Source organism: Malaclemys terrapin, chromosome 6 (genome assembly GCF_027887155.1).
Source record: "Malaclemys terrapin pileata isolate rMalTer1 chromosome 6, rMalTer1.hap1, whole genome shotgun sequence".
NCBI classification, from domain to species: domain Eukaryota; kingdom Metazoa; phylum Chordata; order Testudines; family Emydidae; genus Malaclemys; species Malaclemys terrapin.
In genome coordinates, this window is record NC_071510.1 from 114,019,667 (window position 1) to 114,596,382 (window position 576,716).

Below are 576,716 nucleotides of genomic sequence, written 5' to 3' on the forward strand. Positions count from 1 at the left end.
GCGCTAATCCCCTCATTGGAGGTGGAGTAAAGAAACCAGTTTAAAGGGCCCTTTAAGTCGAAAGAAAGGGCTTCGTCGTGTGGACGTGTCCAGGCTTAATTTGATTTAACCCTGCTAAAGTCGACCTAAACTCGTAGTGTAGACCAGGCCTCAGTACTCTCAGAATGAACCATTTCCCCAAAAGGTGGGTGTCACCTAGTGCTGAGGTCAGGCTGCAGGGCTGGAAAATAGATATTTGGAAGGAGTGATCTAATCTGAGGCTACGTCCTCACTACGGGGGCGGGGGAGTGTCGATTTAAGATACGCAAATTCAGCTACACAAATAGCATAGCTGAATTCAACATATCCGAGCCGACTTACCCTGCTGTGAGGACAGCGGCAAATCGACCTCTGTGTCTCCCCCGTCGACGGCGCTTACTCCTACCTGAGCTGGTGGAGTACAAGCGTCGATTTGGGGATAGATTGTCACATCCCGACGAGGCGTGATAATTCGATCCCCGAGAGATCGATTTTTACCCGCCGATTCAGGTGGGTAGTGAAGACGTAGCCTCAGAGTCCTGGGTTGCAGAAGCAGGGCCAGGGACCAGGGCACAGAAGCTCAACATTCCTCAGATGTTATCTGCAGCTGAAATTGCTGGGTGTCATCTGCAATAATAAAGAAATTCAAGTTACAAAAATAAAGTCACCTAAAATATTTGAGACAATTGCTATTGTATCTCTTACCAAATGCTTTTGTTCAATCCACAGTGCTTTCCTCACTGATTTCAATACAAAGCAAGTGTCTTCTAGTTCTTACTTCTTTTACTCAATTTATTTAGCAGGAAAAATGACAAACTGCATTAATAAGTAATCTTTACCTTTTGGCTCATGATAAAGACTTTTTAAAAATAAATAAATACAAGTCTAGTTAATTGTCGGATTTTGAGAATAAGCTTATTAGATGAAAATTCTGATGACCTTAGCCAAAATAACTGGGCTCCTCAATCTCAGCACCTTCATAACCACTAGGTGGTCATCTGGGAGCATGTGTTTTTGTTTTTCACAACTGTAAGCTAAAGCAGAGCTCCAAATGCAAATTGTAGCACTCAGGAACTACATGTGAATTTGTGACAGCCCACGAAGGGCTTTGGCTCCAGAAAGTACTGAATGAACTGCAAGGAGTCATAAATATAGTATTTTCACCAGCAATGGATATAGCTTTGCTTCTGTAACCCTTCTGCCCATCTAAGTTGGCAGCAACAAGGGCCGGGTTCTGTATCTAGGGGTTCCGTTTCAATAACGCAATGCAAAACCGGCTCCAGCCCCCACCCAGTGACCTGGGACAATTACATAATTGTCCCTAGGTGCCTCTAAGAGGCAATACTTCCCCTCTCGCAAGCACAGAGTCTGAGTGTAGCAGAAAATGTTTAATAACATGAGGTAAATGACATCAGCATTAAACTGGAAAAACACCACAAACAGGATTCATAACACAAACCATGAGCAAAAAAACCCACCCCAGCAAATTGGGCTGTCCCCTTTCCCTTTGGTTCTTGAATCCAGCAACCCCAAAATCACCCAGAGTCCCCAAAGTCCAACATCCCCAAAGTCTCTTGGGTCCAGCAACCACCCAAAGTCCCAAAAGTCCAACAACCCCCAAAGTCTCTGTCCCTGGTCAGTGCAGCCCCAGAGTAAAAGGGGGCACGCAGGGTGTTAAGGGGCACCTTACATGATCTGAGGCCGGCTGTCTCTCCGTAGGGTTCTGCCGCAGCCTTCTCCACAAGCCAATCCACTTCCTGCCGTCCCACGAACCGCTCCGCTCTACAAGCTGCTCCGCTCCATGACCTGTGAGCCGCTCCAGCCGTCCCCGCAAACAGCTCCGCTTGCCGTTCCTTGGGCCGCTCCAACCGTCCCCGCAAGGCTCCGTGCTGCTCGCTGCTCCTCCAGTCGTCCCCACAAATTGCTCTGCCAGCTGTTAGCAATATAGCTTCAGGCTCCCCCACTAGTTAACACAGCACTTAATAACTTTAATTCTTTTGTGATTTCAGCTCTTAGTGATTTCAGCTCAGAGTAGGGGAGCCCCAGTGCTGGTGCACCATTGGCCCAAAGTGAATTCAGCTCAGCAGCCTGTAACTAGACTCCTAATGGAATCAAAATTAGCTCTGACATTCAACAGTGGAGAGAGGAGGTGGTGCAACTGGTGTTTCAAGCCCTCAGATGGGGCCCATACCATCAGGTACAACTTAGAGAATTTTTTCACTTCAAGGTCCTAGAAGCAAAGACAAGGTTTTCATCTCGAGGCCAAAAGACCAAAAACATCAAGACACTTGATCAAGGCCTTGGATAGACCAAGAGACTACCTACACTTGACCAGAGCTCAAAGAGCCGAGAAGCGGGTTTTGTAACCCATGCCTCTTGTCAAGCAAGTGCTACTTAGGTAATGGTGAAGGACTCACTCAGTCCTTCTGTCATACAACAGTTCCATTGGCCTTGATTCACAGAATCAGGGTAACAAAACTTTATTCTTCCTGCCCCAATAACAGAGAAACTGGGGATCCCACACCAGCCAAAGTAACCACTTTCAGTTGCTGTTGTTTCATGCCACGTGGGTGGGTGTGCCTATGCAAACAAGATCAGCCCCTGGAGTTCTTTTCCACACTCGCCATAACTCACCACCAGATGTCAGGGTAGAGCTCATCCTGACTCTGCTCACACGTCAATGATGTTCACGTTATGAAGCAGGTCAATTTCCAACAGGAGTAATTACATTCATTTTACCAAAAAAAAAAAAATCCCCTTGCAGTTTCTACGGGAGACATCATTATTACTATTCACTTAACTTCTGAAATATTGTACAAAAGAGAACTGCTGCTATGCTCCATCCCACCAGCTGATTTCAGTGGTTAATGGAATACCCTGAGCCTCTCGTCTTTTAAGCACTAACGTGTCAGATAAAGGTGTTCCCAGTTACTACGAAGAGGCCAGGTTGTCCCCATCTTGGGGGGCAAAACCCAAAACCAAACAGTACAGGAGGACAGCAAGTGCTGTGAGCTCCCACTTACAGAATTTCATCAATTGTCCAGTGGAAGAGGTGGAATTTGCCCTTATCTTCTATGGAACTGGCCACAAGTTGGCTCCATAAACTCACCTCTGTGTGGGCATCCTGTGTCTCCACACTGCCTCCACGCCGCAATGGCAGCATGGCTCCTGCAGAAGTGAGGGTTGTAGCTAGAGAACAGTGCTCTTGCAGTTGGCTAGGGAATCCTGAGGAAGGCTAACTACTGCAATGCAGACTATGGGAAGGGGGTGGGGATTCTGTGCTGTTGGCTTAGCATAGCAGGCAGCCAGAGCATTCTCCCACTGCTCTTTTGGGGAGAGCTGGCTAATTTTGTCTCCCAAAGTGGATTCTTCATAGAAAGTCGCACTGCATCCATGGGACCTCTGGATCTAAACTCAAAAGTCTTTCCTGCCTGGGCTAAAAGACTATTAACTAAAACTGCAGCCAGCTCTGTACCTCTGTACGTGGCCCAGAGAGACAGAAACTCCACACTGAGTTCATATGGGTTACAAAACCAGTCCATATGAAGTGCTTTCATCCCCTCCCCCCACCCTCCTGAACCTGTTGTGTGGGAGAGGCCACTAGATATCTCCAGTAAACCCATGAGCGATAGAGAAGTCTGTTACTCCTAGGAAAATGTGGGTCCCTGGCCCCAAAGAGACCCCTATGGGATAGGGTCGGAGGAGTGGAAAGATAGTATTTCTAGGGGTCTAAGCTGGGCTGAGAGTTTCTTGGAGGTTTGGATTTATGTACAACCTGAATCTCTAAGTGAATCTGAATTGGTGCCAGGCCAAACATTTGTAAACTACATTAACTGGAACCTTCAGAGTTCATCCTTCCCCAGTCCTGACTGAACCCATCTCTCAGGTGTGAGAAACCCTCACTCTTTCCTTGGCCTGTGAATGGTCTGGTTTCCTAAGGGCTAACACTCGGATTTTTAAAGATACTTGAACATTGCTGCACGCAGCATTGCAACACCTAACTGATTTAGGAGCCTAAATCTCATTTCCAAAAGGGATTTAGGCACTTAGGAGCCAAAATCCCATTTGAAAATTAGATCTAGGCACCTAAATCAGTTAGGCATTGCAACACTGAGCATAGCAATGCCTAAATACCTTTAAAAATCAGGGCCTAAATTTAGTCTTAGCTACACTACCTGAAAACTGATACCGAGGGAGGTTGGCCCTGGATGATTTGCAGAACTGGATATGGGCTTGTGAAAATCGAAATTTGTTAGTCCTCATGGACCTGAGGGAGCTGTCAAAAACGTTCAGCGTAATGATTTCTCTCTTGCCAGAGCAAGAGAGGGCACGGGAGACTAAAGCATTACTTGTTAAACACAGTTTTAAAAATACCACTTCTCTGCTTGCATGCCTCAAACTAAAGCAAAAAATAAATCACCACCTTAAACAACGTGGTACTCTGATGAAGAACATCTCCACTTGATACTGCAGGATCGGAGCATCTCACAGTATGTAACGTATTTACCTTCACAACACCCCGGTGAGGTAAGGAGACGGTATTTCCCCCATTATACAGAGAGGGGAACTGAAGCACAGTGACTAAGTGACTTGTCCAAGGTCACACAGGAAATTTGTGCTGGAGAAGGAACTTAACCCCAGGTCTCAAGTCTCTGGCCAACCCCCTAACCACTGGGCTATCTTCCTCTACTTTTAATATATAGTGTCTCTCTACCAAGACACAAATAATTGTTCATATTTCTTTGCACGCACAAAGAACTTTCCATCCCTAGATCTCAAAGCACTTTTTAAGGTAAGTATCATAGTCTCCATTTCACAGATGGGGTGACAGAGGTACGGAGATGTGAGTTAAGTGGCTTGTGTAAAGCCATCCAGCAAGGTCAGAATCAGCAATGGAATCCACCTCTGCAGACCAGTCATATGTCCTAACCACTGGGCGGGGCTGCCCCTTCAACAGTGAGACGTAGCTCCAGAAGGAAAAATAACAATGCATGAATCTTCACATGATGCCGGATGGTGTGAGCTCCCTTGCTGGAAATCAGTCTGTCACTGCTGCCAGTCTTGAAGACTTCATACCCAGGGAACAAGGCTCCCTGTTGTCGGCTGCCCAGTTGTTCAGACTTGAGGGACTTCTGAGGAAGAGGGCAGTAAGGGGAAGCGGTGATATTCTGTTTTCTTTTCTCTCTCTCTTATTACTGGGCTTCTAAATTGAGTTTTGGTTTGGAAGCAGTTTACTGGTTTGCTGACAACTTTGACCGGTTCTTTGTCAGTCTGGCATTTAAGCTGAGTTCTGGTCTGCTTTGTTTTTTAAATAACTTTATTTGATTAAGTAATGCCTTGCCAGGAACAGCTTTGCTGGCTTTTTGTCATTATACATACACAGCTTGATGGTTTTGCACTTGCTGAGCCTTTTTACCATCATTATTTAATTATAAATTTGTGGGTAAGATTCTGACCATTTTTCTCCCACTTGCCCACACACTGCCTTCCTCCTCCCTTTCTCAGGAAGGGTGGGGTGGAGAATGTCCCCTAAGAAATAAGAGCACATTTGGCAGCAACAGTGGCAATAATGATGTACGCTCTGGTGTACATAGACTCGGGCAGGATGTTTCCATCTCTGCCCCCAGCTAGATCTTCCCCTCCTGTCTTCTCCCCCATCCTCATTCATGCACTAATTCACCCACAGTGAATTCTGCCACCCCAAAATGTCCATGTCCCCTGAGCTTCCTTCCTCCCACCCAAACCCACTCCACCAGCCTCAGAACCATAGTCCTCCTTAGCTTAAACTCACCCCACTCAAGCTCAGGAACCCATGGACTATAAACCCCACTTTCTACTGCTCAGATCTCTGCCCTCTTCTGAAACTTCTCTCATTCTTACCTGACCCTCCCCACCTCCACCTCACCCCTTCTTCCCAAAGCCAGAAAATGCTTCCCCACAGCTGCATACCCACCTAAGACCCGAGCTCAGAAATTCCCTCCAGCACAGAACCCGCACAACAATCCCAGCAGAACCACACACTCTTCTCTCACATCCATTGTCCGGCTAGCTAGAGGCCTGGGGAAAGGCAGAAAAGAGAGATCCCATGGCTGCAAACAGCAGATACCCTGCCTCTGAGGACTAATATGAGCTCCAAAAGTTTTGCTGGATCTGGGCCTCATTTTACTCTCTTATCTTCAATGGACTTTGGGATCAGTCTTAGTTCACATCTGCAAATGACAACTGCTAACAAGTTCACATTTCCAAGCCACTAAGTCATAATGCAAGTGCACTTTCTTCTCACTGATAAAGGCTGCTAAATCTTTGGTGCTGCTATCTTTGCTTACAAAGCCATGACCTGCTAAAGTGTACAGTATTTAGACCTTGCAAGATGCACAATATGTTGCTTATTTTGGATAAGATACTGCACTGGAGAATCCACGACATCCCTAGTTATATTGTTAATCACCTGGGCTGTTAAAAATTGCATTTTTCTTCTGGAAGCTTCAGCTTCCAGCCATTGGGTACTATTATGCCTTTACTGCTAAATAAAAGAGCCCTCTATTATCAGAATTCTCTCCCCATGTTGGTACTTATAGAACATGCTCAAGTGAACTCTTAACCTTCTCTTGGATAAACTAAATAGACCAAGGTTCTTTAATTCTCACCGTAAGTCTGGTTTTTCAGACCTGAGCCTTGTATCTCTTTTCTGAATCCTTTCCAGTATATCAACTGATGGGAGACAGGCTTAACAGAAGTGAAACTAGCATCTTTTCATTGTCTAAGAAATTAAAAAATAAACTTACCTCATAAAAAGAGAAAAGTAAGTTTTCATTTCAGTTACCTATAGTCATCTGCTAAAGAAAGTTAAGGAATTTTTCTCCTTTTATATCTACTTCTTTTAACCTGACAGTATCCCCTACAGCAGAAAAAATAGACCACAAGAAAATAAATATTCACAATAAAGAAATAGGTCACGTATGGACAAATCCTTGCCACCACTTCTATGAGTTATTGGTATGAATTAGCAATATTCCAGGGCACTTTCCTGCCACACATAGCTGTTGTATTAGTTTGATCAAGTTTGTGCAAAACTTTGACCATGCAATGTGCATGTCATTGCCACGTATAGTTATTGAAAAGTGCCGCCCCAAGCACGTGCTTGGGACGCTGGTGCCTAGAGCCGGCCCTGGCTGCTAAGGATGGACATCAATGGAGATGGTGGGTTTTGTGATGTCAACATCTGTCCACTAGGAACTGGACTTAAATCAGATGCTCATTTCACACAAGGTGGCAATGACAGTTGACAACTTGTTATATGGGTTGGATTTGGGTAAAAATGTATCCCAGTGCAAGACCCCTGTCCCCCATCCAGTTGCTAATATTAACACAGAGGGTTCATGAATGCTTACAGGCTTTCTTCAAATTTCTATACATAGAGATACAGGAATCTAGCTGAGTGTTCAAGTATTCGAAATGGAACGGAAGGATATTTATACAAGAAAGGGTTATTTCGGTTGCTTTCTCATTCCGCTAGAAGCTGGTTTAATGTCCCAAAGGGATGGCTTCCTTTTACTGAACAAGTATCACAGCTGACTCTTTCCCTCGCAAGGCTTTTACAGAGCCTCCTAGTATTGGAATTTTTAAATGTCAACAGGCAAAAATCTTGAGCGTATGTAGAAAAACAATACACATGATAAAACAATGTTGGCATTTCGGAAAACATGTTTTCTTTGAAAGATTCCAGGTTCCATTGTACCCAAGCTGCGTGGCAGGTTTCTGCGAGTTGTTGCAATCTGAATTAAGAGCATGGAATCTAGGTCATTTCTGCTGTTACCAGCTTGTTAAGGAAATATGAGGAGAGAGAGAGAAATGCCCATAGAGTTTTATTTTCCAAATATTAGATACAATGTTTAGGCTTTTTAGAACTATATACATGGTGCTACCCATTCTATTTAAGATGCCCTGACAATTGCTGCATCACATGATTCCATCTTATACATTTCCATAAGGAAATAGACGCCTCTAAGTAAGTATATAGCTTCAATTGCTGTGTCCAGCTCTTCTCCTGTCATGAACTACGAGAGCCCAGCTCGAGTGGTTTACAGCTGGCAACTGCCACTGAGAATGTATTTAACCAAGCATTCACTCAAAAGGCATTTATTGTTAAAATACAGAACACACCATGATTCTGCCTTAGTGAGGTTGCTATTTCTACCCTTCCATGGGCAAAGCAGGTGTAAATGATGGAGGGTAGGTCTGCACATACGGCAGCATGTAGACTACAGACATTGCACGCCCAGCTAGCGTGGGTATGAAGAGTAGAGTAGATAGTGAGGCACTGCTAATTCCAGAACACTTGGGTATATACCCTACCTGGCTTTCTACATGCCCAAGCAGTGTCTCCTACATCTAGACAGCTATTTCTAGCCTTCTAGTGTCCTCATGCCTCCTCATTGCCAGAGTCTTTCCTTGCTGCATGTAACTACAAACCCGTGTGAACACAGCCCACCTTTCACCATAGTCTGTAGCTACACATATTCTACACATGCCACCACTGATGTGGTTGGTGTTGTACCGACTAGAAATATTCTGCAGTGTTGCACAGTATAAACCACGGACTGAGACTAGTGAAACAGTGCCATGGTTTTTACTGGTGCAGGGTGCGTGGTAGACAGACCTAAAGCTTATAAAATCTTTCAACGTGAGATTCTAGTTTGATCCCATTACAGACATGGGCTGAAGCCATGAAATTCAGATCCACACTTTCTCTCTCTACATGTGAGGGGATTCTCTGATACAAGTGAGTATTAATTTAGACCTATCTCCTTTCACTAAATCCCTCTGAATTGATCACATCTTTGAAATATCCAGAATCTAAACTCCTTTTAGATTCACATTCTGCGAAGACAATAAGTATGTACCTGATAATATGCTTGGGGGTGGGAAGGGGAGGGGAATCCAAGCCTAAAATTCCAGGGAGTGATGATAGTTTCCTTTACTTCAGGGCAGATGCAGATTTTAATCAATTAAATCAATGGCTAATGTTTGCTGGCTGTAAAAATGGTTAAAAGGTTGCTGGTGAGTGGCCATAAGATGGATGGCCAGTGGCACAGGACTTCAGAAAGGTCAAAGGTGACTATCACCTTGAAATCTAATCTACAGCTGGTTCGCTCTACATTGGACACTGGCTGTGGTCATAAAAGCAGCTTATGTCAACCTGATGGTATAACCTTAGGGAATCCTGATGAGCTCTTTCCTGCTAATGCAATGACTTTATAAATGGTCACATACACAGATTCATAATTATATTAGACTTACACATTCATTAAGCCTTTCCATGACTTGGGACTCTTCATAGCTAAGACACCAGAACATAATCAGAACCAGAGCAATGTATATTGTCTCTTGGGATTAGACTCCTTTTCTTTTCTGTTGATTGTCTTCCAGCTATCTTTCCTGTCCTACACTACCCACGTTGCTGACTCACAGCTGTCTTCCCAAGTTCCTGATCATCTCCTACCAGATCCAGTTTGTGGTAGCCCATTGTGCTCAATTCATGACCTTCTCCCTCAGAGCCATCAGTGTAAGGACTGGGCTGGTGCTTCTGTTTCAAAAATCCAGAGGTTTTGATCCAGGCTAGAGATGCTGGGTCCTCTCTGTCTACTCTTAATGTCATTGATAAAGTGGGAAGTCACACATTCTCCACCCCATTGCCTGAGAAGCAACTAAACAGGTCTCTCTCTTTCTTTCTCCATAAGTGACGCATGAGAGGAGGCCCAGGATACTAATACTCCTGGGTCTTTTGGCAGAGCAGAGAGAGCACTGGCCAGGTACAGCTAACAGGAGGCCTAGGAGTTCACTCTGCAGTTGTCCCCCAGGCAACTATGTACCTGAAGACTACAGGAAATATATTCTGAGGGTTTAGAACCACTGCTCAGCAAACACATGAGAACCCGGTTCTGCTGGGATTTGGTTTCAGCCCCAAAGTGTCCGGCACTCATATCTGAGAACCATGCACACTCCTGTCACAATACATCTTGTTCTCAGCTCTCCTCTTACATCTGTGACATTGTTTTCCAGAGCTTTCTACACCGTCCTTCCTCTTCCCACCCTGCCCCCTCATTCATTCTGCTCCCGACCCACCTTGATTCCTCCTTCTGCCCCAGCTTCTCTTCCCAAGCTGATTGCCAGGGAGATAGGTTTATGCAGCTCCTGCTACTAAATTAATCACCTACAGCCAAGTTGCATTGGGTTAATGTCTCCTTTAAGTCTGATATATTGGATCAGTATAAATGAGCCTGCACCTCTGTCCTTTCACCGCCTCCAAACATTACCTGTGCACACCTACTGCCTTGACCCCACCTCTGCTAAAATCCTCATCCATGCCGGCAACACATCCAACCTTTACTATTGCAGCTCACTCCTTCAAGGCTTCGCCAGCTCTTCAGATCTGCACATGCTGAATCAATGAAATCAGAGATGGCAAAGACATTCTAGCTCATTTGCTTTATCTCCTGTCCGTTGCAGCTCCTGATCTCACACTGCCCGAATCTAGTGTAACACAGAGACACACAGGAACAGATCTAACTTAACCACCCCTCTTTGACCTTAAACCAGTAGCAGATTGCACACAGCAGAGCTCTGCTTTGCCTCTCAGCATGGCCCCCTCTCCCACTATACCTGGAGTTGGGGGGAGCTAGTGCAGGTGACAGCCACGGCGCTTGTGTCAGTGGAGAGTTCCCTTGCACAGAGATTATTCTCTGCTGGCCAGGTCTGGCCAGTTTACCTCCACTTTGAATCACTAGAGAGATTCAGTGTGGCAGCCTGGAGAATCCGTCCCTTTATCTTTCTACAGTACCACTTCCTTATATGTACATAAGCATTTATTTACTGTTATGTTTCATTCTCTCTCTACAAGCATGGGGACGGGAGAGAGAGATTTCAGTAAACCATATGAGGTTCAGGTGACAAATGCACACTTCAGTAGTAAACCCTTTTCGCCCCTGACAGTAATAGGGAAAATGGGAGCTTCCTCTCCCCAGAATGGACTCTCGCTTGCATTATTCTACAGCCAATATTCTGAGAATCAGAAATCTTCACGCTGTCTGCAGTTGAAGTGGGCGAGTTCAGGCTTTCAACGTATTTGCAGGGTGAGCAAAACTAGTGTGAAGTAACAAGCCATAGTTTTTCCATAATTTACAGCCTTTGTTTCTTTTTAAAAATTGACTCCCTTTGGGATGAGTTTTTCCTTCCACTAAGCCTCCATTGACCTCAGAGGCTATTCAGACATAGCTGGGTGACGTACGTTATTATATATGTTTTCATTTCATTTTCTTTCACCCCTTTTTTTTATTATACCCTCTCTACATTTGCTTTTCATTTGGCTCACTCTCTGTTCCATGTTACATTAGTTTTCCACCAGCTGCTTCTCCCTCTCCCCTCTGCTCCTTTTTCACACACATTTCTCCTAAGCAAATTCACAACAGCAGCATTCAAAACTGAAATTCCTAACCCATTAGGTGCAAGTGAGTTCAAAATTAGCTTACACTAGTTAGGCCATGCCAAGTCTTGAAACCAGCCCACAGTCAGGCAACCTAGGAGAACGCAAACACCACAAGACACTTACATTGGGCAGAGACCGTTTTTTGGTTCTGTGTTTGTACAGCACCTAACACAATGGGGGTCCTGGTCTGTGACCGGGCTCATGGGTGCTCTGCACTACAAATAATGGTAATACACAACCACTGAGAACTAGCTCCCTTTTCATTCCATGTTGGTTAACGTCATCTTTGCATGAGGAACACAAGAAGTGTAAAATCTCAAAGCCAGTTTCTCTACAAAAGGTTATTCCTATTCTCAGTGTGTGAGACTCATTTGCCTCTAATAAACGTAGTTGCTCTGGGTGTGCGGTTTTCACTAATCATCTTATTTGCATTTTAATGACAATCACTGCCACATCAAGGAAATAAGTTACATCTCAGAGTTGCTAGGAAGCCGGGTGCTCCCATCCCACCCACTAAGAATATATATTTTACATCTAAAAACCATACTCCTAGCAGAAGCTGTTGTGATTTCTTTATCCAAATGATTGAAAATCCATATGAATGTTGTCCTGCAAGCGTACTTTGATAACCTTGTTATTGTGACCTCCTCAAAACAGCAAAGGCTCCTGAAGGCTCTTTCTCTGCTAAAATGATGCTGTAACAATTATGTAAATTGCTACAATGGGGATTTTAATCCCCTTTCTTGCTAAATTCCAGTTTTAGTGATGATACTCCACCTACCTTAATTCCCCCTTGTAGTTCCAGTTGAAAGAGGGTTTTTTCCCCTTTCAAACCAGTGCATAGTGGTGCTGCAAACTGTTAAGCAGCTGGTTCACCTCACAGCTCACTGCATATTTCAGTGGTGGGTAAATTCATTCCTGCAGCTTGTACCATTAAAAAATCAGCCTTCAAAGTGCTTAGAGATCCTTCTGGATGAAGGGGGTTATTAAAAATGTAGCATCATTATCATGATCACTTACCCTTCAAGTGAGGAAGATGGAAAGCAGCCTCTTCTAAGGCTATCCACATTGATAGATGACCTGCAGGGGGTAAGGTAGCCCACCCAACAATGAAGTTGTCCCCTCCTTCAAAGGTCACCTTAGTGACATGCATTCTCTTTCTTACCCTGTACAGCAGGATGTCTCAAGGTGACTCGAATTCAAGTCTAACTAGCAATGCTGATGTGTCAATGGGCTGACTAGTTAGATGTATTTATGAACTGAGATTACCATGAAATTGGACCTAATGGCTGACTATTAATTTCAATCCTCATTGGGATCATGTGGGTTGCCAGAGAACACTTTATCTTTTAATGAAAACTAAATGAAAAAAATATATCACTCATACTATTATCCAGGCTCAATATATCAATGGTGTCAACTCCTTTGCCTTCAGTGGAATGACACCAGAGCTGGATTTGGTCCTATATTTTTAAATGATTTTAAAAGTGCCACTATTAAATAGGAAATATAATATTTCAGTGCGCACAGGATAAGAGCAGTCCGGCAGAAGGAGAACTACAGTATGGTATCCTTTGATCCTTGTTAACCATCATATTAATATCAGGCATGAGTAGCACAAGTTGGACAAAATAAAAGTTATGTTTTTCTTTAGGGACCAGTATAAATTAAAAGTGACATTAATTTTATTGATTTGAGAGTCAGTGCTTTAGATCCATACCGTAGATATGGAGGGAAAGATTATCCAAGAGGTGATGTGGAGTCACAATAGGATGCACTCCTCAAGCCTGCTGAACAAGAATGAAGTGGGAGACTTGAGCCATTCTGTGTCCCTTGGAGGCTTTAATATCTGAATGATGCATTCAATGGTTCCATGTCTAGTTGGCAGCCCGTATCAAGCGGAGTGCCCCAAGGGTCAGTCCTAGGGCTGGTTTTGTTCAATATCTTCTGGAGGATGGCGTGGATTGCACCCTCAGCAAGTTTGCAGATGACACTAAACTGGAAGGAGTGGGAGATACACTGGAGGGTAGGGATAGGATACAGAGAGACCTAGACAAATTAGAGGATTGGGCCAAAAGAAATCTGATGAGGTTCAACAAGGACAAGTGCAGAGTCCTGCACTTAGGACGGAAGAATCCCACACACTGCTACAGACTAGGGACCGAGTGGCTAAGCAGCAGTTCTGCAGAAAAGGACCTAGGGGTTACAGTGGACAAGAAGCTGGATATGAGTCAACAGTGTGCCCTTGTTGCCAAGTATCAGGAGGTAGCCGTGTTAGTCTGTATCCACAAAAACAACAAGGAGTAAAGCGCTGTACACCAATATTCCACATGAGGATGGACTACAAGCTGTCAGGAACAGTATCCCTGATGAGGCCACAGCACACCTGGTGGCTGAGCTTTGTGACTTTGTCCTCATCCACAACCATTTCAGATTTGGGGACAATTTATACCTTCAAGCCAGTGGCACTGCTATGGGTACCCGCATGGCCCCACCGTATGCCAACATTTTTACGGCTGACTTAGAACAACGCTTCCTCAGCTCTTGTCCCCTAGCGCCCCTCCTCTATTTGCGCTACATTGATGACATCTTCATCATATGGACCCACGGAAAGGAGGCCCTTGAAGAATTCTGCCTGGATTTCAATAATTTCCACCCCACCATCATGCTCAGCCCGGATCAGTCCACACAAGAGATCCACTTCCTGGACACTACAGTGCAAGTAAGTGATGGTCACATAAACACCACCCTATACCGGAAACCTACTGACCGCTATACTTAACCTACATGCCTCCAGCTTCCATCCAGGACACATCACACGATCCATTGTCTACAGCCAAGCCTTAAGATACAACCGAATTTGCTCCAATCCCTCAGACAGAGACAAACACCTACAAGATCTTTATCAAGCATTCTTAAAACTACAATACCCACCTGGGGAAGTGAGGAAACAGACTGACAGAGCGAGATGGGTACCCAGAAATCACCTACTACAGGACAGGCCCAACAAGGAAAATAACAGAACATCACTGGCCATCACGTACAGCCCCCAGCTAAAACCTCTCCAGCGCATTATCAACGATCTACAACCTATCCTGGAAAATGATCCCTCACTCTCACAAACCTTGGGAGGCAGGCCAGTCCTCGCTTACAGACAAACCCACAACCTGAAGCAAATACTCACCAGCATCTACACACCACACCACAGAAACACCAACCCAGGAACCAATCCCTGTAGCGAACCTCGTTGCCTACTCTGTCCGCATTTCTACTCTAGCGACACCATCAGAGGACCCAACCACATCAGCCACACCATCAAGGGCTCATTCACCTGCACATCTGCTAATGTTATATATGCCATTATGTGCCAGCAGAGCCCCGCTGCCATGTACATTGGCCAAACCGGACAGTCCCTACGTAAAGGAATAAATGGACACAAATCGGACATCAGGAATGGTAACATACAAAAGCCAGTAGGTAAACACTTCAATCTCCCTGGACATTCTATAACAGATTTAAAAGTAACTATTCTTGAACAAAAAAACTTCAGAAACAGACTTCAAAGAGAAACTGCAGAACTAAAATTCATTTGCAAATTTAACACCATTAATTTGGGCTTGAATAGGGACTGGGAGTGGCTGGCTCATTATAAAAGCAGCTTTGCCTCTCCTGGAATTGACACTTCCTCATCTATTGTTGGGAGTTGACTACATCCACCCTGATTGAATTGGCCCTGTCAACACTGGTTCTCCACTTGTGAGGTAACTCCCTCCTCTTCATGTGTCATTATATAATGCCTGCATCTGTAATTGCATCTGAAGAAGTGAGGTTTTTTACCCATGAAAGCTTATGCCCAAATAAATCTGTTAGTCTTTAAGATGCCACTGGACTCCTTGTTGTTCTTGTTGCCAAGAAGGCTAATGGCTTTTTGGGCTGTATAAATAGGAGCATTGCCAGCAGATCGAAGGACGTGATCATTCCCTTCTATTCGGCATTGGTGAGGCCTCATCTGGAATACTGTGTCCAGTTTTGGGCCCCACACTACAAGAAGGATGTGGACAAATTGGAAAGAGTCCAGCAGAGGGCAACAAAAATGATTAGTGGGCTGGAGCCCATGACTTATGAGGAGAGGCTGAGGGAACTGGGCTTATTTAGTCTGCAGAAGAGAAGAATGAGGGGGGATTTGATAGCAGCTTTCAACTACCTGAAGGGGGGTTCCAAAGAGGATTGAGCTCGGCTGTTTTCAGTGGTGGCAGATGACAGAACAAGGAGCAATGGTTGCAAGTTCCAGTGGAGGAAGTCTAGGTTGGATATTAGGAAACACTATTTCACTAGGAAGGTGGTGAAACACTGGAATGGGTTACCTATCAAGGTGGTGAAATCTCCATCCTTAGAGGTTTTTAAGGCCTGGCTTGACAAAGCCCTGGATGGGATGATTTAGTTGGGGTTGGTCCTGCTTTGAGCAGGGGGTTGGACTAGTTGACCTCATGAGGTCTCTTACAACCCTAATTGTCTATGATTCTAAGAGAGAGACCAAAAGGAATGGTTTCTAATTTACCATGAAGGCCCCCTGGCAACAGAACCAATGAAGATCTGCTGTGCAAAGGGGCTGGGAGCCACAGATGTGTGAACCTTGGGTGGGAAGGCCCATCTGTGGAGGCTTCCTGTTTGGCAGCATGAAGGGATGCTTTTAGCTCTCAGAGGAGCAGAGGCCAAGTTGGAGGATCCACCGTCCTCAGGGCTCTTCTGCAAATGGTGTGAGGTAGGAAAATGGCAGCTACTCCAGCTATTAGGCTGTAGGAAAAAGCTTCTGCAGGGTCAGGATTCTGCCATCCCCCCTTCTCTGTGCGGAGACTGGTGTGCAAAACTGGGCAGCTGAATTTCTGCTTCTGGGCTAAGTGACACTTATGTGCCAGCCCTCTGTTCTGAGCTCTCTCTGGCCTTGACAAATGCACCCTTGCCCCGCTGATATCCATTTAGAATACTGCTGCTAAGATCATTTTCTTCATCCGTCTCTTTGGCCATGTCATTGCTCTCCTTTCATCCCTTCATTGGCTCCCCCTCTTCTTTTTCTTTTCAAGCATAAGCTACTTGTCTTCATTTTCAGCACCTACCTGCACTCCATCTAGCATCTCTCGCTCACTTATGAAAAGTTGACTCCTGCCTCCAATAGGCCCAGGATGTCAGCCTCCGTCACTTGTTATATGGCCAAATAAGCACCTTCATGCTTTCTCCCCTGCTGCCCTTCACACCTGGAAGAAGCTCCCTGTTATGGGATGTAAAGACCCCATGCTGGCCTGGCAACCAAAGAGTTAATGCAGAAACCACCAGCCTTACAACAGCTGGGAAAATAAAAACACTGAGAAGCTGAGAGGTGGGATGGCTGTCAGAGGAACAAGCAGGCTAGAGAAAGAAAGTCCTGCCAGCAAGCTGGCGAGGAGCCACCCAGAGACAATGCCCCAGAGAAGGGATGACCAGAACCACAGGCTGGAGAAGCCTACAAAACCAATTATCCCACTTTCATTAAACTCTCTGGTACTTAAGCCCTATATTTCTCTGAATGCTGTTTGCCTTCTCTGGACAATTTCTGTTTTGGGTGGGTTCTTCTTGAGATGGGGTGATCAAAACCAAATGCAGTATTTGAATTGAGGAAGTATCATTTTGTTAAGATACGGACCTAGACAGATTAAATACAGATCTAATTTAACACATCCACCTTGCATGTGAGTCCTGGAACAGTCCTGGCAAGCTGTGCACTGCAGTATGTTGGCTTTAACTGAGTCCCTTTACAAGGTGACAGTGACGTAGGTAGGATTGCTCTTGGTGACAGGGCAACTCTTCTGCGTTAGCTCAAGATCTCATGGCTACCCATGACGACAGGGAACCACGGCTTTCTGGATCCATTCATAGCTGGCCACACTCAAGGTCTTATGTTTGAACTGCGTCTAGAGGTCTGCAACGTTGTCATGGACCAACCACTGCTATCTTCATTTTGGTGTCAGGATGTAACCTTTCCTGCCAGGATCTGTTTTAATAATCTGTCCTTAGAAGCCGATATGCTTTAAAAGTGTCAAAAAATCTAGCACTAATCCAACTAATGGCATCTTTGAAGTCTTATGCCATTCAGGAGATGAAGAGAAGGCTCTTGCCTCCCCCAACCAGGATGGCTCTAGGCACCAGCAAACCAAGCACGTTTGTTTGTTGTTGTTTTTTGCTTCGGCAGTTGCGCTCTCGGAGGTGGTTTTTTTGTGTGTGTGTGGCTTGGGGCGGCAAAATACCTAGAGCCCCCAACAGTGTCCATAAAGCCCTGAATGGTGAAAATGTTGCAGGGGATGAATGGCCTGGTTAATTCTACTTGGCTTTCACTGTTTTGTTCTGTCATTGAATTTCTTTTATTATAAGGAATTTTCATGCTACTGATAAAATCACTCAGGTCTGGACTGAGCTATTTGCTTCTGTCAGAATGGCAGAGCAGTATCTAGATGGGACAAATGCCACTCCTCAAGACAAGCCACACCATAACCTCACTCACAATCAAAAAAGACTCTGCTCTCTAATTGTTGAGATGGTAGAATCTCACAGTTCTTCTAGGCTCTTCAGTGCTACTAGTCACTCAGCTAGCAAAAGCTACTCAAAATATCTTCCTACAGCTGGCCTCTTATTGATGCATACCTGGTTACAGTGATCAATTTTTTTTTTAAACTCCAGCCTTGTGTTTTGCAGTGTATTGCACTTGGAAATGATTGCCGCTGTCTCACTTCATTGTTCCTGCCTGTTAAACAATGAGGTTAATGTAAGCACCTCACGCTGGTGCTCTGGGTACTACATTAGCTCCCCCCAACTTCTAGATTAAATTCAAAATCTTTTGGTCTTGATTTTCAAGGCTCTGAATGGCTGGCCCCGGCTACCATGGGTGTGCCCCTCTGCTCACAATCAGGGATTACTGCAGCACAACTGTGGTCATAAACAACAACAGAACCTGTCAAACAACGAAAGTGAGACTCAGAAGAGCCAGGGACAGCTTTTCAGTGGCTGGCCTGTAGCTATGGAACTCCTGTCCACGAGAGGTTAGAATAACCATTAATCTTACAACCTACAGCTGTGGTTCTCGACCTTTCCAGACTACTGTACCCCTTGCAGGAGTCCAATTTGTCTTGTGTACCCCCAAGTTTCACCTCACTTAAAAACTACTTGCTTACAAAATCAGACGTAAAAATACAAAAGTGTCACAGCACACTATTACTGAAAAATTGCTGACTTTCTCATTTTACCATATAATTATAAAATAAATCAATTGGAATATAAATATTATACTTACATTTCAGTATACAGTATATAGAGCATACAAACAAGTCATTGTATGAAATTTTGGTTTGTACTGACTCCACTCGTGCTTTTTATGTAGCCTGTTGTAAAACTAGGCAAATATCTTGATGAATTAATGTGTTCCCTGGAAGACCTCTGTGTACCCCAGGGGTACCCGTACTCCTGGGTTGAGAACCACTGACCTACAGGATGAACCTATCTCTTTGCAATGCCTTTCCCACAGTACATCCACCTCACAATAGAGTAATGAGGTCAACAAATGATAGTGAGAAATGGGTTAGAGTTAGGGTTAGGAATTTACCTGCATAGCAAAGAGGAGAAAGAACCAAATCACTTGTGTTTAGGCTTTTCATAGACTTTATATAATTTTGTAAGATGCTTAAGATTTCACAGCATGAGTGCACGGACAAATAAGGTGTCTGTCTAAGGTATATGGGTCCAGTGCTTCTTTCACTTATCCCAACATAAATCAGGAATAACTTCACTGATGACAACAGAGCTAATACCAGTGTAAGACTGGTGGGAGAAAAATCAAAGCTTATTGGGTTTTTATTTTAAGGCGGACAATGTTCCTTTCATACCATTTTCCACTCTGCAAAATGAGTTCAAATTAAATTTTTTTGCAAATGTAACAAATATCTCCTCATAGATGCCTCTCAGCCTTCATTTAAAAAATAAAATCAACAAAAAAGCAATGTTGCTCCACAGGAAGGTTTCACCTTTTAATTTTTCATACAAGATAAATTTTTAATTTCCAGACATCTGAAATCAGAGGAATTTCCCCATGAGGCTTGCAGTTCAAAGAACACTCTTTGGGCGACTGTTGCCATAAAGTGTTAATTCCGTATACTGCAGACTCAAACGCTACAATACCTATTTTTACTGCTGCTTTTCTTCAGACAAATGTATTAGTGTTATTTTTTTAAGTCCTGGCTCTTTGCTAAAAGCTGGGCACTGCCAGAACAGCTTACTTGAATGCACAGGAAAATCCCCCTTGCAAGCAGTTGTTTTATATAGTTTGGTCTGCAGAGCACAGATTTCGCTGTGGCCCCATCAATTTTTCCTAATGCTGACCAATTTTGTCTTATTTTAGTTTATTAAAAATATTACATTTTGAAGTTGGGCAATATAGATAGGACAAGCTTGTGTACTCTTTGGAGCTACTTGCTAATATCAAAGAGTCTGGTGGCACCGAAGAAGTGAGGTTTTTACTCACGAAAGCTTATGCCCAAATAAATCTGTTAGTCTTTAAGGTGCCACCAGACTCCTTGTTGTTTTTGTAGATACAGACTAACACGGCTACCCCCTGATACTTGCTAATATCAGAAATTCAAAGATAGGAATGACCTGCATGGCTGAAAGATTTCATTTGCAAAGTAAGATCAACTTAAATTTTTTATATAGTTGATGTGCAGGCCCCAGCTGTGCCTGCTGTTCACATTGGCTGCTAACTGCTTTGCAACCTTTGAACTGAAACTGCTGAAATTAATTGCTATAACTTCGAAGGTACACTTTTGTTCTTGTTGTTGCTATATATTTCTGCCCACACTGTTCTCCTGCTCTGGGTGTATATATACACTCACTAAGCTCCAGTGTGCTGTTCTTATGTTCCAAAGGGAGCAGGCTGAAATGACAGTCATGTTTTCTATTCCAACGTAGGAAGGAAGAGGGAAGACGGCAGTGTCACAAAGTTGTATTGTTTGTGGTTTCCTAGGCAAGAGGGGCTTGATTTGAGTGGGTAGGAGGGTGGAGAAGATGGAGCGTGTGCACGACTCTTCATAAATTCTATCCTCTAAACAGGAAGGAAATATGTGCGATAGACTTTGATAATTGTAAGAATCCTAGATGCTCTTCAGGGAAACCAAGACCTTGTTCACAACTGAAAACGTTTGAAACCAGCCTTGCAGCATTGTGAGGAGTAACAGTTTTTTTATTTCTGGAAAGCACTTGATATCTAACCTGAGGTCACAAGTGAAATTAATTAGATGTTCACAAGCTCATCATCTATCAGATTGTGGTCTAAATCAGAGAATTGCCTCACACAGATACACTACAAGACATCAACAAGAAAACAATCTAAACTTGGAGGAGCCAGTGTAGCTACCAACCCAGCTATTTCTGGGACGGAAGGTCAAGTTGCCAGTAGGATTTGGGCTTATAGCAATGCTCTTGCTGCAATGCAGTACTTGGGGAATGCTATGCTGTCAAAGGTGCTGTCCATCAAATGATGTATTCAACTTGGGGCTCTTCTGTTGGTCTCCGTTGATAATTAAAACTCCTATAGCATTTACCACAGAGGACAGGGAATAACTTTGGTTCTTCTCCAATATTCCCCGTTAACAAAATAGGTTCTAAATGTGTGAGATATTGTTAAGCATATAAAGGTTCCTCCATTTACTTGCAGACATTAGCCTACTTGTAAAGGGTTTATTTTATTTTTATTAAAACAGGCACTATATAAGACCAAATCCTATACATTTCTAAAATGTTCTTTTTCAGGCTTTGGGTTTACCCTCTAAGCGTGCACTGCAGTTTTCTGTATTATCTGGTTAACATGCCTTGTAAAGTCATTTCGAAAGGCTTTAAAAGCCCTTTATTTCACACTTTTGTGAAGCATATACTATAACTATGGCAATATTTGCTTGACCGTTTTGATTGTGCCCTAATGGGTATATTCTTATCTTAAGGTTTTGGGAACTAAGCCACTATCCAAATGAGAACATAGCTCTTTAATGTTTTAACTAAAACAGAGCAAGCTGTGTTTAAATGCATCTGAGTCAGCTGCAAGGGATGTCCATTGTCTTCAAGAAATCTACACAATGTAAAACTGTAGCATCATGCTATTTGGCAAAATCTTTGATCAATACATTTGATGCAATTTAGCTTGTGCCAACCTCTGTAGTTTGCATTTTGAAACAGCCGTGTTTTCAAGAGTGATTGACAGACTTTGAAGAGGACATTTAACACCAATTATGAGGGAAATCCTGCCCCTACTGAAGTCAATGGGAGTTTTGTCACCGACAAACCTTCAATGGGCCAGGATTTTCACTGTATGGATTTATAAGATTTAGAAGCAAGAGTTCCATACACTACACTTGAAATGAGGCTCCTTTTAACTGCACAGGGATGCCACAGAAACACCAGCACAGTGGCATGCAAAAGTAGGCAAGACATGCCTTCCTTTCTGTTTGATGTAACTAAGTGCAACAAGCCTGAAAAGGTTAGTGTAATTTTTTATACAATTTTCTCCCTGTGAATCTCAAGTGGCCTCTCATCACAGGTCTCAGACTCCAAGGGGATGGACCATCTGTGATGCTGTTAGTATTATGTACCATTAGAACATAGCCATTAAGTAATTTGCACCAATTCACACTGAGTATCATGTGGGAGATAACGTGCTTATGTAATTAACAAAGCACAAATATACCATCCCTTATCTCAATCTCTCTCTCATTTGGCTTCCCCCCCCCAACATTCATTCATGCTCTTGTAGTCTGTATGCCACAGAAATCCTTCCCTTGATCCCCTCTGCCTTTTCAGCTGCCTCCGCCCTTTTACCTCCAAGATTCTAGAGTGTGCCCCTCATACCACTCCTTGAAGGTCCCTCCCTCACCCCCAAAACCTTCTAATCCAACTTCTGTCATTCAGTGTAGCTGCCCTCACTAACACTATTACTAGCCTTTTCCTGACCAACTTCAACCACTGCACCCTCCTCCATCTGTGCCTTCTGACAGTCATTCACTCCCTCACGAACTTGTTCTGCCCTTGGAAGTCATAACCCTGTTTCCTCCCCTCTATACCTTTGTTTCCTTTACTTGTTCACAAGCCAGTTCTTTCTATCCCCCTACCATAAAAATCCTTATCTATGGCTTGCCTCACTTCAACTTGCATTCAGATCACGGTACATCATGCATTCCCTCCTCTCTCCAGGCTGTACAAAACACTGCTGTGCTCTAGACAACATTTCATGACAGTACTATTAGGCTTTGTATTAAATGTCCCCATGCACAAATTTGATCATTTACATTATTCTGAACTGCAACTTTTTTCATGTAAAACTAGGCTTCATATGGGATCTCACCTCTGAGTTAAAGGTGTGGATTCATGTCCAATCTAGGACTTGGATTTATATTCCTAATGAGTACCAACACTGCAATACATGTATAAGCCTTTGGATCCTTCTATATTCTACCCTTTTCTGGTGGTTGTCCATGCTAAGGATTCTATAATACTTTACAAAGGTGTAGGGGAAATTCCATTCCATCTCTCAGTACCATTGATTATAAAGGTAAGAGCTATCGCTAAAGACAAAATGGTTCCTCCATTTGCCTAATTTGTCTCCGCACCACCAGCAAGTAATTAGTTGATTTGTAAAGTAGTTTTGGTGTAAAAAATGTACTACAGAAATTTTAACCATTCTATATGGTGCACACCATATATAAAACCAGATATTAAATTACCCAAGAAAGAAAAATATTACATTGCTGCATAAATGACAAATATTGATCATTTCGCATCAGTATGAAATCATGCCAAATCATAAATAATAAAAGTGCTTGAATATAGGTATATAGCAGGCAGTAAGCAGATTTACCACATAATTAAAGTGCTTAAGGCAAAATACAGACTTCTGGTATTTTCTAATTTCTAGTAAATCACAGTGAGCTGGTAAATTCTGAGATCACTTAATTTAAAAGTATATTTACAAGCTAAATCTAACTGTAGTCTTTATTCTGTAAAGTAAACAGCAAGGAAACAGTGTGCATCTAATTTTTGAAATTCTTCTGGCTTTTCTTTTTGACCTTTGGTATTTGTATGTATCGACGCTTTCTCTAAACCATTGTACAAAAACACCTTGAAGTGTCAAGCTTTAAAAATGAGTCTTCGTTTCTCTTTCTCCTGTGCAGCTTGGATTATCTTGGCCTTGTCAAAATACATTCTCTAGTTAGAGGTTGAAAATATTTCCCTCCTGGCTCCTAAGTATTGATTTTTCAACACTCAACTCTGTCTGTCAGCTGAAGAGGTGAAAGGTGAAAGTTCATCCAGCACTGCCTGGCTTTACCTTCCTATTAATGTCATGCCCTTTCCACATTTGATCAGTTTATGTGATCACCAACACAACTGTTATTGAGCATATTTTACCTATGAGAAAATATTTAAGTCATGAATGATTTTAAAACATACACACACCTTGAAAATTGAGGACTCAAATATGTTGCAACCAACTCCTTTTGTGTTTATCTATTTTTTTGAAGTCTTGTTATGTAAATGATTGACTCAATTCAAACTGTACTATCTTATCTGAACACTAAGAGAAAGATTACATTTACTGCTTATGCTGTAAACCTTTTTAAGCAATAATGATCAATTTTGTTATTCTTGCTCAAATGCAATCATGCTTTTTTACTAGGGGGGAGGGATGCAAATTCAAATCCAAACAAAGTATTACATTAAACAAATTTAATAATCTCAGCTCAGCTCCCAATGGACAGTAGTCCATGTCAGAAAATCTCGATACATAATTTGGTTCAATTACTCTCCCTCTTAAAAGAGATCTAGGACTGAAGTAACAAGAAGAGAGCATAGCTTTACACATATTACAGAGCGGGTTGTTGAGGTTCTGGAAGATCATCATTATCTTTAACTGGTTGACTCACACTGTTCTCATAAACAGAAGAGAGAATCGTTTTTCCTCAGCACTTTCCGACTTCTTTTTTTGTTAAGGAGGCCTTGAGTCTTTGAACATGAATCTTCATCCAACTTAGTGAAATGTAACCTTATTCAAATAAATGTAAGAATTTATTTCTGTGCATGATAAGAAAAATAAAAATGAATGTCAAGTAAGTCATGGAACTAAGGATGCATTTGTGTGTGATCACATCACAGTTAGGATGATAATATAGGAACAATATCCTTCAATACTATTCAGGTTTTATTTCACAAACATATGTACATAGCATTAGTACATACAGTAGCATTTAAGTGGAATCATCAAGAAATTTCTTGAGAGGCAAACATTTTCATCATTTACCGTACACAGTGACTTCAATCATTACAATATTTTCATACAGTTATCTCATCATGTCATCTTTAGCTTGTAAACCGCCAATAAAGCCACATATGTCTCCACATTTACAAGGACAAGTCCAAATACAGTACTAACAAATCAATAAAATACTAAAAGCTTACACTGGAATGACAACACAAATTTTACTGCAGTGCTGAGAAATCTAATCTGTGATGAAATTTGGGAGTAGGGTTGACAAAGTCACTGAAATGGAGATTTGTGTTTAACTAATGTGCAAATATTAGTTAAGCAGTTAGATAATCTATTTCCACCCACTAAGCATTACTGCATTTTCTAGCCAAGTAACACTAACTCCACATTAAATTGTAATCCTGACTGTTGCTCTAGATGTATTGTATAAAACATTTGCAGAAGTTGTCATAATCTTGTGAAAATTTTGCTAATTTAGCTTTTGCTACATTTAACTATTGTTCAGTACTGGAAGTAGATTGCCCCCTTTCTTTCACAATTTTTTGTAATCCATTAAATTTTTAGTTTAAAGCAAACTTTTTATTACACATGTAATTTTACTGCATACTAAAGAAAATCTTCTTTAGCATACCCATTGCTACTGTGTTTCCATTTAGCTTTTAAAAGTAAACATATATGTACTTGAAAAATATTATAACATAAGTAAATATGACTTTGGAATGCCTATGGAAGAATGAAAAAAATGTACTTTATAATTTGCCACATATGCCTATACTTAAATGTAGCACTATAGCATTTGATTCTACAGACAAATAGTGTATATGCTGTGTAATTCTTTGCTTCTTGTCATGGAGACCTACATATCTCTCTCTTTATAAATACAATGTACATGCATGTTGTATAAGTTTACTTTAAAGAAAAGCATCAAAAATTCTAGTACAGAATTTTACCACCACTATATACTTCAGCCTTGCCATACTTAGAAAGAATAAAATTTACAGCAATATGAGATAAACATTCCTAATGGTCTTAATTTCTTACTTTGTTCGTAAAAACTATAGTAAACAACAGATATGTTGATTCTGGACTGTAGATCCTACTTTCATGTATAGTGTACTATACAGACTGCCTCTAGAAAAAAATGCATTTGAAATTTAGAAGCCATTATTTTCTTTGTTCATTTATTCCCATTCTGTTGGATTTTCTGGCAAGTACCACCTTTAACTTTATATGTCATCATTTAATGTGAGCCTTCTCTCTTTTGTGATCTTTCCAGACAAAAATGGCAAAGAAAATAAAAGCTGTACAAACACTTATATCAATACATTTAAATAAAATAGTATTTTATGGATTTTTTTTTACTTTACGCATAAACCAGCATATTTTTCACATTATTACATATTTCACAAAATTAGATATGTAAGAAAGAAGGAAAATGTGAACAATTACAACATTACAGAAGAATTCTCTTACTGGGGAAAATGTTTAAATATATTGGATTCAAATAACAATGAACTCACCTTTTACTTATTTTCCATAATTTTTGAGTTGCTCAATATCAGCGATATCTGTGTTTTCATCAAGTGTATTTGCATTTTTACTCCTCAATCCTTCAATGAAGCCAAACTGTGAGTTTGTAACACTGCAATAATGTATACAGCAACAGGATGTGATGGCATAAATGCAGGATTCTCATTTCCCTGCAAGTTCCAGCACAAGTGGGAAAGAGAATGCTCTTTTTAAAATATAAATATCTGCAGTGGAAGCAAAGGGAATACAGAAAAAACACACCTTTGTGCATAAGTATTCTTTTTTTCAAGTTTCCTTTTCCCCTCTTTAAGAGATTCTTGGTATTTACATGTGGACTCCTCAATTCTTTCTTCCAGGTCACAAAAACAATGACCTAGTATGCCATAACTTCCAATTCAATCAAGAATTTAAACTTTATATGAGGAAATATGCTTCTTCAAAATGAGAACAAAGGCTACTCTTGTCCTGAAAACCTAATTCCTCATATACTTGCTCATGAATCCCATGCCAGTTATCCCCAAGAGGCTAACTGCTAAAGCCTATGACACCTCACCCAATGATCACCCCATAGTCACTAGAAGAAAGTACATGTAAACATGGAACCTTTTTGGTAAACAGTAAGATTCTTTAAGAACTTCAAAAGGAAAATAATATTTATAATTAGGACTGCTCTGCATTACTTCAATCTAAAATTGACTTGATTCAGCCCAACTTCAGAAAAGGCTGATCTAGTCAAGGAGTGCAACCTCAGTGTTATTGATTTTTTTCAGCTTCTGTTGCACCAAGCAACAAGAGCATTCCCAATAGCCATCTTCGTCCCTCCTATCAACGGCAAGGAAAAACTACATGATGATAGAATAACCACACTTGGTTGAGCTGGTGGGCATACCTCTGAATCAATAGCTGGCACAAGCAAGATTCAAATGCTCTAGGGAACCATGCAGAAATGTTGCAGTCTGGCTGGTCCCACTGGATGATTTATATAGGCACTGGTGTGGGTAATCCAGTGTTACAAAAGAACAGAGAAAGAGAGAATTATAGGGAATTTTACAACAAAAAATGTATTTCTAGCAATAGAGAGCCTGACTCTAGACCATAAATCGATGTTCTTTGCCATCATGCGCCATAAGAATAACATTGCGATTGGAAGTCCAGATCAGCCGTGCCAGTTTGAGTGCATTGTGTGAACCTGGTGAGGCAGGCTGGACAGGAGGCACCTGGTATGTTTTAATACAGCGGAGCTGAGGTGCAGAATTCAGCATTCCAATACTTCCCAAAAGAGAGGTGTTCATCTGCAGTAATAGAAAAAGAGAGAGTCAACACTGAAATAAAAGGGTTTCTTGTGAAGAATAATTTAATGTGAAACAAAGCCTTTTGGTATTTACAGAAAACTTTTAATAATACCTGCCAGTACCACCAACATGGCTGCCCTCTCTAACGACCTTCAATTAAAATTTTATTTAGTCCACCGAAAAACACTGTTTCTTAAACTAAAGAGATGCTGAGAATCTAAGCAGTATGTTTGCAAATGTTTAATTAACTCTATACACAACTCTGCAAAATGAAACTAGTGCTAAATTTAGTAGTACCTATTTTACTGCTTTCCTTTTTCCTACAGAACTGTAGACTTTACATTATCTTAAACGACACTTTTATAGCCATGGGGGGGGGGGGGGGGGGGGGGCGGCTGCCCCACTCCCTGAATTTGGGCTGCAGTAGGCCAGTGGGCCTCCACAGACAGGGAGTCAATCAGGGAAGGCCTTATAGGGAGTCAATCAGGGCCCAGATTGGAGGGAGCCAATCAGGCCAGGCTCAGCCCTATAAGAAGGCTGCTCAGGACAGAAGCAGGCAGTCTGTCCCAGGCCTTTGACAGGGGAAGGTCTGTCTCCAGGTTGGGAGACTAGCACCCGGGACAGCGCAGTGCTGGGCAGGCCCGGGGGAGCAGAGGGTAACTCCAGCCTGGAGTCTGTCAGGCTGCAGGCCCTGAAGGGAAGAGCCTAGCCAGTGCGAGGGGCCAAAGGGGAAGCGGCCCAGGGATGTGGACAGACGGAGGGAGAGAAGAGGGCAGGATGGCTGCCACTAGAGGGTTCCTGGGTTGGGCGGGCCTGGGTCCCCCCCTTTCCCCCTTGCCTTGCACCCGGCCGCCGGAGCAGCCATCTAGAGCTGCACCAAAGCTCTGCCAAGAAGGGAGTGACTTTGAGGGTGCAGCTGACCACATCAGCCAGGACGCAGAGAGGCAGCTGATTGATCCCCCCAGAAGGGGGTGAGGATGGACTAAGAGGCACTGCCGGAGGGCAGCGTCTGGAAGAGGACGCCGCGAGCTTGGGAGCAACGCGGGTCCAGACACGCCAATCAAGGGCGAGATGATGGACGGGACACCAGCAGGAGGTGGCGCTCCACTGGACAGAGCTAATTCCCGAGACAACCAGAAGGAGGCGCCAGGTGGTGAGTCCCAACCCCGTCACACCATATTTTAAAAAGTTCTCCTCCCTTTTTTACCTGCAAGACATGATGAAAATGTTTTTTTTTTTTTTTTAAATTGGACTAAATGGAGAAATAAAATACAGCCAAGTTTATGGTTTTTGTAAGTTACAATATTTTGCAAGGCATGGAAACTCAGCAAAGTTTAGAAACAGAATTAGTGGTAAAAAATTAATTCCAGTCTCACCATTTGCCTTTTTAAAATTTCCACTTTCCTTTAATTCTATCTACTTCAAATTAAATAGTGAGATCTGAACCAATATATTAGCTTAAACCTATAATGAAGTCTATCACTTAACATATTAAAAAGTATCATCTACAACTTCTTTATATTCATTTAACACAATATCATTTCAGAACTGCAATAAGTAATCAAAAATTACAACTGTTATATTTCTGCTGGAATATAGATTTAAACATGTTAAAAATCACAAAAATTAGAGATGGAAAAGACCTTTTGGATGCTGGAGTATATCTGCATGACAGAACAAGAGTGGTCCCAATGCCATAACAGAACTCATGGAGGACAGGTGAATTTCCAGAGGACTGGAGAAGGGCAAACATAATACACCTATCTTTAAAAAGGGGAACAAAGAGGGCCCAAGGAATTACAGACCAGTAACCTAACTTAGTTACTTGGAAAAATACTGGAACAATTTGTAAGCATCTATAGGATAATATGGTTATAGGAAATAGTCAACATGGATTTGTCAAGAACAAATCCTGCTGACCCAATCTAATTTTCTTCTTTGACAGTGTTACTGTCCAAGTGGATGGAGGGAAATAGTAGATGTGATATATTTTGACTTTCATAAGGCTTTTGACACAGTCCCACATGACATTCTCATAAGCAAACTAGGGAAGTGTGGTCTAGATGAAATTACTAATAAGGTGGGTGCACAGGTGGTTGAAAGACTGTACTCAAAGAGTAGTTATCAATGGTTTGCTGTCAAACAGGGAGAGCATATCTCTAATAGGGTCCCACAGGGGTCAGTCCTGGGTCCAGTACTAGTCAATATTTTCATTAATTACTTGGATAATGGAGTGGAAAATCACAGAATCATAGAATATCAGGGTTGGAAGGGACCTCAGGAGGTCATCTACTCCAACCCCCTGCTCAAAGCAGGACCAATCCCCAGACAGATTTTTGCCTCAAATCCCTAAATGGTCCCCTCAAGGATTGAACTCACAACCCTGGGTTTAGCAGACCAATGAGCTATCCCTCCCTCTCCATGTGCTTATACAATTTGTGGATGACCCCAAGCCGGGAGGGATCACAAGTACTTAGAGGCCAGGATTAGAATTAAAAACAACCTTGACAAATTAGAGAATGAGAGAGTTGTCTGAGAGTTGTCGGCTGTTCTCAGTGGTGGCAGATGACAGAACAAGGAGCAATGGTCTCAAGTTGCAGTGGGGGAGGTCCAGGTTGGATATCAGGAAAAACTATTTCACTAGGAGGGTGGTGAAACACTGGAATGCGTTACCTAGGGAGGTGGTGGAGTCTCCTTCCTTGGAGGTTTTTAAGGCCCGGCTTGACAAAGCCCTGGCTGGGATGATTTAGCTGGGAATTGGTCCTGCTTTGAGCAGGGGGTTGGACTAGATGACCTCTTGAGGTCCCTTCCAACTCTGATATTCTATGATTCTATGATTCTATGAAATCAACAACATGACATTCAGTAAAGATAAGTGCAAAGTACTTCACTTAGGAAGGAAAAATCAAATGCACAACTACAGAATGGGGACTAGCTGGCTAAGTGGTAGTACTACTGAAAAGGATCTGGGAATTATAGTGGATTACAATCTGAACATGAGTCAATAATGTGATGCAGTTGCAAAAAAGGCTATTATTATTCTGGGGTGTATTATCAGGAGTGTCATATGTAAGACATGGGATGTAACTATCCTGCTCTATTTGACACAGAGGCCTGGACTGGAGTACTGTGTCCAATTCTGGCATCACACTTTAGGAAAGAGATGAATAAATTGGAGGAGAGCAACAAAAATGAGAAAAGGTTTAGAAAACCTATATCTATATCTAAACCGGATTTCTATACAATAGGTAGATGATGGTCCAGCTCGATACCTAGGACTGGGCACATGAAACCTGGGCAAATCTTAGGACATTTAAGATGTGTTATTGCTGACACCATGTTCTGAATTCTGATCAGTACAAAATATAAGCCATTACTTTTTCTAGTCCTTCTCAGCAGCAGAATGGTGTCAGAGTGTAAATCATGGCATCTCTAGCAGGGAGCATGCAAGCACCACTGACATTTTCACAATTTAAATCATCTTGAGTAATAACCCTTTTAAGATGACTAATGTTACTGATTTTCCTGCATTAATAATAGTGCCGAATAGAACACAGAGGGGAAAAAAAATCACTAGTGCACGAGGTCACATTTTAAAACTAAATGCATAGGTACATTTAACTCTTTATGTAAAAGCCAGTTTAACATGGATAGATTTACACACAGTAAAATCTGGCAATTCACATTTTTAAACCTGTGCCTGAATATGAAGTGTTTTTTTTTAAGTGAGGTCCCTTTTCTATGATTCTATGTAAAAGATCAAAATCAATAAGCCTGATTGCTTTCCCAGGTAGTTAAACTAAGTATATGTACTGATGGTTGAACATTTTTACTGTTCTTATTCACTATTTCAGAAAGCACAATATATGATGGATAATAATTCAGTACATTTTATGGCATGTACCGTATTACTGAATGACATACAGAAAATTGTGGAAAATTAAAAAAAAATTAACTAACATCTGCAGGCATACTGGGTCCAGTCTTGGAGTCTTACTGCTGGCAAAACTCCCACTGTCTTCGATGGGTATTTTGCCTGCATGAACTGCAGGATCAAGCCCACTATTTTTCAGATAACTATTATTTAAGTTTACAATTTAAAAACTTTTACATCCTTTGGCCATTTGAGTTGGTTTTCCTATGTAAATGCATACGTTTTAAAACTTTTAATGACATGTAAGGTACAGATGATCGTTAATTTCTTAAAAATATGAATGGAAACTAAATGTAAAGCAATTAATACCTCAATACATTAATGCCAATGTCTTTTTCTTTTAGAATTACATATGAATTGATTGCACAAGAAAGCTAGGGACAGGTTATGCATAAATGAGGGTTGTGCTGTACACATTTCCCCATCCAGCTTTACCAACAAACCTTTACCCTGACTTGTTATTTCCTTCCTGTTGTCTCTTGGGTTCTGCCAATCATGCTAAACTGAGTGCTGATGTTTTGCTACGATCAAAGGGGAACTAAACTGCAACTACTAAAATCCTTTATACTGGTGACCTGAAATAGAATTTGAACTCTTAGCTCCAGAGAAAAAAGGGGATAGAGCAACCCAAATCTACCCCATCACCTAGCCCAACTGCAAAGTCTAAGGAAAAAAAGTCTCAAGATATAAAGCTCAACTTTGCATAGTGATCTGTTCATGTGCCCTTTTCAGGATAAAAAAAACATAAGAAAGAAAAAGATTGTTCAAACTATTAATTTAAACTCGAAAGGGTAGGGATGTGGTCATCCTGCTTTTTATAAAGTGCACAGCTCACTTTTGGCACTATATAATATAAATATATATTAACAATAATAAGAATTTTGATTAAAATACTGAGATCAAATTCTCAAGCCTTAGCATAAAAATTAATTTAAAGGAAATAAAAACTAACAAACACCCGAAACACCTGCTTAGAGGGCCTACTCACTAAGTGCAGGCTCTTATTTGGTCAACCATCAATATACCCTTACATCTACAAGACATCAATACACACTATAAAAGTATGGGTATTTTATTAAGAATATAGTATTAGTCCATAAAGTTCCAAACTTCCGAATGTTCTCGAGTTACCTAGAGGTTACACATTTTTTGTGTGCACATGAACAGCAAAAAACACAGTACAGTAACTCCTCGCTTAACGTTGTAGTTATGTTCCTGAAAAATGCTACTTTAAGTGAAACTATGTTAAATTAATCCAATTTCCCCATAAGAATTAATGTAAATAGGGGGGTTAAGTTCCAGGGAATTTTTTTTGCCAGACAAAAGAGTCTCTCTCTCTCTCTCTCTCTATATATATATATACATACACACACACACACACACACACACACATACATATACACAGTACAAGTTTTAAACAAACAATTTAATACTGTACACAGCAATGATGATTGTGAAGCTTGGTTGAGGTGGAGGAGTCAGAGGATGGGATATTTCCCAGGGAATGCCTTACTGCTAAATGATGAACTAGCACTCAGCTGAGCCCTCAAGGGTTAACACATTATTGTTAATGTAGCCTCATACTCTACAAGGCAGCACGAATGGAGGGAGGGGAGACAGCATGGCAGAGGGAGACAGAGACACACACCCTGTGTGAGAGAGACAGACGTGCATTGCTGACCGTACTTTAAGTACATTGCCTTTTTAAGTAGATCAGCAAGTTGAGACAGCAGCTGCTGCCAGCAAGCTCCCTCTGTCCTGAGCCCTGTTGTGTACCCTCCTCCCCCCCCGGCTCTGTGGCGATGGGGTAAAGGAGCGGGGGAGGGGAGGACACACTGCACGCAGCAGTGGGTGGAGGGAATTGCTAGCCTGCTGGGTGGCTGCCACACAGGGAACTTAGGGGAGCTGATAAGGGGGCTTTCGGTCCACTCTGGTTCCAAGCCCCCACCAGCTAGCTCCAACAGGCTGCTCTTCCTGCAAGCAGTGCACAAAGCAGGCAGCTGCCAAACAATGTTATAAGGGAACATTGCTCAACTTTAAAAGAGCATGATCTCTAATTGATCAGCAACCTAACAATGAAACAACGTTAATGGGGACAACTTTAAGTGAGGAGTTACTGTAATACTCACCTTACATTTAAAAATAGTACTACAAAGGTATATACTATTATTTATGTAGGAGAATTGGTAATCACAGACAACATCACAGATATAAAATGCAAACAGAGGAGGGTGGTCTAATGGATAGGGTGTTAGCTTCCTGGAACTCAAGGATCCAGGTTCAATTCAATGCCATGCCACAACCTTCCTATTTCCTTGGTAAAGTTGTGTGGTCTCTCTGTGCCTCAGTTCTCCATTTGTAAATGGGAATAATAGTACTTCCCTCTTTCACAGGTGTGTTGTGAGGCGATATATAGAGGGAAGTACTATTTTTTTATATATACATATATATATATATATATATATATAATATAAAATTGTGAGATGCTCAGATAATGGGTAATATATAGCACCTAAGATAGACAGAGGTCCATACTGCAAGAGGCTTATCTGTTAATACATATATTTTTATTCAACCTATATATTTATACAAGTTATAATCTATTTATACAGATAACATGAGTGGAGAAATTTGTCAAAATGTTACCCTAAGACACTAAGGAGCCGAAGTCTAATGTTTAAGTGATTTAGGCACTCAGGAGCCTAAATCCCATTGAATTTCAATGGTACATAAATTCCTAAGGGCCTATGTCACTTGAAAATTTTACCCTTTATCAGCATACTTGTGTGAGAGCATCACAGATAGCATGTGAAAAAGAACTAGTGGGGCATAAAATAAGGGGAAGCAAGAGAAAATCAGTGGGGAGATATAGCTCTGTATACAGATTGTCCAAAATGACAGCACTGATGTTGTGGTTTAAGCTTTAAGTTTTGGAATTTCCTGATTTTTGGAATGCTTGTTATTTCAGCTATGATACATTTTTTTTTCCTTTGTCAGAGGTTACATTAGTAGTGAATAACATTTTTAAAGAAGACCCAAAAAGTTGACTACAAATGCCAAAACTCAACCCCATTTACAATACTAGCATCGCATATATATCTTCACCTTTTGTGTCTATTCTTACCTGCCAAAAGGAGATGTGACTGTCTGTGTTGGAATAAGTGGCAAGGTACCGTCCATCAGGAGCAAAAGCCACAGCTGTTATTGGCCCTTTATGGCCATGGATAGTCTAACAAAGAGGAAAAAATGTAGTTTAGAAGATTAATTATTCAGAACCATTATGGTGCCACACAGACAAAAACTGAACACAAATCTAACTGTGTGTGTATCTATAGAAATGACTTATAAATATAGGTCATAATTGTCAGTTAAAACGAAGTATAGTGAAGAGATCATAGTTTGGCAAACTGAAAACCAAATATAATTTCATTATTTCATAAATGAGAGTGAACTTAGTGATAGGGTAAGGTAGCACTGGGAGGCAGGTGGCTTCTCTCTGTGTGTTCTCAGAACAGGTACAGCAGGAGCTGAAGCTTCCCCATGCTACTCCGCTGTACATCAGCCCTAAACTAGGTACAACAGTAATAAAGTCTCCATGCCATCTTTGCTTTCTCTGCTGAGACTGTTAACAATGATGCCAATTCTGGTGGTTTTGCATACACGTACGAGAACATTGTCCATTTTCAGGGATTCTGAAGAAATGTTCTGATAGAATAGTAGAAAAAGGTTCAGACTTGCCAAATTACGACCTTAACTAGAAGAAAAGGGAATTATTCTTCTCTTGGTTATTTGTACGAATAGTGCTAAACTCTTGGTTTAAAATGTCAGGCATGAGATTCAGAAGCTGACTGTTCAGAAACCTTTGGTGGAACAATTTCAAGCATTTACTTGCCAACCTTCATCTGCTGGGAAGGTGATTATATCTATACCGGTTATGTTTTGTGGTCAAAATGGAACCGGCAGTTAGGGAATGACATCCCATCTACAGCTTTATAGTCACATGATCAGTGATTCTTCCTTGTTACCCAGCTTCCAAATCTCATGCCTTATGTTTGAAACCTCGGAGAATTTTTCACCTATGTTTTGTATATCTTTGGAGACTGCTAAATTCCAATGAATCTGTAGATATTTTTGCATAGTTCCCCAACATTTTCTCCCCCCCTGCATAAATGTGCTATCAAGGATACAGCAGCCTCTTGTGGCAGCTAGTCCAGAGAAATAATGTGGATCCCCATAGTTATTCAGTGAAGATGTCTCCTGCCTATTGCCAGGGGTTCCAGTTGCTGTGTAATGTGAAATTAGGAACTAGATGATAGCAAATTAGGGACCACCATTTCCAGTATTACAATCACAGATTCCATCCTGCTTGATTATTGTATGCGGACATTAGGTTCAGGGCTGTGACCTTGGGAGAGTCCCATAGCATACTGAATACATTTCCTGTTGTCCTAACAATGATTATTTACAGGTTGACTGACATTTTGCCAGCTGGTATACACCTTCAAAGGCGGTGTGTGGGAGGGAAGTCTCTCTCATTGGGTTTCATTTCTGTTAGCCACAGAAAAAAGAACCACCATATGCAGTTTTCTCTCACTTGAAGAAATGGCAAATGGGACGGGACACTGGGGAGAGAAGAAGCAATCAAGAATTTTTCTCAAATAGGTGAGGGTTGTTAAAGGATTCTCATGTAATCCCAATAGGAGCCCCCCGCTTGTCTTTCATGATTAGAAGTTAACCTCTTTCTCTCTGATCCTTAATGCCAGGTACTCTTTAAAAACCAAACCAAATCATGCCTTTGACCATGACTGGTGCTTTTTTTTTTCTTCCTATCTTGGGGTGCTGAAGGTAGTTATCACTGCAATTCAAGGGACCACAACTTCAGGAGTGGAGAGGCCCATAGTAAGATGTTGGGAGGTTATTTGCATGAGATCTCTTGGTGCACAGTTTTTTTTTTTCTTTGACCTCTGTGTAGCAGAACTGACCTTTCCTCCACCTACTGCGAAGTCAGTATCCATGAATGGCTTTTGAAAATTTATATGGCTCAAAAAGCTTCATAGATAAGATAAGATAAAATAGGACTCTGTTTATCTACCATAATTAAACAAATGTAAATCAGAGGATGCAGAAGGAAAAACTTAATTTAAAATAAAATGAAATAATTAAATTACTGGACCAGATAGAGTCTTTGCACAATATTAACATGACACATTTTTACACTCGGTGTTTATCATCCCAGGGTAGCAGTAACTCAAGGAAAGAACATATGACATGATATATTTAAATTTGAAATGTCACCATAAAATTCATTATAACCATTACAATGACAGCAATCAATATTTTTGAAGCTTACAGACAGTAAGCACACTTCATTCTCCGTTATGTGAAACAAGAAAGGTGCTATTTGGAGGAACATGTGATAACATTACAATAACAAATGAGAAAAATGCTCAAGACTAAATTTTCAAACAAGCCCCAGAAACTACACGTGCAAAGTTTGACAGCATGCCACTTTGTACACAGAAAAACCTCCATTTGCACTCAAAATGGGTATTCCTGCTATTGCAATACACATTTTGCTTTGACACCTACATGCTTGCTTGAATACCCAAAAGGTGCAGGTACACTTTTAGAAATCACTCCTTCTCAGCAGGTCTCCTGACATCAGCAAATGAAAATGTATTTGCAGGTCACTTCAAAGGAAAATCTTCATCCTCACAAGTATACAAAATAGGTTGATTTCAGAGCCATCAAATCATAGAATCACAGAAATGTAGGGCTGGAAGGATCCTCAAGAGGTCATCTGATCCAACCTCCTATGCTGAGGCAGGACCTAGACCATTCTTGACAGGTGTTACAAATCATCCACATTCTCTACAGGCAAGTCTTGTCCCCTAACTACTTTCCCTCACAATGAGCCTTGATCCTCTGCAGGCGTGTGCTTTTAGTCAATGTTTCTGTTTTAAATATTTTGACAATTTCTTTTATTGTGCTAATAACCTCTCAGCCTATAAAACTGAATTAAATCATTTTATAAACAAATCTCTTGCCAACTTGCAGTTTTTAAATCCAATCAAAGCCATTTGTCAGGTATCTTAACAAAATATGGCTTTAATTGAATTGCTTTTTAAAGTAGAATACTTAGGTTAAAAAAATCAGTTTTAAATTGCATGTCTAAAATATTTACTTGGGAGTTTATTGTTAAGTGGGAGTAATAATTCTTTTATGGGCAAACTAACCTGTCAAACTAAGTTGTTTTTATTATGGAAATTCTTGCATGGCCTGAACTTCGTTCTACTTGACTACCTTACAATAACAGAATTTGATATTTTTAACATCTTTTATATCTTTAGTGAATTTAGTGCTCATACTGAAAAATCTACAAATAATGGAAAATGCATAATTAAGTCTTAAAATACATAGGATTTTATTTTAGAATTTCAAATTTCTAATATTTAAAAAGGTATTTAGGTTTAAAAAGTAAAAAGACTTATGACTGCCAAAAACCACAGTACACATCTCCCAGCCAAGCACATACTTGGCATGTTTTAGCGTCACTTGCCCTTCTGAAAATGGGAAAGCTCTTGGGATGCACAGGCTTGCAGCACTGTTCCTTTCCTACTGATCGACATAATCATTTATGTCCAAACTTGATTAAATTAGCAGCATGCAATTAAAATCTTTTGGACCACTGCCATAAAAAATGTTAATTAAAAGTTCAAACCTTTTGTAGCAGATGAAATGTAAAGGAATTATTTAAAAGACGTAATACTCAACCACTAGTGGCACGTAACATTTTCTCACATATACTTTGAACCAGCGGTTCTCAAACTTTAGCATCTGAAGGACCCCCATTTTGATTTAATTTTTTTGCGGACCCCCAAGCTCCCCTGTCAGCCCCAGGCGCCACCCCCACTCCACCCCTTCCCCCAATGTCCCACCCCTCCTCTCCACACCCCCTCCACTGAGCATGCCCCATCCCCGCTCCTCCCCCACCCTCCCAGTGCCTCCTGCACGCCAGGGAACAGCTCTTCAGCGGTATGCAGGAGGCACTGGGAGGGTAGGAGGGAGAGGGAGGGGTTGAGGGAGGGAAGGGGAGGAGTTGATGAGCAGGGCCGGCAGACCCCCTGGAGTGCCCTCGGGTCCACGGACCCCAGTTTGAGAAACATTGCTTTAAAACGATAACCTGTAAACGGCGCAGCAGTAGATATACAATTCACAAACTGTTGTAATGAAATATATTTCATGTAAACCCATACAACCAAAGATCTTTCCAAGGCCTAGTCTCGATTCCTAACTTGGGCAAAACTCCAATTGACTTCAACATTACAATCACATCCATCATCTTCTATCTAAAGCAAAAACCTATAGGCAATTTTTATGTGCATAAGACCCAGAGTCAGGAGCCTTGGATTCTACTCCTGTTCCTGCCACTGACTTGCTGTGTGACCTTTAGCAAATCACAACGCTCTGTACCTCAAATTCCCCATCTGTAAATTTGGGGTCATGATGCTTATTCATCTTCGTAAAGCACTTTGAAATCTATGTATAAGTATTATATTAAATTTCAAACCGTAGCAATATCTTTCACTTGAATTAAAAGCTAAATACTTTTTGTGTAGCTTTACTTGGGCCAAATTCACAGCTGGTGTATTACTTAATATTTACATGAAGGCAGTGTCTGGAGTTCTAAGCAGAACTGGGGCTCCTTTGTGCTCGATGTTTCACCCTACCTGAAGATCTCACAATCTGAGGAGGCAAGTGACATCAAAAATACTTGGCAAAGACAGATACAGTTTTTAAATATATCTATACACAACTGCAATTTTTTCTTGATAATTATGAATACTTAAATGGTTATTAATTGATTGATTTCTTATAGGCATCACTGCTAAATTATTCTTAAGGAGAGATCTATAGTATAGAATGATAGCATTATGGATCAGTTAGGGGAGGACATTCCACACTCAAGAACAGGATGGAAGAAGTCATGAAAATGTTTGCATGAGAAGCTGACAAAAGGTCAGACAAAACTGGCATTGTTGGTAGACTGTAGGAGATGAAACTGGCACAATAAGAGACAAGAGTAGTCAAATAAAGAGGGGCAGAACTGTGAAGGGTCTTGAAAGGTAGGACAAGAAGTTTGAACTTGGTTCAGTGAAACAAGGGCAGTCAGTGAGAGAAAAAGTTAATACAGTAGAACCTCAAAGATACAAACACACCAGCGTTATGGACTGACTGGTCAACTGGACACCATGTGAAACTGGAAGTAACCAATCAGGCAGCAGTGGAGACAAAAAAAAAAAAAAACCAAACACTGTCCTGTACTGTGCCTGTATTGCATCTTAAAGGCAGGCACATCTGGGCTGCCTGTCCCCAACCCATCCACATGGCACCCACTTACATCTAGGAGTGAAGATGCTGGGACTGCCAGCCCAGGGCAGCTGGCAAAGCAGGAGCAGCACTGGGGTCTGCGCTGCTTTCACCCCTGCCTCTCTCCCCCATCCCACTGTTTTCACCCACCTCCCCCGGCTGGGAGCGGGACAGGCTTGCAGTCTGATTCAGGGAAAGATGCTGCCTGCAAGGAAGCTGCTGGCACTGAGGAGGGAGCTGCTGGAATCTGGCTTGGAACTGGAGCCCAAACTGCACTTTGTTCACAGTTATGAACACCTCAGAGTTATGGACAACCTCCATTCCTGAGGTGTCTGTAACTCTGAGGTTCTACAGTATGATCAAAGCAACCTGTAAGGAAGATGATCATAGCAGTTGCTTTTGTATGGGGAGAATAAAGTGATGGTTCAGGGATCCTGGAGAAGAGGTTACAATACATAAGGTGAGAGATTCTGGATTAAAGTTTGCCCATCTAGACAAAAAAAGATATATTTTAGAAATATTACGGAAGTGGGAAGGTTTATATACAGCCTGAATATACAGGGCAAGAGAGGATGGTATTGATGATGGCTCCCAAGTTGCAGCCCCAAGAAATATCTTCAAGTTTGGATGCCTAAACTGTTGCAACCAAACCAATATTCAAAAGTGCTGTGCTGGAGTACCTACAGATCTTAATGACTTCAGTGGGAGCCGTAGATGATCAGCGCTTCTGAAAATCAGGCCACTAAAGGCCTGACGCTGCACCATGTAAGTAAATGGGAGATTACCACTGACATCAATAAACTCAGGCTCAAGCCATTAGGTGGTTAAAAACAGATTTATTTCCTGAGTTTAGGAAAACCTGTTTGAAAAATTTGGTATAAGTGCCTATACAACTTAATTTTGAAAATATCTTTTTGCTATTATTGTGCAATAAAAATACTAGAATTAGAAATGCACAACAGTTTAAACTATTTTCTGAAAAATATGCATAGTATAATTATTGTTTCTGCACTGAGTGCCTCTGTGCTGTATCAGGCTAAAACTTGGCATTAAATGGCAACATTATAACCTCCCTATTGAGAACTGAGTTTGTAACATTATAACTTGAATTACAATAGGAAGACGCACCCTATAATTGATGGCGGGGAAGTACAGTAGCTTACATGACGATAGAAAGTAAGATATACTGCACTTTACAAGAGGTCGAGTATTAAGAATCTATTGTAATATTTTCTTACTGTACATCATGTACAAGATATGTCGACTTAAGCAAACCCTTGTGCCTTTAATGTAATCACTATTGCTTAATGATAAGGAAAACTAAAAGGCCAATTAATTATGATTCAATATTTAGACCATCAAACTCTTTAGCACTTAACAAGCAATTAATATGTGTCAATGAAAAATGTTTTGGTAATACAAAGGTGAAAATCAATAGCACTAGCATACTTGTTGCACTCTTTACCACTGACAATTTATCCAGATAACTACAGTCCTTAAGGGAGCCACATCACTCTGATGTTTTAATTTATGTACTTCCCTAGCTGACGTTAATCCTTTAAAACACAGATTTACCTTTTCCATGGGTTATTCATTGTGCATTTGGCAATGCTCACCCTTTTATTTACTTGTCAGGTAAATAAGCATATCACAAAATCTATGCAGCTCAATGTTTGAACCAATGTTCTTGCTTTTTAGGCTTGGCTGGCTGGCCGACACAATTTTATTGCTGTGCTAAAGGCTACCTGGAAGGATGTGTGCCTCTGCTGCTTCCATAAGGAAGTGCATGATAAAATATTTGTTTAGTTTTTTACTTTTTGGATTACATCCAAAATGGGTAGGTTTTCTGCTTGGAATTAGTTACTGAATTTATGGAAAAATCTAATATATGTGCATATAACAGTGGCACTGGTTCAGGGATACGGTTTATTTTGAACAAGAAATATGGTGGGACAAAGTGCAGCTGTTTGTAGTATCCCTCTGCCCAACCAATTGATTTGTTTTTTTTCTAAATGGGGGATGCTCCTGGGAGACTATTTGACTTCTGCACCTGCCTGTGTTGCTGTACTGAAGCACATCATATATGGAAGCTATGAACAACCTATTTCAAGGTTTAATATATCGCAAACTCTACACTGAAGTAAATTGTTCTGTCAAAGGTAAATACCCGTGCTAAGTGTTGAATTCCACTGCAGCAATATTCTAAAGCATTTTATTTTAATCAGCAGTTGAAAAAAGTATTTTAAATACAGAACTGGATATTAATGTAACTACTGCATCACTGCAGAAACATACATTTATTACCACTACCACCAACATTATGGATATCTACTCCCAAAACTCTGTAGGTATATGAACAGAAAGGAAACGAAGATATTGCGTTATCAAAGAAAGCAACATTCCCAAATGTATCACACAGAAGTAGTATAATCCCAACACATACATAATAAAAGTCTAGAAACCTAGCCTTGAACTGTGCCACCTATGTGCTTTGACCAAATATTAAGCAGGAACAGATTAGACAGTCCCCTTTCCTCCGAGAACACACTGTCTACTGCTTGTAGCTTGGGAAGTTAGGCAGTTCCAGGTCTCCACTTCCGCCAAAGGAGATAACCAATCTATACCTGGATTGATTTGCTCTATTTGCACATTAAAAATTAGAAGCCTTTGAAGCTCTCTCATTAACAACCAGCCAGTGATGCTGATTTTGGGGGCAAATCCCCTTGAGTGGTCATGCTGATGTGCTCTGCAACAGCTGTTTTTCAATGGTACACTAAATAAAACACATTATGACAACAGTGCAGTCTAGGTCACAATGGCATGGCTCACTATACCAAAGTCCATGTCTGGAAGAGTGAGACACAATCTCTTGACATTTTGGTGATGATAAAGGACACCTGACCTCCATGAAAACCTCAGCTTGCATAAAAACTTGGTTCACTTTGCAGTAAAAAAATCCCCCCAAATCTAGAGCATACCTAATCAACACAGAAGGCTGCATCAAACAAGCAAGATCCTCTAGATCAGTGGTTATCAACCTTTGCTACATCATGACCCCATATTACAAAAGAAAAGTTTAGGGACTTTCCTCTCCCATCTAGCCATAAAGAAAGAAAGGGTGGTGGAAATCCACCTACACTTGTTTGTAAATCCCTCCGGAAGTCTTGCCATTCTGGTGCAGAGCCCATGCATGAGATACTTCCATACCAAATAATCTTATTTGACACTTCAACCAGCAGTCTCCATTATGTCCCAGCTGAATTTTAATGTGAATGTAAAGCACTGAGAACAGAAACCAAACCATAAAGAGCTTTGAAAGTCAAAACCAATCCTTGGAATTGCACTAAAAATGCATTGGAAAACCAGAGAACCTATGCTCTTTGTGTGAAGCACTGTTAAATAAGCAAACAGATGCATTTTGTACTAGCTGAAGTTTCTGAGTTATCATCAGGTGTAGCCTTATACAGACTGTATTGCAATTTGGAGGTGATGAAAGCATGGGCAATGATGGTGATGTCTGTATACAATAGGAAAGGTCACAACTTGTAGCCCCAATTGACAATGGAAACAAAAGTTTTGGCTAAAACTGCTATCTGGCCATTCTGAAACAATCCAGCAGCCAAGAAGATTCCTAGGTGACGAAAACAAAGATGTATAGGTAAGTGTCAACAGCATACTACAGTCTAAATAAATGATTTCAATATCCCCTCAGAAGCCTCACCCACACATTGCCATTTACATATATCATCAGAAGTGGATCAAATAATTCCCTTTAGTGTTAACTGGTGATATTTATTTGAATCAGTATGACAAACAGATCCCATAATTTAAGATTATTGTCAATGTCATTTAAACTGGTATGGTGTAAGAGAAAAGAAAGTCACCCAAGATACATTAGCTCCTATTCTAGATCACCATCTTGTAGTCCCCAACTAGAGTTGCTATGGCCAAGCAATAGTGCAAATTGCTAGGCCCAGTGAATATTTTTCTTCTCTCAGTGGATCATCTGTAGAAGCAGCACACATCTGTGTAATAGCACTCTTGTAGTGTTCTCTAGCATGCTGAACCTGTTTTATTACCCAACTCCTTGTATTTCTACAGATTTCTGCCAAATTTTCTATAATTTCAGAATACATAATTTAATTCACTGGTAACTTATACCCTTATATTTACTTATGACTTATGCCTACAATTGACTGGCATTTCTGGATCTACAAAACGTGGTTTAGGAAGTAATCGATACTCCATTACGGAATTGACCTTTGATTTCAAATAGCAGCTTGCTGTAGCTGTGTCTGATTAAGATTAGCCCATAGTCTAAAGATTCCTGTGATCCAGAAGATCTTTATAGATCACTAGTATAGTGTTACAGCACACCCCCACACTAAATTTGCACAGCTTTCTAAATGCAACAACACTACACTACTAAGTCGTGGTGGGTAGGATATAGTTATTGCCAACAAATATTTTTACATGTAAAATACTAAAAAAACAAACACAAACAAAAAACACAACCCCATAGGTATGGTGGATTTTGAGTAATGCAAAACTTAAGAATTCTGTGTTCCAGCTTCCACCAACCTACAGTAGCTCTGTTCATCTTTTTTTTTTTTTTCCATGCAACTGAAAAGCAATTTACAACTAAGGGCCCTATCTTCTGCTATATCTAGAGCCTTCAGCCCTGATTTACAAACTCACTCTTTGCCTTCAAATCCTTCCTCAACATTAATTTATTTTGGGTAGTATTCCAGGTGTCAGTCGCCATTGCCATTTCTGCACATAATCATGACTGTATTGTTAAAAAAAAAAAAAAAAAAACCCACAAGACAATGCAACAAAATAACTTGAATGTTCAATACATTAAGTCCCCATAGAAGAAACTTGAGAGGTTCTCTTTTTCTTTTGTACCACCTATAATTCTGTCACTTCACAATCATCCCCTAACCCTTGATCCCCATCTTCTCTGTACTGTATTTCCCAAAAAATGGATTTTTGGGTTTAGGTTTTTAAAATATCTAATCTGTAAAACACTCTCCATCCATGTGCCATTACAGTATATAAATAATAATAATAATAATAGTCTGATATAATTAAGTTTGATGCCTTTGTTTTAAGAAAGCTCACTTTCTACAGATATTCTGTTTCTCTCTTCTTTGCTTGGGTCTAGTAACTTCTGCCTTTCTGGTTCTCTCACTTGCCTTTCAAAACACACAGCAATGTCAAATTTTCTTACAGTGTGTTATGTGTTTAGATACACATTTTATAGTGTGAAACAATTGAAAGTGCATATTAAAATTACAGTTTTATGTGTAAAGACAGATGTTAAAACAATTTCTTCAATTTTTGTTGCCGCACCTAAAAACTATTTTTTTCTCAAAAATGTCTAAATGTGAATTTCAAAAATAATTCAAAATCCTTATTCAACAAACATTTACGTTCAGCTGTTTTAACATATTTTCACTAAAAAAAAGTCAATCTAAAGATGTTCTTAGTAATTAAACTGGTATGTTCATTCAAATAATGCTGGCACTTGCAATAAAAATTGAGTGCAAAGAAGAAAAAAGCATATTTGCCTTTTATTTTTTAATTCATTTTCTGCCTGTCCTTCAAATAGCTTTTCAATAATATGAAGATAAAGTCAAAGCACATGTACTAAAAATTTTAACTTAATAAAACATAACAACTTTTAATCTTCTGGTAATATAATTTTGTATCAACCATTCTGCATCAACAATTACTTAGTATTAAAATGCGAATTGTATGATTTGACAGCCAGCATTCAATGAGAGCACAAAGTGACCTTGAACAGCAGTGTATAAAAATACATTTATCACTGAAATGGCATGCTGGCTGTCAGTCAATATATGCCTCTCATTTGTTAGGAGGTTCTCCTGCTGTGATTCCCTCATTACAATTTGCTTTTACTTCCTGGGCAAATGACAACCAGAAAATGAGGCAGCTTCTATCTTGACCAAACTTAATCCAGAAAAAAATTGATGACAGCTGCAGCCAACCAAGTGTTACAGGGTGTTTTACAAAATGTTTCTAAATTGTACTGCTATATATCCTTAATGCTACAAACTATTAAATAGGATAGACAAGGAACTAGCCTCATTGTCTCTAAAACCATCACATTTTATTAAGTTATGCATGGTCATCTGCAAAAATCAATCCCGCTTATTTTTCAAACAAACCAGATGTTTACAAACATTTGATTTACATTCTGCTTTAAGAAACATACCGTTTTTTTTTCAGTTTAAGATACTTCAGACGACACCATCAAAATTCATATAGCAATTAACTTCCCCTATACATATAGAATGGTTATGCCCAGATGACAATATTAATCTTTTCATGCATGCAGTTAATAGTTTATCTAGATATTTTTAATACTGTACCCATCATATAATCTGAGCACTAGTATGTAATGGATTCTTGCTACTGAAGTTTAATCTTCCCACTGCAATTATTGTTTTAAAAGAATTCCAAACAGCTGATTGGTTAAATGTTTACGCTATAGTTTATATTTTAAATTATTTTCTTAAAGGTGCAGTATATGCCATACATATATGGTCCAGAAAAACAGAAGAAATAATAAAACATTTATATGATTAATTTAAAAAAATATATTCTTTTGTAATATGCAAAGTAAAATATAATGAACGTACATACATATTGTAATAAAGTAATAAAAGGGGTATAGTAAATATGCATATAAACAATGACAATTAATTCAGAAAATGCATAAAATCCACATCATAGGGCAAATTATAACTCTTGAATTTACATGTGCTAACTGCTATAACTCATTGTAAAGTGCTGGTTCTTGAACCACAAATCCCGTAAGATTGATGTTCAATAGGTGGGATGATGATTGGGTTGATATCCTAGCTCTAGAGAGCACTTTACACAAGGAAAAAACTTTGAACATTTTCCAAAAGCATAATGTGGAACAGAATCACCATTTATTAGAAAGACTTTATCTAACCAACTTTCAACATGCAAATCATATTCTTAATGGGAATAGCTGCATAAGTGCTAGAAATAAATAAAATTAGGAAGCGTTAAATAATATTAATTCACTCAAATAATGTCATACCAGATTCATTAAGAGATTACATTACAAAGGAGCATAGAAAACAAATAAAAGGCAACAGTATGCTATCAAACTAGAGTACTAACAGCTTTTTTGGAAATAGATCTAATTTGATTCTAATTTGAATGGCAATATACCTACCGTAGTTAATTAAATAATTTACAGGAAGTTTGGGAGTAAAAATTCTCCCAAACCTATTCTATTTCTCTTTGTTTAAAATAGCTTTGGTAAAGTTCAAGAAAGCAATGCACATTTTTTCCTGGGGAGGCTACTGAATTTTACTATCATTTTGGTACAAATTTGGGGTAGCACTGCATCAGCATTGTGGTGACATAGTATCACATTAGTGATTTCCTAATGTAAGAGGATAACCACTTTCAGTAAAACAAACAAACAAAAAGGTACATTTACCCTCATAGAATATACGTTTTGACAGTAACAGCACCATAAACAAACTCCTCCCCTCCAAAGGATAAAAAAATCAAACAAAAACAGGAAAACAAACTCATAACTCACTCATATTAAAAAGTTATAATCCTTTGATCTAATCTGATCGGAACAATGGATTGTAATTAAAAGATTCAATAAAATACTTAAAATAAAAAATGGAGAACATGGGAAGAAAACTTTTGTTATTAAACTGATTTCTGATGGAGACAACATGGAAGAATTATATAATTTATCTATGAACTCTGTACAAATTTTCCAGTTTTCAAGATATGAACTTTTTAAAATGAGCAGCAGTGATATAAAGAAACAGTTCTATGTTTCAGTAACATTATATGGCTTACGATGTCAAAAACAGACATCACAGAATTACTGTAGAATCTCCTTAATTGGGACACACTTGCGGAGAGTTTAGCATCCCACAGGAGCAGCTGTGCTGATTAAGAGAAAAAGCTATTACAAAATAAAGTCTGATTAGATTTAATATGAAAAATTACTGTACTAAAAACACCATGCTATAGTCTCATTGTGTATAAATACACACACTCTTATCCCTTTTTCCTCTTTTTAAAATAAAAATGATTTTAAAATAATTATAAAAATGTAAAAATTTCCTGCATTTCACCTGCCTTATTTCTTTTAATCTCTGGTTAGTCTCTGTAATCGAAGACTGGCGTTTATAATTTCATACCCATTTAACACAGGACTACTCACTGAGGTAAAACAAGAAGAATTTGGCCCTAAACATTAAAGAACACATAGCCCGTTGGCACGGCCCAAATGTTCTTAAAAAGCCAAATTTTTGCTAACGCTCTCCTATTTAAGCAGCAGTCATTGCAATGTGCAATCAATTCTGAGGGGTAAATCAGGTTCCCAATAAATGTTCCAATGAATTGACTATTTCTTTTAATCGAAGTGTATTTGCTTATGACACCATTTGGACTCAGGGAACAGTCTGATTGGCTAAAGTTTGTTCTTAAGATCCCACTGTGAGGTCAAGGTAACTAGTCACTTGAATGAGGCAGGCAGAAATTGACCCTAAGTATTATTTTATTGTTGTTGAAATGAAATCCTCCCCCCAACTTTAATCATAAAACCCTTTAAAGAAAAAATGTAGGGTACATAACTAAAATAGCATCATCTATATACTTTGAACACTGGAGGGTATTTAACCTTTGACTTCATGAACACCAGTGCACAGGGAACATGCACAAATCAACAGCTCACAGAAGTACAAGCTTTAAACAAAAGCTTTCACTAATGCACACGAAGTAGGAAAAAGCCATCAAATCACCCTTCCCTACCAGCGTATCGGGGTTTTAGGGCTCAATTATCCTCTCAGAGGCTTTTTGTGCCCTATGCATTCCACCCATGGCATTGGAAAAAACGTGCTATGTCACAGTTTGTGGAATTATGCGTTCTGATTCACACTTTGCTCCCTGCTCCCCCTCTAAGAACCTTTGGCTTGATTCCCGGGCTTTTACCAAGCTTGTACTTCAATTCTAATCCTTTACCATTCTTCTTTCCTTGACCATTCTCTTCCAAGAGCTTACAAAATTAGACATTGGGGGCTGAAACTTTCAAAGTCACTAGAGAGATTTGGAAGCCCATTTCCCATTAGCTTTAAGCAGCCTTGAAAATCTCAACCTAGGAGCTCAATCCTGCAAAGAGTAATTCACGCTTTTGTATACTCCCGCTTATAATCTCACTGGTGTTTTGTGTGGAAAATTGTAAACCAGGTTTTTAGACCTTTTTGCAGGTATTCGTGCTGATTTATAAATTCTAAGCTTTAAGTCCAACACAGACATGTGTGACTGAATGAAAACAGCAATAGTAGGGGACTATGTGTGGGAATAAGCATATGTAAATATCTAATTCTTTGCAGGATTCGGGCCTGGAATTGCTGCTAGAATGCTTGATTAGGAGCAATACCTGCAAAAATTCTCAGAAGCTGACAGGGTGTTCAGGATCTAATGGAAGAAGTGCTACCCAGAATCTAATGACCCCTACTGGGACAGTATGCCACCATGTTGTCGCAGGAGGTGGTATTAAATTGTAGCATTGGAATTGTAGCATACTTATAATGACGACCCCCCCCCCTTTTTTTAATCCCACTGTTCCTTTTCAGGTGACATATACCTTTATTTCTCTTTTGTCTGAGGTTTGTCTCCAGTATTTGTCACTACTGAACGATGGGAGCAAGAATAAATGAAGCAGGCAAGTGTATGCCCACTTGCTATAATGTAGTGCTTCTGTGGTTAAAGGGGTACGCATGTGAACATATTTACAGCAGTACAGTGCTCAGCCATGTTAGAAACATGAAATGTTCTACACAGATGTATCTAAAAAGGACAACTCCTTCTGGCAACTCTTTCCAAACCTTAAATATACTATTTAAATATGAAAGCAAATTGGATGCAGATTTTATTTTTGCATTTTTTAAAAGCATTTGATTGCTCCTACTTTTCAAAATCAATGAAAACTCTCTACCACTTTGATGTGACCACACATCACAACTGCAGCTTGTTTATAGAGAGAGATCCACTAACAGTGGTGTCATAAGGCGCACACACGTTCTTGAATTCATGGTCAATACCATACAATCTGTTCTTGCATTGCACAGTTCACGTACAGTAACATGTCCCAAGGCATTTTACAATCTATAAAAAATAACCCAAAATGCAAAACCTCAAACTAGATAAGCCCTGGGGGGGTGGGAAGTGTGTGTGTGGGAAAGGATTTTGAGACTAGCCTTAAAAATGCATCTAAGCATTCCGAAACCTATTCTCCCCTAGCAAAAACAGTACTAATTATTCATACAACTGTTGGGCAATACATAAGGAAATCTAATTAATAACGATTAATAATATTTGACACATTATATATATATATATATATATATATATATATATAGGGCTTTACATTTTCAGAGCAATCAATATTAACTGATCAATAATTATTCAATAGTTAAAAAAAAGTAGCAAGAAACAATAGGTAAACACCTTTTTCCGATTTTTAAGCCTTTTTCTTAAAAATGTTCTGGATACAGATTTTCTTTGCTCATTGTTAATTGCTATTTCAATTACCTTTGAATTGTACTTTGATATCCAGACTAAAAGGTTTAGTTTCATTGTAGCTTCTCTAAGTACTTCTATATCCTCTGCTGAAATGCCATTTTCTAACTTCTCACAGCAGTATGCTCAGTGAATCACAAACAGATGTCCCAATGCCACCTGGGGAATGCACCGGGGGAATTTTTCCTTTTCCATAGCAGTGGAAGCATACCAGTGTCATAAAAGGCTATACTTAATCAAGATTCTGGCCTGATGAGTACTTTCTAAGCTGTAAAACCTCATTAACAAGATATTCCAGAGGCAAGGAAATAACTATGCACATTACAGCAAGGAAAAATGGTCCTAGGGTAATGATTCTATTTAATACTGACCCTTGCCTCATGAGCCATCTAGTGTGGCTAGAATTGTGGAAGAAATTCTTTGTTTTGCAGAAAAGAAGCATCACTTCTTGGGGAAGGAGGAATTCACCTTAGGAAAAAAGGATTCTGGGTATCCAGAGCACCACACTGTCCTCGTGGAGGTTCTTGCGCAGATAAGGCTGCCAGCTCCATTTGCCTGCCAGATGTGGCAACTACTAAGAAACAAGCCTTACTGGATAAATAAAAAGCCGACACTGAAGTCAAAGGCTTGAAGGGATGGCTTGTCAAGGCCCTCAAAACTAGTGGAAGGTCCCATTTTGTAAGGAGTGGCCTGACCAATGGTCGGGCTAGTTGGATGGCTTGAAGGAATCTGGCTACACATATAATGTCTGTGGGGGAACCTGAGGATCCTGTGAATAGCATGCTACTAAGAGCCGACACCTGATGCACGATACTGGGCTGAAGGACTCTGACTGTGCCTTCTTGGAGAAAAAACGGAATAGCTGGAATTCTAGGATCTCTAGGATTTGCATTATGCTCTAGCCATCAGTTATAGAATCTGGAGCAGACAGAGGAGTATGCTTTTAGTGTCAATACCCTCCTAGATGAAAGCAAATGTCTTGAGTCTGGAGGACAGATCGATTCTAGCATTTCAGTCTCAATAGATAGGCTGTTAGTTGAAGCTGTTTTGTGCCTGGATGTAGAAGGGCACCTTGCAAGAGGATGTCTGATCTCTACGGAAGCTGGAGTGGGGGTTCTGGTTTCAGCACTATCAGGTCTGAGAATTAAGGTCTCTATGGCCAACGAAGCATTATAAGAATTACTGTCGCCTCATCTCTTCCATCCTTTCTTTTACTGGAGTTGAGATGAGATATGTATAAAGTAGGTCCTGAGGCCAAGTGTATGATAAGGCATCTGTCCCCAGGGCTCCGGAGTCTGACGTATTTCAGCCTTTTTGTAGTTGTAGGATACGCAAATGGGTCAACTGAAGGGAGCTCAAACATATGAACAATCGGATCAAAAACCTCTTGATTCAGGCACCACTCAGAGTTGTTGATCCTGCACCTGCTGAGCCAGTCTGGCTTGGTTCAGATCACCTTTGATGTGGATCACTCTGAAAGGAGGAACTGTTCTATGATCACCTCATTCTTTCCAGTACTTCAGGCTTCTTGTTCCCCCTGACTGTTTAAATAGATGACTGCTGTCATACTGTCTGACTGAACCAGGATGTGGTTCCCCATTATGGTGGGCTGGAACCTTTGCAGAGTTAACTTGACCGCTCTCAGTCCTAGGAGTTTTATGCTGTGAGCCTTTTCCTTCTGGCTCCAGAGAACGTAGGTGGTTTGGGTCTCCAGGTGAGCCTTCTCAGCCCTCCAGACTCAGGTTGGTTGTGAGGACTAAAAGATCTGGAAGGTGGGTGACTGGATGAAGAAGCTCATTATTGCCCTTACCCATTTTCTGTGGTCAGTGAAAACCATTCCTCTGCATTTTGGTGGGGCTGAGATCCCTCTAGATTTTCCCCCCTTGGACTTCGATTCCACTGTTTTCCCTTGGAGAATCTGTTGTCCCTTCATTGGTACTGTGACATTGTGCAGTCTATATGGTTTTATAAAAACTTGATAATAAGTCAATATAATGTAACTGAGATGGTTTTAGAGAAAATACGGTAATAAGTGAATGTAACGTAACTGGGATATGCTTCATGCAAAAGGTCTCTTGTAAGGTATCATTCCAAAGCTTATAATCTACTGAGTGTGATCATCTGATTTGTATAAATGTACCACTCTTGTATCTAAAACTAGAAATATAAAATGTAACTCTGAGGGCCTATTGTAATTGTGTAAAGTGTGGACCATTAATGATGGTTTGGAATCTTGATGACTCCCATTGTCTGCAGATGGCTGTATTTACCTGTGAGTCTTTCTGTATATGTGTGTGCTGGCAAGTGAGTAATGAAGTCTTGCAGTGACATGTGATCATGTCACCTCAACTGGAATCCATCTTTAACCTGGTGCTTTTCCAGTGAGGTGGGGGTGGAAACCCAGATAGACAAAGAGTTCCCGCCTTATGCAAAAGATATATAAAGGGGGGAAGAGAACAGAGAGAGAGAGAAGCCATCATGAAGAATCCCCTAGCTATCACCTGAGCTGCAACAAGAGCTGCACCAGGGGAAAGAATTGTGCCCAGGCCTGGAAGGTGTCCAGTCTGAGAAAAACTTACTGAAGCATCTCTGAGGGTGAGATTATCTGTATTCAGTTTGATTAGGCATAGATTTGTGCATTTTATTTTATTTTGCTTGTGACTTACTTTGTTCTGTCTGTTACTACTTTGAACCACTTAAATCCTACTGTCTGTATTTAATAAAATCGCTTTCTATTTAGTAATTCACTCAGAGTATGTATTAATACCTGGGGGAGCAAACAACTGTGCATATCTCTCTATCAGTGTTATAGAGGGCGAACAATTTGAGTTTGCCCTGCATAAACTTTATGCAGGGTAAAACGGATTTATCTGGGTTTAGACCCCATTGGGAGTTGGGCATCTGAGTGCTAAAGACAAGCACACTACTGCGAGTTGTTTTCAGGTAAACTTGCAGCTTTGGGACAAGTGATTCAGACCCTGGGTCTGTGTCTGGAGCCAGACGGGAGTGTCTGGCTCAGCAAGACAGGGTGCTGGAGTCCTGAGCTGGCAGGGAAAACAGGAGCGGGGTAGTCTTTGCACATCTGGTGGCAGCTCCCAAGGGGGTTTCTGTGATCCAACCCGTCACAGGTACCTCTGTGAGGACAAGTAGTAAAAGAAGCGTCTGTCTGAAAGCTGGTCTGTACTCTCTCCTGGGGACCCTTAATGGGGCAGGGAGAGACTGTTTGAATTTTGCTGCATTGTCAGCCACCATTTTCTCCGACTCTTCTCTAAAAAGGAGGGAGCCTGTAAACCTGGCCAAGTACATGTCCTGATTAGAGTGAGAGTCCATCTTCCAAGGATGGAGCCATGGATGGCACCTGGCAACTGAGCTGGAAGCCACAGGTTGGACTGAAAACATCATTGCATCTCCTTGAGATGTCAGCTACAAATGCTATTGCTAGGGAGACTTTCTTTAAAGATAGAACCAGAGTCAGGGTGATCTCAGTCCTTAAGGGCTCTGAGATCTTCCAGCTGACAGAGGGATACTCTTGCAAAGCAGGTAGCTGACAGGGATGCTCGGACGGTGCTAGAGGCTTCAAAGTCCTTTTTGAGAGTGGCCTTCATATTTCTATCTGTGGGGCTCTTAGGGTAGAATTCCTTCTCTGAGGAAATAACCATATCCCTGGTCAAGGGATGCTACAGTAACATCAACTTTCAGTAACTGAGCCCTTTGGTTCCTGAATATGATAGAGGCCACTCTTGTTAATATGCTTGCCCTTCTCAGGCTTGTTCCATTCATCCCTAATCACTTCCTCAAAGGAGAAGCGAAGGGGTATTGCAGCCTCAGGGGAGGATTTTGAGGAGAGAAATTTACTCTGAGGCTTACTCTCAGAAGCCTGCTCAGGTTGGATGAATTGTGGAAACAACGCTGTTGCACATAGCTTGAAATTTTCTCAAGGTGAAAAAAATCCAACCTTTGCTCCGTTTTTCCAGCATTCTGTTTGGATTCAGAGACAGACAGGTCACCCTCCTCAGTGGAGGAGGGGAAGGATGAAGAGGAGTGAGGACTCATGCATACCTCCTGGATTTTTTGGTGCTTTTTCCTTACCCTTTTTTGTTTTTTTTAAAAACCTTTTTTTGCATGCTTTGGAAACACAGAAGCTCTGTTGCAGCTTTGAGGAGGCCTTTCGCAGCTTGGTGCCCTCTCGAGAGATCTGTCTCACAATCCTCTCCACTGGGTTCCCCCCAGGAAGGAAGAACTCATTGTCAGAGCCCTCCTGGTGGGCTTGAGGGGAAGGGGAGCTGATTAGAAACCCTGCTTCTTTCCCCATTGTGCTCGGTACCCACCTTAAGATTTGTGGGGTGGGGTGGATTTGTGGTCCCATAAGCATCTTTGTTCTGCAGGGGTCCTCTGAGACTTAACACCTGAGTTGAGTGGTCAGGCTCTGCCTTACTTTTAGAGCCTCTCCTTGTTCTGCGCTAGGGTTACTGGTCCACTTTTCCCCTATTGGAGTCTTGGCTGCCTTGGTGGGAAGGGGACCCCATCTGTCTTGTCTGACTTGTAGCCCCAGTACCTAACCGAGTTAGTGTCAGAAGGCTGGGTGAAGGCTGGGCACAACTCACCACCTGTCAAACCTGGGAAGGCTGCCTCAAAACCAGAGCAAAGTAAGGGAGGGACCAACAGAAACCATTACTGTCTGCTGCCACAGAGGCAGAGAATCTGGCAGCAAGCGGGAGCAGAGGGGGTGTGGCCAGCACAGGCAAAGCCAAAATGCTGATCTGCCTCCATGAAGCTGCAGAGAAAAAAGAAATCAGGCCAGATGTCCAGCACTGTGGGAGATGCTTGGCTGCAGAAAAGCAAAGTAGTCACCCGAATTCATGACACCCTTTTTCCTAACAGAGACCAAAAACCTGCAAGCAAAAATGCATTCACAAAGGCCACATCTAAATTAGGGGAAAGGGTAACGTTTTAAAAAATGTATTAGTGACATGATTTTATCCAGGTCTTTGCACCTACAATAAATGGAGCAAGTCATGTTTAAATGTGCATTGGCTAGTGATAGTTAGCCCTTGAGGAGGGAAACCAAGTTAGACTATGATCAGCTAATGCTTTTTCAAACATGATTTGCCTTGTCTACACTAATTGCAAAGTCCTATTTAAAACTGAGTTTGTTAAAATGTGTTAACACATTTGAAACCATACTACTAGGACTGTCGATAAATTGCAGTTAACTCACGAGATTAACTCAAAAAATTAATCGTGATTAAAAAAATTAATTGCAATTAATCGCAGTTTTAAATCGCACTGTTAAACAATAGAATACCAACTGAAATTTATTACATTTTTGGATGCTTTTCTACATTTTCAAATATATTGATTTCACTTTAAACAAGTAGTTTAGTGCTTTCACTTTTTATTGTGAAAGTTCAACAAACAAATGCAGATTTTTTTTGTTACATAACTGCACTCAAAATCAAAACAATGCAAAACTTTAGAGCCTACAAGTCCACTCAGTTCTACTTCTTGTTTGTTTACATTTACAGGAGATAATGCTGCCCGCTTATTTCCAATGTCACCTGAAAGTGAGAACAGATGTTCGCATGGCACTTTTGTAGTCGGAATTGCAAGGTATTATGTGCCAGATATGCTAAACATTTGTATGCTTCTTCGTACTTCAGCCACCATGCTAAAGGACATGCTTCCATGCTGATGGCACTCGTTAATAAAATAGTGCGTTAACTAAATTTGTGACTGAGCTTGTTGGGGGAGAATTGTCTCCTGCTCTATTTTACCCACATTCTACCATATATTTCATGTTATAGCAGTCTTGGATGATGATCCAGCACATGCTGTTTGTTTTATGAACACTTTCACTGCAGATTTCACAAAACCCAAGAAGGTACCAATGAGATTTCCAAAGATAGCTACAGTACTCGACCCAAGGTTTAAGAATCTGAAGTACCTTCCAAAATCTGAGAGGGAGGAGATGGGGAGCATGCTTTCAGAAGTCTTAAAAGAGCAACACTCCAATGTGGAAACAACAGAACCCAACCTGCCCAAAAAGAAAATCAACCTTCTGCTGGTGGTATCTGACTCAGATGATGAAAATGAACATGTTTCGGTATGCACTGCTTTGGATTGTTATTGAGCAGAACCCATCAGCATGGACACATGTCTTCTGGAATGGTGGTTGAAGTATGAAAGGACATATGAATCTTCAGCGCATATGGCACGTAAATATCTTGCGATGCCGGCTACAACGGTGCCATGAGAATGCCTGTTCTTGCTGTCAGGTGAAATTGTAAACAAGAAGTGGGCAGCTTTATCTCCTGCAAATGTAAACAGACTTGTTTGAACAATTGGCTGAACAAGAAGTAGGACTGAGTGGACTTGTATGCTCTAAAGTTTTACATTGATTTATTTTTGAACACAGATTTTTTTTCACATAATCCTACGTTTGTAAGTTCAACTTTAATGATAAAGAGATTGCACTACAGTACTTGTACTAGGTGAATTGAAAAATATTATTTTTTCTATTTTTACAGTGCAAATATTTGTAATAAAAATAAATATAAAGTGAGCACCGTACACTTTGTATTGTGTGCTATAATTGAAATCAATATATTTGAAAATGTAGAAAACAGCCAAAATATTTAAATAAATAGTATCCTCTTATTGTTTTAACAGTGCAATTAATCATGATTAATTTTTTTAATTGCTTGACAGCCCTAAGTACTACCTATTTTTCTAGCTTGGATGTGGCTTGAGAAAGAAAATGGTTTAAGGATATATATGTATAGAACTGTAATTAAGTATGCTCAAACCAATATGGAAGACAGAGAGGCTAACACGTTGCAGGGTTGGGTGAATGATATCTGCCTGTTTCCTAGAGTAGTAAGTGTTGTGCACAGAAACATTAACACCAGTCAAGAGAGGTGACCAAACACATCGTCTCCTGGCTTCCGGCCAAGTGCTCCTTTCCCTAGGCCAAAGGGAAATCTGTTCCTTGCTTATTCTCTCATTTGTTCTTTCTCCCTAACATTTTCCCTGTTATGTAGGCAGGTGTGACAAAGCTGCCAAATATATGACTGTCACATCATATGCATGACACTTGGCAGGTCTGAATCATGTATGTGTATTTTGTTACTGTGGATGCACTTTTTGAATAGTCTGCAAAGTCCATGCATTCAAATTAACCTTTTGAAACTCCTCTCCTGCCCCTCTCCCCAAATAAACTTTTCCCAGAGAAAGAAACATATGAAACCACATACTGAAAACTTGTTCACTGTGATTTTGTCTTGCTTGCACAGAACCAGCCTAGTTAGTAAGATTAAGTTTATTTTGTATCCTGCACACTGTGGAAGATTGAGGGAAAAATGGGCAGTCAATGGTGACATCTTTTGTGGTAAGAAACAAGAACAGGTAAATAGGGAGGGGAAGGTTCTGAAAGGCTAAAAAAGCAAGGACAAGACTGAAGATGTGGTGGAAAAGAGGGATCAAGTGGAGGAATTCAAAAAGTAGGGTGACACAGGGAGGACAATAGCCAATGGAGACAATATTATAAATGGCATTTTAAATTGATGCCTCTCCCTGCCATTGCAATGTGGGTGTCAGGGAGGCCAGAGAGGAAGTGGTTGCAATATTCCAGAGCGAAAATGAGGAGGGCCTGGATGAGTTTTAGCTGTACACACAGACAGAAAAAGCCATATCCCAGAGATGTTATGGAGATAGACGCAGAAAGATTTGGATATGTCCTGGATGCGTGAGGCAAGAAAGAGGGAGGAGTCAGTGACATTTAGGTTGATGGCCTGGGTGACAGGAAGAAGACAGAGAAAGTGGGAAGTGAGGAGACTTTCAGAGAAGAGATTGGGAGTTCAGTTTTAGCCATGTTAAATTTAAATGGTTGATGAGAAATCCAGGTGATGTTAGAGAGATGCAGGATTGGTGGGAGGGAGACAGATCAGGGATAAAAAGGTAGATGTGAGAGTCATCAGCAAAAAGACGGCAAATGAAGTCATGTGAACAAATAAAATAATCTGAAGAAAGGATGCAGCTGGAGGAGTCAGCCAAGAATGGAGTCCTATGGGACCCGCACAGAAAGTTGGGAAAAGGAGCAAGAGGACTGCCAACTTTCTGAAAACCTTCTGTTTTGGAATAGGGCCACTCAGTGTACTAGGATCAAAGTTTACAAAATATAAAGGCTTTCATACTTTCCACTAAAAATACCCACAAAACCCACAGCGTTCCAAAAAAAGAGCATAAAGCCAAATAATTCAAAACTGTGAGGCTGGCAAATTAAAACCATACTGTAATATAATAAAATTAATAGGTTAACAATTAAAAAAAGTCCCATGCAGGCCCATGAAGAGCAGATTTATAAACATATCTCATTTTAAGCTTGTGAAAGCTTGCTGCTGGTCCAATCCTATTTTGAAAATAAAATATAATCAAAGTGCTATTTTAAGAGTAACAATTCTACAAACATATTCTCCACAAAAGCTTGCTTAAAAATATATTTGTATATTTTTAAAACTTTTTCTTTAGCTTCTTTGAAGTTAAACTTATAGAAAACTACAGCTCTTGTACACATAAGGGACTGACAAGAATTATCTGTCTGATCCCAGTTAAATCTGTATATAGTAATCTGTAGATTATGCTGGAAGCTATCTGATCTCTTTACTGGAAAATACCTTTCCTGAGAAACTGCTTCCTATAAACGCAGGATGAACAAGAAAAATGCCTCTCTCCCTCTCCCTCCAGATACCTTCTTTTGACAGCTCTAACAAAAGTGTTTTAGCAACACTTAAAGATGGGAGCATTTCAAAAAGAAAAAGCTGGAAAGACCTATCCTGGAAAAGAGCAGGTAAATTAGATGTGTTCCTACATGGTTTGTGGTGCAAATTCAGCTTTCTAATCAAACCTCACTACAAAATCTCTACACCCAGCTTTCTGACTCCCTTTTCTCCTGCTACTTCTATAGCCACTACATCTAACTCAATGCTACAAAAAAATTGTAAGGTGCCAGTGGTGCATGATGTGACCTCAGAGGCTGGTCAGCAAGTCTAATATTTTTCCAGGCAGCCTGACTCTTAGTATACTGAGTTTTACTGTTCCACAAATGAAAAATCTTTTAGCAAAATTGAATGTAGTGTTAATCTTCCCACCTAGACATCCAACAGTTAAAGCATACAAATTAAACTTGTGCCAGAGCGTGGATGAATGTATTTTCCTTTTTACAATTTTATTTTTTACTAACTTGGATTGTTTCAGAGTATTTCTAATCACTCAGTCAATTACTCTCAATAGCCATTCCTGCTCACTTCCCCCTTTTCCTCACAGAGAGATGTCACCACACCCTCACTGGCTGTGAAAGCAGAATATGCAGCCTCCTTTAAACAAAGCCACCAAAAACCAGCTGGTAAAAACATGCTTCTAGAAAGGTCCAGCACCAATCCATTAGAGAACCACCACTGCTGATCTCCATCTTCTGAAACAAGTGCTATAATATTGTGCCTGAAGACTAATCTTTTAAGCACTGTTTATGGTAGCACACTTCACTGCTGCAGTACCCCCAGCCAAGTAGGTATTAGTAAATCCATTAAAAAGAACAGGAGTACTTGTGGCACCTTAGAGACTAACAAATTTATTAGAGCATAAGCTTTCGTGGACTACAGCCCACGAAAGCTTATGCTCTAATAAATTTGTTAGTCTCTAAGGTGCCACAAGTACTCCTGTTCTTTTTGTGGATACAGACTAACACGGCTGCTACTCTGATACCAGTAAATCCATTGTTTTCCAAAAGGTATTTGGGGAGGGCTGAGAAAGTAGGGATGATTTGTTCTGCAATGTTTTGCTTGCTGACTTGTTTTACATGGCTGGGGTTTGCTGCTGATGGGCTACCCATGTCATACATTTAAATAAAAATGAGCAAACCTCCCTTAGTTATAGCATCAAAAATGTTTAGAAAGATTAGTTCAGGTGTAATGCTACTGCATCCTATGGGGAAAAAAGTGTCTGTGGGTGTGCTAGGTGGTGCAGAGCCTTGTTTCCCCACACAGCACACCCTAGCATCAGAGGAGCAATCTCACCTAGGAAAAGCTAAGGAACGGGACCCTGGAATGAAAATGCATAAGCTATTTTGTGGGGGACATGAAAAGAATAAAAAGTTGTGGGAGGAAGTGCCTATGTCCCCTTAACATGCATTTCCACCCCCCCTCTTCCCTTCAGTAACTACACTTATACCTAGTGTTTGAGTTGCCCCTTGAGGGCTTGGCCGCTGCTTATATGAGCTAAATTACAGACTCCAGGTGGTCTCAGTCTTCCATGCTTATTTGTATGGCTGGCAGTACATGCCAGAGGGGATACACACTGGCATACTGTAAAGTGAAAGTGTAATGCACCAAGAATTCTCCCACATCTACCCTGTGCTCAGACAATAGCATAATGGAATCCACTGCATGGCTTACAGCTTTCACTCCCTCCCCAGCATGTCTCATGGAGAAAAGGCAATGCTTTTGGCCTATACATTAAAGAGCTAGGTTCAATGATTAACTTTTATCTACAATGTGTGACTGTGTGTTTCTGCTAACAAGTTTTCCTGGCTCATCTGAACTTGTCATTATAACAGTGTCTGTAAACATATTGATAGCTACAGGTTGCAGTGTATTCATCTCTCTCTCTTTCTGTCTATAAAACATTGCATTTGTTAATAGTGATTTTTCACCCCATTTAGTGATCATACTTCATAGTTTAAAAAGCCATTCAATTTGAGCACGTTATTCATGCCAAATTTAATATCTTTTTATCCATTTTGATCTTATACAAGAATAATTTTTAAGAACTAAAGCTATTGTCTAGGCATTGAAATTAGCGCACACATTGCTCAATGAGTTCCTTGACCACTGAAGCACTGAGTTTATTTCTATAGTGAGCAAGAAAATTACTCAGACACACACTGAATTTATTACAGCATATTCTCAACACTATTTTTACTTTGAAATATGCAGAACCAAACTCAGACTTCTTATAGTCTCCTGTTTTTGTATGGCACAATAAGATTTTTATGTACGAAGACTCATCTGCAGAATCTTCTAATTCACAAGGAATGTGCACTGCAGCTATTCCCATAAAAACAGCCCACCCTACTCTCCTAGCTATACATCATTCACTAGGATGCTCTTCGCTACTGACACATGTCTGGTGAGGAACAACTGGTAGGTTAAAGAAGTGATTACAGAGGACTGATTGGCTTAACAGAGATAGGTAAGTATCAGAGGGGTAGCTGTGTTAGTCTGGATCTGTAAAAAGCAACATCTGTTAGTCTTAAAGGTGGCACAGGACTCTCTGTTGCTTTTTAGAGATAGATAAGAAACTAAGAATGAGCTGTTATTCAGTGAGATGAATTATTCGTTTCCATTATGAGCTCTTTTTAGATTTAGATACTATAGTTTTAAGGTAGCTTTACACAGACCATGTCTCATTTTGACTTCAATTTTAATAGACTAAACTGATTAATCAATATAAAGAGCTATTCTAAATAGAAAGGAAGAAAATTAAGCTGTTAGATTTAATCAGAGAAATATAACAACATTTTAGAATAAATATTTTTAATATTTAGGCCTAGTTATGCTCATATGAATATACAGTATTCAGTTCCTCCTATATCTCCCGCAATCTCCTCTTCATAGGACGTGAACAGCGTGTACATTACAAATCAAAGCCAGGTAATCTTTTAATAACCTGTCGCCAAACGGTTTAATTATATTCACACTTTGTGGCAAGAAACATTTTTGCCTTCAGTGTAAATGTAGTAATTCCCCAATTCAAACCAATTTTCAAGTCAAAGTTCCAGGGAGACTTAAAAACAGTATTTTATAATAGAAGCTTGTTGCAGTCTTAAATATTGAGAAATCTCCAAAATAATAGGCAGCAAATTTCAAGTGCTCAACAAGGGGACTCCTTTAAGAAACAGAAGCTGTTTTCAAGTATTTTAATCTATGATCCAAATTTTTGTCTTGGTTGCTTTTTATAGTTCCTGTTCTAAAAGTAACCTCCAAAGGTCTGTGAATTATTTCAAAATGAAAAAAAACCCTTCGTATTTTAAAAAAAAAGCCAAGATTGTGATATCGAATCAGTAAAAGGAAATGTAGAATTTTGCTGTGAAGTATTAAGTATCTTCAAATTTTCAGTAGTACAACAGGGCAATAGGGTTTACCAACATATGAAAGCAGCATAACAGAGCAATTCGTCCTCCAGGTGGATGAACAATGACAACCACTGCCTTTATGATTACTTTTGTGGCTATTTAATGATAATTATTTGGAATATTTCACCATTCCTCTGGGAAAAAATGTTATAAGAGCTATTTCCACTGAAGCCAATGGATGCCATATGTATGTAATCAATGGCAGAATATGCCCAAATTATTTTTTTGTGTCACAACCTTAGTAGGATTATAGTTTTTCCTTTAGTGATATAAAAAAATTACAATGAAGCAATACAGTAGTTGTGGCACAATGGAAGACTAGGAGACTTAAGAGGACACAGAGCCCTTCACTTGAGACCACTAGTCTGAATTTAGTCTAGGTTTGTCATGACCAAATACACTCCAGGGAATTACGCAAGGAAAAAATCAAAATGATGCAAAATTAAATACTTTTAAAAACAAATTTAATGAAATATAACACTATTTGAACCTTCTTTAGAAATATATACAGATATTTTTTATTTATATGAAGCAGACATAGCACATTTTATCACAGAATCTACTGTAGTGCTTTATCATTCCTTGAACAACAACAAAAAGTGACCCAGCAGGTGTGATTTTTAAAACTAAATAATGTTGTTACATAAGGACTTGTTAAACTGAGATTAGTTTTTATAATTTTCAGCAAAACCTCCCTTTTTTGAAGTAAATTTGATGCTCACATCTTTTCAAAGTCTGAGTGCAAAACAAAAAGCAATTAAATAAAAGAATGCTAAGAATGCTTTGAGTCCTTGCAGTATCTCAAGTACTGTGCAAAGTAAAAGAAATATTGTGCAGTTATATTGCATTCTTCTCATACTGCTTATCAAAATACTAGCACAGCAGGTAAATAAAATAAAATAAAAAATAAAGCATCAATAAGACTAAACCAATGGATATTTTGTTAACACAGAGTCTTTTTAAATTCCAAGACTGAAATAAAAAGGAACATGAGCTCTTTCAGTTGTCTTCTGAAACAGAGCGCCTCAGACCAGAGAGGACAAGATTATACAGCGAGTTGCTATGCTCAACATCAGTTGTGTTTGTTACAGCATTTAAGTATCTGAAAGCTAATATTTTCAAATTCGGAAGACGGTCAGCTGTTGATGACCAAAACATGGCGATGTCAATTTCCCCTGACCGCAGAGCTCTCTTGATCACGTCAGGTGTCATCTCCCCAGTACACAAAGCAAACTCCTCTGCTGAAATGTCACTGAAGCCAGGAATTGAAGCGTAATCCTCCTTGACATGAGACATTACAGGAACTCTTCTGTGGTTGAAAATCCTTATGCATTTCAGGAACTTAATTGTGGGCTGCCCACTCTCAATATCACTGATGTACTTCTTCAGCTTTTCAGCTGAATTGTCAACAGCCGAATGGAACAGGTGCTCCAACTTGCTACTTTGATCAGTTATTAACTTGTTGACATCTTCAGCACTGAGAAACCTTTGAGTGGTTTCCTCCGAAAAATGAGTATGTGTCTCAAGGAAAAACAGCAGTTCTTCCATTTTCTCAAAACCAAAGAGAATGCATGGTCTCTGGCTTTCAAATGTAGCCATTACGTCATTGATTGGCTTGCACATTTCATTGATAAAATGCAACTTGATCTTCACCATTAAACACTGGGTTTCATCTGATAGCACTTTTTCCAAGTTCCCACGACTGTGGTGCTGAGTTGTCTCTCTCACTCACAAATTTCTTCTTCAACAAAGCTGCAATAATATTGAAAGTGCTTTTCATGACACTGAATAGTAGCAAACCAGCTGTTCCACCTGCACCTGTAATTTTCACTCCATGCATGTGAAGAAGTGGGTTTTTTACCCATGAAAGCTTATGCCCAAATAAATCTGTTAGTCTTTAAGCTGCCACCAGACTCCTCATTGTTTTTCTGTTCCATCTAGTTGCTACTGGGTCGTGTGCCACTGTTGACTGGGAACTTTTTGCCTAAGGTAATTTAAGTATTTCATCTTCCTGCCCCTCTGCCATATAGAACATTTGTGAGAAAGCTTTTACCAGTTCATTGACATCCTTGAATGGCTTATGAAAACTTTCCCCCACCAGACTGATTATGTGAGCAAGGCATGTTACGTGGATGCCATTGAAAAAAGGCCCAGACAGTAGAGTTTTGTAAGCTTTTTTAACGTGTACAGCATTATCTGTGTCAAAGGCAACCACATTGTTGTAAGCAATTTCGTAACTTTGCACAGTCTGAATGACTGCTTGAGACATGGTGCTGTGATTTGTTTTCTGCATGAAGTGCATGTCAGCAAGATAGGAAGACACCTTCCCAGTACCACCTTTCACCAGTAGTGCGAGTAAAATGCGAAGTACATAGCAGCCCTCATTGTCAGTCATTTAATCTAATATAACTAACATGTAGTTATCCTTCACTTTGTCCTTAAGTTTATTTCTCTCAGTGTTGTAGACATCTATAAGATATGTATCTTGAAGCTGGTAACCTCCTGGAATTGCACCATCATTCTGGATTCGAGTGTTTAGAAACAGATGTACGAAAGAACGGTCCATTTTAGATAGCAGTATGTTTGCAGCGGCACAAGTTAAGACACAGTCGCAGACAACATCGAGGCACTCACATTGTGCTATTGTGCTTGTGTTGAAACATGCTGACAGTGTATGCTGCATTTTTTGTGATCCTACCTACAATTAAGCTTTTCTCTTTAAATACTTCTGTGATTTGGGGAGGTGGTTTGAAATTGTTGATTTCCTCTGATTGTCCAGAACAATATTGCAATTTTGCAAGAGTTTTCGGCCATCTTCAAATACCTGTCCAGGAAAATCTTTTACTCTCTTTTTCTGGTATATTTGCAACGTGCAACCTTTGTTGTGGCATTTTCTGGCAAAATTGATCAATGCTCCCTTGACCCTCAGTGTGATCTGACATTTTTTACAGTCTTTCTCAGTTAAGGGATATTGTGCAATATTATGGGACAATGCATGGTCATACATTTTATAACGTTGTAAAAGTACGCATAATTCCCTGGGGTATAACCAAATATCATTCCCCTAATTTCATATCCCATCATCTTTTCTAACCAAACTGAAAGTTCTGTCGACACTTTAATGGTGCTTAGAACTTCTGAACACCTCTCCCGGTGTTTATTATCATAGACCTCTTCATGGAGCTCCCACAGCTTCAATGTTTTTACATTTAATAAGTAAAACTTTTCCTACCCAACCTTGGCAATGCATGAATACTTATTGAGAAAGAATGTACAAAACAAAGCAGAAGTTTTGAGACCAAATTACTTTGAGATATTCTTTTGGAAAAACATTAGATTTCTCAAAAAACACCCATCCAATTCACTTTAAACTTTCCTTAACAAAAATTCTCTAAGAATGTTCAGGGCAAAGGGAGCTTATTCCAGAATACGATGTAAGTAGAAGGGAGAGAGAGAGAGGTCTGCAAAAAGGCCGAAGAGGCCTCCCACCCAGGCCTCCAGCCTTCTGTTGATTATGGATGAAACAATAAGAGACCAGGCAATTCTAACCATCTTGCTCAGCTCTTGTGATCAGTTACTCTTTAAAATCCAGTTCCTCAGCAGCTGCCCAAACAAACCAGGTACCCATTTAAGGAAAAGACAACAATTCAGTGGTTTGTGACACTGACTGCATTTGGTGATCTCAGAGTGGTTTCCAGGGACTAAATATTGGTATCATACTCAAACACTTTTCTCTTTGGCAGTTTAACCAGAGAACTCAGAGTCTGATATGGCAAACATGTGTTGAACCTATTGTATATATATATACACAGAATGCAAAACTGACAAAAGTAAGGTAATATAAAGTCAAACTAACACGAAGTCAAAGTCTGTAATTTACTTGAACAGAGAGGAAAAAAAGACCCTAAGCACATGACTGCCCTGCATCTTTAAGCGGGTGTGTGTGTGGTTGGCTAGCCAAATGAAGGGAACAATGCTTTATGGCTGGAGGGAGCAGGAGGAGAAGATGAAAACTGTTGTAAAAGGGGACAGCGTGGTCACTGACTCATCCCCTAGGAATGCAAGGTTTAAAAGGGGCTGCCTTGGGCTGAAGATTCCCTTTTACAGGGAGCAGTCTGAAGCAGGACCCACTCTCCCTCCCCTTTACGTGGTAAAGTACCAAGTTTGGTCAAGACCTGCTGTGGGCATTATGTTAGCTGCTCCTTTTTGTTAGGGGGGCTGGGAAGGAATTTTTCTCTTACCACCATATTGGCTTGGGTGCAGTGGGGATTTTTTCGCCTTCCCCACAGCGGGTTCAGGAAGGGCTTTGTTCATGCATGTCATGAAGGGCAGTAGGCCATATGTCGCAACTCATTATTTAAGTGTAGGGCGGATGTCCACTGCAGGTATTCCATAGGAAAGGTATATAGTGACCAGATAAATGGCTTGTAAAAGGACTTAAAAAGAGTTGTTCGTTAAAGGAATGAACAGGTGGCGGTTGGGGACTCCTATGATTGGTACGGCAGGGAGCCAACCTCCCATTCTTATAGCCCATCTTAACCCTCCTACGAGGGTAGTGGATAGTAAGGTCCCGGCAATGGATTTGCTGGAGGGACCTGGATGGAAAAAGAGAGGAAGCTGGTGGAAGCCCCCCGGCTATGGTAAGGTCCAGGCAATAAATTTGCTGGAGGGACCTGAAAGGAAAAAGAAGGGGAGCTGGTAAAAGCCCCATGGGTAATTATGGAATAAACACGGGGTTACCTGCACTGTACACTTTTATCGGATAGTCCCAGACATCTAATAATAAAGTTGTGGCCTGATTAAACCCATGTTAAATGTCTCCTGCCCTTCTTTCAGCATAGCCAGACAATGAGTCAGCATTAACTCTGAATTGGGTTATATCATAATCCCAACTCTGTACATGGTTCTGGGAGAATTCAGTTTCCTTTAAAAAAAAAATCATTCATATACTATTGTATATTATTTAACTGTATGGAACATCTCCAATTTCTGCATTCCAAGTTTTCAAAAAATGAATTCATTGAACAATAACTGGGTATGTTTTAGATCTGTCCCAGGCTATATAATAGATGTGTGTTTAAGGCACACACTAAATGCATTAGAAATACTTAAGAAAGAGCCTAATGAACAATAAATACATTAACCACTTATCAGGCTTTAAAATTTCAGTCCTTTGAACAGTGTTTATTTCAAATTCTGAAAGCAATAAAGATCACATATGTTGTGGGCTAATTGCTTGCAACTAAATTTATTGATAATTACAGAAAAATATCTCAGAAAAGATTTAGTTTTACACTTGCTTTGCAGAGAACTTAAGATCAAGTTGAAAACAAAGAGTTAGGAACAACATTGTTTCCAATATGAAAACTTTTTGGATTTTTTTTTTAAATAAAGTGTGCCTATAAAGGAAAGAAAAGCTACATTTTCTATTGCAGATTACCGCCTGAAGCAGTTGCTAACTTTAGTTTTCATTTTCATTGTGAATTTAAAATCCCCCCTTTGTTCAGTTGCATCCAACTCGCTAAAACAGACTACTTGTCATAAACTACTACATTTTTGCTCATTTATATCTTTCAATAACAAAACAAATTAAGAAATTAATACATAAATGTTCTCCTGAGCTGAAACTTTGCACAGAGTCTAGAGTATATCAAACTGTCATTTTATAAAATCAATGAAAAATGATATTTGGAATGGAAATTGCAATTCAACCACAACTACAGCAGCATGAAAACACTGCAATAATATCAATGAGCTGCAATGTGGTATGTTTATCATTAGATAATCACACCCCTAGAGGATTAGAGGCACTCAGCTGAACCTTGTGCCTCATAACACACTTGGGGTGTCATTATCTCATGATAACCCTACTCCCTGTCAAGTCTTATTGCTTAATTAGGGGGTTACAAAGGTGATAACAAGACTTAAAGAAATTGGATGAACAGCACATAAGATGAATGATACCTTAATCAACTTAAATCTAGCTGCTGAAAGACACACGGTCAACAAATGCATGTAATCAGTTACAGTGAGCATGCACTATATTTTAGAGGAATGGGGTAAAAGCTGAGAGAGAGAGCTGAGAAATCTAGACACATTTAATGTCTGACTTTCATTTGCCAGATTTCATAATATTTTATGATTGGTAAATCAAATGGGGCTTTTAGACTAAATCACAGCATATGTAAAATGTTAAACTGAAAGTCGATATGAAATTTAGCTTTGACCTTAAGATACCAGGCTCACAGGAGAATGAACCGTCATCATCCCAATACAGAATTTAAGTATATAGTATGCAAGTTATCTGATCAATAGCACCCAAGATTTTAACAAACTTCTCTTTGCCCTCAAAGGTAGCAACAGTGTGCTGCTTTATTTCATTTTCAATGATGGCTTAGAAATGGGAAAATGTTTTTAAAAAGAGCTCTTTAAAAATAAAGACTTCTAAGCTCTATAAAAGCTATCATGAAACGTTTGACTATAGTTCTTTTGTTCTGTTTTGTAAACAGCTACCATATTTGCAGATGGAACACAGTCACAGATCTGGTACACTCAGAACTGCTTTCCAATTCACTGTGAAACATCAATTATCTTTATCAAATAACAGTATCTCATCTCAGTCCATTATCAAGATGGAGTCTTATTTTAGCTGGACTGCAGCTCTATCTGTATATCAAGGCTGGCCGCAGTGGCAGAGAGTGAGTGAAAGGCTGTGAAATAATCAATAATAATCATCAAATTGTGGTCGACAGGTTGTGAGGATGGAAGTTTTTGATGAAACCTCAACCTTTTTTGTGCGGATGATAAGGCTTAACCTTTGCAATACCTGATAACTCAGTCAGAGGAAGCCCTGCATACACTTGAGGTTTCACAGTTCCAAGACAACAACAACAAAACCTACTGAAATACTCCGGTTTAAGTGGGATACCAATTTCATATAATCAAACACCATTTTTTTTTCACTGAACAACTGGGAGGACAAAGAACTGCACTGAACATATTTTACGGTATATTGTAAACATACTACTGTACTCCAAGAGTTCAAAGCCTCACATTGGTGAAGGCTACATCTACACTATCAACTAGGGGTGTGAGTCCCCTGCTCAGGTAAACATACTTGCGCTTGCACTAGCAGTGTAACTGGGATAGCACAGGTAGTGGCCGTGGAGGCACAGTTTGGCTGCACTGAGTATGTACACAGGCTTTCAGGCAAGTTTGTATTCAGCTAAGCTGTGTCTCTGCTGCCACTGGTTGTGCTACCATGGCTACGCTGCTATTTATATTCATGCTATCTCGATGAGAGCTAGCGCGCGAATGTGTACACAAACCAGGAAATCACACTCCTAGCACAGACCGCCTAAAGGTCAACTCAGAAGGGAAACTGCATGTATAACAATGAGCGGAACTTGGGAAATAATGCAAAACATTTTTAGTAAATATTACTTTAAATATTTAGATTAATTCATTTCAGCCATGTTTTTGCCACTTTTAAGTTTGCTTTCACTGGAAAAAGTGTTTGGGGAAAGTGACTATCAAAGTCACATGCACAAATACTAGCAAAATCTGAATTCTAAATTCTCACGTGCACTTATCTGATCTAGAAGTGCTTGTGTGCGCTCATGTAGTTAGGAAATGGAAACAAAACAGGTGATTTATCGGGGCAATCTCAACAAAGAGAACTCACGTTTTAAATATTTACAATCAATTCATTCAAAAAGACACGAGAAAAATAATTGCAACTTATGAGTGCATTCAAGGAAATTGTTAAAATAAAAAATTTGCTGTTGTGAGTTATTTGCTCAGACCATACAATCTGTTAATTGCTTTTATTAAGCATTTCCTACATAAATAAGCTAGAAAGCCATTGTAAATCATCACAAAATCCTAGAAGAGTTGTTAATAACTATCTTACTAAAATTAATGACAAACACTATTCAACTACTGTTTTCGTGAAATTTTATTAAGAACAAATTTAATCACAAAATTCCTAGAATTAAAAAATTGTGCTTATGAATTTAAGATCTTTCCTTGTTGACACATATATGACTAAAAACAAGCTTTTCAACGTTAATGTGAATAAGACAGTTGATCTTGCCCACCTGGATGTCTCACTCCTGCAGTATGCTGGGGCTAATTAAAAATGCCACCCTAACACCAGAGACTTCTGCCCCAGAAGGGTTCCCTCTGATTAAAGGAATCCTCTGGTGGCTTAGAGATATGGGGGTGGCCAAAATGTGGCTCATTAACTGTAAAAGAGCCACATGCAGCTCAAGTGTGGCTCCAAGAGCCCCCATGCCTCCCCATTCTCCATCTACCAGACTCGGGGAGCTCAGGGCTTCTGCCAGAGATGATTGGTGCCTTCTGAGACTGGAGGAGGGAGCAAAATGTAAAGGTTCCCCCCCCCAATTGCTTGAATCACACACTCCCTCTTTCCCTCAGTGGCCCCTCCTTTCAGCTCCCAGGCATTAGCTCCACATGGAGAGGCAACGGCAGACAGGTGGGAGCTGCAGGGAGGAGCTGCTGCTTTATCTTCTTGGGAAGAAGTAGCAGCAAAAGCAATGGTTCTCTCTGCAGCTCCCAGCTGTTTGCCACTGCCTCTACCCAAGGCACAGCCAGGGCCGGCTCCAGGTTTTCTGCCGCCCCAAGTGGCAAAGAAAAAAAAGGCTGCAGCAGCGTGATCGCACTGCTCCACTCTTGGGCGGCAATTCGGCGGCAGGTCCTTCGCTCCGAGAGGGACTGAGGGACCCGCCGCCGAATTGCCGCCGAAGACCCGGACGTGCTGCCCCTATGGCGGCCGGAGTGCCACCCCTTATTGGCCGCCCCAAGCACCTGTTTCTTTAGCTGGTGCCTGGAACAGGCCCTGGGCACAGCTCCAGCTTGTCGACTCCAGCAGCTGCCATGCAGGGAGGGGGACTGGCAGCACAATGTGACTGAGCGAGGCAGCAAACTCTGGCAAAAATCTGGGTGGCCCCAGACCCCACATTATCTCTGGCTTCTGCCCAGCAAGGAGGAGGGTCTTGGGGCTTCAGCCCTGCAGAGCAGGAGGTGCCTGATGGGGCTTCAGCCCCACAGGGCTCAGCTGAAGCCCCAAGCCCAGGCAAGCGCACCACAGCTCTTGAACTTCTGAAGATTGTTGTATGCACCTTGGAGGGTCTTTAAGTTTAGCCACCCCAAGCTATGAAAACAGCTCCTACACCACTACTTTCCAAATCTTCTGGCATTGGGCCATGGTCAGGACATCCCTATGCTGCTGGAATGACTCCTGGTAAACGGCACAGATTAAGTAAACCTTTAGGCTACCCTAATATATTCTGGGGGAACAATCACCCAAATTGCCCTAGCATCAGGGGAGTGTAAAGATGGCCTAAAGCCACCTTTGTTTCCTGTCCTCCCTTCAGCTGCGCCTAGCACTCTTTACCTGCAGCTCAGGATTGGGATCTTTGGCATGTTAGCAGATCTTACAGAATGCTCAGGATCTGGGCCACAGGGTGCGTGTGTATGTGCGTGTGCGCGCAGTTGTTTTCAATTTGCAAATCCTCAATCCTCTTCTCTAAAGTTCTGAATAATTTGGGCTCAGAATATGTAAACAGATTACTTGATAATCTGGAATTTAAAACTGTAATTAACTCCACTCTTTTGGCACAATGGAAGAGTTACTGCAAGGGTGAAGACTGTTTGTGAAGGAGACGGAACTTTTTCAGGGGCTGGCTCTGAACTGTTGAATGTACTCTAGAAATAAGAACAACCTCAAATGTCAACCCTTGCCACTCCAAATGCAAAAAGTCACAATTTTAAAAAATGCATAATGCTTCACAATGACAACAAAATCCAAGAATTTTAAAAGAGCTGGCCAGGGAGCTCTGTAAAATGTTAATGTGGATTTTTAATAAGTCTTGGAAAATTGGGGAAATTCAAGAGGCCTAGAACAAATCGGTGGTTGGGCCAGTATTTAAAAAGATAAACAGGGTCACCTGAATAATTCCAGGCTTGACATAAAGCTCAGGCAACATAATGGATCAGATGATACAGAACTTGATTAATAAAGAATTAATTAATGCCACTCAACAAGGGTATATGGAAAATAGATCTTGTCAAACAAATATGAATTCATTTTTTGATGCAATTACAAGTTTGGTTGATAAAAATAATAGCTGTGGTGTAATATAATTAGACTTCTGTTAAGCATTTGACTTGGTTCCACATGACATTTTGATTAAGAAACCAGAAAAATACAAAATTAACATGGCAGACATTAAAACGATTGAAAATCGGACAACTAATATATCTCAAGACAACTATAAACAGGGAATCATCGAGTGGATATGTTTCTAGTGGGATACTGTAGGGATTAGTGCTTGGCTCTATTCTAATATTTTTATCAAAGATCTAGAAGAAAATATAAAATCATTACTGATAAAGTTTGCAGACAACACAAAGATTGAGGAGTGGTAAACAATGAGAACTGGTCTAGAGCAATCTGGATTGTTCGATCAGCAGAATGCAAGCAAAAAATATGCGTTTTAATAGAGCCAAATGCAAGGTTATATATCTAGGAACAAAGAAGGTAGCCATACTTACTGGATGAAGCACTTTATCCTGGGAAATAGCGACTCTGGAAGAGACTTGGGGGGTCATGTTGAATAATCAGCGGAACATGAGCTCCCAGTGTGACGCTGTGGCTAAAAGGGCTACTGACATTTTTGGATGCATATACAGAGGAATATCAGGTGGGAGTAGAAATGTTTGTATTACCTCTGGATTTAGCAGTGACTGATACTAGACTACTATGTCCAATTCTGGTGTCCACACTTCAAGAAGGATGTTGATAAATTGGACAGGGTTCAGAGAAGTGTGTCGAGAATGGTAAAGGATTGGAAAACATGCTTTGCAGGGAAAGCCTCCAGGAGCTCAATGTGTTTAGTTTATCAAAGAGAAGGTTAAGGGATGATTTGATTACAGTCTGTAAGTACTTACATAAGCAACAGAAATTTGATTCTAGAAGATTCTTCAATCTAGCAGTCAAAGGTACAATAAAGTCCAATGGCTGGAAGTTGAAGCTAGACACATTCAGACTAGAAGTAAGACACATATTTTTAATTGTGAGGGTAATTAATCATTGGAACAATTTACTAAAGGTATTGGTGGATTCTCCATCACTGAACATTTTAAAATGAAGATTGGATGTTTTTCTAAAAGATATGTTTTAGTTCAACACAGCTATTTGACTTACACAGGAATTAATTCAAGGAAGTCTTACAGTCTGTGTTATGCTGGAGGTCAGACTAAATGCTCATAATAGTCCCATTGGCCTTCAAATCTATGAAAATAATCCATACACAATTTTCCCCTGTGGGAGAGGCACCATACGTAACCAATGCCAGTTAAATTACTTAATGCACCTCTGGATGGTGCACAGATCCCATGTTAACACACGGTGCAAGAGCACAAATAGAATAGAAAACCTAATCCTACAAGGTACTATGGTCCTTCCTGGGAACTAGTGCTCTGCACTTCACAGAAGCCTTGCTAATCACTTGGGGAGACTGGGCAGGCCCTTACGAACTAAAAGAGAAGTCCACCTTTTAAAATTTCCTAACGACTGTTTGAGCATAATATTTCTTTAAAACATTTTTTTTGTTATTTTTTTCTGACTCACACAAAATACTCTTTTTGTACCAAAGCAAAAATTAAGTCAAGACAATAGCAAAACTTGAATAAATCCAATCATTTTTCAAAATGTCTTTCAAAAAGGTACCTATTTTAATGAATATAGTACTATTAATTTATTCCAATTTAAACAGCACTAGGTTCAGAATGTGTAGCCTTAAACACTGAACAAATTCCAAACATAACAGAATTGACTACAGGTAAACAATAAATAATCCCTTTTATGGAAAAATATACTATTGTATTCTACAGAAATGGCCCAAAGTACAACTTATAATGGTGTTAATACACTCGTGGACTATTATAAATTACTACAAAATCAAGTTACAGAGAATGCATTGGTAATTTTTTTTTAAAAGCTGACAGCTAATTAAGTGAAAGGCAAAGTGTATGTATGAGATTTCTATCTATCCTAGTTATTTTAGTATCCATCACTCAAGTTCTACGATTTTGAAAATTGTCTCAGATTAACATCTTCACCAGGTCTCTTTATCTTTTACTCTTCTGAAGTGCCCTTCATTAGGGAAATGTTTCAAAAATAGTTCTGGTACAACCACATGTACAATTTCATTCTCATTTTCAAAAATACAGTGTAAGACTTGTAAGCCCCTTTTTCCTTTCAACAAAATAAAATTTTATAGTGTGGGGTTGAACCTTGGTATATAGGATCTGCTAAAACAGAGCACAAGACACAATCTTAAAATTGCTACAACATTTTACTCCACATACAATAAATGTTCTCCAGAAATGTAGCAGTTGTTCTAAGGCTAGATCAGTTGGCTTCCAGAGCTGAGTAGCAATAAGATAGTATGTTTTATTATGAGTGTCATGGAGACGGTGTGAAAAATCAAGAGCCACAGGCAGTAAGCGGCAGTGGGTCAATAATGTTCACAGAGACATTGTGTAGATAATCAACAACAAGGCCCTAGGTTCTCTATGCACTGCAAACAGCTGAAGGGCAAATCAATACAGCCATGGGAAGGACACTACCCTGTTCCACTTCCCACAATACACTATTACCACTGCAGGAAAGCATCCTAAAAAGGGAAATAATTCAACATTTATATGCAGCTAACATTAAGCAAAAGGACTGTAAAAATAATACTTAGTTAAAAAAAAGAATCTATACTTTTTGTCTAAAATATGCTTAAAAATCTATGTAGCTAAAGAGAAATACGATTAAACAGATCCTCTCTACACTAAATTATAAACAATGACTAGAAGAGAGAAAGTGATGTTTATTTGGAATACTTATGATGTAATACAACAGGGATGCTAACTGCTTTCTAAAAGCAATAAGTGTTTTATAGATAGACACTTGAAATGCATAACAGTTCTAAATTCTAGGTATATGGCTGAAATGCATCAGGTTTTATAAATTTAGGGTCTAACATTTAATATTTTAAATGTTATATTTATATATATATTAAATTATATAAACCCAAATGTTTTAAAAAGTAATGCACAGGAAATTTTTGTATTAAAATTAATACATTTATGTATGATACAAAATAACTAATTATTAGAAAGAAAAAGGATAATATTGTAATGCAGATTATTGGTCCTATAAGTCAATATTTTACAGATAGTTTTTATAAATGACACCTAGTTAAATGTGTGACACTAATATTGCAAAATTTTAAGTAAAAAACCCATCACAAATAAATGCTGATTTATTATTTCTTAAGGAAAAGGTGATTCTCCACATCCATCATTGTATTAATCATTAGATGTAATTTCTCTGCATACAACCATCTTTCTCAAAACCTGAATAAAAATATGCTGGAAGGAAAAATGAATACATACAAAATAATTGTTTCTGACTTCAAAGTTGAAGTGCCTCCCTGTTTCCTTCAACCAGACAATAAAATCCTGACCATTAATACCACCCTATTTCACAGAAATCTAATAACTGCATCTAGCAGAATATATACAATGGACAGCACCTTGTTCTGTTGCTGATCACGATTACCAACTATATTATGAAGTGTATGAAAAAATACCACACTCTTTTGTGCTAAATCTTATATGCAATTTAAGTAAATTAAAAAGAAACAATATACATATGTTACTACAAACAGGGCTTTAGAAGGGTGCTTGCTCTAGTATAACTGCATATGAAGGGATGACAGAATTTACAGTTTTATTTTAATTGACGATAAATATTTTAAAGTGCAGAGTAAAGTGCTACCATTTTCTTTATGCCTCATTCATTACCAACATCACAAAGATAAAAAAAGAAAATGCATGCAAAGATTTTTTATGAGGATTTCTAATATATTTCTCTCTTATAAAGATCCAGAATTCCTAAATCAATTCTGCTCTGACATACTGTATCCTAGCACGCTGCTGCTGAGAGAGAAAAAGAGGAACTGTAATAGCTAATGTTTCCACTCTAAGGTTCTTTTAATTAACTACAGGAAACCAACAGCAAATACACCAAATGAAACTTGTACTTGGAGCTCTGCTCCAACTTTGAACAGTAGTCTTTGGAACACAGCTTGTTAAAGCATCATTAAAGGCTTTTTTCCATGTTTGTAAATTATGCCGCTTAATAAAATCATCCAGATGGAATTACTCCCACTGCTAACATAGGAGGAGTGGACCTAATGTGAGTGGAATTCCCTGTGACAATCTGGAAAGGGAGGAGTGATCTCTGCAGCAGTATCCCCTCCAGCTCTCCTGGGACCCCATGGACACCACGGTGAGTCTTCCTCCACAGGACTTTAAGGGCAGGAATGGATGAATCAAGAGATCTGCATCTACAGTTAAACCATCAGGTATCTATGTGGAAATCTGGGAGTGAGAAGCAATATTAACTCATGCATGGTCCCCTCCACAGCCATTCCTGCACAAGACAATGATGGAATGGCTCCTTCAGTAGCCAGACTGTCAAGGCAACAGAAGTCAGTGAAAGAACCTCATGAAGGGGCATACACAAGATGTCTACTGTCTCAGCAGATCAAGGATTAACCTCTTCCACTGTTCCTGGGGGCCTAGAGAATCTTTCCTTTTATCCTCTCCACAGCTACCTTATCCCTCACTACAGAAGAAGTTGTGAGCCTCACAGAGTTTTCTGGCCTCTCTCTGCCAACTTCTCCACAGAAGAGAGTGGTCCTGGCTTAGTATTTGTAGATGTACATTAAATACCTATTATGCAAGCAGCTCCCAGCGACCATCACAGTTTAACTGAGCTTTGTTTTAGTCACTTGATCTCAAAAATGGTAATTTTCTCCCCAAAATATTCTTTGAGTTTGGACCTACAAGGTTTACCAAAGCCAGATTTAGATTTGTATCCAGTCAGAAAGGGAATTTATTCTGTGAAAAATATGGAAATCTGATGTAGAATAGACTGATGTTTGCAAAACCAGCAAAAATGTGAATTTTTCAATGGCTTCCTGGGTAATGAGAATATTTTTATATAACTGCAATAGGCATTCACAGCAAACAACTTCGGAAGTTTTATAGCATGTGCTATGATATGTAAATATTTATATTATGGACCTATTATTCACATTTGTATCTTATTCCTTTGGAACTGATATACTATACTGAATATTAACCAAAGTATGGACTTATACAAAGTTGACGAGATTTTCAAAGGCACAGATGGCAGTTAGATGCCTAACTACCACTGAGTTTCAATGGGAGTTGGGAGCCTTACTGCCAATTTGAGACTTCGAAAATCCACCCCAGTGCTGTTAGCTGAAATGTACTATGGTCTGCTGGAAAATGTAGCATATAATTGGATTAATCAACCACAGGAACTGTACTCCAAATGATATTGGTACAGAAACACATACGTGTATTTTAGTCAACACAAACATGGTCTGTTTATAAATATATTCTGAGCTGTAATAAAAAGGATGTTTTTCAAACAATTTTGAAATACACTACAATGTCTTCTTTGCTGTAGATGTGAATTCTGTTGGTCACATATATGCTAATCCAGACAGTCTGCTAATCCATCTCCCACCAACAGGAGGTTGAGATTCTCCATGGGAACCTTAAGAACAGGTGGAGCGGCATGTCATCTGTTTGTGTGTTTGCCTCAAGAACAGCAGCTAGCAAGCTACCTAACATGCTAACTTATTAAATAATGATTAGAAAAACATTGTTTGTTAAACTGAACAATCTAGATCTCTTTCTTGAAACTCAGAACTATTTATAGAAAGGGCCTGTATTAGCATATATATATCAAAATCAAATGAACTGACATTTACAGTAAGAACACAGACCAGTTAGTTTAACTTCTGTGCCAGGGAAGATAATGGAGCAAGTAATTAAGGAAATCATCTGCAAACACTTGGAAGGTGGTAAGGTGATAGGGAACAGCCAGCATGCATTTGTGAAGAACAAATCATGTCAAACCAATCTGATAGCTTTCTTTGATAGGATAACGAGCCTTGTGGATAAGGGTGAAGCTGTGGATGTGGTATACCTAGACTTTAGTAAGCATTTGATACAGTCTCGCATGATATTCTTATCGATAAACTAGGCAAATACAATTTAGATGGGGCTACTATAAGGTGGGTGCATAACTGGCTGGATAACCGTACTCAGAGAGTTGTTATTAATGGTTCCCAATCCTGCTGGAAAGGCATAACGAGTGGGGTACCGCAGGGGTCTGTTTTGGGACCGGCGCTGTTCAATATCTTCATCAACGACTTAGATATTGGCATAGAAAGTACGCTTATTAAGTTTGCGGATGATACCAAACTGGGAGGGATTGCAACTGCTTTGGAGGACAGGGTCATAATTCAAAATGATCTGGACAAATTGGAGAAATGGGCTGAGGTAAACAGGATGAAGTTTAACAAAGACAAATGCAAAGTGCTCCACTTAGGAAGGAAAAATCAGTTTCACACATACAGAATGGGAAGAGACTGTCTAGGAAGGAGTACGGCAGAAAGGGATCTAGGGGTTATAGTGCACCACAAGCTAAATATGAGTCAACAGTGTGATGCTGTTGCAAAAAAAGCAAACGTGATTCTGGGATGTATTAACAGGTGTGTTGTGAGCAAGACACGAGAATTCATTCTTCCGCTCTACTCTGCTCTGGTTAGGCCTCAGCTGGAGTATTGTGTCCAGTTCTGGGCACCGCATTTTAAAAAAGATGTGGAGAAATTGGAAAGGGTCCAGAGAAGAGCAACAAGAATGATTAAAGATCTTGAAAACATGACCTATGAAGGAAGGCTGAAAGAATTGGGTTTGTTTAGTTTGGAAAAGAGAAGACTGAGAGGGGACATGATAGCAGTTTTCAGGTATTTAAAAGGGTGTCATAAGGAGGAGGGAGAAAACTTGTTCACCTTAGCCTCTAAGGATAGAACCAGAAGCAATGGGTTTAAACTGCAGCAAGGGAGGTCTAGGTTGGACATTAGGAAAAAGTTCCTAACTGTCAGGGTGGTTAAACACTGGAATAAATTGCCTAGAGAGGTTGTGGAATCTCCATCTCTGGAGATATTTAAGAGTAGGTTAGATAAATGTCTATCGGGGATGGTCTAGACAGTATTTGGTCCTGCCATGCGGGCAGGGGACTGGACTCGATGACCTCTCGAGGTCCTTTCCAGTCCTAGAATCTATAAACATAGCTTCCTTTCTGTGCAGTTTCACATATGATAATCCAGGAAGCTCTATAACAATAACAACACTAACATTTTCAAACTGAGTGCATATAGTTATGTGGCCTAATTAACAGGTACTGAGCACCCAGAGCTCCTACTAAATTCAATGGGAAAACTATGTTACTTATTTAAATGTGTAGGCATGGATTGAAGTGCCAGATTTTGAGCACCCAAGAGTGAAAAACTGTCGTTTGTAACCAGATAGCCAAAGAGAGGTGTGAGTACTGCTAAAGTACTACTGCTAGCTCTAACTTCAGCTCTGTGTGAAACTTAACAAAAGAGAAGTTGGGCGAGGAAATATTTTTTATTGGACCAACTTCTGTTGGTGAGAGAGACAAGCTTTCAAGCCACACAGAGCTCTCTCTTACCAACAGAAGTTGTACTACATTTTATTGGACCCTCGCCCAACTTGTCTCTCTAATATCCTGGGACGGACATGGCTACAAATACATTGCATGCAAAAGAGAAGTGTCTTTTTAGAGCTATACATCTATTCTGCAATTTCACAAACACTGAAGTTCAGAAAGCGTACTGAACTTTCTACATATCTCATCAATACTGGCCTCTTGATGTTTTGTCAATGATATTGTAGCTGCTCTTTAATGGCCTGTTCTGAAGCCCACTGAAGTTGCCTTAGCTATTTACATGGACTTCTTTCTATATTTATATTACAAAAGCAGATACAAATATCTGATTATTCTGCCTTGGCTTCTATAGAACAAGATAGAGATGGATGAACTCCCAAATGCATAAATCAATAGCAAAATATCCATTGACTTCAGTGGGGCCAGGATTTCACCCAGTGTCTAAGTTGACAGAAAGGAAGTTGACAATAGCCTTGTCTATATAATAAAGGTTTTTTTTTTTGTATAATCTAGATGTGAATTTAAACTAATCTAGATATACTGGTAAAACCCACTCCCACCTTGACACTCTTAATCTGCTATAAAAGAGCGTCTTCTCAAATTAGTCTATATTGCTTGGGAAGGGGCTTAAGCTAAACTTAAAAAAGACAATTTAATATCAGAAAAAGAGTGTCCATATTGAAGGGAAGGGGTTATACTGGTACAACTATACTGGTGTAACTGGTAAAACTTTCCTCTATTGACAAAGCCTTATACTTTCAACAACATTGACACACATAGGAAGTGCAAATTCTCCCTTGCAGACTCTAGCTTTAGAGAAAATGTAGCTATGAAGGTTTTCACCTTTAAATGGTACATGGTTAATACATTTTTTTCAACACAATAACAGCTGGCCCTTGTCCAAACAATTTTAATACCAAATTTCCGATGACTGTTCATGGAATGAAATAAGCAGTGTCTGCATTAAGATCGAACGCTGCAAAGAATACTGGAAAAGCACCTGAAATGTTACTATCCACTTAAGTAGTCAGCTCTCAATGCAACTATTGAAGTAACCAGACAAGTTGCCTGGACCTAGAAGTACTTTTAAGCCTTCTGCTCTCAAAACTGTTTCTGAAGTTTTAAAACTTTTCCTTAAAAAACATTTTTTGGTCTGCTGGATTCTTGAAGCATCCTTCAAGTAAGTGTTCAAACACCTTATGTGTGTACTTTATAATTCCATAAAGAGACAGGCAGAAGAGCCCTTATAAATACCAGTGGGAGAACACTTTAACCTGTCTGGTTATTCAGTGACAGACCTGCGGGTGGCTATATTACAACAGAAAAACTTCAAAAACAGACTCCAAAGAGAGACTGCTGAGCTAGAATTGATATGCAAACTAGACACAATCAACTCCGGTTTGAATAAGGACTGGGAATGGCTGAGCCGTTACAAACATTGACTCTATCTCCCCTTGTAAGTACTCTCACACTTATTATCAAACTGTCTGTACTGGGCTAGCTTGATTATCACTTCAAAAGTTTTTTTTCTCTTAATTAATTGGCCTCTCAGAGTTGGTAAGACAACTCCCACCTGTTTATGCTCTCTGTATGTGTGTATATATATCTCCTCAATATATGTTCCATTCTATATGCATCCGAAGAAGTGGGCTGTAGTCCATGAAAGCTTAAGCTCTAATAAATTTGTTAGTCTCTAAAGGTGCCACAAGTACTCCTGTTCTTCTTTTTGTTAAATCTTTAAATTGGAATAATATAAGATTGTCATCAGACTGCTCCTTATTTTCATTACTGGGAAGACTATTCTGTTCATCCTCAAACTGTAAATCAGGCACCATTTTAATAACTATCTCAGGATCAAAATACCCTCACTAAAATATGTTAAATAGGCAAAATGAAAGAGGAAATTGGAGGGGACTGTTTTTTACTGTCTTTCTCAATATTTCCCATCCTTCCTGTCTGATGGTAGATATTTTCCTCTTTTAAAAAATGTTACAGGATTCAGTTGTAGAGTCAGTCAAAGCCTGTAAATATCTCCTCTGCTCTTCAGTAAGCTAACCTCTCTCCTGTGGCCCCACTTCTTTTCCCCTCTTCTTCCGCATCACAGAAGGTTCTTTCTAGCTGTAGTAAAATTATCTATATTAAGAAATGGAGGGGTTTGATTCCATGAATGTTGAGCACCTTCCCATAGGGGACATGGGGTGAGGAGCACCTCAAAGGATCAGATTCTGAACATGAAGCCTAAAGTCAACTGATGGCTTTTGTTTTCCCCCCTAATCATTTCTCATATTTGTGATGCAAATTTTTCTGACATTATGACATTTTTTTTTTAAATCAAAACTGCAAATGGTAATATTTAATTACTCTGGATGCCCTTTCCAGCCCACCAAAATTATCTGCCCCTTCACATGATTTATTTAGAGTCTGAAGGATAGTAAGGAAACAGGTTTCAGAGTAGCAGCCATGTTAGTCTGTATCCGCAAAAAGAACAGGAGTACTTGTGGCACCTTAGAGACTAACACATTTATTAGAGCATAAGCTTTCGTGGGCTACAGCCCACTTCATCGGATGCATAGAATGGAACATATAGTAAGGAGATATGTATATATATATATATATATATATATATATATATATATATATATATATATATATATATATATATATATATATACACACACAGAGAACATGAAAAGGTGGGAGTTGCCCAACCAACTCTAAGAAGCTAATTAATTAAGATGAACTGTTGTCAGCAGGAGAAAAAAAACTTTTGTAATGATAATCAAGATAGCCCATTTAAGACAGTTTGACAAGAAGCTGTGAGGATACCTAACATGGGGGAAATAGATTTAATGTGTGTAATGGCTCAGCCACTCCCAGTCTCTATTTAAGCCTAAATTGATAGTATCTAGTTTGCATATCAATTCAAGTTCAGCAGTTTCCCGTTGGAGTCTGTTTTTGAAGCTTTTCTGTTGCAAAATTGCCACCTTTAAATCTGTTACTGAGTGATGGTCTTAAATATTCTACTAAAATGTCCAATTAACTACAGTATTCTTCAAACCATTTATTGAAACAAATCGGGATTAGGTTCCAGTAATCTAATACAATTAAAATGTCAACTAAAAATAAAAACAGGGTGTTTATAGATAAATGACTTGCAAACATTAGCCAGAGACAATCTCTTTCAACATAGCCAATGTTTATTATATAGAATGCATTTTAAAAGAAGGGGGGGGGGAGGAGGGCAGTATATCAGCAAGATAAGATACTTTAGCATGTCTGCCAAACCAAGGGCAAACCAATCCAGGGGGAAGATTTTAACTGCAGATGCAACCACACACATACATGTATCTGCAAGCACTTAACTAGCCTGTCTATCAACACCTCTGATGCTTTTTAACTATTTTAGACCAGTAGATAATTTAAGACATTTTATGGCACATTTTGGAAATCCTATTGTGGGGACATACTTCCCAAAATTAGAGTTACTTCAGAAATAAAAATACCCATGTGTTTATCCAGGAGTCATTTTAGTAAATGAATACAAAGTTGAAAATTTAAGAATTCAAAGTGAATGTAATAGCTAAATTAAAGAATTGGGTACGTTGTCATTTTCCTTAAATGGGAATATACAGGCACAACAGAGCTATAGTGAAGTGGATGGTTAAATACTTAAAAATTAGCATAAAAAGTTTATGGACTAGCCCACAGACAAGAGAGACCCAGACTTGGAGGTTATTTGGGGTTTTTCACTCCCAGCTTCCAGTGAAACTAAGTACACAACAGAGATGTCACGACGAGTTTCTGAATGGACAGAAATGCTCAGTACAAAGCCATACTATGACCTTGATCGCTGAATGGTTGGAGTGGAAAGTGATGCAATGTTCATAACACGCTTGGCAAAGAGGGTCAAGAAAACATATTTTGAGAGAAAAGGAAGGAACTGACTGTGCCTTTGCAGTGAGAAGGTAGGCCGTAGCCAGGGTCTGAAAACTGCAGAATGGGATGGCTTCTTTAGGCAAGAAATAACATCATCCAGATCAAACAGCCTTCTATGGTTTGATACGTCAAGGCTCATGTGATAACAGGGTTGAAAATATGTAGTGATGGAACACAATCAATGATTAAAATCCAGGCTAGCCTTCCATAAAGGCCAGGAGATTTACATAATCAGAGCTAGTGATTTCTTTAGCTTTCAGGTGATATTACAAACAAATCACTTAAAAATGTCAACTGTCAGTCTGATCTGTATGTTACTAAAGCTTTGCAAGTCTTATGGAACTGATTCAATATTTAAGCCAAACAGGATATGTAAAGGAGCTGATGGCTGAGGGGATCAGAAATAGGAAATGGAGGCTTTCACCTCTAGGTTGTCAGCTGATAAAGTCTGTTGCCATCATATGGCTCTTTGTAAAAGAAATTTGGTGATCTCAGACTCAAACCAATTCCCAATGGACAGATGTTCACGTAATAAATACTACCACAAATGACAACCTTGCTAGTAATCTCAGCTGAGAAGTCAAGGATCAGATGCTGGGAATGGACACTGAACTATCCTCTTACTCCTAGAGGTAGTCCTTCCAGGTAAGAGGTGAGGAAGCATGAGGCAATGTACCATTGTCTTTGCTGTTTTCCTGTTCTATAAATAAACAGAGGATTTCAGACTCCACGACTGTCTATCTGGAAACTACACGCAGCATTATATTTATACACAAAACTAGAAAGAGCAAATAAAAACCACAAAACAAAAAGTAGTTAAAATTAGGGCTGGCAAATGATTAAAAAAATTAATCATAATTAATTGCGAGATTAAAAAAATCGTTGTGATTAATTGCAGTTTTAATTGCACTGTTAAACAATAACAGAATACCATTTTTGGTGTTTGGGAGGGAACTGTGTGTGTGTTGGGGGGGAAGTGCGAGTGTGTGTGTGCGTGTTGGGGGAGCGCTGTCTCTTTAAGCACTGCATTCAGGAGCCTGAATGCTTTTTCAGCCTGTTGGCAGCAGTCACTCCTGAGCCAGCAGTGGACAGGCTCCCCCTGTTCCCCAATCCCAGCTCAACAGCGACCGGGTACATGGGCGAGAGGAGGGGAAACACCTCGACATCAACCCCCCATGCCCGTTCTTCACAGCAGACAGGAGGCAGGCTCCCAGTCAGGAGCAGCTTGGCCAGGGGGTGGCTCCATAGGTAGGGGGGAAAGGAGGCGTGAGCAGCCGTGGAACAGGGCAGCGGGAGGAGGGGCACCCGTGCCCCAGAAACACGTAGCAGTGCCTCCCCTGAGCACGTCAGCCTGGTGTGTGATTAACGCTCGTTAAAAAAATAATGCGTTAATTTGTTTTGAGTTCATTGAGTGCATTAACTGTGATTGACAGCCTAATTATTATTTTTGATTACAAATATTTGCACTATAAAAAAGATTTTAAAAAAATCTACAAGTCGAAGCATATGAATGTTTAGCACATCTGGCACATAAATACTTTGCAACGCCGGCTACACCAGTGCCATGCAAATGCTGTTCTCGCTTTCAGGTGACATTGTAAATAAGAAGTGGGCAGCATTATCTCCTGTAAATGTAAACAAACTTGTTTGTCTGAGTGATTGGCTGAACAAGAAATAGGACTGAGTGGACTTGTAGGCGCTCAAGTTTTACATTGTTTTGTTTTTGAGAGCAGTTATGTAAAAAAACCTTCTACATTTGTAAGCTGTACTTTCATGATAAAGATTGCACCACAGTACTTGTATGAGGTGAATTGAAAAGTACTATTTCTTTTATCTTTTTTATAGTGAAAATATTTGTAATAAAAATAATAGCGTAAAGTGAGCACTGTTCACTGTGTATCCTATGTTGTAATTGAAATCAATATGTCTGAAAATGTAGAAAAGCATCCAAAAATATTTATAATAAATTTAAATTGATATTATATTGTTTAACAGTGGGATCAAAACTGCAATTAATCATGACAAATTTTTTTAATCTAGTTAACTTATTTGCGTTAAAACCACAATTAATTGACAGCCCTAGTTAAAATAATTAGTTTACATTTAATCTAACAGCTTTTGGAATTCTACCAGGGCTTTAACATATTACCAATAATAAGAGAGAATATGAACAATTCTATTTTATGAAAAAATTATCAACTACAAAATAATATTCAACTAAGTCCTAATCATTCCAATATAAAGACTGAAAAATTTACCCTGAAGCATAACCTGACTATGCAACCTATTGTTTTGGGTTGATATTATCATGCTCTTCTAACTACACATTTTGTTTAATACCAGAAAAGTTAATATAATTGAAATACAGATGTATTTTATAAAGGGGAACGGTAGAAAAAAATAACCAGTAAATTTTCTTTATACAGAAAATCAGACAAATATGAAATCAGAATTCAAATACAAGAGATTTATTTCAGAGGAGTTTGTCACAAGTAACACCTTATTTGGGGTTTCTGTTATTAACCCATCTATGGCAGCCATTTAGTCACAGTGAATGAAGACAGTAGGGCTCTATATACTTTGAGTCCTTCATTAAACTATTGATCCCCTTAGCATTCTCCATAATGTTCCAGCAGCTCAGCATGTCAACTGGCGCAGAGCTAGTCTCTCTTTCCTTTCAATAACTTCCACACACACTGTGGGGAGAAAGTCACAATGATTTATTTACCTGACATTTTCCAGTCCGGATGTCGTACAGGGCCACTGAACCATGGCGAGCTCCAACTGCTATTCTGTGACTCCGCTCATAATAGCTGACCATGTAGAACCTGCATTGAACATTATAACAAGGAACAAGTGAGATCTGACCTGCTTTCATGATGTGAAAGTTAACTGGTCATTAATATTAGTGCTTGAAGAGATTTTATTAAGCTATCTTTTGGTTACTAGTCTCCAACATACTTTCATTTAGCAAAAAAACCCCAACTGACTTTTAATAAAATAATGCAGCACTCTAGCTAGACATTTTATATCTCAGGACTTATGAGACTTGTTTATCAAGTTAGGTAACAGCATGCAAAGGCGTTATAAGATATTTTAATAAACATGAATTTTGTTATAATAAAATAACAAAGATGGACAACTCTTAGATACAGAATGGTTAAATAAGAACCTTTCTGCACTGAGCAGTACCCAAATATTTCTGCTTGGACATAAGAAAGGAAAGACAGGATGTAACAAGAGGGAAGGGGGGCGGGGGGCTGTTGCTGCCCATTAAATGAAACTGGGTGCAGCTCTCCTGTTTCAGTCCACATGTTCCAAGATGGGCCAATTAAGAGGCAGGGTAGCACCTAAGGGGCTCTAGGAGACCAGGTGAAATCCAGTGTGTCAGAGCAGACTGAGTGAGTCAGGAGATGCGAGTTGCCAAAGAGAGGTTCCTGGGAGAGGGTTGAAGGCAGATGTGCAGCAAGGGGTTTTCTTGCTGGTGTTTTCCTCTCCCCTGCCCCTGAGAGCTGGAGAGGGTTGATGGCAGGAAGAGCAGCAGAGGGAAATGCCTGCTGGCTCTAAGACAGAGAGCCAGAGCCCAGGGTCAGAGTGGTCTGAAGGAGGGGGGAGCAGCAGAGGGGTTTACTCACTGGTGTTTCTTTGCTGCAGAGCTGAGGCCTAAGAGAGGGTCCGAGTTGAGAGGCTGTGGGAGTTCCCGCTGGGAAGAGTGGGGTTGATCCCAGAAGGAAGGGCTAGAGTGGCTGTTCTGGTAGAGGGATGAAGGAGGATTTGCAACGAGTCTGGGTGTGGCAGAAGACATTGGAACCAAGAATGTGTTATGTAAATGGCCAAGAGGATGTGTGATTCTAAGGACTCCTTGCACTGGAGTAATATGAACTATGCTCTGGGACTTTTGCACTATGTTTGGTTAATAAGTTATATTGATTGACTTGAGAACATGCTTCCATAGAGTTTCTGGGAACTCAAAATGGAAACTGAGGCAAGGGATCACCAAGGGGTGCCTGTGAGGGCCACTCAGTTACACAGGATTATTAAAAAAGATAAGGAAAAAACCGCCAAACTAATGACAGTATCTTTACATAAGAAGCTATGAATCACAATAGGTATTAAGGGCAATAATATTCTTCCAGCTGAGGAAGAATTGAGAACTATGATGTATTTCTTAATGTCACATGATACTTTATGCAGTGCATGAGCACAGCATTACTTTAAAACACAAAGTCACTTTCAAAGTCCAGACAATTATTACACCTCTAACATGACACACAATGTCAATCTCCTTATTCCAAAGTCAAACCCTTTGGAACTTCAGAATACCTTTCTGATAAAACACAAATCAGACCTTAAAAAAGTAAAAGTGCCCATTATTATATTCTCGATAGTTACATCTCACTCTAGCAGGTTCTATGTGAGACTGCTAGAGTCATTCTGTAAAAATATGGTGCTGACCATATATATGGCTTAAAACACTACCACTAACAACATCTTACACTGATATATCACCTTTCTTCTTGAAGGACCTGGAGTGTTGCATCAACTATACAAATACAACAATCATGCACTCATTTCTATGATGCAAAATGGTAGTCTGGAAGAAATACAGCACATAACAGGCTGTAAAAAAGTGGATTGTTAGTTTTGATACAGTATAATGGGGTAAAGGGCTTGAAGGGAATGAAAAGTCTGGATTATACTTTTGGGTTTCTGTTTTGAAGGAATAAGTGCATAAATTTAGGGCCGGATTCACAAGATTGGCCCCAGCATCTGCTGCAACTCAGGAAAGAGAAGGTCACAATCTGGCCTTGTCTGCCTGTACCATCCACACAGTTGTCCATCCTCTTGTCGTCAGTCCAGAAAACCTCACATAAAGCCAGTATAAATGTAAAAGCATGCAGTTGCATATGTATTAACTAATTTACTTGACAAATAAAACATATCCTGGCACCCCAGATCCCTGTACTCCCAAATGCAAACCGCAAGGCTCCGACTGCCTACAGATACAGCCATCATCTAATTTCCCCAGAGACCCAGTGCCCCAAAAGCAAATGCCTTCACCAGGTCATTCCATGTGGCAGGAACTCTGACCCCCAGAGAAGGTTCTTCATACCTATTCTCACCAGTGGTATCATTGACATCTGCCAGAGCCCTCTCCTATTACCCACGTTGAAACTAATTTTGGGACAATAGTCTGAGGTCAATAACTTAGGGCCTCAGAATTTTATACTATCTTCCCACAACTTCTGCCCACCACTGCTCCTCCATCCATGTACTATTGCTATTAAAAGGACCTGCACAGTCAGGGACATAGGACATTAGAGCATAAAAAGCTGCTAAGACTGTTATCCCATACCTTAACTTATGTCCTGTTCTTTGTCAATACAGAACACTCCATCCCCAAGATCCATCAGAAGGTGGGTGGGAAGCTCTCTGACTGCTTGGCTGCACTGGGAAGTGGGAATGTTTCCAGCCTCAATACCAAGCCTCTTATTCCCCTTCCCTGGCACCAGCCTGATCAATCTCTCTGATTTCTGGGCTTTCAGATCCATCAGTTAAGGCCAGCACTGAAATTATTCTGTCTTATCACTCCTCATTAAGGGTAAAAAAAGGTGTTGGAAACACTGGCCCAGCCACGTGTAAAGACTGCACTCCAGGAGAGGGAAGAATGAGTATTTTGTGTGAGAACTGATAATGCTATGGGCAAACAGACACCCTCAAGGTCTAAAGAATATGAACTTGATATAAGGTATGTAAGGTTGAATGATATTCAGTGACTATGGCAGGGGACCACTTAACTAAATTCATACCCACATTTTACATCAGCCATGTCAAATTTTACTTGCCAGACTTAATAAAGTATTTGTCACAGGAATTTTGTAAGTGTTTCATACAATCAGTAAACTCAAGACTTGATATTTATTCTTGCAGAAAAATATGTACTAAAACCAACCAAACAAAAAAATGGTATCTGAACATTTATGGGGGGGGAAGGAAAAGATTTTAATACAAATTGCTTTATCCCTCATTAGTTCTGCTGCTCCACTGCCTGGGTACAATCCACATGTTGGAAGCAGATTTTTTTAAGAAATGAGAACATCACAAACTGCTGGACCAAAACAGACAGCATTCATTTCCTTACTGGATTTTAAGTGCCCATTTAGACAGACAGCTGAGTCAGCTTTTTTCTTGAAAACAAGAATCAGTCTGCATAAAAAAATGTTTTTGTTTTTTTTTTTAATACAAAAACTTCCTTGGAAAATAGATATTTTTGTTTTCACCTTTAAATAATAATACCCCCCTCCAATCAACTCTAGTCCGTTTGCATTCAGTTCTTGACTATTTTAGTCTTCTTTACTTTTCATTTGTTTTTTTCTACCATATTATCCTTCTCAATTTTTTTCTTAATAGTATCATGTTTTAATCTGTTGGCCGTAATATCTATTTAACATGCCTCCAACCCCTTTTAGAGAGTTTGCAAGTGATGAACATTTATTTCTGTAAAATTATATACACAGTTAAATATTTTTAATCCTATGACTCACACTTTCTAAGCTTCCAAACAGCAGAATTTAGCTAACAGATAATGATTTCAAAGCAGCCAATCTACATCTAAATTTAGATTCGACAGCAATTCCACTCCTGCAAATCCAGCTGATGTATCCATACACACACTTGGCAGCTTAGTGGAATCTATGCTCTTAGTACTGGGCTATTATTGTACATGAAAAAGCTGTGGTGGGCAAAAGGACAACTTCCATCTCAGCATCCACTTCATTTTATTACCTGAGGAGTTTTGGTCTAACTGAATAAATAATGCTGTTATAGTAGCAGTGGCAGACATGCCCCAAATTAGAGGTGGGGTTGCAGGTAGCAATCTGCACACACACTTCCCCGCCCCCCCTCCTCTCCAACTCTCTCTCTCTCTGTTTCAGAATGAAAAATTCAGATGTTAATGGGCAATGTGGTCCCTTTACTGTTCTCTGTTAGGCCCAACTTCTCTCCATCCAACCTACTTTTCAACTCCAATCCTTATCCATGCACAGTTCACCTACAACCTAATCCAGCATCTGACTCCATTTAATCCTGCCAACCCAAACTCTTCCCCTCCCAACTGAGAACAACCCTCAAACCACCTCAGCTCCCTCCAATCCAACCAGAGTATTGCCAAACTGAAGCATGCAAAAATCATGAGTCAAGGCCAAAACTCCGCCTCCCCAACCCATGAGATTGGCTTAAAAACCATGAGATTTTAAAAATAATAAAGCTGAGATTTTTTATTTGCCCTCTCGTTGTGGAGCCTCCACAACCACGAAGCTTAGAAGCTTGCTTTTAATTATTTTAAAAACAAAATCTTAGATTTTTACGTAAGTCAAGTAATTCCTGAAGCTGGGGTTTTATGAAAAATCACCAGATATCATGGGACTTGCTATAAAATCATGAGAGTTTGTGACACTGCAACCCCACCTGCCCCAAAACACCCCTTCGCACCCCTTCATTGTACCCTATCCTTCAGGCTAATCACCCTTCTTCTTTCTATCTACTTACTTTCTCCATGGCACGGAGCCCCTCTCTCACCAAACACTTCCAGGATCACAATACAGTCCAAACCACCCCTCAGATTTACAATCTGCCAGGGCTTAGAAAACATCCTCAGGCTCAGAACACTTCCTCCTCCTCCTAATCTAACACCCCATTTCCATGGAGTGGAAAAGAAGGAGCAGAAGTGGCAAAGGAACATGTGTAGAGTCTGCCTCTGTTGGCCTACTCCTGTAGAAGCTTGTATTCCCTGCTCTGTGCCACCTTCCTCTGCTGCCTGCAGTCTGTGTGCCATTGACACAGAATTCCACCCCTGGGAGCCAGGGGCTGCCACTAGAATTGGGGTTCAGCCCTACCAAGAGCGTGCCAGGGACAGCAGGTGGTACTGCACTACATCAGTCACATTACATAGCTGTAATGTTACTGGTGGAGTTTAGCCCGAATATGCCATAATGACCAGCAGCTCCATAGAATGGAAGAGTGTGGTGTATGTTTCTTGTAATGTGCAGTAGCTTTCACAATGTACTTGCCAGGGGCCATATTAAACCCTGGCATAAATAGGCTTCAGAGATACTGTACCCATTTACAACAGGACTGAATATGGCCTGTAGTTTTATAACAGTGGAATAAACATCATCTTTTCTCTAAACAATAAACATTTCCTGGCATGTGAAAAAATCCTAAATATTTTGCTTCCTTATTTCTCAGAAAATGTTTAATATATATGCACTTATGTGTCAGAGGTTTTCAACTGCTGTAAAAAGATGTTATGTACTAGTGTACATTACTGTAAACCACCATCCAATTACTGGTGTGGTCAGTATGTTATTTACTAAATATGTTGTGGCATCTAAACCAAATATTATAGTGAGTGCAGGCTGAATACACTGGTCTACAATTTTTGAGAAGTCGTCTGCTTCAGAGATAAAATGTGCTATTTATTATGTATTTTGATGTGCTGAATTCAAATATGACAATTAAAATAACTGATTGGCTACTGTTTCTAAGATATTTAAGTTTTTACATTTTATGTCTATGTATATTGTGTAGATAGTAGAGTTTTAATCATAAATTGTAAACCTAGGTCTTTTCATGTGTTTATGGTTGCTTTACATGATAATATTTCACCTGTCCTATTTATGTAACACTTTAAAAATCAGCAAAAGGGTTATATAAATAAAATGTATTATGAAACAAAAGGCAAAAAACTATTATGTACATAGTTTAGTCCTATTCAGTGTCTACTCGACGCTTCTTGGCTTGTCTCTTGTATTCATTAAATGGAGCATCTCTTGTCACTGTCCAGCAATAGTCTGCAAGCACTGATGGGCTCCATTTGCCCTGATAGCGTTTCTCCATTGTTGCAATGTCCTGGTGAAATCACTTGTCGTGCTCGTCGCTCACTGCTCCGCAGTTTGGTGGAAAAAAAATCTAGATGAGAGTGCAAAAAATGTATCTTTAGTGACATGTTGCAACCAAGGCTTTTGTATGCCTTGAGGAGGTTTTCCATCGACAACCTGTAGTTGTCTGCCTTGTTGTTTCTGAGAAAATTTATTGCCACTAACTGGAAGGCTTTCCATGCCATCCTTTCCTTGCCACGCAGTGCAAGGTCAAATGCATCATCTCGAAGAAGTTCATGAATCTAAGGACCAACAAAGACACTTTCCTTTATCTTAGCTTCACTTAACCTTGGGAATTTTCCACGAAAGTACTTGAAAGCTGCTTGTGTTTTGTCAATGGCCTTGACGAAGTTTTTCATCAGACCCAGCTTGATGTGTAAGGGTGGTAACAAAATCTTCCTTGATTCAACAAGTGGTGGATGCTGAACACTTTTCTTCCCAGGCTCCAATGACTGTCGGAGTGGCCAATCTTTCTTGATGTACTGGGAATCTCTTGCACGACTATCCCATTCGAAGAGAAAACAGCAGTACTTTGTGTATCCAGTCTGCAGACCAAGCAAGAGGAGAGCAACAACCTTCAAATCGCCACAAAGCTGCCACTGATGTTGGTCATAGTTTATGCACCTCAAAAGTTGTTTCATGTTGTCATAGGTTTCCTTCATATGGACTGCATGACCAACTGGAATTGATGGCAAAACATCGCCATTATGCAGTAAAACAGCTTTAAATCTCATCTTCGATGCATCAATGAACAGTCTCCACTCATCTGGATCGTGAACGATGTCGAGGGCTGCCATCACACCATTGATGTTGTTGCAGGCTACAAGATCACCTTCCATGAAGAAGAATGGGACAAGATCCTTTTGACGGTCACGGAACATGGAAACCCTAACATCACCTGGCAGGAGATTCCACTGCTGTAGTCTGGAGCCCAACAGCTCTGCCTTACTCTTGGGTAGTTCCAAATCCCTGACAAGGTCATTCAGTTCACCTTGTGTTATGAGGTGTGGTTCAGAGGAGGAGGATGGGAGAAAATGTGGGCCCTGTGACATTGATGGTTCAGGACCAGAAGTTTCATCCTCATCCTCTTCCTCTTCTGACTCAAGTGAGAATGATTCTGGTGCATCAGGAACCGGCAGTCCTTTTGCGTGGGGTACTGGGCATATAGCTGATGGAATGTTTGGATAATGCACAGTCCACTTTTTCTTCTTTGACACACGTTTCCCAACTGGAGGCACCATGCAGAAGTAACAATTGCTGGTATGATCTGTTGGCTCTCTCCAAATCATTGGCACTGCAAAAGGCATAGATTTCCTTTTCCTGTTCAACCACTGGCGAAGATTTGTTGCACAAGTGTTGGGGGGGGCCCACCTCTTGCCCCGATCTCCAATTTTGAGCCAAAATAAAGGTGATAGGCTTTCTTATCCATAGTGGTTATACTGCGCTTTTGTGATGCAAAAGTCACTTCACCACAAACATAGCAGAAGTTATCTGCACTGTTCACACAAGTACGAGGCATCTCTGCTCACTTTGGCTAAACAGAAATGTGTCCCTTTGTAAAATCAAACACTGACAAATAAGAGAGCACGACACTGTATGATTTCTAGAGCTTGATATAGGGCAATTTGTTCAGCAAAGTGATGTAAGCTTCGTTATGATTGCATCATCCATGACTTCTAGGAATAACATGATGCAATTCATATCATGTATGATGCAATACCAGCTTCAGATTGCATCATTCATTGTTTTGCCTAAAAAGCAAGTACTATCCAAACCCAATCATAGATTTATTCATAGATCCAGTCAAAGATGTATTTTAGTTATTTCTCATTTAAATTGAGATCCCTTCCCTTTATAACTCACTTATCCTCCACCATTCCCAAGTCAAGGGTCGTATATACTGACCCAATAGCATATCTTGAAAACTAGAGCCAATCAACAATTTTAAGCATCATTTTCATTCTCAGTGACCCAGAATTAGTAAAGTTTGACTACATTTATTTCAGAAGCATTTTGGCTGTAGAGCAGTGATATTGAAAATATGTGATAAATGTTATTAGATTGTAACAATTTAAACTAAGAATTAGGGCCCATTTTTTATCTTCGTGTATTTGTCATTACATTCCATATCTATCTATACCTCTGTGTACGTAATAACAGTAAAATATTGTATCTGACAATTGTTATTATTTATCATTTTTAATGTGGTAGTGCTCTAAGGTCCCCACTGGGATGAAGTAACCTATTGTCCTAGGTACTACACAGTCACACGGCAAACACAGTATCTCACTCTGAAAGCTAATTTAAGGCAAGGTGCAACAAGTGAGTTACAAATAAAAAAAACAAAAAATACCCCAGGAGAGAAGTGAGGAAGAAGTTAGCAGAGTAGAAAGGGATCTTGAGGAGCAATATGAAGGAGGGAAGAATTAACAATAACTCCTGTATAAATCTAATGTACCTATTCACTATGGAGGGAAGGGAGGTCTATCATAACCATCCATTGGGTTCTAAATTACTTTCCTATATACCAACGCCACTGAAGCATGATGTAAGAAATAGGTGTGGGTGTATGACAGTAACACCTCACCACATTCTTCAGAACACACAGAATAAGATATTGTCTGCATCTGATGGAGCTGAAGACACTATTTGGCTAATGCAACGCTTTTACTTTAAGATCTTTCTTTGGACTCAGCGGGTAACAAATAGTGCAAAATGTGGATGCTTAAATATTCATAAAAATATTAATTGTGTAGGTAATACATTTCCCTTCTATTATCATACATTCACTGGATATTTTGGAGACCTTAATTTAGAATTTTAATGTCTTGCAATTAGCCACAAAGGGCCTGGCTTTACTTCAGATATTCTTCAGTCATATTTTAAAAAGTTTTGTTCCTTCCCTTCTACAGAATTAGGCCTCCATTGAAATCCGATGACCAAGAACTAACATGGGTGATAGGTTTCAGAGTAGCAGCCGTGTTAGTCTGTATCCGCAAAAAGAAGAACAGGAGTACTTGTAGCACCTTAGAGACTAACAAATTTATTAGAGCATAAGCTTTTGTGGACTACAGCCCACTTCTTCGGATGCATATAGAATGGAACATATATTGAGGAGATATATATACACACATACAGAGAGCATAAACAGAAAACTTCAAAAACAGACTCCAACGAGAGACTGCTGAGCTAGAATTGATATGCAAACTAGACACAATCAACTCCGGTTTGAATAAGGACTGGGAATGGCTGAGCCATTACAAACATTGAATCTATCTCCCCTTGTAAGTATTCTCACACTTCTTATCAAACTGTCTGTACTGGGCTAGCTTGATTATCACTTCAAAAGTTTTTTTCTCTTAATTAATTGGCCTCTCAGAGTTGGTAAGACAACTCCCACCTGTTTATGCTCTCTGTATGTGTGTATATATATCTCCTCAATATATGTTCCATTCTATATGCATCCGAAGAAGTGGGCTGTAGTCCACGAAAGCTTATGCTCTAATAAATTTGTTAGTCTCTAAGGTGCTACAAGTACTCCTGTTCTTCTTTTAACATGGGTGACAGCACCTTTACCTACTGCGTTGTAATTCCTTGGCATTCTACAAGAAACTCAGAAACTATCTGTTTTTAAAATTTTATTTCAAGTCCTTGTTTTGTTTAGTCCTGGAAATAAAGTTCTAGCTCTAATACATTTGCTTCCTGTGAGATTCTTCCACTGTAAAAAGCAAAATACGGAACATTTATTGTTTCAAATTCAGACTAACTTCCTGTTTTCAAATACACAGCAACATTTGAACATCAGTTAATTTCATCCTAAGGTCTCGATTCATCAAGGTATCTAAACACATGCCCAGTCCCACTGACCTCAATAGGACTCTTCAGATGCATCAGGCTGCTCAATCAGGACTACATGATTCTTAGGAAATCTTCTCAGCCATACAAAACGTTTCTGACTTCAACTTTATCTTGAGCATTTTCAAAATTTCAGACATACTTTACTGTCAACCCACTGCACTTCTGTATTTTATTTTATTTGGACTTTTATGATTTCTGTCTGGCATTTTATTGAGCATTGGTAAAAATCAGTCTACATAAAACATGACAGAAGCAAGGGGAAAAATAGATATCAACCCGAATCAAATATTGTAAAATATGTTGTTTAAGGAGAGATTCATCTCATCACAGCCAGATTGGATGGATTCAGGATCACAGTCATTAATAAGAGGACTACTAAATCTGTATGCCACTAAGACAGAAGGAAAGTTAATAATCCGGTATTTGAACAAGCATACGAATTTTTAAAGCCATGGGTTTTACAAAACCACTCAAGCTAGGACTTTGCTTGGAAACAGCGAACAGAGATTGGTTGTTATAGCCACGATATGGTATTTAAAGACTACTATATGAGAAGGGAAAACCAAAAATGCCTAATAATATTGTTTTGTCTGCTGAAGTAACAGACTCACTCACAACAGGTGTGCACATTTAATACAGTATCGCAGGGAGATCATTAGGAGATTAAAAGAATTAGTAATAGGATTAAGCCAAAGTGCTACCACTTGGAATCTCTCCAGAGATTTAATGATTTGCTAAAATCATATGAAATTTTCCATTGGTCTGAAAGATGACTTCAGTAGAGTGCTGTATCATTTTTACAATAGCCATAACTATGTACAATAGGAGATATTGCTAGCAATTTAGCCAAATGTAAAGACAATGTGCCACTATAAAAATGCAAAAAGGATGGGGAGATTTCTTGCATTAATTCCCAGTTGTCCTTGCATTTACATTTCAAGCTAAAGTTTTTAAAGTATCTGAAGGAAGGAAGATTATCTTTATTCATGACATACCTGTCAAAGGTATAATAGTTCCTTTCTTGCAATTGTTGTTCTTTTTTATAATTGTGTAGGTATAATTATTACATTAAAATACAACCCCCTGACATATTAAATATTGTAATTTACATGGTTAATATGTTATAATATGAATATTTATAATAGCTTAAGAATATTATAAATACATATTATAAATCACATTTTATTATCTGTGAATATTAAACTTTAAGAACAAAAGGGGAGATTTTCAAACACACAAATGGCAGGCATTGATCTTCAATTGAATGTCAGTGGGAGTTAGAAGCCTACCTACACTTTGTGCCTTTCAGAACTCCCCAAATGCCAAGCCACCACCAATACGAACATGAACAGAAAAAGAAAACCACCATGTTCCTGACTAGCTAAAATAATATGATAGTTCTATAAAAACCAAAGGAACAGAAAAACAATCTCTGATGTCAGAAAAATATTAACACTCTCTCAGCAGTTTATACACAACAGACCACGAGACAGGTTTAAAACCAGCAACATGGTTCTACTGACATTTGAGAGTTTAATTTCAATTGAATCTTATACGCCTAGTGTGAGAGAGAGTCTTAAAAATATTTTTTTAAAACCAATCAGATGAGAACATTTGTGTTCCACTACTTGACACATGAATTAGCAACAAGAGAAGTGCAGGTCTGTCACATAGTAAGTATCCTCTGAAGTCAGTTTTTGTTCTGTGTTTCCAAATTCTGTTCTTTTTCCAAAGATGCCAGTGGGGGAGCAGTAAAACGTTTGCAAATGTATCAGAAAGCTATCAAGGAGCCTGACTGCATCTTTAGAGTTGTTAAAAACAACTGAGGAGAAGATGAAACTGGCATTTTGCAGCACAATTTACTGGCATCTGGGGGGAACTGGTCAGATGGGCAGACACAGCAGAGGACAGGCATTTGGGAGTCAGGTGATTAAAGTCTCCTTCTCCAGCAATAACACAATCATGAGGATGGTAGCAATTTGGCAGGTCAAAAGAGAGGTACAGATCCTGCTCACCTGGCAGAAGAGTGTAAAGTAGCTACATGGCAGGAAGAGATCCCTTCCACCCACTCATCTGTCCTCAAAGGTATGAAGAGTGAGTGGTAATTGCCACAAACTCAGGATTTATTAAACCCAGTTGTTTTTCAGTGACTGTTTCTTGTTATCTCAGTTATATTGCTTGTTCCAACTGGACAGCTGTATTATGCCCCAAGAGATTAGGATGGAAAGTCTTGAAAATGCATATTCTGTAGAACATTACTCTTCTCTATGCTCTCTTCAGCTTGGTCTACAGATACCATATGTATTTATAAAATTGATGCACTTCCATGTTGGGATCTTTGTAATTACACTTCATTTTCAGCTATTAGATTTATCAAAGCAGCTAGTTCTTACCAAGAAAAGAATGGACACTTGCTTTCAAAATCATGTACTTGGTGAGGATAGCTTTATAGTCCAACAGCACTCAAAGAGTAAGGCTCAAACATCCTCAGAAAGGAGGAGTACACCTGTGATATGGCCAAATTCTGTTACGAGAGTACACTTTGCTATGGACATCGCTATGCTGCTGAACATGGTTATATCACGAAAGGGAAGTAGGTAAGCATGTGTTTTGATGAGTGCTGGTTCCTCAATACCCTTGGAAGACTTATTCTGTCAGAGGTCAAAGACCTCAATTGTGACAGTACTGCCTGCAGTTTGGCCTCAGCATTCCTTCAGACTTTGACTAAATCTCCTCAGGATGGCCCAATATAGACCACTGTGTTATTTTGAAATAGTTGCAGCCTTAATTTTACACCAAAAATGGATCTCTCTCTTCCTGGTGTGCCAGAGGCAACATGCTTTATTTTTAATTGTATAAGCACCTATCAAGTTTGTGCAGAAACACTATTTATTTAAATTTTTCCTTTGTTTTTAAATGTGGGTATACAACTATCCACCAATACTTTGAGGAAAAAGTATTACAGATATTTTCCCCCTTCTGGAGAGGACAAATAGACATATTGATAAATCACCTCTTTTATGGAGTATTGTACAGTGTTAGACTGGAAAGGAAGCATGTAAAACTCTCCTTTGTCATGATGTCCACAAAAATCTTGACAACAGTTTGGCTGCTGGTGCTCTGAGACTACTGCCTATTATGCTGACCAATATTTCCTCACTGCTTCCTTGCACTCCCCTGTTGGTCTGTCTGTATCCATTTGTTGTCTCCTGTCTTACACTAGAACTGTTTTTGTGCTGTGTTTGTACAGTACCTAGCACAATGGGATCCTGTGTCTATGACCGGGTTCTTAAATGTTATGATAATACAAATAACAACAGATTAAACCACAGGACTTGGATTAAACCTCAGAAGATCGGTGTTCTATTCCCATCATTGCCAGAATTCCTTTCACAAATCACTTCATTTTGCCTCAGTTTACCCATGTGTACAATGAGGATAATAACTAATTAACTGAAGTATATTAAGCACTTTAAAATCCAGGGGTGCAAGATGCTGTAGAAGTACAGTTATTATTTCCAAACACAAGAAACGAACTGTGGTGGTTACAACTATAATGAAAGAAAAGAACCTGACCATTTTCTGTTGTTTATGACAGAGAAAATAATACAATATTGGAGTTGTAGGGCAAAGTTTTAAGAGATACTACCAACATAAAAATGAACAGTATTTTACCATGTGGACTTCTATACAGAAGCATTTCCAATAGTTGGCAAGAACTCTGCTATTTTCTGACCTACCTCCTCTTTTTCAGATGTAACAGGGATTAGAAAAACTGTACACGACAGTAGAACCTCAGAGTTACAAACACCTCGGGAATGGAAGTTGTTCGTAACTCTGAACGAAACATTATGGTTGTTCTTTCAAAAGCTTACAACTGAACATTGACTTAATATAGCTCTGAAACTTTACTAGGCAGTTTTTTAGCAGTTTACGTTTAACAAAGTATTGTACTGTATTTGCCTTTTTGGTCTCTGCTGCTGCCTGATTGTGTACTTCCAGTTTCAAATGATGTGTGCGGTTAACTGGTCAATTCATAACACTGGTATTCATAACTTCGAGGGTCTACTGTACTTAAAATACTCTGTAAATCTGAAGTTTTAAGGTGTAAACATTATGGCGATAAGTAAGCTATAGCAAGAGAATATATTCATCACAAATCATTTCCTTCAGTGCTTTTACCTGCAGATGGCTGGAAAGCATTCCTGAAGTCCCTTTTTTTTGACTAAGGATCCTTCAAGGCAGTACATGAGGATGTCCATAACCTTGGAAACAAAAGTTACAATTGTTTAACAATGTTTGATTTTATTGTTCATAACAAAATTTAAATTCTGAACAGTTATAGAGTTTTCTAGCTCTTGTGTTTAATTATATTTTTGGTACCTAAGTATAATGTGTTATCTGCATAAACAAATCTGACTGTATTGCAGCATATTGGAATTTGCAATGGCAATGGTACTGGGAATTGCTGCAAATACTCATTCACAGTAACAGTACACATTTTACAAAGCTACAGACTACAGGCAAGTGTCTGCTATTGAAGGCCTGAGAAGGAACACCACATTTTGTGCTAGTTATATTAAAAGAGAATGTGAACAGGAACACCAAAGTTAAGGAAATCACATGGTATGGTGGATTCTTTAACAATGTCCTTCAGCCTTAATGAATATGCATCTGAAAGACAAAACTTTCAACATCCCTCTTCAGTCCATTCAAAATGCTGCTGTTAAAACCACGTCCAAATTGCCAACAAATTCTTTTACTAGCTTGTCCTTACCAATTAAGTCCTACCCAATTCTCTGCTCTGGTCTCTTCAACCCTTGACATCTTCACTTTGCCCAAGCTACAGGATTAACTATTCCATTTTGTCCATCTCCATACATCCTTTTATGTAGCCCTCCTGTCAGAAACCCTTTCTGCAACCCAGTCTTCAATGCACCCACTTAACCCTTTTCAAGGGCCTCCTGAAAATACATTACTTCCCAGCCCAAGTCCTCCCCTTAAAAAAGAGTTTACCCAAAAACAGATAAAGGAAAAAATTAGAACAAGGTGTGCTAAACATCACTGCTCGCTGATCTTGCTTTTGTTGCGCCATACCCAGTCATTTGTATATCTGTTTTCTGCTCCTTTTTAAGCCCCTTGAGACAGGGACAGAGTCTTATGGCATCAGATGTGTTATTTTAAAAAATAAGTATGTTCCATGGTGTTGTAAAGGTAGATGGCACTTTACAATTGAGTTTATGTGCAATGTATTATTCATTGATTTATTAAAAACTATGATATACAGATATTACAGCATATTCTTACCTCTACAAGAAGATCCACAACGTCTGTGGGCATTTTATCTATTAGTATTTCGATTACTCTTAGGATCTCTCCTTTAGCCCGAGCAAGAGCTGTGGTGTGAATATTCTGTTGAGACTGAGTGTTTGCTGCCAGCGCAGTGTGTCTATGCACCTACAAAAAGAATAGGATTATATATTTCATTACTGTTGTCCACATATGTTTCAACTATACTTAGCATGAGCTTTCCATGTTTGTTTCTTAATACCAGATCAGGTTCCAACAGTCTCTAGCAGCGGTGAGAGGAGTCCAAGTGTTCATGTGGGCTACTGCAGTTCTACATTGTCACATCTCTTCTTCAATGTGTACATAAAGCTAATTAAGGAGGTTAAGTAAAGTAAAGAGGCTGGGCTGATGATTATTTCTGTTTGCTAATCACACCTAACTCTGTCTGCACCTCTGACTTGGCTGGCACAGTGGAATAATTAGCCCACTGTCTAAGATTGAGGCATGGATGAAGACTAAGGTACTGTCACTAGTCTGAGGGAAGACACCAGAGGAATTACAAATTAATTATGCAAAATTACATTGTTCCACATCATTCACTAGGAATGAAGACCTCTGATGACCAATCCAAAAATATAATTTGTGAAATAATATTCAGAAAAGAAACAGCTTTTGTTTGAGGTTTAAGGACAAATGTTCAACATTTGGACTAAAATATTACATTAAGAACATCTGTATTTTGCAGAACTCATTTGAACCATAGAATCATAGGACTGGAAGGGACCTCGAGAGGTCATCTACTTCAGTCCCCTGCACTCGTGGCAGGACTAAGTATTATCTAGACCATCCCTGACAGGTGTTTGTCTAACCTGCTCTTAAAAATCTCCAGTGATGGAGATTCCACAATATTTATTCCAATGTTTACCCACCCTGACAGTAGGAAACTTTTTGTCCTATCTTCAGGAGTTAAGAAAAACACATTTTCCCCCTGCTCCTTGTAATAATCTTTTACATACTTGAAAACTATTATGTCCCCTCTCACTCTTCTCTTTTCCAGACTAAACAAACCCAATTTTTTCAATCTTCCCTCATAGGTCATGTTTTCTAGACCTTTAATCATTTTTGTTGCTCTTCTCTGGACTCTCTCCAATTTGTCAACACCTTTCCTGAAATATGGTGCCAGGAACTGGACACAATATTCCAGTTGAGGCCTAATCAGAGCAGAGTAAAGCAGAAGAATTACTTCTCGTGTCTTGCTTATAACACTCCTGCTAATACATCCCAGAATGATGTTTGCTTTTTTTGCAACAGCATTACACTGTTGACTCAGATTTAGCTTGTGATCCACTATGACCCCAGATCCCTTTCCTCAGTACTCCTTCCTAGATAGGCATTTCCCATTTTGTATGTGTGCAACTGATTGTTCCTTCCTAAGTGGGGTACTTTGCATTTGTCCTTCTTGAATTTCATCCTATTTACTTCAGACCATTTCTCCAGCTCATTTTGAATTTTAATCCTAACCTCCAAAGCACTTGCAACCCCTCCCAGCTTGGTATTGTCTACAAACATTATAAGTGTACTCTCTATGCCATTATCTAAATTATTGATGAAGATACTGAACCGAATTGGACCCCAAACTGATCCCTATGGGACCCCACTTGCTATGCCCTTCCAGCTTGACCGTGGCTTTTGAATGTAGCCTTTGAATATGTTTTAATTATTATTCTGCATACACTCTTTAAAATGTTGGTCCACTTTCTTTACTGATCCTCACTTTCACAAAAAGGGAGGGTCAGGGTGAATAAATGGCCCATCTTGGACTTAATGATATATAATACCAAATATTATTTTGGACATTTAAGGGCCCTTCACGGTCTACCTCCTTGCCAGCCTTCTTTTGCCAACCCGATGTTTAGGTACACTCACACATAATCAGACCTGCAGAGGCTGCAGCTGCTTCTAAAATCAGATGCACTAAGGAGATGGGAGAATGACTGGGGTAGAAAGGGGATCCTAGCTTCTATGCTATGCCCAAAGAACCTAGGACTGGATTGGGGAGGACCCAGAAGAAACACCCATCACAAAGACGGGTGGGATGATGAAGGATTTTGCCCACTGCTCTATATGTGAATTGGAAGGTTATACACCCAGTACATCAGGACACAACAGATTAAGCCATTTTCAACTCATCAAGTGACCTGGTATAGCAGTTATCAAGATATTGCTGCATAATGTGTATGTTGCATACCACCAAATATTTAAAAATGATAACCCATTTGGTCTCCCCCAAAAAGCTAAATTGTGGGGCAGTGGTAAAGGAGATTTGACAATTTTTTATTTCTGTCTGCTAATACTGGAGCTGAAAAGCATTAATATAAAACCAACCAAAAAGTTTGTTGCACGCTGAGATCATTATTCTTTTGAAAGTGCAGTTCAGTGAACATTGAAGTTTTTCTCACCTCCTTGGCGATAGTTGTTATGAAGGCGGGTGGTCTGGCAGTGGCAATGAGTGAGAGAGCATGTCGTGCAGAGCGGGCGGAGTCAGCTGCTGGACTCAGAGGCAGCCCCATTGTGATGCTAAAGAGGGATCAGACAAAGGGGGGAAAAAAGAAAAGAGGCATTAGAAATATAGAGTGAAAAGATTAGACACAGCTTATAATGTCAGTTCAAGGTCAACGGGAGCACTCAAACAGTTAGAATATAATGGACTTCCAACAATGAGCAGTGATTAGGAGTCAGGGTGTTCTGGCATCAAATACAAAATCGAATAATTAACCATGAAGATTGAAAACAGTATGTGCATCTGTCCAAAGTGTTAAAAAGGCCTTGTTAACAAATTATCTAGCTGTAGTACTGAATACGTATCACAAAACCTGGGACAAGGCAAATAAAGAATGTCATACAAAGTATTTTTATATTTTATTGTTTAGCAAAAGTTTAGAAGCAGCTTGAAAATACAGCTTTTGTAGTATTACTATTCAATTCAGCTAAGCACTTTTAACTAGTTGGGAGGAGGGGAAGGAAGAGCTTCTAGAGGCACTGAAAATACTAAATTCATTCAATTTGGTTTCCTGTGTTGAATGAATCACTTTGTTTTAAAATACTGCAAGCGCTACTAAGGCAAAGCTAGACTCACCTATCAGCAACCCCTATTTATGAACATCACAGGCGTGGCAGAAGTTCAACACACTAAGGCAAGATTGCTTTTTCAGAGCATATGCAAATGAGCAGCACTGACTGGCTGGTGACTGATTTTTAGAACAACTTCTCCGCCTTAAAAATCTACATCTTAGCTGTTGTTCCTAATTTGCATTATATAGATATATGAATGCTAAGTGTTAATAAAACTATGATTTTTCATAAAGTAAGTGTCATTTAAGTGCACACTGAGAACAAGAGATGATTTTTGTTACATAAGAGGAGGTGAAATCTACAGCTTTCTCCTCTAGCAATGTGATTTCAGATGCGTTAGTACTTTAAGAGATGCACAGGAGATAAAAATATATTAATTGAAGTCTGTCCAGGACCAATTAAGTAATTTTATCAAGCTTCATCTGTAATTTAAATTATATACGATTTATTTTTAAATACTTAATGCCGAGGACACCCCCAATATGTTAAGTCATGGCTCATTAAAATATTTAATTAACTTATTATAAAGCAATACAAAATTATCACAGTGTCTCTTTGGAAATACAACCAGAGGCCTAAGCCTGCAGCCCGTACTCATGTGAGCAGTCACACTGCTTTCAATCAGAATGAGTAAGGGCTGCAATTGAGTTATGATTGCAATCATTTTACACAACTAATGTCATTATAACTGATTAACAAAAAAACTCCTTTCTAAATCCTTACCATAACACACTCGCATTTAAAGACTCTTGGTCGGATTGTAACTGTGCCAGAACTCCACTCAGTGCAGCTGATTGGTGAGGTGGTAAAGGTAGCTGTCATCTACCATGGAGCTTTTCTGATCTCTGGAGTTGCTGGGGGCCAGTTCAGCCTTTAGTGTAAGTTAGAGCGGCCTCAAGACAACTCTAAACTATATACAGCTGCAATTGTCCTCTGTGGAGCTGTTTCATAGCAGAGAATCTCTCAGTACAGTCACATCCCAGCCATGTCCCTTTCATCCCCTACATACTGCTGAAGTGGCACAAAGGTTATTAGCGGGCAGAATATGGCTCATTTTTGCTGTTCGCTCTGACTGCAAATGAGAGAATGCCGAAGATCATCCCAAACAATTCCATTAACTCTCACATCATTTCTATTTTATTCATGTCACATCTTACCAAAGGCACACATTTAGAAATGTTAAGAATTTTAAGACTTGTTTTTTTAAAAAACAGTAGCATATAACATGTTATATGTTTGTACATAACATGCAAAGCCTAGGTAGAGTCCAACTCCACAAGCCTCAAAATGATAGGAAAGAAGGCATCAATACTTTTGTTCAAGCTCCAAAAAATATGCAACTTAGTCTATCAACTTGTTTGGCTCCATCCCAATAATGTTTGAGTCATGATGTTAATGTCTGATATCTTCTGATATGCCAGGCTAAAAGAAGGAATGATTTCTAATTCTCCAAAGGGGTATTTATAGCACAGTTAAAAATGTTCCTGGACCAGATAACATGTTTCTCAATTCTGGTCTTTAAAGAAGTATAACTGGGAAGGGGGCTTGGAGCAAATGGACATTTTGAGAGACAGGGAGGGAAGGGATGAAGTATACCTCTCAACAGCCTAACAAGAGAATGTGTGAGCAAAAGGAGAAGAAAGGATACAAACAACGTGAAATATTATTTCCTCAATGAAGAGAAGATATCTCTTTTTGAGCTATGCTTAGGTCAAACATTTCCAATAAAAATAAGATTTAAAAAAAATCTATCCTGTTTAATTCTCTCCTCTGCTCATGTTTTATATGGAATATATGCTATGAACTGTGGTATAAAAGCAGCTGACATGAGTTTGGGATGGCCAATTATTTCTAAGTGACAAAGCCACAAATATATGTGAGTGCCATTTAAACCTTTATTCCACACCACTAAGTATATTCCCTAACTTAAGGAATATTTTAGTGGGTTTAAAAAAATTATTGGAACTATTTTTTCATCTGTAAAAGTAGGTGCTTTAGTTATTGAGCGTTCTCTCTCATGTTTTGTGTAAGAAGTGGGTGCCAAGATTGGCGTCAAAATTGTTTCATATTCTTAGTTATTTCCATTTTTTTATTTTTGAGAAAAAAAATGTGTGTTCAGTTGTACAAAGCTCCTCTTGAACTGCACTTAACAACTTTGATGATAACAATGAAGTTTTTTATTTTAGATTTTTGTGTATGGTAAATCTATGATATAACAGGATTGCACACTCTTGTAGCTTACATATGAAAAAGTATGCAAAGACCAGCCAAGCGTTGATTAAAGCTTTCTCTGACAAGTGAGCTATTTGAGTCACTGTCAAACTATGTAGCAGCAATACATGGATAAAGGATAAGCATTAGATTCAACAAAAATACATGAGATCTTGCTTATCATTTTTATTCACCTCATCTTCTCTTACTTCATCAATACACACAATAAAATAATGAATATAACAATTAATGTACTTCTCAGAATAGCACTATATAGATGTTCCTGTTACCTTTTATTTGTTATAGCTCTTTGAATAACATTAAAAATCATTTTGGCATTTTTGCAGACTACTGAGTGATGAAAACATATCAAAAACTAGATTAACAATCTAATTCTAATGTTGTTATCTAGTAACCCTGGTCTGGTGCCTATGTGTATTCATTGAAAACGTCAGAAGCATAGTTCAGCAAGGATTCACATGTTTCTGTCAGGAATATTTTTCCTCCCAGTGTTTGGTAAGGCATGCATTTTCCTGAAAAGCAACAGGTTTCTTGTTAATTCATTTACAACACTCAGCTGTGGTAGTATGTGGCCAGAGATTAACCCCCTCTTGCAGCTGGTCTGTATGTCTTCTTTCAGAGCTAAAGCTGTGCGTGATGGAACGGGCACATTGCACCAAGACCACAGACCAAAACAAAGGCAGATGCAAACCTAGCATTCACAAGACAGCACCAGGTCTCTTATATCCAGATATATTCTTTTATAGGGGAATTTCATTCTTTCCACATCCTTAAGATTAGTACAACATGTGTACTGTCCCAGCCAGATACAGATTCTGATCACACCTTAAACAGTCATTTGTGTAAACCATAGTGCAGACAAGCTATGGACTTTTACAAAACTGATACTGAACCATCCTACCACAACACATGCCTATCTATTGCCAGTGGCACTAAGGGATCTCAAACTACTCTATTTTTACCCCCCCCCCGCTCAGTAAATTTGATTCAGAGTACAAATATATTGTTTATATTATTTATTTAAATTTATACAATGCATAAAAAAAGCCACCTCTTCAGGGCTGCTGGCATGTGTGGCATATGTTAAAAATTCAGTCAAACTGGTACAAACAGGAATAAATCCAACAGCCTCCCCCAAACTTGGAAACATCCAGCCAAATAGAAAATACATATACATTAATATAGTGGGTCAAGATTTATTGCCTGGGTCCCACTGGCAGAAAGTCTGCCTGGAGTTGAGGTTTAGCTGCAGACTTTAGCTGCTAAGCCAGCGGTCAGATGATGGCTGACACAGCCCACAAGTGGGTGGGAAGCGCATCTCCCTCACAGCTTCCACTGACGGGACTTGTGGAGCTCTGGCTAAAGTTTAAAGCTGCTTTCCCATAAGGGAGGCTTCCCAACTTGTGGGAAACTGCCTCTACGGACACAGCTGGTGAATACGGTGGGAACTAATCAAACCCAAACTTGTACAAAAATTACACCGTACCCCAAAATAAACATAATAGCAGTATGTGTGGCTGAAGTTCAGATTGCTCACTGTGGGTACATTAGTGGGGAGGGGAGAGATTAGATTCCTTTGGCCTCATGTTCCCATCCAGGAGACCACTATAAATTTGCTGCAAGCTTTAGGGAATGTAAGGGACCAGCACTGTCACTGAAGAATGAGCAGGAGCAATACTTGTTTTTCCTGTTCATCCTGGGAATGCAGTCATGCAGAGTGACTGGATGCAAACATATAAATGCCTTTATATGGCACTTGCATTTTCCAGGGTCTTTACAGACATTACATGTTCTTCACACACTCCAGTAACCAAGGGACTTCATTATTATTCTTATTTTATAGATGGGGAAACAGAGGCAAGGTAGTTAAGTAATTCTGTCAAGGCCACAGAGGAAGCCTGTATCAAAGCTGTGTCAGAGTCCATGGGTTATAATGCTGCATTCAGATTATGCATCCCTCATACACAGATGCATACTAATAAAAATGCATATTTTCAAAAAATCAGACCAAGATTTATTTCAATAGGGATTTAGGACACAAACGCAAGCTCTTACCAAGCAACAGTCTGTTCCAGTACTGTATTTGTAGGTGCACACTTATCCTAGTCCGACCATCCTATTTTGGTGTGGAAGCAAAGGAGTCTAATGGTTAGATCACAGGCTCTGGAAGCAGAACTCATTTCTATGCACAGCTGTAGCATATGCTTACTGTGTGGCATTGAAAAAGGTCACTAACCTCAACTGTACCTCAATTTCTCTATCTGTAAAATGGGTATAATGGTATCAATGTTTGTAAAGAGCTTGGTGATTGTCAGATATAGAGAACTATACAAGTAGTATCCCATGTCTGCCTCCAGGACTAGTCACCACACAAAATATTCATATTCTCATGGTTGGATACATAAAACCATTTAGTCTTATCTTAAATAACTGATTATTGTGGCTAAATGTTACCAAACAGTAACTATTCCATCCCCTATATAAGACATCAATGTGCAAATGCTGTTCTTACCTGCCCAAATGCTCCAAATCCCCACCTAACAGTTAAAAAAGCACCATGCATTTCCCCCTACCAGAATGCCATACTGATTGCATAATCTTCCGAATAAGGATAAAGGTTCTTTTTCAGCTCCCTCCCCCAAAAAGGGGTCCATCTAATATTCTTTCAACTGATAAAACCCTCATATCTTCTCATTAAAGAAAAACATTTCCTTTCCCGTTTCTAGTAGAAATGTGGAATTTTTCTCTTAATCAAAATAGTATTATGTAATTAGAGAGATCTCAGATACAAATATTCAGTTTTTAAGTTAATAAATGTTGCTCTGCTGGCATTAGTTTTCTAGGAAGCATGTTTCTGAGAGACACTGCAAGAACACAAGTCCTTAGCTAGTGGCAATAATTAAGTAGCACTGCTGGGAGCATAATAAAGGCTCTGTTTATTCTCAGAATGGAGAGGGGTAACTAGTGGTGTTCCCCAAGGGTCAAACCTCGGACCGATCCTATTCAACTTATTCATAAATGATCTGGAGAAAGGGGTAAACAGTGACGTGGCAAAGTTTGCAGATGATACTAAACTGCTAAAGATAGTTAAGACCAAAGCAGACTGTGAAGAACTTCAAAAAGATCTCACAAAACTAAGTGATTGGGCAACAAAATGGCAAATGAAATTTAATGTGGATAAATGTAAAGTAATGCACATTGGAAAAAATAACCCCAACTATACATACAATATGATGGGGGCTAATTTAGCTACAACAAGTCAGGAAAAAGATCTTGGAGTCATCGTGGATAGTTCTCTGAAAATGTCCACGCAGTGTGCAGAGGCGGTCAAAAAAGCAAACAGGATGTTCGGAATCATTAAAAAGGGGATAGAGAATAAGACTGAGAATATATTATTGCCCTTATATAAATCGATGGTACGCCCTCATCTCGAATACTGAGTACAGATGTGGTCTCCTCATCTCAAAAAAGATATACTGGCACTAGAAAAGGGCAACTAAAATGATTAAGGGTTTGGAACGGGTCCCATATAAGGAGAGATTAAAGGGGCTAGGACTCTTCAGCTTGGAAAAGAGGAGACTAAGGGGGGATATGATAGAGGTATATAAAATCATGAGTGATGTGGAGAAAGTGGATAAGGAAAAGTTATTTACTTATTCCCATAATACAAGAACTAGGGGTCATCAAATGAAATTAATAGGCAGCAGGTTTAAAACAAATAAAAGGAAGTTCTTCACGCAGCGCACAGTCAACTTGTGGAACTCCTTACCTGAGGAGTTTGTGAAGGCTAGGACTATAACAGAGTTTAAAAGAGAACTGGATAAATTCATGGTGGTTAAGTCCATTAATGGCTATTAGCCCGGGCGGGTAAGGAATGGTGTCCCTAGCCTCTGTCTGCCAGAGGGTGGAGATGGATGGCAGGAGAGAGATTACTTGATCATTGCCTGTTAGGTTCACTCTCTCTGGGGCACCTGGCATTGGCCACTATCGGTAGACGGGATACTGGGCTAGATGGACCTTTGGTCTGACCCGGTACGGACTTTATGTTCTTATGTTCTCTGTTGGGTTACTGGACAACAATGGATCTTAATCTGTGGGTTGCAACCCTGAAGGTTGTTGCTGGCAGGTTGCTGTAGGGTTGTAAGGCTGGTCCTTTTTTCCTGCTGGTCAGATGCCATAGGTCAGAACTTTGACTTGTCTTAAGCATGAGCGAATGGAACGCTGATCATAGAAGTGTGCTGGTATCAACCAGGGAGACTTGCACTTGAGAGGAACTCAAGAATACAACACTCCCACTCCCAAGGGTGAGAAAGAACACTGAAGGGTTCCCTGCAGCTCCTGAGGAACCTGGGAAGGAGGGTAAAAAGGCTGTGTGTAAAGGAAGGTACCGTGATGGAGGATGGAGTTTTATCGGCTCAACAGACATTAGTAGCTAAGAGGCGGGCAACGAGAAAGAAGAGCCCTCACCTCGCAGGAGGGAGAAGAAAATCACCTACTCAGAGCTACCAGATAGGATTTTTAGGATGAGAAATCCTGGGGCAAGAGGTGGGGAGGAAGCATCTAAATTTTGGGTCCGAGGAGGAGAAGGCTTTTTTTAAAACTAAAAATAAAGATGCTTCCCCATGGGAATATGGAGCCTTCTTGAAAACACACAGATTTTACATGTGCATTTCCGCCATCTGAGACGATGAGATTTACATAAAAAAAAGTGAACAAGTATCCAGCCATTGGGAATTTTAATTTACTTTAATTCCCAGTTAACTTTTTGAAGCTTTGGGGAGCTCAGCTCTGCAAAAGAAAAAGAAGCAAAGAATGATCTGCTGTGTTATAATATGGATGTTCAGGACTACAGTGCACTTGAAGGGAACATGAAGAAGGACAGAATGAGAGGGAGAGAGAGACTTTAGGGTAACACAGAAGAGGCAGATGGGTTAGGGAAAAGGGAATTAGCAGAAGAGAACCATAACTCTCAATTTCTTGGCTTTTGTAAGGTGAAGTCAGATGCAAAGTTTGATTACTGCGTTTTTACATCAGCATGAATAGTTGGTTTGGCCGCTATCTAATGTTGTTAGTCCATCGCTGATGATGAAGATGATATTGTTGCAATTCTCATCGATGGCTATGCATACGACTCTAAATTCTGAACCCTGATGCGCAGAGTCAGCCGCACTGAGGGCATGGGAAGTTTGTATCTATGATGTTTGGTTATGCAGCTCTGGACTGCATCTCAGACTGGAGATGATTTCGTCGATCCCCCTCAAACCTGTCACATGCTCATCTTGTCAGAGACCCACCAGAGAGTCCTATTCTGAGCCATTTGCTCGAGTTCTTTGAAATTGATGCAAGCCTACAGAAGACTACTCTAGGCCCCTATACAATAGCCAGCTATCAAACTTCAACAGTGCAGTCGTTTATCATTATTATTTCTAAAGCAACCTAGTCAACTGCACAGGATTAAAAACATGAAATTTCAGTATAAAAACAGTGTTTATTTTGTTCCATATTTCTGTATAAAAAGAGTGACCAAGAGAGAAACCATCCCCCTAAACTCACGGATTCCATTCAGACAGTCAGTAACACAGAGGAACACCAAGCCATGTTCCCCTCCAACCCTTTATCAGCCATGAAACCATGACCAGGCTAGTAACCTTCTGCAAGAGAAATCACAAGGATGTGATTTTGCTCTGGATCTTTCCCTGTTCTAAGGATGAAGCATGTGGCTTCTTCCGTGTCCCTTTCCTCCTGTGGCCGTTAGGTCAGAGAGAGACTTTTCAGAGGATGAAATGCTGCTGTACAAAAGGGATTGAGGGAAAAGCCAACACCGAGCAATTTTCTGTGACTATGGTTTACACCGCCAGACTGACACCATGAAGCAAGAGAGTGGGAGGAAACCAGGGGACCTATATTTCTGCAACATTGTAAAGAAAAGTCTAATTTAATTTACTCTTTTTAAAAGCAGTCTCTTGCTTACATGAACAGGGCTGAATTGATGGCAAAATAAAGAGTCAGGAATGAACATTCCCACATGGCATAACAGCATGGACCTTGGGACTGTTTTGCCTTCCTGGGGGCTGTTGAGAACGCAGGTCAGCTGGGCATATCCCACTGCTCAACTGCCCATGAATGCAGAATTGCATGAGTACTGATAAAAACAAGGAGTCCGGTGACACCTTAAAGACTAACAGATTTATTTGGGCATAAGCTTTCGTGAGTTAAAAAAAAACCTCACTTCTGTTGCATCTGAAGAAGTGAGTTTTTTTATCCACGAAAGCTTATGCCCAACTAAATCTGTTAGTCTTTAAGATGCCACCGGACTCCTTGTTGTTTTTGTGGATACAGAATAACACGGCTACCCCCTGATACATGAGAACTGATGGAGCTCTGTACTTCCTATTTTATAATTCTATGTCTCTATCTTTAGTCTAAATTTCAGCTTAATGCGAATTTAAAGGTTTAAAAAACTAAGCTTATAATTGAAATGGTGACAGATCCCTTGCTACTTCCAGGTTTAAAAGGCATTTTTGTAGCCCAAATATATGGAAAGTCATCCAAGCATCTTTAGAAGCTTTCTCTATTCTCCAGCTCATGTTCTTCCTTTTTTTTTAATCCCCAACTATCAACTACAAAGGTTACATTCTAAAACTATTGCCCTATATTTGCAGACTATTCAAGCCCTTTAATTTATGCTGCATTTTCACCATAGAACAAAAAAATTCCTCTAATCATGCTCAACTAAAACTAAAAAGGGACTACTTAATTATTTGTACAGTTTATACATACAAACACTGAAAAGAATACAATTTGTTCTTAAATGTTGATAAAACATTGCAAAGTAATCCAAATCAAACTGCATTTTTTAATTCAAAGAAGAAAAATTATGGACAGCAACAATCCCTACAGTCCTCTATGCCTAGAAATCAAAGCCTAATTAATGCTAGAAAAATACTCTTAATCCTCATGAGTGAGCAGTTCCACTCAGCATGGCTAAAATAGTGTAATCTTTAGTGTGCGTATGTGTGTTGGGGGGAAGGGGCTGGACTAGAAGGGTGGAGGAGTTATCCAAAACTCTGCAGCACATCTCAGGTCAGAAATGTATTTTATTCAGCGCAACAAAGAAGATAAACACTGCATGTGTTTTTTTCTTTGTCAATAAATGTGAAGTGAATTTTTTTTAAAAGCACAAGCTTGACATAAAAGCTCCTTCAAAAAGTGTGCTTAACATCCCAGACAGAAGCAAGGCAGCTGTGCACTGTTATTGTGTACACGGTAAATCAGACACAAAAAGGGGCAGCTCAGCAGGGCACCAGGAGGGTAAGATGCATACTTAACCCCCTGTACACATTGTTGCGCCATTTCTTTCCATCTTAGTCCTTCTGAAGTCAGTACTGTACCTGTCATGGATGTAACAGGCCATTTTCAATCTAAATCTTGTTATGGATTAATAAGCAAACACTTTCTCGCTTATTATGCAATTTATCATGATGAAAATTGCATTGGGCTCCTCAAGGCTACATGCTGATACATTCATTTATTCTGCGCTCTGTGTATAGAGAGCCATACTAATCTTTATGACAGCTAAGGATGTAATAGCAAGACTAAAATTACTTTCTGAATAACTGTACTTGCTCAGTTTATATAAAGTCTACATTTCAATACAGTATACCTTACCTGAATATTTTTAAAACCAGACCAAAGGGCATAAAATGTTTTACATGTTATCTTCTAAAAATCAAACTAAGTTCAGACAACAATTATTCATCTTATTCACATATTTTTCCATGTTAAACGGTACAAACCCACTCATTCTTTAAATTTTGTTTGGCCGATGTCTAAAAATCTGCTATACAATAAGCTATCAATATTTATCTATAAGCAATGCAGAAAGAAGTTAATCGTCTGAAGACAGACACAGAATGATGATTAGATGCATTTATAGAAGCAAGGCAACCTGCAGAGTTCATTATTGTCCACGTTTTCTTAAATAGTTCACAATGATTATAAGCCACTGATACTGCAGCAATCTTGCAGAACTGCATGTGAAATATAAAATGTAACACAAGAATGAATTCAATTTTGATACTAAAGAACGTAGATTGTGAAAGTATACAGTGGTGGTTTAATATTCTAGGAATGTTATTTCTACTGGTTAAATAATCAATTATTTAACAAAAACAGATTAAGAGCACCTTTAAAATACCTAACTGAAATACTGTGCATTTTTTATTTTATAGGGTTTATATTATCATGGGTTTTTTTTAAATCTTTTTTCTCTTTTGGTAAACTAATAAGATATAGTGCACTATACAGCTAGATCAACAACTGTCAGTAAGATTTTTGAAAATAATGGACTTATTAGAACTAAATGTTAAATCAACTAATCATTTTAAAATATTGTGGTAGATTTGTTTATAATTTAAATTTTTTGTTAACACAGACGTGATCTGAAGATATATATACAGTATTTATGATGCTCAAAAATGTATAATCTCACAATATATATAAATACCAATTCATAAGTTAAACAGTATACTGCAATTTCAAGGCACTGTGCAGATGATGCATGCATTAAATCATTTATTAATGTTTTTTTTTCAGTACTCATCTCTCACATGCTTTAAAATATATCCAGAAACCTTCATGGTATCAGCAATATGATAGAAAAAAACAATTATTGAAGAGAAGGCATGCAGCTGTATGGATAGCAGAATGCCATGGATATCAGCAATAAGATGATAAAAAATACTAATTACTGAAGAGAAGACCTGCACTTGTATTTCTTATGAGCAACAGTATGGTAAGATTAATTCTTAAATTAGGATGGTAACACGATGCTAACTCATCTATGACATTTGTATTTTCAATTTCTGAATGTTCCTTTCAGTTTAAATCCTTAACTAGTCAAAGTGCAAAGTTCAAAATACTGTACATTCTTTTTGTAGTAGTGAATTTTTCTCCCAATTGTTAGTCTAGTTTACCATTTAGCACTTAAGGCTGAATATTAAAGCATTTGCAAGGATAAAGGCCTATATTTTTGTGTGAAATTGTTCCATTCAATATAAAATGGATATTAAAAAATACAAGTTAGTATTTACAACAACTGGTAACCTAAAAATTGATAATTCAAAGGTCCTAAGGACCAGATCCTCATTTGGTGCAAATCAGCAAAGCTCCATTGAAGTACATGGAGCTATGCCACTGTATGACAGCTGTAGATCTGGTCCACACACTTGACTGTAACATACCTTATAAGTAGAAATTTAAAATACTGAACAGTTGAAGTTTAAACTTTCAATACATTAAAAATATAAAATAAAGAAAAAATAATTTTAATGTTTTTATTCCAAGTGTTATAATTATATCTTAATTTTTGAGTCAATTATATTTAACTGTCATTTGCAGTTATATTTCTTTTAACATTGATTTTTTTTTGTATCAAATAAATACTGAAAACCTTAATTTGTAGTTGCAAAAGAACTACAATACAGACACTTCTGAAAATATTCTAGATACCATTTAGAGGATAAAATGAATATTTACATATTTTTCCCAGATTAGGAAGCTGATATTTTGTGTGTCACAGTTAGGGGTTTATTTATTTATTTCACAGGATTCATGTACCTATGAATGGAAACTAATCTTATTTCAATAGATACCTGACGTATAGCCACTAATATTATCCAGTATTATTAGTTATTTATTATTATTATTATTTTGTTTCTAGACGGGAAAGAGCACAGACAATATGAAATGTAACAATTTAGTTATATCTAATACACAAACAGACCACACTGGCTGCTTGTTGTATCAACCGTAATTTATTTCATTAATTATAAATATACAATAGAATTTCTCTTTTTCCATGTTTGTTTTGTATAACAGTTTGCATTATCTGATAAAACTTAACTAAATAAAGAAAAAATATAAGAGATACAGAAACATTTTATATAAAATCTATTCCGAAAGATATTTAGGATAAATCTCAGACAAAATAATTAATTTTACAACAACAAACACTAACAGTTAAAAAAAAAAAAAGGCCCATTTCTGCAAAACCCTGAATTGTGCAAGTAGTCACATTGATATCAGATTACTAGAAAGATAAAGATTATTCATATGAGAATTGATATTTGTGATAGAAAGGCCTCTGGATAATAAAATATTACTGAAATCATGCTTTAACGATAAATAATTGTGTGTGTGTGTGTGTGTGTACAGACCACATATATATACATACACACACACACACACACGCATATATATATGACACACACACACACACACACACACACAATTACAGAGAGAGGGATATTAAAAAAGGCACATCAAATTACAATAACCTAATTTCCCACCCCCCAAGCATAGCGGTCCAGATTCGGCCACCCTTATTTCACGAGTCATTTCATAGTTATATATTTTATCATAATAATTTCAAATAGGATGATTCAAAGAGTAAGAGACTACTCAGTGCACATAAAAATGGTAGAATCTGGCCTGTGATCATTGAAACAACCCTGCACAAACCACACATATTAAAAGAGAAACTGAGCAACTCAGAATCTCAAATGAAAGGATGTTGTATATGTACACTACAATGGTGTGTAGAGTAAGGGGGAGGAGAGGGCGGAGAGAGGAGACACATTATGTGTGAGCAGATGCCACAAGCTTTTTTTCCTATCATCTATCTAGGTTTATATACTGCACTCATCAACACGGAATCCAAGCATTTTGTCTAAGCCAGGGAATCCTGCAAATACAGATGACTGATCCTACTCATGTGAGTAATGTTACTTAAATGCATTGGCAGGATTGGATCCTATGTGTTAACCTGAAGTAGTCAGGAAGGAATTCCGATTCTAGTTAATCGCGGTTGCTTCAAGAGGACATAAGGCAAAAGATGGCACATCAAATCGACAAATTCTGTAGTATTTAAATCTCTACATGCTAATAGTAAGACCTGGAGATGCACTAACTGGATAACAAACAGGAGATGCAGGACACAGATAAATTCTATAAACTTCAGTTTAAGCTGTGAAATATTAGAATATATTTTACCATAATAGTATATTTATGTGTTTATGTCTATTTCAAGGAATTGAAATTGTAGTTGTACTGGAGAAGACATATGATTATATGAACCAGTATATGAACCCACCTGCCCATAAAATGATGCCATCAAACTCGTCTTCCTTGCCAGTCAATAAGACCAAGGCCCCACTCCCTCTCTGAATGCCTCTACCCTCTTCACTTCTCCCATTGCATCAAGATTTTTATCCTCGACTTCAAGGCCCTGAATATTTTTCCCCCTCCCCAATTTTTGCCCTTTTCTCTTTTCATAGCAATTTTGTCCCCTCTGCTCTGCCTATTACTCTAGCCTTGTTGTACATTATGCTCACTTCTCTCACAAACATCTCCATGATCTCCACTGTAGCATCTGTATATTTAGTCCATATTCCTGAGCTGACCCTCTCTTCCTTTAAATCCCTGTGGATGACCCACTTCTAATATGATTGCTAAAGAAGATTAGCTGGATGAAAGGCTATAGGGTAATTCGGGATAATCTTTGTATTTTTCATAACTCACACACACACACACACACACACACTCATTAAAACTTCATAGTATCAGGGTTTGAGCAATCACTAACTATCTTGTTTGTTGGTTGGTTGTAACTCTTTCCTCTACCCATTCTCACTGCTTTGTCTTTTCAGCATGCATTATTTTATCTTTTTTATAGCATCCAACACATTGTGAGTACTACTGCAAACAAATAAATAATAGCTCCATCTCAAAATTCCTTCCTTGATACAAACCTTCGATTTGCCTTCACCTTCCATAACTTTGTCTTTAACTTAGCTTCAGAATCTCTCACCTCCTCATGCATTCCCCACATTGCTACATTCATCTTATACCACTGTGACACAGAGGCCCCTTAGCAAACAATTCTTTGCAAACAACTCACTACATCAAATATATTGCTCAGAGCAGTGGTTCTCAAAGTAGGGCTGCCGCTTGTTCAGGAAAAGTCCCTGGTGGGCTGGGCCAGCTTGTTTACCTGCCGCGTCCACAGGTTCGGCCGATCGCGGCTCTCACTGGCCGTGGTTCGCCACTCCAGGCCAATAGGGGCTGTGGGAAGGGTGGCCAGCACGTCCCTCGGCCCGCGCCGCTTCTTGCAGCCCCTATTGGCCTGGAGCAGCGAACCATGGCCAGTGGGAGCCGCGATCGGCCAAACCTGTGGACGCAGCAGGTAAATAAACCGGCCTGGCCCACCAGGGGCTTTCCCTGAACAAGTGGCGGCCCTACTTTGAGAACCACTGGCTTAGAGTATTTGTCAATTAAGGTTAACATGTAAGGTCTCTATTGGAAGCTTGGCATGGCAGGTTGTGTGTATGGGTAATATTTAAGGAATAATGTAACTATGTTGACGTTTATGCTCATATGTTTTTTAAGTTAAAAGGAATCACCAGGGAGTGATATTACTCAGTGACTGCCTAGTCTTACAGGAGGGAGTAGCCACATGTACCTGGTTAGCTAGTGATGTAATGCAAGGTTCAACTGCCTATCATTGCCCCATCACAAAAGAGTCAATGGAAAACTATCAAAGACAACTGCAAATAATCGAAACCACCTGGAGGTAAAAAAGGAGCATTATAACAGACGGGGATCGCCCTGGATATGAATAAAGACAAAAGACTGTTTCAGTATAACCAGAGTGGGGAGAAGCTCTCTGGATCCATTCCCAAAGACATCTTATTGCGCAGAGGTGTTTTTCATGAATGATTAGATCTTGGTTCCCATGAAGCCAGCCAGCTCTGTAACAGACTGAACTTCGGGGGGAAAACCTACTTATAAGATAAGGTGGTCACATAATAAATTGTAGGCCCTCGTTCACATTTTATTATTTTATTTTGTATCGTAACTATTTGTTTCCATCACTCTCTCTTGCTTCTTGTGTAATCTCTATTCTTTCTTAAATAAACCTTCTTTTGTTTATATATATATATATATATATATTAATGGAGATATCCTACCTCCTAGAACTGGAAGGGACCTTGAAAGGTCATCGAGTCCAGCCCCCTGCCTTCACTAGCAGGACCAAGTACTGATTTTGCCACAGATCCCCAAGTGGCCCCCTCAAGGATTGAACTCACAACCCTGGGTTTATTAGGCCAATGCTCAAACCACTGAGCTATTCCTCCCATTACAGGTGCTGTGTATTATACAGGGGCGACAGTTTAAGGTAAAACTGTTAAGAGGACCTGGCATTTCTGTGAGTAACCAGTGTCTGTGGTTGGATATCACAGGGGAATCTTCAAGAGGACTCAGGGACTGAGGTGCATTTCTTGCTAACCTGCAAGGCAAACACAGGGCTGGCATAGTCTGGAGTAGAGTGGCTTGAGTGACTGAAAGGCTGGTGGTGTTAGGGAGCTAGCACCCAGTTACCACAAGCAAGACTCCCTCTCATTGGAGGCAGAGGGGTAAGGATGTGAGTTACAGTCCTTTGTACCCTGAGAACCATCACAACCACCTCCACCGACACCCTCATTCCTTCTTTCAACTATTTTTTATATGGCTTCCCTAAGCCCCAGTACTCTAGATCTAACACAATACTGCTGCCTGCATTCTCACACGTACAAACACACCCAATCGCATACCTCCATCCTCAAAGGGCTCAACTGGCTTATCATTCATTCAGGATTCAGTTCAAAATTGCCTCCTTGTTGATAAACACTCTCCCAGGGGTTGTTCTAGCTTACCACATAGACCTTGTCTCCTCATACTCTCTTCTACTAACCTTTCATTCATTTAGCATATGCACCCTGGAAGTAAATAGGCTGCATCTGTCTGGGCTGGTAGAAATATTGGGACTTCTGAGTAGAATCTGCTGCAGCAGAGTCTAAGCAATGACACGATCCTGCCCCTTATCCTTTGACTAGACAATGATAGGCAGTACTTTGGGTCATTTAAATGTAGTGGCAGCTGCCACAGATCCTGCCCAATGATTTTAGGCTCACCTTCCCCTATAATCTGCCCAGCCAAAACCTCCTCTCTGTAGGCTTCAAGCATGGATGAGGCAGAATAGCAGCTGGGATCTCAAATACAAAGGATTGGTCTGCTTCCCACACCATTCCCATGTCTTTCCTATGAGAGGTCCATCTCTTTGTCTTCTGGTCATAGTGGTCTTTTAGTTCTTCACTGGGGAACCTGTCATGACAATTGGGCCTATACATTTACTTGAACCATGAGCTCAACTGTAAAAAGTAGGTAAAAGTTCATAAGATGCTACAGTAACCTACAATAACAAACGTTGATGGGAAAAGGTACAAAAGGGATACAGAATAACTGAATTAGGCTAGACAAAAAAGCCAAGTTGATTCAAGGACTGCAATTGAAATTATGCTGGTTAAAAACCAGGTGGTGGGGGGCCAGAAGTTAATAAGCCAAAATTGGTATGTTGGCTATTAGTCCTAATTGGTGCACAAAATAAAGAGAGGATGGCTATTCCATCCACCATTCCATTTTTGGGTCCTTACAAGAAAGATTTTCTGGGAAAGTACAAAAGAACAACAACAACAACAACAACAACAAAAAGAACAGAATGAAAAGACAGATGGAGGCCACTATAACAAGCTTTACCATCATGGTTGTCACCCCCCCACTGTTTCCTGGGACCTCAAGCCTTCATCAGCCTGATCCTGAGAGGTGTCCTGACCAGAACAAACCAGAAATAGAGGGACCCAGATAAATTGCCATCACTATATCACTTCCATCTGAATCCCTATGAAATCTTAACAAACAAACAAAACTAAACTATCCGATATCAACATAATCACAAGATTTCAAGTTATGGAAACAAAATTTAATTACTTAATTTCACCATACATCACAGTACCTGCAATAAACAAACACCAGAGGATTAGAGAAGAATGGAGGAACCTGGCTCCATTTCATTGGTTTTGTGAGTTTCAAATAAAGTTACAGGATTGGATTGAATTAAAGTATTTTCAGAAGAAATTACTTATAATAAAGAAAAACTAATACAAGTTTTTAAAAGAAATTCTTGCAGTATTTTACAAACAAGTTTTGAAGACATATTTTGAGAAAGTTTTAAACCTGGGTTGTTGTGTAGATATAAATTTAGTGATTTTTTTTACAATGGGACATACATACATACCATACATTGTTATTTTTAAAAAATATTATTGTGATAATATTTATTTTGAATTTTACCTCAAATTGGTAATTTTACAAGAGAAATCTCTTTTTGATCCGATGGACTGCAAATATCAAATTAGAAAGTGGACTGTGTGCCACACAGACCAAAAGATGTATACTATAAGACAGTCTATAGTATAAATTTAGGTCAGTTTTACAAGCTGGTTTTTGATCCAGGAGACAGTTTGTGGTCTATTGAGTTCATGATTTCTTAGGGATGTTTAAATCCACAATTTACCAAGATGCTACCCATGCACACCAAGTTTAGTTGTGGAAAGTATAAAAATCTAGATGGTCACAGAAAATAATTGTGCCTACATGTAATAAGCAGTATTTCTAAACAAAATAAACCGTTTTTTCTAAAATGTATTTTCCAAAATACCCAAAAGGTATTAGCTCATAGTATAAATTTAATGCTGCACAACAAAAATATGTTTTTGAAAAAAGGAGCAAAAAAAAAAAAAAAGCTTTTGGAAAATACTAGCTTTTCAAGTACAAGAAAGTAAAAGGAGTTTAGAAGAATATCTGTTTTCCTAACAGATAATGTGTACCTGATTTTTTCCCCTCAAATTTGATGAGAATGTCTTATAGGTTAAAAACGTTGTACCCCAAAGCACATAATGAAAAATGTTTGCCAACTACAGACTTCAGGAAAGGGTTCATGCCCAAGATGGTAACAGACTACTAACTACAGGAAGTGTAAATAGTATCACTAAAGAGATCCTTCTAGTCTATGGGTGAGTCTAACACTGTAATTAGACACCCGTGGCTGGCCTGTGCCAGCTGAGTCCGGCTCAAGGGGCTCGAACTAAGGAGATGTTTAATTGTGGTGTAGCCTGCTGAGTTCTGGCTGCAGCCTGGGCAGGATCCTAGAGCCCAGGCTCCAGCCCAAGTGAGGAAGTCTACACAGCAGTTAAACAGCCCCGCAGCCTCATCCCCGTGAGCCCAAGTCAGCAGGTGTCTAATTGCAGTATAGACGTACCCTATGTGACTAAGTCTTTCCCCTTCTGAGGCTGTACCTACACTAGAGGCATGACAGCACCACAGCTATGGCACTGTAGCTCTCCTCCAATAAACCCATAGTATGTCCTTTTTCACATCCATGAGTGCTGTAACTTTGTCAATTTTAAGGCCTGAGATTACACTTCAGAGCCAGCAGAGACTACAAAAACAAGACAACTCTCGTATATCAGGTTTCAGAGTAGCAGCCGTGTTAGTCTGTATCCGCAAAAAGAACAGGAGTACTTGTGGCACCTTAGAGACTAATAAATTTGTTAGTCTCTAAGGTGCCACAAGTACTCCTGTTCTTTTCTCGTATATCGGTAATTTAAATTTTGGTGTTGTTGGTACAAATGCCAGATTTCAAATTACTCAGACACTAGGGGGCTTCTTCCCCCAGTTAAATACAATGGTCATATCTGTATTTTCATGTGTGTTAACTGGTGCAACAAAGCAGAACAGAACACACACACACACACACACACACACACACACACACACACACACAGACACCCCAATAATTATTGGATTAAATACATACTTTGAAAGTTGCTTCTCAGCATCAGCACAGAGCTCCAAAAGGCCCATTAATACAGCGGAGACATCCATGTAAGGCTCCCATACTGTAAAACCTCGCCCAATCAGATCAATGGCAGTTCTGCGGATGGTGCTGTGTGGAGGAAGTTTGGGGCTTGGTGGTTGCAGCAGAAGGAATGTCAAAGCTTTACCTACCATACAAAACAGGATAAAAACTAGTACAATAAAAAGAAAACTAGTGAATTGATTCTGCTTTGTTATTTGTAAAAGTTACCATGAATAAGAATACAGTATGGAAATCTACTCAGAATACAATACAACATTAGATTCATATGCTGTAAAAGCTTCCAGTGGGCAAGTCCCTACATCTGCACAGTGTCTCAGTGAAGTTAGTGAAAGAAGAGATGCATAGTGCTGCCTATATCAATTATATTAATTGACCATAACCTCTACGGTGCAGGGACCATTTTTCTGTTATGTGTTTGTACAGAGCCTAGCACAATCAGACCCTGACCATGATAGGTAGGTGTTACTGCAATAAAAATAATTATTACAAATACAAAATATTATATCAAATTGTTTGCAGGATCAGGGCCCTATTTAATATAGGATCTTTCCAGTAAATGGTATGTCAACCCTCTAGCGAATTAAATAGTGCAATCACAGAATTAAATAAGTAGCCGGTGAGAGAATGAGAGGAAAAAGTGTACCAAGGGAAAATATGCTCTAAAATGAGACAGAAGGATACAGGAAAGTTTTTCTAGTTAAAAGGAATGGCAGTGGGAAAGGCTTTTCCACCAACACTTGTGACACAAGCAGCCCAGACAAAATGCTTATCAAAAAGTCCTACAGAATTCAACAGAAAAAGTGATAACCCTTCGATAGGATTTTTGCCTGTAGAATTTAATAAAGAATTATGTGCCTAATATAATTTAGGATGGATAAACTATAGGAAGGCAATAATTCTCTATTAGAGTCTATACTAATATTTATAGACTATTGATTCCATCCATATTGTATTCTTTCGGTAGGACTATTCGTAGCAGCGCCAGCTGCCTCCCGCATTCCCCCTTGTGGCCTGGGGTCATGCTGCAGCACCCAGCCTCAGTTTCTCGTCTCTGATAACCAAATAACTTCATGCAAGCTCTCTTCTCTCAATAATACCTCTCCTCAGGGCTAGTTTTTTATTATAACCTAGTTAAAAATAGTGCATAACAAAGTCCAACCTAAAATCAGACTAAAACAGTGAGTTAATTTGCATTAATTTGATTTCATGCAAACCTGACAGCAAAACCACTGTAAGTTTCACCATGTTAAGGGAGTTAGTGTCTTTGCAGTTGCTTATTATCCTTCTTGAACTTGGGGAAATATGTACCTAGGTCAGAAACTGCAGCCATTTTATGGTAAGAAGTTGAACATCTACATACATTTATCTACAGATTTTATTTTCCAACTAGAAGTCTGCATGCTCTATAACTGCACTGAAACCAAATAAAATCATGTATTATGAGTATTTAGAGATAGGTGGCAAAAATATATTGTAAATAATTTTCAAATGTATAGCATGGACTGCATGCATATCCTGCTTTTAAATCTCATATAGTATAAGGATTTGGGTTTATGTAATGTAGAAGGCTAGCAGTAATGAGGTGACTCAGGTTGCTACATGTGAGATTGCATCCCATCTCACCAAAACCTACTATTCTTTCCCACTGATAGTCAGTAAGTTAAAGCATCACAACATCATGGCATTGTTGGCACAGTTTGATAAACTTATAGGGATAATCTAGTTATCAGTTAAATATATTTGTCTTTCTTTATACCTGAAATGTGCTGAACTGACCCTAAAATATCCAAATGACTTTTTAACAGAGACAGCACTAAGTTTATTGGGCTTAAAGAGTGACATGTTACAACATTTGTCCCAACAGTATTGTGGCTCAATTTAAAAAAAAAACAGATGTATAACTTAAAGCAAGCATATCAATACACCTCTACCCCGATAGAACGCTGTCCTTGGGAGCCAAAAAAATCTTACTGCGTTATAGGTGAAACCACATTATATCGAACTTGCTTTGATCTGCCAGAGTGCGCAGCCCCGCCCCCCCCCGAGCACTGCTTAACCACATTATATCCGAATTCATGTTATATCGGGCCGCGTTATATTGGGGTAGAGGTGTATATATTTTATCTCACCTACTGTTTAGTGAGAGCATGTGAGTATCTGCATGTAAACCCTCCCTCCCCCCATTCTTTTTAAGATGTTTGGATAAATTTAGTACTCATGAATGGTGCTGGAATAGTTCTCTGTCCACACAGCAAATACAGCATCACTGGAGGCAGCACAAGTTTTCCCACATCACCTTACTAATGTCCCTCAATCTTGTGCTGGGATAAAATGCTGTTCTATTTCTACTCATACTTGAAACTCTCTGCTGAGTCTACTAAAAAGGATGCCAACTGTGAATGTATTTTTGTGCTGTGGATATCTGTCCACTAAGAACTGGACTGAGACCAATACTGCATGTTAAAACGGACACTGAACAGCCATCAGATAGCAATGGCCTTAAGGTACCACAACCTGGAACAAATTTGAACCAATGTGACTAAAGGTTTTATATTCCATTAACAAAGCCATAATCCATAATCCATCCCATCTCTACCTCTTGATTGTTGAAATAGCATGAGTGGCAGTAATGACTTGTTTGTGTGAAGAATATACATATTCTGAACTAGATGATCCATTGATCTGAATCATCGGGCAATCGGGCTCATATTGCATCCTAAATATAAATTTTTCAGTGGAGAATACCTCACTGTTAATTTTCAAACCAAATAGTCCTGAAAATATGGATTTTACTGGGCCACAAGATCACCAATTAAAAATTCTATTTCTGTGTGACAAATTTATAACTACTGTTTTTTAAAAAGCCCTGAAAATTACTAGGACTAAAAGAGATTCCAGGGTATTTTTAAGAGGCTGGATTTCACAGCACTTTGTGCATAGTCATTTATTTCATTTTCCCGTGTAGTCAGTAAGCAAGGGAGAGATAACTGAAAAGCTCTTATAGACATTAGTAGGAAGGAGAAAAAGATTTATAAAAGCTGTAAATAATTTTTAAAAGCAAGACTTTTAATTAGACAATTAAAAAAATTAAAATTGACAGCATCTTTTTAAATGATCGCAACACTATGTACAACACATTATACTCTAGCCACGTAGATGATGTCGCTTTCAAGATTCCAGTGGAACACTTTTGCAGCCTAACCACAACCTACTGTAAGTCAAATTGTATATTGATTTTTGGTCAGAATTGTGGCTAGAGTCGGTAGAATTTTTTATGATTTTTTCAGACTTATTTTTACTGTTTTTCAACCAGTTGACAGAGGTGGCTGAAGTGTTTTTTGGGGAAAAAAGTGACCATTTTCTAACCAGCTTTAATTAGCTCTGTCTCATCAGGATATACATTCTATCCTTTACTTAAAAGATCCCTTATGACATCATCTGAAGAATCAGTAGAGGGAGGCTTTCAATCTAAGTGAACAGTGCTGTCTGGGGATATAACTTTACTGAATAATATTGCAAAAATGGAGTAGTTTCCTACGTGTAATGGTGTATTTCACCAGCATTTCCCTTAAACTTAATCCCATCATGACTATTACTCACAGGCAGCACTTGATTTACTTTGATTAAAAGCTGCTGCTGTCAGCTCCTCAGGTGATGTCAGAAAGCCGCTCTGGCCTTCTCTCCATACTGAGACTTCTATAGGCAGCTTCCTCACATGAAGCAAAAGGAGAAATGTGCAAGTGGGAAATTTCTTGACAGTCTGATAAACGGAGGCAGTGAGCTCAGGAAATGTGCTCACTTGTCTTAGACATGTCACAGCAGCGTGTTAGAAAGTGAAATGACAGAAAAGGAAGAATCAGCAATAGTCAAATGAAAATCCTTTGCCTGCACTGAGCTGCACAGATGGCGGCTGCTGCTATAAGGGAGTGATTTAGGAACCGTACACACAAGGAATAGCTCTACAGCAAAAGTAGATCTGGGCATCAGAGTAGCCTCTTTTCTCCCTTTCAGGAATGGACAGAAGCCCCATGAAAGCTTCTCATACTGAAGCTTCCTCAGTGCAATAAGCATGACAATAAACAACATGCTGAATAGCCCACAAAGGAAAATTACTTATGATCCATCCATAACATTCTTTTTCTGCACTTGCCATCTGGTAGTGCGTAACACTTACTTCCAACTGGTGCTAACTGCACCAGTACTACTGTACTAAATGAAAGCACCAAATAGAGACTGAGAAACCCTTGGATATATTGTGAATATTGGTTTATCTTAAAATATTACAAATATTTCACAAAACTGGAATGTCCTGAATACACATGAAGAAACAGCTACCAATTACCTACCAATGTCAGAGGCTGAACAGTAGACCGAGGAAAAGAAGGTCACATTAAAATAATGCTACATTAATTAATAGCTCAATTACAATGACAACCCTTTGAGATTACATATTATATGCACTTTAAAACAAAATGATTTTCTGATGATTTATGTTATTACAATGAATGCCAAATGAATTAATAATGTGTTACCAAGTGAATGAAGTCCTTCCCCCAGCCGTGCAGGTCACAGAGCACAGGTGGCATGGTGCCATATTGTATTCTTCTCTCTCTGCTTCAAGTGACTGACTTTAATAAAAAGGAATTCAAGTACAACAAAATATCTTAATTGTAAGGCAGGGAAAATAACTATTTGCAATGGCTGTCACTCAATGTTAATACAAATCTATACATGTAGTTTTAGGGGGGGGGGTTGTTTTGTTTTTAAATTTCTACCTTGTGTCACATTTTATTAAAGAGTGAAGAAGCAAAAAAAGTTACATTAAGGGCCAAATTCTGGCTGTCAAATGAACATGGGTGCCTGTCAGAAAAGCCTAAGGTAAAGGAAAACTGGGTAAAAGTTTTCCACCCCAATTCTGGGTCACCATAAAACCCACCAACACACCATTCGCAGGGTCGTAGCAGCTGTGCAGAAGGCATCTCAAGGGTAGGGCCTAGCTATTAGAAGGGGTCCTTTACCCATTTGAGTGCATCAGTCACTCGACTCAGCCATAGTAATTATGCTGGGGAGTTTGCCCAAAGGGTGTAAATACCCTGCAGGTTATGGAGTTCAACCATGCAAGACTCCAGTGTGCGATTGCACAGGGGAAATTTAGAGTGGAACAGGAGCAGGAAGGTGGAGAAGAAAGGGCAGAGGTCACTGCCCCTACAAAACATGGATGTTAGAGCTACTGGAGACACCATAGCCACAGGGATTTAGCAGCAAATGCAGAGGGTATGTCTACACTGCATTTAAACATCCACAGCTGGCCCGTGCCAGCTGACTCGGACTCATGGGTTTCAGGCTAAGGGCTGTTTAATTGCGGTGCTGTAGAAGTTCAGGTTCAGGCTGGAAACTGGGCTCTGGAACACTGCAACAGGGGAGGGTCCCAGAGCTCAGGCACCAGCCCAAGCCCAAATATCTACCTGTTAGCCCAAACCCTGCAAGCCCAAATCAGTGACTGGGGCCAGTCGCAAGTTTCTCTATCGCCTAGGAGGAGCATTCTTGGTCCCAAGATGCCCTTCAGTGCACAGCCCAAATGCAAGCTGTGCACTTAAAAAAGGTGTTGCCTGAAAGTTAGGAAGAAGAGACTTCGCTATAAAATTTCACAGCCCTCTCAGTAACTGAATATTTGATTATGGCACATAAATGAAAGACATTTTAAACTGAGAATCCACGTACAAAAAGAAAAAATTGTGCAGTTTTACTTAGCCCCACTTTTGTGAACCCATCCTACATTGATCTCTTCACTGGCAATCTCCTCACACATTTCCACACTTCATTTAGACCCCAATGTATTGCATTCATCTGATTTTGACTGTTGGCTATTTGGAGCACCAAGTACATTTAAGACACTTCAGATAACACAATAACTTCAGATTTTCTTTGAGATCTGCTGCATTGCAGTTAACAACTAAATGCAAGTACTAATAGTGACTGCCTGACTATAGAGTCTTTTGATCAAACCATCACCATCATCAGTTTCTACTCTAAAAAAAGAAGAACAGGAGTACTTGTGGCACCTTAGAGACTAACAAATTTATTAGAGCATAAGCTTTCGTGGACTACAGCCCACTTCTTCGGATGCATATAGAAGGGAACATATATTGAGGAGATATATATAACAGTTTCTACTCTGTTTAATGTAAAGTAACTATTTCACCTTTCTTTTCTGCCTTTTTAAAATGACAATAACTAGAAAAGAGAATGATCCAACCAAGAGCCCAGCATATTAAAAGCCAAGTCCAGATTCTGTATGCTCAATAATTATAATTATGAATTTTATTTTAAACAGTCTCTACTAAAATAAAAACAATTAACTAGTAACTGTTTATAAAATGTGAATGACAGCTAAAGAGTAAAATTCCTAGATAAATGTAATTTATCATTATTGCCGTGCAATTATACATTACCTCTTTTAATAACATTACTTTAGATAGTTATAGTGGTAGAGATAAAATATTGATTTTTATGGGTTTTTCTCTAGGCAGTTCTCAAAACTAGACTTCTCCAAGTTGCTTATTTTTATTTATTGAACAAACTGCTCACCATATTTAGCAGTTCAGAGCAGCTAACAACTGACATGCCTTCTTATGTTAATCTGTAAATATGCAATCAAAGAAGAGTAGTAACTGTTGCTTCCTGATACACACATTAAGCTATGAAGCGTGTGCTGTAGTTTACTTTAATTTTAATTCCTAAACATTGAGTGCCATACACAACAAACAGTAGCAGATTGATAAACACATGCTTCCTTTAGAAAAATACTCTAAATATTTCTCATCAACATTTATTTTGTTTAAATTGAGCTACAGAAAAAAAGATGAACTAAACAAAAGTCACTCTGCTGCCAGTTTCTCAGTCTGGACATCTTTGTTTAAGGTTTGACTTGGCTTAAATGAACGAATTAATATTGACAAAAACATCAACTAAGCTAATGAGTTGTTAGTTAAGGCAATAAACATGTCACATTAGAGTCAGCGCAGTAAAGAGGTAATTAGCCCTGGAAAAGCTCCGCTGATTGGATCTGTTGAGATCCTTTGCTCTTAACCTTTGAGTCCATTATCTAGTGCAGGACAAGTAGTGGCTATGCTAATGTGAATTCGCCAATACACATCAGCCTTGTTACAGTAGCCAAAGACTGCATTAGCAAGTCTGTGATGATGCTGGTGTCTTGCTATTTATAAGATGTCTATGAACAAATATGCTAACTCCAAAAATGATACAAACCTAGCTTTACGGACAAATGTGAAACATAAAAAGTATTAAAACATATTTAAATGTAATTCTAAGATGACCTGCTGGCATGGTAATATTATACAGATTGCAATAAGTTTTGGAGTTGACTAGAGTTTTTGCTCCACATTCTAGAAAAGATAATACACTTAACTGTAAATTGCTGTTGCAATGTATCATGCAATTTCCCCCTCTTTTGCTAGTAATTAGCACACTCTTTAAAAAAAAATGTCTTGGCAAGATGGGAAAAATAATGACCAACATGTCAGTGATTACAAAAAGTAATTAAGAAATAAACTTCATGAACAAAGCCTTCAGTAAAAATACTCAAGCTACTTTTATTGAACAATAGTATTTCAGGCAGTAATTTAGAATGTGATGTAGTAAATGACTCTCCTATATCATTTACATAAAAACGTGATTTTGAGACTGATATTTTATTTAAAAGCTGCAAATAAACGGTGATATAGAAACCAGAACATTAAGTGGGTATCAGCAATTTTGTGACTGGAAGTAGCTGACCATCCTTTTTATTTTAGAAGAAAGTTTTTCATTGATCATGTTTCTCCATCTTCAATTTGGATTTGCTCTCCCCTGCATGGAAATGTCTAGTGGGGTGGAGGGGAGACTGGGCGGGGGAGGGGAGGAGAGCAGAGCAGCAGGCAGGCAGACAGGATGGTTGAACTTAACATTTAAGAGTGTTTTAAAATACATAGGATAGATACAGTAAAGTTGTCAGCAAAAAGTTCCAGTCTTGATGGTTTTGTACCCTTTTTCAGATCTTGCACAATTATTTCTCTGCATGCACGCTGGGAAGTCACAGGGAGTGATGGGTAATGAAGGAAAAGAGAAGCTAAAAACCAGAAAGAAATCAGAACATTTGGCTCCAAGCCAAACAGAGAGGGACCATGAGTAAGTGAACAAATTTTAACAGTAAATCAAAACTTTAGCTTTTTAAAATTTAAGTTGAATTTGTGACTGGGCAACTGTAACTTGCATCACTAGAATATACACAAATATTTCCACGGTATTGTTAATAATACTTTGCACTTCAATAGTGCCTTTCATTTTTAGGACTTGTGTGTGCTTTACGAACAACTTTGGACGATAAGTATTATTATTTCCATGTTACAGATGGGGAAACAGGTTAAATGACATGCCCAACGTTATGCAGAAAATCAGTGGCAAAGACATGAAATAGAACACTGATCTTTGTTTCTTAAGGCGGGTCTAAACTAAAGCTGTAAATTGACCTAAGTTACGCTACTTCAGTTACGTAACTTAGGTAGACTTACAGTGGTGTCTACACTGTGTGGTGTCGAGGGGAGATGCTCTCCCGACGACTTACCTTCCGCCTTTTGGGGAGATGGAGTACAGACGTTGAGGGAGTACTGCCATCAACTTAGCTTGTCTTCACCAGACCACCTGCTAAATCAACATCACTGCATTGATCGCTGCAGGGCTGATTTAGCCAAGTATAGACAAGCTTTCAGTCTTGTGTTTTAGTCACTAGACCACACTCCCACTAAACAAATATACATATATATATTTTTAAAGGAGATATCCTATCTCCTAGAACTGGAAGGGACCTTGAAAGGTCATCAAGTCCAGCCCCCTGCCTTCACTAGCAGGACCAAATACTGATTTTGCCCAAGATCCTTAAGTGGCCCCCTCAAGGATTGAACTCACAACCCTGGATTTAGCAGGCCAATGCTCAAACCACGGAGCTATCCCTCCCCCCATCATGACATCAGCCATGCATGTTAACTTGTTTCATCTCTTTTTTCCAGTATTTATAGTGATGACTCCCCTCCCCTCCTCTCCCTATATTTTGTATAGCTTTCTGGGAGAATGATGAACAGCCATTAGAGCAAATCACTTAAATCTCCCTGGGGTGAAATTATGATGATGAGGGAATCAAATTCTTAGACAATCTTCTAACCCAAGAAGAAAAGGGGTGCAATGCCACCCTCTATATAATCTCAATGCAGAGAATTTCAGCTATGTGCATCAGTCTACTCATCTATTAAGTGGGTATAAGATGACTTTTCTCTCTCATGGGGAGGATTTGTTAGGCCTAAATTAATGGTTTGTCAAGTGCTCTGAGCTTCAAGATCCTCCAACGAAATAATTATACTAAGTATAATTGTTGTAACTGTTTACTGACGACTTATCTCTGTTTTTCCGGAACTTCCTTTGAGTCTAGTGGTAATTTCTTTCAGACATTAAAACTGATTTTCTGCAACTAAGTTTGTGATAACCTAGACTCTTCTCTTTTGACCTATGCCGATGTGTGTTACGCATCATTCTCATGAAAAGATGGGAAGGCAACAACTTTTCGGGACTCACAAATAGCAGTGACAAGATTTCAAAATTGTGTGTGTGTGAGATTTTCTTTTCTTTTTTACAAACATACTTGTACTTTACAATATGGGTAGTCAGCACGGCAAAAGCTGTCCATAGGTTTGTCTACATGAGCTAGCTCAAATCCAGCTGGTATGAGTAACAGCAGCAGAGAATACAGCACAGCGTTGGCCTCAGTGGGTGTAGTACAGGTCTGGCACAGACCGTGGGTATATACTTGGCTCACTAGCCCACGCTGTGCTATCTTCACTGCTACTGTTACCCACACTAGACAGTTTCAAGCTAGCTCAGGTAGACTAGCCCAGGCACAACTTTGGCTGTGCAGACATACCTTTAGAAGCCAGTGTGGCCGACATGTGTGTTCAACAAATTCCTGTGACCGACACAACAATTAAGGGTACTTTTTGTTCAGAACAAAATGCAGTCTGGAATTAAGATGGGAGTTGCTCCTACATAGGAACAGAAAAACAAAATATTTTAAAATGATCCACAATGCCTATACTCGAACTCCATGTCAAATGACAAAACCCATCACCAATGCTGGTCTGTATACACGTTGTATATTTTGGATGCTTTTATTAAATGCTGTGTCATTAACAGACTCTCACTTGGAAGATCCTCAGGTGGAAAAACAGATGAATAAATAACTTCAAAAAGCGTGAATTACTGTGCACTATTATCTGTATCAGCTGTGTTTATATGAGCATTGCACAGGCCAAGTGTGCAAAGAATTATACTGCATTCTCATATCTCTGCTTAATCATTTTGTGTCATGTTTCATTCATTATACAGTGATTCAAAATTAATTCCTCTTAATGTTGTAGATAAACTAAATTGGTCTCAGTCAGGGCCAGATCCGCACCTACCTGCCACACTGAGGTGTGGGGAACAATAGGACATTTACTGTACAGTAAATCAATAACTACTATCTAGCTCAGTCTGAGTAATTTCAAAAGGGACAGGAAGCAATTAGCAGTCTCGTGTCTCATTGGTCAGACCACAGTTGTAATATTTTTGACTCCTGCTCTTCTTTCACTTATGAATATATATATATATAGCCCTTTCTATCACAGATGGCACAGAAGGTTTAATGCATCTCTAGAAAACTATCTATATAAAACAATCTTTGCTTATTTTGTCATTATTACCTAATATTTTAAATGTAAATATAACCTAGAATTGAGAAAAAATGCTCATATCACAGAACTGAGAAAAATGTAGAACCTTATTTTCTTTGTGAAATTAATAACACAAAGCATATATATTTAAATTAAGTAAGTTAGTAGTTGTTGGTGTATCTAGTCTAGATGGATAAGAGTACAATTAAAAATTGTCCAAGTGTGTATTTTAAAGAAGGCTTTCACAATTCACTTTTTTTATTTCTGTGCAATTTTAAGGACTAAGGTTGTTCTTACAACTGTCAAAATCTTAATACTCTGATGGTTTTGGAGCAATGAAGATTAACTATTATGAAAAATATATTGATAGCATCCTATTAAACCTATTCTGCCTTCATATCCTATACAATAGGACTGGTTTCAGCTGGCTTTCCTGGGGTGCAAGTGAACACTGAATTTGCCTTACAGTTTATAGCAACCTCTCAAGAGCTTGAAAATTAAATGTTTCTTTATTAAATACTTTCCCCCTATGAGATATACAGTTTTTTATTGTAGGGCTGCTAGAAGTTGTAACTATTTGAACATGGAAAGCCCAAAATTTAATCTTTAGTTTACCTGTTGTCAAAATGCACATCTATGTTTTAAACATGCGTCTTAGCAGAACATATATATTTGAATATAAAGTGTGACAATCCATTTTGAAGAGTTAAGACAGAGAGAAATATTATTTGATCTCAGCAAAGTAAGAACTTCCCTCCTATTAATTGTTATATCAAACCCTGCAGGTTAAACAAAAGTGTCTCAGTGCAAAACAGCTAATCCTAGGGGTAACAAATTGACACTATTTTCTATGAAGTAATAAACTGATGTACTGCTTTGTAAATTAGATCCATGAATGGTGAGGGTCTATATGAATGACTCCACATATTATATTAAAATCAGCTAAGATGTTGTTTTAAAAAATCCACAGAGAGAAAGACAAAGAGAGAAAGAAGAAAAAATATTTAAAACAAACAGTTGGTTTGCCAGTCTTTTCTGTCTAACTCTAGCCTAGTTAAACTGACCTAACAATGCTATTTTTCTTCCTCTCAAAATCTGCAGTGGGTGAATCAAATGTGAAAGCAAGATCAATTCTATTCCAAGACAGTAAATGAGCTTTAGCTCAGACTTGTTTCAATTTATGGAGAGAACCCAAATATAGCAGCTTAAGTGCATTCTTACTCTGACTATGAAACTATATTATACTGCTATGGAAACAGTAAACAATCATTATTTTTTTCTCAAATTTGTTTATAATCTAGCAAGGAGAAGAAAAATCAATATGTCTGTTCTCAATTGTGCTTCAAATTTTACACTTTCATTTCCAATTGTTAAAATTAATTTTAGAACACTATTAAACTATGTCATTTATTTTAACTTTTAAAGTAGTAATTAAATGTCATTACTGTAAAACTTGATCGTTTTTGTAAGAATAAACATATATACAGTTTATTTTATGGAATCTGGCTGTTCTTTAGAAATATTTGATCAAGTTGCTTTAATGGGTCAATCTCACAAACCTTTTATATTACAAATGGTATCTGCTAATAAGGTTTTAAATCTCTTTGAACCAGAGTGAGAACCCCCTATTCATATTAGTGGGGGTTGCTCACATGAGTAGCCCCAGTAAAACTAATGAGAGTAACTAGTTTACAACTTGGAACTCTCTAAAGCGTGTGTATGTCTGACATTTAAAAGCAGCAATATTGAACAGGGAACTCTTAAGTTATTCTTGAACAATAGCAGTTGCTTTAGCTGCATAAAACCCAAGTAAGAAATGGTTACTTACTGTAACTGTGGTTTTTTGAGATGTGATGGAGAATTCCACTTAGATGTGAGCTGGAGAATTTTGCTTAGCAGCACTCATGCCTGGTGGCGATAGCCCCTCCCATGGCTATATAAGGCAGCACCGCCCCTCCCCCCCCAACTTCCTTTGCACCGAAGACTAGACTCAGATGCAGAGGGGATGGAGGGTGGGCTGTGGAATACATGTCTGCATCACAACTCGAAGAACCCCAGTTACAGTTAGTAACCATTTCTTCTTTGTTGAGTTGATCCAGCCGTGTATGTCATTTTGGTGACTCACAGGCAGTACCCCCTAGGAGGTGGGACTCAGACTACCTAAAGAAGGATTGCAGGATGGCCATAGCAAAGCCTGCATACACCCTGGAAGATGCGGTAATGGCATAATGGTTTGAAAATGTATGTATGGACACCATGTAGCAGTCCTGTAAATGTCCAATATCGAGACATCATTGAGGAATGGTACTGACATCGCTTGCATTCTCGTAGAATGCGCTCACATCTGCTGAGGAGGCATAGCTGAAGCTATTTCATATGCAGTCTCGATATAGGATGGTATCTATCTAGAGATAGTCTGTAAAGAGACCATTTGCCCCTTCATATAATCTGCATATGACACAAACAGGTGAGGCGAAGCACAGAATGGTTTAGTCTTGTCCAGATAGAAGACTAGACATCACCTGACATCTAACGCTGGTGATGCTGCTCCTCAGGAGATGAATGCAACTTCTAAAAGAGCACAGGTAAATATACCACCTGCTTCAAATGAAACTGAGAAACTAATTTAGACAAAATTTTGGGTGTCGTTGTAAAGTTACTTTGTCCTTACAGAATTGTGTATAAGGAGACTCTGCCATGAGCTTGCAACAAACCGACTTTCCTGGTGGATGTTATTGCTACCAGGAATGCAGTCTTCTGACATAAAATCAGAAAGGAACAAGATGTCAGGGGCTCAAATGGAGATCCCATTAAAACTGCTAGGACCGTGTTAAGGTCCTACAGTGGAACTAGCTCTTGGACCAGAGGATGGAGCATGGGCAGCAGGTATCATAGGCTGGGGGAGGCTGTGCCTCCCCAAACAGCCAGGCATGGCCACGTCCAAGCTCCGCCCCCAGACTCACCCTCCTGCTTCTGCTTGGGGAGGCTCCAGTCTACCTGTGGGATGGCCCCAGCTTGGTCCATGCCACTCGCCCTCCTGGTGCTGGGGAGGCCGGGGCCATACTACCCGCCCTCCTACTGCTCTGTGGCTGGGGGCGCTGTGGCCGTGCCGCCCGCTCTCCTGTCGCTCCAGGGTTGGGGAGGAGGAGAGGCGCGGAGGGCACTCTGGGGTTGGGGGCACTAGCCTGGGGTAGGGGCCACTGGCTGCAAGACGGGGGTCCTGGCTCCAGAAGGGGACACAGAAGGGGTGGGGGCTTCGGGTGGAAGGGGCAGGGCTAGGGGCTAGCCTCCCCCAGCCGGCAGTTCAAATGCTGCCTATGGGATGGAGACAAAGAAACCCTTTTAAGAATCTTGCTACTGTGGCCTTGGAGAAGACTGATTTTCCCTGAATAGGGGGATGAAACACCAGTATCGCCACCAGGTGTACTCTTCATGAGCTAAGTGCAACGAGTGAAGGTGCAGAAAGTACTCCAAGATGTCCTGAATAGATGTCAGCATTAACTGAATTCTGTGGGCCAACAACCACAGCGAAAACTGCTTCCATTTCACTGAATAGGTCATTCTGATAGAGAGCTTTCTAATTTGAGTGGGATCTGTTGAACAGCTGCCAAACGCTGCTCTTCCTTCTCATTCAACCACGAAGCAATCACCTGTGAGACGCATGGAGCTGAGCTTGGGATGTAAGATGCAACTGTGATTCTGTGTGAGTAGGTCAGGATGGAGATGAAGAGGTATGAAAGGCTCAGTTGAGAGCGAGTAGGTGTGAGAACCAGTATTGCCTTGGCCACACCAGGGCAATGAGAATGGGTTTGGCCCAATCTGCCTTCAAGTTTAAAGATGACCTGTGGGATGATCAGGATTGGGGGAAAAGTGCACAGGGGAGCCAATTGCCACCTGAGATGGAAAGCACAGGACAGATAGCCTGGACTGAAGCCCCCTCAAGAGCAGAACAGATGATATTTCTTGTCCTTCGTAGCAAACAGGTCTTATCAGAATGTCCCGAGCTGCGAAGAAGACCCCGAGGACACTCACTTTCAGAGACCACTTGTGACTCAAGGAACAATTCCTAATTAACCCCAGGCAAGTGGTCGGTTATTGGAGTGGTAGTCTCCTTGATGCAGAACTGCCACAACTTGATTGCCTTTTGGGAGAACATCCTGGAGTGTGTTTCCCCATTACCTGTTCACATAATACAGTGTGGTGGTATTGTTGGTAAGTATATGAACCACTGAGCCCTGGTATGATCCAGAAAAGCATGACATGCATTGTAGATGATCTGAAGCTCCAGTACATTCATATGGTGTGAGGACTCCTGCTCTGACCACAGACCTTGAATTTTCAACAACCCCAGATGTGCTGCCCAACCAATCAGGGAGGCATCGGTGACAACAGATCTGGCTAGTAAAGGCTGGATGAAGGGAATGCCCTCAAAAAAATTCTCCGGAAGCTTCCATCACTGCAAGGAGTCCAGGACCACTGGAAGGAGATGGACCAATCTGTTCAAAGAGTAAGAATTGGACAAATTGGACACAGTAAACTGTCCTGAACCATATTTATGGGGGCCAAAGACACAACCTTGCAAACTTGACCACTTCTGTGCAAGCAGACATGTGGTCCAAGAGCCTCAGGCACATCCCATCTGAGAGTGCAGACTGAGGGAAAGGCAGCAAATCCTCTGAAAACGGTCGGCAAAAACATTCTAGAATTTGTAGAGTCTATTATGGCCCCAATGATCTCGATTTTCTGAGTGGGAACGGAAGTTGACTTTCCGGTGTTTAGGATGAGACCCAGGCAGGTGAGAAAGCACAGTGTAGTGTCGATGTGGGAAAGGACTTTCTCTTTGGACCTGACTCTCAGTAGCCAGTTGTCAAGGCATGGGCAGATGTGGAATCTTTCTTCCTGAGGTGTGCCATCAACATGACAATGCATTTGGGAAAAACCTGAGGGGCAGAAGGGAAGCACCATATACTGAAAGTGACGCTTTGCTATGACGAATCGAAGGAATTTTCTGTGGCTTGGCAAAATCGCCACAAAGTGTCCTGAAAGTCCAGAGCAGGAAGCCAGTCATTCTGGGACAATGTGGGAAGGACAGTTGATAAGAGTGACCATTGGAATCTCATGTATCGGATATGTTTGTTGAGGCTGCGAAGGTCAAGTATGGGTCTTACCCCTCCGTTGGATATGGGTACCAGAATATATTGAGAATAGAAGCCCTGACCCTGGAGTTCTGGTGGAACCTCCTCCACCACTCCCAAAGCCAGTAGAGAGTGAACCTGCTCGAGGAGCAGTATCTCATGAGAGGGGTCCCTGAAGAGGGACAGGGTGGACAGGAGGGAGGGAAGGGATGGAAAGGAACTGGATGGAATAGCCTGATCTGACAGTACTTAGGACCCAGCTGTCAATGGCGATTGAGCCCTAAGCATTGTGAAAGCAAGCCAAGCTGTCCCCAATCCGAGGGGATGGGGAGAAGGGAGCAATGACTGGAACACTGCTCTGGACCAATGAGTCAAAATGGGCTCTTGAGGAGTGCCAGGGGAAGGTGTGTTGACTGGCCAAAACCGGACCTGAATGCCTTCTCTTCTGGGACCCATGTCCCTTTCTGGGGTAGTCCTACTGTTTCGGGGGAGGGAGAGGTTGCCCAATGTGTGCTGCAGATGATACTGCTGCTCATCGTAGTGGTACCTCCACACTGCCAGCATATATGCAGGGTTGCCCTAGAGTTCTTGGAGTACAGAGACTTGTCCATCTTGTCCAAGATATTGTTGGCCATTGAAGGACATATCCTCTATGGCCTGTTCCACATGGAGCGTCCCATGGATTTCATAGAGGCCACTGGTATGGATAGGGCACCAGTGGCCAGTACGTGTTGGGCCAGGAAGCCTCATCTTGACCATGAGACGAGCACCAATTCTGGTATCCCCCAGTGTGGGTCAGACAACGGAGAAGGAGAGGAGGAAGATCCCAACCTGGACATTGAGCAGTCCTGGGCTTCACGGGATAAAGGTGGAGCCAGCCCAGAGGGTGCGACTAACTAGTCTGACTTGGCCGATGCCCAGAATGATGATGGAACTGGTGCCAACAGTGGAAACAGTACCACTGGCACCGAGTACGCCTCCGTTGTTTCCAGTGCCAGAAGTAATGTCGTCCCCGAAGTTGGCAGCGGTACTAAGGTGACTGTCGGTGCTGAAGTGGAGGGCAGTGAGTGCCACCATAGTAACATCAGTGATGCCGACAGCAGGGGTGCCGAAGAAGTCCCTTGTGCCAAGCCCAGTACCAGCTCCACTCCAATTAACTGTGGAAGGGAAGCATTGGGGTACGGTGCTGACAGACTCTCAGGTTCAGTGGCCTGCTATCAGTGATGCAGCCCTGGCAAACTTCTGGACCAACGGTGGGGTTGGGACAGAAAAGCAGAGGAGGTCCATTGCTTTGTGATGCACCACCAGCATGGAAACAGCGGGTGCTGGCATCACCCTTTGCTCTTGACCAGACTCAATAGATGCTGCAAGACCAAATCAGGACTCAGCAGTATGTGTTCTCTGACTTCCCTGTGCAGTACTGGGGAGAAATTGATGGGACTTGCTCCATCCCGGATGCTGGCATTCACACTCTGCCAGCCCACATGCCTTCTGGAGGATGCAGATGAGTCCACACGTAACCTAGAGCAACCTTGATCAGTCTTATGCAACCTTTTCCTCAGCACACTTGACCAAGACCTCCATCTTTTCAGAGGCGCCAGTTCCAGACTGTAAAGTAGCAGCACTCTTGGAACCTGAGGGCAACCTCCGATCCAACACAGGCCTCAGTGCTGAAGCAGGCCTCATCTCTTGTTTGAGCAGGTGCTGTTCTATATGAAGATCCCTGAGTCTGTTTCGTGAATGATTTGCAAATTGAACACTGCTCCTTGACGAGGGCTTCTACTAAGCAAAGCAAGTACCGCATGTGGCGATCATTGTTGGGGATTGCCCTCCCCACATGACAGACAGTGTTTAAACCCTGGTGAGGGCATCACCAAGGAAATACTTGAACTAAAACAAATACTAAATCAAACACTGTAAGTACTAACTGACTATATACTACTAGAAAAAAATCACGAAGAAACAGAGTGGTTGTGAGGTTAGGAACCACACAGAACACCAACTCTATCCACCGACAGTAAGCAGGAAATGGGAGGAGGACATGGGGGTGGGCAGGGCAGCACTGCCTCAGACAGCCAGGGGAGGGGCTATGGGCATGAGACAGGAGCATCACCTCTCTATGGTTTCTGCTAGGCAAAATTCTCCAGTTCTGGCATGCTGGGTGTGCATCTACTCAAGAAAGAACATGGCATTATTGGGATTCAGTGGGGTGTATGTATACATACAAAAACATTTGGGCAGTGAAATTAAGCCCCAAACTAGGATTAGGGTGCAGCACTGTAGAACAGTTTCCCGCACTCATTGACTCTTGCTGCTACTCCACTTGAAGGGCTGAAGTGGATCCATGCCATTTAGACAATGTGTCACTGCCACCAGACCTTGTGATCCCTTTCCTGGCTCACTTCCCTCACAGCTGCCCTCCTGCACCAGCTTATTTTGCATGGCAATCTCATCACATGGAAGAAGGGCCCCCCCCATCTCAGGTCTCATAGCACAGCCCCAACACAGTACTTGAGTCATGCAGAAGGTGTCTGTTGGCCTTACACACTTGGGTGAAATATACTCCTAGGTTCCGATCTAGGAAAGAAGCCAATGGGAAGTTCATAGTACATAAAGTTAAACGTATGCCAGGAGACTGTGGGTTTAACAGAATTTTTACAGTACAAGATGATAGGAACGAATGATGTCTGTGTAGTTGCACTGTGGGTTTCATTAGTGGGCCACGTTCAAAGAGAGCATAATAAGGAGAATAGGGGACTAGAACTGGAACAACATATATAAAATTCAGTACTACATACACATATATAGTAACATAGAAATAGGCATTCTGGATCAGACTGATAGCTCATCTATTCCAGTATCTTCTCATTGACAGCAAACTGTACCAGATGCTTCAAAGGAAGCTGCAAGAATCTCTGCTGTAGGCAGTAGTGGGATAATCTGCTCCCAAGAAATGTGTTCTTCAAACCCTCAATATTTAGATGCTGTCTCATATCATGAAGAATGAAGGTTTCTCGCTCTTCAAAATTTTTTGTTTGGTATTTACTATTGGAACTCTTGATATTCTTGTTAATCCCGTTTGAATCCTGCCTTTCTCTTTGCCTGAAATGATATATTGCAGCAATGAGTTCCACAGGCTAATAAACTTCTGGGGCCACATGCTGAGTCTGGGGAAAAGGGCTGGTCAGGGGAATCCTGGCCCAACCCAGCTCTCTCTCCCCACGTCTGCTCCCAGGATTCCCAACGCAGTGTGCTTTTGCTCACTGATGGATTTTCAAGGCATGCTGCAAAGGATGGAGCTTATAAAAAAAAGGTCACAAAAATCTTTTATAATGGAAAATGTTAATCTAAATAGAGGGATCACTACTATCTCTCTTTCTAAAATACTATTAATTTTTTATATACTTTTATCATGCCTCCTCTTATTTGTCTCCTCTCTAAGAGGATCAGAATCTTTGAATCTCTTTTCATTTGAATGCTTTCTCTAATCGTTCTTATCGTTCAGCTCTCTCTGGACTAGAGTTCTGAATTCTCTCCAGTTCCTTTCTGAGATAGAGTGACGAGCACTGAACACATTCTTGGTAAAGGTATAACACTGATTTATATAAATGGCATTTTAATAGTTCCAGTATTTTCCTTCATTTCATTCTTTATGCAACCTAACATTATTTGATTTCTTTTTTTAAACTTTTGCTTCAGGTTAAGCAGCGGCCTTCATTAAAGAATTAAAATTCTTTAAAAACATTATTTTAAAAACACGCAAGCTATTGGTTGCCTAAATATGCATAACTAATTAGACGTACAAACCTATTCCTTAGACATACACACTGAGCAATATTAAAAAGAAATTTTTAGCCCCTAATTTCTGAATTTGTTATATGAATAGACATATGTAAATAATGTAAATAAAACCCCACATTACTTTTTGTTTGCTGGTCTTCTTAGTTTTATACAACATTCAAATATTATCTTTTTGTTGAAATGTGATTATAATCTGTAAATGCAAATCAGTACTGGAAAATCTTCTCTTGTTTTAAAAATGCATGTAAATTACCATTTTCCCCACAACTTCTTGTTCCTACACACATGGTCTGCCTTAATAACAATGGTGACAGTTGATTATGGCAGCAAAACTTACAGTTCATTTCATCAACTTCTCAACTGGTTAAAATTTCCATTGCATACAACTCAGTAATTAGATTCCAACAGAGAAGACCTTTCACTATGCTCATCAGAAAACATGCAATGAATCCAAGAAAATCCTGGATACCTAGATAACAATTTGTGCACAAGACACATCTATAGCAGTTATGACACATCGGTTGTAAAGTAAAACAAAAGTTATATAGCTTAACAAGCCTTGAAACACTGCTGTTTTTTTGTTGTACATACTAATGGTTAAAAAATTCATGAATTAATTCTTATATTATTTTGGGGCCAGGATTACCCTTCTCATATACGTATGTATAGTGCTAGCATAATGGTGTCTGATTATGGTCTCTAAGCACTACTGAAATACCCAAATAAATTTCATATTATTATTTGCGTAAGAAGAGGCAATAAGTAAAGAACTGTATGAACTACAGATATCGGTTTCTGAATCACCCAAACAAAATAAAGGGAAAAAATATATTATGAAATCTACTTTTAAATTTCAACTTCCAGAATATGAATCAGTTGACCATTCAATGAGAATTATATGTTTCTGTTGTTCCATAATGACGGTATTAAAAAAACCCAAGAAGATATCTTCAAGCATCTTGACTTCATAACTTTCATTTTCTAAAATAATAATAGATATCCAGCAGCATTCCAAAAAAGGTACATGTGTAAATAAAATAATTTTTTTAATTGGAAGAAAATCCAGATAATAAAACATATAAAACATGCGACTGTCTTACGGCATGAAACAAAACCACGTTTTTTTAAATATACAACTGGTTCCCTAGCATATGGGTTACCATGCCCCATGCCCAATATTGAGCAACTCTTAGGACTGGGCTATGGTAGTGGCACCCTAATACATTTTGTGTCTAAGAAACCCAAATATGTATCAATGGGCCCGCATGTAGGCCCAAGCAATGAAGATTGGGAGCCCTATACTAACATGCATTCAACAAAAAACCCCAACAACCCTGGTAGCTGCTACTTGCCAAAAGTTGCCTTTTCTCACTGACGTAGTCTTTTCACTGAATCATAGGTGCTTCCTGTATGATTATCTTTTTAATATATGGAAGTACATATCCTGAAGATTGAGTGTCCTGACCAGCCATGACAATTTAAACTAGGGATTATGTTTCCCAGAGAAGCAGTAAGGCTTTGAGACCAACTTTATACCTTCCATTTCCAGAAGACAATGGACCTCACCCCTTAGCTGCGTAACGAAGAATTCTGAAGAGAAATGGAAAGTGGAGTTCAGTCTTGGTATGACCTAAAATTGAAGGGCATATTATCCCCCTTTAATTAATACCTGGTACACTGCTTTACATGAAAATATCTAGACAATTGGGAAATTAAATTAAAATTATATCTAGGCATCAAGGTAAGCTGCAGTTTTGCTAGGCCAATGAACCCAAGATGGATAAAAACAAGACAATCTACATTTTATTTTTGATTAGAAATTTTCCTGATTGACAAGTTCAAGACCTGTGCTGAATCTGAAACCTCTTAAAGAAGAGTGTAAGGGATTGGCTTCTATGACACCAGAAAGAGGGGTTTTGTTTCCTTATACAAAAGACTGTCTCCCACATCAGTGACCCAATTGTTAATCTGATTGCAAAACACCACAATCATCAGTACAAGTGGATAGATACTTCTCTGACTATATCCAGAGAAGTATCAACAAAATCAGATGCATCGTTACACCATCTCCTCAAGGAATTGCAACCTCCTGACTTTTTCTGCTAGTCTCAAGAAACTCCAACTTCTTACCATCTGAGATAGGTTTCCATCTAATAGATATTTTATTCTAGAGAGAACAGCAATCTCATGCTGCCTGTGATCACGATTCCTTAAAATAAGGAACATACATAGTGTATCTTCCTTCTAAATGGGCCCTTTAAGAAGCTGCTGAGACCATCAAAGAACCTAAGGCCACTCTATGCTAGAAACTTTTCCTGGTATATTAATGTTGCTTGTTGTGATTTTTAAAATCATATTCTTATAACAGCAAAAGCATTCCCTTGCTGGTATAAGCTACATCTACACTAAGAGGGTTTAGCGATACAGGCAAACATTTTCAAGTTTAGACAAGGCTGAGTTAGGATGCTGACTGTGAAAAGGAGCCAGGCTTCCTGTTTCTCTGAATAATAAGAGGCTGGGTGGCAATAAGCCAAAACACCATAGACAGTGTTATTCAGAGGAAGGAGCCTGGCGTGGAAAACTAAACCCCCATGTTGGGCAGTCATGCTAGAAAATGATCCCCAGAGAGGTAACTGCTGGGATTCAGTCATTCCTTTCTGGGTCCGTAGTGAACCATGACTCTGATGGATCCAAAATGAAAGGCAATGCTGGGAAAAGCAGTGTCCCCAGAGACCCCTTGAATCTAAAACGAGTCAGACAGAGAACCTGCAGATGATTACCCCATTCATTATTTACTGTACACTATTCAAACCCTGCTCTGAAGACAGAATTACTAATTTCCTCATGAGCTCTTCTATGGTGCTCCTCACTATAATATTCAAGTGCTTCATAAACAATTTATTTTCACAACTCTGTAATATAAGGGGGTGGTATTATTCCCATTTTACAGATGAGGAACTGAAGCTTAAGTATCCACTAATTCTGGTTGCCTATTTCAGACACCTGGGGCATCAGTAATTAACATTATATTTTAGATACCACTTTACACATTACAAATACAGCTCCCTTTGGCTTAGGATGCAGCTGTGAGCGTCCAGCACTATATCAGATCCCAGGGTCTCAAGTCAGGCACCCAGAAAATGAGGAATACACAACTAGTGATCACCTGTGAAAAGTACGTAAGAACTCTGTGGCAGCGGCAGGAGTAGAATCCAGTGCTCCAGGACAACATTTGACTGCCTTAACCAGGAGACCACCCCTTCTCTTCCTGCAATACCCTGCATCATTCCTTATGCACCCTCCAACTTCTGCAGAAAATGAGGCAATGGTACATCTTGTGCACTGAATGAGGCAGAGGTCCTATGGAAAAAATAGTATGTGATCATGCAATTAAAAACTGTATTATAACATATGCACAAGGAAACTGAATTAAGGTTGCACAGGCAACCTTAAATTCTGACATTTGCTAGATTTCAAGTTCTTGAACCTTGCAACCTTAGTAATGTTCTTTTACCATTGTTTTTTTAAACCATGTAATTAGATATTAAACATATTCAATGGTTTTGAAAGCTAGTGTCAGTCCTTGCTCACATGCACAGGGTTATACGGATGGCCAGGTCCAGGTTTAAATCCCTATTCACCTTTACCTGGAACATCTTATAAGACTTACTTGGCTTTACATTAGTTTTGCCCTCTCCCTGACTGGCAAAACTTTCATCATGTGTTGTTTGCACATGAGTAGTCTGCACAAGACATAGCTACAGCAGCATAGTCATGTAGACGCCAAAAGGTATTTCATCTGAGATTTCATGTCATAAACGTGTGAGTCAGAGTCCATTGTAATAGGAGTATTTATGTCTTATCCGGTGTTTTATGAGAGAACCCAAGCTAGAGAGGTTTTGGAACCAGCAGGTAATTTTGACTTCCTGCATAGCGCTAGGCCTTACTGAGGATCATTGGCACAAAGAGACCCCACAATAGGTAAGCCTGACTGTCCACCATGTGGAAAAGATAGGCTGGGCCTGAAGTTTTTTGGGTTTAAATACAGTTGGGTCTGGGAAAGTTTACACTAAAGAACTGTGTCTTGAAATTTTATTATCCTCAAAAGTGAGGTGCCATTGGCAATATGAGGCTTTAGGGTTATTTATTTTATGAAGCTTACAGATAAGTAATAAACTTGACGTATCAATCTAAAATCACTTACTGAGTTGTTTCATATTCAGAATGCAATACTTTTAGTTCACTATTTTTAACAACTCACTACAATAATCGGATATAGAGGTTGCTAAAACGAGATCCCTGAGGGCTGAAAATATACATCACATATTTCTATTCCTCATATGTTTGGGGGAGAGGGTGGAATTTATTCTTAGATTTTACTGCTGACGTCACTAAGCAGGACACAAACTTAAATCAGGGTGGATATATGCTGTAAAGATTGACTGATTACTGCCATACAGATTGACTATTTTTTCTAAATATTATCTCTAAGGCTAAGATATAGATTTTTATAAAGGACCTTTGGGTTTTTTTCCTTCAGGGACAAAATTCTGCTTTGAGACACTTATCTAATCATAGCAGCTAGGATAAAAAAAAGAATGCTGCTGATCTACTGGTACGCTGAATTTCAGAGCAACCTGGAAATTAAAATCCACCGATCCAAAAGAACCAGTATAATAATAGCCAGGCAGAAAATCCAGGAGAGTCTGCAAAATTTTTTTCCATACCTGGTATCCAATAAGCCACTAAAACAAAGTGTAAATAATGGCACTATTAGCAATCTCTTAATTATGTCCAAAATCAACTTATTTGTGACAAATATGCCCAGGTTTTTTATTATGTTATTCAGCCAGTTTGCTAAATTTGCTCTGAAAGGCTGCTATTCAGGTGCTCAGCAACTGATTTATTGCCTTTGTAACTCGTGATCTTGAGCTGCCTCCTTTGTATTAATGGCTTTGGTGTAGTTCAAAATATTGGCTAGCAGATATCTTTATTTGTAATAGCTGTATACCGTTAGTGAGGACAGACATTCTTCTTAGAAAGATTATTTTTCTAGATATTAATTGTTTTTAGTGGTGATTAAAATACTGGCACTGCACAGCAGAGCTAATGAATCCAAAACACATTAGGAAAGGCTTCCGCTACCTGACAAATTTAGCAAATAGTCTTTCTTATGCTCACTATGGATCTCAAGTTTGGCCTGGTATTAGGCTACTTCATTTAAAAAAAAAAAAGAAAAAAGGATATACTCCATGCAAAAATGTATAATCGTATAGACCCCAATTCAACAAAGCATTTAAGTATGTGCAAGACATTTTAAATGCATGCCTATATACTTCAATGGGACTACTCAGATGTTTAAAGTTAAGTATGCGTGTAAGTGCTTTGCTGAATAGAAATGGGATCAAATTAAGCACACACTTAAATCCACTGCTTTATTTTATATATAAGCACATATACATATATTACCAATAATAATACCATCTCACAGAGATGATGTGAAAATAAATTCAAGAACATTTGTGAAGCATTCAGCTCCTCATTCTAGTGATGAGCACCATAAAAAAAAACCATGACAAAATGAATAATTCTGTATTCAGAGCAGGGTTTGAAGAGTGTGCAGTAAATAAGGCCTGGGGCTGAAAATGAGGAGAAAACTAAATACTGAACAGCTGGTTATTCAGTGAGTAGGGTCCACCCTGTGCACAGAGTAAGGCAGGAATCCCATGATCATGTAATTAAAGACTATTATAAAACATATTCATATTTCAAAATAGAGTCTAAGGCCAGAAGGGACCATTGTGATCATCTAGTCTGATCTCCTGTATAGTACAGTCCATAAAACACCCCCCAAATAATTCCTAGAGCAGATCTTTTAGGAAAAAACATCCAGTCTTGATATAAAAATTGTCAGTGATGGAGAATCCACCACGACCCTTGGTAAATTGTTCCAGTGGTTAATTACTCTCACCATTAAAAATTTATGCCTTATTTACTATCTGAATTTCTCTAGTTTCAACTTCCAACCATTGAATCGTGCTACAACTTTCTCTGTTAGACTGAAGAGCCCATTATTAAATATTTGTTCCCCATGTAGGTACCTATAGATTGTAATTAAGTCACTCCTTAAAACTTCCCTTTGTTAAGCTAAACAGATTGAGCTCCTTGAGTCCATCACTAGAAGGCAGGTTTTCTAATCCTTTAATCATTCTCATTGCTCTTCTCTGAACCCTCTCCAATTTATCACCATTGTCCATGAATTGTGGGCTCCAGAATGAGACACAGTATTCTTGCAGCAGTTGCACCAGTTCCAAATACAGAAGTAAAATAACATTTCTACTCCTACTCGAAATTCCCCTGTTTATGCATCCCACGATCGCATTAGCTCTTTTGGACACAGAATCACAGAGCAAGCTCATTTTCAGCTGATTATCCACTATGATCTCCACATCTTTTTCGGAATCACTGCTTCCCAAGATAAAAGTTCTCCATCCTGTAAGTATGGCCTACATTATTTGTTTACAGATGTACACTCTGACATTTAACTGTACTAAAACACATTGTTTCCTTGTTCCCAATTTACCAAACAATCTAGAGTGCTCTGAATCCGTGACCTGTCCTCTTCCTTATTTACCACTCCCCCAATCTTTCTGCCATCTGCAAATTTTAATTCTCTATCAATTGAATCCCGTATCAGCGACTCCATTGTCTTCCCTGGGCTCGATGTCAGGCTCACAGGCCTATATTACCCAGGTCATCCTGTTTACCCTTTCAAAAAGTTGACAGACTAGCTTTCTTCCAGTGTTCTCGAATGTCCCCAGTGCTCCAAGACTTATTGACCAGCAAGTTCCTTAGCCAGCTCTTTTAAAACTCTTGGATGCTAGTTATATGAACCTGCTGATTTAAAAATGTCTAACCTTAGTAGCTTCTGTTTAACATTCTGCAGTGATACTAGTACAATGGAAAGTGTATTGCCATATGATGAGACTGCATCATCTGTTTTTCCCAAAATACAGAATAGAAATATTTATTGAACACTTCTGCCTTTTCTTCATTATTATTGATAATTCTACCATTTGGATCTTGTAATGGACAAATACTATTAGGATTTTTTTTGTTCCTAATACATTAAAATAATCTCCTCCTTATATTCCTTAACTCTGCTGGCTATGGATTTCTCCTTGTGCCCTCGCCTTCCCTTATAAATGTTCTACTATTTCTAATTTCTGATTTATATTAATTACTATCAGCTTCTCCTTTCTTCCATTTGTTATAATTTTTTTTATTATTATTAACAACCTGCACAAGGGGGCCAAATTAAGGTTGTAGAGGCAACTTTAATTCTGCCACTTTGAGTGCTTGACTTTGCAACCTTAAAGTTCTTTTAATGTAGAGTGTGTGTATGTAATTTCCTAGGGTTTTAATAAAGTAAACTGAAAACAAAAAACAAACAAACAAAAAAACCCAACCAAATTCCATCATGTAGAATCGTACTGATGTCCATGTGGATCACCAGCAGTTGGACCCTTTAAATTCACAGGATAGACCTCTGCCATCTGAGTTAACACAGTAACTGACAGCAGTAGTAGGTTGCCATCCTTCACGTGCACAAGCCATTATGTTGGCATTAGTCCTTCATGTTGCCAGTGGATTTCAGAGATATTTTCAGACAGCAGAAAAATGACACTCAGGAATCTTGTGTTCCATTCCACCATCTGGAGAGGAGTGTGCGCTAGTGGCCACAGACTTTTCTGTCCCTGTTCCCCAAAAGCCCTATCCCTTCTGCCCACCTTGTACCTTCCAGTTTGTCCCTATGCCAGCACTCTCTCTTCCCCCACCCAAAGCTCCTCATCTAAGCTTCCGCCATACTACCCCTAGCTCCTCATCCCAGTCTCTTCACTAAACTAGAACCAGTTTCTCTCATGAGACTCAGTCCCAATCTCTTCCCTCCAAATTCCCCACATTGACTCTCAATTCACCCTGCTGTCCCACTCTCCCTTCCACCTCTTTTCCCCACCACTGAGTACCAGTCTTCCCTCCCAAGTCTTGTCCGTCAGGTGCCTTCTTCTTCCTCCTCCTCCACGTTGTCTGGGGTGCCAGCAGAGGGAGCACTGGCAGCACAGGAGAGAATCTTCCTTCTCTCAGTTCCTTTATCTGGTGCCACAGTGTCCTCCAGAAGTCAGGAAGAGCAACTGAAGGTACAGTCCTGTTTAGCCCCTGGAGCCTTGGACTGGAGCAAGTCCAGTGCAGATGGAATTTCTGGAGAATTTAGCTACCAAACTCTAACAAGTCTCTACTGAGCATGAGCAAACTATGATTATTTCAAAGGGACAGCAAAAGGTTCATCTCAGATATCCCTGTGAATATCAATTCCCTGCTCCAAAGCACGAGTGCTACAACTCTCAAGAAAACTATTGTAAGATTTTGGGTTTTGTTTTTTTAAACATGGACAAAACATGAGGGTCTTATAATGGAAAATGTTAGGTAATCTTAAGTACAGTTATCACTGCACTGAGCAGACTCCATCCAGACAACATTCCTATTCTCCAGTCAGACCATGCATGTGCCTGTCCCACAGATAGGCTGAGCATGTTCCCTCACACAGCTTCAGGTTTGAAAAGTTTCCCAGAAATCTGTCCTCCTAGCTGCTGTAGCACCAGGCACTGGGACTCAGAGCAGGGAGACCCTCTCTCCTGTGCTCTCAATGTCCCTACTGCTGGTGCCCAGGCAACTTGGAGGAGAAGCAAGTGGCCTTACTGGAATGCAGAGAGATGAGGTGAAGGTGTGGGAGGCAGAAGACAGGGACAGGATGGAGGGGACACATATAGAAGGGGTCAGGCTCAGAGAGGTGGGGTAAGGGTAGAAGTGTCTGTAATGACTAGAGCACACTTCTCTCCAAAACCTGGAATGCTGGATTCCCAGTCTTAATATTTTTTATTGTTAGCAAGTATCTGTGAAACCCACAACTAGCAAATGTGAAACTGGCAAAATGTGTGTCTTTGCAATCTTAATTTGGGCTCTGTGAAGATTTATATTATGACATAGTCTAATTATAAGGTCACATACTATCTTTTCCACAGGACGGGCAGCACATAGGAAAACAATTAGGGTTGTATAGTGTATGACGCTGTTGTCCGTAGGATCCTCCCACCTCATTTGTTGCAGTAGTTGAAGTGTGTGTTGTGAATGAGACAGGGGACTTTGGAAGAGGAAGAATGGCTTTATGGTTAAAGCTGTTGAATGCCATCCTGGAGAACTGGATTCTGTTCTTGCCTCTACCATAGAGTTTCCATGTGATGCTGGGCAAGTCACTTAAACCAAACTTTTCTCATGTCGCCACTTACCTCATAGCCCCAGCTGGACAGGTAAGTTCAGGTTCAAATTACATATACATTTAATGGTTTTGTGCATTGATGGGAGGGGGGAGATTTGGCAACAGCACGCATACCAACACACAGCAAGCCTTCAGTGTAGACATACCTTAAGTGGGTAATCCTCATTTTCAGTCCTACTTAACAGTTGGGGTCTGATTTGCAGAAGTGCTGCAAGTGAACTGTGCTTTGAAAGTATGAGGTGCTATATAATGCTAAATACTATTAAACATCAGGCCCTAAGTATCTCACACTGGGCACCCAAAAATTAGTGGATACTTTGTATCTTAATATCTCTGTGCCTCCCTTCCTCATCTGTAAAATGAGGATAATACCACCTGACCTGAGAGGATGTTATAAAGATCAATTCATTAATGTTGTGAAGCACTCAGATACTGTACTACTGTGGTATGCATCCAGGAGAAGATTCCTAGCAGGGTCAGAAGGGTGTGCAGTACATAAGATAAGGGGCCACATGCTGAATGATGAAAATAAAACAAAATATTACCTAACTACTCAGTTGCTGAGCACAATCTATACTGTGCATTGAATGAGGAAACAGTCCTGTGGAAACAATAGTACAGTATATACTCATTCATTAGCCCATTTGTTTATAAGCCGACCCCCCAAAATGGATAGGTAAAAATAGCAAAAACTGTATGACCCTTTCATAAGCCGACCCTATATTTCAGGGGTTGGAAAATGTTGGCTCCCGGCCCGCCAGGGTAAGCCGCTGGCAGGTCGGGACGTTTTGTTTACTTGGAGCGTCTGCAGGCATGGAGCCCCTCAGCTCCCTGTGGCCATGGTTTGCTGTTCCCAGCCAATGGGAACTGCGGGAAGTGGTGCCACTTCCCGCAGTTCCCATTGGCTGGGAATGGTGAACCGTGGCCACAAGGAGCTGAGGGGCTCCAGGCCTGCAGATGCTCCAGATAAACAAAATGACAATGTATTAGATCAGGGATCGGCAACCTTTGGCTTGCGGCCCACCAGGGTAAGCACCCTGGCAGGCCGGGCCAGTTTGTTTACCTGCCGCGTCCGGGCCAAGGGATGTGCTGGCTGCCGCTTCCCGCCACCCCCATTGGCCTGGAACAGCGAACCGCGGCCAGTGGGAGCTGTGATCGGCCGAACCTGCAGACGCGGCAGGTAAATAAACTGGCCCGGCCCGCTAGGGTGCTTACCCTCGTGGGCCGCGGGCCAAAGGTTGCCTATCCCTGTATTAGATATTCAATTCAATGATTCCATAGAGTTTAAAATCATCAAATTTTGATGTAGACCCGTTTATAAGCCGACTCCCGCTCTTTGATGAATCACTTTTTTACCAAAAATATTTGGCTTATGAACGAGTATATACGGTATATGATTTTGTAATTAAAGACTTTACCATTATGTAAATGCAGAAGGAAACCAAATTAAAGTTTCAGGGGTAACCTAATACTGGCCTTTCCTAAGGTTTGGAGTGTTTGACTTTGTATGCTTAACATTCTTTTAATGTGTTTTGTTTTTCTATTGCACACATACATCCTTCCGAAATTTTCACTTGCTTAGTTTCCTGGCCAGAAAACAGTCAGAGAGTCAGCTGCTGTTAGACTTTGAGAAGTGTAAAAAGGAAAATGGTAGCCCCAAGATGTTTATAGACTAGGACCCCCACTCAGGAGTACCTTAGAAGTGTTGGGGGCCAGCATAGAACAATAGTTGGAATGACTGTCAGGTTGTATAGTATAGCAAGGGAAACCCAAAGTTATCCTTTGAAAGATAGTAGGTAATCTGCAAAAACGAAACAAAAAAATCTCAAAAACTTCAAATATGTTGTCATTCATGACACTGACTGAGTTAAAGTGCAAAACACTTATCATTAATAACTATATTGCTAGCAGTGCTTTGAAAAATATACTACATTAACAATGGAGCAGAGTATTTTCATATTCAGGACAGAACAGTCATCCAGATTTATCAGCCCATTAACTTTATAAACATAGCATTAGCTGCAGTTTAGGTGTGATGTGGTGAATCTGTAATGAGAAATTCTTTGGGTGGCATTTTATAATTAAATATCTCATGAACCATTTGTAAGGTCAACACAGATTAATGTGAGATGTCAGGCAAGGTCACTGTGTGAATTTCTAAAGAATTCCATTCTCACAGACTGGAAATATCACAATTAATGGATATTTTCTAAAATACAGTATAGCATGATACATGCATTTTATATAAATTTAAAAGAACCTACAGTATTAAGTTAACAGGTTGCCAAAATAAATTAATTACTTTTAATGTGCTATTCTCAATTTAAGGGTGTGTGTGAGTGTGTGTGTGTGTGTGTGTGTGTGTGTGTGTGTGTGAAATATTGTATATTTTGGCTACATATTGTTTTTCTCATTCCTTTACCTTTGAAAAATTCACAATATATAACTTCTCTAGAAACACACCATGATATACAAAATATATAGATTAGCCAAGCTGTGATAGGGATGGCCTCTGCAGCCCCCCTTCTGGCCCTCTTTGGCACTATTCACCTGCCTCAGTTCCTGCTTCCCTCCCCCACTCATGGGGAAAATCTCCTAGGTAGTAATCTCTAGAGAGGGAGCACCTGCTTAGCGCTGGGAACAAACTTAGAAAACAGTCCCAAGTGCAATCCAAACAAAAGGGTCTTCCACCCCTCCTGGGCTCAGTTCTTTCCCGCTCTCCTACAGAGAGACAGCTTTTCCTCTCTGGGAGTCTTCATTCTTCCAGGACTAGTCACAGGAGCCAGCCTTGCTCCTGCGACCCTCCTCAATTATCTCCAGGTTATCTGTTTGGAAGTTACGCTTCTCCTGGGCCTGCCAAAGGAGCCAACTACCTTCTTGCAACACCCCCTCTACCAGTTAAGCTCTCACAGCCCTTTGTAGGCATCCCAGGACCGCTTCCAAGCGGAGTCTAATAATTAAACAGGGCCAACTTATCTCTCCAAACTGAGGTCCTGTGCAAAATCCAGCTCAACCAAACCCTAGGATCAAGGACCTACCATTTCATCTTCTCCTAAGCTTCCATTTTGCTGCTAATAAACCCTTGATATCAAAAGGATCAGAAGAGGTTGTGAACATAAACCAATACCAGCTGCCTAGAATGATGCCAAATACTACAACTCTTGCCAACTTCTGTGATGAATCATGTGGAGCACAGAGGACATGCCTAGAGAAACCTCAACGGCAATATTTTTGGCATCTTCTTCTGCTTCTCAAGGAAATGATCAAGAAAAGGAAGTCACAGGTCCTGAAATTGGAATTGATATTAAGCTATGATGGCATGAATTGTTTACACAGATTCCCAATGTACCCAAGATCACCTTTCTGACCTAGAACAAAGTCAGTCTTTCTAGCTTCTTTGTTGCACAGAGCAGAGAAACCAACCCTGGAGCCCTTAGATGTGTCACTGGCCATAAATACAACCACCAAAATTGGAGTTAAGTGTGAAGATATATTGAAAACTGTGTCAGAACAGGTACTAACAATCTGCCCTTTTAAAGGCAGCAAGAATAGCGGATGGCATCAGCCAAATACTTCATTGGTAAGTCATCTTCCCCTTCTCCTTTGTCTCCAATGTATCATTTAGATTATGAATCTTTTCTTATTGATAGTCTCCAAGAACTCTGTCATCCCAATTCCTGAAACTGCCTAAGTTCACCACAAGGGGAGATGTAGACATGATGTATCATCAGGAAAAGCAGTAGACTCTGTAGCTTAGAAAATCACCTGATGTCCTCTACCACTAGTGCCTTGGCCACAATCTGCCCACTCACACCAACCAAGAAGATCACCATGATTCACAGATGAAGCTTACAGGCAGAAAGGTAGAATCCCAAAGGAGCAAAACACATTTCAAATCCATTCACCAACATCAAACAATTCTTATAAGACCACACCAGTGCAGTAAATGAAGTAAAAGGAAATTTCTGCTCTTTTGCACTTAGGGCAGAAGAATCACATTTTGCATAGTGAACAGGTTAACGAACCCTGACTGAATAGTCCAACCACTGATTACTATGAAGAGTGCTCAGAGTACTTTGCTGATAGTTTTAAGGAGAGAAAATTCCATTTCTGACCAGGCCATCTTGTCAAACCTAACATCCCTGCCAGGGTTTGACTCTATCAAACAGGATGATGGTAAAGCAGCCCTGGAAAATATTAGAGCCATAACCTGTGAAATGGAGCCATGGTGCTCCTGGCTTGTGAAACCCAGCAAAGAACAATTATGCCTCCTGCTAATACTTAATGCCTTCTTCAGGAAAACTAGTATTACCAAATTGCTTGAAAAATAAAGTAGCACACACCCAGACCTCAAGAAGCCCTTTTCTGAATCTTTTCTAATTCCAATATATCTTTTTTGAGATGGACGACCACATCTGCACACAGTATTCAGGATGTGCGCATACCAGGGATGTATATAGATTTTTGACTGCTGCTGCACATTGAATGGATGTTTTCAGAGAACTATCCACAATGACTCCAAGATCTCTTTCTTGAGTGGTAACAGCTAATTTAGACCCTATCATTTTATATGTATAGTTAGGATTATGTTTTCCAATGTGCATTACTTTGCATTTATCAACATTGAATTTCATCTGCCATTTTGTTGCCCAGTTACCCAGTTTTGTGAGATCCTTTTGTAGCTCTTCACAGTCTGCTTGGGACTTAGCTGTCTTGAGTGGTTTTGTGTCATGTGCAAATTTTGCCACCTCACTGTTTACTCCTTTTTCTAGATCATTTGTGAATATGTTGAATTGAACGGGTCCCAGTACAGTGGGACACCGCTATTTACCTCTCTCCATTCTGAAAACTGACCATTTATTCCTACCCTTTGTTTCCTGTCTTTTAACCAGTTACTAATCCATGAAAGGACCTTCCCTCTTATCCCATGACAGCTTACTTTGCTTAAGAGCCTTTGGTGAGGGACCTTGTCAAAGGCTTTCTGAAAACTTAAGTACACTATATGCACTGGATCACCCTTGTCCACATGCTTGTTGACCTCCTCAAAGAATTCTAGTAAATTGTAAAGGGAAATCATGCCTCACCAAAAACCATGTTGACTCTTCCCCAGTAAATTACGTTCATCTATGTGTCTGACAATTTTGTTCTTTAATATACTTTCAACCACTTTGCCTGGTACTGAAGTTAGGTTTACTGGCCTGAAACTGCCAGGATCACCTCTGGAGCCCTTTTTAAAAATTGGCATCACATTAGCTATCCTCCAGTTATTTGGTACAGAAGCTGATTTAAATGATAGGTTAGAAACTACAGTCAGTAGTTCTGCAATTTCACATTTGAGTTCCTTCAGAACTCTTGGGTGAATACCATCTGGTCCTGGTGAATTATTACTGTTTATCAATTTGTTCCAAAACCTCCTCTAATGACAGCTCAAAATGGGACAGTTCCTCAGATTTGTCACTTAAAAAGAATGGCTCAGGTTTGGGATTCTCCCTCACATCCTCAGCTGTGAAGACTGATGCAAAAAATTCATTTAGTTTCTCCGCAATGGCCTTATCGTCTTTTAGTGTTCCTTTAGCATCTCGATCATCCAGTAGCACCACTGGTTGTTTAGCAGGCTTTCTGCTTCTGATGTACTTAAAAAAATTGCTATTACTTTTTCAGTCTTTGGCTAGCTCTTCTTCAAATTCTTTTTTGGTCTTCCTAATTATATTTTTACATTTCATTTGCCAGAGTTTATGCCCCTTTCTATTTTCCTCACTAATTTCCCCTTTTTAAAGAATGCCTTTTTGTCTCTCACTGCTTCTTTTACTTTGTTGTTTAGTCACAGTGGCACTTTTTTGGTTCTCTATGTTTTTTAATTTGGGGTATACATTTAATTTGAACCTCTATTATGGTGTCTTTAAAAAGTTTCCATGCCTCTTGCAAGGATTTCACTTTTGGCACTGTCCTTTTTAATTTCTGTTTAACTACTTTCCTCATTTTTTCACTTTCTGAAATTAAATGCTACAATGTTGGGTTGCTATGGTGTTTTCCCCACCACAGAGATGTTAAATTTAATTATATTATGGTCACTATTACCAAACAGTCCAACTATATTCACCACTTAGTACTACATCAAGAATTGCGTCCTCTTGTGGGTTCCATTTAGTGCGTCAAGAACTTTATTTCTGCAACCCAACACCACATACAAGAAAAAACAACCCAACTCAACGCACACAGCCAGCAAATCAGACTGAAAAATCAGCTGCAATAAGACAGATATCATGACCCTTAATATTGCCTGACCATCACCAATACGTTTATCACGTTCTCACCAATGTAGAAACATTCACATACTTGGGCAGCACCACCAGCCAGGATGGTGGAAGAAACCAGGATATCCAGAACAGAATCAATAAAGCCCAGAACACCTTCAGGAGCTTAAATACAGTCTGGAAATCATCAAAATACAACCCCAAAACCAAACTGAAGATTTAGAGTTGCGTACTTTCAACACTACTTTATAGCACAGAATGCTGGGGAACGAAAAAACATGATATGTCCAAACCGTCTTCATTTCATACAACCTGTCTCAGAAAAATCCTCCGTATCTTTTGGCCCAGAACAATATGAAACCAAGACCTATTCATACAGTGCAGCCAAGAAGATATGAGCCCCATTGTTACCGGGGGCATTGGAGATGGATTGAACATGTGCTTCAGATGGAAACTGATTCCATTACCAGAATAGCACTAAGATGGACACCAGAAGGCAAGTGAAAACGAGGCTGCCCGAAAACAACATGGTGAAAAGCAGTTGAAGCTGAGCTGAAAAACCACAGCTGAGGAACCACTGAAAGACTTGCCAAAAACAGACAGGAGTGAAGGAGCTTCGTTGTTGCCCTAAACACCAGAGATGTAATGGGTACTAACTAACTATACATTGCTGAGTGCATGTGTTCTCTCAACAGGCATTCCCCTTCCTTTTCAGGAGCCAAGTGGCTTTTCCTTGTGTACCTTTAACTTGTAGAGCACTTACAACAACAGGCTTTTGGATACTAAAATAAGATAATAATTTTCCTGGATCTTAGGAGAATTCACAGTACTCAACAAAGTGACTCATTTATACATCATCCTTGAAAACAACCTTGATGCAAAACTACCTACGCAGAAATTAGAAGTAAGTTTTAGAGGAGAAGAAAAAGCATTTTTTTTTTAAACAGAATTTCTCTGTTTAACCTCATGTATGCACCTGATCCTTTACCCTGTAAGGTAGAACAACTAGGAGGGTAAGAAATGAAGAGAAAACAGCATATCTTCAGACATGCTACAGTAGACAAAGCCTTGGTGACCTCTGCTCTTAAGTAGGCAGGACACTGCATTATGAACTGACTGGAGCTTGTCCAGGGTCAGCATTTTCATTTTTAGGTGCAAAGCATTGCAGAAGCACAGCCTGAAGGTCACAAATGCATGGATCATTGCAACGTGAATCCCACTGTGAGGACAATTTCCTAGATCGCTAAACACCAAAAAAAGCATTACTCACCACTGTAATTGTACCATACATCCAGAAGCAATGAAGAATCTAGCACGAGTTTGAGGCTGTGTGCCACTTTGATTGACTGTACTTTGACATCCTGAACCAATGGTAGGTTAGAGCACTGGCAAGCTCGGTATAATGTTTTCACCTTTCCCTACCATCACCACTTATCTCTCTCTTGGACTGCGTTTGAGTCAAAGCACTAGAATGCTTTTAATTCATTTGCTTATTTTTTCCAGGTATTGGGTCATCATCGTGTAGATGTTGCACTTGTGCAGTGAAGAGATATATTTTCATGCTCTATTAATTATAATTACTATAAATTATTCTTATTATCCACATGCTGGTGGTACCATGGTGCCTCATGATCTATATGAGTAGTCCAATGAAGATGTTGAAGAGGAGTGAGAATATTAAGCTGTTCTGGACTTCACATGATAAGGTTTCTGTCAGAGGTACCACAGCCCTCAAAACCTGTCCAAGATAAGTGAATGCACCCAATGTACATTTGCTCCTATTAGGCTCTCATGAGTGTTAGCATCAAATGATCATTCACTGGCACTGACTGCTGAAGACAGCAATATAAACATGGAAGCTTTCCTGTCCACAGTCAGGATAGGTCCATCAGCACCAGCAGGGCCATGTCCTGTTCTGAACCCAACTATGAAGGTTCAATATGCTGTAACAGCACAGATCTTATTGGACCTTAGAAGCCATCACATTTTCAGTAACCTTGTCAAACTCTTTGTTCTATCATATCAGAGACTTAAATTCTATTTCAGCTCTTCCAGATAGGATCCTGGGTGACTTAACTGATCCTCCTTCATAAAGTATCAGGGAAGGAAGTAAATTATACTTGCCAGCCCTTACTCAGAAAGAGTTGTGAAGTACTGAGAATTAAGGCCATTCAGTGGAAGCAATGGGACCAGAACTCATGGTCTCCTGGTTCCTAATCTAGTACTTTTCCCATTAGGCCACATAGGTATTTTTGAGAGGAAAGCAGAAGCAGAGGTATGCACACATGCACTCTTGGGTGCTTCTAAATCTACACTATCTAGATCGGTGGAATTTTCAAAAGCACGTTAGGCAACCAATTCCCATTACAAGTCCAACCTTGAAAGAATTCAATTGACTTTAATGGGAGAGGAACTTAACTCCCTCAGGTGCTTTTGAAAATCCCACCATCTATTCATAAACTTCATATATTGCTCAGCTACATATTTCAGAAACAATTTCCTGATAGTCAACATACTAATATGAAGCTAAGTGCTCAAAATTGGTTCCTTTTCCTTACACTATGAAAATGAGATTATTAGTGAACAAGGAGTATTGAAATAAAACCCACTGAATAGTTATGAGATGGTTAAAAGAGCAATGGAGGACACAACATAGAATACTTACAAGTATGTCTTGCCAAGGAATAGTTTGATCCACCACTAGTTAAACCAAATCCCTCAGGAATTTGACTGGAACTGCGTGGCCTCGTCAACAGTTTTGGAGGTTCAATTTCAGCTCCAAATTCTGCTCCAATCACTCCTAGCAAGACAATAGCAGTGGCTTGCTTCCGTCTCTCTTCATAAGATGTAGATATTTTTTTCATTTGTGGGAGACCAGACAGACAACCTGCAATGTAAAATAAAGGGCATTAGGATGACTGGTCAGCAATATTAGAAGTGGAAGGCCATCCCAATCAAATTTTACACATTTATGAGAATTTTTCATATTTATAACAAAACTACTTTTCAGCTACTTGAACATATACCACTGGGAAAATGTTATTGAGAGTTGTCAGAAAACATCAAATACATATCAAAGGTCAAATGGGAGGACAAAACTGGTCTCTTTTCAATCTCAAGGCACTTGTTTGCTATGCTTACTTCCCCCTACAGGAAAATGTGGAGCCAGACAATTTTTAGATGATTGGTCCTGGTTCCATTTTTTCTCTCAGAGTCCCCAGTCCAGGCTAAAAATTTAAGTACGACTTTCCCCTTCCTCAGTCTTCAGTACCACCTACAGAAAAAAGTAGCATGTTCTTATAGGAAAAGCTGTTTTAGTTTCATAGTTCCTCCAAATTTGTTAATTGAAAAAGAGTGAAAGACTTCTAGGATTCTGCAGTTATTAAATCAGTATTTTCTGGAAGGTGAATTGTGATCTTGATTCTTATTTACATCAGTATTAATCCTGATTTAAGACAAACAGGTTATCTTCACAGAAATAGTCTAGGAAATAGACTTTTTAAAATGCATATATTTTTCATATTATAAAAAGCTGCCTGTTATTTAAGTGACCATCCTTTTCTTTTTTGATGATTACTTTTAACCCACCGCACATGGCACTGTGCAAATAATTTTCGATCTCATGATGCTAATTACAGTATACTAACTAACGTGCTTGCTAAAACGAGGGGAAAAGTCTCATTGCAAAATTTCAAATATAGTTATTAATAATCCAATATATCACACACAACCTTTTTATTTCCCTCAAGTACTGCAGATTACCAAATTTGGTGATTTAGTGAGTACCCGCACAACCACAATTAACATCCTCCCAAAGATACTTCATCATAAAATGTACCTTCTTCAGATATTTTGACAACTATAGTTCAGATACACTTATAATAATAACTCATACTACACCACCAATTTCACTGGCATATATCTTGCAAAAGTAATGAAGTCTTAGCTCCCACAGCACTCTGCAATTAAATCTTTGTTGAGAAGTTGGAAGAGACCACCTGGTATACTGTGAGAAAATACTGGGTTTGAATAATGAAGTGTGAATTAGTGAGGGTCTACTATATGTCTAGCTTTTCTAGTGAATTTCATACTACTGTACTGATAGAAAAGTAAACATTACTTAAAAAATAAAACAAGTATAAGCATCCCTATTAGAATATAGTCCCAATTCAGGTGATGTTGTGGCCATGATGGTGATATGCCAACCAAAGGGGTGGGGTGGGGTGGGGTGGGTAAGAATCTAAAACCTTAACAATGCCATGGGGGAAAAAAAATCAATAGTCACTGCCTTCCCAGAAAGAAGGATGAAAATAGACTATAAACAAAGTGATACTTAAACATTTTAATTTTTTATAACTTATTTCACATACACATAATTAAGATATACAGCACACAAATGGTACCTGAGATTTCGATACATAAATATAGTATCCTTTTATGTGTTTTATATAGCATACTTGGAACATGAAGCAAACCATGCTCCCCTCCCCCAGCCCCAGCAAGAAGCATGCTCCATAACAATAGTTCAAAGGAAAGCTCTATTCTGCAGTTGCACTGATTGTTCTGTCAGCTGACCTCTGCAGAAGGGAATTGCTAACCGCTGCCGAGCTCCTTAGCTGACAAATGAATGATCGCAGCTCCATCTATTTTCACTATGGCCGCCTCTAGCCCAGGTGCTCAGACAGAGAGCCCGGTGTGACATCTTAGATCAAGATGAATTGGCACAAACTCCTGATCCAAGATTGTTTTATACCATTTAATTTAGTTTCTTCCCCTGCTTGGATGAGCACAGCTCTGGTTATGGATTTCTATTCTAATGTACTGAAGCAGGCACTGAAAGAAGCCAATGAAGCAGATGCTGGAGCAGGGGACTGCAGGGATACTGATCAATAGGCAAGGCATTGACCCCAGCCGCTCAGCCTCTGCAATGGCCACTGCTTAAAGAAAAGAAAAGAAAGAAAGAAAAAACACATGTGCTGCTTCCAGTAGGAAATTAAACAACAGAGGCACTTGGTGAATTCCTGCCCCCACCTTGTTGTTCTTCCTTCTGTTTGATTACAATAATATTGAATTAACCCTTTATTGTACCGTAAAGGGTGTATTTTAAAACAAGATCCTTAAAATCATAAGCCACGTCCAATAAATCTGTCAAATTTCACCCCTAAACTAACAAGTAACCCATTAACAGGTGCGTGTCCCATAATGCCAGAATTCTGAAGTTAAAGTTAAACTATCAATCGCCCTATTGCCAGATATTTTAATTATATTCTAAAAAGTAGGCTATTATGCATTTATCTCACAATTTACAGATGAAAATTCACTGTCTGACACTGCCACTCATGGTCTGTATATTAAGCATATAGGAGTTTAAATCTCAGCAATTCTTACAACTGTACTTCTCAAGAGTCTCTAGATTGTAAGAATCTGACTCTTTGTTAACAAAGCAGTAAATGCTGTGACCAAAACAGGGTGAAGGTAATGTAGTTCTGACAGTCTCATTAGCAACTCATTGTACCAACATAAATTGCTCCTTCTCTCTCATCATTGTATTTTTTTTCCCTCCTTCAAAGGGAAAAAAAAATCTGAGCGAGCACTTGTTTTTGCCCTTACTTTCTTTGAATTATTAGTAGGAACACACAATTAATTGTAATGATTGCCTACAAATAAACTGACAGCCAAATGGGAGATTTTAAAATGAAATGTCTATAAAAATAGTCCTTTCTACAGTTGCATTTGTCTCATGAAAATTTGGTATTTTCTCACAGCGACGTGCCTCCATTTAATCATGCTAAAGGGTGACACAGAGATCCATTTTCTTGACAGGACGGTTGATCACCCTATCACAGTAAGAAAATTAATAACCTCAAATAGCTCTACATGGAAAAAAGAAGCTACACCGGTGAAAGGAGAAAATGTTCTACATTTTAAACCATATAGATAACACACTTTCTGTATTACACACAAATAGAAGTGACAGATTTCTTCATTTGCTCAGATTTAGCAAAATGAACACATATATTAAAATATATTTCAAAGCATAAAATCTCTTTAATACTAAAACAAAGCCAGTAGTTAACCATTGTCTCTACAGATACCTTAATGAGTAAATATTTTTCTAAACTGTTTAAATAAAAATATGAGTAAAATATTTTAGAAGTTTAAACTGTTTAAAGGGCTGTGAGATATTGATTACTTCATTTAAAAAGCAGTCAGAGTGCAACCACGAGGTCAGGATAAATTTAACAGTTTGAAGCACTTTACTAAATAACTCTAAAGATCATGTTAATTGGCTTTGCAGAGTTCTAGGGTAAAATTAATTTTATCTTAGCTTACAATAAAAGGATTAAAAGACATATTAAGTTCTTCAGGTTTAACTGGAATAGGAATCAATTAATTTGAATTAAGGGTAAAGGCAGTTTTATGAGAGATGGACTACTACCAGATACTTTATATCTGCTATTAGGAACATATTGATGGTACTCTGTTATTGTATTAGGTATTAAAATCTCAGAGAAGTAGATGCTAGGACAATGTAAGGATAAACCATAAGAACATATGTTGCTAATGTAGTGGATTCTGATCACAGAGTGGATGCCTCTTTTGGTTTGAGTCCACCCAGGATGTTTTCCAGCTGTGCCCCCATCAAGTGCTACAAGTCTATACAAAGCTGTTATATAAAGTTACGGTGGACTATAAACTTGCATATTTTAGCCATTTATGTAGAATGCTACACATGTGAATGTAATCAATAAGATTTAATCATTATCCATAAACATCTATATCATAATATTCCTCAATGGAGAAAACTAACAAACATCAAGCTTTCAGCCTCTGCTTTCCGTGGCATACCTTGTCATTTTTGAGAGACATTTCAAGCGTGATTATGTATAATGCACATATACAATACTTTCTATCAAACAAAACAAGAAATAAACAGTTTTAACGAGTTTGGTCAACACAGCAAATTAATTAAACAAATGGGGCACTGTGTGGGTGCAGGGGGCCTGCCAGTGGAGAACCCATGATCAACGTTTAAATAGACAGGAAAGACAAAGGGTGGGAGAAAAGAACTATATTACTCATGCTTTGGCAGCACATACTAGAATTGGAATGATACAGAGAAGATTATAATGGTCCCTGCGCAACGATGACACGCAAATTCATTGCAGATGGAGATTTGAGGCACAGCATGATTAAGTGACTTGCCCAAGATCATAGTAGTAAGGGGAGAACCATGCCTAGAACCCAAATCTCAATCCAGCACCTTACCCAAAAAACAAACGCTACTTTCAATTCTTGTATCTATCTCAGCAACTTCTATAGCACCTACCATTAAACACTGAATGCGGTAATTTAGATTTGGAAAGCACTGCCCATAGAGAATGACTTTCAGTGAGAATATTCTCAGGGCACGTATGTTTCATTCAAGAGTATTTCACTCAAAACAAATAAAAATATCCTCCTTGTTTGCCATTATCATGTTCTCCCCATCTTTTACCCTCTTTTCTGTTAAGAAAAGCATATACAGCACAATGTGGCAAAAGCAGAGATTAATAGCAACAACCAATGACACATTTTGTGGATTTGAAATTTTGGAGACAGTTTTCAAAAGATAGGAAGTTTTATAAACCGAATATCTAATAACTACAATGAAGATATGGGATTTTTTACATTAATGTGAGATGAAAATAAATTCTATAATTGCAGTTTAACGTTCACAACAACTGGAAAATCTGAACATACAAAAAGGTTATTTTCAAGCCCCTACACAAAACATTTACACAAAAATTAAAGCTGGGTAATTTAAATAATTCTTCCTCAGACAAAGCAAAACAATTTTCTCACAACATATACATTAACCCAATACATTCGTAACAAGCTCTTAAAAGTGTAACTCACTGCAGATAACCTTTATTGTCCTATTTATATTGCAAATAAATTAAAGTTAACTGCATTTAAAAATTTAGCAAATCATATGCACACAACAAGCACTTTAAATTGATCAGAACATTTAACAGAAAGCCAAATGCCAACTTACAACTTTTCCCAGGTAGTTAGCTCCTAAGATAATACACAATCGAAGAAAATAATAATGTCTACAATATTTCAATGCTTCTCAAACCTTATGAAGAGTTGTTAATGTCTCAAATAAACCAGAACTGAAAAATAATAGTATAAAACAATACTCAGAATGGGAGGTAGCAGAATATTTGCCACAAGTGGGAAAAGAGACAATATAATTAATTTGATTTAGCCTCCAGAGAGTTATGGTTCCTTCTTTCATTGATGAAATGAATAAAGTAGCCCTTGCTACTATGTACAAATATTCGGAGGGCCTGAAAATTTAGCTATTCATTATGTTGGCAGTTTTCTTCCACTGACGTAACAGACAAAATTCCTCCACAAACCCACCCTGTGATATTTTGGAGTGTTGTTTATTTTTGAACTGGAGAATATTATAGATGTGTATCATGACCCCTGCTGGACTATAAATGTCCTGCCCACGTTTAGTAATTTTATATAATAAAGGTGAGCTGCCTTATTAAACAGATCAAGTTTTCTAATGCTGGGCCTGAATATCCTGTGCATTTCTTTTCTAAACGAATCATGTCCAGATTGCCTAAGTAGAAATCCAAACTAGCTCAAACTTTAAAAGAATCAATACCATCGTTGTCACAAGATTTTACATCATTCTCTCAATACTTACATAAGTCCTAAGTAATATGGGTCACTTACATATGGATGTCAGAATAAACACGTTGTCACATTTTCTTAGGTGTCACTTTCTCCTAAGAGTTGTTATAGATTCTACACCACCACTATCCTAATTATGGAGATAAACTTCTACTTTTTAAAGTCCTTTACATTTATATTACAATTGTCTATTGATCTTAGTTGTAGAACCTCAACCTACAACTATTTTACCTTGGGGTAATTATGTGGACTTCCATGGAGTTACTGATATTTACATCAGTGCAAGTGAGAGAAGAATGAGACCATTAGTGTATCCACAGAGATGTCCCCAGAACTGGTTTTCTATACAACTTATTATGATGATTACTTTTTTGATTTCTAATTTTGTTTTAAATTAGTTTGTAGCTTGATTGTCACCATAACCTTTAGAATGCAAACCAATACAGTGCTATCTTGAATCTAGAAGCCTGACAACAAACAACAAAAGAGGGAGGAACTTCTCAGTGACTGTTAACTCTGAAGCCCAACAATGTTAATATATACTAGCACTGTTAAACATTTAATGCCTACCTGTAGTAAACATACGTCTTATGTGGGTGCACCTATCTGTCATGTCCTGACAGCACATTCAAAAGCTTATGCTGCATGATAAAAGGTTAAAGGTTTAAATGGGTAAACTACTATTTTTTTCCTTGATCCTCAATGGAGAACTCTCCTCCTCTACTGCCAATCAATGGACTTCTTTATTCTTTCTTTCCCCAACATTAAGAGACTGGATTGGATTCTCACTAGAGAAAAATCAATGCCAGTCCTTGTAAAACTGGGGTAAATATGAGGTGCTCCCTCCTCAGAAACACCTTAATCTGATACTTTCATAGCCCCCCCCCCATTAGGCTGGCTTGGGGATCAAGCCTGTGAATTAAACATGGGTCTCATGCAGTAGTTTAATGCACTAACTACAAGGCTACCAGTCTGGCTATTAAACAGTCTTTTAATTATTCATATAATTGAGATAATAATTAAGGTCAGTAGGTAGTAAGAGAGAAAGAGTAGTTTACCATATAGTCATTTATAATGTGCTAGACTCCTGTGGCACACCTTCTAGAATTTTGTGCGTTTCATATAAAACTTGCCCAGCAGAAGTACAAGCACTTCAATTTAAAAATCTAATTAGTGTTTTTAATGATTCTCTTTGTTTTATATATAGATAGGGGCTACTAAAATATCACACACTGGGCCACGTGGAAATAAGAAAAAAAGCAAAATTTCAGGTTTTTAAAGAAAAATATCTTACTGCAGATTTTACCAAACTTTTCTGAAGTTGGTAAAGTGTACAATTTCTAGAAAGGAGATTTGCATATTTAGATAGCTTGAGAGCACTCAAAACACCATTTAAAAATTCAGTTTATGAAACATTAGTTATGAGATCAGGGCAGTGGCATATTTTTCCCCAAAAGGAAGAGTAATGGAGTGGCAATATTATAATATATTACAAATATACTATAATATTTTAAAAGTCAAGATTTTTTCTATTTAATTTTCATTTCAAATCATGTACAGTTATTTTATATTTAAACATTTAAAACGTACAGAAAATTGCAATATCTTTCTTTTGCAGGAAACATTCTATGGGTTAACAAGAATAACCATTTATATTAATAATACACAGAATATTTTTGTAACATTTACAACAGAATTTTTTTAAACAGCATGACTTGCCTTTTTGAGGTGCCCATGATTTGGACACCAGTTATATACTAACCACATAATGAAGCACCTCAAACATAGCACAGAATGTTAAAACCTCTTATGGTAAAACGAAATACTGACCAGAATACTAGAGTGTATTCTTTCTAAAAACAATCATGCAATCATTTACATCCACCAAGAAAGCCCCAGAAATGAGCTTAGTTTAAAGTTCTAATTTAAAGGGCTTTGTCTCTAACAGCACAGACATCCACGAATACAAAGTATGATCGGAAATCTTAGTATGGGATTAGAACCCATCTGTAAATCCTTATGATTCTAGTGAGTTCATTTCATCTTATTCATTACAGACTCCTTGACATAGGTGATTGCAAAATTCAATGTCTTTATTCATGAGTTAATATTGAAATATTCATGTTTACACCTGTTAGCAATTTCATAAGTCTGTAACCAAAACATTTAAGGGTAGCTAACAGCAACCATAAGGGTTAAGACACTGATTTTCTACAGCATAGCTGCTGCTATTCTAAGATGATAATGTGTTTAAATCCACACCAATGAAACCAATACAACAGTGTTTTATTCAAGGTGAGACCAAATAAACCTGTCTGAAGCTTTGAGAAATAGGCTTTGCAGTACACTTTGAGTCCTAAGTGCCTTTCAGTCCAGGGATCTGTCATTAAATAATCATTAGCCATCATTCATTCTTCCTAAAAAGCTTAACATCTAAACTTGTTCAGCATTCACTAAAGTGTTACTATAGACTACCAAGTACTCATTAGCACTTAGTGATGTTTATACCATTCTCTTTAACAACTTATGGCCTTGTTACAACATACCTTGGAATATCATGGTTTCACTGAATGCACAATATATTCATAGCTTCCAGGTATCCATGAAGATTAAATGATTTGTATATGGTCTTGTCAAAATAGAATACTATTTGTAATCTTATATTTACTCATATATTTACGGTTTACTGAAACTGTTTCATATCTTATTGCATATTGTCAGTGATTCTTAACATTTCCTAACCTCAGTTTGCCTCAATCTTCAGATTTAGACCAGTGACAGATGAGATTTTAATAACTGTACTAATCTATCCATGGATTTCTATTGAGATTCACTCTGTTGCCTGTTTTGTTACAGGTAACACGGACTTGGACTTTAATTGTTGAATTATAATGAGGATGCACTATACTAATCACAACAAACTAATTTCACCTTTAACTGCAAAATACTGAGGTTGTTACTGTCGGGCACTGGCTATCCCTAACAAGATACAGCAAACAAGGATCAAAAATTAAATATTTATTTAATTCAGAATAGCATGTTAAGTAGTAATGTTTCCTTTTTGGTATGTACAAATATACAGTTGATTGTTTTCTTTCCAGTTAAATTAACCCTTTCTTTGCTCACCAACAATTTATTTGGAAAGTATGTGTGTTGGAAATTCCCTATTCATTTTTAAAATCCAAGACCACAAATTAATTATTATGCCTTGCAATGTTTGTGTCTCTCTCATTGGTAAGTTTGACTAAGTGATCATTACATTAGTTTAATATAATTCTGTTAAAAGCCGTATAATGTCAGATTTATTTAATGAGTTGAGAATTAATTTTAAGTATGCCTGTGCATTGTATTTATTATGCTACCATTTGTTTATTTTACCAAACATTTATAAATTATAAAGATTCATAAATTATACAAATATTTACTGTGTGATGATCTTGTAATTTCAGTTACTAGATAAAATTGTGCATCTGTATGCAGCATTTAAAATTCCATAGATTTCTCAGTTTTGTGCTGTAATATATTAGAAATCTATAGCTTATTTCATCAATATCATCTGCATAAATGTACAAATAACATACATAAAATCTTAACCCTCATATAATTGCATAACCGTAAAAATAATATTAGAAATAGAATAATATACATAAAATATATGCCTCACAGAACTGGGATATTCTGAGTATGCGGTTCTACTGTAAATAAAAGGAAATTCTATTTTGTTTCTATTAAAGTGAAAAAGAAATCTGGCCTACTTTCCCAATGTAAACTGTAAAGAATCCATTTTGTCTAGGACAATTTTTCACTGGTCTACGCTCTGTGAGAAAAAGAATCATCTTCATCCATTTTATGCTCCTTGAAATTCAATAGAGTGAAATATTCAGTCATAAAAAGAATGCTACAGTACAGAATAACAGTCTAGTGAATAGCAATATACTATAGAAAATAAAAATATCTACCTAGATATATATAAATGAATTTTCTATAAGTTATAAGATTAACAAATAACAATAATTAAACAATATCTTGCGTCTTAGAGTATTAGTATATTTAAACATACATTAAACAACAAATGGCAGAGTTAAATATCTGAGTAACCAAACCTAGAATACCTTCTCTTGCTTTCTTTTTGAATTAGTAGATTAATAAAATTATATTCTTACAATGTGACAGTATTTAAACTGATATGAATATTGAAAAATGAATCATGAGGTATACTACATTGATACTAGAATTTCATAATATTTTTTTCTTGCCAATGCATCAGTTCTGGTTACATTAAAAACACAGCTAGAAATACCAATACCTACAACTTTAACAAGGAAACGAAATATTACAAAATAATAGTTAAAGGTCACTTGTCAGCAAGTTTTGTGTCTGAAAAGAGACTAGTTAGTTTGCATGTAGTTAATAGCTAGACAATAAAAAATAAAAATGTTTTCTCAAATGCTTTTAAAGATATGTTAGATTAATTGTTGTTAAAAATAATTTATAAAAACCAAAACCAAACCAAACCAAAAAAAAAAAAAAACAAACAAACTTCATCACCTGATCAATAAAAGCAATTCATTCTTGAATATCAAATCTCTCTGTACACAGGTAAAACATCCAAATGTAAAATTCAGATTTATAGTGGTTTTACTGAAACATGGATTACTACTTTCTTGAAAAGGAATGTAAGAGTAAAACTATTTTAAATTATAGTCATTTTGAAAATGAGTTGCAACCTATCCTGATTCTTTAAGAATAGATCAGGTTCTTACTAGAAATCAATGAGAAGGCAGGTAAAATTAGATAGCCATGATCTGCCAGGAAATCAATAAGAGATACAACAAAATCAGACTCTAAGTTCTATGTTTTTTAGAAACTAAAATTCATTTTTCCTGTAAGCAAAATTGTTAAAAGTTAACAGCAGAATGAATACTTTCAAATGTCATTATACAATTTTAGAGACAAGGTGGGTGTCTCTCTACTACCCTAGGACCAACACAGCTACAACAACACTGCAAAGATCATATAATTTTGACTCATCCAGCTTCATAAAAATGTTTTTTAAAATATTTTAATTTTTTTTTAAATCCCAGTTTTAATATGATTAAAATACATTTCTCCATGGCTTGTTTGACTATATTTCCATTAAGTAACTTAAAATGCTTAATTAAATCATTTTGACAGTGAAATGATCCAACCATTACTACACACAAATAATAGGATGTATTTATTTTTAGGGGGGGGGGGTGTCTCATCACAGTATCTGTAAATTAATTTTAAGAAAATTTTTACCTCTCCGCAAATGAAAACTTGAAAGGTAAAATTATAAAGTAAAAATTGGGTGCCAAAGTTGTGACATAAAAAGGGAAAGCTGAATACTACCACAGGGAAGCAAGGCAGAAATATATTTAGAATCATTTAACAGTATGGATTAGCAAATTAATAAAAGAAAGGGACATTCAGAGTTGTATATGTAGCTATAGTTCAACCCACCTAGTTTCTCAAAAGTAATAAACAGCAGTTATATTTAGTGATAGATTCTCAGCCTTTTCTTAAAGCTGATTCTATATTCCTTGAACACCAAAATTCCCAGTGATATCAGTGAGAGTAAACTGGGTATGTAACAAATAGAGGGAAGGGCCTGGAATTTATTTTCCGTGTGCAAACATGTAATGTAAATACACAAGCAAATTTTGTGGTCTATTATGCATACATATTTTTATTAATATAAAAATGTGACTATTACATGCGATTATACATTTCTGTATTATTTAACCTGTTATATTAAAGCATGGAATATTTTATGGGGAAATACTGACTGACTCAGAAAAAACAAAGAAGAGCTTTATATGTAAAGTTAAATATTATTGGCTAGTATGTCAGCACAAATATTTTAAGATTCACAAGTAGTAATAGGTACATTTTTAGCAATTTCTTGATTCTTTAACGCAATATTCTTTAGCATGCATGTATATTTTATTATGATTACAAAGCATTGAATCTCCAATTAGGTTTCACTTTCAAACAGTATAATCAATAGGATATGCTTTTCACTTTCTGGTTTACAGCTGTGTATTCGTATTTAATTATGAGAAATGAGTATATACATCCTTACTCAGAAAAATGCAGAAGAACGTATCATTTTAGACGTTACCAATACATTTATTTGTTTAGAAGTAAAAGCAAAAGAAAGCCATCAACAAGGAAAGCACAAATCAGCATCAAAATTATAACAGGCCCTACTGTATCGCAGAAGCTCAATACTAGACTGCAGCTGCTGGAGGAACTCCAGAGAGAGTTAACCTGATGTGATAAAAGGCTTGACAAAGCAATTCTGACTGTGCAGCAATGCTAAGTTGTGGGCTAATACGAGAACAGGGGGCCCAATCGGTGTCTTTCAACATGCGCAATTTACACATGGCTTTATCAATAGCCCTAGTGCTGAATACAGAACACACTCTATTTGGCTTTCAGTCAATTAAGCTTTAAGCTGTCAGCAAACAAGACTTTTAAGTTAATTTTGAATCACCGCGAATCAAGTTGAAGGTTGTGAAAGGGCGCGCTCACATGCCGGCATGAAAAAAGCAATTTAATTGCCTCTGAATAGCTATTATTATGCTGCAATTGACCTACTGAATCTTAGATGATCTATTTATTTATCAAAGTGCAACCAAAGACTAGTAAAAGAATTAAATTTATGAGCTAAGCTTTTAAAATTTTGCATAAGTAGGTAAAATTACACATTTCTGTGTACAATATAACAGATCAAAATATTAGATTATTTTATGTTCAACATGTTTTATTTAACTTACATTAAGTGACATTGCTTATTTAAAGAAAGAAAGTATTGTAAACTTAAACTACAGATATCTGAAATGTAGAAACAAATAATTTTCAATACAATTATTCCAATTACAGTTAATATCTTTTTCTCAACTTGAGTCAAATGGACTGTGTATAAGTAGGCGATTGCTTTAAATGACCATAACTTCAAAAATAGAATGTATTTAACTTTGTAGAATAAGAAAACAGCAAAAAGTACAACTATGAAAAATCTAAGATTAGACTTCTGAAGTTACAGCTATAAAGTTTGTGTCAGAACTTTATTTTTCTTGATGTCAAACAGAGTAAGAAGACTGATTAGTTTAAATGTATGTCATAGGAATCACCATTATGAATTTTTTTTGTAATTTTATAAGTTCTTTTCACTCTGTAATAGTAGCTTCTTGGGAGTTTGCTAGATTATAGACTTCATAAGGAAACAGATTTTTATTTCAAAGCACTTCAGAATGTGCAGAACTTTAAGCACTAAGGTACTCCCATAACTTCACTGGAGTAATCATATGCTTAAAGTTATGTATACAACTAAATGCTTTGCTGGATCAGGGCCTAAATTTTTCCTTTTGCATTATACATACATAATGCTCTATTATTTGACGGTTACATAAGTACTAGGCTATATAAGCAAACTTTTTTTTTTTTAAAAAATAGGAAGAAAAATCATTGAAGTATTTGGACTGGAAAATTCAAGCACAATTAAACTATTTTGCAAAGAGAAAAATGAACATTTTATCTGTAAACATCAGCTGGGTTTTTTAAAAGATGTAATGGGTACAACAGATTCTTCTATTGCAGGATGGTACAAGGAGTTGACTAGATACTATATTATTGGGAAGTTCAGTGTTGCATGAACACCTGCTATATTCTCACAGAGTCAGAATATATATGGGCTTTTGAGGTTGCTCATTTGGAGACTGGGCAGCAGAGAACCCCAAATAATGTCTCAAGACCTAAAACACTAATTTGAAATCTGAATTTAAACAAGCAGAGTTCCACAGCATATATCTTTGGCAAGGATTGAGGACTTAGATTGTAAACTCTGTGGGGCAAGGAATCAAATTCTATCTGTATTACACAGCATCATGCTATCTTTGTTGCTATATAAAATATTATTAATAACTAAAATCTGATTGCAGAATTTTTATAATTGGTGATAGGTGACCTAACAAGAACATGGCTTAACTCATTGTGGAATATGAAATTTACAGCATTGCAACGTGAAGGGAAAAAACCCTTACTTGTAAACTGTGTACCTCTGACCTGACATTCCCTGGAATACAAAATCCCAGAATGCTTTTAAATAAATAAATAAATAAATAAATGGTAGTCATTTTTCAGAGTAGAATCACACTTTAACAAATCGCATATTTCACTCAACAAAATGGTGTATCATATAACACGTTGGGCATCAGGTCCATGTAAATGATTTAATATGTGATAAAAAAATTGATGATCCAAAAGTTCTATTAGAACTTTTAGACGCACTCAGGACAAGAGGCATTTCCAAATGTAAATTTGTAGATTTTAAAGATTTACTGACAATGTTTGTCTCAGACACGTAGGCACTTTATGTAAGTTAATACCATTAAGATATTGGGTATTTTGCATAATGATGGGAAAACAGCTTCTCAAAGTCTGTGGCCTACCCTTACATTTACTTGTCCCAAGAGATTCTGCCCTAGTGCTCCAATTCTAGCCAGCACAGGTGATCTACGGTTGCCAGGTGTCCTATTTTCAACTGGAACACCCGGTTGAAAAGGGACCTTGGCGGCAGAAGTCTGGTCAGCAGCGCAGTGGGGCTAAGGCAAGGCTCCCTACCTGCGCGGCTCTTGGCAGCAGCGGCATGTCCCCCTCTGGCTCCTACATGTAGGGGCAGCTAAGGTGCTCTGTGCCCCAAGTGCCAGCTCCGCAGCTCCCATTGGCCAATGGGAGCTGCAGGGGCGGCTCTTGTGGACAAAGCAGCGCACACCGCGCAGAGCCACCTGACCACGCCGCCACATAGGACCCGGAGGGGGGACATGCCACTGTTTCCGGGAGCTGCCTGAGGTAAGCGTTGCCTGGAGCCTGCACCCCCCCCCTGCACCCTAAACCCCCTGCCTCAGCCCCAATCCCCCTCCTGCCCTCCAAACCCCTTGGTCCCAGCCCGGAGCACCCTTCTGCATCCCAAACTCCTCATCTCCAGCCCCACCCTAGAGTCCACTAAGCTGGAGCCCTCACCCCCCCACATGCCCCAACCTCCTGGCCCAGCCCTGATTCCCCTCCCACCCTCTGAACCCCTCAGTCCCAGTGCAGAGCAGCCTCCTGTACCCCAAACCTCTCATCCCCAGCCCCATCCCAGAGCCCACACCCCACCCATACCTCAACCCCGAGCCAGCCCGGTGAAAATGAGTGAGTGAGCAAGGGTGGGGAGAGCGAGCGACAGAGGGAAGGGGGATGGAGTGAGTGGGGGCGGGGCCTCAGAGGAGGGGCAGGGCAGGGGGCGAAGCAAGGGTGTTCGTTTTTGTGCAAGTATAAAGTTGGCAACCCTAAAATGATCAGACTGACTCAGATTTAACCTGTTTACACTTAGTGTGAAATTGCAGAAAATCCTGAATGATTAACCCACTCTTGTTGTGACCCAAAAATGTGAATTTCCATAGATGAAAAATCTGGCAGAAGATCACACCTGTTTCACTGCAACTCCTGCATATAACAATTCCACAGTTGCACTAGCAGGAATAGAAGCAAAATGGTTATGAGAATTATATAATCTGTATTTCAAATCAGTAATTTTCTTCACTTGTCATCTGTTTATACAGGCTCTGATCCAACCTCCACTGAAGTCAATATGAATCTTTCAACGGTCTTTAATGGGATTTGGTCCAGGTAGCTCATAGCTACAAAGAAGGCTGCTGTACATCAGAGAGTATCTTAATGACACATCTACTGCACATGTATCTAATTTTAACCTTGTGTTATAAGAACTGCCTCTGGAATTCTTCTGCACTTCACTGCCAATTTATGTAGTACATGTTAATAGATTCTACTGGGACTGCCACACAGAAAAGAAAAAGCAGATCTCCCATCGCCAAAGAGTGAAACTCTTATTTCATGCTGTGTTGTCTGAGTGCTATATTTCAGTGTTTGGGCACCACAGCTGTGAAATATGGCCTTTCTTTAAAATGTGAGAAAAAGCTCAGACAATTTGTACCATATTTTAACCAACAGTATTGCAATATGAAAATTAACTAACCTAATGTACTGTGATTAGAGGCATTATCACATCACAAACCCACCTTCCAACAGCGATTTGTTCATGATGATCTTGAAATCAAACCAAACTTTAAAAATGTCCTTTCCAAAACAAGAAAAATAATCTTGCCTTTCCTCACCTGCTAAAAAGTCAGAGCTTGTCTGATAGCTGCTTATTGACCTTGTTAAGTGAGGTGAATGTCCAATTCTAGTTCTTATGGACAGGATTTCCTATTACAAAAATCATCAATCACAGTTGGCCCTTGGCAGTCTCAGCAGAGAGGCTAGGGAGGCAGTGAGCATAGACACTTTACTAGCCTATCACCTCTTGAAGTGGGTCTCTCCATATCAGCCTAAAAACTATTTCAGGGCTTTGGGAGTAAAACTGTACTACTACTGTTGCCTGTGCAGTAAGTAATATGTGGGTAAACAAGCCTTCCGCTTTCAAGCACAAAATTCACTTTAAAAATAGTAACTCACTAAGAAGGGCACACACACATTTTGTTTAGAGTATTTGTTTAAAAAAACTCTGAAAAAGGTGTGATATTTTACAAATATATAGGGAAACCGATACGATACATATGATATATTTCTGCATTCTAATGGTATAGGAAACCTCTTATATGCTTTGATTTTGATATATCCTGCTGTGTGCATAACCTGAAATTTCACAACTATGCATTCTGTGTGTATGCCTATAAATTAAATAGGCATTAGAAAGATTAATCTAATTAGCTGACAAAGGCTTAATTGTGCAGGCCTCTAATATACAGTGAGGATTTGTCAGGTCACATTACCCTCCCTAAATCCACAACACCTATGAAAAGGGAGAAATAGTGGAGAACAGAATCTTTAAAAATTACCATTTTGGGAGATGGTCATTAAAAAACCCCTCTTTCCCCGCCCCCTCCCCTATTTTTGCTGCTCTGACATCCATTTCCATGGAAACAGCAACGTCCAGTAGAGGAGTTGGAACTTTTGCAGGTTCAGCTGTGGCTGCAAGTCTGAGGGATACACAATTCTCTTTACTTTTAAAAAGGCCTAATTGTAAAATTAAGAAATCAAAAAGACATTTTATGTTAGACATGAAAAGGCTGTAAAACTTCAACTCCTCTTGCCCTCGTCCAATTCCCCCTCATTTGCTTATAGTGTGCCTTGGATATTAGTTACCACCTGTTAACAGAAATTAACCACAATCACAACAACAACAACAACAACAAATGGCAGAGAGGAGAGAAGAGAAGTAGCTAAGCAAAAATTTTAAACTTAGTTTTGCTGTTAGCCCTGAATTCCATGGGGTTTACTGTAGTAAAGGAGGGGGATCTGACACTATTTAATCAATCATCATGGAGTTGAGATGCTACCATGATTATAAATGTGCTTATTTAAAAGTAGACAGACTAAGTTACACAATTTTGGGGAAAGAGAATTCCTCTCAACATTTATGAAAATTATGTAAATAGGTTAAAGATCTCACTGCACATTTTTAAAAGAAAGTCAGCTCCAGTACCTCTCCAAGTCTTCTCTGCACCCACAAAATGGATTTTAGAATTGATTAGGTCAGGACTGCCACTAAACCCATTATTATATTAAATGCTTATCTATTTAAAATACTATTTCCCTACACTGAAACAAAAAGGGATTTTCCCACCTAAAAAGAAGAAAATATAAATTCCACATTTAGAATAAGCAACATTTCTAAACTAAACAAAAAAGGCAGGGTTAATAGATGCTGTGTTTAGCATCTGATTTCTTAAAAGCTAGTTCAAAATATTTCTACTTCTGAGTACAAAATGCATAAGGTGTTTAAATCAGTATTAATTAAGGGAACCGCGGCCAATGGGAGCCACAGGGGTGATGCCTGCAGGCAGAGGCAGTGCGTAGAGCTGCCTGGCCATGCCTCCGCCTAACAGCTGAGTGAGGGGGATGTTGCCACTTCCAGGGAGCCCCCCAGGTAGTGCTGCTCAGAGCCCGCCCATGCCCCAACCTCCTGCCCCTCCCACTCCCAAACTCTGCTGCTGCTGGGGGTGGGAGGCATGGAGCCAGGTAGGGAGCCTGCCAGCCCTGCCAACTCTCCCGCCAGCACCAGCGGGTGTCTCAGGCCATGCACTGCTGGCCACCCCGCCCCCAAGCAGCCAGGCCGCCCTCCCCCAGCACCCGCGGGGCTCCCGGGCAACCCACTACCCAAGTTTTATTCACTGGTATTTTTAGTAAAAGTCATGGACAGGTCATGGGCAGTAAACAAAAATTCATGGCCCGTGACCTGTCCATGACTTTTACTAAAAATACCCATGACTAAAACATAGCCTTAATCATCACTATGTAAGCTTTAAAAAATTTTAAGTATTAAGAGAACAACTTTAGTGTCCTGAAAATCCTGTTCCCTAGGAACGACCTAGTAAGCCAATCCTAAAATCAGTAATTGCTGATTTTGCTCAAAAATGTGAGTTAAAAAATAAAAACTTTATTACTAAGATTAAAATAAATAAAACCTTTTGTTTTTCGCCCTCTATAACTCATAGCATTTTTTAAGATTTCACAACAGTTGCCGAAGCAGGAATCAATGAGAACAGGCAAACACATTTATTTAAAATGTGGCCAAAAGGCCAGAACTTTATTATATACAAATTTAACCCTACTGGCAACAGGGTCCTGATACTGGCTGAAAAAGGTGAGGAGGCAACAGCAGCCACTTAACTCACTTCACTGATACTGCCCTGTCACCATCTCCCTTCAATACACATACTGAGTGTCCTGTCTAATCAGGGATTAATACATTCCATCTAATAGCAAAGCCTAAATTAATCTACATTTCTGAACAACCAACTGCTCATGGAGAGTTTTAAACCTTTAAAACCTGCACCTGAGTTTCTAGCAACAGCACATATGCACCAGCAACAGCATAAATGGCAGTATAGAACACACTCAAGTGTGTCATGAAAACCTGCTCAGGTCAGTCTACTGCAGTGTATCATAACAGAGAATGAAAACAGCCCTGAAAGAGCTCCAGCTGTTGCAAAATGCATCAGCCTGCCCACCATGATGGGGTGATATGCCCACATGAGCACATCACCCCTGTCTTCTGGACACTACATTGGCTTTCCAATGAACACCAGATCAAATTCTAGGTTCAGATCCTGATTTTCAAGGCTTTTAACAGGCTGGGGACGAGGCTACCTCGGGGACTATTTCCCTCAGCAGCCATGACCTTCCATGGCAGATGCACTCCTCAGGAACAATGGATTTATCAACAACAATGATGAGACTTGCAAGAGGAGACAGCTTTTCCTGCAGCTGTCTCCCGGCTTTGAAACTCTCTGCCTTCTGGACAAAATATAAGAATCAGCTCTTCAAAGCTCTCTCACAATAGTAATGTCAAAAACAAGTATTTTTTAAAATTTCTATACAACCTTCCCTCTGCCATCTGATAGGAAAAAAGGAGACGAGTCCCAAAGTATCAACGCTAATTAAACTAAACTACAGTCAATCAAATATTAAGCTACTCTGGCATTATAGCGGTAAAAATAGATAGGCATGTTTTTGCATTAGTAAGGGCATTTAACCCTTGCCTCCTTACCAAATTCCAATCTACATAATTAAATTTTGCATATTTAAATTTTCAACATTGTTCAACTGAAACTATGTGCTACTCTATATAGTCTTAAATAGCTTCCTCACACTACTTCAATGAAGATAAATCTATATACACACACATATATATATTTAATTTGTTTTTAAAAAGGGTTACTGAAACTACCCAATATTTTAGTATGTGAAGTACTGAGCAACTCAATCTATTGTGCAAAACTTCATGTTGCAAAGCACCAAATCAGCTTTGAACTGAACCAACTCAGTTTAAGAGACAGCAGAAAGCAATGCTAATCGAATACCAAAAGCCTTACCTGGGCAAAATCCATTCAACCTACTAAACAATATTTTTTTTCTCTCTCAAATGGACCAGTAGCTGCACAAAATAGAGGCATGGTCTTTTAGAACCTTGTGATTAACCTGCCAGTGTCCTACATCAAAGATCACAACTATGGATGTTAGGAGGGAGTGGCCAAATCATGTTATAATCACAACTGCTGAGAAATACCGCACACAGACACAATTTTTGTATAAAATGAAGTATGCCAGCAGTGCAGGTATTTCACTGCAGATGACAATATAACCTCAATCCAACCTGAAGTTTTACCTAAACACTAACATAAAAACAGTTTGGGGGAATACAAATTAAACATTGTTTGCTTCTGACTGTGGGCCAAACAATTATTTTAAAAACTGTGTTGGAAAATCATTTTCCAGATCCAGTTTCCTAACATAGTTTTAGAAGAGTTTTGTCAAATGCACAATGACCAGGCAAACATGAGTACAAACCAATTTTTAACCACTGTTTATTTCTAAGGAGCAATAAAATTATGTGTCATAAACAAAGAATTTTTGTTGTGGTGGTGAAAGCCTTTGTCACCTCCTGTCTGGACTACCCCACTACAATATTGCGAGGTATGAATCCATCAACCCCTAGGAAATGCACTAGTATAGAATGCTACAGCACATCTCCTCAGCAACATGGGTTACTGTGATCACATCAAACCGGTCTTCTGCTCTTTACACCAGCTTCCCACAGAATATCAAGTCAAGTTCTCTACCCTTATCTTCGAAGTGCTCAATGGCCTGAGCCCGGCATGCCTAAACCAGGGGTAGACAACCTATGGCATGCGTGCCGAAGGCGGCACGCGAGCTGATTTTCAGTGGCATTCCCACTGCCTGGGTCCTGGCCACCGACCCGGGGGGCTCTGCATTTTAATTTAATTTTAAATGAAGCTTCTTAAACATTTTAAAACCCTTATTTACTTTACATACAACAATAGTTTAGTTATATATTGTAGACTTATAGAAAGAGACCTTCTAAAAATGTTAAAATGTATTACTAGCACGCGAAACCTTAAATTAGAATGACTAAATGAAGACTCGGTGCACCACTTCTGAAAGGTTGCTGACCCCTGGCCTAAACTAAGATCTAGAATGAAGACTGTGGATTGCAATTCTGCTCCACAAGGGTAAAGCTTATTTGTTAAAGAGAAAGAGAATTCTGAGAGACCAGACCAAGACTGTGGAATGAACTCCAAAAGGAACTAAAGAAACATCATAAACCTTAGCACCTTCCGCTCAGGTGCAAGGTGTGCTCCTTAGACCTTGCCTTTTCCAATACAAACAGACAGCGGCATGTACATTTACAAACAAAACCAAAACCTTACCAAAACTAAACTCTACATTGAACAGACTGTTCGTCCCCAGGCGAGAGGATGAGAGAACAAATTACGTGACAGACATTAGTCACATTGCTTAATTCACTGCAGGATGTTTCTCAAATACTACAGTAGTAAGGGTGGTATAAGAATATATAGAACAGAACACATCTTACTGAGAATCAATTTATCATTTTTAATCAAACATTTTCCTTTTCAATTTAAAGTCACTAACTCTACAGCTTATTTACAAGTATTAAACTGATTAAGACATACTAAATAATACTGTTTCACCGATGAAACCTCACTCAGTGATTGCTATTTTCAAACACAAGGGTGACTCTATGCTTGGTCCCAGTGTTCCTGATGATGTCTTAGCACTAGCAAATTTTGCACTCTACTTCTAGAATAGCAGAGGCAAATCCTAGGATATGTCATAAAAGATTTACTGATATAGCATTTTTGATAATACAAACTACATGTTTTATCCTTCTACCTGAGGTGATAAAGCATCTCTGGACAATCTGGTTTTTAAGTAACAATTTAATGTTTGCAGTATAGTTATAGCTATATTGGTACCAGGATATTAGAGAGACGAGGTGGATGAGGTACCACTTTACTACCTTTCCCAGACCTGAAAAAGAGCTCTGTATAGCTCAAAAGCTTGACTCTCTCACCAACAGAAGTTGGTCCAATAAAAGATATTACTTCATTCACCTTGTCTCTAAAAAATTAATGGCTGTTTACCAAGCCAAATTTTGTAATCCCAACTCCATTCTTTATGGGCCTGATCCAAAACCCACTGAAGTCAACAAGACTCTTTCCATGGGATTCAATAAGCACTGGATCAGACTAAGACAATGTAATTTACAGTGTTCCCCCAGTGCTTTTAGAAATGAACTATGAAGACAAAGGGAAAAAGTTTGTGTGCTCTTTACTGCTTCTTTATAATGAATATAGATGCCTCATAGTCAATTTCATGTAATTTAGATGCAATATTTAGGATATGTTAAACATCTAAACAAACAGTAATAGTTTCATGATTTTTTCTGTTAGCTCAAATAAAAGTCTGGGTAGATTTAAACATCTTCCTGAAGCATTTGCAACCCAAACATACAACACTGAACTGTTGAAAGAGAACCAGACAGTGAAATTACTAGAAACAAATTTGAAAATTAAGTCAGCTTTCATTTTCCTTCTGAAGCACAACCCAAAAAGAAAATTTAAACAGCATAAATGAAGAAAAATAAATTACTTCAATGCCAATGAGCTCCAGTGTTCTCAGTAACACAAACAGGGAAAGTTTGATTTTTAAAATACATGATTTTTTCACAGAAGGGTAACGATACTGATTCCTTTGTAAAGCACTTTGAGATCTACTCATGAAAAAGTGCTATATAGGAGCAAAGTAGCGGTATTTATTATTATTAACCTGACAATGTTCCTTTAAAAAGAAAAAATGTAAAAACCCCAAAGACTTCTATAGTTAACAGAGTTATTCTAAATATCAGTTTAGAAAGATAAATTAATCAAAAGAAAAACCTTTAACTGAATTAATGAAAGACACATTCTGAAAAATGTCTACCTGATGTCAATGAGGAAAGATGGGGAACCATCAGAAAACAATAAAGCCATAAATGCTTTTCTAAAGGAAAGAGGACAACCTTTTGCCAAGTTAATAAAATTATTCAGCGTAGCCATGGAACAAAGGAATATTGCACAAAGTTGAACAATGCACCTCTCACCAAAAAGACAAAGAATTAAAGACCAATCACCTTACTAATTCTAAAAGCTTTCCACAAACACCGACATTCTTGCAATAACCAGCAGAATAAGTAGTACTGACATATTACTTTAATACACACAAAAAAAAGGCTTTAAGTATGGTACTTGTCAGCTACACATTACACTGAGTGCCATCAAGAAAATATGGGCAAAAAAAATGTAAAACACATGCACAGATTTAGCATTTTTTAAAAAGTTAAATATGTATACATATTAAAGAAGAGGATCTAAACTATCAAAATTAAAGTAATTCAGATTTAATTTTGCATTCTTTCTTAGATACTGCATTGGAGTAATAATATGAGACTTTCAGTGTGTGTAATATTATTGAGGTATATAATAAAGTAGGGAGCAATAGTTTAAACTTTAATTTCCTTGCTTTTGTGCCTTTAGTCAGCGCCTTGAGATTAATATACACACTGTACAGAAGTTTGTGATTGATAAATTACATATTTACAACACCTTGCTAAAGTTGGATTATAATATTTTCTACACTCTCGAATCTAGAAAATACAATAATGCAACTTAAGGTAGATGTTTTAGTTGGATACCAAGATGGATTTTATCCTTGGCATGTGACAGCATGATTTACAGCTCTGGAGGGCTGATGTTGCTTCTGTTCTGCTCCAAATGTAAAAAAGGCCCAATATCTAATCTCCAATCTTGCAAACACTTAAAAGATATGTATCATTTTAGTTGTTTGAGTGAAGTTGTACACATGGCTCAAGGGTTTGCAGCACCAGTGCCAGGGGAACAAATTCTGCTCTCACTCAGGCAGCTGCTGAATACAGTAAGGTTGGTATATGCATGTCTGAGGGCATACCTCGTCTTTAGTTAATCTCTTTTCAGTTTTGTAGCTTACATGCTGAAGCACCGCAAGCACTGCTTTCCACTGATAATATAACAGACATTTTAGAATGCCTTTTTAAAGGCTGTAATCGTGATTGGTATGGCATATAAAAAGTACAGCACCAATTGCTAAATAGATCCTGTTTTGACATTTTAACAAAAATTTGCTAGCAATTCCAAACTGGCAAAAAAACAAACATTATTTTTCTATGCAGCCATTTTGAAATGTCAGCCATTGCTAATCAATATGAATATGTTATGACTAGACACAGTGGCTCACAAACTGGTCAGAGCGGCAATTTTACAATCCTCTAATCTGGTCACATTGCCAAGACTGCCAAAATGTTTCTTCATTAACCTAATTTATTACAATTGGGAATTTTAAAATCTTGGAATTCTTCCAAAGTGTTCTATACTGTATACTTTTGAAAAGAAATTTTGAAAAATTAACATTCTTATATTAGCACTTCAGAAATAAATATACGTAGCACCATTCCTGCACTGACATCTGTCATTCAAACAGATGTCGGCCTATAAACCTCAAAACTGTTAATGCAAGTTTATTGGGTGACATCTGTTTGAGTGACAGACACCCATATCTTTTCAGATATGTGCATTTATATATTGTTTAATTAAGCAGCTGACCCAAAGCATCTTTTTGGGACACTTTTCTTACAAAAAAAAAAAAAAATCCTAGACTTCTTATCCTTAATATATCATTGTTTTTTTCAAACTACTGCAAATTGTGAAATACTGGATTTTAGATCAAATGGATAATTAGACATTTTAGCAAAACATTTGTCAAAACACCTTTTAAACCCATGCTACTGCAAATGAAATCAACACGAGAAAAAAAACAAATGTTTAATTTCTAAATAATCTGAAATCTTAGTTATCATTCTATTCTTAATTGTAATACTTAAAAGATAAAAATGACATACAAGAAACAATATACATTTTCTTATTTAGCATCTGAAAGAGTTGAAATATGCTTCAGATGAGAAAACCTCGCTTATCTGGTGCTCTATACAATAGCCAGTGCAGGATATGGTGGATGGTTTTTCAAGGAGTGATTAAACACAAATTAAAAGCGTCTTTGATCTCTGTATGACAGGCTTGTGAGAGACCACATACCAAAATGTGTGTTGACAGCGTCTGTGGAAGGTTCTCAGGTTTGGTCTAACTTACTTAAATGAAACCCAGCAGGAACTTTGTCAAGAGCCTGACTCTTTTGGCACCCTTATTGTCCTGAACAGTGGGTCATTGGCTTGTTTGTTGGGGATGGCAGATGGTTTCATTTGTTGTGTACTTCCACTCATCACCAAATTTTAGGTAGTAGCCTGGTCAGTGATGGGAGAGAAGTAATGCGTGGTTGCACCTGTCGCTTTCACTTCAAAAAAAGTCCAGCTCCAATAGTAAAAGACAGTAGGGAAAAACGGTTAAGACTGGCTTGAGAAGCTCAATAAATCAAACAAGTAGGTGGCCTTAACACTATTTACAGCTTTTAATTATTAGTTCTTTCTGGTTCTTTTTAATGTTTTTCTTTTATGATAAGGTTCAAATACTTTGTCATACTTTAGGGAGAGATATTAAGTCATAAGAAACTAAATGTTAATTTTTAACAGTAGGTAGAGGCGAAGGGAAATTATACAATGAAATAAAGAAAATTGCTGAAAAAACATAATCAACCTGAATTGAATCTGAAATCTGATTTCTACCTCGTGAAAAGTGTTAATGCTCTATTGATAATATTTGAATAGATTCAGTGCCTGAAACCCTTAATCACGATTGCAACCCCATTGTGTAAGGCATGGTACTGAACATACAAGATACGGTCCCTACCCTTACACACTTACAAGCTAAGTAGCACTGAAGGTAATGCAGGTACACTACATTTTCCACTGTATCAAAAGAAAAAATATCTGCAATATGGACCAAGTGTGAGGTCTTTATTCATGCCACAGAATTCTTCTGAATAAAGACTAAGAATGCTTAGTAACTGAGTTAGGAGGTTAAGGATTTGCAGCATTTGGCATGTATTTATGACAGAAAAATCATTTACTGTACCCATACTCATACAAATGCATTAAATATTGAAGTAAAAGATGACAAGTTTTTTATTTAAACAGAATTTTAATTTTCAATACTTTAAAGATGTTATCAGACGATATTTTCTTGATATATTTATACATGTAAACATCATATACATATAAACGTCTATGTTTATACATGTATATATTATAGGGTTATATGTATATATGTTTATATTATATATTGTATATGCTGCTGTAATGAGCTGAGAGCTTGTTCACATCATAGCATCACAACTTCTGTGCAATTCGCAATCTATAATTAAAGATAATCACTTGGGCTAGACTCTACATTGGCTTGCGTGACTGCACAAGGAATATGCTTAGAGGGCCCCCTAAACCAGCTACCCAGATTGCAGGTAGTAGTATAGGGAAGGGAGTAGCCTCCATGGGGCTGCTATCTCCCACTCTAAAAGGGTGAGATGGGGATGGAAGTGGGCAGATTATTGGCTCTATCCTGCCACCCCCCATGCACTGGCTAGCACATTATGCCACCATAATGGAGGAAATACAAGACACCAACTGAAAACGTGGTAAAGGCTACTTTCTCTTGGAAGCAAGGGGGAACCAGATTGTTCACAGTCTGCCTTGTAGTCTGCTCCAAGGGCAGCACCTAACAAAGCACTGCCTCTTACTTGGGGTTCATAAACAAAGCAATGATTGAGACACTGAATTGCCAGTGTACTGTAAGTCAAAACTGAAACACACTGACAAAACTATGTGGGAGAAGTTACCCAGTACAATGCATTTATGCGTGGCTCTGGCATTAATTTTATGGGAACCAATTCACACATTGAATCATCACCCAATTAGTCTTCACATGTTCCCATGCCATATAAAATTAAACTAAAATGGTTACTAATCTTTTGTAATGGTTGTTCTTTGAGATGTGTTCCTTACGTCCATTCCATGTTAGGTATGTGCGTGGCGCATACACTGTTGCTGGAGATTTTTCCCACAGTGGTATCCGTCAGGCCGGCTCTAGCACTCTCTGGAGCCCCGTGCACATGCACTGGTATAAGAGGCGCCGCTGGCCCTGCACCCTCTCAGAATGGTGCCTGGGGAGCACTTCACACTGACACCAAAGTACTCGGGGCCGAATTGGAGCAGCTCGGCTCTGAGACTGATCTGAAGGCAGCTCCCATGAGGATAGCCTTCAGCATCAGGTCTCTGTTTTTTTTAGTGTAGGTTCTAAAGTCCCGACAGATCTTGCACTTGTCTCTCACATGAGTTTCCCCCTAAGCACTTTTGAGTAGTTGGAGTACGGGTCACTCACTGGCATAGATTTGCCACAGGAGGCACAAGGCTTGAAGCCCAGGGACTGGGGCATGCCTGGCCCCTGCGGCAAAGGAGTCCCTCGTTAATAGGAACTATCTATTTACACTTACTGTATACACCAACACTAATTACAAAAACTCTATATACACTAAACTAAGACAACCACGAACCTCTGGGAAGAAAGCCTTGCCGGAGCAAGAAGGGTCATTCCAACAACGGTGACGGGTGGTAAGAAGGAACTGAGAGGGTGCATGGCCAGTGGCACCCCTTCTACCTGTGCATAAGTGCGCAGCTCCAGAGGGCGCTAGAACCGGCCCGACAGATATCACCGAGGGAAAAATCTCTGGCAACGGTGCACATGGCACACATACACCAAACATGGAATGGACATGAGAAAGCACATAAAGAACTATATTATCCTCTGTACTGTGCCTACTTTTGAGTGCTGCCAGTAGAAATTTATCCTGGTGATTCAGTTCTTTAGCTTACCCAATTCCTCAAACCCGATTTCCAAGACTTCTAGTCTATCCCATCAAATGCCATTATTTCCAACATGAATCAATGTTATGGTCCTTTCAGCTCCTGACAAGAGGTTTCCAACTTGTCTTTTCATATCAGATACCGAACTACATGGACCAATGGTCTTATCCAGTATGCAATTCCTATGTTTCTGTCTCTAACCGTAGTTAGTACCAGCTACTTCAGAAGAAAGTTCAAGAAATCCTGCAGAAGGCAGTTATGGAATAACCTTCCTGCCAGGAAAGTTTCTTCCTAATGTGCATTAGAGTCTGGCTTATGCCCTGAAACATGAGGGTCTATATTGTTTCCAAAACTCTTGGTTGCTTTTACTAATCCTTACTTAGTATTGAATATTCTTATTGTCCATAGAAGCATTCAATCTATTTAAATCTTCCTACGTTGTTGGCCTCGGTGGTATTTTGTTGCAATTAGTTCCACAGATTAATTGCATTATGCAAAAAAGCATTTTCTTTAACAGTTTTGAATTTGCCACCTTTCAAATCCATTTAATGTCACCTGTACTTGTAATAAGAGATATGGTGAACAGAAATTCCTAATCTAACTTCTCTGTATCATTTATTATTTTGTAAACCTTTTCATGTCTCCTCTTATTCATCTCTTTCTAAAAGCAAACAATACAAGTCTTTTCAATCTCCCTTCCTATGGGAGTTTTCCCGTAATCTAGTCATTCTCATGGCCCATCTCTGAAAGCAACTTTATATTTGCTATATCATTTCTGAGATAGACAGACAAGTACTTTTTAGTACTAATACCAGGAATTTTATTAATTAGTTCTTTATCCACTACCTTATTAAGATATTCAAAGAATTCTGATATATCTGTGAAGCACAATTTTCCTTTGGAGAAACTATGTGGGTTAGATCTTATCTAATGATCAATAAGATGTTTTACAAATGTATTTTAAAAATTGTTTAAGCCAATTTACCAAGTATGGAAGCAAGCCTTACTGGTTTGTAATTCCCCAGATCTCCTTTATTAAAAAGATAGCACAAAATTTTCTACCCTCAAATCCCCTCGTATGGTAGCTGATTATACTGAATAATTACACAGGATTGATAGCAGTTCAGCCACATCATTTTTAAGTTACTCACAACAATGTGTACCACCACATGGTCCTAGTGACTTACTGAATTTAAACTTACCCTTTTGTTCCAATATCAACAATGTCACCTCATTCCAGGAGTACCTTGTCTTTATTGAAAAATAATAGAGATAAAACATTTAGCTTTTCTGAAACGCCTTTTTATCTTCCTTAATTGCTCCCTTTATCCCATGGTAGTCCAGCAAACACATCAATATTCTACAGGCTTCTTACTTCTGATGTATTTCAAAATTTCTTACCTGTTTTTACACGTCTGGATATTTGCTCTTCAGATTCTAAGGCCTGGTCCACACTAACGCCCCATTTCGAACTAAGGTACACAAATTCAGCTATGTTAATAACGTAGCTGAATTCGAAGTACCTTAATTCGAACTTACCGCGGGTCCAGACGTGGCAGGCAGGCTCCCCTGTCGATGCTGCGTACTCTTCTCGCCGAGCTGGAGTACCGGTGTCGACGGCGAGCACTTCCGGGATCGATTTATCGTGTCTAGACAAGACGCGATAAATCAATCCCAGAAGATCGATTGCTTACCACCAGACCCGGAGGTAAGTGTAGACCTACCCTAACTTACCCCTTCTAATTTCTTTTTACAAGTTGTCAGCTGTAGCTTATGCTTTTTTAATGGCTTTATTAAGATTGGGTTTCCATTCTCTGAAGGATATCTGTTTGACTCAAATAACCTCGTGAATCTTGCCATTTAGCCATACTGTTTTACTTCTTGTTTCCTGCACAATGTATTCCAGATATACATTCAGACCTTGAATATCTGGGTAAAGGCCAAATTTCTAGCTGGCCCCAAATCAGCCTCTAAAAATTGCACATAAAGCCTGCATTTAACAGGTAATTTGGTGCCAGATTCTTGATTTTTCAAGAACAAATGCCTGTTTGCAAAAAGACAACCTTAAATCCAGAACTGGCAAAAGCAGACATCTTTGAAGATGTAGCTTTAACCTGGCCCCTATGTCATTGGTGTTACTGCTCCATGCCCTACTGTTCCTTAACTGAATGAAAAGAGAATGGGAAGGTAGGAAGAGAGTTACACCTATAGATTAAAAAGGCAATAAACGAGGACACTTTTTTTTTTTAAAACCTCTTCCATAGAAGTTCCATTTCCAAATTTTGTGTTGTCTGGGTTCCTGTTTCCTCTTGCGGATAGAAATATTCACATTTTAAGATTCGCTACTGACCTCGGAGGGTGAAAAGCAATCTGGAAAAATTATTTTGAATGGTCTGAAATTATGTTTCTCTTTTTTTAAAAGAAAGAGACGCATTTTCATAATTGAAATTTAAGCCTGTTTAGTTTAAAGTAGCTGAAATGATACTTATGCAACTTTACTTGACAGTTTAAAATGTAAAATGTAACAATAGCTAATTTCTTAAACTATGTTTAAATTGGTCTAGATCACAAACTAAAATCAAAACTTAACGTCACAAAATGCAGTACACATGATTAAAGGGGTGGCAAGTGTTAATGGCCGAGTCTAATATTTCTTGAGTCACAGGTACTACCATCTACCAATAGAGCATCTCTCAACCTTTTCAGACTACTGTACTGCTTTCAGGAGTCTGATTTATCTTGTGTACCCCCAAGTTTCACCTCACAAAAACTATTTGTGGACAAAATCAGACATAAACATAGAAGTGTTTCACAGCACACTATTACTGAAAAATTACTTACTTTCCTCATTTTTACCATACATTTCAGTGTACAATATATAGAGCACTATAAACAAGTCATTGTCTGTATGAAAATTGTGTGTGTTCTGACTTGGCTAGTGCTTTTTATGTAGCCTGTTGTAAAACTAGGCAAATATCTAGATGAGCTGATGTACCCCCTGGAAGATCTCAGTGTACCCCCAGGAAGATCTCAGTGTACCTCTGATTGAGAACACACATCACAAGCAAAATGTTTTTGGTGGGTCTTAACATATTAATCTGCAGAATCAGTTAAACTACTGCTCAGTTTTGTAAAGTTGGAAGTGTGATCAAAAGAAACCTATAAATGGAACAAAGATGTTGGCGCAACTTGACAGACCTTTATGGATGCTAATTACATTCCTATAATGTGTCTGGCAGAGATAACAGGAGATCAGGGACCACAGTGATGGGCATAGTATGAGGACCTCAATGAGAGCAACTTCCCTCTGTGAACACAGAAACCCAAAGACACAATTCTATTCTAGACATGTTTTATTGCAATCTGAGAATCCAGAGTCTGAAGTAGTGGAAAGCTGCAATGCAAAAAATACTTAATTTATTAGAATATAGAACCTTAACAGACAAGAACCAACAACAGAGACGCAAAGCAGGCTAATGTTGTTTCAAATTGAAAGTGATAGCTTGCAATTCTAACAGTTTTCAATACACAACAAGGCTAGCACCTTCAGAAAAGTTGAAATCTCTCTCAAAAGCACATGTAAATGGGTTGACTAAAATTTCTAAATCAACCACAATTCTTAAATCTCAGTTCTGGTCCTCCTACTCCCCGCCACTAACACTGTTAACAAATAATGGCAAACAGAGATACAAGATGCAAATTATCTCAGATGAGATGTACAATAAACAGATCTTTCCTATAAAAGTATTCTAAAGCTATGTTGATTTTAAGCTTATTATAGGATGCAGTCCTGAAAATTTAGGCCAATATGAGATGTTGAGTTCTCAGCCCTTTCGAAAAGCAGATTAGTTGTTTATGTCTAAATATAATTTTGGAAAACTAAACTAGGCTCTGAAAGGTTTCTGAAAACCTTGGCCTCAAGCTTTTGTGTTCCCAGTTCTTTTGCTAGTGGACAATCTATTGTTTCTACAGCCTTTGCTGCTGATCTGACTGCACATCCTACAGAGATTATGAATAGGTTCTTCTGAAATTAAAATACTAACAGGTGAATGAAGAGGCTTTTTTCAACCTACATCTAGTACAGGGTTTTGTGTTTTGTGACATTACAAACATGTAGTACAATTGTTCCCAGTATCTACTTGTGCATCATCCCTTCTGTTAGCCAATACATATATGTTAGGTGTAATGCACACCACGTTATACTATCCAGCATGTGGCAGGTTAGGTTAATTGAATGTATTATGCTCTTCTCACAATGCTCTGTTCATTCATGTCAAGGTATACATGTAGGGCGCTATCGAATTCACAGCCATGAAAAATGTGTCATGGATCTTGAAATCTGGTCTTTTGTGTGTTTTTACCCTATGCTATACCGATTTCATGGGGGGGACCAGAGTTTCTCAAATTGGGGATCCTGACCCAAAAGAGAGTTGCGGGGGAAGAGGGGGTTCATAAGATTATTTTAGAGAGGATTGTGGTTTTGCCACCCTTACTTCTGCACTGCCTTTAGAGCTGGGCAGCTGGAGAGCAGTGTCTGTTGGCCGGGTGCCCAGCTCTGAAGGCAGCAATCTGGTAGCAATAGTGCAGAAGTAAGGGTGGCAATACCATACCATGCCACCCTTACTCCTGCACTGCTGCCCTTCTGAACTGGGCGGCTGGAGAGTGGCAGCAGTGCAGACGTAAGGGTGGCAATACCATACCATGACATTCTTATTTCTGTGCTGCTGCTGGTGGCGGCTCTGCCTTCAGAGCTGGGCTCCCAACGAGCAGCCGCCACTCTCCAGCTGCCCAGCTCTGAAGGTAGCGTCGCCGCCTGCAGCAGTGCAGAAGTAAGGATGGCATGGTATAGCATTGCCACTCTTACTTCTTCGCTGCTGCCTGCAGAGCAGGGCCTTCTGTCAGCAGCCATCACTCTCCAGCCGTCCAGCTCTGAAGGCAGCATCGCCACCTGCAGCAGCGCAGAAATAAGGTAGCAGTACCACAACCCCCGACTACAATAACCTTGTGACCCCCCTACACACAACTCCTTTATGGGTCAGGACCCTTAAAATTACAACACCTTGAAATTTCAGATTTAAATAGCTGAAATCATGAATTTACTATTTTTAAAATCCTATGACCATGAAATTGACCACAATGGGCCATGCATTTGGTAGGCCCCTGTATATAACCCACAATACCCTGAACAGCACAGCTTAGCACTTGGCATACGCAAATATGGAACTTGTCAGAATGAAGACACCTGAATGTTCTACTATGTTACAAGCTTGCAGGGTATCTTTATGTCCCTAGCACTTGGAATGTGGTATACAAAACAAGAGATAAGGAAAGATACAGAACAAGTTAAGGAAGTGGTATGAACTGGTGGATTGGATCTTAACTGACATATAGCTTGTCTATAACCTGACTATAAATATGGCTAATTTGAATGCATACTTCAGAGCTCACCATCTGTATAAGATGAACTGAATGTTGCAAGAAACAGTTTCCCAGAGGAAATGATATGTGTAGCTCCTTTTCATATTGTACTATGTTTTCTTTGGACGATAAATTGGCTAAGTTTGGTTATTTGGGCTCTTGAACATTTTTAATATCGAACCACATGTATAGTCAACATCAATTGGTTACACCTTTGGCAATACTGCCTTAATTTCTATTACTTCTCAATTTTCTTCTAAGGGCCTTTACTTCTCCCCTCCTCACCTTTAGATATCAGCTGCTGTTTCTCTTTACAACCTTATAAAAACAAAACAAAAAACCCTAAGAACAGTCAACTCTCTCTCCAAAAGCACTTAGCTATGGTGGTGGTTATTACTGAGTTGTTATAGAAAAAGCTAAATTAGGAGTACTAAAGAATTAGCTTTCTTTTATATTTATACATATATGTCTACACACACACACACACACACACAAGCATGCATGCATAGTATTTCAGAATACACATGTGTATTCTGAATGCTGGTGCATGTTGCGCAAGGCCTAAAGAAAGCCGCAGCTGGCCAACAGCCTATTTTTTAAAATCCCTTTTTCCCCCTTAACAGGGTGTGCACACTAAAAGCCATAATTCACAAGTGTGATGTAAAAACCTCTGAAATATGAGACATTGCTGTCATTACTCTTGTGAATTACACCTTTTTTTCATACAGGTTTGTGATCAATTATAAGGGCAATCCATGTAATATATAGAATATATATAATAGTATGCCACAGTATAATATAATTTATTTCCATCACTGAAGTAATATCACACAGCTCACCAGAGGCCAAATTTGAAAGTTCATTCTGAAGGTTATTCCTTCATGTAGGTCTATTTTATACCATTGCTCAATTTTCCCTTTTTACCAACTTCAGCTATTTGCTAAATAATGATACTTTATTTCCACATTGTTTCCGTTTAACTGAATTTCAGTAAGAAACTTGTTCAAAGATGAAAACTAAGCAATCAGGAGACTATGCCTCTGAGGCTTAACACTGAACATGATTCAAAAGCCAAATGTGGTTTGGAAAACAAATTCAGATCTGTATGTGAACTTTTAATCTAGCATATTCTGTGTTTATTTTTTTTTAAATGTTCTCTGGCTTTTGATATTAAGTTAGCATTATTTTTTTTCTGGTCTCTTTAGTAAAATCTTTATCCATCTGGTGCCATGTCAAGTATAAGAATTCAGAATCTGTAGACCTCATACATTTCTGTTTTTCCAACTGGTCACCTGTCGGGAGTTGGCTGGGTGCCCTGGGCCAGTAGTATTGCCTAATGGCGATACTCCAGAGCGTAATGCCTAGTTGTGAGGGTTCAAAGGGGCTGCTTCACTTAGCAACACTATCAGGGAAAGGGTCACCCAGTGGCAAGAGTGGGGAGGGTTGGGGACCCAGGACCACCCTACTCTACTGGGTTCTGACCCAGGGCCCTTCAAAACAAGGTACCCTGACACGGACACGTTCAAGTCCCAATACCCACAAGCACGTTCCCTGGGTTGCTTCCTACTCTTGTCCCAGTCACTTCGGTGATGTCTCCAGGGTTGGACGTAGGGTGTCTCTTGTGTCCTTTCCGTTTAGTCTCTAGCGGCTCCTCTGCTGGCTTTCCTAAGTCATCCCTCTTGGCTCCAGCGGTTGGCTGGCTTCCTGGGATGCTGCTAGGAGGCTCAATCCTGGCAGCTTGGAGTCCCAGCAGCTTCCTGGCAGGAGGCTGTCACACTCAACTGCTCTCCTCCTCAGTCAGCCCAGACTGAGCTGAGCTGCTCCCTTTTGAATGCTCCCTCCACCAGGAGCATGCTCAGCAGGGGTGAAGGGGCATGGCCTCTTGGGCCAAAAATGGTTCTTTAACCCCTATTTCGCCCATGGGGAGTTGGTATACCCCGTCACGTGCCCAGATAGATCATTAATGTGTCATATTGGGAAGAGAACTTGTTTACTTGGTACTACTCACTTGAGGATGAGCTTCCTTCACAAAACCACAAGTAGCGTTCAGCAATTGAAGTTTTCCCATTAATTGCCTCATTCCATTTCCATTTGGTAGAAACAGATGGAATGTATTTCCCACACATCATACGCCAAGGTCTTTTAAAACTCCACCACCCAAACACTAACCATATGGATACAGAAACATATTACAGGCAGAATAGGTTGCTATATTTAGGTGGCCTAACAATTTCCATTATACAGTATTATTGCAGCCTTTTCTTTGAGAAGGTCTCACATCTCCATTGTTTGAAGTAGGCTTTTGATATTCAGCAGGGGAAATACTTTCAGGCTACAGAAGTGCCTTTTTTTGTCCCAGGTAATTCCATTCAGCTTTGCTGAGGTATAAATTGGTAAAATTCACCATTTCCTTTCTCTTGTTTGCATTCCTCAGGAAATTTTGGGGAGCATGGCAATTAATAGACAGATATTCTAAGGGTGGGCTCATGCTGGCTGCCATCACAGCACCATGCTGTACTCACAATGTCTGGGAACTGCCAGAGCAGCAATAATGGGAGAGGTGTGAATGAAAGGAAAGGGAGCTGAGGACTCCCACTCCAGACCCAGCACAAAATCCCAATAGCCTATGACCCACTCTGGGGGAGCCACTCGAGGCAGGAACTGGGCCAATCCACCCCAGTTCTCCTGGACCCAGTGCCAGGAGAATATCTCCTGGACCCAGTGCCAGGCCTCAGCAGCCCAATTCCCCCAGGGCACATGGGGCTGGAGCTCCTTCAACTCCCAAAGAGTGGGGTGGGAAGGGGAGAGGGAGGTAGCCAGACTCTCCCTAAGCCTGGACCTAGCAGCCCACCCACACCTTTAGGGGTTTGGTAGGGGGCAAGGAAATCCACCTCCTGAATCCTATGGGGAGAAGATGAGAATAAAAAACGTGCTGGGCCAGGCAGAGCTGCTTCCCGGTCACTGGAACCATTGGTCCATCCTCTCTCTGGGATAGCAGCCTTGTCCTGCTATTGATTAACAGTCCTCAAATGCTAGTGGTCTGTGCTGCAATGATGAAGGGTCAGGCTTCAAAGTTGACCGATTATGAATTAAATACTAAAATTACATATTAAAAAGTTTTTTAAAGTTATTTTGCAAAGTCAAGCATGCAAAAATTAGAAAATTCCAGATTTATAATTGCTTGTGCACCTTAATTTTGCCCCTTGTGCAAATGCATTAGGATACATTCTTTAATTACATTATCTCATAATATTTTTTTACCACAAAATCCCGACCTAATTCAGTGCACAGGATGGATGTATAAGGATACAGAATTAATGCTGTGCAAGCAACTGTAAATCTGGAATCTCCTATTTTTGAGTGCTTGAATTTGCAAAACAATTTTGTAATGCAATTATGTACACAAGAACAGTAAGTTCCATTTATATACAACTGAGGATCATTTATAGATCAATAAGCAGACAAGACTGCTGTCCCAGGGCCAAACTATGTCCAGAGACTTAAACAGGAGCCACGTATTAAGAGCGTCTGTGGGCAGAATATGTCCCATAATGCAATACACAATGCTAGCTAACACAGTAAATCCAAAACTACTATCTCAGTCATTTGTAATTGTACAGTGAAAAATATTTCATTAATATTCACTCAGTATATAAAATCCTAATTTGTAGTGCCATTTCCTTCAATAAAGTCCACATACAAGTTTAACAGTTATTTTCTTTCACTCTATCTCATTAATTGCATACAGTACTATCATAATCAACTATTTATTATCATAATATTTTTAAACTAAACGTGAGAATACTGCAATGATAATCTGGGTCCAGAATCTCTAAAGCACATTAGTAGTCAGCTGCAGGACACATGTAAGATTAAATATTTATCTTTACATTTTACAGTTCTCATATTCACTCCTCTCTTTTTAAAATTTTGTTCTAACACACAGTTTGTAGCCAATTTTTTTTTTTAAATCAACAGTCTCATCCTCTAAAACACTCTCACCTTCTGCTGGGGTTTGGCTTAATACAGTATCACCAAAAGTTAACATTAACGGCTAGTCTACACTGGCAACGCTAAAGCGCTCTAACATGACTTGTGTAGTCACAGTAGAGCGCTGGGAGAGAGCTTTCCCAGTGCTCTAAAAAAACACCTCCACAAGAGGCATGGCGCACTGTTTACACTGGCGCTTTACAGGACTGAAACTTGCTGCGCTCGGGGGGGCGGGAGAGGGGTTCATGCCCCTGAGCGAGAAAGTTGCAGCGCTGTAAATTGCCAGTGTAGACAAGCCCTTAGCAAGAGTTATAGAAAGTAAATGTGTTATAACTGAATGATACTACATAACTTGTAGTCAATGCTCTTTTATTATTTTAAATGTAGTGACCATAGCACCTTCTGTCATGGTATGATGCCAACACCATCTCCCAATACTAGCTCCATTGTCCTACCTTTTGTCTAGGACTGAGAGCTATCAAGGAACAGAGAAATAATCACTTCTGTGAGTCCTCTCTCACCTCCAAAAGCAGTCTGGGCTTTTGGGAAAGGGAAACCCCCCTGCCTGCTCTAACATGTCTTCATCCCACTAACCCCGCCCCCCTCCCCCCCTTTTTTTCCCTATGACTGCAGAGGTGTTAATGGGCCACTCTACCTTGAATGGTCCCTTACAATATATGCTAACTACTTATTCTAAACAGTCTGTTCCATCTTGCATTTAGCTGTGATGCTTGGAGTACCTTTCCTAGAACTGAAGAAGAGCTCTGTGTGGTTTGAAAGCTTGTCTCTCTCACCAACAGAAGTTCGCCCAATAAAAGACAAAGATAAGGTGGGTGAAGTAATATAAGGCTGTAGCTGGGTGGTCACCCGCTTCGGCCTTAAAGGGCTTAAAACAGCCCAGGAGAGGGCTGGGAGCAAGCTGATTGGGGAAGCATGCTCAGCTGTGGCCACGCCCCAATCAGGGCTCAGCTGGCCCTTATAAGAGGGCAATGGGCCAGGAGCACAGTCAATCTCTCTCTGTCTCTAGAGGGAGAAGGGCCTGGCTGCTGGGAAGCTGAACAGAGTACCTGAGGGGAGCAGGGCTGGGGAATAGGGCAAGGAGCTGAGGAGCTCCAGCCCGGAAAAGCCCCAGGCTGTGGCCTTGTCAAAGGCCAGAAAGGTACTAGGGTGCAACCCAGGGTAGGCAGAGGCAGTCGGTCCAAACCCCCCTTGCCTGTGATGAGTGGCTTTAAACTGCAGTCTGCCCCAGTGAGCGGAGGCTAGATGGTGACTGGCAGTAGCCCGAGACTGAGGCGAGGTGGGGATAGTGGGTGAGGGTTCCTCTGGGTGGGGAAACCCAGAGAGTGGGTGTAATGCCAGGGGGTAGCGCCTGAGGACAAGGGGCACCAGGTCCGGGAGGGACACGGGGGGCCAGCGGCAAGGCAAGACACCGGCCTCCAGAGGGCGCTCTGGAGACTGGAAACATTAATTCCCTGGATGACCAGCAGGTGGTGCCGCAGGGGTGAGTCCTCGCACCGTTACAAAGGCCTTATATACACTAGTCAGCTTACAGCGGCACAGCTGTACCAATGCATCTATGCTGCTGTAAGATCACTCGTGAAGCTGTTCTATGCTGACGGGAGAGAGCTGGAACCCACACAGCCACAACTACACTGAATACATGAAAAGAAAGGCATCCTTTACTACCTGGCTCTTCCTCCTGATCCACATGGAAAACATGAATCTTCTCGAATGTAGGAGAACACCAACACCTGGCTCTCATCAACCACTAACAGGAAAAAAATCCACCACTAACAGAAGATGGTGCAATAAAAGTTATTACCTCCCCCACCTTGTCTCTCAGAATGTTTTGGCTATTTCCATAACTAAAAAATTCTAAGATGCCTCAACTGCTGCCATTTTACTACTACTTGTCTTCCCGGAAGGAAGCCTACTGAGATTGGGGCCAATACTGCGAGCCTTATCCACTTCAATATAGATACTTCTTTGAGCAAGGAACACTTACATGAGTAATGCCCGGTGTTACAAATCCATAATTGTTAATAAGCATTTGAGTGCATGGGAGAGACTAAAGGTTTTCACTATTTTACAGTATGTTCTACCATAAACCAGTAATTGTGTAGAAAATATTTTATTAATTTAGCATTGCTTTAATGCAAACACAGCATTAGAAAAATGTGTTGAAAACATAATAAAATTCACCTGCAAGCAACTCAAAGTCTCCAGCCTCTTTCATGCATTAAAATGTTAACCACTATTTCTCTTGTTGTCGGCTACGTCAGCACAAAGGGAAGATGGCAGATTCTGGTTTCTTTAATTTTTAATATTTATGGTTTTTTAAAAAGAATAAACTGCAATTTCCCTTTAATACTGTAAATATCTTTAATTATTTAATATCTCGTTTAGTTTTCCATCTTTGCAACTCCTTTTATGCAGCAATACAAGCTGTCACCCTCAACGGAAATGCTGATGAAAGGAAAAGCCTGTGGTTTCTGACAGCAGCAGCGAACTCTGACCTTCAAGGACCATAAAATAGCCAACTTGGGTCCATTTTACATGAATGAGTTGGGTGATATATGTGCCCTAGCTTAAGCTTACAGAGATAGAAGATATCCTATGAAAACCATAGAAATTATATAAAAAGCCTTCCAGGCTCAATAAAAAAAGTGAAGCTTCATAGTACATATGTTTCCCTTGATTTTGTCAAGGATGTTTACATGATAGTAGACAGAGAGATTTCTATGTGGGATTCAAACAATTTTTAAACGAACAGTTGCACATGAAAATGAACTGTGGGTACAGAGACAGAGCCACTGCAATCTGTAGGAGAACTGGTCATATATTCACAAAGGGGATTACAACAACTACTAATCCATCACAGGAAGCATAGGCATATTACCTATCATACAGGCCTCAAAGGAATAATAGGGGAAAACACACTCACCTGATAAAAGTACAGTAAAGGCTTTGTTATCCGGCATATTGGGGGAATGGGAAGGGGGCGGCAAGTGAAAAATGCCAGTTAACTAAGAGTTTGGGTGCGGGAGGAGGTGTGGGGTTGGGGTGCAGGAGGGGGTGCAAGGCATGGACTCTGGGAGGGAGTTTGGGTGCTGGAGGAGGCTCAGGGCATGGGGTTGGGGTGCGGAAGAGGTTTCTAGATCCAGGGGGTGCTTACCTTGCGCAGCTCCCCGCAAGCGGCGACCTGTCCTGGCTGCTTTTAGGCAGAGGCGTGGTGGGCGGCTCTGCGCACTGCCCCCGCCCTGAGCACTGGCTTTGCAGCTCCCATTGGCCAGGAACCGTGGTCAATAGGAGTTGTGTGGGCAGCGCCTGTGGACGGAGGCAGCGCACAGAGCTGCCTGCTGAGCCTCCGCCAAGGAGCAGCCAGGACAGGTCGCCGCTTGTGGAGAGCTGCGCGAGGTGAGCACCCCCTGGATCCAGCACCCTCAAACCTCTCCCACACCCAAACTCCCTTCCAGCGCCCACGATCTATACCGCCTCCCACACCCCAACCCCCAGCCCTACACCCCCTCCCACACTCCAAACCCTCATGTCCGTTCCTCCGCCTAGGAGCAGCAGGGACAAGTCACCGCTTCCTGGGAGCCACGTGGAGCCAGGTAGGGAGCCTGTCGGCCCCGCACCAACTGGACTATAAACCGGACTTTCTATGAAGATTAGAAAAGCCAGTATATAGAGCTTTCCAATTGGTACAGGGCTGGATAAAACAGCTTTTACTGTATTAATTATTCCTTCAACCCATCTTTTTTTCCTCTTTCCAAAAAAGAAAATCAACCCACAACATAACACACATACACAAAATAATTCTGAAGGCATTATTATGAGACACGGGTTGACGATCCTGCTTCATGAATTTCCCTTTGCACTCATTGGCATCACTTCTCCATCTTGCAGAAACTACTGCTAATTCACAATGAAATCCAAGGAGGTCTAATTTGCACACTGTGCCAACCTATGCAAGATGGCAACCTCAGAATGAAATGCACATCAGAACACACACAGCTAAACTGAGTGCTGTGGGGAAGGTTAGTTCAATAAGAATTAGAAATATTTGTTAAAGTCCTTCAGGTTGCTCTTGCAGTAGTCATCACCAGCCAATCCCAGAGGAGTTAATCCCTACCACAAAGTGCATAGGCAGGCATCCTTGCTTCTACGCAGCCTGACCTTTCCTGGCAAGTGTCAAAAATTTACCAGAATCTGAATGACTTTTCCATGTTCACCTCCCATGATACCACCTGAAGCCCTGACTCAGTTTCCTCAAAAGATAAGCTTACATTAGCTATCTTATTAAATGGATTCAAATTACTTATATTGCTGTAAATTCTAAATCTTTAGTTTTCTACTACTCTTTAAAATGAAAGAGGCTTCATGGCAATGGAAACAAATTTTTACTGTTTTGGTTCCAAATACCACTTTTGTTCAACTAAGTAAAATATTTGAAAATGAATATGGAAAAGAAGAAAAGAGAAGATCAAATTTAAAATCCCTGCACATCAGCCGGAATAGGTGACTTTTAAAATTTGTTTGTAGGCTGCTCAATTTATAAGCCCTTGTATATCAATATTTGAAGACAGGCTCTTTTCTATGGGTTAATATGGAGAAGAGAAACATTTACAAAATCCAGACTCCAAGTTACCTAGAAAAAATCTAAAAATGATTACAAATTCCCAGACAAAAATCTACAATTAAAGTTGAGAGTAAGTACCAGTAACAAGAGATAAAAAATGTTACATGGATGCTGCAATTATAACCAAACCAAACATTATAAAATCCAGTCAATTCAGAAGTAAGTTTGTTAAGATACCCAAACAACTTTCACTTTAACCATAAGTGATGTAATGGAATAACTATATTATGATGATTCAGGCATTTTAGTATTTGTGACCCCATATTAGTTTTTACAGGTTTTTTAAAGACATCACATTTTTTCTCCTTGTGGCATCTATAGGGCAGAGTTAAGGTTGTTCATGTGCTTTAACTATCCATGTCTTACCTTAAGAATCTAGCTCTTAATTTGCAATTGCTTATTTATTTTAAACATTGAGTTAGTGAGAACACCACTATGTGAAGCAGGAGCAAGAAGAGCTCAGTTTCCAAGTCCCAGTGTCTCTGGGTATGTCTATACGGCAATGTAAGCCCAGGGTTTGGATTCAGGCTCAAGCCTACCCTCTCCCTTTCCATCTATACACCTCCATAATATCATAATTATATATTTATATCTCAATATACATATAGGCCACAAATGCAGTACAATAAAGGATAGTGACATATGTTAAATGGCATGTTTGGCTACCTAACCTAAATTCTGCCAATTCAGGGCCTGACTCAGAGTCCAGTGAAATCAATGTAAAGATTCCTATTTCTTTAATAAGCTTTGGTTCGTGCTTCTAGTTATCATGTCTTGTAGTTATATCAACATTCCAAACGCCTGTTCTATTTTATGTATTTATTTGGGCAGACAAACATCCTTCAAGAGAAACAGACTCTTTTCTTCCTAAATTTGGAATCCCCTCCTCATCCGTAATTACACTGGTCTATTGTACAAGACAGGCAATATTCAGCTTTGGCCCAGTGACAAGCCTAAGGTCCTATAGTCAATTTTTTTTACAATACAAGATGTACAGAAATGTATAGTTACAGTAAAAGTGAGTCCCAGATTTCTAGAATTTTGGAAACAACAGACCTTTAAGACATACAGTTATGTGTTGAAATGGCATTTTATGTCTAACTGATTTTTTCCTTCTGAGGTCTGCCCAATTGGATTCATAGGAACTAAGCACAGGTGGAGGAATAACAAAAAAAAGTGTCCAGATAGAATGTTTTTAAACTCCATGAAAATAGGCCCTCTGTAAAAAGCAGCATGTACTGAATACATCATGAACATGTGGTGAACCTGCCCACCATTAATAAATAGTTTTTGGAACTAATGTTTAATATGGTTATCCCAAATTCATGCTAACAAATTTTTGTCAATGAAATGTTTGTTGTACACTCTTATTATACATACGTGAATTTAAAAGTAACAATATACTCTGCTGTGCTATCACTGATCACAGTCTGTAGTGTGCTGTGAAGAGCATCTTTTTTTCACCTAAAGGTTTTTTTCTTGTCTACACAAAATTTACCTGTAGAACTATGCTGGTCTAATTATAATGTTATAGCCATGCTGGTACAAGTCTCCACGTGGACGCTCTTATTCCAGAAATCAACAGCAGTGTAAGTTATACCAGAAAAAGACACTATTATTCTGGAATAAGAGTGTTTCCACACAGGGAGTTATACCAGCACAACTACAACAGTATAATTATGCTGTTACAATTCTGTTGGTAAATTGCACGCAAGCCCTTAGTATTTACTACAGGTACAATTCTCTCTCTTTTACTACTGTGTGTAAGTTTTGAGTTATTTTACCTTCATATTCTGGATGGTGAGATATTAGGAACTCTTAGGGGGTCTAATATGATCAATTCAATAGGGTAACTTAGGTTTTTGAGTGTCAGAGAACAAAGGTGCTTTTTGCGATACCTCATGCATATTGGTTCACTTAAACTAGTAAAGGTTTATTTTTATGTTGTATTTATTGCCACTACATTGCAGAAAGAAGATGACTGAGTTAAGTTTAATGCTGTATATCACTGCAGTGCACATCTGAGTTCAAATAAAAAGAGGGACAAATTCGTAGAGTAAACCCAAAATATTACTATAGCATTTGAATGTATTTAGTTTTCATGTACCATGTAATCAAGGAGATTGAGTAGGGTATCTTGAGGATACTGTTATTTTTATAAAGAATCTTAGGATAGTAAAAAATAAAAATATGCAGAGTTTATTAAACCATGAGAAGTAAATTAATACAGATCAGTGCAAACATGCAGAAAGGACTTTAAAAAAATTACAGAGATATTTGGATTAATAGACAGAGCATTTTAAGGCAGATTAATTTGCTATTCTAAGCCTCAAAGCAAGAGAGAAAACAAGAGGAAAATGAAATTCAAATAATTATCTACTAGATTGAAAGGCTGTAAACATGCTGACCATAAAGTGATTGGGAAGTTACTGCAGAAGAGTCCCTAAGGCCATCACACCAATGTGCAGCTGCAGCATGCTGGGTTGCACAGCTGAGGGAATACAGAAAAAACCAAGAGAGGTGGCATTTTGATATTACAGTTATCAGCATTGCAATAAAAATGGCACTTACCATATTTCACCTTGGTATAGTGACAGTATTGGTATTCTAAAAATAGCTTTACACTTTTCTAAAACTAACCAGAATTCATTCTTTGTAATACTTTGAGGTAGTCATAATATTATTAGTAGCAAACCTTGACTTGTAAATTATATCAGGATGCTAGGTTTACACACTGGGGGGAAAAGTTAAAGATCACATTTGCAAGTCTAGTTGCCTACAATTCCACTCCTAAAGCCATATTTAAGTAACTAATAAAAGCAGCCTCATTTTCAGAAGCACTGAGAACTCACAAATCCCACTCAAGTGAATGGGAGCTGTAGGTGCTCAGCACTTCTGAAAATTAGATCACTTATTTAAATGCCTAAATTTGGTTTCAGGTGCCTAACTATAGGCTCCTCAGTTAGATAATATTGGCCCAGTTAGGTACCTGCAATTCTTTACTAAAGATATAAGCTGTAATTGTCACATTCTTGGACTCATGCCACCAGCACATTACTCAGAGTTTTGTTTGCTGATAACCCTGGCTAAGAAAGGTGGTACTTTGTATTCCAACCTGAAAGGGAATAATCCCTAGTTCCTTTTTAACTACTGTTGCAGAGAAGCTCCCAATGACATGGCTATTCCATACTGCTGATGCAATTACCATTTTTTTTTAAATGACTCTCTCAGGACAGTTATTTCCTGTAAGATATGGAGTCAAAATTATGGTAATAGTGAAGGAAGGACCCAAAGGAGATACTATCTACTCTCTTGATTTAGGAAGTTTGTCAGTGGCCACTTGTTTGCAACTAAGGGTACGTCTACACTACGCACCAGATTGGCGGGTAGCGATCGATTTATCGGGGATCGATTTATCGCGTGTAGTGTCAATGTGATAAATCGATCCCCGATTGCTCTCCTGTCAACTGCTGAACTCCAGTTTGGTGAGAGGTGGAAGCAAAGTCGATGGGGGAGCTGCAGCCGTCGATCCCGCGCCGCGAGGACGGGAAGTAAGTAATTTTAATTCGATCTAAGATATGTCGACTTCAACTACGCTATTCTCGTAGCTGAAGTTGCATATCTTAGATTGATTCCCTCCCCTCTCCCCCCGCCCACCTCCCCCCCGGCATAGACCAGGCCTTAGAAGTAATGTTTGGACGCCCAGTTGCTTTTAACCAACATTATAGAAATATCCAGGATGGTTTCCCCCTCCCCATCTGAAAATAGCCAGGAGGATGTCACCTTTTCTTTCAGATGCAGCTACTGCAATCCATGCTTTTGTCACTTCAAAATCAGTCTAGTGCAGTGTGCTTGACATGGAGCTATACCATCTTAAATCCATTACAAAACCAAAGGTGGAGCAGAATGCAGCATCTTGCTTAGCAACTGGTGTATTCCATCGGAGCACACAATATCAGTGTTACATGCTCTATGTTGGCTGCCTATCATTTTCTAGGTGGAGTTTAAAGTGATTTTTTTTTAAGCATATAAAGCCCTAAATGACCTGGGACATAACTGTAAACTGAAGCCCATTCAGTATAGAAGAAAGGAATTGGCTGACAGGGTGTTTTCCAAATGGGTCCCTTGACGCTGGAACTTGCTCCCCTCCTTAGTCTGAAACAGACCAAATATATTGACTTTTAGAGCATACCAAAAAGATAATCTATTTACAAGGTTTTGGGAAAAGGTTGAAGACATGAGTTTGATGGGGTTTTGATAAGACTGGGTCTTTCTAGAAGCCATTAAAGACTGTATCTGTAGGGTCTGGCCAAACACACTGTCCTTTGAATTCAGACATATAATTTGCAGGCAGCTTTTCCAGTATGAAAGAGCCTTAAAGCCAGTTATGGCAACTTCCACAGCTATGGCAACTTCCACAACCTGCCCAGATAAATATTTGCATTCCTGAGATTTACAGTGGGCATGTGGAGATTGATACATATTTTTACTTACCATTACTCTCTTGAAACTACGACCAACTTTGGAAGAATTTGCTTATAATCCTTTCTTAAATTTAAGACAATGCCTTCTTCCTCAAATAGATTACTATTGCTGATTTTCTCCAGCTTCCCATACACGCTGAGTAAGTGGTGTGGCAGATTGAAATGGATCACAGTCGGAGCTAAAAAAGAACCCTTGTCCCAGGAACTGCCAACAAGCTAACTATACAAGCAACAGATGTAATCCATGTGTTAAGATGGGTGTAGTACATGGATTTAGGCATTGTATATCACAACAGGCTTTCACTCTAAGCAACAGCAGTTTACCACACTTTCAAGCCTAGTACAGACAAAGCCTAAGAGTTGATATATATGAAGGCAGTAAACTAGGTTAATTGAAAATCTGAGTTTTCTGACTATATTTCATTCATAGATTCATATTCACCCCCCTGATCCTCCCTTTTTGAATTTTCTTGGATCAGACAAAGACTGAAGGATGAAGGGGCAACAGGCCTTTTTAAATCTTGACAAGTTTTTTTTGTGTACATGACAGAGACAGACCATCCTGGAGATGAATGCCTAGCTGCGAGGATGTTGTCTCCAGGAGAGCTTCAGCTTACTTGATCCCAGGATGCTGTTCCAGGAAGAAGGGCTGCTAAGCAAAGGTGGGATCCACCCAGAGATGGGATCCACCTATTCACCTATTGGAGGAAGGGGGAAGAGCATATTTGGATACAGACTGGCTAACCTAGTGAGGAGGGCTTTAAACTAGGTTCGACAGGGGAAGGTGACAAAAGCCCACAGGCAAGTCAAAAACATGGGGATCTGGGAGAAGGGTCAGAATCTGGGGGGAGAATGGGCCATTATTGCAGGAATAAGGGAGAGACAAGAGAGAACATAGGGGAGGAAACAAATCAGTATCTTAGATGTCTGTATCCTAATGCAAGAAGTATGGGGAATAACCAGGAAGAACTTGAAATGCTTGTTGATAAATACAACTATGACATAGTTGGCATCACAAATATGCATAACTGGAATATTGGTATGAAAGGGTACAGCTTTCTCAGGAAAGACAGGCAAGGAAAAAAGGGAGGAGGTCTTGTCTTATATATTAAAAATGTATACACTTGAACTGAGGTTGAGATGGAAATAGGAGATAGACTTTTTGAAAGCCTCTTGGTAAGGAAAAAAGGGGTTAAAAAAAAAAAGGGGGGGTGATGATGTCTTGGTAGGGGTCTATTACAGACCATCTACCTAACCAGAAAGAAGATTTGGATGAGGCTTTTTTTAAATCACAAACAAAATCATCCAAAGCATAGCACTTGGTGGTGATGGGGGACTTCAACTACTCAGACATCTGTTGGGGAAAGAATACAGCAGAACACAAATTATCCAATAAGTTCTTGGAATGTATTGGAGACAATTTTTTATTTCAGAAGTTGGAGAAAGTTACTGGGGGAGTGGCTGTTCTAGATCTGATTTTTGACCAACGGGGAGGACCTGGTTGAGAATTTGAAAATGGAAGGCTGCTTAAGTGAAAGTGATCATGACATGGTAGAGTTCATGATTCTAAGGAATGGTAGAAGAGAACACATTACAATAAAGATAATGGATTTCAAGAAGGCAGAAGAGCAAACTAGCCCACTGCATAGGAAAAATAGTAGGTATGGCAAAAGACCACCCTGGCTTAACCAGGAGATTTTCAATTATCTGAATTTCAAAAGAGAGTCCTACAAAAAGTGGAAACTAGGTCAAATTACAAAGGATGAAGATAAACAAATAACATGAGGATGTAGGGAAAAAAATTAGAAAGGCCAAGGAACAAACCAAGATTAAACTAGCTAGAGACATAAAGGGTAACATGAAAATATTCTACAAATCTATTAGAAGCAAGAGGAAGACCAAGGACAGGGTAGGTCCATTACTCAATGAGGGGTAAAAAAAACAATAACAGAAAATAACTTTTTTGTTTCAGTTTTCACCGAGAAGGTTAGTAGCGATTGGATATCTAACATAGTAAATGCCAGTGAAAATGAGATGGGAAAGAACAAGTTAAAAATTACTTTGACAAGTTAGATGTCTTCAAGTCACCATGGCCTAGTGAAATATATCCTAGAATGCTCAAGGAGCTGACTGAGGAGATATCTGAGCCATTAGTGATTATCTTTGAAAAGTAATGGAAGCCAGGAGAGATTCCAGAGGATGGAAAAGGACAAATATAGTGTCCATCTATAAAAAGGCAAATAAGGATAAACCAGGGAATTACAGACCAGTCAGCTTAATAACTTCAGTACCTGGAAAGATAATGGAGCAAATAATTAAGCAATCACTTTGCAAACACCTAGAAGATAATAAAGTGATAAGTAACAGTCAGCTCAAGAACAAATCGTATCAAATCAACCTAACAGCTTTCTTTGACAGGGTAACAAGCCTTGTGGATGGGGGAAACTAGTAGATGTGGTATATCTTGACTTTAGTAAGGCTTTTGATACTATTTTGCATGACTGTCTCATAAACAAACCAGGGAAATACAACCAAGATGGAGCTACAATAAGGTGCGTGCATAACAGGTTGGAAAATCATTCCCAGAGAGTAATCATCAGTGGTTCACAGTCAAAGTTGGAAGCTCATATCGAGCGAAATCTCACAGGGATCGGTTCTGGGTGCGGTTCTGTTCAATATCTTCATCAATGATTTAGATGATGGCAGAGAGAGTCCACTCAAAGTTTGTGGATGATACCAAACTGGGAGGGGTTGCAAGTGTTTGGAGGATAGGATTAAAATTCAAAAAGAGCTGGATAAACTGGAGAAATGGTTTGAAGTAAACAGGATGAAATTCAATAAGAACAAAGGCAAAGCACTCCACTTAGGAAGGAACAATCAGTTGCACACATACCAAATGGAAAATGACCGCCTAGGAAGCAGTACTGCAGAAAGGGATTTGGGGGTCATAGTGGATCACAAGTTAAATATGAGTCAACAATGTAACACTGTTGCAAAAAAAGCAAACATCATTCTGGGATGTACTAGCAGGAGTGATGTAATAAAGACATGAGAAGTAATTCTTCCGCTCTGCTCTGAGCTGATTGGGCCTCAACTGGAGTATTGTGTCCAGTTCTGGGCACCACATTTCAGAAAAGATGTGGACAAATTGGAGAAAGTCCAGAGAAGTGCAACAATAATGATTAAAGGACTAGAAAGCATGACGAATGAGGGAAGATTGAAAAAATTGAGTGTGTTTAGTCTGGAGAAGAAGACTGAGAGGTGATATGATAACAGTTTTCAAGTATATAAAAGGTTGTTACAAGGAGGAGGGAGAAAAGTTGTTCTCCTTAACCTCTGAGGATAGGAGAAAAAGCAAGGGGCTTAAACTGCAGCAAGGGCAGTTTAGGCTGGACATTAGGAAAAACTGTCAGGGTGGTTAATCGCTAGAATAAACTGCCCAGGAGATTGTTGAATCTCCATCATTGGAGATTTTTAAGATCAGGTTAGACAAAAGTGTCTAACCTGGGGATTGGTCCTGCTTGGAGCAGGGGGTGGAACTAGATGACCTCCTGAGGTCCCTTCCAACCCTGATATTCTATGAAAAACCTGTCAGGGATGATCTAGATAATACTTAGTCTTGCCATGAGTGCAGGGGACTGGACTAGATGACCTCTCGAGGTCTCTTCCAGTCCTACTATTCTACGGTGGTATGTGGCCCCATCCAAGGGCTACCTGCGTTCAAGAATTTTAGGGTCTGTGAGGCACAATATGCAAACTCCAGTCACTGGAATCAGTGAAGGCAATGTCATCAGAGAGAACTTTATATCAAAAATAATACACCCAAGATAAAAAGGAATAATATTTAAACATTTTATAAATTCACGAGTGGAAAGTCTGATGAACATGTATATTTTATTAGTGAAAATAATATCTATACCACATAGAAGAGATAAGAATCACTGTCTGATCCACAAATTAGGTATTTTATAGTTCATGTAAAAAGTAGTGAATTTTTGCATTCTAGATTTAGTTTGCACTTTAATATGGTGCCAATTCCCATAATCTTTCAACCAGAAGGGACATATAAATGTTTTGTAAGTAGGGACCTCAGAAAGCAGTGATGTGCAAAAATCAATATTCAGTCTCAGACTAAGAGTCTTCCTTCAGTTACACTGCTATACACTGCATATGGTTATTTTCAATATTTAAATATACAGTAACCATTCAAAAATTGCTTCATTCATGTATTTATTATTTACCTTTCTAGGCGTCTTCTAGTAGCCTTGTACTTCAAAAATCCAGCAGGCAGTTTGCAGATGCAATAGAGATACTGATAAAAGCAGGACATTTTTGGAGGGTGGAGGTTAATTGTTTAAGGATGGGACAAATGGCTATAGTGAGCAATAATTTTAGGATTGCTTGTATATATTTGTCACACCTCTGTATTTACTGCTTGGAGCGAAAAGGGACAGAATATGAATAGCTTTAAAGCAGATTTCCAAATTAGATCTGTACTCATTGACAGGACTATAGCTCTTTGAAGAATGCTTTAAAACACTTTTATAATAGTTCAAAAGAGCTACTGTGAATCAGTTGAGTATATATAAGTAGTAAAATAGAGTTAATACAGCTGAAAAATCCACTGATTTACCTAGCCCTACTAAGCAGGAAACTTCTCTTGAAAAGTGGGAGGACCTAGTCCATCACATTTTCAGAATCTAAGCTTGAATTAAAAATATATGTATACATATTAGATAGATAGTGTGTGCATGTTTGTAGCTCTTTATTGATTGCAAAAAAAAAGAAACAACCCACTACATACGAACAGAATGTGAACGGATGCACTGCTATTTTACTGAGTCTGCAGACACACTGCTCCAGTGCATCTGATCATAATCATAGGTTTGTCAAGCTACAGCTACACAGCTGCTTGGGAAAGCTCTGAACATAAACAGAGGCAGACAGAGGAGTTATTCAGTGGGGAGGAGTGTCCCCTTTAATCCTCTTTGTGGTGTGCTCAAAGAATGCCTTCTCAGGTTTTAGGCCTTTAACAACACCTCTCTGTGAGCAAGGACCCACATATCCCTTCTCTCTCCAGACTAGATTTTAGTCTGCAGCTGCCTGCAGTTGAATTGTGATTATCTCAAGCAGGTCCGATTTACCTCCAGTCCCTGTGCTTTGCTTTCTCTCCAAGAGCTATTACCAGCAGTTACAAATGACCACATAGCTTTTCCAAAGCAGAGCACATTTAAGAACAAAAGCATACAGAGAAAACATATAAAAGAAGTTGCCCATATATGGCAACCCTGGCAGGTTCAAGCCCTTCCAACCCTTCCACAGGATTTGACCTCTCCTTAAACAAAAGGTCATGTCTATTTATTGAATCATCATGAAGGCCTCTCTGTCAGTTCAAACTCACCTTTTATTTCCCAAGTCCTTTCTTTGTCATTGAGTCTCTTGAAACCCAGTCTGAACTAGTATACCCAAACCACCCAGGTATTGTATTTCACTGGAGCTGTTTACAGCCCTAGGATCTGCATCAAATTGCCCCCCACTGTATCTAGTTCCTGGACGACCTGCAGTACCTGTCACAAGGAGAGACCAAAAACAGAGGCTGATGGAGGGATAGGGGAGCTAAGGACTTCCACTACCAATTACTCCCTGCTGCAGCGAAGAGACTAGATGAGGGGACACAATTGCGTAGACAGCCCTTCTTGTACCCGCCAAATGGCACTAGTATGTGTAGTAAGAAGAGGGCCTGAAACATAAGCCCATGTATCTGAGGCCTGGTATCAGGCCTGAGGTAAAATAGTCAAAACTTGGCTGACATACAGCAAAGTTAAGTTGTGAGCAAGAGGCAGGCCCTGCTCACAGAATCTGGCAAGAACAGGGTTGATATTGAAGAAACACACATTCCTAAGTAGTGCTAGGCATAAAAATATATATGCAAAAAAAACCACGTTCCAGAAAGGTGGTACCAGAACACCCTGATACCAAACACATTCCCCAAAGATAACAGGAACAGACTGACCCATCCTAAAGATAAGGTCAGGATGACAGCATAATGGATAGAGATGTTTTAATCAAACCAGCATGTACAAGGTAATGGGTGGCACCCAAATACGTCAGGAGTAATACAAAACTTCTTTGTATCGGTGTATAAAGAGGTATCTCAGAGGAAGTGTCTTTGGCTGGCCTAGGGTATAATGGAAAGTCCCACCAATAACTGAGCTAGTCCGTTGCAAGGGACACACATGAGTTAGTGTGCCTGTAACCATTGAGCCAGGACATTAGGACCATGCTTCGTTAACAACAAACCTGACCAAGTTCTTTCGCTACGAACTGAGTCTGTGGATTTATTGGGCTGTTCGATCGGAGCCTGCTGTATGGGCTATCTGGACAGAGTCATTACAGCACGCAGAAAGAACACACACTCAGCCAAACATCTCACGACAGTATACGAAGGAAGAACAGAGAGGGGTAGTGGGGGGGGAGGAGGGGAATTCCAGGCACCAAAGGGATCAAGACATTTAATATCTACTAAAGATGTAGGGTGGGATTCCATAAGGGTTGATGCCATTAGAGATTTAGAGTAGTCCCTCCACTATCTTTCACATCAGCCTCTGGCTAGTGGATGTAATCCGCTATTTATTGAGTGCTCAGCACATTTTTCAAGCCCAGAAAGATCTACCTATTTATGAAGTCTACCTTCTGTATATATTGATAGTAATTAAATTACATTAGAGAGCAGCAGGTGGCTCTAATTCTAAAAAGCATAAAGACTAATGAAGACACAGATCACAAGGACCCATGTTAATCATTTTCTGGTTGATGAAACATATGTATATCATAAAAAGAACAGGAGTACTTGTGGCACCTTAGAGACTAACAAATTTATTAGGTCCACGAAAGCTTATGCTATAATAAATTTGTTAGTCTCTAAGGTGCCACAAGTACTCCTGTTCTTTTTGCGGATACAGACTAACACGGCTGCTACTCTGAAACATGTATATCATAGAGGTTCTTAATTCTTATTGCAGTTTTACTTCTTGAGAATTTCTTTTCAAGACAATTTCCACTACAGTAAATTCTATGGATGTTTAAGACAGTTATCTTTACATTCCACATATCTCTATATTGCTTTCTTTGTAAGCAGCTGAATTTGTCAACAGATACTGATGTAGTATCATGTTGTCTGTTTTTGACAATGTCAGTGACATTTGATCCTTTACCCCTGTTATATGGTCATCTATGTCCTTGCTATATTGAACAAGTGGTGGATTAAAACCATTTATACAGACACTGCAGTACAGACCCTCAAAATTCAGCAGTAGCACTCCTTAAAAGTGTATATGTACATTTCTAAATGAAAAAGAGATCTAATTGATGTTAAAATTATTTTGTTTCTCTTTTAGCACTCAGGGAAAAATATACACTAACATTTTAAAAAGTGTTACATTAAATGGAAGAAACAGTGCATTATATTGACAATGTTCTGGTTAGAGGCAAATATATTTTGACAAATAGATATTTGATTTATAAACAAAGCTCTTGTCTCTTTCACAAAAAAACTAAAACTATTACAGCTGGTTATCTCATTTATCTGTACTAGTGTCTTCTCTTCAAGCTTTCTGACATTCTAGATAAACTCATTCTGTTTTGCATAATTAGGATATACGGTGTGGGGAAGGGGGAAGGGTTAAGTGATCAGGTTAATACATTTTTTTTCAAGTCCCCACATCTTGAAATCTACAATATATTTAGAATATAGGGTTTTCAAAGTCATCTGACTTCTATTCTGAATCCTGAAGTCTTGACCACTGAAGCCAGTGGTTTTTTTGCCCAAGTAGGAATTGTTATAAATTGCAAAATCATAATGCTTATGATTTGATCTAAAATGTATGTTCAATCCATGCAAAATTGAAACATTTTACTGGATAACTGCAATAGAGCAATCATTCCAGCCATGAAAGATAATGTACATAATACTACTGTTTTGAAAGAATATTACTTAAAAACATTTATGTTCAGTATATTTAAAAACAGATCCAATTTCCCTGAGGACTACTGTAAGTGATTTTTTTTAAATGCTTAACACACAGTCTAGTATATTAGTAAAAGTATTTTTTCTGAAATAGGCTTCAGCAATTTTTTTAAACTGCCTAAACTAGAATGTCCTAATCTCTAAAAGGATTGATGTGAAAGTGATCCTTTTAAAAAAATTAGATAAATGAAAGTGTTTGGTGAATGTCAAGTTGGACTGAAGAAATTCCTGTTGACTGACCACTGCATACTAGCATTACTTTGTGCAGCTGATCAATAGATATTAGCTTTAAAAAGACAGGCAGAAAAAGAAGCTGCATCATATTTTTAAGATGACAAGGTGAGATTTAAATTGTTTCATTCAAGGCTCAATTTTATTTTTTCTTACTCCCATTCCCCAGTTAGAACTATTCTTTTGGGGAAAAAAAATATATTCAAGTGATCATAAACTTAATTTACACAGCTTTTAGCTTTGTCTTTCTACCTTTGTAAGTCAATCACTTTCAATATGTAGATGAGAGATTTTTTTGGTCCCATTTTTTTAAACTATAAATTATAAAATTATGCCACAAGTATCCTAATTACCTAACACAAATCATAAAATTGTACCAGTAGTGAACTAACCAGGAACCCTTACTACTTTTGACCAAGGCCCATCATTGCAGACGGACTTCAATCATGTACTACGGTCTCCTGGCCTGAAAATGCTGAGCGTAACACAAAGCTAAAGCACGCTCACGTCTTAGAATTTCTCCGATGTGAGACAGTCTAATCTTCTGTCTCTTCCCTTTCCTCATAAACTTGCTTCCCTTTCCCTTCAAAACCTTTTATCAGCTGCAACATTCAATGCTCACAATAGTGCTATCTGACACTACAGTAACAGTTTCAGGGAAGGAAGAAGGGAAACTCTAGGGATAGGAGAGTCAAGGAGTAGGAAAACAGTAGATAGGCAAAGGGAATACTGATTGAAGAAAGAGGTCTTTATTTCCTTGTGAATCTACATTCTAGTACTCCTAACTTTCATTAATTTGTTTTCATTTTCATAATAGTAAACTTTCTATTAAATGTGGATTTAATTACATTTAGATATGCCTTAAGCATAACAGCATTTTTCATTGATGATTGGCTTTTATAAGAATAATTATACTGCTATTAAACAATGCTAGAAATACATTCTGCATATTACATATATTACATTTACAACTTATAATGCATACAAACTGGCAAAAATAATTATGCAGTAACGATTTCCTTTATAAAGGAAGAAAAAAATGAATAAGCATATTCCTTTTAGTTATTGTGAAAATCAGACAGATAATCAAGAAATCTACTAGCTACATTGCCCATAAAGCCCTATAGAACAAATGCTCCAACCATTCGATGCTCCCAAAATAAATGTACTCTTCTTGATACAGGTTTCTGTCAGCATGCCGATCAGATTTTTCATAATGTAATTTACATAGGCTTCTAGTCAATAGAAATAAATATAGTTTTCTTTTAAACCCTCACAAAATCCATACACAGCTCAATCAAGTCACACAAACTAAAGGTAACTTACACAATCTATAAACTGTGGTATCCTAGTTGCTTTGATGGTGTGTTAAGAAAATCTTTTAGCTATTTAAATTCTGAGGATATTGAATATTCTTCCTTCTTAATACACTGCACGTAAGGTGGCATGAAAGGAAAGATTCAATTCAAGAGAGCAATACTGTATATTTTGCTTATTTTTATGGCCAGTCATAATATATTTTGAACTAAATACACCAGAACTCTTTAGACTTCATCAACTTTGCCTACAATAAAATCTACCAGTGGTGACAAGTTATGATGGTACTGTATATCTTTAACATACTGTAGTTCAACCTGCTGTGCACGGATTTAAACAGTGCTTATTTGTTCAAAACCCTCAATATCATATATAAGTCAAATAGTGAAAGATCAACACGTCACAAAGACAATTCTTTAATTAACCATAATTGCTAAGAAATAAGCCATTTCATCTCACGGGCAGTAAGCTGAACATACCAGATCTTGCCAGATTTAAGACACTAGCTGAGAACATGTATAACGCAAAATAACTGAACAGGGTAAAATTTGCTCAGTAATAGGAATTTTCTAGCAAATATAATTACAGAAGACATGGCTATTTTGTTTCCGTCTGCAACTATTATAGTACTATTTCTCTGCTTGTGAATCATTAAAAATGATTTCAGTTCCTCAAAGGCTTCTGAAATAATTACTAGTTACTTTTCAACCCACACTTCTTCATATGGACCTGACTACATTGGAGAACTTCTCTCGTCAGAGAGCCTATTAACAAGAATAAATTCATTCTCTCAACATGTTTATATTCTAACATAATAGGAGATAAATGGGGACAAAACAGAAGATCCCATGTTAATTAACTATATGTTTGCTACATGTGGATCAACCCCACACAAAATGACAGTTTTACAGTTGTCTAGGGAGATCATTAGGGTCCCTTAGCTTCTTTTCCCAGTGGAAAGGTTTGAAATACTTTCAGTTGAAAGAGGTTGTTAGATGGAGATGGGAAGAACCAAGATACTGGATTATTACAACAACAGAGGCTGACTATGTCCACAAGTTGCAATTTTACAATCGGTGATTTCATATATTAATAATAGAGGGCATTTTTTTGCTTCATAATTTAGCAGTCAGATCAGAAATGGAGATTACTTACAGTAACTGGAGGTTCTTTGTGAAGTGTGATCTCTCTCTGTATGGCACGCGTGTAGGCATGCATGCCATTTGCCTGAGTCTGGAAATTTTTCAAACCAGTGTCCACTGACTCATATATGCGCAAAAGCTTCCCTCATGCTCCCGACTGAGGCTATAAGAGGGTCAACGCTTCTCCAGTTCCTTTTCTTACCACGATCCAACAGGATCTGAAGTGGAAGGGAAGGAGGGCGGGCAGTGGAATACAGATAGAGACCACACCTCCAGTTACAGTAAATAACCTTCATTTCTTCTTCAAGTGATGGTCCCTATGTGTATTGCACATGTGGGCGACTGGCAAGCAGTATTCAGACGGAAGGGAGGGTGTGAGGAAGATGGTAGCAGAAATGCTTGTAGTACTGCCATTCCTACAGCTACATTTGCAGTTTCAGCTTGAGTTAGACTGTAGTGTGTGGTGAATAGGTTGACGAAGCTCCAAGTTGTCGCTCTGCAAATCTCCTGTAATGGAACATCTGATAAGGATGCTGTGAAGGCCACCTGAGACCACATGGAGTGAGCTATAATACCCCAGGAGGAGGGTTCTGTTTGTTCTTTTGTAGCATTCTACGATGCATCCTGAAGCGCACTTGGAAATCCTCTGTGAGGATATGGGCTGTCCATACAATCTTTCTGCTATGACAACAAAGAGTCTCAAATTTTCTAATGGGTTTGGATCTTTGCAGGTAGAATGCCAGGGCATGCCTGACGATGAGAGTGAAGTCTCCTGTCTTTGGAAGAAGCATGGGGTTTCAGGAAAAATACAGGTAAGTGTAATGATGTAGAACTCAGAAAAAATCATGGGAAGGAATTTTGGAAGTAATCTTAGGGAGATCTTCTCTTTGTGAAATACTGTATGAGGAGGGTCTGCCATCATGGCTTCTTGCTTATTGACCCTTCTGGCCAAAGTGATGGCTGCTAAAAACACCACCTTCATGGGTCATGTTGCCACATTGTGATAGTGGGTCATGGCACATATTGTGATAGTTTCAAAGAGCAGACCTGTGAGTGTTTACAGAACAAGGTAAAAGTCCCATTGAGGTGTAGGTTTAATGATTGGTGGGAAGGTCCTGATCAAGCCCTTCATAAATCGTACAGTAGCCAGGTATGTAAAGACACAACATCCTTCAACCGGAGAGAGGAAGGCACTAATCCCTGCTAGGTGCCCCTATAGCGAACTAGGGGCCAGACCTGAACTATTTGAGGAAAGGAGATAGTCTAGGATAACTAGAATGCCCACAGTATCAAGTGAATATTGGTGGCGATGTGCCCAGGCCAAAAATTGATGCCATTTAGCCAAGTAGCGGGATCTAGTAGAATCTTTTTCACTTTGGTTAAGGATTTCCAGAACGGGGTGGAACATTAGCATTCTATTTCCGACGTCCATCCAAATACCAGGCTGTGAGGTGGGGTGAGCCTTGGTTGGGGTGCTTGATTTTTCCCCCATTCTGGATTAGGAGGTCCTAAAATAGGCAGATCCTGATAGATAGGTGTGTGGACATCTTTAGGAATTCTGTGAACCAGAACTGCCTGGACCAGTAGGGTGCTAAGAGGAGGATGGTGGCTATGTCGCCATGGAGCTTCTGTTCAATCTGTGGTAGTTGGGTCAAAAGGTATATCTGACATTATTTGTCCAGTACAGCAGGAAAGCATGACCGTGGGAACTGCAGCCCGTGGCTCTCCTGGAGTAATACATGGAAAGCTTTCTGTTCGTCTGAGGTGCAAAGAGGTCCCTTAGTGGAATATGTGCTAATATGTTGGTTAGAACTGTGTGATGGAGCTCCCATTTGTGGTCAGAAAAGCTTCTGCTTAACCTCTCTGATAGGAAGTTGTAAATACCCGGGAGGTATGCAGCTTGTATCGTAATGTGGTTTCTGATACATCACCTCCAAAGTCTAACTGTTTCCAGGTAGAGGGGATGAGATCTTTCTCCTCCATGTTTGTTTATATAGACCACTGTGGTGATATTGTCTGATGCTATTTTTACATGGAGTAAGCATATGAGGGAAAGGAAGGCCTTGCACGCAAGGTGGCCTGCTCTCACTTCCAGTAAGTTTATGTGTAGCCCGGCCTCTTTTAAAAATATAAGAACGGCCATACTGGGTCAGACCAAAGGTTCATCTAGCCCAGTATCCTGTCTTCCCACAGTGGCCAATGCCAGGTGCCCCAGAGGGAATTAACAGAACAGGTAATCATCAAGTGATCCATCCCCTGTGGCCCATTCACAGCTTCTGGCAAACAGAGACTAGGAATACCATCCCTGCCCATCCTGGCTAATAGCCATTGATGGACCTATCCTCCATGAACATATCTAGTTCTTTTTTGAACCCTGTTATAGTCTTGGCCTTCAAAACATCCTCTGGCAAGGAGTTCCATAGATTGACTGTACATTGTCTGAATGCACACAGGGTCCAGGTGCCCTGAGCATTGTGGTAGTCCAGGTGAACACCCCACCCTGTAAGGGAGGCATCAGTCAGGATGGTGGCCCTTGCTTGGTATGGGAGGGTTGAAGGGAGTTCCACCATGAATTTGTTTGGGTTAGACCACCAAGCAAGGGAGGTCATAACTCTGGTGGGAACTGTGACCTTGGAGTCAATGCGATCCCTATGTGGTTGGTAGGTCGAATGGAGCCAAGCTTGCAGGCACTGCAAGTGGAATCTAGTGAACGGCATCATGTAGGTGCATGCAGCCATGTAGTCTAACAGAGAAAGACACCAGCGCACCATAGTTTGGGGGTGATGCAAAAGATCAGGTTGCTAACGGTGTAAAACCTATCTATGGAAAGAAATGCTCTTGCAGAGACTGAGTACAGCCATGCTTCCATAAAAGTTATTGTCCTTGGGAGGTAACAAAATGTACTAACACCTAAAGTAGGAAGAAGGTGCTGAAGAGGTCCCATTGCTGACATGACCTCCTGATGAGATCAGCCCACTAGGAGCCAGTCATCCAGGTATGGAAATACTGTATAACCCTGGCATTGCATCTGGGCTGTTACCACAGTGAAAACTTTAGTGAATACCCTCGGGGCTGTAGCGAGCCCTCAGGTAAGGACATGAAACTGGTAGTGCTCTTGGCCAATGAAGCACAGAAACTTCCTGTGAGACGGGTCAACATCTATATGGACATATACATTCTTCCTGTCAAGAGCTGCAAACCACATTCCCTCCTGAAGGGAGGGGATTATAGATGCCAGTGCAATCATCCTGAATTTCAGCTTTCAAATAAAGGTGTTGAATTGCCGAAGGTCCAGGATGGGTCTCCACCCTCTGTCTTTTTTGGGGATTAGAAAATATGGAGCGTAGAACCCTGTGCCTTGATACTGAGGTGGGACACATTCTATTGTCCCCCAGCGTAAAAGGTATTCCGTTTCCTGTTGATCAACTGGTGAGATCCCTCCCCGAAGAGGGATCAGGAAGATGGTTTGTGAGGAGAGAAGAAAAGAAACTCTATGGAGTATCACTGATGGATAATCTGCAGGACCCAACTATCTGTGGTGATCTTGTTCCAGCTGTGGGTGAAGAAAGTAAGATGGCCTCCAAAGATGACAGGAGAAGAAGTAGGTGCCATTGAGGGTGGTATGCAGGTCTCGACCTGCATGTCAAAAATGACTGCTGGCCTGTGGTTGGGAGTAAGTGGAGGCTGTGGCAGTACAGGGAGCCATGAAACGGGACCCCTGAATTCTCTGTCATTTATGCAGAGGCTCAGGTGGACATATGGAGCATGCCACAGGGGTGGTCGTGGTCTAAAGGGCTGTCTCTAGTGTTGCCTCTGGGGGGACTGGAGTGTAAATCCCCAGGGATTTCAGAACGGATCTTGAGTCTTTTAGAGAGTGCAGGAATTCATCCATATTTTCATTAGAAGGTTGGATTCATTGAAGAAGAGGTCTTGGAGGTGTTTTGGATCTCTCTAGGAAAGCCTGATGACTACAGTCACGAGTCCCTTCATGTGATCAGTTCTGTGGCCAAACTTCTGGACACTATCTGCAGCACCTATTGCAGCCTGGAGAACCAACTGTGCCACTAACCTCATATTTTGCTAATAAAACTTAATAATTAGCTATACAAAATTGAAGACCAGCAGAAGAGAAGACCTTCCTATCCAAGAGATCCAGTCTCTTTGAGCCCTTATCTGTTGGGATGATTTCTGATAGTGCAACCAAGCTCTTTCCATAGCTGCCTGTATTGCCAACAAATTGGGGCAGGATGGGAAAAAAGTCACCTCCTTTGGTAGGAATAAAATAATATTGGGGGGGGGCCAGGTATACAGTCACAAGATATTGGTGTGTGCCAAACTGCTAAGGTCAGTACTAATATAGACATGTTAATTGGAAGGGCCACCCTGGTCGGTCCCTGTGGTTGCAAATTGTCCAAGAGATGGTGTTAAGGGTCCTGGACCTCTTCTAATGGGATCTGCAAATTGTTAAGAGATTCCTTACAACAGTTCCTGATATTGATGGTGGCCATCTGATGCAGGAGCGATGTCGTCATCTGGAAATTATGAAAAGGCACCCATCGGAACTGTTGGTACAAATGGAATTTGTTCCAGCTCTTCCTGCTTATACACGGATGGAATCATCTGACGAGAGGGGGAGGAGTGGTACAACTCCTGACAGGGGTTTGGGCACCTGCCACAGAGATCCCAAGGGCCCCAATATAGAGGGATCCATTAGTCGTGGTGGCCCCCAAGGGAAATCGGTACCAACTATCCCCGGGGGGGAGGGTCATATCTGGAGGGATGGTAAGCATAGCTTCTCAACCATCTTCCAGGACCAGAGAGGATTTCCTCCTACTGGGACTAAGTGGGAGGTGGGGGGAACAATACTATACAATAACTAATAAGCTAAGATATAAAACTATGTACAAACATCTTACTTTATACAGGTTATGCACAGAGTGAAGGAGGACATGATTCCAACTTAGGACATGCGGCAGTAAGAAGGAACTGGGGAGGCATCGACCAACACTCGGTTGGGAGTACGAGGGAAGCTACTGCATATGTGTGTGTCAATGGACACTGCTTTGAAGAATTTCCAAACTGGGGTGCATGGCATGTATGACTACTCATGTGGAATATACATAGGGACCATCACTCAAAGTTGAAGTTAACATTGTCAGGGCATAATCAACATGTACCCCATCCCTGGAAGCAAAGTATGCAAATTTTCAGCCTGTAATATTAAAGTTTGTCTTATGCAATGATCTTCCTCATGCAACACAAACATTTTCTTTTTAGCAATACTTGTAACCAAGTACTTTGTACTTCAGGATAATTGTTGCTTGACAGTAAATTTTATCCTAATTCATATTTTCAGATTCTATGTTAAATATAAAAGATCACTAGATCCAATTCACAAATATACAACATACTAAAAATACACATTCAAATTATACTTTCTTGGGAAAGGGTTCTTAAAGAGTTTTGCTCAAATTCATGTTCCCTCCAAGCAGACACTAGCCTAAAGGATTTAAAAGGAATGGGACAACAATAGGAATCTAGTAGTATTATTAAATATATTCATGCTCACCTGCTGTGATGTCATCATCAACAAGATCATGCTCTTCTTCCTGAACTTTGACTTCTGACCCTGATGAATCTGGACTTGCACTACCAGTTTGAATGGCTTCCGCTGTCACTCCAGCTGAAACAAATTCAGTCACATTAAAAAAATGACTATTTTGTTTTTAGTTGATCTTTTTTTGGAATTTATAATCACAAACAACCTTAATTTTCTCCCACTAGGAATTGCCAATGCTTTGAAATAATACCTTTATAACTCTTTCTGATCAGCACTAAGGAAAGTTTCTTTCCAATAAAATTTCAAATTTTCCTTCCTTTTATATTAGCATATAGAAGCAGGTTTAATATTGAGATTTGGAGGCAAAATATAGACACACCTTTAGCCTTCTTTAAAATATATTAATATCAGATTTTTTTTTCTAAGTGTGACAAAATGGTATATAATTTTCTATAAATATAAACATAGGAATGATTTCTCCTAAAAAGAAACATTAAAGGCATTTATATATTTCTTGTACATCTGATGCAATTCAACAATAAAAAGGATTGGACATTTACATGGATAATGAGAACATTGAGAATTACATCAGAAAGAATTTTTAAAAACTAGAGTTTGGAAGTTGTGTGGAATCTCATGCTTCAGAGCACGACAACTTCTGGCTAATATAGTTTCAAAGAAATAGCCCTTATGGGCAAATTATTCAGTAATTGCCCACGTGATGATTTTTTGGGGGCGGGATTTTTGGACTAGTATCTGAAGCCATTGTCAAAGGCAGGATACTGGACAGACAGATCACTGGTTTGGTTGGATACAGCAATTCCTAGGTCTCTGATGAAAAACAAAACATGACAGCCGCACTGTGGTATACTCTTGTGTAAAAAAACATTTTACACACACACCCACCCACCCACACATAAAAACAAAATTCTGTGTCAAAATATTAGTTCAGCTGTCATAATAATATGATCAGGAGCACCATGAAAAATTAATTTCTAAATCCAAAGTACAAGAAAAAGATTTCTCCATAAGTGGTTGTCCTTAAATTGAAGGAATGGAGTAATAAAAGAAGGTAATGAAAAGACAGAGGACGGAACACACAACCAAATCAGTAACAGTTACTAGTATCACTTCACTAAGCCTGCTAGTAGTGATCATGTTAAGACCACCTAAATTAATAGCTTTGGAACACAGTACATTATTAAAAAATAAAGTTTATAATTTTATCTTACCACTATCACAACTAATGTACACCACAGTTCATAACTTTAACTCTGCTCCTCTAGGGATGTGAGCATTTCAATGCTTCCTTTACCAGACTACCCATTCCAAACACATCAGACTATCTTTCAGCCTTCTCTCTGGCACACATCCTTCATCAGAATATCCCCTGTCCCCCAAAATGTTATTAGTTGTGCAGATTTAGTGCAATAGTTTGGTGTGTTGCGAGGGGTTAGTCTGGTAAGGAGGTGCTGGAAGGCTGGCATTACTAGCGGGACAAAATTAACGTAGTTTGTGATGTACAGTAATTGTGGAAGTGGTAAGGTGTATGAATGAGTGGAAGATTAGAAAGCATATAGGAAACTTGACTTTTCATTTCCTGTGAAGCAACCTTAACAATGCTGGTGAACTTCCATATTTTAGAAAAAGAGTTTAACAGTGGATGTCACATCCCCATGCAAATCTACACGATCCCGATTTCTCTCTTCACACCAATGATCCCCCCAGCCAAAAGATGGGATCCTTGGGCAGCCACAGAGGAATTCCCCGTGATGAACCATGGGGAGTTTGTCAGACAGAGGTGCTGGCTTTGTAATGGAACTGGGAGTGCTACTTTTTAAGGGCTCTCTGCCCACCAGATTGTCCCTATCCTTACACCTTTTAACAGCTAGGACAAGAAGGAAGGCTAGGACTAAAGAGAAGTGATAAGTGTATTGAGGGACATAGAAGCAGTATTGCCAGATACATGTATTCAAAAGTCAGGAATTGGTTCCCCCAAATCATGAAACGGGCTTAAATATAATGAGATTTTAGTGGGGAAAAATTCATCTGCCTGCTAATTTTTGAGCCATTAAGGGGAAACTGCCTACACCCAATTTGTGAGTTATCATTTGACATTCTAAATTCAACCATAAATGCAAAAATTTGAGCCTCTCCATTTGGCTGTTGGGAAATGACTCTACTTAACCCTATGGTGAGTGAGCTGCCATCCCTCTCACTCATCGCTATCCAGTGTCTTCCCAAATCTTCCCTGCTATCTCAGGCAGTCTTCCACTCCATTTGCATTCTCTCTTTCTTACTACCCATTTTGCAATATCTACTCAAGATCAATTTTGTGTAGATACATATTGTTTTAATGATGCACATCTACAACAAAAAACTAGAAAGTCTCACAGATTTCAGATAGAAACCCACTGCAAACACTTCCGGTTAATGATCTATTACACAAAGCTAAACAAAAACTACATAGAAAACTCAAAAGACATAATAAACTTTTTGTAGAATTTACAACAGAAAGATCAACATGTAGGAAACCACTTTCCCTCCCAGGAATGCATGCCCTAATTTCAGCCTCTTTGAGAAGGCAACCTTAACTATGGAGTCACAATCAAACCCTCCATAAAAGAGCACCACCCCACACCTATTAGGCTATATAAATAATCATAATAACCTATGCACTGAATAAACAAAAACATATATGAATACACATCTCTACTGAGTCAGAGAACACATTGGTCCTCTGCATAAAGGCAAGCAAATAAAACCATTCTGCAACAAGGAGCTTCATAAATTCCATCTTCTGCATGAAGCAATCTAGAATATGGTCCACTTATTCCTAAGCACTCTATGGAGAACCCACTTGCCTACATTAGGATGTCAGCAGGCACAGCAAACATGTTTGATGCATCCCCCAACATGACTCTTAAGACCCCAGGGCTAGGCAGTGTCTGCAATTCTTCCATGTCTTTTCCCATCCCAGGAAGAGGATAGATTTGAATGGTTGCTTAATCCTGAAAAATGCATTAGGAAGCGTCTTCGGAGATGGAAGCTCCTCCTCAAGTAAGGTACAGTCTCTGTGGGTGTATAACTGGATAAGTTATCAGAAGCTTATGGTATGGTGGCCCCAAAAGGTAACTTTTTATTGGATAGCACTCTTAGTGAATATTGGTTTGCATAAGCATTATGGCAACCATGAATCTGTCTGTCACCAAAAGGAGGGTGATGTTCCATTTGATATGTGCTACAATACCTAGGCTTAATAAGGATGAATAAAATGGACAACATTAAAAGAATGCCCAGGCATGTGTTGGTTTACATCAGATATACAAAAAAATATTTCTTCCGCTCAATGAAAATCCAGTAATCAGGAACATGTATTCCTGTACTCCAGTGCTTTCTAGATAATTGCTAAAAATAACACCTAAAAAGTATGTCTTATATATGTCAAAAACCTGAATGCATGTTCAAAATAAGCCAAATAAAATACTAAATCTAATGGAAAACTTATTTTACTATGAGTGATTTCGCCAATGTCTGATATCCAATAAGTGTATTAATCATAGTATTCAATATAGCTGTCTAACCTATTTATCATTCACTTAAATACATTAATATTGTGCAATGCAATATTATTTTACTTGTATTTTTCTGCTCTTATAACTGAAGTCTTCCAAAAGTAAAAGGATCAAGCACACGTATGTTAACGTACACCAAAGACCAATTAGTGAGCAACAGGTTGGGGTGCTTTTGAGATCACCAAGTGATGCCAGCTCATTCAATATCATCTGTCACTGTCTTCTACTACTTCTTCCTTGGCTTGTCTCACTTTCTCTTTCCTCCTTCAGATATCCAGTTCAACGCTTTCTTAGCATGTCTCCCATCTTCCATTCAGTGTACAGGTCCCAACCGTCTGAGCGTTCTTTCTTTGATATTTTCTAACATGTACTGCTCGATCAGGTCCATTACTCTCACACTCTTTTTGTTAGCCACTACCATCGGCCAACTCTCTGCTCTGTACAGTGGTGTGCTCTGTACAATCTGACCTTTCATTTGGTGTGGAGATCTCTAATTGATCAGATGTTGTTCATCCTTCCAAAAGTGGTGTTTGCTTTTCCTAATCTAGTATGAATATCTTTATCGCAATCTCCTTCAAATGTCATCACTCTTCCTAGACAACAGAACTGTTATATTTCTTTTCTGTCCACATATACCTTGGCATCAGTTTCCTACCTTCAAACATCTTTATTTTCTCTTCATTTACTTTCAATCTAATAAAAAGAACAGGAGTACTTGTGGCACCTTAGAGACTAACAAATTTATTAGAGCATAAACTTTTGTGGACTACAGCCCACTTCTTCGGATGCATATAGAGTGGGTGGGCTGTAGTCCACGAAAGCTTATGCTCTAATAAATTTGTTAGTCTCTAAGGTGCCACAAATACTCCTGTTCTTTTTGCGGATACAGACTAACACGGCTGCTACTCTGAAACCTTTCAATCTAATGTTTGCTGCTTCCTGTTCTACCTCTGATGAAAGGACAACCATTCTGTTTCACTATGTACTCAGTAAATCAATGGCGAGTCACTAGTTTCTGTTACCCATTTAAACCTGCATGCTGCCTTTTGTTGTTCATTTCATCACCCAGTCGACTGCTAATGCAAAGAGGATTGGTGATAACACATACCCTTGTCTAACTTGTCAAACCACTCACGCTGACCTGTATCTGATCTTGCTGCACATCTACTTCCATCATAATGAGAAGTTTATATGTTGATCAGTTTGTCTGGTATCCAGTAGCTCTTAACAATATTCCGCAGGGTCTCACTGTGGACACTACTAAACACTTTTAAAAAGTTGATAAGATGGGTTTTTGCCAAGCAGTAGCTTTTTTGATCATATATCAAAGACTGGATATCTGCTCATAATATCGTCTACCTGGATGAAACCCAGCCTGTTTTTTTCGTAATATTCGATACACTGTTTTTTTCATTCTATTCAGCATAACAGTAGCCAATACTTTGCCCAGGACTGATAGCAGTACTATACCTCTCCAGTTTATGTATTGAGTAAGATCACCATTTTTTGGCAATGCCACAATACCACCATTTTTCTTTCACCCATATTTTGTTAGAGTTTTGTTAGGAAGCAAAATTCTGATTGAAAGCTAACTTTAGTACCTTTGCTTGAATTCTGTCAACCCCAGGAACTTTGACAAGTGTTATTGGTCCTTTTATTTCTAACTTAGCACTGGCATTTTTCTAGAACCTGTGCATGATCTGGACAGTTTAATATAAAATGAAAATGTTCTTTCCATTATTTGACTTGTTCTTCCTGCATTTTCAACATCTATCCATGAAAATCCTTGATAGTCATCACCTGTGACAGTCTGGTTTTTCCCGAGAGGTCATGCACTATTGTATAGAGTTGCTTGATGTCTCCCCTCTGAGCTGCTTCGTAGGCCTCTTAGCCTTCTTCCGAAAAAAGGCATTTCTATCTTGCCTTCATCTCTTCTCTTTTTCTCTGTATCTTTCATCTCTGTCTAGGAGTTCTTCCTGTGTCTTGCACTGTTTCTTTTTTGCCTTCAGAGCTTTTCATTCATCAGTCATTGCTCATGTTCCAGATGTAATCCATGCATCTTTCTTCCGCCTTCTTTGGAAGTCTACTACTTCCTCTGCTGTCTCAACTACCATCTTCTACCAAAAAAAGAACAGGAGTACTTGTGGCACCTTAGAGACTAACCAATTTATTAGAGCATAAGCTTTCGTGGGCTATGCATCCAAAGAAGTGGGCAGTAGCCCACGAAAGCTTATGCTCTAATAAATTGGTTAGTCTCTAAGGTGCCACAAGTACTCCTGTTCTTTTTGCAGATACAGACTAACACGGCTGCTACTCTGAAACCTGTCATCTTCTACCAGTTTGACCATCTAACAGCCTAAACACTGGAAAGATTGCTACGGGCAATCTGGAATCGGAGCTGTTTTTCTTTGTCCTTTGCCCCTATTGCTATAACATTCTTTTAATCTGTCTTAGTGCTCTTTTTGAGTTTAAGTTGTAATGTGGCCACTAAAAGAATGATCTGAGCCAACATCTGCTCCTCTGCTCCTCTCCTCTGATACCCCTCAAAGACACACATCTCTTAGATATACACACATGCTCTGATTGAAAGTCACAGTGACTGGTGATCTCCATGTGAACTTGCGTCTCCTCTTGTGTTGGAAGAGATTGCCTCCTATTGCTTGGGTGTTTGTGCCACATAGATTCAAGAGCTGTTCACTATTATTAGTTTGGATATCTTCCACTGCTGTGTCCATGACTCCTTCCAAATCAGCACAATTGTTGCCGATTTTACACTGAAGTTGCCTGTCATCAGCATAATGTCATGGTTAAGCATGACATCCAATACCTGCTGCACCTGCTTGTAGGATGTACCCTTTTCACTGTCACCTGCAGAGTCTGTTGTTGCACATACCTGGATTATTGTACACTTGACTTGTCTTCTTTGCAGTCCAGACGTTGCTAGTCTGTCACTCACTGGTTCCCAAGCCAGCAGGGTCTTCACGGAGATGTCATTTAGCATCATTCCTCCTCCTCTTTCATACGTTCCTCTTTATAGCATCATCTTGCCACTTCCTGCCAATTTCATCTCACTGATGCCAAGTATGTTCAGACGGTATTTTTTCATTTCTCATGTAACCAGTGCCAGCTTTCCAGTACTGTACGAAGTACTTACATTAGCTTATGCTCTAATAAATTTGTTAGTCTCTAAGGTGCCACAAGTACTCCTGTTCTTTTTGCGGATACAGACTAACACGGCTGCTACTCTGAAACCTTACATTCTATGTGCCGCCTACTTGTTACAGATTTGATAGTCAGGATTCAATGTCTCGAGATCTCAGCTTTCTTTTTGCTTTCACGGAGATGTGTCATATTTGGATTTTGAGCTCCGTCTGCATTCTTATGGTTTGATTTAATGGAACTGTTTTTGTTGCAGGAAGGCTGCATCTCAGTGATTGCAAAACCAACTGCAGAACCCTCCTCTTTTATCTAAGCTTGGGAGTGAGCTGAATCAAAACTCCAATTGAAATCAATGCAAAAAGATGCATATAATCTGTTAGAAATATATTAATTTTAAATCACTGATCATTTGTTTTCTTTTGTAGGGATAGTATGGATTATCATTCATATTTAGGCAAATTAAATAAATTCATTTTTTAAAGTTTTATTTCTTCAATTTCATACAAATGCATCTGTCAAAATTTCTAATTAAAACACAATAGGGGCAATGAATTGATATATATAATTATCCAAATGAATTGGGTTTTGACAATGGGAGCATGAGAATGTCTGCAGTTTATTTTCAGACAGAGGGTTTAAATTTATTGGAAACAGATTTCTGCAGTGACTGACCAGCACTGCCCCACATTCCCTGCAATCCTTATGACAGACAGACTGCCTGCCTCACATTAATTCACTTCACACTATTTCTATCGATCCACAGCCAGTTCCCTAGTCTCTTTGCACACACTGCCTGTCTGACTGCCTACATCCACATCAGCACATACACACAAAGGCCACAGAAAGATAACCTTTTGCTTCCATTAAAGACACAGTCTCCATTTTTCTAGCTACAACAACATCAGAGATTTCAAATATACCAGCTTCTCTGTTGCCTAGTGAACAAATTTACTTGGATAGTATGCCCATTGTATAGTCCGGGAAATGATCATTTCAACATTTTAAGAAAAGTTATGTTGACCAAAGAGAAAATGGAAGCAATGGGACAGAAGGTATATATACAGCATGCAACTAGAGAATCCCTTAAAAAAGGAATTTAATTTGAAGAACCTATATCTTACTGAAGACTAAAGCCGACCTTCAACATATTTTTATCTTTAAACATAAATAAAGGAAAACAGCATTTTCTTTAAAAAAAATTATACTTGCTCACAAAGCCCCTATTTGGGCAGAATATATTATAGACATTGGTGAATGCAACACCTGAGGTGTAATTTTAAGAAGTGAACATAAGGAATAGAAAATGAACTTACTGAATGCTTTATAGCAGTAAAGCTCAAATATCTTCCCAACATGAAGAGCTCAAAATATATCAATGGTCAAAACCACCTCTAATACTTTTAATTCATGACTAGGGCTCTATCAAATTCATGGTCCATTTTGGTCAATTTCAAGGTCATAAGATTTTAAAAATCGTAAATTTCATGATTTCAGCTATTTAAATCTGAAATTTCATGGTGTTATTATTTTAGGGGTCCTGACCCAAAAAAAAAAAGAGTTAAGGGTGGGGGGGGGTCACAAGGTTATTATAGGGGAGGTTGCGGTACTGCTACCCTTACTTCTGCACTGCTGTAGGCAGCGGCGCTGCCTTCAGAGCTGTGCAGCTGGAGAGCAGCGGCTGCTGGCCAGAAGCCCGGCTCTGAAGGCAGAGCCGCCGCTGTCAGCAGTGCAGAAGTAAGGATGGCCTGGTATGGTATTGCCACACTTACTTCTGCACTGCTGCCTGCAGAGCTGGGCCCTCAGTCAGCAGCTGCCACACTCCGGCCACCCAGCTCTGAAGGCTGCAGCGCACAAGGAAGGGTGCCTTAATTCTGCACTGCTGCTGGCGGGGCGCTGCTTTCAGAGCTAGGCACCCAGCCAACAGCCATTGCTCTCTGGCCACCCAGCTCTGAAGGCAGGACAGAAGTAAGGGTGGCAATATTGTGACCCTCCCCCCCCTCAAAATAAGCTTGTGACCTCCCCCTTCTCCCCCCGCCTCCCCTTCGTAGCTCCCTTTGGGTCAGGACCCCAATTTGAGAAACACTGGTCTCCCTTGTGAAATCTGTATAGTATAGGGTAAAAGCACACAAAAGACCAGATTTCATTGGGGGACACCAGGTTTCACGGACTGTGACGCATTTTTCATGGCTGTGAATCTGATAGGGCCCTATGCATGACATACACTTTTATAAACATTCCTGTTTGATTTGCAGTCAACAAGCTGAACACACCAATTTTAGATCCAGAAGGCCAAAATAAAACAGGATTAATTGTACAATCTACAGTGTGTTGTGAAATTAAGGCTAATCCATCCTAACACCTGAATTCTAATACATTTACTGCAGGAGTAGCTGCCTAAGCAGCATGAGCAGGTACCAATCCACTGGTTGGGAGACGCAGGAGATAAAATGGGAGCCTCGGTGACCCCTTTCCCAGAAACCCTCCTCACTCTCACCCCACAAAACTGTGCAGAGAGATCCCCTACTTTGGGTGAATTAAGACCCATGGGCCATCCTTCCTTCTCCATCCAATTCAACAAAATGTTTCCTGGTTTATAGGATAAAAGATAATAAATCCAACTTCAATATTTGGAATTTATGTTTAAAATAAACAGCATATTTTTTTCAAAATAATTCAGTTCTACATGTAAGAAGCCAAGGAAGTTCAAGTTTATGCCACTTTTTTGGAATTTGTTGAATTCTACTCTTGCTAGTGACAAATACTCGTATTGCTATAAGACATGAATCTCTTTAAACTTCCATAAAGGCACAGGCTTCTTTATAATTCATCTCACCAGACTCCTTTGTCTGACAACAACAGATTATGGTAGCCACTTTACTAAACAAACTATTAATGATGATTACAGATAAGTATTTCAAAATATGTTTGCTATTTTTATACTTAATTCTACTGTCAAATTAAGATGCCCCTTGTAGGGAAAAAAATTCATTGTACACACACAGGGATAAATGGCCTGCCTGAAGATCTTACCACTTTAAAGGGCTTCTGAGTACATGTACACAACTTAAATTGCAATCTGTAGAGTGAGACTAATGAAGAGGAAATCCATTGCTCATTTTTAATACCACTAGTTTAATGCAAAGCAAACAGAAAATGGCCTCTAGTAATCCAGAGCTAGTTTCATAGATCACCAGTAACCAAAAAGAAATCATCTATATTTTAGAACAGGATATATTAAATTTAAATAATTTATTCCTCTGTAAAGTCCACAGTTTGAATGAGGAGGGAGATCATCTATTGCTTATTATGCAAAAGATGACCAACTACAACAAAAAGGTGGGAAGAAGAATATTTCCACAACTGCTTGTTAATTTTTAGTTAAAAAGCTAGTGTTCAAACATAGCTACTGCTGGAGAATGGGGGGGGGGAGAGAAGGGGGGAAATGGTTTCAGTAACCATCTATTTCAGACAAACAAAATAGGATCACTTTCAGTCATGTCAGAACTCTGGAAAGGAGTTATTATAAGCATTAAATTGCACTCATGCTGTAATAACACATTTGCAGCTTCTGAATTAGAGACCAAATTCTGAAGGTAAATAGAATCAGAGAATGACAGAGCAGAATCTGGAGACTCCCTGGAATCCTCTCAGGATATAGTCCCAGAAACCACAAATGCAAACTATCCAACAGCGGTGGGCCAGAAGGGAAAAAGTTTGGCCTAACAGCCCATCAGTAAGAGATAGAGAAGCCACAAGTCAAACTTGAGAGATTTCATGTTGTGGAAGTCTTAGAGGATGGCCGCACTGTATCATCCAAAATGAAGAGGCCCAAGGATGACTGATGGTAAAGAAATTTCCTTGTCTTGCACAAAGGACCACAGACCCATATATTAAAATATACCACGGCAGCTTAGTGACTGAATCGACAAACATTTCAAGTGCTTCTTGAATCACTATCAAAATGCATTTTATTTAAAACAATTTGGCTCATGTACGATAAAGTTTTCCTTCCAGTTTATTACCAAGAATATTTGCATGAAACAGGATCTTAGTCAAACCTCTCTCTGTAATATCACAGTTGGTTTCTTGAGAAATGAAAGAGGAAGATACAGTAAATATGATACACATTCATAATTGTTCCTAAATAAAATGAAAAATATTCCTATGGTCATCAACAATTCTTTAGAATGCCAGTGAAAAGAATTTCTAATAATGACAGTTTAAGGAAAAGTTTTGACCAAGGCCTTATTAGTATGTGTTCCATATTCTTACTCAAACTCACTATAACTAATAATGAAATTCCATAAATCAGTTATGCATTTTAACTGTCTGCAAGGATGCCTTTTTCCGTTCCACTTCCACAATGAATACTTATTCCACACACTGATTTATTGCTGTCAGGGTGGCCTTAGAACTGCACATTTTTACAGTTCTCATGTTAAGTAATCAGGCAACCAGTATGGGATGATATTATGTATATTTCTGGCTTTACTAATATAAGGTGGCACATGATCATCCACAAAAATAATGAACTAGTGTTGCGGAAAAATAGAAAACATTCTTTTCCAGCAAACCTTGAAACAATCCATACTTAGCAGAACCCTATGCCTCGCCTCAAGAATCGAGCAGGGGTTTATTAATTAATTAATTGTTTTCAAGATGAGAATAGTGGTGAAAACCATCTACTTTAAAAACATGATTAGCACCCTATTATGGTTTTGAAATTGTAGTGTGGACAGGTCTTGCACATTAATGCCTATAAGGTTTACAGTATTTGTCAGTACAAATCTACTACTCAGCTGCTTGGATTTAAACATATTCATCTCTTTCCTCTCAATTTAGCGGTTTGCTGGACAAATTTCTAACAAATTTCCTGTTGGACTCTTAGGTGCTTCTTCCTCACTGGTAATCCCAAAGTCCAAATAATTTAATTACAATTTATACCACACTAGAAACAGATAAAAGCTTCAGTTAATTACTTCCCACGTATGCTAATGATACCAGATGCTAACTATAACAGGGTTTATTAGTATATTTTACTGTGTGACAATCCCTTACCCAAAGAATTTATATTCACCAAAACGGATTGAAAAAAATAAAATAAAAATGGAGGTCAGGGTATAGCATAAATATATGTGATGGCTGTAGGTTGTTACAGTTGAACATGTACAAGCCACTAGTGGCATCACATAGATCTGCCACTTAGGAGTTATATTTCTAATCCATGAAAATTAAAGAGTTACATTAGCCAACATTTTGTATTCTCTTTATTTTAATTAACAGTATCTAAGTAAATGAAGTAATCGGCTATATATTTAACAATTTGGACCTTGTTTGTAATGCAGCTTTCTAAGTTACTTTCTTCTAACTTTCTACCACTAATCTCTGATTTAGTACTTCCCATACTTACTCTGGTACCTGACCATTCCAAAAACACTTAACAAACCTTAACTTAAATTAAAACATTACAGCAAACAAACAAAAAAAGAAAGCAAAACAGTTTTAAAGATCTGCTTTCTTTATAAAACAATGTTCCCCTGCACTACCTTTTGTCTGTCCAAGCCAGAAGACAGACAGGAGGTCATGGATATGGTTTAATGAGGCCACATCTTTATTCACTTATAATATCTGGAAGTACCTTGCAACAAATTGTAGAGTGCAAGGAGGAGGGGATCAGCTCCCAAACCCCTTATTTAGCTCCCTTTGAAGGAAAGGGATGCTTTCCTTCAAATCCTTTTCCAATCCATTTTCTGTGGTAACCATATCCACTTCATACCAAGTACCTGCACTGCACATCCTCCACAAGTTTTACATTATAAAGTCGCAATTTAATACACCTCTACCTCGATATAACGCTGTCCTTGAGAGCCAAAAAATCTTACCGCGTTATAGGTGAAACCACGTTATATGTGAAACCACGTTATATTGAACTTGCTTTGATCCACCGGAGTGCGCTTTGCCGCGTTATATCCGAATTTGTGTTATATCAGGTCATGTTATATCGAGGTAGCAGTGCATTTAATCCCCCTACTCTACCCTACCAGGTCCCAGACCAGCTTTCGGAAGGCAAAAAATACATACCTTGCTTCAGCCAATCTGACAGTGAGAGAAAAACTCATTCCCAGCTCTCTAAGGAAAAGGGGCAAATTATGGAACCTGGTCCTTTTGCCAAGTTTATGGATAGGTGGATGGACGCTGCCAGTCCAATCCTGGTAAAGAGGGCCTATTCATGGCTGCATGGGATATAAATACCAGCCCATGTCCCCTCCTCCCCCCCCCCCCACACACACACACTCCTCTGCTCAACAGAAAAGGCAATGCAGTGACCTTGTCCTGACCTGGCCCCAACTGCTTCCTCACTTTCCTGTCCATCCCTGTAAACTTTTCTGTACCTGATGTAAGGCAGCCTTTAAAGGGTCAATGCCCCTTTTCTTCCAGCTGGACAAACACCCACTCACATAAAGGTTACAGTGGACACATTCTTAACATTGTTCACTCCCACCCCATCATCTTCTTATAATTCACCAAATATTTACCTATTTAAGGCCCCAGTACAGTAAGATACTTAAGCACATGCTCAATTTTAACAACATACATATTTAAAGTACCTTCCTGAATCAAGGCCTAATGGGAGGCCCCAAACATGCAAGTAAACCCCTGCTTCAGAGCCCCACCGAACTAAAGTCTTTCCATATGGAGCAGATTGCAGGATCAAGGCATGCACTCTGGTTTTTAATACAGATTTACACACCAATGTTTGGAAGGGCCGGGGGTGGGGATTGAAGTTTTGACAGATTTCTATTTTGATGTGCAATGAAGCCAAGACCCTTTGCGGGGGGCGGGGTAGAAAGTTCTCCCAGAATCGCCAATAACCCAGTGGTTAAGGCTTTCACCAAGTATGTGGAAGAATCAGTTTCAAGTTGCTGGTCTGAATCAGCCAGAGCAAGGACTTCAAATTGGGTCTCCCAGGTTAGTTCCCTAACCATTGGGCTATTGGCTAGTCTGGGGTCAATCTTTCCTCCTCTCTTGTTTTGATCAGAAACTCATGGACTCAACAAACTTTCCCAACAAAAGTTTAGTAAAATATGTGTTTCTGCAAAAAGTTTCAGTTTTAACAAATCAGAATTTTCTGACAAAACGTTTAGTCAAATGATTTCCAACCAGCTCTAATTATCACTGCTTTTTCCTTTTCTCTGATCCATTTTTGCACTGCCCAATAGAGGGGACAGTTTTGCCTAAAGTAATGTTTCCTTTTGGCAATAGAACCTGCATCTTATTGAAAGTTTCGTGTTTAGGAAGTTCACAAATTTACATGGAAAACAGATTAATCTTATATCACTGCAAAGGTAACAGATGACAAGGTTTGGACATTTACCTCATGGTATTCTTAGAATAGTAAATTACAATGTCAAATCAATGTTGTTTTTCCTGAACTATATTCATGTAATTTCATATAAATATGCTAGGACAGCTACCTTCAATTACACCAATGAATCCCCATTGGCTTTAGAAAACCTACAACCCCTCTGTTAAAATGCTATTCACATTACAGATATAACTTGACTTCATTAAGGCTGCATGGATATAATTGAGGTCAGAGTTTGTCCCTCTGTATTGTATCAGTTTGTCTTTAAATTAAGTAGGTAAATTATGTGGTCTTCTGGGGGAGACAACACAGGCAGTTGCATAATCTTTAGTTTAACATACTTTCTTTTACTCTAAAAATGACAAACTGCTATTAAACTGCAGAAGAAATACACTTTCATACAGTAAAATCATTGCAATGCATCTATAGAAGCATGTTGTTATTCCAGTACATTACACGGATTAAATCTCACAATTCATTTTAAAGACTATTCATATCAAACAAGAGATTTAGAGGAAGGAAATGATGAATTAGCTTAGGAAGCACTGGTCACAACTTAGAGCAGGGCTTTTTAAAGTATTAACTTGTAAACAAACAAAAATAATGAAAAATAAGAAACAGTCTGACAGAGATCTAGAGAAATGCCATCTAAAATAAATGTTCAACGAGTAAAACATTTGGCAGATGAAAAATTGTAGAACAGGAAACAGACAGGCATACAGATAACATAACGGTGTTGTATATCCAGAACCAAAACCCTTAGCTGCCTGTCAAATTACTATAGTACATCCAGATACAAATTATTACATAGAAGGAAAAAAGAATCAAAAGGGCACTATTTTGTAATGCTGCTGTAGAGTGGTGTCAGTGAAAATATCAAGCAATACAAAGACAACAAATTTCAACCTATGTTGTCACAATAACTCTAGAATAGAAAAGAGAAAAAATAAAAAGGAAAATGGCAAAAGTGCTACTCAACATCTATTAAGATGTGGACCAGTTAACAGCAACAGAGGGTCCTGTGGCACCTTTGAGACTAACAGAAGTATTGGGAGCATAAGCTTTCATGGGTAAGAACCTCACTTCTTCAGATGTACCAGTTAACACTATTCCATGTTTGTAGATTATGTTTTATTAATAAAACTGTGGTCATATGCCTTAAATCTAGAGTCTCGTGTTATGTTTTTATTCTATGCTGTCTGGGGGGGCAGATGGGGATGTCAGCAATGACTGTTTTAAACATTATACAAGTACACTAGTTAGCTAAGGAAAACTGGGTGTTTTATTTGTCATATTTTATATATATCTTGTTTCAGCAATGTACAACTTTTCCAGCTAATGTTAAAGTTGAATGGGTTGGCATTTTACAGGCCATAAGGCACTAGATCCATCTAATTTTTTTTAGTTCAGTTTGGGTTCTTAAATTTATTAGACAAAATAAACTTTGTTTTCAAAATACTGTTTTACATTTGTATGCTTCTGGCTCTTACTGCAATGTACAGTAGCAACCAATTTTGCAAATGAACAGTGAAATGCAACTCTTTACCATACAATTATTAATTAAAATGCAAAAATTGAGTGTGAAATCCTACAGTCCTTAACCAGGCAAAATTCACATTGATCCCCATTGTTTGTATGTTAATATTCACTTTAAATGTGCTGAGAATACTACTGACATATCAGCAAATCACCCTAGCATTTAAATGAATTGTAAATATTGCTGTATTCATCTCTCTTTGAAATGCAGAGCTAATAATCTGTGAATGGTGGAGAAACAGGCCATTGCCTTATGTTAAATTGTATAGATAAATACCCAATGTTACCCTAATTACCTATTGTTCCCGAAGGGACTCCGACTTGTCAAAGGTGGCTTGTAATTGTATAAAAGATCCTTGGGTCCCAATCATTTTTTAACTCAGATCCGCTTAAGCTTCATCAGGGGAAGTTTGAGTTGCAAGATTGAGGTCTCAGTTGAGCTAGAAACACCCAGAATATGATATTGGACATTGGACTATAACCTAGGGACTAAATTCTAAAAGAGCTCTTTGCAACTACAAAGCTCACCATCTCTGTTATGTATCTGAACCTCAAGAATTGAACTCATGTCTGCATGTATATTGATCTTTTAACTATACTCCCTCTCTTTTGTTTTTTAATAAATGTTAGTTTAGTAAATAAGAATTGGCTCTAAGCATGTAAGATCTGGAATATTCATTAACCTGGGAGGTAATATGTCCAATCCTTTGGGATTGGTAGAACCTTTTCTTTTATATGATGAAATAAGATTTTCAGAAATCTTCATCATATTTGACTTGGGTACCTGGATGGAGGCCTGAGGCTAGGTTACTTTAAGGGACTGCGTTGTTGGCTTCTGGGCAACCAATAAGGAAATAAAAAAGCTGTTTTGTGCTGGCGTGGTAAATCTAAGTATTGAAATATCCACCAGCTTTGAATATTTTCTGTCCCATTCTTTGCAGTTCACCCTAGTTGAGTGACCTCAGCTGGCCCCCACTTGGATCCTTGTCATATATACCTAGTGAGATTTTCTATTACATATAATTTGACAGAAATGTAACATTTAAATCTGTTGTCTAGAAGTGAAATGGTAGGATCCACCCTCTCTAGCGAGGCTTCTCTTCCTGAGACCTCTACTGTTGAGGAGGATGTTCAGACCTTTCCCACCCTTCCCTGTTGTTTGAAGTTTCCTTGTAGAGGATAGGGCACTCTTCCTCACTCTCTAATGTTGTGTCATTTTTAGCTTGCTAGGGGCCTTGAAGAGCGGTTCTCAAGTTCCAACTCTCTGGAGTACTATCCAGTTCTGCAAGGCAGGCAGGGGACCAATGCAGAAGCTTTTTCCAGCAGTACTTGTGCCCAGAACATCCAGACACCCCATCAAGGAATACAGCAAGGTCTGGGAAGATCAGTAATCTTTAACCCACAACCAATATTTTTATTCAAGTCCCCCTGAATCACAGCCACAAAGGACATGCCTGGGTGACTACAGAAGATGACAGGAACTGTGATGTGCCAGACACTTAACACACCCCCTCCAACAGACCACAAAAGCCTTCAAATACACTCCTTTCTCTCCTTCCTGCCAATGCAGAATGACTCACTGAAATCTATTTATTATTTTACAAATGTGTCTCTTATTCCTAACTCTTTCATTCAGTCCTTATACATAGGTTTTCTCTGCCTCTAGACCCATTCCACTTCAAGTATATTTAATTTTTAGATGGAATGACCAGAACTGGATCCCGATGTTCAATGTGATCGTGTACTTATATAATGTTGTTATAATTTTTTTCAGTATTGCTAATAATCCCATTCTTCACTTGTCCTAACTTTTTTCCCTTTGGACCACTACTGCACATTAAGTAGACAACTTAGCTGAGCTGTCCACAATGAAGCTCAGGTCTTTTAAGTGGTTTCCGTTAATTTAGAATCCACTGAGGTGTAGGAGTAGTTCAAATCATTCCTTCCAACAAGCACTACCTTGCATTTCTCAACAATGAATTTCATCTGACCAATTACCTAGCATCTTTCAGTCCCTCTGAAGATCCTCAGTCTTCTGTATTCTAGATTAAACTAAAGAGTTGTGTCTCATTTGAAAAGCTCTTCCATGTCACTTGGATCATTAATAAATATATTAAACATCAGTTTTGTAGAGATCCTTGGGACAATTATTCCTACTTGTCATTTTTTGTCTCTTAACAGGTACCTAATCCATAACAGATCTTTAGCTCATTCCTATGACTTACAGTTTGCTTAACAGCCTCTTGCAAGAGGCTTTTGATATGAAAATAAATCATAGATCAGTGTTCCTTCATCCATTATTTTGTGGACAGGGTCAAAGAATTCTAGGAGTCTGGCATTGCATTATTTTCTTTTACAGAAGCCAGGCTGGTTTGGTCCTTCCATATCATGTTTAATTAGGTGTTTTATAAATGCATGGTAATTATAGTTTCAATCAATTTACTTGTTATTAAATGAGGCTACTGGTCTGCCATTCCCAAGATTACCCCAGTACCTTTAAAGACAGGAATATCATTTACCATACCTGCAGTCTGCTGGTATAATAACTGGTTTTAATTAAATTGCATATTAGTGGTAGCAGCTCAGACATTTCCTTCAGAACCCTTGTAGGAACACCAGCCAGCTGTGGTGACTAGTCTAGTTTGTTCCAACAACTTCTCTGTGACACTATAATTTCTGACTGTCTCATATTCTTATTACTGGAAAATAGTAGGTATCTCCCAAACATTTGCTCTAGTGAAGACTGAACCACAAATAATTTAGCTTACTTAGTGGCTTTACCCTCCTGAATTGCTCCTGTTACTCCTGATAGTCCAGGAGACATACTGATTCTCCCAGAGGCTTCCTGGTTATAAAGTCGTTATAGAATTTCATGTTATATGTTTTTCTGTCTTCGGCTATTTAATCTTCAGATTCCTTGTTAGGAACCAATCCTATAATGAGTTCTGTTTGCACAGAACCCTGAAGTCAATGGGGCTCTGTACAGGTAAAATGATTCTGCTCAAGCAGAGCTCATTGAAGCATCGGGTTCTGAGTCCTCTCAGTGTTAAGCACATGCGTTAGCAGACACAGTTTGTGTTCCTGTGACTTCAGATGTGATAGATTTCCTTTTTTATTTGATATATACCCATTTTGCTTGAATGTTTTCTTGTACCTTGCCATTTATCCATACTAATTATTTCATTACCTGTTTCCTATTAAGTTCAGGGGTACCTGCTATAACACATTTATAGTATTCTCAAGTAGTCACTTGATTGGGGTTAAGAATTTCAAGTTTCCTACATTTTCTACGTTTAAATAAATATTAGTTTTTACAGATACTCAGCAATCTCAGATTACTAAACTGGGCCATTAGCCAAAAAAAACCTTACAGTCTGCACATAGAAGCGCTGTGACATGTTGTTAGATATATTATGTATATTAGAACAAACAAAACAAATATATTTTTAAAAAGCTTCCTAGACAGTTTTTCCATTTCAGAGACATTTTCCCGTATTCATGTGCAGTGTTTTGTAAAGCACTTTATTTCCATTAGCATTAAAAAAAACTCAGGTCTTCAGCAAATCAGCAAGAGACTAATGGCACAAATCAATATCAGATTCTTCATAGCAACTAATATTAGGTCATTTATTATATACAGTGCTCGCTAGCACCACTACAGCTATAGGTCTATCAGTGATTACGTAATGAGCCTTTTTAGGGAGCCCCAACTTTACTGTGGCTTGACGCTTGACAGAGTTTCACAACATAGTGACTTTTTTCTGAACTTGATTTAATTTCAGCTGTTCCTAAGTTACAGGAGTACTTACAAAACTCTTTTTTGTTGTTGTTGTTTTTTGACTAAATGAAAATAATCATTTAATGGGTTTAAGTAGCTGGCCTTAATAGGAATTATACATATTTTTATTAGTGCTTCTGAGAGTACTGAAAGAAGAACACTCATCGCAAGTTTAAAAAACAACTATAGATCATATATGATCATTTCTTTTTAGAGTTATTAGCCACAACTTTTATCCAGTAGGACAGATCCCCTTGGTGAAGTAGTTGCCGTTTGCTCAGGCTCATTACTCTCACCACTACTCAGATGAATCTAAGCCATCACAGTCACTAATACAGCATGTGTGTCAGGTATTTCAGAAAATGTTGGATTTTCTATTTTAAAAGAGTGATGGAGGGATGGATTTTATACCACATACCTGCTGCAATCATTAGGCACACGTAGGAGAATTAAGGAAAGCATGAGAAGTCCCACTCTGAAATTCCTTGCTTTAATATATGGAGAGCACCACTTAGTTTTTACTTCTATGCATATACAAGGAAAGTGTATCTATGTTTACCTGAACATTTCCTTTCTTCAGGCAACAGGGACCACAGATCCATTCAAATGGATCTTCAGCCTGCTTGAAGCTTTGGGGCAAACTCAACCTGTTGGTCCCTGGCATTGTCCTGAAGTTCCCTCCAGCTAAGACAACTTCCACAACCAGGATAATTCAATTTCATTTTTCTAAATTACAGATTGGGTTAAATATATTTTGATGAAAAAGCAAAATTTCTCCTACTGCAGAGCATTGGAAATTCCCCATAATGAAAGTCAACTCAAATCTCTACAAGTCTGCTTCTCTCTCTACTTTGGATGAACCAGATCTGTGGATGTCATAACTCAAAAAAAAAAAAAAAAAATTCAGGTAAACACAGATTAAATTTTCCTATTCTTCATTGTGCTAAGTCCCCAGATCTATTCCAATATGATTTTCAAAGCAACATAAGAACATAATGTAAGACTGGCCATACTGGGTCAGACCAAAGGTCCATCCAGCCCAGTATCCTGTCTACTGACAGTAACCAATGCTAGGTGCTCCAAAGGCTAGGGACATCAACTTGCAAAAGAGGAGACTAAGGGGGGGATATGATAGAGGTATATAAAATCATGAGTGATGTGGAGAAAGTGAATAAGGAAAAGTGATTTACTTGTTCCCATAATATATGGTTTAGGGGCCACCAAATGAAATTAATGGGCAGCAGGTTTAAAACAAATGAAAGGAAGTTCTTCTTCACACAGATACTGAAACAAATTATTAAAAAATCAGTTTGGAAGCTTGTAGAGGACAATATAAAGCATGGCCAACATGGATCTGTCAAGAACAAATCATGCCAAACCAACCTCATTTCCTACTTTGACAGTGGATGGGGAGGAAGTACTAGACATACTATACCTTGATTTTAGTAGAGTTTTTGACAAAGTCCCACATGACATCCTCAGAAGCAAACTAAGGAAATGTGGGCTAGATTAAATTATTAAGATGGGTGCACAACTGATTGAAAGACAGTACTCAAAGAGTAGTTATTAATACTTGCTCCAGAAGATTTTGAAAATAATTACTAGTGGTTCCAAGATTGTTTCACCTAGTTCCTACATGTTTGTGGTATTTTTCGTATTCCTCCTTAGCAATTCATCCATGCTTCCACTTTTTGTAAGATTCCTTTTTGATTTTCAGGTCATTAAAGAGCTCCTGCATGGAGTCATATCTTTGAAAAAGTGCCACTCTCTTTAACTCCTTTTTCTCTTTGATTTTCTTCCCATGGGAGCTTACCTACCTGTTCTGAGTTTGTTAAAGACTGCTTTTCTTAAAGTTCACTGTCCTTATTCTGCTGGTCTCACTCCTTCCTTTCCTTAGGAATCATAAAATCTATCATTTCATAATCATTTCACTCAAGTTGCCTTCCACCTTCAAATTGTCAACCAATTCCTCAATGCTGGTCAGAATCTAATCTAAAATGGATGTCCACCGGGTTACTTCATTCATTATTTGAAACAAAAAAGTGTTCCCAAGTATATTCCAACAACTTATTGGCCATTTTGTGGATGTTGTGCTCTTTCTAACACCTATTCCTTGAATTGAATTGGGACCTGAATAAGCCCCCCTCCATTATCCTCCGTGAGCATCTGACTGAACGATGGCTCTCTGACTGGTTCACTAGCTCTTCAAAAATCATATTCTCTGTACTCAACAATTGTGGAAGCAGAGAATATACAAAAAGATCTTAAGCTCTGCTAATAGACAGGAGAAGTAAAGGATAAAAGCTATATAGGTCTCAAATTTTGGTTCATTGAAGCATGTCTGTGAATGAGATCCTCATTCCCATTTGGCTCCAATAAGAACTGGAGTTTTGATTCTTGTTCTTCTTTATGGCCATCTTTGAGATGAGACTTTGCACTTGATAGAATTAATCTTCCACCCAGGTCCATGGTTGACTTCCCTCTGTGTTTATCATGAATTCCAGATTGTCCAGAAACCATATCACTATTTGTCTCACTTGTGTCTCTGTAACAGAGCCTTGACCAGAAAAAAACTGTCTAGGAAGTGATAACTGTTTTACCTTCTTCCTTCAAGCCAATATGAATACCACCATGATTCTGGAAGAGACCCTGAAAGCATTAGTCTGATAAAAAGGAAATGATTGAAATTGGGGGGAAGAAAGCTGTCATCCATATGCAAACTTGAAGTATTGTTTGTGGATGTTAAAACAGGAATGTTTGAAGATAAGCCTCCTCCAATAACTTATTTAGATGCGTCAGATGGAGTCCTGCTCTGTTTGCTTCTGATTTTCTGAGGTTAGAAAAGCGGGCTGTATTGCTCCAATCTGAACCAGATGATGGATGGCTTCACTCATGTCCTCCTATTCCCATGGGTTACTTGAGATTGGAACTGGGACAAATCTGTTCCTGTGATTCTTGCACAGCTCCAGAGAGTATCCCCTTTGCACAACATACAGTGATCTCATTTTGACTAAAGCTATCAGTACCCACTGGCTCTCAAATTGAAACAGCCCAGCGCAAACTGGGGGTCTAACTCCCGATAGGATCATGCAGATAGCATGACAACAGCAGGAACGCAACTGAGGGAAACTACTGACATTGCCTCAGTACCCTACCTTTTACAAATTGGTATCTTCTGTTGTATTTCATGGATTGCTTCACCTTGCCATAGGAGCTATATTCCTTTCTATAGCACCTAGCAGGAATCCAGATTATAGATCGACTTTTCTGATTACTCTGAATTGCCTCAGCTTTCCATAAAATTTTCCACTGAACCACTATGAGAACTGGGCCCAAGTGTCTGATCTCAAGGACCAAAGCCCCATAATGCTGCATGGAACAGATTTGTATGCCACTATCATTTTCAGGGAGACGTCCTTAGGTTGTGAGATAGACTGTGAGATTTTTTTAGGTTGACAGGAACCTTATTTGCAATACTCTCCACCTATGTCTCCATTGTTTATGAAAACATGCAAAAGCACTTGAGGTGTTAGGTAATAAACTTTGTGAAGCCACCAAGGAGTGTTCATGCGCAAAGAAGAGTGCTGAGGTGATGCCTGCCCAGGCTTAGCTGCCTATGAAGGGTCTGTACAGTTCAGAGGTCACTGATTCAGGAACACAGAGGCCCTGACCACCAGTAGTGACACCAAACTGACTTTGGACTGGTGCACACTGAGGAACTTTTTGGCTTTATACAATGCAGGTCAGGGGGATAGAAAGAACTAAAAAGGAGAGCCAAGAGGCCACGTACACCTTGCTTGCTCTTCCATACCTAGGCTGCTGGCCCCCTTGTGATTCCGTGGCCAGCTGCTGGAGGGAGGATGAGGAGGGGAGGCATAACAGCCTGCAGCAGAAGCTCAGAAAAATACCCTAGACATAAGGCATGGTGACCAACAGCAGCAGCTAGTTATAACAGCCCAATACTTTCTCATTCTTTAGGTATGGCAGGAAATCCCCATCCTTCTATTATACCTTCCCAGAGACCATTAGGTAGAATATACTACACTCTGCCCATAGAGCCACCTGAGCTCCCCAATGACTCACTCAATAAGAAGGGTAAAGCAGGCAACACAGAATCTTCCTTTTGCTTCTGGCTTTCCCTGAATCCTGCAGGGACCCCTGCCACTGTAAATGCATGAGAAGGGGAAGTAAAGCTGAGCATTCAGTCTCCCCCAAAGGTAACACAGCCCTGGGACACTGCTGGGAATTAGAATGACATGTTATTGAGCCAAATTGTTAACCAGAAATGTGACAAAGATCGGAATTTGACTAAGAAAATCTCTGCAGAGGGAGGTCTGGCTGAGCCACCAGCCACTGGGGAGGCAGAAAAAACTGGAGGAATCGCCCTTTTGCCAGTGACTGACAGATCTAATTCTGCCCCCAAGACACAAGCAGGCTGAAGTACCCATTGTAAGTGACTTGTGGGCCCTAGCGCAAAGAAGAAATTAATACTCTCTCTCTCACACACACACACACACACACACAAAAATATCTTTCACTTTAATAAAGAATTATTGAAAAACTCTTTTCTAACATCTTAAAACTTGAAATGTTTACAGTATTAAAGAAGAACCAATCACAAAACCTCCCACCTACATTGTGCTAATATGAAATATTAAGTAGCAGCTTAAAATTGCTATGTACCAGATCCTGTCCTGAAACATGCAAATACTATACTGTATCAAAGAATAATTTGTATATGAGAAGGTAAAAGCAGCCCAAGTAGTGAATTGTGCAACTCTTCAAGGTCAAGGCATTCTCTGACACCTATAATTTTGATAGCGCCACATCTTCCAAGTCTTTTTTCAAGGTAACTGCAAATAGAGCATGGTTTGATCAAAAGTGGAAAGTGTTAGCCTATATTCCAATTATTCATAATTTGACTATCTCAGATGCTTAGACCAAGAATACATTTAAGTGTTTATGCATAATAATGTAATAATGTCTGCAAATAAGGTGTATTATAAGAAGTTATCAAGCTAAATGTTATTTTTACAAATCTTCCAGCTAACTCAGAGAAACAACTACAAAAATCCAGGATTCATGGACAAAACATGAATGTGGAAATGGGTTTTATCATTTCACAAAGTGATAGCATTTAGTTAACCAAAAGAGGATTTTTGAAAGAAAAAAAAAGTTTATTTCAGCTCACCTTACTTTCTCTGGCAACAATTACACCTGCTTATCTATAGATTCTCAAAAGAGTCGCATTTCATTTCAAGTTCCCTAAGCACATTTTACCAAGGGGTGGAGACTGACTGCACTGCACATTAAGTGGTGGGGCCGCTCTCTGGCTTGCTGGATGAAGGTGTGTACCTGTTTAAGGGGAAGACACAGGGTCAGTGCCTAATTTGTGCCAGGGCTTGCCAGGGCTGAGCCCCGGCACCTCTGGGCTTGCTGTGTCAGTTATGGAAGTAAAAAAATTGCTTGAGCCCCAGCACGTTTTTCATTACAAATTAAGTACTGTACAGAGTGATGTTGCAGCACCCACAGAGCAGGTTGTGGGGATGCTGACCCATCCTCCTCCCAGGTGATCAGAAGAGAGGGAAGGCTACATAAGTACATGCTGGGTAGAGGAGAAGCCCTCTTTTATCTGGACCAGGTAGAACAGCACCCACCTCCCACCCATGGAAATGGAGAAATATCAGGTTTGGTCAGGATCTGCTGTGGACACTGACCTAGTCACTCCTTTCTTGGGAGACCTAAGAGGAATTTTTCCCTTACTGCCAAATTGGCATAGGCAAAGTGGGTTTGGTGGGGGGTTTTTTGCCTTACCCACATTAGGTTCAGCCGGAGGGGGGGGGGGGGGCTTAGTTGGGGGAAAACATGGAATGGGAGTTAGGCTATGATGTCGCAACTCATGTTGACATGGGGCGCATGTCCACTGCAGTTACTCCATAGGGAAGGAATACAGTGATCAGATAAATTGATTGGTAAAGGATTTATAGGAGGTATTCGTTAAAGGAGCAGAAACTGGGGAAGCGGGGTTCCAGGGCTCCTATGACTAGCACAACAGGGAGCCAACCCCCCTCCCTCCCACACACACCTCTATAGCCCACCTTAACCCTCATTCGAGGGGGGAATGGCAAGATCCCAACAGCAGGAGGGATGGGCACCAGGATGAGGAAGGTGGAGGGCTGACAAAAGTCTCCCAGGATATACTAAAATAATCATGGAATTACCTGCACTGTATACTCCTATTTGCCAGGCACTCCCAGACAGTTAATGTTGAAGTTGTGGCCCAATTAAACCACATCCAGTGTCTCCTGTCCTCCTTCCAGCATAGCCAGACAAATTACAATTTAGTTTAAACTATACGAGTGAAATCCTGGCCCAAATCTCCCATTGGCTTCAGGGGAAAAGAGATTTGACCCTGTATCTGTTTCCTCCAGACAGCTTTCTAATGTCAAACACTTGTTCACTCAAGAGTCAATTATCCTTTTTAAATGTATATTGCTAGAATATATCACTATAGCAGCAGACTTGTGTTTATGTTTGTTACTTGTTGCAATTAAACATGAGCTTGTATACAAACTGCACAAGGAACATTTTGTATATATAGTTTCTATACTGTTAGTGTGAAGTAACATTCTTAGCAGGCAAAAGTCTTCTGGTAACATTTTATGCTCACCCAACTCTCCTGAATAAAACAAAACCAAGTACTGTATCTTGACCTGTCAGATTCCACACCCATGCATTTTAGCATAAATTTTCCTGTGCACAAGTGCATGCCTTTACTCTTAGTTATGCTCAGATTGACCAATTCCTCTCTCCTCTTGATGCTTTTGTCCTAAAATACATGTCAATGTTTACCATTTTAGCCATAATTTATCCCAGTCATATTTATTTTACTCTTTCCTCACAATGTAATTCTTCTAGACCCTTAATCATTGTATTTTTCCCTTTGAAATCCCTCCAGTCTGTCAACATTTTTCTGAAGGTAGTCCACAGGCCACTATTTTAAATTGCCACTTCTCCAGTGTCATTTAGAAGGAACACAAACTCACTAAGCAATAATGGGATGCCTCTGTTAATACAGCCCAAATTGCATTGTTGTCATTGTTTTATGATGTTGCAAAATTAAATCCAATTTGCTAGTCATTATCACTTTCAAGTTTTTTTTCAGTATTACTGTTTTCACAGTTGGTCCCATACCACCGATATCTGTATTTCAAATTATTTTCCCAGTTGTACTAGACTGTATTTTTCTCATGTTAGATTTTATTATTTCCTGCACATATTAGTAACTTTCTAGGTCCCTTTATGTGATTATTTTGTCGTGACTAATGTTCCAATTTAGTATCAAACTAATCTGCTGATTAAACAATAAGCATTATAAAGACTTTAAAAGATCAAATTCAAAATATCAGTGTAATTATATTTTCTTACTAAACACTTGAGAGAATATTTTTCTGTGAACAAATAAATCACTGGCTGCTACTAAGAAAATAGATCCTCACCTCCATAACCGGAACACAAAAGCAAACTAAAAAGACAGATTCTACAAGAACAAAGGGCTGTGCTTGCAACTGACATAGATATACATTATGCTGCACATTTCTCTATAATTTTTTCAGACATAAGGATTTAAATAATGAGCAGAATAGTATATTGCAAAGAACTGGAAAAAATCAAAATGACTATTGCCACTTGTTTTAACTAACATTTCGGGGGGTGGGAGGGGACAGTTGTTTTCAGGGCAAGAGTATCATAGTCCACTGGCTAGTGTGAATAGGAGTTTTATATATACATAATTTATTTTTGTATTGTGTGTGTGTGTGTATGTGTGTACATAGTTATATATATATATATAACTATGTACACACATACACACACACACACACACAATACAAAAATAAATTATGTATATGACCTTGTATCCTAGAAGGTCACTCAGTCACTCTAGAGAAAAGAAATTAGTAATCATCAGTAGTTGCTATAGCAGCCACTCCCTAGAACGAAGGCAACTACAGCTGTATTCTACAAACAGTGCAATTGACCTCATAAAAAGGTCAATCACAAAAATAAATCCAAATATACAGAATAGCATAATGTCTACAACTATGAATCAAGACTCTTCCACCCATATACAATATGCCATTGCTTAATATCTTATTCAATCCTTATTTTTGTGTTTCATTGTGTAATAATAAAAACATACGTGTCATAACTTTGGATAAAGGCCTTAGTTATCAAAAGTTTGGTGCTCTGAAATGTACAGAACTGTATGTAACATTTTAAAGCTGTGTGTTCCATGTAATTTAAGTTATATGTCCAATTTAGATTTACTAAGAATATTATATGTCTTCCAGAAATCAATTGGCATTTAACATAAAAATCTATCTTATTGAATAGTAATTAAATTTGTCCTTTGGACAAACACTGAAATGTTCATAAAAATGTACATTTTATTTTTTAAAGCAAATAAATTTTCAATTCTGAAACAAATACGTTAAATAATTCTCTATATGAGATAGAAGTGTTTGCATATTATTATGCAACTACTTATAATAGGTAAGAACAGGTTCGGTTTCTAGGTAAATCGTGGTGTATGACTTGAATAGATGATCTCATGAAGCACTACAAATTCCAAGAAAATAGATTCTAGGACGGTTGTACAGCCATCCCTTTACTATGCTGCATACATTAATAGGTAAGAAAATAACTATGTTTGAAGAAAAGAAATAACTTTATATAAGGTCTATTGCCAGCTATTTAACAGGGTCGGAGAGGAAAGGAAACGTGTATTGGCATATCTCACACACAGACACACACACACATATATATACTACTGTACTGTAATATATAATATAGTAAAGTATGTATAATATATATTACATCATATACATGTTTGCGAGTGTTAATTAATCATGAGAAAGACAAGACTTTTTTTTTCTCAATTTTAAATTCAGCTTAACCTTTGTTAGCCTATGAGTACAATGCCTCTGTCTTTTGCACCAATGCAATCTTCATTAGGGTCCATCATTCAGAAATCCAAAAGATAGACATACTAGTCAGGAAAAATATTTTGATGAGATTTTCTCAATATAGCTCCATCTCCAAATGCAAAACAAGATAACATAAGGACACTTAGCTATACACCTTAAGCCCTAGTTTTACCGAACAATTCACTTTAAAAGTATCACCATTGTACTGTATACTTTTCCAAATTTCAAAACTCTAAAGAAAGATAAAACTATATGGTCAACTATATGGTGAAACTGCAGAATAAAGTAGTTAAGAGGAAACAAAATAGTTATTAAAGGATTATTGCATATACAATTTTTCTCCCCCTTAAAAAAAAAAAGCACTCCAAGAAGGGAAAAAAGTTTCAAAATAATTAGGATGATTTCCAATACAAACAACATCAGGAACAGAATAGTATATTGGATGCAGGAAGGCTAGAGGAGGAGAAGAAATAGATGGCTCAAGGGAATTGGTAATAGGATATAGAGCCTTTCATCTTCAGTTCACAGGTTAAAATCCAGCCCAAGCTGGCAGTGACCAAAACTGGTTACTATACAGTGGCTGTTCAGTAACCAGTGTGAAATGAATTGGTGGTCAAAATCCAGTCTCAACCAGACAAATGTTCAGTATCATAAGCTGACAGACAGACTCAGCAGAGAGGTCAAAGTAAAAACCTTCACAGCCCCAGAAGCATTTCCTCTGGTCAGGTTTGAGACATAATGGCATGACAGCACAAGGGAGCACTGCTACTGCTGTACTAGTTTTATGGACAGAGGACCTGAGTTTCCAATGCATCAATCCCAGCACCGATTACTACTTTTTTAATTTTTTTGATGAGAGAGAGAACAGAAGAAAAAAAGTGAACATACCCTTTCTATACAGAGGAAGGAAGTGAAACAAAGATATCCTCCGGTATTAAAAACAAGTTAAAGAGAGTCTTAATATATGTTTAACACAAAAATTAAATGATCACTATTGTTTATGGTTTTTACTTAAATGATAAAAGCCAAGGAATAATTTCAAAAGGAAGGAAGGTAAACTACCAGCAGTGTAGTCCCTACCCCTACTTCCAATGTCTAGGCATTACTGTACATAATGTATGGTCACAGACTCAAATACTTGTGAACTGGCCAATTATTTGTTTGTGGTGTACATGGCAAACTGTAAAAATAGGCAAAGTTACTGTAGATTAATATTTAAATAAATATTTATATTATATTCAAATAGATCCTCTAGCTCCGAAAACAGGGCAAATGAGACATGTCATGAGTAGTTCCTTTAAGACACAGTGTTACTGCTTCCAAACAAGTAGCTAGACAGTGAAGTGATGGGTGGTCTTCAAGGCCTGATTCTGGCAAATGCTTAGGCATGTGCTTATCTTTAATATCATGAGTAGTCTCGTTTATTTCAATAGTTATTTTGATTTCAGTGGGATTACTCTCTGTAATTGTTAACCAGGTACAGAAGTGTTTGCAAGAATGGGGCCTAAATGATGAAGGCATGAATAAATGTACTAGATAGCTCATAAGGGTTAAGTAAGTTCATTATTTTAGTATAGCGTTATTGTACCTATTTAGAGAATTGTGTGTGTTTTTCACTATTTTATTACACTAGAAAAATATAAAAAAAATCCAGAAAATACTAGGACAGTACAGTTTTTATTAGTAGTATGTTCAAAAAAAGTTATCAAAAAAGTTTGGTCAGCAAAAACAGCACTTAAAATTTTAGATTAAAAAACCCTTTATAATTTCCAAAGAATTGCTGGAGGTTGGGTTTGTTTTTGTTTTTTAAGTAAAAAAGTAGGGCAAAATAATAAAAAATGTCTGTATTAATATAATCTTAAAATGTGATTTCATCAAATCTCAAAAGGTAAGCAAAGTCAGACAAGCCTTGTTGTTCTTGTCCCCTGCGAACAGGGGCTGCTAACAGGGAGTTTCGCAAGGGAGTTCTCCAGGTGAAGGAGGAGCAATACAGCAACCTTTTGGGGTAAGTGACTGTCTGTAGTGTGTTTGTTTGTGTTTGAGGGTTACTTGCTGTGTGCTGAGCTTGTGTTTGTCAGTCTGTTTGTTTGTTTTGGTTGTTTGAAGGACCGTGTGCTGTGGCTGGCAGTTGGAAGCTGTGAGCTTCAAAGGAAGGTTTGAAAGCTAGAAGCCTCTGGTAAGTGGCTGAGCCTTAATCAGTGGGCGGGGCATTCATACAGGCCAGGGCTTTATAAAACAGCGCACAAGCGACCAGGGGCTGCTAACAGGGAGTTTCGCAAGGGAGTTCTCCAGGTGAAGGAGGAGCAATACAGCAACCTTTTGGGTCTGTTTGTTTGTTTTGGTTGTTTGAAGGACCGTGTGCTGTGGCTGGCAGTTGGAAGCTGTGAGCTTCAAAGGAAGGTTTGAAAGCTAGAAGCCTCTGCTGACAGGGGGCTGCAGACGGGAGTTTGACAGAGGGAGGCTTACGATGGTTAGGAAGACCCGCAACACCTGTGCCAGCACTGCTACTGTCTCCTCCACCTGTGCCTGTAGCCAGACAGAGTGCCTAAGCATGGATGCCTCTACCCAGATCCTGGTGTGGTTTTGCTATGACTGTAACTTGCAATTTCCACTTACTGATATCCAGGCCGGGGGGACCATCCAATGTGAAAGGTGCCTGCTGGTGAAATCTCTCAGGCAGCAGGTGGGAGAGCTACAGGAGGAGGTGGCTAGGTTGAGGAGCATCCGTATCCACGAGCAATTCCTCGACAGTGTCCATGTGGAGACAGCTGAGGTAGCTGTCCCAGTACACAGGACTGCTGATACACCACTGGTGGAGGAGGAGATGGCTCAGGGTGGACGCTGGCAGCTGGTTACTTCTGGCAGCAGGCAGTGCTCCACCCTTGCTCCGAACCCTCCTGCCGTGGTTATAGGTAACCGTTATGCTCTTCTTGATACAGGAAAGAAGGAATCACTCCCTACAGTAAAGGAGGAGAAGCCTCGTACCCCTAAGGCTGGAGAGTCTGCTGCCACCACTGCGAATAGGAAACGTAGGGTAGTGGTGGTCGGAGACTCTCTGCTGAGGGGGACGGAGGCGCCCATCTGTCGCCCTGACATTTCATCTCGAGAGGTATGCTGCCTGCCGGGGGCCCGTATCCGAGACGTTATGGAGGCATTGTCGAGGATTATCCGGCCCTCTGACTACTACCCCATGCTACTCATCCATGTGGGCACAAATGATACTGCGCGGTGTGACACTGAGCGGATCAAGAGTGACTACAGGGCTCTGGGAGCACGGGTGAAGGAGTTTGGAGCACAGGTGGTATTCTCTTCAATTCTTCCTGTTAAAGGTAGGGGCCCGGGCAGAGACAGATGCATCATGGAGGTGAATGCCTGGCTGCGAAGATGGTGTCGCCAGGAGGGCTTTGGCTTCCTAGACCACGGGATGCTATTCGAGGAAGGACTGCTAGGCAGAGATGGCATTCACCTTTCGAGGAGAGGGAAGACCCTATTCGGACACAGACTGGCTAACCTAGTGAGGAGGGCTTTAAACTAGGTTCGACGGGGACAGGTGAGCAAAGCCCACAGGTAAGTGGGGAACATGGAGACCGGGGAGATGGGTCGGAAACAAGAGGGAGTGTGGGCTATATTGGCAGAGAGAAAGGAGAGTCAGGAAAAAACTGGGAGGAAAGATCAAACCAGTATCTTAGATGCCTATATACAAATGCGAGAAGTATGGGGAATAAGCAGGAAGAACTGGAAGTGCTAATAAATAAATACAACTATGACATTGTTGGCATCACTGAAACTTGGTGGGATAATACACATGATTGGAATGTTGGTGTGGATGGGTACAGCTTGCTCAGGAAGGATAGACAGGGGAAAAAGGGAGGAGGTGTTGCCTTATATATTAAAAATGTACACACTTGGACTGAGGTAGAGATGGACATAGGAGACGGAAGTGTTGAGAGTCTCTGGGTTAGGCTTAAAGGGGCAAAAAACAAGGGAGATGTCATGCTAGGCGTCTACTACAGGCCACCTAACCAGGTGGAAGAGGTGGATGAGGCTTTTTTCAAGCAACTAACAAAATCATCCAAAGCCCAAGATTTGGTGGTGATGGGGGACTTCAACTATCCGGATATATGTTGGGAAAATAACACAGCGGGGAACAGACTATCCAACAAATTCTTGGACTGCATTGGAGACAACTTTTTATTTCAGAAGGTTGAAAAAGCTACTAGGGGGGAAGCTGTTCTAGACTTGATTTTAACAAATAGGGAGGAACTCGTTGAGAATGTGAAAGTAGAAGGCAGCCTGGGTGAAAGTGATCATGAAATCATAGACTTTGCAATTCTAAGGAAGGGTAGAAGGGAGAACAGCAAAATAGAGACAATGGATTTCAGGAAGGCAGATTTTGGGAAGCTCAGAGAGCTGATAGGTAAGGTCCCATGGGAATCAAGACTGAGGGGAAAAACAACTGAGGAGAGTTGGCAGTTTTTCAAAGGGACACTATTAAGGGCCCAAAAGCAAGCTATTCCGCTGGTTAGGAAAGATAGAAAATGTGGCAAAAGACCACCTTGGCTTAACCACGAGATCTTGCACGATCTAAAAAATAAAAAGGAGTCATATAAAAAATGGAAACTAGGACAGATTACAAAGGATGAATATAGGCAAACAACACAGGAATGCAGGGGCAAGATTAGAAAGGCAAAGGCACAAAATGAGCTCAAACTAGCTACGGGAATAAAAGGAAACAAGAAGACTTTTTATCAATACATTAGAAGCAAGAGGAAGACCAAAGACAGGGTAGGCCCACTGCTTAGTGAAGAGGGAGAAACAGTAACAGGAAACTTGGAAATGGCAGAGATGCTTAATGACTTCTTTGTTTCGGTCTTCACCGAGAAGTCTGAAGGAATGCCTAACATAGTGAATGCTAATGGGAAGGGGGTAGGTTTAGCGGATAAAATAAAAAAAGAACAAGTTAAAAATCACTTAGAAAAGTTAGATGCCTGCAAGTCACCCGGGCCTGATGAAATGCATCCTAGAATACTCAAGGAGCTAATAGAGGAGGTATCTGAGCCTCTAGCTATTATCTTTGGAAAGTCATGGGAGACGGGAGAGATTCCAGAAGACTGGAAAAGGGCAAATATAGTGCCCATCTATAAAAAGGGAACTAAAAACAACCCAGGTAACTACAGACCAGTTAGTTTAACTTCTGTGCCAGGGAAGATAATGGAGCAAGTAATTAAGGAAATCATCTGCCAACACTTGGAAGGTGGTAAGGTGATAGGGAATAGCCAGCATGGATTTGTGAAGAACAAATCATGTCAAACCAATCTGATAGCTTTCTTTGATAGGATAACGAGCCTTGTGGATAAGGGTGAAGCGGTGGATGTGGTATACCTAGACTTTAGTAAGGCATTTGATACGGTCTCGCATGATATTCTTATCGATAAACTAGGCAAATACAAATTAGATGGGGCTACTATAAGGTGGGTGCATAACTGGCTGGATAATCGTACTCAGAGAGTTGTTATTAATGGTTCCCAATCCTGCTGGAAAGGCGTAACGAGTGGGGTACCGCAGGGGTCTGTTTTGGGACCGGCTCTGTTCAATATCTTCATCAACGACTTAGATATTGGCATAGAAAGTACGCTTATTAAGTTTGCGGATGATACCAAACTGGGAGGGATTGCAACTACTTTGGAGGACAGGGTCATAATTCAAAATGATCTGGACAAATTGGAGAAATGGTCTGAGTTAAACAGGATGAAGTTTAACAAAGACAAATGCAAAGTGCTCCACTTAGGAAGGAAAAATCAATTTCACACATACAGAATGGGAAAAGACTGTCTAGGAAGGAGTACGGCAGAAAGGGATCTAGGGGTTATAGTGGACCACAAGCTAAATATGAGTCAACAGTGTGATGCTGTTGCAAAAAAAGCAAACATGATTCTGGGATGCATTAACAGGTGTGTTGTGAGCAAGACACGAGAAGTCATTCTTCCGCTCTACTCTGCTCTGGTTAGGCCTCAGCTGGAGTATTGTGTCCAGTTCTGGGCGCCGCATTTTAAAAAAGATGTGGAGAAACTGGAAAGGGTCCAAAGAAGAGCAACAAGAATGATTAAAGGTCTTGAGAACATGACCTATGAAGGAAGGCTGAAAGAATTGGGTTTGTTTAGTTTGGAAAAGAGAAGACTGAGAGGGGACATGATAGCAGTTTTCAGGTATATAAAAGGGTGTCATAAGGAGGAGGGAGAGAACTTGTTCACCTTAGCCTCTAAGGATAGAACCAGAAACAATGGGTTTAAACTGCAGCAAGGGAGGTCTAGATTGGACATTAGGAAAAAGTTCCTAACTGTCAGGGTGGTTAAACACTGGAACAAATTGCCTAGGGAGGTTGTGGAATCTCCATCTCTGGAGATATTTAAGAGTAGGTTAGATAAATGTCTATTAGGGATGGTCTAGGCAGTATTTGGTCCTGCCATGCGGGCAGGGGACTGGACTCGATGACCTCTCGAGGTCCCTTCCAGTCCTAGAATCTATGAATCTATGAAAAGCCAATACTTGGGTGGGAGCCAACCACAGAACATAGAGGTGCTGCAGACGTAATTTTAGGCCTTGGCTTCACTTGGAGATTCACAGCGCTGCCGCGGCAGCGCTGTGAAGCGCGAGTGTAGTCTCACCGCCAGCGCTACGAGAGCTCTCTCGCAGCACTATAAGTACTCCACCTCTCCGAGGGGAGTAGCGTGCAGCGCTGCAGGCGCTGATTACACTGGCGCTTTACAGAGCTGCACTCGGGGGGAGGGGCATTTTCACACCCCTGAGTGCAGCAAGTTGCAGCGCTGTACAGCGCCAGTGTAGCCAAGGCCTTAGTGATTTAACTTTTTGTCAGTGTTTAAACAATTCTTTAACATGGTTTCAGGAAATAACAGAATGCTGGAGTATCCTAGACAAATTCCAAGTCAGGAAATTAAATATGGCCAACGTACATGTTTCCTGTAGTTTCTATTAGATTCTCCTTCATTTCTTGTTCTAATCTTTTGTGAAATATTGATACAGGAATTATAAATGGAAAAAACACCTCTTAGTTCATCTACTTCATCCCCAGGATTAGGGCAGACAAAATGTTGGTGCACACTGTTACTGTCCAGTTTAGCAGTGAATTAAATTATACCTGTGCAATAAACTATATACCCATAAATCCTATTTCAATAGGAAATTATTACTGTTTTTACAAAAATTGTAATTCCTTTTGAGTAGTTGACATCAACAAATTTATATTACATTTAATAAAATACTACAATGAAACAGCACTGAAGCTTAAGGGATTTCCCCTAAACTTACAATAAAATCAAATTTGAAGGCTCCATTGCCCACAATTACAAGTTGCTGTAGAAATATCATTGATGTGTTACAGAAATATTAAGTTAGGAATAGGTTGTAATAGCAAATATTGTAGCTAGGAAAATCCTGTTTTCATAAACATATATTTATTAATAATAGCTGATTGGACCAAAATCAAATCTAAGATGTATAAAGTCATTTTGCATCTAAAACAGAATATTTTTCAAAGTTTTCTATTAGGGATAAAGATGGCTATTCAATAGCTTGAATAAAATGGCCTCGTGGTCTCAGAACAGCTTCTAGTGAACAGATATTACAAATAAATATCGCTCTACTACTTTACTGGCAGTATCAATGGAGACAATCACAGAGATTAAACTACCTCTCTTACTCTTACTGATGATCTCCACATCTGAGGCACATTTGTAGGTAGAATGGAGAAGCTTGCTTTATCAAAATATGTATGGTATATATTCAGTGGATAAACACTTAATTCTCAGGACCACCAATGTAGCATCTTTCAACAGCATCAAAATTAGGTCCGACCCCGCAATCTGATCCAAGTGGGAGGACCCTTGTGTCAGGAAGTGCTCCATGTACTTCAGTAGGAATGTGTGTAGAAACAAGGGTATTAGTAGATCAGACTGCAGAATCTAGGCCTTAATAACAACTAGGTGTTTGGTTTTTTTAATAAATTGTTCCATGAAACTTGGTTTATTATATAAGGAAAGACAAAGTGCAACTCTTCAGTTATCAGCTAATGCTGTTATGCAGCATTAGTACGAGATGGAATATTTTCAAGATGCATTCCTCAACATATCTAAGAAAACTAAACTGGCAGAACTTCCTCCTCTCTACTAGATAACAGCATCTCTAAGGGTAACATTTTAAAAGCAACCAAGATATTTAATAACTCAAACCTCATTACCAGAGTATTTCAGGCACTTAGGAATCCAAGATCTGTTGACTTTTAGCAAGACTTGGGCTCCTAAGTGACTTTTGAAAAAGGTACTGAGGCTTCTAAAGTCATTTCTGTGCTTTTGAAAATATTATATAAATAGTTCTAGGTGAAGAGAGAGAGAGAGAGATTGTTAGGGAGGGAATATTTAAACACATAAATGGCACTTTATTATTTGAGTTGAAAATAAATCTATGAATACTCTTTTCAAGTAAATTGGAATATTAATTTATTGATGTCTTGTAACACTGCATGGCACTAAGTCTGAAGCTTAACATCTAGAAGTAGAAGGTTAACCATGGCTCCAGTCATTAGTTCAAAGATAGCATAAGAAGAGGAGCAAAAATAACTACATTTATTCAAGGCTACTGGACAGATTTATGGAAAAGCTGAATTTAAATACCAGGAAATTACAAAGCCTTCTGTTGTTCAGCTCACAAACACATATCCAATTACCATCAGAGAAATCTCTCCCATCCTTATAACTAAATTTTTCATATTTTTTTTTTAATTCAGCCCTACTCTGTTGAATTGCAGCAAGGTGATCTAGTTAACCATGTCCTTGGTAGCGCATGAACTGTCTGAACTTTACTCAGACGGGGGGAAAAATGAAGGATTAGTATTTGGTTTTCCTCCCAGTTTTACAACAATTAATTCACTTGGAAATTCCATGGGATAAATATTGAAATAATGTGTTTATAAATGGAACACTAGCCATTCTCCAAACGTGACTTAAAAGCAAAACTGGACCAGACCAACCTTGTATGGCTATTTCAGACACATACAGTACATGTCCATGAGCATTTAGGAGACAACAGCTCTAGTTTACTGTTTTTCAAAGAACATTTGACATTAAACTACTTGTAAATAAATACAGAGATAGGTTTTGGTCAAGAAATTTTAGTGCTGCTTTTGCTAAATACACTATTGCTTTTTTAAACAAGTGACCGTTAAAGTAGTTTGCTCCCTCTTTTTTTCCTCCTTCTTCTTCTTCATAGAGAAACACACACAAAATGTCACAGAATTTAACAGGACAATATTTATAGCACAAATCTGTGATTGTGAAGCTGATCATTCAGAAAGAGAAAAGTTTGATTACCCAGACAGCTAATGACCTAAATTCTGGGATTCCATGAAACAACAAATATTGCAAATAAAACAGCTTTCCTCTGGTTTGTACCAGTATTCATATTTGTTGTTTATACACTTTCCTTAATCATATATTTTAACCAAATTAGTTTCGGGATAAATGGAGAGTACTCACGTGATATAATACTGTCAATATATTGTGGTAAATATGGAGCCCAAGCATCAATTGTTTCTTTCCGCCCTGCCTGTTCAATTCTTCTCAATTCTGCTAACAGTAAGGCCTGGGCAGCTTCCCTTACCTACAGAGGGAACCAGAATGTCATACAAACTCAACTCTCAAATAAGATTTACAAATATTTTAAAAAAGTAACGGTAAAGTTGTCCAGCCATTACATTCTTACAATACAAACAACAGAGCTAAGCTAAAAAGATAAATTTACAAAACTCAGCACAGACATCACATACTTATGCCACCAAGTTACTGTTCAGTCCTTGCTTCCCTTAGCTGGGGCTGAGGTTGGGAAGGTCTGTGCAAGCCACATAGCTGCTTTAACTACACCTTGCCTTCCGGAGGAAGAAGTATTAAGCTCCACAGTAGCTACTTTTCCCTGCTAATGAAAAGATCAGCAATACAAGGAGGCCAAGTTAGGGAAGGGGGAACACAAGGGAGCTCACAACTAAGTCCTCAATTTACAGAGCATGATATTTAGCAACAGATCTAAGAAATTAGACCACCTTTTCTGTGAAAGACGTTAAAGGAAAACTAATTTGGGACTTTCTATAACTACTTAGAGAGAGAATTCTATAAAATTCTCTTCTATACTTTCACAAAATACTTTTCCAACTTCAACAACGTTTGAAAAAAAGTTAAAAAAAAATTATTTTTTTAAAAAGTCATTGTTTAAATATGCTTTTGCCCATTTAGTATATAATCTGGACAACTGAGCAATAGAAGTGGAGGAAATCCTTAGAAGATTTTCATGTTAAAGAAAAAAATACTATAAAACCAACAAATACAAAATAATATTTTAAATGTAATTGGCAAAATTTCCATTCACAGATTTCAAAGCATTTAATAAAAGTAAGCATCACCATATACATTTACATATGGGGTATCTGAGACACAGAAGTTAAGTGACTTGCCCAAGGTCAAAGAAGAAGTCACTGACAGAGCAGGGACTACACCCCTTACAGCTAATTCAAGTGTTCTAGCTACCAAACTTTGTGGCTGAGGAAAATTTCAGTTATCTTTAAAAGCGTTTGTGCTTTCTGGGAACATGAACATATTACATAATATCTAGTAATAGGACAACTACTCAGAAATATACAAATCTACTAGTGCTTTTATACAAAGTATACTTCAGGCAGATAACACAAAGCATACACCAATTAAACTAGAAGACTGCTGAAATTCTACAGCTCTGTTCTTCATTTCTTTCTTTTAAAGCTGCACAATTAACTCCCCCGCCGCCCCTTTCCTCCCTCCCCCCCCCACACACAGCAGCATAGGTGTGATGCTAAGGTCAGCTAGTCAGTTCTCAAATAGTAGGTGCCAACCCATTTTCTGACTATTGTAAATGCATTCCAAAAATTATAATAACTTAGCAGCCTCTTGATAGAAATTGAGTTGAAAACTTTGTCCTTAATGAGATTTTAAGCAGATTCCAGAAAATTCTAGATCTGAATGAATAAAACATAAATGTACTGTATATATTTGAAATATATATCAGAGGGGTAGCCGTGTTAGTCTGGATCTGTAAAAAGCAACAGAGAGTCCTGTGGCACCTTTAAAACTAACAGATGTATTGGAACATAAGCTTTCGTGGGTGAATACCCACTTCGTCAGACGCATGTAATGGAACATTTATGTTTCCTGTTCATCATTGTAGGTTACTCAACAATTAAGAAAAAATACAGATGTTAAAATGTCAAAGGAATGTTTATAAATTAACCAGAAAATTAAACATAATATGCATGAAACTGTAGTATGTTTCATTTTTGAAACATAAAAAGATAGGGTGCAGTGAATATGTCCTCCCTGAACCTAAATACTGTTTTTAGGTCTCTGGGACATAATGAAAAAAATTATCTCTACCAGTTACATTTCCATAACTAAATGAAAAAAATTAAATAAACATTAATAGTTTTTTTAGCTTTCACTGACTTCTTGATGCACTGAAGAGCACGTTCACTTAGAATCATAGAAGATTAGGATTGGAAAAGACTTCAGGAGGTCATCTAGTCTAACCCCCTGCTCAAAGCAGGACCAACCCCAACTAAATCATCCCAGCCAGGGCTTTGTCAAGCGGGCCTTAAAAAACCTCTAAGGATGGAGATTTCACAACCTCAATAGGTAACCCATTCCAATGGTTCTCCACCCTCCTAGTGAAAAAGTTTTTCCTAATATCCAAGACCTAGACCTCCCCCACTGCAACTTGAGACCATTACTCCTTGTTCTGTCATCTGCCACCACTGCGAACAACTGAGCTCCATCCTCTTTGGAACCCCCCTTCAGGTAGTTGAAGGCTGCTATCAAATCCCCCCTCACCCTTCTCTTCTGCAGAGTAAATAAGCCCAGTTTCCTCACCCTCTCCTCATAAATTATGTGCCCCAGCCCCCTAATCATTTTCGTTGCCCTCTGCTGGACTCTCTCCAATTTGTCCACATCCTTTCTGTAGTGGGGAGCCCAAAACTGGACACAATACTAAAGATGTGGCCTCACCAGTGCCGAATAGAGGGGAATGTGACGGTACCTCCCATAAGGCTTTATGGAAACATGCTTAGAATGTGTTTTATGCTACATATGCCATGTAACATATCTCTGTAAAGGTTATGATCTACTGAATGTATTAATCTTATTTGTATGCATGTATAATTTTTGTATTCAAAGTTATGAATGTTATGAAAGTTGGCTGTGTACTGGCTTAATTTCTAAATAACCTTAGTAGAGCATTTGGTCAGTTCCTGGAGAAAGGAATGTGGAAGTTAAGTACCTAATCGAGAAACACTTAAAGGACAATGGATCTTGGAATGCTCCAATCCACAAAAGACATCTGCTTTAGGACGTTCAAGATAGCATGTAAACAATGGATGCTACCTGTAAAAACTGAGTCATGCATGGACATATGACTTGCCCAGGTGACTCCAAAACTCCATCTTGGAGCTCGACTTTGCATAGGAGAGAGGAGGGGGTCTCCACCCACAAAAAGAAAGTACATTTAAGCCAGTGGGAGACCCCTCCATTTTGTGATCAGCTGACTAACGAGAAGAGCCATTATGAAGAATCCCCTAGCTACCACCTGAACTGGAACAAGAGCTGTACCAGGGGAAAGAATTGTGCCCAGGCCTGGAAGGTGTCCATTCTGAGGGAAAAAAAATTACTGAAACATCTCTGAGGGTGAGATTATCTGTATTCAGTTTGATTAGACATAGATTTGCGCATTTTATTTTATTTTGCTTGGTGACTTTGTTCTGTCTGTTACTACTTGGAACCACTTAAATCCTAGTTTCTGTATTTAATAAAATCACTTTTTACTTATTAATTGACCCAGAATATGTATTAATACTTGGGGGAGCAAACAGCTGTGCATATCTCTCTATCAGTGTTATAGAGGGCAAACAATTTATGAGTTTACCCTTTATAGGCTTTATACAGGGTAAAACAGATTTATTTGGGTTTATATCCCATTGGGAGTTGGGCATCTGAGTGTTAAAGACAGGAACACTTCTGTTAGCTGCTTTCAGGTAAATCTGCAGCTTTGGGGCAAGTAATTCAGACCCTGGGTCTGTGTTGGAGCAGACAGGCGTGTCTGGCTCAGCAAAACAGGGTGCTGGAGTCCTGAGCTGGCAGAGAAAGCAGGGGTAGAAGTAGTCTTGGCACATCAGGTGGCAGCTCCCAAGAGGGTTTCTGTGATCCAACCCATCACAGGAATAATCACTTCCCTCGATGTGCTGGCAATGCTCCTACTAATGCAGCCCAATATGCCATTAGCCTCCTTGGTAACAAGGGCACACTATTGTCTCATATCCAGCTTTTGGTCCACTGTAATCCCCAGGTCCTTTTCTGCAGAACTGACGTTTAGCCAGTCAGTCGGTCCCCAGCTTGTAGCCGTGCATGGGATTCTTCCGTCTTAAGTACAGGACTCTGCACTTGTCCTTGTTGAACCTCATTAGATATCTTTTGGCCCAATCCTCCAATTTATCTACGTCACTCTGGACCCTATCCCTCACCCCACCCAGCTTAGTGTCATCCGCAAACATGCTGAGGGTGCAAACCATTCCATCATCCATCATCATTAATGAAGACGGTGAACAAATTTGGCCCCAGAACAGACCCCTGGGGCATTCCGTTTGATACCGGCTACCAACTAGATATTGAACCGTTGATCACTACCCGTTGAGCCCAACAATCTAGCTGACTTTCTATCCAACTTATAGTCCATTCATCCAATCCATACTTTTTTAACTTGCTGGCAAAAATACTGTGGGAGACTGTATCAAAAGCTTTCTCCATATCCACAGAGCCAGTTATCTCATCGTTTTATTTCATTTTATTTTGCTTATTTTATTAAATAAAAGAGAAGGCCTATAAACTGCTTGGAATTCGGCTACTCCAAATTAATTTGTTAAAATGGTCTGTAGATTAGGGAAAGGGGGGTTTTCTACTGCCAACTAAAATTACTTACAGGTATTTTAGTGGAACAATGATGACATCCAGTGGTCAGTTACATAAACCACAGATTCATATTTCTCTTGATAAAGTTCTACAGTTCTAGCTCCCTATTTAAATCCAAAATTCTGGTTTAAAATACAGAGAGGCCATGTATCTGTTTAAACGATGACCTGCTATTTAAAAATATACTAACCATTATCCAATTTCGCAGCTTACAATTTTTTTTAGAACCTAAATTCTTTGTCATACGCAGAACCCTTTGTTTTGCAATTTGCAACTTAATATTACCTCCAAGCATCGATCCTGCCACCTGCGAGCTAGCATCTCAAGAAGAGGCGGTCTAAATTTCTCCAGTCCCAACAGGTCAGGGAGCATAACACAATGCATAGCAGCTAGTTGACTCCATCCTGTTAACATATGTTAAAAACAGGCATAAAAAACACATAGGCAATTTTAACAACAAAAGGTCAAAATAAATGCATTTTATTTAAATGTATTCAAAATATTTTTGGATTTACTCTGGCCACTGTTCTTGGGACATGCACTTTTTCCCTGAGGCTAAATTGCTTCTTAGGGAACAGTGTGGAAACTACTCTGGACGCAGACAGACCTCTCACTGACAAGATCAGTGTCTTAGTAAATAATATGCAATACTTTTTCCTGTAAGGCAGATATTTTTACATAAAGAACAATATTACTGTTGCCATGAAATAACAAATACACAGCTAAATCTCTATTCTAAGCTAAAGTCAGACAAGTTTGTCAATTGCAACAACTCACAAAATGTTATATAGTAGCAAGAAGTCACAAAAATCCAGGTTAAAAAAAAAAAAACAAATAGGACAAAACAAAACAAAAATTACACAGATGAGTTACTACTACAGATGTGAGGTATATTTAAACAGCAGTTAAAAGAATCTTTGCTGAGATCAAAAGAGGGCTGTGTGTCAGCTAAAAACATGGACATCTGTTTGTCGCTGTCATCTGAAGCAGAACAGAATTCTTTTCCCCTCTGTCATGGGAACCTAAGGTTTACCCCTACATAGAACTTGACCCAGAGCCCATGAAAATTAAATGGGCATCTTTCCACACTTTTCAGTGGACACTGGATCAAGCCTCCACAGCACATAAGAACTTCCAGTACCAACCACACAAATTGAATTGGCTCTCTAAGTCTCAGATCCTGCAAAGAACACTAACTGGTCAGTTCCCTACACGCGTGTAGAGCCCCACTGACTTAGACTGGGAGTCTACCTGCCTGTGTCTCAGTGCACTCTGAGAATTAGGGTGTCAGTCATAATCTACATTGTGATCTTGACACAACAAAGTATTTAAAAACATGCTTTGAGACTTAAGAAAGTGCTTAAATTCATTACTGAATCAGGGACTATATATAGAATAAATGCAAAAACAAACAAAAACAAAAAACAAAATCCATGAATTCATTCAACACTGAAGCTGAGATTTTAAAAAGCACCACCCTGAAATTCAAAGGAAGTGTAAGTCAGCTGGCTCGTATATACATTATAATTTGCATTACTTTAAATGGAGTTTAATGCTTTAATATTCAAGTGCAACATGTCCAGATTACAGTCATTAAGCATGTAAAGTGTCAGTAGTAATACTGCACATGTTGTTTTTGTACTTAATTTCATTTTTAGTTTTTTAAAATATTATTTTAAACAACAAATAGAAAAAGTGCTAGTTTAAAGGGACCTACCACCACGTGAAAATAGAACATACATACAATTTAATATTTGCATGAAATCTTGACCTGTTCATTTAAATCCTTATTTCAACATGTAACGTTTCAGACATATATTCATACCATAACACACTGAGGCATCACACCTTCTATGTTTTTTTAAAAAGCCAGTAAAAATAAGCATATCTAGCTTGTACAATATGGTATATTTTAGAATGTTTATAACTTATTCCATGTAAAATTTCTTGAATTGTAATCTTTATTACAGAAAAAGACCCTCTCTCTTAACTTACTCAGTGGGTACTAAAAGTCAGTGGGGCTTTCCAGGGGCTCAGGAGTCCACCATGAAAAGTGAATTTCTTGATCAGGGTCTTTATCTATGCCAAGTTGGATTTATTTATTTATTTTTAATTGTTTGTAAACTCTAAAAATTATTTGTGCATGGAAGGCATCTCAATATTTTCATTAACTATGGAAAGGTCTTTCCTTCATTCAAAGATACCACCAAAAAACGTACAAAAATAATTTCAAGCTTTCCCACAGAAAAATTAATTTCTGAACTAATAAAAAAAATCAAAAGAAATGTCATCTTTAAAAGGTAACTTTCTGATAGTTATTAGCACTTCAACACAGGAGTTCATTTTCATTATCTGAGTCAGATAACACCAGCAGAAGGTTGATTTTCTTTTTTGGTAGTTTGGGTTCTGTAGTTTCTGCATCTGAGTGTTGCTCTTTTAAGACTTCTGAAAGCCTGCTCCACACCTCATCCCTCTCAGATTTTGGCAGGCACTTCAGATTCTTAAACCTTGGGTTGAGTGTGTAGCTATCTCACATTGGTACCATCTTTGCGTTTGGTCAAATCTGTGGTGAAAGTGTTCTTAAAATGAACAACATGCTGGGTCATCATCTGAGACGGCTATAACATGAAATATATGGCAGAATGCAAGTAAAACATAACAGGAAACATACAATTCTCCCCCAAGGAGTTCAGTCACAAATTTAATTAACACTTTTTTTTTTTAAATGAGCATCATCAGCATGGAAGCATGTCCTCTGGAATACTGGCCGAAGCATGAAAGGGCATATGAATGTTTAGCATATCTGGCACGTAAATACCTTGCAACGCTGGCTACAAAAGTGCCATGCGAACGCCTGTTCTCACTTTCAGGTGACATTTTAAGTAAGAAAGAGGCAGCATTATCTCCCTTAAATGTAAACAAATTTGTTTGTCTTAGTGACTGGCTGAACAAGAAGTAGGACTGAGTGGATTTGTAGGCTCTAAAGTTTTACAGTGTTTTGTTTTTGAGTGAAGCTATGTAACAAAAAAATTCTACATTTGTAAGTTACACTTTCATGATAAAGAGTTTGCATTACAGTACTTGTATAAGGTGAATTGAAAAATACTATTTCTTTTGTTTATCACTTTACAGTGCAAATATTTGTAATAAAAAATAATAATATAAAATTAGCACTGTACACTTTGTATTCTGTGTTGTAATATAAATCAATATATTTGAAAATGTAGACAAAAACCCAAAAATATTTTATAAATTTCAATTGGTAATCTATTATTTAGCAGTGCGATTAATTTTTTTAATCGTGTGAGTTAACTGTGATTAATCGACAGCCCTAATTTGTTTATTTTAAGCATCCTTTTATTTTTTAAATTTTCACAGTTGTGCAAAAGTATGGATTTTAAGCATTTTTTCTTTCATTTTAAATTTTCACACTTGCGGGAACGTATTTGGGGAGGGGTCAGACAATAATTTTATGACCGTAGATGTTGAGATTCAAAAAAAGATAAAAAGTTTTATAATTGTTAAAACACACATTGTTAACATAATATGTCAAAATATACAAAGTAAATAGCCTTAAATCAAACTCAAGTTCTCAAACAGCATTTTCCTTACTTTGCCTATCTGTAAATTTTAATAATCACTGATGGAAAATTTTTCATCTTTTGTGAGTGTTCAGTGAAATCGATGTTTATCAACGTTTACTGATAAAAATCAAATCCTTGCAAGCCAAGATACAGGACAGAGAGAGGGGGCAGTTGGCATGGTGTTATCCTGTGAGGGCCCCTCAACTTTGGAACATGCTGCCCTTCCCAGTCCAACACAGTCCTAGTTTGTCAACCTCAAAGGCATATGTTTTTTCCCCTAACTGAGATACATTGAAATGATTCTGTTTTCTAAATAAGGGAGGTTTCAAATGGAAATAATGTCTATAAACAATTCTCATAGATTTAAAGTAAACATGATTTACACAAAATTCAGGTAATATGAATTAAAACTAATCCTTGTCAACATTTTTACCCAATATTAATGAACAAAGTTAGAGACAAGTTTCATTTTGCATCTCTCCCAAAACAAATGAATATGCAGATTAAAAAGTCATGTCATAACAATGATAATGACATTAATTGTAAGTAAATGACGAGTAGATAGAAAATGTGGAGAGAATACCTTCATTTACTAAGAAACAGCTACGTAAAGTAGGAGCAGGGTCAGAGCCAGAGCGATCAGCTTCAGTGCTAGAAGAAACAGCAGGAGCAACTTGCAGAGGAAAGAAGAAGAAATTAAAAAAAAAAAGAGAGAGAGAGAGAGAAAGAGAGGAAAATGAAGATAGACATTTCTGAAAAACTGATTAGTGTTACTGAAAAATGAAAAAAGAAAAACTGAGACAAACTGTGACTATATCAACTATAAAATAAAAATATTCTAGGTTTTACCAGAAGTGTAACATCAGTGACAGAAAGACATGCAGTTGCAGAAAATACAAAGATACTAACATAAACTTGCTTATTTGGAATAGACAAGACTCATTGTAAATTAAGGGATTTCAAATTTGCTTTAAAATATAGCATGAATTCACAATATTACACAGCACATCAACTAAATGCAGCTAAAACTCAAATCATATCTGTGAAATTAAAAAAAACCACCAAATATGACACTTTAAAATTATTCCCAAAACTAAGCGATTTGCTATTTCCTACTACTAGTTACAAAAACTAGAAATAGATACTCCTAAAACAAGGCATACCATCTAATCCATCGCTCTACCACTGAAGGAGTGCTTCCTACAATTCTAGTTTAGTCTAGTTTTAAATGTCTGAAACTATTTAAACCATTTTAAAATTACACTAAATAAAGCCCTATACAAATAAACTGTAGCAGAAAACCTACACGAACATATAAAGTGTGTACTATAATAAAGTAGAACTACACCTGTAGATAAGCAACTTTTAACGTAACATTGTACAAAACTGTAATTGCTAAATTAAAGTATTTCAGGCTTTGATATAGCCATTTTGTAAATTGCATAATCTCTTAGTGCAAAGGCAGTCCAAAACTAGTACTATTATAGTCCCACTAATGCTCCATGACTCAAATTATCATATGAAAAGACAGGCAAATCTTATGTCTCACACATTCTACAAGCAGAGGTCAATGTTAAGATTTAGAGGTCACTATTTGACACTTCCTTCCTATAGAGAAATTACCATATGTCATGCACAAGCATCTTCAAATTAATCCCTCTCCTTTATTCCATTGCAGAACAACAATAGGTTCAGGCTCCTGAACAGATTAACCATGGTCTTCTAAATGGTATGTTTGCTTTTCATGCAATGAACTTCTTTTGTCACTGTAAGGACATCTGCATCAAAACTACGTTTTTCCATAATTTCCATGCATCATGATGGCACGTGTAAAGTGAAAGGATGACTAGCATAAATTGCCAACCTTTTATTTTATCTAAAGAAAAATTAAATGTACTAGAAATGGTAAAACAATAAACCCTGAATTTGATTTATGAGAATAAAAAGTTTAGAGAGTTTTATAAAAAATAAACTGCCTGGTAATTTACTTGGGAAAGTATCTGTTCATTTTCTTAGGATAGCTCCCTCCAAATGTCACTATTTATATCAATCACTGTAACTGGAAGTTACAACAACTGGCTCAAATAGCCCAATGACATTGGACTCTAGTGTTCTCAGGACAGATACTGGTCAAAGTGATGGAGATCAAACATGCCACAATGTGCACTAATTTCACTTCTACTAATTGATCTTAAAAAAAAAAAAATAGCAAAAGAAATCAATGAGAAGACAAGATACTACAAATACCACATATAGGGATAAAGAGATAGGAAAATATTGACTTTAACCTACGAATACCACCTGGAACTGAAAGATACTAAATAGAAATGTGGAGAAAATCAGAATTCAGCTTCCCATAAACAAATATATAAATCTAATTTGGAGAAAATAGAGGTATAATAAGCATAAGTAAGTTTGTAACAAACACTACAAAATTTAAGTTGAAAATGACTATTTAAATAAGAGAACATGTCATGCTATACAGGGATTTGACACCAACGCATAATTTAATTTTGGTAGATTACATTCTAATATAATTCAGTTCCCAACTGATGTCTTTAAACATGTTATTTACCATCATAATTAGGACTGCCACTTGGATGAAAAATGACAGGTTTTTCATTCTGAAAAGGATAACACTCATACAAAATGTATGACTTCTTTACAATCTCTACTGAGCTCTCCCTAATTTTAAAAACTGTCTTTATTTAAGAAAAAAGGAAAGTAAATGGGTGAAAAGGGGAAGATGTCTTGATCCAATAACATTCAATGGGCAACTAGTCTGGATCTTTTGTTACCATAATTTTGCCATTAAGCTCCAGTTCTCCATCTCTTTCATCTCATCCCAACTTTGGCCCTGATCCTACAAACCCCTTTTTTTGAGTACATTTATGCATCCAAGCCCTGAAGCTAAACTGAGTTGAGCTCCTGTTATCTAATGAATGTACTGGCAAACATTAATGCTTAACAAAAGAATGAAGATTCACAAATGTTGCTGCCTAGCAAATTTCCTCTTCGAAGAAGAGCCCCTATCTTTTTGTGTCCAAGATGAGAATACCATCTTTTAGAGAAGAAATACAAATTATCCCTTGTGCCTAGTAGCTTTTCGAATGGTAAAGCAAATTCACAGCTTTTTTGATTGAGCTAGATTATAAATAAAGCAGCACAATGGCAAAAGAAATGGTTACTTACTGTAACTGTGGTTCTTCAAGATGTGATGCAGACGTGTATTGCACGTAGGTGTGTGTGCACCTCGTGCACCAGAGCTGGAGAATTTTGTCTAACAGCACCTGTAGAGGGGCAGTGCTCACGTCTCTTGCTCTTAACCCCTCCCCTGGCTATATGGGGTGCCACCCCACCCCGAATTTCTTTGCCCCCAAATTCCCAGAAACTAGACTCTGATGCAGAGGGGACGGATGGTGGATCATGGAATACATGTCTGCATCACATCTCGAAGAACTACAGTTACAGTCAGTAACAATTCATTCTTCTTCGAGTAGATGCAGCCATGTATTCCACTTGACTTACAAGCTGCCCACAGAAGGTGAGTCTAGGGGTCTATTTAAACAAGGCCTCCTTCCCAGTGTTTGCATCTGCTCTGGATGCTGTGGTAATGGCATAATGGTTTGTAAATGTATGTATCAACAACCATGTGGCAACCCTGCAAATGTCCAGTATCGAGACGTCACTTAAGAACACTACTGATGTAGCTTGTATCCTCACAGAATGAGCTTTCACCTGTTTCATATGCAGTCTTGATACAGGACGTTATCCACTTAGAGATCCTCTGTGAGGAAACTGCCTGTCACTTCAGAGGGTTTGTGTATGACACAAACAAACAAGGTGAAGCCCAAAAGGGTTTAGTCCTGTCAACATAAAAGGCCAGACATCGTCTGACATCCAAAGTGTGAAGATGCTGCTCCTCCAGAGACGAAAGGAGCATAGGAAAAAACACATGAAAATATACTCCTTGGTTTAAATGAATCTGAAAGAAAACTTAAGACACAAATTACAGCTGCATCATCACTTTCTTTTTGATGGCAGAGCCTCCTTACATGCAGTTCTCCAAAACTAGCAACACTCACACTCTCCTTGCAGATGTTATCACCACGAGGAATGCAGTTTTTTTGACATAAGAAAGGAAAGAGGCAGGATGCCAGAGGCCTGAACAGAAGTCTCACAGAGGCTGCTAAGAATGTGTTACGGTCCAACAAGGGAACCAGTTCCTGCACTGGCAGATGGAGGCACAGGGTTCCTTTTAAGAATCTCACCACTATGGCACTGGAAAACACCAATCTTCCAGAAATGGGTGGATGAAAGGCTGAGATTGCTGCTACATGCACCTTAAACAAGTGAAACTCAAGGCCTGGTGGCTGAACATGCAGCAAATACTCCAAGATGTTTTGGCATAGTAGCCAGCAATGGCTGAACTCCAAAGACCAGTGACCACATTGAAAATGCATCCACTTTACTGAATAGGCCATTCTGGTAAAGGGTTTTCTACTACTGAGTAGGACCTGTCGAACAGCCACTGAACACTGCTCTTCTTCCTCATTCATCCACGCAGCAGCCACCCCATGAGATACAGGGAGCTGAGCACGGGATGCAGAGTGCAACCATGATTCTGTATAAGCAGGTTGGGATGGAGAGGAAAGGATATGGGAGGCTGAATCAACAGTGCAAGAAGGTTGGAAAACCAGCACTGCCTCAGCCATGCCGGGGCAAGGAGGATGAGCTTTCAGCTGTAGTCCCTTGTGGCAAACAGATTGATCGCTGGATGCCCCATGCTGCAAAGATGACTCACAGAACACTGGGCTTCAGAGACCACTTGTGATTCAGGGAAAAATTCCTGGTGAGATGGTCCACAATATGATTCTGGACCCCTGGGCAAGTGATCAACTATCAGAGAGTTACTCTAATCAAAGCAGAATTGCCACAACCTGATCGCCTCTTGGCAGAGCATGCTGGAGTGTGCTCCTCTTTGCCTGTTACCGACAATACCACTGTGATGTATTGTGTGAAGTATGTGAACTTGATGTGGTCTAGGAAAGTGAGACAGGCATTGTTGATGGCCCAAAGCTCCAGGACATTGATATGCAGTGGAGCTTCCTACTCCGACCACAGGCCCTGAATCTTCAGGGACCCCAGATGCGCTCCCCAACCAATCACAGAGGTGTTGGCGAGAACAGTCCTCACTGGTAAGCACCGGATGAAGGGAATGCCTTGAGATACATTCCCTTGATCCTGGATTCCTTGCACTGGTGGACAATTCAATGAAGGGAGATACAGGCCTGAGCCACATGCGAAGAGGGCAAAGGTGCACCTTTGTGAATTGAATCTCCTGGGTGCCTGCAGACATAGGGCCTAAGAACCTCAGGCATATGTGAACCTTCATGGAAGGCTGAGAATGCAGATGGAGACAAAGGCAGCAAATTGTCCAGAAAAAGTTGGTTAGCAGAAACACTTTCAAACTCGTAGAGTCTATTAGGGCCCCAGTGAACTTGATTTTCTGAGTGGGAACCAAGATCGACTTTCTGGTGTTTAGGATAAGACCCAGATGGTTGAGTTAGCGAAGTGTATGTGTAAGTGAGAAAGGACTTCTTCCCTGGACTGTCCCTGAGAAACCAATCATCCAAATATGGGAAGATGTGGATTTCCTTTTTCCTGAGGTAAGCTATCACCGTGACCATACATTTGGTAAAAACCCAGGGGGCAGAAGACAGATCAAAGGGAAGGACTGTGTACTGAAAATGGCTGTGCACTATAACGAACTGGAGAAATGTCTTGGGGCTCAGAAGAATTGCCACGTGGAAATAAGCATCCTGTAGGTCCAGAGTAGCAAACCAGTCATTCTGAGTCAAAGCAGGGAGGGCAGCTGATTGAGTAACCATGTGGACCCTCAGGTATCTGTTATATTTATTGAGGTTGCGGAGGTCAAGCATAGGTCTTAACCCTCTCTTGGATTTGGAAATCAGGAAGTACCTGACACCAGTGTTCTGGAGGAACTTCCTCTATCACTCCCAAGACCAGCAAAGAGTTGAGCTGCTTGAGGAACAGTATCTTTTGAAAAGGGTTCCTGACAAGGGTCAGGGAAGGAGGGGGGAAGTTTGGTCATCTTTTGTATGAAGCAGACAGTTAAATGTCATGTGACCACACTATGTTAATATCAGCACTTCATTATACTGATTAAAAAAATACATGGATCTTAATACACATTTTCATATGGAATATCATAGTATTTTCTTTTTACAGCTAGAAACCAATACAATGTTATCATCACTACAGAGTAGCTAGACCATTTCAGTCTAGAGCTAAAATGTCATGTCAGTTATCTCACAGGCTTTAATTTTACCTTGTTTAATTTGCCCTTGAGCTGCATTACTGGAAGCTGGTGGGGGAGCCTTCATTTTAGACAAATCTGGGGTGCCTGGCCTAGGAGGTCTAAAAATAAAATGAGACAAAACATTCAAAGCTTATTCTCCAAAAGATATTTATTCTGATTTAAGGTGTCCCATTAAAAGAGTGTCCCATCAAAACACTTTAGTTGCTATTAAAATTAAGGCTTATTAGCAATTCACAGATAATTTCTCACCAACTATAACTGAAATATTATCAGTATAATGTATTTAGAATTTGATAAACTATTTAAAAGTTATTGAGAAAACAATACAAATATGTGAGCCTAATTCTCACTCTCTTACAACCATTTTATGTGCTGTAACACCAATTAAGTCACACTGGTTTAAAAAAACCCATAACATATAACATAATGGATACCCATATCATGTTCATCTAGTGTGGCTGTAATAGGTGTTCAATAGCACAAAGCTATAAAGAGTAACAATTAAATAAAACAAAAATATTGTTTTACAATAAAAAAATCAAAAGGCAAACAGGTTATTACAAGATAAATAAATACGCTGAATCCTTTTCATACCTGATTGGACCCTTCTTCATATGGTCTCCAATAAACGTTGCATTAGTCATACTCATCAAAGTATTCGCCAAAGAGATAATAGACAGGAGATGCTGAGTAGTGACTGCACGTGATACTCCATATGTCCCCCTTCCTAGTCCCTCTGTAATGGACATTTTCCTTCCTACTTCCACACTACCATATGATGGTTTGCGTAGGGACTGGTTATATCCTGGAAGCATCAGAGACATGTGGCCTCCTCTAGATAGCAGACCAAAGGACACAGAACAGTGTGGTTTAAGCATGCCAAGGCGATCAAGACAAACATCATCTAGATCTTCATTCAAACCCCAGGCATGAAGACAGGACATAAAAAGCTTTGCTGTGTCCATGGTTAGATTATACTCTAATAGGGTTAATGGTTTAGATTTGCTGGAGCGATATTCTGGGTCACTGTCTTCCCTTCTCTGTCTCATTGATTCTTCATCCTCATCTTCATCATCAAGAAGATGTTCTTTTATGTTCTCTTTGATCGTTTCCTTGACTTGCTGGAAGAGCACTGCTGCTCGTTTGCCAGCCAGAAAAGACCCCCCCTTATCAGAACTGCCAGATGCTTTCTGTAAATTCTCTGGGGAAATGAGTGCAGTATTAGGCCTAGAGGCTTCTTCAGTCAGTAGCTGAATAATCAGAGCTTCTACATCAAAGAAGAGCACATGTATATCTGGATCTGTTAGGTTAGTCTTTATGGCTTGAACCATCAGAGAATTGTGTGAATATTTAGGCAAATTCCCCTGCAATTAAAAAAGAAAAAAGAAAAAGTACGGATTAAAATGAAAATAATATCTTCACTTTATTAGTATTTTCAATCTTTCCACAAAGTTAGTTTATAAACATAAGCATCACAGGTAAGAAAAGTTTGAGAACTCATGAGATTTAAAATATGTAATGCAAGTGCCAATGGAAAACGTTATATGATTCCATTTAAGCCACCATACACAAGAGAGGAAACATAATAGCTTTGAAATATCATTGGGCGGGTTTTAGCTTAAATACATGCAAATTTTAGTTATATAACTTCATCAATGAAATACCAATCATTAGTTCACCAGTCACTTCTCATTGGTTCTTTAGATCATGAACCCTAAAAGATAACAGCTATTTTACAAATATAAAATAAACCCATGTATTCTGGTCTATTAAATTCAAACCAAACAAAAGAAAGAAAGAAAACCTTTGGTATTTCAGACACTAATAAAATTTAAAAAAACGAAGGGGATAATCTAGCCTATTATGCCAATGTACGTGATCAGAAGCTGAAACAAAGTAAAATAGATATTCCTTAAGTCTGCATTTTTCTCCACTGTTCCACCCCTCTCCCCCAAAAAACAAACACTACTGATAGAGAAAAGCCAGCAGGGGTGTAAAGAAGAAAGGAATAAACAACACCAACATTGATTTCTAAGTACTATTAGAATTCTATTTTCTCCCTGTAACCAAAGTAAACATTAATTCCTGAGGAAAACACATTTATATATTTATATAGCACTCGAATACCTGCTACATCAGAAATGTGATAGTTTCCTTTTAAAATGTCATATATACAAAGGGCAATTGCTAAGCTATTATTCTTGCTGCACAGTTTAAGCAATGGACGGCAATCTGTAAGGGTCTGAGGGGGAAAAAAAATAAAAGGATTGATATGTGATCAATGTATAGCATTTCCAAAAACCCAAAATGTAGAAAAACTATGGGTGGAGAGCAGTGACTAGTTGAGTAATCAAATTAGGTGGGTTTTTTTGGTACTTGATTGCGGTCAGCTACTGTTTCTTTTTCTTCTGAAAATTCAGTCGTTTGTTATAATTTACAGAATTGTAAGATTTGAGGGGACATGTACCTGTATCTTTGCCTTCATGTTTAAAGTAACTGTCCACTGGGAATACAATGGTTATTTTTCATCATTTAAAATTAAATACCATTAACTTGTACAAGGCTGAAAACAGATAATAAAGTTACCTTTAGCACTTTTCAGAGTAGCAGCCGTGTTAGTCTGTATCTGCAAAAAGAACAGGAGTACTTGTGGCACCTTAGAGACTAACAAATTTATTAAAGCATAAGCTTTTGTGGGCTACTGCGAAGTGGGCAGTAGCCCACGAAAGCTTATGCTCTAATAAATTAGTTAGTCTCTAAGGTGCCACAAGTACTCCTGTTCTTTTAGCACTTTTGATATCCATCAGATTGAATGGTTTGCTAGAGCACTGCTGCATTTGGTGAGAGCTGGACAAGCAGTGGGGTCAGATATTAGGAAAAAACTATTCACTAGGAGGGTGGTGAAGCACTGGAATCGGTTACCTAGGGAGGTGGTGGAATCTCCATCCTTTGAGGTTTTTAAGGCCCAGCTTGACAATGCCCTGCCTGGAATGATTTAGACTGTAACAGGGTTCAGAAAAGACCTAGATAAATTCATGGAGAATGGGTCCATCTATGACTATTAGCCAGAATGGGCAGTGATGGTGTCCCTAGCCTCTGTTTGCCAGAAGCTGGAAATGAGTGACAGCGGATGGATCACTTGATGGTTACCTGTTCTGCTCATTCCCTCTGAAGCACCTGGCATTGGCCACTGTTTGGGGACAGGATGCTAGGCTGGATGGACCTTTGCTTCTTATGTTGTCTTTTATCATTTTTCTGTGTTAGTTCATTGGAAAGCATAGTCATGGTCTGATTTCACCCACTGAAAAATAAATCCCACTGACCACACACCCCAAGTTGTAACGTACCACCCCACACTAGCACCCATATCATCAACAGTTACAAATCATGCTTGATAGGGATCCATCCTGAAAGAAATGCCCCTTCCCGCAACTTCACCAAGCTCATCATCAGAAGCAAGCTCCCCACAGACCAGGACACACCAACTTAAAGCAACACCAAACCCTGCCAGAACAGATGCAAAACATGCAGACATATCTTCACTACTATGAAGATAAATAACCCCCTCAACACACCTCTCAAGATGAATGGGTCCTACTTATCACAACATGTAGTGCACCTCATGCAGTGCATCAAATGCCCCAACAAGAACTATGTGGGTGAAACCTGACAATCACTGTGCTCTCCAATGAACTGACACAGAAAAATGATAAAGACAAAAACTGAGGAAGAGCGGTGTTGTTCAAAAACTTGTCTCTTTCACAAACAGCTGGTCCAATGAAAGATAGTACCCTCTACCTTGTCTCTCTCACATCCTGAGATCAACACGGCTACAGCACTGCAAACAATATTGAAATTGCCATACAGATCAGACTAACACTCCGTCTAGTCTAGTCTAGACTAGAATAACCTGCCCTTAGTGTAAGTTTCTTCCTAACCAGAGGTAGATAGTGACTGGCTTATACATTTAAGCTCTATACCTCTTCTAACACAAACTGTTGTTCTATTTAATATAATTTTGGATATGCAGAGGCTGGTATCACTGATGGAGGTGGGATTGACAATTTAGATATATATAAGATGCTATGATAAGCAAAAACAAAGGAAAGTCTTAAAAATGAACATTATCAGTTTGTATCTGATATAATAGAAATACGGGAGCCAGTGGAAAGATGTAAATAGCAAGGTGCTGCAATCAATAATAAAGACCCCTATTATTTTTCCCCCTCTGTTAACTAAATAGCCTTCTTTTTTCCCCACTACTCTTTCCAACTAGAAGTCTTTCAATGTTTCTATCATAAGTTCTTTTGAGGTGAAGTGATTAGAAGTGAATAAAGTACTCAAGGTGAAGGCTTAGTACCAACTTATATAATTATATTCTCAATATTATTTTCTATCCCATTCTTTATACATCCTAACATTTTGTTTGCTTTTTGACTGCCTCGGTGCACTGAGCAGATATCTTTCTTGTGCTGTCCCCAATGAAGGCTGCATCTTTCTTTGAGTACTTACAATCCATCGAGCTGCATGAGTGCTTTACTCCTCCAAGATGCAGTACCTAGAATTTTTCAACATTGAATTTCGGCTTCCATTGTGGTGACTATTTTTGCTATGTTTTTAGGTCCCCCTTGAGTCCCTCAAAGTCTTATCTAGACTAACCTAAATAATTAAATCTGCAAACTTTTGCAACTTAACTGTTCATTCCATCTCCAGACCCTTAACAAATTTGTTCAACCCTATAAGTCCTCGCAGGGATCCTAGATGCATACTGTTTAACCTTTGGCCAATTTGAAAACTGGCCATTTATTCCTATCCTTTCTCTCTGTCTCTTTGCTCGTTTCTTCTAATCCAAGATAGTACGTCCTTTTAACCCCATGGCTACTTCATTTCCTTTAACAGCTTCTTGTGCAGGACTTTGTCACACACTTGTTGAAAACTTAGGTAATTGACATCTACTCTTTTTCCTTGCATCACCATTTTGACATGATCAGGAAATTATAGTAAATTTGAAAGGCATAATTTTCATTAACAGAAGTAATGCTGGTTTGTCCCCCATTATCTCCTGCTCATCTAGTTGTTTTATAAAATACTCTAATTATTATTTCAACCATTCTAATAGATTAGTATCCTTATTTCAGTACCGAATTCCCAAGATCATTCTAGCACCTTTTTAAAAGAAAAGTACATGTGCTATTCCCCCATCCAATCGTATAGTAGATTATTTTAATGAGAGTGCATATTTATGTTAGAAGCTCAGGTCACTCCATGCTGGATATCCTTCAGAAGTCTTATATAAAGATTATGAACTCCTAGTTATTTGGTGCTGTTCATCTTATCAGTTTCTTTCAGAATTTCTTCTTTTGACATTTCTGTCTTTTGCAGTGCTTCATTTATTACCTGAATGGGGTCATTATCACTACAGCAGATGTTCAGGAGAAGACAGACCTTATCTTCCTCAACTGCTTCCTTTACACTCTGATAAGGCTTATTTGTTTTTGAGATCATCTATTTACTCCACAAAATTCCTCTTAACCTTTATAATTTCCAATTTATATTTTACCTGAAATACTTTATGTTCCCTTCTACTGGCTTCAGTTGGGAAGGATTCACACTTTTTGAAGGATACTAGCTTACTTCCTGAATTAACTCCTCTGTGTTATTTAGGACCAAGTCAAGAGTATCCTCTCCTCTTCTGTGCTCTAGAACTAATGCTAAGAAGCAATCATTTAATGGGTTGAGAAATTGCTTCTATAAACCTTGCTCAGCTGTGATATGTGGCTAGTTGGGGGTGGGGTCATCATTATTGCATCTGTATTTGATTTAGTTATATCTTTGATTTTCCTCCACAGTGCACTTTTAATGTATTTTCCTGATTCAAAGGCTGGTAGTACAATGCTACTAATATATTTTTATGATGATGATTTGGAATTGGTATGCATACAGATTGTGTTACATGGTCCTTTCCACTTGAAATCTAATGTGATAAAATTTCTACATACTCTTTCAGATACAGTGCTATTTCCCCACCACAACCTAATGTGCACTTCCAATACAGTTTATAATATACAACAAAGTGCCCTGGTTTGACATTCCCCGTGTTTCAGAAGTGTCTATTATAATCAGTCTCCATCCAGTCTTCTTTAGCTGGCATTCTAGCTCACCTATTGTTTTGCTTTTAAGCTTTTTGCAACAATATATAGAAATGTATAGCTTTTATTCTTGACCACATATTTTTATTTAACTCCTTTCCTTGAAGCCCTGTTATTTCTCTGGAACGTACTTGTGATAACAACCTGGACCTTCTTCATTTCGGTTTTAATTTCTGTTTGCTGAATATACAGTTTTGTATTAATGAAACCCCTAGCAAATGTCTTTGGGTATGTCTATATTAGAAAAATTACAGTGGCACCGCTGCAGTGACGATACTTACTATAGTAACAAAAGGAGTGCTTCTGTCACTGTAGGAAATCCACCTCTGAGAAGTGTTAGCAAGGTTGACAGAAAAATGTTTCTGTCTACCTCGTGGTGTCTACACCAGGGCCTAATTTGGCTTATTTACATTATACAAGGCATACATTTTTTCACAACCCTGAGCAATCTAGTTTACCTAACTCTGTAAAGTAGACCAGCCCTTAGGGCATATCTACACTACAAACTTCCGCCACCACAAGTTACATCAGCATAAAGCCGCCGCAGTATGCATGGCGCTTGTGTGCATGCATACTTGGCTCTCTGCATCCGCCCTGCAGTACTCACCAGGAGTGCTTGTTTCAATGCACAGTGCAGTACACCATGGGTAGGTATCCAGTGTGCAACTCGCCACTATCCAGCACACTGACTCATGGGAAGTTTTGGCAATGCATGGTGGGGAAGAAATGAGTCATGCAGGAGTGACGTGGACAGAAGGGTCAAGTTCACATCATGCAACTTTCTCGACCCCATAATGCCATCTCTGTACCATAATTTTTGTAAATCCCACGAACCCACAAGGAACTGGTCATGGTCCGCCAACTCTGACAGAACGATGGAGCCTGCACAGCTCTGCACTATTGTCACAAGCATTGCAAACACAGGATGCACAATCTTCTGGTATTTGCAGAGCCGCAAGAAGAGCCTTGGGGAACATGACAATTTCCTGGAGGTCAGATTACTGTGGGACGTAGCAAGACCCAATTAAAGATTGTTGCTGGCATTCACAGCGCTCCAAATGGTGGAACACCACTTTTGGGCCTGAGAACTGAGCACTGACTGGCGGGATCGCATCGCAATGCAGGCTTGTAATTATGAGCAGTGGCTGTAGAACTTTTGGATGCATAAGGCCATATTCCTGGATCGGTGTGCCAACCTTACCCCAGCCCTCAAGTGCAGGAACACCAGAATGAGAGCTGCACTGACAGTGGGGAAGGGAGTAGCAATCACACGGAGGAAAACTGCAATGGCAGAAATCATTTTGTAGTTGGAAAATCCACGGTGGGGGTTATTGTCACACAAATGGGCAGGGCCATTGGTCGTCTCCTCCTACACAGGACTGAGACTTTCAGCAAAGTGTAATGGATGACTTGCTGCAATGGGGTTCGCGAACTGTGGTGGAGCGATTAATAGCACGCATATCCCTATTTGGCACCAGACCACTTTGCCACAGAGTACATCAACAGATAGGGCTATTTTTCTATGGTTAGGGAAGCACAGGTGGATCACCAGGGACACTTAACCAACATCAGTGTTCGCTGGTCAGGGACAGTGCATGACTCTCGCATCTTTAAGAACACTGGACTGTTCAGAAAGCTACAAGCAGGGGCTTTCTTTCCCACCTGGCAGATGACTATTGGTGATATTGAAATGTCCATAGTGATCTTGGGGGGACCCAGCCTATGCCTTACTACCATGGTCATGACACCATACACTGGCCACCTTCACAGCACCAGGAGAGATTCAGCTACCGGCTCAGTAGGTGCAGCAAGACAATTGAGTATGCTTTTGGTATACTGAAGAGGCGCTGACATAGTTTACTCACAAGATTGGAGCTCAGTGAGAAAAATATGGTTTAGCTGCCTGCTGCATCTTGCAAATTTGTGAAGTAAAGGGGAAAAAGTATCCATTATGGTGGAAGGTAGAGCTGGTACTGCTGTCGGCTGCGTTTGAACAGCCAGATACAAGGGCTATCAGAATTGCTCAACGTGGAGCTATATGGTTCAGGGAGGCTTTGAAAGAGCTCCAACAGCGAGCCACAGTTAATGCACTGTGCTCACCCCGGTCCTGCAGCTTGGAACTGTTAGAAACTGTGTGGTGCTTGGTGCACATCTATGGCATGTAACAGACAATGCACCCTATTAACTTTGTGGCGCTTGCTGTACATTTATGATTATTACATTGTTTGTCAGGGATTCTATGAGCTCTGTCAAAGTTTACAGTCACAAGTAAGTGGGTGCTTTCAATGCCACCAGCCATTTTGCAAAATACGTTGCGACTTAATAAAGATGAATTATTTTCTGAACAATATAGTTTTACTATGTAATAAAACACTTCAAAAATTTCTGTGCAAGTTAAAAGCAAATACATTAAAACCTTAACAAATTTATGTGTAACCCTTTTGGGGTTTAGGGAGGGTGGCCCCTTTAAATCTTTGTCCTGAGTGGGAAGCGTGAAGGGAGGGAGAGCAACAGGGTATATGTCTGGAGCACCACATAGAAGAACTACAGCAAGCAGCTCCTCATATAGTGAAGCAGCCGAGAACCTGCCCAGAGTCTGGAGTGGCTGACCGGGAACACCCCAGGACAGGAGCAGCACTGTGCCAAGGAGGAATCACTTGAGAAGGACAAACTAGAGCTGCCCAGAACTGTATGAGGCAGTGAGTACTGAAGCTTGTGACCTTGCATTGGTAGGAAGAAGGGAAGCTGTAGCTAGCTAAGTGGGTTTGCAGAGAGTGCCAAAAGAGGCACAAGAAGGGTTTGTCGGAGAAAGTTTAGTAGTGCCAAAGACGACCAGGAACACCCAAGACTCACCACCAGACTGGAACTTTGCCCAGGACTCCTGAACTCTGAGTGCAAATGCATGGCTTGGTGTTTTCCCTTTCAGACAGTGATACCACTGGGCCTGTGTTGAATGTAACACTGTGTTACCGCTCCCTATGTCTTTCCCCTGTTGTTTTTCTCCATTCATCCCTCTGTGAATAAGTATTTCACTTTCCTAGATTCACTGTACTATTCCAGTGTGTGTGTGTGTTCACTCCGGGGGGGTTGTATCAGGTGCCCCTGGGGTGGAAGGGACTTTCCCTGCTGTGTTCCTACACATGCCTTTTCTTGGCTGGAGCTGCCTGCAGAGCAGACTCCATCTTGGCAAGGACGACGCTAAAATTACATATGGAACAGAGCTTAAAGGACAGGGAAGGAATATTCATGTCCATTTTAGCTACACATACATCAACCATGGCTTTAACAGGTCAGTGTATGTGAAGCTGTGTTTGTCCTTAATGTCCCTCGATGTGGAGTGACAGGGGCAGGAATGTGGGCCCTGATGCCACATGGAATGTTGAGGGAAGTATAGGGAATGTTGCCATTCTCCATGGACTGCAAAGGGAGGCAAGCCCAGGAGTGTTGAAACTTTAGGTCCAGAATTTTCTGCAGCATCAGCGTTTGCGGCCAGAGAAGCCCCATTATGTCCTGGTGCATCTTCCTCTCTGACTCCTTGGCCTTTCTCCTGTTCACTCTTTCCTTCGCCATACAGTTTGCAACATTCATGGATCCATGCCTTCTGTTCATGATCTGATGCAGCACTGGCTTGCAGGATCTCGCTGAACATGTCACCCCCTAGTCCTCTTCTTTTTCCTCCTTATCTGGCTCAAGCATTCCACTGGTATGAAGGGGGAACCCCTCAAGGCTACAATGGCAGCAGCTACAGATAACACACACACAGGTACCATTGTCAGTACAGTCACACGAGAAAGCAGAAGTTAAGATTCAGAATTCCCTTCCCTTGCTCACTTAGGGCTTGTCTATACTTACGCGCTGGTTCGGCGGCAGGCAATTGAACTTCTGGGTTCGATTTATAGCGTCTAATCTGGACGCGATAAATCGAACTCAGAAGTGCTCCCCGTCGACTCCGGTAATCCTGCTCGCCGCGAGGAGTACGCGGAGTCGACGGGGGAGCCTGCCTGCCGGGTGTGGACCGCGGTAAATTCGAACTAAGGTACGTCGACTTCAGCTACGTTATTCACGTAGCTGAAGTTGCGTACCTTAGTTCGATTTGGGGGTTTAGTGTAGACCAAGCCTTAAAGTTTTAAATAATACAGGCTTATTGACACTTCTGGTTCAGAGTGCCTGTGCATGGTGCCACTCACAGCACCAGGGAAATGAGGAGGGAATTGCTCAGTTGAGTATGAGTATTGGGCAATGACATTGAATACTTGCACCGTTTTCGTAGGCGGTGATGATTTTAGCTAATCTCACTCTGGACGGTAGCAAAGGCAGAGAGAGCACAGCTGCTCCTGGGGTTCCAAAGCCACCCCCAGCCAGCATACTGCTAACCCTGTTTAACCTGCTGAAGTTATCACCGACTGGCATAGGAAACTGTCCAACCGCAGAAGAAGAAATAAGGCTGCTAGAAATCTTTGGAAGAGGATTGCAGAATACGTCCGTGCACATTTAAAAGCAATCTCTCAGGAGGATTCACAGGACTTCTGTTTGTGTACAAACAAACTGCTCTGCATGTCCCTTATTTCTACAGGGGAACAAAAAGCAGATAACTCCCTCTCTCTCTTTGTTATACCAATACCTTTTCTAGTATGAGCAAATTGATGAAAAGTCAATAGCTGAGTCCTGCTAAATTGGAGACATCACTGTAATGAGAAACACTCTTACCCGAGGATCCTTCCCCTGTGTTGGGCTCACTCATGCTTGACTACCAGTATAGTCAGTACTGACTGGACTGTGGTAGAGTCTCAAACCCTCCCAGCTGCATGTCCCCCATCCTTCTCCTCTTCCTCCTCCACCTCATCATCACTGTTCATGTCAGGGTCCTGCGATTCTGGCTTCTCGGAGGTATCCACAGTGGTGTGCAGGGTAGTGGTGGGGTATCCACAAAGTATGGCATCCTGCTCTTTCTAAAAACGCCACATCTCCGGCTTGGTACCGGATCAACTGTTGGCCTCCCTGGCCTTCTGATATGCCTGCTGCAGTTTCTTTGCTTTCATGTGGCACTGCTACTAATCCCTGTCATACCCCTTCTCCTGCATCCTCTGTGCAATCTGCTTATAAATGTCCAATTTTCTATGGCTGGTCCATAGCTGTGCTTGCGCAACCTCTTCTCCCCACAGGCTCAAGAGATCCAGCATCTCCTGTCTACTCCAAGCCAGTGCACATCTGGAGTGCGTACCCAGCATGGTGAGCGGGGCAGTTGTGCACAACAATGGAGAGCTCCTAAGTGTGCTCACCAAACTGGACAATCAGGAAAAGGCATTTCAAAAAATTGCTGGGCTTTAAAAGGGAGCAGGTCGGGCCTTCTGGACTCCGTGACTCCTGGACAGTGGAGTGCACAATTGTGGTCAGTGTTAGGCATTGTGGGAGAGCTGCTTAAGGACTGCTAGGGTCAACACAGGTGTGTTGCAGTGTTCATTCATCCTGCATTGACCTCAATACATGGACCATGGCCTGCATACTGCAATGATGCCTGCTGAATTGGTGTTACTGCATCAGTGTATTGGGGAGCACCGAGACACATTCACAGCTAGGTCAATACAAGGCAGCTTACTTCAACCTAACTTTGAAGTGTAGACCACGCCTTGGTCTGACTCAAGTGTTCCTCTGTATCTGGTAGTTTTCCCTCACATCCCTTTCCCTACTTTAAATATTCCCCAAAAAAACCTTTTTGTGCCAGCAGTCTAAATAAGATGCTGCCTATCCCATTAGGATAGGCTATCCCTTCCTAACAAAGTTCCCCACCAATTCCTAATAAATGTCAACCACTCTTCTTTCCATTATGCAGCCATCCATGCATTGAGACACTGAAGTTCTCAATCTAGTTGTTCCTGTGCACCAGAAGCAATTCAGAAAAAGCCATTATGGAAGTTCTGGTCTTAAACTTTTCCCCAATCATCAAAATTAATCATTCAGGATCTCTCTCCTATCTCCTGATATCAGTACCTGTACAGTAGAACCTCAGAGTCCTTACAAACTGACCTCATTTTGAACTGGAATTATGCAATTAGGCAGCAGCAGAGACCAAAATAAAGGCAAATATAGTACAGTACTGTGTTAAATGTAAACTACTGAAAGAAATAAAGTTTAAACTAAGATTTGACAAGGTAAGGAAATTGTTTCTGTGCTTGTTTCATTTAAATTAAGATGGCTAAAGGCAGCATTTTTTCTTCTGCATAGTAAAGTTTCAAAGTTGTATTAAGTCAATGTCCTGTTGTAAACTTTTGAAAAAATAACCATAACATTTAGTTCAAAGATACAAACATTTCAGAGTTGCGAACAACCTCCATTCCCAAGGTGCCCATAACTCTGAGGTTCTACTTTATGTACCATTACTATGTCTTCCTTAGCCACTCATTAGAATGTTTTTATAAAAAGCCATGTAAGATCAACCCATTTCTCAACCAAGAGGCAAGTCTCAGTGCTATCACATGCTCATTTGTCAATATTTCTAAGGACTGAATCCCCTAACATGCTACCTGGTCGACAATTTAGTCTCCTGGAGAGAACTTCTCAATGCATTAGGCATGAATCAACCTCCGCTCCTTCTGCCAGAAGATGGGTCTCATCTGTCCCTCCACTCAACCTCAGTCTCCACTCATGATAGACTTCCTCACCTGGAGTACCATGACAGAGGTGTGTCTGCTCCAGCATCTCTGTAAATAACTATATGTGCTGTCTTCCTCTGCTCTTCCAGTTCATCAACTCTGACCTCAAGCTGCTGTTCTTGGACCTTGAGATGCATGAGCTGCTTGCATCAGGAACATACACATGCCACCTGGCTACAAGGTGAATAGTCACACATGTAAGTAATCTAACATTTGCTCTTACACAGAGTTTGGATTGCTTAAGAGGCCCATGGAAGTATTCATTTTTAACAGGTGTTTGTCAAGGGAGGGGGCCAGCTGAAAATACATTCCTAAGGACTGATTTTTAAATATGTGGAACCTACTTACAGCAAGTTATAGTGTGCATAGAGGCTCTCCACCAAATCAAAACTCAGAGCAACTGAGTTAATCTTCAATAGCATCTGTTGCTCTGCTAAATATTTTTTCCACTCCTCCTTTTTGTTCAGCATCCCAGTTTAAATCCTCATTTCTTTTGCCCCATAAAAATTAGACTTTCTTTCCAGCGGTCTCTTCACTTTGGACAGGAAGACAAATATAAACAAGAACCTGTTCTCCCACCCCCTTTTTTCCTGTTACATTTTAGTACATCACTCAACCATCAGCAGCAGCACTGACTGAACACCCAGATGGCCTAAGACAGTCGAAAAAAAAAAAAAAAAAAACCAATGAATAGCCAAGTTCTGTGTTACAGGATCAGAAAATCAAGAAGTTCCATTTATTTAATAAATTAGCCAGGAAAGACAGATCACAGGAAATGAGTGTGTGGAAGGAAATTACTCAATTTCTCAGTATCGATGAGAAAAAGCTGAGAGAAGAAGAAGCCATTTTTAAACATGTTATTTTTTTAAATGGTATAATAGAAGGGGGGGGAGATCTAATTTACAATGCATTAATTACTCTTATGCCTTATGTACTATAAAGTCTAATAATTTATCAGAATACAGTGTACAGAACTATATTTATTTATACAAGACATTTTGTTTATGGCTGGAGGGGGGACAATATAGTGAAATTTAGAGATAACATAAAAGAAATATTTTAGCTATTAAAATCTCTGCACATACATTGCTACCAATGCATCTCTTATATATGCTACCCTCTATGGTTGAAAGATAGATATGCAGTGATTAACAACATCTTAATTAGATTTGGAAAATTTGTTCATTAAAAATGGACTCATCTAGATAGAGAACAGTTTTGAAATCATACTTGTGCAGCTGTAATATTTAAGAGTCCAACCCTACAAGCACGCAAACAGACACATTTGAGTTCAATGGGAACAATCCCATACATAAACTTAAGCACATGGCTAGTATTTGTCAAATGAAACATGGTATGCTAAAGGATATACTGTATAAATATTAATGAAATGATTTTGAACATAGAATATGTAAAAAAAGAAAAAAACATAGCTCTAAAATGGGAATGGATCTCTGATGCCCCCTGCTGTCCTATTGTTGTCACTACTAAAACACTAGCAAGCATTAATATGAGAATCAAATCATTTCTGAGGATTCACTTCAAAACTTAAAGTAGGCTAATTTAATTACCTGATACTCCAATTTGACAGGTTACTGTTAGGTATGAGAATTTAATTATTATTAGTGCTCACATATGAGATATCAGAATTTACCCTCTGTTAAATTTTAATTTTCTTCATTATAGGCAATAACTTGAGCAGGTGACTTTCCCATCCATTCTATGACAAATTCATAAGCCCTTTGTAGGGGCAAAGCTTATCCCCTTCCTGTGTTTGACTCCAGTAACAAACAAATGCACATGAAACAAGTCCAGCCCAAGCCTTCTCTTCAGGCTTTACCCCTAAAGTTCCTCCTTGAGAGTTACTTAGCTACCCTCTAGAGTCCCTCTGCCTCAGACCCAAGATATCTTTGTCAGGGAGCCTAGTTTTGAAGTTTGCTTTCTCCCTTTTTATTCCATCCAGCTAGAGGGTTCTCTTCAGCCTGATATTGCTGGCAAGTATTGCAGGGTGGCCAGCTTCAGCCCAGCAAGAGGAGTTGTATGGGGTTTGTTTACCCCACTATAGATATGTAAAACTAATTATTCTTCCAAAATTTCAAATAATAAAAACCAAAATATAGTTGAAAAGGTTTAAATTTAAATAACAGGGGGGGAAGGGGAATCTAGCACAAAACAAGGTCAATGCTCACGACTAAATATGGGACATTTATCAAGAACACATGTAACCCTACTATTATCCTCACTACAGTTTAATAAAATTTATACAAACATTTGCTTGGGATATATGTTTTATTTTATTTGCTCTCAAATGCTAAAATGACTGCTTAAAACAGCCAATTTCAAAATATTAGCCTCTATAATATAATAATATATGGAGATATACCTATCTCATAGAACTGGAAGGGACCCCGAAAGGCATCGAGTCCAGCCCCCTGCCTTCACTAGCAGGACCAAGTACTGATTTTTGCCCCAGATCCCTAAGTGGCCCCCTCCAGGATTGAACTCACAAGCCTGGGTTTAGCAGGCCAATGCTCAACCCACTCTAAACAGATTTCTCTTGTTGATAATAGTATTAAAATCAAAATCAAAATCAGAATTCAAAAACATAGAAATGCTTCCAGCTTATGCAATAATTTTAACCTGAAACTTAAAGAGCAAAAACTGATCATCATATATTGACACTAAATTCCTTTGTTTTTTCCTTAAATGGTTAGGTTATTTGCCTATTTCTTTTTTGGGGGAGGGGGGGTTACAGTCTCCATAGACTAGACTAATGTATAAACTCATCCTGCAGCACTGATAATGTAACATCCGTACAATTTACTTAAACTTCACTCTAAAATCTAAATCTTCACTGAAAGCTCCAGTTAGCAGGGTTGTCATTCAAGCATTTATTTATTACTCACATTGATAAATAGCGCATTATTATACTATAGTTTACATAAACTATACATTTTATGTTTCTAAATGCATACACAAATGCATGCAATTGATCAACATGTGCCTTACTAATGGTTAATTAAATTATTTTAATGAGTAACTGTAAATAGTTTTATTTTATTTACTGAACATATGTAAACATAGAAAAAAAGTGTTAACATGTTTTAAATATTAACTCTGTCAGTTACTTGTATTTGTAGAAAAAGCAAATCCATTAAAGTGTTCTTGTGTTAGACTTCATTAAAATCTTTCTCCCTTATTAGTTTTAGCAATGAGATTATTCAGCTCCACATATATCCCCTCATTCTTCTTCTGTAAGCCTCATATGTATATTTTATTAACATTATTTCCTGGTTTCCCACAATGCACCATTATAAAATCAAACTTCAGCCACATCACAATGGAGGAATTTTTTAGGAAAGTCAATCTACTACAACTGACATGAAAAAATATGGATCAATGCTGCTTCTATGCTGCAACTTTAGCGGACGGACACACACACACACACACACGACTTCTTTATATTGGCTAAAGATCATACAGTAGGCCCTGACCCAGCTCAATTACCAATTATTGAAAGGGACACAGCTGATACAATATATTTGGATTTTAGTATTAATAATCTGGATTTTGTATTGTTTCACAAAATCTTATTATTTAAAAAAAATTCAAATCAACTTGGAAAAGAGCATGGTAAGCCATAAACAAATAGTGATAAATACCAATATCAAATTGGGGATCAATATCTAGAGGGATCAGTGTTGGCTTGGTATTATTAAGCATCTTTATTACCTATCCGGGACAGAAAGTAAACAGTATCTTCACTGAATACCTTTGTGCTTGCTAAGTCTAAAGAAAAAAGAATAAACATCATGGTGGGAATTGTGATGACTGAAAGATATTGAAAAGGATATTAAAACTTTTTAAAAACATTTAAAATTATTAAGAGACAAGAAAAGGAAATCCACTACCATTGTGCAAGCGGTCATGAAATGGGAATTTTCTGTAACATTTTTATGAATGATATGCATGGTAGCAACTTACTTGAGTGGGAGCAAAAAAGATGCTCTGATGAAAGAATGGTAGACATGAAGTGTTTATGTTATCATCTGGGATGGTATGACTGGTAAAGTTCTGGCTGAAACTGACTCATATCAATGGAGGATCCAGAAAGACAATGGGAACACTGAACAACTGACAAGGGGAAACTCCAGCAGGCAGAACATTTAAACTCAGCAGGAGTCTGCCGGAGGATGACAATGGACTAAGAGGTGACAGGAGGCTAGGAGAGATATAGGAGCTCAACAGGAACTTACAGACAAAGGGACAGAAAGAGAGAGAGGAACAAAGGTACACCTCTACCCCGATATAACGCAACCCGATGTAACACGAATTCGGATATAACGCGGTAAAGCAGCGCTCCGGGGGGGCGGGGCTGCGCACTCCAGTGGATCAAAGCAAGTTCGATATAAAATGGTTTCACCTATAACGCGGTTAGATTTTTTGGCTCCCGAGGACAGCATTATATCGGGGTAGAGGTGTAGTTCCTTCAGCAGCATGGCTCAAGGGAACCCTGGCTTGGCCAGTAAGACTACATCTTAACCTTTGCTTCTCTGTGCTAACCTAAGGACTTCCTTATGCTGTGTCCCAGTTAACCAATAAACCTACACTGTTTTCAGAAAGGCCATCTGGCATCATTGCAAATACTTGTTACGCTGTAATGATCCCTGAAGAAGACAAAAAGTCTCTGACCAAGAGTCTATCTCAGTTGGACTTCCTGGGCAGAGGTCACGGTGTGAAATAGGAGTGATGGAGCCCAGAATCTCAGTCTTGGAGGCAGTATGGCGGCCTAAAGGAAGAGTGGGACTTCTCGGAGGTCTAAAGGGGTTCCTCCAAGTGCCTGTTTAAAAGTTGGGGCATAGCACAGATCTTGTGGGTCCATGACACAAGCACGGGTAACATATAAATGCATACCGAAATATACATTGAGACGTTTATATTTTTCTCTCCTATCATCAGCGTGATGTGAACATACATTCAGATGTATGTAAAAACATGAGTAGAAACTGATCATCTGTCTGAATAATTAGTCTGCAGACTGGAAGGCAAATCCTATGAGAGTACAGCTGAGCTAGCTCATGCTGCTAGATGTAATGGTCATTACAGATTAGGTTCAGAGTAGGAATTTAAGTCTGCAGTAGAATTTCTTAATATAAGAAAGGCTGACTCTCAAAAAGGCTGCCTTGTGAAGGTGACACTAGGATTTCTCCAAAATTCAAAGGACAGGCTTGAAATGAGCAAGAAGCCATGTTATATATTATAAAATAACGATAGTTTGAATTGGTGCATCTAATAGTACATAAAACCCAGTTTATTCATTTAAAACTCACTTCATATTTTTCCCCACTTAGTTTCTACAATAGCCAAGCATGCTGCAGACTGCCAGCTCATTCGTTCAGAACACATTTCTTTGGTAACTTCACATCAACTCTTCTCTCTCACTATGGCATTTTTTCTTAATTACTATTACAGAGTGTTGCTAAAATTTCTTTTTTAACCTTGCTGTTTAAGTAAATCAATGCCTTATACTCCAAAGTTTAATCAAATCCCACAAGCTGACCCCAGTAAGCTAGTTCTGGTGGGGCTGATGGATTATTAAAGCAGTGCATGCTTGAAGTAGGGCATTGGTAACTATTTCATGGCCCTAAAGGCTCTAAAATGTGTCTAATGAGGGTAACTAAGTTAAGAAGAAAATACATATTCAATTATAATTAAAAACATGTTCCTTGAGCTCCACCCTGAAATTTTTGAACTGAAGCGTTTAAAACAGTCCTGTCACTAAAGGAAGGAGATACGGGGCTCCACCTCCACAACTGTCTGCCAACTTCCCCTGCAGCACCAGGAACAGCTCTGATGTAAGCCAGCATCACTCCAGACAGCCACTGTCCTATCCCTGCTGCAGTTGCTCAGTACTGCCCCCATTTGCAGCCTGCTGCATCACAGGGGAGGAGGGAGAGAATAGCTCTTGCTGCTTCATTGCTTTCTTCCCTGCCAGGCTGTGTTAGGCCCAGAAAGAGCAAAATAAGAGCTCAGCTGGCTCTACATAAGCCTACTAAATAGCTAAACTATTGATTATAGCCCCTTGACCTTTCTGAAATAATATATTCAGCCCACAGGCTGAACAGGTTAAACACCACTAGAGAAAGGGATCACTGACACTAAGAGCCAGTGTTATCCAGTAAGTCTGGATGCTGCACAATATAAAAGGAAAAATTAAGCAAGGTCAACTAACTGGTTCCTTTTACACTCCCCGTACCCTGCCACAATTGGTGAGTATCCACCAACTGAGGCCAGGTCAGCAGTCATGTGGACATAATGGTCGTGCAGCAGAGTTGCGTGTAGATCACTTGTAGCACCGCTTGGACTCTGTAGAGGAGTTTTGGCTCCTCTACCACTAAAGATTCCCACCCACCCAGGTTCAATAAAGTCTGTGTTGAAAGCCAGAGCATGCCTGATGTGTATGTGTTCTCCTGTACTGCAAAGAAAATGTGATTGATTTTTCAAAGTACAGTCTATGTGAGCACCACAATTAAGACAATTACAATAATTCAAATACTGTATTCTGAAGTAAAAAAAAAATAGCAAAATGTATAAAACAAAAGCACACTGGATTTTGGTGCTCTGAATTTTCAAAGATTTATCGTCATCATCAAATGCATGACAGTAGTAAATTACCATACTCATGACATTAAATATTCTAGATTTACATTTCCTAACAAAAACACTGAAGGTAAAAGAATGAATGCTTCATTTGCCACACTATGTGCACATTTCCCAACAGAAAAAAAAAATATATTATGCAATCCTCCACTTTAATCTTTCAGTTATTTTTCTGAACCTCTCTTGCCATAGTCCGGAAGCTGAAGTCATCAAGAAGGTGTCTCTTTGCTAAGATTTCTCTCAAAGAGACCCACAATCTCTACACAGAAGAGTGGTGAAAGAAATCCCCTAATGAGTGGAGAGTGGCAAGAGAAATCCCCAATGATTCTGTCAGCATACATTTTTCATAAAGTGATTATCCCCCAGCAGCCTTTAGCTTCTTAGACTCCTTCTCCCCCCCAGCTCCCTTCTATAATTGTTTTCCTTGTAGACTAGGCAACAATTATCATTGCTGCAGGACTGAATATGTTCACAAGCTATACATAAACACTAGTTTCATATCAGGGGCTTTTATCACTAATTGCACTTTAAAATGTGCTATTAAAACTGAGATAAACAAGATTGTAAAGAAAAAAAAATCACATAATGGGCCATGACCACTTACAAGAAGTGTTTCATAAATGTCACAGTAAAACTTATTTTTCAAAATTTTAGTCATAATATATCTTTTCCCTCCCTACTCTCTTTTCAGATGGGATAGGGAAATGGTTCTGAATTTAAATACGTACTATTATATATAAATTAACTGAAAAATAGAATGCATTTCTATCAAGTCTGTTCTTGGTGTACTCAACTGTTAATGCATCTTAACAGACATTCTGAGATTTACAAATCATTTACAGTGTTGACATCTATTGTGCATTGCACAGTATTTAAAAAAAGAGGACAAAAGAATTATACTAAGTTTCAATCTATGTTATAAATATAAATTATACTAGTTACCTTATGAAGAAATTCCATAAATCTCAAAATGCCAATACGGCAGGCACAGAAAAAAATAGCATATGAAAATCCTCTCACTCAGTTGCAATATTCAAGTGAAAATGCAAAGTATTAAGTCAATTATAAAATACAGGTACTACAAAGTATAGTTAAAATGTACAATTGACATGTTTCAGTGTGACCAATACTTTAAACCTCAAACACATCAACTAAAAAATAAACCGGTTTCCAAACTATATAACAAGTACTCTAAGCATTTGCTTCGTACTTTATATAGAACAATCCTACCAAAGTGTAAAACTCATAGCACACTTTTAAAAGCAGTGGAATTTACCCATATTGTTTTAGAGAAAAAAACATATTGTAACCTGTCACTTAAGCAGCTGCAGATACAAGAACAGTTAATCAATGTATATTAAAATGAATCTCTAAACTATAAGAGCCACTCAAATACTTCTTCTAATGAAGTATTAAAAGATTCGAGTTTGGATTCCCATAAACAGATGTCATTTTAATTAATGTGCTTCAAATTTTAAAACAATGTGTATTTTTTGTCTTTATTTTGGTTTATATTTAACTTATATTTAATATTCTTTATGTTAGAAGCTACAGAAAGTTCTAATCAACTTCAATTCATTTTAATAGCCTCAAAGGACATCTCTTTTTTGGGCCTGACCTAAAGCCAACTGAATTCAGTGAGAGTCTTTCCATTAACTTTAAAGGCTGTTTAGGGTTACCATATTTAACAAATAAAAAAAAGAGGACCCTCCACGGGGCCCTGGCCCCGCCCATTTCCCACCCCCAGCCCCAGCCCCGCCCCAACTCTGCCCCCTCCTCCCTCCCACTCCCAGCCACGCGAAAAGGGCTGCCCGAGCGCTACCGGCTTCATGGTTTACCAGGCAGCCCCCAGACCCTGCGCCCCCGGCCGGCGCTTCCCCAGCACAGCTGGAGCCCGGGAGGGGAAGTGCCCGGCCGACGGCTGGGGTCCGGAGGCAAGGGGGCTGCCTGAAGCCCATAGCACTCGGGCAGCTCGGCTCTTAAACAGAGCCGAAGAGTCAGGGGAGGAGCAGAGCCGCCGCGGGAGGGGAAGTGCCCGGCCGGCATTTTCCCGGACATGTTCGGCTTTTTGGCAATTCCCCCCGGACGGGGGTTTGCTTGCCGAAAAGCCGGACCTGTCCGGGAAAAAACGGACGTATGGTAACCCTAAGGCTGTTGGTTCGGGCCCTTTGAGATTAAAATGATTAAAATTTTCTACATAGGTTCAGTTATGGCAAACAAAACAAACACGTTCCAGCTACTGCATTAAAAACAAACAAAAACCTTACTTTGTCAGATGCTTCAGAAGCCAGAAGGTTAGTAGCAAGAGTCTGTAGTTTCTGATGGGCCACATTTTTTAGAGCAGCAAGGCTACGTCTAGTCATAGCCTGTTTTAGATTGACGGCTGGGTGACTAAGGGAATCTACTGCAGCTGGAACTGCCTCATCACAAGCATTCAAGATTTCGACTGCCGTTATCCCCATCACACAACGATCCAGTGCACCTTGAAACATAAGGTGAATAATAAAATGCATTATTTTAGTACAGGCAATTCAAAAATGTCAAAAGCATGTGTTAAGCAGTCACTTATTCTGCAGTATTTTCTGTAATGCCTAAGACTACCACTTATTATTCATGTTACTCACGTGGTTAGGAGCCCTAGCCATGTAACAGGACCCCAGTGTGTGAGGAGCCACACAAGAACATGGTCCCTGCCTCTAAAGAGCATACAATCTAAGTATAAGACAAGAGACAACCAACGGCTATAGCAGGGGTCGGCAACCTATGGCACGCGTGCCAAACACGGCACGCGAGCCGATTTTGAGTGGCACGCAGCTCCCTGCCACGGTCCCGGCCTCCAGCCCCACTCAGCCTCCCCGCACACCACTCTCCCCTGTGGGGGCAGGAGGCAAAAGCTTGGTTCTGCGGCAGCCAAGCTTCCCCGCTCCCTCGCTTCTTCCCCCAGCGGTGCTTTCCGGCCCCTCCTCCTCTCCGTCCCTGCACCAGTCAGCTGATGGCCCTAGCGAGGGGGAGGGGGAAGAGCAGCAGCGTGCACACAGCTCTGTAGAGGATGCAGAGAGAGGTAGGGACGGAGCCTGGGGGAAGGGGGTGGAACAGGGCATATCCCTTCCAGCCCCCTGCCCTGAGCTGCTCAGGGCAGGGGGCTGGGAGCACCCCCACGAGCCGAGCACCCCAGCCCTCTGCCCTGAACCCCCCCCCACTCCAACACACACCCAGCCTTCTGCCCTGCACCCTCACACCCCCGAGCCCTCTGCCCTGAACCCCCCACACCCCAACACACACACGGCCTTCTGCCCTGCACCCCCCACAGCCCCCAGCCCTCTGCCCTGATCCACACACACACACACACACACACACACACACCAGCCTTCTGCCCTGAACCCCCTCCCCCACCCCCCTGCCCTGACCCCTGAAACACCCCCCCACCCCCCAGGTCTGGGGTCCTGGCCGCAGGCCCTGCTCAGCCCGCTGCCGGCCTAGGTGAACAGAACCCCAGGCTGGCAGCGAGCTGAGCAGGCTGGTGGCGTAAGATCAGCATCTTGATTTAATTTTAAATGACACTTCTTAAACATTTTGAAAACCTTGTTTACTTTACATACAATAGTTTAGTTATATAATATAGACTTATAGAAAGAGACCTACTAAAAACATTAAAATGTATTACCGGCACGCGAAACCTTAAATTAGAGTGAATAAATGCACACCACTTCTGAAAGGTTGCCTACCCCTGGGCTATAGAAAGATGAGGGAGTACAGGAAACCATGAGGCCACTAGTCAACACATTTGGCACAGGTACCATCGCAACAGCAACCAAACTACTCTCTCCTTTGCCCCAGTGCTAAATTATAAAACTCTGAAAACTGCCATTTGCACGTGCTCAGTAGAGCTTTTAAGCGGCTTGCTGCTAAAGTCTCTGATCATTCCATCTACACTGAGCATGCTCCACAGCCTCACAGAGCTCTGGCTCCAGACAGGGCACAGCACCAGCAGCAGCCGCCATCTCACTATTTTATAGGCAGTAGTGCTGGCCTGGAAGCAAGGAAACCAGAAGTTCTAATCTCAGCAACTTCACTTACCAGTATTAATAATTCTGTGCATTTCACTGAATTTATTACTGACAAGTCCTCAACACTAACTTATGAAGGAGGCAAGTATTCCACAATATTTTGCAGATTGGATAACAGAGGGTACACTAGGTCCATTCTGGCAATAGATGTCTGAGTCTACTATATTAGAGACAAGTCGCATTCATTCTAAAAAGCATTGCGGCTGTGAATGTATGAATAAGACACAGGTTCTCATTCTGTGGTGGAGGGTTCTAATAGATTTTTAGAGGCTCATCAACAGGTTTTGAACACTGGACCTTTCAATCCACAGCCCAAGCTCTACCACTTGAGATAAAGGAGTACTAATAGCAGAAGTAGTATGTTATCCTCTGTGTAGGCTAGCCACTAGAAGGGAGCACAACATATACTAGCCAGTGGTTTACACACATATTAACTAGCTCACAGTGGAATGTTGGATGCCTGGATTGTTAGTTTCTACTCCCAGCTCGGGAGGTCAGTAGATTGATAATACAGCTGTGTTCACAGATTTGGCACATTCATTTTAAAAAACAAAGTTATGTGCTCAAAAGTTAATAAGTGCCGGAATCAAGGTTGCTTGAGAAACACTAATTCAGCTCCTTGTGAGTATGAATGATGATACAGTCTTGCCCAACATCACATAGGAAGTCTGGCAGAGCTGGGGATAGAACCCAGCTCTCTTGGGTTACAATCCAGTGTCTCAGGAGGGTCTGAATTAATGTTTCCCAAGCAACTTTAATACTGGCATTTCCTAACTTTTGAGCACTTGTGTTTGCAATCTTTAGTTTCATTAAACAGGATGTAATTTTATATATGTGCATATAGGCGTGTCCACACGCACACCCTCAATGCAAAACTATACTTCAAGATGTTTCAATGGGAGATGCTGGGTACTCATAGCTTTTGAAAAAAATATCATGTCACTTTATCCACATCTCTACCTTTAGCCATCCATTTTTGAATATGTTGGCCACTATGCCTTCTCTAGAAAGTTGCTGATACCTGCATTCTTTCTGGGCCAGTACCATAATGAAATGCAGCTATATAAGTAACTAAAGACTTTATATTTGAAGTTTTTAAAGGCAAAGTTTTTTAAAGAATATAAAAAACATAACTGAATATGCCCTTTATGTCATGACTTGTCCTCAAAAGAGAATAATGTACCAACAGCCTGTCGAAGTACAAAGGGTAAAAGTCTTTAACCACAGCGGTGGGACTAGATTAAAAAAGTGACTTCAAAACTGGAGCTTTGAAATATTTATTAGGACCAATAGTACATTTCATGTTTTTAAAGACATTTAAGATGTTCTTTGAAGTCCTTTTCAGATTTGACATTACGAGGAGTCCCAATTTATAGGAAAAAATGTTTCCAGTTCTTTTCCCCAGTACCTTCCTAGTGATACATTCAAGCCGATCTCATAGGATATTAATTTCACCCAGTTACTCCTGTACTGAACTTGGAATATTGGAACAATGGGTGCTGGGATATTTGCACAGTAGAACATTGTTATGACAGAAATGGTTGACTGGTATATGGTCTGGTATACGACTGATCTTTTAGCCACTTTTTTCCTGTCTTTTGACAGTGGCCAATGCCAGGTGCTTCAGAGGGAATGAACAGAACAGGTAATCATAAAGTGATCCATCCCATCACCCATTCTCAGCTTCTGGTAAACAGAAGCGAGGGACACTTCAAAGCATGGTTTTGCATCCCTGCCCATCCTGGCTAATAGTCATTGACTAGTAAATTGGGACTATGAGTGATAATGAAAGGTTTTTGGTTTGGGGGTTTGTTTGTTTTTTTGCACAGATGGAAATGTTATGGTATCCCTGCAAAATTCCAATTTGGGCAATTACATACCTACAATAAGATCACTTAAAAAATTGCTTGCAACCTGGGTTGTTTTTTAAATCATGCCCCAGTCCGAGTTAAAGTAAGTTACCAAAGCATCTTAAGTAAAAAAAACAAACCTATTTCTCCCTAGCTCAATAATCTCAATTAATAGAAATATAAGTGCTTTTCATATTAAACCACATCCTACTGTGGAAACACTTTTGGTAGCAGGAATATTATATGTATCAGTTCAGTTAATGATGTTTGAGAAGCTTATTATTGTCTTACGTAACCCCTGTTACACCAGGATTTAAACTATGGGTGAGAGCCCAGGCACTGAAAAGGTCACAAAGGATTGAAGCAAAACAAGAAGCCATGACCCCTCCTACGCCAGGCTGGCCACACAGGCCAGCACAACGACATAAGTCAGTGTAAGTTGCCAGGAAAAGCCATGAGCATAGTAGCCAGACAACTGTGCTTATTCACTTCCTCCTTGCAGCAACCCCCTCACATGGAGCTCATTTGCACCCCCTCACAGTGAGATTTAAAAGTGCTCCTTTCCCTAGTGGAAACACAGATGGAGGCCTCCATCTCAGTAAGCAAAGCTTTGCTGGTACATGAAAGTATAATTCACATTGTTACACTGAACAGTATGTGAAATCATCAACATAACCCAATAGATAATGTTATTTTCTACTTCAGACTGTGACGTAATGATAAATAGATGGCACAGCTGCAGGAACTCCTCCTGCTTCTACCTGGTATCATGTATTGCGAGAAAAACACAGCAACAAAACTAACTAGCTACGACATCGGATATGAAGAAAGATCTGCCTTGAAGAGAAGTTCACAGACTGTCAAAAACGAAAAAAGCTTTTCACAATTTGCTCCATTCATCTGCTGGGTTGGAAGAATCTGGTTCCACGCAAACATTTTCTCCTTATTGCGCTGTCCTGTTATTGTTCCAATTATATTTCATAAGACCTCATGATGTGCTTTCCTTTTCCCCTTCTAGTACATTTCATAGTTTCCCCTGAAGTTCAGAAACCACCTCTTCTTTCCCTATCAGGGAAAGATATCTGTTACTCTAATGTTTTCCCCCCACCCCCAACAATGTGATTAATCAGGTCACCCAGGTTAACTGTCTATTTGAAGATGTGCATATTACTGATTCACTACAGTGGTAGGTTTAACGAGAGGATGGCTTTCCACAGATGAACACCGCATACGTATTTTGATTTATTTCCTTTCTATGTCTGTAACAGCTTAGAATATATACATTTTCTACATCATATCTATCACTTTTGTACACTGTTGTCTGTTCTGTTATTTAAAACTCATTCTCATCCTCTTAAATGCTTCCAATTGAATTCAAAGCTGTAATTTTGAGTATTATCTATCTTTTACTTACTTACTTAGAACAGCTTATAGAGCACCTTTCATCACATAATTTTAAGGCACTTTACAAATCAACTACGGCACCCCCGTGAGTAGGTAAATATGATTATCCCCCATTTTACAGATAAGGAAACTGAAGCACAGAGAGGTTAAGTCAATGGCAGATCTGGGAATAAATGTCCAGATTTCCTAACTCAAAAGTCCTGTTGATTAACCACTAGACTGTGCTTACTCAGCAGTTACTTCAAGGTTAAGGACAAACGTAAACAACAGACAGTTACTGAAATCTCCATCAGTGTGTCCAGTAGTTGCCAGCCCAAGTGCATTGACTAGCTTTCCTAAAGATAAATAAGAAATTAAGTGGGGGGGAAATAACCACGGTTAACTGTATTTCTCTAAATATAATCAAGAACTAATTATTGGTTTCAGCTACTGGAATGTATGTAAGAGCTTGTGGCACCAAAGAATCCTAGATATACTCCATATTTAGAGAACCATATTTCCCAAAAGTAACATGTGATAATGTATGTTTGGTGTCATGCCAATCTGTCTTGCAGATGGAAAGCTAAGCAAATCTTTTAGAACAAAAAAGTAGAATTTAGCTCCAAATGAAGGGATATTTTGTTCAGTTTCTTGCACTTGACCTTACCAGTATCCATTTGCCAGACGTACACAGATCCGTCTGCACATCCCACCACCAGGTAATCATCTGAAGGCCTCCACTTTATTACTTGAATAGGGAAAAGGTGACGAGATGCCAGCATAATGCACTTTTTCTCTCGCAAACTCAAAAGTCCTACTGAATGGTCACTGGCTACTGAGCAGATGCAGTGCTGGACTCTTGCCTGAAAAATAAAATGTGTCTTGATCATAATAAGATTACTTTACATTTCCATATCAGTCTTCATCAGAGATCTAAGTAACAAACAAACTTCAACAATCTGTGAGTTTTGTAATTACTACCATTACCCATTTTACAGATAAGAGACAGAGGGTGAAATCCTAACCCCATCAAAGTCCATGGCAAAATTCCCATTTGACTTTAATGGGCGCAGGATTTCACCCAGAGAACTTACGTGATTTGCTAAAGATTGCACATATTGAAGAGCTGGGAACAGAATTTAGGAAGTTACCTCTTAACCACTTGAACATACTTGCTTATCTAGGCAGGTTGTGAACAGGTGTTAGGGGCTAATGAACATTGTGCCTCTCCTATATTGCTTAATGGTACAAGAGTCTCAGTATGGAAGTATCTGAAAACCACTACACAAAACCAATGATGTTACTTAACTAACATTAATTAAGAGGCTCTGAACTTTTCAAACCTTGATATACATTTATTTGTTCTTAAAAAGCGATCGCTGAAGTTACCTAACATTTTTCCTTATTAGAAGAAAATTTTGAGATAAGGTTTAAATACATTTTTTTAAAAGTACATCTCATCCAAACACTTACTGAGATGTTTTCTGAAAAGCTGCAAAATTAATGCAATGAGAACAAGAAATAAGCATGTCTTTGAACAGTTTTGCAGTCTTTTAAAAACAATTCAGCCATTTGACAAAATAGTTCATCTTCAAAATAAATACAGATTATTTACTCTCAAAAGAATCTTTGTTTTCATTTTATTATATTACAGCATGAAACATGAGCCAATACAGGGAACGACACTACAGCCCTGATCCAGAAGGGAGCTCTGCATTTATAAATCTCCGTGCCAATGCAGCTTCCCACTGACTTCCTTGGAGGTCTGCCTAAGTAGAGCCATTTGTAAAATCAGAGCCTAAAACAGTATTTTTAGTAAATCTATTAATTCACAACTTTGCTGTAGGAGAGGAAATGATAGGAAGAAGGTATTTGCACCTCCAATTTCCTATTTTTTAAAGGTCAAAAAACACAGCTGACAAAGGGGAATTTCTATCAAACAAGCATATATTGCTCCTGAAGCTTTCAATTTGCAATTTGTTTAGGTGATTTGCCAAAACAAGATTTTCTGGAAAAAAAAAATCTTATTCTTTATTACCACTGGCTGTGGTTCTTTTAACGTTTGCATAATTGAAAACACAAAAATGTGCCTTTGTAACTAATCAATAAATCAACATATAGAGACACCATCAGAAATAATTTGAATAGAAAGGAATACGATAAGCAAGATACTGCTGAACAATTTCTTTTTATGCCTTTAAATTCAAGCATCATTGCAAACTACATTTAATATTACATTTAATTTTGGGCAAGTGTTAATTTTTTTAAACGGTTATAAGTTGAATGGAGCCATAAACATCCAGTAACAATTAAAGTAAATATAAGACTCTATAAGTATTTACATCATTGTGTATTGTTTGCCACAACAGATACAGGCCCTGATTCAGAAAAGCACTTAAGCATGTGTGTAAATTGTTTTTCTCAATAGGGATTGAAACACATGCTTCCCTAAATGAAGGCCATAGTACTTACAGAGACTGGCACATATGATTTTATTCAGATGAAAATAGACAGGAGAAATCTTTAGAATATAAAATCAAAACAAATCCAACCGCCTGCAAGTGTATCAAGGTGTATTCTAAGTAGCAACTCTAGAGTAAAGTCTTGAGATTAAAATAACATCATGTACCCAAATAAATGTAAAAAGAACAGGAGTACTGTGGCACCTTAGAGACTAACAAATTTATTAGAGCATAAGCTTTCGTGGGCTAAATTTATTATGCTCTAATAAATTTGTTAGTCTCTAAGGTGCCACAAGTACTCCTGTTCTTTTTGCGGATACAGACTAACACGGCTGCTACTCTGAAACCAAATAAATGTTATGTATGGCAGTGCTTCTCAAAGTCAGGCCGCCGCTTGTTCAGGGAAAGCCCCTGGTGGTCCCAGCTGGTTTGTTTACCTGCCGCGTCCGCAGGTTTGGCCGATCGCGACTCCCACTGGCCGCGGTTCGCCGTCCCAGGCCAATGGGGGCTGCGGGAAGGACAACCAGCACATCCCTTCGCCCATGTCGCTTGAAAACTCATGGCAATCGGGGAAGGTCCCGGATGACTGGAAAAAGACTAATGTAGTCCCCATCTTTAAAAAAGGGAAGGAGGAGGATACGGGGAACTACAGGCCAGTCAGCCTCACCTCAATCCCTGGAAAAATCATGGAGCAGGTCCTCAAGGAATTAATTCTGAAGCACTTAGAGGAAAGTGATCAGGAACAGTCAGCATGGATTCACCAAGGGCAAGTCATGCCTGACTAATCTAATTGCCTTCTATGAGGAAATAACTGGGTCTGTGGATGAGGGGAAAGCAGTGGATGTGTTATTCCTTGACTATAGCAAAGCTTTTGATACGGTCTCCCACAGTATTCTTGCCAGGAAGTTAAAGAAATATGGGCTGGATGAATGGATGAAGGTGGATAGAAAGCTGGCTAGATCATCGGGCTCAAGGGGTAGTGATCAATGGCTCCATGTCTAGTTGGCAGCCGGTATCAAGCGGAGTGCCCCAAGGGTCAGTCCTGGCGCCGGTTTTGTTCAATATCTTCATTAATGATCTGGAGGATGGCATGGACTGCACTCTCAGCAAGTTTCCAGATGACACTAAACTGGGAGGAGTGGTAGATACACTGGAGGGTAGGGATAGGATACAGAGGGACCTAGACAAATTAGAGGATTGGACCAAAAGAAACCTGATGACGTTCAACAAGGACAAGTGCAGAGTCCTGCACTTAGGACGGAAGAATTCCATTCATTGTTACAGAATAGGGACCGAATGGCTAGGAAGAAGTTCTGCAGAAAAGGACCTAGGGATAACAGTGGATGAGAAGCTGGATATGAGTCAACAATGTGCCCTTGTTGCCAAGAAGGCAAACGGCATTTTGGGCTGTATAAGTAGGGGCATTGCCAGCAGATCGAGGGACGTGATCATTCCCCTCTAATCGACATTGGTGAGGCTCATCTGGAGTACTATGTCCAGTTTTGGACCCCACACTACAAGAAGGATGTGGAAAAATTGGAAAGAGTCCAGCGAAGGGCAACAAAAATGATTAGGGGTCTGGAGCACATGACTTATGAGGAGAGGCTGAGGGAACTGGGATTGTTTAGTCTGCAGAAGAGAAGAATGAGGGGGGATTTGATAGCTGCTTTCAATTACCTGAAAGGGGGTTCCAAAAAGGATGGATCTAGACTGTTCTCAGTGGTTCCAGATGACAGAACAAGGAGTAATGGTCTCAAGATGCAGTGGGGGAGGTTTAGGTTAGATATTAGGAAAAACTTTTTCACTAGGAGGGTGGTAAAGCACTGGAATGGGTTACCTAGGGAGGTGGTGGAATCTCCTTCCTTAGAGGTTTTTAAGGTCAGGCTTGACAAATCCCTGATTAGGATGATTTAGCTGGGAATTGGTCCTGCTTTGAGCAGGGGGTTGGAGATATACCTATCTCATAGAACTGGAAGGGAACCCGAAAGGCATCGAGTCCAGCCCCCTGCCTTCACTAGCAGGACCAAGTACTGATTTTTGCCCCAGATCCCTAAGTGGCCCCCTCAAGGATTGAACTCACAAGCCTGGGTTTAGCAGGCCAATGCTCAAACCACTGAGCTATCCCTCCCCCAGAAGTAACAACTCTAGAGTAAAGTCTAGGGGTTGGACTAGATGACCTCCTGAGGTCCCTCCCAACCCTGATATTCTATGATTCTATGATCTAGAAACTTCTCACGACTCACTGGTATGTCTGGACTCACCGTTTAGGAGGTACTGATCTAAAGAATGGCAGTAGGCATACAACAAATGAATTCTGAATTAGGTTGAAGTCATTTTACAATAGCAGCTGAAGTTACTGTCATCAAATTATCAGTCCAACCAGTTTAGGACCCTAAATCCCCATAATAATCATTACCTCCAGAAGTCCATTCATTAACAAAATATAACTTCTATTTACCAATGAATACCTAATCCTGGCAGTAAATTACTGCACACGCCGATGAGTGTTGCATAAACATAATTTAGAATATACAGGATAAGCTAAATTCTTATCCCACCAAAGTATGGGTTTTTATATCAATGGGGTCAGGAACCTACCCTATGAATTCTTTGATATCTGTAAAGCACAATGCACAGTTCAAACTCTATAAAAATCACAACCCTCTTTTTATATCAAAGGGAGTTACATGCACGTACAGGGCACAGATCAGGCCCAGTGCTGAACCACAGAGCACCATAAGCATCATAATTACAGTAGGTATGCCATAAAAGCTTGTGAGGATCATTCTTTTGGATCCCTCTCCAGTTTGAAAGCACACTTACTAGGGCTGTCGATTAATCACAGTTAACTCACGCGATTAACTCAAAAAAATGAATCACGATTTAAAAAATTAATCACAATTAATCACAGTTTTAATTGCACTGTTAAATAATAGAATCTCAATTTAAATTTATTAAATATTTTTGGATGTTTTTTCTACATTTTCAAATATTTTGATTTCAATTACAACACAGAATATAAAGTGCACACTGCTCACTTTATATTATTTTATTACAAATATTTGCACTGTAAAAAACAAAATTATAAATAAAAGAAATAGTTTTTTTCAGTTCACCGCATACAAGTACCATAGTGCAATCTCTTTATCATGAAAACAATTTACAAATGTAGATTTTTTAGTTACATAATTGCACTCAAAAACAAAATGTAAAACTTCAGAGCCTACAAGTCCACTCAGTCCTACTTTTTGGTCAGACAATCACAAAGACGAACAAGTTTGTTTACATTTATGGGATATGCAGCTGCCCACTTATTTAAAACGTCACCAGAAAGTGATAACAGACATTCACATGGGACTTTTATAGACAGCATTGCAAGGCATTTACATGGCAGATATGCTAAACATTCATATGCCCCTTCCTGCTTCGGCCACCATTCAGGAGGATATTCTTCCATGCTGATGACGCTCGTTGATTATGTTTCGGCCATATATTTAATGTTATAGTGGTCTCGGATGATGACTCAGCACATGTTGTTATTTTAAGAACACTTTCACTGCAGATTTGAGAAAATGCAAAGAAGGTACCAATGTGAGATTTCTAAAGATAGCTACAGTATTTGACCCAAGGTTTAAGAATCTGAAGTGCCTTCCAAAATTTTAGAGGGACAAGGTAGGGGGCAGAAGTCTTAAAAGAGCAACACTCAGATGCGGAAACTACAGAACCGGAGCTACCAAAAAATAAAATCAACCTTCTGCTGATGGCATCTGATTCAGATGATGAAAATAAACATGCATCGATCCGCTCTGCTTTGGATTGCTATCGAGCAGAACCTGTCATGAACATGGACACATGTTCTCTGGAATGGTGGATGAGGCATGAAGGGACACATGAATCTTTAGTGCCTCTGGCATGTAAATATCTTGCGACACAGCTGCAACAGTACCACGCGAACGCCTGTTCTCACTTTCAGGTGACATTGTGAACAAGAAGGAGGCAGCATTATCTCCTGCAAATATAAACAAAAAACTTGTTTGTCTGAGCAATTGGCTGAACAAGAAATAGGACTGAGTGGACTTTTAGGCTCTAAAGTTTTACATTGTTTTATTTTTGAATGCTATTATTTTTATACATAATTCTACATTTATAAGTTCACCTTTCATGATTGCACTAGAATACTTGTATTAGGTTAACTGAAAAATACTATTTTTTTTGTTTAACAGTGCAAATATTTGTAATAAAAATAAATATAAAGGGAACACTGTGCACTTTGTATTCTGTGTTATTGAAATCGATACATTTGAAAATGTAGAAAACATCCAAAAATATTTAAATAAATGATTTTCTATGATTGTTTAACAGTGCGATTTATTGCATGATTAATTGTGATTAATTTTTTTAATTGCTTGACAGCCCTAATACTTACAATATTAGTCTCACTACTGCTTTATCTAACTTGTCCTTACATCTCCAGTAATGGTGGCTTGAACACCTCCATTAGCAACATCTGAAAGGACAAGGCACGGGACAATACAGGCCTTTTAGAAATGATGGCAACAAATTATTTATCAATTTACCACTCAATATACATAAACAGAAATAATGGGCCATACAGCAACTGAACCGTTCTGCTCACTATTCTCTTTAGACCCTAAATGCTATGCATTACAAGCTTGTTAAAAAAGCAAAAGCAAAGTATTCCTTAAATAATGGAAGTCTCCACTGACAATTTATCAGCTTCATCAATTCATACAAAAAGTGTTCCATTAAAATATCTGTAATAATTTATGCCATGTTTAGATCTATTTTAATAAACGTCTCCCACCAATATTGGTATTCGGTACTCAGAATAGGACATTTGCTAACTTAAGTATGTGAGAGTGCCCTCTATATTTTACCTTTTTTTGGAGCGTTTTTTGAAAATAGGAGTGGAACATGGCTAAGTATGATTATCATCAAGCTCAGGCTTGATCCTGCAAAGGCTTACACACATAAGTAGTTAGTGCAACTACTCATGTATATAAAGTCAACATGAATAAGTGTTTGCAGGCTCAGGGCCATGTAGCGTAAGGCAACAGTGGCATCACTGAGATTCCAAATATTCTGATATTTAACTTCCAGTTCTTGTGATAAGCCAAACATCATAAGTAACAAAACAGTAGCTCGTGTCACTACAGTATAATTTTTTTATAAAAGTAGATGCCAAACAAAATTAAAAAAAAATCAATATAGAATGAAACAAAGAGTAACATGTAATCTCAAAATTTCCACACTAACTTATCAACCAAATAATGCTTATTATATGTTATTACAACTATCCCAGGAAATAACATAGTAAAAAATAACCTTCAAGGAATGAAATCACAAATGGAGAAGAACCTCGAAAGACATTTTCCCTAAAGAAATCCTCTAGTAGTAGCACAGAAAGACAATGAATGGAAGAATAGCACCTGAAGGAGCATTATTAAAGATCATAAACTATTTTGATGCAAGTGTCTTTGCAAAATAAAGGACAACCGAATTGTTTCAATCCTTCTGATTTATAATAGAAAATACAAGTTACAATATGTAAGTACCTAAATTATGCTCAACATGGACAATAAAAGTTCTATAAGGCTTGCCTCCGTGAGCTTAGCTAAAATTCCCTCCACATTCTGTTATGTATCGTGTTGTGCATCAGGTGTCAGAAGCTATCCACTCATGAACATACATTTCAGTAGTGATGCATGTATAATTTGTAATGATATTTTGGATCCTGTGAAATAAGGCATTTCATATGCAAGAAAAATTCTTCTTCATGCATTTATGCTGACACTGCATTTATCCAGCTTCCTGTCCAATTATAACCTTCTAAAAGATTTTAACAGAGTTCTTTTTCAAAGGAACAAAATCCTGTGCCCAGGACCCTCACCCTCTTCATTATTTTTTCTGCTGGAAAAAAACACTTTTAAGACCATGGGAAACATCTTCTGTTACATTAGGGTGCCTTGCTCCTTGGTGCAGCTAAGATTAGCACATTCGTGAAAGTGTAATTAAACTATATTTTAAAAATGTCTACATTTAACTAAAAAACCTAGACTAAAAATCATTCATTTAAAAACCAGAATCCATGCTTATTACTATACTTCATCCATTATCTTTTGGTGTAAAAATGTAATAGTTCTTTTAAAAAATTTGAGAAAAATAATCCACACATGAAAAATCCACACATTGACAACATCTTCAAGAAACAAACAGTGATTCATGTCAGACTGTAGGATCTCATAGAGTTTGATTTTAAAAATAATTGGAAGAAAATTCCTTTTCACTTAACATGCCATAAGGTGTAATCTGCATACACACTGCAATAAATAGTAGTGCTCTGGTCAAAGGTTAAGTGAGACTTTATCGAACCAGCTAAACAGAGATATTATGATTCAGTGATCAGCACATAATGCGGTTAGCTCTCAAATACTCAACAGAACGGATGTTTGCCAGGCATTCAGCAAATATGCCTATACCCCCTCCCCCTTCACTTTTTATGCATCATTTAGGCCCTTTGGTCTTTAAGCGCATCTATTGATGCACAACCAAACAGGTCATTAAGTTAGTAGTAATTCTTCCATTTGTGAAATTAGTTTTATAGAGGATATTACCACCTTTGCTTCAAATCAATATGCTGCATGTGTTCTTTTCCTGAAAAGGATGCCAATCTTGAACATTGGGGGAGGGATAGAACTTTTAAGGTTTATTTTGTAATTATTACAAAACACAGCAACTCATTTGTCTTGCTTTAGTTAAGGTTGTAAGTAGGGCTGTCAATTAATTGCACTTAACTCATACGATTAACTAAAAAAAATTAATCACAATTAAAAAAATTTAATTGCGATTAATCATAGTTTTAATCACACTATTAAACAATAGAATACCAATTGAAATTTATTAAATATTTTGGATATTTTTCTACATTTTCATATATATTGTATTCTGTGTTGTAACTAAAATCATAGTGTATATTTATTATAAATATTTGCACTGTAAAAATGAAACAAAAGAAACAATATTTTACAATTCACCTCAAACAAGTACTGTAGTACACTCTCTTTGTTGTGAAAATGCAACTTACAGCTGTTGATTTTTTGTGTGTGTTACATAATTGCACTCAAAAACAAAACTATGTAAAACTTCAGAGCCTACAAGTCCACTCAGTCCTACTTTCTTGTTCAACCAATTGCTAAGACAAACAAGTTTGTTTACATTTACAGGGGGAGGGATAGCTCCCTCCTGAGGTCCCTTCCAACCCCGATATTCTATGATTCTATGATAAGATAATGCTGCCCACTTCTTATTTACAATGTCACCAGAAAGCGAGAACAGGCATTTGCAAGGTATTTATATGCCGGATATGCTAAACATTTGTATGTCCCTTCAGGCTTTGGCCACCATTCCAGAGGACACACTTCCATGCTGATGACACTCATTAAAAAAAATGCATTAATTAAATCTGTGACTGAAATCCTGGGGGGAGAACTGTATGTCTCCTGCTCTGTTTTACCCACATTCTGCCATAAATTTCATGTTATAGCCATCTCAGATGATGGCCCAGCACATGTTCATTTTAAGAACACTTTCACTGCAGATTTCACAAAATGCGAAGAAGGTACCAATGTGAGATTTCTAAAGATAGCTGCAGCACTCAACCCAAGGTTTAAGAATCTGAAGTGCCTTCCAAAATCGGAGAGGGATGAGGTGTAGAGCATGCTTTCAGAAGTCTTAAAAGAGCAACACTCAGATGCGGAAACTACAAAACCCAAACCACCAAAAAAGAAAATCAACCTTCTGCTGGTGGCATCTGACTCAGATAATGAAAACGAACATGTGTTAATCCGCACTGCTTTGGATTGTTATCGAGTAGAACCCATCATCAGCATGGACGCATGTCCTCTGGAATGGTGGTTGAAGCATGAAGGGACTTAAGAATCTTTAACGCATCTGGCAAGTAAATATCTCGTGACACCGGCTACAACAGTACCATGAGAATGTCTGTTCTCGCTTTCAGGTGACCTTGTAAACAAGAAGTGGGCAGCATTATCTCCTGCAAATGTAAACAAACTTGTTTGTCTGAGTGATTGGCTGAACAAGAAGTAGGACTGAGTGGACTTGCAAGCTCTAAAATTTTACATTGTTTTGTTTTGGAGCACAGTTTTTTTGTAGATAATTCTACATTTGTAAGTTCAATTTTCATGATAAAGAGATTGCACTACAGTACTTGTATTAGGTGAATTGAAAAATACTATTTCTTTTATTTTTTCACAGTACAAATACTTGTAATCAAAAATAAATATTAAGTGAGCACTGTACACTTTGTATTCTGTGCTGTTACTGAAATCAATATATTTAAAAATGTAGAAAATATCCAAAAATATTTAAATAAATGGTATTCTATTATTGTTTAATCGTTCAATTAATTTTTTAATCACGCGACAGCCCTAGTTGTAAGTAGTTCTATTGTGAATTTTTTCTTTTTTTGGCAGGGATTCTAAAATCTGGTCATAAAAAGTTCACTCTCAGCAAAATATTTTAATTTAGGAGGGAAGTTTGGTGGAGTTTATAATGGCTACGATTTTCTCACAGAGGTCACAGAAGTCATGGAATCCGTGATTTCCAGAGACCTCCATGACTTTAGCTGGCAGCACTTGGGAGCTGCAGGGCCCCCCCACTGCCTTTGACGGCTATGAACGGTGGGGGCCCTGAGCTCCCAGCCGCAGCGGGGATACCCCACAGATTGGAGCCACCGTGGTGGTGTAGGGACCCCGCATCTCCCTGTTTTGTCATGCATATTTTTAGTAAAAGTCACAGATAGGTCACGAGCGTCCATGAATTTTTCTTATTGCCCGTAACCTCAATTATGAGTATGGGAATGAACAAGAATAAAGCAGAACTGCTTAGCCAAGAACAGTGCTGAACTAAAGGAAGAAAAAAAAAAAAAAAAAAAAAAAAAAAACACTTAGAGAGCAGGAAGTTGGCAAGGTCATATGACTTCCTTCCAGTGGTACCCAACCTTTTCAGCCACAAAAAAAAGTTTTGCAAAATATCAAGGAATGCTACCAGGAAGGGAAAGACTATTTAAAGCTGCCCCAATGTCCATCTTACACTCCCTTCTACTACTAAGGGGGAGAGATAGCTCAGTGGTTTGAGCATTGGGCTGCTAAACCCAGGGTTGTGAGTTCAGTCCTTGAGAGGGCCACCTAGGGGTCTGGGGCAAAATCAATACTTGGTCCTGCTAGTGAAGGCAGGGGGCTGGACTCAATGACCTTTCAGGGTCCCTTCCAGTTCTATGAGATAGGTATATATCCATATATTATATTATTACAACTGAATTGGGTGCCTAAAAGCAGCTCTCAGTTCAAGCCCCTAACCCCAAACTTTAGGTTCCAAAGTGCTCTGCCATTTATTCAGAGTACCAGAAGGGCTTGGAAAGGGAAGAGATGACTTTTTTCAAACCTTACTTTTAGTGGCCCCACCCCTCAGAAACCCATTTATCTCTGCTTTTAACCCTCACCTACCTCCCAACCCGTTTTGAAAGCATATTCCTCAGCCCAAATTCCTGAAGAGAACCTTTAGTTCTTTTTCCTGAAGCCTCCAGCCCCCAGGAACTCAGCCCATCTTTCCCACCATACACAGCCCCCAGTTTTCCCAGGAAAAACAACCCTCTCCCCCATATCTCTCCCTCCTTCCCTTCTATGCTCCTCAGGAATACCCCCAATACTTGCCTTAAGTCCCTATTCACCCCATTCCCCAAAATAAACTCTTTCCAAAAACAAAACCACTCAACTGCAGTGGGGGCATCCCACCTCCAAAATCAATGACTACTGCCCTGTCTGGGACCTCTGCTATTGTCTCTCTTCCTCATGCCCTTTCCAGACAGCCAACACTCCTACTGAACCAGCAGCAGTTACACTTGCTTGCTCCCCTTTCCCTTCTGCTTCACTTTTTCTTCCAATGACTTTGTGGCTTTAGTCCTCTGCACTACCTTCCTCTTAAAGAAGCAGCAACTCTGAGGTTCCTCACTTCCCCTCCTGGGGAAACTGCACTAGGGGACTTTTAGCACACAGCAGTAGGGTCCACACAGACAGCTTCTGTACGGGAGGCTAAAGTGCTACACATTACACCACAGCTTGTCACTCACTAACTCACTGTATAGACAATCCCCAAGACTTAATATATTTTGCATATGCATATATCTATATTTATGTGTGTGTATTTTGTGTAAAACAGTTTAAATTATAACTCAACTTCAGTTATCAAAAAAATGAACCAGCAGCTCATTCTTTTACTTAATAATTTCTAAAACAGAATAGAGTAGAACAAAAGATTAAGATTCATTAAGTGTAACAATAGGACCTACATATTACAGTGATGGATTAATTTAGAAATGCATACAGTTAAAAGCTTGGTGCTGACTAAAATTTTTAAAAAATAAGAGCAACATGATACAAGTGTACCAATGTATCCAGCTAATTCTGACAAACCTTAATTGCTCATCTAAAAAAAACAAAATCATGAAATAATTTCACTTTGCTCCTAACTCAACAATTAACACCTACACATGTCAATGCGAGTTGTATTTGGCCGACATATATCTCTCAATTTAGTAAATGTTGTTTGTTTTGTCCAAAATGTCTGTATATATGCACACTCATTATAAGGGTTCTGTCAATATAATTTTTGGAGGACTGCATTATAGACGAATGAGGAATCCACGATACTAGTGTGCATTTAATACAAACTTACACTACAGTTTTCTGGTGGAACTAGAAGCTGCGTAATCTCTCCACCATGGACACAGAAGATGTGTTTCATTTCTCCAGAAAAGATGTCCCATATAATGACTGAGAAATCCACACCACCTGAGATCAAGTATCTTTGGTCATAACGAGACGAGACCTGATGAGGATACAGTAAACATGTAACTTTGTTCCGATGAGCCCGGAGATTTCTGTGAGGTGGCCAACCTGGGAAATAATTTAAAAAAAGTTTAATAGGACAAAAAATAACTTTCAAAATTCAACAATATTTTAAATTAAAAAATGGAGTATAATTTTAGCAGGAGTGGTAAAAGAGGCAGGGAGAATTCTCAAATCTTCACCCTTCCTTCCTCACCCCTCGTGCAGATATACTAGTTGCGACACTGGTAGACCAGGTACCAGCTCATGCCAAAGCCCCAGGCCAATTCACTTGTTTATTAGTATAGATCACAGTGATTGTTAAATGTATAAGTGTATTTAGTGTTTAAACTTCATGAAAACTAATGGGATGTTACTTGCATTGTTTTCACTTATCTGTGTCCTGTTACAGGGGGGTTGGAACAGGGTGGGCCAGCGGACCATGGCCCTCCCACTTTTTACAAGCCTTAAGGATGAGCGACAGGGGGAAGGAGGCAGCGGGGTCTTGTGCGGGAAAAGCCAGCGCAGGAGAGGGGCCGCGGGGGGGAAGGGGTGGTGCAAGGGGGTGGGGCCACAGTTCAGGCACCGTTGGCCTCCCCACTGTTAGGAAGCTTCCCCCGCCCCTGTCCTGTTATAATGTAGTAGCAAACATTTATATTATGTGTACCCCTGTAACTAAATAATCCATCAAAGGAGAAAGAAACCTTGTAGAATGCAAATGAAGAACTCTGACAGAAAAGAGCTAATTTCAAAGGAAGTGGTCATTGTGTGTGATGATTAGAGGTCAAAGACTCAAAATGCATTCCTTGTGCTCTACCATCAAAGGAAAGGCAGTGACACTGTCAGCTTGTTTTCTGTGAGAAGAAGCTGTAAGTATGGATTCAAGGAAATATCCTTCATCTCTGGACTGTTTGGACTCTTACAGGGAAGTGCACCAGATGCAAAGCGGAGATCCCCAGAGATAATCTGGGTACCCTGAAAAGACTTTTAGGAAACTGGCAGTTTATTACATCACTGCCATCATTTGGAATTATGAACTGTGACTCACTTGTGCATATATTTCACTTTAACTCATTTCCTTTTCTTAGCGAATAAACCTTTAGTTAGTTTACTATAGAATTGGCTACCAGCATTGTCTTTGGTGTAAGATCTAGATTACCAACTGATCTGAGGTAAGTGATTGGTCTCTTGGGACTGGAAACAACCTGATGTGGTGTGATTTTTGGTTTAAGTGACCTTTTATCATGAAGTTCAGTTTGCCTGGGTGGCACGATAATCTGGAGAGGCTATGGGGACTGTCTGTGACTCCACGGTAAGATTGGTATAGTGTTCCAGTTCACATTTGTTACTGGTTTGGTGAAATCTAGTTATAGAACACGACACCACGTTGGGATGTCTATCCTGTTTTCTGACAGTCTACCATGAGGTAGGCACTAACAGTTGTGAGCCACTCCAGACAGCATAACATGAGCTAGGCGCCTGCTTGTGTTTATTATTTAGATTTCTCCTGATATAAAAGAATTTAGCGATCATCAAAAGTATTGTAAAAATGGTTCCCTTTTTATCTTTTATTCGGTAAAGAACTTGATGCTGAAAAGTGACCTCCCACAATTCCTACTTATTTCAACGTTGTTTGCAGACGACCAGCACCTTTTGTAATTCAGCCATGCATGTCTAATGTTTGCTACATACCTCTCCTGAGCATATGCTCTCCTTGCAGAAGCTGAACTATTGCAGTTTGAGTTGCTGGCACAATAACAATGCTTCCATCTTCACGACCACAAACCAGGCGTCCATGTGCTGGGATATACACGCTGGCTGTAACTTTAAGTGGTTCGTTACTGTTTGGTATTAAGCTTAATTGGTCTATAATTCCAGCAGGACGAGGAGTAAGTTTACAAAAAGCTTCTTGCAGAGAAGTTGAAGTTGTCATTTGGAGTCCTGTTTAAAAAAAAAAAAAAAAAAAAGTGATTAAAATAATTATAGCACCTGTCTTGAGAAGATCTCAAAGCCCTTTATCAATATTAGTAAATTTTACAACACCCTTGTAAGTAAGTACAAAATACATATTGGAGATTAAGTCACCTACCATAACAATGCAGTCAGTCAAACTTTAACACTCAACTCTACTAGCACACAGAAATACCAGACCAGAGTTTGAGAAAGGAATTGAAACAGAATGTATCCAACTTAAACTGCCCAAGGAACTTATTCAGACAGATGGCAATTACCAGACATGGAATTTAGTAAGAGACCCCAGTTAACTCCTTTAAGTCTTGTGAAAAGTACTATTGGATTTTTTCAGTGACAAAACACAACTAAGACTTCAACTCTACATCTCATCTGAAAGAGGACTGCTGTAGGAACACAGTGCAGCACTGGTTTACTAACTGATCAGAACAATCTACTGACTCACAGCCCCTTTCTTCAACATCTAGTTGTTCTTTGAAGGTCTCTTGATTGTATGGGTATACCGCAAGAAGGACAGGAGACTTGTTATGAATTTTAATCAGGCCGCAACTTTATTATATAGATGTCTGGGACTACCCGGCAGATAAAATGTACAATGCAGGCAAATCCATGCTTATTCAAATCAATTCTCCAGGGCTTTCACCAGCCCCCCTTTGTTTTCATCCAGGTCCCCCCTCTCTTCCTCCCCCTCCCCCAACCCTCCCTCCACAAATTTTATGTAAAATTAGTCAGTTAAGTTTGAGGTGTATGCCAAAGAACCATCTCTCTAACGTTCCCCAAACACCACAGGCTGGCCTCTTACACAGAGGTGTGATAACTCGCTTCTATCCACTCTTGGGTTTGGATAAGGAGCACAGCAAGAAAAAAAAAATTCAGATATACCCAAAAATGCTGGGTCCAACTCTGTGTTAAAATTGCCATCACATCCTAAGGCTGGGAGCGAACCAGCACTTACTCTCCTCAGGGAGTTTTCACACCACAAGTTTGCCTTGCTTTACCACAGCAATAGCAGCTACTGCAAGAAGAATTCCACTTCTGCCACCCTCACGGAAGCTTCCAGTAGCACAGGGAGTCATACCACCTTGTCTTCCTGCAACCACCCATCTGCTTTAACAAGAGATAGTGGGAAATCCAGGCCAGAAAGGAGACTTCCCCTGCCCCTCCTCACACTAACCAGAGAGATTTGTTCCCTCACCCAATCCACCACCTGAAGAAGCTTGCAGAAGAGTAGGAATGGAAAGAATGGTTCTAATCAGGCTCTTACATCACATATCACTGAGGATGGTGTTATGTTAGAAGGCAGATAAGCATATTAAATTAATGGACTTAGAGGAGAAGAGGAAGCACGTTCACCCAAGGAATGTCACACACATAACCAAATAAGCAAAAAAAGGGAGCGACTTGTTAAAAGTTTTGGCAGCAAGTCACTGTGTGTTAGTTAACGCTACCTTGTGTGTTGTCTTGCAGTTCAAGTGTATCTGGCACATTCCAAATACACAGTCTCCCTGAAGAATCTCCCTGGATTAGAAGTTTATGGAAATACTCCCTGCGTCCATAGAAGAATCGAGTAATAGGGGGACAGATAAGCAGCTGTAAAATAAAGACATATTGAACAATTTCAGATGCATATGGCAGGTTCCTAATCTTGACAATAACTTCCCTCATATAACCTGCTCTATTCCTGCTATACCTTTTAAAGACAAACAAGAATGGGAAAACAAAGTAACACATAGCAAAACAAAACCAAGACTAATTACAGAGCATATTATAAACATAAAATATATCAGGCAGAATTTTAAAATAGACAATTTAATTGCAACAGAGGACTGAAAGGTGTGATTTGAAATGGTGAAAGTTAACAGCAATAAGATCTGAAACACAAACAGAATACAGAAAGAGTTAAATAGTGTCCAATAATAAAATAGTCAGGAAAGGTTTCAGTCTCTTCTGTTGGGACAATATTATGGTTAAATTAAAAAAAAATGTATTCCTAAAAAACTATCTTGTGACCAAGTTATTCTTTTTAACTTATGCATATCTATGAATATGAATACTGTATTGTTTTAAGCATCTCAGTATTGACAGTGTCAAAAAGGGCATCAATTTCAAGTTATACAATAGCGATACATTTTTATGTCTAGTCTTCCAAAAGAACTCAACTCCCATTTCAGCACCTCACTTACAGCTGCCATGTACTGAGCACTTCTGAAACTCTATCCCTTTTGAAGTACAGTTGCCTGATGTTCAAAATCTACTGTAAGTTCCATTACAGAAAATAGAGATGGAAGAGACATTAGGTTATCTTGGTCCATATCTCTGCCAGTGCAGGATTGTTCCCAATAATATCCTCTCTAGCACTTTGCCTAGTATTATTTTAAATAAGAAAGGGCTTCCATTATTTCCCTGAGGAAACTATTACAGAGTGTTTTACTCAATATTTACCCTAAGTTTACATTTTCTTAATTTCAGTCCAATTGTTAGGTATCCCTTGAACCATACTATATATTTCCACATACCCCTCAAATATTTGTCAGTATGCCTCACTTTAGCAGTTGCTTAGCCAAGCTACAGAGTATATACTTCATATAGCCAGTCTTTTCTCAGATTCTACATAAATCCCTTCAGCTCTTCAATCATTTTTGTTACTTTCTCTGCAGTCCCTTCAGTTTGTCTATATCAGGGGTAGGCAACCTATGGCACACGTGCCAAAGGCGGCACGTGAGCTGATTTTCAGTGGCACTCACACTGCCCAGGTCCTGGACACCAGTCCAGGGGCCTCTGCATTTTAATTTAATTTTAAACGAAGCTTCTTAAACATTTTAAAAACCTTATTTACTTTACATACAATAGTTTAGTTATATATATATTAGACTTATAGAAAGAGACCTTCTAAAAATGTTAAAATGTATTATTGGCATGTGAAACCTTAAATTAGAGTGAATAAATGAAGACTCGGAACGCCACTTCTGAAAGGTTGCTGACCCCTGGTCTACATTTTTCTGTTAATGATTCACCATCCTTTGGCACAAAACCTCTGAGGTACAGCGCCCAAAAATTGCACTGACTTTTTTCCACCTCATTGCATTACATTGTAGTTATACAGTAAAAATGGTGTTTTCCGGCACTTTACCAACCAGAAAACTCTAGAAACCAGCATTTCTGATAACCATGAAAAGTCCAGTTGACGCGGGGCTGGCAGGCTCCCTACCTGGCTCCACATGGCTCCCTGGAAGCGGTGACATGTCCCTGATGCCCCTCGGCAGAGGAACAGCCATGGGGGCTCCATGCACTGCCCCCACCTCGCCCTGCCCGAGTGCTGGCTCTGCAGCTCCCATTGGCCAGGAACCACAGCCAATGGGAGCTGCAAGGGTGGCACCCATGGGTGGAGCAGCCCGCAGAGCCACCTGGCTGCGCCTACGCCTAGGAGCAGCAGGGATATGTTGCCGCTTCCAGGGAACCAAGGTGAGCACCACCTGGATCCAGCATGCAAAACCCCTCCCGCGCCCCAACCCCCTGCCCCGAGTTCCTGCCCATACCCAAACTTCTTTCCTCCATTGGTCAGTATAACTCTTAGTTAACAAGAATTTTTGACTAACCGGCACTCCCTTCCCCCATCCTCCCAACATGCCGGATAACAAAGCTTTTACTTTACTTAGGTTTCAGTATTCAAAAGGCAACATTTTCCAGAAGACTGTTTTATTTAAATTGTACAGAACTAAGCTCTTCAGCCTAATATGACAGTAACATAAAAGGAACAGAAAGCAACCCGAAAATAAAAACAACCAAAACAATACATACAAAGGGAAATTGGTTATATGCTCTAGTAACATGAGTGTAGAGTAATCAGAGATAGTAAGATGTCTAAGCTATGTGTGTATTTATTTATATATTTAAAAAAGAAAAAACCCTTATTATCATTAAAAACGTATATTATCAGTGTCTCCTTCTCTGCTGCTTCCTCTACTGAACAGGGGTCTGGGGAATCAAGGGAGAGGGAGGGAAGAATCCCAAAAGGGTGAGGAGAGAACACAGGAGTGAGGGGACCCACAAGTTGTGTGTATGTGGGGAGGGAGAATGGTACAAAAGACCCTCCAAATGATGTGACGGGGATGAGGGAAAAGAAAGTGTCCAAAGTGGAGCAGGGGATGGAGAAAAGGGAGGGAAAAATTCAAAAAAGGGTTGCTGAGGATGGTCAAAGAGGGAAATAAATGGCAACCCAAGTTAATGGACAGAGGCAAGGAGGCTCATAAATGAATTTAACTTTTTTAAAAAACCTTACATTTGTGTAAATGTAATACTTAGCATTCCCTTAGATATTGAGACTCATTTTCCAGTAGCAATTGGGCAAGACTGTGAAACTTGCCTACTTGCTAGTTAGCTTTTTCCCACCTCACATCCCGCACACTCTAACCAAATGGGTAATTCAGGCTCAGAATAAGTATGACATGTCTGACCTAGAAGATTATTATTGGAGGATACCATCTAACAATACTCACTGAAAAAAAGGAAAAATTATATCTAAATTGGTACATTGGTGTGAGGACGCCTGAAGAACTGAAAACAAACTGATCTGACCTGTGCAGTGCTAATTATGACATTCATCTTAAAAAACAAAAACAAAAACAAAAAAACACACACACACACACACAAACTCATTAAATACTAAAGGAGTAGGAAATTAAGCCAAATGAATTACACTTTAAAAAGTCAGTTATTCTCTGAAAATGTTGACTTTAACTAAGGAGAAGAAATAGACAATTTCTAATGTTTGTGAGCAAGTTTTTATATAAAAACCATGGACAGCATAATCCACAAGACAGGGAATGTGTTTTACCTGTTTATCTGCTCGGTCCAATACACTGAACAGTAAAGGAGGAATTAAATTTTCAACAGCTTTTCCCACATCACTGCGAAACGTATCACTAGCTGGTAGGCAACTGAGTTTAACACAGAACAACAAAAGACACCAATTTAGAACTCTGACCTTATTAAGAATCTATTACTGTATCACTGTTTAAATGCAGAATTTACTAACAAAAAAATACTTAAAAAAAAAAAAAAAAAATCAGTGTTTCCACTACATTATATTTATTCATTTTGTCAATTTTTCAATATAGAACTATACAGATGCCCATTCAGTCATTTAGGTTTATTTCACGTAAACTAAAAATCGCGATATAAACAGAGGGCTACTCATAAATGTATCCAGCTCAGTCTACTTCCATCTCAATGGCCTTAGAAAAGAAAGAAGATGAGCTTTGCAGTGGACCTGGGAGATTCAATCTAGCCTCTGGTGGACCAAGGAGGGGAAGGAGCGAGTGCCAAAACCAAAGATTCCTCACAAAGCACCCTACCAGCAACTCCCTCCCATTTATATTGAGGGAGCTCTAGCTCAAGCCTTTCTGCTGATCCCTGCTGCGGCAGTATATGATGTGGAGAGAGATGCTCTCTCAGATAACTTTATCCCAAACCAATTAGGGCTTTACAGGTTTAAAGTAACACTCTGAACTCCACCTAGAATTCTACTGAACCTTATTAGATTCTGCATACAAAACCTAAGAGTTTATACATTATGAAGAGACATGCTCCCCAAACACATACAGTTGTCCAGTCAGAAGACTGTATAGAATTGAGAACAATTAAAAAATTAAAATTTCAAGTGGCTACAGATACTATATTTAAAGACAATAATTTTCTAGCTCAGATTGAGAGAACTGTATAATTTTCCTGTCATATATAATGAATTATGATCCGAATCATGTGTAACTAAAATTTATTTACCACAGCATGTCATTACAAAATCAAAGCATCTTGGATAGGCTGAGACAGGAGGTCTTTCTCTCATGACACTAACTAAAAAGAAAAGTGATAAAACTGCTCTCTAAAAAACATCAGATAACTGATTCCAGGGCTTGTATATTGTACCAATTAGCAGGCCCACGGACCGGCAACATGTTACTAAGAAATATTAGCTTGACCTGGGATACTGTTAGTAGGCTTATGTCTAGGACAGAACTGGTTCCAAAACTCGTCCAGATAATGTTCAAGACATGCGGTACAGAAATCAGATCAAACAGTGGCTTAGGAAAGGTTAAACAGGATCTCACCACATAATCACAGAAGCATAAAACAATTTTGCACTGGCTACAAACTCAGCAAGAATCACAGCATATTTCATGCAAATGGAGTTGAGAAAGAGTGTAGCCTATAAAGATGATGTTTGCTTATACCAATGTGCTGAAATGTAAGTAAAGAATACGTTTTTGGGCCTAAATTTGGGCTTGAAGATAATAAGGCCTAATAAAATATGAGTAAAGTAGACAATTCAGGGTCAAGTTAGAGGTAAGGTAGGACAGGTCACGCAGCAAACATATTTTGGTTTTAACAAATGCTCTAGACAAAATGTGTATGTTTTGGAAGAATGTTATCTGTACTAATAGTTACTGGAACAATATTTACATAGATGTTAATTAAGATGACATTTCATGTGAAATAGCCTATGATAAAGTAGAAAATATTTAATCATGGTGGTGGAAATATAGATATTGTAAAAGGTGGGCCTAATTAATTAAGGGGTATTATTATAATTGATTATAAAAATGGTAGCATTAATTTTAGGTTAGCACACACATTGGCCATCAAGGTACCATTAAAGAAAGGATTACATGCCTGTTCTTCTCAACCACGGACTGATTACCCCTGGATGCACCATTTCATCTTGGAATATGGAATAAATGCAGTGTATCGTTATACTGCAATACCTGTTTACTTGACCTGATTATTTTATTTTAAATAAAGTCTTTTATGCTATCGCTAATTGTATCAGAGGGGTAGCCGTGTTAGTCTGGATCTGTAATAAGCAACAAAGAGTCCTGTGGCACCTTATAGACTAACAGATGTATTGAAGCATAAGCTTTCATGGGTGAATACCCACTTCGTCAGACTCATGCACTAATTGTGTCATTCCCAGTCCTCCACTAAACTAAATTATCTGTAGCGGCCCCAAAGGCTCCAACCTTAAATAGTTCAGTTTAGTTCTATTCCTTATCTTTAAACCATTAATTGGGAACACTCACCATTCAAGTTAATCAGCAGCATACAATTTAGATATTCCCAGTTGAGGTGGTTCTGATAACAATGAGTTCAGCAGAAACCAGTCATAACCAGAAAGTAAAGTCAAGGGTCTGATTAACATTAAATTAAGTATCTTTGGTGGAAACATACTTTAAAAACCCACCAAGTCTGATCTTTTACCTTTTCTGTGTACAAGAACAAGTAATGCTTTTTAAAGGTTGAAATACTACACTTAACTTACTGTAACAACATCCTGTTGATCCTAATTAACATAGCACAAATAATATTTCTTCCCTCGATGTGTCCCTGATTCAGCAAAACATTTAAAATACATGCTTGAACTTGTTCATGGCACACCTTCAAGGGAAAAGCAAACCCAGTAACACCACATGTTCTCCAATGTCAGCAATAACGAATCACAAAGGACCATAGTAATGATGGAAAATACGTGTCTCAAGCTTTGACTTTATTATAACCTAGTATTGTTTGGTATGTACCATAACATTAAGGTACAACATTTTGGGGATACACAAATTTTAAGGTATGTTAGTGGCATTTTAGTTTCAACAACATTAGTGTGATTTAGGGATCAAACAAACCCATCAGATTTAACATTTTATTTTTATTCTACATCTCTGAGTTTTACCTGCTACCGCATATGTGCTCCATTATTTAAAATTCTGAGTACCTGGCTGGTAGTTTGTAAATAAAACTTTGTCCATCTTCTGTCCATATGATCACTTTATCAGCTGATACAAAGTCACCGCCAGTCCACGTTTGTCCATTTTCACTGGGAACTGAACATAACAAGGAATAATCTCCAGCATCAAAAACCTAGAAGTAAGCAAAATTAAACAAAAACAAAAAAAGTCTATTTGTTTATCATTACATGGTCATATTTTGGATAGCTGATAATTTAATACCTCCACATATTTAGTTTTAAGGAACATTCAATTCTATTGCCTATGGCAGCATTTACTTAAGAAGATACTTAATATATACTCAATTCCATAAAATAACCAAGAAAATACATTTGTTACAGAAATTATAATGTCTGTGTCATATTTGCAATCCTTTGATACACATTACAAATATGGTACAGCATATCATGCTTTCTATTTATTTAAATTTTGCAGATTTTTGTCTGCATAAAACAAAACCATATCAACTATTTAACCTTCAAAAGGGGTTTTCATCTATTTTTTAAATAATGTCCAAAGCGTGAACGCAACATACTCCCATCGCTGTGAGCCAATATACATGAAATAGACTAAATACTCAATGAACTCAGAGCTCTAACTGATTTATAAACACTTTCCCAAGCTTCTTTCCCTACGTCTCACTAACAGTTTTATTAAATCACCCTCTATTGCTAAGAAAGAGCCAGTTTTTTTACTTAACTGGTTATCCTTACCCTCCAGTATTTGGAGCACACTACCAAAAGTGATCGTTGGGTAAATGCACAGAAAGAAATGCTTTGGCAGTTTTGACAATAAATTGGTTTAGACTCCTCCTCAAATACTGGTTCCGTATCCTAAAAGAGAAAGAAAGAAAGTTACCTTTAATTAACCCTAGGATACCTAAAATTGTTCTGCTTTGTGCCAGGATTCTCAAATTATGCTCTCTGGACCTCTGAGAAGGTCTAAGGAGCATTTCAGGTGGTCCCACAGAACTTCTTCTGTCACAATAGCAAAACATTTATCAAGCTTCAAGCAAGGACATTTCCTGAGGGGTAGCCCAAGATATAAAGATGTATGGGTGTTATCCCATGTGGATGCAACATGTTTTACTCTGTCAGATATTTCTTTGGTGAAAATTCAACCAAGATCAAATTTGCAGACTGCCAAAACTAAAGGGATAGGAAGCATACAGAAGAGTAGACCAAAAACCATGAAGTGGCATGGGTTGTCAGATGTTCGGCTGCGTCTGTGTTCCCTCCATATGCCGTGCCAGCTCTGCGCTGATAGCTGGCACAGCAGACCTCGAGCGAACCGCCCAATAAGACCACAAGACATGGTTTAGTAGCGAAGGGGCCTGGGCAGGTTTACTGTCGACGAAGCACAGTAATAGCACCTGGTAGACTCTACAAGTATACTAAGACATGTATGCCCATGACAATGGACGCAGCTTGGTCAGTGGTAGGACTTTCCACTGCTCCCTAGGCTGGCAAAGACACTCCCTCTGAGATACATCTTTATACACCAATACAAACAAATTACGTATTACCTCGACGTATCTAAATGCCACCTTCTGATGTATTTGGGTGCCACTCATTACCTCATACATGTTGGTTTGATCAAAACATTTCTATCCATCATGCTGTCATCCTGACCTTATCTTTAGGATGGGTCAGTGCGTTTCTGTTATCTTTGGGGAATGTCCTGGTATCGAGGTGTTCTTGTACCAGCTTTCTGGAATGTGTTTGCACATATAGTCTTATGCCTAGCACTACTTAGGAATGTGTGTTTCTGCAATATCAGCCTTGTTCTTGCCAGATTCTCTGAGCAGGGCCTGCCTCTTGCTCACAACTTAACTTTGCTTTATATTAGCAAGTTTTGACCATTACTTTAGCCCAGGCCTCAGGGCTCATACCAGGCCACTAATACAAGGCCTTATGTTTCAGGCCCTCTCCTTACTACAGCATATAGAAATTAGAGAAGTGAGGGCTGCAGGCAACAAGTGGAGACTCAGTTATAGTAAACTGAAAGCCCTATGTCAGGGAAAAGCGGGGGAAAAAACAATGTAGAGACAAAATGGATGAGATATAATCAAGCAGCCACACTCCTTATGTCAAATGAGTTTATTTTATATTTGACCCCTTTCACGTTAACGAGTATTAGAGCTACCAGAGGAAAAGGGTGCACTTAGGATTGGGAGAAGTGTTCATAAGAGGATCTCATCATAAATGATCCACATGATAAAGTTTGAGAACCACTGTTTAGTCAGTTACCAAGAAAAATTAGGTAAAATGTTCAAGAGTGCCTACATCCTAGGTAGGCACTCAAACATTTTACCCTCTATTAATAATAAAAACTTATGACAAACTGGAAAGGGACACAAGAAAGAGGGAGAGGAAGAAGGGAGGGGGGGAACAAGACAGCTAGTAGACAGCTACCTCATTTCCTAGCTTTTGTGGTTTTGTGCACCTAAGAACACCAAAGCAGTTTGGTGATCTCCTCCTCCCGTTGTTCCAACCATAAAATTTAGTATATGTTGTTCTGATTGGCAGTGTGCTTAGAAAAGACCCTGAACTGAAACGTAGGAGGGATGCACGGGAAGCATTGTTGGGGAGAAGAATAAGAAGCTTATACAATGACTTGTCTGTGAAATTCCCTGGCTCTAGCCAATGACATCAGCCTCCTAACTTTCATAAAAACTGGATCTAATTTAAGGAACAAAAGAGGAAGGATTGGTTCAGTGGTTAGGGCTCTACCGTGGGACTCAAAGGACCTCAGTTCCTGTGTGACCATGAGCTACTCACAATCTCTCTGTGCTCCTGTTCCCCCATCTTTAAAATGATGATGTTTCACTGCCTATAGGGGTGTTGTATAAAACACAACGAATATCATGAAGTGCTTACATAATGTGGGGGTCTTAAGTATCTCAGAAAGATAGGCAGTAAGCAAAGATAACACATCAATAATTGTACTTGTCTTATAATATATAGTTAGTTTTTCTATATGGGAATCTTAATAAAAATCTCATTACATTTAAATTTATCACTCAAAATAAAGTTTAATAAGACAACAGTGGATATGTCTACACTGCATTTTAAAACCCAGGGCAATGAGTCTCCAACAGATTCAGGCTCAGACCACAGCAGTAAAAACTGAAGTCATTCGGGCTCGAATTTGGACTATGAAGCCCGGCATTGAGAGGTGGGCTTCAGAGCCTGAGCCACAATATTTACACACTTGTTTTTAGTGCCATAACACTACTAGTTTGTAGACCAGAGCTAAGAGTCTTGCGTTTGCAGGTTTTAAATCACAGTGTTGACATACCCAATGTGCATGTAATGAGAAACGGAAAATTCTGTGTTTCATAAGAGACCCAAGGAAGAGCCAAAAAACTTTTTGGAGGTCTTATGAGACTAATAGAATAAAAAGATCTGCAAGAGCTGGTGGTAATCTAGTCTGTCACTGGTAAACCTAACAAATTCCTCTGCAGGACAGATTACTGCTGCCTATTTAGTACTGATGCTGTCAAGTGAGTGATCTTGCCTGTAGACAGTCAGCTGAGCCTAACTAAATAGGATGGATATTGTTTTAAATTCAAGCTGCACTTTCTCAGGGAGCCCAACATCTTTGTAAGAAAAATTAGATGACAAAGTCTTTTATGTGGTTTGATTACCTCTTTGCTATCCACATCTTTCCAAAACAGCCCAGATCCCTTGCAACTAGAAATTCTTAACATTTTAACACTGTTTTTAAGGAAGACTTTTAAATTAAGAAACACTAGTTGTATCAAACATGCCAAATTACTCTAGAGCAAACTCTGGCAATTTCAGTAAGTGAAACAGTAGAAAAAGGAGTTCCCCTTTTTTTCCAGTCTCTGCCACAGAGGACGAACTAGTATCAAGTAACTGTTCTCGTTTTCAACCAATAGACACACAATCCCTGTTTGTAGTTTCCAAAACAGGTCTCAGAATTGTTTACTAAAGTGAGTAACTCAGCTATTTGAAGTCATCATCTATATTTGATCTTATACATAGTAAAGATAATTGATGCCCCCTTAATATTCAAGAGCAGATGCAGCCTTCTAAATTAAAGCAACAAAATCTAAATTAGCTGTAAAGATTTACACCGTGGGAAAAGTTTGCAGATGTTTAGCTTTGATGTACACAACATATAAATCTCCTGTGGGCAGCTAAAATGCTAGTAGTCTCCTAAAAGTGTTACACACCTTTTTAGAGAAAGATTCTTTACTGACTGGCACCAGTTCAGATGCTGACAGTACAGGAGGGCAGGAATAACAGACTATCATACATCTGAAGAAGTGAGGTTTTTACTCACGAAAGCTTATGCCCAAATAAATCTGTTAGTCTTTAAGGTGCCACCAGACTCTTTGTTGTTTTTGTAGATACAGACTAACACGGCTACCCCCTGATACTTGATAGCTATTTATGCAATTCTATCTGCTGCTCTGCATGGTACACTGAAATCTTCACTTACCAAAACTCTCTCTGCAATCCTCTCAAAGGGCTTTTTTAAGTCACTTACAAAGTACATCATGCAAGGTTCAGAATGGGGTGGGATAGGGGAGTTAACTCTGAAGAAAAGGATGGTATTGTGGTTAAGGCACAGTTCTGGAAGGCAATAGATCTGGGTTAGTTTCCCAGATCTGCCACAGATTTCTTATGCACTTTAGGTAGGTCACTTAAATCTCTCTGTACCTCAGTTACTCCATATGCATAATAGGGATAATAAAACTTCCTGTCTGTCTCCCACGTCTATTTAGACTGTAAGCTCCTTGAAGCAGGGATTGTCTCTTATTATGTGCTAGGTGCTGTTGTATACACAATATGACCTCACTCTCCACTAGAAACCCTAAGAGCTACTAGAATAAAATAATCTCTGAAAGTTTGCCTTCTGAGTCTACTTTTCCATATCCCCATTGGAAATTCTGTAAAAATGCACAAGAAGAAGTCATTACTGGAGAGAGGGAGAGAGAGAAAGCTGGGGGAGAATGGAGAGAGAGAAAGAAAGTAAAGTGAAAAGTATATATGCATCAATATTTAAAGCCCCACCTTCATCCTGCAAAGCTGGTTGTAATTTCCTTGCAGTACAAGTAATTTTTAAATCACCAAATAACATAGCATTAAATGGAGAGGGGGGAACAGGGGGCAGACTTAGCACTAGACTCTCTCTCTGGACTTAACTTTAAGAGTCAGACCTCTAAGAAGGTGGTACGAGACATGGACAATAGAAAAATGACATCCCTAAAGAGTTTGCAGCTGATCTAAGGGAGAATTTAGAGAATAAGGAGTCCCTTTTTGGAAGGCAGAGGAGAGGTTAATTATTATGGCTCTTGGGCAGCTGGAGGATCACATAAAAGATGCTGACCAAAAGAATTTCTCTGTTCAACAATACTAAGAGGAAAAAATTATGGGACTCAACACAGAGAACATACCGAGAGTGGCCCACAATGGAAATTGCAGAGCCTTGTTCATGCCCCATGCAATGTTTGACAGTGAAGGAAGAATTCAGATTCAGAAACTTCTCTGCTTACCTGCATCCGACTAACTTCAGAAGTTACAATCCACACTTTCAGAATACCAGTCACTGAAACTGCTACGACAGTATCCTCTGGTGGGTGAGAGAGGGGCAGGAAAGAAGTTACAATAAAATGAAAGATATGTTGTACAAGAGTTTACAAACATCAAAAATATTCTAAAAGTTTTTAATGAATTCATGAAGTGCTTGTTCCAAATTCAAGTCGTTAAATTAGAACTGGCAAATTATATGCAAAGAAAACAATGCACTAATTTCCCATTTGTTCTTTTGCTTTGTGGGAGTGAGGAATTCTCTGCATACATAGAGCTCAAATTGGGGAGAAAAAAAATGACGGAGTGGCACTCTCCCAAGCTGTGCACATGAGCCAAGCTCTGCCTACGTTAGATGTCAAAATAAGACTCCACTCCAAGTAGATTGTGCAGATGTGATCACAAACTCTTAAGGGTTGGGTCTCCCTCTGTGGGGTTTGGATAGACCCATGCACAGGGCCAGGTTACATAGTAGTAACGATTTATTGAAAACGTATGGAGACTGAACTACACTACCATTCCTAGAAGCAACTGCTCTGAATTACAGTTCAGGCCAGTATACAAAGCCAGGGTCTGAACAGTAATTCTTATTCTGTGGATTAACAAAAAAAAACTGCAGTCTCAAAGGCTACCAAGCTTGTACCTTTCACCGACACCAAATTCTTAATGATTTTTGGCAAAGATAGCCTTAATCCTTCAAATGGAAGAAACATTTGAAAATGTGTGATTTCAACATGAAGTGACACATTCCAGTCTAGACTTTGCCAGGAGACTAGAAAAAAAAAAAAGTAGCTGTTTTTCTTACTTAAAAAAGAAAAGTACAATAAACCCAAACAACTTCTCATTACCTTGTGTTCTATGGGATCGAATAATACTCATGGAGCTGATCCAGTCGGGAGAAATCTTTGACACTAAGGAATAAAGAACCTCGAGACTGGTAGCATCCACAACAAGAATTTCTGGGTAATGGCCATGACACAGTAGCCTGCCTTCACGCTGAGTCCCAACTGTGAACTGGTAGAACTGTTGTAAAGAGAACAGAGTCCCTTAAGAAACCAGTTAATATTTTTTAAATCACAATCTAATTATAGGTTTTTGATCTCTATGGTGTTATTGGTGTATTACAATTATTTTCTATTTTCATAAATTATTTTGATAAGTTAGAATTCCTTGATTAACTAGCAGAGGCCAGCCAGGTATTTACAATTTGTTTGTTTGTTTTTAAATCCATACACCCTTCTGCCCCAAAACACATTGTGGTATTACATCACATAACCAAATATTTTAAAAATTTCTGGAATTGGCTGACCAAATATTTGGCTTTACATTCCAGCTGGTCTCTGTGGGGAGCAGTGCTACTTGCCTGATGATAAATATAATCGCTGTAAATTAATTCTTGACAATTTTTCAAAAGCTGAAATGCAACCCATTTCTAGGGTGACAATGTAGAAATATATTTTATAAACTGGCATAAGTGAACTTGTGAAGATAACAGCCCAGTATTAGCAACAAGACTACAGCGATGGAGCTAAATAGTTCCTCAACTGTATAAAATATAGTACAGGCCCTCTCAAGCATTTTAGCATTTACATGAATACAATACCAACCTGTATTCCAGTATGGGTGCAGGCGAGTTTTGTAAATTCTATACATCTCCCATCATTCACATCCCACAGACACATCTCCCTAAAAAACACATAGGGTAAGTAACTCTGATCATGCCCATGCACTTCATTTTTCAAAGGTCTTGCAAGTTACAGAATTATTTTGGTTTCAAGAAAGCTATATTGGGTCTTCTAGTCCAGTGACTCTCAACCTTTCCAGACTAGACTACTGTACCCCTTTCAGGAGTCTGATTTGTCTTGCGTATCCCAAAGTTTCACCTCACTTAAAAGCAACTTGCTTACAAAATCAGACATAAAAATACAAGTGTCACAGCACACCATAGGTGACGATCCCATGAGTGCTCTAGGACTGGAGCACCGACAGAAAAAAAATTAGTGGGTACTTAGCACGCACTAGCAGCCAGCTACCCCCTCCCCGCAGCGCCTCCCGTCTGCCAGTGGCCCCACTGAACAACTCCTTCCTCTCCGCCACAGTATCTCCCACCCAGTGCAATCAGCTGTTTCATGGTGTGCAGGAGGTGCTGAGTGGGTGAAGAGCGGGGGCAGGGTGGAACTAGGCAGGAAAAGGTGGGACAGGGGTGCAAAGAAGCGGGGTGGAGGCGTGGCCTGGGGCAGTAAGAGGCGGGGCGGAGGGTGCAGCTTGTTGGAAGGGGGTGGAGCAGGGGCTGAACACCCCCGAGGCCCAGAGGAAGCTGGCGCCTGTGCAGTACACTATTACTGAAAAATTGCTACTCTCTCATTTTTACTATATCATTATAAAATAAATCAATTGGAATATAGATAGTGTACTTACATTTTAGTGTATGGTATAAAAAGCAACAAACAAGTTATTGTCTGTATGAAATTTTAGTTTGTACTGACTTTGCTAGTGTTTTTTTCATAGCCTGCTGTAAAACTAGGCAAATATCTAGAGGAGTTGATGTAACCCCAGGAAGACCTCTACGTATCTCCCAGGGTACACAAGCCCCTGGTTGAGAACCACTGATCTAGTCCATTCCAAATGTTTAGGTCAGGTAGCAGTCAGCCTTCTTTTAATTCCCCTTCCTTTTTCAGAGTCATCTCTCTCTATTTTTTAAATCCACAGCCTTCCATGCAAGGTCTGCTTCTCTGGCATTTTTTTAGTTACAATGGAAAGAAGAAGAGAGGAGCCAAGACTTGTCACAAATAATAAATAAATAAATAAATAAATAAATAGGATGCTTGTGTAGAGATCAGGGCTCCTGATTTCTCTCGTGCAAATATTTTCAACAACCTTTATTTCCAATCACCTATTAAATACTAAGACTAAAGAACTAGGTTTTCCTTTTCCATATCTTAAAGCACCACTGCTTTTACTGCTTTATCATGTGGCAGTGAAGACTGAGGGTAATTTCACAGCTTTTAAATTGCTGAAAAGTGAAAGTATCACTTGATGCTGCTATGTGATGGGGCAGACAGGTGCCACACTGGCACTGAGAGGATTAAGGAGAGCCTGTGGACCCAGCTGGCCTTGCAGTCAATGTCAGGCATGGAGAAGAGAGTTAGAAGGCGGAGACCTAGCCCAGTTGAGATCTAACCAGGAAGGAGAACAGAGCTCTGCTGCTTCCTCAATGAGGAAAATCTGTTTCTAGCCAAGAACCTAAGGTTCCATGCTAGATGGATGAGATGACCAAGCACAGGACAAGGAGAGACTAACTGCACAGACACTAGCCTGGAGACCTGCCAACAAATCCTTGGATTATCCTGATTTTTAGTATTTTTAGAATGTTTTCCTTTGTTTTGGACTCGAATATGCTGGAAAGGGTACAAAGGGGTGCATGCAGTAGGGCTGAGGCACCAAGTCATTGTCTCTATGAGAGGCGACAGTTGCCCATCAGAGACCTGCTGTGGGGAATTGTTCCTTGACGAACTACAAATGGGCGCCACCTAGACAACCAGGTTGCTTAAGCTGAATCCACCAAATAAACAATTTAAAAGTATCATCCAGTGGAGATTTTTCTTACAGACTAGGAGAATGTGTATTATCATTTTGAAGTCGCTTTTCTCTTGGTTAATTCCACTCAATGTCCAGGCAGGTGAGCACAGGATGCTTGGACCTGGATGAAGTATTTCATGGAAAGATTTCAGAGTAACAGCCGTGTTAGTCTGTATCCGCAAAAGGAAGAACAGGAGTACTTGTGGCACCTTAGAGACTAACAAATTTATTAGAGCATAAGCTTTCGTGGACTACAGCCCACTTCTTCGGATGCATATAGAATGGAACATATATTGAGGAGATATATATACACACATACAGAGAGCATAAACAGGTGGGAGTTGTCTTACCAACTCTGAGAGGCCAATTAATTAAGAGAAAAAAAAAAAAACTTTTGAAGTGATAATCAAGCTAGCCCAGTACAGACAGTTTGATAATAAGTGTGAGAATACTTACAAGGGGAGATAGAGTCAGTGTTTGTAATGGCTCAGCCATTCCCAGTCCTTATTCAAACCGGAGTTGATTGTGTCTAGTTTGCATATCAATTCTAGCTCAGCAGTCTCTCGTTGGGGTCTGTTTTTGAAGTTTTTCTGTTGTAATATAGCCACCCGCAGGTCTGTCACTGAATGACCAGACAGGTTTCATGGAAAGAAGCATCGATGGATTCTCTGATGCAATAAGCAGACCCCAAAAAAACCATTTTGCTTACTCAGCTAAATACTTAGAGGATGATCAATGCTGTGTTCTTTATTTAATAATTCATCACTAGAATGGGAACATGGAATTATAGAGGAGCCCACTAGAAGATCTGATCAAAACTTTTCCAGGGGTATGTTTTCATTTAAAAATATCAAAATGAAGCATTTTATTAAGGCCATAATATTCCATTTCAACCTTGTTGTAAGAAACATTTAAAACTTCCCATTTATTTCTAAATTTATTTTTTTATATTTTTATTTTATCACCCTACAAATTACTATTTAGAGAACCAATTACAAATTACCAGTTGGAATATCAAATCACCAATTTTTATTATAATTTAAAATTTAATCTCTAACTTTAACAAAGATTTCAAAGTCAAAATAAAACATTTTGATTGATTCTAACTGAAATACTTTCGGAGACTTTGTTTTGTGGGAAATTTCTACTTTTCATTTAAAATCAAAATGAAAAAAGCTGAAATGTTGGAAGATCCCATGGTACAGAAATTCCAAATTTCTGTCAGTTCTTCTCACTATTTCAAGGTTGGGAGGTCACGTAGAGCTACAACTCTGACCATTCCAGCTGCAGAAGAGGAGAATTTCCTTACTACATATTTGGATACAAACAGATCTATAACTGGTTAACCACATTTCTTGACTATAAATCAGAATGTTAAGGGGTAAAGAGTTTGTCTCATTCATTTGATTGAAGCAATATTGCTTCCACCAATATTGAGGTACACCTTGAAATGTATGGCTCATATCCAAAGTCGATGGGACTTTGGAGTTCTGTTTTTTGTTGTTGTTGTTGAACGTGTTTGTGTACCCAAAGAAACCACTCATTCAAACGATTAATTCTTCAAAAAACCCTTAACAACAGACCAGTGCTCTGACCAACGTGACTTTTGTGAACACTCTCAGGGCAGATGCCAGGACAAATGGAAAAGAGTTGAATTGGAAATACTAAAACCCAATAGAAACCTCAGGTTACTTTTGGTGGAAGAGAGTGATAGGGATGTAAAAAGAGGCATTGTTAGGTCCATTAATGCCATGAAATCAGGTGGCCTTTGTGATCCATGATTGGCAGCCTGGATCTGATTGATTCTGTTTGGAATACTTGCGATTCATTAACTTGTTCACCCATTACATATAAAAAGCATTAGGTCCCTCTCTCTTTAGGTCCACAAAGAATTTCAAGTAAATTCCCTTTAAAGTTTCTGTTTTTCCGTGGCTAGGACCCTAGTCCACAGACTCTAAAAGATTTCCAGCAGTTTCCGGGGGGGCCTCTCCTGATCTAAAAAAAGAGGAAGGAGAACACTAAGGCTAGGTCTATACTACCCGCCTGAATCGGCGGGTAGAAATCAACCTCTCGGGGATCGATTTATCGCGTCCCATTGGGACGCGACAATCGATCCCCGAATCGGCGCTCTTACTCCACCAGCGGAGGTGGTAGTAAGCGCCACCGACAGAAAGCCGCAGAAGTCGATTTTGCCGCCGTCCTCGCAACGAGGTAAGTCGGCTGTGATACGTCGAATTCAGCTACGCTATTCACGTAGCTGAATTTGCGTATCTTAAATCGACTCCCCCCTGTAGTGTAGATGTACCCTAAGGGCTTCTCTACACATGGAAGAACAGGAGTACTTGTGGCACCTTAGAGACTAACAAATTTATTAGAGCATAAGCTTTCGTGGACTACAGCCCACTTCTTCGGATGCATATAGAATGGAACATATAATGAGGAGATATATATACACACATACAGAGAGCATAAACAGGTGGGAGTTGTCTTACCAACTCTGAGAGGCCAATTAATTAAGAGAAAAAAAACTTTTGAAGTGATAATCAAGCTAGCCGAGTACAGACAGTGTGATAAGAAGTGTGAGAGTACTTACAAGGGGAGATAGAGTCAACGTTTGTAATGGCTCAGCCATTCCCAGTCCTTATTCAAACCGGAGTTGATTGTGTCTAGTTTGCATATCAATTCTAGCTCTGCAGTCTCTCTTTGGAGTCTGTTACTCCTGTTCTTCTTTTTGCGGATACAGACTAACACGGCTGTTACTCTGAAACTTGTCTCTACACATGGAGTTACTCTGGAATAACTATTGCACTTGAAATTTACATCTTACGTTATTCTGGAATAATTTTCAGGTATAGACAAGCCCTAAAAAGGAAAGTTGGCATAACTCAAAGAGTTACCATCTAGGGAAAGGAGATCCAACAGTTAGAGGAGATAGCTTCCCACTGGAATGAGAAAGAAAATGCAAGCTCATCTCTGCACAGTGCAAGTCCACAGAGTGGAAACATTGAGAGCCCAAAGCCTTTGTGACACTATTAAGCATCTGAGGGAAATAAGGCTTATGCTTACTTGAAGTATACAAAAAAAAGAAATCGCTACCCCTGTTCCTAAAAACAAATTAGGCTTATACTTGGAAGAGAACCTCGTGACTGCAAGAAATGACTTTTCCTCGAGGAAGAAGGATATCTGGCCTATTTTCCATCCACCATGTGATGGTTTGGTTGGTTTCATTGCGGAGGAGAGGTGTCAGAGTAAGCCAAACTGTAGCAGAGGATTGATTCTCCAAGAAAATATGAAAATTTTAAAAAGATACCTCACTAAAAAGAGTGTTTCTGGCTCACTGCATAGGGAGACCTCTCAGACTCCAAGAGAACACGTGGCAGCCATATTAGGCAGAAATGCCAGGGCTGAGGAAAATCAAATGGCTACATTCTGTAGATGATCTCTGAGTTTAAGGCCACGAGAAATGATGAGACACCGAACTTCTTGCAATAAAGAAGGAAGTAAGTGACTCGGTAGCGTGCTAGAGACTGGCCTCAGAAAAGCAAGAAGAGAGAAAAAGAACAGCAGAGCCGAATGGCACTGAGGGAGAAGGAACAACAGAAATAAGGGGCTGCCTGGAAATGCTGAAAGAGGAAATCCAAACTGGTATGCAAAAACTTTAATTGTGGAGTTGTTACATCTGAGCTTCCTAAAAAGTGGTAAAAGTGGAGAGATCACATAGGATGCTGCTAACTCCCCCCCCCCCCAATAATAATAATAAACCTAGAGACCTGAAAGTGAAAATTCATGATTATCAGCAGGAAAAAAAATAATTATGAAGCAAACCAGAGAGCATTCAGCGCTCATATTCAAAGGCCACAAGCTGCAATTCTTTTCATGACCTCTCTGCCCTAACTTTAGAAAAGAGAAGAGAGCTGGGGGAAATTACAGCAACACTCGGAAGGCCAGATATCTGCTACACTGGGAATTCCCATTTAAACTCTCATTCAGGTTCTAAACTCAGCATTATACAGTAAGAGGCTTGGGGGGGGGGGGGGGAAGAAGGGGGACACACTCCAGCCACTTGGAATAAAAATCCAATTTTCATATGTACAAGACGACTCTCCAGAGGTAGTAATTACAGATAAGCTTATGAAAAAAATCTTGGCAAAGAGTGAAACCCAGGAAAAAAAAGAAAAGAAAGTCTCTAATGACCATATTGGCAATGGCAGTAGTGAAGCTGAACAAGAGAACTTGGATACCTGAGAATAACCTAAAGACTAACCAGAAGGGACTTCTTGGGAGTCACCAGGAATTAACAGATGAATAATAACTATGTAAATGCTATAAAGGAAATAGTATGAATTTGCTTTAATTGGGGGTGATCATTAATAGCTGGGTTCTATATTTTAAAACATAGATGAAATAAAAGGATAATAAGAGGAAGGGGGCAGGAAGGAATCCCAAGGATGGAGGAGATTGGAGAAAATAAAGAGGGGATGGGAAAGAGTGTTTAAGGGTTCTGTGTAAATCCTCCCTATAACTCAAATGATCAGATGGTAATCTATCCCTAAGGTTGAGGGTCAAAGTCCTATAAGTGAAGATTGTACCTACTTTGGATTGCAAGAGAAGCAGTCCAAGCATTCATAGGGAGAGTACAGAGTTCAGCAAAGCACAGTCATTTGGGGATTGGTTTACATGTTACGTTGATATTTTATTTGCAGTTTTAGAGTAAGTGGAATGTAGGAGAGAAGAGCGAAAAATCAGGATGTGGGGCGGGGGGGGAGGGGGGAAAATTAATACAAGTTTAAAACAGAAACCAAGCTATATTCAGGAACACAATCATGAATGCAACATAATCAGACACAGGTGAGACATTGACCAGAGATGGATACATGACATCAAACAGCTAACTATCACAATTATTTCAAGTTTTTCCAATAAGCTAAACAATTACTCTCAATAGTCTTCCTAAAGTGACATCTTTGAATGTAAAAGGGATAAATAATGTCATTAACAGGGAAAAAAGCCATGGTAGAATAGAATTTATTTAAAAAAACAAAAAAATCACACAGATTATTCTTGTTCAATAAACTCATTTCAGGATGGATAAATTATTGTAATGAAAGCTAATTGGTTGCAGCAGACATTTTTTGCTTCAACCAAAGAAAAGAACAGACTAGCGGGCATAGTAAACATACCTTTTCAAATTAAAGATCAATTTAAAGGATAAGGAAGGACAATTCACATGGTTGAAGAGGACAATTGCTGGGTTTTTAATATCATTTATACTCCCAACCAAAAGCAAAAATCTTTTTTAAGGATTTCTTTAAAACACTGCCAACACTTTGGGAAAAGGAAAATTATACTTGGAGGAGACTTCAAATGCACACAGAATCCATACTGGGACAGATCTTATTAAAAAAAAAAAAAAAAAAAAAAAAAAAAAAAAAGACAAGGTGGATTGACAAGCAGATGCAGCACTAACTTCCTTGTGTCAACAATTCACTCTCTCAGATTGCTGGAAAGAACTGCATACAGGGGAAAGAGATTACATATTTTATTCATACCATCATCCATTACATCCTAGAATAACGCTAATGTTAATCCCTAAATCCCTAATGAAGCAGACGAGTTCTGCAATAGTTGTCAACGTTACATGGTCAGATCATGCACCAGCTAAAGTAATACTTGCTGGCTGGTTTGGGTCACAAAGGTCACTTTTTTGGAAAATGAACTGCTTGCTTCTCCAAAACAAAGATCAGATTGCAGTACTATTGCAGATTGCAGGACACTATTCAATACTTCCAAATAAATTATACAGACAATATAAAAAGAGGCCTTCTCTGGGAGACAGGAAAAGCAGTATTTAGGGGGCAGTTGACAAGGACAGCCTCTCAAATGAAAAAAAGGAAGTTCAAGAAAAAAATAGAATTAGCACAGGAGATAAAAAGGTCTCAAGACAGTCATAAAAGATGCAGGTTCAAAAAAATCCCACAAAAACAACATAACTAATTAAGATTAGGCATGATAGATGCCACTGAAAAAGCCCTTAGGTTTACAAATCACAAGTTTTATGAAAAAGGAAATAAAAGTGATAGCCTATTGGCTAAAAGCTTTAAGGTATTCAAGAGCATCATCTTCCATCGATTATGGGGGGGGGGGAGAAATCAGCAAAAGATAGTTATGCACCCTGCTGAAATGTGCTATTTTAGCTGTTTATTATAAAAACCTCCATACCTCAGATACTCCAACTTCTGAAGTTATTCAAAAATATCTGGAAGTAGTAAGTTCACCAAAGATAAGCAAAATTGATAAAGAAACTTTAGACAAAGAAATAACAGAAGAAGAAATCCTAGAGGTAATAGCAAGTATGACAGAGGTAAAATTCCACGACCTAATGGCTTGCCAGCTGAATTTTACCAGGTATTTAGGGAGGGTATTGCTGGGTCCCTTGAGAGCCACCTTCAACGCTATTCTGTTAGGGAAGGAACTTCCTCAACCTATGAAAAAAGCTACTGTGGTTTTTCTCCCTAAAGATGGAATAGACTTTACCTTAAACAGCTCCTAACAGCCCTTACCACTACTGAATCACAAAAAAGATTTTAGCAAAAAATATGAGATAGTCAATTGCCATCTTATATAAATCCTGATCAATCTGTATTTGTTAAGAATAGACAGATTTGAAGGGTACCTGTAATTATCCATAATGCCAGATGAAAAAAAGATCCATTTCTTTTTTATCACTAGACTCAGAGAAAACCTTTGATAGAATAGAGTGGAATTTCCTTGTTTCAAGGCTTGTCCCATATGGATTTTGGCCACCAGTTCCTTAAATGAATAACTGCTTTTCTACACCAGCCAAAAGCAGCTCAGAGTTAATGGGCTAAATCTCCCCTATTTGAATTGCACAGAGGGCCTAGGCAGGGATGTCCATTGTCTTCTCTACTTTTTGCACTGGCCATGGAGAGACTTTTTCACAAGGATAAAGAACAACAAATCTACCACAGGAATCAAACTTGCGGGAACGCATCAGAAAACAGCATTATATGCAGATGTAATCATATTTTTACCTAAAACAAAGTATTTTCCTAAAATTAGTTGCTAAAGAAATCCACAACTTTGGTATTGGATTTAAAGTAAACTACACCAAAACTGAAATGCTAGCCATACATTAGCCAAACTCTGAAACATCACTCCTCAAGAAAACATTTGGGTACAAATGGGAAACAATTCTATAAGATACTTGGGAGCTAAATTCTCAAAATAACCTAGAAGAGTGCTCTGATTGTCAAACCACTACTTCAGCAAATGACAAAAGATTTGTAGTGCTGAGGGAAGTATGCAATTTCTTGGGTGGGAGAACAGTCACAGTCAAAATGAACATTCTGCCAAGGATATTCTTCTTGTTCCAAAGTCTTTCTTTGATTATTCCAGAAAAAAACTCTAACAGGAATACAGAGGATGCTATTCCATATAAATTCTAACAAGACAAGACCAAGACTGAGTGCAGATACTTTGGACAGACCCGTTAAAACAGCTGTTCCAAATATTTTATGGTACTATCAAGCCAGCCATCTCAAAGCAGTAGCAGAGCGGGGTGATATAATGCAGCCATACACTGGGTTTTTACTGAACAAGAAAATTGCATCAGTGTAAATATCACTAGCCAACTGCAGTCTGTGCTCTCATCTTATATAAATTTAGATCAAACTGGATTTGTTTAATAAAATAGATTTAAAAAAAAAAATCACACACTTCAAAAATTTACACACATCCTTAAGCAACTCTATGGGTTTGGGATAGAATTAGAGATAAATTATTTTTCCTCACCAATGACACCCATTGCAAATAATCCAGATCTTAACCCTAAACACAAACCAGAGAGCTTCAAAGACTGGGAGAGTCATAGAATACACACCGTTATTCAGTAAAGAAACTTTTGTAACTTATTTGGAGATCAAAATTAACTTTAACTGGCCCATTCTCCCCTAGTACCAGTACTTTCAAGTCAGGCATTATGTTTCTCAACTCTATGGAAAACCTGTTTTATACAGAAAGCTAACTTTAATAGAAGTGATGGCATCCAGTCAATTAGGAAACAAATAATTAACTACTTTATATCAATCTTTGCAGACAATTTTCCTAACAAAATCATGCCCATAGATGACATACTGGGAAAAGGATGTAGACAGACAAGTTACCCAGAGAAAAGGGATTTGAACTAGAAAAGAGGACCAGCAATCTCAGTCTGTAGCACAATAAATAAAGTTTAAGACACTGTTTCAGTGCTACCTCATACAAGTGAGGTGGGTGGGAGAGGGGGCGGGAAGAGAGAGAGAATGGGGATAAATAGGAGTTGTGTGTTTAAATCCTTTCCATTACACTGAAAGTTTACTCAATTTACCCAATAATATGCTTTATTTAAAAAAAAAATTCCAAAATTATCCTTTTCAACTGAGAAAAGCATCAAGAGTGAACAAAGGAGAACTGAATGAATAAAATGATAGAAAAGAAATTAAATTTAAGCTACATATTAGGAATTATTCCCCACCAACAACCTGTAGTAGGACTATCCTGCACTTACTAGGGTGAAAAATCGGGATGGGGGTGGGGAGTAATAGGTGCCTATATAAGAGAAAGCCCCAAATATCAGGACTGTCCCTATAAAATCGGGACCCCTGGTCATCCTAGCACCTACTGAATTCAGTGAGCACTTGACCACAGACAGGAAAAGGCATGAGGAGTAAAAACACATGCCTGCTCATTGCTCTAATTTAAAACTAACTCTCTCTCAGAAGCAATGGGCATTTGGTTGTTAAATGAGAACTAAGATTGAGTCCACCTACATAGGCAGCTGTTTCCTCTTCATCACAATGTGGGTATCTGGATTTGCCACAATTTCAAGACAATCTGGTTTTGGCCAACAGAAATCCTGCATGGATAGTTAATCTGATTTGCAGATGCAAACTACAACAGCATAATGAGGTGTTATTCAAATTGTTCAGCTAGTAAAAACCACTCTTTTTGAGGAGAATTAAAAAAAAAAGACAAAATTTAAGATATCTTTACTATAAGAACGCCAGTGTAAATTAAGTAAGCTTTACTGGCTATATTATCTGCTGTAAACCAATCTCTTTGTATAACAATGAGCTGTTCATGGTGCAAAATCAGGGATTGGTTGTGAGAAAGAGAAAGAGGGGAGGGATGAAGGAGCAGTGTGAAAACAATCCGATGCTTTCTGGAACAGACATATTTACATCAAAGAATAAAAACTGCTTTCAGGACAATGATACGCACCTTAAATACAGAAAGATTAAATATAAGGTTTAGACTTACTTCTAGATCTAACGGCAATGTCAAAAAGAATCGGGCTCTTAGGTTAGAAAAGTCCCATCACATAGACTATTTGGAAGTAGGATGTTTAAAGGACTAGATAAAAATACTTTAGGAAACCTACACTGGAAAGAGATACTCTATTGTGAGTGACCTGATCTCTCTCTCTTCCATCTCTAATTTCCTTTATTTTAAAACAACAAATCTACATATTACTTAATCTATAGAAAAACTCACCCACTTTCAGATGCACTCACTATATACTGTTTTTCACTGGAAGCAGAGGCTTTGGACAAACATGTAATTGAAGCTGTGTGACCAAACAGCAGCGCTCTGGGATTAATCTAGAATTACAGAAGTAAAGTATACAGTAAACTCACTGTACCTACTATTAGCAGAGCAGTTAAATCACATAACCAGAAAGACAAAAAAAGTTTGCCAGAGGTTTTTATCTATATAGATGCATTATTAGTGCAGCTGTGGTAATATAATATTTTAAAAGTATGAGTATTTTATGACAGGCTAGCTCTACGACAAGCTGGTCTGCTGTGCAAGAGAACCAACTGCCAACAGGTGCTGGAATGAAAGTATTTGAAAGACCCATAACTTTATTCAAGCTGGCTCTACCAAGGGTTTTTTAATTGGATGCTAAATTTGGATAAGTCATGCTGTATTGCTACAAAAATAATTAATTCATAGTTTTCATTAAGCCATATCCTTCCCCAAAATTAAAGGTTTTAAATTTAAAGTTTAAAATAAAACAAAAAATTATTCAAATTTATGAAAGACCATATCTACTTCATGTCCTATAGAAAGTATTTCCTCTGTTAAAAATATACACTCCCCCCAAAGATTTGTGGTTGTATTAAATACTTGCATGTTCTGCATGGGCATGGGTTCAAAAAACAAGTGTCTTTAACTGCTTGAGAACCGCAGTTATCCAATATAACGCCACTGCCTGATTTGTGTTACTGCTTTTATAAGAGGATTACTTTTTAACTGAGAACTACACCTCTACCTCGATATAACGCTGTCCTCGGGAGCCAAAAAAATCTTACCATGTTATAGGTAAAACCGCATTATATTGAACTTGCTTTGATCCACTGGAGTGCGCAGCCCCGCCCCCCCGGAGCACTGCTTTACCGCCTTATATCCGAATTCTTGTTATATCGGGTCACGTTATATTGAGGTAGCGGTGTATTTGTTTCCAACAAATCACTATAGGCCATAACAGCCCATTTGAGATGGGCACTTGCAGCTGAGAGTGTCAGCAGCTGAAACCTGTAAGTAAGCAGTCGCAATCTCAACTACTAATCCCCCTTCTGATCCTGTTTCTACAGAAATAAAAGTTAAAGAATACAGATGTGCTTTTTTAAAAGTTCGTATTTAAAAAAACATTAAATATAAATTTCCAAGATGTGATGTCTGTTTTCATAAACCAATCAGCTGAAGCTGAAAGAAATGCAGCAGCTTTTGCAGCTTCTGGGTCAAGAAAGGTCAGACATGGGAAGGGAAATATTGGCTTTAAAAAATTAATTACCCCAGTCAACATTAGCTTCCACGGAACAAGGATTGGAAAGGCATGTGTGAGAACTCTCATTTCAGCTACTGGCAGTCAGCTGAGATGAGCAATTACTGGCTTCAAACCCCAACTAAAAAGTTTACCTACATTCGTCATTCATGTCTAATTGATCTGGCAGTTTGTCCCCCAAAACTAAAAGGCCCAGAAACAAGTGACACGAGATACCAATCTTCAGCTGGATTTATTGATTTTCCATGTTGCAATGATTTTTTTATTTAAAAAAAAAAAAAATCAAATCTCTTCTGTAAAAAAAAAAAAAAACACTAAGCCTATGAATAGGCACTAGGGTTTAGAGTTTTTGGCCAACAGAAATCCTGCATGGATAGCTAATCTGATTTGCAGATTCAAACTACAACTGCATAACTGAGGTGTTATTCAACTTGTTTACCCAGTACAAATACTCTTTTTGAGGAGAATTTAAAAAAAGACTTAACAATTAAGTCGTCTTTACTATAAGAACTGCAGTGTATATTAAGTTAGCTGTACTGGCTAAATTATCTATTGTAGACCAAGCTCTTAACATAACACTGAGTTGTTCATGGTGCAAAATCAGGGATTAGTTGTGAGCAAGAGGGGAGGGATAAAGGAGCAGTGTGAAAACAATTGCATATTTTCTGGAACAGACGTAATTACACCAAAGAATAAAATACGCTTTCAGGACAATGATACGCACCTTTAAATACAGAAATATTTAATTCAAGATTTAGACTTACTTCTAGATTTAATGAAAGGTCCCAGAGAGATATCTGTCCATCATGACATCCTGTGACAATCATTGAAACATCATCCATTAACAGTATGGCTGATATGCAGTGTGTGGGAGCTTTGCGACCCCAAAGCACGATTGGTAGAACAAGGCTGTTTCCTGCCATTTTGCTTTCACTCCTGTAAATTTTATCAAGATCATTAATATCAGAGTTTCAGGACTTTTGTCATTTTTGCAGCCTTAAGGATTTAAAAACCCAAAACCAAAACTCTATAAACTGTGCAAAAAGATTACGGTGTTGGTCAGAGCTGATTCACTTACCACATCCTCATCCCCCGACAAACTTAACAACAACATCATCATCAATTATACCTACTGTAAAATACAAAATGTGCTCAAGATTTTTTTTCCTAGTCATTGAACATTTTAAAATGTGTCTTCAAATACTAACCAGGGACAGAATAATAGATACTTTAAGAAATCATCTGTAAAACTCAGTGGTTTGTGATATTATTAGAACCTCAAGATGCATGCAAGAGTTTGTATTATAATATATTGTTGCTTACACTTTTTTAACAGGTGGCTTTTCAACACCGAACTCAGTCATTTTTCCCCAAGTGTCATTCTTCTCTTACCCAAAGTGTTTAAGAAGTAAATGTCTGAAGTGGTGTATACTCATATGTATTTGCTAGATGCCCAGTCAACAGAGACCTGACATGGTTTGTATTCCTCCCCATTCATCTGACATTTAAAAAATACTGACTTGAAAAATACCTTGATATTTTAAAAATCTCAACTGAAAGAAGACACTGTAATATTCTGTAGATTAACTGCATAAATCCCAAAAGTATTTTTATTTGAATTACTTAAATTGAATTATTCTGAGCTGATATTGTGGGAGGTTTTTTTTTTCCCTAAATTACAATTATCATATTGAAATGCATAAAGTGTGCTGTATTAGCCAGAGTTACGATTCAGAGAACAGTCAAAGGTTATTACAATCTCCTCGTTCATATTCAGACTAGTCTATAGTATGTTACTGAATCATTGTGACCCCAAGCAATTAAAAAAAAAAAAAAAGTCAGGCCCCAAAACATCATGAGATTCGCTAAAACAAAAGATGATGGCTACGACGACATCAGCAGATTTTTGAAAATAATATATTTTAGGTTCTTTTTATTTGCCTGCTACATTTTGAGCCTTTACGGTGCACTCATGGCACATTTTTAAGTTTGTCTCTGCAACCACGAGGACATCTTTTCTCCTAATGAAAGCCAGATTTTCATGTCAACAGAAGACTCCAAGAGCTGGCGCTTTAAGAAGAACACCAACTACTGAGAGGCTTTGATAAAAATCGCAAGAGTTGGCAACACTGACTTTTTCTGCTTCCTCCCTGTATCAGTATTGCCAACTCCAACCATTCAAGAGACATGAGTCACATCCCAAAAAGCCATGAATTTCACTTAGAAATCATGAGATTTTTAAAACAGTTTTGTTTCTATTTGCTTTTTGAGCCTCTAGAGGTCATGTTTTCAAGCTTTTCTCTGCAACTATGAGGGCTAGAAGGGTTTTTTTGTGTGGGGGCGGGGGGGCGCTAAATGGAAGCTAAGATTCTCAAATCAGTTAAGATCTGAGACCTTCCCCCCACCCCCAACACCAAATATCTCAAGATTCACAATTTAAAAAAAAAAAAAAAAAAAAACACCTCAACAAAGTTGGCAACATGGCTGCCTTGCAGCAACTGGGACAATGGTGCTAAGTGAAAGGCAGGTGACAGAGATTAAAAAAAAAAAAAAAATTATCAGACAACCAGAAAGCCAGATTCGACAGGGTCTGGAAAGCAGAGGGGGAAAGAGAGCCTCCAGCCAAAACTCAGATGTTTGAATAGGTCTAAAAGTAGCTATTTTACTTGGACCAATGGGTGTATTATCCAGTTTGGAAGGGTGGAGTGGGGAGAGTCAGCGGACTGCAAAAACAAGATTAATAGTCTTTATCTACTGTTTTTTACCAGTTCTTGTATTTAAACTTGGAATAGAATGGGGTTTAACATTAAGAGAAGTTCATTTCTGGTTTGAACACAAAGCCTACGGAGGTTTCCGTCCTTCTAGCACATGCCAGATGGCTCCCTCTACCACACAGCTAACCTTTTAAGCGCTTTAAAGTTTCTTTTCAAAGCCAAAATACTGTTTCGAATTTAGCCCCAAACATATTAGGTATATTTTGTAACTGGTTAGCCACACACTCAAAGGTGGCCTAGCAGACTGAAACTGCAGAAGAGCCTAATTCCTCAGCTCTGTTGACAGCTCCCTGCCAGAAGCCTGGCTGTGCCCCGGGCTCCTGGCAGTCTGCACCCCACTCTCCACAAGGAGCCAGGCAGCCTTGTCAATTTTGCGGCTGGGAGCCATGAAATTGACGAGATAGCCTGGCTCCCGGTGGGGAGCGGGAAAGCCACTGGGGGCTTCTCACCTCTCCCTTCCCCTCAGTAGCAGGGGAGGGGTGAGCCTCCTCGCCTCTCACCTCAACTTCCAGCTGGGAGTGGGGTCCAGCTATCCAGGTTTCTTGCCCCAGATCCCAGCCAAGAGCAGGGTTCATTCTCCCCCGCACCTCCCAGCCGGGAGCAGGTCCAGCCACCCAGCTCTCCAGAGGGCAGTGGTGCTCTAGTTGCCCAGCTTTCTTGCCAATTTCACTGCTTCTGCCATGAAATTGACAAGACAGCCAATAGGGGACCTAAGTAAGGCAGTGTCTACACCAGGGGTCGGCAACCTTTCAGAAGTGGTGTGCCGAGTCTTCATTTATTCACTCTAATTTAAGGTTTCACGTGCCAGTAATACATTTTAACGTTTTTAGAAGGTCTCTTTCTATAAGTCTATAATATATAACTAAACTATTGTATGTAAAGTAAATAAGGTTTTTAAAATGTTTAAGAAACTTCATTTAAAATTAAATTAAAATGTAGAGACCCCTGGACCAGTGGCCAGGACCTGGGCAGTGTGAGTGCCACTGAAAATCAGCTCGTGTGCCGCCTTTGGCATGCGTGCCATAGGTTGCCTACCCCTGGTCTACACAGACACTGCGTCACCCCACCTACACCATCATAAGCCATGTAGGGTGACCAGACAGCAAATATGAAAAATCAGGACGGGGGTGGCAGGTAATAGGAGCCTATATAAGAAAAAGACCCAAAAATCGGGACTGTCCCTATAAAATCAGGACATCTGGTCACCCTAGCCCTACGCCTCTTGTGGAGGTGGAGTTATTATGTCAGTATAGTAGGGCAGTTACGTCAGTGGGATAAGGCTGTAGTGTAGACACTGTCATAATCAGGTCAATGTAAGCTGCCTTACGTCGACCTAACTGTGTAGTGTAGACCAGCCCTGGGTTATCTCACCCAAAAGACTTGTGCCTGTCTACACTATAACTTCCACCATTTCTGGAGAATTTTGATAACATAAATGCAACCTGGGTCTCAGAACCACCAACAGCAGCACCTGATGAGTTTGTGCTTGGATGGGCAGCAAGTTGACAGTTAACAGCTAACTTATTATGTAATCAGTGCCTTTCTAAATTTTCTACCCATGTTGCCATAACACATACTGTATAGCTAAGTGACCTCTCCTCTAAGAGGATGGCATTTTCAAAGGAAACAAAGCAATTTTTAATACTAGCTTAGAACACTGTTACAGAAAAATGTTCTTATAAAAAGGTAGCAAATATGTAGCAGCTTTTACAAAATGTGGCTCAATTCTGAAAAACAGTTAAGTAAAAACCAAGTATTTCTTACTCAACAGAATTGCTGAACTGTGTGTATTCAGAGCCAGAATTGTAGACCTTTTTTTCCATAAAATTTTTTTACCGCTTTTTATTCCAGTAATCCATGCAGATACAACAATACTATTGGAGATTAAGGTGAATTCTGGCTAGCACATTTTTAACATAATTGCTAACCAAGTTATAATTCCAGGCCCAAATTCTGCTCCCAGTGAAGAGAGACGTGTTGCACAGATGCAACTGAGAGCAGAATTTTATCAACAGAATCTTTATTAATGGTACTGAAGCATAAGCCAGAAAGAAAAAAGCATGACAATTATTTATTAGCAGTATTACAAGAGGGTCTAGACTAAGATCTCTGATTTAATTTGCAAAGTTGGCAGTTTAAAAAAAAAAATTTTTTTTTTTTTAAACTTTGTAACCAAATAAATGTTATATGTAAAACTGCATTATGGGTTTCCAAAGTCATTTTTTCAGAGAAGTACTGCACTTTATGAAAACTATCATTTGAGGTACGCTGGTACTATTTGTGACATAGTTCAGTAAATTAGAGTAGTTCTGGTCCATGGTGATTTCCTATGATAGCCTCATGGCTGCTGACCAATTGGAATTATTACCTAATGCCAATTTATTATAGTGTGTCCAAAGTTTAATATCTTATTAATGTGCTGAATACATGCTGACACACCTCATCTGGACAAAAAATATTGATTTCCTGATACTGGAAATCAGATTTTTTTTTGTTTGTTGCTGCTGCCCCTTCACATCTCCCCATCCCCCTCTCCCCATAGTTTTAGAGGGTAGAAAATGCTCTGATATTCGAATTCTAACCATTAAAAACATAACTAGAATGAATGACAGAAGATTACCTTTGTGCTTACAAATATATTTTTTCCTTAGCACTCTAAAAAGTTTATCCATCATTTATGTGATGTTTTTATATCTACTTTGACTGTGTTTATAATATATGAATCAGACATAGTGAAAGTCTGCTTATGCAGAGCTTGTCAATTTGATTCCAATAACTTCTGTTTACATCAATCCTCTGCTATCTAAACTACATATCTCCCCTTTGGCATGGAACATGTTTACGCCAATCAAGCATGAGGAAATCTGTACAGAGTAAAACTAAACTATATACACAAGATTTTCCATCACTTTCCAACTAACTTGCTTAGCTTAAATTACCTTAGTAATGACTTTTATGATGTATTTTGCATTTAATAAATAAAAATGTTGAAACTTAAATTACACCTGCATCATTTTATAAGGTGCCAGTCCAGTTTATAAAAGCATCCACAGAAAGATCCATTTCATCTCCTTTTATTTACTAACAATTCATAAAAGTGTAACAAACAGGGCACAGTCTCGCATATCTCTCTCATTTTGGAATTAAATGTACTTGTGTGGGGGCTTGGCTACACTTGCGAGTTAGAGAGCATTAAAGCAGCCCCACGCGCCCTAACTCACTACCCGTCCACAAGGCACTGACTCCGTGGCTAGAGTGCTCCTGGTAATCCACCTTGGCGAGAAGCATAACGCTTAGTGCACCTTGGGTGAAACGCCCGGGTGTCGGTGTGAATGAGGTGTTGCATTACTGCGCTCTGATCGGCCTCTGGAAATGTCCCATAATCCCCTTAAGTAAAGTGGTCACTCTTGTCATTTTTTTGGAATCGCTGCAGGAATACAGTGAGAGAGAGAGAAGTGGGGGGGGCGCAGGGGAAGGGGGGGGAATCTGCTGCTGTCTGAACTTACAAGACAGTATGCCAACATGCTCTCAGCCCCCCAAAAACCCACTCTCTCTCCCCCTGCACATACACACAACACACTCCCTGTCACACTCCATCCCGCCCCCATTTGAAAAGCACGTTGCAGCCACTTGCATGCTGGGATAGCTACCACAATGCACTGCTCTCTGTGGCCACTGCAAGTGCCGCAAATGTGGCCACACCAGTGCGCTTGCAGCTGTCAGTGTGGACAGACTACAGCGCTTTCTCTACTGCGCTCTACGAAGGCTCGTTTAACTCAAAGCGCTCTACATTTGTAAGTGTAGCCATGTCCTAAGTTGCAACACTATGTCACAATTCAACACTGAAATGGCTAAATATCTGAGTATTGAGTGGAGAAAAGGGGTGGAGAAAAGGGCTGGGCTAAAAGGTGGAAATGCCATTCCTCCTGCATACTGTTCTGTAGATGTGCATGACACTTTATGGATAATTAAAAACACCGTATCTCCTAGGACCTTAAAAATTAGTTATATATATAAAAATATCTATATGTAGATATATGTAGATATATGCATACACACAGCAAGGGATGATAACCAACCATGGTGATATGAAAGGAAAAGGTGAAAGATCTGTGTCTTGAGTTCCTTGTTAAAAACAAAAATACATTTAATGTTAAAATTTTGAATCAGTGGCCAGAGTTGAGACCAGCACAGAAGCAAGCGATAGAAGACATGCGGTACTTTTTTACAGCAATCAACAGCCCTTAAACCTGATGCTCTCTAGCTCCATATCTGTAGTAAGCAGTAAATTAGTGACTGACACAGGCTTGGTATTTTATCCTGTGCAACATTTGTTTGGAGGTTCAAGTCAGATCTTACCTTCCCGAATTTCTCGCTCATATAAGATAAGTAACTTCAAACTGCTAGAAAGGAAACCTGCTAAATGCAACAAATAACCCCCTAAAACAGAAATATTTAAAAACTAAATTATCTACTGCAGGGGTTGGGATGAGATAGACTGCTACATCTGCATCTCCTGGAAGACACTACACCGGATATGTTTAAGAGAGATCCAAGCCATACCAGGATTTAAAATATTTTTGAAATCCAAAGTATCCCCATGGCCAGTTCTAAAGAAGCTGGGACACTTACAGTAGTAACTGTATTGACAACCTTCTGTATCATCATCAATTTTTATTGAAGTAGCATCTAAGAACCACATACAGGCTGGTCCACACTAACCCCCCACTTCGAACTAAGAAACGTAGCTGAAGTCAAAGTATCTTAGTTCGAACTTACCGCGGGTCCACACGCGGCAGGCAGGCTCCCCCGTCAACTCCACGTACTCCTCTCGCGGAGCAGGAGTACCGGCGTTGATGGCGAACACTTCCGGGATCGATCCCAGAAGATCGATTGCTTACCGCCAGACCCGGAGATAAGTATAGACGTACCCACAGTGATCAAGGTTCCATGGTACTGGGCACTGTACAAATACAGTCCCAGCCACAAAGAGCTCACTAGCTAATGACTTAATTCTAAGGCTGTGTCTACACTACTACTTTCAGCGCTAAAACTTTAGTCGTTCAGGGGTGTGAAAAAAGTTTTAGCACTGAAAAGCGCCAGTACAGACAGTGCTTTATCGTCCCTCGTTCGGGGTGATTATTTTTTAATCATCGGGAGAGCTCTCCCCTGGCGATAAAGCGTGACTCCACTGCCCATGTCACAGCGCTGCCGCGGCCACGGTGTAACTTGCGCAGTGTAGACGTACCCTAACTATTCCTTCAGCTTCGTCCACCACAAGTATCTTTTAGCATGTTACCAGAGCTCAAACTCCAACTAAACTACAAAGTAACTGACTTAGGTCTTGTCTACGCTTAAAATGCTGAAGCTGCGCCACTGTAGTAGTTCACGGAATACACTACCTACACCTATAGGAGAGATTCTCCCATCAGCGTCTATAATCCCCGATAGGCAGTAGCTATATTGACAGGAGAAGCCCTCCCATCTACACAGTGCTGTATACATGGGGAATTAAGATGATATTACTGAGTCACTCAGGGGTGTGGATCTTCCAAAACCCCGAGCAACGTAATTATATCATCATAAATTGCTAGTGTAGACCAAGCCAGAAAAGCAGTCGGAGTAAAGCTGATGCATAGTCAAATTCCTAAGTAAGGAAATCTTGCACTATTTCTACTTGTGCACTACAGAAAAGAGCTTTGTGAACACACGTGATAAAGTCTGTTTGTTCCCAACTCCTCCAACACTAAGTACTGTAAAAGGAACTAAAAAGGCATTCTGCAAATGAAGGTGAAAAAACAAAACAAACAAAAAAACACATACCTCCCACTTTGCTTCTAAAATGACAAAATTAAAAAAAAAATTGCTCAAATAGAGAAGTCAGCCCATAGAGAATTTTATCCTCAATCCCATCTGCAAGCATATTACTTGAGGTTTATTGTCTTTCTCCTCTTAATTATTCCCACTGAACCAAATTCAGAACTGGCGTATGCAAATACAACTTCATACATCTTGCTTACACAAGCTGGGCACTGTGGCTTGTGTCTGTAATCCCAGTTACTTGGGAAGGTTGGGGTCACCAGGTTGCCTAAGGAGGTGTGAACCCACCCAGGTCAGAAACAGAGCAGGTCAAAACTCCTGTGACGATCTTATGAGGGGAGATTAATACGTATGAGGAAAGATTAATAAGACTGGGACTTTTCAGCTTGGAAAAGAGATGACTAAGGGGGGACATGATGGTGATCTATAAAATCATGACTAGTGTGGCCAAAGTAAATAAGGAAGTGTTATTTACTCCTTCTCAGAACACAAGAACTAGGGACCACCATATGAAATTAATAGCAGTTTTAAAACAAACAAAAGGAAGTATTTTTTCACACAATGGACAGTCAACCTGTGGAACTCCTTGCCAGAGGATGATGTGAAGGCCAAGACTATAACAGGGTTCAAAAAAGAACTAGATAAATTCATGGAGGATAGATCCATCAATGGCTATTAGCCAGGATGGACAGGGATGGTGTCCCTAGCCTCTGTTTGCCAGAAGCTGAGAATGGGCGGCAGGTGATGGATCACTTGATGATTTGCTGTTCTGTTCATTCCCTCTGAGGAACCTGGCATTGGACAGTGTCAGAAGACAGGATACTGGGCTAGAAGGACCTTTGGTCTGACCCAGTATGGCCGTTCTTATGTTCGAATTTGGCCTTTTGTCTCATCCCCCAAAATCCTGGCTTTTATACCATCCCTGTGTTTGGAATCACCTTTTGTATGCCAAGAAACCTTCCCTCTTCAAAACATTCCTTCAGCTTTCCTGTATTACATTAAGCTCATCTTGGCCTTCAACATCTCTTGGCTTAACAGTGCTATCCCACATAAACTGAAGTTACCATGCAAATGCTTCAGGGAGTGTGTTTTGCAAAGTGTTGTCTACTGTTATTTAACACCATAAATAACAATGCATGCAGCCAGCGAGGCCCAACACTATAATGTAGCATATTTTTAATGGATAATGTGCTATGGGTAGAATTTTGAATATACAGAAACACAGAAGACAGTGAGAATAGCATGGCTCTGGAAAATTACTGAAGAATATATCATAGCTACCAAGTGGCAAACGTCCGTAAAGCAGCAGAGATATTAATTTTTTTCACAAAGCCCAAGCCAAGTGAGTAACATGAGCTGTCACTTACTGTGCAAGATCAATTTGTGGCGGGCTGTGTCTTCTGTTTGATTAGACTACATTTATAAAGAACTATGATTTAACAAACAAGAATAACCAAGATAGATAGTGGTAACTACAATACTGGTCAAATTACATCAGAATGAGTTTCTGTAGCAACATGCCAGAAAATTTATTGTTGATTGTTATGCAATGCCAAATCAATTGTTCCCTTCCTGACTGCTCCCAATAACTGAATTGTAACAGAGGCAAGAAAAAATAATTTAAAAATCCATCTACGGTTACCTTCTAATCAGAGCAGTACATTGTTAAAAAGAGTTGTGATATTTCATAAGTAGTTTAGCTAAAACATATTAGCAAAACTTTTTTGTTAATAATGTAGAGTTTCAAAGCAACATACAAAAAAAATTTCAACCATAACTGTACCTAAACTAAAGCAAAAGTGGTGCATTTGTGCACCTATGCCAAGGTAATAAAAATAGCATATCGTAGTCCAATAAAAGATATTACCTCACCCACCCTGTCTCGCTGATATCCTGGGACCAACATGGCTACAATACTCAATAAATCATAATCCTGACCATACAAGAACACTTTGTAAATTAGTGGAATGGCTTAAAAAAAATTGCAGACAGCAAGGTCTTTTCAAGCCTTAGTGTTTATAAGAAGAAAAAGTAAAAAGTTTATCAGCAACAGAAGAGAAAAAGTTAGCGTGGGACTTACTCCAGTCCTACAATATCTGGACTAGAGCCTCAATTTCCCGAAGCGCTCTTCCTTATCTGCCTCCCAAAAATTCAGTCCTCCAGCCATAGCACTTGTATAAAGGGTCTGGAAAGATGAGCTAGAGTTAATCCTGAAAGCAAGGTATTACCCTTGCACTCTCATATATACAAACATATGTGCCATTCCTTTCACCTCTATGATTAGGAAAAATATGGTCTCAATAACAAATACTAAAACTATTTATTTCACTACAATAACCCAGCATCCGTATTTGTTAATGACAATAAGTGATGCCTCACTGGGAATGTAATCTAACAGTTCATAGTTTTGAAGAAAAAGAACAAAATGGCAATCCATCACTAAATACATAGAATAGTGACAATCTAAGAAACTAGTACAAATCTTAATAAGCACTATGGAAAATACTTTGTACACATGCCTTTTTATTTCCTACTGCTTATATTCCAGAAAACTAACAGTAGCTAACTGTTCTATGAATGAAACTAACATGCTTAATTTGTAATAACTCAATTTTACATCACCTTCCAGATGCAAATGCCAATATTTTCAAAGTTAATGCAGATGTTTCTCTATTAAAACACAAGCTTCATTTCTTCTCCTCTGCAATTTTTCCACATAAGTCAAAGTTAAGTGTTTTAATCAACTAATTTATAAAACTTAACTGACCTACATTACATATTAACTACGATTTTCACAAGTCTCAAGGTTTCAGAAAAATATTTACAAACACATACAAAAGTCTTAGAACATTTTCACATCCAAACTCCCCAACTAGTCAAAAACAAACAAAGGAAATATCCTGAAAAATGTAGGAAATTTCTTGAAAAATATAGGCAGCAAAATAAAATTTGTCTATTTTTATACTTTTACTGGAAAAGGTATTTAAATTTCAGAACTTTGTACCTAAACACAACACTGCAAACCCTAAGACTGTTTAAGATGAAGTCCTTTAAAAAAAAAAGAAACAGATTAATCTCCATAACTACCTGTTTTCTTCTAGTTTTTTATTATGGTTTCTCAATGCCTTCATTAAAAACTTCATTTTCAGGAAATACCACCTGCTCATGTTAACAGATGAACAAGTTGGGCTACAATGGATACAGCTTCTCTATCATTACTGAATACCAAATACATCTCTTGTTTTTAAAAAAAAAAAAAAAAAAAAAAAAAAAAAAAAAAAAACATTTAATGTTAGTAAGCAATCAATATTTTTACATCAATGAACAGCAAGCTACAGTAGCAGACAAACCTATCTACTAACAAATGATCAAAAGCAGAAGGGAATGAATAATTACATAATGCAATATCACATGTTAGTTGTCAGTACAGTACTTCTTCTCTGGAGATCTCTGGCAATTTTGTGGAGGACCTGCAATGTGGCATTAAAGTTGGATGCCTAAAAGTGAGCTGTATCTCTTCCAGGCTAAAGGTTTCCTTGCATAACATTCAGGAAAATTAATCCAAATTAACTATAGGTGTGAATTAAAGGTAGATTAGTTGAACTGAATTAAACCCCTGAGCGGACACACTCATTCAGAATTAAAGTAGCCTAAATTCAATTTACCTTATTCACTGAATTTTTGGTTTAGCTTACTTCAGAATTAAAGTGGCATTAATTTGATTTAGTTTAATTCACTGAATTAAGATTGGATGAAATATAGTCCAGGAACTTTAAAATTGCCAAAGACCTATTTTACTACTGGAAAAAATAAACAGAAAAAGCTGATATATTTAACCTACTTTGCAGTTCACCTTCAAATCACCACTCTCAAGTGTAAGAGAGAGAGAGAGAGAGAGAGAGAGAGAGGGCTTGTCTATACTTACGCCCTGGTTCGGCGGCAGGCAATCGAACGTCTGGGTTCGATTTATCGCGTCCAGACAAGACGCGATAAATCGAACCCAGAAGTGCTCGCCGTCGACTTTGGTAATCCTGCTCGGCGCGAGGAGTACACGGAGTCGACGGGGGAGCCTGCCTGCCGCGTCTGGACCGCGGTAAGTTCGAACTAAGGTACGTCGACTTCAGCTACGTTATTCACATAGCTGAAGTTGCGTACCTTAGTTCAAATTGGGGGGGTTAGTGTAGACCAGGCCAGAGAGAGAGAGAGAAACAGAATTATGTGGAGTGCAGTATGAAGGAAGAATTGGTGTTTGAGTTGGGAGAGGCTTGTGTAATGGAGAAGCAAAGGAAGAGGATCTTTACTCTGATGAATCATAAGAAACTTGTCAAGTGTGGAGTACCACACCCCTTCCTTCTGCCCCCACCTTTCCCATCCCCAACCCTTTTTCCTCTTCATACTTCCCTTTGCTTCCCCCCACCAATGTCTCCAGGCACTCCTCTCCTCCTGGCCCTCTGTACAATCCTGCTACCTGCCACACATCTCCCTAAAACCCACTCAGCCCATCGTTCCCCTTTGAGACTGGGTCTATCAGCCTTCTGTTCCCCATCCTACACAAACCTTCCCTTTCTCCTTTATGCTCCATCTCTTCCTGACGGTCCACCCCATATGACCTGCTGCCTGCCTACCTCACCGGGGTGAATGCAGAATACAGCTATCTAGAAAAAACATCAAGAGAAAGTGATTTAAAAAAAAATAAATTGTGTTTATCCATAACTCAAGTATCTGATGGATCTGCACATTTCCACTAGCTAATCTTTGCATAGCTCAAATATTAATCCTGAATAAGAGAAATAACTGTGTATGTTTAATTAAGTAACTATGTTCAAAATATTATGAGAAGTGTGTGTAAGGGTATGTCTACATTGCAATTAAAAACCCAGGCTCAGGCTAACCGCAGCGTAGATGCTGGAGCTGGGAGAATCCTAGAACTCGAGCTGCAGACCGACCCCGAATGTCTACACTGCAATTAAACAGCCCTTTAGCCTGAGCCCTGTGAGCGCAAGTCAGCTGGCACAGGCCAGCTGGGGGGTTTTAATTGCTGTGTTGACATATCCTAAGTGGGTAAGTGAAGTTCGGAATTTATGGCAACTGTGGTTGCTATGTATGGCGAGCCTAAAAAACAAGTGTGAAAAACAAACATTTTTTAAAGGGAGTTTTGCCAAAAAGTCAGTAAACACTTAAGGGGAAAAAAGACATATGAAATCCAGTTGTCCTCTTGAGTGTTATTGTGCCAATTTTGGAAAATAAGTTCAATCACAGAAGCATGGAAAACAGGTCTTTCAGTCCTGGTTAACTACACGTGACAGGCTCAATGCCGTCTTAATTAGGAGCAGTTACTCATGTTTCCATAATATACACAAATATTTTGCACACACATTTATTAACAGAGTTTCAATTCTGTTTTCTATAGTAAAAGAAAACTGAAAAAAATCATCAATGTTAGCAGCTCAGGATTTAAGAGCATCCCTGCCACAAACTAATATGCACATACAAAAAGTCTTAAATTACTAAGTTTATGTTCAAATTTAGTCAGTGAGAAAGTAATTCCTTAAATTATAAGTGTCCAAAATGTCAGATAATCATATTAAATATATCCAATGTTTTTAAAACATTTTGACCACGCATTCTGCAGTTGGAAAAATCACTACTAAGTAACAAATTTTAAACTTAAATGAGGGTCAAAATTTATGAGATCAAATGCATTTCAAATTACTTTCTGGTGCACAATTTATGACTGATAGTTGGAAAGAAAGCTAGGAATTTAACCCAGATCATATCTATTTGAGCATAGTTATTGTAATCCATGCATTTCCTAAACAAGGTGTGCTCCTTGAAATTTTGGATTAAAAAAAAAAAAAAAAAAGCTTATATAAACCTCTTTTATTCAAGCCAGAGTCCTCTCTAAACTAAATTGCATTTTCATTCTTAAAAAGATAGATAAAGTGGATCAATTGAGTATAGAGGCCTCTCAACAGAAAGCCAAAGAACAAGGTTGAGTTTTAAAAAACTGGATATTTATGACTGAACTCAAGCGTGGGACACTTTAATTTACTATTTTACACATCAGGTGATATAAGTTACCACCAAACCAAGCAAGTTCATATACTACAGAATAACTGAGATCATCATCTGAGCAAGATGCTTCAGCATAGAAATCTAAGCGGAGTTAAAAGCCTATCCTTAATGAGTCCATCACTCTTCCCCATGTCTCAAGCAGGTAAGCTATAGAACTTAATATGACACTAATGTGTCAGATATATTGCCTTTGCTGTTTAGATTTTCAAATTTTGCACATGCTTTTAAGTGCTTCAATTGAAAAACAAACTAGGGAAGTGTGGTATAGATGAAATTACTAAAAAGTGGGTGCACAAGTGGTTGAAAAATGGTATTCAAAAAGTAGTTATCAATGGTTTGTCGTCAAATGGGGACAACGCACCTAGTAGGGTACGGCAGGATCGGTCCTAGATCTGATACTATTCAATATTTTCATTAAGGACTCAGATAATGGAATGGAGAGCATGCTTACAAAATCTGTGGATGGGATCAAGCTGAGAGGGACTGTAAACACTTTGGAGGACAGGACCAGAATTCAAAATCATCTTGATAAATTTGAGCATTGGTCTGAAATCAACAAATAAAGATAAACATAAAGAACTACACTTACAAGGAAAAATCAAATGCACAAATACAAAATGGGAAAGAACTGACTGTACAGTAGTACCACAGAAAAGGATCTGGGGGTTATAGTGGATCACAAATTGAACATGAGCCAACAATGTGATGCAGTCACGAAAAAGGCTAATACACTCCAGAGAGAGTATTAACAGAAGTATTATAGGTAAGACATAGGAGATAATTATCCTGCTTTATTCAGCAAAGGCAAGGCTTCAGCTGGAGTAGTATGACCAGTTTTGGGCACTATACTTTAGGAAATATGTGGTTGAATTGGGGAGAGTTCAGAGGAGGTCAACAAAAATGATAAAAGATTTAGAAAACCAACCTCTGAGGAAAGGTTAAAAAACTGGACATGTATAGTCTTAAGAAAAGAAGACTGAAGAGGGACCTAATAACAGTCTTCAAATGTATTAAGGGCTGTACAAAAAGGACAATGATCAATTGGTCTCCAGGTTTGCTGAAGGTAGGACTGGGAAGAATTGGCTTAATCTACAGCAAGGGAGATTTTGGTTACATATGGGGAAAAAAATTAAGTACAGGAATAGGTTGCCAATGGAGGTTGCAGAATCCCAATGATTGTCAAACCTGTTCTTAAAAACCTTCAAACACCTGTCATGGATGGTCTAGACTCTAGGCTTACCTGGTCCTGCTTCAGTGAAGGGGATGGACTAGATCACCTGCTAACATCCCTCCCAGCACTAAATTTCTATGATCCTATGACACAGCATTATCATGGCTTGAAAAATCCACTCACCAATTTGCCTGGGATGAGTGCCATCACCCTCTGTAGAATCTAAGTTAGCATTTAAAATAAAATTAGTTCCTAATCCTCACTATTGTGAAAATAACTTTCTGAACATGAATCAAGCACAAACGGATATGATTCCTGCGTGTGGAAAAAGCTACTGGGCCTTTGCTACTACTCATGACTTCTCTAAGCTGCAGCAGAACTTTCAGTGTAGACAGTCTGTTCAGACACAACTTTGGTACTGGAGCTGCTCACCATAAAAGAGAACCTAAAATGGATGCTGAGGAGGGGTACATTTCTGAGACATCAAACAGGAGTACACCCAAACAAAAATTAATCTATGATAGGAATCGCAGCAGCTAGATAGGAGGGGGTTTTCTCACCAGTGCATTGCCTCTGGACAGCGACACCCACCATCTTCAGTGCCAGTCATTAAATCTCCTTGCTAATCCTCTGCATATTTACTCCTGATGGCATTCTGCGCAAAAAAAATAAAAATTCTACGCCAAAAAAATAAAATTCTGTGCACAATATTTTAAAATTCTGCAAATTTTATTTGTCAAATAAATGTGGAGGCTCCAGCATGGCACTGGGGAGCACAGGCCACTGGCTGCACAGAGGTGGGAGATCACTGTGCAGCTCCCCTGCCCACTGAGACATGGACTCAGTGGTGAGGCTGCACACAACCCTGACAGTACAAGGACCAGGCCTGCTCCAGAAACACCCAAGGGCCCTGGCCCTCCATGCCAGGTGCACCAGGTGTGGGAGGCAGACTCAGCAAGGCAGGATCCAAATGTGGAGGTGCTTAGTGTTGAGTGATCCAGGTGTGAGTTGAGAGAGTTCTGTGTGCGGGCAGTTCAGTGGAGAATCTGGATGCAGAGGGGATGTGGATGCACAGGGGCTTGTTGGGGGGTTCCGGGTACAATGGTAATAGGACTCTGCAGGGGGATCCAGGTGAAGGTAGTTGGAGCTCAGCGGGGGGGTCCAGATGCTGGGGGCAGTGGAGCTCAGTAAGGATCCAGGTACAACTGGTTGGGTCTTGGTGGGGTGGGGATCTGGGTGTGGGTGGCTCGTTGGGGTTCCGGGGCTCATCAGGGGGGTTCTGAGTGCAGGGTTCTGAGGCTTGGCGGGAGGGTCTGGGTATGAGGGTCTGGATCCCTGTACAGGGATCCCTCTCCCCCGCAGCTGAGGAGCAATGGGTGGAGGAAGCGGGAGGAAGGAGGGGAGGAGTTTGCAGAGCTTCCTGCAGCCGGGGAGAAATCTGGAGGTGGATCTGACCCAGCCTCGGATGTCGTGCAGGGGAAGAGGAAGTCCTGTCCTTTCCGGCCCAGCCCAGACTAGCAGCCAAGCTGGGCGCAGGGTAGGAACCACCAGCCGGGGTCTTCCCCAATCCCACCTCCTGCCCCACAGTGATTTACCTCTCTGCTGGCTGCCTGGGCACCTGAAACATACTGCTGGGTAGGGTCACATGACCGCTCTTGTGACTTCCCCGTCAGAAAGCCATTTTTCTTTGGGGAAGCAAAGACATCTGCGGGGGACATCAATAATGTGCATGCACAGTGGTGCAGAATTCCCACAGGAGTATATACCAGATGACTGGTAATATTTCCATTCCCTGGATGCAAGTAGGAAGAGGGATGTGTTTAAGATTGGACATCTAGATATGCATGTACAGGTCTGTGACAAATTATGGGAAAGATGATTAGGATATGTTTAAAAAAAAGTATTGTATTGCAAGAGATTTTAAAATTAAATAGAAAGTTTGTTGACAATGTTACAACTAAAAGTATGCATAATTTATTTATTTTACATTTCAGGGGGCCTAACTAGTTGTTTTGGGAGTGCTGAAGCACAGGAATCTTTCACTATTTTAGCAGGCTTAATCCATGAGTTAATTTTCAAAATAATAATTTGTCTTGGCTATGAACTCAACACCAACATACTAGGCTCAGTTCTTCTACAAAAAGGAAAATATTTTAAGTTTATTCTACATGCTTATACTAAATAACAATTTCCATGCTGTCTTGTGCACAGTGTGCTCATACCTTCTAAAGTCTACATTACAGTAGAACTCACCGTAATCTGAAACATCACAAGATAGATCTGGTTAACAGAAAAGCAAAATGAAATACACTGAACCCCCCCCCCAAATGTCAGTTTCCACGATTCGAAATGGGGCTATAATGATAACCTAACTTCATTGGAATGCTTTTTGGAAATCTGTTATAAAGCTTAATTAATATTTGTAAATGTCACTAAAATCCTTGTATTAAAGCTGCTGTGGAAGTAAAAAACATTAGTATTATTGTCTGTTCACAGATCAGTGCTGATGTCATGGGTGGTTGTCATCTCTTTATTTTTGTGATATCAAATCTAAAATAGGCATATTTGAATTCCACTGACAATGTAGAAAAAAAAAAGTATAAGAGTTTTCTAAATAGAGAAGAATACAATTGGTAGAGGATGTAATGTTTTCTTCCTAGTCCTTCTGACTTATGTTGCACTAACACGCAGATTACACACATTTTAAAATACATACATTTACTTGACAATTGTAATGTTTCTTTTCGGAGCTCTTATGGTCGGAGACCATATTTGATTTACAAACACTTCAGTTCACAGATTGTTTGTGATAAATCATACTGGCATCAGCACTGACCCCAAGAACCATGCCAAAAGTGTATGCTTTTAAAAGCAAAAACAATAATTTGCCCAATGTCACACAGAAAGTCACACAGATGGCTTGACTCCCAGGGCTGTGTTTTCACCACTAGATGATGCCACCCACACATGCTGGTTGTTCAGTAAATACAGTCAGTACCAATCAATGTATTAGTTGTAACTCAAAAGTTTCTCAGTAGTTACAGAATACATTTGCATTCAGTCAAACCCAGCAACCACCTCCATCAGCACTATTTTGGTTTCAGAGGCTTTCTTGGTACAGACATTATTAGGGTGGAAGACCAACAAATTCCAAAACGTGTTTACTGAGGAATGTTGCTACATGGCCAGCAATCATGTGGTCACCAAAACCTTCCGTGGCACGATAAGATCACCTGTGATGGACATAAGTTGAATATCCAGCCAGGTCACATTAAGGACCTAGGTGGCAACTGATCAGCAAGGAGGCAACATCCCTTTCGGATTTGCCATGATGATGATGATTTAAATTCAGCTTTCATCGAATTTAAATGCCGCTATTATTAAAATGAAAGGAAGAAAATTATATATTGTATACCTATCCAAATAAATAATTTAAAAAGTGTCAATGATGGAAATGCCTTTGAATCACCACAATAAATACAGTTTTAGAGTGCATATGTTGCATTATACTAAGTACAATAAAATGATTTTGAAGACAGGTCTTTCATTCTGACACGTATCACAGACTGTTACTATCATCTCGGTTGACAGATGGCAAGTGTAGAACATTCTACCAGAATAGGGAATGACAATTATTCCCTTGTACTTTATCCACTCAATGTATTGAATTGAAAATAACAGCTACATGATTTCAATACTGTTTTAAGATGTACAGATTCACAGACAAAATACAAGCGAAGAAAGCACTGCAAGAATCCAAATTCTTTTTATTACATTTCAACTAAAAATCCATTTCTTTACAACATTATAGCACAACCAAGAAGTGAATTTCTTGTTGTGCTAGCACAGCAGGATATTACTTACATGCAGGAAGTCACAAAAAGATATTCAGGTTGGCAAGTTTTAATGAAACTTCCCCCTCCTCCCCCACGCAGAGAGAAAGGAACTGAAGAGAAGAATTAACAGCTGGTGAGTTAAACTGTACATTTATTCGTTTTACGATGCTCAATTCTGGACATCTGATGACAAAAAATTAAAGCAGCTGTCAAGAAGACTTGATGTATCTATGGACTAACAACAGGATACAAAGACTTTCACCTTCAAAACCCTAATCTTGCTAACTCGTGCAGATGCTTAACCATGAGTAGGCCAACTGAAGTCAATGGGACTGGTTGTGGTAGTAAGGTTAAGTACGTGCAGAAATGTTTGCAGGATCAGGTCCCACATCACTATTTTGAACTTGGCCCAAGTTGGTAGGCTGTGAAGGGGCTCACATAAACTGAGTAGATGGTTTAAATCCAGGTACTATGCATGGGTATCTATACAATGATTGCAACCTGGCTATCAGTCTCATCAGGCTGACCAAGCATTAAATTGGCCTGGAAAATTACCCTAAAGGTAAAAGGGTAATTAATCTTAGACTAGGCACTCAAATATACAGCAATGGGTACAGTATAAACTCTTAGTGTGGTATATCTTCATTAATTCTAACCATTTCAGAAAAGTCTGAAATATCTGTGGAACATTAATAAAATCATAGTCAGAAAAATGAAAATGAATTACCTCATACTGGGGAGGAAACTATTCTATTCTAGGTGTCATGAATTTAAAGCTGCCTCCATCACACTTGGATGCACTTCATTTTATGTGCGAGTAGTCCTGTTGAGTATACGCATTAAGTTTTTGCAGGATCCAGCCTCTTTTTTTGTTTTTAAAAAACTATACAGAATGCATGAAAGTTTAACTACCTTTATTCATTTAAATGATAAATTTCACCTTAACCTTGGAATTAAATTAATCTACAAGTACTTCATACCTAAAAAGGCCAACGTTTGAAGTTTTAGATAGATAGATAGATAGATAGATAGATAGATAGATAGATAGATAGATAGATCACTCATTTTGTCAATTCTCAAATGCCACCCTGGGTCATCTGTCTGTCTTAGCTACCTGTTGCATCTTATCATAAACATATGATGTGAGCTCTCTAGGGCAGGGACTGTCTTCTTGTTACTTGTTTCTATAGCCTTAATATAATGGGTCTTGATTGGGTCATATGTACTACCGTACTACAAATAAAGATATTAATTCGCTAAACACTATTGCCAAACAAATACCAATCAATAATAAATAAGCAGACTTTCTAAAATTAGGACTTTATTGGCTTGCAAAATATTCATAAAATATTACCAGCCCAGACACAAGATATACACCTTAAACTTTAATCATGATAGCAATGATAATGAAAAAGCTAAAGGTGGATATTTTTCTCACCTCAGCTGAGTGAATGAACAGAATTATTAAAGTCATACATGTGCAGACTATAATTTGTATTTAACAATACAAATATGAGACTAAGGCTGAACATACCTTCTACAGTTGCTTATATGAGAAGATGAATTATTTCTAGTTTCTCATTTTATAAAATCACTTACATAGCATTAATTTTAGCCATTTTTTAAAAGCATCTCATTTCTGTAATGAAGGGTTTTTTCCTTAATGATGACTTTAAAAAAAATCTCACTTTCATTTTTTCTCAAAAAACCTTCCTCATTCAAGCTGTCACATGAAGTACAAGTTACTCAAGGTAGTTATGAAACTAGATTTAAAACTCCTTGCTATTTCCTAAGATTATCTTGCCTTCTATTATGAAAGGAATTACATAAAACAATAGGGATCATGTTATGATGACTTTTCTTGTACAACTCATACAAGTTTCCCAAATCAGGAGTTCTTTTTAAAGCTACTAATTTCTTAGAGAACTTCCCAGAACTTAGAAATCAAAAGGTGCTGTACCATATAAGTCACCCTATACTGTTATCTATAGAGTGTCTTAACGTACATGGGTGTATTACAAAAACATAAGATGACAATTATCAACATCTTTCTATCCTGAAACTTGTGGAAGGAGAAAGAAGCAGAGGTTCCCTCTATTCATGAGTGATATCTAAAGCTATCAGCAACATTCTACCATAAGCACCAAAAGTGCTACCATAACTCAGTTTACTGAATTCATTTAATCTCTAACCTAGTCAGAGGCTGTGCTGCTGTAGCAAGATCTATACTCCAAGGTTCTGATCTTGCAAAGAGTTATACAAGTGCTTAACTTTATGAACTTCAGGAGTCCTGTTTACTTCAGTTGGGCTACTTACCTGCACAAGTTAAGCATGTGCATAAATCTTCACAGGAATAAATGCTAAATCTGTAAATAAGTCATTTGCAGTCACCCTCACGTTCATGTTCCTGTCCTACCACACAGGGAAATTCCTCCCATGAGAAAAAAATTCTAAAAGATACAACAGGCCTCAATCCTGCAATGAGCTCTGTGTTGGCTGACATCTGTACCTACATGAAGTGTCATGTAAATCCACCAAGTGCTATGTGGGTGCAAGCATCTGCTTTCACGACAATAGTAAATTGAGGAAAACAATGACTATGAAATCCTGAGCTCTGGATGGAGAGGAATGAGTTCCTGACTGGCATCAAGTCACTACCAAAGTTACTAATTCCTAAAGACTACCCTGTAACAAAGGATTTGCTTTAAATGAGCAATAGGTGCCATCATACACCTATTAACTGATTCTATAATTAGGGCCCTACCAAATTCATGGCAGTGAAAAAACACATCACAGACCATGAAATCTTATCTCCCTTGTGAAATCTGGCATCTAGTCAGGGGCTCCTACACTACACAGGGGTCCAGCTGGGGATGGGGAGGGACAAGACTTCCTCTTCCCCTGAAGGGGCTACTCCTGGGATGGGTCAGACCCACCTCCAGGAAGCTCCGCAGTTTGAGCTGTCACCTCTACCCCCATGATGCAGGAGACTGCTGGGAAAACCTGACATATGGTAATCCAACCCTCCCATACCCTGCAATCCTCACTTCTGCACTGCTGGTGGTGGTGGTGCTGGCTTTAGAGCTGCGCTCCCAGTCAGCAGCCTTTCTCTCTGGTTGCCCAGCTCTGAAGGCAGCACCCCTGCCAGAAGCAGGGCAGAAGTACAGGTGGCAATCCCATGACCAGTCTACAATAGCCTTGCAACCCCCACACTCTGCCTGCCTTTTGGGTTGGGACCCCCAGGGATACTAAATGGTGAAATTTCAGATGTAAACTGAAGACCTGAAATTGACAAATTTTAAAAACCCCTGGCCCTGAAACTGACCAAAATGGAATTTGGTAGGATGCCATCTATAATACTTGTGGTGATGGAGAGTGTCCACAACTCAAATAAAACCTAGTACCACTGTAACATCTGTTTCGCCGCCACAGGCATTATGTTCCAATATGCAAAAAGAATCCTTCCCCCCTCCCTCATATTGTAACCACATGTTGTGCCATGATACTCATGGAAACTCACCTCTTATTGAGCCCAATTTCTAAAAGAGTACTAATTCATAAAGGCATATAACTGTTTGGAAAGTGAAAGCTGTAACACAATTAACTGAATTCATATGCTCTGGTGACAGCAATGGGTCTGCAACTCAGCCAGATCCTGAACCTCCTGATTGGAGTAATTCCAAGACAATGTTAGCAAGTGACTGCCACCCACGCAACCCCCCTGAAATGACCCAGTTGACACCCAGCTGAGCTGCAGGGGGGGTGCCAGGCAGCCCCCGTCCCCCACACCTAGCTGGGCTCACGCGGGGGGACAGGATTGCCAGGCTGAGCCCGGCCCCAAGGGGGCTCGCGCTGCAGATCCAAGCCCCACGCCCCCCGGCGCGGGAGGTCGCACTTGGAGAAGGAGACAAAGCCTCCTCCCTAGAAGTGGGGGTGGGGGTCCCCCGTGGGACTAGGCAGTTACCCCTCCCCCGAAGTGAGGCACTAACCTGTACAGGCAAGACCCGATCTTGCCGCAGTCTGTGGTGCGTGGCCCGGCCCTGGCCCCTGCTCGCGGGGAAGGGGGTACCCAGGGCTCTCTGCCCCTGTGCCCCACTCTCCAGTGCAGTAAATCAGCTGACAAGCTCTAGCCAGCTGCCGTGACTCCTACAGCCAGTGTCGCAAAGCCTCACCGCAGTGACTGACGGCAGGCTGGGGAATGGGCGTAACTATGGAGACCACAGCGGCGTGATCCCTCCCCCATTGGTGGACGGGACGGGACGGGAGCCGGGTGAGCGACGCGTCACGGCTGCAGTGCTGAGGGAGGGGGCGGTTGTTCGGCTTCCAGAGCGCCCTGCCTTGGGGAGGGGGAGAGGCCAGTGGGGCAGTAGGTTGTGGGGGGTGCCTTGGGCAGGAGACAGTGACAGTGTCTGTGGAGAGCACAGGTCTCTTTGTTGCTTTTTATATTATTTAGTCATTGCAGTCTCACAGTGCTTAGCAGCCTAGTCATGGGCTATGCTAAATCAGGAAAAGCCCTCTGATTCTCAGAGTATCTCCACGGGGAGTTCCTCTGGACGGGGCGGCCCAGCACTCGGGGTTTGGGTGGTGCAACGCTTGCGAGGGGTGGGGGTTTCAGCAGCCTGGCGCTGGGGGGTGGGTGTTACAGTGGGGCGATGCTTTTTTTTTTTTTTTGCCTGGGGCTGCAAAAATGTTAGAGCTGGGCCTGCCTCTGGAATAACTAATAGCTCTCATAAATAAACAAGTACTTGATAATAGGCTCTTCAATCTAGCATAGGAAGGTATAATGCGCTCTGATGGCTGGAAACTGAAGCATGAAAGAAAACTGGTGGTTGTCACATTCCAAGCTGCAATCCACCTGTCCTGCATCTTTGGGTGCCTCACAATGCTTTGCTACTGTAATTCCCAACCTGGGCCACTCACAAACAGCATGCAGGTCATAACTTGGGTGTCTGTGTATAACTATGGCCTGCCAGCAACACTCTGGTTTCCACCAGCCTTGGTTACCACTTGCAGAATGACCCCAACACACTCCCAGGCCTGAATTTTCCCCCAAAATATTTGTTCTGCATTGTTCGTCCCTCTCCTGGACAGTTCAATATTAGAGGTCCCCTTGTAAGGGATCAATATTCAACAGTTTGCTTTTAAGTGGAGATATTCATTTCAGTTTAAATACAACACTGGATTAGTTCTGATTACAAAGAGAGAGATTTTAAGTTAGTACAATTATAAGGTATTAAAGTCAGAAACGGTTACAAGAGGAATGAAGATAAAATGCTCTCTAGTAGCTAACACTTAACAAACAAGACTTGGTTCAAGATAAAATCCTTACCGTATGTTCCTAGTGACAGGGCTATCCAAAGTCCAAGGTGTGACACTCTGTACCTCAGGGGAGAGTTTGCCCCCATATTCCTCATTTATATATAATTTATATTGCATATAAAGCAGGCCGCGTGAGGTATCAGGGGAAAGGTTATGGTCTTCTGAAAGTCACTGTACTATCGAAATAGGTATATCATTAATGCATAAAGCTAGGAGAATTGTGTTGTATGGTTGTCACTAAAATATGCTGTGGATTTTGGAAGCATCCACATACTAGCTCTCCAGAGACAATGCCAAGGAAAGTAACCAACACCTGAGTGGGTGTCAAACAACCATTAACAGCCATTGTCCAGCAAGGGAGCTACAATTCAATGACTCACCTGCATAAGGCCACACCAGGGGAATTGCTCAACCTTGCCTGGGGACTCAGCAATGCCCAACAAACATGCCTGGACTTGTGTTCTCCAAGCTCATCGGACAGAGGGTATAAAACAGAATACAGGGGCCCCAGGCTTGGCCTTTTCTCCTCCCCCAACCTATGCTGCAAGCAACAAAGACACTCAGAAGACTGAAGACTCCAACAAAGAAGACTGGCTCAGGTTTAAAGGACAAACCTGTATATTAAGGACTGAAATATTCAGTGGAGTGAGAAAAACTGCTTAATCTAGATGTTGCCCAGTCTAATAGGGTTGAGAGTTTAGACTGCGTGCTTATATTTTCTTTTCTTTTGGTAACTAACTCTGACTTTTTTGCCTATCACTTATAATCACTTAAAATCTATCTTTTGTAGTCAATGAATTTGTTTGTTTATCTTCACTGGTGAATTTGCCTGAAGTGTTTGGTAAGGGTGTTTGCTCAGGTTTACAAAGGTTGGTGCATATCCACTTTCCATTGCTGAAGTGGTGAACCAATTAATAAATTTGAACTGCTCATCTTGAGCAGTGCAAGATGGTATATTCGTGAGGTACAAGGCTGAGAGCTGGGGGGATTTGGCTGGTGCCTTTCTCTGTGTGATTCATGAGTGACTCTGGGAGCATTCATGCAATCTAGCTGGGTGTGGGGCTCCACACGCGGTTGTGCTGAGTGATATCAGCACCTGGAGGGGCTTGCTACTTGTCACTAGCAAACCATTGTGAGAGACATCCCAGGCTGGAGATTTAAGGGGGCACAGCAGTCCCACAGTCCCAGGCTGCACCCGAGGGATCCCATCACACAAGGGCTGGTTCCTTTCTCGGGTGAAAAAGAGCAAAAAAGGTAGATACTGGGGTGGTTTTGCTCCTTACTTTTATAGTGCATTTTTCTGAGGGTTACCCCTAGATAAACTTCTTTCCAGCTATGGTGAAAGAGGTTCCATGTTGTTTGCTAAAATGTAAATCGATCTGTTCCTGTCCCTTTTCATTGACAAAGAATGGCCACTTGACAGGTGGTTGCCATTTGACTTTGATAACACCTGGCTAGAGGCATTAGCTTGTTCTCTATCTTTGAGGAATAGGTTTACCCGCTCCCCAGACTTGTCTGGTAAACACATTTTAGTCATAATTTCATCTTATGTTCATAACCTTAGAGATAATGTTGCTACACACATTTCACCATGATATTATTGACCAGTGAGTTATTAGTTTTCAAATGATATCTCACAAGGCATATTTTGTACAAAAATTATTGCAATAGTGTGTAGGGTGTGAATGCAGGGGTGCATTTGGTCACATGCTACCTTCAAGACTGCTCTACAGTATTTATGAAAATACATATGACAGACTGTATGATCAAGTACTTTTTATATATATTTAATTTTACAATAGTAAAATTATTGGGGAGGGTATCCCAGTTTTTAATTTTATTTTTCAACCTGTTAGATTCTGAAGCACTTGTGTACTAATGTTCTATTATTATTAAGACCACAGTACATTTAATGTAGTATTTCTTATAAAATGAGAAAACAATTCTCCTTACTTAACTGTATTCCTTAATTTCATATGGTTTTCAATATAGTACTTTTTCACTTATTAAATAACAATAAATAAAACAAACTAGAAGTGGACAAGTTTTACCAAATTGTGCACAATATCCATAATACATATGTGCTGCCCTAATGTAAAGGGGGGCTTACAGCAGTACAGTAAATTATCAGTCACATATTTGAGGAGTCAATGGCAAGCACAGGATTAGAACCCAGCAACTAAAACGTCTACATTCAATACTCCAGGCTATATTGCATCATAGCTGGAGCTGCTGATTGTTCATAGCACCTACTGTTTCCAGTTGTAGCCATGATTGCTCAGCACTTCTGCAAATGAGGCCTTATATATGTCAAATTTGACACCCAGAAAATATGGAATACATTATTAGTGGCTTCCTGTGAAAAAAAATGGTTTAAATGACTTGCCTTGCATAATTTAGAAAACCTTGTAAAGCCAGAGATAGAACCGAGGTTAATAGCTTTTCCCACAAGAGTAACTAGTTTTCATCCTCAGGCTAATCCCACCTTCTAACTTCTAAAAGCAACTGAGGTAGAGATCTTAAGGACAACAGACTCATTAACAACATGACACTGATTTGTTTCCTGAGCGCTGTCTATCATGTGAATTGAATGAGGCAAGGGTCTTATGGAAAAATTGTAGGTTATAAACTTTATTTTTGGCATTTCCTAGCTTTTGAGTGCTGATTTTGCAACTTAAATAACATTCTTCTGGTGTATGTATTTTGTATGTATAATTCTCCTAGTTTTTCAGTAACAATAGCAGAAACATTTATTTACCACAAAAACAATGGGCCAAATTAATCAGCGGTGTTATCTGACTGAGTTATAGGAGAGATGTTTTCCTATCTGCTGTTTAAAAATGCATAGCAACACTTCACAATTATTTACAACAGAAAGTGAAGAATAACTTCCACAACTTACATTAGAGGGAGCATTTTATGTTGGACAAAAGCAATTAGAGAAATTGGTTCATGGTTTGCTTTACTACTTATGTTGGCACACAACATGTCAGCTAAATATGGACTAGGTATAAAATGTATTCCCCAATCACCAGCTCCATGTAACTGTTGGGTAAAGATGAAGCTGATCAACTCCAACTTTTTATTGCAGTGAATTAACAAGCAATTTTATTCATCTACTATGGAAGATAAAAGTACAAACACATACTGTGATTGTGTGCATCTATTTTTGATCATAAAAGTCATGCAAATATATATATGCAAATACATACATCTAATCTGACTCCCGGCAAGTAAGAATGGATGCCCCTGTCATCCAAGAAGAACAAATGCTTGCCTGGGACAGCAAACTATTAGTGATTAATTACTTTCCGCTGAGAGGTGAAGGTTTTCCAGTTAGCCTAGGACAGTAGGACCTAGAGCCACTGCTTGTCAGGTTCATGTGACATTGTAGCAATACAGCTGAGCAATTTTCCTTGTTTTCATGGTTATGTAAAGTTTAGTCTTTTAAATATAGGAGCCTTTTGTTTTTTGTACCCAAGCTACTGCTTGGTTTTCTTTCTGCCTCTCCTCAGTTGCCAGCTTGTCTTTTTTACCCACCCGTAATACCCAAACAAACTTTTGCCCAGCAGGTGCTAGTTTCTAGCAGATTTTATTAGGCCTTGTTTTAGGTGTGGCCCCTTAAATGTTTCTTACAACTGTTTTAAGTGAAAGGTGTATCTGCACATCAGTTTTAATTTAACTGATAACAAGGTTTCACCCACCTCATAACAAAATAATACTAGTGTAATGATATGTTAAAATGACTACGTAAAACTGTTTTTAAAATCTTCTTATAAGTTAATATTTAGTATTGTTTTATCATGCATATTTAAATAAATATATTTTGGTATAACTCAAAACAAAAGGCTCCTATATTGGAGTCTTTAAAATAATTAGCTTAAATTTAAAAGACTAAACTTGACATAACCATGAAAACAAGGAAAATTGCCAGATGCACACAGTCACAGTATGTGATTGGTCGGGCTTATGCTGAAAACAAAGGAATGATGAAAGACCTGAGAAATATTTCCTCAGGAAAAAAATATTATTTTGGATGGCAGGTATGGGAGTAGTTATAGGAGGTATTGTCAGCTATGACACCCTGGAATTGCAGTAGTTATACTTACAGGGATTGAACCCTGGTATAAGGCTAGCAATGGGCCATGTAAACACCCACTGGACTAACTTGAGAGATCTGGAGAGGAGAGTAAAAGAAATCTATGAATTGCAGCAAATGACCAATCCAAATTTAACAGTGAAAAAGCGAGTAGCCGTTTTCATTGGTAATAAAGATAGGGAGAAATCCCAACAGTTTAAGAAGTAGGTGAACCAGGACAAATACATGTTCAGAGGTATCGCTGAAGAGATGAGGATCATGAAAAAAGTGTTGGCACGGAGGCTAGCCAAATATGAGCCTGAAGACCAGCTGACAAAGCTTTCTGCTGAGGAACTTTTTAAAAGACTAACCAAATATGAATCTAAGCAGCCAACAACATCAGTGGTTGCTGCCTTAGCAGGAACTTCTTTGGTAAGCCCATACTGAGGGTGCCAGAATCCTCAAGGCCCTGGTATGATGGCACCCCTGATTAACGATCGTTGGGGGCGCCCCACTGTGAACATTTTAGTGACAAGGGATTTCAGCTGCATAACACAAAGAGTCTTGGTGGATACTGGGGCCTCCACCAGCCTCCTCTATATAAAAGGATATGATAAAAAACAACTTTCCAATTGAAGAGATTAGATCCTTAGTCTCTTATAATGAGAAGTTTCAGGGTAGCAGCCGTGTTAGTCTGTATCCTCAAAAAGAACAGGAGTACTCTCTAAGGTGCCACAAGTACTCCTGTTCTTTTTATAATGAGAAGGAGAGTCTAACTCCTTTTACTAAGGAACTAACATGCATATTAGGACCTTTAAGAACAAAAGAACCGTTTGGTTTGCAAACCCTAGATGATCAAGGAATAATGGGTATTGATTTATTAAGGAAATTTGGGGTAATCATGGACTTACGGCATAGGGCACTGAGGAAGACAAAGCAGGCAATGTCATCCCAGCAGTATACCAGGTAGCAGCCACCAAAGCACCCCAGACTCTCTCCCTCCTAAGTGGGAAGAGGAAGTAATCCAAGTGGCTGGCAAACATCTAAAAGCCTTTGCGACTTCCAAACTAAGCTGTGGGAAAATAAAAGTTCTGGTTAAGGTCAATGGACCTGACTCTAAGCTTGTGAGGCAATACAAGTTCTCAGCTGAGGCACAGATGGAAATTAAACCAACCATAGAGGCCTTAATGCAGCACGGAGTGTTGATCACTTGCGATAGCCCGTGTAATTCCCCCATATGGCCAGTGAAAAAATCGGATGGGAAATCTTGGCGCCCTATAACAGAGTATCGTGCCTTAAATAAAGTGACGCCAAGGATGGCACCTGTGGTGGCCAAATTTCCTGAGATCATGGCTCTAATAACGGCAGGAGCACGATGGTAATCAGTATTAGACCTGGCCAATGCTTTTTTTCTGATACCCCTTGATCAATCATATCAACATAAATTTGCATTTACCTATGATAACAGACAGATTACATTTACGCAGGTACCACAAGGGCTGCATAATGCACCTAGCATTTGCCATCAACATGTGGCCACAATGTGGAAAAACCTGAGGTACGCAGACTGTGTAATCAGCTACGTGGATGACGTGCTGATTGCAACCAAAACCAGGGAAGACAACCTTAAGGCACTGGATGAGGTGCTAGAGGCCATTCAAACAACAGGCTTTCTGATAAATCCAGAGCAAGCACAGCTGCTGAAGCAGAAAGTAAGTTACCTTGGAGTGCAGCTGGGTCCCACAGGGAGAAGACCTGACCAGGCCTGAGTGGAACTAATCTCCAACCTTCCTTCCCCATCAAACATCAGCACATTACAATCATTCCTAGGTTTGGTAGGATTTTCGAGGGATTTCATTGAAAATTTCAGTGAAAAAGCCAAACCCCTCTACAACTTGCTGAGAAAGAACCAGGAATGGCGATGGGGAGCAGAGGAACAAGAAGCAATTATGGTTCTTAAAAAGGCCTTAATGAAAGCACCTGCCTTAGCATTCCCTGATCCCAGTAAGCCGTTCCACCTGCAAATTGCCAGCACTAAGTCAGCCATCAGTGCAGTCCTGTTACAGCAGCAAGGGACATCTGTGAAGCCGGTTGCCTACGGGTCTCAAATTCTGTCACCAATATAGTCACAGTTTACTTCCTGCGAGAGGGACGTGCTAGCCTTAGTTTGGGCAATGGCCCACTGGGAATACATAATAGGAATGTCACCTATCCTACTGAGGACCACCCATACCCCAGTGAGGTATGTGCTCTCTGGCCAAGCAAATTCAGGGAGAGTGAGCCATCCCAGACTGGCGAACTGGACCCTTGCCCTTATCAACAAAGACATCACTGTTGAAAAAACCAACACACCAGGCAAGATCCCATTTGCACTTTGCTTGACAGTCCCAGATGATAATTCCATCACAGATCATGAATGTCCTATCCTTCCAACAACTCACCCAGAGATCAAATCCCCATTCAGGATGGAGGAGAAATTTGAGGATGCCAAAGCCCAGAAGAGGGATCTCTGGGTAGTGGATGGCAGCAGTCTGTATGTTGATGGAAAGGTAGCCACGGGATATGCAGCCATGCATGTTGCATCGGGCAAGGTGTTTCAAGGCACAATCAAACAACATTTAGCTCAAGCCGCAGAAGTGGTGGCAGTAATATCAGCACTGGAAAATGCAGATCCCTCCGTCAACATTACCATCTGTACAGACTCGGATTCGGTTACCAGAGTGTTCATCGACTGGATGCCTGTATGGAAAACAAGGGACATGAAGACCAGCGATGATCACCCAGTGGCCTATGTATCTTCACTATGCCTGGCAATTGGCAGAGCAAAGATCAGGGGATACTTAGGGTTCAAGGTGCGAGCGCATCGGAGGAACTTGGCGGAGATATCCATACTTAACAACCAGATGGACAAATTAGCCAAGCAGGCTGCTAAAATGGGCACTGAATCGCTGTGGGACAAAGTAGGACCTACCATCCAGGACTTGGCGAATTCCATTCCACCAGATTGTAGCAACATCCTCAAGCTTCAACAAAAGGAGCCAGAAATACAACAACTCCTCAAGAATGGCAAAAGTAAGCTGTGGACTATTAATCAACATCGTTCAGGTGTAGTGATGGCAGAAAAAGAAGGTGATAAAGATAAGGAAATGCAACTTCCTGTATTGCTCATCCCATCAGTACTGAGGGGAGAATTGATTCAACTGGCACATGCTCAGAGACATTTCGGGTTACATCATCTATCTTCAGTAGGATGTTGGCTACTATCATATGGGACATGGAATATCATATGAATAACTGTCTTCAGTGTGCTGCAAATAACCCCGACCCCCATATCAGGAAAGGTCCTCTGCTACATCAGACTACAGGAGGTCCATGGCATCGTATTCAAATAGATTACATAGGGCCTCTTCCTTGCACAAGAAATGGAAATATTCATTGCCTGGTGGTGGTGGATTCATTCAGTAAATGGACAGAGGCGTACCCCACTAGAAGGTGTACTGCATTAAATACTGTTAAGTTGCTTCTAGAATAATGCTTTCAGTCGGTTCGGGATTCCAAACATTATTGATTCGGACCAAGGGAGTCACTTCACTGGAGAAGTAACAAAACAGCTATGTATAGTCCTTGGAATCAAGCAAAGATTTCACATTGCAGGCCACCCACAGTCATCTGGGCTGGTCGAACGAACAAACCGAACCCTGAAAACTGCCCTACAGAAGGTGATAGAATCATCCGGACGAGATTGGGACTGGCATCTGCCCATGATTTTAATTGCCATAAGATCAACCATAGAGGTTCATGGATTTACACCCCATGAAGTGCTTTTAGGAAGGCCAATGAGAACTCCAGAGGCATGGTGGTTGCCAGGAGGGGTTCTCCCGGATGAGTTTATGCCGAGACAGAAAACAGATGAATATATCAAAGACCTCCTTAAAACTATCACCAAAACTCAAAATGCAGCTGCAATTCATTTAAAGGGCAACATCAAGGCAGTAGATGACCGTTTAAACAATAACTTGAAATTCCAGGAGTGGAACAGAGGAGACTATGTACTTTTAAAATCGTATTCGGAAAAGGACCATGCTCTGAGTCCTAGATGGATGGGGCCAGCAGTCATTGTGCAAAAGGATGGAGCCGCTGTGTATCAAATTGAGATCAATAATGGGAAAAAGAACAAGCCAACTAAATGGTTCCATAGTTCCCAGTTAAAACCTTGGAAGGGAGTTAAGCCAGTGTATATAGGTACAAATAGGAGCAATGATTGGAAGCCCCCATAGTTGCATAATAACCATTTTCTTTCTTCTCTTCCTGTTTACAGAAGCCTGGGAAGCTAATGATGAAGGAAGAATTACATGTTGAACTTTTGTTAATGTACATAGTTATCCTATGGATTCCTAATGTGTCTCTTCAGGAGAACAAATTCTTTCTAATCGAAGTGAATGAATATTGGAAGTGTCAAGTCAACCCAACGATAATGGATCGATGGAGGAGTTCACCACATGCAGAAAGGTATTCGAGAAGACTCCAAAGCCAGGTAAAGCAACAAAGGAATTCTCTGAAAGAAAATAGCAGAACGGAAAAACTTCCAGTGGTTACTAGTCAGAAAGGAAAAGGACCATGGAGAGTAAGGCACCATGGGAGAGGGAAATGGAATGTAAATAGCCATGAGAATTGGGAGTGGGTAACATTATTGTCTTACACATCGATGTGACTTTGCTACCTAGCAGTCTCAGAATATTCACAGACTCAACTCACCACATTGTCTGACACAGTTAGTACATCTAACCCAGTACAACTCTTTGGTCCCATACGCAATTGTGGTTTTGTTAATCATTCAAGGTATTTTGCTAATCTGTGTAATAGATCTTAACGTTAGCCTACATCAACTGAAGCGTAAGAGCAAGAAAAAGAAGATGTTACCTTTTGATATTAATGCTCTAGGGTTACTAGTTTGATATTTTAATAGTTCAATAGTGACGTTATTTGGAGCCGTTATGCCTTATTTGGCTATAACATCTCCAAGGAGGGGATTGTTAGGTTGGGTTCACTTTCGTATGTTTTGTTACTACAGGAATCCATGTTGGTTCCAAAATGGAGTTTTGTACCCACGTGTGCTATAGGTCCATTTTCCCGCTCTTTTATTTCTCCTGGATTTGTAAATAACTTCCAGTCAGAACTGGTTTTCCTAAGGGGTTTCCCAGAGGGGCTTCCCGCCTTTTCTAAGGGGTTTCTCGGGCAAGTGAGAACATGGCCTCAGGGCTGTCCATCTGAGTGGCAGCCAGGGACAGTCACAGGTCTTACCTGCAGGCATCTATCCATCCTAGTGATAGAAGGGCTAGGGATTTTCCTCCAACAGCTTCCTCACCTGTAAAGAGAAGAGAGAGAAGGAGAAGAAACAACACTTACCCTTGTCATCATCCGTCGCTGTTCTCCTGAGTGTACCATCTGTTTTGTTTCCCATGATCCTGAAGGAACATCAAGGGACTCCTTGGAGTGCCTCTCCAAAGGCTTGTCATTAGCCAGACGACTGAGGTCCCAAGGACCTGCCGTCGCTTTAATCTAGGGTGATCAGATGTCCCGATTTTATAGGGACAGTCCCGATTTTTGGGTCTTTTTCTTATATAGGCTTCTATTACCCCCCGCCCCCTGTCCTGATTTTTTAGATTTGCTGTCTGGTCACCCTACTTTGATCTGTGAAGAAGGTTTTTATGTCTGTTTTGTAGGGTTGAGTTTGGGGGTAATCACTGTATTGCGCAATTTTGCTGTTTACTCCCTTTTTTATTTGTCCCACTCTTTGTTATAAACCCTTCAATACACTTTATTTGATTTTACCTTTACTGATTGACTCCTCATTTTTTAGGGTGGGAGGGGTCCTTTTTGCAGGAGAAGAGATCCTACCAGATGACAGACGCTGGACAGGGAGGCCGAACCTAGGGAGACAGAAAGCATAAGGGTCTCTTGTCTTAGAACACACACACTCCTCCTTTGTCTTTCAGTCCTTTCCCTTTAACATCTAGACACTACTGTATTACAATAATACAATACACTACTGTATTACTGTATTGCAGTAAAAACTATAACAAACTGAAAAAAAATTCAAACATCTAGTATGCAGCTTGGTCACAACTATGCTGCAAATGTATCCTATCTTATAGAACTGGAAGGAATCTTGAAAGGTCATTGAGTCCAGTCCCCTGCCTTCACAGCACAATCAAGTACTATCCCTGCTAGATTTTTTACCCCAGACCCCTAAATGGCCCCCTCAAGGATTGAACTCACAACCCTGGGTTTAAGCAGGCCAATGCTCAAATCACTGAACTATCCCTCCCCAATGCTAGTGATCCAAGATGAGAAGAAATTTAGAAGAGAGTCCCATGCTAATAACATAGGGTTGCAGTGCTCATTTGATGCATTTCCTAGCCAAAGATTTCAGTGTTCCAGAAATAAAGGCTAATGTTGTTGAAATTGCAAAATACTTCCGTAACAACCACTTTGCAGCAGCTGCTCTGAAAAAAGTGGGAGGAACGAAGCTAACTCTCCCACAAGACATGCGATGAAACTTAGTAGTGGACTGTTTTGAGCACTATATTAAGAACTGACCTATTCTGATGACAGTTTGTGAACAAAATCGTGAAAAAATAGATGGCACTGTCATATCCAAAGTTCTCAACATTGGGCTTAAAAGAAATGTTGAACACATGCTGAGCACCCTGAAGCCTATTTCTTTAGCCTTGAACAAAATACAGGGAAATAGCTGTTTTATTGCTGACGCTGTTGAAATTTGGAAGGAACTGAGTGAGTTCTTAAAAAGAGAAATATGCAATGACAGAGTTAAATTACAAGCATTAAAAAAACAAATGGGACAAGCACTATCTCCAGCTCATTTTCTTGCCCATATTCTCAATACTCAGTATCAGGGTCAAACCTTAACTGCTGAAGAAGAGGAGTTGGCTATGACATGGACATCCAGGAATCATACCGCCATAATGCCATCTATAATAAACTTCAGAGCTAAGGGTGAACCATTCAAGAAATATAGGTTTGCTGATGATGTTTTAAAGAAAATCACACCAGTGAACTGATGGAAGTCACTTACGCACTTGGATTCAGAGACTGTTGAAGTGATAATCTCACTTTTAACAGCAGTAGCTTCTTCTGCTGGTGTAGAAAGAATATTTTCTTCCTTTGGACTAATTCATTCCAAATTGAGAAATCATTTGGGACCTGAAAAAGCAGGAAAGCTTGTTTTCTTTTCCAGATTATGAACAAACAGGAAAATGAAGGTGAAGATGACTGAGTTAGCTGCAGAAGCCAATATTTTAAGTTTCTCATGTTGACATGGCTGATGTAGTTGGTTTAATTTTTTTTAATATTTAATTTAATTATTTTAGTTAAAAACAATTTAAACAAAAAGAAACCTGATTTAAAAAAGAACTTGAATGTTTAACTAAATTCAAAAATTCATATGCTTGTTTTGTTAAAATATTATATGTTTGCTGTTGAAGAAAAAAATCCAGAATACATAACGTTGTTGTTTTAGTTAAATAAAACAATTTAAATGTCTGTCTGGTGTTGTTCTCCTTCTAATACAGCATGGCAAGAAAATCCTTCAAATATTAACGATTAACCTGTTGATAAAGATAGTTCACCTCCCAATGACTTCATAAATATCTGCTTCAATTACCTTTGGTAAATGAAATCACCAAACAATCATTCATTTTCTGATATAGCTGTAAAACTAATCTGAAAAGTTTTCAAAATAAATCACTTTAAAAATGTATAGTGCAGGGGTCGGCAACCTTTCAGAAGTGCTGTGCCGAGTCTTCATTTATTCAATCTGATTTAGGGTTTCACTTGCCAGTAATACATTTTAACGTTTTTAGAAGGTCTCTTTCTATAAGTCTATAATATATAATGAAACTATTGTTGTATGTAAAGTAAAAAGGGTATAAAAATATTTAAGAAGCTTCATTTAAAATTAAATTAAAATGCAGAGCCCCCCAGACCGGTGGCCAAGATCCGGGCAGTGTGAGTGCCACTGCAAATCAGCTCGGGTACCGCCTTTGGCACATGTGCCATAGGTTGCCTACCCCTGGTATAGTGTGTACCTTCTAAAAATGAAACTTACATCTATCTCTGAGTTATTAAGAATATGTATTATTAATCAACAAGAATTCACTTTTATGTAGAAATCCATGATTAAATCGAGTCTTCCTGACTAATCCACCATGGTACTATGAACATAGGAATTTGGAGATGTGCCCTGAAAGCAGGGGTGGGAACACTGCATGGCTGTGTGCCGCTGTTCACCAGAGATGCTCTCCAGTTTGTTTTATTAAAGTTTTATTCACTGGTTTGTTATTTACAGAGGTGAAAGTAAGCCGGTACAGCGCACCGGCAAGAGCCAGTACGCCATGCCAGACCGCACCAGCTTCCGCTAGGAGCCCAGAGCCCTTTAAATCCCGCCCGCAGCTCCGGCAGCTGAGCTGGGGCCGGGATTGAAAGGGCTCAGAGCTCTCCACCGCAGCAGGGAGCCCAGAGCCCTTTAAATCCCGCTTGCAGCTCCGGCGGCTGGTCTGGGGCTGGGATTTAAAGGGCTCGGGGCTCCCCGCAGCCACGGGCGCTCCGGGCCCTTTAAATCCCGACAACAGCTCCGGCAGCTGGATCTGTGGTGGGGATTTAAAGGGCCCGGAACTCCGTGGCGGCTGGCACCCCGAGCCCTTTAATTTGCCCCTGAGTCCCGGGAGCTCCCAGGCACCTCTGCAGCTGGGAGCCCCAAGTTGATTTAAAGGCCCTGGAGCTCCCAGCCACAGCCGGTGCCCCAGGGCCTTTAAATCTTGAGAGGCCCTGCCTCTTCGGTTGAGACCCCGCCTCTTCCGGATGATGCCACGCCCCCCTCAGGACTCCAGCAGTACCGGTAAGTCCTGTAAGTTACTTTCACCCCTGGTTATTTAATGAACCCTCGGATCATTACATGGTGTCAGAAGTGCTGAATGAGAAGGAAACTCCAGTCATTTTGAAGTTAACGCCTGTGTTTGCAACTGAAAGCAGAGACAAAGTGAGCCCCCAGAGAAGCACTTGGAGCACCAGGCACACAGACTTTTGCATGTATTTGGTGAGCACAGTAGTAGCTTGACTAGCTTAAGAAGGGGAGGAAAAGCCAAAAATAGATGTGTTGCAACCTCCATCCACTCTGCAATTGTCAGGGAATGTGGCAGAGAATTAGAAAAAAATCAAGGAGGCTTGCCCTAGTAAGAGAGTGCCCTGAGGGGGGAGACACTGCAATAGGGTCCTATCTGACTTCATTCAGAGTGGTTCCAGAGCACCGAGACTGTGACTCCAAGCAATATGTCACAGAATTAAGGAAACTCAGTAAAATCTATAACTTTGGTGAGCTGACAAATTCTCTGGTCGGAGGTAGAATCATTTATGGCATTCAAGACAATGTGTTAAGAGACAGACTACTCTATGAAGGAGGCTTAACTTTAGAAAAAGCTCTCCAAATATGTAGGGCAGCAGAAACTGTGAAACCAAAAAGCTGAATTCACTAGAGTGGTTCTCAACTTATCTTGAGAAGGTTTGCAGAGGTCTTCCAGGGAGTACATCAACTTATCTAGATATTTGCCTAGTTTTACAACAGGCTAAATAAAAAGCACTAACGAAGTCAGTACACACTAAAATTTCATACAGACAAAATGTGAAAGCAATTTTTCAGTAATAATGTGCTGTGACACTTTGTATTTTTATATCTGATTTTGTAAGCAAGTAGTTTTTAAGTGAGGTGAAACTTGGGGTATGCACAACAAATCAGACTCCTGAAAAGGGTACTGTAGTCTGGAAAGGTTGAGAACCACTGCTCTAGAAGGGGTTAACCTTGTATTATGTATAAAAGAATATAGGCAGAATAGGTCGAATGAAACCCCTAACTATGAAAACCACTGGGTACATAGGCGCTGACTCCGTGGGTGCTCCAGGGCTGGAGCACCTACGGAGAAAAATTGGTGGGTGCTGAGCACCCACCGGCAGCTCCCCGCCCCGCCCCCCCTGCTCCAGCTCACCACCCTGCCCCCCTGCTCCAGCTCACTTCTGCCTCCTCCACGAGAGCGCTGCCACGTCCTGCTTCTCCTCCCTCCCAGCACTTGCACTGCGAAAAAGCTGTTTCGCGGGGCACGGAGGGAGGGGGGAAGAGGGGGAAAGCAGCCCACTGGGGGAAGAGGAGGCGCCAGGGCGGGGATTTGGGGAAGGGATAGGAATGGGGGTAGGGAGGGGCGGGGACTTTGGGGAAGGGGTTGGAATGGGGGTGGGGCCTGGGGTGGGGCCTGGGGTGGGGAAAGGGTGGAGTCAGGGCGGGTCCGGGGCGGGGGGGGGGCGCAAGCTCCCACTGGCGCCGGAGAAAGTTGGCACCTATGACTGGGTACACATGGTAATGTGAAAGGTGTGGATCATTGCATGGTTCCAAACTGTGTGTTGCCTTCAGGAAACTCTGTCATAAATGTAGGGGAAATAGTCATTTTGCAAAATGCTGTACATCCCAAATGCAGAAAAGTCAAGTGTATTCAGTTAAAGTAGGGTTACCATATTTCAGCAAGCAAAAAAGAGGACGGGAGGAGCCCCGCCCTAGCCCCTCCCACTTCCCGCCCCCCCAGAACCCCCAACCCTCCCCCCGTTCCTTGTCCCCTGACTGCCCCCTCCTGGGACCCCTGCCCCTAACTGCCCCCCAGGACTCCACTCCCTATCTAAGCCTCCCTGCCTCTTGTCCCCTGACTGCCCCAACCCTTATCCACACCCCCACCCCCAGACAGACCCCTGGGACTCCCACGCCCCATCCAACCACTCCCCACCCCCTGACAGCCCCCCCCAGAACTCCCAACCCATCTAAACCCCTCTGCTCCCTGTCCCCTGACTGCTCCGATCCCTCTCCGCACTCCTGCCCCCTGACAGCCCCCCCCAGAACTCCCAACCCATCTAAACCCCTCTGCTCCCTGTCCCCTGACTGCTCCGATCCCTCTCCCCACTCCTGCCCCCTGACAGCTCCCCCCCAGAACTCCCAGCCCCCCACCCCCCCGCTCCTTGTCCCCTGACTGCCCCCTCCTGGGACCCCTGCTCCTAACTGCCCTCCAGAACCCCACCCCCTACCTAAGACTCCCTGTTCCTTGTCCCCTAACTGCCCCCTCCTAAGACCCCCCCCAACTGCCCCCCAGGACCCTACCCCCTACCTGTACCCTGACTGCCCAAAACTTTCTCCACTCCCCCCAAAAAGCCCCCCCCCCGTTTCTTGACTGCCCCCTCCAGAACCTCCCTGTCCCTTCTCCTGCCCCCTGGCCCCCTTACCCTGCTGCTCAGAACAGGGTGTTGGGCTCTGTGCGAGCCGAGCCGGACACGTGGCTGCGCTACCCAGCACAACAAAACCCGGTCCCTGGCCCTGCACAGTGCTGCCGGACCGGGCTGCAGGGGAGAGCTGCCCTTAGTCTCTAAGGTGCCACAAGTACTCCTGTTCTTCTTTTTGCGGATACAGACTAACACGGCTGTTGCTCTGAAACCTGTATCAGCACAAAGTGCTCTCGCTCCCGTTTTGCTACGCTGCATGGCAGAAACCGCTCCCAGTTGCAAAAGGGGAGGGCTGCACTTTGTGCTGATACACTTGCTCAGAATGCAGGGCGGATCCGGCTCCTCTACAGCTGCTCCGGAATCCAGCCCGGGACTTTCCTGCAGCCCTCCCAGCCGCTCGCTCTGCTCTGCCGGGGGAGGGGGGAAATCCCGGACAGTGTGAGTGCTTTACAAATTCCCCCCGGACGCTATTTTTAGCACAAAAAGGAGGACATGTCCGGGTAAATCCGGACGAATGGTAACCCTAGTAAGACAATCTGCTTAAGAAGTTTTTCATAGTCTTACTGGGATCTAGCAAGCCTGATGAGAGGGACTGAATACTACCTATGACAGTGAATGGAACAATTATTCCACTGAAACTGGGCATAGGAGCTCAGATTAATATTCTGTCTGAACAAGATTATGAGATGATAAAATCAAAACTGGGACCAACAAAAAAAAATGTAACTGGTTATTCTGGAACAAATGTACCAGTGAAGGAGGGGTGCATTGCTAGCATCAACCATACAAACACTATGTACAGGCTCCCTTTCATTGTAGTGCCAAAGGAGGTGACACCAATTTTAGGCCTAGCTGCATGTGAGAAACTCAGTCTGGTAAAATGGGTGCTCTCACTACACGATCATACTGAACTTGGCTATGAGGCACTGTGATGGGGCACACTCACCCGCACTGGACAGGGAAGGGTTACGCCTACATTATGGGCTGAGGAAACTACGCCCCCTCAACTTTACTGGGCATACTCCAAATGCACTAATATAAAAGGGAGCAGCTCTGCTCAGTTGCTGCTGCTGCTGACCACCAGGGAGGAAGGACGTATGCTGCTGGCTCCAGCCAAGGATCAGCCGAAGCCCAAGACTATGGGAGGCAGAGACACTGCATCCCAGGCAGACACCAAGGTACCCACAGAGGCCCTACAGAGTCTGTAGTCCCCGAAGTGAGTGTCAGCTGGGCTGAGCCAGCAGTGTGGCCCGGGCCAGTCCCGGGGTAGGGAATCACTCTTGGGAGCAGCGTGATCACTTGGGAGCAACGTGATCAGCCAGGCCAGGGCCTGCCCCTGCCAGGCTTCTTCAGGATCCACTTGCCTGGAGGGGCCCAACCAAGCCCCCTCACACACTCCCCTCCCCTCACTGGCTGAGACTGGCCCCACTTCTGCAACGGTTCCAGTTGGCTAGGCTCTGGGGAGACAAGCGGGGCCCTAGAGGTGACGGGCACGAGACTGTCCAGAGGTGGGAGCTGCACTGGAGTCTGACCAGGGCAGGGGGCGGAGAGGAGCCAAACAAAACCACCACGCACTGCATGCCATGCGGGAGGCAGGTTGTTCTGTATGGATCTGGATTCACCACCTCTCGGGGGACATACACAGCGACCACCATGCCTTATTGCCTCACACACGCATGCCCTGACGTGCTGGGATGAATGGACAGCTCTGGGAAGGAGCCCCAGCCCACTCCACTGGCCTCACAATGACACCAGCCTATGTCCAAGGGAAGAAATAGGTCGGGGAGGAATAAAGCTGAGGGAGGGGGGTGGGAAGAGAGCTCCAAGAGGGCAGCTTGTTCCAGTATCAGGTTTACAAAGGTGACTCAGTGGCGCCAGGCCCACACTCAGAAGGGGCCCTGGCATGGACAGCTCCGCTTCTGCTGCGCCCCCACGCCCCACCAAGCCCACTGGCTCCTCTCCACCTCCTCCCCTTGATGCACAGGGGCTGGGACACTCAGTGCAGAGCCCACTCCTGTCCCTGCAGCAGCAGCAGCCTGAGCACCCTCCATTACATTCCCAATGCGTGCGCACTCCCAGGTGCCGGCATGAGGCCCTGGGCAGCAGCGTGGGGGCGAGCACCTAAGATGGGGCGAGGTTCAAATGTGCACATAGCAGGCAGCCTCCCCCCTCCTGGAGCAAATGAGACTCTGCTGGCGAAAGGCAGCAGTGGCATGAGCCTGGAAGCTTTGGACCCAGCAGCAGTCCATGTTTGGGGGAGGGCTGCCCCTCTCCCCAGCTGCCTCACACAGCCAGCACCCCCCAGACCCTGCCCCCGCATGGGCTGTGTCCCCTGCTACATGGGCTCGTGACCCCCACACCAATGGGCCCTGTCCCCCCAGGCACGTGCTGATTCCACCCAGGGCAGGCTGAGCACTGCTAAGCTGCTGCCCAGTTCACTTCCCCCCATTGGCAAGCAGGGATTGCACCTGGTGGCGTACATCTGCTTGATGTACAATCGGGACGCCATTTGTCCCATATTCAGGTAAAATTTAAAATTTGGTAGTGAAATAGCAAAGAAGTCGATTGGGAATGTCCCATTAAATCCGACTGTGCTCTATGTTATTGACTGGCAATTTGGGTTTTTCAGGTTGTTTGCAGGTGTAACTCAATTTAAGGTAGGGATATGTAGTTTACAGTTCTGAACCACATGCATACCCTTGGACAAACTACAGTGGGCACGTAATAACATGTAAGAAGCACAGAGACTGTGCAGTTCTTTTCAGTGGCTAACTATCTAGCCAACGGTTTTCAGCCGAAAACCCCACCCAAAATGGCAATGGCAAGGGAAGAGCCAACTACCAAAAAACAAGAAAGACAGTGCAGATACAGGACAGAATGGGAAACCTCTTACACCCGGATTCGGAAATCCTATGAGTCGGTGGGATAGCTGACCATGATGCAACACTCTCTCTGTTGGTGCAAGAGCACTGACTGTGGATGCGCTCCACTGGCACAAGGAGCATCGTGTGGATGTGCACAACCGATGTAATTAAAGCAGCTTATAATTGTCAACGAAACTTAGGTCGGCTTAACTCTGTAGTGTAGACATGGCCTAAGTCGGTGATAGCCAGCATGAAGGGAATCTTCTCCAGACATGGAATTCCAGATGAAGTCTTTAACGATAATGGGCCGCCATTTTCCAGGGCAGATTTTAGGCAATTTGCCATAGCTTGGAATTTTCATCACAAAACATCAAGTCCAAATTACCCCTAATCAAATGCACTTATGGAAAGGTCCGTACAGACAGTAAAGAACCTTATGAAAAAGACTTTTGACAGTGGGGGTAATTTGTATAAAGCATTACTGGTTTACTGAAGAACACCCCGGCAGAATGGCTTTTCTTCAGCTTAGCTGTTAATGAGAAGAAGGATCTAATTTACTAATTTACTGATAACTTGCTGGAGTCTCACAACAATGAAATCATACGGAAAATGAAAGAAAATCAGAAGTGGAAGTATTATTATTTTGACAAAAGGGCCCGTGATCTCCCATCTCTTAACCTAGGTAATAGAGTGTGTATGAGGAATTGCATCTCTAATACTTGAGGCCAAAGGTATACCATTATAGAACAGCTGTATCCAAGGTCTTATGTAGTCCAGACTGGTGAGGGGGACACATTTTGATGTAACTGAAGGGATTTACTAGTAATCTTAGTATCAGAGGGGTAGCCGTGTTAGTCTGGATCGGTAACAAGCAACAGAGAATCCTGTGGCACCTTTAAGACTAACAGATGTGAAGTGGGCATTCACCCACGAAAGCTTATGCTCCAATACATCTGTTAGTCTTAAAGGTGCCACAGGACTCTCTGTTGCTTTTTAGTAATCTTAGAAAGTTCCAACATATTGACAGTCAGGGATTTCCCTGCACCCTCCCTGAATTTCCCCAACACCTCCCCCCCACCCCAGTTTTGTGAACTAGTTACAGGAAGTGTTGCCAATTTAGTGATTGTTTGGAAATTTGAATTGAAATTGAAACATTAATACACACTTTAAAAGCGTATAAAGTGTATGATAAAATACGTGTATCTGAAAAAGTATAATAGATTTGAAAAGTATGAACATAGACTAGCTTCCTTATACAGCTGTTGTTTTTTATAACAACGTCAGTGCATTCATTTCGGTGATGTTGGCCAACCTAATAATTTCAAATTATGATTTGTAAACAAAGTCTAAATGAGATCTCCCTGACAGCTAGTGATGGGCTGGGGGGGAAAGGCTTCAGGATCAGATTGTATTTACATTCACACCTAATCTACCCAGGTATTCAGCAAACAGAGCTGCGTTGCCCAAGTGATAGATTTTGGCTGGAGTTGGGTTACAAATCACTTGACTGTGGGCTGGGGGGTAATGAAATGTTGTTATTCTTATTGTATGAGTAAAGGGCAGTAGAACTGTACTTAGCATGTGCTGATTGAGGGCATCAAGAGAGAGGGCAGGGACAGGTGTTTTGCTTGATGGTCTGCCTGAGTCACAAGTACTATTTGCCCTTCCCCTGTCCACTGTTTAAAGACAGAGCTGATTAGGCTCCATAGATAGTCTTTTGTTTTGTTAAGTGACCACTACAGCTGAAATCACTGATAATCAGGTCTAAGTGCTTAGACCTGCTGTGGGACAGTGTTTCTGTGGAAGAGACGGCCCAGTCTGCACTAGCAGTGAGGTTCCCCCACTGAGAGCTCAGCTGAAATCACTGAGAGCTGTGTGGAACCTCAAGAGACCAACTCGCAGAGGTCACAGTGGCAGGTGGCAGCAGAAGGTGATGGCGGAGGGCCATTGGCAACAGAGCGATGGAGTGAACAGTGGCACAACGAACAACAGTTGTAGAGGTAAAATCCTAAGGCCATCTTGGATCCTCTAAAGGACAACTAGGCATCCATTTTGTGTGAGCCCTTCTTGTCCCCTCCTTGTCCCAGTTTGGCGCCTTTTTCCGTTTAGGTGGGAAAAGACAGTGGCTGTCAATCATCTAATCTGCTTAGTAACCAAGTGTCTATATAAGGCAGTGTGCAGATCAGATCGGGGCTGCCTATCTGAGTGGTAGAGTGCGGACTAGGTGATCAAGGGTAGGCCATCCACCCCACAAGGGTTACTTGGAGTAGGGAATATACTTACTTACACACGTCTGATCCATCTTCTATAGAATTCACTCACTGCACACACGAGGATGCAGTTATAGGGAGTGGGAGGAATTTAACAGCTTACCTAAAGAAATGATCATCCAATCCTGTCCCAAGATCTTGCCTCCATCTAAGGAATCCAGCAGTCCTGTGGTGATGGGCCACCCTAAAAAGAAGAAAGACAACAGTAAATCAAGCTGCTAAAAATGGTATTGTAATCATTACTTTCTTGTATGTATAGCTCCCTTATGGTACAGCCTGCCTTGTTTTATTACCTGCTGTTTTACCTCGTTCATTCTGGGAGTCCTTGCCACCCCCTTTAATAAACTTTGTTACATCTTTATTTGGTTGAGTTTTATATAAAATCACAAGCCCCTGGTGATAGATATGGGTAGGAGATGAATCTGTGACCGAGAGATCTGGGCCACTTTTGATTTTAGCCCCTGTTTCGGTCAACAGTTCTGACGACCGCGGCAGGACTCCAATTTGGTTTGTGACTTCCCTTTTTCTTTTTATTTCGTTATTATTTAGGCATGGCTGTGAGTGAACAACCCATTGGTTGTGGGATGAGGTTTCTGTCTCCACAGCATACTTGGAGCAGAGACCAGCAGGTAGGCAGGGACGCCGGCGGCACAGGCCGTTGATTCCCGCAGTGGGCAGTCTGAGTGCTGGCCACGAGGAGCGTGGTTGTGTCCCACTTGGCTTCGGCCACCTTGGATTAAGTAATCGAGTAGCTGGATCACCATCCAGCAAGGCCCAGGCAACCTGCCAGGGTTGGGAGAGGCAGTAGGCCTATGGAGAAAGGAACTACCCCATTGAGACTTCCGAGAGATCCGACTCCCTCATAACGGGAGAGGGACAGCATCGGACACTGTCCGAGGGGCCCACATACCCCGATGCACCCAAGGAGGAGCTTGGAGTGCAGAGCTGCCGTGCTGAACAGCGGTAACGGGAGTAAGGTATAACAAGCTTTCAGGTCCTGGTAGCTTGAACGACTCAGGCTGACCATGAGTATGGAGACCTTAGGAGCAACTGGTTGGGAAGGAGAGCAGAATAAAGATTCTTTATGTGCTGGTGTCCATTATTTTGGAAAAGGCAAAAACCCATGGTCCGAAGGGTTAATTAAGGAGCGGGAAGCATTCAGAGTGTTGTCCCGTAGATGGGAGGCTATGGCCCACAACAAACCAAAGCCCTCCTGGAAGGTGAAGAAAAGAGCCCTGATCTACGGGTTGTACCTGGCCAGTGTTGAGCTCCATAAGAGCGGAGAGACACAGGCTGCTGAGATCAGTGACCTCCGATCCCAATTACAAGCACGGGATCAGGAGATAGAGAAAATGGGGTACAAGTTAGAAGGGCTGGAGGCACAGAATACTACCTATATGTCCCAGCTGGGGTGTTTAGAACTCCATGTTCAGGATTTGACTACCTCGCTGGCAAAAAAGGAGAAGGAAGCTCTCTCCCACCAGACCCAGCAGACAGAATCCCAGGCAGCCATTAAGGAGCTCCTTAAAGAACTGGGCTCCAGGGAAAGCAGACCTGCTGATCACTTAGAGTGTCAGCATGAATTAAGGAAGCTGAGAAAGAAGCTCGAGAAAACTTGAGGCCTGTTAAGAGCTGTCAGTAAGGCCCCAGTTTGTAATGTGCGAGGAAGGGAAGAGCCTTCCTATGGCCCTAGTAACTACTACTGTGGTTAACGTTGGCCCCAATGCCAACTGACCAGCGGAGACCGGACAGGAAGTGAAGGTGTATACCCCCGATCAGGCCCGTGCTATGAGCAAAGCCCTAGGCCCTTTAACCAAAGAAACAGCTTTGGACTGGTTAGCAAAAGTCTGCGCCCTCCCTAATGTCATCAAGGAGGATGTAGCATCACTGGTTAGGGAGTGTATGTCTGGGGAAGACTTTGGGGCCCTACCTACATATCTGCAGGTAGCTAATGTCCCCACTTGTATGAAAATATACGAGGGTGCGTGGAAGTTCTATTACCCCAGCCAAAGCATAATAGGACGCTACTACTTTGAGCGTCAGCGGGCTGGAGAACGCCTGGAAAAATACTTGAGCCGCAAGAAGTTGCTGTACTGGCTGGCGGGTGCAGAAACTTGTAACACCCCAGAGTTCGTGGAAGCAGCATTCCAAGATCTGACATCGACCATGAGAATCGCCCTGGGACCCATAGATCCAGCCAACATCTTTCTTAGAGAGCTAGAAGAAAAAGTGAGAATGGCATATGAACTCCAGAGAGAGGCGTTCCCTACTGCTCCTAAGAAACAGGTGTCTGTAGTCACCGACAAAAGGAAGGAGTTTCCAAGAAGCTCCAGGCATAAGACAAAAAATCTTCAGTACCCCTGGAGTCCTGCTGCACGAAGGTCTAACCCAACGAAACATTCAGCAGAAGCTCCATCCAAAGAGGACGCCAGATCTTTCCGTACCATGATATGGAGGCAGTTGCTTCAATTCGAACGCAAGGAGGACATAGACGGGCTGGCAACCAAAGAGCTGCTGGAAAAGTTAGTTGGACACAGGAAGATCCACGAGAACCAGCAACCACCAGCATCTTCGAGCCTTTTGTGAAGGGGCCGAGCCCCCCCTTGTAGCCCCATTAAGGAGCCAGTTAATTTAGATCAGTGGGGATGGTGTATTACAACAGCTCTGTTTAAGGGTGGGTTTGGTGGTTTTCATCAGCAAATGTTAGTGGACACTGGCGCCTCGGTTTCTATTTTAAGTTCTAGTGGAGACCCAAAAGTCAATCATATCCCTATATCATTAATTAAGGTGCTGGAGGTCTACAGTGGTGGAAGTTGCTCAGTTCCATTTACGGTACCCATATCACGTACATTAACAGCAGTTACTATTCAGGCCACCTTTGGGATCCAAAGATTGCCTGACAGTCAGGGGATTTTGGGAATTGATCTCCTGAAGAGTCTGGGCATAGTTGTAGATCTCCCCAACAGACAGTTGATCATAGGAGGCAAGGGTGAACAACATGGTGTCAACCCAAACTCCCATAGAGTATCTGCTTTAAAGGTCCCTGAAAAGCTCGTCGTACCTCAATTGGAGACTGATGTTAACCATATAGTCCAGGAACACCTTGGAGCTTTTGCAAGCAACAAACTGCAGTGTGGACATGTACATGCAGAGGTACAAATAGACAGACCTGATCCACAGCCTCTGAACAGTATAGGCACCCGGCAGAAGCCGCAGAGAGCTTAAAGGCAACAGTCGAGGCACTAGTGCAACAGAAGGTGCTAGCTGAAGTGGAAAGCCCTTGTAACTCACCTATTTGGCCGGTGATGAAGACTGACAAGAAGACATGGTGTCTCACCATAGATTATAGGGAGTTAAACTGTGTGACTTCTCATATGGCCACAGTGGTGGCAAAATTTAATGACATCATGGCTGCCATTACTGCAGGTGCCAAATGCTTTTCAGTACTCGACTTGTCCAATGCCTTCTTTAGCATACCAGTACACCAAGAATCCCAGCACAAGTTTGCCTTTACTTTCGAGGGACATCAGTTGACTTTCACCCGTGTTCCACAGGGCCTACACAATGCCCGAGTATATATCACCATTATGTTTCCGGAATGTGGAGAGGAATGCCAGACCGGTATCAGATATTGAGTTATGTGGATGATATCCTAATCGCCATGGTAAATCATGAGGAGAATCTGTGAATTCTTGGGATAGTCTTGGATAAAATCCACTCCACTGTCTTCCTAGTCAACTCAGCAAAAGCCCAGCTAGTGCAACCCGAGGTAACATACTTGGGAATCCATTTATCTCCAAATGGAAAACAAACGGACAGACAAAGAGTCGAGCTTGTTTGCAAGCTCCCAGCACCTAGAGACATTTCAACATTACGGTCGTTCCTGGGCCTCACAGGATTCTCCCGAGAGTTTATAGAAGGTTACGCTGTCATCACAAGACCCCTCTATAAATTACTCCCAAAAGGCCAAGAATGGAAGTGGGAGGACACTCACCAGAAGGCATTCCATACTTTGAAGCAAGCGTTAGTGAAGGCTCCAGCTTTAGCTTTCCCTAAGCCTGAGAGTCCCTTTCACTTGCAGCTGGCTACTGACAGAGATGAGATCAGTGCAGTGCTATTACAGGACCAAGGCAGCAGAGTACGCCCAGTGCCTACAGATCAAGAGTCCTTACCCAGGTGGAACGAACATTCAGCCCCTGTGAAAAAGAGGTCCTGGAGCTGGTGTGAGCAATCAGCCAATGGGAATATCTAATGGGGCAAGCTCCAGTCATCTTGAGAACATCACACAGCCCTATTAAATATGTGGTGTCAGGGAAGATCAATGAAGGGTGAGTGTCATCCCCTCGACTTGCTAACTGGACTTTAAATTTGGTAAACCGAGACATCAAGGTCCACAAGTTTCCTCGGTTCAGCATCCTTCCATATGCACTATTGTCAGAAGGTCAGGACCAAGAGTGTCCCTTACCAACATTGACTCCAGCGGTCGAGTCTCCCTTCAAGATGGAAACCAGTTTCCTGAAGATCAAGGAGATGAAAGTAGCTGTATGGGTTGTAGATGGCAGTTGTTACCACCAAGACAGCCAGATACACGCCGGTTATGCTGCTCTATAGCCGGCTTCAAAGAAGATACTGCAGGGCACGGTAAAACCATATTCAGCTCAGGCAGTCAAAACAGTAGCAGTTGTGGCTGTTTTATATGAAGAAAAGCAAGAGGAAAATATTTGTATTTGCTCTGACTCGGACTGGGTGATTCAAGCCTTAAGTGACTGGATGCCTGTATGGATTCAGAATCAGATGCACCCATGGGACGGAAAGCCCATAATGTATGCCAACTACCTCCAACATGCCTGGAATTTGGCATCCGACAGGTTAGGACAAACTTCCATGTGCAAGGTAAAAGCCCGTTGCAAGGATCATACAGAGATATCCAAGCTCAACCATCAAGTGGACCTCTTACCAAAAGAAGCCGCTTTGCTCGATGAAAGCCATCTTTGGAGACACACGCCATTACCTATCTCCAAGATTCAGCTATCAAATCTTGATATAAGTAACCAGCTAGATGTCAAGCAGCTTCAGCAGCAAGATCAGCAGATCAAAGACTTGTTGGAAAAGAAAGAGTGCAGCGGGTACTCTATTTATCCAGATAAGCATGGGCTTATCTTGGCTTGCAGGAAAAGTGACAACAACGCGCTTCCCGTATTGGTAATACCCAGTTGTTTGAGAAAAGAACTGGTTAATTACACCCATCAGCAAGGTCATTTCTGTCCAGAAAAAAACATGGCACACATAACATCTGTGGCCTGGTGGCCAGAAATGTGGAAAGATGTCAACAGTCACTCCAATCCTGCTTGAGATGTGTGGAAAACAATGCAACACCAGAATCGCTAAAGGACCCATACAGCAGCATCTCACAGAAGGTCCTTGGTGTAGGATCCAGATTGACTATATTGGCCCTCTTCCCTGTACTGGCTGAGGCCATAAATACTGTTTGATAGTTGCTGATGTGTTTACTAAGTGGGTGGAAGCTTACCCGACGAAGAACTGCACCGCAAAGACAACGGCTAAGGTCCTTTTGGAAAAAACCTTCTCCAGGTTCGGTCTGCCTCTAGAAATGGATTCAGATCAAGGTCCTCACTTTTTGGGCAAAATCACCCAAGTGTTGTGCCAGGCTTTAGGAGTAAAGCAACGCTTACATATCGCAGGCCATCCCCAAAGCTCTGGCTCAGTTGAGAGGGCTAACAGGACCCTCTGTTGCTTTTTACAGATTCAGACTAACACGGCTACCCCTCTGATACAGGACCCTAAAAGCTGCATTAAGAAAAGTCGTCTCCTTCTAGGGAAAAGCCTGGGATATAAAGCTTCCCCTCGTATTCATGGCTATTAGATCGACAATAGCATCTCATAGCTTTACCCCATTCGAGGCCATGATGGGACGACCCATGTGAACCCCAGAACATTTGTGGGTAGGGGGACAGCCCCCAGATGACAACCAACCTAGATTTAAATTAGATACTTACATGACCCAGATATTACGTGACATCAGTGACATACAACAACGAGTGGACGCCCAATTGAAATCCAATTTTAAGGTCATGGACAGGAAGCTTGGGCATGTGAAGATTGTGGAGTGGGATGTAGGGGATAAGGTTCTCTATAAATACTACTCTGACAAGGGTAATGCTCTGAGCCCTAGATGGGTAGGCCCAGCTATGATTGTTAATAAGGCCAGCTCCAACGTGTATCAAATAAAGATCCCTAATAAAAAGAAGAAACATATAAAATGGTTTCATTCTAGCCAACTAAAACCATGGAAGGGAGCTGAGCCATGGGTTTTAAATGATTAACAAATGTCGTTTTTGTTTATCTGAAGGGAAACCTCATCCTTCGAACACTGTGGATGCTTGTCTTTGTAATATATGTAAATACTACTGTTTATGTACAGCCTAATGAACATTATTTCTGTAATATTGAACTGACACGAGATGCAACAACCTGGTGGGCTACTCCAAAGTTTTTAATATCCTTGGAAGCTACCCGTAGTATAAAACGTGAAAATAATACAGTCCCTGTAATGGTTTATACTGTTCAATGTGACCTAATTTGGATTATGGAAAGTGAAAATATTATGGGCAAAGTCATAGGTACCAAACCTACCTCTCGTAACACAGAGAGTAGTGAAACTGGTCCATTGGGACAAGTTCTGTTGCCATTTGGAAGCTGTACTTGGAATATTACCCTACCAGCACAGCAATGCTTTGGAGGACCAGTTACTTCTAGTTATCAATGGTGTATGTGTCTAACCTCCAATATTAAACCTTCCATGAGAGAGGGGATGTCCTTATTCAAATTTTCTATTCGTGCTCAGCTTCATCAATCATCAATGTACATTAGGTTACATACTGCTGTACAGTCTTATGGGGTTAGTATAGGTTATACCAGCAGCCCCTCCTAAGTTTGTAGTTCCTCTTATGTTAAAAACCAATACTTCATCATTTTATTAACAACAGATTTACAACTTTGCTTCAGAGTTGGCACCACTTCTATTTTAGCGATATCACATTGTAAAGGTGCTTGTCTCTATAGTATTTAAGGCAATGGTTCTCAAACTTCTGTATTCGTGACCCCTTTCACACAACAAGCCTCAGAGTGCAACGCCCCCCCTTATAAATTAAAAACACATTTTTAAAATATTTAACACTATTATAAATGTTGAAGGGAAAGTGGGTTTGGGGTGGTGGCTGACAGCTCTGACCCTCATATAATAACCTCATGACTGGCTGAGGGGTCATGACAACCTGTTTGAGAACCCCTGGTTTAACGACTGTTTTTTTACAGCAATGGTTCTCAAACTTTTGTACTGGTGACCCCTTTCACATAGCAAGCCTCTGAGTGCAACCCCCCTTTAGAAATTAAAAACACTTTTTTATATATTTAACACCATTATAAATGCTGGAGGCAAACTGGAGTTTGGGGTGGAGGCTGGCAGCTCGTGACCCCCCATGTAATAACCTCACAACCCCCAGTTTGAGAACCCTCTTTTACAGCGAGAGACAGTGTGGTGGCACGGAGAGGCCACAGACCTGTGAAGCAGTAAACCAGAGTTCTGATTCTGCGGGGAACTTTCCATCTGACCATTGTCAAGCCACATAACCATGGGTTAGGGTCCTCGTTTGAAAAATGGGGTTGAAAATACCTGACACCGAGAAATACATGACTAGGAAGTGCTACCTCAGCGCTAAGTATTATTATTAGGAGCCTTCAATAGAAAGACAGCTGGTGAGACTCAAGCCACCAGCTCTCCTAACCCAGCATTTCAGACCAGGCAGGCTCAGTCGAGACGAGAGCTCAGGCGCTGCCTTGGCGCCAGTAGCTCCTACATCTCTGTCTCCCACTACGGATCTGGGCTCACGACACCGGTAAGGGATTCAGATTATAAAATTCAACCCAGGCTTCCCCCTCCCTCCTCAATCCCTCTGGCTTCAGCTAGGATCCCGAGATACGCTGGGGGTTAACACCCACGCAAGGCTGCTCCCCTCCCCAAACCAAGATGGCTGCTGGTGGTAGGGCGCCACTTTTTATAGCGCTGCCCCAGTCCCTCATTCAAAATGGCTGCTAAATGTCACCCACGGCGTTATCCGCCCTACAGCAAGATGGCTGCCGGGGGCGTGCGCGGCGTCATGCTCGTCGGCCCCGCCCCCCGGAAGTAAGCCGCGCGAGAGGGGCCTGACTGCGCCTGCGCGGGTGCGATGCATGCTGGGCGCACCCCTTTCCCGCGGTGACTTTGCAGATAAGCGAAGGCGTCTGCGGCTCGCGGCCTCCGCTTGTGGCGGGGACCCCCGGCCAGGATGGTCGGGGTGAAGGTAATCGCGAATGACACCGAGTTCCAGCCTGAGCTCAGCGCCGCCGGCTCCCGGCTCGCCGTGGTCAAGTTCACCATGCGGGGGTGAGTGAGAGGAGAGCCGAGCCTCTCCCTGCGCCCGGGGCCCGGCTGCCCCCTCCCTGGGGAGAGAGACGCGCCTTTCCTGGGCCCTGGGGCGCTACTCCCCCGCGGGGCCCTGGTCTCTCCCTGTTTCAGGCACCCCTCGCTCAAGGCCCTGGGCGTCCCGTCTCGTACACCCTGCTCTGCCTCCTCGCCGCCCTACTGCACCTCTGCCCTGTGCGGGGACGGGGATCCTGGAGCATGGGAGGCGATGTGCTAACTTCGCTTCCCCTCTGCCTCCTAGGAGTGATGGGTGCGGCTGGGTCTCTTGCTCGGGGTGACCTGGGTTGTGTAAGGGGCTTCTCCCCCTACCTGTCACTCGGAGCTCTACGGCCTAGGGGAACGTGTGGAGTTGGGGAGACTGTAGTCCGAATCACAGCCCTGCACCAAACTTTGTGTCGGGTGTCAGATTCCCTTACTGGGGAGCGGTTTAAGGGCAGAGTTTGTGATCTCTCCTGATTGTGAAGGAAACATTGTGCTGTGTGAGTTTAGTGGGACACACGCTGATCATTTGCTAATAATGTCCACACAGACTGTCCCAGTCTCAAATAGGTCCAGGTGACTCCCCTGTGGTTGTTTAAAAGCCTGAATGTGTAGAAGATACTCTTGTATGGAAAGGGTGACTATCCCTCTGCTTTTTGCTAATTTAATTTCAGTAGATTGTGGTAGGTGGATCAGGCGTGTCTAATTTTAGTGGTAATTTAGGTTTAGCAAATGCTTACTGTACCTTTGCATTTTAACTTTTGAAAATAGTCTGGCCTTGGAAATCTTACAGTCATTAAAATTAAAAATATCAGATGTCTAACTTAAATAACTTTTTAGTTAGTTGTCAGAATGCTGCATCATCTTGGCTGTTGACAAAAATACTCTACTACTGTGGAAAGGATTAGGGAACCAGTTATTAATCTTTGTTTTAATAATACCTGTAGTTCTGATTGCAAAGTGTCAATACAAAATTAAAGTGTTTGAGTTTTAAACAGCATGCTTAAGTAATAATGAAACTGCAGTATTCTAAATCAAAGAATATATTTAGCATTTGAACCAGAAAGCAAGCCTATCTTGCATGTAGTATTTTACATAACAGTGAGTTGCACATTAATTAATTATGGCCTCGGAGGTGGGAGGAGGGCCTGTGTTTCTGCTTTAGTGTATTGAATCCAATCTCATTATAATCAGTCTGCTGTCGTAATTCCTCGAGCCCATTTTGCAGTTTGGATCTGCATATTTGTGGGTACTTTGGTTTTGGTACTGAAGTCATGTAATCTTAATTATTAACATTATAGATCCTAGGCGCCTCAGTCATGGACCTGGACACCATTGTGCTAGGCGCTGTACAAACACAGAACAAAGATAGTCCCTGTCCCAAAGAGATTAAAATCTAAGCAGAATTTAAATCTTCTTCAGTTTTTATTATAATACTCTAATTCCTAATGCTTTATAGAAACTTGGCTGTATCGTATTGCAGCCTTGTAGAATCCTACTCTTCCACTTGCTCGGGGCAAGTAAATGGTTCTTGTGAGCAAGTAAAACTTCCATTGATTTCAATAGAATTTAGGAACCTAAATACTTTGAAGATCTGTCCCTGAGTAACCTCATGAAATTTCTAAAGATGAGCCTTCCTGCAGACACTGCTGCTGGGGATCAGTGACTTCTCATGCTGAATGCAAGAGGAAAGAGAAGATGAACTACATCGCATTCATGGCTGAGTGGATACTGTAGTAGAAGCTAATGTCACTTATGGTAAACCTTTAGCAGAAAACATGGAATTATAGACGCACCAACTACTATGGAAAAAGGCATTAATTATATAACTACAGTTAATAAAGTGACAATTCAGTATATTTATTAAAATACTAAGTACGGTTAGTCAGAGCTATTGATTTCTGTGTTTCCACTGTGAGTGTAGTTCGGTTCTTTCAGAGCAGCAAAGAACTCTGCCCAAAGTGGACAGCCTCCTTTTTACCTGGTATGATCTCCCTTGATAGTGATATGTGGTAATGCTAACCAAACTAGACCTAAAGTATAAAGTTTAGAGTTAACAGATGAAGCTTAACACTGTTAAATCAGAACTGTGTAAGCAGGAAGCGGGACACATTATTTATATTTCTCACATTATTTTGTCTATGTCATTTACAAATATCTAACCAGGTTTGCCAACCAACTATGAAAGGTGTTTTGAAACTTACATCTGTAAGGGCCAAATGCATACATAACTCCCATTGACTTCAGTAGAGATTGGACAAGCTTACATCTATTTTTGCCTTAACAGATGTGGCCCTTGTTTGAGGATAGCCCCAGCTTTCAATGCTTTGAGTAATAAATATCCCCAGGCAACTTTTTTGGAAGTGGATGTACATCAGTGCCAGGTGAGTAGTATACAAAAATACATTTTGACCATTGGGAAGTAAAAGACCTTATAACGGGGGTGGGCAAACTGTGGCCTGCCGGCCGGATCCAACACTTGAGCTCCCGCTGCTTGCCCCTGCTCCGGTGCTCCAGCTGGGCAGCAGAGTCAGGGGCCGCTCCACGGCCCCCCTCTGGCTCCTACATGTAGGGGCAGCCAGGGCATGCCACTCTGCACGCTGCTCACACCCCAAGTGCCACCCCCACAGCTCCAATTGGTCGGGAACCGCGGCCAATGGGAGCAGCAGAGGCAGTGCCTGCGGATGGGGCAGCATGCAGAGCCGCCTGGCTGCGCCTCTGCGTAGGAGCCGGAGAAGGGACATGCCACTGCTTCCAGGAGCCCCTTGAGGTAAGCACCGCCCAGAGCCTGCAACCCTGAGCCTCCCCCCCCTCCCCCCGCATCCCAACCCCCTACCCCAGCCGTGATCCCCCTCCTGCCCTCCAAACCCCTCGGTCCAAGCCCAGAGCACCCTCCTACACCCCAAACTCCTCATCCCCGGCCCGGAGCCCCCTCCCGCACTCTGAGCTCCTCATTTCTGGCCTCACTCCCTCCTGCAGCCCAACCCCAATTTTGTGAGCATTCATGACCCGCCATACAATTTCTATTCCCAGATGTGGCCCTCTGGCTGAAAAGTTTGCCCACCCCTGCCTTATAAGCTGCTCTTTATAAAAGAGTGGACAATATAATATCTGGAAACTGTGAATAAACATGTCATCTGGGTCCAAACTATGTATCTTAGGACACTATGGCAATTAACTAATAAACTTACTGCACTGCTGACAGTTTTATTAGAAAAATCTTGGAGTATTAGGGTGGTACCAATAAGACAGGAGAAATTACTGCATTTGTTTAATTCAAAAATAAAATGATCCTAGTCATTACTACCCTGAAATGCCTAACTAGTGTACCTGGCTGGGGGGAGTGTCCAGCAGGAATTGCTAAATATCTAAAAAACCATGAGCAATAGTAGCATGAATTATGAAGAATAAATCTTACCAAACAAGTCTGCATATATTTCCCAAAAAACAAATAAGTAGGTGTTGGGAATGCATCGGATATAATACCAGATTTTAGTTAAGCATTTATTAGTGACTTCTGAAATATTTCTAGTGGGGTTGGGAGTAGAGCAGTACTGTCACTGGCTGAACAAAATGGTTAAATGATTATCAACATAGAGAGGCTAGGAAGTATGACCAGTAGTCTTACTTTCATTAGTGGAAAAAGGTGAATAGATAACATTAACAGAACTTGCAGATAATACTGAATTGTAATAGATTATGAGAACCAGTCCGGATAGATAACTAATACAAAGGCATCTGAAGAGATTAGAAACACAGGCGGATAACAAAATGAAAATCCTTTTGTAATGCTACAGGCAGCAGTGGTATAACTGAATGTCCTAATCAATATTTAGTGTATGTATATTGTATGCTTAAAAATATAAAATGTCTGGTTAAGGGCAATCGTGGGAAAGGGAACAAATGAGGTTGCTATACGTTCTTCATTTTATTAGCAACCATGTCTCTCGGTCTGCAATCATGGCTTTAACCCTGATATGTGTTGGCAGGGGAGGGTGAAGAGCTTTAAGAGCTACCAACTTACCTTATCTCAGAGTGAATGGTCTTTAGTTCTAGGGCTATTCCACAGCAACAGTTAATTACAATCTAAATTTCTTTTCTAGATGTGGCAAGATGCAAATGATCATGATTGCTAATACTCCTGCCTATTAATAAAGCCACTTCTTGTAGCACAATACTTTTTTCAAGTTTACAGATGTTTGTAGCTAACATTTTATTACACACCACTAATGCTCAATTTGTGAATTCTAGGGAACAGCTGCAACCAATAATATATCAGCAACACCAACATTTCTGTTTTTCCGAAACAAAGTGCGAATCGACCAGTATCAAGGAGCTGATGCTGTAGGATTAGAAGAAAAAATTAAACAGCATCTAGAGAATGATCCTGGAAGTAACGAGGACACAGATATTCCGAAAGGATATGTATGCATACCTTATTTTAAGATTATTTTTTTTAAAGTAAATTATTGAAATTTATGTTAATTTTGTCCTGTTTTCTAAACTTACCCTGATCTAACTAAAGTGGGTAAGTTTAGGCAGAAACTTAAGTGTCTTAAGCTTTTTTTGAAATATCACCTGCTTTTTCACTTTCTCTTTTCCAAGCAAACTTTTAAAGAGTGACTTGTGCATAGTAATATATTATAGTAATGTTTGAAAATGGTGTAACTAAAAATCCCCTCATCCAAAATATTCCTCTAGGTCTGAAACATTGGGTTTCATGTTGAAAATTTTGCTGTAGATATTTACTATCTCTTTGCTTCTACCAGATGTCTCAGTCTGTTTCCCTGTACATTTTTAGAAAGTGGAGATCTCTCTCCTAGAAAGTGACAGTTATTTCTGTAACTACTAAAGCCTTAAAGGTTTTTTGGACTGTTCCTTAGTGAGTCCTCTTCGCTACCTTTTCAGTATCTTCCTTTTCTTCTAACTTTTTCTTAATCTTTTCATGCTATAATGTTGCAGCTACCCCAGAAGTTTGTTGGAAGCTGCTTATTGGAAGGGGTGGTGTGGTGGCTTATCATAGTTTGGTCATTAATAGCTTTGAAGAATATTTGCAAAACTGGACCATACTGCCAAACTCTGTTTACCTGATTTCTCCCTCACCGCGGAACAGAGCCGTGGGGAAGTTTAGGCTTGAAATTAGACGAAGGTTTCTGACCATCAGAGGGGTGAAATATTGGAACGGCCTTCCGAGGGAAACGGTGGGGGCGAAGGACCTGTCTGGTTTTAAGATTAAGTTAGATAAGTTTATGGAGGGAATGGTTTAATGGAAAAACATGATTTTAGCCAAAGGAATACTGTGCCATGGCAGGTAAATAGTATAATGGCTAACAAGGGTCAGGCTGGAGACTCTTGCCTACGTGCTCGGGGTTTTACTGATCGCCATATTTGGGGTCGGGAAGGAATTTTCCTCCAGGGTAGATTGGCAGAGGCCCTGGAGGTTTTTCGCCTTCCTCCGCAGCATGGGGCAGGGATCGCTAGCAGGAGGGTTCTCTGCCAATTGAAGTCACTAAGCCACAGGATTTGGGGACTTCAACAGCAGAGTCAAGGGAAAGGGTAGGGACGGCTTTGTGGCCTGCAGCATGCAGGGGGTCAGACCAGATGATCATAATGGTCCCTTCTGACCTTAAAGTCTATGAGTCTATGAGAGCGATATAAAGTAACACTTGTTTCTGGGTTGTACAAAAAAGGTCTAAAAAGGAGTTCTCTGCGGGTTACAGTCTCACAGCAGAATAGGAATGGGCAAGTACAGTTCTAGGTAACCTGAATTTGTTTCACTTCTCTCTCATCCTTTGCTATGGAGTGATTAGTGCATAATCTTTCATATATTTTCTAAAAGCTACAGATTATATCTTTAAAACCAAAAACTAGTTTTTTAGCCTGTTGCAGAAAATTGTGGCATAGCATAGTCACAGGATACAGAAAACTTTTTGCTTGAGGCATAAATGTTCACAGAAATTAAGATAAATTCATTCCTGGGGGGAATGTTTAGAGAAATATGTAATAGACACCTTGAAAATTTAAATTTAAACTGCATGAATACATACAAAAAACATAGTAACTTAAAATGGAAAGGGTAAGTATGAAAAAGAGCAAACATTTTTCCTTGGTTTGTTAGAACTTCCGATGCCTTACAGAAAACGTGGTGAAGCTTGTTTTAGAAAGTGTTCTGCTTGAATGGTTGGGGGGGTGTGTGTGTGTGTGTGCTTTTCCTTTCCTTACTTACCTCTATTAGTAAGTGTGTTTTTATTAAAATATCTCCTTGAAGTACCTTTATTCCTAATGGTTGTTTTCCAACACTTAGTCACACAGCAACTAATGAGAGGGCTGGAGTAGACAGCATTTTAACTTCACGTACTAAGATTTGGAGGGAAGTCCATATTTTAAAACTGATATATGAAAAATCAACTTTTTTAACCCTTTTTCTCTTGCATGTTAATGCACAAAATAAAAAAAAAACTGGTAAAGTTTAAAAACCTTATTTTAGGCTGATTTCCTCTAATATTTCTGCTTGATCAGTGAAAACCAGAAGTTGTTTTGTTCTCGTTAACACTTCGCTGAAATGCTTGAATTGCAAAAGCTGCACGGGAATGTCTAATTCAACAGAAACTGAACTGGAATTTGAAAGTCTGTGGAAACATTGCTGCTTTTTTATAAAGCCGTAGTGTCATAATAGCTGTGTTGGGACTAAATAACCTGACAGGTGTCCTTTTTTTGACAATATGAACTTGTTTTAGCCAAACACTTGGGAAACACTGTTTCCCAATATTTTTTGTGGTAATTTCATTAATTTTCAGACAAATCAAACCTTTTAACGGGATAGTTGGAGTTTTGAATCACTGTTGTCAAACTATGATGCTAAAGAGTAATATGGTTTGAAACTTAAAGAAAAAAACATTTCCTGAAAGTGCTGTTCTTCTTCTTGTTTTCATGTTACCCTAAGGCAACTGTGCATTGCAAATCTTAAGCATGTCTGACAGCTGTACCAACAAACACATGTAAATGAGAAACTTAATGTGACAAAACACTCTGATAGAGCTGTCATCTGAGGTGGCGTTCTCTGAGCAATATTTGGTATAATGTTTCTACTTAAAAAGGGATGGTTTATTGTTCTGGCAGCAATATAAAAACACTTTTGATTGAATAGCTGGTATTATGTTTCAGAAAAACTAAAACTGCTAATAGGTTCAATAACATGATAGCTTCACTACGGTAGTATGAAGGTTTGTATTTAGTATTAGGAAATATAATACATTAAACTTAACTCTGAATAGTAGTTGTGAAACCTAAAATTATATTAAATGTAAAAATGCATCTCTTTGGATGCTAAGTACTTTAAATTCATAGCTAAATAGAGAGACATCTACCATACAAATAACATAATCTTCCTGTTGAATCGTTCTTATGTAAATAAACAGTAGGAATACAGGCCACTTGAATTTGCAACAGTTCAATTACGCACTATGGTATCAGCGTTAGTGTTGCATCTAGTTGTGAATGTAAATACTTACACTAATAGTTAATGTAACATTCAGCATGGCAACATTGTAATACAAAGAGGTAAAAGGCTGTTTTTTAGCTTCACAGCCCAAAACACATTAGAAGTAATTTAAGTAACATGAGCACAAAGTAGGTATACATCTGCTTTTTTTTGAAACTTGGGTAACTTCATAAAACGCACAGATTTTTTTCTAAGTTCAGTCTCTACATAAAGGTGATAATTATCTGGAAAGCTTTTTAAACAGAAGGCTCAAAAGATTTTGAGTAAGGAAAGCATGAAATCCACCTTCCCTGCTGAGAGGGGGATGGAATTCTGGCCACCTCATTTTTCATAACAAGAGTTGGAAAACTGAATATTAAGTCTATAAACTGAGCATATACATTGTCCTTGGTAATGTATTTTTTTTGCCTCTTCTTGGGGTGGAATGTTTTAAACAAGTTTGAAAATTCAAGAGTGTGCAAGCCTAGTAAAGAATTCCATTGAGTTGTTAGCTGTGTACTTAACTGCATTACACAGTGATGTCACAGCTTTTTAGTGGTCCAGATCAGATATTATCCTTGGGGTAGAACTTAAGTCTTCTTGAAGGCACAGTAGACTCTTATTATCTTGGGGCGGGGGAAAAAACACCACTTTTTCCTCCAAACAGATATCTTGAGTGTATCTTGATCTAGATTTTGTACCCTATTGGTACATTGGTAGTATTTCCATGTTTTCTTTCTTGATGCGAATACCCTTAGTTGGATACTTCATAAGAAAAAGTTCAACTATGAAGAAATCTACTCTTCAGTGAATCAAGCAATTGCTGCTATTTGCTGTACTGAAAGCTCTAGTAGGCACAAGGAAAAGGGCTGGGGAATTCTTAATGCCTGATGAAAAAATCTTAATTAAATACTCAAACTTGTTAGAAATGAGTGCAATCTAGTCATCAAAGCCTTTTATAAACTAGCAGCTTCTTTTTCAGCGCTACGTGTGAGAGGTAACAAGATTAGCTCTGCAGGTGGAGTCTAGTAACATTTACAGTGATAGCATTCTAAACTGTTCCATTAACTGTACATGATTCATCTTTGAGTAGGCTTACTTTTGGACTTTGTAAAAACTTCAGTCTTTATGCTTGTTTTTGCAAATGCATTATGAATAATTTTTTAGGATATAGTTTTTGTGCTTAAACCAAAATACAGCCTCAGATAATTCACTTTATTATCGATGTCTCTTGCTGTGGACTTCTGTGAATTTGCATTCCAGGGAATATGGGATTATAAAATTTGGAAAGGTTGGGAGAGTTTAACTAAAATGGAAGTTGAATGCTTGAATGTGTTGTGTTCCTAATTAAGTTGTCTGACCAGTTTTATTATTTTACCTCCTATATACAGTGAGGAGTTTCACTCATCCACATATTGACTAATCCTTTTCGATTAGTAGATGGCAGATTTTCAAGCACCCAGCAAGCAACACTGTTGGCCTTTTTTTTTTTTTCAGATGGATTTAATGCCATTTATTAATAAAGCTGGCTGTGAATGTCTTAATGAAAGTGATGAACATGGATTCGATAACTGTTTACGTAAAGACTCTACCTACCTGGAATCTGACTGTGACGAGCAGGTATAATTTCAGTTTATTTCAGAGGTTGAATATAATTTTAAAGGGCAGTTTTTTCATTGTATTGATCTAATACAGTTATCTAATTCTCATATGTTTACAATAGTCTTGGGATTAAAAAGCAGGAGAAATAACTTGTGTTTGTGTGTGGAGAGTAATAGCTCTTCCTATCTTTCTCTTTCTGGCTAATCAAACAACACAGTACTTACCAGCAGCAAGCCTACAATAATAAACTATACACTTGATCAGGGTGGGCAAACTTTTTGGCCTGAAGACCACATCTGGGTATAGAAATTGTATGGCATGCCATGAATGCTCTCGAAATTGGGGGCTGGGGAGGGGTGAGGGCTCCAGCTGGGGGAGCGGGCTCTGGGGTGGAGCTGGGAATGAGGGATTTGGGGTGCAGGAGGGTGCTCTGGGCTGGGACCATGTTCAGCGGGCGGGGGGATTATGGCTGGGGTAGAGGGGGGTTGAGGGCTCTGGCTGGGGGTGCAGGCTCTGGGGTGGGGATGAGGGGTTTGGGGTGTAGGAGGGTGCTCCAGGCTGGGACCAAGGGGTTCAGAGCATGGGAGGGGGATCAGGGCAGGGGGTTGGGGTGCAGGCTCAGGGTTGGGGTGTGGGCTCAGGGTTGCAGACTCTGGGTGGTGCTTACCTCAAGCAGTTACAGGAAGCAGCCGCATGTCCCCCCCTACGGCTCCTACACGGAGGAGCAGCCAGGGGGCTCTGTGCACTGCCCCATCCGCAGGCGCCACCCATGCAGCTCCTATTGGCCGCAGTTCCCGGCCTATGGGAGCTGTGGGGATGGTGTGCGGAGCCCCCTGGCTATCCCTACACGTAGGAGCTGGAGCAGGGATATGTCACCGCTTCTGGGAGCTGCACGGCAAACCCCCAGCCCCGCTCTCCAGCAGGCCATTTGCCCACCCCAGCACTTGATGATGAATGCAGTAAACCTGTTACTAAATATTAATTGCAAGCTGAAGGGTTTATTTTAAACAGTGGAGAATTGACTTGGGGAAGAAAACCGTAATCTCACACAGCTTTTAAATGGTTTTTTCCCTTTAGATAAAACACAGCTCTTGATGCTTCATAAAATGTTTTGATATTAAACAGAATTCTAAATTTATGGAGGCTTTCAGGGACTTGGGTGAGATGGGGGCTGCCCTGTAACTAATACAGATGAAGGCCAAGATTTTTTGGAAATGGGTATCTAAAGTTAAGCTTTTAAACTCCTATTCAAATGTTTGGAAACTGTTGGATACTCCACAGTCTTGAAAATTGGGCCTCATTAAGGCATCTCAGATGAAGCATCCAAAATTGAGGCACCCAAAATTACTAGTCTCTTTTGAAAATCTTGCCCAAGATGTTTGGATTAGGACTCTTAACTTTAGGTACCCGTTTTCAAAAGTGTTGGCCAAAATCTCTGAGATACTTGGTTCAGGGTTCTAGTGGAATGGCTTTCATTAAAATGACCCTTCTTACAAACAGAGTAAAAGGAGGATATTCCCTATTCTCTAATAATACTTACATATAAAGACTGAGAATATTAATCACATCCTGGCAATCACAGCTACTTTTCCTGAACTAAACAGAGTTTTGACTTATTTTTCTAGTTTAAATATTTTTTTCTGCATTCAAAAATACTTTGATAAACTTTTTCTCTACAGCTCCTTATTACTGTAGCTTTTAATCAACCTGTCAAGCTTTATTCCATGAAACTTCAAGGGCCAGATAATGGTGAGTAAAATGCATCTGTTCCTTCACTCCATCAAATTGTTCCTAAGAAGTTCTGCTTACACCATTTTTAAAGGCTTAAGTGTTCTCCCAGGTTTAACTAGACTCTTATTTCAGCATCCTGAATCTAATAGCCGCAGTTCCTGTTTTCTGAGCAGTATTATTATAACTATTAGCAAGTCCCATGTATTCATGGGCAGTATGGATTCTATTGCTCTCTGGAAGTCCTGTAGTAGCTTTGTTGAAATTGTGGGGGAATCCATACAATAGACTTGTTTGTTCTTTAAAAAAAATAATTTAATGTAATCTCATGCTATCCCTATGCTTTATTTTTGATATAGCACAGATGTTTATATTAACAATACATTAGAGTAAGGTAGAAGTACAAATTTCTGAATCTATGCAAGATATGAGTACAGAAACCACATTTTTATGTTGCAAAACTAAAATATTTAATTATCACTAGGTGTTTATATAACAAACTGTCCTAAAGATGTTTTTGGAATTTAAAATGTGGTTCAGTTACTTAAAATTGCTGATTTGTTTTAACACAGGTCAAGGTCCCAAGTATATAAAAATCTTCATCAACCTTCCCCGATCTATGGACTTTGAAGAGGCAGAAAGAAGTGAACCAACCCAAGCCTTGGAACTAACGCCGGATGATATAAAAGAAGATGGTATTGTCCAGCTTCGCTATGTAAAATTTCAGAATGTTAACAGCGTAACTGTAAGTAAAGCCTTCTCTTCCAAGCTTCATGTGAATGTAGCTATATGAAGTTTGGAAGTCTACTTTAAAATACTCTGAGACAAAATAATTGTTGAGGTGACAAAGGTTTCAAAGCTTAGCCAGGTTTTCTTATAACAGTCTTATCATTTCAGAGTGACTACACACTTATGCCAAACATAGGTTCATAGAATTTAAGGCAAGAAAGGTACTATAAGACATCCAGTTGGACTTACAGAATTATCGAAATCTAGGGCTGGATGGGAGCCAAGTCCAGACCCCTGTGTTGAGGTAGGACCAAGTAAACCTAGACCATCTCTGCAAGATGTTTGTCCAGCCTGTTCTTAAAAACCGAATGATGGGGATTCCACAACATCTTTTGGAAGCCCATTCTAGTGCTTAACTACCCTTATAGTTAAATTAGATATTGGGAAAAACTTTGTCTCCCATGTTGCAGATTAAGACTAAACATGCTCAGTTTTTTAACCTTTCCTCATAAGTCTGGTTTTCTAAACCTTTTATTATTTTAGTTGGTCTCCTCTGTACTCTCTCCAATTTATACACATGTACTAAAGTGTGGCATCCAGAACTGGACACAGTATTCTAATGCAGGCCTCGCCAGTGCTGTGTAGAGTGGGACAGTTATGTCCCTTGTCTTACATACAACACTGCTGCTAATATTCTGGGGTGTGTTCACCTTTTTTCGGCTGAATCACGTTGTTGATTTATTCTGGTTGTGATCCACGAAAGCTTTAATACTTTGTGTATGTGTCAGGGCATTACATTTCTCTGGGTTACCCCTGTATTGAACTCAATAACTTGTTTGAATAAAGCATATATTCCAAAAGGGCATCTGGGCACTTCCCTTGGTAGTTTGTTCCTGATGGTTATTCACTCTCTGCTTATTAAAAAGGGGGCTTTATTTCTAATGTGAATTTGTCTAGCTTCAACTTCCAGCCTTCAGTTTTTGTTTTGCTGTTGGCTGCTAAATTAAACAGCCCTCTAATACCCAACATTTTGTTCCCAGGAAGGTTCTCATAGACTCATAGACATTAAGGTCAGAAGGGACCATTATGATCATCTGGTCTGACCCCCTGCATGCTGCAGGCCTCAAGACCCTTCCCTGGACTCTACCGTTGAAGTCCCCAATCCTGTGTTTTAGTGACTTCAATCGGCTGAGACCCTCCTGCTAGTGATCCCTGCCCCATGCTGCGGAGGAAGGCGAAAAACCTCCAGAGGCTCAGCCAATCTACCCTGGAGGAAAATTCCTTCCCGACCCCAAATATGGCGATCAGTAATACCCCGAGCATATAGGCAAGAGTCTCTAGCCTGACCCTTGTTGGCCATTATGCTGTTCATGTACCATTGCTTGGTTTTCCTTGGCTACTATGTTTTATCATTAAACCATTCCCTCCATAAACTTATCCAACTTAATCTTAAAACCAGACAGGTCCGTCGCCCCCACCGTTTCCCTCGGAAGGCCGTTCCAATATTTCACCCCTCTGATGGTCAGAAACCTTCGTCTAATTTCAAGCCTAAACTTCCCCCCGGCCAGTTTGTATCCATTCGTTCTCGTGTCCACATTAGTACTAAACTGGAATAATTCCTCTCCCTCCCTTGTATTAACCCCTCTGATATATTTAAAGATAGCAATCATATCCCCCCTCAGCCTTCGCTTTGTCAGACTAAACAACCCAAGCTCCTCTAATCTCTTTTCATACGACAGGTTTTCCATTCCTCTGATCATCTTAGTCGCCCTTCTCTGCACCCGTTCCAGTTTGAGTTCATCTTTTTTAAACATTGGAGACCAGAACTGCACACAGTACTCCAAATGAGGTCTCACCAGCGCCTTATACAACGGAAGCAGGACCTCCCTATCTCTACTAGATATACCTCGCCTAATACATCCCAAGACCGCATTGGCTTTTTTCACCACCACGTCACATTGCCGACTCATAGTCATCCTGCGGTCCACAAGGACCCCTAGGTCCTTCTCCTCTTCCGTTACTTCTAACCAATGCGTCCCCATCTTGTAACTAAAATTGTTATTATTCGTCCCCAAGTGCATCACCTTACACTTTTTACTATTAAATTTCATCCTATTTCTGATACTCCAATTCACAAGCTCATTCAAGTCTCCCTGCAGAGTATCCCTATCCTCCTCCGAGTTTGCAACTCCTCCCACCTTCGTATCATCCGCAAACTTTATCAGCCCACTCTTGCAATCGGTCCCGAGGTCAGTTATAAATAGATTAAATAAGATGGGTCCCAAAACCGAACCTTGAGGCACTCCACTAGTAACCTCCCTCCAACCCGACAATTCACCCTTTAATACGACCCGCTGCATTCTCCCCATTAACCAATTCCCTATCCACCTCTGGATTTTCATATCGATCCCCATGTTTTTCATTTTAACCAATAGTTCCTCATGGGGTACTGTATCAAACGCTTTACTGAAATCCAGGTATATTAGGTCCACCGCATTTCCCTTATCTAATAAGTCCGTTACTTTCTCAAAGAAGGAGATCAGATTCGTTTGGCACGATCTGCCCTTCGTAAAACCATGCTGTAATTTATCGCATTTGCCATTAACTTCAAGGTCCTCAACTAGTTTCTCTTTCAGAATCTTCTCCAGCACCTTGCACACTACTGATGTTAAACTAACAGGCCTGTAGTTACCCGGGTCACTTTTTTTCCCTTTCTTGAAAATAGGAACCACATTGGCTATTCTCCAGTCTAACGGGACTACCCCCGAGTTTACAGATTCATTAAATATAGTCGCTAATGGGCCTGCTATTTCCCGCGCCAATTCCTTCAATATTCTTGTATACTTTAATCAGATAATCTCTGAATCTTTTTGATAAACTGAATAGCTTGAGATCTTTGTCTTTCACTTTAGTGCATTTTCTCTAACCCTCAAATAATTTTTGTGGCTCTTTTCTGTACCCTCCCCACATCCTCTTCAAAATGTGGACGTCAAACTAGATGCAGTATTGTAGTATCAATGTTGTATACAGAGGTAAAATTACCTTCCTATTCACTACGTCCCTGTGTATACATCAAAGGATTGCATTAGCCCTTTTTGCCACATCATCACACTGGGAGCGTATGTTGAGTTGCTTGTCCACTGTGACTCCTAAATCCTTTTCAGTCACTGTTTTCCAGGGTACAGTCCCCCATTTTGTAGGTACAGCCTGCATTCCTTGTTCCTTCATGTGTAACCTTGCATCTGTCTGTTAAAACTCACTGTTTGAATGGGCCTGGTTTACCAAATCCAGATGGTATGACGGTCCTGTCCTCATTATTTACCACTCCACTAATCTTTGTGTCATCCCCAACTTTATCAGCAGATACTCCATATTTACTTCTAGATCATTGATGATGTTGAATAGCATTGGGCCTAATACAGATCCTTGTAGAACACCAATAGAAACACCCCCATTGACAACTACTTCTTGAGATATCATTTGCCAGTTTTAATCCATATAACCTGTGGTTTGGTACAGTATAGTGCTGATTTTTAATTGGAATGTTGTGTGGTATTTGTGCTTTACAAAAGTCTAAGTGTATTACATCTATGCAGTTGCCTTTCAACCAAACTTATCTTGTCAAAAAATGAAATCAGGTTTGTTTGAAATTACCTATTTTTCATAAAACCGTGTTGACTGGCATTAGTGTTATTGCTATTCTGTATTAATTGAATCCTATAGCAGTGATTCCTTTAACTTGCGTGGGGTTGATCTTCAACTAACTACCTATAGTTATCCAGGTCATCCTGCTTGCCTATTTTTGAATATTGGCACAACATTAGCAATTTTTCAGACTTCTGGATTTTCCCTGGTATTCCAAAAGTTATTAAATTAACATCAGCGGAGCTGAGCTCCACCTCAGCCGGGAGGTTGGGGGGGGATTACTCTTTATTGTCCTTACCTTTGCCAGACATTGATTTTTTTTTCTTATGACTTTGCCTTCCCTTATCAATTTTCTGCACCTCATAATTTACTAATTTATATTGTCTATCTATTTCCCCTCTTTTCCATTTATTATGCTTCACGTTTTTTTTCCAAATTGCTGCCTTCACTTAGCCATTGAATAGGGTTGGGTTTTTAGCCAAAGTTGTCCTTGTGATTGTGGAATTGTCTGCTCTCTAGACCACCACTTATGTAAATGAATTGCAAGCCACAGCCTTTTTTTCAACAGAGGTTGGTCATGGACATGCTCTGACAACTAGTTGGAATGTAATGCTTCCCAACAAAGCCACAATAGCTAGACTGAATCATATCAAGTAGTCACAGAAGCTGACAGTAGAACATGTGAATCTCTCCTCTGGGATTGAACCACTTGACAAGATCATAGCATTTGCACGGACAGGTTATATGGACAGTCTTGAAATGAAATTTGCATGATGTACCAACTTAGCATTTAGTACAGACTGATATCCATATAGTAATGGTTCTTCTTTATCTGCACTGTGGTCAGTTCCAAGTTTTTTCTCGTATCTGCTGCTTGTTAATTCCCAATAGTCTCCTGCAGTCTAATGGGTTCTTAGGTGTGAGAATCTTGTATGCATTTGTAAATTTATCTTATTAAACAGTATATGAACAACATCCTGTTAACTGTGGAATCTACATTTAATTGTTAACTGAACAATATAATATAACTTATTAAAAAAAACTTCCTGTGGGTTTTATAATGGGGGGCGTGATGCAGCTAAGTAGCTCGTAGACATAGAGGGACAGAGGTCTTGGCACCAAAAAAGTGCCTGATCCAGTGTTGCTCTCTGAAGTGCTGGTTTCAACTGTTATGTGAAGACTTGTACATCAGAGAAAAATTGACCAAAATTTGATTCTGGTAGCGGATGCATCATCAGGAAATGATGGATGCAAATATAGTCCCCAGTCCTGCAAAGACACATGCTTCACTTTAAGTATGCGAACAGTTCGATTTACTTCTATAGAACTACTCGCTTTCATAATGGTAAGCATATGCCCAAGAGTTTCAAGGACTGGGTGCTAAGCTATTACGATGTCATTGCCACAGTGAACATCATCTTCTCCAAAAATAGATTTCCCCCCGTGTAATAGTATTTTATTGTGGAAAACCTAAAGGCCCCAGCCAGGATTGGGACCCCATTGTGCTAGGACTGTACTAGCAGAAAGTCTGTGCTCCAAGATGCTTGCAAAAAAGACAATAAATATGCAATTTGTCAAAAGTTACAGTATAATTTCTTCCGACTTCCCCTGGGAAAACAATCCCCTCCTGTGCCTCTGCCAGGCACATTCCTTCACCGCCCTTATTCACCGCAGATTCCCTCTCTTCATGCTATCCAGCCCTTATAGGAAAAACATTTCAACTCACTGTCATTGGAATATTTATTTTTAAAAAAGGCAACTAACGCTGCTCCCCGTGGCATGAGGCACAGGGCCCATAGTAGCCCCCTAATCTTTGCTGCTCTCCCTCCTCCTGGGGTGGGAGAGGGCTCTTGTTGCTACTTTGCTGTAAGGGTGCAGGAGACCCACAGGATCTCTTCCTTGCACTCCCCCACTGTCTGCTGGTCCCTGTTCCTGACCATTTCCCTTTCCTGAGATAATTGATTTGTTTTTCATTTGTCCATTTTATAGTATGTATTGGTTTTTGTGACATAAAGCCAGCTTAAACCAAATTAGAAAACATATTTTGGTTTTATAGATTTCTTATTACCAATTCATGCTTTTTTAAGGAGCGAAAGTGATAGAGAATACGAAGCCCATATAGGACAGCATTTATGTAGGGTTACCAGATGTCCAGATTTTCCCGGACACGTCCAGCTTTTTGGTGCTCAAATCCCCGTCCGAGGGGAATTGCCAAAAAGCCGAACATGTCTGGGGAAAATGCCGGCATCCCTGCCCCAGGCCCCCGCTTACCTGAGCGGCTCCAGCAGACTGCGAGCTGCAGGTGGATTCCCCGCTGCGGCGGCTGCTGCTGCTCCCCCCAGACACCTCAGCTCTGTGTAGCTGAAGAGCGGAGTGCCCGAGCGCTACCGGCTTCACGGTTTGCTGGGCAGCCTCCAGACCCTGCGCCCCCCAGCCGGGCACTTCCCCTCCCGGGCTCCGGCTGCACTGGGGAAGCGCCCGGCCCGGGGCGCAGGGTCTGGGGGCTGCCCGGCAAACCATGAAGCCGGTAGTGCTCGGGCAGCCCTTTTCACGTGGCTGGGAGGGAGAAGGAGGGGGAATGCGGGGCGCTCAGCGGAGGGGGCGGGGACTTTGGGGAAGGGGCGGAGTTGGGGTGGGGACTTTGGGGAAGGGGCAGAGTTGGGGGCGGGGAAGGGTGGGGCCAGGGCCCCGTGGGGTGTCCTCTTTTTAAAAACCTTTAATATGGTAACCCTAATTTATGGAGCCATGTAAGTTTTCCCTACTGAGCTCCTGTTGAATTCTAGCAAATCTTCATATTGAAAGAACGTAATAACACAATTTGCTATGAAGAGGTAATGCTGATTTCAATAAATATAGAAAATGGTTAAACAGCCGTTTGGTAGGTAGGTAACTACTGTAAACGTAGGTAAATTAACTGTTCACCTGCAGTTACTTTGATACCTCAGATTTAAAAGCTTCTTGCTTGCTGAGTGTGGTCTTCTGACTTAACCACAGACCTGAAAGTTGGAGAAACCTAGATTCTACCTTGCTGCATACTTGATTGGTAGTCATTTTTACAGAGGTGAGCAGAGAGGTTAAATGAAGAGAGTGGCCTCTATTTAAATAACTCTGCAGTTATTTATACTTCTCACAAAGTAATATTTTTGGGGTATACTTCTGAAGCTGTTGGATTGTCTGCCCCCACTTTTCTCTAAAAATTTGAGAAACCTAACAAGTGTAATACCTCATTTAAGGGAAGGATTGTAGTGTTAGCCAAACTGCTGTAACTACACCATGTATATTAAACAAAGTTAGAATTAATACTTATGTACTATCTTTTTTTAGTTATTTGTCCAGTCCAATCATGGTGATGAAGAGACGACAAGAATTACATATTTTACATTTATTGGAACTCCAGTCCAAGCAACAAACATGAATGACTTCAAGCGAGTAAGTTGGATTCCAGAACACACACATGAATGTTTAATTACATTTTTAAAACAAGTGTATGTCAGTGGATTGGTAGTTTCATTCTCAACGAAGTGGATTCTTTCTATAATCATTTTCTGTTAAGATACCTCTTATTCCTCTCACTGCAACACATGTGCCTTTGAAATTTTGGCTTTGGTGCAACTTTGTCTGTGGTGTGTAACATGCCTGAGAATCTTTCAAGGTGAAAGGCATTTTGGAAATGTAAAATAACAGCTTGGGGGTTCAAAGTTGATAAACAATGATCCCTTAAAGATTATATGTAATAGTTGCAATGTTCATGGTGTCTCTGAATATTCCTGTGCCCTGCGGGTGGGCAGTTTGTAGAAAAGCCATTGCACAGATTGGAAAATAGAAAGCATAAGTAAACCAAAATAAATCTATGCCTGAAGATTTTGTTCAGGAGGCAATTTTAAATAGACTAGAGAGATTTGGAAATACTTGGTTATAAGGGTGTTTCTTCAATAACATACGGTGTATTTATCTTTATACAATTTCATAACATAACTCTAATCTAACTTTAATTTGTTCCAATATCATTTAAGGGCTGTTTATTCCTAATGTTTGTCTGGCTATTCCTTTGGAGCTGCTTTTGGACCACCCTGGGTGGGACTGAAAGTGGGTGCTTTAAGGGTTTAAAGGAAATGGAGTACTCCATGGGTAGCCAACTCTAAGGCTATGTCTGCACTACAGCTTATGTTGGCAGAACTTATGTTGCTCCGGAGTGTGAATAAACCACCACTCCCCCCACACACCCCTCCGAGTAACATGAGTTATACTGACATAAGTGCCAGTGTGGACAGCGCTATGTTGGCAGGACAGCTTCTGTCGCTGACATAGCTTCTGCTGTTTGAGGGGGGTGGTTTTACTATTCCAAATCGAACTCCAATTAAAATGTGTTCAAACCAATCAATTCAGTTTGTAACTAGTCCCATACTGGTGCAGATAACTAGTATTACCACACTCTTTAAGTAGATAACTTCACCGCAGTAGTAAACAAAACTTGATTCTTTACACCAATAGTATTTGCCAAAAAAATATCTGGAAGTCTTGATAACCTTTAGTATTGTAAGGATTTACAGATAAATTTATATCCATTAGATTAAATGTGATCCTGCAAAACTGTTTTAACACTGTGTTCAATACACTCAAACTTGAAAAGACAATGAAAAGGCTGTGTTAAATGTGCTAAAACGTGATTCGATTACTGATTTAGAATTGTTTAATAGTGTTTTCAGTTGGCTCAAAACCAGAAGAAATGTGTAGATAAGTCTCTTACCACCCAATTACAATGAGTAGCCAAAAGACATCTGTTATGCTGTTGTTGTTTTTTTAAAACTACTTTTACTATTTTGTGTTAGTTTTACAGCATTCTAGAGTAATCATTGCTATTAAGTCTGTGAAATAGTTTTTCATAATCACTGCTTCATAATCTGAAAAATTCATTTTTCACACTGACATCTTGGTCTCCATTCCAGGAAGATCTTTTTTTAACTATTTGAGGAAAAATTAGAGTTGAAAGTGAAAGACTTTCTGCATTTTAAAAATGCTGAACACTATTTTATTCACTAATGAACTGGATTTCAGGCTTGTTATATAAGTAGTGCTCAATGAGGTGCATACTTGCTAAGTTTAGGAAAAAAATTAAAACACTTGAATATAGCACTGAGCCCAGACAGTGGAAAACCTCACTAATTTTTAAGCTGCACAGTTCATGATACAGCACACAGCTGTCCCAAACTGCTGCCTCTGTCTGGACTCTCCGCTATGGCCATCTGTCATCTTCCCATTAGTGGGTGTGGGTTGTTTTTTTTAATGCACTCATTGGCTCTCACATTCAATTCAGACTTACTAAGTCTTCATAAAGCTGTGCAAACACCTAGAACTGGTGCAGTTCTCCAGGCATCTCTTGCTTTCTCTGTTCTGGTTTGGGTGAGTGAATCCAGATGTCAGTCCTTGCCTCTGTGGAGAGCACGTCCTAAAGCTGCTCCTTGGTGGACTTCTTGGAAGCACTTGTATAGTTCTGGTAAATAACACACCAGTGCATCTGAGTGCATGCTCCCTGAAGTGTACACATAAGTGTTGCAGTCAAAGGAATACACACTTCTAAGTAGAAAAGAATGTACTTGTGCATCTGTAGCCTCCATTTTAAAAAATATGAAAACAAATGTTAATATTTTATTTAAAGTTGTACAGTTAAAAGCAGTCAGGAAATGCAGAAGTTAAAGGGATAAATTCAGGACTGGTTTAACCAGATATGAATTTGTCCAAGACTCAGAGGACAAAATTTAGCCACCAAATTAACTATGTATATACATCTGTAATAGTCCCTATTTTAACAGTAATATTAAATTACATATTCTGGAATTAAGTATTTTACCATAACATGTGGGATGTGGAGTCTGGCAGAGTTATGGTTCCCATAGGAATTTTAACTTTTGCGTTTCCAGACTTTTTGCAATTTAGCTGTACAACGTTAATGTTCTGGTAACAGTGTTAGACATTCTATTCAAGTGTATAAAAAGGGTATTGAATAAAATGTTAACCGGAAAACTCTTCAAAACCCATTTTCTCTTCATCTACAGGTAACTATGTATAACTCCTGAGAACTCACTATTTTAACTTTGCTCACTAATCTCAATTTTGGCTCAAACTAGACTCCATTGTGCTCTTGTAATTATAATACAAATAAAGATATAACTGCAATATAACTATAACAATTCCTTATAATCAGTGCTCCCAGTAGATGCTTTCCTTTTTCCCAATCTTCTGCTGTCTTAACACTTTGTATAACTTGTCTGATTTAGACAGTAGTTCATCGGGGGGGGACGACCATCTTGTTTGAGTTTAAAGTACTATGAGCATCAAAAGTGCTATATAGGTAACTAAGCTTAAACTGAGCAGCTGCTCAAGTGGAAAAAGGTAAACAGAAAAGGGCCACAGCATCCAGTACTTAGAATATCAAATGTGGAGTTTGTGATTAATTTAATCGTGTACTGAAAATTAGTAAAAACAATAAGCAGCTGCTGGTTGGTCTTTCAATGATAACGTAACTTGTTATCTGTGACAGCTAACTGTGACACATGGATCTAGCTATTTATGTTAGGTCAATGAATAAAATGATGCAAAATACAAGTGGCTTTTAAACTTAGATTGATAGGCTGCAGCTCCTCCCTCTCCTCTGAAACTTGATTTAGCTGATGAGAAGTGGGAACTATTAAATGCTCTAAAACTTTTTTAATACAAAACTTGAGTGGATTGTGCTAAATTGAGGTACGTGGGAGCAGGGGAGAAAAGAGACTCTCTATTGCCCTGCTTAAGTGACATCATGAGCAGCAGGAGAGGGTAAATAAAATACTTGTATTTTCCTGGAAAGTCAATGCACAATAAGAATACTTGAAATGCTTGCTTTATGGCCCTCTTTATAAATGTAATAAGATGGGACAGTGTGATAGTTGTGAGAACTAAACACCATTGGTATGTTGACGTCTAGTTTTTGCCTGTCTGCCAATGCAAGCTATGTATTCATTAAAGCTACCATATCTATAGTGCATATAAAATTATTATAGCATATTACTTTTAAGATGTTTCCCTCCAGAGACTTTGCTAGGCTAGGTTACCCTGCCAGCCAGACCAACCAAGTGAGATGGGTCAAAGAAGTGGGTTTGTTTTATTTCCCATTTGTTAGCATCAGAGTTCTAGGTGTCTTGCTGTTGAATATTGTAGTGAACTTGCAGTCTGAATTTTTTGGGGAGAGGAAGGAGGATCTTTCACTCCTGTCCCAGTATGCTTTTAACATAGATTTCACTTTATATTCATTACTCATTAATATACGCATTCTAGAACCCTTATAAGCTACTGCTCCTTTTTGGAATGGGGGCTTAGGTGCATGTAAAAAGTAGGTTCCCAAGCCCCAGATGATCATAGCTTTTCCTTTCTTCTTAAAACTGCACACCAGGCTGCTTTTCCTTTTTTCTAACATTTTGTTTTTATTTTTTCAGCTTAACTTCCCAACCCCAAAGAACTAAAAATGCAGAAGAAAATGTTTTAAAATGAATATTAAGAGTGACCTTGTCTCGCACCACACCCCTCCCTGCTCCCTCCGTTCATCTAGCATCTGTCTCTCACCCTTTCCACAATCTCGCCACTGGTGCAAGAGCCTTCTCCTCTGCAGCTCCTGTGCTTTGGAACAGCTTTCCTGTACCTCTCTGCTTCATCGACTCATCTTTTTTAAATTCCATTTTAAAATCTTTTCTTTCTCAACTTTGCTTTTTAATTTTTATGCTTGTTAACATTAAAACTAGATAGTAGATTTGTTATACAACGCTTTTAGACCTGTTTTCTGTGATTTTTGTAGTCCATCTTCTATTTAATTCTGTAAAGCAATTTGAGATGCAGTTTGAGACTTTGGCAAGTATTTTAATTTGGCTTTTATACAATTTATTGCATGGGGAATAACATTAGAACAGGTTGATTTTAAGGTGTAATCTATCATGAAGACAATTTAGGATTTTTCATCTCCAGTTATTGTTTCAAAACTTTTAGTTTAGTTGGCTAATTTTTTAGTAGAAAGATGTTTAGCAAATCACACCAATTTAATTTCCCTTTCCATTGTTGGGCCAGTCAGATCAAGAAATTATATAGTTAATTTTTTACAAAATGTCTAATGTTAAAGATTTGTATTATGTCACAATTGCAGTACCTATTCATAGTTAAGGTATGGTATCTTTCAAACAACTGCCATATAAAGTGTCCCATAAATGATGGGAGGGAGATGAATTTCTTGTAGAAAGTAAGAAACTGCTGTTCTTACAACCATCCTCCATTTGGGGTAGATGGGGAAATGAGCCTTTTTGGCGTGTAATGACAAAATATCCATTCTGGTGCTTAATTTTTGCAGATAATACACATGGGCAAGTTGACAATTCCCACCTCTGAATGGTATAGCTCTATTTCTTGATTGATGTTACACATCTGCTAACATCTTAATAATCTTTAATATATTAGTGTTTTCCTGCTTAATCCAAATCTGGGCATTGTGCTTGGGGCTTAAGATACACAATCAAAGAATATATATTTCATTTACTTATTTGTTGAGTTTAATCTTATTTTTTTAACTTGATTAATCAAACTTTAACACAAGTGAATGGATTTTTTTTTTACGGGCACCTCAACATTGCCGTGCAACTAGAATTCTCTTGGGACCTACACGTTAGTCTCTGCAGTTCAATGAGCATCCTCCTGGCCACCAGCTCTTTGGAGGAGGAGATGACCAATAGATACCAAAGCTCTTTACAAGGGAATTCAATCAGCATGTTTTTTTAGTCCGAGCAATTGCAGCTGAGTGGTGAAAGGCATTTCCTTTCAGCTGTTGCAGACCTTGCGAGGAGGGAAATACTGGGAAAAATAACCATATCTCCCATGTGTCACAGCAGAACATAATCGCTGTTCCAACCAGGTACACCAATCTTCATCTTTTCAGCCAGTACTAAAGTACAGAGCTGTATGAACCTTTGTGAGAACATGCTGTGTCCTTGGGAAGCCATGTACTGCAAAGGTAACCATACTATCCCATTAACATATTTTACCACAGTAGTTAATTTATTAAAATACAGGGATTTTTACTTTTCAAAGATTTCAGCATTACCACTATTATAATGCTGTAAACTTGTCCTATTAAATACATAGGATTTAAATAGAACTTCAGCTTCAAAGCATAATCCTGGTAACACCGCAGGTAGGTAAGTACTGCTCTCAAGTTTAGAAAGGTAAACAAAGAACCTGAGGATGACTTGCCCAAGGCCACGTAGTAAATCAGGGGCAGAATCAAAATTAGAGCAGCTTCTATCCTCCAGACCTGTGCTATAATTAATCAATTGTTAACACAGATTTTTTTACTTGAATCTGATTCCAGACTGAGTTTGCAGAGCTGGCAGTTAGAATTTTTTTTCACTATCATTGAGCACACTTGACATCAAAGTCATTGACAAATGTGGAATGCTGCTGCTTTTAGTTACTTTACAGTGTTGAATTACATTATAAAGCAAAAATTTCTCAAAGACCTATCTTTAATATAGACCTAGTTCATCTCCTACAACAACTACTTGAAATTTGGGCCCAGAAGGCTAGGTTTGGGGTAGTCTTACCACTACACTTTTGTTGTGTGTTCAGGTCTGATTCTTGACACCTAACTTGGTTTTGTGAATAATAAAAATATGTGGGCTGTTGCTTTTTCCTAACTTGTCTCAAACAAACGAGTTCTTTGCAATCTGGATTAAAAATACTTGAAGTTGGGGATTTCCTCACATATATCCCATGTCCTGTTTAATTCTTGCAGGAATTTACAGCTCCCTGTGTATACAGCACTAGAATGTGTGCTGAAAAATCCATTAATACAACTGTAAACGGAGCCACTTCATTTAGTTTGAAGCTTATAAAAAATTGGTTGGGGGAGCTGTTTGTTTTCCAACATAACTTTCATTAGAGATTATTTTCTATTTTTCTTTTGTCAGGTGGTAGGCAAGAAAGGAGAGAGCCACTAAGATGCAAGAAACACTGGATCGCCTTATTGAAATCAATGGGATCTTCACTTTATCTACAGCTCCTGGATAATTGCTTGACTGTAGCCAGAGACTGTCAATCTGTTTCATTTAATGCCATTACCAATAAACCATTGCTTTTGTTGAGATGGAGTTTCACTAGAGTATTTCTGTTGTAATCTTGGTACATGTATTTGTAAATAAAATTCATTACTTTTGCCAAGTTTAATTTTGTCATTGTAATAACTAAGGCTTTTTTTTTTTACAGTTTCATTTAAATTTCAAAACTGGACTGGCTTATCTTTAAAAACAGAAGACTTAATGTAGCCTGCATTTGTTTAATTAGTTTAAAATGTCAAATTTAAGTAAATCATCTTTGGTTTTCTGAAAGTACATTTAAAAATAAAATCCAGAGCTACTTTCTTATAAGCCTGTGCTAGTTTATGATCAACGTTGACACAATATGGATATTTCTCAAAGGGAATAATTTTTTCTTAGTCTCCCTTTTCCCGTCCAAAAATATAGTGTGAGGAAGCATATTTCAAATTACTGTTGCATCAACTTAACTTGCTCATTTGTCACAAGTTGCACATCAGATGAAGCAAATGGTAGGATATGACAGTTCACTACAAATTAGGCACCGTGAAAATTCTCGTTAGTCTTTCAAAATACCATCTCCAGTTGGAAAATTGTGAACTTGTTAGCCTACACACACACTCACAGGATATGCAGTTCAGGAAATGGCCAGGCACTACTGATGCCTGTAGGTTTATAAGATCCCTTTGTTACGGCTGAACTTAATTGGGCATTATATTTTTCTCTCTATCTTGATATAGAAATGCTCATTGCAGATACCATTCTTACATCTTAATCTGAATTCCTTAAAGGATGGGTGTGTGCTCAACTGCTTAAAAGCTTTTTTGCTAAAATTCCTTGGAAAAGTGCCCTAAGTAATTTTAATAAATAAATTCCTGTAAAGTTTTACTAAGTGGTTTTTAATTGGCATAATTAGTTCCTTTGTAAAGTTAAATTTGTTGCATTTCTAATTACAATAAATCCCAATAAGAATTAAATCCTGTCCTAATTGGCATTCTTTTCTTTAACACAGTAGGGATTCTTCCATACTGGCTTGGCAGATTTACACATTTATACCAAGCTAACTTTCTCTGCATAGAGATTTTCTTTGAAAAAGTTTGAGGTTGTGCAGAAAACTATACTTTCTATGAGGCACTTCCTTAAAACTGTATTGCTACATACCCCTCTTTACTCATCCTTTGGTATTGCACATATTTAATGGCATTAATGCCTTGATTTCTTTTGTAATTCCTAAATATTTTGCTTAAATGGGATATGAGGTATCTGAGACACTGTATATAGAATTTAAAATCACTTTTCAATATAATCAAGGGCAATATGAATAACTTTCTGTTTATAATTTTGTACACGAACTACCTTTTGGGTTATTGTTAAAGTGCCTCATCTTAACTATTACTTACCTCATACTATTGATACCTGAGAGAATTTGATAACCTAGTGATTCTCATCTTTGTAAAAGGTCAGATTTGTATTGTTTGCCTCTTCTGTGACTTCATTGGTTGCATGGTGCATACTTCCCATAATTATACAATGTAAATAGATCTAATGTTTAGAGGCAACTGTAACATGTTCAATTGATGGAAAGAGTTATTAAAATCATGCATATCAAAAATACAAAGCTGAAATTCTGATAATTTCACTCTTTAGGAGAAAAGATGTCCTGAAGTAATCCTAAATGTTGAAACAAACACGAATATAAGGGTATATGGTAGAAAACTCACTTACTTTGTTTATTGCTTTGAGTAACTGCTTTCTTAATGCAGGAAAGCTACTTCCTTGCACTTGATCTGTATTTGATTATTCTAAATTAATAAACTAGAATTACTTTTCCACTTAGTACATGTGGTTTTACACCACTTGACATAATCCAAATGCCATGTCCATTAAATGGAGTTGAATATTGGTTCACGTAAGCAACAGTCACTAACATTCACTGTCTTTAAGCCAGTTTTCTGGGATGCATCCCAGTTAAATGTATCCTGATTTAGCATATGCTGTTTATATAAATTCATAGAAATGTAGGGCTGGAAGGGACCTCGAGCTCTTTTAAATCCCACCCCCTACAGTGAGGGAGGACCAAGTGAAACTAGACCATACGTGGTAGGTGTTTGTCCTACCTGTTCTTAAAAACCTCCGATGATGGAGATTCCACAACCACCCTTGGAAACCTATTCTAGAACTTAGGAATTTTTTTATAACTATAATAATAGCTAATATCTAACCTAAATCTTCTTTGCTGCAGATTAAGCCCTTTACTTTGTATCTTACCTTCAGTGGACAGGAAGAACCATTCACCTCTGTCCTCTTTATAGCAGCCCTTAACATAGCTGAAGACTTTATCTGGTTCCCCCTCAGTCATCTTTTCTCAAGACTAAACGTGCCCAGTTTTTTAATCTTTCCTCATAGGGCAGGTTGCTCTCCTATGGACTCTCCATTTTATCCACATCTCTTCTAAAGTATGGTGCCCAGAATTGGACACACTGCTGAGGGCCAAGTTGAGTGGGACAAGTATGTCCTGTGTCTTATATACAATGCACCTGTTAATACACCCCAGAATATTAACCTTTTTTGCAACGGTATCACATTGACCCATTTAATTTGTGAGCTAGTATAATCCCATGTTCCTTTTCAGTAGTACTGCCATCTAGTCAGTTATTCCTGCTTTTGTATTTGTGTATTTAAATTTTTTCTTAATTGTAGTACATTGAAATCAACAGGATGAAATTCAATAAAGTGCAAACGAATTCTCTTATTTTTGTCAAGGTCATTTTGAATTCTAATCCTGGCCTCCAAAGTGCTTACAACCCCTAACAATTGGGTGTTATCTGCAAGTTTTAGAAGTATACTTTCCACTCCCTTATCCAAGTCATTAATGAAAATATTGATTAGGACTGACCCCTTAGCTATGCCATCCTAGTTCAACAGCAAACCATTGACAATCATTCTTTGAGTAGTCTTTCAACCAGTTGTGTGCCCACCTTATAGTATTTTCATGTAGACTGAATTTCCCCTGTTTGCTTATGAGAATGACACACAGGACTATCAAAAGCGTTACTAAAAGCCAGATATAGCACATCAGCTTTCCCTCTGCCCTGCACTCCACTAAGCCAGTAATGCTAACAAAGGAAGAAATTGGGGGGTTCATTGCAATTTTTTTCTTGACCAATCCATGCTGGCTATTCTTTATATTATCCTCTAGGTGCTTAAAAATTGATTGTGTAATTTGTTCCAGTATCTTTCCAGGTATTAAAGTTAGGCTGACTGGTCTATAATTTCCTGCATTCCCTTTGTTCCCTTTTTTAAGGATAGGTACTATGTTTGCCCTTCTCCTATCCTCTGGAACTTCATCTGTCCTCTGGGACTAAGATAATTGCTAATGGTTCCAAGATTGCTTTATCTAGTTCCTTAAGTATTCTAGGATGAATTCCATCAGGCCCTGCTGACTTGAATACATCTACCTTATAGAATCATAGGACTGAAAGGGATCTCAAGAGGTCATCTAGTCCAGTTCTCTGCATTCATGGCACGACTAAGTATTATCTAGGCCAGTGTTTCTCAAACTATTGTACTGGTGACCACTTTCACATAGCAAGGCTCTGTGTGTGACCACCCCTTATAAATTAAAAACACTTGTTTATATATTTAACACCATTATAAATGCTGGAGGCAAAGCAGGGTTTGGGGTGGAGGCTGACAGCTTGCGACCCCCCCCCCCCCATGTAATAACCTTGCAACCCCTGAGGGGTCCTGACCCCCAGTTTGAGAACCCCTGATCTAGACCAATGGTTCTCAAACTGGGTTGGGACCCCAAAGTGGGCAGTGACCCCATTAAAATGGGGTTGCTAGGAGTGGCTTAGATTTACTGGGGCTTGGAGCTGAAGCCCAAGCCCCACTGCACGAGGCTGAAGTTGACGCCCTCGGGGGCGGGGCTGAGGTTACAGGCCACCTGTCTGGGATTGAAGACCTTGGGATTCCACTTTAACCCCTACCCTGTGCAGGTATTGGGGTTTGGGCTTTGGCTCCCCCACCCGTGGCAGTGGGAATCAGGTGGATTCAGGCTTTGGTTCCCCCCTCCTGGGGTCATATAGGAATTTTTGTTGTCAGAAGGGGGTCATGGTGCAATGAAGTTTGAGAACCCTTGATCTAGACCATCCCTGACAGGTGTTTGTCTAACCTGTTCTTAAAAATCTCCAATGATGCAGCTTCCACAATCTCCCTGGGTGGTGGAAATATCTAAATATTCTTTAAACTTTTCACAACCCAAAATGGGGAAAGTTTCTTCCCCCTTGTTAATAAAATTGTGTTGAGTATCTGGTCACCATTAACCCTTTTAACGAAGTCTGTAGCAAAATTGGCATTAAACATCTCAGCCTTTTTGATGTCATCAGTTATTAGCTCTCCCCTGTGAAGTAGAAAATTGACACTTTCCTTTATCTTTCTCTTGCTCCTAATGTATTTAAAGAATCTCTCTTCTAATTGCCTTTTATGTCCCTTGCTAGGTACAGGGCCGGCTCTGGCTTTTTTGCCACCCTAGGCAGAAAAGCCACCCGCCGCCCCCTCCTCCCCCCACAGCGCGGCAGGGGAGGGCGCCGAGCCTGGCCGCGGCTCTGCTCTCCCCGGCGGCCAGAGCGCCGGGAGCAGGGCGGAGAGCCCCCGGCAGCCAGAGTGCTGGGAGCAGAGTGGAGAGCCCGGCCAGGTCTCTCCGCTCTCCCCGGCCACCAGAGCGCCGGGGGGAGGGTGGCGAGCCCCCAGCGGCCAGAGCGCCGGGAGGAGGACGGCAAGCCCGCCGCGGCTCTCAGCTCTCCCCGACTGGCCGGAGCGCCGGGGGGAGGGCTGCGAGCCCGCCGCGGCTCTCAGCTCTCCCCAACAGGCCGGAGCGCTGGGGGGAGGGCGGCGAGCCCGGCCGGGGCACGCTCTCCCCGACCGGCCAGAGCCCGCTGTGGCTCCGCTCTCCCTGGCGGCCGGAGCGCCGCGGGGAGGACGGCGAGCCCAGTCACGGCCCCGCTCTCGGGCCGGAGCGCCCCGCCGCGCCGCCCCCCTCCAGGCGCTGCCCCAAGCACATGCTTGGTGGGCTGGTGCCTGGAGCCAGCCCTGGCTAGGTATAACTCATATTGTGCCTTAGCCTTCCTGATTTTGTCCTTTCATGTCTGTGCTATTCTTTTGTACTCTTCCTTATCAATTTATCCTCCTTTCCACTTTTGGTAGGATTCCTTTTTTGATTTTCAGGTCAATTAAAGAGCTATTGATGGAGCCATATTGGTTTCTCACTATTCTTCCTATCTGCTCTTCACATTGGGATAGTTTGAAGTTGTGCCTTCTAATACTGTCTCTTTGAAAAACTGCCAGCTCTCCTGAATTCTTTTTTCCCCCTTAGATTTTCTTCCAATGGGACCTTACCTACCAGCTCCTTGAGTTTAACATCTTTTTTGAAGTTCATTGTCTTTATTCTGCTGCTCTCACTCCTTTCTTTGCTTAGAATCATGAACTCTATCATTTCATTATTGTGTTCACTGAAATTGCCTTATGCCTTCAGATTTGCAAATAATTCCTCTGTTGATCAGAATCACATCTAAATTGGCTGCTCCCTGGTTACATTTTCCACTTTCTGAAACAAAAAGTTGTTCCCAATACATTCCAAGAGTTTACTGGAAATGTGTTTTACCATATTATTTTTCCAACAGATGTCTGCCTAGTTAAAATCCCACATTACTATCAGATATTGTGTTTTGGATATTTCTCTTTGTTCTAGAAATGTCTCATCCATCACCTCTGCCTGATTTGGTCTCCCCTATTTTTCCCCCTTTCATTTTCATTCAAAGACTTTAAACTGATCTGCCACTCACTTCTTTCTGGACCTCAGAACAATTCTATGTATTCTTGATGTATAATACAACACCTCCTTCCCTGTCATTCCTGAACAAGCCATCTATACCAATATTCTAGTCATGAGATTTATCCCACAGAGTCTCTGATGCCAACTTAGCTTATGTCCTATCTATCTCCTATCTCATAGAGCTGGAAGGGACCTTGAAAGGTCATCAAGTCCAGTCCCCTGCCTTCACAGCAGTACCAAGTACTGTCCCTGACAGATTTTTGCCCCAGATCCCTAAATGGCCTCCTTACAACCTGGGTTTAGCAGGCCAATGCTCAAACCACTGAGCTATCCCTCCCCCTAATATTTCCGGTTCTTCCTGTTGTTTGCAATACCTCTTGCATTTGTATATAGACATCTAAGATGTTGAGAAGATCCTCCTATTGATTTGCCTCTTGGAGCTCCTTAGATCCTATTATAATTTGCCATGTCTCCTCCTACCCCCCATTATCTAGCTCTCAGTTAAGGGTGCCTTTTTTTATGCTTACTGTGGGCTTTTGTCACCTGCCTCCTTTGAACCTAGTTTAAAGCTCTGGCTCCTCACAAGGTTGACAAATCGGTGCATGAAAGTGCTCTTCCCCTTCTTGGTCCGATGGACCCTATCTCTTCCCAGCAGTCCTCCTTCCCAGAACAGCATTCCGTGTCAAGGAAGTTGAACCCCTCCTGCTGACACCATCTGTGCAGCCCTTGACTAATTTTTTGGGCTCTTCTCTACATCCTCTCCATTTTGCAACAGCGTCTTTAAAATGTGGACATCAGAACTGGATTCAGTGTTCCAGTATCAGTTTTATGTTCAGCCGCTTGTCCATTGTGATCTCTAAATCCTTGATGCTGGCAAGCAATGACTGTACAGCCTCCCTTTCTGTAAATGTGGCCTGCATTCCTTGTTCCTAGCTGTGTAACTTTGCATTTGGCTATATTAAAATACATTATGTTTGAATGGGCCGAGCTTACCAAGATTCAGTTCACTCTGTAAGTCTGCCCAGTCATTTACCATTCTGCCAGTCTTTGTGTCATCCACACATTTTATAAAAGATTTTATATATATTTCCAGATCAATGATAAAAATATTGACTAATATCAGGCTTAGAACAGATCCTTGTGGAACCCCACTAGAAAAACCCTCATTAGATTCCCCACTGACAACTACTTTGAATTCTGTCAGTTAGCTGGTTCTTAATTCATTTAACGGGCACCTTACTGATGATACAATGCTATTCTTTTTAATCAGATTGTCATGGTGTACCAAGTCAGAGGCCTTACAAAAGTCTAAGTCTGTACATAGCTACCTTTGTCAACCAAACTTGTAATGTCATAGCAAATGCAGGTTTGTTTGACATGACCTGTTTTCATAAAACCATGTTGATAGCATTAATTATATTTCCTTCCTTTAATTTTTATTGATTGAATCTGTCAGTTTTTCCATTATTTTGTCTGGGAGTTATAGCAGGTTAGCAGGGTCAGCCCACTTGTCCTTTTTGAATATTGTCACAACATTGCAACATTTCCAATCTTTTGGAATTTTCCAGTATTCCAACATTTATTAAAAATTAATGGTGGTGGTAGTGGTAGAACAGTGGGGAGGGGTGGGTAGCGTTAAAGTGGCTTTTTTGTTGTTTTGATGTATTGACTGTCTGAGTTACCTGTTCGTGGTTATCAAATATTTCTGGCTGGCTGAGTACCTGTTATCTGTACATGAGTATTTAATGCTGTTGGATAGTCATTATTGTAAGTTTAATTGTTAGGCTGCCTAGTTTTTTTCATAGGGGTGGATTTTATTGTTTAACGAGATAAAATAAAATGTATGTTGGATATTAAAATGCTGACTTGCAATCAGAAATAGTACCTTGCCTATTTTTTTTAAAGTATTCTTGTAACCAAATGTACTTATGATAGTTCATATTAGGAACCTTAAGCATGCAAAGAACTTCACATACGTTGTAGCATCTTGGAAATACGGCCACCTGAGTGGACACACCTATAGCTTCCAAGAAAATAAATGGCAAATTGAAAGTTAAGTATATCAATTTCCACATAAAAATACTAATGCTGGAGATCTTCAGTGCACCCGAGATTGTAGATTGAACCAAATCTTGATTGTGGCAAAGAAACAAAACTCCCCCAAACTTATTCTTGGTGCTAAGATAATACATATAAGAGCTCAGATCCTTGGGGTCAATGAGGCTTTGCATAGCCATAAAAATTTGCCTTAGCTATAGATTTCTTTGTTGGATCAGGCCAAAATATAGTTGTATCAGGTACAAATACAGGGTGTTCCTGTTAACGCAACATAGTTTCAATGGAATAAAGGCAAAACCCTAGTAATATTATTGAAGAGCAACAGTAGGCCAACACTGGGTCAGAATCCCACACCTCCATCCTTTGAACATAAAGGCGGGTCCAAATCAGAACTTCCAAGCTGTGAACATTGCAGTATACTTTACTATTAAAGAAGAATGGAGAAGGACAGAAAAAGCCAAACAAACCAACAAACACCCACACACAACCTAGAAATGGATTTAAATCTTGGAAATAGTGTCAAATTTAAAGCAGGTTTTGGTTTTTAAAAAAAATCAGCCATCACATTTAGTTAAAAATGTGAATTATTTGAACTCTATATTCTTCTTCTTTTTTTTTTTTTAAACAGTGTTGCCAATGTGAATTTGCAAGAATCTCAGCTTTCATTTATTTTTATTTTTTTCCTGGCTGTTATGGTTGTGGAGGAAACCTTGAAAATGTGACTCAAATGTACCTTAAAGGCAAACTCCAGAGAGTAAATAACAGGAACCCAAAATGCAGGTGTTTTTGTTTTGTTTTGAAATCACATTGGCTTAAAAATAATCTCATGATATTTGGGACCCTGATTCACCATTTATGCTTTGGTTTGGCAATACTCCTTATAGCACTGAATTTTATTTAATGCTGTATTGATTAACATAAATAATTATAAAATGCATCCAGATTATAAGATCTTCAAGGCAGGACCTATTACAGTGATCTTAGTGTTTAGCACAATAGGGCCCTAATTTTGGTTGGTCCCTATGTACTGCTGAAATAAATATAAAAGTAGAAACTATTGTTTCTTACTTTCTCCACTAGATGTCATTAGCAGCACAGCTAAAATACATTCATTGCAATTCTACATGGGTACTTTGGATGGTTGTCAAAATTCTCTGTAGCTGTTTGGAGATTTTCCCTTTACTTTTCTGCATGGTACTTTGAGCAAGTTTTCTATTACTTCAAATTAAAAAAATCTCATTTATATACAATACAAGTAGTAATATCTGATTACAGTATCATTGGACAAGGGTGTTGTGGCCAAATTTTCAGGAGAATGAGCATATGGAAACTAGTAGGTTATGATTATGTAGAGTATGGTTTGATTGCTTTTGTAGAGTCAGGGGAGGGAATTTTGGAGTGAGAGACTGAAGAGATGAGGATTTAGGGCTCCCTGACAGAAGGGGGAATCTTACAAGGGGTGGTGTTCATCTGATGGAAGCTGGAAACCTAAACAAGCCCATGGATAGGACTAGAAGGAAAACTTTAACTGGATTCAACTAAACAGGAAGCCAAAATTTCTGAGGATGTTTGTTGGCAAAGTGAGTGAAGGGGATATGGATTTGGGTTTCTTCTGCATGGAAGTAATATATCTAAAGTTGAAAGCAGAAAAGAAGTGGCCAAAGGAGTTTAGAGAGGGGGCTAATGACTGAGGACTTGGGGTGTTTATTATAAAGAAGTTATAAAAAAGATGTTTATCATTCACACTCAAGGTTCATTGGCCAGGCAGTAATGAAGCCAAACAACAAGAGGCGATAGACTTCAGTAACCTGTGCCAGTCAATGGAGAAGCATGTTCTAGTTGCTAACTGAAACAATATTAAGGAAAGAAAGAAGTGAACAATGGAACCAGGGGAGAATGAAAATACACCCAGACCAAATGTAGAAGAGCCATTTCAGGTTAGATTTAACTAGCTGAGGAGAGAGTTTTGTGGGGAGAGCTACATGAAAAAATTATTCAAGGTTTTATTGAGAAAGGAGAGAATGGAAATGAGAAGATAGCTGGTGAGAAAAGTCAAAGCAGGGATTTCAGAACACAAATCACAAGATCATGGATGATGTCCAGTGGCCAATGCATGGCTTATTATTTCTAATATATGTAAAGGAAATGTTGGTATAATTAATTACAAACTTTATGTAAATCTCATGACTTACAAATGAGCACTAGTCATATCTGATATGATCAGTGCTTCATTTGTAATGAAAGAGGTTCCAGGGGCTCAAGCAATTAAGTGTCTGGGCTCAAGCAATTTTTTTTTATTTTCATAACTGACAAGGAAAGCCCAGAGGTGCCGGAGCTATGAACTGCCAAGACTAGAGGTTCTGGGGCTCAGCCTTGGCAAGCCCTGGCACAAATTAAACACTGGATATGATGCAGTGTATTCACTGAAAGTGAGTTAAGAAATGCAGACCCAACTTTTCAAATGGGAGACATTCAGGTCCATGTGTAAACAATGCATGCCAAAAAGTGCCTCTGTTGACAGTATATACAAGTTGAGTGACAAGGCAAGAGGTTAGTTTTGCACTCAATTAGCCATTTGTATGACATTTTTTGCATATGGACCTCAGGCCTCCATTTTAAAAAAAATGCCCCTGTCATCAAAGCAATTCAATGTAACATAGGTTACGTGGAGCCTAAAGACAGCTACAAGTAATTGTGCTCATTTTAAACATTAATCTTAGGGCCCTGTGGTAGTGGAATTTGCCACAGAACTCATCCTCTGTTTTGAAATGCATTCTAGAATCCAAGCTTTCATTACAATCTTTCTAGTCACCTTATGGCTTTAGAGGAAACCTTTAAAATATTAACTGAATAGATATCCGCTTGAGTCTGTGGGACAGCCTGAAACAATCCTCTGAGAGGAGTGAATTGCCCCAGTGATCTCAATGCGGTGTTGACTGTGAGAACTAATGATGACCAATTTACATACCAACATTATTAATCTTTTCATTGCTGATCAGTTTAGAAGAAGCACCCAGCTAATGTGTTTATACCACAATCCCAAACTCCCTCCCATGCTCCACCAGGTGCCAGGAGCCCTAACATCTACTACTCACTTGCCAAAACTTTCAGCTTCTATGAAAATCCATAATATAGTTATACATTTTTCAATACAAACTTCTGCAACACACTGAAAATTAGAGGGGCAGTGTAAAACAAATTGAATTAAATGTTAAAGTATTCAAGTAATATTTAATTCAGTCTCATATTTTAAATGTATCAGAAGCTGCCACAAATTCTCACTTCTGCAGCACCTTGCCATAGAATTTAGGTCAAGCTTGCTATAGCATGCACAAGGTCTTCCCTATTCCGAATGTTTAAATCCATCTGCTTTTGTAGAAATCACATCAAGATCTCAGTGAACATTACCCTTATATTATCCATATGGTACAACTTCTTGCTGATTTTTAAATGAAGACAACCTTGTTAAATAGAGTTTGGCCTACCGGATCTCAGTGTAGGAACTAACTAATTTAAAAGATTATCTCCGCAATATACATGAACAGTCAGTGTATATGTTCATGTATACATCTATCAATTTTTTTGTATAAATACATACATATACTATTTTAAACTCAATAGCAATTTTATAAAGTCCTCTCTTAAAGCAGTCACAGAATTTGAAGATTTAACTTGTAAAACTGAGACAAAACAATAGACAATTATAAAAGATGCATGTTATAGGAATTTTAACAGGCAGAACATAGTCCTGCATTGGATAATAATGGTATTGAGGAATCTGCAGCTGCTTGTATTGGATGTGAGTAGAACCAGTCCTTGGAGAGTGGGAAATGGCAGGAAATGCCTCTAACTATTGTAATCTACAAGATTATCCCATTAATCATATTTGTCTCCCGGAGTACCTTAGTACTAACTGTAAGTGTTGTTTTTCCCTTGGTGCATCACATACAAAAAAGCCTCTAATTGAAAACAATACAGAGACAAAATCAAAATGCTTGTAAGTGTACATAGAGTTCTAGCTGCTATTGCAAGTGAAATGAATGGTATACATGCCGATAGGATTGTCAACATCTTTTTACACCTGTAAAATGTTATCTTTCATTTTGAATCTTTCAAATTTTCTCATCATAGGATGGGTGCTAACACTTGTTTTCCAATTGGAAGGATTTTATGTGCTAGTACAGAAAACACAGGAAAGAAGACAGGAGTAATAAAAATGAAAATATATCTGTAGCGAGGCGGTCTGGTTCCCCGCCGCCCCGGAGAGGGACGAGCCCCTCCGGATGCCAAAGTGGGCAGAGTCAGTGGAGCTTGCGCCCACCCCCCAGAGGTCAGGGCGCAGGACAGGAAGTACAAAAGCCCAACCCCAGAGCTCACTAGAGGCCCGGCCGCCGGAGAAGCCAGACGCCTGTGGCCTAGCTCCTGGTGGGGAGACTCCTACAGTCTGCGACCGACCCGAGGACTGGCCAGACAAACCGAGACCTGATGACGACCAGACCCCGGAGAAGCTGTTAAGCCTGCCTGTGGCAAGCTACCCAGAGGAGTCCATGGTGCTTGATTCCGTGAAGGACGCTGTCCCAGGGAAAAAATTCATTCAGTGACAGACCTGCGGGTGGCTATATTACAACAGAAAAACTTCAAAAACAGACTCCAAAGAGAGACTGCAGAGCTAGAATTGATATGCAAACTAGACACAATCAACTCCGGTTTGAATAAGGACTGGGAATGGCTGAGCCATTACAAACGTTGACTATCTCCCCTTGTAAGTACTCTCAGACTTCTTATCACACTGTCTGTACTCGGCTAGCTTGATTATCACTTCAAAAGTTTTTTTTTTTTTCCTCTTAATTAATTGGCCTCTCAGAGTTGGTAAGACAACTCCCACCTGTTTATGCTCTCTGTATGTGTGTATATATATCTCCTCATTATATGTTCCATTCTATATGCATCCGAAGAAGTGGGCTGTAGTCCACGAAAGCTTATGCTCTAATAAATTTGTTAGTCTCTAAGGTGCCACAAGTACTCCTGTTCTTCTTTTCACGAGAATATAGTATTCTATAGTATTGCAACTTTATTTTATGGAAGGGGCCCCAGAAATTGCTTTGCCCCAGACCCCCTAAATCCTCTGAGCAGCCCTGCGCCGTCCAGACACAGGTACCTCTAGAGGGGGAGATAGGAAGTAGCCCAGGGGCAGCCGACCCTAGTCTGGCTGCAGCACCCCCACAGACGATGTCAGCGTGTTGCAGCCAGGATCCCCACTGACACAGCAGCAGGCCATCTGCCACTGTTAGGGCCCAGGGCAGAGGAGTGGGTGGGCCTGCGTCCCCCCTGCCACCCAACATGTGGGTGGCTGTCTCCCCCTCTCCCCAGGGCCTTCGAAGCCAGGGCCTAGGTCTCCTGAACTCATTTGTTTGCTCAGCCCCTGCATAAGAGCCTGAGCCATAGACTCTCGATTGCCCCACCCTGACCCAGGACTAGGGCCTGTGTTAAACTGTTTGCTCAGCCCCTGCATAAGGGCCTGAGCCAAAGACTCTCGACTGCCCACCCTGAACTAGGCCCTGGGTCTGTGGAATAGAGCTGTTTGTTGGTCTCTACCATTGCCGTGGCATGAAACCCCGCGGCCAGGCTAGTTCCCCCGAAATAACCCGACGGACATAGCGAGGCGGATTGGTTCCCCACCCCCCCGGAGAAGATCAAACCCGACCGAACCCTTCTACAATATCCTGTAAAACTATATTATAAACTAGTTTGCTTAATAAATAGCCAAAGAGAGCTCAATACTGTTGTAGCTGTGACTCAACAAAAGCTGTGACTCAGTAATAAAATAAAGCTATGGGATAGCTTATGCCTGAGTGGCGTTTCACTGAAGCTAATAGCACTCTGTGTGGGTGATAGACTCACACATTTTATAAAACTTTCAGACCATGAACAGGAAATGAACCAACAGTTAATACCAAACATACCACATCGTTACAACAGCCCACTATCATACACACAAAAATCATAACTAGTTGCAATTTATAAAAATTATTATTTTAAAGGGCTAAACTGGATCTATCAGTTTTTTAAATTACAAATAAAATTCATCCTTTAATTAATTGATTAACATATTTTTGGAAGGAATATATTAATGAACAACTATCACAGTCCTAAACAAGGATTATAATTCTGTATCATTTGTAATCTTGCATGGTCTCATCATAAAAGTAGGCTAATCATGACAGGGTTGACAGAGTTTTGTTTTGAGTTTGAAGAGAAGTGGGGGAGTGTCTGTTTCATCTGTAAAACCAAAGTGAAATTCTGATGGGGAAATCCACATGGTTTGAAACCAAAGTAATTTTTTGCAAACTTTCTGCAGAATGAAAATGACAAGTTTCATTAGCTCGCTCTCTTTCCCATCATGAGACAGTCTTTTAGAGAGCATATTACTAACCCCTGGCACCTTGATATTATTTTAATCCATGGTACATAGACTAAAATTGCTGTTGAAATATTTGATTACAGTATTTGGTTGGTAGAAAACACTATGGTTAAAGTAGCAGAATGGTTCTACTTATAACTTTTTTTTTTTCACAAGCTCACAACTTTGTGAAAACTGCTAATTTATTATTAAATTTTCCATGCTTAGTCTCTGCACAGAGAGGAAGCCCTTTCCTTTTTTTTTGTTCTTTGTGATGTTTTGAGAAAGTTCTTTGGCTGTTTTTGCATTGTATATAAATAAAAATATTGACTTTGTTTTTTTCCAGCAAGATCGCTGATCAAAACAGTGATTGTGATCACTTTTAACATTTGACTAGGAGGGCCATGTTGATCGCTATTCATAAGAACATAAGAACGTCCGTACCGGGTCAGACCAAAGGTCCATCTAGCCCAGTATCCTGTCTCCCGACAGTGGCCAATGCCAGGTGCCCCAGAGGGAGTGGACCTAATAGGCAATGATCAAGTGATCTCTCTCCTGCCATCCATCTCCACCCTCTGACAAACAGAGATTAGGGACACCATTCCTTACCCATCCTGGCTAATAGCCATTAATGGACTTAAGCACCATGAATGTATCCAGTTCTCTTTTTTTATAGGGAATTACCCTATAGTTGACATACTGTAGTGGCTGTGGCCACGGATCTTTCTCAGCAGATATAATTTGGCCTAATGCATCCATAACTGGAGATAGCATAAAGTCCTGTCTCTTCCCGTTGTCTCCCCAATCACATACTTCTTCATCACATTGTTTAATCTTATCCTGTTTTTCAAGGTTTAACTAAAGCCTTTATCTAAAAAATAACCTATTCTGTGTAGAGATGGGTATAAGCCACAAAGTTGAGATCCAGTTATGAATTCAGATCCAAATTTTCCCAAAGTTCAGGGTGTTCAAATTTGACATAGTGATTCGGGCACATTTTATAAAGAGGGCTGAATGAGAAGTTAAGATCTTGATTTGGATCTGAACTTTGCTGATGTTTGTAGAGTGCTTTGGATTTAGGTTTCTGGGTCAGTCCCATCTCTATGTCTTTGGACAGAAGAATTTGATCTCCAGGACTGCCAAGTTTGCAGCATGCTTCAGCACCAAATTTATTTAAAAATAGAAAGAGTGAATACCACTGTACAAAGAAATATGCATCACAATTTGAATATAGCTTATCCAAAAATATTATTTTGTCTTTGGCACCTTACATTTTGAAGTTTAAATGAATCATAAAACCAAATAAGGTTTTTAATAGAACAATACTATAAATATCTTCAATGATTTCGGGAGGTAACAGCATCCTTTACAGTTTTGTGTGAATCAAACTTATATTGATATATATTTTAGAAAACATATAAAACATAACATAAATCATGCCCACTCAGAGAGGAGTTGTGCATATGCTGTATGTCCTTTTGGGCTTGTAACCAATTGGAGTGGTAGATAGTTATAATTTCATGGTAAGTGAAATAGCATCTAAGATAATGCCTTCCCCGGTAAGGGCTCAATTTAATCTGAAGGTGGCAATTGCCATAATATCTAGGTATGAAGTCCAGTATTAAGATGATCATAAACATTACTTGACATGGGCTATGCTCTTGCTGTGCTAGGTTCAGACAACTGTACTTATTTTATCTTTTGTTTTGTGTACATCTTTTTCTCCTTTTTTTCTTTTTCCATTTCCCATTGCTCTACAACTTTTATCGCTGCTGGGTGTGAAGAGCTCCATGGAAAGCAGGGCAGAGAGGAAGCCCTTTGCAGGGCACAGAAGCAACTTTCATTAGTCCTACAACACCCAGGAATGCTACAAACTCCCGTGCACCTTCTGCTGGCATTTTATCTAGTAACTGATTATTTACATATATACAGACAGAGAGCTCTCCTGTAATATGAGGCTTCTGTAAAAAAATAATAATTGTGTTTCACCTGATTCTGAAAACTCTCCATACTGGGACTTTAAAAAAATCTCTGCTGGAAGGCTCTCTCCTGTCTAGGATCTAGCACTAAGAATGCTTTGGCTATGACTTCCAAAAGTTTCACCTCTAGGCACTGATAGCTTCATTATCTTTGAGTCTGATGAGTGCCTCTGAGGTAAGTCCTAGCCCATTAAGGATCTGAAAGATTAGGACCACAGACTGGAAATGGACCCAGAAATGAACAGGGACTCAGTGGAGGCCCTAGAGCACAGGGGTGATATGTTTCCAGCCAGGGGCGGCGCTATGTATTTTGCCGCCCCAAGCACAGCAGTCAGGCAGCTTTTGGCAGCATGCCTGCGGGAGGTCCGCCAGTCCCGCGCCTTGGGCGTACCCCTCGCCAAATTGCCGCCAAAGCTGCAGGACCTGTGGACCTCTCGCAGGCATGCCGCTGAAGGCAGCCTGACTGCCGCCCTCACGGTGACCTGCAGGCCACCCACCCCGCGGCTTGCTGCCCCAGGCACGCGCTTGATGCGCTGGTGCCTGGAGCCGCCTCTTGTTTCCAGCATCCAGCCCTGCTCAAGTGGTGTATGTTGCTCATCTGAAGCTTGGCCTTGATGTTCAGCTGCAGGTAGAGGGAGATACAGTAGTCTATTCTGGAGGTGATGAATTCTGGAGGAGGATCAGGATTGGTAGACTCCTGACAGAAAGGAAGGGCAACATCTACTGGCAAACTGAAAGTAGTAAAAGCCATTCCTTCCTAATGATGGTACTTGGTGGTCAAGGAGCAATAAGGAGTCCAGAATAGCCTAATTCTATGCACTATTTTGATAGCTGGAGAGCAGATGCATACATAAAGGTTAGCCATAGGTTTAATCTTTATAAAGACTCAATTTGGGCTGAGTTGCACCAAGTTGGTAATCCAGTACTTTTCAGAGACCACAATCTTGTTCTCCAGAATCTGAGTTTTTATTTAAAAAATGAGGGAGAGAGAAAAGTAAATCTCTAGCCATTGTAGTTGCAGGGAAAACCTTACAAATGTTAAACAAATGTAACTGATGCCATGATATCTGCCTGCATCTTCAAAGAGCCTAAAACAATAGCTCTGAGAGATGTGAACTGCCCAGGCAATCTAAATAGGGTGTTAACTCAGGTGCCCACTGTGATAATGTAAATTCAGCATAGTTACCTATTTCACTGATGATCAAAGCACATAAGAAAGGGGAGAAGGGAGGAATCAGATTTTTTTTTTAGGCTTAACTACAGAGTTAGCTCTACATAAGGCAGTTTATGTTGACCTAATTATGTCAGTGTACAAACTACATCCTTGCTCCTATCCATGTAAGTGCCCTACTACACCAACATCATAACTCCACCTCCAAGAGATGTGGAGTAGAGGGTTTATGTCAGTTTTACATCTGTGCTGAAAGATGACACCTGCATTGTAACAGTGCCCCCCTCCCAGCACTAATGGAGTGCCAGCACCAGCATGGTTCCAGCAAAGTGGGGGAAGTTGCTCCTTGCACACTTTTTCCTCTACTACTGAGTCTGCACAGGGCAAACCAGCCTTTCCCCCTGAATCTGGGGACAGCATTCTCTGCCTGTTACTAAGCATTCACTGCTTCAAGAACAGGCCTGATTCAGCAATCTTTTACTTAGGCAAAATGCCAGTGAGTTCATCAGGAATCTGGCATGTGTAAAGATTGCAGGGTCAGGCCAGACAACACATACCATTAATAATAAATAAATCACATAAACGTTCCTTACCTTAAGAATGCTTATAGAACCAATGGAAGCATGGGTCCTTAGCCATCTTGTGGCATCATGGGCTCAATTTTAATTTGGATGTCTTGACTGAGTGCCCAAATTCTGCTCAAACAGGCACTGAAATGCTCAAACAACAGGTTTATCCACCAAAATGTGATTTCATTGCACAGATGTAGTACCCAGTTCAGGGACCCATGTTTGAAAACTGGGCTCCCTGACTCATCGTTCCTTTTGTTACCTACCTGGACAATGCCTTGAAATCACATAGGAGTCTGGTGGCACCTTAAAGACTAACAGATTTATTTGGGCATTTATTTAGTGCACTCTATGCATCCGAAGAAGTGAGGTTTTTACCCACGAAAGTTTATGCCCAAATAAATCTGTTAGTCTTTAAGGTGCCACCAGACTCCTTGTTGTTTTTGTAGATACAGACTAACACGGCTACCTCCTGATACTTGAAACCACATAAAGAGTGGGAGGGCTCAAACTGATTCCAAGTGGTGGTCACAAAAATGGATATTCTGGACATTAACTTCATTAATTTAACAAATCTTGAGGGAAATTAGTGCATGCAGATGCTATCATTTATCACAATTATTTACAAAGCCCTAATCTTGCACTTAATAGAATTCTTCTCATCCATTTGCATGTCAAGTGCTGCACAATATGTTAGCACATGGAACTGTAAGGTAGGAACTAAAGAGAAACAGTCAAATGTAAGAGAGGCCTATTCAGTTACATCACATGAAACCATACAACTAAATATTTACAAATTTTATAAGTGCTTGTACACAAATGCAAGAAGTCTAAATACTATGATGGGTGAACTTGAGTGCCTGGTATTAAATGAGGATATTGATATAATAGGCATCATAGAAATTTGGTGGAACCATGACAACCAACAAGACTCGATAATACCAGAGTACAAAATACATAGGAATGACAAAGTAGGTTGCGCTGGTGGGGGGAGTGGCACTATATGTGAAAAGAAAGCATAGAGTCAAATATAGTAAAAATCACATACCATTAATAATAAATAAATCACATAAACGTTCCTTACCTTAAGAATGCTTATAGAACCAAATGAATCAAACCGTACCACAGAATGTCTATGGACAGAAATTCCATGCATGAATAATAAGAGTGTAGCAGTAGGAATACTACCGACCACCTGACAAGGATGGTGATGGTGATTGTGAAATGTTCAGGGAGATTAGAGAGGCTGTCAGGTTTGTGAAGTGCTTCTTTTTGTTTAAAGGGGGGAGGCTTGGTATGAAGAAATTCCACACAAAGGGAAGAGGCACTGTAGAAGTACAACATAGTTTAGTGCTAAATAATCTTAAAAGGGAGACAAGGCTTGTGAGTGGGAACTTTGCTCTGGTCTTTGAAGGAAAGAGAGAGAGGTCTACATAGTATTAGGGCTGGTCCACACTAACCCCCCACTTCGAACTAAGATACGCAACTTCAGCTACGTGAATAACGTAGCTGAAGTCGAAGTACCTTAGTTCGAACTTACCGCAGGTCCAGACGTGGCAGGCAGGCTCCCCTGTCGACTGCGCGTACTCCTCTCGCAGAGCTGGAGTACCGGCGTCGACGGCGAGCACTTCCGGGATCGATCCCAGAAGATCGATTGCTTACTGCTGGACCTGGAGGTAAGTATAGACGTACCCTTAGTCTCTAAAGTGTCTCTCTCTTTAGGGATTATAAGATTTACCTAGCCTGAAATGCTGTCCCTAATACTAACATGATTGTTGTATGTGCTTAACAGTCTTGCCATGTCTACATCTCCCCAGTATGCTCTTCCCTTTGTTCACTTCTGGTCTCATCTCAGACTGGTTTGGAAGAAAACAAGTGGAGAGATCCCATGTCCTCTGGACAAACATGAGGTTGTCAGTTAATGTTCTCAGGCTGTGAGCTACAAGCCTGTTTCCAATATCCAGAATTTTGATGTGAGGCAACTAAAATATAGTGAAACAAAAATAAACGACAGGAGCATTAATCTCAAGTAACCAGATTTGAAGCTCTTTTGCTTCCAGTTCTCTTTCAAGGTTGCAGAGTGTCTTTTCCAGTGCTAGGCTTGGCAACTCATAGCCCCAGCACCTCTTGGTTTTGCCACATCAGTTATGAATGTAAAAAAATTGCTTGAGCCCTGGCACCTAATTGCTTGAGCCCCAGCATCTCTTTCATTACAAATTAAGCACTGGTCTTTTCTCCTTGAGAGCAGACTCGGTGACCCTTCCTCAACAGCAGATTTCTTAAGAACCACATTTATTAAAACCAGAGAGAAAACGGAGTAAAAACAAAAAGTATGCTCAACATGCCTAGATTTACACTTTGCATTGGCTGCACTTGGTAAGGTAGTCTCAGCTTCCTTTACAGAAAGGAGACAAAATGTTTACTTGTTCCAAAAAAAGCAATCTGTGGCCCTGATGCCAGAGTCAGGCTATGTCTACACTATGGACCTTACACCGACACAGCTGTACCGCTACAGCTGCACCACTGTAAAGTCTCCCATGTAGCCGCTCTATGGCAGCGGGAGAAATGCCCCAATGAGTGGCAGTAGCTATGTTGGTGGGAGAGTGTCTCCCTCCAACATAGCGCTGTCCACACTGGCACTTTTGTCAGTGAAATTTATGTCACTTAAGAGGGTGGTTTTTTTCACACCCCTGACTGACAAAAGTTTTGCCAACAAAAGTGCTAGTGTAGACAAAGCCTCAATTCTTCTAATCCCACACTGTCCAGAGAGCGCGAGAGTCTGTTTTAGCTCATCTCAGAGAGCTCTCTTCCCCCTGTCCCTTCCTGTGGGTCAATTTGCCTATCTAGGTACGAACTCACCCATTCTCCAAATTAGTTCCTCCCCTCCCATCCCCATTACCCATACAATAAAGTTGTGGACTTACTATTTTTGGTAATAAGGTTAAGAGACAGCTGATTGAGGATACAGCAGTTTTTAATAGCTGCCTTTCAAAGACCAGATGACCCATCTTAGAGACTGCATTTCCCAGACCAGTCTGCCCATGGAGAAAAGTAGCTTCTGATAGGCCAGACACATAATTCATTGAGGAAGATAGTTTCATTGGCCTGGGGGAAGTTTTTTTAAAGCTGCAACTCACCTCTCCCACACCTGTCTATTACTTTATTGACAGCCATATTCAGTCAGTCACAACTCTGTACGCTATATAAAAAAATCACAACATTCTTAACCCTTCCTGCTAATCCTTTCATCTCAAATCGCAAATTAAGACCCTCATCTCCATAACTGTTAGAACTTGAGAAAATTGAAGTCAACTTTGACCTGTGGGTTAAAGCCTATTGAAATCAATGGGAGTCTTTCCATGGTCTTCAATGGACTTTTGATAAGGCTGCATCTTAGTGGTCCTCTTGATATAAAGAACAGCTGTACTAGCAAGTCTTGCGTTAATTTAATATGACATCTTATTCTATAAGTCGTAGGGGCTATAGCTTGAACAATAGACAAGTGTTTGGTACATAATTGAGTCCTCCACATGAAGTTATAAACATGTCAGACTGCAACAATCCTTTATTACTTGGGAATGAAATAAAGATGTGATTTCAGATGTCCTACTTTTGATTTACAATCGCTACTCCCAGTATCAATCATATACAATAAATTGTATTATGATATATTTTAGTATGGTTCTACTGGCTGCCTCCAGTATGTGAGCTACGTGCTGGAACAAGCTCAATTTGTTTAAGAAAAACCCTGAACATATTAGCCAAGGTTTTCAAACAAAGAGCCTAAAATTAGGCTCCTCGATCCATATTCAGTAAGCGGTTTCGTCTTTCAGAAATACTGAGCACCCAACAGCTCCCATTAATACTTCACAGGAACTTTTTGATTTTGACAAACCTTTCAGCTGAAAAGTTTTGAAACAATTTGAAATAGAAATAGAGTATTTCATTTTGATTTTCTCATTTTCTTTCATTCTGACTTGTTTCATTTTGCGTTCACTTTCTTGTTTCATTTAAACTATTATAATTATATTATATTATATTAATGATAGAAAATAAATGTTTTGATAAGATCATCTGGATGCTTCCAAACTGAAATAATTTGGAATTTCCATCCTGCAAAATGTTTCAAGATTTTTACTTTTCTTCCTGATCCAGGACAAAAGCAAGTTTTGAAATGTCAGACTCTCCAGTGAGACAGAAATTCCGTTTTCAGACCAGCTCTTGTCATGGTTAAATTTCTGCATGACTGCTCTTCATCACTCATTTATTCTGAGAATTTTTGTGTGTGTGCTGCCAAGATGTGCCGCCCAAACAAGTCGTGAAGTGGTAAATTAGGCCAGTTAACCTATAGGCTGCACCTGGAGGAAAGCCAGGGAATGCTAAGGCCTAACTGGCTGATAAAGTCCAGCTAGGGAAGGAGCTGGGCTGGGCTTATAAAGCCAGGAAGCTGGCAAGAGAAAGGGGTCTGCAGGGAAGTAGTCTGCAGTCACTCCCTGGTAGGGTTGCCAACTTTCTGATGGCAGAAAACTGAACACCCTTGCCCTGCCCCACCTGAGGCCCCAGTTCTGCTCACTCCATCCCCCGTCCTCAGTTACTTGTTCTCCCCCACCCTCACTCACTTGCTCATTTTCACTGTGCTGGGGCAGGGGGTTGGGGTCTGGGAAGGGGTGAGGGCTCTGGCTGGGGGTGTGGGCTCTGAGGTGGGGCTGGGAATGAGGGGTTTGGGGTGTAGAAGATGGCTCTGGGCTGGGGCAGGAGGTTGGGGTGAGAGAGGGGGTGAGGGCTCCAGGATGGGGCCACAAAGGAGGGGTTCAGAGTGTGGGATGGGACTCCGAGGTGGGACAGAGGGTTAGGGTGTGTGGGGGGGTGAGGGCTGGGGGTGCAGGCTCTGGGGTGGGGCCAGGGACGAGGGGTTTGGGGTGCAGGAGGGGACTCTGGGCTGGGGCCGAGCGTTGGGGTGCGAGGGGGGGTGAAGGCTCTGGTGTGGGCCAGGGGATGGGGGATTTGGGATGCAAGAGGGGGCTGTTGGCTGGGACCGAGGGGTTTGGAGGGCAGGAGCGAGATCAGGGCTGGGGCAGGAGGTTAGGGTGTGGGAGGGGGTGAGAGGTGCAAGCTTCAGGTGACGTTTACCCAGGAAGCTCCCGGAAGCAGCGGCATGTCCCCCCTCCAGCTCCTAGGCAGAAGTGGGGCCAAGCGGCTCTGTGCAGTGCCATGGGTGCCACTCCCACAGCCCCATTGGCTCTGGTTCCCGGCCAATGAGAGCTGCAGAGCCAGCACTTGGGGTGGGAGCAGCACAGGGAGCCCCCTGACTGCCCCTAGATCTAGGAGCTGGAGGGGGGACATGCCGCTGCTTCCAGGAGCTGTGTGGAGCCATGGAAGGCAGGGAGCCTGCCTTACCCCCGCTGTGCTGCCAACCTGACTTTTAATGGCCCAGTCAGTGGTGCTGACCAGAGATGCCAAGGTCTCTTTTCAACCGGGTGTTCTGGTCGAAAACTGGATGCCTGGCAACCCTACTCCCTGGGTGTAGGGAGGTGTTTGAGACTACAGGGTTCAGTAGTCTATAATTACTCCCTAGGAGGAGGGAGTTTGAGCTGGTACATGAGGGGGAAGAGTGAGGGTGAATCGGAATCTGTAGGAAGGGGTCCAGGGAAGGAGCAACAGGGTCCTAGGAAAAGGAGACCACAGTTGCCAAGTCCAGGATTCCTGGAATGGAACCTGGAGTATTAAATAGGCCTGGGTTCTCCTACCAGCTGCTGAGGAAGTGAGACCATCAGGGCAGTGCCTAAGAACACTTCCTGAGACTGTCCATGCGGAAGGACTTTGGGAAACCTCTGGAAGGGGAACCCACATAGTGACCTGGCTGGAGGCCTGAGACTTGAAGAGGAGGCTGAAGAGAGCGATAAAGCCAGAGTGACAGAATGCAATCGCCGGAAGGAGCGTTGGCCTGGCAGAGCTAATCTTCAAAACGGGTAGGAAGTTGCACCATCCAGCAGTGAGGCAAGCCCCTTGTCACAGTTGGGGAAAAGGACTTGACCACCATTATTTGATGATTCCTCTGTACTCTACAAACACTCCTGGACAAAATCTGTTCTTCTTCATGTGATTGCTCATGTGTATTCCACAATAGGTGTGTGTGCTCGCCACATGCACTGGTGCCAGAAGTTTTTCCCCTAGCAGTATCCGTAGGGGAGTGCCCCAATGACCCTTACAGTGGTGCCTCCATAGCACGGTATAAGGAGTGCTGCACGCTCCCCCCACCCTCAGTTCCTTCTTGCCGCCAGTGAAGGTGCTTCGGAACTGCTCTGCTCCAGCTTTGCTGTGGCTCGTCCCCAAAACTGCTTGTTCATTCAGTGTATGGTACCTGTAGTTAGTTGTTTAGTTAGTTTAGTTTAGCTAGAGTGCCCAGGCCGGGGCATGTCCTGTGCCCCGGGTTTTAAGTCATGCAATACTTGTAGGTGATCTATGCCACTGAGTGATCCGCACGCGGACTGCCTACACTGTTTGGGGGAAAATCCATCTCAGCGATTGCTGCAAGATTTGCAAGTCGTTTAAGCTTCAGACCAAGAGAGAAAGGGACATTAGGCTATTCTGATGGAGTCGGCGCTGACTCCGGCTCTGGCGCGCCACTCCGAGTCTGCACCGGGCACCGCAGTGTTGGGGTGCGGCGACCCTCTGGCACCATCGACTTGTCGGCACCGCTCCCTGTCCACGGGGCATGCCAAGGAGGTTAGGAAGAGGCCTTCTTTGCTTCAACACCAGAGTAAACTCGGGACGGAGGCTAGACCCATGTTGGGCAGTCCTCAATCCCCACCGGCCTTTAGGCCTCCAACTCAAGTGGAGTAGCCCAGCCCATTCAGAGCAGGCCTCTTTGGATGTCCAGATGCTCTCTACACCGGAGGCCCTGCAGGCGGCCCAGGATGTTATGTCCATGCCAGTACCAGGAGCACCGCCGATGTCGGCTCCATGCTCCAGAGGCAAGCTGCCGCTGGGATCACCACAGTCGCCCCCGGCTCGGTACCAGTCTTGGTCGAGGGAACATTCCCGACGCCATTCAGCGACCATTCAGGGCAAAGTCCACATGGATCGCCCTCAATGCCTACCAGGCTGTCTGGTTGGGTTCCGTTTGACCAAGACTCTTGGCACCACTCCGCCTCGAGGCGCGAACACTGACGGGACCGAGGCAGACAACGCCAAAGGTCCTCATCTCAGAGGGGCTATCACAGCCGGTCACGGCACAAATGTTAACGTTGTTCCCGTTCGGCGTCCTGCTCCAGGACCCCGTCACGGCACCACCTCCGCAGCGCCTGGCGTCGATCGCTGTCGTCTCACTGTCGTGGGTCCGCCCGCCGGAGCCAATTGCGGAGCAGCTGTTACCAACTGGTCCTCAATGTTGGGATTGCAGTCCCATGGTCAGCATCGCTCCTGGCACCGCCGCTCCTCCCGGTCCAGGGACAGCGACAGGTCGTATATCAGCCCGGCCTCCCTTTGTAGTCATCCATCGATGGGCCAGGCCAGCCAGGCCGAACAGCTGGCTCCACCGGTGCCATAGCAGGCTGTCCCATGGCCGGCCCAATGGTACCATTGTGAACTGTGGCCCCTGACACAGCCCACGGTGGGGGCTCACTCGGTGGCCGGAGCCTCAGAAGGACCATCGGCCTCCCTCTCCAGACCTCCGAGGAAGGAGTCGGTGGGACGTGCACCATGCCCAGAGACCGGCCAGGCGGTGGACCCTCCGGTGCCGGTGCCGGTGGATACACGAAGTACCACAACGGCCTCCTCACCCTCCCCAGATGAGGTGATTGCGGCCCCTTCTCCCTCTGTCCTGCAGAAGGACATTGGGGCCCACCAAGAACTCTTAAAAAGGGTGGCATCAAGCCTCCACCTCCAAGCAGAGGAGATGGAGGAGCCCTTGGACTTCCTGTTTAATGTGCTGTCCTCCTCAGCACTGGGCAGGGTGGCCTTGCCTCTTCATGAAGGGGTGGTGAAAATTTCAAATGCCCTGTGGCAAACCCTGGCCTCATTGGTTGGGAATTTTTTGATGAAAAGGATTTTTGTTGGAAAATACTGATGTGTTGATCCTGAAACTTTTTTCAGAAATGTTAATAGTTTTGACAAAACGTTTGTCAGGAAAGGATTTTCAGGTCCAGGGTGGAATTTCTGGTAGCTAGTAACGCACTGATTAGGGCACTCACTTAGGATGGACCTACCTTTAAATCAAGATTGGATGTTTTTCTAAGAGAGAAGTTCTAGTTCAAAGAGGAATAAATTAAGGGAAGTCCTATGGCTTGTGTTAGGCAGGAGGCCAGACTAGGTGATCACAGCAGTCCCTATATAATCTATGAAGTCCCTACTTTATCTGATTCAGAGCTGGGACTCGAACCTGGGTTTTCTATATTCTAGGTGAATGCCCAAACCACTGGGCTATTGACTATTCTGGGGTGTAGCACTTCCTCTGTTTTTATTCCAAAAATTTCTGAAAGGTCTCCTGCTCATCACAATATGAAACAAGACAAAATGTCAAAACCTCAACAGATTTTGTGAAATGGAATTCTTGTTTTCCATCCAGTTCTAGTCTTGATCCTGTTCCCACTGAAGTCAATGCTAAACTCCCATTGATTTCAGCGTAAAGTAGTCACCCTTAGAGAGGGTTATTTACTTCAGTGGGACTTCTCACAAAAGGGCTGCTTTGTTGGGTCCATATTCACCAATTGAGTAGATAATTTTTAGAAGATATCTAATCTAGGTCATAAACACTCTATTGTGCCATGTGTTTCCTGACAAAAACATAATAAAAATGGTCTCCTTAGTTTATTGTAGATACTATCAAGTTTTCTGCCTCCCAGCCTTATTTGTTTTTACTTTGAAATCTGACATGGAAACAAATAAAAAGAAAGAAAAGACACATGGTATCAGATTCTCGTCTTGTGTAAATCCTCTATAGCTTTCAATTGCACCATGCTGATTTACACTAGCAGAGTATAGGACCCATGAATCCCTGTCCTCAAAACAAATTGACACGGGGAGATTATATTCTGAGCACGAAGGACTGGAGAAAGCTTAATTTTCAAATGCCTTGTTCTTCATATGTTTCTTACAAATTGTTTAATCAAATATACAACCTATAAAAGACACATGCCAAATAAATAAATAAAGCCAAAAACTTTAAATTTGTATCCATCAACAGTTTAAGTCAAGTCACATAGAAAAGAATGTCCAAACATGTAAAAGTTCCTGGCTTTCACAGCTGATCACAACTGTGCTGGATGAGTTCAAGTCAGAAGATTTGGGAACATTACACAATACTTCAACTCCCACTGCTGTCACCGGAAAAAACTTTGGCATTTCCTGACTTTTGAGTGCAGTTGCAACATTAACTTAATGTGGAGATTTTTGTAATCCCTTTAAAATATTTTATATCCCAAATATTTATCCCATTTCTCAGGGTCTCTTTTCCCTTCATTGTATAGTAGACACAGCATTCATTGGTGCTAATAAAAATAAGATGTCTGTATATATTAAAGAGAGTCGACCTTTAACTTAAAGCTAATTTCTTCCAGGAGTGGAATGCGATCAATTAATACTGTAATTAAACGTGGGCCTAATTCTCCACTCTGTTACAGCGGCATAAAACTGGTGTAATCAACTGGTAAATCTGGGAAATACCCATGATCCAGTACTGAAAGGTGCTGAGTGCTTTCAGTTCCCACTGATAGAATAACAATGACATTTTTTTTTCAAAGAATGGATTTGCAATCCAAGGTGTCACCTTGGAAAATTTTCCAGGAAAAGCTAGACGGCTGATCCTGCAAAATGATGAAGGTCCCTTGGGAGTTGCTGTGTGCTTTTGACTTCTATTCACCTTCACAGGAGATGTACATTATTGTGCAGGAGTCTTTTTTTTCCCTGGAGATTTTTCAGGGGTGACACCTTAGCCTGGGAACCCACAGTGTATCAAAATTAATTGTTCAGATCCAACGGAGCTATGTCAGTTTACACCATCTGAGAATCTGACCCACAATCATGTCAAGATATCTTCCCAACCCAAGGAAGCTGCCTATTTTTCAAGCAGTTTAAAAAAAAAATAAAAAATTGTTGTTTGTAAATGTGAATTTTCCAATGTTTTTCATTATAAAGGCAATGTTTCTGTGGCATGCTTCTCAAATGTTCAGAGTTCAAAATAACACTTGGTGTGTGTTAAAACTCCCATAGCTAAGCACTGACCTATATTACAAATTATGAAGGCTTTTGTTTTCTTAAATAGCTGGCCGCTAGAGAAATTTAGGACTGAATGAGCAGGAGTCATGTTGGTTTAGCTCCAATAAAGCAGTCATGTGTAACTAATACTGTATTATTAACACTGAGTGAAATTTTCAACTTTCAGCATCTTGATGAAAAACAGACAATAAAATTTGCTTGGTGATTTTCTTCTGACCTTTGTAACATATATTTTACTCACCAAGACCACTGTGTCTCCACTCTGCATTCTTAGACGATAAAATGGAGATCGTAAGTGTGTCATTCATTGCAAAAATGACTTTTTTTCTAAAGCCAACTTTCATGGAATATTCATTTGTTCCTTCTCACATTTTTAAATTCTTGCTATTTCATGCTATAGATACTCACCTACGAATAGAGTGCCTATGCCACTTGGGAAGTTTAAGATCCACAAGTCAAAAGTTCTAGGGAACAGGGTGCATTTAAGTGTGTTGAGGGGCATGGTATGGGAGCCAAAATGGATAGATAAAACCTTTCATCACTCAAGGAAAAAGTGAATTTTTAAGGATTTGATGCCCACAAGAAGAGAGATGCTACTAGCTATAAAGTGTAAAGAGAAAATAAAAAAAGCCAGTAGTTCTCCACTTTGCGTCTCCCACTGTGGGTTCATCTGCAGTGCAGCTGGGAGCATTCTTCCCAGCTTGGGTAGACAGACACCCACTCTTTCTCTGCTCCAGCTGCTTCTTCTTCAATGCTTATCCAGACAATCGGCCGTAGCGATCGTTTGCCATTTGGTCCGTTCCTGCACAAATGCAAAGGCTTGACGGCCTAAGAGTCCAACATCGGAACAGGCTTGATGAACCTGTGTAATGGGGGGTCTACGTCTGGGCCGCCTCTACCCCTCAGTTGGTGGAATTTTATCCCGGATGTTACAAGTCATCTGGAGAATGGCGTTCGCTGGAACGTCTTGTGGCATCCTTGCGACATGTCCGAAAAGCGTAAGGCGCCGCTGGTGGTCAATGGCCCCAGTAGTCTGTAGACCTGAATGATCATAAACATCTGCATTACAGATGAAGTCATTCCACTTTATGCCCAATATACGACATTGACATTTTGTGTGGAAAGCCTCCAGCTTTTTCCAGTCTGTGTGGTGCAGTGTCCATGTTTCACAGCCATAAAACAGTATGGGAAGATTGCAGCTCAAATAAATCCTTAACTTGGTTGTCATACAAAGATGATGTTGATTCCATATCCGTTGTAAACGGCTGATGGTAGATACTACAATCCCAATCCGATGGAGAATAAAAAAAATAAAAATAAAATAAAATAAAATAAAAATAATAATAAAAAATCTTAGAGGAGAGGAAAGTGATCAGGAACAGTCAGCATAGATTCACCAAGGGGAAGTCGTGCCTGACTAACCTAATTGCCTTCTATGATGAGATAACTGGCTCTGTGGATGAGGGGAAAGCAGTGGATGTGTTATTCCTTGACTTTAGCAAAGCTTTTGATACGGTCTCCCACATTATTCTTGCCACCAAGTTAAAGAAGTATGGGCTGGATGAATGGACTGTAAGGTGGATAGAAAGCTGGCTAGATCGTCGGGCTCAACGGGTAGTGATCAATGGCTCCATGTCTAGTTGGCAGCCCGTTTCAAGCAGAGTGCCCCAAGGGTCGGTCCTGGGGCTGGTTTTGTTTAATATCTTTATTAATGATCTGGAGGATGGTGTGGACTGCACTCTCAGCAAGTTTGCAGATGACTAGGAGGCTTGGTAGATACACTAGAGAGTAGGGATCGGATACAGAGGGACCTAGACAAATTAGAGGACTGGGCCAAAAAAAACCTGATGAGGTTCAACAAGGACAAGTGCAGAGTCCTGCACTTAGGATGGAAGAATCCCATGCACTGCTACAGACTAGGGACCGAATGGCTAGGTAGCAGTTCTGCAGAAAAGGACCTAGGGGTCACAGTGGACGAGAAGCTGGATATGAGTCAACAGTGTGCTCTTGTTGCCAAGAAGGCTAACGGCATTTTGGGCTGTATAAGTAGGGGCATTGCCAGCAGATTGAGGAATGTGATCGTTCCCCTTTATTCGACATTGGTGAGGCCTCATCTGGAATACTGTGTCCAGTTTTGGGCCCCACACTACAAGAAGGATGTGGAAAAATTGGAAAGAGTCCAGCGGAGGGCAACAAAAATGATTAGGGGTCTGGAGCACATGACTTATGAGGAGAGGCTGAGGGAACTGGGATTGTTTAGTCTCCAGAAGAGAAGAATGAGGGGGGATTTGATAGCAGCCTTCAACTACCTGAAAGGGGGTTCCAAAGAGGAAGGAGCTCGGCTGTTCTCAGTGGTGGCAGATGACAGAACAAGGAGCAATGGTCTCAAGTTGCAGTGGGGGAGGTCCAGGTTGGATATTAGGAAACACTATTTCACTAGGAGGGTGGTGAAGCACTGGAATGCGTTACCTAGGGAGGTGGTGGAATCTCCTTCCTTGGAGGTTTTTAAGGCCTGGCTTGACAAAGCCCTGGCTGGGATGATTTAGTTGGGAATTGGTCCTGCTTTGAGCAGGGGGTTGGACTAGATGACCTCTTGAGGTCCCTTCCAACCCTGATATTCTATGATTCTATGAGAACCTCAGTGTGAGAATTGGAAGAGCTGGTAAGTATAGAACCCAGATAGCAAAAGCTGGAAACTGATTCAACAGTTTCATTGTTAAGAACGTAAGAATGGCCATACTGGGTCAGACCAAAGGTCCATCTAGCCCAGTATCCTGTCTTCCAACAGTGGCCAATGCCAGGTGCCCCAGAGGGAATGAACAGAACAGGTAATCATCAGGTGATCCATTCCTTGTTGCCCATTCCCAGCTTCTGGTAAACAGAGGCTAGGGACACCATCCCTGCACATCCTGGCTAATAACCATTGATGGACCTATCCTCCATGAATTTATCTAGTTCTTTTTTGTTATAGTCTTGGCCTTCACAACATCCTCTGGCAAGGAGTTCCATAGGTTGACTGAGCATTGTGTGAAAAAATACTTCCTTTTGTTTGTTTTAAATCCGCTGCCTATTAATTTGATTTGGTGACCCCTAGTTCTTGTGTTATGTGAAGGAGTAAATAATGCTTCCTTATTTACTTTCTCCACATCACTTATGATTTTATAAACCCCTACCATATCCCCCCTTAGTCATCTTTTTTCCAAGCTGAAAAGTCCCAGTCTTATTAATCTCTCCTCATACAGAAGCCGTTCCATACCCATAATCATTCTGTCTTATTATCTATCCCTTTCTTAATGATGTCCAACATTCTGTTCGCTTTTTTGACTGCTGCTGTACATTGAGCATATGTTTTCAGAGAACTATCCACAATGACTCCAAGATCTTTCTTGAGTGGTATCAGCTAATTTAGACCCCATCATTTTATATGTATAGTTGGGATTATGTTTTCCAACGTGTTTTACTTTGCATTTATCAACACTGAATTTCATCTGCCATTTTGTTGCCCAGTCACCCTGTTAAAAAGAGATTCAAGAGATGTTCAGAGCGATTGGAGTTGCAGCAGGGCAGCAGCTGCATCTAGCTACCCGAGGCGAAGGAAGTCGCTAAGAAAGACTCAATGGCTCGGGTCACACAGCGTGAAGCCAGTACTGGTGGACCAGGAAAAGGTTGTGTTAATGCGCTCCGTCTCATCCCAGTGGGACGAGGTATTTCCCAGGATAATCGTTCGTTCTGCTCTAGCTGGTTCAATGAGAATAGCAGTGTAGTCAGGGGTACCATGCGTAGCAGCTTGGGCTACCTGACCAAGTACATATGCAGGGGGATCTGGATGGGTTTGCATTCAGGCAGCTATCCAGAGCTGTTGCCCAGGCTGTCCCCAGCTACACTGCTACTTTTTGTATGCTAGTTCAAACTAGTTAGTGCATGTCTGTCTACCTGAGATGGGAAGCTTCAGTGTAGACATACCCTGTTGTCTAACTTCTAGATTGTAAATTACTGAAGGCAGCAACTGTATTTTGTGCAGCACTGACTATGCTTGTGGTGATTATAAACTAATAAGAGTCCCACAACTCTTATAAAATAAAAAAAGAACAAGTTAAAAATCACTTAGAAAAGTTAGATGCCTGCAAGTCACCCGGGCCTGATGAAATGCATCCTAGAATACTCAAGGAGCTAATAGAGGAGGTATCTGAGCCTCTAGCTATTATCTTTGGAAAGTCATGGGAGACGGGAGAGATTCCAGAAGACTGGAAAAGGGCAAATATAGTGCCCATCTATAAAAAGGGAACTAAAAACAACCCAGGTAACTACAGACCAGTTAGTTTAACTTCTGTGCCAGGGAAGATAATGGAGCAAGTAATTAAGGAAATCATCTGCCAACACTTGGAAGGTGGTAAGGTGATAGGGAATAGCCAGCATGGATTTGTGAAGAACAAATCATGTCAAACCAATCTGATAGCTTTCTTTGATAGGATAACGAGCCTTGTGGATAAGGGTGAAGCGGTGGATGTGGTATACCTAGACTTTAGTAAGGCATTTGATACGGTCTCGCATGATATTCTTATCGATAAACTAGGCAAATACAAATTAGATGGGGCTACTATAAGGTGGGTGCATAACTGGCTGGATAATCGTACTCAGAGAGTTGTTATTAATGGTTCCCAATCCTGCTGGAAAGGCGTAACGAGTGGGGTACCGCAGGGGTCTGTTTTGGGACCGGCTCTGTTCAATATCTTCATCAACGACTTAGATATTGGCATAGAAAGTACGCTTATTAAGTTTGCGGATGATACCAAACTGGGAGGGATTGCAACTACTTTGGAGGACAGGGTCATAATTCAAAATGATCTGGACAAATTGGAGAAATGGTCTGAGTTAAACAGGATGAAGTTTAACAAAGACAAATGCAAAGTGCTCCACTTAGGAAGGAAAAATCAATTTCACACATACAGAATGGGAAAAGACTGTCTAGGAAGGAGTACGGCAGAAAGGGATCTAGGGGTTATAGTGGACCACAAGCTAAATATGAGTCAACAGTGTGATGCTGTTGCAAACAAAGCAAACATGATTCTGGGATGCATTAACAGGTGTGTTGTGAGCAAGACACGAGAAGTCATTCTTCCGCTCTACTCTGCTCTGGTTAGGCCTCAGCTGGAGTATTGTGTCCAGTTCTGGGCGCCGCATTTTAAAAAAGATGTGGAGAAACTGGAAAGGGTCCAAAGAAGAGCAACAAGAATGATTAAAGGTCTTGAGAACATGACCTATGAAGGAAGGCTGAAAGAATTGGGTTTGTTTAGTTTGGAAAAGAGAAGACTGAGAGGGGACATGATAGCAGTTTTCAGGTATATAAAAGGGTGTCATAAGGAGGAGGGAGAGAACTTGTTCACCTTAGCCTCTAAGGATAGAACCAGAAACAATGGGTTTAAACTGCAGCAAGGGAGGTCTAGATTGGACATTAGGAAAAAGTTCCTAACTGTCAGGGTGGTTAAACACTGGAACAAATTGCCTAGGGAGGTTGTGGAATCTCCGTCTCTGGAGATATTTAAGGGTAGGTTAGATAAATGTCTACTAGGGATGGTCTAGGCAGTATTTGGTCCTGCCATGCGGGCAGGGGACTGGACTCGATGACCTCTCGAGGTCCCTTCCAGTCCTAGAATCTATGAATCTATGAATCTATGAATAAACTATTAAGCTAAGAATAATGGTTAGCAAATGGAATCGTTATGGTTCCACTTATGAAAGACTCTATTACTGCAGCCCAGTTACTGTTTTATTAATCATGTTTTAAAATGTTTTGCAATTGGGGTAGTTAAATAGACCATATGCCTTATCTTGGCCTGTATTCCATCTACTTTGTGCTGCTCTAGGAAACTGGTTTAACTGGCTAATTGGGGATGCACTTGAGATAGGGGAATATTCAGTTTGGGAGCTCTGTGCTATATCCCCCTTCCTGGCCTAAGTTGGGGGATGGACAGAGCACTGCTGAACTCCAGCAATCCCTGGCTGGTACTACAGCCCTTCAGAAGCTGTTACCAGTCAGCATAACTTGGGACAACCTTGAGTCTGCTCTGTGTTGCACTGAGATGAATCAGAGAATGGCTGGTCCCAGGACTGGGATGGGTGGCATAATGCACTTTTGCCTATCTGCTTCCCCGGTGTGATGAGTGGAGTTAGGCCATACTGTGGATTCAGCCCTTCTCTCATAAGAAGAGAGTTCTATCTCCCTGTTTGATTATAAGTATTGTGACAAAGTTCCTCCTCTACCTTGGTGGGTCCTGCACTTATTGGCAGATTTGCTCACCTCACAGATTCACCCTGTGGGTCAGGAAACAGTCCAGAGACCTTCCCCTCTGGTAGAAGCTACCGTCCAGGTCAACTCCTCCTGTGTTTGATCAGGAGTTGGGAAGTTTGGGGGAACCCGGTCCCGCCCTCTACTCTGGGTTCCAGCCCAGGGCCCTATGGACTACAGCTGTCTAGAGTGCCTCCTGGTATAGTTGCACAACAGCTACAACTCCCTGGGCTACTTCCCCATGGCCTCCTCCCAACACCTTCTTTGTCCTCACCACCAGACCTTCCTCCTGATGTCTGATAACGCTTGTACTTCTCAGTCTTCCAGCAGTACGCCTACTCACTCTCAGCTTCTTGCACACCTCTTGCTCCCAGTTCCTCTCACACACTTCCTCTCCTCTGGCTCCCCCTGGCCTGACTGGAGTGAGCCCTTTCATAGCATCAGAGGGGCCTTAATTAGAGTCAGGTGCTTAACTGGCTCACCTGACTCTTAGCAGGTTAATTGGAGTCAGGTGGTCTATTAGCCTGGAGCAGCCCCTGCTCTGGTCACTCAGGGAACAGAAAACTGCTTATCCAGTGGCCAGTATATCTCCCTTCTGCTACTCTGCTGTTCCCAACTGGTCTGGGTCTATCACAGTATGTATACCATATTCATCATCCTAGTAGCTAAGTAGTTACCACTGAGTCAGGAAACTTGCAAAGCTGCTTTCAGAATAGGGATTTCCGTTTGCTTTTTATTTTCACTTCATTTTTTCTTTCATTTTTCAATTGTTTGTCTACCATCTTTTGCTTTCCTGATTTTTCACCAGTAGAGTTGGATGTGACTTCACCCCCCTGCAAAAAATTTAGACACAAAAGAAAATGTTTTTGATTTTGTCAGAATTTTTCTGGTTTTCGGTTTTCATAAAAAAAGGGGGGGGGTCAGTATTAGGTGTAGAATCTAGATTTTTTTTTACTCCCAATTAAGTACCATCTTGGTACCAACAGTGGAATGATCTGGTCTTTATCGAGTACTTCAGGCACTGATCTTTAGTACCAGGCAGTATGCAGATCTAGTGCTTGGTTTGAATCATGAGTGAAGGGGTGCCACTGAAGATGTTCCTGGCATCCCATCATAAGTGCACAGTCCACTGGGAGCATAGAGTGCTTCCGCAAGTGTTGCATGGCAGGATGTCTGACCATTCCAACATCCATAGGCATGAATTTACTCTTGTAAATGACAGCAGTATCCGATGAGCACAACCATTAAGGGTACCTGGACCATCCACAGATAGGGCGTGTGGGTGGTGCAAAGTGGTGCTAGGGTTATTCCTCCAGTGCACTAATGCACTGTGTCCAACACCACACTTCTTGAGGCCATGATAGTTGTCACCCTTAGTCATGCAGTTTGGCCCAGAAGTGACAGAATCTCAGGGCTACCTACACAGTGGAGGACTTAGCTGCTGGCCTCCATTACTTACAGACAATGGGCTCTACGTCATTAGTGTCAATGGCTGTAGTTTGCCCTGGCCAGGTGGCAGCAGAGAAAGGTGAACAGCTGAGTAGTGGCTCTCAGATCACATGCACTGACAGCCAGCCACTCCCACTTTCAGCAGCCCTTACCCCTTGCATCTTCTAAGCTGTCCTATATCTATATATGCCGCTTTGTAGGTGAATGGGACTGAACTTCTGAGTACAGAATAATAGTTACACTGACATCTGTGCATAGCTAGAATACTATACAACAGACTTAATCCCTGGCCAATGCAACATTACTGAATTTGGCCCAGTTTAAACATCTAAACTTTCACTAATGTGGCTACTTTAATAGATATCACAGACTATTTATGTGTTTGAACTGTTCTTTTTCTAACTCATCTTTTTGTATGTGTGTGAGAAGGCATGTAAATGTTTTGCATCAGCTAAATATACTTCAGACACATGTGCCCCAAATTCACTTCAGTCTTAAAAAATGTATCTGATCACTTTACGGATGTTAATTCTTTTCTTTGCCAGTCCTCCTGGCTCTAGCTTTCAGCAGTGGAAGAGGCCAGCTCTAGCCCCAGGGAGCATGAAGAGTGAAGACATCTAGCATACTCCACAATGAAAAGAAGTTGCAATGTCATTTTGAGGCCATGTGCAGTTCCAAGAAAATAAAACTGCATATTTTACATAAGCATTAAAGAATTGCTATATAATCCCAAATAGGTCTAGTTCTTTTGCATCACATACTATCTGGAGTTTTTAATAGACATCTTAAAGACTTGTTATCTTTGGCAGGATCCTGGTGGTTTGGCACAGCATGCAAGCTGTAACAATATCAGCTCCTTTTTCTTCCCTCAAACAACATGTTACCTAGAATACATGAAAATCTGGCAGAAGTCTACAATTTCTTTCCCTGTGTCCCTTTCACACCATCTGCCTAGGTGTGCTAGAATCCACTGGAATGTCTTTAGAAGGTGTCAAAACTCCAGGAACTCCACTTCATTTGGCAGCTGAAAGGTAAAGAATAAAGTTATCATGGGAGTTCCATTGCAGAGAGAATTCTGGGGCTTGTCAGTCCCAATTACAAAAGAGACCAGCAGCCCGTTACAATCCAAGATTGTTGTTAAAATTCCTCAGGTGTGTTCACTACCTAAGGTTTAAGAAATGAACATTGTCCAGAAAGAAAAAAACCAAAAACCTGTGAAGTATACTCTGCACAAGTATATTAAATCTATAACTAGTTTTTTTTCTAATTAAGATTTTTCATGTGTTTTCTTTATGTGCACTGTTCCTTTCAATTCTTTCTTTCTAAATTGAACACTTACTAATAAATGCAATACAGTAGTGGAAATGACCTCTTAGTTCCAGAAGCATTTGTATAATTTGTTTCTAACCTAGTCACAATATGTCTTTAAGGTAATGTGAATGTACAATGCAACTCAGAAATACTCCATGAGGTTTCAAAACAAAGTCTATCGGACAGATCCTCAGCAGGTGCACATCTATGTAGCTGTACTAACTTGGAGCAACACGGATTTACACCAACTGAGCATCTGGTATTATATTCATTTGCATTATTAATTCTGGTTAAACAGTTAATTCTTTTGTATAAATAAACTGTATTACAGTGACCTCTTATGGTCATTAAAGATTTTATGAAACGTGTACACTGTTAAATCGTTGCTGCATTTCACCCCAGACATGGCTGCATTTCTGTGATGCGTGAAGTAATCCTAGCTGGTAATATCATTTTAGGTTCCAATCCTGAAAACCCGTAAGCATGTGCATAACATTACTCATATTAGTAATTCCATTGACCTCTCTCCAATGGGACTATTTACGTGAATAGAACTAGGCATGTGTTTATGTATTTGCAAGGACTTAATTTGTGCAGAGCTTTGAAATATTTTGGGACAAAAGCTGTTTGATATACATTATATAGTTTATACATAACATTGTATGACCGCCATTAAAAGTCTCCCGCAAAGGAAAATAAAGTTATTGTTGGTTTTTTTTTTTTTGCTGTGTGCCTTCTTTATGATTAAGGCAACGATTATTTCATGGAGGTTGCAGAAGTCATGGAATCCATGACTTCCAGCGACCTCCGTGAATTCAGCCTTGTCGACTGGGAGCTGCAGGGTTCCCCCCACTGTCTGCGGCAGCGAGGGCCTCTGGAGCTCCCAGCCAGCATGGGTGGCAGAGGCTCCTGCAGCTCCAAGCTGCTGCGGGTGACATGGGCCCCTCAGAGCTTCGAGCCCCCACAGGCAGTGGGGGGCCCCAGAGCTCAGAGCAGCCAAGGGCCCAACCTCTGCAGGCAGTGTGGGGACCCTGCAGCTGAGCTCCCCATTTTGTCAGGGATATTTTAATAAAAGTCACGGACAGGTCACGGGCTTCTGTGAATTTTTTTTTATTGCCCGTGACCTGTCCGTGACTTTTATTAAAAATATCTGTGACAAAATCTTAGCCTTATTTATGATCTATAAGGAAAGACTAGAAGGTTTTAAAATAGTTTTGTTCTGCCTGTTTTTTTACATTAGAAAGACCAGGAATATTAAATCTTGTTTTTAGGGCCCTGAGCATACATTCATATTTGCACATGCTTAACTTTAAATACATGAGTAGGCTTATTGACTTCAGTGGGTCTACCCACATGCTCCAAGTTAATGTGTATGTGTTTACCGGAATCAGAACTAGTTTGCCAGTCATCCATAGAGTTCTCCAGAAATACCAAAGGTAGACAAGATTTGGTATTTTTATGTATAAACAGACAACAACATCCCCTTCCTCTACTCCCCACACCTTTAAAATGAACAAACAAAAGTTAGAGAAGATTTACATTTTCTGAATTTTTACGATTTTATTATTGTCAAATGTTTGAATTTTGATGAAAAATATAGAGAAAAAATGTTTGTTTCACCATTTTTGTCCAGACCCAGTTAAAACCTTTATACATTATAAAGAATCCCAAAAGAGCACAAACACAATTTTTCCTATGTAGGACAATTTTAAGAAAACATATGAAGAAATCTTAATTAGAAATAAGTCTAGTTAGAGATTTAATATACTTGCACATACTATATTTCACAGAGTTTTTTTCCTCTTCATTCTGGAGAATGTCCATTTCTTAAACCTTAGATAGTGAACAAACCTAAGGAATTTTAAAATAGTATTTAAAATACTATTAAAAAGTTTCAGCATTTAATATAAATATAACATGCAACACCATTGTAATTTTCCTGTACACAATTTCCCTTTATATGTATTACACATCAAGGTATTGTCTACCTGAAACTAAACAGAATTAAAAGTATAAATCCAATACAGTAAATTTATTTTACATAATCTAGAGATACATTATGTGTTAGAACATCAGACATACTTCAGTTTTCCTTTAAATTACTTTTGTGACATCATGCATTTGTATCTATTTCTATAATAAGAATTAAAGTTACTGTTTGATATTTTCAGATAAGAATTATGGAAAGCAGGAGCTAAAAAGACTCAAAATGTCAAAGCTACGGCAAGGGATAATAGTATTTTTTAAGTTAAAAAGTATTTAGAACAGTTATACAGTCAACTGTATTTATTTTTTTAAAAGACACAAAATAGTGTATTATCTCACTAAAGCTGGTAAATCCTAGGTCTGAGTGAAAGACCCCAGCAAGGATGGAGAATGCTGTAAAAATGTTTCCAAGCATTCACTTTGACTATTTTTGCACCCTCTGTGTAGACACTTTCCACAATAGTCTAGCAAACAAGGTTCCTTGCAGGAACATTTTGTGTAACAGTGAATTATAAGCAAGTACTGGCAAACATCTGGAGAAAGTAAATTATTAGTTTAAAAATGGGAATCTGAGCACTGAAAAGCTGATTCTAGAGGCTTGTCTACACGGGGTTAATCTGAGTTAATTGAGTTAATCTGGTTTGAAAATGCTTGCATACATATGATGCAACCCATTACAGTGCACTAACTCCTCATTTATTGGGAACTCTGGAGTCCTCTTGCACAGTGGACTAGATCTGAATTGAATTAGTTTTTTTGTGCACACAATTGCTATGCACCACTTTTTCCATAGTTCCAACAGCTATCCCACAGTACTTTGCAGGTTGACAATTACCGACCTGTCCGTTTATTTGTATGCTCTCCCTGGCCTGGTGTCAGATTTCCAGGATGACTTTTCCCCTCTTTAAAAGGTGGTGCAAAGCCATATTTCCCCCTTTGCTCCGGGATCCCAGTGTATCGTCATTCTAGCGATACAACCATGATAGGAGTCTAGAAGCCCCGTAAAATGCTTTGTGCAGTTGCTTGGAGCTGTGCTTAGGTTCTGGATCTCATCACCATCTGCAGAGATGCATTGGTTCAGGAAGCTCCTGTGGCCAGCCACAGCAAAAAAGACCTTTTTGCGGAAACTACAAAGCAGAAGTCTGCATGGGGTCACAACCAGGACACTGACCAGTGCCAGATAAAGAGCAGCAGCTCTGGAGAAAGTAGATTGAAATGAAGATTAAAAGGAGATGGTCCTGCAGGGGACATGTGACCTGTCCAGTTTTTGATGAACTGGACAGGATTCTACACAATTATAGCACAACCCATCCCAGGCACTATCTGGAGACTGCTGTCCAAACTCTCTCCCTGCCCTCGCCCCCACTGAGGAGACTGGCTAGACCCATCAGGAGGATGAGCTGGAGGATGTTAGAAAGGAGCTGGATCCTGAGGGCCAGGATCTTTTTGTGACTAGTAGAGGTATGGAAATGTTATTACCATTATACAAGGCACTGGTGAGCCCTCATCTGGAATACAGTGTGAAAGATGAATTCAAACTGAAACAGGTGCAGATAAGGGATACTAGGATAATCAGAGGAATGAAGAACCTACATTACGAGAGGAGATTTGAGGATTTCAGAAACTCAGCCAGAGCTTATGGGCATATTACAGGACTGGGTGGGTGATGTGCAGAAGGGCAGACAAGATGATCATGATGGTCCTTTCTGGACTTTGAGTCTATGATTCAGGACCCTGATGGTGGACAGCTGGAAAGCCCCTTAAGACTGAGAAATAACTTGGCTGTAAGGAATAGCCACATGGCCACACCCACGTCCCACAGTACAGCATGCAAGCCCCTTCCACTCCTGCAGCGCTTCTGGATGGACCATCCAGAATATCTTGAAGGTCTGCCCTTTACCTTTTTGAATAAGACAATTCTGTGCTTCCTAGTCACCCACTTCAGTGTAACATCATCAAGAATGAGGACAGTCTAACGGGGATGTAGAGGGGATTTCTATCCTCCATAAGCCTTCCCTTTACACCTCTCCAGAGCACAAACAAACCTGCAAAAATAAACCTGGAACATAGCTCCAACTCTCCATCTCCCACAGCACCTTAACAGCATGAAAGCAGATATAGTAGACTGAAATCCAAATGGAGCCAGCACCCTCCATACATGCAGACCTCTACCCATCTCTGAGCTTCCTCCAAAGAAAGGGAAGAGTCTCAGGGAGGAAAGTTCAAATATATTAAAAAAAAACTATCAGGACTTGTCTGTGATATGAACAATAAGTAAGGCTACGATTTTTTCACAACGGTCACGGAAGTCACGGAATCCGTGACTTCCAGCAACCTCCATGAATTCAGCCCTATTGACTGTGAAATGCAGGGTCCCCACACAGCAGCATCCCACCCCAGCTCCAAGCTGCCATGGGCAGAGGGCCCACAGCTCCTGGCTGCCATTGTGGGTGGGGGCCCCCTGCAGCTCTGAGCCACCGCGGGCGGTGTGGGGCCCCACGGACCTCCAAGCTGCCACGGGTGGTGGGGGTAACCCGAAGCTCCTAGCCGCAATGGGAGGCAGGGGCCATCCTGCGCTCCAAGCTGCCATGAGCTCGAGCCCCCACCCAGTAACCTGGGAAAACTTACCACCACCCAGGGGTGCCTCTCAACCACCGAGTCCATGTATAACAAAAGAGAGCTTTTATGAAAAGGGAAAGGGAACCCTACATTAATTTGGGCAAACACCACAACCACATTTGAAAGCATGCGACCATACACAAAGCCGACCTCACAGTGCACGGGGCAGTGTCTCCTACCTTGCGGTGGGAAAGTCCAATGAATGAATGTCCCTTTAACAATCACTCCCTTCTCCCTCCGCAGCACCCCATTCACAGCTGGTGGTCCTGGCTTAGTGAAGACCTAGAGTTCAGAGGTGCATTCCAGGGGGTTCCCCTCCCACAGGGCCGGTGCAACCATTTAGGTGACCTAGGTTGTCGCCTAGGGCACTAGGATTTGGGGGGCACCATTTTCTTCAGCAGCGACTGCGGCGGCCGGATTTTTGGCTGCCCCGGTCGCCACCGGCATTTAGGCAGAGGGAGCTGGGGCAGTGGAGCGCGGGGAGGGCCGCCTACAGCAAGGAGTGGAGGGCGGCACACAGGGGAACTCCCCACCCCAGCTCACCCCTGCCCCGCCTCCTCCCCGAGCACGCCGTGACTGCTTCACTTCTCCCGCCTCCCAGGCTTGTGGCGCCAATCAGCTTAGGCGCCGCAAGCCTGGGAGGTGGGAGAAGTGAAGCAGCGACGGTGTGCTCGGGGAGGAGGCGGGGCAGGGGTGAGCTGGGGCGGGGGGGGTGCCTCAGAGTGGGGGGTGGGGAGCTGCCGCGGGGGGGGCCTCAGGGTGGGGGTTGGGGAGCTGCCGCAGGGAGGGCGCCTTAGGGCGGAGGGGGGGAGCTGCTGCGGGAGGGGGCGCCTCAGGGCGGGGGCTCGGGGGGGGGCACAAGGTGGAAGTTTCGCCTAGGGCGCAAAACATCCTTCCACCGGCCCTGCCCTCCCACACTTGGGCGGAGGCAGTGAGCAACAACTCTACTGCTGCCGCCTTTAGAACTGGCTCACAGCTGCCTCTGTCTCACTGCCACCACTCTGCCCGTCACATTCTGAGGTACCACTGCTTAACCCAGCTCTTAGTGATTCAGCTCTCAGTGGTTTCAGCAGGTAGTGGGGAACCTCACTCCCAGCGCAGTTTCTGTGTTGCCTTTCACTACTGCTTTCCCCCCCCTACTCCCACAACCACAGCATCTGCAACAGCCAGGCCGACAAACATTGGGCCTCTGTGTACTGCTGACAAGCTGGCCATCCCAAAGGGGAGAAGAAGAGAGACTCTGGACTAGATGTTTGTAGAACTCATGGCAGAGACACAGAGGAGAACCAGGCTGGCTGAGAGGTGGAGGCTGCGCATGAGGACCCAGAGGGAGAAAGAAATGCAGCTCTCCCAGGAGACTGTGGCAGTGGCCAAGGACAGCGTCACAGTGGCTAGGGAAAGCATGACTGTGGCCAAGGACAGTATCACCATTGTAAAGGCGAACATGGGAAAAGACAGAGATGCAGAGGCAACTCATGGATGCTATGCTGAGCCAGAATGTTCTCCTGCAAAACATCCTCCTGCTAGGCCAGCAGGCCCTGCAGTCCTGTTATTTGGGACCCAGCCATGTCCTTCAGTCCCTGGACATTGCTGATTACTGGGACCAGCAGTAATTCCTAACATCTGCATCCCTTCAGCAGTGCTCCCAGTGGCTCCCCTTCAGCTCTCGGATCCAACCTCTGGGCACCGAGAACACTTGCACCTGGAAATCCAGCTTTTTTTGAGCCCTGCAATGCCCCTGAGAATTTTGAGCCAAGACACTCAATCACAGAAACCATGTAGACAAAAAGGGCCAGCAGCGAGACGTATACTGGCCTTTAATTTTACGCCTCTCTCCTCAAAATTGTTGTATTTGAAATGTTCTTCATGATGCACTTTGAGTTTTGTCTCCACTGTTGCAGTAACACAGGGATTGTGCATTGTTGGTTACTTAAGAAGCTTGGATTGTTAAATGTATTTCCAAATACTAAGACATTATTTTCCCATTGGTTTCATTAAAACTTTATTATTGGCTTTTATTGTTGTTTCATAATAACACTGTTTACAATACATCCATTATGAGTCATTATTGCATTTAACACAGAAAGGTCTTTAAATAAAGCTGAAATAATTCATAGGATTTTGACAAAAACACAGAGGGAACATTAAACTTCAACTACCCACACACAATGTCCCAGTGCTCACACTGTCTGCATCGCAACACCCCCCCCCATCTCCCCATGGGCTAATATGTGCATGTGACTCAACATATGAACAGTAGGCATTCCTGACAGCATTCCCAGGGGTGATTGTGTTTTCTGTGGGGATGTCTTCCTGGCTGCTCGAACCTCTAAAGCATGTCTCTGCACCCCAGCCTCCCACACACTGGTAAGGCTTTCCTTCTTGTTCTTATGAATATTATGCAAACACAACATGCAGTTACAATGGTTGAAACATTTTTTTCTGATGCTTCCAACCTATTCTACAAACATCGCCATTTGCCTTTCAAACAGCCAAATGCACACTTGACTACCATTCTGCAACTATGCAGGCAATAGTTAAAATTTCCTTCCTTCTGTCCAAGCGGCCTGCATATGGCTTCATTAGGCAGGGCATCAAGGGATAAGCTGGGTCTCCCAGAATAACTGGATCAACCTCCATACCATTATTGTTCTGAAAGATCCTACCATCATGGACCTTCCCAGACCACCCTGCATTTACCTCTAAACCTGCCATGGTGGTCAACCAGTCCTTAGAGCACCATGGAGAAATAATCTTTTATAAACTCTGTGCCCTGGTTGAAGAGGCAGGGGGGGGGGAGGGGAAGATAGGCACAGGGGTTCCATCAATTGCCCCAATACAATTTGGGACTTCCCATGTGTGTAAAGCCATCAATTTCATGCCTAGGACCCTATCAAATTCACAGCCATGAAAAATGCATCACGGAGCGTGAAATCTGGTCTGCCCCCATGAAATCTTTTCTTTTATGTGCTTTTACCCTCTACTATACAGATTTCACCAATTGTGGGTCCTGACCCAAAAAGGAGTTGCAGGGGGCTTGCAAGGTTATTTTAGGGGGGTGTTGCGGTATTGCCACCCTTACTTCTGCATTGCCTTCAGAGCTGGACAGCCAGAGAGTGGCGTCCGCTGACTGAGGGCCCAGCTCTGCAGGCAGCAGCGCAGAAGTAAGGGTGACGATATCATACCATGCCATCCTTACTTTTGCGCTGCTGCTGGTGGTGGCTCTGCCTTCAGAACTCAGCTCCCAGCCAGCAGCTGCCGCTCTCCAGCTCTGAAGGCAGCACCGCTGCCAGCATCAGCACAGAAGTAAGGGTAGCAATACCACAACCCCCCTACAATAACCTTGTGTCCCCCCCAACTCCTTTTTGGTCAGGACCCCTACAATTACAACATCATGAAATTTCAGATCAAAATAGATGAAATCATGATAATTATGATTTTTAAAATCCTATGACCATGAAATTGACCAAACAGGACCATGAATTTGGTAAGGCCCTATTCGTGACCTAGTTAGACAGGACCTTATAAATGGCATACCAGACCTGCATGACAATGGCCCCAACAGTTTAGCTCCCCATGCCAAATTGGTTGGCTACACACTGAAAACATTCTGGGGTGGCGAACTTTCAGATGGTAGGGGTGACCCATTTCCCAATGGGTATGGAGCATTGCATATTGGCAGGCTCTCACTGAATCTGGGCTCAGTTCTGCAAAAAGGAGCTCTCTCTATCCTACTGCTGGTCACCCTAGGTCTGCAGAATGATCCTTTCATATCAATCCATGCCCGTTTCCTGGGCTCAGAAACAGCGTTGAGCACTATGTAGGTGATCCAGGAACTATTCCTTCTGTTTACAACAGCTTGGCATACTTCTGTACTTCTACCTTGTCCTGCTGCCACCGCTGCAGAGTATCCTGCTGCGTGAGGAGCTCTGCTTCTGCCACAATATATTCTCCTGCTCTCACATCATCTGCTTGATGGTTCAACAGGAGGAATCCAATGCAGAATTGTCCAACCCTGAGTGCTGTAATACAACCCAAGCAGCCTGGGCATATTTACATGCGTCCCTTAGTGATGCGGGGCATTGTTCGGTCCTTTTTGGCTGACAGCAGTTTGAAAATGGTACGAGCCAGCTCAGAAAGGAAGTGGAAATAAAGGATTATTTAAAAAAAAAAAAAAGGAACCTGTCTGGCTTCCCACAATTCCTAGTATGCATCCTGCTCAGCAGCAAAGCAAAGGACCACGGGACACTCCCGGAGAATGCTACAGCCTCAGTTTGCAGCAAACAGCCATCATGTGCTCACATGATGCGAATTGAAAATAGAACAGGCATTCCGTGTGTATTTCATTGGTGCAACTCACATACTGCACATTACCCGATTTGCATCAGAAAACTTCAGATTAACCCCCTGTGTAGATAAACCCTAAGATTTACTATGGTTTTCCAATCAGGGGAGAAATTTACCATATCCCTTATGTTACTAATCAAAACTAACCAATATAACTCTAACTTTGCATATCAACTATGTGTAATGGTCTGCTGACAAATGAGGTACTAAGAATTATTTGCTGAAATTATTGGGCACATAATTTTGAATAATGATTTCAGAAAATCATAAGCTGTTCAAGGACAATTAATGAACAGAAAATAAGATGCAAAATTCGTCAAGTAAATTATTCTCTGCGAATTATCCACCCAGCTCTAGTCACCTGTCATATTTATTGTTTATACTGTTCTGCATATTTCGTACTTGTAGAAATGCAAACCTGTGGTAAATACCGTCTTATCTGTAGTAGATGATAAAAGTTGTAGTGGTTGTTTTACAAAAGTACTGCATGCATTCTCAAGCTAGTGGCTACAACCCTTGTGGGGGGTCACAAACAGGTGGGTTGCAACCTTCCTCCCTTCATGGTTGGATGAGAAGGAGGCCTTAAAAGCTTTTTTTTGGATTAACATGAGGTTATGGACCAATAATAATATATGGAGATATCCTATCTCCTAGAACTGGAAGGGACCTCAAAAGGTCATCGAGTCCAGCCCCCTGCCTTCACTAGCAGAACCAAGTACTGATTTTGCCCCAGATCCCTAAGTGGCCCCCTCAAGGATTGAGCTCACAACCCTGGGTTTAACAGGCCAATGCTCAAACCACTGAGCTATCCCTCCCCACCAATATAGAATATATGTTGAGATCCGCTGCCTTGTTGCATTACTTTCTACTTAGATACATGATTTATGAATGATAGGTGCTTAATAGCAAAAATCTACATTTCACATTTACCATTTCACAATGTGTCCTAAAACAACCAATGCAAATACATTAAGTAGCAGTATTTTTAATAGTTATAGAAAAGTATGCACTGGGCTTCCTTCTGGTCTCACTTACTCTGTTTTAAATCTAGCGTAAATTAAATGGACTTAGTGAAGTTATGCCATTGGAAAGCCAAGTAATTATTGGTTTGTTTATACCTTGAAACATGAGTTTATACCCCTCTATATTTTATGCTACCTTTGTAACAATGGATGTTCTTATCTATACAAATGTTCAATTCTCATTTAAGTCGCACTGAACTTGTGGCCTCAAGAGACATTCAGTGGCAATGAAGGCAATACGTTCTATAGGTTTAACTGTGAGTGGTGTAAAAAAGTATTTCCTTTTGCCAATTTTAAATTCATTGCCTGTCAGTGTCATTGGATGTCCCCCTACTGTACTATGAGAAAGGATAAATAAAAGTATCCAAATTACCTTTTCTGTACCATTCATTGTTTTATATAACGGTATCATTTTCTTTTCTTTTTTCTGGGTAACTATTCAACCCTTTCCCCATTTCCTCCTGTCAGCTCTTTTCTTTAACATGATGTCTCTATAGCTGTCTTAATCAGGGAACAGACCCTAGTGAATGTTTGACTTACATGGTTATTCTGCCTCTGGGAATATAGGACTCAATGAGACAAACTGTTTACAAAGCCATTTTCAGAATGATCCATTGGGAGTCCTGCATCCCAAATCTGCAGTTATGGTTGAGACTAGGGCTGTGTCTGGGACATGCTGTTCTGAGAACCACACTGCACTAGCAGTGGGAATGTGATGAGTCACCCTTTTGGAGCTCACCATCCCTGCATAGTAATAATAATTAGAAACCTTCATATTTTAAAAAGAGGAAGAAGAGATGAAGGGAAAGGAGAAGAGAGGTGTAGTGTGGAGGAGTAGCAGACAGGGCTGGAGAAAAACTGGGGGAAAGGAGAGATCGTTGTTTCGTGGCTTGGGACATCAGGAGGGAGGGTAAAAACTTCTAAGGACATTTTGGTGGAAATTCAGGATTATGAGGCTTCAAATAGAAAAGGAAGGGGTGGAAAACGAGGAGGAGGAGGTCTAGTTTGCCTGGCCAGTATGGAAGGTATCAATGTACAGTAACTGTGACAAAGGGGAATAAAAGCCAAGAAGTGTCAGAGAGGCAATGGGAGAACTTCTATGCTTTTTACAAAATGGAACTCATCCATATCATGTTTGATCTGTCTCTCTCTAACTCTGTTTCAATACAGTGACATAAATGCACATTTTGGTGATACTATAACTGTAGTTCTAATGCTCTAGCTGATAATTATACTGTTAGCCTTTCTTAACCCACATATAAAGAAGCCAATGTACTCTCAAAACACCACATTCATAAATAGGAGAAATAAGACTTAGAATTATAGCTGATTTAGCTGACAGCTCATCCTGTTTTCTCAGTGTTACTTGCTGCACCAAAGTGCCTTTTCTTGCTTTGCCACAGTACATAATATAAGGTGATATAACGATGTTTCATAGGCGAACTGCCCAATCAGGCCAAGAAGCAGGGCACCAGGCTGTCATTTTCATCATGAGAAAATTGGTCTTTTGGTGTAATTTTCCTCCAGTAATTAGTCTCTCTGTGATTTTTAGACTTTATGTCATGTTGTGAATGCAACATGTTCGACAGCGTACCTGCCAGGGAAATATCTTCTGTGATGGGTAAGAAAATATCATTTTTTATTAAAGACAATAGAAAAATGTCATGTTTAAACTACTGAACTGTTGGGGGCAAAACAACTCTTAATGACAGCAAAGATCCTATTTAAGCCAGAGATCATGTGACAAAATACACTATGTTACTTTATTTTATGCAGTTCTGCTTACTATTTTTTTGCCATTGTGGGGCATTATTGATACGTTACTGGCTAAGCATTAGCGTACATTACTCAGAGAGGAAATGGTATTAGCCAAAGAAAGGAGACATTCTTCATGGCATAAAGCCAGTTGTACACACAGGAGATAGAGAAAAAACTGAGCCAATTTAAAAAATATGAATATATAAACTAAGGGCCCAGTGCAGCAAAGTACTTGCATGTGTGTGGTTCCATTGGCTTCAGTGGGATTATTCCTATGCATGAAGTAACACATATACGTAAATGCTTTCCTGGACTGGGGCTTTAGTGTGGTGGAGAAGGTAAGAGTACAGGCTACTTTTTGTGTACTACATTTAAATATATTCATTAGAACTGGTCATTAAATGGCATTTTCTGTGAATTGTTCTTTAAAAGTGAAAGTTTTTCTTTTTTGTAGAAATGTTCTGGTTTTTCAGTGAAAATCAGAATGTTGTTAGTTTTTTAAACCCCCCCCCCCTCAGCATTTCTTATTTTTTTATTTATAAGAAACAGAAATATTGAGAATATTTGTTGGGTTTCCCAAAGTTAATTTAAAAGGGAGATGTGTTTTTGAACATATTTTAATGATTCTATGGCCATAAAGATTTTATGGTCATGAGGTATATATGTATTCACTATTCTAACATTATTGCATGAAGGGACATTATTTCTACAAGTTCTTTAATCAGTAGGTTTAATTTGCAGTTAGACCACTACATTTGATATCCATGTTTTGTATTATCCTGGCCAATGGCATTTATTTTGTGATTTCCCTACTTTTTTCTTATGTTAGGCAGGAACATCTAATGGGGGAAAAACACCCAACTGGCTCCCAATGTGATTACTGTCCGACAGGTAAACACTAACACATTTTGTTTTATGTTGGACATTGAAATTGACAGATAGCTTTAAGGAGTTTGTTGTTCCCTGTGTTGAAAGTGTTGAATTCCTCACCTTCTATGCTAGAAAAAACACATTCTTTGCCAGACAAGGTGGGTGAGGTAGTATCGGTTATTGGACCAACTTCTGTTGGTGATAGAGAGAAGCTTTATTGCTCAAAACCTTGTCTCTCTCACTAGCAGAAGTTGGTCCAATAAAATATATTACCTCACCCACCTGGTCTCTTTAATATCCTGGGACCAACATGGCTACAACTACACTGCATACATTCTTTGCCAGGTCAGCCTCTGATCATAGGAACATCTCAGAGGCAAAAGTACTAAAACTCAGACATAAAGGCAAGTAAGAGTTTATATTAAAAACCTTTACTTTACATAAAGAGGCGTGAACCTCCAGTGTTAAAACCAGAATGAAATTTGCCTAATGGTTCTCCTATGCTATGGTAATGGTGGCCATCTCAATACCTAGATAGATTAGAGAGGGTGTAATGGATAGAAAGAAATAGCAGCTCAGTAGAGTATTTATTGTGAAATAAATGTTGTACCTATTTTTCTAGGAACCCTTTTTACTTATCTGCTCCTATGTTGTTTTCTTACTGGGGTAACAATGGACTTCATGTCACTGTGATGGTGAAGAGAAATTAGTCATAGAATGGCCACACTGCAGTATTTACTGTATGGTGCTCCAGGCATCACTGGCTTAGTAAAGAGAAGTATATTGCGGATATCTCCTGTGTTTGAAATACAGGCCAGGCCTGACAAGAAACTAACTTCATATATACTAAGTAGCATAGTCGAAAATGACTCTTGGTGGCTCTATTCTATACTGTATAGGTTCTTATACCAGTCTCATCACAATGGTATCTGATAACTTTCCAGTAATGGATTGTAAAAGTAATATAATCATAATGCATGACAACATCTTTCATGTGCGGTTTGTTCCTTCTCCATTCCTCTCCCCAAGTGAAGATTTGTGGGTGATGTGTGTTGCTTTGGTAGTGATTTCTGGTTATTGTTTATTTTTAAGTGTTCACACTGCTCTGAAGGCAAGGTTGAAGAAGTGTGACTTGCATTTAGAGAAAAAAGTGATGAGGTTTGTGATGGCCATTAGTTCCTGTGATGGACGGGTTTCATTGTTTCTGACTAGATCTGGGTGAAATTTTTTGGCTGAAGAATATAAATTTGAGTCAACAGAAACATTTCATGGATTCATATCAAATTTGCAGTATTGTTTCAGTTGAAAAAAAAAAAACCCTAAAAGAAAAAGAAAAGAAAATCAAAATGTTTCCTTTCAACATTTTTCAAAATGAAACATTTTTATTTTTTATTTCAGATTTACTTTAGTTTTGTTTAAAGGTTTAAAAAGCTCAAAAATTAAACAAAATGTTGAATTTCGGGTTGAATTGAAACAGTTTCTTCAACCCAAATCATTCTTTTGATAGTGAACCAATACATTAGTTATGCACGCATCTCTTATTTCCTGCCACAGTAGTGCTCGTGGGACAAATCCTGAATGGAAGAGAACCCGGAGTGCAGTCCTGTTGTGAAGGAGGGCAGCATTCTGGAGCCTCAGAAAAGAGCACCGCGCACTGTGTGCTGAACTGTGCCCTGGGGGAGTCTTCTTGTGCCACTGCAGAGAGGTTTGGGGGATGGGCAGGAGCAGTGCATTCACGACTATGCAAACATCGAGTGCCTTGCACAAAGAGCACCCATCTCAGTTAGGGCTAGTCGGCACTAACATATTACAAATAATTAATATTAGTAAGAAAGCCGTGCAAACCTATATAACATTTCCTTCAGTGCCACAAACAGACTAGAAGTGCAGACTCTTCCTTGTCAATCAGTGCAAAATATGACTGAAGGCAAATATTATCATTCAGAGCTTTTGTTTACAATGTAATCTAGCTATTTAGGCTGAATGCATAATAAATATAACTATAAAGTCCATTAAATACTTGACAGACAGAGGCTTTTTCTGGGGAAATCAAGTGACAAGGGTCTAGCATCGTGTGGACACGCTGGAGAGTTTTATTGGTTTTGTTTAAGTCATTAAGAAAGTGAGTGGGCAGCTTGAGCAGAGACTGAAGCCAAATAGACTCAGTCAGGGGAGAAGGCCTCACTTCAAAGCAAAAAGCACACATCATAGAATCACATTGAGTTCCCGAGCCATGACGTAATGCGCTTCAGTACCTCTGAATGGACGGCCATTGATCTGGATTTACAGCACTGCGGCAACTATGCATTGACTGTGCATCTGCTTGAAAGGTCTGTCCAAATAGAACTTCATTGCAGGTAAGCCAATCTCACATTCAGCTAGTCTGCTGAGTATCACAGAGAGACTAGTGTGAGTGGATAGATAGGAGACCTCTGCTGTTTATGCCATGTCCTGAGTTTACTGTATGGAAATCAGTGTGGAGTGCTACATCCATCAAGCCCAAATTGATCAGCAGCTTCTATGACAGCATGAACTTCTTGTAGCATCTGTTCTTTCCTGTCAGAAAGCCATAATGATGAACTGTCAAGGACAGAGGCTCCTTTTAGTCACTTTGTAGCTATCTGGAAGTGAAGGTGAGATCTCATCCACTCAAAACATGGCAAAGACAGCCTTGCCATCCTGGGAAGCTCTCTGCACTTGTAATGGGCTGAGTACCTATCCCATCCTCAGCAGAGCACCCAGACCCCATCAAATGCCCTTTAAAGTCAATGGGGAGCCTCCTTCCACTAATTTTAATGAGCAGTGGATTAGGCCTTTCAGATGAGATTTTCAAAACTGCCTGTGGAGTTTGGAGTCCAATTCCCATTGAAATGTAAGCCGTAGGTGGCTCTGAAAAACAATAATACAATTTAAATCTCAGACTAACCCTCCTTCTTCAGCTTGACTTTCTCTCCCAGGGTTTCCGTCCAGGATTTCCTGTGCCTTGGCTCTCTTGTTCCTTCTTCTACTTCCCATTCCCATCTCCCTCGTGTCTAACAAGCTGCACCTGCCATAATGAAATGGTATCACCTCAACAGAATGATGCTGTCAACGGATGAGCCCTGCTCCCTGTCACTTCGGACATATACCTTTCAATGCCATGGCTAGTGTAATTCATTCAAAACTTCTAACAGATCCTGCATCTTGTCCACACTGATGCTGGGAAAGCCACACATAAATTAACAGGTGCTTCACTGCTCGTAGAACTCCTTAGTTGTACAATGGCCTGGGATAGCAAACAGTTTTAAAGTGTTGTTTTTAAAAGCATGTTGCTGAATCTCAGTATTTGACTATACCCCATGGTGCTGGGATTGCCTAGCATCCTTTCTCTACTTATTTCTTTTCCTTACCGAAACAACGTTTAAAGCCACTACCTTATTCACCTCCAAATCCCACCTTAAAACTCACTGTGGCCATGGTGCCTACTGCTCAGTGATAATAAATAGGCAAGTGGCAAGATAAATTATCATAAACTATGCTTATATTACCGTGTGTTCCAGTTTCTCCACCTTCATCCCACAACCCATTTGTTTGTTTCAGTCAAATGCTGCATCTGATCATTAACCAAGACTATCAACTGTTTTCTTACTACGTTTGTACACTGCGTGGCACAACGGGACCCTGATCCCTGAATAAGTGCTATTGTAATAAAAATAATAATAATAATTTGTAATTATATAGCACTTTTTCATCTAAGGATTAATATTAGTTAATAGAAGTCAGGCCTACACTAGAAACTTTTGCCTATATAGTAATGTTGGATAGGGGAGTGGCTTTTTAAAATGGCACTTCTATACCTGCAAAAGCCATAGTGCAGACATACGTATACGAGCAAAAACATTCTTTTGTCAGTATGGTTTACTTAGGTCATTGAGCCAACAAAAAACAAACCAGCAAAAGCACTTTTTTTTTTAATGTAAGCTATATCTACACTAGGAGGGTTTTCTGGCATAGTTATACTGAGATCATAATACCAGCAGAGCTTTTCACATGTAGACCTGAGCCTCACAGATGCTTAAGCGACTGGATTATATGTTTACAGGGATCATATCACTTTTCAAAGAAAGGCAGCCACTTTTGGGATGGAACAGATCATGCAACAGAAGGTTATACAACAGTTTAGGAAGTGCTCAGAAAGTGTAAGTAGGTAGAATGTGTGTTTCCAACTGATGCAGCATAGGAAATGAACTCCCCACTGACTCCCTTCAGCTCAGAGTTAAGGAAAGTTTGGTTGCAAAGTTGAGCAGCACCTTTGCCGCTTTTTCTGTAGCTCTTATACAGCTAAAGCAGGACAACTGCTAGGAGAGTCAAGTTGGTGGATTTCACAAGACTCTAATTCATTACAAAAAAAACCTGTTACATGGCCTTGTGATCTACTTCTTGGTGGGTTAGTACAGCCAGGCCAAGTCCCTGAATAACACACAGGCTAGGTCTACACTACCCACCTGAATCGGCGGGTAGAAATCGATCTCTTGGGGGTCGAATTATCGCGTCTCGTTGGGACGCGACAATCGATCCCCGAATTGACGCTCTTACTCCACCAGCGGAGGTGGGAGTAAGCGCCGTCGACGGGGAGCCGCGGAGGTCGATTTTGCTGCCGTCCTCACAGTGGGGTAAGTCGGCTCCGATAGGTCGAATTCAGCTATGCTATTCGCGTAGCTGAATTTGCGTATCTTAAATCGACCCCCCTCCCGTAGTGAAGACCTGCCCACAGACACAAGCTCAGTAAGCAGCAGAACCACAGCAATTCATTACAGAGGATCCCCTCCTGCTGCTGGTGTTGTTGTACAAAACAGTTTCGCTTTCTCCCCAGGCAGGAAGCGCCCCTCATCCCCTGAAGCTGAGACAGGGGGTCCCTCCTACTGTCTGGAAGGAGTCACACAGTTTGGGGGATAACCATGAGAGTGCTCCGAAATACTCCTGCACCCGCCCAGTCAGCACAGTAACTCTGCTATAATCCATACAGAAGTAGGTGCGGGGTGGTGAAGGAGTTCGGTCCTGCCCCACCACAGCCATTGATCTTTAGTCTGTGGGCGTGGTGCCTTGAGCTGTCTGCATTTGCTCTCCAGTGGGTGGCACACCACCTCCTGAAGCCAAAAGACTTGCATCTTGTTGCAACCCATTAAGGATGCTAACCTCACTTTAAAGAGCAGACTGTTTGATGCAAGAGGGATATGGCACCCAAGGGGTCAACAAAAGGAAAAAGATGCAAAATACTTTGTCTCTTTTTCCATACATTTCTGTTCAGCAGTGTTGCATACCCCATGCAAAATTAATCAGTACAGTAAGAAATTATTAATTTGTTTGCATAGTCGGTTTCAGAATAAATGCAAGGCAGATAAAGGATAAGTACTTTTAAGGCGTGTGGGAAGCCAGAACCTTCTATTACCTCCAAGCACTACAACTGCAATAGCTAAGGCTTTTAAAATAAAGACTGAAGTTGTTCATGCAAAGGGGAGAGGCTATGGAAATAAGATACAAACCACTTTTATAAAAAGAATGCAAAATTAGATCATTTAGGATACTCTTAGTTTGCTTAGTGGAAGTTAAAGTACCATATATGCTAGGACTTGTAGCATACAACTACCACATATTTGTCTGAACTGTAACATAATACATTTTCCAACAGTAAAAATGTACAGACTTAGGTATTTTATGAATGTTAGCAGTGTTAAGGGTGAGTCAATGCAAATATGTGTGCTGTACCATTCATTCAGGCAGGACTTTGATTAGAGCTGAGCAAAGTATCCATAGTGTAGTTCAAGTACTTAGCATTTGTTCTTGCCCAAGTTTGTATTTCATAGCTTTGCATGGAATTTTCTGCACAAGTGAAAGTTTAGCTGAACTTTCTCCACTATCTAGATGGTCTCAGAAATTTTGGGGCAACTTTTCATACTGCATTGGTCACATGGTATTTTCCCGCTACCTCATCGGATGTGCTTGTCTTCCTTTGCTTAGGGGGGTCAGCAAAAGCCATTTTGACTCTCTTCCTCTGTAGTAAGTTGTTCTCTGTGAGCAAGTTGGGGGGAAAGTGTTTACCACCCACCCTCTCTTTTTTAACAATCCAAATAACAATTATACAGCCTAGGAATTGATTATTAGTGTAACTAACCTGGGAACTGACTTATACACATGCCACCTGAAAGGGGTGGCATTAAAACTGGCAACAGAGAAGTCACAGGGGGCAGAAAGGTGATGATTCTTCTAGCCTAGGTATTTATATGGCCACCATTACTATAACACAGGAGCACATCATTATTCTTAATGTGTTTATCCTTACAACCCCACTATGAAATATGGACGTACTATTATCCCCATTTTTGAGATGGGGAAATGAGACACAGAGAGGCTTGCCCCAAACTCACACATAGGAAGTCAGTGGCAGAGCAGGGAGTTGAAGCATGGTGCTTTGCAGCCAAGGCCAATACTCTGATCACTGGGCCACTTGTCCTTTTTTCATTGATTCCTTTTATGGTCTCCAAAGGCATAAAAGCCTCAGTCTCAGCACGAGTGGTTCTCTTTGGGTAAGAGACTCAAAGTGGAACTCATAAGTGCAGAGGTGTTTTCCAGTTATGCCTGATGTTACATGTGCCACTTATCTGCCCTATCAGCAGAGGGATAGCCAGAGTCTTAAAGGAAAATGGCTGCACACCTTGACTCTCCCAAGAACGCATGGACATCCTCTATATGATGATGGAAAAACGAAGGCATGGGAGAAGAGAAGGGTTTGCACAGAAGATACCCCGCCCCTCCTCCCAGTGTTCTATGTCAGGGCAAGTGCCACTGTTGATGAGAAGGCAGAGCAGAAACTGCCGTAACTGAAGTAGCCCCACCAGTAAATAATCAATGGTCCCTACTAGGAGTCCTGGCACTGAGTTTCTGACCAAGCCGAAACCTGGGGAGATGTACTGTGAAGTGGTTTCATCAAACCCACTGCTGGAACTCATTTCTTTTTGCTTCAATAGCTAGGTTGTAGATTTGTAGAGGCAGACATTATGGCCTTGTCTATTCCTGGGATTTGCCTGGATTCAGGGAGTAGGTTCCACAGCAGATGAAAACTTCACCAGTACAAAATAGGTCTTTCCACATCTATGCTAGGGGTTGGTGCAGTTGTCCCGGTGGCTGACAAAAGGGCTTATTCCAAGATTAGACAAGATCTAAACCTTTTCTTCCCCCCTGACTAAGCCTGTCCTGGTGATGTTTGAAAGAGTAAAGGCAGAAGCAGGCAGCCTTGGCCAAATGCAAAGGTAGGAAAATCCACCTCACTATGGGCCAGTGTGCAGACCCATATTTATATGTCTTAGCTTTCATTGTGTCACCTTTGGCAGCAGAATCAGTATCTGTCAGCAATGCACACCCTGCTGGCCATATGTGGCTCTGAAAAATAATGGGATGCTATAGGTCATCATAGAAGGGTGGTTGACCACCTCCTCTCTCTTTGTACAGTTGGTGAGAGGGCAACAGGTGAAATGTGAAGAAAGCAGAGTGATGACTGTCTTTGACTTGTACCCTAATTCACATAGTGCCTCAGCTCAGTAGTAAGGGTACTCCACGGTGCTCACCACAGCTCTAAAATATGCAGCTGCTTTGGGTAGTTCTCCTTGGCATGACATCTTTTTGAAGAGCTCCATGGCAAATCATCTTCCATATTTACCCAGCTCTTCTAAACTGTCTCATCTCTTTCCCCTGGTGAACACTCAAATAACTTGAGTTCTCAGTGACCAAAGGGACTCACACCAAACTACTGCCTTGCTTTGTAGCCACTACTGCCATAGTTGCCATGGTTCCATTTTGTCTCTCAAAATATTTCCAGTTGCTACTGTCAATGTGGAATGGATCAGGTCCCCCCCACTGGAAAATGTCAGCATTCCTGTGTTACCTATTGCTAAGCAACATGCAGTGAAATGTATTCCATTTTCTGCTGTTCCCATTTGGCACCTCCCACCATGTTCTTTCATGTTCAGTTCCACAATGTAACAAATAAAAAACACTGTTTTCTATCTCTGGGTGCCAGTGCAAATTGTAGCCATCGTTGGAAGGGCAGGCACATAAATTGGCAAGGAGAAAATGATTGACATTAGGACCTTTAGTGTCTGCATGTACTGAAGTGCTGCTATTCATTTCAGGACCATGTGCTGCTAAGTGAAGTCCAAAAAAAAATTTTTTTTTCCACATTAGAACTTCAAGCTGATCAAAGAAACAAACACTTTTAATGAAACATATGCAGGATACTTAGAAGGAGAAGATTCTCAATGCATCTGCTGTGGGACCAGAAGGCTTATCAAAAGCGTGAAGTAGGAGGAGAAAGATTACTAGTGTATGATGCCAGAGGAGGTTACAGCAATATTAAGCAGAAGGAATCTAAACACTTCTATCTAGCAATAATTGTGTGTCTCTGAATACACAGAGAGCAACATACATTTTCAGTATGAATGAGCTTTATTTTAGTTTAAGAGAATCAACAAAACAAGAAAGAATGAAAGTAAAGTCTCCCAGGTAGAGCACTCACAGCGTCTGTGTCTCCTCTGTCACAGTCCTCACTGAAGTGATCACAAAAATCTACCTAGATACTTATGTGTTCTTTCACGTTATAATATCTGAGTGCCTTAGAACCATGGATCTTATCCTCACTACAGCCCAGTGAGGTAGGGAAGTATCCAGTTTTTTACTGATATGGAACTGAGGCACAGGGTAGATTAAGTGACTTGCTGAAAATCACACAGGAAGTATGTGACTGAGCCAGGAACTGAAGCCAGATTTCCCAAGTTCCATTCCAGCATCCTATCCACTAGAACATCCTTCCAAAATGCTCATATCACTATATCATTCTGCAGGAAGAAGAGTCCATGGATGTATTATGGCTGCCCATCACACTTGGGAGAAACTCCCTCTAAATCCAGAAAACTAATTGATTATCCTGCTTCAAAACCCTCCTTCAAACTCTCCTTTGCCATGAGGCCTACAAAAACTTGACAATGGTTAGGCTGCTGGTGTGCTGAGACCACTGCCCATCATGCTGACCAATCCTGTCTCATTATTTCCTTCTGCTCCCTTATCCATGTGTATCCATCTGTTGTCACTTGTGTGATACTTAGATTGTAAGCTCCTTGAGGCTGGGGTTATCTTTTTGTGCAGTGCCTGGCACAATGGGGTTTTGGTCCATGACTAGGGCTCCTGGATGATGTGGTAATACAAATAATTATAATGATGATGTGCAGAAAACAAAGGCATAACTGTTACATAACTAAATACACAATCATTATTTTCTAAGTCTATTATGCTTGCATTCAACCACTAACAGTATCCTTCTGCTTTCATTACAATTTAGCCTGGGATTAGCCTCTAAAGGAAATTCAACTCACTAAGTGACATGTGAAAAGATAAACACTTCAAAAACCTATACAAAAATACTCACTTATTTTATAAGTGACATCCTCACCCACTGATTTTGTGCAGAGTATATAACGAGAACTGTATCACAAGGGGTTACCATTACAATGTAAAGGCCCAACCCTGCAGTTCTTATTCAGACAAATCTCCCCATTGACACCCACTGAGAATTGGTGACTTTATTTGGTGGGGAGGGGTGCATGAACAAAGTCCGGATCAGGGCACAAGACAGCTTTCTGGGGATGTTTAACATCTCAGGTATCTTTTTCTTCTGGCAGTTTATGGGCCCATCAGAAATCCTGGATAAAAATATAGTGCTGCATAAAACCTCACAACTGAAAAAGCCTACAAATGACAACTATAGAAATACACTACAAATAGGTTGCTATGACATCTATTTTAAATATCATGAAAACTGACCAATGTTGTGGTGATCGTTTAACCATATTTTACATATGAAAGAAAAGAATAAATTTAAAATCAATTTATGTGCAACAGATTTTATTAAACTGATAAATATTGGAAAAGCTGTAATTTTCTGGTGATATTGCATTATGTTTATTACAATCACAAATATCATGTAATTACTTTTTTCTCATATAGCCCAGTGCAGACATGTGGCTTATCTGTTAAAGCCACTGGCCAAATTCTACTCTCCCTTTACCCTTGCAAGCTCATTGAATTCACTGGGGCTGCACGGTAATAGCTAGAAGGAGATTCTGGACCTCTTATTTATTGTCAGATGAAAATTGTCTCTCTTCAAAAGCTGTCTCTGCAATTGTTAACATTTATGTTGCGATTCTGACTATATGTTTTTGATTGTTTGCTTTTAGTTAAGGAGGTCTAAGGAAAAGCTTGCATGATTCCCTGTTTTCTCTGTTCTTCTGAGAGTTGATAGTAGTTCCTACAAGATAGTATCTTTAAAAGAAATACTCTCAGAATAAAGCATGTCTAAGGGAGACAGAATCTGGCCCTTAATGATTATAAGGGGCTAGATTGCGACTTCAGACTACAGACGTGCAAGACATTATTGCCTGAATTTTGTGGATGGGGATCATCTCTATTCAGAAGGCAACTCAATTAAACCTATTTGCCTTAGATTACAGAAATAATTAGATCCTGACTTTCTGGGCTGCTGCTTCTTATAGGATTATATCTTGATAGTTTATGTTAATTACCTGATCTAAATATTCAACATGTATTATACTGGTAAACTGGGGAGGCATAATAACTGTGTCTTGTCACTTTCATTATTATTCCCCCTCTCCCACACTCTCACCTATAAGATATGGGGTTGAATATATGCTTAAGTACAGGCCAGGTCTTGTTGATGCATTTTTGCTGCCTGAAAAAAACCAGTGACTTCACATTTTCTGCTGGTGTTGCTGCTGTAAATTGGTGGAAGATGGGTCAAGGGGAATGCTCTGGGTCTCTGTTGCCGAGGTCAATTTTGCCTTAGGTTACTATCTACATAAAGACCCACTGGAATATGCTAAAACTTCCAGGAGGCAGGTTTAATGTATGCTCTTGACCTTTTAGACATTTGTTCTAAGTTTTGCATCTGCAGCTAGGTCTGACTTGGCTAAGAACGGTCCCTTTTCTTTTCCTTACTCTGGAGGTTTGCACCTTAGCCATTACTTCACAGCTAATTATCTTGAACTGTTGAGAGAAAAAGTACAGAATAAAGTGGATGGTAAGTCAATTATCTTTCAAAACACCGGGATTGCAAAACTGGCATGTATATTACCTATCTTTTAGTGGGCCTTGTCATCTAACACAAAGGTTACCAAATTGTTGACATTGCACCATTGATGGTCCATAGAGCAGATGGTGGTTGTCTGTGGAGAGTAGGCTAACCATATGGTTTTGGACCCTCTTTGTTTCCAGCTGCTAAATGTCACTACAAGGCTGCTAAAATAGTTTCCCAGTATTACTTGCCCATCTTAGGGTATGACTACACTGCAGTTGAAGATGTAGATACACCGGAGTTAGCTTTAATCTAGCTGTGTGAGTACCAACACCAGTGAAACTGTAGTAGTATGGGCTTCAGTCCAGGCTGAGATCTAACCCATGCTGAAGTCCATGCTGCCATGGATTCACTGATATCGGTACTTGCGCTAGCTAACTTAAAGTTAGCTTGGAAATGGCTAAAAATGCTGCAATCACACGCACCTATTATAGAGTAGACAAATGATAAGAAACAGTTGTGATAGCCATATAGGTGTTATGGTGCTGTAGTGTATGAAAGAGGAAGTGTTCTCGTTGGTTGCAAACAGGAAGGTTGATGGTCCACAAGACAAGTAGGCCTGATTCTCCTCTCCCATATATAATTTTTCCACTGGGGTTAGTCCGATGATTTTAGTGCAGTCAATCCTGGCTTTACACTAGTGTAAGTGAGTAGAGAATCAGGCCCAAAGTCTCTATTAAGTTAGAGAACTGTCTATAATGAAAAAAAATTGAGAAGTCCTCAGATATGTGCTATCCTTTTTTGTATTGCTATGAAACACAATTAGAAATAATCCTCATGGTAAAGATTCAAACCTGGAATATTGTGCACCTCTTAGTAAAATGCTGTGTATCTGAAAATGAAACCCTAGAAAAATCAGAACTTCCTGCATTTTTAAAATCTAAATAAGCAAATTGCAAGCAAAAAACAGAACAGAATTTACCTAAAACACCCACATTCAAGTGGATTCTGTTACTACTTCCTAGAAGAAAATATCTTTCCTTAAATCTATGTAAGCTAAATACAAACAACCAGCAACTCTAATAAGCATAATGACATATATGTTAAAAGTTGTAGAGATGGTTCTTGACATTAAAAGACTTTCATCTTTAGTGATGAGGAAAGATGTTTAAATTTACTTCAAGAAACATAAAATGACCCATATGACATAGATCTGAATCTTTGAAAGGATGAATGTATGTACTAGCCATTGCTAGGTAGAGTGGTCATCATCTTCTTCTCTAATTCTCTTTAAAGAGGTTGTCCCAATGTAACTACTTGGAGATCTGAACATTAGCTGCTACATTTGGATAACTCAATCTATTTGGATGCCACTTTTGGCATGAATATAGCTCACACACTGGTTGCTAGTTCTTGATCTTTGAAACACTGTCCTTTCATACCTACTTTTCTTATGGACAAAATCTCTGTAGTTCTGTTTATTAATAGATTATTTATGTTGCAAAAGATAATAAAGTTTAACTGTTCAAGACACTGTTTAATTTCTTTGAATTGCAGGAAGGGGCTTTGACCTGGGAGGGGGCATGGCAACACAAGTATTTCTCCTCTGAGTTTGCTTAGTCCTTAGACTGGCAAGTGTTAAGTAAACTTTCTAAGCTCTTCCTGTACATGTAATGCACACTGATGGTCCAAATGTTGGTAAGAAAAGTAATCCTTTATATGAATGACTATTTACTAATGCTGTTATGAGGAGTATCCCTCATACTGGCAGTGACCAGGTAAAGAAAGACCGGAGAGCCCAATTAGCCCATTCTGTGGAACCTGGAGGGGAGACAGGTAATTAAGGATTAGATGCAGCTGGGGAGAACCAGACTGGGTGGTTTCTATAAAAGAAGGATTGCTGGGCAGCAGAGAGAGGAGACCCAGGTGAGAGGTAGTTGGGAGAGGAACCACAGAGGGGCCTGCAGGAAGGAGCTTGCACCCTGGGACCATCCCTGAAGGGAGAGGGCAGTTGAAGGGAAGGAGACTCCTAAAGCAGGCCTGGGACAAGAGAAGAATCCCTGAGGGTCACTGGTTCAGGAGGGGCTGGATCTCCAAGAAGAAAGCCCTGGGAAGTAGCACTCTGTAATAGAATGAGAAGGACTCTTCGGAGTCTGGGAGATGGGTGAAGAGTCAGTGGAGGACTGAGCCCAGGAAGAGTGGAAGAGGTTTTGTTCCTCTGAGATTTGAGTTGGGATGCTGTTACCTGAGAAGAGGTGGCACTCTTAGCGTCACCTGGCATGGGAGCAAAGTCACTGCACAGAGCACTGAAGTCTGGAGAAGGGGGTTGAGACGGAGGGGCCCCAGTGCTGGGTCTTGCCATGAGGGGGTACTCTAGGACGGTGAGTCTATGACCACCAGAAATTCGGCCATCACATCCACTTTTGTTTCTTAGCCTTCTAAGAGCAGATGTTCTGATTTAGCAGAGAATTTAAAAATGTGTTTTATCCCCACTGAAGTCAATGGGATTTAAGCATGTGCATATGGATAAGCATGGGCTTGGGCGCCTTGCTGAATTATTGCCAGGATGAACATTTCCCTCAACAAATGCTAAGATCACTCCATCAAAGCAATGTGCTTCCATCATTAACAGCAAAAAGTAGTTGCAAACCCACTATTGTCACATGGCCATCTTTTTGGCATCAAAATTCCCTTAATCAGAATCTCATTGCACACCTCTCTGCTAAGAAGCATGCTCTGCTGGTAGCCTCAGAACAAGTTTTACTCTTTAAATTACTATTGTAATAGTACTGATGACCAATACTACTATGCATTTACATCTTTCAGTTGATTAAAGATTAATGTGATCATATTAATCAATTAAGGTATCTCTGAAGTAGCAAAATATTATCTCCATTTTACATATTGGCAAACAGAAGATCAGAGCAGTTAAGTGACTATTGCAAAGATTATCTAGCAAGTCACTGGCAGTTGCAGGATTAGAACCCTCATGTCCTGGTTTCTAACTCACTAGGTCGCACTGATTCTCACTTGTGTGCCATAGCCAATGAAAATAAATTAGATTTTTCTTTTTTCCAGTGTTTGAAATATTTCCTATTGCACCAGAGCACTAGGAACTCACCAGAGATGTCATTCAGGGTTGTTGTTTCAAAATGCATCTGTAAATGAATATTAATTGAAATGGCTCATGAAAATGTGCAAACTTGCTTTGTTACAATGTTTTTAGTATGCAATGAATGTCTAAAGCAGGACTCTCTGTATCTGTATTTTAACTTTTAAACTATTTCATTTGCATGCAAAGGATGAGCAAAATCTGTTGAAATTTGAACCTTTAGAAATGAAAATAGAAAATTCACCAACTTGAAAAGAGCTGTTAGGTATATAAATAATTTGATCAGCTCTCAGCAGGGCCCCTGGAACTGACAAGCTAAACTACTGCAATGGCCTGGCATCCCCACAAAAAACCCCAGATGTTGAAAAAGAAGCGTCTCTAAGATGGCTTCCCAGAAAGCAGTGTGATTATCTATTAGGCAAAATATATCCAGTGAGATGGACAGTGAAACAAGTACACTCTGGCGTGTGACATGAACAGATGAACAATGCTACAAGGTTCTGTCAACACTTAGAGACACCTCTGACACCACCATCATCTCTGAACAAATACTGTGTCTAATAACAGAATACAGCTGTAAACATATCATTTATTGGACATTGCGGTGATGCTATGCAAAGGTCAGCACAGCTTTGTGTAAACTGGCTTACCAGGGCTTTCTTCTGTGAAAGATAAAAACAAATGACCTGTAGGCATGATCCCTAATAATATCTACATCTCTGTGTGCGTTAAATTTACATTCCATGCTTCCTTTTGCATAAACTGGATCCAAAACAAGGACTCATTCAACTACAAAGTGAAACTTGGGGCCAGATGCAGCCAATGAGTGTGTGTGTGTGTGGGGGGGCTCCTGAGAAGGGGAGGGCAAAGGAGCCATTTGTGTCTCTTCCCCCATCATGGGGTCTGTGCTGGTGTGGTCCTTGAAGTAGTTTTGAGCCCTGGAATGCCCAAACTATGCCAGCTGCCACTGTGTCCCCGAGCTATTCTGGCATTGAGGATTGCTGGAGGTCAAGGGTGAGCTGCCAATGCCCCTTTTATCTTCCCATGCCCATTATATGAAGGTGGGTGGTGTCACGTAGCATATCCATCTGAGGATTCTGTAGGTGTGAAGGTATTCTTGGGAAGTATCAAGTGGGCATATGACAGTTCCCATCCCAGACCATGGTGTAGGTGTCAGGGTTGGAGGAAAAGAGGTTTGGCTGGAGCATCTCTACACTCTGGTGATTCTTGGGTGCTGGACTGGTTCATTTGGCTCATGAGCAGTTGGGTATAAATTAGAACAGCCTTACTCACCTCTTGGGAATTTTGTGAGCATTAATTAGTTAATGTTTGTAAAGCGCTTTGTCAATGTAAAGCACCATATAAATACTAAGCCCCAGATCCACATAGATTCTGAGGCACCTAAACACCAGACTTCCCAGCTCTGGCTACGTGGAGATCCACAAAACTACTGTGGAACCCAGTGGGCACCAAAACTCACTTGGCACCTAAGTTTTCAGAGTAAATTTCTCTAGGTGCTTACGTTTCTGCTTCTGGGCACGCACACTGCTGCCTTACTCTTGGAGTCCAGATGCCTATCTCTGACCTATGCCTCTAAGCAATTCACGAACCAGGGAAGATAAGCATTTGGCCACCTAAGTTGCGTGCAGAGTCTGATCCAGCAGGTGTGCTGAGAGGCTGCCTAATGGCTTGGGTCCCATTCAAAATCTGGCTGGAGGAGGAGGAGGGGCTGGTACCCACCTTATAATTTTTAGCCTGGGGTTACAGCACTCACCTGGATGGTGGAAGACCCAGGTTCAATCCCCCCCTCTCTGCCAGAGGGAGAGAAAGGATTTGAACAGGGGTCTAAAAGTTATAAATAGGCTCCATCACCATTGAATCATAGAAGATTAGGGTTGGAAGAGACCTCAGGAGGTCATCTAGTCCAACCCTCTGCTCAAAGCAGGACCAACACCAACTAAATTATCCCACCCATACCATCTCCTCCTCCTTCTCCTCCAGCCGGTTTGGGAGGAGTGAGACAGGTGAACCTAACCTATTCCAGTGAGAAATGCCTTAGGGAGAAAAGTCAACTGATTCCAGACAGCGAGTTCATGGATTGCTAAGCAAAGCTAGGCACCTCCCCAATGCCCTGTCTTTGTCATCTATCTTAGAGAGGGGTGGGACCTAGCATACACCCCTCTCATCAGCATCTGCCAGTGGCTAGCTTTGCTGGGGAGCTGCTTAGTGTGCTGGTTTTCATGGATTGCATTCTTAGACCTCTCTCTGTGCCCATTCATTGCATAGGGAGCCTAGATGTGGATTCAGACTTTGGGGATCACCATGTTGTTCCTGTGACTTTTTTTTCTAGGAACCTGAAAGTCCAAGATTTGGCTTGTATATGCAGCACAGCCCACTGGATACAGATTATGAACATTCACCTCTCTGCTAGAGCTACATGTCTAGGGTGCCTTCCAATTCCTGCTGATGTGACAGGTATTGAAGGGGAAAAAAGGCTTTTAATTCCAATGAAGTCAATACACATTCCCCAGATATTCAGAGAAATAAGAGAAACATCTGTGCATGGGTATAAACAGAGGAGGAGGTAGATGGAGGCAGCAGCACAAGGAGTTTCCAGGATTGGTTTAATATTCATTGGGCACACCAGCATGTCACAATGCTTATTTCTGGCCCTGATCACATGGTACCTTCCCCAAACTGGTGATAATCATGTCAGGTTACTCAGGAGAGGCCAATGTTTTTGGTGCTGGTAGCAGGTAATGACTATTTCCATCTCAGCAAATCTCTAATGCAAAGTCATACAGAGAAATATTACACATTAGCCTCCTAAACCTAAATTCCTGAACCAATTATTTTTCCATAATATAAATGCCTTTTTGAATACACTGCACATTATAAAGGACGATTGTTGATTTTTAATGGGAATCATTATTTGAGCTGACATGTTTGGTCTGGTGAGTTGTGTTTGTTTCTATTGTTTAAAGTAAAAATGTAGCTGTCGTTCGTTAGCCGCCTCTTGCTGCTGCAGGGTTTCTAGATACCTCATCTGCTCCAGACTCACAATGCAGTTCTTCAGGGTTAAAAATGAAAGGAAGGCACAGCTGGATCTATGTCCAATACTCAGACCTCAACAGAGGGTCCTGTGGCACCTTTAAGACTAACAGAAGTATTGGGAGCATAAGCTTTCGTGGGTAAGAACCTCACTTCTTCAGATGCAAGTAATGGAAATGAGGTTAACCTCGTTATCTCCATACTGATTTATACCTGCCTCTGGAGATTTCCATTACTTGCATCTGAAGAAGTGAGGTTCTTACCCAGGAAAGCTTATGCTCCCAATACTTCTGTTAGTCTTAAAGGTGCCACAGGACCCTCTGTTGCTTTTTACAGATTCAGACTAACACGGCTACCCCTCTGATACTTGACTCGGACCTCAGACACCTGTCACATAGTGAACTGGTCCTTTCCAATGCAATGGTAAGGAAATGTTTATTATGTATATTACTGTAGTGCTGAATGGCCCCAGCTGAAATTGGGGCCTTTGTTGTGCTGGGCGTTGTTCATACCCATAGTAAGCAACAGCTCCTACCCTGAGGAGCTTACAGTCTTTATAGATAAAACAGAGCAAGGATGGATTCTTTTATTGCATTTTACAAATGAGGCCATGATGCACAGAAAGGTTAAGTAAGGACACACAAGAAGTCTGTGGCAGAGATATGAAACCAGATCTCCTGAGTCCCACTTCTGTATCTTAATCACAGACCATTCGTCGGATCAGTGTTTGAAAGCGTTCTTTCACTCGCAGTGTATCACAACTAGAGTGGTTCTTTTCCCCTTTTTCATTAATGACAACAGATATAATGCTAAACCGAGTAGAATTTGCTCTGCGTTTAACATTTATGTCCATGGAGCTATGTCAATTTACACCAGCTGAGGATTTCTCCCTCTGTTCATTAGAGGGAGAAAGGGAACGGCAAGCATCCCACTGAAGGCAGAATTTGGTCCTTGATGTGTAGAGAACTACAAACTTGTAGGTAATTGATATGGGGATATTTGTGTATTTTACCAGTATCTTTAAAGTATTGACTTAGTGCAAAATCTTTTTATTTGTGCTGTATCTGATAAGAAACTTGAGTCATTAAAAAAAAAAAAACAAGATACAAATATAATTTAGCAAATTCCTGGTGTATCAAATTAAGTTGGGTGGTCTAAGCATTATCAAACCTCTAAGGGATTGGAGAAAATATCTAACTCAAGAAATGTGTTAGAGTATCTACTATAGCGGAAACCTGTTTAGTTTTGTCAATATGTTTTCTTTTAGGAAGACTCATTCTTTTCTGCTCATATTGAAAGCATCCCAGTCCCTCTGGAAGCAAAGGATTAACATCTCAATGGGTGGCACCAAGCATTTTTTAACATGTGTGGTGTGATAGCTGTTTTTTGTGGTCTTGATACAAAGGGTCATGTTTAAGTACTGTAAGATATACTTAATATGGGTATATCAGACTGGAAAAAAACAGACGGAAAATACTGTTCATTTCTGCAGCAAAATAGGGTTATGGTTATGGTCATGTGATTGTTTATGTACTAATGAACAATCTTTCTTTATATTTGTCAATAACATAAGGTAGCTTTATCAAGTCAGTTTTTGATGGACTGAATCATTGAAATGAAAACAGTGAACTAAATTCTGCTCTCACTTCCTTCCCTAATTGGGGATGATCAGTGCAAATTTCATTCTTAAAGTAGCCAACAGATGATAGTTTGATTAAAGGCATGCATTCCTGATTTGGGGTGGGGTGAATACATGGCAGCATGCAGGCAGGGCCAATGGCATGTGAAAAAAAAAAATGACATCCTGGCAGAAGAAAACACCTATGTTCACAGAATTTCATAGACTCTTGTTTATAATAATGTTGAGAAGCTGCCTAGTTGTTGGGCAAACCTCAAAGGGATAAGTGATCTGATTCAGTTGATATAAGAAACTAAAAGATCTGGTCCTTATCCATACTTCTAGGGACAGATAGTCAGCTGTTAATAGACAAGCTGTATAAATTTGCTATGCTGATTTACAAAAGCTGAGAATCTGTCCAGAAAGTCTGCAGAATTGCCCTGACAGATGGGCAGTCTTTCAGTCTTTACAAATGCGTAGTTCATTCCTTGTTGTATTTGGAAGTTTCCATATCTGGCACTAGCCCTGAATCAGGAAAGAAAGGTGTTTTTTTTAAATTTAAGATGTGTCAGTTTAGTTTTTTGTGTAAAACTTTGGTTCATTTATTAGAACTGGTTTGGCCATCTGTAAACCCCCATTGATTAGCATCTTTATGGTCCAAATCTGCGGCCTCTACTGTATTGTAGAAATAACAATAAATCCCTATAAACATGCTTATGGCAGAATGCATCTCAAATATTCTCTCCCTGGATGTCAGAAGTTAGGTAATGACCCTTGTACTTTTATATGTAATGTTATACGCTATCCTAGATGGATGTAAGAGTGACAAATGCCTTCTTCCACATTCAGATAGTTAAGGGACTGTGCCCATGTCTCTCCCAGTGAACAGATCCGGACTTAGTTTCTGTGCTTCATACTTTTGTCAGCTCCAAACTGGCCTACAATAACTCATTCTGCCTTGAAAAGACAGTAGTTCCACATAAAGCTATATCTTATGCTGAATATAGATATGCACCTCTTGAGCAGGGAAGGGTATCGAGAGCTCATTAGATAACAGCTATACATTCCTCCAACTCCCAATTCATTACTAGATATTACTCAAAGGGCTGGCCCTGCCCTTTAAAACCCTCAGTGGGTAAGGTCTGATTTTCATACAAGTTGCCTCTACATCTGTGACCCTTCAAGGCAATTGCATTAAAAAAAAAGAACTTAGTTTTAAATGTTTGAGAGCAGGACTTGCTTCAAGACGGGTACCAAATATGGAACTGACTGGGGCTCAAAGATCATAATAATGACAGAACAAAATATACTAAAATAATAATTAAAAAGCATTTTCTGAATTTGGAACAGACAGTAAATGTATAACGGTGAGAGTGAAAAATGGAACAGAAGGAAATGGGAACAAATATATGCACAGAGGCAGCCAGTTCTAACAAAAGCATATTTGGGAGTAAAAGTTTTAAGGGTTTTTAATGGAGAGATGGACCAACAGGGATTTCGGAAGACAGTGAGTTACACACCTTAAGGGTCACCACAGCAAAGGGAAGATGACCTGCCAAATTAAGACACAATACTGGCATTGCCAAAAGGCAGGAGGAGTATGATCATATATGCTTATCAGGATAAGATTGAAATACAGTCATGATTTCCTGAGCTTTAAAACCCAACAGTTCTGTCTTACAGCCAACCCACCATTTTATAGGCAACAATCCTAGTAACCCAAAGTAGTTATAACATTCTCACTTTTGCTCAGATGCATGGCTACATTCTGAACAAGTGTCAAGCAATGGAGAAGCCCTGATGAAAGTGCTACAGAGAGAATCCTCATGGTTGCAAGCACATGTGCTTCTCTGCTGAGAACATTATGGGACAAATGAGATATGTACCACATTTGACACTTGACTTTCTATGGAAAGGACATTGTTGTAAGAAGCACCAATTTACTTTACCTTAGTTCATAAACTAAAAAAAAAAAAATCCCCTTAATAACTGGGGCACGAAGAAGCAAATCTACTTTTACTGAGAACCTCTCCCCAGCAGCAAGACTTCCATTTTGTCAGCTGTGAATAAAGAGTAACTCCAGTGCATCCAGCCAGAAACAGCATACAAAAATCCCTTGGATTCCAGGGCATAGACTCAAATTACAGGGCCCATGAGGCAAGAGATAAGCAGCTGTGTATCATCAGTGTCCCTGTTATATTCTACCGTCTGTTTAGAAATGATCTCTCCAAGTAGCTTTATATATTTGGGAGACAGAAAAGATCCTTGAGATCTTTCCACATTCCAAGTCTCCCTGTGCTCACAAACAATTGATCAGTCATCATCAACTAACTTCTGTTGCACCACAGAAGAACAGCTCCAAACACACAAACAACATCCCTTAGTCACTGGACAGGAACAAATGGTTTATTGTATCACAAGCAGCTGAAAAGTCCAGCATAACCAAAATGTTGAGCTGACCTCATTCTAAAATCAGCAGGAAACCATTTGTGAATATAACAAGTGCAATTTTAACACCGATCTGGAACTCAGACAAGAATTTATCCATATATGCCTAAATGCATCTACCTTCTCAGTTAACCTCTTTGCCTTCTCACTCAGCTTTTCATAAATGGGCAATTTGCTAGTAGAAGTCACTAGCAAATATTTCAACTCTAAAAGACAGTTTCTGGAGTCACTGATAAAGTCTGTGATTAATAGCATCACAACCACACCACTGTAGGCAGTAATCAGTAAAGATGAGGGCCATAACCACACATGGGCTTCAAGAATTCCAGAAGACTGTGGACATCTGCATCCAGAAATGATGTTGACCTCAAATCAGGGAAAGACAGTCCCCTAGGAGCCAATGGCTTCTGCAGTGAAAAGGATCATAGCATCATAGAAATGTAGGGTTGGAAGGGACATCATCAAGTCTAACTCCCTTCATTGAGGCAGGACCCAGTAGACCTTTACCATCCCTGACAAATGTTTCTCCAATCTTTTCTTAAAACCCACCAATGATGGGGATTCCACAGCCTCCTTTGGAAGCCTATTCCAAAATTTAGCTACCCTTAGAAATTTTTTCCTAATATCTAACCTAAATCTCCCTTGCTGCAGATGAAGTCCATTACTTCTTGTCTTGCATCAGTGGACATGGAGAACAATTGATCACCATCCTCTTTATAACAGTCTGTAATGGGGGGCACTCGCCTCTTGAGCACCTCCTAGTGGCTGACTGTGGTACTGCAGTCCTTGTCTCACCCCTGGTGCTCCTTGCAGGCTGCTAGCTGACCTTGATGGGTCTTTTGTGGTTTAGCCCTCCAGCTGAGTCACAAAGTCCAAATAAACCCCTTCCGAGGTATTGAAGAGTCCAAAGCAGTCTATTTGCCCTCACTAGGATCTTCAGCTCTAGGCCCTTTCAGTTCAGTTCTTTGTTTGGGCTCTGAAATAAGACCGGCCCCCTTCTTAGATTTACACCTCCTTACTTGTGGCTGGTAGGGGAACCTGGGTCCACCCACTACTCTGGGTTCCAACCCAGGGACCTTGTAAACTGCAGCTATGCCTTGCTTGATTTCAGTTCATTGCTGCTTCTTCCTTGGGCCTGAGCCTACCTGGTCCCTTTTAACTACATTCTTACCTCAAGGTTAAGGTTTATAGGTCCCCTTTCCCTGCAAATCCATGTTAAGCAAATGCAGCCAGAAACAAACTCTGGTTATCCATTGAGCTCTTTTGGCCAAAGAGGAGCACCCTTCGTCATCACTCTGGTCTCAGCAAGGAACTGACCTGCTAAGGCCCTGCATCTCCTTTTATCTGAGCCGTCTGGCTGCTTCTGTGAGGCATCTCTAGGCAGGCCTGGAGGATTCACTTTCACTGTTCCTTTTCTGAGGTTGGGTGTAGTAGGACTGTGGGGCTTCCTGTTGAGAGCCACAAAGGTCAGGTTCACCCAATCATCCAGCCCTTAACATATTTGAAAACTGTGATCAGGTCCCCCTCAGTCTTCTTTTCTCAAGACTGAACATGCCCAGTTTTTTAACCTTTCCTCATAAGTCAGGTTTTCCAAACTTTTTATCATTTTTTGTTGCTCTCTGCTGGACTCGCTCCAGTTTATCCACATCTTTCCTAAAGTGTGGAACACAGAATTGGCCACAATACTCCAGCTAAGGCCTCACCAACACCAGGTAGAGTGAGATAATTACCTCTCATGTCTTATATATGACACTCCTGTTAATACACCCCAGAATGATACTAGCTTTTTCATAACTGCATTCCATTGTTGACTCATGTTCAGTTTGTGATCCATTATAATCCCTACATCCTTTTCTTCAGTACTACCATCCGGACAGTTATTTGCCATTTTGTCCTTGTGCATTTGATTTTCCTTCTTAAGTGTAGTAGTTTGCATGTGTCTTCATTTAATTTCATCTTGTTGATTTCAGCATAGCACAGGATGAACAGATCAGTCTATAGTCTACCTTATCTACAGGCAGCCTTGAATAACTAGACAATGTACTGCCTGAAAACATCCATTTAGATTGCTCCCCCTCATGTCTATGGCTCAGGACAAGTAACATTTCTCTCATAGCAGAAGATCTGCTCTGCAACCATCTCTCCAGTCTGAAGCCCAGCTGCTTAAACTCCTGGATGTCAGGATTAAACCATTGTGGCATCTAAGCACAAGAAAGCCAATGAACTGCAGAGGGCTAAGGAGTTCAGAGTGCTCTCTAACATCAGTTAAGAACAGTCAATAAAAATGCCAGCTTTTCCTCAGCATCAGTAAGACGAGAACTTGAATTAGCATATTCAGTGTCATGAAATAACCTACACGTACCTGGTAGACATATATTTAATGATCAGTGGAACATAATATGTTAAAATGCATCTAGTGGGTTTCATATACATCATCTTTTTCCCTTAAAGAAACCGATGAGGGCTCATAAGGCCAACGGATTATCAAATTCAACCTGCAGCCTACTTCTGTTTCGAATGGAAACAATTTAAAAATCCATTCTGGTTATGTCCCTCTCCAATGATGAACAAATACTGTAAAGAAGCACTGCTCTTAGTTATGGTACTGTACCACAGCAAAGGACACATGAGGAAGCCAATGGCGATCCTATCTTAGAATTGTGAAAAACTACCCATCACCAGGGCATCTCACCATAATCCCACCATAGTGAATTCTCTGCTGCCTGAATCTGTCAGGTTTACAGCTGCTTTGTGCATGTTTTGCACATGTGGACTAGTTCAAAGTGGCCATGGCAAGGCCATGGATGTAAGCCTTTGGAAACAAGATAGTATCTCTGAGCCATGTACAGATGTGTACATTACCATAGTCCTTTGCCAAACTGACTCACATGTGATAATAGCTTTAGGTTCAAGAAATTCCATTCAAAACCTTAGAAAAATCTCTGGTAAGAATATTTACTCCAACAGGTCTGTCAATCTTTCTTGCACCTGTTAGCATGCTTAAGAAATGGCTTTTTATAATTCGCTCATCTTATTGCAAGCTTTAAAAAATTCACAAAAGTAATTCCAATTATTCAAATTGTTTTGTAAAACATAAAATTAAGAACACATCCTATAATAAGCGTAATAAACTTAGCAACTAGGTATAAATAAAATATAGGTTATTAAAGTACTGTAATATGATGGTAAAGAGCTTATAAGCTCTTGTAATTAAATGTGTTGCATGTAAACAATTCTGCTGCTAGTTTAACCATTTTCAGCAACAGTAATGTAGGAGATTTCTTGAGCATGCCAAGTGGAAAGATACCGTTTCCATTATTCTCTTTCTTTCATTGATTAACTCACAAATACATAATAAATGTATGAAATGCATTAGTTTGCAATAGATACTAGTGTTAAGGCATGAAGGCTTATGCTTTGCCTTCTTGCCACTTGAAATAGGAAGCCAAAATGAGTATGACTACAAGTTCCATGCAGTGAGTTAGGGACGTTATTATTCATTTTAGAAGAAGTCCTATCCAATAATGGAAATGCTGAAGGTTATTACAATAATAAATGAGTTGGCAATGTGATTTATGTAAGAAGCTAATGTACTTTCTTATGGGACACTATTTAATTTCTTATAAATCCTGTACTTAGTGGACAAAATCTGACTCTCAGAGTCACTCAGTTTAATGCGCACAGAACTGTGAGTTCATGTGGTTCATTTCTTGTTGTCCAAACAGCTGTTCTTGATAGTTCTCCCTGCAGGTATCTGTTTGGGGATTAGTAATGCTTCACATGGTCATGCATCACAAGAAGTGGATGTGTAATTACATTAAATATGCTTCATCTCCTTAGATTCACTTATCCTGAATCATTGATATTGGCTCAACCCAATGAAATTTCTCCATAGACGGTTTTACTTTTTAGCACAACAGATCATGCTTCAAATAAGAGGCTTGCATAACACAGTAGGTGAGCTTTCATGCTCAAAGATTAAAGGAAAAACAATTTATATCTCTTCACTATGCTTTCAAAAACTTGCCTTCCAAAAATGCCCATTGATTTAAACATTCCAGTTTACATAGGCCCCTGCTCTCTCATCCCATTCTTGTATATATGTGAACAATGAATCCACAAAACTCAGTTTGTAGAACATCATGATTTCTTTAAGACAATACTGCCATGTTTCAAACTGTTTTGAGTCCATTGTACAAAGAGGAGAGGTGATAGTGAGGTAAGAGAACTCATGCCCAGCATAGTACCATTGGTAATTCTGATGATTAAACTAGAAAAATGCCTGGGCATGTGGAATTATATTTAATGCATGTTCCTGACACTTTTGGTGCTAAGATTCAAACAGAAGAACCACATGATCCACTAGTTCTGCAGTTTAGTGTTGAAGGGTGATTCTTGGCAGAATTTCACTGAAAACATGCTTCTTTACTGTACCAGCAAACTTTTCTAAAAGGCATCCTTCTTTCTTCTCTCTCTGTGGAGTAATACTGCAACCTGTTGCCACCAATTTCTTCTGTGTTTCAGATTTTCTGGTAATGCACATATTCTTTATTAATGAAGTAAAAAAATCTGCCAGGAATGATGCATCTTAAACTTGAATTTAATAAACAAAAGAGAGTGGAAAGTGAAAAGAATCAGTTAAAGTTCCAGATTGGGATATTTTTGCTGGGAACGCACAAGGTCTTGTCTATCCCTAAAAAATTCTCTGATTTCCAACAATTCATTTCTAAGAATTCCAATCAGAGTCTCAAGAATGGATCAACATTAAATTCCTTGGAGATATAATTAAGGCACAATACAGCCTACGCTATTGTAATACTTGGGAGAGTCTCTCTTGCAGCCAAACGCTACTTAGTGCAAGACACTGTATTCGTGGGAGTGTATTGCGAGGGCCAGTTTGGGGGTATCTCTAGCATGAGTTAGAGCAGTCTAGGGGTTTCTTTCATGTATGTCTGCAGTGGATCAGCCTAGCATAGGATGGCCCCTCTCTGTCCACTCACTACCCTGGTGTGCTGCCTCTGCTGTGATGGATGGAGTGGTTGCAGCTGGTTCTGCTTTACACCAACTAAGAACTCCCTCAAGTTGGGGAGTTCTCAACTAGCCAGATTCGATCACCTCTCTGATGCCTGACTGGCTCAAATGGGTTTTGGATCACAACTGAAAACCTGCCCTCTAGACTATACGTCATCATACATAGAAGTGGTTGAAATATTTCATTTGAAACTTTTTTCCAATGGAAAACGACCATTTTCAACAGTGAAAATTTGTGCAGAATATTTTGTTCTCCAAATTTTCTGCCTTTTTAGTGAGAAATGCAAAAACCAACCGTGTGGGAAAAACTAGTTTTTGAAACCAAAATTCAAAAATTTTTGGTTTGTTTTTCTCCCTTTTCTCCTCTCCCCCTACCCCATTTTCAGGGCAAAATGGGGAAAAGAAGAAAGGTAGAAAGAGGAAAAATGGAGAGTAAAGGGGAAAACAAAACCTGAAAAACAGAAAAATTAAAATGGAAAATGAGCTAGTGAAGAGATTGATAGCAATAGTAGGTTGTCATCCTTAATGAGGACCAGCACTAGAGGGAATTGAGACACACACTTTGCCAGAGGGTGTCACAGATATTTGCCGACTGCAGAGGAATGGTGAGACTCAGGAATCATAGGTTCCATTTCAGGCTCTGGAGAAGAGTGTACATTAGTCGTCACAGATTCTGTCCATTCCCCACAATCATGACCCCTTCTTCCCCATCCCGTCCTACTTGTCCTTGTCCCAGTCCTGTCTTTTCCCACCCACAGCTCCTCATACAAAGTCCATTCTCCTTGCCTAGCCAGCTCCAGTCTCCACTTCTCAGGCTTTTCACCCCCTTGCCTAGCCAGTCTTAATCTTCCCTTCTGGACTTCCCATCCCAATCCCAGTTTCCTATCGCACCACTTCTGCCCAGCCATTCCACATTCCTTGCCCCACCTGGCTCTGTGTCCAATCTTTCTTTCTCTTTCCCACCAACCTCCTGCTATCCCTACTCCCTGCCCATGTTCCTTATCTCCCCTTGTTCCCAGTCCCAGACTGCCACCTGGGGCTCCTTGTCCACTCTTAGTGTTCCCCACACAACTTCCTGTCCCAGTCTCCTTGCCCAGCCAGTTCTATTTCTTCCCTCCCACACCCTGGATCCTCATCAGCTATGTCTCGTTTCTCCCTTATCTCTTTCCCCCTGCACCACCGGCTCCGTGTTCTTTCCCAGTCAGACCCATTCTCCTCACTGCCAGCCTCCAATCCCAGTCTTCCATCCAGCTTTCTTGTCCTAATCTACTTCCTCTCCCTCTCTCTCTCCCTCATCCGGCTCTTGTCCCCTCTGATTCAAAATTGGCAGCTTCCTCCACAGGGGGCAAGCTCCCTGCTTTCAATTTTGGTGGCCAGCCCAGGCCCTGGCATAGTCTGCAGCAGTCCAGAGCTGCAATTGCAGGGAAAGTCCAGCTTTGTCCCTGGAGTCCTGCACTGGGCCCTGTGCACAATGTGGTTGGGGGAGTGGAATTTAGCTGTGAAGGTTTAGCAAGTCTCTACTAAGCGTGTGCAAATTGCAAAATTTTAAAGGCTTATAACTGGCCCAAATGTGAGTGGATTTTCACCGGGACGGCAGAAGGCATATCCCTGACACAAAAGCCACCTCCTTTGCCAAATTTCAAATCCCTGCTTCAAAGCATGGGGACAGTAATGATTCTCTGAGAAAAGGCTGCCAGAACTTTCTAACACAGGCAAAACATTGCATTTTTCACTAGCCTTGTTCTTGGAAAGAGCTGAACTGTTTTTGCAGAAAATTTCCAGAAAAAAAAAAAAATCAAAGTGAAGCCAACACCTGGTATACAAAATTTCAGCCCAGATGGTTGAAGTTTGGCAAAGTTATAATCCACTGACAACAGGGTGTAGTCAAGTGTACTCACTGGAGGAGCACCCTCTGCATCCTTTGGCCTTAGGCTGCCTCCTTAACTCCAGTCTACCCCACGCCCCTTTTGCCTGTGGGTCGGCCTTCTCTCAGGCCCATTTCAAGCGTCTCTTTCACCCTCTTGCAGTAGGAACAGGGTGCAAACTCCCTCCTGAAGCTCCTCTGCTCTACTACCCAGAGAGGGACTACAGAGTGCTTCCCCTCTCTCCTTGCAGGACCTTTCTACTCTGAGCTTCTTTTCTTCATAGAAAACACCTATCCGGGATTCATCTTTGATTGGACCCAGCCCCTCTCCAGATGTAACCAGGTCTGTTAATTGGCCCACACTAACCATTTTACCGCCTGTGTGGAGGAAACACCCCCATCACACAAAGTCTCATAATGGAAAGTGCCAGGCAACTGTAATAAGACGCATTGCTACCAGCCCTACCTGTAATGACTTTCTAGCAGTAGTTAAACTGCAGTAAAATGCTGACATCTCTATGGCTTACATAAAGGCAGAACTTGGCCCTTGGATCATATTCTTTCAGATGTGCTCAGCACCTCAGAAAATCTGAGAATTTCCTTCTTCAGAATCATACTCTGAGCTAAGACTGCAGGGTATTTAGCAATTATTGAGCATGGCAATTCTGATGTACTAAAGTGGTTAATAGAAAGATCAGACTATACTGCAGAAGTGTAACCTATCATCACAGTGGAACCTACTCACCAACAGAACATTTTTTAGGTGAGAAACTGTAACAGTTTTAGGCCATTGGGTCGTTTCCTAATTTCCTTGGAATCACGGGAAAGCCTGATCTCCTTTTTAACATAAATACATAGATTTTCAGGCCAGGAGGGACCATTTTGATCATCTAATTGGAACTTCTACATAACACAGGCCATAGAATTTCAGCCAGTAATTCCATCACCAAGCCCTCAACCAGAGTTACCTTGAAGCGTGTGATCTCCTTAGGTTTAATTTGGGGGTCAGGACGCCTACTGATAGTTAGACAGACTCTTTAGAGATTAGGTTTGCCAGAACTATACAAAAACGTAATCATTTTGCAGGCAAGTCAAGGTCCTGATGGTTCTGAGGGTTTGTGGAGAATAAGTCCTGCAACTTTCCATGGTTCCTGTGTGGCCAGTAGCAAACCAGGGATGGAGGAAAGATGTAAAACCCAAAGGAGTCCAGTGTGGAGGTGACCCTTTCCTTATTTATTGGTGTCTTTCCATTTGCTTTTCTTGTTTTCCACTGGAAGTTGCAAGTCTAATGTGTGTCAAACCAACCAAACCTCAGGAGATGGTAACTCCTGGGCTTTGACAACCTACACTAGCTGTCCTGGTGGTGATCCCTGCCTGCTTGTCTGATACTACCATGGCTGGTTCTTCTGCTGGGACAGAGCAAGGAACTTCACTTGTCAAACAGACCCTGTCTCCAGCTCCCTGGCTTTCAGCCTGACATGACATCTGTGGACAAGGGTGGTACTGCCTCACCAAGAGAGGATACAATCCTCAGCCTGACCTAATAACTCTACAGCCATCCACACAAATCTAACCTTTAGGTGTGCCTTTTCTTCTTTTCCCCTCCTCTCTTGTCTTTTCTTTGCCTGTGTTTGTCTATTTGCATGTGGCTGGGGGGGAACTGACTTAACAATGACAGCTTCTTAAGGCAGCTGGAGCTGTTGTGGTAGCAGCCTGTTTAACTGTGTCATCACAGCCTTATTGATGTTGCCACCATGAATGTTTAAATATTGCCATCGTACCATAAAGGAGGTGTAAGAGACAACGCTGACTTTGTAAATCAAAGTTTCCTTAGAGTACATGGTTAATAAAGTAGAAGTTTTACATCATGTGTGCACAGTGTGGCAAGAAGCTAAAACCTGAGGCCATTGGAAAGAACCCCATAATGTAGCACTAGCTGTGGGATGCAAAAGTAACATGGAAACAATTCCATAAGCACAACAAATCACATGAAAAACTTGGAAGATAGCAGTGGTGAAATCCTGGCCCTATTGAAGTTCATGGATAAACTCCCTTGGACTTCAGTGGGGCTATGGTTTCAGACCAGGCATATGAATGAGGGTTAACTACAGTTATATAAATGGGAACATAGCAGGATAGTAAGAAGTTAGCAACCTCGTCTCCTTCATCCCATCCAATGGTTGTGCTTGTGCTATGCTACAGTCAGAAACCAAATCCATGCGTTCTGTCCTTATTCACTTACTTTAACCTTTGACAGAACATTATGCTGCTTTCCCTAGTATGAAAGCCTTTAGATGGGTCTTAAGAGGGGGAGAGGGCTTTCCACAGGCTCTCTGCACAAGGGTGGATTTCACCTTCAAACACTTTTTAAAATACGCATTATTTACTGGTCATGCCTGTGGCTTTTTCCGAGTTCTTGTAGTCTAGCCTGTGAATATATTTATAAATATTTTAAAACACTGCTTATTTACCCAGTAGAGCCCAGTGGATTCTGTCTACCATGTAAATAGCACACAACTGAAATCCTTTGAAATCTTAGAAGAAACAAACATTAGACTGGGATTTAGGAGACCTAGGTTCTGTTTGTGGCTCTACCATTGGCCTGCTCAGTGATCTCGGGCAAATCACTTTGTCTCTTTGTGCCTCAGTTTCCCCATCTGTGAAATGGGGATAATGATACTGCCAAAAACCACCCTGGCACTCTGTGCTCTCAAACTCTCCATCCATGCATGCAGGCAGGCACCCCCTGGCCCTACTGGTGGGGCTGCCTCATAGATTTGTGGATTCACAAGACTGAGCTAGATCTGGGAACTGCACTACACGGTGCCTGGTGTGATGCCATCAATCATGGTCACTCTGGGTGGCACAACAGTCCTTCACTGACTAGGCATATTGGAGGATGATGACCTCCTTTGAAAAGCATTTTGAGTCCTACTGATGAAAAGTGCTACATGGTAATAAATGCTGTGCTCATAGAAAATGTTTAAAGACTCAGGCCATTTGTTAGTGATATTATTGTATATAATGCTATGGCCACTTGGGAGAATATGGCTATTCTGCACACAGACTACAACTGGTCAATATTTGTACAAAATGCCAGAAAATAGAAATCTCTCTGCTGTCAACAAATCACTAATATTTGACTGTCAGGCAAAGATATCAAGAAGTCAATGAACATTTTCTTTTATAAAAGAAAAGATAAAAATCAGGCATTTTAGATATGCTGATGCCACATCCCCCCTTGATGTTGCTCATTCATACTCTGACCGAGAAATTGGAGTCAGAGTGAGATTTCTTTATGAATAATGATCGCTGCGGCTTAAGAGTTTGTAATGTATTAAAACCTGACCCGGGGCATATCCTCAGCTGGTGTAAATTGTCATCGCTCTGCTGAAATCAGTGGATGACTTCTCTGGAGCTCTGATAATTTACACCAGCTGAGGATCTGGCCCTTAGACTTTTGACTGTGCAAGAAAATCTTGTTAGTTGCACATTCACATCTTTTAAACTTCACCCTAGAAGCTGTTATATGAAAATAACATTTACACTAGTCTTTTCTTATATTGTTATAAGGTGGTAGAAACTATAAATAAGACCATAGTTTTCAAACTGGGGTGCCCAAAGTCAAGCACTGAATCTATATTTAAGTACCCAAATGAATTATCTGCTTAGTACTTGCAGGACGCATTGAAATCAATGGAATGGGTGGGTGATCACCAAAAAAATGGTCTATTCTTTTAGGTTCCTAAATATGAATTTGTATGCCTAAGTCTAGGCACCCGAGTTAGGAAATGTTGACCTTAAAAGCACAATTTTTAAAAGACCCATGTGTTCAATAGCACACATAAAATGTACACTCAGTTGTGTAGCCCAGTTGCACACTCGATTTGTATATGTGGTTACTGCAGCTGGAAGGCAATGCAAGGCTACCTTACAGTCATTTTAACTTCTAAGGGAAGGATTCCTGCTGAGTTAGAGCTTTGTTGTGGCGCAAAGCTATTTTCAAGCCCACGTGTAATAACAGAGACAAAATATGGTCCTGTCAACATGTCCTAGCCAAAAATCAATGCAATGCCAGCAATGAAGAGCCTGACACGATACGGGTGCAACAAAATGATTCAATCCCAACTTCAGCCCAGACAGTCTGATGAACCAACGTGAAGATGGCCTGGGTGCCATTTAGATTTTCTGTATAGCATGAGCCAGCTGTGGCTACTACTCACCTCATAAAATACCAGTTTATACTTGAATTTACAGGGAGATGCCAGAGGTATGACTAGAACCTGGATTGTGATTTTGGCCAGGTGAGCAAAAAGCTCAGCCCTACTAGATCAAGTCGACAGAAACTCATTCCTCTGTTACCTACCTTTTCTTACACGATGACCTATTAAACATACAAACCTAAGTGCATTGATTAAAGAAGCAATACTCACACGTAGACAGCCCAACATGTTTTTCATTTTCCATGGGGGTCTAATCAGATAATCCATGACTGAAATAGATTAAGACAGTGATTCAAGTCTTCACTGCAGTAAGAAAAAGAATAAAGATGACAGGCATAAAAACTTTAAATGAGAACCTCATGCCTGTGGAGTGATTCACTTCTCTGCATGTTCTGGTCCCCCTGTAGTTCTACAGTGAACTCAATAATGATTTACTGTATTTCCAAACAGGACCCCCCTCATACTCATTTTTCATGACTGAATTTCCTTGATTAAATCATATTTATTTTAGTTTATCTCAGCTCTAGGAAACAACAGATTTGCCTACATCAGAGTGATAACAAAATGGAAAAAGAAGGCTTAGACTTGAACAGACACATGGAGATTATGCTTTCTCCCAAGAGAGATTGATTGATCCTGGACTTCCATCACGTACATGAGTTCACTTGGCTAAGACTCCTTTAATACACAGAACACAAAATACAGAGTGGCTGTTCACATTAAAGCTTTAGTAGTTTTTCTTTCTGCAGTGCAATATCCTACAAAACTACAAATACACTCAGCCATACATGATAAACCTCCAAATTATCACATTAAAACCAAAATCTGCCCAGGTTTTCATCCATGTGCATCTCTAATGGTTCCACTGAGGTTACTCCTGATTTTAATTGGCTTGCGATCAGAACAGGCCCTAAATTCCTCTGTCAAATTTTTCAAGTGTCTACTAATTTGGGGTACCTCGATATTTGGCAGCTCAATTTGAGGCACCTAGTGTACAGGTAACTACAAAAGTCTGTGGATACTGACCTCTGATATGTGATCCAGGTAATAAATAACCTTTGTAAACCTTTCTCGTTAAGCAAAAGACTTTGAAAGGGAAAAAAATTAGCCCTGTTTCAAACTTCCTCTTAAGCTTTCTGACTTTTACATTGTATTTCCTCAATTTTTCCTTTAAAATATTTGCTCTCTTTCTTTCACATGCTCCCCCAGTATCCTCAAGGTAGTTTGTATCATTGGCTGAGGGAATTCTTTTCCTATGGGTGCCCTTACTTCCTGTAATCTCATAAGATTCTCCAGTGTGAATGTTCTCTAAGTCACTACAGCTGGACTAGATAGAGGGCTAAATGAATGAGGTAGGAAGGGTGTAACGGAGCAGAATTTTACCAAGACTATTTTGCTCTTGATTGAAGATGAATTGTTATTGCACATGCTCTGACTGCAAGAAAAGAAATCCTCTTGTGATTTCCAATTATGGGTCAGCATGAGCAATGTGGCGAATTCCATGACTTAGGCCTGGTGTGCTGGTGAAGGACATCCATCATGCATCCCCTAAGATTGGCCTCCCTCCAATACTAATATTGCCTCCCTAGTTTCAGTGTAATGACCGTGTCTCATATAAGTCTTTATCAGGCATCAGCCTCTTTCTCCTCTAGTTTTATGGGTTTTTATGTAATATTTTTGGGCAAAAAGGGGAGAGCTCATGGGGTTATTTCTGTAACATTTAGTTGGTATTTTACATCTTTTTTCACAGTTCTGTTCTGCCTGGAAAAGCCCTTCCATTATTTAGATAATCATAACTGAAAATTCAAGTAATCCATAATCTACATGCTAGCTTTGTCCCTCACGAAACCTGTGTAGCTGTAACTTGGCTAGACTTTGGTTTAAAAAGAAAAACCTTGGAACTAACATGATCTGATCAATCCATGCCCCAATCACTTGGCCTATATATGTATCCATTTCCCCAATCCTGGGCTTATTTGTTGTTGTTTTTTTATGTTGTAAGCTCTTTCAGGCAGGTACCATGTCTTCGTAAGTGATTCTACAGCCTCTAGTGTACTGAGGCCCCAATCCTGATGTAATAACAATTAACAGGATTAGGTAACTAGGGCCTCCCAGAGCCTTCAGTGGTGGTTGGATTGGATCCCTAGTGAGAAAAGAACTCCTTTGCTGAATATCACCAGGACCTGAATAGTGTTGGGAACTTGCTGCAGCCTGAATAGCTAAATCAGTAGGAAGCTTGTTTATTTTAATGTAGCTAGATGTGTGTCTAATATGTCTAATATTAAAGGTGCTTTCACATTGCAGAGAATTATGAGTGTATCTTGGAACAGTCTCATCTTTCAGAGTCTTATAGTGGATATTTAAGAGAAAGGAATTGATGGAGGATGAAAAAGATTCCAAATCTTTTCATTTACTTTCTACCGCTGGGCATGTTACAAATTTTAGGAAGCGTCTGAATCAGTCATCTTCTAGACCTGAGCCATCACCATTACCACTCTGTCTGGCAGGCCTTTCAGTTCTTTCCCTCTCCTCCATAGGAAGGAACTATAATGCTGGAGGGAAGTTTGAGAATCAACCCTAACTAACAAGGCTTAAGAGATTTAAAGGCCTCGAATCTCCCCTTCGGTGGAAGATTAAAATATTTCTTTCCAGCAACATTCACATCAGACGAAGTGTACTCCTTTAATCTCATTCAAGGCCTTGTTATCCCCTTTTCCAAGACTCATTGTGTTTAAAAGGAAAGGTCACAAATTGTCATATCAAAAGTTTCCACTAGATGCTCAATAGAAAGATTCAGTGGCTACAAGTAGAAAATGCAAAGATCCTGTATTCCTCCTTCTTGGTACAGAGGATTCATTTCTCAGCTATTTTCTGGTGCATGAGGTGTTTGTCCCATTTTAGACATTCTGAGCTAGATTCAGCAATGGGTTACACAAGCTGCTTGTGGCATTATGGAGTGTGCAGGACTTCCTGTGAGAGAGAGCCTGCTGGGAGGGAGATGGCCACAACCTGTTGGAAGAAGATGCATGTGACACCAAGTTAGGCGCCTGATAGATTTTTTTTCTAAATAATTGGTTAGAGTCACATAGACTCACCTTTGAATTTGTTTAATTTCTGGTTATTTTGATCTTGTCATTCCTTATCTTATGAGTCCAACAATAGGTAACGGTAGAATTGAGCCTGACAAATTTTCATTTGGGAGTAGGGTGGATGGGTAGGGTGAATCTTGAAGTTGAAAAATCATTCTTATGGTAGAACCAAGCAAACACATTTATTTTAGGAGATAATATTTGACACAGCCTTCCAGAATAGATCCTTACAATGGCCACATCCCTTCTGCAGCTTGGAACATTTTTTGCCACTCATCAGATTTCAGGTTGGTTGATTGATTGGTCCTGAGATACTGAAAATGAAGGGAGTTTATGTTACTACAGCAGAGTATACTGAAGTTTGCACAGTCTCTCATTTTCTTAGTCCTTAAAATCTTGCAAATGCTGATTTAAAAAATCCTCAGTCCTCATAGGGATCATGAAGCTCTGAGTACTGTGCCACTTAAGGGACTGATCTGCCACCGTTATTTACATCTAAGAGCATTTACAAAAGCAGTCCTATTGAACGTAATGTGCCATCACACATGTGATTAAGCGCTAGACAATGGAAGGGTAGCAGAAGCAATGGAGGTACAACCCAAACAAGAATCCTTGGAGAAAGGGGCTGTAAGAGATCCAATAGCTGGAAGCTGAAGCTAGACAAAGTTATACTAAAAATGAGGCTCACATTTTTGACAGTGAGGGTAAGTAATCATTGGAACAATTTACCTCGGGATACTCCTTCTCTTGAAGTCTTTAAATTAAGACTTGGTATCTTTCTAAAATATATGGTATAGTTCGAACATAAGTTATGGACTGGATGTAGAAATTACTGGATGAGGTTCTATGGGCTGTGTTATGCATGAGGTCAGACTAGATGATCTTAATGGTCCCTTTTGGTCTTAAAATCTATGAATCTATTACTCTTTACAATGCACTGATGGATAAGTGGACCACGTAGTTACTTGATTAATCCTTTTTTTTTTTTTTTGTCTTGAACAATAAGAGAGGCAGTGAAACCATTGCAAAGAGGGGACAGGAATGACTTTATCCTCCTGAGTGTAAAGAGGCCCAGAATATATTTCTTCCACCTTCCATTAATCCATCAAGTATTTCACAAACATAACATTCAAATGGCCAAGGAGTCTGTGGTTCAGATCTCTGTTCCATCGATATCTGCTTCTCCTCTTACCCTATGGAAAATACCCACAGCAATAAAACAAAGGACTAGATGTGCCACAGACAATCTGCAAACGGATGGCTTGGCTACCGAGAGGAGGAAATGAAGTACTAAAACCTCTCATCAGATGTTCTGAAAATTATTTCAGCTGCTAGAATAGCTACACAAAATTTTATTTCAAAGGAAATGTTCCAAAATCTTCCCCTTTGATAATTGCTTTTTTTTAAAAAACCCATCTGTCATATGTTTCATTCCAGTCTCAAAGGGCCAATGTGTGGAAGGGAGCCTAATCCCTCGCATTCCAGTCCAGGTAATGATTTTGGAGCATGCTCTTTCCCCCATCTCAAATGCACTGCTGCTCCTTGGGGCAGAATCCAAGCGTGGCAAGAGGACAGGCTGTAGGCCAGACATGGTAGGGACAGAGCTATTGTTGTTTAGGTCACCTTGCTGTTCATTTCTAGAAATTCTAACTTTTGAAAAGATTTGTTGTAATTTAAAATCTCCTGGGTTTTCCAATGTTTTTAATAACCTCAATAGTCTTTCAGGATCTCCCCCCACCCGTACATTCCTGATATGTATTTACAACCTCATTTGGACCTTAAGATTTTTCCTTAGAATTTCCTTTGTTTTTGAAAGAATAAAGAATAATCACTCTGTAATACTTTGATGGTTAGATTACTGATTTGGAAAGATGGAATTTATTTTCTTCTACATTTTTTTTTAATAAATGGAAGGATGGTCCAGTGTCTAGGGCATTAGCCTAGGCCTTGGGTGCCCTGTGTTCAATTCCCTGCTCTGCCACAGACTTCCTGTGTGACCATGGGAGAGTCATTCAGCCTCTCTTTGTCTCAGTTCCCAGTCTGTAAATGGGGATAATAGCACTGTCCTACCCAACAGGGGGTGTTGTGAGGATAAATACATCAAAGATTGTGAGGCAGTTTGAGATGTGCTGATAAAAATTGCTAGGGATTATTATTGATATCTATTAAAATGTGCCCATTCCTTACTATGGAGACATATGACATAACTAAAACACCCTCAACCAGCTGATTTAAATAATATCATCCACAGACAACTTGCCACCTCCAACTATCCACAGAAACAAAACCTGCAATAAAAACACGATCATTCTCTGTTCCGTTCCCATTCCCCTGGCAAATCCTGAGATACATTTGTGTAGCATTAATGCACTAAAACGCTCCCCAAGAGTCCATGCAGGATTTACAAGCTCCAAACGGAGTCTACTAATTCAGGAAGTAATTTTAAGTCCTTTAAGGAGACCCTGCAAAGCTTATAAATCCAGCAGTAATTCCTTTTCAGTCTGCGAAAGTTGTGGACTCCATTAGGCTCATAAACAAAAAATGGTCCTAACAATGCATAAGTTAAAACATTTTTATTAATTAGCTTCTGCAGGCTAAATTTAGAGGTCCCTGGGAGCACAAGGACTAGTTAAAAATACTTAGTAATGTCAAATGTCAAATACTTAGTAAATGTTAAATACTTAATAAGGTCCCTGGGAGCACAAGAACTAGTCAAAAAAATACTTAGGAATGTCAAACATAGGGCCAGATCCTACTGTTTGTAGCAAAGTGGTCCTCAATGGGTTACTTAGACTATTATACGCTGAAGCCATGCTCCACCCTTCCCTTACTTCCTGTTTGTAGATTCCAAAGCCAGAAGGAACCACTGTGATCATCTAGTCTGACCTTCTGTATAACACAAGCCACAGAACTTCCTCAAAATAATTCCTAGAGCGTCTTTTAGAAAAAATCCAATCTTGATTTAAAAATTGCCTCTGATGGCGAATCCACCATGACCCTTGGTAAATTGTTAATTACCATCACTGTTGAAAATGTATGTTGTACTTCCTGTCTGAATTTGTCTAGCTTCAACTTCCAGCCACTAGATTCTGTTATACTGTTCTCTGCTAGACTGAACAGCCCATTATCAAATATTTGTTCCCAGGTAGATACTTATAGACTGCAATAAAGCCACACCTTAACCAACTCTTTGTTAAGATAAATAGAAAGAGCTCCTTAAGTCTATTATTATTTGACATGTTTTCCAATCCTTTACTCATTCTTGCGGTTCTTCTCTTCTCTCCAATTTATCAAATATCTTGAATTGTGGACACCAGAACTGGACACAGCATTCCAGCAGCGGTTTCACCAGCGCCCAATACCGAGGGAAAATAACCTCGCTACTCCTAATCAAGATTCCCCCTTTCTGCATCCAAGAATTGCATTAGCCCTTTTGGCCACAGTATTGCACTGGGAGCTCATGTTCAGCTGATCATCCATCATGACCCCAAATCTTTTTCAGAATCACTGCTTTCCAGGATCGAGTCCCCCATTGTGGAAGTATGATCTACATTCTTTGCTCCTAGAAGCATACATTTACATGTAACTGTATTAAAACGCGTATTGTTTGCTTCCACCCAGCTTACCAACGAATCCAAATCACTCTGTATCAGTGATCTGTCCTCTCCATTATTTACCACTCCCCCAACTTTTGTGTCACCTGCAAACTTTATCAGTGATGATTTTATGTTTTCTACCAGGTCATTGATAAAAATATTAAATAGCATATGGCCAAGAACTGATCCCTGCGGGACCCCACTGGAAACACACCCACTCACACCCCTTTTATATTTACAATTTGAGATGTCAGTTAGCCAATTTTTAATCCATTTAAGATTTTTAAGATCCTGTTTAGTTAGTGGGAGATCACCCTCCCACGGTGATGCTGTTAAATAAAGCAGCAAGTTCCCAGCCTACAGTCCTGTAAGTAGACTTGTTTTTGTTGTGCAGAGAGGGCTCTTTACAAAAAGTGCCTTCTTCATGAAACTTCAGTGGTACTTTCTGCATGATTAAGGATTGAGCACAGGAAGAAAGGTCTGCAGGATGTGGCTTCAAATTACAGAGAAAGGGAATTAAAAAGCTGCAATATGGTATGATAAACCATCAAGAGTTGAATTCATTGGGAATTGAGGAATCTCAGCTCCTTTCTGGAGAAGTCTGCACCTTTCAAGATCTTGCCCGTTCATTTGAAATATAATAATAATGGGCAGTATCATTCCATCAGTTTTTAAGTAGCAACCCCCACTGAAATTAGTGCGTAATTCTGCCTGTTAATCCATGGCATGATTTTTAATAAGCCCCAAATTAAATTGCTCTTGCATTATTTCGTCTGCTTTTTAAATCACCTTCAACAAACTATAACCCCCCTAAAATAAGATAGTTTATAAGCCCTGCTCATCGCAGGTAAATTTCAAAAGAAGGTGAAATGCTTACAGTTATAGGTCCTGATTCTGCAAGCCCTTGGTCACTAGTATCCAGCCAATCCCATTGATTTCAGTGGGTAGGATTTCCAGGATTGGGCCCCTACTTTAGTTTATGTTGTGGTATAATATGGGCATGGATCAGCGTTCACATCACACTCCCTGTCAGTAGGCGGCCTGGGCTGGGGAAACTAATGATCCAACCAGCGGACCAAATTCGGTGACGAATCCTGTCACGAGACAGGTGAGGCACGTTGCGCATACGCTAAGAAGAAGAACCGGCTATTTAGAGATGTGAATCTGAAGCAGACTTTACATCTACAGAGCAGCACAACATAATTAGAATAGGAATTATGTATCTGACTTTTATATTTTCATTTTTATATAGTGTAACTGCTTTGTATCTAGCATGTATGTGTATATTTTTAATGCTCTGTGTTCATCCGATAACAATTCTAATAAAATTATAACACAGTAATAAATCTAAGTCACCATTTTAATATCAGGACATTTTTAATGGTAAAATGTACACGATTACATTTTGCTATATTTTAGTCTAATACTGTGCTCAGTTTCTGAAGGCTTTTTATTAGAGAGAAAAAACAAAACAGTGCCACCTTGTGGCAAATGCATTTTTCCATACCTCACTCCAAAATAGAGTAGCAAGAAAGTATACAGCAATGAAGCATTGGAGGATTGCATACTGACACAGAAAGTTATGGTTCCACTATATGGAACACTGGAGAGATCCCAGTTTGGGGAAGAATATATTTCTCAATTGAAGAGGAAAACAAAAAAATCAAGTTCAGTAAATGCTGAGAAAGATGTTATTTCCACTGGAATTTGGGTGTGAGACTCCACTCTTTCATACTGGTGTAACTGCATTATCTTCTGTGGAATTACACTGGCATGAAACTGGTGTAACAGAGTGGAGAAGATTGCGATTAGCAAAGATCGTTTGAGGCTAAATCTGGTCTTAGTTGTACAACCGTAAATCCAGAACAATTCCATTGAATTCAGTGGTTACTTTTTTTTTACACTGGTGCAACTGAGAGCAGAATCTGACCCTTTCTGTATTTTTATTGGTTCAGGTAATGCTTCATAGGAAACAGCCCAGTGTCAAAGGAATAGGATGCCATGGTTGGCTGAAGTCTGAAAGGATATATCATTTCAGAACTATTAGACACAGTGAGTTAACGTGTCCAAACTAAATTGTCAGAGATGGCTTTTGTCACTGACAGATCTACTATCATTCAGTCAGGTTTTTCCAAAACAATGTTACAAGAAGGGTTCAGAGTCTCAAAATGCTTTCAGTCTGGTGATGTTGTTGGAAAAATATTTGCTTCTAAATCAGTGTGCAGCGCAAAACAGAAGGGCTTAGTTCTTGGGGCTTTGCATTACATGCTTTGCTAAGGAATGAGGAGTACAATTACAGCAGCAGATTCTAACAGCATTTTCCCACTGCTAGGGAAGCTGAATGCTCTCTGTGGAAAACAGGATGTTATTGCCTGAGTTAATGTTCTTATGGGGTTAGGATTTCAAATATCACTTGAAAAACCAAAGCTTGTGCTGTTCATTGACAGATTGATAGCCTGCACTGTGGTTTGTAATACTTTGGTGAACATCTTGAAATACTTATGTCATGACTGAGGTAAGGTTTGAAAAAAACATTTGGTTATTTTGTTACATTTCTTAAATGTTATGATTTATTTTAATATTTGCGTACTGCTAACCCAAACAGTGGAGCATTATGTTGTGCTTTTTCCCATCACAGTTTTGTAAACCACCATCTTTCTCTTTTCCTTGAGACCCGCAGGACTGGATCAAATAGTTTTAAACATCTGCCATGTGTGCATCTCACAGCAATCTGGTCTTTATTTCCCAGCCTCAGTCACATGATCTGGGGCAGGGTTACAAAAGGTTACATCCCATCACATGGCAAAGGCCAGTGTCTGCTGAGATCAATGGTTATGGTTACATCGTCCTCTTCTTTTAAAATCCAAATGCAAATAAAACATAACATTGACCAAAAAAACAATGCTCGCAGCTAAGAAAGCCAATTAATTCATAAGAACATAAGTACAGCCATACTGGGTCAGACCAAAAGTCCATCTAGCCCAGTATCCTGTCTTCTGACAATGGTCAATGCCAGGTGCCCCAGAGGGAATGAACAGAACAGGTAATCATCAAGTGATCCATCCCCTGTAAAGCAGACTAACAAACATCTAGGAGGGATGTCAGGGTAGGGCACCTGAACTGCTTGGATAGATGAAAGGATTATTCTGACTCTTACTGGACATCTGTCAATAATAATGGTCTCTGAATCTCAATGGGTTTCTCATCACATGGCCACTTCTTGTTTTCCACTTTTTTGTCTTCTTGTTCCTTCTGTGGTGGCCTATTCTGCTGCTGTACGGTGGCTTTGCCACCTGGATCTGCTACTGATTGTGCAGGAGCCTTTAGCATGTTGTCAAGAAACAAAGAGCCTGAGCTTTGTTATAGTGTTTTCTGCTCCTCAAAATGGTCTGACCCTCAGTGGTGGCTATGATGTGTGAGATTGAGCTGGAATGTACCAGTTTGCATTCACTTTGTGTTTGGAATTTAACATCCTCTCCCACTTCTAGAGCGCTTGCTCTTTTGCACCATAGGTGCTCAGATACTACAGTGATGAGGGACATACAAGGACTTGAGAGTAATGTGTTAGTGTAGAGTGTAACTACTTCAGAGTTAAATATCTTTGGCTTAGTTGTCTGCCCTAAGGTGTTTGTTTTTGAACCGGTGATCCTAATAAAGCGTTGTGAGATGTGTTGCAATATTCTAACAATACCCATCAATAAGTCTGGATCCCTTGAATCTGCAAGAGATTTTAAAAATCAAGTTATTTGCTATTTGTACTGACTTTTCTGCTCAGCCATTTGACTGTGCTTGACATGGTGTGATAGGCAGAGAACTGCCAAAATGAGTCATTTGCGAATTATGGGATACTATCAGTTATTAGGTCATCTGCAATCCCAGGAGGAGCAAATTGTGAGTTACAATGTGTTATTACATTGCCACTAAATGTGCCGTGCAGCAGCTTGATTTCCGAAAGATGTGAATAGCAGTCCACTAATGAGATAATCTTACTTATTTAATTCAAATACACTTGCAACAACCTTGGACCAAAGGGGATGAGGAATCTTATGTCGTTTTAGTGGTTCTGTTAGATTCTGTTTTCTGTATTACAGATTTCACATTTGGATACCTTATCTTCAATAGCAACATTCATACCTAGCCAGATTAGGACATGTCAGACTCCATTCTCACGCTGCTCAAACCCATGATGGGCCCTGTGTAGCATACTTAGCAATATTGACCTCAGGCTGTGTGGTACCTCAGCGTAATGTCTTCTGCACAGAATCTCTTCATGTTCAGCAATTTAATAGAATCATAGAGGCGGGACCTCGAGAGGTCATCTAGTCCAATCCCCTGCATCCGAGGCAGGATTACATGATAACTAGACAATTCCAATAAGCTTCCAAGGCTGGAGGTGCCTGGGTTTTCTCTCTGAGCATCTATATAGAATTTCTCTTGCAAACACTTGTAAATTGAGGTGATTTGGTGTTCCTCATTTGAGGCTGTCAGATTTTCTTTTGGAAATGGTAAGTATTTGAGTCACATTTACTTCAGCCTCTGCTCCTCGCAACTCCTTGCCTTCGCTATTTCCAGGTGCTCCTAGAAGCATGCTTGCGATTAGGACCTCCTTGCTGAGCCTGGGTTTTACATTTAGGGCTAAATTGTGGCTGGAACCTATGCGGCCACGCAGGGGAATAAGGCTCAGCCCATCTATGCATGGCCACATAGGACCTACCAAGATCTTGGCTACACACGGAGGGAAGAGCAATGGCTGTGTGCCTAATGATCCCCTCAGAAGGAAGTGGGTGAAGGATGGGACAAGGGTTGGGAATAGCTTGAGCCAGGGCTCTGCTTCCTCATGTTACAGCTTGGAGGGAAGTGTACTCAGGTAATGGGCTGCTGAAGTATATTAGCCTCCGTGTGGAAATGAGGAGCTGCAGAGGGATTGTGCTCAGAGGATTGACTCCAAGGCGTAATTTCCATTCTACAACTGCCCCAGGTCCAGTACAAATGCACACCGCTCCTGACTCAGGCCTGAGTCTAAAGTCTCAACCTGGCCTTCAGGGAGTACATTTGCAATTTCTAGATCATTTTCCAAAGTCCAGATTGTGCTTTGCAAAATGGTTTCTGTGATATAGCTTCCAAAGGTCTGTGGTCTGTTTCTGCCTCACCGGATCTCTGCGCATAAACATATTCGTGAAACGGCTCTAAACCAAAACAATTGCCAGCATTTCTCTTCCAATCTGTGCATAGTTCTGTTGTGGTTTAGTCAGTGTTTTGTATGCTTTTGAAGCATATGCCTCTGGAAGATCATCTTACAGAAGGACACCGCCACCCCATGTGAGCTTGCACTGATTGAGAGATGTTGGATGTTTCTTAGGGCTTCTCTCCACTTACTAGGGCATCAACACTCAGTGATCGATCCACCGGGGGTTGATTTAGCGGGTCTAGCGAAGACCCGCTAAATCAACCGCCGATCGCTCTCCCGTTGACTCCACCTGAACGAGAAGCATAAGGTAAGTCAACGAGAGAGCTTCCGTCTTGCTGATCATCCCACTTCTCCGCTATAGACTTCCTGTTCTAGACTTCCTGAAGCAGCCGTCTCAATGGATTGTTCTTCATTCTGATCGTTACAAAACTCAACATTTGGGTCCAGATTTGATCAGCAAGTGTAGCTTTAAGTGTAACTTTTGTTGTTGTTTTTTGGGTTCTGGACACTGCACAGAAAATGTCTGAAGTAAAAAAATAACCTCATTTCCATAGAGAGTTAAAATGAAATGTCCTGAAAACATTTTTATTCATATATGTTTGTACAGCACCTCGCACAATAGGGTCCTGGTCCATGACACGGGCTCCTAGGGGCTATGGTAATACAAATAATAATCATAACGATAATTCATTTTTTTAATAACACTTTCAGTTAGAAAATCTTAATCTAGACAAATCTACTTAAAATTCAATTTGCGTCATCAGTGACATTGCTAGAAATAGCCATCTGGGTTATGGCATGGTACAGTGCTTTGCTTGGTGCTATTCTGAACTCCTCCTTGGAATGTCTGCAGACACGAGTCCTCCTCAGAATATGATACAGTTTCAATACGTGTCCCCATCCCTACACGCCTGAGCCTCATTTCCACAGGTCAGCTCAATAGCATGACAGTAGTGATTTAACATGCCCTGCAGGAGACCTTTTTTTAGAGAATGACTTCTGAATTCCCCTTCCTTAGGTTGATGGAGACTAGGTGTATCTTAGTGAAAATGTGAGCTTCACTGTCTCACTTCCCTGACAGAGACTGGGAGATCTAGCATATAGTGAGGCAGGTCTTGACAAGGCAGGGAGTCCAAAAGTTGTTGCCAAAAGATGGGTCCAGAATGCAATCTGCTTTCCCTCCTGTGACAAATATTTATGTATTTTATTCAGATTTCTGGAAAGTTCCCTAGGCCCCTATGCTGTGCTCTGGGTGCCCATCCCATAAATTAAAAACAACAATAACATACACTATGAAGGTCTGTTCCTGTGACGTTGATGCACAAATAGACATCCACCAGTTAATATGAGGAAAATAAACTCAAACCCTTCCATTCATTGGCTCATGTCGCTGTCACAAAAGCCTGGGAGGGGGGCAATGGGACATGCCTGGAAGATCAAGTTTGGGCTCTGGCAGATAAAGGTGGGGTATGAGTTCCAAAGTTGAGGAACCTTCACAGAAAATGACCTACCGGTAGACCCTCCCCTCATGTTTATCAGAGAGTTCTGTAGCTTGAACACATCCTACTCATCTCAGCTGTGGCAGTCTGGCCCTGGTGAGGGTGGGGAGAGGTCTCTTGGGTAATCAGATCCCAAACCACTTAGGACTTAGCCTTACCAATGCTTTAAATTCCACTCAGAAATTTCCTGCTAACCTGTGCCTGTTCCAGGGCAATGATGCAATATATCCCAGGTGAGAAACTCAACATTGCTCACTAGCTTCATCTTCTGATTGGCATAGAGCACATGATGGCAATGTGATCTCCAGGTGACAGAGCCATGGATAATCGTAGCAAGGTTCCCTGTATCAGAGAGAAAAAGTCACACATTCCTTGCCAGGTGCAGATGTGTCTGGGTCAGATGTGATGGAGACAGAGCTGGGTGTCATCAGTGACCTCAGTATATCACAAAGCATGTTTCCTCATTAGCCCTCTAGTGGCTTCAGGAGGACTGATAATATACTGCCTCAGGATGTCCCGGAGGGGAGAAACACAGATGCACAGGAGCCATTTCCCCACAGTTACTCTCTCTCAAAGTCAGTAGTGATGGAGAAGACCAGACACTGCTGCTTAGGATGCCCAAAGTACCTAACAGGAAAAAACTATTCTCAAAATAGCCAGTGCTCCCCATGTACCAGAGTACAATTAATTTCAATGAGCAGCAATGTAGCCATTCAGCTACGATCAACACAGTGAAATCCCCAGGCACCACATTGAAAAGGTACCCCAATATGTCTGTGTTGAAGGATGTGGGTGGGATCTGGCTGAAGATACACAGTGCGTGTAAATGTTTGACTGCCTCAGCGGTGCCAGCAGTTGCAGCTCATCTGTTGGCAATTGGTGATATGCTTAGAAAATGTAACTCCTGGAGAATAAAAAAGAGCTATAGGGTGACCAGATGGTCTGGGCATCAAACCAAAGCAGGGCAGGGATGTAGGGGGAGGGCATCTCTTATAAAATCACATTAAGTTCTGGGGTTGTCTTGTCTCTATGCAAAGAGCACAGTCCTTCAGGGTACTGTGAGTAGCCTGGAGGCTGCAGAAGGCATCTTTTTCAAAGATGGGATGTTTATGCTTCTCTGTCTCCATTTGACCTGTGGCAATATACTGTACCTACATTAAGCCTAGATTTGCACTAGGCATCCTAGAATGTCTGATCATCCTTTACTAAAGGGACAGGGACACTGGCAACAGCGTCTATAAGTCTATAAGTCTGTACAGTGATGCATGAATGGGTAGCAACATTGTAATAATCTGCACTGACTTTTTAGGGTTATGCACACTAAATGTTTTAACAGGGAACTTAATGCAGGTGAAAGGTGCTGGCTTAACAGCTCTAGAGACCGAGTCTTCTGTCCACACAGCGCAGGCAACAGCATTTCCAGCTTCTCCCATGCTGCCCTGCCTCCTGTTTGATGAGGACGCACCACCTCTAAGGCCAAGAACCCCACCTCTTGGCTGTTTATTCTTCAGGCTCTTTCAGTCCTTGGGCTAACTGTGATTTTTGGTGCCTCAGTGTCTGAGCTGAACTTTTAGCATTACTTGGGGTTTATATAGCTTGGCCCTTGTTAAGTTCATGGCATACACATGAAGAACTAGGGGAAACAAACCTTTACCCTTTTCCTGGAAGGTTGCAGTGTAACCCTATATTTCTTAAAATCTAGAAATCTAACACACAACCACCAAATTACACAAAGCGAGATAGCAGACGGGTACCTCGGGCACAGAGGCACAACTCAACCTGACTTGCTCCAGACTGACTCTTTTGCAGAATGACTGCGGAAGATTCAGATCTCATGCTTCCCTAGGGAGCCCCCTACCCTGGAAGCAGGAGCAGGAAACCCCTTACAAATTTAAAATGATAGCTTGTAATTATAACATAGTTTTCAATACATCATAATTCTGAATGCACTTCCACTGGTTTTTACATCAGTGTAAGCCCATCTGAAATTAATAGACCCATAGATTCCAAGGCCGGAAGGAATGGAATCTATGTGACTATAGTCTGACTTCCTGTATAACACAGGCCATAGAACTTCCCTAAAATAACTCCTAGACCATATTATTTAAAAAAAATCCAATCATGATTTAACAATTGCCAGTGAGGCAGAATCCACCTCAGCCTTTGGTAAATTGTTAATTACTCTCACTGTTAATAAATTGAGGGCTGGAGGTAACAATTTGCATCACCTCTTTCTTACAGCTTGATCATATTTGCAGTGAAAAATTGGGACACTGTGTTTCGAGCAGGGAGAGGAGAGGAGTAAGCAACTCAGGGGGGAAGATTTTGATGGGAGGTAAGGGAGATCGATGAATATAAAACTGGGGCACTTTGCAGTAAAGAGCAGGAAGGGAAGCAGCAGAACGTATCCCTCTGTCTCACCTTCTCTCATAGTCCCAAATCTCCAGTGTAGCTCATACCCTAACATCTCCCCTTGCTTTCTCCCAGCCCACCCGCACTCAGTTCACCCAGAACCTTACTTATCAGTTCAGTCCTGCTCTCAACCTTGCTAACCCAACCATGCACATATGTATGTTTTTTTGCAGCACTGAGGCCTTAAGTGCTACTTACCTCAGCCGTAGGTATCAAGCCTTCAGAGATAAATGTGCTTTTAAAATTGACAGTTTTCCTTTAAGATGACTAGAAATCAGAATGAGTGGAGAATGTGGAGAAATCAAGTAAAACTGACTCTTGGAAGCTCTAGTGCCATCTGCTGGCAGTGTAGGAAAATGCAATAGTAAAGCTGAGACTTCAAAATAATTAGGAATGAAAACAAAAACTACTCACATATTGTACCTGGTGCAATAGGAAACACAGAGAGGGAAAAATTAGTGTTTGCTGAATAGAAAAATTCAAAATTAATATGGGGAAAAATTATTGTATCCTGTGAAACTGCTGCATACAACCAACACTAAAAAAACTTCAGCAGAGATAAAAATAGAAGAAAGTACACCTTTATATAGGTAAATATTACAGACTCTTAGTATATATATAATGACTGTGTTTGTGTTCATACAGGCAATTGAACAGCTGTTAAATTGCAATGACTTTCAGGCACTTTGGTCTGATCTGGATTGGCATCAAATCAGTGACCTAAAGGTAACACGTTTTGTCCTTTGAACCATTCAGTTCTCCAACCATATTCTTGATAGGATAAGGAAATCTGTTTATATCACAAACACCTTTTAAAAAATGAACTTCTGGAGTTTTTTTCTTTAAATAAACCTTTTTGAAAAAAAAATGGAATGTGCTTAAAACATCATGTCCAAAAAAGAATACTTTGGGTACGCACAGACTGAGCATGGCTCTAATGTGCTTTCACCCAATGCTGCAGAAAACAGGCGCAATAAAATAGACATGCACACAAAGAAGGTAGGGCTGGAAAAATCCTGTCCTTCAGCTGCTAAACCACAGGTGCGTACCACATGTTCAAAAGAACTCATTTGGGCAATCCACTAGAAGCACCCTTATCTTTCCTGTGGTCCAGCCAGGGGACAGACAGATGGAGTCCTGAGTGGACAGATCCGCGCTTACGCACACACACACAGCTCAAGCTCACTGATTTTCAAGATATTGACCAACATTTTCAAATCTGGTTGCCAAAAAGTTGGCACTTAAATATCCATTGGCCTGATTTGTAGAAGCGCTGAGCACCCGCTAGTTCCAGTGCAGTCACTGGGAGTTGCAGGTGCTCAGCACCTTTGAAAATCAGCCTGCTTTTTTTTTAGTGTTGTGATATGGATTTAGGAGCCTAACTTCATGCACTCAAATGTGAAAATGTTGACTCAGATACAATTTTGACACCCCCACCCCTCGGATGCTTTTGAATTGATCATCAACATAAACAGCTTGTCTGAAGAGATCAGGTTAGTCAAAAAACAGACTGAAAAAATCAGAGGGTGAATGTGGAGAAATTAACTCCTTGAAGGAAAATGTATGTAAATATTTATATTAAATGAGATAGGAACAATGAAGATACAAAGAAACCTAAGGTATTTTGGGGCTTTTATTCATTTCCAACCCCTATGAGAAAATTTCTTTAAAAGAGACAGAAGTGTTTGTACAGTGCCTAGTGCAATGGGGTTTAGGTCCATGACTGGGGTTCTTAGGTACTAGCACAATATAAATAAATAACAGATAATAATAATTAATAATAAAAGGAGTGGAAAGCCAATTTTTGTGACTATTTCAATAACTCTCAGGACAAATGAGCAGTTGCCTTTCTAAAGGCGGTCATTGAGAAATATTTTTAGCTTTTTTTTTTACTTCATTTTATGATAACCATCAATTTTTCCAAGCAGAATCCTTCAAGATAAAATGTTTATCCCCTCCCCCCCATCCAGTCAGAAAGGGGGGGGCGTGGAGAGGAATCTGCTAGCACTGATGAGCAGCTCCATCAGCTGTACAGAAAGACTATGGCAAAGATTACAAACATCTACAGTGTTAGTTACAGGGACATTATCCATAAAGCATGTAATCCTATCCAACCCTTCCTACAACGGTTTCACAGTACGCCAGAATTTTTTTAGGATATTTTCTATTTTCATCCCGTGATCCCATGTAATACATAGTCTTGGCATTTCTTATCACTTCCAACCATGCATTTCTCAATTTTTTTTAATGTTTGTTCCAAATTTCAGTACCGTGCATCCTTTTTGCCTTAGACCAAAAGCATATCACACATTCTCATCATTTTAATTAAACCAGGGCCAATCCAGGGCAAATGTTTGATTTTGACTCAAAAGGTGCATGCAAATCACAAATTCCATTCGATTCACAATGGAAAAGGCTCCCTGCTACCTCCTTACAGTATGTGGAATTAAGCAGTCTGCCAAATTCCTGACTGCACATCATTAAAAAAATGTGCTTGTGCATTTTGAAATTGAAAAAAAAAAATCAATCCATACAATAAATTGAAGTTGCGCATGTCTTGTTTTATGATCCACAGCAAATACTACAGTATAAAACTCTGATCCTTTCAGCTGAGCCTCCAATGAGCAAAGAATTCAGGGCAGCTATAGATGGAAATTTGCACGAAATATCTCTTGAAACAAAATTCCGAAGATCATGAAAGATCTTAAAATGATTTCCCCCCATAATGATTTTCCATAAAGACACTTTCAAATTCAAGCACCCAAGGTGCACCTGTAAATTGTATCCATGCACACACTGCGCTCGCAAAGCACAATCCAGGCTTTGCCTTGCAAACTGATTAATGGCATGCACAGTCAGGTACATATGATGGCAATTAACTGATCTGAGCAGGTAGGTGCCTATTTGCGAGTACATGTTTTGCAGGTGCAGGTGCAAATAGTGTGGAAGTAATTAATGGGTCCGAATTTGAGAATTTGGCCCATAGGGCTACATAGATTTGTGCATCTTCTTTTGCCCATGCAATTAGTGCAGCTGAATTGCTGTTGAACAAATTCTATACATTGTACGTAGAAAGGCATGCTATGACGGCTCAGTAAATGCTACAATTGCCATAACTGCTCATATAAAAGTGTGTGAATACCTTTTATTCAATTACATTCTCTCTCCTGTAGATTTCCCAAGCAGCAGCTCATGCCCATTTATTATCCTGTTTCAAGTGATTGCTTGTTTCAAATCCTAGATTCATAGATTCCAAGGCCAGAAGGGACCACTGTGATCATCTACTCTCCCCCCCTATACAATACAGGCCAAAATAATTCCTAGAGCATAGCTTTTAGAAAAACATCTAATCTTGATTTAACATGGTCAGTGATGGAGAATCCATCATGACCCTTAGTAAATTATTCCAATGGTTAATTACTCTCCACATTAAAAATTTACACCTTCTTTCCAGTCTGAATTTATCTGGCTTCAACTTCCAGCCATTGGATCCTGTTATCAGGGCCGGCTCCAGTCACCAGCTGAGCAAGCTGGTGCTTGGGGCGGCAGATTGTTTGAGGGGGCATTCTGCCCAATCCTAGGGCGGCACGGCCGCTTTTTGTTGTTGTTGTTGTTCTGCTCTGGCCACCCTCTAGGGAGCGCGGAGAACCAGAGCGCCCTGCAGGGCAGTCCTCTTCCTTCCCTCCCTGCCGACCGGAGTGGAGCCCTCGCGGCCGGCGGCAGGAGGCGGCGCAGTGGGAGGGGCCGCGTGGCAGCACCCCCGCTGTAGCCCTCGCCGCCCACTTCTCTCTCTCTCCCGCCCACTTCCCCCCCCCCCGCCCCCAGCCGGTCCCCCTGCACCCGCGCTCCGGCCACACCGCAGGTTTTTTTTGCTTGGGGCAGCCAAAAAGCCAGAGCCGGCCCTGCCTTTTATATCTTTCTCTGCTAGACTGAAGAGCCCATTATTTAATATTTGTTCCCTATGTAGATACTTACAGGCTGTAATCAAGTCACCTCTTAACTTTCTCATTGTTAAGCTAAACGGATTGAGCTATTTAAGTCTATCACTCAATCTACATGGTGCTGAGCACTCAGGCCCAGGTCCAACAAAGCACTTAAGCATGTGCTTAGCTTTATTTAATTATTGACGTGGATTACTGAATTGAGACCAGAGTGCTCAGCATCTTATAGTATCCAGCCCCTGGACCCCTTGCATAAACTGAACAGCTGGGCCAAAAGATAGTGAACCCAGATTTAAAGCACGGACTTATATACATCTGTTGTGCATGCAGGCTGATTCTGCGTGCTAAAATCTAGAAGAAGCCTTTTGAGCAATTGCAAATGGCTGCTCCGGTGAGGATATAACAATCAATCTGTTTTGAGTTACCAAATGGCTTAAAAGATTTCTTTGCGAATATTTGTGGCAGGACCAAAATCCCAGAAAACTGAAGTTGATGCTGGAACCGCTCATCCATAACTCTGGAGGCCTTCACAGCACCACTGTAACAGTGCTATTTTCTATCCCTCTGTGAATAAGTGCACTAGTATGAGCCTTATCAGTGATCATTATTCAGAGTAGACAGTGGAATTGCTGACCATACCTAGGGGAGTGAATCATGTCTAAAGATGGTGTAGAGTCTCATCAGTTGAGTGATAGTACACAGTTTTATATTGCTTGCTCTGTGGACCCTGCAACTCTGTTTTAGAGAAATAACTGGAGCATACTGCCAGCTCTATGCACCTTTTTCTAACCCTGGGAAAACAAGTCTTTCTTCAGGGTAGATGTCATTGTTATGAGACATTATTATTGCTCCTTTTGTCTGTCCTTAGTTCAGGCATTGTGTTCTTTCAGCCACTCCCTTTCTACAGATAGCTCCGTGCAGCTGATCGGTTTTCTTTGTGCAAGTAACTCATGACTAGTAAGCTCAATGAGGCTAACTTCTTCCTGGGCTGTCTTGGCCTCTCCAGCACTGGCAACTTATCCAGAATGCAACAGCAATTTGGCTAGTTACCTTCAGTATCTGTGACTGCATCACATCAGCCATGTGTTTATACGCAAAAAGAAGAACAGGAGTACTTGTGGCACCTTAGAGACTAACAAATTTATTAGAGCATAAGCTTTCGTGGACTACAGCCCACTTCTTCGGATGTGGGCTGTAGTCCACGAAAGCTTATGCTCTAATAAATTTGTTAGTCTCTAAGGTGCCACAAGTACTCCTGTTCTTCTTTTTGCGGATACAGACTAACACGGCTGCTCCTCTGAAACGTGTTTATACGTTTCTTATACAGTGGTGGATTGACTTTAAACAGAAACTGTTGATGTTTTTAGACTCTCACTATATTCTCTATCTGTACCCTGACGGGTGTCTGAACTCACATCATCAATATTTGGAGTCCCAGCACTGCATTTTAAGGCAGTGGGTGATGGCACTATTATTGTGCTGGCATGTGGAAGCATCCTCCCCCTGTCTCCAACCATCTTTAAACAACATCATAAAACTGTTTTCCCCCCATTCTCATCACCCCATAATTACCTCTCCCATCTTGTTTCCTCCTCAGACCCCCTTGATAGGTTTTATATTTATTTATGTTTAAATGTGTAGAGAGGGTCTGATGCTGCTGCATAGCACCTACGTCAGGAGGTAGGGGGTCATTTATAACGTTGTTGCTATTACAAGGGACACACTCATCTTGATTTAATGACTATGCTTTGTTTGGTCTTTCAGGCATTTATAACAGGCAGGAGAGGTTAATCAAGAGCACAGCCATCTGACCAATTTCCCTGTTCATTCGGGTGGCTTATACAACTTAGCTTTCAATGTGAGGCTGTGTTCTCATAAGCTTTGTCTACACTAGCAATCGTCATAGCTGCAATTCACCACATGTGCAGCTCCACTATTGAAAATAATCGTGGAAACTGTGGAGTAGTCAGGGCTCAGGTATTTTTACCAGCACCTTATCTAACCTCAACATGGTGATTAAAACACTTACGCCTACCTGCACCACACTACAGCAGCCACTGTTGCTATCACCTATGCAGCTGCCGTTATAGGTGAATGAAGGGTTCTGTTTTTGCCAGTTGTAGTGTAGCTGTAGGCATCCTTTAAATTCTGGTTTGTACTGATGGGTTTCTTTTCTCTCACACCACATCAAGATTTCCCACCTCTGAGATGCCCTTTTTTCCCCAACCGCAGCATTGCAGTCAGTCCCCTCTGAACTACAGGCTTGCAACGCACAGGTGTTAACACAGCGCGCCGCAGAATGTTATCAACACCCCTGGGATATCTCTGTGGCGAAAAGCAAAGAGCAAACATTCAGCATTTTTTAACAGTTCTCATTTCATTTCCTCCCTCACTGCCTGCTACAGTCTGTGACACTTTATTGCCAGCTAGGAAAGAGTGCTAGTTCCCCATGAAGGCAATGCTGATGCCATCACATTTACTAACTACTAGCAAAGGTATGTTTGCGAGGAATCTCACTAATCAGTGTGTAGGTCGGATGAATTCAAACAGGGAGGAGCTGAATAATCTAATGATCAGTCTGGAGTCTAATTGCAGCATAAGGTCAGATATTGCATAACTGAAAATGGTCTTTGGCCAAATTAGAAGCCAAACTGTGGTGAGAGCAATTAGTGATACTTGTGTCACAGGTACTGTATTTGACTGCTTAGTACAACAGCATAAAAAAAAAAATCACACTAAACCATTGTCCCAAGATACCCTTAAATGAAGATGTGGGAAAAGGTTGCAACTTTATTGAAGACAAGAATTCAGAGAACCAATAAAAATTACATTGACCACATAACATCTGATACCTGGGGTCATAGCCATACCGGCCTCTCACAAGGCAAACCCACAAGGTGTGTTGAGTCCCTACCAACGTGATTAACCTGCGGGGGTCATCTCCTTGCTCCAAGGGATTTTTCTGGCTGCTGAAGTGCCTAACCAATGTTATCAAGGGACTGTCTCCCCAAAACCTTGTAAATCACCACTATTGCCCTACTTTGCTGTTACCAGATACATCTGCTTCCCTGAGGGTTATTTCTCTGCAGATGAAATGTATTTCACAACTGCTTGGTTCTACTGTTGCTGTAACCAACAACCAGTGTCGTAAAACCCCATGTAACAATTTCTGCCATGCTGCTGCAGCCCTTTCCCAAACCTGAACCCTTTCTTGTGCTTGACTGCAATGCTATAGAGAGATAATGTGTGTGAACCAGCCTGCAGGCTCCATCAGAATTAACTGTCTCCTGCCTCCTCTTCATTCAACATTTTGTGCTCCTTCAAGTACTCCACAGGAGCAAGATCCCTCCTAGGCTTCTGAAATGATCAATACTAATAGTCAAACACATAGTCCCATAAAACAGGGCCGGATGCCCAGTTCAGTTATTCAAGGTTTTATTATGAGGAACATGCAAGTGTAACCCACATGCCTCCTGGGTGTGGTGCTCTGTCACTTCTAGTGGCACTGAGACATATACTTAGAGATTAATGCATCTGCTACAGCCTTAGCTAAGGGCCTATGGCTTTCAGCTCATGCAATAGCAGCTCATTCATTTAGCTCCCGAGGTCCCAGGTTCGATCCTGCCCGCCGATGACTGTGGTGTCTGTTGGTGTTACAAGTAGGGGCTTGTCTGGAATTTCACCTAAGAAGTCTCTGAAGCTTGGCATGTGCTTCCTCAGCTAGGGGAAATATGTAACCCACATGCCTCCTGGGTGTGGTGCTCTGTCACCTCTATTGGCACCAAGACCACTAAGAGATTATTAAGTCTGCTACAGCATTAGCTAAGGGCCATGTAGCTTTTAGGTCATGCAGTAGAGGCTCATGCATTTAGCTCCAGAGGTCCAAGGTTTGATCCCGCCTGACGACAACCGTGGTCTGTTGGTGTTACACAAGTGTTATCTCTAGTTAAGAGTGTTCTTGCATATTCCATACATAATACTTGCATCACGTAGGTTTGGACCTTGTACTTTTGCTGGCGTGGGTGGGTGCACACATGAAAAAAATCTATACAGATATAGGGATGCATTTTCAGCCTTTAACCTGCAGGTAGCTTTATGTAAAACTGTGCCTGCACTTTCATGTGCCCACACTGCATGTACAAACACCTGCAATCAATGTAGAATGATTCTGATACCTGTGCATAATACACTGAAATTACACCCACCCATACAAGCAAAAATGCAAGGATCACACATGCACAACAGAAAGCTTATGCGTGGAATATACAAGAGTACCATTAACTTAGCATGATCCTTGAATGTTCCTTGCAATAAAGTTTGAGTAATTAAACCTTGCATTTCATGCATGCATGAACTTTGCTGGCATGAGCCCTAAATTGACTTGGATAAAATGAATTGTGTGTGTGGAAATTCTAACATTTGCCTACTAAGACTTCTGAATTTGAGAGACTGCTGTCTGATCAGGAACGCACCCCTAGTGCCCTCCAGACAACATCATCAGGAAGGTCCTTAGTATGTTAGGCCTGAGGGAGCACCCATGGTAACACAAGAGGTCTGACACCTGAACCTTCCCCACTCCAGCCGTCTCTGAAGGACAGACCCAGTCCATAGGATGGGGAAAAGAAGCAGCTGCTATAACTTCAGTGGCTGGGCAGCTGGGGATATCTTATGTTTAAAAACAAAATAAAACATGGATCTAAAAATGTGTGTGCCAGTGACCCTGGTCTCTCTGCTTGTATACTGCATTCATTTCCTTCACTCTGTTTAGGCTGTAATCTCTTCAGGACAAAGACTATCTCTTCCTAATGTGCTTCTACACTGGGACCCTGATTCAGATATCAGGAATGGCAATATACAAAAACCTGTAGGAGAACACTTCAACCTCCCTGGCCACACAATAGCAGATGTAAGGTAGCCATCTTACAGCAAAAAAACTTCAGGACCAGACTCCAAAGAGAAACTGCTGAGCTCCAGTTCATTTGCAAATTTGACACCATCAGATCAGGATTAAACAAAGACTGTGAATGGCTTTCCAACTACAGAAGCAGTTTCTTCTCCCTTGGTGTTCACACCTCAACTGCTAGCAGAGCACCTCACCCTCCCTGATTGAACTAACCTTGTTATCTCCATACTGATTTATACCTGCCTCTGGAGATTTCCATTACTTGTGTCTGAAGAAGTGAGGTTCTTACCCACGAAAGCTTATGCTCCCAATACTTCTGTTAGTCTCAAAGGTGCCACAGGACCCTCTGTTGCTTGATACAGACTAGGGGCCTTTGGGTGCTACTGGAATTCAAACCAATAACAACAGTGAAAAGTTAGAGAAAAATTTTTTACCAGAATTTTGGCTGGTATTCAGTCAAGTACCTATTAGGAGCCAGATTTTAGTATAGCTTGGATGGATGTCATTGTTTAACAACCGTACAAAGTGCATTTTCAGGAAGTAAAGCAATTCCCTGGAAAACAGATCCATGAAAGAATTGCTTGAGTGTCCTTGCGCACACTAGTCTGTGTCTTTTCCAGCTAGTAATCTGTCCCTTGGTTCCATTGTTTCCTGCTCTAGCATGTTTTTTGCAGGATCCAAACATTTCTTCAAACAACTGTGTTTGAGTAATTTATTGGTACTGTATTTCCACATGTAAAAATCTATTGGGCTGTAATTTGGCTTGTAATGTGCCCCAAAAGCCTTTCTGACAAAATCTCTTTTTAACTGTGGCTAATTACACATACCCTGTTGCTCAATACCAAAAATAAGAGCATCCAATGTAATGTTTATTATTTCTCTCACAAAGGGGAAAATCATAAATTCTTTTTAATGGGATCTTTAATAATAAAAAAGAACATAATCATTACTATCAAAAGATGTATTGCTTCCATGGGGTTTACATACCAGCATTTTGTCTGATTACATCTCCGTTACACTCACAGCATTAATTATTGGAGACTAATTAGGCAAAATTGCAATGTAAACCCTAAAGAAAACTATTCTTACAAAATCCTAACTCTTTGCCACATCGTTTCAAGTTTACCTTTCTCTTGCAGCAAATGGCAGGACTTGCTTGTTTATTTATGTGACGCTCTGAATCTTCTCTGAACTGTTGGGAGTTTAAACCTTCCGAACAATGGGCAGTTTTTATTTTTTTCAGTTACACAGTTAAAGGTAAGCAAGGATGTTGACATTGCAAGTTATTTTCCAGCATAGCCAGTTACTACAGATGACTATCCTACCTCTGTCTTGAATACTTGAAAATGCTAGGCTGTAGTCTTCTTTTTACACCTCTGTGTATTGTCCACTAATGGCAGCCAGCAGGCCTGCATTGTGACCTCTTTTCCAGCTGAGCTGGAAATGTTTATAGTGTCTTTACTCTACCAACTAATGTGCTTGCTCAGCTTAACAAGGTCACAAATTTCTTCCTTCCCGAGGGGCAGCTGTCCTGGGATACAATCCTTTACAGGATATGGGAAATAGAGAGAATTCTGCTCACTCACACAGTTATTTAGAAATATAGAAGAGTGCTGGATGGATTAGCCACCTCAATCCTGAACTTCATCTTAATAAGCTCTGCCAATTCCCTGCCTGTATGACCAGCATAGCTCAGACTAGTTTATGCAGGATAAAAATGATAAGATTGGTTTACATGAATCTCTCATGTAATAGATCCATTTTAATTTATAAATGGCAATATCTCGAGTTCTAGACTGATAAAAAAAAGGGAACCTGTATTCACACAGAGTGTCGGTTGTCCTGAAAGATTCCGAGGAGTTTTACAAATCGTGCACAGGAATAACATCAGACACCACTGAAATGCAGCCACGCCCTGGGTAGAACATTTCTTTTAACTAACTGCTCCCTTTGTGTCATTAAAGGGACAGCGTCGATGTGAAAATCACATTTTCCTCTGAAAATTCTGTACCAATTATTGGTTACAAATAACTCCTAACAAAGGATGACAGTGCCATCCTCCAGAATTCCTATTAGGAAAGGGTGCTGAATTCTAGAAATGGGGAGTGTAAAAAAAGCAGGCGCTAGACCTTCAGGACTTTAATATGAATTAGAGGGCAGAGGATTGTAGTATAATAGCGAATATGGAATATGATCAAGAATGGATTAAAGACTAAGGCCCTGGTTCAGCAAAACATGTAATTTAACTTTAAGCATGTGAGCAAACCCCATCCTGATGCAGCAAAGCATTTAAGCACGTGCTGAAGTTTAAGCGTGTGCTCAATTCCTACAGAATTCAATGAGACTTAAACTCGTGCTTAAAATTAAGCACATGCTGAAGAGTTTGGCTGAATAGGGATGCCCTTAAAGTTAAACAGATGTTTAAGTGCTTAGCTGAATTTGGGGCTCAGACGCACCAGAGCTAAAGGCCCTAAAAGCCCTTGCGTGTGTCCCAGTAGACCAGTAGTCCCCAAACTCTGGGGCACGCCCCCTTAAGGGTGTGCAGAGGAATGTTCGGGGGAGCACAGTGGGGTGCAGCCCAGCTCCCATAGGCAGTGGGGAGGAAGCACCACTCAGGCTCTCTCTGCCCCCAGCTGTGCTCTGGCCCTGCTCCAAACCCAGTCCCAACCATTGCTTGGGCCCTGGCCCCGCTCCTGGACCCAGCTGTGGCTCTGCTCCTGGCTGTGGCCCCAGCTGCAGCCCCAGCTTTGGCCTCCCACTCCTGGCCCTGGCCTCAGCCCCGCTCTTGCCCCCAGCCACAGCTCCCCTCATAGCTGCGGCCCCAACTGCAGCCCTCGCCTCAGCCCCTAGCTTCCGGCCCCGGCTCCCAGCCCTAGCCATGGCCCCATCCACAGCCTTGGCTCTCAGCTCCCAGCCTTGACTGTGGGCCCTGGCTGTGGCCCCACTCCTCGTCTCAGCTCCCAACTGCAGCCCCATGCCTGGCCCCAGCTCTCGACCATGGCCCCACTCCCAGCCCCAGCTCCCGACCACAGCTCCAACCCCACTCCTGGCTGCGGCTCCTGCCGGGGCTTGAGGGTGGTGGTGGTGGGGACAGGTTCCTTTATGGGTAAGGGTGGGGGCACAACAAAAAAAAACATTTGGGGACCACTGCAGTAGGCCAAAAGTGTGCCAAAATGTTTGCAAAGCATGGTTTGAAAATCATATGGAGAGACTTGAAGAGGTACTATGTTAGTTGGCATAAGAATGGAAATAGCATAGTGTAAACCAGCAACAGATATATTCCAACCTGAACACTTCTTGAGTTCCTACAGCGTGTCAGCTGTGAAGGGTAGTTTAGTCTTAATTTTGGAAACCATCTATGGTACTTGTACGGCCCCTCTATGGATAATACCTGAGAGCTGGATCCACAAAGAGCCTTAGTGCTGCAATGCTGAAGGTCACAGTGCCTATCTATTAGGTGCCTAGAAAAATCACAGGAATAACATTGTGCTCCACAAAGCCTGAGTTAGATGCCTAGACTCCCTCTACAATACATAAGGAGAGATAAATGCCTTAGAAAAAGCCAGCATGGGAGGTAGCTCCACACCTAAACTAGCCAATGGCAGATGCTGATGAGAGGAGTGTGCGCTAAGCCCTGTTCCTCTCTTTGAAATAGACACCCAAGTCTGTCGTATCCCTGCTTAGCGTTCTGTCACAGTTCTGGGCAATCGCACCTGTATTCCCCTTCTGTGGTCCACCAAGGGCACACAAAGGCTTCTGGTTCCTCAGCTGTCACCTCTTCTGGGCAAAGACCTCTGCCTCTCTCACCTGATCAGGGATTTTTCCAGGTTGCACAGTTCCTCACCTACATTCTGATATTCCCAGCGAGCCAGACTGTCTAAACAGGCCAGCATCTGCCCTTTGTTTTCTCTTAGAAGGCTGTGAACAACATAATTGCCAGTAGTTATGAGTTACCACACAGCTCTTTCTAAGCAATTACCTTTATTCTTAACATGAAAAACATATTAAAAACAATAAGAGAACCTACACGCATGCTAATAAGCTTACGAGAGATCAACTCTCCAAATCCAGCAAGGGCTCTGGTAGGAGCCAGTCCTTCAAACCCCACCAAAGGGTTTTTCTTATGGTTATAAGTTCATAACGGCCTTAGCTGAGAACAAACACACCCAGGAATAGTACAGTCTTTCCTTTATACAGGCTGGGCCTTTTATCTTCTGATTCTGGGAACAGGTAATCAGCAGACGTGGTCCTCTCTCAGGATGTAGCTTCACAAGTCTGGGTTTTGCATAACTGGCAATAGAAATTTGCATTCACCCCCCCACATACACCTCCCAGAGATTCAACGGCCAAACCACTTGACACCGCTCAAAAGTCCATTTTTGTCTGGCCCATTGTTCAATATAGTCCGTTGAAGTTCATACAACTTCCCAGGGATCACAATAATACATAACCTTTGCATTTAATACAATGGACTCCAAAGATACTTAAACTTAATTCACTCAGGTTTTTCAAGGATATTGCAGGAAATTGCCATATCTGTCACAAACAGGAACCCTTCTCTTGAGTCAGGCAGCTTAGGCACCTAAAGCGTTTCTTTCAGGAACGAGTTATAAGTTATAAATTGGGCACCACCACTCCATGCAAAATGGAGGTGGTACCCAACTTATAACTTTTAGCCCAGTGGTTAGAGCACTCATGTGGGAGGTCCTGGTTCAATTTCCCTCTCTGCTTGATTGGAACAGGGGGTCTTCCAGCACCTAGAGATTTTCTAACTACTAAGCTCTAGTATGTTATGGTGTAGGACCCCTTCAATCTCTCCTGTTGAAGCTGTTCCACTCAGGGTTAAATAATGAAAGAGTGATTGGGCCAGAGAGTAAGCACACAAGAGCAAGCAAGTGGAAATGACTCTAGTCCAGTGATTCGGGCTAGGACACCCAGGTTCTAGTCCCCCTACTCCAAACATAGCTTCAATATGAGAACCATAAGGACTCTGGTGGCACCTTAAAGACTAACAGATTTATTTGGGTATAAGCTTTTGTGGGTAAAAAACCTCACCTTTAAGGTGCCACTGGACTCCTCGTTGTTTTTGTGGATACAGACTAACATGGCTACCCCCTGATACTTCAACATGAGGGAGCCCTGCTCAGCAGTTAGAGCACTCTCCTTCAAATTCTTTCTTTCCCTCTGGGAAATCCTTCTGATTTTTTACACCCCTGAGTGATTTAGTTAAGCCCACTTAATTTTCTCATGTAGACCAGACCTTATACGTATGCCTAACTTTCAGCATATATGTACATCTTTGCAGGATGGGAGCCAATGTATGTAACTTGCTTTGAAATCAGATGAAAGAAGTTATGGAAATATAAAGGCCCAGAGTGTTCTTTACAACACATGCTATTTATTTGTTCTATTTTTTATTTTAGGACCAGAATTTATTTATTATTTTCTTTAAGCCAAAGCACTTAAAAAGACTCTCTGAAATTCATTGTTTTAGACAGAAAGAAAAGAACACAAAGCACTAGTCAAATCTCAGTGAACTCAAATTTACTTATAACCAATAATATTCTTTCCAGTGCAGTTTAAATTCAGGTCTAGTTTAAATGTTGCCATTGTCGCTGCTTTTCTGTTGGTCCTGGCAGGGATTTCCATTAGAAGTGGAAAGAAAATGAAAATAGAGACTAAAAGAGTGGTTAATGTTGAATGTTACACTGGTTGTGACTTGGAAACACTCAAATTTAATTCAGCAAACTGTTCTGCAAGTTACTGCTATCCATTCATGTGTACAGCCCTCACTGTTTTATATGGTAGAGGAGATGTGAAATGTACTCTTTATATACACAACAAAGCATTGCCTCACACAAGATGTTTATTACAATGACTTCTTAAGCTCAAATATGGAAATAAAACCCCATCTGACTGCATGCCCCTAGTTTTCACCTATCTCCCCACACTGGCACTCATACAGGGCATCATCAAACAATTACAACCATACTTAGGCCCCTACCAAATTCATGGTCATGAATAATGCATCACAGACCATGAAATCTGGTCTCCCCCACACCCTCTGTGAAATCTGGTCTTTTGTGTGCTTTTACCCTATACTATACAGATTTCACAGGGGAGACCAGGGTTTCTCAAATTGGGGGTCCTGACCCAAAAGGGAGTTGCAGGGGGGGTCGCAAGGTCATTTTTTTTGGGGGGGTCATGGTTTTGCCGCCCTTACTTCTGCGCTGCCTTCAGAGCTGGGTGGCTAGACAGCAGCGGTTGTTGGCCCGACGCCCAGCTCTGAAGGCAGCGCCCTGCCAGCAGCAGCACGGAAGTAAGGGTAGCAGTACCACAACCTGCCGTATGATAACCTTGCGACCCCCCCAACTCCTTTTTGGGTCCGGAACCCTACAATTACAACACTATGAAATTTCAGATTTAAATTGCTAAAATAATGCAATTTACTATTTAAAAAATCCTATGATTGTGAAATTGACCAAAATGGACCCTGAATTTGGTAGGGCCCTACCCATACTTGATGGGGACCACATCCTGAAAGAAATCTTTGCTGACCACCCTCTTTTGGCCTTCAAACAGTCCCCCACCCTCTCCAAGCTCATCATCAGAAGCAAGTTCCCCAGAGACCAGGACACACCAACTCATGATGTCACCAGAACCTGCAGAACAACAGATTGAAAACCTGTAGACATAGCTCCATTGCTATGATGATCAACACCCCCCTAAACACATCTTTCAAGATCTATGAGTCCTACATGTGCCTGTCACAACATGTGTTGCACCTCATTCAGTGCACTAAATGCCCCAATGACAATCATGTGGGTGAAACCAGACAATCACTATGCTCTCAAATGAACTCACACAGAAAAATGATAAAAAATAAAAACACCCTATCACCTCTGGGGGAACACTTCAGAAACCGATCACTCCATATCTGACCTCAGTCCTCATCCTCAAGGGAAACCTGCATAACACCTTTAAAAGCTGAGCTTGTAAATTCATAACTTCGCTAGACACTAAAACTCATGGACTGAGCAGAGACACTGGATTTATGCCGTACTGACGCTCCCCGACTTACACAAGCATTCCATTCCGGAACACCTTGAGTAACTCGAATTTTGCGTAAGTCGGAAACATATACCCGACCATTATGCAAAAAAAACAAAAAAAACAAAAAACCAAAAACCAAAAAACAAACAAACAAAAAAAAACCCACTACTATTTCTAGCTTACGGAACTTTTTCTGTTAGTGTGGATTTGTGTAAATTGGGTTTGCGTAACCCGGGGAGGATCTGTATTTCTACAATCTATAACCCACTAACTCCCCTCCTGCTAGGTTTCCCCCCCCTTTCTCCTTTCCCCACTATGACTGGAGAGGTGTTAACTGGCTACTTCTCCTTGAATGGTCCTTTGAAATATGTGTTAACTACTTGTGCTACACAATTATATTCCACCTTGTATTGAGCTGTGACACTCTGAGTACATTTCCCAGACCTGAAGAAGAGCTCTGCTTAAACTCAAAAGTTTGTTTCTCTCACCAACAGAAGTTGGTCCAAAAAAAGATATTAACATACCTACCTTGTCTCTTTATTAAGCTCATCATATTTGAATGGAAAGAATGTCTAAGTCCCAGCACCTTGTCTCTGAGTGCAAAAGAACACCAAACTTATGGAATGTGATGGCTTTTAATCAGACCTAAAAACCATGTGCCACAATGATATTCCTCAATGTTCTAAGGCAGTGCAACAAACGAGCCTGCAGCTGCATGAGAAGATAGAAGATCCTTCAGTGCCAATATGGATGTGGCATATAAAGCACAGATCTGCCATATATTCCCACCCCTTAGTCTTATTTTTCCATCCTTCTTTTTTTTACATTATGTCTGGGGGAATCAGATATTGCATTTTCCTGTGTTCAGCACGAGTTGTTGACACTTAGAAGATAAATAAGTAATAATAATGATAATAAACATAATTAAACCTTGGGATCTGAGTTTAGGACAAACGATAATCACTTTATAACTTTATTTGTAGTTAATGAAAATAGAACCAAAGAAATCGTGTAAACATTCCTTTTATTTGTAATCCAAATGTAATTCTATTGGACTCCAGCTATATCTTTGGTCACACATCCATACAATTCGTTTTTCCTTTGGAGCCCTGGTATGCTCTGTCCCTCTAGGCCAATTAAGCACAGATATCACCTTATGCAAGAAACAGATGAAGAAGCCACATGTCTGTGCTGCAACCAAGAGAAGTCATCATTTCTGCTGTTTATTTCAGATCCTCCCCATGGATTTCCTAGGAGGGTTTTGCCTTGAAAAATATATTTTTGAACCCTTTAATTTATGCAGAGAAGATGATCTTGTGAAAGATAATATTGTGCAATTATCTATAGTTATTACTATAATCGTGAAATAGTGATCTAAATAATTATACTACTGACGTTAGAATTTCATTGGTGGAGGGCAACTCTGGTACTAACAATGCACTTTAACACACTGTTTCCATGGTTTATTAATTGCTCACTCAAAATCAAGTACTGATTTAATGATTCAATGACCATAAACACCCATTCCTATATCATTAGATCCAAAATTCCTTAATAGCAGAAAGTTCTAATTATGATGCTTATTCTCCTTGTGATAAACATTTGTTAGTAGGATTTACAGTCTGAAAAGATACTGAGGGGAATAGAATCCTAAGTGCGCAAAAAATGCTTTCTGCTTCTGTACTCATTATTTACGTTACAAAAACTTGAGAATTTCTTCTCTTTGCGACATTCTGTTTATAATCACTATTCTTTTGCTAAGCAATAATATTAATGATCAGACAAGGTTCCAGGTTGACCCTGGAGAATGCTATAATCTATTTATCCACAAAACCATACAAGCTTCCCTGCAATGTCCCATCAAGATGCCCAAATCTTGATTTGGCTGAATATCTTTTGCATATCCTGTTTGTACATTCAACACCACGTCTAGAATTGAGAAGGCAGTGCAATTTCTATGTACATTCAGTCCTGGGTCTGTTTGTTGACACTAATGCTAGTTTTGTGATCTGGCTTGAAAAGACTGCAGCGTCAAATAATAAAACAATTGCCTATTGTTTCTCATCATATTCCTTATTTGCAAGTTCAGGTAGGGACTTATTCGATGTGTGGTACAGTCCCACTGAGGACTCTTGGCTCTATCACAAAACAAGGAAATAAATAAAACAACAATAATGACACTAAGGGCTTGTCTACATGGAGAAAAGCCCACAGTTGCTTGTGCTCACTAGCTATTCCCCACTGAGGTACGTCTAAACTTAAAACGCTGCATTGGTGCATCTTCAGTGATGCAGCTGTGCTGCTTTGGTGCTCTAATGACGGGCTGATGGGAGAGATCCACCTCCCTGAGAAGCTCTCCCGCTGCCATAGCACTGTATACACAGGGGGTGAGGTCGGTATAACATCGCTCAGGGGGTGTGGATTTTTCACACCCCTGAGCATCGTAGTTATAACTGTTAGCCCAAAACAGTTACAGTGATTGTGAGCCTATGCCCCATATTCTTCATAGATATATGCTTATGATATGAATATGGCATAACTAAGATATGTTTTATGCAAGATGGCTCATGAGAGGTGTCATTGGAAAGGTTATGATTTACATAATGTAATTATCCAATATTTATGCATATATCATTTCTGTATCTGAAGTTAGGAATGTTGGCTATATAATAATTCTAACTGTGTTTTCACCTGGGGAACGCTCACCAGAGAAGTATGCAAACATCCTGGATGGACCATTAGGAAGGACAATAAGACTTTGAAGATACTAATCTCCCTCCTTCCTGAGAAGTTTACTGGGATGCTGCTTTGACACTGCAGGGTCAGGCGATCATGTAACCTGATACTGAACACCATATTGGACTTCTAGTGTTTTTCCATTAAGAGGGGGTGGAGGTCAAACTGGAAAACAAAGGATTCCCACCATATGCAAATCCTATTTAAGGCTGGGAAGTGAGTTAATCTAGGCTCTTCTCCATTGACTCCCCACCCAAGAAGGAAGACTGCTGAAAACACCTGAAGAAACAAAAAGAACAGGAGTACTTGTGGCACCTTAGAGACTAACAAATTTATTAGTCTCTAAGGTGCCACAAGTACTCCTGTTCTTTTGGCGGATACAGACTAACACGGCTGCTACTCTGAAACCTGAAGAAACAAAGGAACTAAACTGGGGATGGGGGCAGGGGCTGAGCTCTGGCGAGTTTCTCCTCACTTCTCAATGTTAGATTGTTTTTCCATGGGGGTTTGCCTTTATGAAAGTTAGTAGTGCTTGTAGAACTCTAGTACATTTGATAACAGGACAAACTGATGACCTGCTAAGTTTCACTCAAGCCATCCACTTACTGTAGCTTTTCCCTGCCCCCTCAGTGAGTTACATTATTAGCCTCCCTGCATTTTTCATCATTGCTTAAAAAGTTTAACTGCTTTTGGATAACAACTGGTGTAAATTCATCATCTCCAGTGGCGCTGCACTGAATTATACCAGCTAAGAATCTAGCCCAATTTATTTTGTTCTATTGTGGTTTTTTTATGTTGATCTCTATATCACTGCAAACAAGGGAAACAATGTGAAGTATTTATTGGGCAAACTCCCTCCTCCGTCTGTAAAGTGGATGTCTCATCTCTTCTTCCAAAGTTGCCCCTCTCCCTATCTCTTTTGGCATACTTGCTGTCAGGTTGACTGGCCTTTTTCTATTTGCACTCCTGATATGTGGTCCTTGACTTCAGGAAGCAGTTTTCTGTCCAGATGGTATCTTCTTATAGTGGAACTACGCTCTTGAAATACACTGCTCCACTGAAATGTGTGGTGGTCTTGTCAAGCTACAGACAAAGAAGCCTCTGCATACCCTGAAGTATGTAGTTAATAAAGATGGGTCTGAGCTTGTTCAGGATCTTGATCAAGAGCCAGGCATCCATCTGGAGGAGTTCAGATCCAGGATTTTGTTCAGGCTTATCTCTAGTTTAATATTAGGAAGATCAGTAACAATAGGCTAATTGCCATGTGAACGTCTCAACAAAACTAAAATGAAGGAGTTGTTTCAAAAGTCATTGCACTGAGTTCCCTGGGAGCAGAAACCAGCAGTGTCTAGGAGATTCCCCTCCCATTTGCTGAAATGTAGCCTGATATTTTTATAACAATCCTTTTGTTTTCAGAATTTTTTTATTGTTGCAGAGCAAAAATTCTGTAAACCTAGATATGGTCAAAATCTAGTTATTCCCAAGTACTTAAGTACTTTATCTAACTGGAAGATATAGGAGCTGACATATGTGATGTGCTACACACACACTGGAAGATCGCAACTGGATTTTCAGGTTTAGATACCTAAATGGAAATCTATCAAAAACAGCATTTTGCTGCCTAATGAATCTTCCTAGCAGCAGTGCTACTTTTTTTCCCTAAATTTATCAAACTCTGATTTGAGTTCTAGGAATACCTAACCCCCCCCCCTCAAGCCATTGCACCAAACAGTGTGCATACTGATGAGTGAGTGCGCCTGCTTACCATTGGGCTAATAAAGACATAAGATCTCAATCAATTTGGCAGGAGGAAGCAGCCCTTATCCTGCATCAGTCCCTCCCACTAAAAACAGCACTACTATTAGGAACCCTCCTGAGGCTAAAAAACTCTGTCTTTGATGAATTGGCTTCGTAATACATTGAGAAGTAGACACACTGCAAGGGTAAGTGAACAAGATGAAGGAAGAGGACAGGACAAATCAGTGAGGCAAGCAGCTCACATTGTTAATTGAATTTGATATACCTTCCCCCCAAAAGTCATCTGCTTGGCTAAAGAGAGCAGAAATTAAATGGAAGGTTGTTCCTTTGACAGACGCCTTTTTTATATCATATAAGCTTTGTGGCACTGAGTGACAACACTGGCAGCTCGACATAATTTTAAGGTCTGCAATAACATAGCTATCATGTTTACTCTATCTTCCACAATAGATGTGCAAGATGTAGTATAAGGGACAATCCATAGATTATATAGGGAATCCTCCACAAGCAAGGAGAAGGAATGGGTTTTTCCATTCTAATTTGTATAGTTCTGTGATAGATGAATAGAAAATACTTGTTTGAATATATCAACAGTAATACTCACAGTTGATGGGTTTAGCCCTCATCCTGCATTTTATCATTATTAATTAATATTTACTAGTTGTTAAGCACTAACAATGTGATCGGCACGGTACAAGGCACAGAGAAGACCCTAAAGAGCTTACAGTCTAAAAGACGGATACATTGAAGACAGGATGCAGTAGGATACTCAGAGGAAGATTTTTTTTTTCAAAATATTTTCAATCTACTTCTTGGTGGCATCTTAAAAGGGTCTTTAAGAAGCATTTAAACGAGAAAATGGCAGTGATTCGGCAAACTGGAGTTGGGAGGATCTTCCATGCATAAGGGACAGGTGAAAAAGGTACAGAAATAGCAGTGGGATAAAGAAATAACCAGGATGCCAAAGCTAGCATTGTTGGCTGAGCAGAGGGCATGAGGGAATCCAATGAGAGACAAGGGTTTAGATAGAGTAAAGTTGTTCAGAGCCTTGAAGGTGGGGATTTAAATTTAATCTTGATATGGTGGACCAGGGAGATCTGCTAAAGGGGTTCAAAGAGGGGACATCATCAGACTGATGATGAGGTAGATCATTTTAATGTTCATGCTTTGGACAGACTGGAGCAGGTGACGTGAGTGTCAGGGAGGTTAGAGAAGAGAAAGATATAGTAATTGTGGGAGAGGCAATCAAGACGTGGATGAGTACTTTAGGTATTGTGCCAGGGAGGAGGTGTCAGAGGACTTGTCTATACTAAATCGACCTAAGTTATGCTACTCCAGCTATGTGAATAATGTAGCTGGAGTCGACTTAGCTTCGGTCAACTTACTGCGGTGTCTACACTGCGCTGCGTTGACAGGAGACAGCAGCGTCGATCACCAGTAAGTGTAGACAGGGCAAAAGTTTTTAAATGTTGTGCAGGAAGAAAAATGTCATGGCTATGTGGGGAGAAGAGAGAGAATTTTACATGGAGAAAGTAATCATCGTCCATGTTTTACAATTTGGTGGGATACATGTAACCATGGATATCTCAGAGTGTGGGCACTCTTGTTTTACATGCTGTTAAAAAGTTTTAGAGCTCTGAATTCCCTTTGGCAGTGAGTCCCCTGCAAGTCCATTCTCTAAACCCTGAACCTGTGACTAAGAAATGCCCTTTCAGTGTGCATTATCCTCAAAAGAGAATGTGAGGGGATATGGGAATCGGAGACAATTCTAATATTGCTTCAGATAAATAAATAAACTGGGAGAAAGTGTTTTCTAGAACCAAAGGTCACCACCCAATTTCAATCCCCTCCCAATTCCCAAACCCTGAATTAAACCTATTGCCCCGTGATACACTTGAGTCTCTTGGGACTAGGGAATGAATATGTAAAAGCAAAACCCAAATCCAGGTATCCTTCCTGGCGCAGTGCTTTTTGAAACCAGTCCAACACAGAGGCTGAATCTTAACATCCCAGACTTACACATCTTTTACAGTTTATTATATAACTAGATATAATTCTGTTGAGAAATGAGAGAGCTGTGGACAAATTAATCGTTTTGGCACTGTGATCACACACATGAATCTGAGACACATTTTTTGGAGATCAATAGTGATACATATTGATTTCCTCTTATAATTCCTGAGCCGTTTAGCTTGCAGTTACAATGTTAAAGAATTAGAGCCCAATCCATAAAATGTTGTTTGAGTTATTTCCAGATGACTATCCTAGCCTCTCTATGCTAAAAAGATACAAAAATCAGAATTTATTTATTTATTTATTTACACTCTTCAGTGTATAAAAAAACCTTCCCTTCGCTGTCTGGCAAGTTCACACACTGTTCTTAGGAAAGGGGACATTGGGGGAAGGTGAAGGTTGCAGAGTCAGCAGTGCTGGTATGCTGGGATGTGCAATATGTAAAAAAAAAAAATTAAAAGAAAAGCAATGCAAAGTGACATGATAAAGGAAAGATTGCACCAAACTCCACATGAAGGATAGTGTAGCTCCAGAGCAGGTGAATGTGGTAAACACTTAGGGATAAAGGACCCTATTTCCCTCTCCTGTATAAAATCATGAAGAAGGGGAAAATAGTTAATAGTTGTTTAAAGTATCAGGGGGTAGCCGTGTTAGTCTGTATCTACAAAAACAACAAGGAGTCTGGTGGCACCTTAAAGACTAACAGATTTATTTGGGCATAAGCTTTCGTGGGTAAAAACCTCACTTCTTCAGATGCATAGAGTGAAAGTTACAGATGTTTTAGTTGTTTAAAGACATCTCCCCTTGACACCAGGGGACAAGCTTTACGGGGATTGAATGGTGAAGACAAGGTGAAGGGCCAACAAGATCTATGGAGAACAGGCATCCCAGAAAGCATTTGAAGAGACTGTTCTGTGTTTGTCTCAGGGCCACCCTCGCATGGCTGACTAGATTGCCATTGGGTGTCAGTCACATGACAGCACTATTGGATAGGGGCACACGAGATGCTGCTGTAAGGTAAGGTAGGTTCAATTCCTGTCTCTGCCACAGACTCGGTCTGTGACCTTGGCAAATCGTGTAGGGCTCGATTTCCAGATGAGCTCAATGTGTTGGGTGTTGAGCAGCTTTGAGAATCTGGCCTTTCTTCAGGTACCTAAATGGCAGCTGAGTTCTTTTGAAAACATGGCTCCAATGGTGGGTGTCGAGCCCCGTTGAAAATGTGAAAACTCTGGCCCCTCATTTCTCTGTGTCTGAGTCCCCGTCTGTAAAATTAGGATCAAATGATTAATTATTATTGTTGTATCAGTGATGAGGGTGTGGCTATAGGTGCGAATACAGCAGAACACCACTAATAAGCTGAGGGAAGCCGCAGCAGGAGTGCTCAAAGTGTATGTTATAGCAGGATTTGTTTTTTAAAGACAAAAGAAAGCCAAACATCTTGCCAGTCACACTCCTGCAACATCCTGGGGGGATTCCCAGCAGATCCCTGCCCAGGCTCTTGAAACAACTGAAGACGAATCCTCCCCAGATGTGACACTGGGTCCTGTGTACTCTGGGGCAGGGATCTGGTTTGCAGCATGTTACTGCAGGCCCAGGTGGAGACAATGTGAACTCACTGCCTCACTGGGAGCTCTGAAAGCAGTTTGCCCCCAGCACTCCTGGAGCTCTCGGGAGCACAAGTGCTGCACAGATTTCAGATTCTGCTCCCTTCTATGCCTTGCCAGCTCCGCTGGTGAGAAGAGTCCTGCCCACGTCTCATGGTTCTTCATCCTGTTTAGAGACGCTACTACTGGCCATGGCACTGGCCCCGTGGAATGCAAGGACTCCCGTTGTGCTCAGCCCTTGTACAGGGGTGAGATGCAGGGACAATGCTCTTTGCCCCCATCCTTCCTTTGCCCACTAATAGAGTAGCCCTTAGTCATGGTGTGTAGCTTCTGGTTTACTGTAGATGCGTTCAGCAGAGCTGACAGTTACTTTGGGCCCATCTACACTGTGATAGGTATGATGCTGTAGCACACAGGCAGATTGTCCACCAGATGGTACAGCCTACTCTTTGAGAAATATTTGAAAGGGCAACAAAATACAGCAGGAGCCATTTGACAGTCCACATGGTTAGTGCAAAATTAGCCAAAAAGACTCCATGGGCATCACAATGAGTGATGAGCAAACCTGAGAAGGTTCAGCTCAGTTAAGCCCTCAGACCTTTGTATATTTATATAAAACTTGAGGTCTTCTTTTTCTCACCCCTCTTCTTTACATCCTGTCTTTTTATCACCTTTCTTTTGTCCATCCCATCTTCCCTCTCTACTGTGATGGCTCAGATTACTGGAAGATCTTTAAATCAAAGCACCCAGACTCAGTAATGAGGTACATATCTGAGCTGCATTGATCATATTTGCACTACATGGGTGTTCACACAGCACTCCAAAATTTCCACACTCCTGTCCCAACCTTCATTGGTCTCAGTGGGATCAGTGCACAGTAAGCAAAATCATAGGTACATACTCATCCCTCCCTCCTTGACCCTTGGCCTCTCCCTCCAAGTACAACCTAATTATCCCCCTACCTACACAAGACAAGTCCCACAATTTTTCAATCCATCAGTGGTTCCCCCCGCCCCGCAATGTCATCAAGAACTCTTTTTGCCCAATGCCCAGTACCATTGCTAGTCCAACCATTTCTAGTTTGTGGTCATGGGAGATTGACCTATGCATAGAAAAAAGGCTGGCAGGCTTTGCTGGGATTCAATGGCTGATGTTTTCAAATATTATATGCTGCCAGGTTTTCCTTCACAGTTTTAATAAAATGCATTGCACAGGGAGGCTTCATGGTACACACAATCTAAATATGGAAACTAGTCTAGGCTAAGCAGAGGCAGCCAGAACTGCTAAGACCCAGACACAACATGCTGTAATATCAGTAAATGTAGGAGGGACTGTCATGGCTCTTTGCATGCCTTCACTGGCTCCCTCTTCTCTATCGTAGCAAACATAAGCCACTTGTCTTCACTTTCAAGGCCCTTCATGATGGCCTATCACCAGCCTACCTCTCATTCCATATTGAAAGGTCGATTCTCGCCTCCAGTCACCCATGATCTCAGCCTCCATTGCCCACTTGTTCAAATTCCCAACAAACACCACTGTGCTTTCCCCCACCCTGCCACTCCTGCATGGGAGAAGCTCCCCGTAAACACTTCCAAAACTCATTGTCCTCCTTGAAAACCCTCCTTAAAACTCATATTTGCTACAAAGCCTATAAAAAAAATTGACAAGGGTTAGGCTATCATGCTGACCAGTAGTGTCTCATTGTTTCCTTGTATTCCCCTGTTGGTCTGTCTGTATCCATATGTTGCCTCTTGTGTTATACTTAGATTGTAAACACTCTAGGGCAGAGACCATCTTTTTGTTCTCTGTTTGTATAGTACCTAGCACAATGGGGTCCTGGTCCATGACTGGGGCTCTCGGTGCTACAGTAATACAAATACTAATACTAATAATAATTAAAAATAGAGCTCAAGCCATGGGGGAACTCAAAGAAGAGGAGATAGACAGGAAAAGAAATATATGCAGAGTATAGAGAATGTAGGGACGCAGCTGATATAGGCTAAAGGATGAGCGCTGAGGTGGGGAAAGCAGGGAGCAGAGGAAGTGGGATATAAAAAGAGCATTAAGGAGTAGTGGATCATAGTTCACATCTCACCCCCCATTAGAATGGGCTCATGTACAGTTTGGGCTATCCATCCTTAGTTGAAAGCCTTCTCATTCAGAGAGTCTCATGGGTTGGTTCTTTTGGGGATCTTGGGTGGAACTCATGAAATCACCTATCCCAAAGAAACCTATCCGCAACACAAAGGAAGCTCCAGAATTGCACACAACATTCCAAGCAATTGTGTTTTAGGCTTTAAAAGTTTGCAAGGTGTGAAGAGACTTGTACGTTAAGCCCTGGGTACCACTTATCACCAATTGCCACTTGCAATTTAGACAATGCAGCTGTGGAGCAAAGTGGTTGTAAGAACCTCCTCTCATACCATGACATGGTCTACTGTGATGATCCCACACTGGAAAACAGGGGCTTCCAGAGCTGCTCCAGTCTCACCTACCACCACTGCAGTGCATACACAGGCTGGAGGAGCAGCTTAAAAGGGCAGCAGAGTAGCTCACTTGTTTGCAGACCACGGAAGAGAACAGACCTTCAGCTCTCAAGGAAATGTCTGATTGAACGCAGGAGCTTCTCAGATGCCCACTGCCCAGTGGCCCCTCCCTGAGGAATAGAAGGTTGGATTCTGATGCACCTTGAGAAGGAATAATTCCTCTGAACTGTGTTAATTCCCCTTGCTCTTTGGTTCATGGATTAATTACTCCAGAAGGAGAGAGACTTTAAAGTGATCTGGCTGCAGGACCAAGTTGCAGGTAAAGACGACCATTGTCAAGAGTGACCCGATGGGAAGAGAGCTACTACGCCATGTCCAGCCACAAGGAGGTGTGAAAAGTGAGTGAACCCCTTCACAACTATCCAGATCTTGGGTCCAGCCATGCAGGAGTAAGTGGGCCTGGGCACCTGTTTACTCCCTCCTCACAGAATGTAGGCAGGGAATGGGTAGAACATTGATTTCATCTTCCCCTAGTCATTTGCCTGCACCGCTGAGCCAGCATATTAGGTACTGTAATTTATGGCACAGTAGCAAATTACTACCTCCAAGGAGCAGGGAGGAATCAGAGGAACAACTGTGACTCAGGACAGCAGTGTGGTCCAGGGTTGTGCTTAAAGTCATAATCTACCTCAATAAATATGTTTAATTAGAACTGGGTGAATTTTTTTTTGACAAATAATTTACTCGACAAACAAGGCAGTTTTAGGCTGACCAAAACAATCTGTGAATTTGGGTCGAATTCAGTGAATAGTTTTGGATGGAAAAAAAAAGGTTGGTTTTTATTTAAAGAAACATTTTGTTTCAATGGTTTTGAAATGAAATGTCCTGACTTGTTTCAAAATGACATTTGGTTTAGAAATTTAGCTAGATTTATTTAAAATAAAAACAAAAAAGGGTAAAAAAACATTTAAAATGAAATGCAAAAACTGAAACAATATTGTTTCAGATTGAATTAAACGTTTTGTTCGCTCTGAAACTATTTTTTGTTCTTGGCAAGAAACAATGAAAGTTTTTCAGTTGGGTTTGACCTGAAATGAAATATTTTTTTGGATATTTTTAGTTTGGCCAATGAGCCAAAAACCCAATTATTCCCTCAGCTCTATGTATAATTGATCACAGACATAAACTTGGTCTCTGGAGAGAGTCCATCGCTATTCATTCATTCCCTGCTGGCTGTTCCTGAGAAGTGCACTAATGATGGTTTTGGAGGGGCGTGTGCAGTTCATCCCAGTGGTAGAAAAGGCATTGTGTGATAGATATTATAGCAGGTAAGGTTACTTTGGGGGGAAAATGGCAGGAACAGAATGAAAGAACAGGCTGTGTCCAATTTTGTATATTGAAGGACTATTCCGCAGCCCAGGAGGAAAAAAAAAGCCAAGTGAAAGTACTTGTAACGGGCAGATCCTGCCACCTTTAACTCATGTTAAGAACCACCTTATTCTGCAAGTTAGTGCCACTGATGTCAATAGAACAGGAGTACTTGTGGCACCTTAGAGACTAACAAATTTATTAGAGCATAAGCTTTCGTGGACTACAGCCCACTGTAGTCCACGAAAGCTTATGCTCTAATAAATTTGTTAGTCTCTAAGGTGCCACAAGTACTCCTGTTCCTTTTGTGGATACAGACTAACACGGCTGCTACTCTGAAAACTGATGTCAATGACACTGCTTGTGGAATGAGGTACTACGAACATGAATAAGGGTAGAAAAACTGAGCTGTTAAGGCAGCTAATTAGTAGGATCCATATTTAATTAGAAGGATTTTTCAGTCAAACATGTTAAAAAGCATTAATCTTTGAAAAAGTGCTCCCCCTGTTCCTCCCATCACAAATATGAAACAATGGAAGAAGGTAGGGGAGGAATGGTTGTGATCTTTTATCCCAAGAAGGGGACAGTTGTGAACCTGGTGTTGGAAGAGAGGAAAGTTTTTGGGGGTTACTACTTACTTAACTCTTACAAGTTGGAATATTCATAAAAATAAAGTGCAAAGAAAGGAGCTATTGAGTGTCTTAATTGGATCCCTGCAAAAGATACTGCATTTCCACTGATTAAGGCAATTAAAGGTGCAGATACTGTTGCCCAAAGCTGACATCTTCAGGTGTCTCATAACAAAAATTAATACCACTGCTAGCTGTGCCACCTAGTCATGCTGTAAAGTAAATTAATTAGCGCAACAGAACTAATAACAACAGTTCAGGCATAGTTGTAGCAATCTTATGGTTTACCATCAGAGACTATGCCGAGACTTTTGCCTCTCTGCTGCCCATGAGTGCAACCCAGCAATTGCTGACTGTAACATTTCTATTGTATAGTTTATGCTAAATATGCATATCTTAATTGCATTAGTCAAAATAATTAGCTAATATATTTTTGCATAATGACGAGGTAAGCAAATATCACCATAGCTCAGTGCTTCTTGCATGAGTAAATTTGGAAAATTAATAGACTCCCAATTTCCTAATTATCTGTCTTTTATTCCAAACTCAAACAATGAAATGCTATTGCACACTCCTGGGCATCTTGTAATTTAGTTTGCACCTTGAAAATTTTAAAGCATCTTTTTTTTTTCCTGGAAGAAGAATGTGAACTACCCATTCCTTCCCTTGAATGCTTTTTGAATGAAGCTACTATACATAAAGCTGAGGATCTTACTAGCTTTTTAATTTCTGTACACAGTTGGGAATAGGAATTAGAATAAAAACAGTTTGTGCTTTAAAAAGTATAATTAAATCGAAAGGTATTAAAAAGTTAATTCTTTAGGCAGAGAAAATTGGCAATAATATTCATAAAACCTGGATGCATTTAAGAACTCTGAGCAGGGACTGTTTCTAAATGCATGTTTGCGGTATTGCCAACACTGAGCATTCAAAAAAACAATGAATCAGGCCCTCCAAAATCATGAGAATAGGTGAAAAAATCATAAGATTTTTAAAAATACCCTTCTGGGTCTTATTTGTCTTCTGCTGTTGTCCCTGGATGCAGGGTTCATATTACCAAGCTTTTCTCTGCCACCTCCAGAGCTAGCAATGTACTTAAAAAAAAAAAAAAAGGCTGAGATTCTCATTTGATTGCAGGATCTTTAAGAAGAATACTAAATACCTCAAGACTGGTGGATAAGATTGCGAGAGTTAGCCACAGTGTATTTGTACAGCACCCAATACAATGGGACCCCAATCCTGATTTTCTACTGCAGTTTAAATGATCAATAACAATAAAGGCACAGATAACACTTGACATCTTGACTGGAATGGGATTCCCCTCTCCCAGTAACTGGGGTTGTAGGAGGATATGGTTTGAGCAAGGCTGGTAGAATAGAAAATGAAAGTGTTCTTCTGGAGGGTGGGGCCACTGGTGGCTAACTCTAAGGAAAGCAGGCACTGTTGTAGGAGGACACTGACCGCATTTAATTCCTGCATTTAACTCGCTCCTTCGGATACCCTTGATGCTACTGAACCCACTGGCGAGTGTGTTTTACAGATTCCCTTGGTGCCTGGTCCACAGAGGAGATGAATCTATTACAACCACAGAGCTTCAGCTCAAGTGATAGCAGCTCTGGAGGTCCCTGGTTTAGTCCCTAGTGGGTTGGCCAACATGGTAGCCATCATGCTACAATGTACATCTTGCTTCGGAATAAGGGAACACGGGATTACCTGTCAATAACCTGTCCCATCTTGCTTTCTCAGTGTCTTAGCATAATATACTAATTCTCAAAGGAAAAAGAAGCCTGCCAACAAGAAATTTTAGCAATACTCTAATATGGGTCTGGTCCACTTGTTACTGGAATCAGTTGAAAAACTCCCATGGATGTGAATGAAAATTGGATTGGGTTCTCAGATCTGATCACTGGCTGATTTAAAAGTACTCTCCCTTCATCATAGATTTAGAGTTTTAATCCTTTGGGAAATTGATTTCCAACTGCCCCTTTAATGTAGCACCTGCAGGGACCTGCCACATGTAGATGAGAACTTTATGCCATGGCATTAGCAGCTATTTATACAAAAAACAAATAGCACATAGCGCTAAACAGCTGAGTAAGGATTCCCGCCAGTTTCCAAAGATATTCAGAAGTACTGAGGCTTAAGGAAAGCAATTCAGAATCTGAGAAAGGGAGCTCTCTGCTGTTGACATTCGCCTCCACCAAACTTTTGTCTGATTGATCCCTGGGCTGATGAAGCAATGTTCTGGATCCAGCACTGAAAGAAGTCAAGCTACTTGCCAGTAAAGTATCACTGAGTTGGAGAACACCGCTTTGGAACCCAGAGCATCATTCCACCAGCAGCAGCCTCAGAAATGACATGAACTTCTATATTAACATGCAAATTACAGCATTAGGGAATGGGTCTGTATGTAAAGCTTGTAAATTAATAAACAGAGATCATTTTAAAACACCTGTTGGAATGGCTAAGTGCTCCCGCTCTTTAGCCTGGAGATAGCATACAAGTAGGGAACAGGGACCATCTCTAAGTACAACTAAAGAGCACTGTAGACCTCCGGGATGGGTCTCGTCCCTCGCAGGGCGGCTGGTAGCCAAGTCGCCTCACGGCACGAGGCTGGGAGACAGTTCAGTCTCGCAAGTCCAAGCCCTTGGTCGGGGCGGGACAGCAAGCAACCAGTAGCTCAGGGCTCAGGCCCTCAGGCAGGGACTGAGCAAACAAACAGTACTTTAGGGCTCAGGCCCTCAGGCAGGGGCTGAGCAAACAAACAGTACTTTAGGGCTCCTACACCAGAGCGTTGGCGTGCAGGCGGGGGGAGGGAGAGACTGCCATCTGGGGTGGGGTGGGGTGGCAGGGGGAACATAGGCCCACCCACTCCACTGTGTCCCAGCCCAGGACCCTAACAGCAGCAGTCCGTCTACTGCTGGGTCAGTGGGGTTCCTGACCGCAACACACTGACACGGGCTCGGGGTCTGCTATCCCCGGGCCACCTCCAATCTCCCCCTCCATGGGTACCTGCACATCCTCAGCCTCCTCCACCATGTCCCAGACCATGGGCTCCTCCGGGCACCGAGCGCTGGGTAGGTTGGGCGGCTCCTCCGGACCCTCGGCGAGGGGAGGCTCAGGCCGCTCCTCAGGATACTGGGGTTGGGCCAGGCTCGGCCCGTCCTCCTCAGAATACCGGGCTCGGGGCAGGCTCGGCCCAACAGGAGCTCAGGCACCAGCATCTGTCCTCTCCCGCAACCGGCGCCCAACTGAACACTGGGGCCGGACCTTTATACTTCCTGTCCGACCCCTTGACTTCCAGGGGGCGGGGACAGGCGGCAGTGACTCCGCCCACTCTGGCGGCTGTTCTGGCTCATCCCTCGCAGGGGCGGCTGGTAGCCAAGTCGCCTCACTACAAGCACCCATCTGCAAACCTGATTTTCCTGGAACTTTTTCATCCCTGGGCCTGGAAGCCAATGGTTCTAGACAAAAAGAGAAGCAATGCTGAAGTCTCAACAAGGTTTCACTGGCATTCAGAAGAGGGATAAGAAATCAAAAAAGGGGTTATTCTTTCCCTCCCCATCATCAGGAAACAAGAGTCTTTCCTACTTCACAAACCAGTGAGTACACACACAAATCTTGACAGGTGCCAAACACCTCACGACAAGTGATATTTGGCCTCAATTGCCTAGCCTCACTCATCTGTGCTGTAGGCAAACATATTTTGGTGTCTGAGTGAAGTACTCTCATTTAAATGGTATGCAACTGTTGTACTCATAAAAGGTGTTGCCAGAGAGTGAAGTCCTCTGTTTTATCCACAGATCAGGAAGACCAAGGGCAGTATTTTCATGCAAGCTCCTCCACGCTGTCCCACCTCTATTTCCTCACCTCCTCCTGGAACCAAGACAGTAGATACTGGATCTGTCTTTAGGGTTGTCAACCCTCCAGGATTGAACTGGAGACCCCAGGAATTAAAGATTAATCATTAATTAAAGATGATGTCAGGTGATTAAATCTCCAGGAATACGTCCAACCATAACCGGCAACCCTCTCTGTCTTAGCCACGTTCCCCTGTCCTCTTCAAAACTCTTCTCCACCATAATCACACCACTGTGCACAGGATGGCAGGAGAATTCCTTCATTCCCCAAATGTAACGGATTGCATTTCACTTAAGAAGTGTGATGTAGCTAGGGCGCAGAATTATAGGTCTGATTTTCCCCTTTGCTATTGTTGGAAAAATTGAGGCCTTCCGTGCAGGCAAAGATGGCCCTGGCAAAGGACATAGATGAGACTGATACCAGAAGGTCCTCAGTGGGTAACTGAGGTGTGAGTGACACATAGGAGGGCTGGTGGGAGACTGCTCTTTGTTTCCTGGCTGCACTCATATGGTATGGGTCTGGGCTGTGAAAGGTGGTTACACCCTTGCCATGTGCCAGGGATCAGTATCCACTGACCCCAGTGGCTAGCATTAGGCAGGGAAATCATTATCATTTTGTAGCTCCTGGCAACCTGCCAATAGGGTCCTCGCTGTCACAAGATTGGGTAAACCAGGTTAATAACACAACATGGTATTGAAAAACAGGAGGCAATCTGGGCCAGCGTGTGGCATGGTTATATAGTAGCAGAGTTGTACAGCTTTATGACCTGACTGAAAGCCCAGTGAAGCCAATGGAAAATTTCCACTGCCTTCATTTGGGCTTTAGATCAGGCTTTACTGCTGTCTTTGTGGGTATGATGAAGTTGCTGGAAAGCGCCTTCTTTTGAGGACTCCATCCTTTTCTCATATTCAGCACTCATAGAAGATGGGTTTCATAATATTAACACAAGTTGGTACATACACAGCGCATTTATTGTAATGTTCTTCATTATCATCATAATTTGCCATGGTTACTAGAAATGTTGTCTCCATTTATAGACGTTGGCCTCTGGTATCATTAGTTCTTTCTCATTTAAGAAGGGTTTCATTAGAAAATGTAGGTTCTGTAGAGGGTTATATAGTGAAATGTATTCATTTAATGGGTTTACTCTTACATCAGATATTCATTCAAACTGGGCTTCAGAACACATTATTATAGTGATTCACAAACGTTTGTACTGGTGACCCCTTTTACACAGCAAGTCTCTGAGTGCGACCCCTCCTTATAAATTAAAAACACCTTTTTATATATTTAATGCCATTATAAATGCTGGCGGCAAAGCGGGGTTTGGGGTGGAGGTTGACAGCTCGTGACCCCCCCATGTAATAACCTCGTGACCCCCTGAGGGGTCCCAACCCCCAGTTTGAGAACCCCTGCATTATTACCAGAATAGCAGGGCATATCACTGAAAGTTTCTCACTACAAACCTCTCTCCTTTTTTTCTCCCGGGTCATAGTTTTGCAGAATAATTTAATCTGGGAAGAAGATGGGTATCATGCCCAAGTTCTCAGCCCAAAAGTGATTTTCTTTTTTAAAATAAAATGCAGTAAAAAGTTTATCATCATTTTTCACTGTTTTCCTGCATTTCTGAAATTTTGTCATAGCATTTTTTCCCCTGTAAAGCTGGGGCTAAGGTTGTGCTGAAAATATGTACTGATAATTTAAAGAGGAAAACAATAACCTCAATAGAATTACTTAATTATAAAAAATAAGGATATGATTTTCCAAAGTGCTTAGCAATAATCTAACCTTTTCCCATGGAAGTCAATAGGAGCTTCTGAAAATGCCACCCTAAATTCTGAATACCGGGAAATTCAAGTACACATGAACACTTGTGACTTTATAGGAACAGAGAAATTACCAGACTGGATCAAACAAGTGATCCTTAGTTTGGAATCCTGTCTCTGGCAAAGGCTGGTAACAGATTCTTCAGAAAGAGGTACAAGAAACCCTGCAATTATGGAATAATCTGCCCATGGGGAAAATTTCTTCCTAACCCACGTAAGTTAGACATTGATTTATTCACAGAAGTATGGGAAGATTTTAAATCTTTACTATTATAATTATAACATGGCATTTTCATCAGTGGAAATAGGCTATTGGACACAGGCAAAACTTTGTGATCTGCCTTTCATGTAGCTCTTCACATCTTCCTTTATACTATTATTTATATTGGAGCAGTACCCAACATGCGCTAAGCATTGTACAAAGATATCAGAAGCTATGGTTACTGTCCTGAAGAGCTTTCTGCCATGTTGCCAATGTGCATAGTGGTAAATACAATCCTCAGTGCTAAAGGACCCAGTCCTCTAAGGACCCAAACACCATCTGGATTGAGGCTGAGAATAGGATGACCACAGGTCCGGTGCTACCATTTAGGCCAACTAGGCGGTTGCCTAGGGCACCAAGATTTGGGGGTGCCAAAAAGCGGTGCCCCAAATTTTTTTTTTTTTTTTTTACAGCAGCCACTGCGCTGGGAGGGAGAGGGAGTCTGAGCTGCCGGCAGGCAGCCCAGGGGTTCCCCTGGGTCAGAGCTGCCGCACAGCTCCCCAGGCTGGGGGGAGGAGCTGCCGCGGGGGGAACGCCTCAGGGTGGAGGGGGGGTGGGGAGCTGCCGCAGGCCTCGCGGGGGTGGGGGGGTTGCACTGGCCCTGGATGACCAGACAGCAAGTGTGAAAAATCGGGATGGGGGTGGGGGTTAAGAGGAGCCTATATAAGAAAAAGACCCAAAAATCAGGACTGTGCCTATAAAATTGGGACATCTGGTCACCCTAGCTGAGAACCCTCAACTCACATGGTAGTCAAAGTAATTGAGGGTGCTTAACACCATTTAGGAGGTATTTTTTCAGAAGCACAATCTTATCAGGACAGTTGGGGCAAAAATGTCTAGAATTGTGCCCAGTTCAGCACTGGCTCAGGAATTAGTTACATTCCTAACAGACGTCCTGATTCTTGACCAATATGTCACTGTAACTGTCTCCCATAGCTGCATTATAAAACTAAGTGCCACTCTTCTTATTTTATATGTATTATAACTTTCTAGATACACGCAGGCAGTGATCATAGTGGGTTTAACCTATGTTTAGTGTATCACTGTCAGTAACTGTTTTGTGCAACTTCTGCAATTTATATGAACCAGCTGGTATTAGAGGAAGTGTGAAGATCTTTTTTTCTTTAGGGGAAGGGGAGGGAGGGAGGGTTTGTGGGTGTATTTAAAGGTCTGTTGCATGAAATGGATAGATTTTGTTGTTGTTAATATGTTTTTAGTTGAGCTGTGATGGATTTTTTTTCTCTCTAACATGCTTCATGAAATCTGCTGATATCATGGCACCTATTTGGTTGGCAGCTGTTATTAAACCTTGTGGCATATTTGCATTTTGTAAACCTTCACAACTGGGAATGCCAGTGGGAAAAGGGAGTTACACTGTGGAGTATGTTCCTGTCTTCCTTCTCTTCAAGTGAAAGAGAGCTGGTGTGTTCAGGAGATGTGCTGGGGGATTTATTAATTTTCCTCAAAAGCTCAGTAAAAGTGATCATTTGGAACACTGAGTGCCATTCTGTGTCTTAGCCTTCAGTGGGTTCACAGTAGTTGTGGGGGCTGGAGGGAAGCATTCTTCTTTTATGCTTGCTTAGGGGCCAGGGATAAATTGCTGTCCCTATTCTAATGGGAGCACCCCAAAGAAGGTGTGATGGAAACACGGTCAAGGCCCTACACCCTATACATTGGCACACAGTGGAGTATGATGCACCTGATAAAGATGTGTCAAGCAGGTGTACTCCCTTGTTCTCGCCAGCTGGTCACTGTCCTAGTCCTGTACATTTCCCTCAGCCCAGATCCTCATCTCAATCCCAGTCTCTTTGTCAAGCTAGACCTAATCTCCCCCTCTGGGTTCTCTGTCCAATTCCTAGTCTGAATCCCACCCCAGCTCCCAGTCCCATTCTCCCTTCTGCTTCTCATTCCAGTACCACTTTCAGGTTCCTTGCCACAGTCTCCATGCCCAGCCAGTCCCATTTCACCCACTGGCCTCCCTCCTAGTTTGTTTTCCCTCCATCTTCTACTGGCTCTCAGTCCCAGCCTCCTTCCCCAGACAGTCCCAGTCAACTCCCAGTCCCAGTTTCTGCCCATCACACAGCTCCTTGTCCCAGTCTCCACCACCAAGCTCCTTGACTCAATCTATTCCCTCTGCTGTCTCCTTTCTCCCCCAGGTCTGGCTCTTTTCTCCTCTGCATTTGAGTCAGGCAGCTTTCTCCTCCAGGCTGTCTGGGAGCCAACCTTCCAGTGGGTGCCCAGTGCCACAGTGTAATAATTGCTGGAAAAAGTTTGCTCAGTCTCTGCATCCTTGGGCTGGAGAATACTTAGTATAGATGGAATCTTCTGAGAATTCAGGTATCAAGCTCTTTGCAAGTCTCTAGTGAGCATGTGCCAACTGAGATTTTTCAAAGGCCAATACCCTGGCCAAAACTGGGTAATTTTTCATAGGGACAGCAAAAGGTATATCCTTGATAGATGGGCAACCCCCTCCCAAATTTCAGTTTTCTGTTTCAAAGCATCAAGGTTTCTCAACGAAACAGTTGTGAGAGATTTTTAACATCATTTTTACATAACAATGTAATTTTCCCTAATCTCATTCTCAGAATCGGCTGAACTGTTTTAGCTGGAACTTTATAAAAGAAAAGTCAGCCTGAGGGCAACACCCAGCATGAAAGATGTCATCTTCAAAGGTTAAAGTTTGGCACTGTTATAAGCAACTGAAAATAGGGTCTTATAAGGGGAAGTGTCAGGCAACCTTAACTATAGGCGTTGCTACTAGCTCTGCCTATAATAAAGCAGATGTTTGAAAACAGGTGAATGTCTGCTAAAGGAGATGATGCATAATATATACTCATGGTTAAAGCTAAAGAAAACAATTTCATTTCCTGCAAGAACACTTGCTAATTCTTTGGAATGGTTCATTGATGATGTTAGCTTATTCTGGTTGTTCATAATGATACAAGTTGGTAAGAAGTGAAGGGATCTTAAACCTCATGTGCATTACAGCAGAGCTAAAATTTTCAGACGTCGGTGCCTAGAGTTAGATACCTAAAATCCATATTTAGGCAAAGAAATAAGTGGCTTAATTTTCAAAGGTGCCAAGTACCCACAATTCTCATTGAAATGTCTGGCATCTTGAATGTAAATCATGGCCTATGAAAAAAATCTTCTATGAAACAAAGTGATTTATCAAGTCAGAAGAATAAGACTTAATGCTACATAAAGGCAAATTCGACCCCGGAGTACAACCTATTTGACTTCAGCACAACCGAGTTGATTTCAGCTGCAGTTGCACATGGGAATTGCAAAACAGAATTTGAGCCATATCATGTCTCAAAAGTAAAATGTCATTCTCACTAAGTTCATGGTATAGCTCAGGGGTTGGCAACCTTTCAGAAGTGGTGTGCCAAGCCTTCATGTATTCACTCTGATTTAAGGTTTCGCGTGCTAGTAATACATTTTAACCTTTTTAGAAGGTCTCTTTCTATAAGTCTATAATATATAACTAAACTATTGTTGTATGTAAAGTAAATATCATTTTTAAAAAGTTTAAGAAACTTCATTTAAAATTAAATAAAAATGCAGAGCCCCCCCAGACCAGTAGCCAGGACCTCGGCAGTGTGAGTGCCACTGAAAATCAGCTCGTGTGCCGCCTTCGGCACACGTGCCATAGGTTGCCTACCCCTGGTATAGCTTATGCTCTTGTGAAGTATCATCACCAACAGAAAAGCTCTGCATGTTGGTTTCTTCAGGTGGGACGAACAGAAGAGTAGTTATGAGAATGAGGAATAGCTCTCCGATGGTGACGGAGATGCCTTCATTGAATGGGGGGAGGACTATAAGTGCTGTTTGTATGGGATTGATCCTGCCATTTGGTATTATGTGGCTCTCATTAAATACATTTGTCCTTTTCTTCTCCCCCCATTCAGACTCTTCAGAAGTTTTCATAGAGGACAGTACACCTAAGGACATTGGCCATGATATTTTGAACCCTTTCGTTTTAAATCCAGGCCAGATAGGTAATAAACAAAAGTTGTTTCCCTCTCATGCTTATCCAGTGGCCTATCGGAAATGAACTGATGATCTCATCACAGTTCCTAACTGCACACCGGCTGGCCAACATGACAAAAGCCATAATCCGAACAGGTGTTGTAAATGACGGTCCCAGCAGAGAGATCAAAGACTGAATGGGTGTAGAGGATGAACTGCCATCTCACTCCTATGTGTGGTCAGAGCTGACTGAGACATACTGGCAGAGTGGGATGGAGAAGATGGCTCTGTCAAGGACTGTTCTGTGGACAGTGTCCAGCATTCCAACAATTGCACCTTTCCTTAACACTGATCATAGAAAGACTGGTTGTACAAAATCTATTTGTGTTAGTGTAAATATCTTTCTGAAGAAGTGCTGATCAGCTGTATCCATGCAGTAACTACAAAGGGCAGAAACAGAATGGAGGGTATGAGAGGCCGACAAATGATAGCATTCTTCAGAGTAGGTTTGTGTCATATAACACCAGCCACCTTCCACATTCTGCCAATACTAACAAATTTCTTCAGATCTCAGTTCCAGAATCCCAACAGCGCTCTGCCTGGTTTAGAGCCAGCTGCTATGTTGTCTCAGAGATGAAAATTGTACTGTCAGCAATATCACAAAAGTGATTTCTTTATCAAAAGGTCATTACCAATTATTTTGTAAAGAACTGACGCTTCAGTAATTACTTGATTTTATCTTTTTTTATGTAGGTCATTTATATTTCATTATTGTCATGTTATGGCCTATCTGCTTGCAGAGAGGCATATATTAAAACCAGCAACTTTGCCTTAGTCTCAAAATTATTGCCCTATATTTCATTTGGCCATTTTATCTTCTGTTCTGGAGAAGATCATAACTTGTTAGTTAGTGCTATATAAACAAACACACACAGACACACACGTTCTCCTCCCAACAGTTTCACTCTGTTTTCATTTGCTTCCCTACAGATTGCACAGTAAAGAATTTTCCATCCAATTTTATTTTTGAATGCAACGGATGATAGGTCTCCTAACTCAGCTCTCTTGGCTATTGCTAACATCACTGTGTAAGAGGAAGCCACAAGGGAGTGCCCTACATGGTATTTTTGGTCCTTTTCTCAGAAATCAAAGGGACGGCAGTATTTTGATTCTTTCAGGCTCGCACATGGCACTGCAGCTTCACCTCTAACCCGCCCTTATGATACCTACAGAGGGGGCCAGGCAGAATTACAGTCCCTGTGCATGGGAGGATGCAGGGACTGCTCCCTCTGGGTACCCAGTATTCCAAAGGAGGAAAGGAAGAGGTGTGAGGCCATCTTCTTTCCCTCCTCCTCACCAGCTTGCTGTGGGGTACTGGTGCAGCCAAGGAAGTAAGTTTCACACTGCGACGACAGGTAGGAACATATGTGCTTGCCCTGCAAGCTGGGGATCTCATGTAGGGATTCTAATGCCCAGAGGTAGAATGACACCTCATACTATCTCTGGGGTGGTGAGACTCTGCACTGCCTCTTCTTATGTGGTGGATAAATAGCATGAGCCAAACCTTAGTTTTTTCCTAAATATCAAAGATTAAGAAACAAACAAAACCCACCCAACAAACACCCCTGCTACTCCCCTGTCCTCTTCCATTAGGTTTTTTCTAATATTTCTCAGTAAAAGTTTTTGGTCTTAGATGACCACATTCCTTGTTTGTAACCCCTACCATTGCAGCTGTGGGCTAATGCACAGGGACCAGAAGTGACATTGATTAGTCTATAGATGAGTGAAGTGCGGACAACCAGTCCTCTCCCTCTGGATAGTGGAGGCTCCTTATTCTCATTTCCTTTGTCTTGACTGGGCAAGCTGGCTCTCATTTCTCCCCACTAGTCCAGCTTGTGGCTGGTGATTGTTTGGATGGGCTGTCTTTTTGGGGGAAGAGCTAGACCAGTGGAAAAATCCCATGGGAAGCTGAATGCTCATCATTACTTTGGCTTCTCAAGCTGAGATGCAGAATGGAGTCAAGCGTGCCACTCTGGCTCCACTCCAGCCCACTATCCCTTTCTCCTCTTTTATGACCCATCCCCCACTTACTGTTGGGTCTCAAGCACACAGGATAGGTGTGTGGTTTCAGTTTCAGATTTCCAGACTATGTGCTTCTGTCTGTATATGGGCACTACAGAGAGCCACTTCTCACACAGTGGCCACGGTGCTACAGAACAAATTGAATGCTGCAAATATCAGTTTTCATCACAGTGCTTCCCTGTTAGTGATGAAAATGAGTCTGATAAAGTATCGCCCTTGATACTGGCTTAATAAGTGTTGCAGGGTGTGGCTGGCAGGGGGTTGCGTGAAAGGAAATGGAGGAGAATGTATTGCCCCTTGCTGACAACTTCTGTTTATGATACCAGGATTGTCTCACACTGGATTAGCAGCACATCACAATTGCTTGTATTGTTTGTAATTGGCTGTAAAAGTATATTCATGGGGGCTCTGAATATGTTGTATAAGTGGGAATTATGCAGGTGAATGTGTGCTAAATTATTAGAACTGAGCAAGTAATATGCCACAAATAATTGATCCAATGATTTAAGCCTCTTTCTCAGATTACAGAATATCCATGGGTAGATCAGGACTTGAAATTAGTCAAATACATTTTTTCTGTTCTATAGATTGACCATGAACAGTTCTCTGCAAGTATTCAATATAATTCACTATTCACTTTTTGAAGCTGTATTGTTTAGTTGTGATTGGTGAGATAGATCACATGATATTACTTCTATTCCCTGATTGTACTGAGCCCTCACACACTTCTGGGGTGAGTGCATACATGGGAGTTTAATATTTGGTTTCTAAGGGCCTTTTCACACACAAAAATGGTACCACTTCAACTATACCAGTACAACCTCCCTAATATGGGTGCAGTTTATACCAGTGTGAAGGTACAAGGGAATAAGATATACTGGTATAAGGCACCTTAACCTAGGCCTAACTGTGTATACACTAGGGGTTATGCTAATGAAACTACTTTGGTAAAATAATCACACTCCTAGCCATTATACCATATTGCAGGGGTGGCCAGACTGTGGCTTGTGAGCCACATGTGGCCCTTTCACAGTTAAAGTGCAGCTTGCAGAGCACCCGCCCCCCATTATCCATTTACCAGATGGGGGAAGGGGGCTCGGGACCTCTGTCTTGCAGTGTGGTAGGAGCTTCTGCCCAGTGGGGAATGGGGTCTCAGGGCTTCAGCCCCACAGCAGGAGCAGGGCTGAAACCCCAAGCCCTGGCAGGCACCTCCCGAGGTGCTGAAGCCCTGAATCCCAGCAGGCGCGCCCCGGCTTTTGAACTATTGTATGTGGCTCGGCGGTCAGTAAATTTGGCCACCCCTGACATATTGTTATACAAGTGTAGAACAGGTTTGTAGACCAGGCCTGAAAAAACGTGCACTTTTTGGTAGTCTTTTATACCAGTACAGTGAGAGCAAAGTATAAAAAGTGACCAGATCAGAACGATAGTGTTTAACACCCACTTTTCACTCAAGTTACTCCAGTGAAATGACCAAACGAGATACAGGGTTATAGCAAACCAGGCCCATTCAGTTTAATTAGGCAGCCAGCTAGGGTGACCAGATGTTCCAATTTTATAGGGACAGTCCCAATTTTGGGGTCTTTTTCTTATATAGGCTCCTATTACCCCCCACCCCGTCCCGAATTTTCACACTTGCTGTCTGGTCACCCTACAGCCAGGTGTCTATAAACCCCTATTTTTGCTCAAAGAATGACATATTCTTTCCGGTTTGATGGGATATTTAGTATTCACTGCTGGCACGCCTTCTCCTTGCTCATCTGGGGATTAGCTCGCCCTTTCCTGCAGTCGCTCAGCCCATTGTCTTAATCTCACCTTCCAGCACTCAGGGTTGTCTTCTTGGTGATTTGCCCTTCTGGCCAGGTCATTAAATTACTCCCGTTACCCCTGTCAATGTCTCTCTGGACAAGCCGATCCTTTGCTGTAACAGGCAGTCCTCCATTCTACATCCAAAGCTGTGCCACTTCCCCAGTGGCTGGTAGAGGGCATCCTCTACTCTGAGTTCCAGCCCAGGGAACCTACGCTCTGCAACTATGGTCTACTTACTCCTAGACCTAGTTACTATTTCCCTGGGCTCTGTCCTACTTCCTCCTTCTATCATCTGGTACCTCTGGGTTTACCACCTGTCCGAACTTTCTTCACTTTCCATGGCCACTTCCCCCTTTGGCTTCTTGCCGGACCCTGTAATCTCTAACAAACTTCCCTTCTGTCAGGAAGTGACTGCAGACCACTTCCCTCTGCAGCCCCCTTCTGTTCTCAACTTCTTAGCTTTATAGAAGCCCTGCCTAGTTCTGCCCAGGTGAGCTGCATCCTTAATTAAGCAATATTGATCCCTGTCTCCCCTCCAGGTGCAGCCTATATGGTTAATTGGCCCATCTAGTCACCACCACCCTTTCAGGAATGGGATGGGGATGAAAGCCCCATCACATGGTTGTTATTATTTATTGATATAGAATAAAAATGCGTGGTACGCATGTTATAGACAAGCAAGCAAATAAGGTCCATTTGCAAGAAATTTATATTCTAAACTGAGAACTGTAAGACGAGATATAACCAACCCCCCGATACATGTAGTATATCCTGTTTCATCCCTGATGTTTGTTTTATTATTAAAACCATTCCTATTTTTATTTATTTCTTGTTACATCTGCTTGGTTACCACTTCCTTGAAGGGTGATCTAGGGTTGGTGAGCTGTTTATAACTTATTTATTATTTAGATAGAAGCATAAATGCTATAGGCCAAGGCTGTGCTCAAGATCTCATCCTTGAGCCTTGTCTGTTATCTGCACTCACACTTATATTCCTTTTAGGGTTACCATTGTCACACCTTAGGTCAGAGAGATGCCTGGTGTGATACATACATAGCCCTCCAGCTCTGGGGGGACCACTGAAATCCTAGATTGGGATTCTCCCTTGAGGGTCCATTTGTGGAAGCAGTGACCAGATAAGTCAGATAAGCCACAAGTGACTTCCACAGTTCACCCCAATCCAGAGCATACCACCTTGGATTCTGTACGTGCCACATATTGTACAGAAAACTACCTCAGGAATGTTTTAGAGAGTTTTAAAGTTTTATGTGGCTATTTTCTTTATCCCTCTGCCTGTATAGGGATCAGAGGGAGCCAATAAAAAGCTCAATAAACAACCTACAATTGTTTCTCCTTACCTAAAAATATCAAAACTCTAAAGTCTGTTACCTCAGGCATCATAGTAGTAAGTGCTTTGCCTTTGACCATTGAGACTTTGTAACCTCCCCTTTCCAGTGACATAAAGTTTCATTTCTAGGCCTCCAAATTATTATAACTGGCCATTTTTGTAAACAGGTTACCGGACTAGGCGGAGGAATCATGGCGTTTCTTAGGTTCCTGTAGAACTCTAGAGAGGAAAGATAAGAATTATTATTATCATTACTAATTATTATTTCAATGTACTGCAGTAGCATGTTGGAGCACCAAACCAGGAGGAGGGACTCATTGTGCTAGGCATTGTCCAGACACAAATTAAATGTAAATAAAATATGGGTATATTTAAATTGAGTAATGGTGGCTATTGGAAAGTGTCCAGATGGTTGAAGTGGTCGGTTAAAATCTAGAGAGAAGGATTAGTGAGCAGAGGACAGGTGAAGCAGTTAAAGGTGCATGCTAACGTCATTTATTACCTCTCTTATGGAAAAGTCCTCTGCAGGTTAATAGAAAACAACTTTTCACTAGGTTATCACATATGATCTAAGAGCAAATTACCAAATTTGGGAGGCTAAACTGAAAACCTCACAGAAGCTTAAAGCTGTGTATTAAATTCTATAGGCTAAATCCCAAATGTTTTCCGCTGTCCAGTGCACAGCATTTTCCTGTGTTCACAAATTGTGTACTCACTTCTGATCTTTTTCGTAAAAACAAAAAGTAACTTTTCTTAAGCGAACAAAGCCTGCCATTTTTGCTGCAATAATAGTGTCAGATTCTGACACTCTTACAAATCAGTGGGGCTCCTGATAGAGGAAAGTACCATTCAGCAGGAATATGACTGGTATAATCTGCTCCACGGTGAATCTGCATGTGGAAGAGTTATTAAAAGCTGCCTTTACTGGCAGAAGTTGTGTAATTTCAACCTAGGGCAAACAAGGGGATATTCATGAGAACTATCCACTTGGTACACCTCTGCTAGGTTTACGTGCCCCAATTCTTTTTACACAGAAATTCTGAGGGTGCTGCATGTGATAGGTAAAGTAAATGCTATGGGATGATGTTTGGAAAGGAAAAAGCAATATTTCTAGGAATCTGGTTTACATGAAAATTAACAGGCATCAACCCAAAGCAAATTTGGTGTGGTATAAATGGATGTACAACAACTGAAGGTTTCTTATTATTTAAAGGATAATGTAACATGCTTTTCATTTCTTTAAAGCATTTATAATGTCCTTAGGGACTGATGGCTGAGTGGATTAATGTATTGAAAATTTATCTTAGGAACCAGTCTAAATTCAAACATGACTAATATGACCAATAAACACTTTAATTGCTTGGCATTAAAGAAATCCAAATACAAATGAGTTCAGATTGTTTTAACCAAATTCACACAATACATAAATCCTGGCTCTTCAGATTAATTTTCATATAACTCAGATCCAAGTGTACAGTAAAGAGTTACTGTACACTTTATTGTTGGTAACATAGAAGAAGTGAGGGTTACAGTAATTTCTATCCATGGTTGGTATTAAAAAAGCACCTTTATAATCAGAAGCAAGGTCAGAACTTAAGAAATGAGAGAAATTAAAAAAAAATTGTTTGCCACTTTGGATAATATATTTAGAATCTTTGTTGGGTACAAGAAGGAAAAAAGAATAAGCAGTTGCTTTCAGCATTACATAGTCCAAATTCTTAATCTATAGCATCCTGGTTTGGCTGTAGGCTGTTGTATGTGAGTGACCAGAATGAAGAAAGGAGCTGAGCAGTAACCTACTGTTAAAAATACAGGGTCAAATTTTCTCCCATTTCCACTGGTGTAAATATGGGTTGACTTCAATGGATTTACTCTGGATTGACACTGGTGTAATCAAGGGCAGGTTTGGGTCCATTTTTCTTTCCTTTCTGTTTACTACATCATCCCTCTGTGTACACGTGGATGTGCAGATTACACTTCAATACAGCCAAAATGCTTCTGAAATAAATGTAGTCAAACTTTACTAATTCTGGGTCACTGAGAACGAAAATGATGCTTAAAATTGTTGATTGGCTCTAGTTTTCAAGATATGCTATTGGGTCAGTATATACGACCCTTGACTTGGGAATGGCGGAGGATAAGTGAGTTATAAAGGGAAGGGATCTCAGTTTAAACCAGAAATGACTAAAATACATCTTTGACTGGATCTATGAATAAATCTATGACTGGGTTTGGACAGTACTTGCTTTTTAGGCAAAACAATGAATGATGTAATCTGAAGCTGGTATTGCGTCATACATGATATGAATTGCATCATGTTATTCCTAGAAGTCATGGATGATGCAATCATAACGAAACTTACATCACTATGCTGAACAAATTGCCCTCTATCAGCTCTAGAAATCATACAGTGTCGTGCTATCTTATTTGTCAGTGTTTGATTTTGCAAAGGGACACATTTCTGTTTAGCCAAAGTGAGCAGAGATGCCTCGTACTTGTGTGAACAGTGCAGATAACTTCTGCTATGTTTGTGGTGAAGTGCCTTTTGCATCACAAAAGCGCAGTATAACCACTATGGTTAAGAAAGCCTATCACCTTTATTTTGGCTGCAAAATTGGAGATCAGGACAAGAGGTGGGTGCCACACATATGCTGCAACACTTGTGCAACAAATCTTCGCCAGTGGTTGAACAGGAAAAGGAAATCTATGCCTTTTGCAGTGCCAATGATTTGGAGAGAGCATACAGATCATACCATTACTTCTGCATGGTGCCTCCAGTTGGGAAAGGTGTGTCAAAGAAGAAAAAGTGGACTGTGCATTATCTAAACATTCCATCAGCTATACACCCAGTACCCCACGGAGAAGGACTGCCGGTTCCTGATGCGCCAGAATCATTCTCACTTGAGTCAGATGAGGAAGAGGAAGAGGATGAGACTTCTGGTCCTGAAACATCAATGTCACAGGACCCACATTTTCTCCCATCCTCCTCCTCTGAACCACACCTCATAACACAAGGTGAACTGAATGACCTTGTCAGGGATTTGGAACTACCCAAGAGTAAGGCAGAGCTGTTGGGCTCCAGACTACAGCAGTGGAATCTCCTGGCAGATGATGTTAGGGTTTCCATGTTCCGTGACCGTCAAAAGGATCTTGTCCCATTCTTCTTCATGGAAGGTGATCTTGTAGCCTGCAACAACATCGATGGTGTGATGGCAGCCCTCAACATCGTTCACGATCCAGATGAGTGGAGACTGTCCATTGATTCATCGAAGACGAGTCTTAAAGCTGTTTTACTGCATAATGGCAATGTTTTGCCATCAATTCCAGTTGGTCATGCAGTCCATATGAAGGAAACCTATGACAACACGAAACAACTTTTGAGGTGCATAAACTATGACCAACATCAGTGGCAGCTTTGTGGTAATTTGAAGGTTATTGCTCTCTTGCTTGGTCTGCAGACTGGATACACAAAGTACTGCTGTTTTCTCTGCGAATGGGATAGTCGTGCAAGAGATTCCCACTACATCAAGAAAGATTGGCCACTCCGACAGTCATTGGAGCCTGGGAGGAAAAGTGGTCAGCATCCACCACTTGTTGAATCAAGGAAGATTTTGTTACCACCCTTACACATCAAGCTGGGTCTGATGAAGAACTTTGTCAAGGCCATTGACAAAACACCAGCAGCTTTCAAGTACCTCTGTGGAAAATTTCCAAGGTTAAGTGAAGCTAAGATAAAGGAAGGTGTCTTTGTTGGTCCTCAGATTCGTGAACTTCTTCGAGATGATGCATTTGACCATGCACTGCATGGCAAGGAAAAGACGGCATGGAAAACCTTCCAGTTAGTGGCAATAAATTTTCTCAGAAACAACAAGGCAGACAACTACAGGTTGTTGGTGGAAAACCTCCTCAAGGCATACAAAAGCCTTGGTTGCAACATGTCATTAAAGATACATTTTTTGCACTCTCATCTAGATTTTTTTCCACTGAACTGCGGAGCAGTGAGCGACGAGCACGGCGAGCGATTTCACCAGGACATTGCAACAATGGAGAAATGCTATCAGGGCAAATGGAGCCCATCAATGCTTGCAGACTATTGCTGGACAGTGACAAGAGATGCTCCATTTAATGAATACAAGAGACAATCGAAGAAGCGCCGAGTAGACACTGAATAGGACTAAACTATGTACAGAATAGTTTTTTGCCTTTTGTTTCATAATAAATTTTATTTATATAACCCTTTTGCTGATTTTTAAAGTGTTACATAAACAGGACAGGTGAAATATTATCATGTAAAGCAACCATAAACACATGAAAAGACCTAGGTTTACAATTTATGATTAAAACTCTACTATCTACACAATATACATAGACCTAAAATGTAAAAACTTAAATATCTTAGAAACAGTAGCCAATCAGTTGTTTGAATTGTCATATTTGAATTCAGCACATCAAAATACATAATAAATAGCACATTTTATCTCTGAAGCAGACGACTTCTCAAAAATTGTAGACCAGTGTTATTATTTTTATTAATTTTGCAGCACTAAAGTGTGTCCCAGGTACCTTACAGATTAAATAAAATAAACATGGTCCCTGCCCGGAGTTGTTTGAGGAGTGGGGAAAGCATAAAGGTGGCTCTGAACCACCTTTCTCTCCTTCCCACCCCATGTTGCAACAGACGGCTTGGGACAGCTCTGAATAGAGGCCAACATCTTCAGGGTCGGCCTGATATTTATCAACAAAATCTTATTCAGTTGAGAGTCATTATATAAGTCTGAGACACTAGCACATTGCTGTTCTAGATTGTCACTGATGACAGAGACTGGATAATATCCAATAGCAGAAAAGTATTGCATTGTTTATCTCGCCTCTATTTTTCAGCTATGCAAATTTCCAGGAAGGGCTGTTTCCTGATTTATAATGAATAGCCTACCAGAGGAAAGAAAAGGAAGTGGGTGTTTGATACCAGGTAGTTGTTCCACTTAATGACAAATCAAAGGAAAACAGGCCTAGCAAGCTAATTCTGTAATGGGGCTGTCTTATGTTATCATTTATGTTTCCCTATTGCCATAACAGTATTTTAATAATCTACATAGCATTTAATTATAATTCAGTTACCTGACATAAGTAATATCGGTGCCCTTTAATATAACAAATCTCTAGTGTGAAATATCTGAGTAATAAGACCTGACAGGTGGTTGTTATTATTCTGCAAACCTGTCTTCAAGGGTACTGGAGCTTTTAATAAAACAACCCATGCTTAAAATCCAGGAATGGCCAAAGCAAAATCCGCAGAGTTTCACCTGTCAGCCCTCAGCTGTCTGTTGATGACATCTTTTATGTGGAGGTGTTTCTTATAGACACTCCGAGTCAGACTCTACAGTGGTCCATCTTGGTCCTGACTACTTAGAAGTAGTCGATTCTGTTCTAACTCAGCTACTGATTCACTATGTGACTTTGTGCAAATCAGTACATAACCTCTTGGTCCCTCACTTTCTATCTGTAAAAAAATGGGGATACTAGTGTTTGCCTATCTCATGTTGTGTGGATTAATTAATCAATTCCTGCCATGCATTTTGACTTCCTTGAATGAAAGGCATTACAGAAATGCAAAATAGAATGTGCTTCATTATGTCAATTTTATACAATCTTCAGGCTCCCTTCTCTGTTGATGAACACATCTCTTTCTGCCTCTCTGAGATCTCCTCATGGATGTCCTGCCACTTCCTCAAACTGCACATAGCAGAAACTACTCCTCAACCTTCTTCCAAAACCCTTTCCCTTTCCCTCTTTTTCTATCACCATTGATACCTCCACCATCTTCCTTCTCACAAAGGCTTACAGCTATAGGGTTATGCTTCACTTCTCCCTTCTCGTCTCTTCTTTTACCGAAGATCTTATCAAATTGTATTGCTTCTCCTTCTATAACATTTCTAATATTCCCTCTCCTGCCATATCCCAACAGCCTAAACTCTTGTTCTTTCCTTAGTGTTCTCTTGCTTGTAACCCCAGCATCGCCAATTTATGGATGCATCTCTCTTCTCTTTTATCTAACCAGCACTCAGCAGCTGAAGTGATGTTTCTTTCCCCTCTCTCCAGCCATGCAACTCCACTCCTACAGCACCTTCACGCTCACTCCCTGACTCTCTCCACATAAATACCTCATCCTCACTTTTCAAGCTTTCGCACAGCTCTGCCTCAGCCTAGCTCTCCTCTCCCCGTGCCACTCTCTACCCTGCCTTGTGTGCCCAGAGTACTCTTCCATTCTTCTACCTTCCTTTGTCATATCCTCTCATTCTCATCTGTGTGATGTTTTTCCTTTTTGCTACCTAGGCTAGAATGACAACCCTCTTCCCATGAACCAAACGTTCTCAGCCTCCCCTCCTGCCCCCTCCTCAAAAGCCATTACTTTCCACTGTCAATGCCACTCCTTGTTGTCTACTCCTCCTTTTGTCCCCCGCATCTCCCTATAACAATATTAGAATCTGTAAAGCAGAGTCACCCCCAGCCTCCCTTAGCTGGCAGGAGATTGCTCTAATAAAGAACCTCTGATCATAGAAGGGGAAGGCAGGAAAGGGAGGCAACGAAGGATAGCCTGGATGACCAAGAAAAAAAACAGCCAGAAGAAGGAAGTGGGCAGTGGGCCTGCTGGGAGTTGCTCCCACTATTACCATTTTGGCTACAGACTTCATGGCCACGTCGTTGACAGTTTTGCTCTTCTCTGGCAGTGCCTGACTGTATGGGGAACCTCACAACACTGGGAGAGCCTCAGATGACCTGGAACTCATACACCACCTGGCCTCCAGTGCAGGGGTACTGACCATAGTGTCCCTCTGTCCTAGTGATTACCAGCTACTGGAACAGTCCCCTAGGGTGACCAGACAGCAAATGTGAAAAATCGGGACGGGGGTGGGGGGGGGGGGTAATACGAGCCTATATAAGAAAAAGACCCAAAAATCGGGACTGTCCCTATAAAATCAGGACATCTGGTCACCCTACAGTCCCCTGGGTCCACAGGTAGCCAATGCCATTTACAGCAGCTCTAACTGAGCTAAGCGATTGAATGATCTGAGATTTGAGGGTGCAGTTGGCATCTTTGTACCCCATTCCTAGCCTGTGCTGAGCAATTACCAGCCACATCTCAGGAGATGATTTTCACAGAGGCCTACGAGCCTTGGGAGCAGGTGTCTTTCTTTTAAAGTGGCAGCAAAAGAAGCAAAATGTAAACAGCTTCACCAATCTACCTTGAGTTGCAAGGACCCACCTCTGAGTGAGACAGGGTAGTTAGATTTCCACCTCGGTTCATTCCTCGCCCTCTCTGCTAAGACTGCTAACAAGGTAGTTAGTGTCAATTATGATGGTTTTTTTTTAAATAAAGAATCATGTGCATGAGGAACAGGAATGAGACCATCCACTTATTTCATACAGGCCACCAGACAGCTGCCAGATGGTAATGAGCCTTAATGACCTTGATCTACCTTTGTACTGAGTGCAAGGCAAATGCATTTAAAAGAGTTGGAAAATACATGTGATCATCATCTTTTGGCAGATGTGTGAGTGAAATTAGCAGCAAGAGACAAGCTGAGAACGAATGCATGTCAGCTCACTGAAGGGCTGAGAAAAGCAGCTCAGAATGGAGAGAGGAGAGGTTAGGGTTACTCACTACATTGTTTCCTGATCTGGCTACAGCAAGAGCTACAGAAAGGCTGCGGGGTGTGTATAAGTCATCACAGTCAATCACAGCATGAGGGATGCTCTGTTAACAAATAAAATGTAGAAATGATTGGTGATCTGACATATGCCCGAGGAAGTTAAGGAAGCAAAGCTACAGATGATAGAAACTGTGAGTGTGAACAGAAGAGGTGAGACACAAGAATGTCTTCAAGAAAGGTGGCAACAGCTCTGAAGTCAGATGAGGCAGGGAAGGGATCTGGGAAAAACAGGAAGGAAATGTGAAAATGTAAACACCAATGATTGACTGTAAATGTGAGAAACAACCAAAGATCAAGAAGATCTACACCACTGACAAAGAAATAAAAATCAAAAGGACATTGCATAGTGCATATACCTTGCAATGAGAAAATCCAGCTCCGGTCACCAAAGAGCAATCATTGCTATGAAATGAAAATATTTTCTAATTTATTTGTAGGCATTTCTATTATGCTCTATGTCAGAATGACTATCTATCTATCTGTCTATCTGCCATACTCATCAC

At 40.5% G+C, this 576,716-nt stretch overlaps 2 protein-coding genes and 1 pseudogene across 7 annotated transcripts; 2 read left to right on the plus strand and 1 right to left on the minus strand.

Annotated features, from left to right (window-relative positions):
- Nucleotides 1-27,141: 27,141 nt before the first annotated feature.
- On the minus strand, nt 27,142-371,259 carry WDR7 (WD repeat domain 7). Of its 5 annotated transcripts, none has more exons than XM_054032281.1 (28): nt 371,113-371,259; nt 348,212-348,383; nt 346,154-346,260; nt 334,630-334,708; nt 333,871-334,045; nt 332,989-333,065; nt 328,175-328,294; nt 327,449-327,594; nt 324,521-324,623; nt 321,135-321,276; nt 319,408-319,656; nt 317,564-317,784; nt 304,996-305,191; nt 299,296-299,510; nt 278,164-278,933; nt 277,579-277,667; nt 271,810-271,899; nt 267,928-268,046; nt 263,143-263,266; nt 225,203-225,316; nt 162,562-162,783; nt 124,553-124,739; nt 104,895-105,012; nt 102,454-102,603; nt 101,329-101,411; nt 87,078-87,177; nt 34,708-34,812; nt 27,142-27,649 (listed from the first exon to the last, which is right to left on the minus strand). In XM_054032281.1, exons 2-28 carry the CDS (start codon nt 348,368-348,370, stop codon nt 27,446-27,448), a joined length of 4,464 nt encoding a protein of 1,487 aa, XP_053888256.1. In that variant the 5' UTR covers nt 348,371-348,383; nt 371,113-371,259; the 3' UTR covers nt 27,142-27,445. The 5 variants fall into 5 exon arrangements, with proteins under 5 accessions (XP_053888256.1, XP_053888254.1, XP_053888258.1 ...); XM_054032279.1 differs by having other exon boundaries at nt 124,553-124,763; XM_054032283.1 differs by lacking the exon at nt 271,810-271,899.
- LOC128839896 (U6 spliceosomal RNA) lies at nt 166,980-167,077 on the plus strand (annotated as a pseudogene).
- A 29,981-nt stretch (nt 371,260-401,240) lies between the features above and the next one.
- TXNL1 (thioredoxin like 1) lies at nt 401,241-426,857 on the plus strand. 2 transcript variants are annotated; one of them, XM_054031811.1, is made up of 9 exons: nt 401,241-401,425; nt 403,731-403,827; nt 405,695-405,868; nt 410,421-410,543; nt 412,205-412,274; nt 412,826-412,998; nt 419,952-420,056; nt 424,996-425,036; nt 426,608-426,857. In XM_054031811.1, the coding sequence occupies exons 1-9, from the start codon at nt 401,328-401,330 to the stop codon at nt 426,612-426,614; spliced, it is 888 nt and encodes a 295-aa protein (XP_053887786.1). In that variant the 5' UTR covers nt 401,241-401,327; the 3' UTR covers nt 426,615-426,857. The 2 variants fall into 2 exon arrangements, with proteins under 2 accessions (XP_053887786.1, XP_053887785.1); XM_054031810.1 differs by lacking the exon at nt 424,996-425,036 and having other exon boundaries at nt 401,288-401,425.
- Nucleotides 426,858-576,716: the final 149,859 nt, after the last annotated feature.

Coding starts and splice junctions, on each gene's coding strand:
- WDR7 (XM_054032279.1), bottom strand. CDS start 348,370: ATGGCAGGAAACAGCCTTGTTCTACCAATCGTGCTTTGGGGTCGCAAA. Junction 324,624..327,448: donor ATTTACAAACTACCAGCCAG/GTACTCAGAATT, acceptor TGTTAAACTCAG/TTGCCTACCAGCTAGTGATA. Junction 34,813..87,077: donor TCCGGACTGGAAAATGTCAG/GTAAATAAATCA, acceptor CCTCTTTGTTAG/ACTATCCATGGCCATAAAGG.
- TXNL1 (XM_054031811.1), top strand. CDS start 401,328: ATGGTCGGGGTGAAGGTAATCGCGAATGACACCGAGTTCCAGCCTGAG. Junction 401,426..403,730: donor GTCAAGTTCACCATGCGGGG/GTGAGTGAGAGG, acceptor TTGCCTTAACAG/ATGTGGCCCTTGTTTGAGGA. Junction 405,869..410,420: donor CAGATATTCCGAAAGGATAT/GTATGCATACCT, acceptor TTTTTTTTTCAG/ATGGATTTAATGCCATTTAT.